General features: G+C 48.6%; 2 protein-coding genes, 1 long non-coding RNA gene and 3 pseudogenes across 5 annotated transcripts; 2 read left to right on the top strand and 4 right to left on the bottom strand.

Annotated features, from left to right (window-relative positions):
* The first annotated feature begins 52,257 nt into the window (after positions 1-52,257).
* LOC144155485 (uncharacterized) lies at positions 52,258-58,214 on the top strand (annotated as a pseudogene).
* A 39,892-nt stretch (positions 58,215-98,106) lies between these two features.
* Positions 98,107-506,907, bottom strand: LOC144174886 (dynein heavy chain, cytoplasmic-like). The gene is made up of 77 exons (XM_077703850.1): positions 506,521-506,907; positions 490,860-490,959; positions 477,018-477,191; positions 475,786-476,041; positions 466,140-466,768; positions 465,648-465,825; positions 465,030-465,121; positions 461,210-461,513; positions 456,759-457,040; positions 455,721-455,855; positions 446,558-446,629; positions 434,028-434,111; positions 433,294-433,473; positions 420,221-420,538; positions 408,202-408,437; positions 396,559-396,631; positions 385,620-385,730; positions 382,532-382,651; positions 382,123-382,362; positions 378,629-378,752; positions 378,414-378,559; positions 375,171-375,491; positions 361,951-362,097; positions 351,125-351,291; positions 347,263-347,436; positions 343,982-344,147; positions 336,453-336,638; positions 335,079-335,276; positions 333,853-334,135; positions 319,667-319,767; positions 314,236-314,392; positions 312,606-312,843; positions 307,043-307,232; positions 305,778-305,990; positions 305,222-305,374; positions 301,672-301,757; positions 295,776-296,355; positions 293,375-293,542; positions 293,057-293,293; positions 282,670-282,844; positions 282,317-282,470; positions 264,210-264,375; positions 259,679-259,842; positions 259,129-259,315; positions 251,481-251,576; positions 250,292-250,764; positions 239,251-239,344; positions 238,231-238,425; positions 235,849-236,028; positions 232,252-232,317; positions 231,822-231,909; positions 231,339-231,534; positions 213,451-213,568; positions 212,000-212,455; positions 199,318-199,502; positions 187,284-187,353; positions 186,935-187,081; positions 182,300-182,389; positions 177,736-177,796; positions 177,557-177,644; positions 176,361-176,526; positions 169,115-169,249; positions 168,896-168,990; positions 157,911-158,085; positions 157,288-157,527; positions 155,210-155,382; positions 153,841-154,078; positions 143,709-143,879; positions 142,487-142,588; positions 141,404-141,528; positions 140,464-140,567; positions 127,360-127,622; positions 126,832-126,928; positions 118,206-118,348; positions 110,277-110,387; positions 109,837-110,025; positions 98,107-98,515 (listed from the first exon to the last, which is right to left on the bottom strand). The coding sequence occupies exons 1-77, from the start codon at positions 506,762-506,764 to the stop codon at positions 98,378-98,380; spliced, it is 13,977 nt and encodes a 4,658-aa protein (XP_077559976.1). The 5' UTR covers positions 506,765-506,907; the 3' UTR covers positions 98,107-98,377.
* Positions 283,840-284,865, bottom strand: LOC144173882 (uncharacterized; annotated as a pseudogene).
* LOC144173876 (uncharacterized) lies at positions 284,865-286,093 on the bottom strand (annotated as a pseudogene).
* On the bottom strand, positions 442,442-445,425 carry LOC144174879 (uncharacterized). Its single transcript, XM_077703837.1, has one exon. The coding sequence runs from the start codon at positions 444,934-444,936 to the stop codon at positions 443,062-443,064; it is 1,875 nt and encodes a 624-aa protein (XP_077559963.1). The 5' UTR covers positions 444,937-445,425; the 3' UTR covers positions 442,442-443,061.
* A 34,306-nt stretch (positions 506,908-541,213) lies between the features above and the next one.
* LOC144174869 (uncharacterized) lies at positions 541,214-551,889 on the top strand. 3 transcript variants are annotated; one of them, XR_013323535.1, is made up of 5 exons: positions 541,214-541,426; positions 543,816-543,883; positions 544,486-544,981; positions 546,436-546,732; positions 551,685-551,889. It is a non-coding gene; the product is annotated as an uncharacterized LOC144174869 (long non-coding RNA). The 3 variants fall into 3 exon arrangements; XR_013323536.1 differs by lacking the exon at positions 541,214-541,426 and having other exon boundaries at positions 543,375-543,883; positions 546,439-546,732; positions 551,685-551,888; XR_013323534.1 differs by lacking the exon at positions 541,214-541,426 and having other exon boundaries at positions 543,375-543,883; positions 551,685-551,888.
* Positions 551,890-576,716: the final 24,827 nt, after the last annotated feature.

Here is a 576,716-nt window from a genome sequence, read left to right as displayed (position 1 = left end):
GGCTTTGTGGCGCAGTGGGTAGAGTACCATGCATGTACATTGCTTTTCCGCCCGCAGGGTCGAGGGATCGAAACCGGGCGCCGGTTAGTATTTTTTTATATATATATATATAGGAGGGAGGGGTGCGCTGCAGACTACGGACGCCAACGCGGGTGACATCGTGAGTTACTGAAATGCTCTGCATTTAAAACAATTCAGTAACTGCCGTAAATAGTCTACCAAAATCAAAATACAACAATACGTTCAAAACAAATAAGACATACAAGAACCAGACAGAAGTCGGTGGCTGGTACCAACAAATATATTTTACATGACCTGCTCGAGACAGCGCACCGCTGGCGTTGTCCTATTACCTCTGTTTCCAGAAAACTGCACGTGCACTGCTTGCGTACTCAAACGCTTCGTCGTCGTTTTCTACCGTCGTTGTCTTCTTCCATCGTGGCACGTTAGGAGCACACTACGAGTAACCATATATGTTCTTCAAAATGTTTTCGCATCGAAATGCCTGTGAACCGAGGCGTCCGTGCATCGGAGAGCCCGTGCGCCGAAACGTGCTTCACCGAAATGTTCCAGACCCGGTCATAGCAGTAACAGGGAGACACTGTGATCGGATGATTCGTTTCATATTAGCTCGATGGCATAGGCGCCAACCAAGTGGGCGCTGAAAGGCTCGACCTTCCCGCCCTCTTCCCTCCACCCTCCCCGAGGGCTTCGTGTCTTTGTGCCGCACACGAGGATGGGGAAAATATGGGTATGCAACTTTTCAACAACAAACAAAACTCAAGGTGTTAAACGAAGTACGTGTAATTCCAGGCTAAATATTGCCCTTCGGCTGATTATCAGGAACGAATACTTCCTAATCATCTTGCCCTTGCCTGTGTGAAGAATTCTGGCTTTGAGTTATCAGAATGTCTGCAAGGCACAAAATGGGAAAAAAGGAGTCATTTCAATTACATTTGAACCAGGATGTAACGAACTTCCATGTGACGAATTCCTCGATTTAACAACGTTTTTCAAATCCCCATAGAACGAAGGCATGACAACAGTTACACCGATGAGCCATTGTTTTTTGCACTTTTTCTGAACAATTGGCTGGAGATATGCACTAATTTGGCGAACATTGCCCGCACTGCAAACTACCATGCGTTTCCAATATGAGTGCGGTGTCGGTTAGGTGCTAGGCCCATCTGTCGGTGTGTATAGTCGCGCGTCTCCACTGCTTTCTGAGGTGTAGGTTCGTTGGTGATGAGTTCTTCTACTAGAAAATGAAAAGCTTTGTCTTTTCAAGACAAGCTCGCAATTTAAGGTGCCGTCTGCGCCGGCAAGTAGGATCAACGTTGTCGTCCGGTACAGTATCCCAGCTAGCACCTTCTCAAAAATTTTGAGTGCAGCAATTAAATAGCATCAAGTTCGCGAAAAGGAGCCCTTTCAGCATACGTTTGTTCCTTGAAACTGGTTAAGGCAGCGAAGAATGTCAAACGGCAAAATTGATACTTAGGTTACGCTTGCGAACACAGGGGTAAGCGAACACAGGGGTAAGCGCAAATAGCGCATTTTTTCACTATGAAATAAATTCCTGAAGGGAGAGTTCACGATCCCTGATGTCAAGTGATTTGATTTAGTTTCTGCTTCATTTACGCGTGCCTTAAATCGAAACTTGCGTGTAATGAAGACCTATATACATGTAACGAAAAATTTGAATTTTTATCAACTTCGTTACATCCAGGTTTAACTGTACGGGTAACTCTGTATTTCCACGTGGTGCGCGCTTTTACACGGCGCATAAACCTAGGCTTGCATCAAAATTGACGAATCGATTACGTCTGCCGCAAAGGGAAGTTTTCGAAGTTTCAATTTCGTCGCCTAAATATTTTTATGAAGTTTCATCAAAGGTAATACAGTTGTCAAACATAATAGCTTTTGCAGCGAATTAACAAGACCGCAGCAGCAGTCATCAAAATATTGAGGCAGCAATTGTGCCCGCCAGCACAGCGCTAAATTGGAGCGACAGCGGAGTGCAGTTTATATACGTAGACGTTAAAAGTTGAAATCCACTTTGAAATACAGTTATGCGGCTACAAAGGAAGGTTGTACAGCAATTGGTTAGATACTTCGCAAGGGAATAAAAATACCTCGCAAGGGTTCCGGTGCTTGACTTCACCTTGGGTCCAGCGCCCATCGACATCATGCAGAGCAATTTCCCGACTAAACTTATAACCAGGAGGCTAGCCGTTTGTAGCGCGAGCGTGAGCGTTGGGTATCATCATTTGTGAGCACTTAGCTCGTATAGACTCAAGGCAGGAGCAAGGATGTACGGTTAGCAACCGCCACCAACATGTTACGGAGAGGAAGACGTGAAACGAAGATGTATTTACAAGGCGTATTCCCACCCGCTGTGGTGGCTCAGTGGCTAAGGCGTTGTGCAGCTGGGCACGAGGATGCTGGTTCGATTCCCTGTCGCTGCGGCCGCTTTTCTGATGGAGGCGAAAAGCAAAAACGCCCGTCCGTACGAGATTTTGGCGCACGTTAAAGATCCCGAGGTGGTGAAATTTAATCCGGAGCCCTCCACTACGGCGTGCCTCATCGCCTGCGTTTCATCGGCGCGTTAAACCCTACAATCCATTAACCAACAAGGCGTATTTACAGAACAGAAGGCCCCGCGCAGACCAAGAACGCCTAAGCTTCGTCTACTTCCTTTTCAATACATGTACACCTCAGAGTCGATCTGAGCGCGCCCAGCGTCTTGTTTTGGCTACAATTAAGCACATGTCCGAGCAGGCTAGGCACTGGCGTTCGTGTCTCCTTCCTCTGTGGCTGACGCACCATAACAATACTGTTGTACTTTTATGGTTCATACGAAACAAAATAACGCGAAACTGCGGTGTCGTAGTTTCGCATTGCATGCGCAGGGCAACTCTGGCTTTCACTGTAGGTGTGAGTTCGTTGCAAATCTACCAGATCATCCACTGGGTGTTAATTCGATCGCCGCATTGATAAGAAGTAGGTCTTAAATTTTTTTTTCTGCTTCAATAGCGCGAATTTGCGGTGTAAACGTGACAGGGATGTAAAAATTACACATAAAACTATAAATTCCTAAATTTTCCGGTATTACTGTTTTTTAAATAAATTTAACTTTATGATGCTTACTGAAAAAAGTTAAAAGCGTGTTTTCGTGTATATTTGAACAGGCGCGTAGCCAGGAGTTTTGTTCGGGGGGGGGGGGGGCTACGGTTGTTCTCCGCCCCCCCCCCCCCCTAAAGAAAAAAAAAAGTGCGGTAGTTTGCAAGCGCCCTTAAAGGCTATGAAGATAAAATACATGTTTGGTTCATTAAAAAGTCTGCCTTGTCCCGACAACAATGCTGCAGTTTTATCGCAAACTTCAAAGGAATATTCGAGATATTAAATTAAACTTTTGAAGGAATGGCGAATCCCCGCCCACTTTCCGGCGGCGATTTCACTATGACAGTTCAGGATCTTGTTTGTACGATTGGCGCCCAACGACTTAAGTCACCGCCAATGAACATGATTGCGCGATTGTAGAGGGGCCTCCATTGACTTTATCATTTGAATTCTAACGTGCAGTTTACACACTCATAATTACGTTTTAGTGTCAGCCTATATATATACTACTCCTGCCGATATCACTTCACTGCAGCGCTAAATTTGAAGATTTTTGACATTTGTTGCATTGCTTCGGTTAAAAAAACGCCTGTGATTGGAATGGAGCGGTGCGAGTTACCAAAGGCTAGTTGCTATGCAATTGAACAAGGTTGTATTTTGTCTTTAAAAGGCCCTTTAAGGTTCTCTCATAATATTGGTGTTTATTATGGTTGTATTTGTGCCAGCTGAAGTTGTAAACTGGGCGGAAACCCGCAGACCGCGTGATATAAATCTCTGCCCGTGATACGGGACGTACATTGCACGCACGGCCGGGCAATTGCACAGGCATTGCATTAAACGGCCGTAGTTTCATGCAATTACTTGCTTTATTTCAACGTGTGGAGTATGATGAGTGTGACATCCGCAATAAAATGACGTAGGCCGTAAGAATTAGATTTTTTATTTAGTTGTTTTTGTTCACAATGCAAAATAAAATGTTTTGCATTCAACGCCCGTACAGTCCAGGGTGACCAGCATGGTATCATCTACATAAAAGTCAAGGGCTTCATTAAGAATGCGGTACCTGAAAAACATGGTTGGAATAGTCCGAGGCTTGTTGGTAAAGAGAGTTTCAAAACGAGGTTTCAGAAACAGCGGTCGACAAGGATGAGTGGTGCAGGAAAGAATTCTCATTATGTACATGTTTCCGAGGAGTACTCTCCGTTTGTTAAGTGACCATTCATTGGTTTCTGCATATAGGCTTTGTACCGGAGATGTCCGGAAAGCTCCGGTGCTTATTCTCAATCCAGAGTGGTGAATGGGGTCGAGAGCTTTGAGTACAGATTCGCGACCAGATCCATAAATAAAGCAGCCATAATCCAACTGGGAACGAATTAGACTGTTGTACAGCCGCAAAAGGCAGGTACGATCTGAGCCCCAGGTTCTATAGGATAAATGCTTTAAGACGTCCATTGAATTCAGAAATTTTTGTTTTAGATAATTAATGTGGCTTTTAAGTGTTAACTTTTGGTCAAATATTAGACCAAGGAATTTGTGCTCAGTTCGAACAGGAATTTGGGCTGATTTAATGTGCAGCTGAGGATCTAACACAATTCCTCGGTACAGACTGAAAGGCACACAGACTGTTTTTTTCTGCACAAAAGTTGTATCCATTTTCCTCGGCCCACTGCACTAGACGGTTGATGCCAATTTGCAGTTGCCTTTCGCAGGATGCTAAGTTGCACGAGGAAAAGCTGATCTGAATATCATCCGCATAAAGCGAATACATCAAAGATTTCGGTATTACACGTGCGATTGAGTTTAGCTTGGTTAGAAACAAGGTAACACTAAGAACACCTCCCTGAGGTACGCCATTTTCCTGAGTGTACACATTCGATAATACTGTTCCAAATTTCACTCGAAAGAGCGATTGGAAAGATGATGATGTTTGGAGTTTAATGGCGCAAGGCCGACTAAGGGCAAAGAGCGCCAAACAATAGTGATTACATGAAAGTGGCATGGAAGTAAAAGTAGAACATTTCAGTAAAAATAAACAAAGTAAAACACAACGTAATGAAGATGACTGGTGTAAAGGGCCAGGTTGTCAACATGCATGATAAGAAATGAGATGTAAAAATTTTACGTCGGTGAGAAACTCGAAAACGCGTTTGATTGAAAACATGGCTTCATCTCCTAAGAAGTATGACGGGTGTGGTGGAATATGTCGCGTGTGTAGTTGTGGGAAGTATTTGTGTCGTGTTGTGTCAAGTGTCTTACATTGTATAAGGATGTGGATCACGGATAGAGCCTCTCCGCACCTGCTGCACAGAGGTCTTGGAGACCCCGTGAGAAGGTGCGAGTGCGTTGCATGAGTGTGCCCTATCCGTAATCTAGCCAAGGCGACTTCAGTGTATCTATTACGTGTGTCGGTGGTGTATGGTCCCAAGTATGGTTTTATTGCGTGTAACTTGTTGTCTGTTTGTTCGCTCCAGTGTGTTTGCCATGTTTTGCGAAGTTGTTGTCTGATGTGTGGTTTCACGTCGGTGTAGGGTAATGTGGTTATGTCTACTGTATTCGTGAGTGTAGCAGCAGCAGCCATTCGGTCCGCCGCTTCATTCCCGGATATACCACAGTGGCCAGGGACCCAGCAAAGAATCAGTTCAAATTTGCGTACATACACAGACATAATACCCTTGACGATCAGATTGACAACGTGTTTTTTCGAAGGCATTGTTGACGACAGTGCCCGCACAACTTTGAGGGAATCTGTATAGATAATGGATTGTGGGATGTGGCTTTGAAGTATATGATTGACAACAAGAAGTACACCGTAAGCCTCTGCCGTAAAGATACTAGTATGACTATTCAGAGTTTTGGTGACACTAAGGCCGGGCCCATGCGCCGCGCAGGACACAGAGGTGGAAGTCTTAGAGGCATCCGTATAAAATTCAGAGCACTCATACTTCTGCTGCAAATACAAGAAATGCTGCAGAATTGCACATGTGGGAGCTCGGTTTTTATCTTCATGTGTGAATGATGTGTCGCATGAGACAGGGCGGAGATGCCATGGTGCTATGAAATCTGTTACAGAACTTTGGATGGTATCTAAAAAGGAGACAGCAAGCTCTGACGCTTCCTCTCTAACTCTGTAAGAGAAGGGCGCAGAGAACGATGGTCGATTTAGAAGGAGTTCAGTCATGGAGGTATCATGAAAAACTGATTTAAAAGGATGGTGAGGCATGGATGAAGTTTTAAAAGCATAAAGGAGGTCTGTGTATGCTCGCTGACGTTGTAGGTTCCATTTGTTGCACTCTACATACAGCCTTTCGACTGGACTAGTCCGAAAGGCGCCACACGACAAGCGGAGCCCTAGATGAAGCACAGGGTCCAGCATTCTGAGGGATGTTTTAGTGGCTGACCCATAGACAACGCTGCCATAGTCCAATCGTGAACCTATCAAGCTGGTAAAAACACACAACAGAAGCTGTTTGTCAGCACCAAAAGAGATGTGCGAGAGAACCTTCAGGATATTCATTGTTTTTAAGAATTTATGTTTTAGTTATTTTATGTGTGCGATGAATGTGAGCTTTTCGTCAAAGATTATACCTAAAAACTTGTGTTCCTTTTTTACAGGAATCGAGACACCGTGGAGTTGAATGTCTGGATCCGGTCGGATGCCACGCCTCTTGGAAAACAAGACACAAGTGCACTTCCCTGGATTAAATTTAAAACCTTTGCTATCTGCCCAACCAGCTAGCTTGTTAACACCAAGCTAAACCTGGCACTCACAGACAGACAAGTTACAGTATTTAAAGGAGAGCTGAACGTCGTCTACATAGATTGAACAGGAAATCGATGGTGGCAGCGCCTTCCTAAGGGAATTCATTTTCACAATAAAAAGGGTGCAACTTAAAACTTCACCTTGCGGCGCTCCATTTTCCTGCACATGAACCCTAGAGAGTGCTGCTCCAACTCGCACACGAAAGGTTCTTTGAGACAAGTAGCTGGCAAGTGTGTTCATCATGTTACCTGCCATGCCGAAGGACTTGAGGTCGCTTAGGATGCCATACCGCCACGCGGTATCGTACGCTTTTTCTAGATCAAAGAATACTGTCATACAGTACTGCTTATGGAGGAAAGCGTCTTTTATATACGCCTCTAATGCAACGAGTTGATCGTTGGTAGATCGCCCCGCCCTGAAGCCTGCCTGGCAGCTCTCGAGAAGACCATTGTACTCAAAGAAGTACACGAGTCTCCTGTTTATCATCTTCTCATAGAGCTTACACAGGCAGCTTGTCAGGGCAATGGGACAATAACTGGCGGGACAGGAAGGGTCCTTCCCTTCCTTTAGGATAGCCACTACTATGGCCTCTCTCCAAGAGCGAGGAATGTGCCCCGAAAGCGATATTTTGTTGTATAGGTGAAGGAGTGTTTCAAGGGTGTCTGAGTGTAAGAATTGTATCATTGTGTAAGTAATCTTATCTGCACCTGGAGCTGAAGGTTTACATGTGGTCAAAGCAGTCTTCAGCTCATAAATTGAAAAAGGGGAATTGTAAGAAGTGTGCGACTTGTTGCTATCACGCAGTGACTTCTTCTCCGCAGATGTTTTGTGTTTCATGAAAGTGTTTGTGTAGTGTGCTGAACTGGACACGTGTACGAAGTGTTGTGCAAGCGTGTTAGCCTGGTCTTCCAGTGTGTCCCCTGTTGTACTAACCAGGGGCAGGCTGTGTGTCCGTTGTCCTTTTAGTTTTCGTATTCGTGTCCAGACTTTGTGTGTGTCAGTGTATGAGTTGATGGAAGTGAGGAAGGTGTGCCAACTCTCCCTTTTCGCCTCACGACGCACTCGCTTCCCAAAAGCCTTTGCCCGTTTAAAAGAAATGAGGTTATCTGACGTGGGGTACCGGCGAAGGACACCCCACGCCTTGTTCTGGGCCTCTCTCGCCCGCCTGCAGTCCTCGTTCCACCAGGGCCTCCTTGGGTTGCGGGACGCAGTGGAGGCCTGGGGCATGGACTTTTCGGCAGCGTCGAGGATGTGCGCCATGACGAGTTGGGCTGCTTCCTCCACGTGTAGGTGTTTTATGGTTGTGTGGTGTAGCTTAGATGTTTCTGTGAATGTACTCCAGTTTGCTTTTGAATCATTAAACCTGTTATGGGAAGATGGACTGCATGGGCCTTTACCAATGTACGTTAGGGAAGTGGGGAAGTGGTCACCACCATATGGGTCTGTGCCCACGCCCCACAGAAGAAATGGAAAGAGAACTGCGGAACCAATAGCCAAGTCAAGATGCGAGTATGTATTGTGTCCTAAGTTATGGTATGTAGGCTGTTTTTTGTTGAAAAGGCATGCTCCTGAAGATGTAAGAAACTTCTCTATCAGGCGACCTCGGGCATCCGTGCGAGAAGAGCCCCAAAGAGAATTGTGTGCATTGAAGTCGCCTGTTAGGATGTATGGTTCGGGCAGCTGGTCGACCAGCGCCTCAAAGTCAGAGCTCAGAAGTGCAAGATCAGGAGAGATGTAGATGGAGCATACCGTTATCAACCTATTAAAAATTATTGTGCGGATCGCTACAGCCTCAAGGACAGTGTTCAGAGTGACAGGGTGGCAGGCTAAGGATTTCCGGGCGACAATTGCCACACCTCCTGAAGAGTGTGTGCAGCCAACGCTGTCCTTTCTGAATACCATGTAACTATTTAAGAAATTTGTTTGTTTAGAATTGAGGTGGGTTTCCTGGAGACACATGATACTTGGCTGATTGGCATGCAGAATCTCATACACATCGTCAAGATTTTGAAGGAGGCCTCTGCAGTTCCATTGGATGATGTTTTCTGTTCCCAATATTTAAATTTAAGAATAACTGGAGTGTGTGTGTTTGTTTGTTCATGTGTCGTCTTTCGGGGCTGTTATTCTAGGATTTTTAGGCTTTTCTGTCGGCTTGGACATCGGAGGCCGCTCCTTGCGCTGCGTTGCAGGCAGTAACGGCGCTACATCCATCTCCTCGTCGGATGCCAGAAGGGTGCCCGGCGGACCAGGCACCCCGGACTTGGCCCCCTTTCGGGAGCCCTTCGTTTGAGCCGCCACCGCCGAGGGCGTCTGGGGCACCAGAAGTGGCACGGGAGGTGCGGTGGCGGTGGGAGCCGATGCGGGGGGGGGCCCCGGTGTCCATCCGGTCGGCACCCTCCAACGCACTGGAGGACGGGGAGGCAGAGGCGGGAGCGGCACCGGTCCCTACAGAAGAGGTTGTCACCACAACCGCTGCTGCCTCAGCAAGCGGCGTGGCGACGGATTGGGCTGCCTGAGGCACCCCAGGGGGGGGCGGGGGAGGGACCAGGTCAGACTCGCTGAACTGGGTCCCTGTAGACACCAGACGCCGCTCCGCCCCCCGGCGAGCCGCGTCGGCGTACCTACCCAGGGGGAAAGAGGCGAACCTCTTCCGCGCCTCTGGGAAGGTGATGTTCTCAGTTAACTTGATGTTGATGATCTTTTTCTCTGTTTGAGATTTTTCACATTTGCGGGAGTACGCTGCATGCGGCCCCCCGCAGTTCACACACGTGAGGGTGTCGGATGGGCAGTTGTCGGTGGGGTGATCGTACGCGGCGCATTTTGCACAAGTCGTTCGGCCACGGCAAGAGTTTGTACCGTGCCCGAACCGCTGGCACTTGAAGCAGCGGCGCGGGTTCGGAATGTAAGGACGAATGGAGCATCGAATGAAGCCTGCATTTATATATTGTGGAAGTGCCGAGCGGCGACCGACTAACTTCTAGGCACCACAGACTAAATCTGGGCCGACTGATTCTGTCGGAGCGTCAGCGAGCCGTGCAGTGGCGCAGTCAAGCCAAGCCATCACGACTGAGCGTCATACGAAACGTCATATATAGGAAATCGGCAAGAAGGATGCAGACAGGAGGACAGCAGCCATGGACGAGACGAACGCGACCCGTGCCACACGTACACAAAAAATGACATTGTGCTTAAGGCCTTACGTTTTAATGCTGCTACACGCAAACATGGAATGCCATTCGCTTTTATGCTGTTTTTGCTTAAGGATCGAGTTCCGCACAACTCATTTACCTTCACGAACGCCTTAAATCTGCCTACTCTCGAACGCGATGAGCACCAAATGAAACCAACGAAACTCACAGACGCGGAAACGTAGGTGAACTTCGAAATAAAACGCTTTTTTTGTGCACTCTTGGTAGCGAAGTTCTGAAGAAGACTAAGTTAACTAAAACAGCGGCAAAAGGCAAAACATATCATGTTACTATATATAGTGCCTAGAATATACTGTATATTCTAGGCACTATAATGTTACCCGTCGCGTTAAGTTTTTTCGGATTTGGCAACCGCTGGCACAGGACGGCCGCTGCTGAATCCACTTTTAGAAACGGCGGCTCACATCATTTTGAAGAAAACACTATTTCCCGTAATGTTTTCTCACAAAAACATTTTTAACCCTTGTAAGACGTTTTTCTCTACGTTGAAGACTTCTAAAATAAGAGTGAATGTCTCTTTTTGGTCATGATCACCATCATGCCCAACACCTTTAATGCCTTTGCGTTTTCGCGTAAAGCACGGCTCGCCTAATTTATGTCATTCGGTAGGGGCACTGACACAAAAATTTTGCATCTTGTTTTTTTTTTGGGGGGGGCGATAAGTAGCTAGTGACCTACTTATAACCTGTAGAAACCTCATTTGCTTCAGCGTGCGACGGTTGTTTAATTAGAGGCATTTTCAATGCGGCCACTCGCAGTTTCGGTTTCAGCGAGTGCCGCGAAACGATGGATTTTGTGGATTTTGTGTGAACAAAGCTGACCACGTGACCGTCGGAGGGATATCACAGAGCAGAGCCGCCGTAGCACTGTCGCATCCGCATCGACGGCAGTTTCTGCTAATGCCCCCCCGTACTGATCTCGCGAGGCGCTTAATTAAAAAGCGACCGTGGATGTGACGCAGGCGCTGCGAGTGCGAATGCTACCGCGGCTAAAGAACGACGCGCGACGCTCGAGACGGTGGGTGGCAAGACGCGCGCTGGGAGCAGCCGGCCGGTCTGCCTACAAGTCCGCCTACAGATGTGTTCGGCTTAGCACTGCGGCGGATATTCGAGTGCCGCTCTCGCAAGCGGTGCAGATGACAATTCTTAATGCAACCCGCCATCGCATCATTAACTCCTTTCTCATGTAAGCCACCATGGTGGGGACTTGGGGACAATTTCGTGCAGCGGTAACAAGCTATCACTCGAGCTACCTGGCGGCCTGGGCCACTTCGCGGCCGTGGCCGCCGCCTGCACAGCGACCGTGCGGCTAGCTCAGTGGGCTTTTCGTGCCTCCGGCGCGTTTTCGCATCCAATGGTAATAAACAGTAATAGAAACAGAGTGCCTGGAATCGCTGTAGAACTTTGGTCGCGGCCAGCTGCCCGATGAGCTGACGAAATCACGGCGCCTCCGCCGCCAACGATCGGGTCGTTCGTTCTCGAGAGCAGAAGCTCCGCCCTCCGGCCCTCCGATTGGAGCGGCGAGCCGGGCGAGCCGGCGAAAAACGCCGGCAGTGCGGAAGCGGCAAACACAAACTCGTGACGTGTTCGGATGTTGTTTATTTACACGATATCCTCGGGATGTCGATTGCGCGTGGTCCTCTGCTGGCTGCTCGGTTGCGTTTCGCACACTTCAAAATTGATTTTAAATATGTTGTAGGCTGTATTCGCCGCTGATATTTTGCGGATGATGTATATGTGTTCCCACCAATCTATCTCCGAAGTTGTCTCACCTTCAAAATTTTGTGTCAGTGCCAAATTTAAAGTATTAAACAACCCAATGTCATTTTTTGTGTACGTGTCCTCCCTCTCTCCTCTTTCTTCCCTCTCTCTCTCTCTCTCTTCCTATCCTTTGAAAACCCCACTCCCCATTCCCTGGACAGGGTTGTATGAGGGTGAATTAGCCCGTTGAGTTCAATAAAATCACCGGTGCTTTTTTCTTTTCTCCTTTTAATAACCACAACATTAAGGCGCGTAAACGCAGCGACTCGACTGCAATTTGCCCTAGTAATTACTAGCGAAGAAATGTGTTCGTATTAACATCGCGGGATTAATCGCACAATGTTTACTAATCCATCCACTGTCCCTCCAAAGAATCGAGGTCCAGAAGCATACCTCTCGTGAACCTACTGCATCCCCAGTAGACAAGCTTGTGTGATGAATCTTACTTTGGATTCGGATACGAGGCCCCGGGGGGCCTCCCAAAAATTTGTCACTGCCGACGGTATCACACGTCGCCGAGGCGGGACATCATGTACAATTTCTCAAATATCATTTACACCTCTTGATACATCATATATTTTCAAGAAAATTTATTAATCGCCGATACAAAGACCCGCTGTGCTAAATACTACACGGGTCGCCTAAACCATACACACTGCGTGTATCACTTCACTTACTACACCACTCCCTACACACAAAGTTCACTCCACAGTTCTCCATAGTTCACTAGTACACACACTATTAGAAGCACAATTACTCTGAAAGATCACTGTAGATCACATCCTCGAAAGTTCACGACAATACGCCAAGATCAATACAACAGTCAATAGGGTAGAATAGACACTTCTATTTGTTTGTTTACCACACGGATAAACCGAGTGGACCACCGCTGAAGGAACTGCTCTTCCCCCAGCGCAGCGAGCTCAGCCTCCAGGTGATCGAATAGACGCGAGCGCATTTTCCGAAGCATTGGAAACATGTACTTTTGCGGCCGCGCTCTGAGAGCCGCAAAGCCGCGCCCTTTCCAGATGATCTGGGCACCAACGCACAGTAAAACCAGAACAAATGCGTCGCGCGACTTTCTGCGTGCGTCGAGTTTGTGTCCAAACATCCGAGCTAACAATTTCCAGTAGGTCTTTGCAACCTTGCAATCGAAAATCGCGTGCTGCAGGGTTTCACGCTGCCCGCACTGTGGGCACCTGCTGGAGGGTGCCACACCCCATTTTGCGATGCGGTCTGCCGTGGGCAGGACCCCCCAGCCGCGTTGCCAGCTGAAATCTCTGACGTCGGCCGGTAAAAATGAGGCCGTTAGCTGCTTCCACCTTACCGCCCTGCTCTTTCGGAGCTGGTCCTGAGTGAGCTACGTCACTGCGAGGGTTTCGCAAATTTTACTCGGCGGTGTGTTGAAGACGTCAATGTCAGGGAGTTGCGTTCTCAAATTTCTGACGACTTTATGACGTGCTTATAAAACGGGGGTGGCTGCTCGGCTGAGGGTCCTACCCGCACACCATCGAAAAACAATGCTCTGTCAGTGCCAAGGAAGAACTCACAGAGCTTTCGACCCGGGTATTCCTCATCACTAGCTAGGTTGAGCAAGTTCCTTATTGCGAGGAGACTACTCATTGTTTCTAAACAGGGGATACTGAAACCGCCCATACTGCTTGGAAGTCGCAAGCAAGTGCGGGCCACTTTTTCAGTTTTCCCACCCCAGAAAAAGGAGCCGAGCATAGTTCCCAGTTTCCTGAGTACATGCCGTGGTGGCCGCGCCACCCTCGCTACGTAGTAGTAGGCTGCCAACACACAGGCTTTTATCACATAGCTGCGCTCCTGCAAACAAAGGTCGAAGGATGCAGCTACTGCTAGCCGCGCCTCCGCCTTTCCTTTCAACTGCCTCCATGTCTCATTCGCCACTTCGCCCGACGCGCGAAAGACAACCCCCAACACTTCCACTCGGGCAACCCATTCAATGCCGCCAGGCAGGTCCGGTGCGAACGCGCCAAAGCGGAGCGCCTTGCTTTTCCCCCTGTTCAGCTGGGCACCAGACAGCTCGCTGTACTCTGTGAAAAGCCGTAAAAACGCTGCGTAACTGTCTTCGTCTCTTAAGAACAGGGAAACGTCGTCCGCGTACGCCGAGACCTTGACCTGGCCCTGGCCAGGCAATGGGAAGCCGCGTATCGCAGGGGAGTCAATTATTCGACGCAAAAGCGGATCAAGGCATAGGGCGAAGAGGAGGGGCGACAGCGGGCAACCCTGTCTTATACCACGAGTCACGGGGAAGGGTTCAGTGAGCTGCCCGTTCACAAAAAGCTGCGATGTCACGTCCGTGTACAGTGCCCCCAACCTTGCCACGCAGTCCCGAGGAAAGGCGAAGTTTTCCAGAACGGCGAGCAAGTACTGGTGCTCGACCCGATCGAAGGCTTTCGCCTGATCGACCGAGACAAAACAGCCGGATATGCCCGTCCGCGTGGCGAAGGTGAAAAGGTCTCAGTTAGTGTCAGCGCCGAGAATATAGTGCGGCCGGGGACGCTGCACGTCTGCACTAAGCTAACTATTTCCGGGAGCGCCATGCCGATGCGTTTAACCAGCACAGACGCTACCAACTTGTAGTCCGCATTCAGCAGAGTTATCGGCCGGTAGGCATGCGGTTCTGAAGGATCACCGCCGGGCTTAGCTACTAGAACTACCCTCCCCGCGCGAAACGAGTCGGGTTTCCTTCCTTCGGCCAAGAATGTGTTCACCATTCCTAGCATCTGCTCTTTGAGGACCGGGAAAAACACTTTGTAAAACCCCGCCGGGATTCCGTCAGGACCAGGAGCGGAGGAGTCACGCATATCTTTCAGTACTTTCCATAGCTCCTCCGCCGTGACAGGGACACAGAGACGCTCGTGCCAGTGGCTAGGGACGCTGGGCAGTGCCCCGCAAAAGTTCCGTACGTGATTTTTGAAGCTGTTCTCATCAAGGTAAGCCTTCTCTGAACTGAAAAATTCTTGGAAGTACTGGGCAAACGTCCTGCAGATATGCTCATTATTCGTACTCCGTTCACCATTCGGTGATTGTACGTATGGTACTTGAACACGCGATGTCTGATCTATTGAGCCTGCTTTAACGTGCCTTAAGACAGACGGATCTTAAACTTGGCGCCCCAAAACGAATGCTTTGCTTGCTGCGCGTGGCGATTGCCGCAAAAGGCGCTCGTATCGCGCTTTTAGCAGATCCATGTAGTCTCGCATAGCAAACGTTACAGTATCCGCGCTCTTAACTATTCGTAACCTCCTGAGGGTTTCGTTTAGATCACGCGTGATGCGAACCTTGCGCTCACGCCCTGCTTGGGTAAGAAGTGTACGCCATCCAGCTTTCAAGCAGTCCCAGTCGGCTTCCCCTTGATGCGTGTCCCTTTCCTCCACTAGAGAAGCCCTAATTCCTACCACGCTAACGGCATCAGTGAGCAAGCATTGATCCATTCACCACAAATTGGGGTTAGGATCACCTGTATGGGATTTTAGTTTCACCGAAACTGGCACGTGATCTGAAATTCTGGGCACCTCCTCTGGGAAGGACGACACTTCGCAACTCTCTACCAAGCCACTTCACTCGGGCGGAAAAAGAAATTTGTCTAAACGACTGGCCGACGACCCCCAGACCATGTTGCAACAAACACGTCTCCGTGTAGATGAACCCACGCATCACAGAGGCGAAACTGATACATCATATAAACTGATACATCATATATTACCCGCCGCGGTGGCTCAGTGGCTAAGGCGTTGCGCTGCTGAGCACAAGGTCGCGGGTTCGATTCCCGGCTGCGGCGGCCGCTTTCCTGATGGAGGCGAAAAGCAAAAACGCCCGTGTGTACGAGATTTCGGCGCACGATAAAGATCCCCAGGTGGTCAAAATTAATCCGGAGCCCTCCACTACGGCGCGCCTCATCGCCTGCGTGGCGTCGGCGCGTTAAACTCCACAATCAAACCAATCAATTGATACATCATATATTATTAGAAATGCATTTTCAAAAGCCGATGGTGTGATAAGAGTGGAAGGAAGACACTCAGGACGTCACCCGCAATGAGATACCAAACTGCTCATGTAGAAGTTCGAAATAAGTAAAAGTGACCAATGGAACGCAGTAAATAGTACAAATGTCTATTTGTATTGAAAGAAAAGCACCCTGCGCACACCTTTCTTTACTTAAAATTTGTTTTTCTTGTATATACTATAGAAAAATAGTTTTGTTTACTGACAATAAAAATTGGTTTTAAAGCAGCGACGTCGTTAATTAAGCTAAACAATTTGCGCCTGTTCTTAGCATGGACGCAAGCAAAATTCGCGTGATCACATTCTTGTTTGTACCATTTTGTACTATTATATGATAGTATGATACGAAGGATGGGGCTTCATAGGGCTACTGGGCTGCGCCCCTACCAGCAGTAAAGAAAAAAAACGCATTTATGCGGTGGCAAAGTGGTCTCGATCTAGCGTCGTGCCCACTCGCTGAACGTTGCGGGTTCAATTCCCGGTGAGGTCAGCCTTTTTTTTTTAGTGGTTTTTTTAAGGGGCATGGTTTGCGTATCTCATTCGCGAATCATTTTCTGCGTGATTTTGAGAAGCAACTACCTTTGTATGGAATTGTGTGAAAACAGCGAGTGGCTGGGTGGCTCCTAGGCACCACAAAAATCAATTTTACTTTTCTTGCACCCAATTTCTCGAAAATGCGGTACCATGTACGCATTAAAATATGTATATGCATATTCTACGTGCTACAGAGGTCTTTTCGCGGGGGGTTCATCCATAACATCCGCATTATTACTGCCGCGGCGGTAGCGAACTAACCTCCTTGTAGCGAACACAGCTCTCTTTGACCGTGATCCAACAAGTTGTGGAGTATACACAGCTGCAGCGCACACGCGAGCACGTACGAACGGCTTCAGTCGCGCTAGCGGCGACATGACTAGAGAAAGAAAGAGATCCCCGGCGGAAAGGAGAGGCGGCGGAGAGGAGAGAGAGAGAGGGAGAGAAAATGACTTTATTGAATGTTCCTGCGGAGGGAGGGGGCTACGGCCACGCGGGCCGGCCTCTCCTAGACGATGGTCAGGTCGTCCCCGAAGCAATGCCTCGCGGGCGTCGGCGCGTTCGGCGCGCGTAAGTTGCGAAAGTTTAAATAACTTTAAATGTTCCGTGACAATGTTTATGTAACGTTTAAAAAAAAGATTCAATGTTTATGTTATGTTAGCAACGTTATTTTTACGTTGAAAACAAACATGTATGTTAACGTTTTGTTCCCAACATTTATTTAACGTTTAGAAAACAACTTAAAACCAATGCTAGAAATGCCAATGTTATTACAATGCTTATGACTCAACATTAAAATAATGTAAATATACAAACATTATAACAACGTTCAGGGCATGTTCAGGAATGACCAATGTTAGAAATGGTAACGTTATTACAATGCTCAGGACTCAACAATAAAGTAATGTAAAAATTCAAACATTATAATAACGTTCAGAGCATGTTCACGGCAGAACATTAATGGGATGTAAAAATGTAAACATTATTATAATGTTAAGAAGCAACCGCACAGCAACGTTATAGGTAACACCTTTATTGAAACATTATTGTAATGTTCAAGGCATAACGTTGAAGTAACTTTAGAAATTTAACGTTATTAAAATGCTCGAGGTAATATTGTCAGGTAACATAATAAATCTGAACATGAGCATAACATTTAAGTTACAACGGCTGGGTGATGTTATGCTTGAAGCATTACAGAAATGTTCAAACTAATTGCACAATACGACAACTGGCTTTTACCAAAGTCCTCAGGGGTACAGGGGGTGAAAACACGTCCTCTCCCCGAAATTTCTCGTGAGGGAGGTGGGCCGGGATGCTTACGTGTGTTTTCGTAACTTCCATTGTTTACTGCACCATTCTTACTGCTGTAAAATGAATATGCATTACACTTAAGCGCAAATAGTTAGTTCGGAAAGCCTATAAGCCGTGCCTAATTTGCGTTTGCTTTTTCCGTCCTCGGCCAATCGCGCAGCTGGGCTGATATGACATCATAGCTTCTGTTGCGGAAAATGAGCTAGTGAGTCGCATGGCCATTCCGTTTTTTCCTAATTATGTACCTTATTTAAGCGAAGTGTGCGTTAACAGTGGTGGAGTTATGATTATAACGAGGCAATCTTTCGAATGAATCGAACTTGTGTTTTGTCCTCATGACTCCTTTAACTAGGATCATGATTGCTTGGCTGCCTTCTGGCCGTCATGTCTTAACACACTCCGACTGAGAAACATTTTTCGGCAAAAGTGGTTTCCTCCTCGGTAGCCACCTGGACATTAATGAGCGTTACAAGTGTGTAAGCAGTGTAGACAACCTGATAAAAGCAGACTTGAATTTCGAGTTGTCAACTTTCCATGTGATGTGAGTGGTGGTGGCACAATGCACTTCTGACAGGTGTAACAGCAATAGCTATGCTGATGTAACAGCAATAGCTATACCGTCGCTCATGAATATAAAGCTCTGGTTTGGTTTCTGAATCAAACACTGCTGATTGCACTTGGAAGTTGCATGGTCAATTGCGATAATGCAGCATTATGCCGTATTTATTGTTTAAACTCGGTGAGTGATATGTTGAGGATGGCCCTCACACTCACTGTTGTACCCAGCTGTTCGAGGTGAAACAATTATCGTTTTTAGCATAACTGTTAAGAGTGGAATGCTGTCTCGGCTAGTGCTTGGTGCGAAGCTGGATCATTCTTGCTTGCCCAAGACCACTTGTCAAAGCCTGCTTCAGCCACCACGATGTCATTACAGTGAAAAACTCATTTATTTACAAAGGGGTGGCGAGCCAAGATGGCGGACTGGGCTACCAGCCAGCTTCATCGTCTTCCTCCTCAGTATTGTAACGTGACATCTTTCTCGCTGGTGTCAAAATTTAAGGCGGCCAATATCGCAAGGCCCTGGAGGCCATAACATTTCCCCCATCAAAGATGCCGCCATCTCTGCAAGTCAGTGAGTGTCACGTGGTTCAAAGCGTTTCAAGCAAGGTACGCGAGCCACTTGAGTTCTGCGACTACGCCGTCCTCAAGCAGTAAGCTGAACATGACATAGTTCAGACAACTAAGTCAGTCAAGGAACACAAATGGGCTGACTTAATGTGACAGCAGTTTCTTGCACACTCCATGCTGTCGCTGAGGTGTCCAGAGCAAAACCAGGTCTCCCCGCGAGTACGAATTTCCTGATGTCAGCTGTTGTAGCGGAGTTTCGAGCGGTCTTGTGACGGAAGTATGTGGAGACTAGTGAGTTTCTGAGCTTCTTCAGCAACGCAGAGGGTGTTTGATAGGCTGGCCTCGTCGTGAAAGAAGGGGAAGATGGTGTTGAGGTAGTTGGGGGAACACGTGCGTCAACTGGGTAGAATTGTCTCGTTGTCTCATGCTTGGCAGTGTGGTAAGCATGGGTAATAAACGGCAAGATGTTGTCCCAGTTGTGGTCAGAAGCAACAGGCATGGCATTCATGTTAGTGAGTGTCCGATGGTCCGCTCAGTGAGACCGTTTGTTTGTTTATGATATGGCACTGAATGGCAGAATTGATAATCGGACAGATGAAGTAGCTCCTTAACGACGTCAGCAGTGAACTGGCGCCCACGGTCACTGATGAGGACACGAGGTGGGCCATGTTGAAGTATACGGCGACTGAGAATGAAGTTCGTCACTTTGGCAGCTGTTGCAGATGACAATGCAGCTGTATCACTATGGCGTGAAAGGTAGTCGATGCACACGATCATCCAATGGTTCCCATTCTTTGACCGAGGTTAAGGGACCATCAAATCTATGCCCACTTTTTAAACTGGTAAAGGGGGGAGGGGGATTCGCAGGGTGGAGTCTTCCCGGCTGAGCAGGCGTGGGGCATTTGTTGCGTTGACACTGGGGGCAACTCACCACGTACAGCTCGGTCGACTGTCACATTTTCGGGCAAAAATTAATGCTGTTGTGTGCGGTGAAGAGTGCATGCACAGTACCGATGCCCAGCTGTGGCGTAGTCGTGCATAGCATGAATTACAGAAAAACAATTTTTCTCGCATTACTAGGAGGTGCCAGGATCCCGTCGGCGAGTAGCTCTTCTTGTGTTGCAGACCACTGTGAACACAGGAGGATTGGGTCTGACCGTACAGCAGTAAACAGTGCTTTCACTGAACCCGAACTGGAACTAAACCAAAAAAAGAGAATAGCATTTACTGGCTCACGACAAAGGAGTTAGAACATTTGTTGTTGTTAATCCGCAGTCAATGTCATTTGGTGCCATCAATCTGGTAATCACCTATGCACTTTTCCCCCGCAGACCAATCACAACACTACAAGCCCGCTATCTATGGTCGCTAATTGTCACATTTGTGGTCTTAGTTCTTGTGTGTCACTTAAACATGAAGCCGAATGAAGTCTTGAATAGCCATACATACATTTGCTTCTCCTAAACAAGTGCAGTATATTTTTTCCCTATTGCTTAAATTTTTGTTGTTGATCTGTGGTAAAGAATGTAACAGGTTATCTGCTGTTCCTTTTATTCATTTTGTTCCTTTTGCTGTTATCTGCTGTTACTTTTTTAGCTTGCCTAGATCAGTCCTGAGAATTGGTTATATCTTGTGAGGAAAATAAGGCATGCAAAGAAGGTAGCACTAGCAGGAAAATATCCCCGGTTTGCCTGCAGTGTGTACTGCACGTCCCATTCCGGCTTTCCTGTAGGCAAAACATCATGTAGAAAGCTTCTACTGTTGACATCACTGTGCGACAGATATAAACATGAAGCTGCCTCCCCATACTGAATTCAGATGTCATTCAAATAACTTCAACTTCCACAACTAAACTAATTATCAAGTGTTTTCATCATAAGAGATTCTGTCAGAGAAGTACCTATTTGAAAAGAGCTTCAGTTATGTCCAGTAATAAGCTAAAACAGCTTCTGCATTGAAATTATTTGCCACAAAAGTGATGAAACATAGGCCATCAGTTTGAATGGTTTGATTGTCAGCTGTACACCACAACATATAGGCCTGTGATTTTCCCCAAAAATAGTGCCCTGGGGTAAACTTGTATGTGCACATAGCACTGTTACTAGTAGTGATGCCACAGGTTACCTACACTTTGCCCTGTAAGTGTATGTCAGTGAACAAAAATTTTGTTTCGCTTAAATGTGTTAAAGTGTGCACACCTATATGTTCTGTAAGTGACAGGAGAAGAAGTTCGAGGACACCGAAGCATTTCTTACGGGTTTGTACTGCAAAAGCACTATTGTCCCATTGCACGCATGATTTTCTCCACAAGCAGTTGTTGGAATTTCTTGCCGAGACTGGCCTATACACTATTCTGTAGGTCATGAAGCCGCTTGCATCCCCTCACTTTCCTTTTTTTACCCCTCTGTTACTTTGATGCCGTGTGTCAAACTTGTGCAATAAATAAATAAAAAGAATGCCACAGAGTATTCCTTCAAGTGGGTATGTTCACATCACAGCCTATAGGAACTGGTGAAGTCACCGTGAATTTTGAAAGCACCTTTCATTATCAGTCGCCAGTCCCACTCGGTCGGTAAGTGAGAATTCGGTTTGTTATGAGAGGGAATTGGCCATGAGCTTCTAACAGCGGTCATTGTCATTGTCACCTTTTGAGAGAGAAATGTTTATTGGAAGGGAGAAGAGGCCGGCCTAAGAAACTACTTGGTCCTGCTATTTCCCATTGGGGGAATGGAACTGGGGACAAAAAGAGAACGGAATGAATATGGAAGGTATGAGGAATGACAGTGAAATCGGCAAATGAACTATGTACAAGCAGTACAACCAATAAACGCCTCATGTACAATGGGTCGCTGAATCAGATTATTACAGGGCGAGTGTTCAAGTGTAGTATTAAGCTGCATCAAGGATCTTTCGCTCACTAGAGTACTTTGGACAAGCGTTAAGCAAATGTTCGATAGTTTCACGACAACCACACAGAAGGCAGTCCGGGCAGTCCTCGCGTCCGATTGTGTGGAGACTTTTAGGTCAATGCTACTCCAAGACGCAGCCGGTGTAGCAATGTCTCTTCACTTCTGCGAAGCCGAGGAGCGTGAGCGAGCTAGAACTTTTGCTCTGCATCGAGCCTGTGAAGCCGTTCATGTCGATTCTGCGGGCCAAACGAATGCAAGGCTGTAGCTTGTTTACGTGCTCGGTAGAGTATCGTGTTAGCATCTTGCCGTGTGATGGGTATAGCCAAGAGAGTTCCGTTGTGGTGTGTCTGCTGGGCTTCTGCATCTGCCAATGGGTTTGTGAGAATTATGGGTGGGTATGTGAAGTTGCAGCCAAATGCGAATTGGTGGAACAGCCAATTGGTTCTCATGGCAGCTGTAGTCGTTGCTCGCTAATCCACCTGAGTTCGTATGTCGTCATGCCAATATTCATTTTACCCTGTCGTTACTACCGTAATGTCGACCCTCTTTACGTGCCAAACAATGTCGAAATCACTGTACATTGAGCTGGATGTACCAGTTGTCCGCGTTTTCTAAGTGACACCGGTGACTAAGGGCACGGTGACACCGCAACGGACATGTCATTGACGAACCACTTCGTATTTTTTGTTCAGGTCCTCGGTTTTTTCCGGTTTGGCCAAGGTGGTTGCGACTGCGCATGGATCCTTCACGAGGTAGCATCGTCAAGCGTTGCTCACAACGAGCAATGTGACGCGTCGGAAGCCTATCTGCGCTACGGTCCCACCCTCTTCAAGCTGGACGAACCATGCTACATGTTCCTCGGGTTTACCTCGACAACCGGAGCGTCATCGGCATCTGATGGCTATATAGCAAGCATCCCTCCGGGCGTGGGCAATGGGCACGGTGACACGGCAACGGACATGTCCTTGACGAACCACTTCGTATTTTTCGTTCAGGTGAGAAAACGCTTCGGTAAATGTTAAAAAAGCAATGACGTGTTTCTGTTGGTGTTGCCGTGCCCACGGCAGATGTGTGCGCTTGTTGGTGATTGCATTGTTTCAATGAAATGGCTATTGTTGTTAGCTGGTGATATTGAAAGCAACCCCGGTCCCACTCTGGAGCAGCTTGCCGCGGAAATTCGAAAAATGGCCGCGGACGTAACTAGTATCAAGGAAAACAACAAAACAGCGCATGATTCACTCGCCGCGATGCACAAGAAGTTGGATGTGCTGACGCACCTAGAAAGTAGAATAACTGAAGTTGAAGAGAGAGTGGATGGAATCGAAGCTACCCTGTCAAGGATCGGAAAACAGATAGATGACATGGAAAATCGTAGTCGGCGCTCCAAGCTTATCATCTACGGCATTCGAAAAACAGAAAATGAAACAACTGAAGACCTTGAGTCCGAAGTGGTAAACAAGCTAATCCAGGACAAACTTACGATAACCATCTCTGGGATCGAATGAATACACCGCCTAGGAGCAAAAAGGGAGGACAAAGTGCGGCCTGTTATCTTTAAAGGAGCCATGAAGAGAAAACACAAGTTTGGTTCATTCAAAAGATTGTCTCGTTAGAATCATACTGACACCACTTTTAACGTAAACTTCGCTCAAATAAGCTACATAATTAGGAAAAAAAATCGCGCCAATCCACCCTGTGAATGTGGTTGGAAAGCAAAGCTGTAAACGGCACCCATAACGATTACCCATGCGACGTCACTTAAATTCACTCACATCGCTCTACAAATGGAAAAACCAGAAAGAAGTCAAATGAACCTAACCACACCATTTATTACTTCAAAGAAATATTCTTGTTAAGGTTAAATCAATGCATGAAGCATGAACGGTGTTTGGTTGAGTACTATTGGTGTAGCGCCAGAGTGAAAACTTTTTTTATAAAATTAAAGTAAGCTACAACCCGGTGTTAGACGATCTGTCTTCTCCGTCTCTGCGCCGCTGACGGAGGCGACAAGATTTGCGGCAGAGAAGCAGGAGGAAGAAGAAGAAATACTTCTGTTATTTCTGAGCGGCCCAGAGTGCAGCCCTGGGGAGTGATTCCTCCTTCCGTGGAGCCCATATGCAGTCCCCGCAGCCTGTGCTCTGTCCACCCGCTGAAGCTGGGTGGGTAGACAGGGCCTGGACAGCAACATCTCCCATTTCTCTTGTTGAGTAGTTGATCGAAAAAGAGGAGGGCGGTCAGGGCTAAAGTCGCACACCCCGATTACGGGGCGGAGTGTTCCTACTTCTGAGCAAAATTTACACTCAGCGTCGTAGCGATTCGGATACATTAAGTGAAGACGCGTGGGCTGTGGGAAGGAGCCCGGATTGTATGAGCCGTAGGGTAGTTTGTTGTTCTCTCGAAAGGTCAGGGTAAGGCGAAGGTACGGTTTGTCTCAGAAGGTGATAATGCTGGGTTATCTCCCTGAACGTGACACGGGGGTGACTGTCCTCGTGCAGCTCCGTAGAACGGGAGGTAAAAGCGCAGGCTTGTTGGGTGGGCGTATTTGTTGCCCTCCATTGAAGCGTGAGGGGGTGTCCAGATGAGCTGAATGGAACCATTTGGGGAGTGTTCTTTTAGCACGCGAAGTGCAGGTCAGGACACCCAACCCTACTGTTAATTCCAGTAGGCTTGCTGGGAATCGTTGACTACCCTCCGAACCCCTGGTTCAGCGAGAGCCAAGGTGATGGCTGCCGTCATTTCTTGGGTCCTATGCGAGGTACACGCAAGGAGGTTGGTTCTGGAGGAAGCCACGATGATGGTGTATTACTGCCCCCCCCCCCTGTTTGGAGGCATCTGTGTAGATAACTGCATGATCCCCACCGAGGGTTGTGTTTAGCGCTTGAGCCCGTGCTTTTCGGTGACCCTCGTCATGTGAGAGGTTCATATTTCTAAGCAAAGGGAGCATCTTTAGTTTTAGTCGCCAAGAGTCTGGGAGTACGTCAAGCTGAGTGACATTCTGGGCTGCCCAGCCAATCTGGTGAAGCATGCGGTTACCCATCGCAATTCTGAGTCGGACCTTCTGGTTAGAAAGATGGCCTTCTATCAGCTCTTCCACCGTGTTGTGGAACCCCGTGCTAAGCAGCCTCTGTGTGGACGCATTAATCATAAGACCAATGGCCTGCTCGACCGCCTTTCTAATCATTATATAAAGCCTCTCTATGTCGTCCATGTCGAGAAGAAGATAGGGGTTTGTCGTAAGGAACTCTCGAGAGGACAAAATCTTCAATTAATCGAAAGGTACCGGATTCTTTTAGGCCTCGCTTCTTGGTGGCAACTCGCCTGATCACGTGTATGATTAGAATAATGCTGTTTTTGAGGCGCTGCAAGGACACGTCACTCTTGGTGTTGGCCTGGAAACGTAGGCCCAGGATCTTGATGCTGGGGTTTGGAGTGAAGGCCTGGCCATCAAGGAGTATTTGAATGTATTCCTTGGTTTGGCGTGAGGGCGGACGACAAGGAGCTGTGATTGTTTACGTAAACATGGTAGGCCACACGCTTTATAGCACATTGGCGGACTAGAAGTGAGATGCCATGCATTGGTGTGAGCTTCCTTTAATTTTTGTAACTCTTAGCACATGAGCAAGGTGCGCACAGGGCCGCTAGACGGGCGTGAGTGGTCGCGTGACGCTTTCACGTGGCATTCAGCGAAAAGAATGGGGGTAAACCCGTAGAAGTTTAGTAAGTACACCACCTGTCTTCCCAGCCTTCGCGTGGGCTCGTAGCTAAATCGGCAAGACAACGGGCTTTCGCTTTGCTATTCTATTAGTTCCAGGTTCGATTCCCGGCGGTGCCAGTGAATTATTTTATTTGTTTGCTGGAGTTTTCTGGTGATACCAACGGTCGCGAAAGAACCCTTGGGGGGTAGAGGTAAAAAGCTTTGCTTTAAAACGGGAATGGTCATGCGACCCACCAGCTCATTTCCCGGAACAGAACCTATGATGTCACATGAGCTAAGCTCTGCGATTGGCGGAGGCTGGCAGAAGCAGACGCAAATTAGGTAGAGCTTACAAACTAGACGAACGAGCGATTTGCGCTTAAATTTAGGGCACATTCTTTACAAAGCAATAAGAATGATGGGACAAACAGTGGAAGTTACGAAAGCACATGTAAACATAGAAGTACTAGTACTGATGCGTTCTGCTGCTCGTACTGCGCACAGCAGGCTTGGTTTAGCAGCACAGCACTACGGGGCTTGGGTGGCTTGGGGTTGTCTCAGACGACACTGGCCGATTGACGCAAGCAACGGTGTCCTACGTGACCCCATTTGTCGAGCGAGCACTGTTTCAGGGAACGAATATTTTCTCCCAGAACAAAAACAAGCCAGGTTTAAATGCTGGCAAAAACAAACCAAACGCTTGCCACGGTATGGTGGCGCCATCTAGGTTACGGAACGTAAAGAAACGCGGGAACAAACCAACACCGCTGTACAGGGTGGAGACAACCTTTAACGGTCCCGTGCCGCCGCAATTGGGCCAACGGGCTCAACGCGTTATTCTTTTCGTTTCCCACGAGACCTAGCAACGCGAAATAGACAATATGATTCAAACTTCCTCAATAAACCGCGTTGCGGCGATAATTTTAGCGCGGTTTTGACACAATGACTTGCTTCGGCGCCGAGCGAGCAACTGAAAATGGCGGCGCCAGCGTATACGTGTCTCTACCCTGTACGGCGGATGCGTGAATGAAGGTAGTCTATGCTGCAGAGCGGTCGGTTCCTGTGATGTCATTTGGGACCACGAAAACGCACGATTGAGCGGGAAAATCAAAATTTCAACCTAAATTGTTTAATTTCTCAGTGAATAAAGCACCGTTTGTATCCGGACAAGCGCTGGGGGCACTATAAAACACGAAATCTTTCGAATAAAACCAACTTGCATTTTCTCTTCATGGCTCCTTTAAGCTACTCGATTTCAGGGACAAAATAAAAATACTTAAGAGCTGCCCGAAACTCAAAGGTACCAAGATATCTGTCGGCGAAGATTTTTCTGTCAGAGTACGTAACATCAGAAAGCAGCTTTGGGAGAGTTGCAAAATTAACCGGGATAACCGTGAGAAAGTATCGCTGGTATATGACAAGATCAAATTAAATGATACACTCTACATGTGGGACGAAGAAAGGGGCGTCAAAGTAGAAGTACCAAAAAACCGCTCAAGCCAAATAACAGAGTAAATCAACGTGAAGTACCAAAACGCATCTCTGTGATTAATGTAAACGCGAGAAGTGTGGTGAACAAGACAGTTGAATTGGAAGCGTTTTTACTGGAACATTCCCCCGACATTGTTACCATTAGTGAAACGTGGCTTTCATGTGATGTCTGCAACAGCCATACCTTCCCGCCGGGCTATGTTGTTCTCCGAAAGGACAGGTGCACCCGTGGGGGTGGCGTTGCAATCCTAGTCAGGGATAATGTACCCGTTACACCAATGCCTGATGTTGACGGTATAGAAGCCCTGTGGGGTAAAGTTACGATAGGCAAGTTTTCCATTTACGTGGGAACAATGTATCGTCCGCCGGGAGCAGGCTCTGATGCGATACATGTCCTGAATGAATATATGCAACGGCACCTTCATGACTCAAAAAAAATTATTCTGACCGGTGACTATAACCTTCTTGGCCTTGAGTAGGAATACCTTCAAAGTGGAACCGCCGAAAAGGCCAGCGCTGAGGCACTGCTTGATTTAACCTATAACTTCGGACTAAAGCAGATAATTTTGCAACCCACACGTGTCACTGCTTCTTCGCAGAATATTCTGGACCTAACATTTGTGAGTGATGCCATTTTAACAGATGGCCTTTCTTCGGAAGCTACCGAGGGCATATCTGATCACAAGGCAACAAAATGTTGGTTATCGTTTCCGAGTGTACGTAACGGGAGAGTGAAAAAACGTATATATGACTGGGATAACGCTGATGACGTCAGTGTGCTTGACTACATGGAAATTTCATACCCAGCTTTTGAACTTCTTTCAAACGACCCAATGGTATCAGTTGACTGCTTGTGGATACGTTTTAAGACAAATGTGGAAGACTGTTTATCTAAATACATTCCATCTAAAATAAAACCGGCGAAAAAAACTAACCCTTGGATAACAAGAGAGATCATACATCTCAAGCGCAAGCTATCAAGACTTCGAAAGCTCAAAAACAAATATTGCTAACAAAGGTATAACAACGACATTGGCGTAAAATCTCGAACTCTTAAAACTTTAGTTCGAAATGCTAAAGATAAGTACATGAATGTTACGTTAGGCAACTTTATAAAAGATTCCCCGGATAAGTTCTGGCGATACTTAAATTCGGGTAAACGCAAACATAGTAACTTGCCGCCTGCAGACGCATTGCTTAAAGCTGAGCCGTTTAACAATTATTTCCAGTCTGTATTTACTGTCGATAACGGTATTACGCCCCCCTCTAACCCCCCAAGTTTCGATAAGAGCACGCTTGAAGAACTACAGTTAAGTCAAGCCGGAATTCTGTCCTTAATTGTTACTCGCCCTAGATATTAAAAAATCATGTGGTCCTGACAACATACCAAATCCTTTCCTTAGAAGATACGAGGAGTGGGTGAGCAAATACCTGCTGCTGATCTATAAAAAATCTTTGGATACATGTGACGTACCCAGAGATTGGAAAATCGCTAAGGTAGTTCCGATCCATAAGTTAGGAAATGAGACCCATCTTTCAAATTTTCGACCTATTTCACTCACTTGCACTGCCTGTAAAATAATGGAACATATAGTACTGAAACACATATTAACCTTTGTTGAGGCAAATAACGTGATCAATAAAAATCAACACGGATTTCAAAAAGGGCACTCAACTACTACTCAATTGCTAGAAACTTTTCACGACCTTGCACGAACAGTAGACAAGCGTGGGCAGGCGGATATCGTATTTCTTGACCTATCGAAGGCTTTCGATCGCGTTTCACATCCAAAATTGCTATTTAAACTACTTAACATTATCGGATCTGGAAAAATTACAGATTGGTTATCCGCTTATTTGCCACATCGTTTGCAGTACGTAGAACTTGAAGGACAACGCTCAGGTACAGTGCAAGTTACGTCGGGTGTCCCGCAGGGAACAGTATTAGGCCCCATCTTGTTTCTTTTGTTTATAAATGATGTCTCAAATAAGATAGATGCAACAGTACGGTTGTTTGCAGATGATTGCATTATATACAGAGAAATAAACACTCAGAACGATCAAATTTTGCTAAATAACGCGCTAAAAAACATTTCTAAATGGTGCCACGACTGGCAAATGTTACTTAACTTCGACAAGTCTGTATGTAGGACTGTTACTAGAAAAAAAGTGCCATTCATGTACCAGTATATGATTGATGGACAGGTTCTTAAAAGAGTGGATGAATACAAATATTTGGGAGTTATTATCTCTGCTGACCTGAAGTTTAATAAACACCTATCGTATATTACTGCTAAGGCCCTTTCTGCGCTCTACTCTCTCAAACGCTCCCTGAAATCAGCTTCATCTGAGACCAAACTACTTGCCTACATTTCCTTAGTACGCTCTATACTAGAATACGGGATAACAAGCTGGTTCCCACACATTAAACGTGCGTAGAAAAATTAGAAAGTGTTCAGAGAAAAGCCGCTAGGTTTATTTTCAACAAGTACCGACGCCACGACTCTCCCACAGAGCTTCTCGCCCGTGCTGGCCTCCCAACTATAAGCAGTCGCGCTAGAATCCTGCGCCTAAAATTTCTATTTGTTCTTTTAAATGATGGACTGAGGATTAAAAAAACTCATTTCTTAACACCGTCTAATACCAGAAGCACTAGAGCGAAACACAGCCGACATTTAACCGAATATAGATTCCACACAGACACATTCAAGTACTCATTTTTTCCCCAAGCAATCAGAGATTGGAACGCGTTACCAGATAACGTGGTTGCATGCAGATCCCTTGATGCTTTTATGTCGGCAGTATCAAGCCTGGACCATGTCTGAGCAGTGCCCGTATAACTTATCTATTGTGGTCTTCAATCTCATTTTTGTGCGCATGTGCATGTTCTTTATACCGTTCACCCGTTCTCATCTTTATCCCCTAGGATGAATTTTGGTTCACAAAAATGGTATATTGTTAATCTTGAATAGTGTACTGCCGCAGCTTTCCTACATGGTTCTTATTTTTCAGGTTTTACGGTTCCGTTCTACAAATAGATTATTGTAAACGCGAAGTGTGCTTTGAATTTCTTTTTTGTATGTGCTTTGTCATTGCTCTGTTTTAAATGTGAAGTGTGCTACGAAAGTTTAATTTACGTGTGATATGTCATTGTTCTGAATGTATCACCCAATTCCTGCAAAAGCCTCCACTAAGGGGCTAGCAGTATGTTCTAAATAAAAAAAATAGAAAGCCACAACGCATTCACAAGGCCCACCTTCACCTGGAACCATAAAACACACTGGCGACGGGGATGCGTACTGGGATCGCATTTTAGACGTGTATTATTCCCATCCAATCCCGAATTTTACTTAAAAAAATCTGAGAGCTGACACCATAGCTGATTAGCGATCGCAGTGACATAGTTTGCCTCGGGTGATAGATAGAAGTCAATCTGGCATAAAGCATGTACAGACCTACAGATCTGCATTTAATGTTGAGTTTAGGTGCAAGGAAAATCAACCTTTACCAGCCTGCAACCTTCAGTTGTTAAAATTTTGGGAAATATGAAGGCATAAAATTGTTAAGTTGAATGAAAAGCAGTATAACTTACACTGATTGTTGTCTTGAAAAGTGTTTTTGCTCCTCCTGCTAGTTTCTACCTTTAATTTTATGTGTGGTGAACAAAACTTCATGTAAAGTTCATTTCAATAGCCAACACGGCCCTCCACCATGTGTGTAATCATTTCCTTAGCCGGTGCAGTATTGCATTCTGGGTCAATTTTCCTGATTGGAACTTCTGATTATGCTAGGTGGCAAGTTGAAGGTGAACTTGAGTGAGTTTGTGTTGTGGGTGCCAAAGAGTTTTTGTGAGGGTGTAAAGGTGGGCAGGTGAAGGGCCGTTTTGTAGGCTTTCAATGGAAACACTGGTTCCAGAAACGTTTTTTTTTTTTTGCTTTCCAACCAACTCTGATGAAACTTCATAGGCTTGTTCAGTTTTTTTAGCTGATTTCAAATATCTAATTAGTTTTGATGTGAGGCAACTAGTTTCTGTGTTAATTAAAAGAATTCCTTGCTTGTTTTTGAGAACAGTAGAAAAAAAACTATTCAACAAAAGATTCCCAGCAAGACATGAATAGATACAGAAGTGGTGGAGGATGAAACGTGAAGCAGTTTTTTTGTTTTGCAATCACATACAAGTTTACACCAACTCTAACTTCTAGGTTTGAACTACTACTGCTAACCAATTAAAAATAATGCTAATTAAACAAATACTGAAACACAAAATGCAAAATCTGCTTCCCATATCGCATGGCTTACACATTCAGCTTCACAGTACGAAAGAAATGATCATTTCTAGCTGCACTACATGCTGGGATGTACTATTGGCGTCAAATGAAACGCGAACATGAAAATATGAACCAGAACGTGCAAAATTGAAAAGTACTGTTCGTAGAGTTCATATAATGGCTTGCTATTGTTATGTTTGGAAATCCCCTGTTTCGAACTTTGTTTTTGTAACTAAGCGACGCGTCATTTTAACTTGCATGGAAAGAAATTGCGCTATTTGTGTGTTCAGGTTCATATTTTCGTGTTCGCGTTTCATTTGATGCCGATAGTACCTCTCTAGAGTTTTGTATCACTGCGATACCACTCGAGGCGAAAAAGTGTGGAATTATGGGAAAATAATTATTTCTTTATTAAAATCGGGCCTCTATGGCTTTTATAAGCCGGTGGCACTGTTCCACATATGGAATTCTTGGAGCAAAAACTGCAAATCAAGAGAAAAGTGATAGCTGAAAAAATGCTTTTTTGGGCAATTTTTTGTTCCCAAAGACCCATGTTCCCCCTTAACATATCAAATTTTCTTAATTCAGGGGGGTTCGACTGCAGTATAAGTCATCCTGTAGGTGATGCAACTAAGCAGCAGGGCCTGTTTGAGCTTGCTTGCAAGATTCATCCTCTCTGAGTACTGCGTGTTGGTGTCTTAGACGTTGAGTGAGGCATGTAAGTTGCGAACATGCTTTAGTGAGTTGGAGGCTAAGGGCAGCACTCGGGCCATCATGATGCAAAGGAACGCCAAGATTACACAGAGTAGAAACTTGGGGGATAGGAGTGTTTTTAATCGCTAGAGTAGAATTTGATGGGGTTTCGGCAGGTCTTTCTCGCGTGCGTAAGCGCAGCATCAGTAGTGCAGACTTCTCGGCTTGGCAGCGTAGCCCTTTTGGTATGAGATACGTGTTGATTGTATCTATAGCTTGCTGTAGGGTGTCGTGTCGGCTCCAACTGACCTTGAATTGTCCACAGTATGATGTTGTCGGCATAGAGAGTGTAATGAAGGTCTGAGATTTGGTGAAGTCTTATGGGTGAGTGGAGTAATTAGCAATGAAAAATAGAGGCGATGTAACGGAGCCTCCAGAATTTTTTCTTCGCCTTTTTTGGCTGTAACAGCGCGTGTTGAGCGAACAGTCCGGTACAAAAGCCAAACATGGCATAAGGATACTGTCCGCTTGTTCAAGGTGCGTGGTAATTTGTCTATGTACCAAGTGTTCAAATGTTTTGCCAACAGAAGAGGTACAGGCGTAGTCCTTGGAGTTTTGTGGATCTTCGGTATGAGGGTGATATCTGCTCGTCCACTGTGCAGGCAATTCAAACAGTGCTTGTGCGGGCTGTTGAGTTAACAAAGCTGTTTTTCTTTGTAATGAATTCCTTGCTCTGGCTTGTATTTTTTTTTTGTGGGCACTTTCATCCTTTCATGCTCTTTTATTACCTTTTTTTGGCCCCAATCCTTCCCCGAAATGAAATCCTGGATACGTAACTGGTGGGTGGATGATGTTGCACCAAGAGATGTTTTTTTTTGCACCCCCACGCTCACGTGTCTTTCCCTTTGTGCTCCCATGCCACTATAAACTTGTAGTCCCTGTTTCGCAAACAATGCTGGGTGCATTTGCAGAATTCCAACCTTCAAAGGTCGTCATCAGTGGTACAACTGACAGCTGGGCATTTGGGCACATGTGGACATTAAATTTGGGTTTTGTTGAATTTATTTTGAGTGTTCTATTATCCTTCTCTGTCACTGAAGTTTTCTGAAATATGCCCAATTATCAATTAGCTCGTGATATTTTGCCGCACTAAATTCACTTCAAGTAAATCCTATGGCTAGTTTAGAAAATGTTGAACTCCGATCGATCCGGAGGAGGAGAAAATAACTTTATGCGGTCGAAAGGGGAGGCCTATTCAGGCCTGTGGCATTCTAGACAGCCAAGATGCCTTGGCTCCTGGCGATGTCTTCCTTTGGATGGCCCACTGTTGGATTTCAGGCTTTTCGCTGTGCGGCACTGTTTCCCATTGCTCCTTACTAGTGATAATAAATGTTCCTTTTGAATTTTCGAACCCATGTCTCTGTATACTGGGGCGTTCCTATAGCATGCGAGCCAAGGTCGCAAGCTTTGGGCAGTGTTTACATCCAGCGTTGTCTATTTCCAAAAGGAAGGGCCAGTACAGCCTTGGGTTCGGATAAGTGATCATCTGGAGACGTCTACACGCCACTTCTTGTTTCTTGGTGAGCGAGGGGCCAGCAGCCGGGTGGCTTCGTCTTTCCCCTTTGTAGTGAACAAGCACGTCTCGGCAAGAACAGACGCGATCTTTGGAGCTGTCTGTGGAATGTGTGCTGGGGCTCTCGGTGGGTGAGATCTCGGGCAGCCTCGTTGGCCCGTTCGTTGCCTTGTAGTGCCACATGTGTGGGGGTCTTGTGTTTTGGTTCGTCTCGTGGCGGGTAAAGATCCTGCGCCTTCCGCTGGAAATTCTTCCTTTTGCAGATCGCTTGATGGAAATCGCTAATCATTTTCCGCACTTGGGTAGCTGCTATATGGGGCTAGGGCAAAGGCCAGTTCTTCGTCCTCCTTTGGGTGTTTGGGTGGAGCAGGGTTCAAGAACTTTGCTCGAGCAGTCGGTAGCGGCTGAAACCATAGCTCCACGTGGCTGTGTCAATACAAACAACGTGCGGATTTCCTCAAGTTCCTGGACTCATAGCTCTCTCCGCAGGGGTGGAGATGTTGTCGCCGACGGTATTCTCATATAAAATCCGCAGGCTGTCTAATAGGCGTCTGCTCGCGGCTATCTTGGTGAGGTGCTCTAGGTGCGCAGTGTGTTGCACGGCTTGCGCCTTGATTTGTTCTTCGAAAGTGTTGCGCACACCCAACGCGTCATATTTTTTGTTCGGAGCGTACAGGGGTATTCCTAGGGCTTAGTCATGCTCATTTCTTGATGAGGCTGCTTGGTTTGCAGTCATTTTAAAATATTTACGGAATCGTGGAGTTGTTAGGGGTTTGTGTGGGGGAAAGGCTGGAAGACGGGTACTTGTTGTTAAGGGGGGGATATGGCGATCCACCCGCCCCAGTTGACTGAATATTGCTTCACTACAGTTCGCAAACTGGGGTCACTTCAAATCTAAGCTGAATAAACTTGCGCAAGCGCTGTTGAGTAATGAAATTGTAGGTTTAAAACTATATTATGACCCTTGATCTAAATTCCTGCGGAGGCTAAATAAATGATGGGAAGCGGCAGCGTCCCGCGGTGTCCTACGGCTACGGGTCGACTATGACAAGCGGGAGGTCGGCGGGGGAGCGGGGGCGATGCTACGATATGAACTAGACACTTCTAGCTTGTGTACTATCAGATCCGTTCGCCCCTAACGAGATCCGCGGCTTGTTTGGTTTTAATAATCAGTATCCTGGAGTAGCTGCCTAGCGATGATAAATAAGGGTATCTAAACAAATGGCGTAAACATGCACAAGCAAACCGCGGTATATGTACGTGCGTTGCGTAAAATCAACTGCCGACAGTTTTTCCCTATGATTGCCTTTGTGCAGTCGCGCGGGCGCCGGCTGGCAGCTTGTTATGTAGCTTTGTGCTTTACACAAATATTGACGCCCAGGTGCAACATACGACGCGGGGCGCTGCGCGTTTCGCGCGCAAGCATAAACAGTTGCCGGATGCACTGTTGACGCGGCTAGCTACAGGCACCATGACGCTGTGACGCTCCCCGGAGGGGAGATGGCGTCACTCTACCAACTAGGTGGGTCCACGCAGAGTTGAGGGGAAAAGAGACAACGCAGGCTCAAAGGTACAATTTAATTAACAATAGTTAGCGCTGGTGCCGGTGCGCTCACCCGTTGAGAGGCTGGGACCCTGTAGGGCGGCCGGCGCTGGGTCGTGGAGCCGAGAAGTCGTTCAGGCGCGGCGCTGCAGTGTGCACGTGCTCGAGCAGGGCCGTTCGGGGGGGTGCCGGAATTCTCGTGCCGGTCGGCGTAGGCGGTCCGTGCTCCTGGCAGATCGTGGACGCGGACCCGAGATGTGACCGCTGGCTGGCTGGTCCCGGGTTGAAGGGGGGGAGCGCGCGATCGGATTTCTCCTACGGGCGGCTTCCTCGTTCGGCCCGGCCAGATGATGTCCAGTCGGGAAGAGAGCCCCCGGGCCTCGTTCGCTCGCCTTCTTATATCCTCCTTGGGTTACACACAGGGGGGGTAAGGACGAGCTCGTTGGAGAACCGGCCGGTCATCGCTCTGCGCGTGGGCGCGTCGCCCCGCAAGCCCTCGGGGATTAACATTCTTCTGCAGATTAACATTCTTCCGCGCGTGCTTCCGCACATTCCGCGCGGGCTTGGCCTTTCTTCGTGCCACGCGAAGTGTTTGCCGTCCGCTTCTACATGGGAACACGTTTCTGCGTGCGCATGGGTTGTACGCGGCAGTCAGTGGCGATGTCCGACCGTCACAACGCCTACGCGGTCGCAATCATCAACGCTCCCAACAGTCCCCCTCTTACCACCCTCACCCTTCGCACTTCTTCCCCCGCGACTGCGGAAGAGGCGGTTATTGCTCTTGCATTAACACTGCGGCCTTCCCCTGCGATCATAATCTCCGATTCGAAGACGGCCATTCGAAATTTCGCCCGGGGCCGCATTTCTGCCCTGGCACTCAAAATCCTTCTTCAAAATCCCCCTGACTCCCCTACTGAGCTGGTATGGACCCCAGCCCACACGGGCGTGGGAGGGAACGAGGCAGCACACAGAGCCACTCGAGAGCTCACCTTCCGAGCGGGTCCTAGCCTTGAACCCTTCCATGGAGCACTGTCAGCTCGAGATCGGCTCCTTTCATTTCATGAGATTACGTCTCATTACCGCCTCTCCCGCCGTCTGCTGCCCCCTGCACACCCGGCACTCTCTCACACCGAAGAACGCCTATGGCGCTTAGTGCAAACGTACACCCTTCCTTGCCTGTCCCGCCTGCACCGCTTGTACCCCGGTCTGTACCCTTCACCCCACTGCCCCGCTTGTGGGGTGGTCCAAACCATGGATCACCTCCTCTGGCAATGCCCCCACAACCTATTCTCCCCATATCGAGACGGTGAGCACTGGGCGAGGGCGTTGGGCAGCTCGGATTCGGCGGTGCAAGATGCCATCGTCGCCCGGGCTGCCAAAGTCACCGGGGGCCTTCCTCCCTCGGTCACCACCCCTCCCCAGAATTAGCCCTTGCGGCAATAAAAGTTTTGTCTCTCTCTCTCGCGCGCGCAAGCACGACCATTGCCCAGGTCAGGTTAGTATTTCCAGACTGCTCTCACACTACTGAAGTTCGCGTAAATCCATATCGCGGCCTCTCAACACCGAAAGTACAGAACAAACGTCTTCGAATCGAGCACGCATTAATAAAAAAAAGTAAAAGCATTGCAGGCACGTCATTCGACTCGCCGGCCAATAAGATGGCTGTGGCGGCGCCGGAGTGCGCGGTGTGCCGGAGAGACCGTTTAAAGTTAAACCCCTTCCGCCATCCGCCGGGCGTTCCGGCCATGGAGGAAAGAAAAGTTTAGGAGGGAGCATCACGTGACTATCGTGAAGCCTAGTCATAAAAAATAAAAAGGAAAGACTGATGGGAGATGCCCTGCCTCACGTGATAGGCAAGCGATAGTTATTTGCGCCTCACGCGGCCGTCCGCCTGCCCGCGCTATGCTGCGTCGTTCCGTTTGGTTGCCGGGCCGTCCGGGTATTCGGGTTTCGGCGACGGGTCCCCGTCCGGGCGTTGCGTGCAGCGCTGCCTGCAACCCTAAACGCGCCGCGGGCTGATCGTGCAGGCAAAGTGTTCGGACGGGAGAGACAGAAAACATTTTTATTTATTGAGCTCTGGGATCCGTCGAAGTGCGCCGCAGTCGAAGTGTCGTGTTCCGCCGCAGTGCAAAAGCGGAGATGTCAGAGCACGACATCCGTGCCTCACATTTTATTTCACAAACATACCTCACTTCCTTGATTCTGGTAATTTTATATTTTCACCTCCCAGGCGTAATTTAGCGTTCGTTACCCATATACCTATCGCACGGATTGAGCAGTACTCGGACAACCAGCCCGCGTTCTGCGTGCGACGCGAGGCGGAAAATGATTTGTTCTTCCCGCGCCGGCACCCAACGTCAGTGGTTCTGCACCTTTTCTTTTCTTATGCACTGAAGGAGACAGCAACGCAAAACAGACATCGTCACGACAATTGTGGCATGTACAACGTGCCACCATGCCGGAGCACCGATAAGGCGAATGTATGCATGATGCGCACGCGAGCGAAACCAAAGCTTCTCGCACAACCTCTCAGCTGATGGGACACTCATTACGGCGCTATGATGTAAAGGGAAGGTGGTGCGACAACTCCCAGCAAAATTGGAAACGCAATCGCCAAAGCACACCTGGCACACACCACGCACCCGTAGGCCGCTCCGTGCTTGCGAATGTTTACAGCGGCGTATTCGAGCAAAGCCGGTCGTGGTTCCAGCGGTAAGCGTCAAATTCGGCTCGCAGCTCGTGAAGGTGCTCCGTGAGCATGGGATCTACGTATCGTGTCGCTTAAATTTGAACAGCGACAGTACTTCCACGATACGAGGGATACAAGGGATACGAGGGTGGGAGCGCAACGCTGGTGAAAAATCGCGTACGGCGCCTTCAGCAACGCCACTCGCCTACTCATCCACCTGCAGCCAGCCGGAGCCACTAAATGCTACCGCGGGCCTGAGAGTGGTGCATCTTCCATAATGCATTGCGCGAGAGGAGCCCGAGGAGAGGAGAATGCGGCGTCAGAGGAGGTTGGCTTGCCAAAGCTGTGCCGCCTGATGTCATGCTCGCTCCTAACATGGTTCAGGCCGCCCGAATGATTTTGGCCGGAACGGAACGACCTCGCCGGAGGTACCGTTTATAGATGCTATTAGGAATTGTTGGCCCAAGCTGCCAGAGCTGCTCAAAAGAGCTGGATGTTGGCCGCGGAAGACACGCCAAAGATTGCAGAATCGGTGGCGACATGCCGACGGCACGGGATGCAAAGTTCTATATATGTGAAATAACCCGAAATATCCTCATACTATTTTAGTATGTCAAAATGGTGAAGAGGGAGCCAGAAGAACCGACCAGTACGCGCTGGAGCCTGGAAGCGTTATCTGGCGCGTGCGATTTACGTTTACACAAAACACCCGTCCTAGATGATGCCCCCCCCCCCCGGCCCACCTCCCTCACGAGAAATTTCGGGGAGAGGACGTGTTTTCACCCCCTGTACCCCTGAGGACTTTGGTAAAAGCCAGTTGTCGTATTGTGCAATTAGTTTGAACATTTCTGTAATGCTTCAAGCATAACATCACCCAGCCGTTGTAACTTAAACGTTATGCTCATGTTCAGATTTATTATGTTACCTGACAGTATTACCTCGAGCATTTTAATAACGTTAAATTTCTAAAGTTACTTCAACGTTATGCCATGAACATTACAATAATGTTTCAATAAAGGTGTTACCTATAACGTTGCTGTGCGGTTGCTTCTTAACATTATAATAATCTTTACATTTTTACATCCCATTAATGTTCTGCCGTGAACATGCTCTGAACGTTATTATAATGTTTGAATTTTTACATTACTTTATTGTTGAGTCCTGAGCATTGTAATAACGTTACCATTTCTAACATTGGTCATTCCTGAACATGCCCTGAACGTTGTTATAATGTTTGTATGTTTACATTATTTTAATGTTGAGTCATAAGCATTGTAATAACATTGGCATTTCTAGCATTGGTTTTAAGTTGTTTTCTAAACGTTAAATAAATGTTGGGAACAAAACGTTAACATACATGTTTGTTTTCAACGTAAAAATAACGTTGCTAACATAACATAAACATTGAATCTTTTTTTTAAACGTTACATAAACATTGTCACGGAACATTTAACGTTATTTAAACTTTCGCGACTTCCAGATAACGTTATTCTAATGTTCTGTGCTTGTCAGCCTCAGCTACCGTCTTAATTTTTATAGTACATGCCAAGTGTTTTTATATATTTCTTGCACAATATTTGATACCTTGATAGCGATCTTTATGAGTGACTCGTCAAATTACACTGCATGTCGTCATAGATATAGGTGCAGCACGTCACTGATTGCTTACGTCGTGCTTACGCAAAAAAAAAAAACCATGGGCGAATTGCCGGCAATTTGTGCATTCGAGAATAGGGCCCCGGGTATTTTCTCTGCTCGCGTGTCCTTGCGCAGCTTGTGGACACACATTTATCGTCATAGTTTCTGAATTGAAGCTTATCAAGCTACGAAAAAATAAATAACCATGGCACGATCCCAGAACACCGGTCGGGATGGACAAAAACCGAAAACCAGACAACGCAAAATGGAGAGACGAGCTAATTTTTTGCGCTTAAGTTTCACTCATGGAAACCAGATTACGACCGGTCGTGAACCAGACGACCCCGCCGGTAACGCCCGCGAGCTTGGTTCAAAAGTCGCTCGAGGTGACTTGATTGCTAAAGGCGCGGGCACACTAGCCCGACGGCCCGACCACCGGCCGATTTGCTCGGTCAACACCATGGAGGGAAGGAAAAGGCCAACACCGTGTCGCCGAGCTGTCGGCGGCCGTGTCACACCGCGCCGATGCCGACCGTAGGTGGGGTGGCCTTCTAGACACCCTACTGCAGGCCAACCGTCTGCGACGGCAAGAAATCGGCGGGGCGTCGATGTTTGCGCGCTATCGGCCGACGCGCTTTGCCATACCACGCCGATGACCGCGCGACAGTCCACACCCGCACACCCAACGCGCGCCGAACGCGCCGACGCCCGCGAGGCATTGCTTCGGGGACGACCTACTACTACTAAGTGGTTCAAGAGAAAAGGAAAGGAGATGCACTGGGGATATTATTGAGCCCAGCTGGGGGCTCACCTGCATACAACCCAGTGCGGGGGGGAGGAGGAGGAGGGGTATATAAAGATTAGAGAGGAGAAAGGCAGTGATAAAGGGATAGGTAGGCGAGCAACAAGAGCGAGGAGCCTCGACGTGAATCTCCGTAAAGCAGCAGCAATGGCGCGTCCAGCAGACTATTGTCTATAGGCGCTGGGCAAGTCCTGTAGCCTCCAAGTAGGCCAGCAGGAGGCGGAAGACGTCACGGCGGGTGCCGTCGGGGCCTGCTGGGTGTAGCAGGTTCTCCAGGCGCTGGTGGGGCAGCCCAAGACGTTGGAGCGAAGTCTGCAGCACTCCCCGGTGTGCCACAAACTCCGGGCAGGAGCAAAGCAGGTGCTCCAGCGTCTCAGGCTCGGGACAGTGGGCACAGGTGGGGGAGGAGCGGCGGCCTTGGCGGTGCAGTCGGGCTGCCACGTCAACACAATTCAGCCGCAGCCGGAGCAGCAGGCTGCGGACGTCCTTGTTCAGACTCCCCGGGAGGACCCGAGGGGTCTGGCCACTCACCACACGGCAGTCTGGGTGCATGGCGAGGGCCACTTTGGCGAGCTGCTGGCGTGCAGCGTCGAATGCTGTGACGTCCCGGGAGACAGGGGTGACTGGCTGGTGGGCACCCTTGGCCAGGGCGTCGGCCGCGTCGTTCCCCGGGATCCCCATGTGGGACGGCAGCCACTGCAGGCGGACGTCGCAGCCGCCAGAGGCAACCGCATGGAGCTTGGCAGCCAACGATGTCTCTACATGCCCGCAGGAGCTGGACGGCTGGTCTGCCTCCCGCAGTCGTAGCAGAGCTGGCCGGGAGTCCGTCAGGACCAAAGCCTGGCTGTCCTGGCCCGCCCGTTCAAGCAGCAGGTCCGCAGCCAGGTGCAGGCCAGCCAGCTCCGCAGTGGTCGACGACGCGGGGAAGGGCAGGCGGCACGTTCGGCTGGCGCCCAGCGCAGGAGCCGTGTAGGCAGCTGCCGCGGTGCCCGTGTGGGGCAGCACCGAGCCGTCTGTGTAGATATGTAGGCGTCCGCTGGCGCCCTCGTGCAGCAGGGCAGCCACCTCCTGGTAGATGGCCGCGTGTGGGGTGGTGCGCTTGCTGCGTACCCCGGGGAGCTTGGTGGCGATCTGCAGGGCCTCCCCCGTGCCAGGCAGAGGCGGCTCCAGACGGGGCCGCTGCGGCACCACGATGTTCTCCTCGTAGAGCCGCAGCAGCGTGCCCATCTGCGAGTTGGGCCGGCCACGGAACCGCTGCAGCAGGGCGGCCCCATCCAGGGACTTCTGCAGCCGGTCAATGTGGCGCAGGCCCGTCTGGAGGGCCCGCATCTCGACGGTCCAAGTGGCTGCCTCGGTGCAGGTGCCCGCCACGGGAGAATACCTGGGGAGGCCCAGACAGAGCCGGATGGCCCGGCGCTGGTCCAGCTCCAGCTCCCCCCACCGGCGGCGCTTTAGCGTCACCAGCGGCAGCGCGTACAGCACGGCCGACGTGGCCATGCTGTTGTAGATACGCAACGCCACACGGTGGGAGCACCCGTTGCCACGGGCCAGCAGCTGTCGTACTCCATGCAGCACCCCGGCAGCACGTCGCTGTTGGGCCCGCACGGTTGGGGTCCAGGTCAGCCGGCGGTCCACCAGGAGGCCCAGGTATGTAACTTGGAGGTGCCATGGGAGGGGCTTGCCATTCAGGACAAACTCCGGCGTTTGGCGGCGGGCGGTCTTCCCGGAGCGGTGCCGCATGAACGCTTCTGTCTTTGCCTCGGACAGCACCAGGCCGCGGCTTGCCAGGAAAGCCGCAACCGAGTCCAGTGCCGTCTGCAGGCACACCTTCACGCGCCTGTTCTCCCCGGTGGGCCCGTGCGTCCAGATGGCGATGTTATCAGCATATACCGCCATCCGCACTGGGTACTGGAGGCCAGCGGGGATGCAGTCTGGAAGCGGGGTCAGCACCAGGTTGAACAGGAAGGGGCTTAGCACGCCCCCCTGGGGCACCCCAGAGCAGCCGTCGCGTGGGCTGCTGGTTGCCCGGCCGACCTTGACCCGGAAGATTCGGCTAGCGAAGAACGCCTGAACGTAGCCCCTGAGGTGCCCCACAACGCCCATGCCGTCCAGCGCCTCCAGGATGGCGCCGTGTGGGACAGTGTCGAACGCCGCCTTCATGTCGAGCAGCAGGAGGTAGGCCACCTCCTTGTCGTGGCGGGCCTGCTCGAGCATGGAGGCGACGTCGCCCAGGGAGTCAGCAGTGCAGCGGTGCCGCCTGAAGCCGCTCTGCTGCTCCCGGAACACTGCCCGCTGGTCGGCGATCCACTGCAGGCGCGCCAAGGCCACGTGTTCCAGGACCTTGCCCGCCGTGGACGTGAGCGACACCGGCCGGTAGGACTCTGGCTCCGAAGGCGGCTTGCCCACCTTGAGGATCGGAGACACCAGGCCCACCAGCCAGGCTGCCGGGATGATGCCCGTTGTCCACGCGCGGTTGAAGAGCCGCAGGAGTGGCCCCAGGTGGGTGACGTCCAGGTTGCGCAGCATCTGGTACGTCACCCCATCGATTCCCGGGGCGCTTCTGCGTTTAGGGCAGCGGTCTAGGGCGGCCTGCAGATCCCGCAAGGTCAGCTCCGTGATGCAAAGGGCCACGACCCGGGGCTCCGGCAGGGCGGCCGCAGCAACGTTCCGCTGGACAGGAGGAGGCGGGCGGGCCTTGACAGACTGGGCAAACTGGTCCGCAAGAATCTCTGCCAGGCCCGCCTCGGTGATGTCCCGGACGATGGCAGCAGTTTGCAGCGGGCGCCGGCTGGTGGTGGCAGGCCGCAGCAACGCTTTGAAGACACGCCAGGCCCTGGCTGGGTCTCTGCCCGAGTCCAGGGAGGAGCAGAGAGACTGCCAGCCCTGCTTGCGTCGCTGCCGAGCCCGTCGTCTGCACTGTGCGTCTGCCCGCCGATGCTCAGTCCAGTCATCTGGCCGCCCGCTCCTGATGACACGTCGCTGTAGCTGGTTGCGGCGCGCCCGCAGCCGAAGAAGCTCCAGGTCTGGCAGTGCCGTGCAGAGGGGTACCTCCCCTCGTACCGTTGCCTTGTCGGCACTCCGCACGACAGCTGCCAGGAAGTCGGGCTCCGGGTCCTCCAGGCACTTGGCCACCTCCTTGCAGAAGTTGCCCCAACTGATGACAGCATAGACCCTGGTGTCAGCACGCCTGCGGCCATCCCTGGGGGTGACCAGTATGGGGTAGTGGTCTGACCCCCAGGTGCTGCTGGCAGTCTCCCAGCAGTAGGGCAACCGCTGCGACACCAGGGTCAGATCGATGTGCGTCTGCACGGTGGTGCCCCATGGGCCAGGGCGCACGAAGGTGGGGCTATCGGTGTTGATGACCAGCAGCCCGCAGGAGGTGGCGACGTCCAGGAGGTCTCGGCCGCGGCGCGTGGAGCGGGAGCTGCCCCAGGCCTGGTGGCGGGCGTTGAAGTCCCCACAGACCACAACATCAGGGCGCAGAAGTGTCCGCAGTCGACGCAGTGCCGTGCCGTCCCAGGGAAGTGCTGGCCGCACGTACACAATGGCCACGGTAGTGTCCGTGGAACCCATGCCCTCAGTGACCGAGGCCAGGTTGACTGGGGCGTGGCTCAGTGCGGCCCGCACGTAGACGGCTGCGTGCGACTTCCCTGGTGCGTGGGTGACGTCGAGGCAGGGGTGATCGGGGCAGGAGCGCCGGGAGCAGCCGGTGGGGCTGGGGTAGCACACGTACCCTGGCAGGCGCGGGGAGTCGCCACGAACGTACGCCTCCTGAAGTGCCATCACGTCGAATTGCTCCCGCAGCAGATGGTCCACCAGCTCTGCATGGCGTGGCCCCAGATGGTTGCAGTTCCACTGCAGGATGCGTGGCCTCTGGCCTGTCCTGCAGGGTCTGCTAGCCATGCTGGGGGGCTGGAGTGGGGGTCAGGGATGCCAGGGCAGCAGTGGCAGCCAGGCGGGCGGGGTCGGCAGCAGGCAGGCGGCCCACCAGGCTCTGCACCAGGGCCAGGAGAACTGGCACCAGCTGGTCCTGGCTGGGGGCGGTGGGGCCTGCTGGCAGCTGCTGGTCCATGGGCTGCGGGGCAGGGGGGCGGCGGGCTGACTTCCGCTGCCGCTGCGGCAGTCCGTGGTTGGTGGTGGGTTGCTGCTGCGGGCTGCTGTGGTGCTGCTGCTGCTGCTGAGTGCCGTGCTGCTGCTGCGGGCTGGAACGGCGCCTGGCCATGTCGGCGTAGTTCGGGAGCTGCTGGCCAGTGCGTACTGACGCAACAGCCACAGCACGGGGCACAGGCTGGGGTGCCCGTGCCATAGCTGTGGCCACCCGACGTTCCTGCTGCCAGCGGGGGCAACGGGGGTTGTCGACGGTGTGCGCGCCACCACAGTTGGAGCAGCGGGGGGCAGTGGCGGTACACTGCTCAGCAGTCTGGCCCCCACCACAGCGCGCACACCTCTCCTTGCCCCTGCAGCAGGCCGTCACATGGTCAAGGCGGCCACAGCGTGCACACTGTGTGGGCCGTGGCCTGCAGCCCCGCACAGGCAGCAGCAGCTTGTCGGGAACGACCTGACCCTCGTCTAGGAGAGGCCGGCCCTGCGTGGCCGTAGCCCCCTCCCTCCGCAGGAACATTCAATAAAGTCATTTTCTCTCTCTCTCTCTCTCCACTCCGCCGCCTCTCCTTTCCGGCGGGGATCTCTTTCTTTCTCTAGTCATGTCGCCGCTGCCGCGACTGAAGCCGTTCGTACGTGCTCGCGTGTGCGCTGCAGCTGTGTATACTCCACAACTTGTTGGATCACGGTCAAAGAAGAGAGCTGTGTTCGCTACAAGGAGGTTAGTTCGCTACCGCCGCGGCAGTAATAATGCGGATGTTATGGATGAACCCCCGGCGAAAAGACCTCTGTAGCACGTAGAATATTCATATACATATATTAATGCGTACATGGTACCGCATTTTCGAGAAACTGGGTGCAAGAAAAGTAAAATTGATTTTTGTGGCGCCTAGGAGCCACCCAGCCACTCGCTGTTTTCACACAATTCCATACAAAGGTAGTTGCTTCTCAAAATCACGCAGAAAATGATTCGCGAATGAGATACGCAAACCATGCCCCTTAAAAAAACCGCTCAAAAAAAAAAGGCTGACCTCACCGGGAATTGAACCCGCAACGTTCAGCGAGTGGGCACGATTCTAGATCGAGACCACTTTGCCACCGCCCAAATGCGTTTTTTTTTCTTTACTGCTGGTAGGGGCGCAGCCAAGTAGCCCTATGGAGCCCCATCCTTCGTATCATACTATCATATGATAGTATAAAATGGTACAAACAAGAGTATGATCACGCGAATTTTGCTTGCGTCCATGCTAAGAACAGGCGCAAATTGTTTAGCTTAATTAACGACGTCGCTCCTTTGAAACCAATTTTTATTTTCAGTAAACAAAACAATTTTTCTACAGTATATACAAGGAAAACAAATTTTAAGTAAAGAAAAGTGTGCGCAGGGGGCTTTTCTTTCAATACAAATAGACATTTGTACTATTTACTGCGTTCCATTGGTACACTTTTACTTATTTCGAACTTCTACATGAGCAGTTTGGTATCTCATTGCGGGTGACGTCCTGAGTGTCTTCCTCTTACTTTTATCACACCATCGGAACATTTGGACTTGGAACGTTCGGGGTTTTAGATCGCCCTCCAAACAGCAGCAAATGATAGACCTCGCGAAACAAATCAGATGTGACATACTGTGCATACAGGAATCAAATATCAAATCTATTCAGGATGTCCAAAAATTTGAGACTCAGCATGACAATAAGGGCATCTTTTCTTTCCCATTGCAGAACTCTTGTGGAGTTGGCATAATAGTCCTTAATACATCCTTGCTGGCACAATAGCCACTTCACCTTTGATACAGAAGGTAGAATAACAGTTTTGGACTTCAACTGGAGTGGTGACCGATACCGCCTAATTAATATTTATGCTCCCCCATACCCCTCCACTGGGAAAAACCTTTTCAGAAATATAGAATATCTGTTTCTCGAAAACCGGCATGTCATATGCCTTGGAGATTTTAATTGTGTATTAAACCAGGATGACAGAATAGGGCCCTCACATAGAGTAGATTACCAAGGACGGGATTTAAACAAGTTAATACTTCATTTTAATTTAATTGACGCACACGTACTCCTTCACGGAACAACGGTGCAGTACACATGGCAACAAGGAAGGACGAAAAGTAGACTAGACAGAGTCTACGTTAGCTCGGTTCTGGCAGACATTGTCACAGAGTGCGAAATAGTGGAAGCTGCAGCATCCCTTCCGCAAATCTCGGACCACAGCCCTGTGGGAATTAAAATAGCTAGCAAAGGAAACCCAAGCAATAATCAAGCCTGGCAGCTGGACACTCGCATACTATATGACAGGACATGCAAAGCCAGCCTAAGAAACAGAACAGCAGCGTCAATCGAAGGGAGGCAAGTTAACGACTGGGACTCGTTAAAAGTGGAATGGAAGACCCTCTGCATTGACGAGGGAAAAAAGCTCAGACACAGGCAGTCAGATGAGATAACAAACATCTTAAAACGAATAAGAATAATAGAACGAGGCAACCCTGCAACACTGCTAATGCAAACCTACCTTAAAGATTTAAAACTGAGACACTCCAGATTAAGCAGGCTCTACTCCACCACTGCCGATGTTCATAGAACCAGACAATCTCCCAGTGCCAACCCTGAAGTCTTGAGGTACGAACGAAACAGGCAGCTGAAAGCTGAAGCAAACAGGTCAAACCAAGCAAATCTCACACCAGGGGACATCGACAGGTTCATTTCCTACTTTCAGGAAATGACCTCTAGTGAGACAACCAGAGACATCGGTAGCATTACCTCTAGCCCCTATTTAGCAAGTCTTCCACAATTACCAGATGAGGACTTTGTACGCTTAGTCGCTCCGATTACATTAAAAGAATTAACAGAGTCAATGAAGCAACTCCACAAAGGCAAGGCGCCAGGAGTGGATGGATTGCCAGTCGAGTTTTACAGCACATTTTGGGACCTTCTTGGACCCTTCCTATGTGCAGTACTAAATGACGTTCTCACAACGCACACAGTACCCCGCAGCTTTAAGCGAGGTAGGATTATCCTAATACCAAAAAATGCCGGGTCTTGGAACGAACCTACAAGCTGGCGCCCCATCACGTTACTGGGGACGGATTACAAATTACTTGCATCAGTGCTAACAAGACGACTGCAACTTACCTTGCCGGAAGTGATAACATCGTGGCAAGCCTGCTCAGTTACAGACAGGAACTGTCAAACCTTAAACATGTTAAACAGAGACATAATAGAGTACACCAAAACAAGACAGGCTAGAGGCTGGCTCATCTCTTTAGATCAAGCACAGGCGTTTGACAGAGTAGAACACAACTACATCTTTGCAACTTTAACAGCCTTCGGATATCCACAACAGTTTATTAATATATTAGTAATCCTTTATGAAAACATGCAGAGTGATCTAGTAGTAAACAAGCAGGTAGCAACTAGTCTGAGCGTAGCAAGAGGGGTACGACAAGGGTGCCCACTTTCCCCATTACTTTTTGTTCTAGCAATAGAACCGTTCCTAAAAAATGTTGAAAATAACCCGCATATCCTAGGCTTACAGCTTCCAGGGAGTCAGACAGTTAAAGTAACGGCATATGCCGATGATGTTACTTTGTATCTAAGGGACGAAGATAGTTTAGTGCATGCACTTAATTGTTTTGAGGAGTATTCCGAGTTAGCTGGTGCAAGTCTAAATTGCACAAAAAGTAAAGCCTTAAGCCTAAGTCCATTAGAAAAACAACACATACAGTCAAACTCCGCTACAACGAACTCCGCTACAACGAAATTCCCGCTTCAACGAAGGTTTTTCGATTTCCCGCCCGCATCCCATAGGCCCCAATGTATTAAAACTCCCTCCACAACGAACCACTTTTTTTATTGTTCTCCCGGTTCAACGAAATTTTCCCGGGACACAAGTCACTCGATCTGCAACGGACTGAACCACTCTAACTAATTTTGATAAGTTCTAACAATGTAAATTATATAGTAGCAACATTTTCTCCGAACATCCGGACATCGAGAAGCTGCCGCTTCTCGATGTCCGGATTACCGGCGCCGACGGCGCTCAAAAGCGGCGGCGGCGGCGGCGGAGGAGGAGGTGGAAACCGCTTCTCGCCCTTTCTCGCGCTCGCCCGGCACCCGCCGGCGGGGCCCGCCGGCGAGAGCACTGACCTTGCTGCTCACGTGACCGGGGCCCCCTGAATGGATAGCCGTCAAAAATCAGCGATTTTTGATCAACAGTCAAAATCAACAGTCAAAAATCTGCGATTTTTTCAAGTTTTGGAAATAAAATGCTCCCAGAGTGTCGTGCATATCCTGTGCATATCCGTGACCGCAAATTAAAATATAAACTCCGCGCTGTGATTTCACGACGCCTGCTTTTGCGCGGATCTCCACGAGTACGACGCGCATATTACAACGCTGGTCTAAGCGCCGCGAGACGCGTTGTGACCGCAAATTACGATATATAAACTCCGTGCTATAAAAAGGGTGCTATTTTTGGCGGAGCGAGCTCCAAGCAAGTTGGCAACATTGGGGCGAAAAGGTAGGTGGGAGATTTCACGACGCCAGTTAGACGCCTGCCCTGTTTTCTTTATTTACTGATTTTTCCGCGACAACGAAATTCTCGCTACAACGAAATTTTTCGCGATCCCCGTGAATTTCGTTGTAGCGGAGTTTGACTGTATATGGCATCCCAGTAGTCACACATGTAGAAATCCTCGGAGTTACTTACACGTCAAGCGGGGTATCACTTAAGACATGGCACCAGACACTTAAACAACTCAGGGAGGATGTAAACGAAGCCTTAGCTTACGACTTTCCATACGCGGTTAAAAGGTATCTGGCATAAATGTTTTTACAGGGAAAGTATGGTATATAGCCGGGACAGCTGCCCTTCCTCGATACATAGCGGTTAAAATTACATCTGAAGTATTGCGCCTGTTCTGGTCGGATAAAACAGCCCTGGTCAAAACCGGGAAACTGGGCCTGCCCAGACAATTCGGGGGGTGGAACATCCCCTCTGTAACCAATTATGCCGCGACCTATGCTTTGAAAAGTGTTCTTAGGGTCCTTGATCTGCAGACGGGGCATCCAGCAAGGCAGCTCTGTGTATACTTCTTGGGAGCGCAAGCTAGGTTATTTCCCCAGCATACTCCGGATGGGCCCAAGGCAACTCAGCCACCCCCCTTTTACGCCAAAGTAATAGCAGCATATAAGAAGCTAACCACACATAACTCACAAAGAGAAGTAGAAGATATGAGGAACATAGAACTGGCTCAGAAATTAGATGAGACGAGTCCTGAAAACCTAGAAGAGAAACAAAAGAACTTTCCTTGGCGCACGCTAATCAATGCAAATGTACCGGGCGAAGCCCAAGACGTAACATGGAAGTATGGGTGGTCAGTCTTGCAGACGAGAACGGTCTTAAGGAGATGGGGTACAACAACAAAATACAAGTGTGTGCACTGTAATCAGAGGGAGACAAATGAACACGCAATGGTCCAATGTACAGTCGCCAAAACTTTTTGGCTTATAGTGAGTAGGGCATATAGACAACTCCGCATTCGGGACTTCCTGGAGGGCAGACGGTGCCCAAGAAACCCTCTCGCTGTGCTTATCATAACGATTGGTCTTTATGTACTGTGGATAAACAGGCATATTGCTGTTAAGCAATCACGCCCCCGACGTAACCAGTGGAACTTACTGATCCACATGCACACAAAACTAACCGAAAACCTGGAAGCAGGGCTCTTCTTCTTAGGGGAAGAAGAATTCTTGAGAAAATGGTCTTGTCCTTTCATTGAGGTTCAAAACGGGCGAGTGCACTTGAGCTGCACTCCAATACACGGGTTACGCTTCACGGGAACATAAAAGGAGGCTTATAAAAGCGGGTGTGCCTGAGCCGCACTCCAATACATGGGCTACATTTCAGGGAAATAACGGGAGGATCATAAAGGGGAGTGCACTTGAGTTGCACCCCAATAACGTACGGGTCAAGTTTACGGGAACATAAGGGGAGGCTTTTAAAAGGCGCAGGCGCCTCGGGCGGGGGAGACTCTCCTCCTGCACCTGTGCACTTGGTGCCTCACTCTACTACAAAGTGAGCGGGCTCGCAAATGTAAGCCGCTTACTTGCGTTTTTACGGGTGTAAGCCATGTGGTGCGGATGTAAACCGCGTGATTGTGTTGCTACTGCCAAATTCTTTACCCAGCTATATTAAAACAAATTCTTTCTATAAGTTCAAAACTGTACTTAGGAACTACCTGCTTGACATTTAAATTTCTTGTGGCATATTAATGTTCCATTTTTTATTGTATCTCGTTGTTTATATTTTGCTTGAAATCTACTACTTGTTATAACTGTATCTAAAGTTCTATTTAGTTTTATATTTTGTCTCTGAAAACATAGTCATGTATTGTTCAATAGTTCTGTATAGTTTTATAGTTTGGCTTTGTATATGTACTTCTTTATGGTTCAATAGTTCTGTATACCTTTTTATTTTTTTTAACGTCGCTCGTAATATTTTGTGTATCGTCATCGGAGGTCCCGCGTACGGCTTCGGTCTTGGGACCTCCGTCTGTATTACAACCCATATGTCAATATGTATACATCCATGAATAAAAATTGAAAAAAATTGAAAGGCAGTTCCAATTGCATTATGTAAACAAAGGTCATGTTCAGAGTATCCAATAAGTTTTGTGGCCCCAAATGGGAAGGTGGGCCAAATAAGTGTATGCGGTACAGTCAACAAACCAATGGTCGGTTTCTTTTGTATTTGTTTTTGCATTTGAATGTTTTGAAGTTGCGTATGTAGCAAGGAAGACCCGAGTAAATGAAACGTCTTGTGTAAAGGGAGCTGGTGCTTGGGGTGGGGGAGTAGTTCCCCCCCCTCCCGGGACACAGGCTGTCCTCTCAGTGCACAATTTATGTACCAAGAAGTGTATGTCATTTGCATTCGTGTTCATGCAATGTTAGTTTTTCACTCATTTCGTATCTGCTTTGTTAATAGCAAGGAGAGATGTCGTCCTACAATGTAACGGACGGACCGAGTATGTAAACGTGGAAAAGTGTAACCACGAGTGTTTTGTACTTCCTTTTGTTACAAGAGAAAATAAAAATTCCTTCCTTACATGTATCAAGAGGTGTAAATGATAATATAGAAATTGTACATGATGACCCGCCTGGGTGACGTGTGATACCGTCGGCTGTGGAAAATTTTTGGGAGGCCCCCCGGGGCCTCGTATCCGAATCCAAAGTAAGATTCATCACACAAGCTTGTCTACTGGGGATGCAGTAGGTTCACGAGAGGTATGCTTCTGGACCTCGATCCTTTGAAGGGACAGTGGATGGATTAGTAAACATTGTGGGATTAATCCCGCGATGTTAATACGAACACATTTCTTCGCTAGTAATTACGAGGGCAAATTGCAGTCGAGTCGCTGCGTTTACACGCCTTAATGTTGTGGTTATTCAGAAAGGAGAAAAGAAAAAAGCACTGGTGATTTTATTGAACTCAACGGGCTAATTCACCCTCATACAACCCTGTCCAGGGAATGGGGAGTGGGGTTTTCAAAGGATAGGAGAGAGAGAGAGAGAGAGAGAGAGAGAGAGAGAGAGAGAGAGAGAGAGAGAGAGAGAGAGAGAGAGAGAGAGAGAGAGAGAGGGAAGAAAGAGGACAGAGGGAGGACACGTACACAAAAAATGACATTGGGTTGTTTAAGGCCTTAACATACCGAATGACATAAATTAGGCGAGCCGTGCTATACGCGAAAACGCAAAGGCATTAAAGGTGTTGGGCATGATGGTGATCATGACCAAAAAGAGACATTCACTCTTATTTTAGAAGTCTTCAACGTACAGAAAAACGTCTTACACGGGTTAAAAATGTTTTTGTGAAGAAAACATTACGGGAAATAGTGTTTTCTTGAAAATGATGTGAGCCGCCGTTTCTATAAGTGGCTTCAGCAGCGGCCGTCCTGTGCCAGCGGTTGCCAAATCCGAAAAAAATTAACGCGATGGGTAACATTATAGTGCCTAGAATATACCGTATATTCTAGGCACTATATGTAGTAACATGATATGTTTTGCCTTTTGCCGCTGTTTTAGTTAACTTAGTCTTCTTCAGAACTTCGCTACCAAGAGTGCACAAAAAAAGCGTTTTATTTCGAAGTTCACCTACGTTTCCGCGTCTGTGAGTTTCGTTGGTTTCATTTGGTGCTCATCGCGTTCGAGAGTAGGCAGATTTAAGGCGTTCGTGAAGGTGAATGAGTTGTGCGGAACTCGATCCTTAAGCAAAAACAACATAAAAGCGAATGGCATTCCATGTTTGCGTGTAGCAGCATTAAAACGTAAGGCCTTAAGCACAATGTCATTTTTTGTGTACGTGTGGCACGGGTCGCGTTCGTCTCGTCCATGGCTGCTGTCCTCCTGTCTGCATCCTCCTTGCCGATTTCCTATATATGACGTTTCGTATGACGCTCAGTCGTGATGGCTTGGCTTGACTGCGCCACTGCACGGCTCGCTGACGCTCCGACAGAATCAGTCGGCCCAGTTTTAGTCTGTGGTGCCTAGAAGTTAGTCGGTAGGCCGCCGACGGGTCGTTGCCCGACAATACGAAATTTGTCCACGAAAGCACAGTGGATATCAAAATGGCCATAATGTCCAATATCATTCCAGGACATCCATGTGATATGTCCATACAATATGGTTCACCCAAGGTCATCTGCTTGTGGACATCTGCAGGGAAACTCTTTTTCCAGGTCCTGAGCCAATGGCGGTGTTTTGACGTCATGAAGGCCCGTGACACCAAAACAAAACAAAACCTGTCAAGTGTTTTCTGCTCTTCGTCGCATCTGTAAGTGCATGCAGCGGGGATCGCTTCAACAGAAATAAATAAAAACAAAACCGCACGGCGCTTTGCTTCAGTGGTTTGCCACGAAAAATGCATACGGCAGCCTAAATTTTCTTGTAAGCACATTTTTTAATTGTCTGATTGTAGGATGAACGCGCCGACGCAACGCAGGCGCGCCGTAGTGGAGGGTTCCGTATTAATTTCGACCACCTGGGAAATCAGTGGGGATCTTTAACGTGCGCCGAAATCTCGTACACACAGCAGTTTTTGCTTTTCGCCTGCATCAGAAAAGCGGCCGCCGCGGCCGGGAATCGAACCCGCGAAGCCGCACAACGCCTTCGCCGCTGAACCACCGCGGCGGGTCATTTCCTTTGTGGGCTCCCTGTTATATTCAGTTTCGACTTACTTTGTGTTCTTTCACCCCCAGGGGGCGCGCCTGTCCTTTATGTATATATTCGTTAAGTACAATAAACGTCTTTCGTACGGTGGTGCTGCCGGTGCTTCTTACGTCCTTCGCAAACACTACATTGGCGACGAGGATGGGATAACAACACGTCAAGCTACCTTCAGCATCGAGTGCCGTCCGGATCTGCACCGCCATGACTTTCTCCAGCCTTGCTCCGCCACCACCGTTCCTCCCAGCGTCCGGCCGTCCGTCACTTCCCTGGAGGAGTGGGAGCAGACTTTAACAGTCTACCTTCTAGCGTCCGGAGCAGCTGAGTTCCCACCAGAGCGACGCAAGGCCATTCTTCTGCATTGTTTGGGGGCGGAAGGGCAGCGTGTTTACCGGTCTTTACCTGCAGGGTCAAGCATTGGCGGATCCAGAGGGGGGGTCCGGATGTATAGACCCCTCCCTTAATTTTTGAATTTAAACCTCCAAGAAGATATGACCACTCAGGTCGCAGAAAAAGGTGAATTGATGACTTGTTGTATTCCTTGTGTTTTTGCTTTCCCGAAATTTCAGTGAATAAATAAGGCTCCATCTCCTCCTCCCCCCCTGCTCATCATCATCACTGATTGGAGCTGACCCCCTCTCAGAAAAAGTCTGTATCCGCCCCTGGGGTCAAGCGCCGCAGAACCAGCACCAGCAAGCGCCGCAGCACCGGCAGTACAAGAGAAACCTCCCGCGCCCGCTACTGACGAGTACGAGTCTGCTCTCGTCGCCTTACGGCAGCAGTTTTCGACGTCGTGCAACGTCGTCGTCGAGCGTCATCGTTTCCACCGCCGCAGCCAGCACACAGGCGAGTCCGTTCATGACTTTGTTGCTGCTTTACGGGAGCTCGTTTCGCATTGTTCGTTCGCTTCACAAGATGATGCTCTGCGGGACCGATTTGTTGCCGGCGTTGCTTCCAACCGCGTACGTGAGCGGTTGCTGCTCGAGGGTTCCTCCCTTTCGTTCGAGAGCGCATGCAGTGCGAATCGCTCTTCAGTTTGAGCAAGCAGCTGAAGAGCTGAAGGAATTTTCTGCTTCGGTCGAGCCTGTTTCTGTACGGCGTCGTCCCCAGTATTCGCATTCTTCGCGAAAATTCAATTCACAGCCACAAGAGCATTTCCAGTAGAACTTTCCAAGCGCAAGCGGTTTACGTGCGTCGCAGGGGCCCCGCCCCCCTCGGCGAGACAGAGATAGCCGGTCCGTTTCACCGCACTGTATCCGATGCGGCTCGCGGAATCACCGCGCATCAGCGTCGCAGTGCCCAGCGCAGGGAAAGAAGTGTTTCTTTTGCGGTATCAAGGGCCACTTTCAGAAAGTATGCAACCGCAAGCGACAAATGCAAGGAAGGGTTCGTGAAGTTGGGTTCGATGACGATGCCTTGTCAGGTGAAAGTTGTGAGAAAGTTTTGACTGTGCAGCATCCCGCTCGCAGCGCAATTTACATACAAGTGCGCGCAGCGGATATCAGGTTGGCATTCCTTGTTGACTCGGGGTCGTCTGTTTCAATTCTGTCAGAGCAAGAATTTCGCCGATATTTTCAAAGCGTTTTGCTCCAACCAGCTCCGCAGGTCACCTTACTTGACTATTCTAAGCGCCCAATTTCCGTGCTAGGCTGTTTCCAGGCAGACGTTCAATTTAAAGGGCGCTCTGCATCACTTCTTTTCTACATCGTCCGCCAAGGAACCTCTCTGATTGGCCTTGACGGCATTAAGGCCTTAAATCTTTTAAATTCAGGGCTCCACTCTCGAGTGCCTGCACACGTCCGTTGCCCCGCCGCCGCGTGTCAATGACCCGACACTTCGTCACATTCCAACGCAGTCAATAGAGCAACCCAGGCAAGCAAACCTTCCGCCAGCCTTGGCACACGACTTAGATTCACTTTTCAGTCCTGAGTTGGGCCTTGCTAAGCGGTTCACGCATCGTATCAAGATTCGGCAAGGCGTGCAACCGGTATCTTCGAAGCTTCGCCGTCTTCCATATTCACTTCGGGAACCAGTGTCAGATGAACTTCACAGGTTGTTGAGCCTTGACATCATCGAACGTGTCGATGCTTCTGAATGGGTTTCGCCCATTGTTGTCGTTGACAAGATGGCAGCATCAGGATTTGTGTTGACCTTCGGGAGCCTAACAAGGCTATTGTACCAGACAGCTTCCCGTTGCCTCATACAGAGGAACTTCTTCATGCCTTGATAAGGGCGACACACTTCTCAAAACTTGGCTTGGCTTCTGCCTACCATCAGGTTCTTTTGCACCCTGACAGCAGGAACCTGACGGCCTTCATTACACATGAAAACCTTTTTCGGTTCAAAAGAGTTTGTTTTGGGTTAGCTTCTGCGCCAGCGGCATTTCAGATGATGGCCACAATTCTCGATGGCTGCCCTGGTGTGTTGTTCTACATTGATGATGTGATAGTCTTTGGCAAAAGTGCAGAAGAACATCTTTCGAACATATAACGACGGTCTTGCAGAAAGTCAAGGACGCGGGCCTGAAATTGAACAACAAATGCCTCTTCGACGTTCCAGAACTTGCTTTGCTAGGTCATACGGTCACGGTGCAAGGTATCTCGCCGCTTTGAGAAAAAGTAGACTCGGTAGTTAACACTCCAGTGCCAAGAGATGTTGCCGCCCTCCGTTCATTCCTGGGTCTTGTAGAATACTAGTCCATGTTCGTTCTACGCTTGGTCCAGGTGGTCGAGCCTATGCGCGTCCTGCTTCGCAAGAATGAGCCATTCATATGGTCAGTCGAAGCAGACAGCAGTTTTCGGAGGGTCAAGGAAATACTCTCTTCAAGTACAGTTCTACACATGTTCGATCCCACACTTCCAGCCATCGTGTCGACCGACGCTTCCGACTGTGGGCTGGGAGCCGTCCAGCAGCAGCAAAATGGCCACGAGCTCCGCACAGTTGCTTTCGCGTCTCGTACCTTGTCATCATCGGAAAGAAAGTACTCGGTCGGCGAACGCGAAGCATTGGCATGCATTTGGGCGTGCGAACGATGGCACACTTACCTTGGGGGTCGCCATTTCAAGATTCGAACGGACCATCAGGCGTTGGTGTCGTTGCTGTCGTCGCAAGGACGTGGAAGAAGGCCACTCCGAATTGCACGCTGGAGTGCACGACTCTTATGTTACAGTAGTAGTAGTAGTAGTAGTAGTAGTAGTAGTAGTAGTAGTAGTAGTAGTAGTAGTAGTAGTAGTAGTAGTAGTAGTAGTAGTAACTTTATTTGAGCTCGAGGCATTTCACTGTCGAGTACCGCAAGGGGTCCACCAACACAGTGGCAGATGCTTTCTCGGCTGCCAGCTCCGACGGCGGAGGCAGAGCTGGCAAAGGAAGAATAAATTGTGTCGTTGATCGAGCCGGCTTGCGTGACGAAGGAAGAATTCAAGCAAGGCGTCCTCAACGATGTTTGTCTGCAAACGGTCAAGTCGTTCGTTCTCGGTTCTTGGCCACCACAAAAGTCCGTACCAGAGGAGGCAAAACCTTTCTACTCTGTGCGCGAAGAACTTTCTGGTGTTGATGACCTTCTACTGCGCGCAGAGCGACTCGTTGTTCCGTCCTCGCTCACGGCTCAGTTCATCGCCGTCGCCCACGAGACACATCCGGCCATCACGCGCACAAAGGCGCGACTTCGTGAGCTATTCTGGTGGCCACGAATGGACAAGCAAGCTGAATCTGCCGTGAAAAACTGCCACATCTGCCTGGAGGCAGATAAGTCCGCCAAAACATCGCCAGCGCCATTGCAGCCTGTTGGCTGGCCTGAAAGGCCATGGCAGAAACTAGGCCTAGGCATTGTTGGCCCGTTGGAACATGCACCTCACAATAGCCGATTTGCTATAACGCTGGTCGATTACCATTCCAAATGGCCAGAGATATATTTTTGCAGCGAAGTGGCCACAAGCACCGTGAAAGACTTCTTAACCAGTGTTTTTGCCCGTGAAGGATACCCGGAGGAGATTGTTTGCGACAGTGGGTCGCAGTCGCGTGAATTTATCACCTTTCTTCAAAACCGAGCCATCAAGCTGTCGCATTCGTCTGTATACTGCCCCCAGGCGAATGGGCAAGTCGAGAGGTTCAATCGAACTTTGAAGAACTTCATCCAAGTTTCACTCCTCAAAAGGCGACCTATCCACACAGCAGTCACGGACTACCTCGCTATTCACCGCTGTACTCCGCAGGTTACCACTGGGGTTGCGCCAGCAGTTCTGCTCCATGAGCGAATGCCCCGAACCAGATTGGATGTCGTGGGGTTTTCGGCACCAGCGTTTGCACAAGACCCAGTAAAGGAACTGGCGCGACTGCGCCAAAGGGTCCGGCTTCAACAGCAAAGCAGCAAGGAGTACACGGATCGGAGGAGAGCTGCTAAGGAGCCGAAGATAGCTGTGGGTGATTTCGTTCGATTCAAGAAGCCGTCCGTTCTCTTCAAGGGGGATCGCTCCTTTTCCTCGCCAACTGAAGTGTTGGAGAAGAGGGGACCTGCCTCTTTCCGACTTGCAGATGGCCGCACATGGAACGTCTCCAAGCTGTCCCGGGTTCCCGAGAGGGCCACGGGTTCACCATACCAACGTTCGGAGCTACCTGTGCCGCAGCTTCCGGTTCGAGTGCCGCAGCCTGCCCTGCCGCCGCCGCCCTCTCCCGGGTCGCAGCCGCCGCCTACTGGCGTACTGCAGTCTGCCGTATCGCCTACTCCTGATCCGCAGCTGCCTGTACCGAAGCCTGCCGTCCCGCGGCCGCCTTCTCCTGGGCCGCAACTGCGGTCTCCTGGCGTGCTACAGAGATCTACGAGATCACTAGCATCTCCGGCCGTGCAGCGTCCCCATCGGCCGTCCCGAGAGCGCCGGCCACCGGCCTTTGTGTTCTTTCACCCCCAGGGGGCGCGTCTGTGCTTTATGTATTAAGGTTCCTAAAAGTAATTTCAGGGACCTTATTATGTATATGTTTGATGTGTTAAGTACAATAAACGTCTTTCGTACGGTGGTGCTGCCGGTGCTTCGTACATCCTTCGCAAACACCACACTTCACTGGGCTCGCCTGCCAGGGAAAGATGCGGCTCACGGTGCTGCCCGCGGCATTCCGGGCGTTCCCGTCGAGAGTGTACGACTCGATCACACTCTCTTTCGTGCAACTCGTCCCCTAGCATCTTTACCATACGGACATTCGCAGCCAGTCGGGACACATGGGCGGAGAGGGACGCGTCTGTGCACGCGATTCCCCGTTCCGGTAGCCGGAACGGCCCCCGCCTGGCACCCAAAACCCACTCTCCGCATACGTCAAACCTGCTAGATATTTTCCGCCGCTGCCACGCGTCGAACGTGCGGGCAATTAGGCAGTTTTAGCATATCGTTACCGTGTTTGCGTTACCGTTTACCGTGTTACCGGAAACCTGAGTTTCCGTTTACCGCTGAAAACGGTAGGGCACGTTTTAGAGCACCGTTTGCGGTTCGCGTATTCCGGCCGCCGAGGCGCAGGTAGCGACATCTGATGAATTAGTCTCAAAGCGAATCACTCATAATTCTCTTGCTCATATATATTTGCATTCGTTTAAAGTAACTTGAATATTTCACTTTTGAGGTAAAACATTCACACTAACTGTAGTTGTTTTGAGAATAGTGTAGCCATCACCTGTAGAGCTTTAAAAAGAAAACGAGTTGGTGGCGCCATCTACTGAGGAGAGTTAGAATCAAAGTGAAATAGAATTTGCCCCCGCGCTAATTATTTAGGCAAGAAATGAGTAAAATATGTCGTAGCAATTACTCAATAACATACACTACCTTGCCTAGCACAAGTTTGGAGGCCTAAAAGCACTTTGCGAGCTCAGAAACCTATCTGAACTATTTGAGGCGGGCAAGGCTTAGAACCAATAGGGACGGCCATTTTGCTCACCCATCTGAGAAAAATGGTCGATTGTCGCTTTCGTGAGCATTATTTAGCAAGAAACACGTAATAAACAGCATCAAGTAAGATTACTTTATCCGGCCGTACCAAGCATAAAGCGCCGACCGCCCTGCATTAATCAACACGCGAAGGTAAACTTCGTCTGCTCAGGAAGCTCGCTGGCGACGTAAAGCCTGTGCCGGTAAATTACCGTTTACGGTAACTCTCGCGCATGCGCAGTCGACTCCCGCAAACCCGGTAAACGGTAACGCAAACGCGGTAACGATATGCTAAAACGAGTTTTAGCATAGCGGCTCCCGTACGCTACGCTAAGGTTAGCGGGTAGCGGGACCGGACTGCGCATGCGCGGGCGGGGAGTGCGATGAGGTTGCCCCTCAGCGGAGGGAAAGAGCGGGCATGGCGAAGGCAGGCCGCGGGGAACTAATCCACCCCACCACGGAGCACCCCACCGTGACGAATTTGCTCTCCTCAGTCGTGCCCCGCTACCCGCCGCCGTAGCGTTGGCGGACGGAGCACGAGGCGCGGAAGCGCCATTCATGACGTTTCGCGCGGGTTTCAAAAGGCCCGTTTACTGACCCGACGAGGGCGCGTTGAGTCGAAATAAACAAGTTTTTTTGGACTCGACACCCCCATGGATAAGCGGACGGGGTGGGTCAGAGAGCCGTCGCGGCGAGTCCAGTCAACTCGGAGGCAGGGGGTGGGTTAGCTCGCTCGTCGGGCTGAGTCGGAGGGCCGCGGGGAGCAGAATACCGTATTTGCGCGGTTCTAACGCGCCCCCAATCGTAGCGCGCGGATAACTTCGCGCAGGAAAATTCTAAAAAAAAATGTGACACTGACGGTACTGCGCAGATGGAAAGACATGACACCACGTACCTGAAAGAGGGAGATTTTATTTGGCATGCAGCTCTAGAAGCCAAAAATGAATTGCGCTTCACAAGGTTGCTTATCCAGCTGCTGCTGGAAATAAAGTTATAGCGGGGAACACTGAAGTTGCTTGCGATTTCAAGTTGCTTGCGATTTCAAGTGCCTTGATCTTCATAATTCTAAGCGTTAGGGGCTAAGCAGAAGCACAAAAAAATGTGCAACAGCTGACCAGGGTAAGCGGCATGCCATTGAGGAATCAGTGCGCCGAAATTCACTCACGTGGTGTTGACGGATTGTTTTTATTGGATTGAATTGGATTTTGCGGGTACTTCCCGTCCGTTGCGCATGGCAATGCTGCTGGTCGCTTTAAAGCCTATTTCGGTTTTGAGCCCGATTGTAACGCGCACACAAATATTAAGCTACCTTTTAGCAAGAGAGGGCGCGCGTTAGAATCGTGAAAATACGGTAGCCCCTTTTCCGTGAACCCCGCCGCTCCCCTCACCTCGACTCTTTGGACGGGGTTCATATAAACTCGGACGCGTCGAGGTAAGCTGAACCCGCCACTCAACTCACCCCGCCCCCGTCGCGTCCATGTACACGGGGCTAAAGTGTAGCCTGTATTCGGCGTGTCCTCCGCTCCTGGATTTCGCGAGGTGGCTTTCTCCTTCGCCGCAGCCATGAGCAGCTCAAGGGCGGTCCGCATCGCCGAAAACGATCTGCTGATATCTCTGGTACGAGCACAAGCAAATATATGGGATCGTTAAAACAACTGCGTATCACTTTCGCCTGCTTTGTAACTGCAAAAGACCACGCTGCATAAAGTAAAATTAAGAGCAACATCTCTAGCCCCGTTTACATTGACCCGACGAGGGCGCGTTGAGTCGAAATAAGCAGGTTTTTTGGACTCGACACCCCCATGTATAAGCGGACGGGGTGGGTCAGAGAGCCGTCGCGGCGAGTCCAGTCAACTCGGAGGCAGGGGGTGGGTTAGCTCGCTCGTCGGGCTGAGTCGGCGGGCCGCGGGGAGCAGAATACCGTATTTGCGCGGTTCTAACGCGCCCCCAATCGTAACGCGCGGGTAACCTCGCGCAGGAAAATTCGAAAAAAAAAATGTGACACTGACGGTACTGCGCAGATGGAAAAGACACGACACCACGTACCTGGAAGAGGGAGATTTTATTTGGCGTATGCAGCTCTGGAAGCCAAAAATGAATTGTGCTTCACAAGGTTGCTTATCCAGCTGCTGCTGGAAATAAAGTTATAGCGGGGAACACTGAAGCTGCTTGCGAGTTCAAGTGCCTTGATCTTCATAATTCTAAGCGTTAGGGGCTGAGCAGAAGCACAAAAAAATGTGCAACATCTGACCAGGGTATGCGGCATGCCATTGAGGAATCAGTGCGCCGAAATTCACTCACGTGGTGTTGACGGATTGTTTTTATTGGATTGAGTTGGATTTTGCGGGTACTTCGTGTCCGCTGCGCATGGCAATGCTGCTGGCCGCTTTAAAGCCTATTTCGGTTTTGAGCCCGATTGTAACGCGTACACAAATATTAAGCTACCTTTTAGCAAAAGAGGGTGCGCGTTAGAATCGTAAAAATACGGTAGCCCCTTTTCCGTGAACCCCGCCGCTCCCCTCACCTCGATTCTTTGGACGGGGTTCATATAAACTCGGACGCGTCGAGGTAAGCTGAACCCGCCACTCAACTCACCCCGCCCCCGTCGCGTCCATGTACACGGGGCTTCTGAGAAGTGTCGACATTTCTCCGTATAGTCAGTGAATGATGATGATGGTTGGAGTTTAATGGCGCAAGGCCGACGAGGGCAAAGAGCGCCAGAGAAGTTCTTTAATGAAAAGAAGTGATTACCACAAAAGGTAGGTATAAAACGTGTAAACTGGACATAGTAAGATCAATAAAGATAATGGTGATGGCTGGTGTATAGGGCCAGATTTGATTATACATGATAGGAAATTAGGTTTAAAAACTTAACATCTGACAAATACTTAAACACGCGTTTCACAGAAACCATCGCATCGTCACCCAGAAACAACGATGGGTGTAGGGGAATCTGTTGTCTGTAGAGTTCTCTGAAGTGTTTGTGTCGTGTTGTATCAAGTGCCTTGCATTGTATGAGTATGTGGACTACGGATAGGCCCTCCCCACACCTGCTACACAGGGGTCTTGGAGATCCCGTGAGCAGGTGCGAGTGCGTTCCATGCGTATGGCTTATCCGTAACTAAGCTAAGGTAACTTCAATGTGCCTGTTGTGTGAGTCAGTAGTGTATGGTCCCAAGTGTGGTTTTATTACGCGTAGTTTGTTGTCTGTTCGCTCCAGTCTGCTTGCCAAGTTTTACGGAGTTGTTGTCTAATGTGTGGCTTGAGCAGCCCTGTATTTATCCTGCAGATACATGAAATGCTGCAAAATCCCACTTCTTGTGTCTTGTTCTTATTGTATCGTATGAAAGACATGACACAGGACGGAGATGCCACGGTGCTACAAGATCAGTGTGAGATAATTTGAATGTGTCTAAGAAGGAGACCGCATGAATAGTCACCTCGTCCCTCACTCTCTGCGAGAAGGGAACAGAAATTGATGGGCGGTTTAAACTGAGTTAGTTGTGGACGTATCATTAAAAACCGGTTTAAAGGGATGGTTATTCATTGATGAGATTTTGGAGGCATATAGAAGATCAACATAAATTCGCTGATACGCTAAGCACCATTTCTCGAACTCAGCATAAAGACTGTGGACAGGACTGGTACGGAATGCCCCACAAGACAGGCGAAGCCCCAAGTGAAGCACTGAGTCGAGCATTTAAGTGCTGTTTTTGTGGCTGACCCATACACAACGCTTCCGTAGTCCAACAGTGACCCCACCAACGCGGCATAAAGTCGAAGCAAAAGTTGTTTGTCTGCACCGTATGATTGGAGAGATAAGACTTTCAGAATATTCAGTGTTTTGAGGCATTTTTGTTTGAGTCGTTTTATGTGAGGGATGAATGTGAGTTTCTCGTCAAACACTACACTCAAAAACTTGTGTTCTCTTTTTACTGGAATCGAGTCACCAAAGAGTTTTACGTCGGGATCGGGCAGGATGCCCCGCCTTTTTGAGTATACAACGCAGGTACTTTTAGAGGATTAAGTTTAAATCCATTTTCGTCAGGGCCTCGTCAGGCTGTAGCCTTTTGCCCTCCACCTTATGTGTATATGTTACGTTCATCTGCCCAGCGGAAAAGTTTGTTTACCCCAAGCTGGACCTGACGTTCACAAATAGATATGTTACATTATTTGAAAGATATTTGAACGTCATCCACGTACATCAAGCAGGATATGGTTGGCGGCAGTGCCTTTCGGAGAGAGTTCATCTTAATTATAAACAAGGTGCAGCTCAATACGCCACATTGAGGCACGCCATTCTCCTGCACGTGAACGTTTGAAAGTGCCGAACCGACTCTGACACGAAATGTTCGTTCAGACAAGTAACTGGAAAGAGTGTTCAGCATGTTACCTGTTACACCATAGGATTTTAGGTCCGAAAGAATGCCATAACGCCATGCCGTATCATAAGCTTTCTCGATATCAAAAAATATAGTCATGCAGTACTGTTTGTGTATAGAGGCATCCTTAATGTAAGATTCCAGTGCAACTAATTGATCGTTTGTGGATCGCCCTGCCCGGAAGCCTGCCTGGCAACTCTCGAGAAGACCATTGTACTCAATAAAGTACACGAGCCTATGGTTTATCATCTTCTCGAAGAGCTTGCACAGGCAGCGTCAAGGCTATAGGACGGTAGCTTGAGGGGGACGACGGGTCCTTTCCCTCCTTTAAGAAAGCCACTACTATGGCCTCCCTCCACGAGTGGGGGATGTGCCCCGAAAGCCATATTTTATTATACGGATTTAGAAGTGCTTCAAGTGTGTCTGCGTGTAGGTGTTGTATCACTGTATATGTAATGTTGTCTTGGCCTGGAGCTGAGGGTTTACACGTGCTCAGAGCAGCCCTCAGCTCATGTAGTGAAAACAGGGAGTTGTAAGAAGTCTGTGATTTGTTGTTGTCGTGTAGGGACTTCTTTTCACTAGAGTCTTTATACTTCAGGAAAGTGTTCGTGTAGTGTGCTGAACTGGACACGTGTTGGAAGTGTTGTGCGAGTGTGTCAGCCTGGTCTTCCAGTGTGTCCCCTGTTGTACTGACCAGGGGCAGGCTGTGTGTCTGTTGTCCTTTGAGTTTGCGTATACGTGTTGTGGGATAAATGAGGGGTTCCTCGGGGGCCTTAGCCAGCTCTCTGGGGTAGGCCCCCACGCTAGCTCCCGGCGTGTCGACCACGCGGGCTCCCGTGGCTACGGCAGCCCAGCGAGGTTCGCCGATACGAGAACACAGTAGACAGTAGTGCCGAAGCACAGCCGTTTATTTGGGGAATCCCAAAGCATGCGAGCACAGGGCTCGACGGCGTTCACGAATCACGCCGTCCGGGTCGTGACCGCGAACGGGAGGTAGGCACTCACAGCGCGCGACAAACAAAGCTCCCACCTGAGATACAAGTATCCGCCGCCACCGCGTTCCGCCGATCTCGCCCCGACCGGGTCTCCGACGAGACTTCCCTTCTCCCGTGCGCGCACGCTCGCGCCGCCCGCGCCCGCGCGCCTATCCCCGCATACATCGGTGGCGCCATCTCTCGGGGGACGCCGACGAACCAGCGGAGCGCCGGACCGGTTCCAGCGCACAAGCGTCTCTCCCGAAGCGCGCGCTGGCTCGGTATCGCAGGTCGCGGTTCTCCACGATTCCCACAGTGTCCATACCTTGCGTGTGTCTGTGTATGAGTTTATAGATGTTATGAATGAGCGCCAACTATATCTTTTTGCCTCACGGCGCTACGTTTTCCGTATGCCTTGGCCCGTTTGAACAAGAGGAGGTTTCCCGACTTGTTCTGGGCCCCTCGCGCCTGCCTAGTCCTCATTCCACCACGGCCTCCGCTGGTTGCGAGGGGCACCAGAGGCGTGGGGAATGGACTTTTCGGCGGCGTCGAGGATGTGCGCCGTGAGCAGTTGGCTAGCTTCTTCAACGTGTAGGTGTCATATATGGATGTGTGGTGTAGTTTGGATGTCTCTGTAAATGTATTCCAGTTAGCTCTTGCTTCATTAAACCTTTTATGGAAAGATGGACTGCTCGGGCCTGTACCTATATACATTAATGAAGTGGGGAAATGGTCACTACCATATGGGTCCGTGCCCACACTCCACTCAAGACATGGAAAGAGAATTGCAGAACCAATAGCCAGGTCAAGATGTGAGTATGTGTTGTGACCTATGTTATGGTATGTAGGCTGTTTATTGTTGAAAAGGCATGCTCCTGAAGATCTAAGAAATTTCTCTATCAGACGACCTCGGGCATCCGTTCTGGAGGAGCCCCAAAGAGAGTTGTGTGCATTAAGGTCGCCTGTTAGAATGTACGGTTCGGGCAGCTCGTCGACCAGCGCCTCGAAGTCAGAGCTCGAAGGTGCATAATCAGGACGAATGTAAGTGGAGCATACCGTTACCAACCTATTAAAAATTATTGTGCGGATGGCTACAGCCTCGAGGACGGTATTCAAGGTGACAGGGTGGCATGCTAAGGATTTTCGGGCGATTATGGCCACACCGCCAGAAGAGTGTGTGCAGCCATCCCTGTCCTTTCTGTATACCAGGTAACTATTCAAGAAATTTGTGTGTTTGGAATTCAAATGTGTTTCCTGGACACACATTACACATGGCTGATTGGCATGCAGAATCTCATACACGTAAAGATTACTCAGAAGGCCTCTGCAGTTCCATTGAACTATGTTTTCTCTTCCCATTATTTAGTGTGAGAGCTACTGGAGTGTGTATGTTTATGTGTCGTCTTTCGGGGCTGTGACTCTTGGATTGGGCTTTTTGGGCCTTTCTGTAGGCTTGGACGTCGGAGGCCGCTCCTTGCGCTGCGTTGCCGGCAAGAACGGCACGACGTCCATCTCGTCGTCCGATGTCCTGGGTGTGCCCGTCGAACCGGGCCCCCCGGACTTGGCCTCCCTTCGGGGGCCCTTCGTTTGACCCGCCACCACCGCAGGTGTTGGGGGCACCAGAAGTGGCACGGGCGGTGCGGTGGCGGTGGAAGCCGGTGCGGGGCCCGTGGTGTCCATGGCACCCTCCCGCACTGGAGAACGGGGAGGCAGGGACGGGAGCGGCACCGGTCCCGACGGAAGAGGTTGCCACCACAACCGCTGCTGGCTCAGCGAGCGGTGCGGAGGCGGGTTGGGCTGCCATAGGCAACCCAGGAGGGGGGGGGGGGCGGGGGCGGGACCAAGTCCGACTTGCGTTACTGGGTCCCCGCAGAAACCAGACGCCGCTCAGCCCCCCGGCGAGCTACGTCGGCGTACCTCCCCAGAGGGAACGAGGCGAACCTCTTCCCCGCCTCTGGGAAGGTGATGTTCTCGTTCACTTTCAAGGCAATAATCTGTTCCTCTTGTTTCTCACAACTTCTGGAATAGGCAGCATGCGTTCCCTGGCAGTTCGGACAGGTGAAGTGCTCAGATTCACAATTATCGGTTGAATGATGTTGTGCTGCACATTTGGCGCACGTCAGTTTCCCACGACAAGAGTTTGTGCCGTGGCCAGACCGCTGACACTTATAGCAGCGGCGTGGATTCGGCACGTAGGGTCGGAACGGACATCTCACGAAGCCTGCGTTGACCGACTCAGGAAGTGTTGAGCGGTCAAACATCAAGATGATGTGTTTGGTAGGTATGATTTGATCGTTTCGGCGTATGGTTATTCGCCTCACTGCCGCCACGCCCTGATCATGGAGGCCCTCGAGCAGGTTGGCTTCAGTTTCACTTATAAGATCTGGATCAGAGATCACGCCTTGGCAGCTATTAAAGGCCAACTGCAGTCAAATTTCACCTCGGCCAAATTTATTTTTAATGCGTAGTAAGTACCCCCAAATAAGCTGGGACACAAGTGGTAGCCCCGTGAAACGCCTCGTTAATCAGTCAGAAGCGTTTAAAAAAGCTCCGCCGCAGACCACTCTGCACCTGCCGGCGGATCGCGTAAACAGGCATGACGCGCCTGTGACGTTCCAGCCGACGGTGGCTTTTTCCTCTGGCCAGCCACGCAGCGGGAGAACCGGTCGAGCTCTGCTGCCCCGTGCGCGCGTAGAGCTTGCGCGCAGACATTTTCCCGAACTGGTGACCGTCCGGCCGCTCGCTGGACGGCTGCAACGTCACTGCAATGGCCGCGCTCTCCTCGGTTTCGGTTTCAAAATCGCCGATTTTTGCTGGCCGCTTGCGGCGTCCGCGTGCGTATTTCAGCTGTTGTATTTTACATGTTGCTTTCTTTTTAAGCAGACTGTACGGAAATAGGGTTTTCAAGAAGTCGAAATTTTGAGTGCAGTTGGCCTTTAAGCCTGCGATGAGGCGTGATCTTGATGTCAACATTGACCATGCGCGTTTGTGAAAGGAGGTTTGCGGACTGCTGTTTGTTGTCTACCTCAATCAAAAGTTCTCCCGTTTTCAGTTTCTTAGCCTTGTACGACTTTCCGACAAGGCTTTCAAGATACTTGGAGATTAGAAACACGGACTGGGAAGGAATTGGTTTTGTCTTATCAAGAGATTCCATGATCAAAAAGCGCGAGAAATTATCGGGCTTTGGGAGCGAGATTGATTGCAACGGAGGAAAAGAAACTTCGGTGCGGCCCCTTTTCGGGGGCCGATCATGTTTGGGGAGGGGGGGGGTGTTTAGAAAATGCCATATATCATAGTATAGAAGCAGGGGACGGGGGTACTTTCTTCGACTATATCCTGATGGTCAAAGAGGTCCCAGAGCTCCTGCATGCCTGGTGAACAAACAGGGAGCCCATCCGCCGGAGCTTGACCTGGGCTCCGACGGCCGCCGTTTGAAGTTTCTACCCTTCACCTTAAAACCCATTACCACGGTCGGTTACAGCGTGAGTGTGGGGGCTCGGGGTCCGCGTTGTCGCCAACACCGTCACCAAGATTACTCAAAGTGCCCGTGCGGGGCATGTAGTCAGTGAAGACTTCCTTTATCGTGGTTGATTCGGTGGTTTTATTAAAGTTAATGTGAAAAGAACAACCACCTAAACCATATTCTTGCCACGTTGAATGAGAAAAGCATTTGTAGAAATCCAGATAATTGTCAATAATGCCTAGCATTCTTACGCCGCTAGTATTCATTGAGTTTTTTAGAGCGAGATTTGGCCATGAGTAGCCTAATACGTTGGGTTATTTTATTTTGATTTTTTATTTTGTTTCTTTTCGACAATGATCTAAACTGCACCATTATATTGATTAAGATCATTCATTTGACCAATAGTGTGTTCTTCCGCAGATGACGGGCACAGGGCTAGTTTCGTCCGTTTGCGCGATTATTTATTCGTGTTGCCGTCGTTCTTTTCCGTGATTTTTTTAGTTGAGTCTTCGTTTTTCGGAATATATGTTACTATGCATTTTTTTAACGCGGTGTCTAAAGGTACGTCGGACGTACCCGCAGTATTTCTTAAAGATACGTCGGACGTACCCGCAAAGTTTCTTAAAAGATACGTCGGACGTACCTGCAAGATTTCTTTAAGATACGTCGGATGTACCCGCCAGATTTTTTAAAGATACTTCGGACGTATCCGCAAAACTTTTTTAAGTATGTCGGTGTATTCGGTTTCACTCGGACCTCTGAGCCACCTTAAGGCCCAGCCACATGCAGCGTACTTTCAGCGTTTTCTCGCGTTGACATCGTCCCGCGTCGACGCGCGCGTCGTCATAAATGCATGGCGACGCGAGCTGACGCCCGAGCGACGCCGATGTCTACGCTCGCCAGATATCGGCATCGACGCAGCGCGAGAGAGCATCGGAAAGCGGGCGGCAGCGCCCGTCTTCGCGTGGCTTGGGTTCGTTCCTTTCAGCAGAAAACAATCAATTTCTTTGTAACTAACGGTAATCGGTTGCCTTGAGACAAATTGCAAGCTATTTCTGTTCGCAAGCGCTCATCCATTTGTGGCTTGTTCGGCTTTCATCGGGGAGATCGGGGATCTGCGATAGTTTTGTGCGAGTAAATGAGGGAGCTCTGGTTACATTGCATCCAGTATTAGCACAATGTGGCTTGTCTGCGAGATCGGTGCGTGACGGGCAAGCGTTATCAACGTCGGAATTCTAGCGGCGCATTCCATTGTCAAAGTACAGATCATCATAATGAGCTAGCAGAGGAGGAAGATTAAACGGGTGTTCTCAGCACAGCCACGGCGCGGGTCTAGTTCCTCAACATGTTTGGTGCCGTGAAACCTGGGAGGAACGGCCTGGTGCGACTTCGAGGCACGCGAGGCCCGGGAAACCGTTTGATGTCCTGATCCCGTGGGCGTTGCCCTCAGAACGGTGCCCCCCATGGTTGGCTGCACGATGCACCACACAGACCACTGGGAACCCGGAAGTGTCCAGCAGCAGCACTGAATCCAGAACACCCTCCTTGTGGACGTTCAGCCTACTGAGGACAGGGAGGCCGTCAGTCAACTGAAGCGGCTGAGGGATACTCTTGGGGCAAAGATATCAGAACCCGTTAGAACAACAGACAACCTTGTGGAATCACCAACACTGAGAATAAGTATGCTTAAAATCCGCCTTGAATCTCTTACTGAAGTGCTGGACGACATAAATAATCTTGGCAGACAGATATGAGATCTCCCAGGTATCGAAGATTACGAAAATAATTATGAAGAGTCTGACAAATGCCTATACATGATTTTCAGCGTGAAGTGGCTGCTGAAGACAAGATATTCAAGATGAGCTTGATCCGGAAAGAGACAACCATGCAGAATGTCGCGAAGAACCATCTTTCACAGAGACCTTCGACAACCACTCAAGTCCCACCCGTCCTAACATCATGGAGCTCGTTGGTCACCTCTACAGCTGCCCGTAATACGCCGTGTCTGAGGGAGCAGACCTGTCACTCATAACAAATGCGACGACGGCGGAAACCATCCCACTGCCAGCAGGCGACTTGAGTGCGTCCACAAATGCTGTGCTGTGGCCACGGATAGACTGCGCTAAGAGTGAAGAAGTCTTAGCACAACCTACTGAGTACGTTCCTTGTCATCAGGAGCTTGTTTCAATTCCTCTGATCATGAACAGTAATGCCATAAGCACCGACATGAACCGGCACAAGGGCAAACTAAAGACGAATCGCACAGTTTGTGGACATTCACCTAAACTATGACCCAATTCCACCAGGTGGAGTGGAGCTCGTTCCTCCACATTTACAAGGCGTGTTCAGACACGAGAGGTTCGGTCGAGACAACTGTGATTCCTGTAGTGTTCGCGGAGCGCGAGAAACGTACAACCGACACGTCTGGCGTTCAGTCTGAGAGTGCCTTTATTTTTCGGTTCCCCTCCCTGGGTCGCGCCCTCGTAATTCCTTCGTCGGGCGGGCCGAGCCGCCGGCTGCGCGCCGTCGGCTCGGGTTTCCCTTGCGTCTCGGCGTAAACACACAGCACATCTTCCCCTCTCAGCCTTCCCTTTTACAAGCGTTGGACAGGCTTGACTACGCGTCCACTCCGTGTCTTGTAGCCCTGTGGGGCGGATGAGCTCTCCTGGGGTTCCTTTGTTTCTGGCGGCTTTTGGTCGTCGTAAACCGGCGCTTCTCCCACCTCACGTCTCCTTGCATCTTGCGAATCTGGCGGGTTTCTCCCAGGCGTTGATTCATTCGACGAGCGTGGAACCTCAACTTCAGGGACTGGGGCTAAGTGGATTCGGTTTCTTCTCAGTTGGTCTGTGTCTGTCTCCACAATGTAAGACCTCGGAGACCCCGCCGATGAAAGCACCGTTCCAGTCTTGTTCTGGTTCTTTATCCACACCGTTTCTCCCGGCTCTAAATCACGGAGGATCCGAGCCCCGTGCCTTCTGTCGTGGTTTCTCTTCTGCTGGGCTGCTCGGCGCAGTTCCCACGCCCGGAGCGCTGTATTGTCGACAACAGCGGGATCTAGCGAACTAGACACTGCCGGAACAGACGTTCTCAGACGCCGTCCCATTAACAACTCCGCAGGGCTAAAGCCATTTGCAAGTGGCGTGGCTCTGTACGCCTGAAGAGCAACATAACTGTCCCCTGTTTTCTGTAGGCTCTTCTTTAGGATCCGCACGGCTGCCTCAACGAAGTCATTGCTTTGCGGAAACCTGGGGCTTGATGTTACGTGTTCGAAGCCCCATTCTTCCGCGAACTGGCGGAAAGCAGAACCATCAAGTTTTTTTAACTGAGGTTCATTGTCGCTGAAAACTGTCTCAGGCGTGCCATGCCTTGCGAAAATAGACTTCACGTGCTTGATAACTTCTTGCGCTGTCATACTCTGAAGCAGGGTGATCTCGGGATACCTTGAATAATAATCGGTCACAAGCAAGTAGTTCTTCCCTCCACCGTGAAACATGTCCATGGCAACTTTCTGCCATGGTCGATCGGGAAAATCAGATGGCATCAACGGCTCATGTCTGTATCCCTGTTCTTTAACGCACTGTGTACATCGGCGAACAAGCTCTTCGATTTCTGTCGATACACCCGGCCACCATACCGACTCTCGGGCTCTTGCTCGACACTTAACAATTCCTTGATGTCCCTGGTGTATCTTCGCGAGTATTTCTTTGCGCATGGGCCCAGGAATTATAATCCTTGATCCTTTCATGAGAAGGCCATCTTGAACAGCTATTTCTGACCTGTGCTGCTAATAATCTTTACAATCGAAAGTGAGCTCTGTGCGGTCTGGCCATCCATCATTGCAGTAGCTGCTCAACGTGCTGCAAATTGGATCTGCTGCTTGCTCTCGTCGAATTTCCGCAAGTCTCTTGTCAGTTGAGGGAAGATTGGCAATTACGCTTCTAACGTAGCATGCAACTTCTTCTTCAAGCTCAGTGCTATCTCGGTGAGGTAGCGGCTGTCGAGACAGAGCGTCAGCAGCAACAAGGTCCTTGCCCGGCACATGTGTCATTTTATAGGAAAAACGCATCATGCGCATTTTTAGCCCTTGTAGCCTGGGAGTGATATCCGACAAATGTTTCGACATGAAAATCGGAACTAACGGCTTATGGTCAGTTTCAATGGTAAACTGTAAGCCAGTGACATACTCCTGAAACTTCTCACATGCCCAGGTCACAGCAAGGCCTTCTTTCTCAATCTGAGCGTACCTCCTTTCTGTCTCTGACAGGCTACGAGATGCGTACGCTACTGGTCGTTAAACTCCATCTTTCTGCTTCTGTCGCAGAACTGCACCTAACCCGAACGATGAGGCATCTGCTCAAACTACAGTCATGTTCTCTGGGTCGAATACTGATAGAACTGGACTTTCAGAGAGCTTTTTCTTCAGCAGTTCGAAGCTTTTCTGTTGGGATGAGGTCCATACCCACTCGCTTTTCGCGTTTAGAAGAGCGTTCATGGGGTGAGCTATTTCGGACATGTTCGGGACAAACTTCATCAGGTAGTTTGCCATCCCGAGAAACCTTCTCAGCTCCTGAGTGTTTGATGGTGGTCTCATGTCAATGATAGCCTGCACTTTTGATGGGTCGGCATGAATTCCTTGGTTATCAACGATGTGTCCCAAGAACTTTACCCTTCGAACATTGAACTCGCACTTTTCACGGTTCAACGTGACGCCATGTTTCTGTAACCTCTCCAGAACCGCTCTGAGGCGCGCGTTATGCTCTGCTTGTGTCCTGCCGTAGATCAGGATATCATCCATGTTACACACGACGCCTTCCAGGTTATCCAAAAACTGTGACATCTTCCTTTGGAATAATTCAGGCGCTGAACTGATTCCGAACGGTAGTCTCTTGAACCGGTACCTGCCAAATGGCGTTATGAACGTGGTCATGCTTCGAGACTCTTCCGCAAGCTCAAACTGCCAAAATCCTGAATTGGCGTCGACTTTGGAGAGGTACTGGGCTCCGGAAAGTTGCGCAAGGACATGTTCACTGACAGGCAGAGGGTGAACTTCTCGCTCTACAAACTTGTTTAGCTCAGTCAGGTCTACGCATATGCGTACATCTCCGTCAGGTTTCTGAACAATGACCATTCCAGAACACCATTCTGTTGGTTCCTCAACTGGCTCGATAACATCAAGCTGAACCATGTCTTGAAGTTTTGCTTTGGCCTTCGACATTAATGGTATGGCAACTTTTCGAGGAGTGGTCAACGCTAACGGTACAGCATCTTCTTTAAAGGGCCCCTGAGATGGGGTTTTTTGGGGGGTCGATGGTATCGGAGCGCAACGGCTATTTCTTGAACTAATCGTGACGTGTTTGTGCGCTCTTGATTTAATCAATTTTTTGCGAGCGTAAAAACATCAGAAAGCTACAAAAAACATCTTTTGTGTGTGGGTGCTTTACACAGTCACACATATTTGTTTTATACCGGAGTGTAAAGCACTTACACACCGGGCCAAACCGGGCTTGACGCTCCTCCGTTCTCGGCGGAAGGATACAGTGAGCGCAGGAGCAACGACGCTTGCAGCCAGCGTGATCGCTCAGCGCTCCGTGTCTTGTGTTAGTATCATCAGTTTTCTTTGCATTTGCTTTCTTGGACGCTGTACTCGAATAGATTATTTGCACCATCTGTGTTTCGAGTGTAGCCTCGACGTTGTTTCAGAGGTGGTAACGAACGGCGCGCCAAGGGAGCGCCGCGCCGACGACGAAGGAGGAGCTCCGCACGCAGCGCTTGGACGACGCCGGCCACTGCTCGTGATCACGAGGCGCACGCTCAAGTGCGCTCACGCGGGCTGAATAAATCAGTTCAAGCCCAAACGCTGTCGCAGCTGATTCTCTGCGGCGGTCGCGGCAAGGGCAAGAGCATGCTCATCCCGTAACGACAACTGCCAAAGGGTTTCATTTCATTGCTTCCCATCAAGTCATGATCGAAGGAAAGTGTGGTTTGCTGCACCGGCCTTCTGAATGAACCTGCTGCCTAGTGTCCTTAGCGCGCTTTACCGTTTACCGTGTTCAATGAAGCAAGAGTAGCCGCACAGAACAGGGAGGATTTTATAGCATCCTCGATTAACCGCACCGGTGCACACCGGGGCACACCGGTGCGCCTTTTCATCCTCGATAAACCGCACCGGTGTGCACCGTCCGTCCTCGATAAACCGGGGTGCACCGTCGCGGGGCAATTTTTGGTTGCACCGCCGCGCACCGAGAGAGTCGACGGTGCGCCAGCGTGCAGTCCCGAGATGCATCGCGGACGATGCCGGCGAAGGAGCTTCCTCCGCCGTCTGCTGCAGCGACGGCGCATCGCCGCACTCGTGTCAAGGCGGACGGAGCTGTGTATTGTTGCTGACAAGGATGGCGTGCTTGTGAATTCATCGGGCAACGATGCGACAGTCTCCTAACGGGCGGTAACAACGGCCAGTGATTGTAAATGAGGACGCGAACTTTGTGTACTTCAAAGACGGCTGCATGCATTGCCAGAAAGTTGGGGATTGGCATTCGTTTCGTTCGATCGAATTATCATGAACTGTTACCGGAGTGCCCAGACGATGAAGACCTACTTGTTTTGCTGTAACGGAAGGGCGGAACAAAACAGGCACTCGCATTATGGCTCAAACGAAGATTAGAAGCAGCTTGTATGTAGCTGTTTAGTGGAAGCGGTGGCGGTACGTTGTTCCGCATGTGTGACGGATTTAAGTTGTGCGTACATATAATCATTGGCCTTCTATAAATACCACTTTCAAATAGCGCTGTGTCTCATATACAGTGCTGTATTGTTACTTGTGAACGTTTTATGAGTTGATTTCTTAGATTAAGAGATGGCGCCTGTGTAGAACCGCCCCGTTTGTCCTCGATCAACGCTCCGTGCCGGTACGCACCGTCGTGGGGCACTGTGCACCGCGCCGGTTTTGGGGGCAACACCGGTGCGTGTTTATCGAGGACGCTATTAGAGAAGCAAAGGTCTAGCTTTGCCTGTAGTGCCAGAAAAAGCGTAGTGGCGGCGTCGTGAACTACCCAGTACGCCCGCTTGATGGCGCTGTAAACATGGCTTTGTAAACATGGCGGATGCTTTTTGCACAGGCCGCTTGAGCTCCTTAATAACATGGCTGCCCTCGCACGGCGGCCGCCGGCTCGCTGCTCCACGGCCGGACTCGACTCTCCTCCTCCCGCGCGCGAAAGGGGCGTCGAGTCCGGCCGTGGCTGCTCCTGCTGGTTCCTGGCTGGCACGCTGGTCGCGTGTTTACTTGCGCCGCGCTAGTGAAGTGATGTTACGCCAGGTGACCAGATGGCCTCGACTGGCACAGACCACAGTGAGCAGCAAGTGAGAACAAATCGTTTATTGACATCCGCAAGTTTACAGAGGCCAGGACATCATTTCATTTCGATCGCTGCAATTGTACGTCGCTTTCATGACAACATTTTTTTTGCCATAACAACTCGTTCACTTGCGCTAAGATTTCGAACGAAGGGCACGAATGAGGTATTGATGGCGACAACGGTTTCGTTTGCACCGTCTTTCTAGCGGAGTGCATAACACTCACCTTCTGTTGGAAGAATCAAATATTCTGGCCTCGACAGCTGTCTTCCGATGCGGAATTTCCCACATTTGTCACTCAACAAGCACTCAATTCCCGTGTTTTGCCAGTCCTCTCAACAACTGATGGACGCAAGAGCACATAACAGCAATAACTGTCACGAAACCAGTGCTCCGCGCACATAGAAACGGTGGGCCGTTGCAGCGGTTTCAATTTGAATTGGCGGCTTTGTGGTTGCGAATTCAGAAACGAGGTGGTGCACCAGTCGGCTATTCGTAAAAAGTTGCGTACATTTTTGCTCAACGGATGTTTGATGTGGAACTTGTTAATAATATTTTTAAATAACACATTGTAAGCGAACTGCGTGGGCTCTTTGAGTCACGGAATTAATGTTTTGTATTCTATACCAAAAGTAACCTTTCGCTTGCGCCGTCTGGTGGACTTGATGGTCGAAAAGTGCCCTGTAGGTTGGTCACGTGGGGCGTCGATTTTTACGCCGCCTATAGGGAAACCAGGGAACGTCCAAGCTTGCGAGCCCTGGTAGCCGTTTGCCGCTGAAAACGAAAGGATTGCACTCTGCGGTTTCTGCGTTCCGGCTTACCGGCTCTGCCGAGTAGCGACATCTGGCGAATTTGTCGCAAAGCAAATGACACAAACGTTTGTTGCCCAAAACTGCTCGCTTACGCTTGAAATGGCTTGAATCTTAGACGTCTTAGATTGAACTCTCACAATACAATATTTTTTTTTTAAAAGAGCCGTATACTTCTACTGTAGAGCTTAAAAAATCGAAAACATGACGTTGACGCCGCCATCTAGTGGGAATAATTAGGACCAAGTATTGCATTAACCAGAATTCACGCCACCGCTAAATATTTCGATATAAAATGAGTAAGATATATTGTAATGATTCCGCAGTTACCTATATTACCTTGCCCAAGACGATTTTGAAAGCATAAAAGAGCTATGCTAGTTCATAAAGGCATCTAAACAATTGGAAGCGTGGGAAGCTGGAGTAGGGGCGGAAATTTTGCTCGCTTATTCTAAAAAAAATTGTCATTTATCGTGCTCCTGATCATCATTTAGCAAGAATGCAGTAAACAACATCAACTAAGATTGCTTGCATGAAGCGCAGAGCACAGCGCATTTGCTGTGCCGTAAAGTTCCGGAAGAACGCCCACCCAAATTTAAGTACAGTGATATCAAGTGAAAAATACGAGATGGGCGAAATTTCGGGTCAAGCGCGGAAAGGACGAATAAGTGACCGCATCTACACATGAAGAGATGATTCGGGTTTGTTTTGTTCACTCATCGGCGCTAAAGCCATGGATTTTACGGGGTGGGCGCGCGTCTTTCAGTAAATTGAATATTTCACCCGTAAAAGAGGGTGGGCGATGTTTCGGGGGAGGGCGTTCACTCGGAACTTTCCGGTAATCTAATCAAAACGCGAGCGTACATTTCGCCGGCGCAGGGGGCTCGCTACTACAGTCGGTAGAAATTCTAGCCTCTGTATCGGTATGTAGCGACGGTAAAAATAAGTTACCGTTCACGGAAACTCTCGTGCATGCAAGGTCGCTTTCCGCAATCACCAGTATCTCCTGCTCAAAGTCCGCAAAGACTGAAAACGTAGCTTAAAAAAAAAAAAAAGGACGTCGTCGTCTCATGTGCGACCCACTCGCTGAAGTAACCATGGTAACGACGACGCTCTAAACCAAACCACCGCCGTCAAAAATCGCGGACATTCCGGCGGCCAACCATGACATGAGTGCTTCGCCTCGGACGAGGTCGGACTATGTCGTCATCGCAAGCCGCCCAGCCAACAAATAGTTCTGTCTCGTCGGGGTAATAACTTTTGTTAGCGTGAGCGAATATGCTTACTATTTTTGGACTTGTTTCTACAAGAACTATAGAGTAGATTTCTGACACAAACAAAAACACTTTGAAATCCATCTCAGGCCCCCTTTAAGCTTGATCTTGTATGCGAGCTTAATTTTACCAAGACCGGAGAACAGCTTGGGAAACTCACCCTGTGGGTTGACAGCTTCGCTTTTCTGAATGAGGACTTGATCAAGACGTTTTACAATGCCTAGTTCTTCGCTAGTTTTCCTTGACAGGAGAGGCATCTGAAGACCATCCACAACGTAGATGCTTCCTTTCATCGACGTGTCGCGGTATGACATGTCAGCCGTTATCATGCCGGAAACAGGAAGTTGTCGCTCATTGGGTCCCTTCAAAACCTTGTCTGGCTTCTGGAGATGAAGATCCCTGAAATATCTCCGGTACATTTTCACAGGAATCACAGTCACATCAGCTCCAGTGCCCACTTTGAAGGTGACGGGCGACCCATTGATGTCCACAGTAGCCATCCACTTGTCGTCACAGCTGGAAGAGACGGCTCCTAGAAATTCATCGTTGCTACCGACGATCTCGCGGACTGATGCTCCTCCTTTGCAGACACGGGAAAAATGTCCCTTTTTGCGGCACTTGTAGAACGTCGCGTTTTGTGCAGGGCACTTCCCTGTAGTGTGCTGCGAGTAGCCACAGAACATACACTGATTTGCTTCGGATTCAGGCGGCTTCTTGTCTCGTGTTGCAGACCCCTTTCGATTTCTTGGAGGTGCAGTCATTTTACCAGTCTGGCCGACTCTGTCCACGTTTCCTTCCTTGTCTCCGTGGAGCGTAGCAGCTTGTTCTTTTACGACTTCAGACTGTCGCGCCATGTTGGTGGCCTTTTCGAGGGTCAGCTCCGCGTCCAGCTGCATTCGTTCAGACAGCTTGCGGTCCCTGATTCCCACTACTATCCGGCCCCGATCATCTCGTCATGCAGTTCTCCGAAACTGCACAACTTGGCCAGTCGGTGTAGCTCAGTGACGAACTCTTCGACACCTTCTCCTTCCCGCTGTTCTCTTCTGAAGAATGTCGCTCTTTCGTACACGACATTTCTTCTAACTACGAAGTGGTTCTCGAACGCCTGCAAAACATCGTTGTAGCTGTTCTTCTGTTCCTCTGTCAACTTGAATGAGGCAAAGATGTCTTCTGCATTGTCGCCCATATAGTAGACCAATGCGTAGACTTGTTCCACCGCGCATTTCGAGGCGAGGCCACTCACGATGCGAAAACGTTCAAAACGCCGCTTCCATTGCGGCCACTCACTTGGGCTTGCGAAAGTAAATTCCTCTGGAGGCTTGCATTGAAAACTGGACATGGCCATTTTTCCTTCCTGGGCTTGCGACCCCTCCATCGGTGCCTTCGTAGCAGGTTCGAACGTACCCTGCCACCATGTACTGTTCGCGGAGCGCGAGAAACGTACAACCGACACGTCTGGCGTTCAGTCTGAGAGTGCCTTTATTTTTCGGTTCCCCTCCCCGGGTCGCGCCCTCGCAATTCCTTCGTCGGGCGGGCCGAGCCGCCGGCTGCGCGCCGTCGGCTCGGGTTTCCCTTGCGTCTCGGCGTAAACACACAGCACAATCCCGACCATGATAATGCGAGCCAGCCCGAACTTTCTTCCCTGCAACACAACAGAGAGCTTCGGTACCTTCATCGCCGATCCTAACGAAGACCGTTATTAGAAAGCAGCATCAGACGTCAAAGCACCAATGGAAAATTAAGCTGCTGACGAACAGTGACCGAACGGCTAGACAGATTCGAACCAGGCTACTGAACTGACTAGAATTTTATTTTTCTGGCGTGTTTTTTCTCCTCACGTCTTTTTTATTCGTACATGCATCACTGTCGCGGGCGGGAGGATGTTGCGCGAAAAGGAAGACGACCGCAGATCATCATCATGAGTTAGTAGAGAAGGAAGATTAAACGGGTGTTCTCAGCAGAGCCATGGCACGGGTCTAGATCTTCAACAGTGCGAACAAAACCTGTGGGGACCAGGGTTCTGACGGCGGCCTAGCTCGATCCTCGAGATCCGGCCGAAAGGCTAGCTCCACTGAACACCGCCACGGATCACCAACTTGGCGTATCGGCAGCGAACAGCAAGGAACACAGGACACAGAATTCGCCCACTCCGACGTTTATTGCAATGCAATAAAGGTGACGTCGGGCGCGTCGTTCTACACCGCCAAGACCACCTTAGCCAGGGCGGGAGAGACAGGCGCGAGGGCGGACAAAGGCAGGCCAAAAAGGAGCGAGTCGTACTTACGGCGGCTCCCGACGATGGTTCGTGTAGTTCGTGTCCAAAGAGGCCCTACCTCCGTCGTCCGCCTCAGACCAGGCCGCCGGAGCTTCCGGGCAAACCTGTCACGTGAGGGGTTCGGCAGCGCCCCCCGCTCTCACGGGCATCCTCCCGGAGGGGGAAGCGCGCGACCGCGGAAAGAGTGGTGCCACCCCTCTCGCCTCCGCGGCGGGCCGAGAGGGATAGGAAAGATGGCGGAGCTCCGCAATTCCCACATCCCTCCCCCCTTTGACCAAAGCCGCTCGACCTCGAGGGCTCCGGCAAACGATGACCTCACCGTTCGTTTCGCTGCCTGGCACACCTCCTTGAGCAAGTCCAAGAAAGTCCGATCCCGAACATGCGCAACTGCGCCAACGTCCGCGTTGCACCGCACTGCCACCACATAGTTCGCCACAGTCCGCCGGTTGGCCTGGTTTCGTCAGCCGGCCCAAGGTCCGCAGGCCCCGCCGGAGAAGTAGGCTGGGCCGGTTGAGCATAGGGCCCGGGCAGCCGGCTGCTCCCAGGCGGTCACTTCCCGCAGCGGTTCGCCCCGCGCCGACGGGGCGCTTGCCTGCCGCACCGCCGGTGGCTTCCGCTGCTTGCGGGTTCAGCAGTGAGCACCTCTGATGCCCGGACCCGGGCTGGAGGCCGCTACTGGCCTCCCAGGTGGCCAGTAGCCCAGCGCTCGGCGCACCTCGGACGGGCGCCTCTGCCAACGTGGAGGAGGGGGCGCGATCAGCCGACCGCGGCGACCGCGGGAGTGGCGGGAGCCGGCCCGCCGCGCAGCTCACTCGCTGTACGGGTGGCGGGGTGCTGTTTTCGCATACAGCTGGCTCTCGTTCTCCCTGGGTGGCGGCTGGCCCGGGTGGCTCGCAGCAGGCCTGGCGCACCCGGGCGTGGTGTGGTGGCGTCGTGGTTGGAGGGTCGCTCGAACCCTGGGCGTGCGGGCTTGAACCCTCCGGAGACGGTGACCCACCCGGTCAGCAACCTTCCCTCCGCACCTCCTCCCTTTAGCTCGCGACCTCGCGTGCCCGAAGTGGGAGCGTCAGCACCCAGGCAAAAATTTGAAGTGGGACCACTTTAAAGTGGGATATCGAACAGGGACCACTTGGCAAGTGGGACCACTTGGGCAAGTGGTCCCACTTGCCAAGTGGTCCCTGTTCGATATCCCACTTGGCAAGCGGTCCCACTTGCCAAGTGGTCCCTGTTCGATATCCCACTTTAAAGTGGTCCCACTTGGTAAGTGGGACCACTTGGTAAGTGGGACCACTTGGTAAGTGGGACCACTTGGGAAGTGGGACCACTTGGTAAGTGGGACCACTTGGGAAGTGGGACCACTTGATAGTGGCATGCTGGAGGCCTTCGGTGCGAAGAAAATCACAGTTTCGCTTACACGTTTGCACGATTTATTTTAGGCACCCAATCAGAAATTACAACTGGTACTTCTTGCCTTCTCGCAGGTCCTGAATTTTCTGTTACACAAGATCAAAGCAATCTAGAGGGTTAGTTGGTCTCGCATGATTAGGAGGAATGCACTAACAACAGGACAAACCGAAAGAAATGGCACACCAGACATTGCAGTTCGTCCCGCTGTTAATGCATTTCCTTCTAATCATCGTAAAAATTGTATCATAATGTCCCATGAATGCTCTGCTTCTCGCTGCTCAGTGGGTCGCTGTTCCTAAAAAGAAAGAAAAAGGAAAGCATAATCAGGCACATGTTTGCATGAAAAAAAAATGCTGCTGCTTACCAATGCTTGTAGCCACTCTTTCAGGGCTAAGCTGCTTTTTAGTTTTGTAAAAGGTAACAAGTTTAAAGCAAGTGCATTTAATGCCTCACAGGTGTAAATAGTACACCAATCTGTCTGTACACAGATGAAAATAATCCCATTTCTAGCTTGATTATAGAACCAGAAAGTTCATTTGTCTAGAAGTATCTCAACTAGAATTTTTCTAGCTGAAGTAGTAGCTGCATCCTAGATAGAACAATTTGCAACACAAGCTGGATTGCTGGAATTTTTAGCCGCACATCAAGCTACAAAATTGGTCTTTTCTTGCAGGACAAACATGATTACAAGCAGGAATTATTTAATTTCGTACTGACAAATTCTACTTTCCAGTGTTATTTTCACCTAGACATTGTCTAGCTAAAATCACCACAATATCTCGCTGGAATTCCATCCTTTCTGGGATGCAATGGATGTTGGCCTATCGCATCTATTGGGTCACGTTACAATAAATCAGAGAGTTTCCAAGACGACGTGGTCACATGGCCACTCAAAAACCGCAGAAATATGAATGCTCGTTGATCAGTTTTATAAAACAGAACAAAAGTATTCCACGGGGCTATCCAATTTCTCGCGCACTCCTTACCTTCAGAGTTTCAGAGTCCCAGAGGTTGCATAACCATCAAATTATTAATAATTAGTAGCAATACAAATGCAACAAACAACACAAAGCCCAGTAAGCGTTGTGAAATCTCTTTCAATTTCCACGTTTGTGAACTCTATGCCTCTGTGAACTCTAAGATATGCGTCGCGGTATGCGTGCCGTAATCGTGAAGCTCGCCAACAAAGTCAGGCGTCGTTAAATTGCCATACTCGCTCGCCGGCGCACGGCGCGAACTCTTTCTCCTGCCCTCGCATATTAATTTATCGCCCTTCCACTTTGTAAATTCCCATCTATTTAACTACACCTCCTGCGTCCTGATCTCTTGACTACTTTTCTTCCCGAACAACTCCGCCAGCACCCTGTCGACGCGCACGCTGCCGGGGCGCGTTGGCGAGCGAGTATGGCAGTTTCACGGCGCCTGACTTGGCCCTTGGGTGCCGAGTTTCACGAGGGCGGCACGCATATACGACGCCTGCCTTCGGGCCGCAAGGCGGAAGATCACGACAGCGGCAGCCAGTCTCGCGAGCACAATACCTGCGAGGCGCACTGCACGGAATTCAGTCTCGGGTAGGGGGGGAGATTTCACAAAGACTACGAGGCGCCAGCAAACACCGGCTACCGCACGCACGTGCTTCATTCACTTGAACCACGAAACGTGGCTTACACTAATAAAAGCGCAGCTCGTTGACCTCATTTTTAAAATCTACAATGTTAAAAAGCGTCGGACAGCATCCGGCACCAGACGTCACAGTTTCATTGGGAAAAGAAAGGTACCTACCTCTTAGTACGACCAGTCAAACCCGCACACTTGTCACTTCGCCTTGTGCGGAGATATGAAAGCTTGGAACATATGCCGGCGCAGAAGTTCTTGCGTTTCCCGCAGGTGACGCACTTGCTAATAAACACGATGCGCGGCATCGCAAAGAAACAAAACACGGCGCTTGCACGCTAATATAACTGAAAAGGCGACCGCGCTCACCAGTCTCATCCACAACATACGCCATTTTGTGACGTTTTTGCATGTGTACGAAACTGCCGCCGGGGTTCATGAATCGCGTTAAAAAGGCTAATAAGAGTTTTATATGGCATATGCCTTGCAATAAAATTATAAAACAAATTTTTGACGTCGTTTAATTATGTTTAGCCCTCATTTTAAGCTTTACAGCTGCAACTTTATCACATAATCTAAATACGACACCAACCGTAACAACTGCCGCAGAAAGCACTCCCGCTCATTTTGCAAATCAAAAGCACTGATTGTAGGCCATGTAATTTGGGAGCAGCCGCTCGCGATAGCACTAGCTATTCAATCATTTATACCTCAAGTAGGTGTGCAAAGACAGTCCTCAACTACTGCCGATTACATGGGCTGAGACGAGCAGCGCTATCGCGAGATGTGTCGATGGTTGCAACTCTCTTCTCGGTTCATTTTGATCAATGTACTACACCTGCGCACCTGCGCTACGGCAGCAACGTTACGACCGCCTGAAAAAAAAATTGTTTCTGCCATACTAGATAGCAAGTAAGATGTCTTCGAGTGGAGTGTGTGGTATGAGATTAAAAAAAAAAACGAACTAAATATAATACGGATTTTTTTCTGTGAATATTTTCGAAAGCTATTTCCACAGTATGGAAGAAAACCATCTGAAATTGTTATTCGATCGACATTCACATTGGCTACTTCGGGATAAGAGGGTAATGGGGGAAAATGCTACTTCGGGATAAGGGGGTAGTGGGGGAAAAGAGGGGTTATGACCCAAAACCAGTGTTGTAGAAGCAGTAGAAGTGCTGCACTTATACTATTTCACCTCAAGTGGGACCTGTTCGGGCACCACTTTGAAGCAAGTGGTATCTGTTCGCGGACCACTTGCAGCAAGTGGGACCAGTTCAGCTCCCACTTTGAACCAAGTGGTACCTGTTGGGGGACCACTTGCAAGTGGCACCACTTGCAAGTGGTCCCACTTGCGTCAAAGTGGCACCATTTCAGGTCCCACTTGGTGGCAAGTGGGACCACTTCAGATCCCACTTGGAGGCAAGTGGGACCACTTTGGATCCCACTTGCAGGCAAGTGGGACCACTTTGAATGAAGTGGGACCACTTCGAAAACCACTTCAAATTTTTGCCTGGGCAGTGGCTTCCTGCCGGCTGGCGCCCTCTGGAGTCACCCCGTGCAACCCATTGCCGGACCTCACGGCGTAGGCTGCGCGTTTCGTTGGCGTGCCTCGAGGAGCTTCCTCTGGCAACCCTTCCTGTGCGCAACTTTGCGCGCTGGAGGGCGGTGACCCGGTCAGCGATCTCGCCGGTTGCGGGTGTTGTAGCGGTGCGTCGGGAACCTTCCTTCCGCACCTCCCTCGAGCTCGCGACCTCGCGAGTCCGAAGTGGGAGCGTCGGCAGTTTCTCCTCTTGGAAAGTACTGCTTCAGCTCGCCCACGTGGGGCCGCTTATTCGACCAGACCTCGGGTCTTTCAGCTTGTAATTCAGCCGCGAGATCTTCTCGGCGACTACGCGAACGGTCCTACCCACTTGGGTGCGAGACCGGCCGCGAACCCTGCGCTGGCATCGCTCAGCGCGTGGTTACGTTTCAGGACAGTGTCGCCCACTTGGTACGCCACGTCTCGATGAGCTCGGTCGTAGGCCGCCTTTTGGTCGACCCTGGCCTTACCGCGGCTGCGGTTCGCCTCCTTGATGGCTTCTGCCAAACGCTCGCGCAAGCGCCGCGCGTAAGCCGCATCTGCTGCTTTCGCGGGGACTGCGGTCGACCTCCTGGCCAGAACCGTGTCCGTCGGTGTGTTCAGCTCCCTGCCGAACATCAGGAATGCGGGCGTGAAGCCCGTGCACCGATTCACGCTTATGCGCAGAGCGAAGGATATCGAGCTTAAGTGCTCATCCCAGTCTTGTTGCCGCCGGGCATATGCCCCAAGCAGTGGCTTTATGTCTCGATTTCGGCGCTCCGTCACGTTAGACTGGGGGTGATAGCACGATGTTGTTTGCTGCCTGACACCCATTGCCGCGCACGCTTCACGAAACAACCTTGATGTGAAATACGTGGCGTTGTCGGTAATCAGCCGCTCCGGAAATCCGTAGCGACAAAACACCTCAGACAGCTTTTGCAGGACCTCCTGTGCTGTCGCTTTGCGCAGCGGATAGAGTTCAGCGATCCCACTGAAGTGGCATGTCACCACGAGTACAAACTTGTACCCTCTCTTGCTGCGCGGCAGCGGGCCCATCAGATCGCACGCCAGGACCTCCCACGGCTTTGTGCTCACGATAGGCTGAAGCAAGCCCGGCGCCTTACCGCCTCGCGGTTTGCGCTCTTGGCAGACGTGGCATGTGCGTACGTACCTACATACTTGTGCCTTCATGCCGGGCCAGGTAGCATACCGAAAAAGCTTCCGCTTTGGCGCGCTACCGTGGCCGTCTGCGTCGTGGTAGTGCTGCAATGCAGCACACCTGAGCTTGCTCGGGATAACGGCTTTAAAACACTCACTTGAGTCATTTTTGCCTGGCACGTATTTCAGCAGAGCTCCGTCGGCGTCAAGAAGGTAACTTCCCAGCTCGCTCGCAGCAATACCAGCTGCATTAGAGCCCGCGCCAGCCGCAATACCAGCAGCTTCCCGGCGCCCGTCATTCTCCGGTGTTCGATTTGCCTGAGGGTCCGTCTCTTCATTAAGACTGGCGATCACCTCCCGACAAAACAAGTCCTCCTGCTGAGCCTCGACTAGCTCTCCCCGACTGACCGCAACCTCGAGCGGAAGTCCTCCCCCGACGAAATGCACGTTCGCTGAGCGTTCGAAACTTGGGTCCTCCCGCGTTCCGCGCTCTCCCCGCGCCGAGAAGGGTCGCTGACCTACAGCATCCTCCTCGGCCTCTCCGGCCGGTTGGGTGTCGTCCACCGGCGCCCGTGACAGCGCGTCCGCGACCACATTCGTGGCACCTTTGCGGTAGCGAACTTCGAATTCGAAGCGTTGCAATGCCAGGGCCTATCGCGCGAGCCTCCCGCTGGGCTCACGGAGGCGGGAAAGCCATGCGAGGGCAATGGGATCAGTCTCAATCGTGAATTTGACCCCCTCTACGCCTCAAGAAGACTGACTGAGATGCTAGAGGGTGAGTTGGATTGAGGGACTCCATGACAAGAAATCGAGAGTAATGATCTGGTTCAGGAAATGTCAAAGATGGCAATGGAGGAAATGATACTTCGGTGCGGCCCCTTTTAGGGGGCCGATCACGGTTGGGGGGCAGGCGCGTAGCCAGGATTTTTGTTCGGGGGGGGGGGCTAAGATTGTTCTCGTCCCGCCCCCCCCCCCCCCCCGAACAAAAAAAGTGCGGTAGTTTTCAAGCGCCCTTAAAGGCTATGAAGATAAAATACATGTTTGGTTCATTCAAAAGTCTGCCTTGTCCCGATATCAATGATACCAGTTTTATCGCAATCTTCAAAGGAATAATCAAAATATTAAATTAAACGTTTGAAGCAATGGCGAATCCCCGCCCACTTTCCGGCGGCGATTTCACTATGACAGTTCAGGATCTTGTTGGTACGGTTGGCGCCCAACGACTTAAGTCACCGCCAAGGAACATGATTGCGCGATTGTAGACGGGCCTCCATTGATCTTATCATTTGAATTCTAACGTGCAGTTAACACACTCATAACTACGCGTTAGTGCTAGCCTATATATATACCGCTCCTGCCAATACCACTTCACTGCAGCGCTAAATTTAAAAAAAATTGACATTTGTTGCATTGCTTCGGTTTAAAAAACGCCTGTGATTGGAATGGAGCTGTGCGAGTTACCAAAGGCTAGTTGCTATTCAATTGAACAAGGTTGTATTTTGTCCTTTAAGGCCCTTTAAGGCTCTCTCATGATATTGGTGTTGATTATGATTGCATTTGTGCCAGCTGAAGTTGTACACTGGGCGGAAATCCGCAGACCACGTGGTACAAATCTCTGCCCGTGATACGGGACGTACATTGCACGCACAGGAACCTTGTGCAGGCATTGCATTAAACGGCCATAGTTTCATGCAATTACTTGCTTTATCTCAACGTGTGGAGTATGATAGGTGTGACAACCGCAATAAAATGACGTAGGCCGTAAGAATTAGATTTTTTTATTTAGTTGTCCTTGTCCAAAATGCAAAATAAAATGTTTTGCGTACGCCTGCACAGTAGCGGCCAGTGTCAGGCCAATGGAGCTCATTCTGTGCAGTATACATCGATTCTATGCACTTGCGTTATCTGTAGCCCAGATCTTATCTTTAAAAAATGAGAGGCTATGAATTATACATAGAAGAAGCGTTATATCTCTAGCAATAATTTTAACGAATATCAACCCTAAACACACAGACATCATGCGCAATAACAGCGCTGTTAAGCACGAAAATTACATGAACATGGCAAGATTAGTCCACACCAAAGCGTAATAATTCAGCCATTGGTATTTGTTAAGTCATGCCAGTTTAAATTTGCGCTTCTGTTTTGAGTCTCAACACAGTCCATTTCGTAGCTTCTATCAGGTCTCCGGGCGGACATGAGAAGCTTGTGCTTTGTAACATGGAGGAAGAAAAAGTTAGAGACGGCGCCGCCGGAGAAACGTGAAGCCTATTCATAAAAAGTAAAATCGAAGTCGGCCCAGGCGTCACTGCACCACGTGACCCCACCGCACCGCCTCTGTATGGGCCGCCGCGCTCTTCAATTTCGTCTGCTCGAAACTGCTCTGCGGCCCGTTGTCGCGAAGCCTGCTATATGTTGTTTTTTTTTTCCCACGGCTTTTGTCTTCCGCACGTACGCGGCACTCCTGCCCGCACACGGGCATGAGATCGCCGAGCAGACAAATGCAGGAAGGACGGGGAACAGCTACCGCCAACGAAACACGAGAGATGCCCCGGACTCGGAGACCGCCGCCGCCGCCGGCCCACCCGACCTTGGAGGGCCGACTGCGGCGGCTTGAGAAAGGGAAACGGCGGAGGGAGCGGCTTCAACAGACCTGGGCTTGCGAAGGCTATAGCTGCGTGACGTCATGCCGTCTCCTAACTTTTTTTTCCTCCATGCTTTGTAACATAATGGATCTGGTTTACATTTCGGCACAGCCTAAATGTAGAGTCTGCTGTAATGAGCTTGGTGTTCTCAAATAGTTGCATTATTACCTGAAGACGTGTACTATCCAGTAACTTTTCTGGAGCAGCCACCCCCTTTAGTTACCACTCCTAGATGAGGTAGAGCAAGTCACTGCAAAGTTCACCATTCGATGCTGTATCGAACTTTATATTTAGCAAGAAAAAATAGTAACGCAAAGACGACGATGCCTGACCGTACTCTTGCGGTTAGGCATGTTCTGTGCTGTTTTGAATTTTGTCGTGAGATCTGAGGAAAGAGTTATAATGCGGTCCTACCATTTTGGTTTCAAACTTTAATGAAAGGGCATACTTTTTTAGCTGACCCGTGCACTGCCATTTTTCAGCCGAGTACACACTGCCGGTTTTAAAGCTAAACGATAAAAAAATATCAGTGCATAAGCATGGGTGGCTCTGGAATGTATAGGGCGCACATGAGTTTTGTAGTTTTTGTTAGAGACGCGGGAAATGGAAATTATGTTGGGAATCTCCTTGGCCCACCAGAAAACGGAGGATTGGGCAGCTGTGCAGAGCCAGCATGACCTTCAGGCGTGGTGCGATGCGCGAAACAAGTCAGCATTTTGTTTTCCGGAGTGCACCAAGAAACCATGCGCATTGGCATGGCCCCGTATACAGAAAGACCAAAGACTACCATGCTTCAGCATGAAGCGGGCAGTAATGACATAGTTAAACTATTTCCTTGGTTGACAGCGAGCGTGATGTTGAAACTGAAGCATGGTTTCAGGCTACGACAGGATAGATTGGCTAAAAGTTGCAAAGTTGTTTACCGTGATAATTCCTCGGTCATTTCGGTTACTTAGGAAATGCCGACGATTGCTCAAAATGTCCTTCATGCAACATTTTAGAATGTATAAGTAGCAGTTGTGGATTCAGGAAGGAAGACAACAGCGCGCACCCGTATGTGTGTGTGCGGGGGGGGGTGAGCGGAGGAGGAGGGCGGAGGTGTGCTGGTGCTCTTGAGGGGGCCTGCTGTCTGTAGCCCGTTTATTTAATTAGGAAATTATGTTGTCTTCCACGACCGATTGAGCCTTGAGAGAACGATACTCCTGCGTCCACAGAACTTCAAAGAAGGCCAGGAAGAGTTAAAGGAAAATTCTACCAGAAAGGCACGTTCGTTTCTTCGCCACCAGTACGAAGGTCCTTGCGCTGTGCACGTACGCTGCTATGGGTTTAAAATTGGGTGTAGCAGTCGATGCACGCGTAGATAATAAACGCGGTAACAAAAGTCCCGATAACGCGCACACAATGCGGCTACATCACATGGAGTTTCGTTCCAGTAAAAGCAAACTATTAAAACTGCAGCCAGAACAAATATATTTTTCACTCTTCATGTACTGATACTCACGCTGACCCGATACACTCTGAGTAACCCTCTCCAACTTCGTGCATAATAAAATATTTAGGCGTTACAGGAGTTGAATTTACGTTTTCCCTCATTAAAAATCACCTATCCGCTCCACCGTGGGCGCTTTTAACAACCAATTCAAACGCAAATACTGCATTCGGAATAAAACGAAATACACAATTTTAGCTCGCAGACGCAAGGTACTGGGGCATCGTATAAAGAAATTATTATTTAAGTATCAGAGAATGCATAACTGATCTGCACTGCACAACTTAACGTACAATGCAACCTCCATCGCCAAAAGACATCAGTGATCATGGAAGGATTAATCACTGGAAGGAAATGACTTACAATTCGAGGCCTCTTTTGGGTGTTGGCACTTGGAACATGAGCTTCTCAAAACCAGGGGCGCTTCTATCCTCGCGACATATTGCCGTTGTGTTTCAGGCCCTTAATATACACTGCTCTGGGCAGCCGCCGTCCAGAGAAAAAGCGGCCGTGGACGCAATGGAGGGGCTTTAGTTGTGATCGAGGTAGAATATGGCCACGTGATTGTTGTTACTCTCGCGACGTCGTCTGCCTGTGGCAGGGCTGGTGACCGCGGTGCCTTCACATTTAGGATAAAGTCTGGGACTGGCTCGGGGAGCTGCAGCGCGCCTTTTTAAGTGCGATGCACTTTATAAGCGACCCTGAATCCGCCGTCCGCATTGCTCCTCCTCCTCTCCCCTAGCAACGGCGCGAGGAGCGGAGAGGAGCGTCTGTAGCAACGGCGCAGCGACGTCACACCCCACGTGACCCGCGCGCGCTCCGCCTCCCGCGCCGTGGCTGCGCGCGCCCGCGCCGGCTCCCGCACCGCTCCTCGCGCCGTGACGTCACACTCCCACGTGACCGCGCGCTGGCGCCTTTGCGTCTGCTCCCCTTCTCGCGCCGTGACGTCACATGCTCTGCAGCTGGCGCGCCTCTCGCCCCGTTAGGTTTGCACTCACCCTCGGCGCGCGCCTCTCCCCTCGCCTGACAGCTCCCCCTCGCCGGTACTGCGCCTCTCAAGGCGATGGCAGAATTACTACGCCGTGTACTCTCGGCGCAAGAAATGCATTCGCACTTCCTCACGATTCCCTTCGGGGAGGTGGGGGCAATTTTTTGTCGAACCGCTGTTCTCCAGTTTCCTAGGTTAGGGGAGAATACCGCCGAACAAAGCTGCCTAATCGCAGGGGTGAAATTGATTGTCGCAACATCGGCGTCGGAAGGGGACACTCAGTGCGCGCAGTCTGAGCCCACTCCAACAAAACCCTCCCGGGCTCGACAGAAACGTGAAAAAGGAAGAATGAAGGGCTGACGCGAGGAAGAGGGGCGTACCTTGCTGTGTGTCTCATTCGCAAAGGCCCTTTGCCCGCGCACGACATTCATCCAGCTAAACTGCATGTTTCATCCATTACGTAGCCTCATCGCATTCTTCAGTTACCTTGCACGAGTCTTGAATGTGCACGTGCCCACGGCCGCTTGATCTCCCCTTTTCTGGAGATGGAGCGGCCGTGGTCAGCCACCGCCGCGTGCACGTTGTTCTGCTTAACATACAAAGATCGTCTGTTCCCTTACGGGCCTGAATCGTACCAGTCTTCAATCATCAATGACCGGCGGTCCCCCTTTTTTTTCCCCGCGAGTTAGTGCGGACCACTCCTTGCTTCCCCGGCCGAGTCAATCTCCTCTGCTGAGAAGTACTCAGCCGGCCTATTATTCTCTGTGTTGCCACATGTCTCTCACAAAGGGACACAACGCATGCCTGTGTCGTCCCGTGCGCTGAGCTTACCTGGAGGTGCCGTGGCTTTCAGGGCTGCCCCCCTCCGCAATCATGATGATGATGGTTGGTGTTTAATGGCGCAAGGCCGACGAGGGCAAAGAGCGCCAGAGAAGTTATTTAATGAAAACAAGTGATTACCACAAAAGCTATGTATAAAATGTGTAAACTGGACATAGTAAGATCAATAAAGGTAATGGTAATGGCTGGTGTATAGGGCCAGATATGATTACGCATGATAGGAAATGAGGTTTAAAAACTTAACATCTGACAAATATTTAAAAACGCGTTTCACAGAAACCATGGCATCGTCACCTAGAAACAGAGATGGGTGTAGGGGAATATGTTGTCTGTAGAGTTCTCTGAAGTGTTTGTGTCGTGTTGTGTCAAGTGCCTTGCATTGTATGAGTATGTGGACCACGGATAGGCCCTCCCCACACCTGCTACACAGGGGTCTTGGAGATCCCGTGAGCAGGTGCGAGTGCGTTACATGCGTATGGCCTATCCGTAACCTAGCTAAGGTAACTTCAATGTGCCTGTTGTGTGAGTCAGTAATGTATTGTCCCAAGTGTGGTTTTATTACGTGTAGTTTGTTGTCTGTCTGTTCGCTCCAGTCTGCTTGCCAAGTTTTACGGAGTTGTCGTCTAATGTGTGGCTTGAGGTCTGTGTAAGGTAGTGTTGCCATGTCGACTGTGTTTCGGAGTGCAGCATTGGCGGCCATTTCATCCGCCACTTCATTACCGCCAATGCCAGAGTGGCCTGGCACCCAACACACAGTCAACCCAAGGTTTGAAGAATAAGCTACCATAATCGTTTTGAAGATAAGACTAATGACATGGTTTTTTGATGACTTTCCGGATGATAATGCACGGACGACGCTCAACGAATCTGTATAAATGACGGATGTAGGAATATGATGTTCAACTATGTGACTTACAACTAGAAATATGCCATATGCCTCTGCTGTAAAAATACTTGTATTAACATTCATTGTTTTACATGCTTCAAAATTAGGCCCATGCGCAGCACAAGACACCGCAGTGGACGTTTTAGATGCATCGCTGAAAAACTCTGCAGCCCTGTATTTATTCTGCAGATGCATGAAATGCTGCAAAATCCCACTTCTTGGTGTCCTGTTCTTGTTGTATTGTACGAAAGACAAGTCACATGCCACAGGACGAAGATTCCATGGTGCTACAAGATCAGTGTGAGATGATTTGAATGTGTCTAAGAGGGAGACGTCATGAATAGTCATCTCGTCCCTCACTCTCTGCGAGAAAGGAACAGCAATAGATGGGCGGTTTAAAAAGAGTTTAGTTGTGGACGTATCATTAAAAACCGGTTTAAAGGGATGGTTATTCATTGATGAGATTTTGGAGGCATATAGGAGGTCAACATAAGTTCGCTGGTACGCTAAGCACCATTTGTCGCACTCTGCATAAAGACTGTGGACAGGACTGGTACGGAACGCCCCACAAGACAGGCGAAGCCCTAAGTGAAGCACTGGGTCGAGCATTTTAAGTGCTGTTTTTGTGGCCGACCCATACACAACGCTTCCGTAGTCCAACCGTGACCCTACCAACGCGGCATAAAGTCGAAGCAGGAGTTGTTTGTCTGCACCGTACGATTGGTGAGACAGGACTTTTAGAATATTCATTGTTTTTAGGCATTTTTGTTTAAGTCGTTTTATGTGGGGTATGAATGAGAGTTTCTCGTCAAACACCACACCCAAAAACTTGTGTTCTCTTTTTACTGGAATCGAGTCACCAAAGAGTTTTACGTCGGGATCGGGCAGGATGCCCCGCCTTTTTGAGAATACAACGCAGGTACTTTTAGAAGGATTAAGTTTAAATCCATTTTCATCTGCCCAGCGAGAAAGTTTATTTACCCCAAGCTGGACCTGACGTTCACAAATGGATATGTTACATGATTTGAAAGATATTTGAACGTCATCTACATACATCAAGCAGGATATGGTTGGCGGCAGTGCCTTTCGGAGAGAGTTCATCTTAGCTATAAACAAGGTGCAGCTCAATACGCCACCTTGAGGCACGCCATTCTCCTGCACGTGAACATTTGAAAGTGCCGAACCGACCCTGGCACGAAATGTTCGTGAAGACATGTAACTACAAAGAGTGTTCAGCATGTTACCCGAGATACCAAAAGCTTTTAGGTCTCTAAGAATGCCGTAGCGCCATGCTGTATCATATGCCTTTTCAATGTCAAAAAATACTGTCATACAGTATTGCTTATGAATGAATGCATCCTTTATGTAGGCCTCTAGAGAAACCAGTTGATCATTTGTGCATCGCCCCGCCCGGAAACCTGCCTGGCAGCCCTCGAGAAGACCATTGTACTCAAGAAAGTACACGAGCCTACGGTTTATCATCTTCTCGAGGAGCTTGCACAGGCAGCTTGTCAAAGCAATGGGCCGGTAACTGGATGGAGAGGAAGGGTCCTTCCCTTCCTTTAGGATAGCCACTACTATGGCCTCCCTCCAAGAGCGAGGAATGTGCCCCGAAAGCCAAATCTTGTTATATAGGTGGAGGAGTGTTAGAAGAGTGTCTGAGTGTAGGTGCTGTATCATTGTATATGTGATGTTGTCTGGGCCTGGAGCTGAGGGTTTACAAGTGCTCAGAGCGGTCCTCAGCTCATGGAGTGAAAACTCCGAGTTATAAGAGGAGGTTGACTTATCATTATCACGTAAAGACTTCTTTTCAGCCAATTGTTTGTGTTTCATGAAAGTGCTAGTGTAGTGTGCTGAACTGGACACGTGTTGGAAGTGTTGTGCGAGTGTGTTAGCCTGGTCTTCCAGTTTGTCCCCTGTTGTACTGACCAGGGGCAGGCTGTGTGTCTGTTGTCCTTTTAGTTTGCGTATTCGTGTCCAGACTTTGCGAGAGTCAGTGTAAGAGTTTATGGATGTTACGAATGAGCGCCAACTCTCTCGTTTTGCCTCACGGCGCACACGTTTTCCCATCGCCTTAGCCCTTTTGAACAATAAAAGGTTTCCCGACGTGGGGTACCTGCGCAGGATACCCCACGCCTTGTTCTGGGCCTCTCGCGCCCGCCTACAGTCCTCATTCCACCACGGCCTCCGCTGGTTGCGCGGGGCACCAGAGGCGTGTGGAATGGACCTTTCGGCGGCGTCGAGGATGTGCGCCGTGAGGAGTTGGGTAGCTTCTTCGACGTGTAGGTGTCCTATGGATGTGTGGTGTAGTTTGGATGTCTCTGTAAATGTATTCCAGTTAGCTCGTGCTTCATTGAACCTATTATGGGAAGATGGACTGCATGGGCCTTTACCTATGTATGTGAGCGAGGTGGGGAAGTGGTCACTACCGTATGGGTCAGTGCCCACACCCCACTCGAGAAGAGGAGAGAGAACTGCGGAGCCAATCGACAAGTCAAGACATGAGTATCTGTTGTGTCCTATGTTATGGTATGTAGGCTGTTTATTGTTGAAAAGGCATGCTCCTGAAGATGTAAGGAATTTCTCTATAAGGCGACCTCGGGCATCCGTGCGAGAAGAGCCCCAAAGAGTGTTGTGAGCATTAAGGTCGCCTGTCAGGATGTATGGTTCGGGCAGCTGGTCAACCAGCGCCTCGAAGTCGGAGCTCGTAAGTGCAACATCAGGGGGAATGTATATGGAGCATACCGTTATCAACCTATTAAATATTATTAAGCGTATTGCTACAGCCTCAAGGACGGTGTTCAAGGTGACAGGGTGGCATGCTAAGGATTTGCGGGTGATTATGGCAACACCGCCAGAAGAGTGTGTGCAGCCATCCCTGTCTTTCCTGTATACCATGTAACTATTCAAGAAATTTGTGTGTTTGGAATTCAGATGTGTTTCCTGGACACACATTATACTTGGCTGATTGGCATGCAGAATCTCATAAACGTCGTCAAGATTATTCAGAAGGCCTCTGCAGTTCCATTGAACAATATTTTCTCTTCCCATTATTATGTGTTCAGAGCTACTGGAGTGTGACTATTTATGTAGGGTCTTTCGGGGCTTGGACTCTTGGAAGGGGTTTTCTGGCCTTCTCTACTGACCTGGACGTCGCAGCCCGTTCCTTCCGCTGCGATGAAAGCCGGAAGGGCTCGACGTCCATGTCGTCATCTGAAGGCAAGGGGGTGCCCAGCGGACTGGGCCCCCTTGACGTGGTACCCTTTCGGGTGTTCTTTGCCTGTGCTGCCAGTGCCGAAGGCGTGGGGAGCACCACAGATGGCACAGGCAGTGAGGCGGGGGAGGGGGTCGCTGCGACTGCCTCCGTCTCCATCTCGTCCGGGCCCTCGCGTGTGCTTCGGGCCGGTAGAGAGGGGGAAACGGTGGGTGCAGCAGCATCCCCACTGGACGTGGATGCCACCACAGCCGCTGCTGGCTCAGCGAGCGGTGCGGAGGCGGGTTGGGCTGCCAGAGGCAACCCAGGGGGGGGCGGGGGCGGGACCAAGTCCGACTCGCGGTACTGGGTCCCCGCCGAAACCAGACGCCGCTCCGCCCCCCGGCGAGCTGCGTCGGCGTACCTCCCCAGAGGGAAAGAGGCGAACCTCTTCCGCGCCTCTGGGAAAGTGATGTTTTCAGTGACCTTGATGTTAATGATTTTCTTTTCTAATTGGAACTTTTCGCATTTTCTGGAGTAGGCCGCATGTGAACCCTGGCAGTTTACACAAAGAAGTTGTTGCACGTTGCAGTTTTCGGCCGGGTGATCGTGCTGGGCGCATTTTGCGCAGGTAAGTCGGCCGCGACAGGTGTTTGTGCCGTGCCCGAACCGTTGGCACTTGAAGCAGCGCCGTGGGTTCGGGATGTAAGGCCGGACTGAACAACGAATGTAACCTGCGTTGATGAATTCAGGAAGGGTCGCCTTGTCGAAGGTTAGGATGAGGTGCTTTGTCGGTATTTGTTTATCGTCTCTGCGGATGGTTATGCGCCTGACCGCTGTTACGCCCTGACTACGAAGGCCCTCCAGCAGGTCAGCTTCAGATTCATTGATTAGGTCATATTCGGAAATCACGCCCTGGGAGCTGTTTAGGCTGCGGTGGGGCGTGACTCGGATGGCCAGATCGGCGATGCGGGTTTGTGCAAGTAGTTTATCAGCCTGATTCTGGCTACTGACTTCAACAAGGATTTCACCGGTTCTTTGTTTTTTGGCTTTATATGATTCGCCGATGACACCTTCAAGAAATTTGGAGACGAGAAATACTGACTTTGAAGCAAGAGGGTTCAACTGGTCAACTGATTCTATTACTAAGAAGCGAGGGTAGTTGTTCGGTTTCGAAATACTCAAGTTGGGAAGTGGTGGGAACGAAACTTCGGTGCGGCCCCTTTTCGGGGGCCGATCACGTTTGGGGGGGGGTTTGGAAAATGCCATATGACACATTGGAAAGCAGGGAGACGGGGGTACTTTCTCCTTTGACCTTACCCTGGTAGCCAAAGAGGTCCCGGAGCTCCCTGCCTGGTGAACAGACAGGGAGCCCATCCGCCGGAGCTTGACCTGGGCTCCGACGGCCACCGTTCGTGGTTTCTAACCCTTCACCTATAAACACAGCCACGGTTGGATCCAGCGTATGTTTGGGGGCTCGGGGTCCGCGGTATCGCCAGTACCGTCACCAAGATTGCTCAAGGTGCCCCGTGCGGGGCCCTCCGCAATCATCCCTCAGCGGTTCGCACCCTTCAGGGGCTTCATTTTGTCACGGCCGGACTCGACTCCCTTTCCGCAGCGCGGAAAAAGAGTAGAGTCCGGCCGTGGTTTTGTGTAAACACCCTTGCGTAGGGCAGACATTGAGTCGTGAATGCTTCTACTAGTGGCACTTTCAAAGGATATGCAGCTTTGTTCGCAGGCGACGTACCAGGCATACAGGCAGACCGCCGACGCCCGGAAAAATTTCGGGGGGGGGGGCTGAAGCCCGGTCAGCCCCCCCCTGGCTACGCCATGTTGGGGGTGGGGGGGGGGGGGGGGTTTAGATAATACCATACGGCATAGTATAAAAGCAGGGAGACGGGGGTACCTTCTTCTTTGACCTTACCCTGGTAGTCAAAGAGGTCCCGGAGCTCCCTGCCTGGTAGACAGGCAGGGAGCCCATCGGCCGGAGCTTGACCAAGGCTCCGATGGCCACCGTTTACGGCTTCTACCCTTCACCTTTAAACACCTCGCCACAGTTGGACACGGCTTATGTTGGGAGCTCGGGGTCCGCGGTGTCGCTGCTCACCGTCACCATGAATACTCAAGGTGCCCCGTGCGGGGCCAATGCAAATTTCAGAAAATAACTGCGACTTATACACTGGAAAATATGGTAATTGTCATGCCTGTAAATTAAATACTTGCACTATAAGCTCAATTTTTCTTTTCTATGCTTCTGAGGTCTGAAACTGCATCAAAACAACGAAAAACAATTTTTGCTCGAAATAACTATTCCAGGGCTGAAAGGGTTACAAAAAATGACACCCTGACATGGAACTCACGTGCCTAGTAGTTCAGCACACGAAGGAATGAAAACGTCCAGGCGCACGACGTTAAAACACTTTTATTTCATCATAAATACCTCAGCTGTCCGGTCCACCTTTGCATATCACAAGCAGTAATCGTACAAGAAGCAAAATTTATGTTATTCTCCAAAGCAGAAGTTACAGTGCAACACCACTTGTCATTAGCCTTGACCCAATCCAGCGAAGACAAGCAGCATGGTGAAGGTGAAAAATACTCAAGGCAAAGTGCCCAGCATGTCTTCATGACAACAGACTTGCTGGCATGTAATCTGTAACCCTGCAGTTACACTGTTAACCGAGTGTGGTGGAACACAGCAGAGCAACACCCCTTTCGTAGAAGCTGTGCGACTCGCGTGGGTCCGCTGCCGGCAGGTCGACTGTGAACAGCAGCTCCGTGCGGCTGGAGTTCAGGTACACTGGCAGCGTCACCTGCACCAACGAGGCACACCACAGGCAGAATTAGATAGATTGATTGATTGTAGGGTTTAACGCGCCGACGCAACTCAGGCGATGAGGCGCGCCGTAGTGGAGGGCTCCGGATTAATTTGGACCACCTGGGGATATTTAACGTGCGCTGAAATCTCGTACACACGGGCTTTTTGCTTTTCGCCTCCATCAGAGAAGCGGTCGCCGCGGCCAAGAATCGAACCCGCGACCTCGTGCTCAGACAGGCAGAATTAGACTGCGTTGCCCAAGGCAGACCTTCCAAAAGCAACCGAATAGCTGATGTGAAGCCACATGCAAGGGACAAAGCCCCTCTCGTATTTAAAGGTGCACACCACGGGCTTGGAACTAAAGGGCATGGCTTAGGGTGCTTCGATGATGATGATGATATCTGGATTTTAATGGCGCAAGGCCAGCTAAGGGCAAAGAGCGCCAAACAAAGGTGATTTCATGACAGCGATGTGAAAATAAAAGTAGAGGGTTTCAGTAAACATACACAAACTAAAACAAGCTAATGATGATGACTGGTGTAAAGGGCCAGGTTGTCATGATGCATGATAAGAGATGAGATGTAAAAAATTGACATCGGTGAGAAACTTAAAAACAAGCTTGGTGGAAAACATGGGCTCGTCTCCTAGAAAGTACAATGGGTGAAGCGGAACGTGTTGTCTGTATAGTTGTGGGAAGTGTTTGCGTCGTGTTGTGTCAAGTGCCTTGCATTGGATGAGTACGTGGATTACGGATAGGCCCTCTCCACACCTGCTGCACATCGGTCTTGGAGATCCAGTGAGCAAGTGCGAGTGTGTTGCATGTGTGTGGCCTATCCGTAACCTTGCTAGGGTCACTTCGGTGCGTCTGTTGTGTGAGTCAGTTGTGTATCGTCCCAAGTGTGGCTTTATTACATGTAGCTTGTTGTCTGACTGTTCACTCCAGTGGGTTTGCCATGTTTTACGTAGGTGTTTTCTGATGACTGGCTTCATGTCAGTGTACGGTACTGTTGCTATGTCTAGAGTGTTTCTCAGTGCAGCAGCAGCGGCCATTTCATCAGCAAACTCATTGCCCGCGATGCCAGCGTGGCCTGGAACCCAGCAGATGGTAACATTCAGACCTGACGCATACGCCGACATCAAAGATTTAAAAACCAGATTGACAATGTAATTTTTGGAAGACCTTTGGGATGATAAGGTACGCACGACGCTTAGTGAATCCGTGAAAATGATGGAGTTTGCGATATTATGTTCATTGATGTGATTTAAAACAAGGAGTATACCATATGTCTCCGTTGTAAAAATGCTAGAATTCACATGCATGGTTTTACAAGCACTGAAATTGGGTCCGTGTGCAGCACAAGACACCGCAATGGATGTTTTTGAAGCATCAGTAAAAAATTCTGTTGCCCCATATTTCGCCTGAAGATACATGAAATGCTGCAAAACAGCAGTTGTAGGCACCGTGTTTTTCTTAAATTGCGTAAACGACAAATCACACAATACAGGACGAAGATGCCATGGGGCTATAGAATCAATGGGAGATGTTGTAAAAGTGTCTAAAAACGAGACAGAAAGTTCAGAGGCTTTCTCCCTCGCCCTGAGCGAGAAAGACACAGAAATAGATGGACGATTTAAAAACAGTTGGGATGTAGATGTGTCGTTCATTATAGACTTAATGGGATGATGAGACATTGATGAAACTTTAAAAGCATATAGCAAATCGACATACTCGCGCTGGTACCCCAGGCACCATCTGTCACACTCGACGTACAGACTTTGCACGGGGCTAGTCCGGAAAGCACCAGACGCAAGTCGAAGGCCCAAGTGCTGCACTGGGTCGAGCATTTTCAAAGCAGTTTCCCTTCCTGAACCATACAAAACACTCCCATAGTCTAACCTCGAGCCTACCAGGCTGGTAAACACTCGCAGCAGAAGTTGTTTGTCAGCACCGTACGAGTGATGCGACAAGACCTTTAGAATATTCAGTGTTTTAATACATTTTTGTTTTAGTTGTTTGATATGAGGGATAAAGGAAAGTTTTTCATCAAGGACTATACCTAGGAACTTGTGTTCTTTTTTGACCGGTTAAGCTTAAAACCATTCTGATCAGCCCAGCCAGCTAGCTTATTAACACCAAGCTGGACTTGGCACTCGCAAATTGACATATTACACGACTTAAGATATGTGGACATCATCTACATACATCCCACATGAAAATAGACACAGTATTTCCAGCTGGAAACGCTTCTTTCCAGTGTTATATCCCGCTGGAATAAGTGGTCCCAGCAGGAAATGGTAGTTCCCAGCTGGAAAGAACTTCCAGTCTAGCTGGGAATGTTGCATTCCAGCGGGGAACTCATTTCCAGCTAGAGATTTCCAGCCTAGGCTGGAAATTCCTAACATTTCCAGGCAACATTTCCAGCCTAGGCTGGAAATGTTGCCTTCCCGCTGGAATTTAGAGTTTCCAGCTGGAAAGAATTTCCAGCCAAGCAGCATACATTGGCTTCCAGCTGAAAATGGCATTTTCCAGCTGGCGAGAATTTCCAGCCTAGCAGCACATGTACTCCAGCTAAGAAAAATTTCAGCTCCAACTGTACTTATCTTGGGAGGAAGTTGCCAATGTGTCCGTTGGTAAAGGTAATTCCACTTTTGGTCTTTGAAACGGCCAATCATTTAATTATTTTTCTTTTGTGTAATTTCAGTGAAAGATAAACGATTCGGAACATGTCATGTGAAGCAGTTCCTGTTTCACACAAAGTCCTCAAAGCGTCGACTACATTATTTATTTATTAGCGGGGGGTTAAACAAGTTAGTGAGACTCGTTAGAACAAATTTCTTCTCTTTTATGCATACCTCAAAATCACGACCGGTAAGGACCCCCGATACGAAAAAAAAAAAAACATTTTTACAGAAAAGACGTTGGCAACATTGCTCAACCGAAGTCTTTTTTAAAGCCAAGTCAAGGCACGTCAAGCCAATCAAAGTTTGTGTAAAATGGCGGTCAAGTTAGCTAGCTGTAAGCATCACGCGCACTAAGAAACGAGTCAACAATATTAATTACATAATTAGACAGTGTGCTAGGCGGCTTTTTACTTGGCGGAGTGCGCACATTGTGTAGCCCAGTAATGTGGATGGAGGTCTGCAGGGCTCCTAATTACCGGGAAGGCGTGCAGACCTTACTTGTCACAGCCGTGGTGGACAATGAAGAGGTCGATTTGTGCTCCGCACCGTCTTTGTTCTAAGACGATTGAAGTGCAGTCATCGCAACGGTTTCATTGTGCGTTTATCTCGCATCGAGTTTCGACGTTTACTGCTCCCGTTACCGCGAAGATAGGACTTGTTTATTACCTGTATTTTTATTGCTTGTAAGAACAGATCAGGGCCTGTATACAAAATGAAGCACTAAAACTGCGCTCGCGCGCACACACGCACGCACGCACGCGCACACACACACACACGTAGACAAGCAACTGCTTTTGTGTGTCCACCTACAGCTCTATCTTCTGTAAGTTGCCATTCACCAACTAGCCCAACACCACATTTGCCTGTTTTAAGTTGCCTAATGCATAATAAAATCTTTTCCTGTACTTTCCACTCGTGTTGGCTTTCTTGCTGCCTGCGTGACCGTTGTTGTGTAGAAATTCTTTCGCAGTAATTTAGGTAAGACTTTGTTCTGCCTAATTTTTTAAATGCGGATGTACTTGCATGTTCATTATCTTCACTCGGAAGCACTTTGCCTTAGTACAATGTTCTTTTTTTTGCACTGTACTGTGTGTCCATCTGGGTACGTAACCCGAACCCTGAAAAATACTAACAGAAAATGCAGCAGGAAATCGTATATTTCCAGCTGGAAATGCAGCCTGGAAGTCCTAGATTTCCAGCTGGGAATGCAAAATTTCCAGCTGGATTATGGAACTGGAAATCTCTTCCAGCTGGGAAACATTCCAGCCGGGAATGCGAAATTTCCAGCCGGAGTTTCCAGCTGGATTATGGAACCGGAAATTTCTTCCAGCTGGGAAACATTCCAGCTGGAAAGCAAATTTCTAGCTGGGATATTTCCCAGCTGGAAGAGATTTCCAGTTCCATAATCCAGCTGGAAATGGAAACCTTTTTCACCTGGGATTGTACAGGAAATGGTTCGTGGCAACGCCTTTCGAAGTGAGTTCATCTTGACTATGAACAACGTACAACTCAAAACGCCACCTTGAGGCACACCATTTTCCTGCACAAAAACATTTGAAAGGGCAGTACCAACTCTTACACGAAAGGTTCGTTCTGCCAGGTAGCTATAAAGAGTGTTAAACATATTGCCCGAAACACCGAATGATTTCAGGTCGCTAAGTATCCCGTATCGCCAAGCGGTGTCGTAGGCTTTCTCAAGATCAAAAAAGACCGTAGCACAAAACTGTTTGTGGACAAAGGCATCCTTTATATACGACTCAAGGGCGACGAGTTCGTCGTTTGTGGATCGCCCCACCCTGAAGCCGGCCTGGCAGCTCTCGAGAAGACCATTGTATTCTAAGAAGTACACGAGTCTCCTGTTAATCATCTTCTCGAGAAGCTTGCACAGGCAGCTGGTGAGGGCGATGGGTCGGTAACTGGCGGGAAAAGACGGGTCCTTACCCTCCTTCAGGAACGCCACTACAATAGCCTCCCTCCAAGATTTCGGAATGTGCCCCGAAAGCCATATGTTGTTGTATAAGTGTAGGAGTGTTTCAAAAGTATCTGGGTGTAGGTGTTGTATCATTGTGTATGTAATCTGATCTGCGCCTGGAGCTGAAGGTCTACATGTGCTCAGGGCAGCCTTCAGCTCATAGAGAGTAAATTCAGAGTTGTAACCAGATTTTCACCTGTTATTATCATGTAAGGACTTGTAAGTGCAAAATCAGGAGAGATGCAAATGGAGCATACCATTATCAACCTATTAAATATTATCGTACGAATTGCTACAGCCTCAAGGACAGTGTTTAAAGAGAGAGGGTGGCATGCTAATGATTTCCAGGCGACAATGGCTACACCTCCTGAAGAGTGTGTGCAGCCAACCCTGTCCTTTCTGAATGCCATGTACCTATTTAAGAAATTTGTTTGTTTAGAGTTGAGGTGGGTTTCCTGGAGACATATGATACTTGGCTGATTGGCATGCAGCATCTCATACACATCGTCAAGATTTTTAAGGAGGCCTCTGCAGTTCCATTGGATGATGTTTTCTGTTCCCATTATTTAAATTTAAGAATAACTGGAGTGTGTGTGTGCATGTGTGTTCATGTGTCGTCTTTCGGGGCTGTTATTCTGGAATTTTTGGGCCTGTCTGTCAGCTTGGACATCGGAGGCTGCTCCTTGCGATGCATTGCAGGCAGGAACGGCACGACATCCATCTCCTTGTCGGATGTCAGAGGGGTGCCTGGCGGACCGGGCCCCCTGTACCTTTCGGCCCCCTTTCGGGAGCCCTTCGTTTGAGCCACCACCGCCGAGGGCATCCGGGGCACCAGGGGTGGCACGTGCGGTGCGGTGACGGTGGGAGCCGGTGCGGGGCCTGCGGTGTCCATCCACTCGGCACCCTCCAACGCACTGGAGGACGGGGAGGCAGGGGCGGGAGCGGCACCGGAACCGCTGCTGCCTCAGCAAGCGGCGTGGTGCCGGGTTGGGCTGCGCGAGGCAACCCAGCGGGGGGCGGGGGCGGGACCAGGTCAGACTCGCTGAACTGGGTCCCTGTGACACCAGACGCCGCTCCGCCCCCCGGTGAGCTGCATCGGCATACCTAGAGCCCCTAGCTTTCCGCGATTCCGCAATTCCGCGAAAAATCGCGGAAATAAAGTGTTTTCGCGGAATTCCAAAACAACCGTAAAGTGTGGCTCTACGTCCCCAAAACGATATATTCGGTGAAATATGGCGGAAAAGTAATAGCAAAATGGTTTCTATTGTCTGCAACATTTTTACTGTTGAAAATTTAAATTTTCAACTGCGTATTCCTACCTTATCAGATAGTAAAAGTGGCTAGGTGGCACAGCCTCCACCTGAATCAAGGGGCTTAGCCATAGCCACAGAAAGAGAACATTGCACACGACAAGGCCGGTCAGATTGCAAACAAATAAAGGGTGCAATGAGAAAAGTGGCTAGCAAGGCGCTAGTATACTTGGAGAACTCTGACACTTGGAAGTTCTTCAAGAGTGTGAGGTGCTTGGATCCCCAGCAAGTTGGGTGTCTCTCAGAGAAGAGATCAGAGTTTGGGGCCGTTCCTGGATTTATAGCCCTAGCTGCTGAATGGCAAGTGTACCTGAAGTCTGTCCAAGACCTCAAGTCTAGTGACAGGGATTTGGCACAATTTCTTTCTAAACAAGAAAACCAGGTGAAGATTTTGAAGTCCTGGCTTTCTGGGCTGAGATGGAACACTTGACTCCAACACTTTGTTCCATTGCCCTTAAATACCTGTCGGTCATTCAGTCGCTATGGTGACATTGTGCCTCACTAGCGCCATTGTCTTGGTGAAGAAAGCACAAAGCATCACCAGATGCTCAGCCACAACAGCTTCCTTCAGTTGTAAATAAAATCTAGCACGTTAGGAGTCTGAAGTGTCTAATAAATGAACTGTTACATATACCTTATGCTGTTTCAATGTTGTCGCGGAATTTTGCAGATTCCCCTATCTAGAATGCAGAATTTGAAATGTTCCACCGCAAAAAGTAAGGGGCTCTAGGCATACCTCCCCAGGGGGAAAGAGGCGAACCTCTTTCCCGCCTCTGGGAAGGTGATGTTTTCCGTGACCTTCACACTGATGATCTGCTTTTCTTGTTCGAATTTCTCGCATTTCCGTGAGTACGCAGCGTGGGGACCCTGGCAGTTTGCACAGGTGAAATTCTCAGTATTGCAGTTCTCGGATGAATGGTCGTGCTGGGCGCATTTTGCACAGGTAAGTCTGCCACGGCAGGAGTTTGTGCCGTGCCCGAACCGTTGGCACTTGAAACAGCGCCGCGGGTTCAGGATGTAAGGCCGGACTAGGCATCGGATGAAGCCTGCGTTGACATATTCGGGGAGGGTTGGCCTGTCGAAGGTAAGTATGAGGTGCTTCGTGGGTAGTTGTTTGTCATCTCTACGTATGGTTATACGCCTGACACCAGTTACACCCTGACCACAAAGGCCCTCCAGCAGGTCAGCTTCAGTTTCATTCAAGAGGTCATGTTCGGAGATCACGCCCTGGGAGCTATTTAGGCTGCGGTGGGGCGACTCGGATGGCCAGATCGGCGATGCTGGTTTGTGCAAGAAGTTTATCAGCCTGAACCTGGCTACTGAATTCAACAAGGATTTCACCGGTTCTTTGTTTTCTCGCTTTATATGATTCGCCGATGACACCTTCAAGAAATTTGGAGACAAGAAATACTGAGTTTGAAGCAAGAGGGTTCAACTGGTGAACTGATTCTATCACTAAGAAGCGAGAGTAGTTGTTCAGTTTCGGAATACTCAAGTTAGGAAGTGGTGGAAAAGAAACATCGGTGCGGGCCCTTTTTGGGGGCCGATCACGTTTGGGGAAGGGGGGGGGTTGGAAAATGCCATATGATACATTTGAAAGCAGGGAGACGGGGGTACTTTCTCCTTTGACCTTACCCTGGAAGTCAAAGAGGTCCCGGAGCTCCCTGCCTGTCTACCAGGCAGGGACCCATCGGCCGGAGCTTGACCAAGGCTCCGACGGCCACCGTTTACGGCTTTTACCCTTCCCCTTTTAACACCTCGCCACGGTTGGACACGGCTTATGTTGGGAGCTCGGGGTCCACGGTGTCGCTGCTCACCGTCACCATGAATACTCAAGGTGCCCCGTGCGGGGGGTTTATACGGTATTAATGGCAGTTGAAAGCTTCAGTGTTAACCCACAATGTTTCGGTGTTAGTACAACTGCTGCCAAGTTTCGTTCTTGTAACTTGGCATTGATAAATAAGCTACAGAGTTAGTGAGCCAGAAACATTTTATATTAATGACTATAACTAAATATCAAGGAGTTTATTCACTGAATATTAATTGAGTGGTTTTTTATCTTTTTGTCTAAAATTCCATTAAAAACTTGCTGTCTGAAGTTCAAAATTACCACCATTCCCCCCCCCGTTGTCTCGTAGCATCCTTTCACAGACGCTAAGAACTGCAGACGGGATCCCTCAAAGCACAAACACAAAGAAGTTAAAGCTGCGCTCGCGGTTTGTAAGACCCTGCAGTAGCTTGCAGGGCCCTTCAGCAGTGGCTGATAGGAGGAGGGGGGGGAGGGGAGGGGGGACGTGCTGCTATTTTTAAAGGGTCTTCGTTTGAGTGATGATAAACAAAGAATGATTGAAAGGTACATTGCGATGTGATTGGATTCACGCATGTTTTGTTTATAGTGCGCGGTACTGCTCACAGTGCGGATTTTCGCGGCTCCCACGAAATACATAAGCGGTCTGCCCTGTATAAAAATAATCTGTGCACATCAACATTCATGCACACCACACTGCAAATGTTCATATGCTGCTGGTTTTTATCCTTCAGCTTTGGGATATGTCATTTGAGCAGCTTTTGCCAGAATGCATCACTAACTCGGCCAGCTGTTGAATGCACTCTATTAGTGCCCCGGGCACCAAGAAAATGGGGAAAAAGGTGCTTGTTTACTTTCCCAGTGAGTGCTTTTGCCAGAATGCATCACTAACTCGGCCAGCTGTTGAATGCACTCTATTAGTGCCCCGGGCACCAAGAAAATGGAGAAAAAGGTGCTTGTTTACTTTCCCAGTGAGTGCAGCTGCCTTTTCTGTCACAGCGAAACTTGTTGCATCAAAAATTAGGCATAATACACAGTCACAATATGCTCTTAAAAACAGCCTCAGTGAACGTCACTTTGGTTAAACAGGAAAGAGCAAAAATATTCGGAGAAAACCTCAAGGCTGAAATCTTTTGGAATAGTGCAAAAATAATGCGGACAAAACGTAAATGGGACACATAAATGGGACAAGCCTGACCGCATCTTTCGCTCCTTTAGCTTCGCCATAACCTAAACTGAAAATTTCCAACTACCGTATTTACTCGCGTAATGAACCCACTTTTTTTTCCAGAAAATTTGGCATGAATTTGGGGGGAGGGTTCATTATGTGGGAAAAAATTTAGAACAGATTTTTAAAAGTTGAAAGTTCATACAATAAAGCTGCTAAGAGAAGCGATATCAGAGCCTTACCAGTTTTGCAAAAAGATGTAGGTAATTATGCAATCAATTTTTTTTTTATTACCGACACGCTACTCGCCATGGAGCTGTCCTCACTCAAGTCGCTTGCGGCATCACATTCGTTGTCGGCCCGCAGCGCACCATCTTCCACGCCGTCAAGGCACTCTAACTTTTTTTCCCACACCGGGAAACTTCACTTTTTTGGGGCCACGAAACACATGGGGATCCCTGTTTATCGGCCAAACGTCTCGCACGCACTGGGTCAACACTGAAGTGCCGCCAAGCCACGCGGCTTCCATGGGCATCAACGCAAGCTCCACCACCTTCAGTTTAAAACTGGCTGTGTAGCTCACGTACTCGCCCATCGTACAGCGCGCTCCAGGAGCACAAAAAAAGGTCGAACACAACTGAACAACAAAACCACGGAGCGCAATGGCGACGTCGCGGAACAGCAAGAGCGGAGGAGTGCGCAGTACGTTTAGTGCTTTGTTCGCACGCCGCCAGAACCAGCCAGTAAAGCAAAGAGCAGGGAAGGAGTGCGGAGAACGTTTTCATGGCACAAGAAGGCCCGTTTTGTGTTCAGAAGGAGGCGCTCCGCAAGCGTGCAATTTTTAAATTGTGAGCCACGGCATACGCGCTCACGTCTCCAGCTACCATTGAGATTTCGTTTTGTTGGAATGCGTTTTTAGCATTTCTGCGCGTACAGTAGCGTGATATCAAGTTGCTGCAATTGGGTCGTGAGGGGGCCGCTGGACATCACACAATCAAATGGTTCCCGGCCCATATGGGGACCAACGTCCATCCCGACGTTCCCAACGGCAACGAGTTGGCCCATGACCGTGCGTGAGGATTATCTGACCGCGGCGGTCCCGGCGGATTCACGGGGGGGGGATGCCGGGAGGTTCAGGGATCCCCTTCTAACATTTCACGAGGTCGTAAGTCACTATCTTTTCTCTCGGAGGATCTACCCACCTCCTCATCCAACGCTTACTTGGCCTGAGTTGTCTGTCTTGAGAATGCTCCAGACGGGGTCCTTCCCTTCGCGGGGCAGGTTTAGTCATTTTGCACTGTCCCGACTGCGGAGAGGCGTATTGTTCATTAGATCACATGCTCTGGCAATGCCCTGCAATACGCGACGCTGTGTTTAGGTAAAAAGAGGATTGGGAGGAAGCCCTCAAAAGTGGCGACCTCTCCTTCCAACTCCTGGCCGTCTAGAGGACGTGTGAAAGGGCGGAGGGCCACGGCCTTCCTGTCCCTACGTGGGTGCGGCCCGCAACTACAGCTCTAACGTAGTTCCTCAGGACCAAAAATAAAGTTCTTTGTCTGTCTGTCTGTCTACGGCATGGTTTCTCAAACTGGGTTCCGCGGAACCTAGGGGTTCCGCAGGCCCCTCCTCAGGGTTCCACGAGCCACTGATAAATTTTCCCTGGTTCCGCAGTCGCAAAGTCTTATATGGTGAACTTGAGGTGCGATCGATCTAAGGAATCTCCATTACTCACGCCCGAGTGTCAGTAATTAAGCACATCTCGGCGCATAACAGAAACGCGAGAGCTGTGCAATAAATCTCGCCAGCAGCTTGTAGCCAGCCAGACTCCGAAAACGGGCCACGTGGTTGAACTGTTGCACTTGAATCTCGGTCTTATATACCCCCATCCGCATTTTTCCTGTTTGGAGATAGGTGCCGCTAGCGTACGCATTCGCGTAAAGTCGACGGGAAAAAAAAACGATACCCTTGCTTGATTTTGAATTTATTGCACGTTAATGTAGCATGAACGGAATGAAAAATAGCGGAAGGGGGGGGGGGGTTCCTTGGCACTTAACGGAACTTAGCAGGGTTCCCTGGGACCAACATGCTTGAGAACCCCTGGTCTACGGCATCAGCAACCGTGCTGAGATGAAAGCATTTTCTTGCTGCATTTTCTATTCAAAGTGACAAAAAAAGTAAATTCCCAAGAAGAAAAGTGGGGGGAGGGTTCATTACGCGAGTAAATATGGTATGTTTTAATATGAAAATTGAAATCAGTGTTAGAAGCATAACAAAGAGAACAGCACACCAGCACCTACTTTCAAAAAACTGTTTGCAGCTGGGCAAACAAAGTTATAGGTCATTGCCCAGTGCCACAGGGCATCTCTCTTTGTACCCCTACCATGGCCTCGCTGAAATCCTCACGGTGCTTGACCCATCGAATGATGGTGAGGGGCAGCTCGGTGAAGATGGTCGAAGTGAGGCTCAGGTAGCTCCGGACACACTTGGCCCCCTGTAGCTTCAGGCCTGCCAGGGCAAAGCTGCACTCGTCCATGGGGTCTGCCTTCTCGTACGAGTCCCACACCCGCACCTGCGACTCGCAAGTATGAGCACACTCGGTCCCTTCTGCGCCCCATAAAAGCCCCGCTGAGAACCTCCCTTACACAGCATCCTAACTGATCAGAAAAATGACAAGGAGCTTCTTTTTAGCACTTCAGGTCTTTTTTCCAACTTCCAAAGACGGCAGCTCTGTCCCCTAATACACTGATGCTCCTACAACAGCCAAGAGTGATCCTGCACCCAAGTGATCCCCGAACTGAGTGCCGGGAGAAGGGCACTTGCCTCGAGCGAGAGCTCCTCCAGGGACCACCCATTGGCCTGGGCCACGTACTGGCGGGTGGCCGTGATGTAGGCCTCCGGGTTGAACAGGCCGCCCAGCCACACGTGCAGGGTCTGCAGGGAGAGAGGGAGACCGCCAGCCAGCATCAGCGAGAGGGCCTGCCACAAACAGCACTCCTAATGGGGGCTGACAAAAGAAAATGCAACGGTCTAATTAGTGTCGCATCATGGCGGCGATGGGAGCAGTCATAATTGATTTAACCCAACCAGACCAACCGCTTCCGTTCACTGACTAGCCAGAGTCACTGTTAATTACTGATAGCGACATTGGCTAGTCAGTGAGCAGAAGCGGTTTGGCCAGTTGGGTAAAATTAAGACAGACTGATCAGTTGCTGTTGCAAAACGACACCAGCGAGAATTGCAGTACTGGATGGGAGCATTCTGTCTTGATTTTTACCCAACTGGCCAAACCGCTTCCGCTCACTGACTAGCCAGAGTCATTGTTAATACAGTGTAGACCGCTTATAACGTATGTCGCGGGAGCCGTAAAAATCCGCACTATAACCAAAACATGCGCGAATCCAACCACATCGCCACCAACCTCTCAAATCATCCTTTAATTATCATCCCTCAAATGCATGGAACTTAAAAGCGAAGGCCTGGTCTTTATATCGTATTTTTTATTTTCATCAGCCGCTACTGCAGGGTCACTGCAAGCGCAGTGTTACAAACAGCGAGCACGGCTTTAACTTCCGTTGTGTTTGCGTTTCGGAGGATCGTGGCTGCGTTTTTAGCGTCTATGAACAGATGCCGTGGGACGTAATAAGAACGCCAGCGGGACTTTTTTTTTTTTTTTTTTTTTTTTTACCCTACCTTGTGTTCACGCTGCCGAAGGTGGCTGCTTATCAGCGCAGCGTACTGGTGGGGGGAATCTTCGGCTTCGTGCGGCTCGCTTGTTCGGAAAGGGAAAGAGCGGTGGCTTATCTGCACAACGTTCTAAAGCGTGAACCACTTGGAGCGAGTGCAGTGCACGCCGCAGGCGCGGCGACGTTGGCCCGGTTACAACTGGCGTGGTGTGCGGCGCGTTAAGAGGTGGCAACATGGCGTCGGCCCTGGCCGCGAAGTGGTGCAGGAAGCTCCAGTGACCGCTTCTAACTGCTCGCTGAAATGCCGCGCGAAGTGCAAGCGAGGGTGCTCACGCAAGAAAAGAGCTGCTAATATGGGCGAAAAGAGGAATATAAACTGCCATTCACGTTGCTTGTGAAAGCGCCCATCAAAAAACACCGCGGCGGTAGGCCTAAACACCTCTGACGCGGCCAGCCGGCTTGTCGGAGCGTTTCGGATCCCTCACCATTAGGTGCGCCTCTCACCATTGGTGCAAGTCGTCAGGCTCCTCCCACTGCCACGCGAAGAAGCGACCGCGAGCGCAAAATCGTCGTCACGAGCGTGAAAAAACGAAAGCACGCGCAACGCCGACGTGCACAAATCGTGTGCGAAAACGCGTGCGGACGGGGACGGGGGTCGCTATCTTCCGATGAGTGTCAAGCAAGGTCAGTTGTGGTTATCACGTAGGCGTGAACTAAAGGCTTTTCTTGTGTGGCGAAGTTAGAGAGCAAGGGGTGCGCGCTGCGTCAGATGGCCGATTTCATCCTTTCTTTTTTCTTTTGCTACCCTAAAACGATGCCCTAGTTGCGCCGGTCGACCAGCAGTCCCGCCAGAAAACCGCACTATAAACGGTATTGTGCTTCGGCCAACCGCATTCTAAGCGGTATGCTTATGCATTGAGTTCTATGGGAGGTGAACCGGTGGTCACAGAAACCCGCATTATATCCGGTCCCGCACTATAAGCGGTTACGTTATAAATGGTCTACACTGTAATTACCAGTGACTCTGGCCAGTCGGTGAGCGGAAGCGAATTGGCCGGTTGGGTAAAATCAACACAGAATGCTCCCATCGCCGCCGTGACGCGAAACTGTTTAGACCCTTGCCATGCATGTGTGCATGTGCATGTGCGCGCTCGCATGTGTGTGTGCGCGTACATGCGTGCCCATGCACATGTGCATGGCAGGGGGAGAATGTCACTAAGTGTGAATCAATGTACCAATCAAATTTACTGTGAACATAGGTCAACTGAGACTTGTGTAAAGGAAGTAGTACACCCTCCTTACACTATCTTTACGCCTGTCCCACTTCATTGTGCATACTCCACAGAACACTAGCTTTGGCATTGTGCTTGGGAACACCATTCTTGGCCATCGCCCACCCTTATATCCTAGTGACACAAGATTTCTTATATTTCTTTTGAATCCTTCTAGGCCCAGTCAGTTATACCAAGGTTTGACTGCACTACAATTGTGTTAGAGGCCACACCCGGTGTTTTGGACTAGTTATTTGCAAAAATATATCAGAAAGAACTCTTGTACAGGTCATGCTTTCTTTCTCAAAGGTCACTAGTCCATCTACTGCCACACTGCCAGCTCCAAAAACAAGGCCCTGCATGATGACTGAGGAAAAACCTTAACATTTCAGTAAGAAAATGCTTTCAAGCCAATAGGATACGGCTGCAACAATACAAGTGCAGACTTGGGACGAGTAGAAATAAAGATATATCCAATGCTCCCCTCTAGCACCGCAGCGGAGGCATTCCAATCAACAATTCAGAAGCAGAAGTGCAGTTACGGGGGCTGCGCATCACAGAACAGAAATTGTGTTCTGGCACACAATGATGGCAAGTAATGTGGTGACGTGCAAAAGCATTTCCAGCCCTTGATCAGTGCAAAAGAAAAATTGTGGCAGCTTGGGCTGGAAATGCTTTTGCATGTCAGCACTACTTGCCACCATTGTGTGCCAGAACACAATTTCTGTTCTGTGATGCACAGCCCCTGTAACTGCACTTCTGCTTCTAAATTGTTGATTGGAATGCTCTGCTGCGGTGCTAGAGGGGAGCATTGGATTAGAGGCGCAAAGCCTGGGAAAACAGTGAAGCTGGCAGCCCCACCTAGCTTATTCTTGGTTTGGGTAAGTTTATGCGACTCTGCTAAGTTTCCTGCATGGTTAATGTTTTGAGACTCTGTGCATGGTGTCGTCATTAGCCCCCAAAGAGAAATGAACACTCAGTCATTAAAATATGTACAGCGACCCCCGCTGATACGACCCCCCGGTATTACGATGACCTGCTTCTTACAACAGATCACCATGGTCCCCGCAAACTCCCCACACAAGCAATGCATTAAAAACTTTGATACGACGCTCGTGTGTATGCGGTCCGCTTCATACGACGGACCATGGCTTGGATAAATAAGCGTTTTTCCCATCTTTTTACACCACTTCGCCACCTCGTCCAGACCTTTCTTTACTCTTAACCTTCGTTTGACAAGCAAGCAGGCGGGTACTGGCAAGTGGGAGTCGACCTTCGAAGGCCCTACGGGGCAGAACGTCAACGCGCCGACCGCGAATTCGAAGCTATCATTGAGCAGATTAGCATGAAACACACACGATGCAACCAGACACCTGCTTCCTTGTCCATTCGATTCAAGTTTCTTCCTTTCACGATGCTCTCTCTCTCCTCCTCTCTTTCTGCTTTTTTTTTTTTTTTTTTTTTTCAGTGTCTTTGAAAGCTGTGTTGTCGATCCGTTCCTTTCTTTGCTGCCTTTTTTTTATCGCCGCCTTGTACTATCGTTTGTTTCGCTTGGCCTCGGAAGCTTCACACTCTAGCCTTTTCCCCTCTCAGTTTGCTCGCCCGCATCGGCCTATCTCGTGTGCGCGAGGTGCAAAGCTGGAAGACTATAATGCCAGACGGCACCGGGGTCGCGTGGCATGGTGCACTACTGGCGGGTTAGTGCAGACACCGTGGAGGGAAGGGGACACAAAATAGGAGTTTTGTGTTTAGAAACTTTAGATTTCAGTCAGGAGTTTGCAAATTACACAAGCACGCGCTAAATATAGTAGATTAAATAAGTTCTTAGCCCACCTGTTGCGCGAGACCGTCTACTACGCCGGCATTTACCCGTACCGTGATCATAAGACACCCCGGTCATACAACGCTTCTGCGCAGCCCCTTGAAAGTTGTATTATCAGGGTTCCACTCTACATGGTATGCGTCCCACCAGATTTTAAGCTGCAAGGGGTGAGACAGAACGTAACGATACACACAAGTTGCCTTTCATTTTGGAAGAGAAAAACTATATGCATGTGCGGCGTCTTGAGGTTCTAGCCCAGAAGGCGTGCTTAGTTCGGTTGTTAAGCCCTCTACAGGTTGCCACCAAGCCCGGGGAAACTCTCCCAGTCATTTGAACACAGAATAGGTCGCTTCAGTGCCACACCGACCGAATACAGTTCAAGTGTTGCGCATAGAAGGGAGCATCTTGACTGCATACTTGAGATTCTGGATACCGGTGCAGTGAGGCCCACCAAGTAGCCACTGAGCGTCCCCAGTGGTGCTAGTGCTGAAAAAAAGACTAGTCCGAAGGGCCGTGAGAGAACTGCTGCAAGCTGAATGCGCCGACTTAGGAAGGTGCGTACCCTTGGCCAAGAAATCATTCTGCGGCGGGGAAAACTCGCTCCTGCATGTCGCAGGGAGGTAGCAGAGCGAACCTGCAGACACAAATGTCAAAGTCGATGTTGAGAAAGCCGCATTCATGTCCCCCTGCACGGTCTTCATGAAAACTCGATTCCTTTGGCCTGTCCCGGTCAAACACCCCATGCAAATTCATGCACTGTCCTGGGCGATACGAGTTACTACTATGTGATGGCCTACTCTGGGTCATTGGAGAAGACATCGTTACTCAAAATTCCGTTCTTGAGCGAAGCAGGAATGCCAGTTTGGCGTTCGACGTGAAGTGCAGCTGGCGTGATTGAGAATTGATCTCTTTGGGAATGTTGACAAGGAATGCTGAGAACAAACGTCGAGAACCTGCAAGCCATCCTGATATGCCCTCAACCACAAGCCAGCAAAGGCTTTTGGGCACGCCTACTTTTCCACAACCAATTCATACCACAGCGCATTGAACTCATACCACCACTTGACCAGACTTTCTCACATTGGATCTCACAGTAATGGAGCCTCCATGAACCGGGCAAACCGTTGTTGTTGCAGACGGATTCTGGCAGCTATGGTGTTGGAGCTGCTGTGTTGCAGGGGTGGGAAGCATACTATTGCTCACAAAGGTGGCTCGGCTCACACTGGTGGAGTGGAATTAGTTCGTGACCAAGCGAGAGTGTTTTGTCTACCTAGACGGAGCCATCTTCGTGGTGCACACTGACAGCCACCTAGAATAAAGAGGCCAAAAAACTAAAAGAAAGGACTCCACATGGGTGCTGATGGTCCACACATTACGATGTTACAATGTGTGCACAATGGAGTACAGCCAGGGTAGCAGAAACAAACTGGCTGACACTGTCACGTGTACCACGGTGCAAGGTGCATCCACGACAGATCACGGAAGTGACAGCTGCACGCAAATGAGGCAAGTGGCAGACCCAGTACTGTGGGCTGACTGGACAAGGGGAAGGAGGGACTACTGCGTTCCAGAATAACTGTCCTAGAAGCAGTGGAATTCAGCTACTTGGCACACAGCACTGTTCTGAAATCGCCCAGAGCCCTGCTGAGGGCCATACTTTGCCAGTGTGAACAGAGCCTACTGGAACCCAGATCACTGCCCCACTGCTGCTTTTGGCTTTGGAGCACCCTTTGGGGCCCCTTGGAGCCCCCTGGCTGAAGCAAGGGTGGTCCCTGAAAGCGGACAAGGCCCCCTGCAAGGGCCAAAACCTGCCCTGGCAAGGTTTGCCTGTGCCAAGGAGGTGCCAGCACGAGTGCTTGAGCATAGAGCACCCAAGACCGTGCAGGCTCATCTTCGCTTGACGTGAAGATGCTATAGGAACAATGTAGCCACTCATAACACTTTTACTTCTGAGGTAACCGACCCCACAGGCTGCATGGGATGACAATCTGGGATGGCTGCCCTCAGCTCAAAATGCAGCCAAGCCCAAAAGTGGTCAAGCGCAGTTGGTGAACCCTGGCTGCAAGTTCGAAGGAGAAAAAGATGGGGGTGTGCATCGGGATGTCTTTCCCTTTGTTCCTTTTTCAGCTGTCCAACTAGGATGATGCTGCTCACCAGGCCAATAGGGACACTGTTCCCAAAGGAGCGGCACTGCTGAGTGGTAGGGGGACAAGTGGGAGAGAGGGAAATGTAAAGGCCGGAGTGGCCAAACGGACGGTTGGCATTTCAGGAACAAAGCAAAGATGGGAAGGAAGAGAAGACGCCACCAGCTATGCAGTCACAGTGCATCCACCACCACTCAAGCTGCTCAATGCTCAAGCCTTACACCACGGGGCACACACATATGCTGCACGAAGTGAAGCGCAGAAATAAGAAGGGCCAAGGTAGGCACACACTACCACAGACAAGCAAAAACAGCCACAAACCACCAAGGTGCACTAGGCTGGGTGCAAAGAGAAGCCTTTGCCAATGCAGGTAGACCATCACAGGGTAGCACACAGACTGAACAACGCTCAAGAAAGCTACTGCTGTGCCCTCACACTTAAAGGAGCCATGAAGAGAAAACACAAGTTTGGTTCATTCAAAAGATTGTCTCGTTAGAATCATACCGACACCACTTTTAACGTAAACTTCGCTCAAATAAGCTACATAATTAGGAAAAACGGGAATGGTCATGCGACCCACCAGCTCATTTCCCGCAACAGAACCTGTGATGTCACATGGGCTAAGCTCTGCGATTGGCGGAGGCTGGCAGAAGCAGACGCAAATTAGGTAGAGCTTACAAACTAGACGAACGAGCGATTTGCGCTTAAATTTAGGGCACATTCTTTACAAAGCAATAGGAATGATGGGACAAACAGTGGAAGTTACGAAAGCACATGTAAACATAGAAGTACTGATGCGTTCTGCTGTTCGTACTGCGCACAGCATGCTTTGGTTTAGCTGCACAGTACTACGGGGCTTGGGGTTGTCTCAGACGACACTGGCCGATTGACGCAAGCAACGGTGTCTTACGTGACCCCATTTGTCGAGCGAGCACTGTTTCAGGGAACGAATATTTTCTCCCAGAACAAAAACAAGCCAGGTTTAAATGCGGGCAAAAACAAACCAAACGCTTGCCACGGTATGGTGGAGCCATCTAGGTTACGGAACGTAAAGAAACGCGGGAACAAACCAACACCGCTACAGGGTGGAGACAACCTTTGAACGGTCCCGTGCCGCCGCAATTGGGCCAACGGGCTCAACGCGTTATTTTTTTCGTTTCCCACGAGACCTAGCAACGCGAAACAGACAATATGATTCAAACTTCTTCAGTAAACCGCGTTGCGGCGATAATTTTAGCGCGGTTTTGACACAATGACTTGCTTCGGAGGCGAGTGAGCAACCGAACATGGCGGCGCCAGCGTTACGTGTCTCTACCCTGTACGGCGGATGCGTGAATGAAGGTACTCTAGGCTGCAGAGCGGTCGGTTCCCGTGATGTCACTTGGGGCCACGAAAACGCCCGATTGAGCGGGAAAATCAAAATTTTAACCTAAATTGTTTAATTTCTTAGTGAATAAAGCACCGTTTGTATCCGGACAAGCGCTGGGGGCACTATAAAACACGAAATCTTTCGAATAAAACCAACTTGCATTTTCTCTTCATGGCTCCTTTAATGACAGGTTACTTTTTTACATGCAATGATCAAGCCACGCAAAACGTGCGAAGCAGTGAAACGCTTTAGCAGGCCAATACAAGAAAGGCAAGTAGCAAACCAGGCATGCATAGATCTGTCACACTCAGAACTCCCAGGCAGGATTAGGTGAAGACCGAAGCACAAAGCTTTGGCAAGCCAGTTAAAGAAAAGGGCAGGCTCCACACGGGGCATGCTAATAGGTGGCAGGCAACTGGTGGCACTAGGAAGGGGCTTTTAAAGATGCAGATGCACCAACCTTGAGGGCAGCTGCCCCTCCCGAAGTGCAGGCCAGGGAGACCCTCTGCAGCTGCTTGATGCGGTCCGAGAAATCCGTCACCCACTGGATGACAGTGCAGCCGGGTGACACCGTGTACTTCTTCCAGTGGGATGGCAGCATGCCTGCACCAGTGCCAAAAAGCCACCAGGTGTTTCAGGGATCAACCTGCTATGAAGTGCTGGCTTCCCATCAAAGGTCCTAAGCTGCATACAAGGTTTTTATTTAGATCACACGGTCATGAACATTTGAGCCAAATAGTCCACACCTACGCATAACAGGGAACTCACAAATTCACCCAATATTCCTTTCTCTTTCCTTCAGAACCACCAAATAAAATTGACACATTCACGGCAGCCACCGCCGCTGTCTAGCTGTAGCTGGTTTAACTCTTTCATTACGGCGGAAAAACGGCCGATTTTAAGTGCTTCCACAAAACGTTTTTTTTCTCTTGAGCTACTGGACACACGTAGTCTTGCTATGCATGAAATTGTAGCTTATAGATTGCTCTTCCAAACACAAAGCAGCAGTTTTGTTAAAGGTACAATTACTTACAGTTTATTCGTCAAGTAATCAGAAAAAAGCCCCCAAGAAAAGTATACGAAAAACACAAATCGGCACTTTTACTGAGACTAAAAATTATTTCAGGTATTTTAAGATATACAAATTGTTCCTACGTTCCTTGGCTATGATTCAATATATAACCCAACAGTGTACACCAAGTTTTGGATTTTTGAGGGCCCGTCAACCTAGCGCAACTGACGGCTGTGCCACGCCGCGAGGGCACTCAAGGGTGAGTGAGTCTCTGTAAAATGTGCATCCAAGTACCGTACTTACCCGATTCTAACGCGCACTTTTTTTTTTCCGGAAGAATAGGTCGAGAAATCGCATGCGCGTTAGAATCGGATACGAAACCAAAACCGAAAGAGCGGAAATTTCGTCCCACCCATCGCCATGTCAAGTTGGCGCTAAAGCTTTTAGCAACGATTTTTCGGACGCAGGAAGCACAGGCGCCTAGGCTTTTCTATCGGCGTTCACACAAATCGTCAAATCGTTCCACTTGCGCGCTTAATAACAGCAATGGCAGCAGCGGCTCTCACGCGTTCAAAACGAGCGGTCGGCTGAAGCGTGCGCCTCTGGAGAAGCTCGCGGGATGGGCATGTGAGGCGTGGGCCACGATTCCGTCGACCATGGTTGAACGTTAGTTCAGAAGTGTGGCATCGCGAACGTGCTTGACGGCACCGAGGACGAGATGTTGTGGTTAGCGGAGAGCGACGAGGAGTGAGATGAGTGAGATTACTTCGGGAAATAAATCACCCGTTTCTCTCGCATTCGTTTTTCTTGCTCACACAGTTGCGTGCGCGTTACAATCGGAGGTGCAAGTTTTTTAGTTTATTTTGTCAGGAAAATCGGGTGCGCGTTAGAATCGGGTAATTACGGTATACTTTTTTCTGTCCTCGCACAAAGTTCTTATCAGTTTGGTGGTAAAAAACAAGAAAAAAAAAAAAAAATCGAGCGCTTTCGACAAGTGTCGCACCTGAACCCTGCAGCGCTAATCTGACACGAGCGCTAGGTTATCTTGAAGGTGATAGCGCGATATGGCGCGGTGCATTTGGCAAAATAACCCGGCCGTACGTTCTCGAGACCCTAAACACAAAATCAAAACTGCAGTCGTCAGATAAGAAGCACATTTTGTTTATAAATACAGCGCGGAGTCACAACGAAATTACCTGCTTGTTGAAGTGCGAGGCACCTGAAATGGAGCTTCGTCATCCTAACTGAAATCTGAAGATCCCATTTCATTGCTTGACCCCTCACTGCTGCTGGAATCAGAAAAATCGACAGCAGGAGCTGCCGAAGTGCTTGCTACAGCAGTCAGAATGTGCGGAGCGCGGCGCGAACCCGACACCATTTTTCCTCCTCCTCCCCTCCCCCTTCAGTTCAAATTTCTCTTGCTACGCCGCCACCACACGAGACACATAAACAAACGAAACCGAAATTGAAAAAGAAGTTGCCAATGAACACACAAGGTGGCGATAGTTGTCTGTGGAGCACGGGTTTCAGATTTTGCGGGAGATTTAAAATCATCAGACGCCGGCTTCCGATTGCCTATGGCGCCGTCGTGAAAGAGTTAAGCAATAGTTACTAAGAACACGCAACCATCACGGTCTAAATTCTACGCCCACTGAGCCAATAATTGAAAGACAGTAGTTAACAGAAAACACGCAATAAAGAGCTTAACACTGACTGCTCGCACTCCTGGCAACCAGTGTTGCCAACTGTAGGGACATGTCCACAGTTGTAGAGATGCAGCGACTCCCTATCATTTTGGCTGGCAAGCAGGCAGATTTTCTATGATTTAAGCAGCTTAGTCTTCACTATGCGAGTCTTGGTGATATGACAGACGATTCAAATTTTGGGGCAATTGAAATTTGAAAAATTTCCCAGCCGAAGTGCATGGTGTGCACTGGGCTAAATTTAAGCTGTTACGAACATATTCTGGAGCTGCCATGGATGATACCAGGGGTGAAACAGCTGAATCAGATTTGGGAGCAATTTTTGGAGCAGCAAAATCTTGATTTTGGAGCAGAAGAACCTTGATTTGGAGCAGACATTTATTACGTGACCTTAGGAGCTCAAAAAATAAATTTTTGGCAACTCGAGGGGGAAAAGTGCACTTTTTAATCGGTTTTGAACGTGCATAAAACTGAAATAATAAAGTTTTTTTCTACCAGAGTATCACAAGGTACAAACTGCACTATCTTTTAACAAACCACTTTTAAATTCTTAGCCTCTATGCATGGATAGAGTGGAGGTCCGTTGAAAATATCAAATTGAAAAACTAAGCAATCGCAAGGCACTTTTATTATGTGAATGTCGAAATTATTGTTTTTGCAATCCCAGACTCAACTTATGCAAAGTGCACACTCGCCACGGCAAAAGTTGCGCAAACATTTTCAATACCCAAGGTGCACGTTCACTTCGATCATAATTTGAGTAACGTTGCTATGTTTAGCCACCTCCCTTTTGGCATTAAATTTCACTTCAGATAGATGAACCATTATTACTAGCGTGCAATAATAGCCCGTCCCGCAATCGGGCACTGCTGCAACATTTTCCGGTGATGTAGCCTGCGCCGCCACTTATGCAGTGTCGATCGTCCCATTCAAGCTGCTCGCAAGCTCGCTGTCAAAGGCAGCAACAACTCGGCGATTTATAACACCGCAATGAGTCCGAAATTTCACTTCAGGCACACACTGGCCTCACACTCAAAGCCGAAACACGGTGAATTCGTGGGCGCCACATTGTTTTTTTATGAACTCCCGTCTTTCGAGTCCCGCAACAGATCAAACGACTAAATGTAAGCCAAGCCACTTCCATAACCAAAACCACAGCAGAAGTAGATGAAGAGCACTGCCTAAACCACGAGCAATTGCTTTGCCCGGTGGCCATGTTTTCCAATCTTCACCATACCAAGATGGCGATCCCCAGTAGTGTCGTTCCAGAGATACGGCGCTCCTAAAACCGCTGTTTTTTCATCACCTAGCTTGCACAAGTAGTTTGCCGCCTCAGAACACACAAGTATTTTTTTTACAGGACTTTGCAATGGTTTTCGATGGAAAAACTTCAAAAACTCAAAGAATATAACATGTGCAACCCGACATTGAAACTTTCGAAAAAACTATCTCAGGGACAATTTTATGCCGTTTATTTATTGGATGATCAATCAATTAAACCTTTACAAACAGCATCACCCTGGAGATGCTGGAAAAGTACGCTGCACTAAGCCTTTTTCCCCGCTGAAACTGACGGGAGCGTTAAAATCCTTGGTTCTCAGATCGTTTTGGAGCAGTTTGGTGCAATTTTCGAAATTTTCAAGCTTTTCGAGCAGCCTGGCGCAAGAAAACAATTTTGCATCAAAACTACACAATATGCGCAGCTGTCTCACCCCTGATGATACGAATCAGTGGGGGCTTCAGCACTAATATGGCCTCAGAAAGTGGCTCTGCCACTTTGAGGCCATATTAGGAGGAGGATCATGCCAAGGAGGCGGAGGATCATGCTGAACTGCGCTTCATTCAATACAGAAGATAATCAGTTTTAAAGCAACTAATGTGCGGCCACCACTCCTATTGCTCGAGCAAACTTCCTAAAACATGGCCCAGTATTCGTGATCACTATGATAAAATGATAATTTTAGCAAGTTTTGTAGCACTAACTAAATAGTATGTTTTGTGGGGATCCTTTAGTCTCTTCACGGGAGCGAAACCTTTAGCTGCACGTGGTGCGCGCGCATCCGCCCGCGACATACGTTGCAGCGGGCCCCAACCGCCCTGCCGCCACCGCCGCTCCTCGCCAAGGAACCTGCCTCCTTTCCCCCACACTAAGTGTGTCGCACGCACTTCGCGGGGCTCTTGGAAGGGGGAGGTGTGGGGATAGAGGAGACCGGAGCCGGAGAGAACCAGGGCACCGTTAGTCCTAACGTTGGCTCGTCTCCTCTCCGCTGCGCCGTTCGGTTGGGGCCTTTGCTTTGGGGCCTTTGCTGGCCCTTTGGAGCCTGTCGTCACCTTTGTCGGTGAGTCGAACTCGTCACGGCGTCTCCCTTGTGGACCCTGCAAACCGCTTTGGGGCATTTTGGATGGGTCATTTTGCGGGCGTGGTGAAATCCCCTGTATCCCGCATCGGCCCTCTTAGTCCCACCATGCCCACAGCTTAAAGGGGCACTGACACAAAAATTTTGCATCTTGTTTTTTTTTGTTGCGATAAGTAGCTAGTGACCTACTTATAACCTGTAGAAACCTCATTTGCTTCAGCGTGCGACGGTTGTTTAATTAGAGGCATTTTCAATGCGGCCAGTCGCAGTTTCGGTTTCAGCGAGTGCCGCGAAACGATGGATTTTGTGGATTTTGTGTGAACAAAGCTGACCACGTGACCGTCGGAGGGATATCACAGAGCAGAGCCGCCGTAGCACTGTCGAATCTGCATCGACGACAGTTTCTGCGAATGCCCCCGCGTACTGATCTCGTGAGGCGCTTAATTAAAAAGCGACCGTGGATGTGACGCAGGCGCTGCGAGTGCAAATGCTATTGCGGCTAAAACGACGCGCGACCAGCGCGACGCTCGAGACGGTGGGTGGCAAGACGCGCGCTGGGAGCAGCCGGCCGGTCTGCCTACAGGTCCGCCTACAGATGTGTTCGGCTCAGCACTGCGGCGGATATTCGAGTGCCGCTCTCGTAAGCGGTGCAGATGACAATTTTTAATTCAACCCGCCATCGCATCATTAACTCCTTTCTCATGTAAGCCACCATGGTCGGGACTTGGGGACAATTTCGTGCAGCGGTAACAAGCTATCACTCGAGCTACTTGCGCTGGCCTGGGCCACTTCGCGGCCGTGGCCGCCGCCTGCACAGCGACCGTGCGGTTAGCTCAGTGAGCTGTTCGTGCCTTCGGCGCGTTTTCGCATCCAATGGCAATAAACAGTAATAGAAACAGAGTGCCTGGAATCGCTGTAGAACTTTGGTCGCGGCCAGCTGCCCGATTAGCTTACGAAATCACGGCGCCTCCGCTGCCTCCGCCGCCAACGATCGGGTCGTTCGTTCTCGAGAGCAGAAGCTCCGCACCCCGGCCCTCCGATTGGAGCGGCGAGCCGGGCGAGCCAGCTAAAAACGCCGGTAGTGCGGAAGCGGCAAACACAAACTCGTGACGTGTTTGGATGTTGTTTATTTACAATTGCGCGTGGTCCTCTGCTGGCTGCTCGGTTGCGTTTCGCACACTTCAAAATTGATTTTAAATATGTTCTAGGCTGTATTCGCCGCTGATATTTTGCAGATGATGTATATGTGTTCCCACCAATCTATCTCTGAAGTTATCTCGCCTTCAAAATTTTGTGTCAGTGCCCCTTTAAGGGGGGACGTGGCTTTCAAAATCAACTTTTTTATTTCTTTGTGGATTTTGATGAAAATTGGCACAGCAACTGGAAACGCTTCCGTGATAACACCATAAAAATTTCAAGCTAATATTCTGAAAACTTTTTTATGTATTAAATTTTCTTTCTGTTCCGCTTGTACCGAGCTTGAGCGGCTTATAAAACATGATAGAAAATTTGTTCGAAGTGCTTTGCATTCTCAAATGAATGGACGAGGTCGTGACAGTTTTAGAATTTTTTTTTTACAACACAATGTTTTTTAGTTTTCATTTTTTTAGAGGTTAATGTGCAATAGGCATGTTGACTGTGAACGATTATGTGAATAAAAAAATCACAAAAAACAAATCTGGAAAACCAAGAGTGTCACGACCTGAACTGTTCATCAAGGAATGTAATGCAAGAAACGGAATCAAAATTGACCCAGCGGTCACAAAGAAATCCCTGGTACAAGCGACACAGGTGGCAAAAAAAACTGTTTTGAGAAAACGGCTTCCAAAGTTGCAACATAGGTTTCACTTATCAAAAGTCGTCACGGTTGTAGCCTTTCATGTCCTTTTGAACATGGGGCTTCTGGAATGCCTTGCCTTGAAATTGGAGTGCCTTTCACAGCCTTTCTCTTTCCAGAAAATATCATTTTCAGCTCCTCTGTGAAGAGTACATACCCCACTTTGCAGATCAAATGAAGGGGGAGATAGGTTTCAATGGGCTTTCAATGCAAAGTAGGTTAGCTGGTTGGCTGTATCGCACTGAACAGCCTCCTTTTGCAGTGTTGTCACCATGGCAACAAGTTAAGCATTTTTTTTACTTAAATTTGAACATTTTTGGCTTTTTTTTATGTTTTATCATCTTGCCTGGCACAGCAACTTAGTACTCATACGTGCAGGTGTTCATTGCCAAAAGTTTGCATACCACAAGGATGAAAATGAGCTACTTTAAAGCTTGGTAGAGTATTCTGCATAACTCCCAACTTCAATGCAAGAGCATATTTTTTTACTACTTTTGACATTCAAGGCATCCAATATTTCTCGCAGCAAAGCCAGTATGCCCTGAGCGCAATGGAATCAATAATTTCACTAAAAAATCACTGTTAAATGCTGCAACAAACGTACATTTTTAATGCAGAGAACATATTTTTATTCCTATATTACTAACTCAAACCTGTTTGCATGAAAATTACAAGTGCACGGGAAACGTTGCGCAAGAAAGGCGATATGGCTCGCGCGCATCTTAGCGCACGCTTACCGCGACATATCGAACTTTGATTACAGCTGATATGGCTGGTCAGGTCGCTTTTAAGATTAAATCTAACGACGCAGGCATTAATTACAACTACTGGCGTTCAATCGTAACCGGTTGCCCAGTCATGTGCTGCCCCAATGCGCGTCGGCTATGCCGTGCGCGCCGCAGCGTTTGACGCGTCGACCGTTTCTTTCTCAAGGCTAGCGAGCCCACAGTCAAAACACAGCAATAACTAAGCGTGTAAACATCGCAAACCCGACCAAAAGTTCACTTCACGAACCGCTATTGCAAGCGCGCACACCGCGTCACCCTCCGGGGTCTGGCGACGGTAGAGTCACGCGCACCACGAAGCGTTCGATGACCTCCTCCTTTCGAGCCACACAACTTCCCGTAATCTGGCTCGTTATCTCCAGCATTCCCACCGCGATAACGTCCGTGTTGAATGCCATAGATTGAACAGAAACTCGGCCGAGCGAAGCTGCGAAAATGAACTCAACCCGCTCGCTACGCAGCTCAGGCGGCCGCCATCTTGCATTGCGCCCGTGACATCCAATCAAGAGGGTCGGTGTTCCGCGCCCCGACCGAGGACCAATAGCGCTTCAGCATCTATTTCTAGCTTCGTTTGTGCGTCGTTTCTTTTCTGCCGTTTGTGCGTTTGTGAATGAACGAAGATAAAAGAGACGAGCAGAACCGGAAAGACGATCGCTCGGCCGATCTAACCATATCAAAATGGCCGCGCCCGGTGGCACCGGTGCGGAGATAGAGCGCTCCGAAAATTGCCGTTTTTTCGCCCTTTTGCGCTGATAGTTTGTCACCGCGCCTGACAAAAGTATTTTTTATGCCACTTTGCGACGCTTTTCAGCCTAAAAACTTTGCAGACGCATAGAATAGGAAACATAGAAGCCGAATATGTGGGTTTCAAAAAAACGATGTTTTGGTCATTTTTCCGAAGTTGAAAGCCGCGTCCCCCCTTAATTGTGATTTGAAAATTATCCTACTTTAGCATAGCACCCATTCGGTCATGACTATGGTGCCCTGGCAGCTTCGTTCACATTTCGTTCAGATGGCACAATTCAATGAGGCAGCATAGTGGGCTCTCATTTTTGATCAAACATGCGTAGCCAAGACTTGTTTTCTGAACACCTCCACTCCATTCTCTTCCTCGCACATTCCTCCAACCAGTGCCACCTGCACATTACCTTTTAACTAATCACCTTTTATGCAGCTTCGACGTGTGGCCACCTCGTTGCTGGCACCACAGCAGCAACAGTGGTGGTGTAACAGACTGAAACCAAGTTCACAGCTACATTTTAAAAATGTGGCTACTGCTTGGTGCATCAAATGCAAAGCAACCCTCAGGACCCCGGCTGGGGTTTTGAGATTTGTTTTGATTGGTCCGCGAGGAGGACACAAGGCCAGTGAAGACAAGGAGAAGGTACACACCCTTGGCAAGATCAGCAATCATGGTTCGATGGTAGTTGGTCTGGCGGCGCTCGCCCCGACAGATGCGCACCATGTCTTCCAGGTCTGAGCGCACCACCTGAATGAAAGGATATAGCACCTTTTTCAGGAGCAGTCTTGATGTGCTAATGTGGAGTCGTTTTCACAATACACCTTTGCTTTGTAGGGCATTCTTTGTGTGTAGCAAGCTCAAAAAACCTACCGTCTCTGCCTCAACACACTAACTAAAACAAGAAAATGCACTCGTACGTCCCCAAGCTTTGACTTTACAATGGCACCAGATCTTTTCCCAGTAATTCCCACATAATATACTGTGCAAATTCAAGTGCAGATCTGTCGGAAAAAAACACAACTAAGCACAAACTGGCCAATTAAACATCTGACCCATGAAAGTTGCTATGGTGCCCTTAACAGGGGAATAACTGCATGTTCATAAAACAGCTGCGAGTGAACATAGGTCAGAACGAATTATCACAGGTCAGAGCTACTTGGAGAAACAGATGTGGGCACCTTGAGCAGCTTGGAGCCCATGTTGACCTCGCGCTCGAGGCAGCGGTACAGGGGGTCGCCAATGTTGTCCTTGGTGCGGCGTAGACTGTTGAGGCTGGGCGGCAGCAGGCGCAGCCAGGTGGTGCCCGAGTGCTGCAGTGTTGCCATCCATGCGGGGCGTCCGTCGCCCACCATGGAACGCTCCCCTTCCTCGGCCGCGTACGCCGGCTCATCATCATCCTCTAGCAGCTGCATCTTGAGCAGCTTCGCTATCAGGTCACTGCCTGCCAGGGGGAAGAGCAGGAGGAGACACGTTCAGGGCATTTGGTGAGAAGGGCATGCCTCGTAGAGGCCGACTGACCCAACGGACAAATCCCCAATTCAGACTGCATTCCGCGACGTCACCGGTTCATGCTTTGAGCGGGTGAACCACAAATAGCGCAGACTGACAGTGCAAAGCTTCTTTTTCATCCATGGTTCTGGCGGAGAAAGGAAGCAAAATACTGCTCTTTTGCCCCGCACAAAGACAGGTAGACTAGCAAACATGCCGCTCTGCTTGAAACAGCAGGCAAAGCGAGACATCCACTAGGCTTCGTCTGTTGAATTCAAAAATGCAAATTTTAGGGGTTTCGCGAGCCTGGGCTGAGAGGCACACTGTAGTGAAGAGCTACAAATTGATTTAGCACACCTAGAGTCCTTTATTGTGAGCCGAAATCTCAACACACGGGGCCTTTCATTTTTCACCATCAGAAAAGGGGCCGGCACAGCAGGGATCGAACCCATGTCCTTGGGCTCAGCAGCACAACACCTTAGCCACTGAACCACCGCGGCAGGTGGCCTTGTCTGTTCATATTTCACGCACCTTCTGAAATAAGCTCATCAGCAGCGCAGTGGTACAGCAGTTTAGACAGGTCGATAATAAAATGATCACTACGGCTTACAGTCTTTCATAGTAGCTTTATTGACTGCAAATATCAGCTTATATCCCGAATAGCCGGGGTCCTCTGTTATCCCGTACATTAGCCCACAAGCACTTCACTTTGCAAACCTCAGTTGCTCCCAATACCATTAAGGTGCTCTCATATGTTCGTCAGCCTCAACTGCACACACTTTCTGCCTTTCCTCAAAAAATTCTGGAACCTCTATGGTGTCTTGGATGCAGGCGCAAGCTTCATCTTCACGGCAGCTTTCCACAAGTTCTTCTATATAAGGCTCCTCTTGCATCACGCCTCTTCTAAATAGTAAAGAATTTACTCTACAGAGCTAAACAAGTTTCCCTTAGTAACAGAGTGTCTCTTGTAACCGTGTCTCTTGTATGCAATGATGGTAACATAATGAACATAGAAGAACCAACCAAAATATTTTCAAATGTCTCATAACCAAATTCTCATTGCCCTTATTACAACACTCACACTTGTGGTTAAGGCTGTCGCATAAAATGAAAAGTTGCCCCACAACGACTATATCATGAATGAAACAAAGCAGGAGGATAGCTTCTTTATGTTAGTTTTATAGGCACCGGACACTGCAGTTTGCGCGCGACTGCAGCGCCGCCTCTCGTCGCCGCTTAGCAACTCTTAGCAACTCCAGCGTAATTGCCATGTGTTACGAAACTCGTCTGATGTGTGTCTTTAGGTCGGTGTAAGGTACTGTTGTTATGTCAACTGTGGTCATGAGAGCAGCAGCACCAGCCATTTGATCAGCAGTCTCATTGCCAGGGATCCCACAGTGACCTGGTTACGGTAAAATTTGGTCCGTGCGCTGCACAAGATACACTAAAACCAGTTTTCGACGCGTCGCTATAGAATTCTGCGCACCTGTACTTGTCCTGCAGGAACAGGAAGTGCTGCAGAATTGCACTCCTGGGTACCCTATTTTTTTCTACTAATGTGAATGATAGGTCGCATGATATAGGATGTGGATGCCATGGTGGAAATAAATTATGGATGGGTGTCTTGTGCATGTCTGAAAGAGGAACCGTGAGTGCAAAAGCCTCCTCCCTAACTCTGAGAGAGAAAGGTAAGGAAATAGATGGCCTGTTTAAAAAGAGTTGCAAGTTTGATGTATTGTCCATGATGGGATTAAAAGGATGGTTGGTAAGGGACACAATCTTAGATGCATATAGCAGATCAACATACTCCCGCTGATGCCCTAGACACCACTTGTCGCACTCGACATAAAGGCTTTCGACAGGGCTAGTGCGGAAAGCGCCGCATGAGAGGCGAAGGCCAAGATGCAGCACTGGGTCGAGCCTTCTCAGTGCGGTCTTTGTCGCCGACCCATACACGACACTGCCGTAGTCGAGCTGAGACCCCACCAACGCTGTGTACAGGCGCAGCAGGAGTTGTTTGTCGGCCCCATAAGATTGATGTGAGAGAACCTTAAGAATATTCATTGTTTTTAGGCATTTACATTTGAGCTGTTTGATATGAGGAATGAATGTAAGTTTTTCATCGAATAAAATGCCTAAAAACTTGTGCTCCTTGTTCACAGGAATTGGCACATTTGCAAGAGTGATGTCTGGGTCCGGGTGGACCCCACGCTTCCTGGAGAATACAACACAAGAGCTCTTTCCGGGATTAATTTTAAAACCATTCTTGTATGCCCAGCCGGCAAGCTTCTTGACGCCGAGCTGGACTTGACGTTCGCAGATGGACATGTTGCATGATTTAAAGGATATCTGGACGTCGTCTACATACATGGAATAAGAGATTGTGGGTGGCAATGCCTTTCCAAGAGAGTTCATCTTAACTATGAAGAGCGTGCAGCTCAACACTCCACCATGCGGCACGCCATTTTCTTGCACATGTACCTTTGACAGTGCAGAACCAACTCTGACGCGAAAGGTTCTCTCCGACAAATAACTAGCAAGAGTGTTAAACATATTACCAGAAACACCGAATGACTTGAGGTCAGTAAGGATTCCATAACGCCAAGCGGTATCATAAGCCTTTTCGAGGTCGAAAAACACAGTTACGCAGTACTGTTTATGCACGAAGGCATCCTTAATATACGATTCAAGAGCTACGAGTTGATCATTCGTGGATCGCCCCGCCCTGAAGCCTGCCTGGCAGCTCTCGAGAAGGCCGTTATACTCCAAAAAGTACACGAGCCTCCAGTTTATCATCTTCTCGAGAAGCTTGCACAGGTAGCTGGTCAGGGCAATGGGTCGATAGCTAGCGGGAGAAGAAGGGTCCTTCCCTTCTTTCAAGAATGCTACAACTATGGCGTCCCTCGAAGACTTTGGAATGTGCCCCGAAAGCCATATCTTGTTGAAAAGGTGAAGAAGTGTTACAAGAGTGTCTGTGTGTAAGTTCTGTATCATTGTATATGTAATGTTGTCTGGGCCTGGAGCTGAGGGTTTACACGTGCTCAGAGCACTCCTCAGCTCATGAAGCGTGAACTCGGAGTTATAAGAGGTGGCTGACCTGTCATTGTCATGTAAAGGCTTCTTTTCGGCCACGAGTCGTGTTTCATGAAGGTGTTTGTGTAGTGTGCTGAACTGGAAACGTGTTGGAAGTGTTGTGCGAGTGTGTCAGCCTGGTCTTTCAGTGTGTCCCCTGTTGTACTAACCAGGGGCAGGCTGTGTGTCTGTTGTCCTTTTAGTTTTCGTATTCGTGTCCAGACTTTGTGTGTGTCAGTGTACGAGTTGATGGAAGTGAGGAAGGTGCGCCAACTCTACCTTTTCGCCTCACGACGCACTCGCTTCCCAAAAGCCTTTGCCCGTTTAAAAAAAATGAGGTTATCTGACGTGGGGTACTGGCGAAGGAAACCCCACGCCTTGTTCTGGGCCTCTCGCGCCCGCCTGCAGTCCTCTTTCCACCCCGGCCTCCGCTGGTTGCGCGGGGCAACAGAGGCGTGGGGAATGGACCTTTCGGCGGCGTCGAGGATGTGCGCCGTGAGCAGTTGGGTAGCTTCTTCAACGTGTAGGTGTGTTATGGACGTGTAGTGTAGTTTGGATGTCTCTGTAAATGTATACCAGTTAGCTCTAGCTTCATTAAACCTTTTATGGGAAGGTGGACTGCTCGGGCCTGTACCTATATGCGTTAATGAAGTGGGGAAATGGTCACTACCATATGGGTCTGTGCCCACGCCCCATTCAAGACATGGAAAGAGAATTGCAGAACCAATAGCCAAGTCAAGATGTGAGTATGTGTTGTGACCTGTGTTATGGTATGTAGGCTGTTTCTTGTTGAAAAGGCATGCTCCAGAGGATGTTAAAAACTTCTCTATCAGGCGACCTCGGGCATCCGTGCGAGAAGAGCCCCAAAGAGAGTTGTGAGCATTAAGGTCGCCTGTTAGGATGTATGGTTCGGGCAGCTGGTCAACCAGCGCCTCGAAGTCAGAGCTCGTAAGTGCTACATCAGGAGGAATGTAGATGGAGCATACCGTTATCAACCTATTAAATATTATTGTGCGGACGGCTACAGCCTCAAGGACGGTGTTCAAGGTGACAGGGTGGCATGCTAAGGATTTGCGGGCAATTATGGCCACACCGCCAGAAGAGTGTGTGCAGCCATCCCTGTCTTTCCTGTATACCAGGTAACTATTCAAGAAATTTGTGTGTTTGGAATTCAGATGTGTTTCATGGACACACATTAAACTTGGCTGATTGGCATGCAGAATCTCATGCACGTCGTCAAGATTATTCAGAAGGCCTCTGCAGTTCCATTGAACTATGTTTTCTCTTCCCATTATGATGTGTTAGAGCTACTGGAGTGTGATTATTTATGTAGGGTCTTTCGGGGCTTGCACTCTTGGAAGGGGTTTTCTGGCCTTCTCTACTGACCTGGACGTCGCAGCCCGTTCCTTCCGCTGCGATGAAAGCCGAAAGGGCTCGACGTCCATGTCGTCATCTGATGGCAAGGGGGTGCCCAGCGGACTGGGCCCCCTTGACGTGGTACCCTTTCGGGTGTTGTTTGCCTGTGCTGCCAGTGCCGAAGGCGTGGGGAGCACCACAGGTGGCACAGGCAGTGAGGCGGGGGAGGGGGTCGCTGCGACTGCCTCCGTCTCCATCTCCGTGCCCTTGCGTGTGCTTTGGGCCGGTGGAGAGGAAGCAGTGGATGCACCGGCATCCCCAACAGACGTTGTTGCCACCACATCCGCTGCTGGGTGAGCGAGCGGTGCGGAGGCAGGTTGGGCTGCCATAGGCAACCCAGGGGGGGGGCGGGGGCGGGACCAAGTCCGACTCGCGGTACTGGGTCCCCGCCGAAACCAAACGCCGCTCCGCCCCCCGGCGAGCTGCGTCGGCGTACCTGCCCAGAGGGAAGGAGGCGAACCTCTTTCGCGCCTCTGGGAAGGTGATGTTTTCGGTTATCTTAAGGTTAATGATTTTTTTTTTCAAGATGAAACTTTTCACATGCGCGAGAGTATGCTGCGCGTGGACCCTGGCAATTCGGGCAGGTGAAGTTGGTTGCAGTGCAGTTTTCGGAGAGATGATCGTGCTGGGCGCATTTGGCACATGTTGTTCTGCCTCGACAGGAGTTGGTACTATGCCCGAACCTCTGGCACTTGAAACAGCGCCGCGGGTTCGGGATGTACGGCCGGACAGAACAATGGATGAAACCTGCGTTGACAGTGTGCAGCGGTCGAAAGTCAGGATCAGATGTTTGGTGGCTATTTCTTTGTTGTCTCTCCTGATGACTATGCGCCTTACTGCTGTCACGCCTTGGTCTTTTAGGCCTTCGAGCAGATCAGTCTCTGTCTCGGTTAGGAGATCTGCCTAAGAGATCACACCTTGACAACTGTTGAGGCTGCGGTGGGGTGTGACCCTGATCTCCAGATCTGCCATGCGGGTTTGTTTCAGGAGGATTGTGGATTGCTGCTGAGTTTTAACTTCAACTAGCACTTCACCAGTTCTGAGCTTTTTGGCGTCATATGTTTTGCCGAAGATACCTTCAAGGTATTTAGAAACAAGAAATACAAATTGAGAGGAAACCGGCTTCGATTTGTCCACAGATTCAATGATCAAAAAACGAGGGTAGTAATCTGGCTTTGGGAGTGAGATAGAAGGCAAAGAAGGAAAAGATACTTCGGTGCGGCCCCTTTTCGGGGGCCGATCACGTCTGGGGGGGGGGGTTTGAAAATGCCATATAGCATAGTATAAAAGCAGGGAGACGGGGGTACTTTCTTCTTTGGCCTTACCCTGGTAGCCAAAGAGGTCCCGGAGCTCCCTGCCTGGTAAACAGACAGGGAGCCCATCCGCCGGAGCTTGACCTGGGCTCTGACGGCCACCGTTCGTGGTTTCTAACCCTCCACCTCTAAACACATCACCACGGTTGGATCCAGCTTATGTTTGGGGGCTCGGGGTCCGCGGTATCGCCAGTACCGTCACCAAGATTGCTTAAGGTGCCCCGTGCGGGGGGGGTTCGGGACAGTGAAGGGAAGAGGTTCAAAATGTGGTAAATTATCCAAGTAGGCTGTCCAGTCGGCTCCACGTGGTCCTGTGTTGTTCTGGTTGTTGCCACTGTCTCTACCGCCATAGTCTTCTTCCTCGCTCGCATCTGTAGAATCACTTTCTTCGCTATCCGATGGAGCCACATTGTTGTCTTCTTCACTAAAATCGCCTTCTCTTTCGCTCAGAGCTTCAGAATTGTCGCCGTAGAAGGCACTCGGCGAGAAGGCGGCCATTTCGCTGCAAGTGGTGCCGAATCTGAGCTGCGCGCACCTCGAACAATCGAAGGGTTAAACCGCGTAAGCCGTGCCATCTAGCGTAAAAAAACAAAGCTGAAATCAAGGCCGTTCTTGCCTTTCTTAAGAGATAGCGCCACATGCACAGTGAGAAAAATGCGCACGCAATTAACTCTTTCGCTACCGCGCCTATCAAAATCGATCAATTTGATCGATACTTTTGGGAGCGCCTTTTCATAGCGTTCCAGGCGTTTCTCGAACAAGTAAAGCTGTTCGGAGTTAGATCAGAAAATGGCCTTTCAAAATCAGTTTTGTTTTCATTTTTGCAACGGAAACGTGATTTTTGACACGCTTTTGAATCACCTGGTTGTGGAAAAGGGGCGTGGTCATCGCGCCTCAATGCTACCAACGAAGAATGCGTGCAACTCGTAATTACTCTGCACCAGCGCTTGTTTTTTGCTATCAGGGCGTGAATGGGGAACTAGCAAACGATTTTCAATCGTCAGGTTCACGCTCTGACAGTAATAATCCCAGAAATCGGCTGAAAATGTCAAGCAGTGCCTGGTTGCAAAGCTTCTTTATGATTTTAGGCAGTTTTATTGCCTTTGCGCAAGTTGTCCTAAGTACTCTGGTAGTTCTACTTACCCCAGGACCATTCCCAAACAGTTTACAACAGTTTCGGTTTCGTTTCTGCATCGCGAAATTCATATTTAGCCCAACTACGCAGTTACCCAACTTCAAGGCTAACTGCCATGGCGCCTGAAGCGTCCGCGACTGATCCTCGAACAAAGCACGCCGCTCCTCATTTCCCCCCACCCTAACCCGATTTCTGCGATAAGAACTTCAGATGCAAGTCAAAAGGTCACACCCAGTCGCCAGATATCTGTTCCGCCGAGGACAGCGCTTCAAACCGGCCTTACACTGCCAGCTGTTCGCCTTCCAGTTTCGTTTTCATGCGAGGGTATATCCGGGTGTCTAATGTTGCTGCTTAGTTGAACTGTCTATTCGGACGAAGTCTCTGATAAGTTTTTGTACTGTTTCATTTGAAAAATGTTAGGTGGCGCTGCAATAGAGGAGGCTCGTTGTGCTGATCTTTTTTAGCGCGCGACTGCTACTCGGCCAAAGATCGCAGGGGACGATTCTAGCTCATCGTACCTCATTTTTGCGAGCAAGGCTACAATTGCGAGTAAGAAGATGATAATAAAGCTCAGCTTTATGTTTTGAGAGATAACTGACCGTGAACGACAACAAACATCAGCCACGGCGTTCCGTTTTCAACTTCATGCATGTTTTTTTCTGCATCGCGTGCTTGTCCCAAATATTGTGCTCGCTGTAAATGCAAATTCAGCCATTGACAAGATGTTTTTACGTTATGTGGGGGCAAATTGGTGCCTCTGATAACGTCAAACCGCCAGATTTATTCCAAGGAACCACCCAAAATTGCACAGTTTGAATTAGAGGTTGGGCTTCACCGCATGACACGAGCACCGTGCGTGCTAACATTTTTTTTTTATATCTGAAAAACTGTTCCGCGCAAGTCGACATTTTTTTTAGGGTGTGTTTTTGAAATGTTTCCCTGCAAAATGTATATTCTAATTTTTTTCTACTACCCGTGGTTTGATATACACAACTCCTTTTTTATCATTTTTTTCGACAACTTGACAAAACTTTTGATTTTGATATTTTTTTTCACAACTATGATATATGAAAACCTTTAAAAAACTGGTGTTATTGGAAATGCCGTTAAATAATCTGCATTTTGTGCTCCTGCAATTAGTGCCTAAATAAATTTTTAGCAGAAAAAAAAATGTTTTCTTGGACCCCCCAAAATTGGTCAATTTTCTGCGGTAGCGAAAGAGTTAAACTGTGAGAAAGCTTGCCGGGCAGTGCCCGACAGCGGACCGGTGCGGCCATGTCGCATTGTTGGGAGGAGCCCGGCAATGGACCGCAAAGGGTTAATGGTCTGGCGAACCCGACACAGCACTTTAAATACTTCAGCGCGCGATAATTAATTACATTGAACAGCCTGAAAATCATTCGTCCAATTTCCCGCGCTTTCAGCCTGAAAGGTGCATATGGCAGAATCCCGGAACACTTTGTGCGGGCGTCAAAACACTGTGGAGGCCAGTGGGGGCGTTGTTTCGACCGCGCCGCCGCCAGAGCTGAACGGCTGAGCTACCTGAAGGTGCTAGGCCTACCATTGCAGCGGAAATTCCATGACCGCTCTCAATAAAAGCCCTGATGGCGACTTCTATTGCGATTCCGGGCTATACTGTCACTTCCTTTCCTGTGTGTGGAACTTTATTTTTGCCAACATGGCCTTTCTGGGCAGCGGTTATGCTTGTAGCTCTGGCTAAGTGCACCCATTTGTAAATGCGCCAGCACCCGCTCGCCGCTTGCGGGGCTGCGCGCGTGAAGTGACGTCACAAGTTTTTGACGAGCGGTGTCCGCATCATTTCTTTTGGCTACCCCGGGATGACGTCACGCTGATGTCCATTTGCTGAGTGCCACTCCGCGTGCTGTTCCGTCGGAGCAATAAAATGAGATCCAATTAAAAGGTGTTCTTAAATTTGTGTCGCAGGCAGCTCATATTTTAGCCAGGGTATTCTGTTGAGCAAAAGAAGCGAACTGTGCAATAATATTAACGCAGAAAATTGGTGTCAGTACTCCTTTAAAGGCCAACTGCACTCAAATTTTCGACAACGTAAAAATAATGTCACCTAACAGTTCATATAAAAAGGGTGCGAAATGCAAAATACTGCGCTTCAAACATCAACGCACGCGACGCAAACGGCTCGCGACATTCGCGTTTTCGGAACTGAAACTGAATAGAAAAGGCGGCCATAGCGGCGGCCGGACGTGACGTACGTGAGGGAACGGAAGCAACCACGCCAGAGCCGGCGGCCGCTCAGAGCCGCCTTCAAATGCGCGTGGTAGCGCCGCGTTTCGCTTTTTTATTTCCACAGAAGAACTTCCACTAACGTTTGCCCATGATAATGGAGTTGGGCGCAATTCCGGCATCCCGTTGCTATCAATCGAGATGAAGTAGACCGCCCGACAGTAATTTTTTCCATCATAATAACTGCCGGAATAGCAATTTTCGGCATTGCAAGTAAAAAACGGACCCTGATTTACAAAGCTATTTGGTCGTATGCGATATCGAAAAGCAGCTTTTATTATAGCCGACCCCTCGGCTATCACGTCGCCCTCTCTGAAGGGAACAAATCGCATGCGTGCGGAGATAAATCACTATTTCTACTATGCATTACAGGCAAACAGCTTCGTGAATATCGGCCCAGTATTTTTTCCCCTGTGTGCACATCGAGAATCGAATTATAAAAGGGATCTGAAACTATAAGCCCGCCTCCAGAGCTAAATGACGCACTAAAACACGAAAACACTTCCTATCTACCGCTGTTTTCTACTTTAACCAGAGACAGGTACTGTTGAAAACGTTTTACTTTAAACTAAACCAAATCTAACGCTCCTTCCCCTTCATCAAAGATTACCTACTTAATCGCGAACAATCAGTGTGCATAGGGGGCGTTAATTCCAACCTTAAAATATTTAATCAAGGGGTACCACAGGGTTCTATTCTTGGGCCCTTACTGTTTTGTATCTATATTAATGATTTGCCTGACTGCCTTGATGATTCCAAAGTTATTCTTTACGCTGATGATACAACTATTTCCATTTCGCATAAATCATTACCTACTCTGATCAATATGTTGAACAAGCAACTGGCTAATGTTGTTGAATGGTGTCGTTTAAACAACCTTATTTTAAATCCACTCAAAACTCAGTTCATGGTTTTTAAAACTTCTCAAAAAGTGCTACCTTTTATACCACAAGTGTCCATTGACCATCATTTCATCCCTGCATCTGACTGTGTGTGTTTTCTGGGCATAAAATTAGACCCTTATTTGAAGTTCACTAATCACATTCTTTACGTTAAACAAAAAACAGCATTTGGTATACGAACACTCATCAAATCTCGTCCATTTTTTTCACTTGAAGCCTTATTGTCTTTATACTTTGCCTTTATACATAGTCACATCACCTATGGCTATACGTCTTGGGGAAATACATATAACACTCATCTTTTGTCCGTACAGCACATTCAGAATCAGGCCATACGCATTATTACCAACAGTTCATTTTATTCTAATGCTACTGCACTCCTTCAGGCTAACTGCATTCTTACTGTGTCTGGCTTGTTTAACTTTCACTTAACCATAATGTTATTTAAACAGCTTAACAAACAGCTTGCGTTGGATTTAATCGATCCTAGATTACTCACTAACACCAATAGCACTAGGTTCGCCCACAATCACAACTTTCTTTTACCTAAATATAACACCAACTATGGCAAAACGACATCGTCCTTCACGGTGATTAAATTATGGAATAGCTTGCCCTATACTCTAAAATCATCATCTTCTTTGCATGCATTCAAACATGAACTTAAAAACTTAATCTTGTATAACTAGGTTGACAACAATAATTAGTTCTGATATTAAAGTGTGCCCGTAATTAGAAAATGTTTGTAAATTTAGGTTTTCTCTCTTATGACATACTTATGTCTGTTTGTGTAACTGATTACTATGCGCTTTGTCGCATTGAGGATGCTTATATGTTTGTTGTTGTTTTCTAGTACTTTCACTATTCACTTTCGTTATGTAATTTTGCTTGCTGTATAATTATTCTTTTCAATGTTATTATTAACCGAGGGTCCCGCTGCAGTCGCCCGACTTTGGGACCCTCGTCTGCATACTACTGACTGTGAACTTTGTTATTTTGAACGAATAATAAACTGAAACTGAAAGTAAATACTTCACTTGGGAATCGAACAAAAATATAATCTATTGTTTAGGAGAGGAGCAGTTTAGTTCTCGCACTTCCCAAATACGACGGCCAATATTTGTGCGGGTGTATTTGTTACTACGAGAAAGGCTGATTTTGGTTCACTTAACAAGGGAGACAAAAGTCGCACAAATGTTTATAGCCGCGTGTACGAAAACTGACAATGACTGAACGGTAACTGCAGTGCAAATAAATGTTTTCTGTGCTGTTTACCTCGCATTATATGCGGATGAAAACGTTTTTTCCGATTTTGCTGCCCCGAATTACACCTCGTATTATACGCGGGTCGGTATTATACGCGGGTTTTTACGGTATATAGGCGATTGTAACGAGCCTCAAAATTATTTTAGAAATTCTAAGATATACAAACTGTTCCTACATTTCTTGGATATGATTCAATATATATATCAACGCTGTACACCAAGTTTTGTATTTTTGTGGGCCCGTCAGCCTAGCGGAACTGACCGCTGTGCCACTCCTCGAAGCCACTAGAGTGTAAGTCGGTCACGCATCCAAGCACACTTTTTTGTGTTCTGACACAAAATCCTTTTCCCTTTAGTGGTAAAAAACTAGAAAAAAAAATCCAGTGTTCTTGAGAAGTGTCGCGCATCGCTCCGTAGCAGTAATCTGACACGAGTGCCAGGCTATCATGAAGGTGATAACGCGATATGACACGGCGCATTTGGCAAAATATCCCCACCGTACGTTTTCCAGACCCTACACATCAATGTGTAAAGCCGCAGTTGTCAGATAGGAAGTCCGTTTTGTTTATAAATACAGCCCAAATACAGCAGACGCAGCTTTCACACAACTCGCCACTATTGCGGGTTCAAATTTCACTCTTGGCGCGGTCTCTGCACGCGAAATAACAAACAATAATAAAATTGAAAAATGAGTTGTCAATAAATACGCCAGATGGCGTCAGTTGTCCACCAGGCGCCGTTTTTAGCTTTGGCGGGACGTTTGAAATCATTGGAACTCCGTGTCCGATGGACGCCGTTTTCACACAACTCGCCACTATCGCAATAGAAGTTGCCATCATGTCACCGAATTTCCACCTAGCCCCTTGAGGCAGCTCAGCCGCGCAGCTCCGGCAGCGGCGCGGTCAAAACAACGCCCCCACCAGCCTCCGCAGTGTTTTGACGTCCGCACAAAGGGGTGAGGTCACGCCAGGGTTCTGTCATATGTGCCTTTCGGGATGAAAGCGCGGGAATTTGAGACAAATGACTTTCAGGCCGCTAAAGTGCTGTTTCGGGTTCGCCAGACCATTGAGCATCAATAAAAGCAATAAAAGTGGAACATAATATTTTCGTGCCAGTGCTCCTTTAATGCACGAAAGTATGAAACCGGGTACAGTGTCCCCAGCTCGCTGCTGGCTAGTTCCCTGCAATTGTAAACCAAAGAAAGGTAACAAAATATTCACCTAGCATTGTGTAGCGAGTAAGGCTTCAGATGAAGTAACACAGTCCCTGTTACACCACCACACGGTGTTACACCACGGTGAGGAAGCACAAAAGCTTCCTCAGCAGAGGAGGCAAACAAAAGTGGCCCCTGCAGCAGCACACTCCCAGCGAACCCACTGCTCCAGTAAAGTTCTGCCGAAATTAAGGAATGGTGCACCCCACCACTCACCCCTGTTGGTGAGCAGCACCTTTTCCGCGTTGTTCGGCAGGCCAAGCCAGGATGGTGTCTGCTGGTCAGTCAGCGACTCAACCCAGTGCAGGAACTGATCGCGCCTGGACATCAAGAACAGGCAGCAGTATTTGAGAGCTAGTCCAAGAGTTAAGCAAGGTGCCTGCCAGCAACTCAAGCATTGGAGGGCCCGTAACAACAGCACAGCAATTAGATAAAAAGAAAAGACTGCAGCACACAATAACATAAATACTAACTGGGTCAACGCGCTTCATGTAAAAAAAAAATGACAATGGCACAGCACCACTTTGGCATGTCCAAGAAAAGCATTTCATCCTGGCGTAATCAGAAGTTGAAATTGTTAACGCGCCGCCGTAGAAAGTAATTATTCCATGAAATTGCGGGATGCTGCACTAAGTTCAAGAAAGCGGTAGCAGACTTCATTCTTGAGTTTTGTGCAAGATTTCTACTGGTCACATCAGAGGCCATTCATAGCAAATAGACTGAGCTCACGCACAAAGGACTGTAAAGGAGATTTAGAAGTCTTCGATGAGCCATTCTATGAAACGCAAGGGCTTTGCCTATCAAGTTCGAACAGCTCTGACGAGTGAGTGCCCATGGCAGACAAGGGCAGGAAATGATGCTTCTGGTGAAGTTTTCAGAACATTTTTAGACAGCTATTTTCATTTCATATTAATGGGGCAACCTATGGTCTAGTTTACATGATATCTGCAAACAATGACAGCAGTTTCCTCAGCCAAGTTCCAGAATAGCAAGCTGACTTGGCACAGGCCCACAACCAATGCCTTTCAGCACCCAACCAGCCTAACAATCTGCAAACATGGTTCATGACATTTTTTTAGTGCCTCACAGAGGGTGAAGAGATTAAATAGCTGAGTATCATCAGACAACTTGTGTTTGCAGAGCCTGAACAGCTCACCGTATTCCTTCGGGACTGGCAATGCCCTTGTCCTTGCTCTCTCCGGCACTGGGCTCGATAAGCATGAAGTCTGGCTCGAAGCTTTTGGCCGTGAACAGTTTGTTGAGGAAGGAGTTCAACAAACGCTGGAGAGAAGGAAACAAAACAAGGAGCACATCAAGAGTACAGTAAACCTCAATATAGTGAAGTCGTTCAAATGTAAAATCGGCCCTTCACTTTCTCAGCGTATTTTGGCGCATAACGCCTTTGCATAACATAACGTGCAGCCCAAAGAAACATCTCAATTATGCCACACTCCCTCAGACAACAAACTGGGCAGGACTCATAAAACCTCCAGCATTTGGTGGCTACAGACTGCACCACGACCTATGGCCAACACTGCTTCTTTCAAAGATAGCTCACACACCTAACTCGGACAGAACAAAAACACACAGAAGGAAGTTATCTCCCACGCTGAAAGAAGACCGCTGCTGCAAGGTATCAATGTAGCTCCTTCTCAATTCTGACTTGTTTCCTGTGAGTTATCTGCAAAAGCAATTTGGAGGGAAGGTCACAAGTGTGCCTAACATCATGTGCAATCTCTGCAAAGATAGGAGGAAATAAAACAAGTGCACGCGCTCTGCTCGCAATGCAGGAGAATGGCACTTCTGCTTGTACTGCACAGTGTGCCTCCTTGAGTGAAGCCCTTTCTTGCTGCCACAACTGGAACAGAGCTACTTCTAGCAGCCGTACAGTACAACACGGGATGTGCTGCACCTTTCCCAGCTGGGCTTACTTCGTGTTACACGTTACATGTGCCTTTTGGGCAATAAAACCTCAATTCGCTGCCGAAGCGTTCAAGTCTTTACTCGTGTACGAGTACTCGAACCCGTGAAAGCGTCAACGCGACTAGTACGGTTAAGTATTCTTGCTCTGGCTATACCAGTCGAAATAATGTCCACGAGATCCTGTATGCTAGCCTGGTAAGCTAAAGTTGGCAAGGCCCCGCCTCCTCAGCTGGCCCTCAATCCTCACAATTTTCCCTTGACCGTCAAATTCGTCGGAAGAGAGCACAACTGGTCTTTCGTCCCTCCTGATCCTTACCTGATCAAAGTCATTGTCGATCTTGCCACCATATATGCACTGGCCAAAAAGAATACGCAGTGCATTCCAGGGAACTTTTTCGGGTGGAAGGTTTGTGCGTCCCTGAATGAAAGCAGCCAAAACAGAAGAAAAAAAAAATGAAGCCACCCTTGATGCACCATCACAGATTTTTCCACTGCAGCTCAAAGCCATCACCTGTATGCTGCAACCATACAGGAGCTGTCTGGGCTACAAAAAAATTGTAACTGCCCAATGCTTACACATAAAAAGTAACTTTCACAATAAAAAAAAATTCCCAATTTAAAAGCAGCAGCAATCCACAACTGCCCCTCTTTGGTCTGACTACAACAGCACCACGGTCACAAATGCTGCCCCACATAGCCTGAATATCAACATCGTCATTGTCACACCACGAGATTCTAGGCGGGAAGGTAAGAATTTTTTATTTGAATGTACAATCCACCCCTATGAGTGAGGTTTACCCCTTCACTAAGACCTGCCTACTATTATTTCTTATTTTAACGCTGTGCAGATCACTCGCTACCACTAGATTTAACCAGCTTTACTGTCGGTCATTGTTATGATGGTACTAAGCCCATGACCTGTACCACACCGCCAATAAAATCGGATGCATTCATCACATGCATGGAATAGCCAATTGAATCACACACGTCTCATTTTACACTCCTGTTTCATGTGTAACCAATGGACACGACAAAGCAGTTGTGGTTGGAAAAGGTGAAAAGGCCATCAGATTTTGAACACTTTAGGCTCTTGTCAGTGTTCTCAATTGATATCATGGCCTGAACATGTACTCCTGTGACAAGAAGCCTGGTATGATGGGAGAAAAGCAGCTGGAGTTCTTGACTAATATATTGGTTTCTCAAAACCCGAACTGTTAGCAATTTTTCAGTCGCCCAAAATTTTTCAGCCCCTCTTTTATATACAGGCGGTTGATGCAACCCATGTAGCTCTATGTAAGTACGTTCATTTAGCAAGTTTAGCTTTTTTTTTTCTTTTCTAACAGCTTTGAATGTCATTTATCATGAGAAAACCCCATTGGGAACTTGTACCTACTGCACTGCACAAAGCCCATTTAAATATATACACTTTAGGCATGGTGTGTTTATTCTGCATCACGACTGCACCTAGTAAATCCCGGTTCTTGTCTCACCCACACCTGCCTACTGTGGCAGCATGCCCCTTTGAATGCGCCACCCACCATGGCAATGGTGTCAATCCAGGTGTCGAGGGTGTCGCAGGCCACCCTGAGGTCTGACTCGTTGAACTCGTAGTGTTTGGCCCAGCCAAGCGGCGCATAGCGCAAGCGCTCCTGCACTATGGCATGAAACCAGGCCAGCAGGAAGTAGAGCCGTGCCCGCTCACCGGGAGCCTGCAGTCACCATGAGACAGGTGTCGGACAGGTGTCGGAAATGTGGGCTCGAAATGGCCGCAGTTCCAAACCCCAAAGCCACTATGATCTGGTGCGCATGGCTCAAAGGTGGAACAAATTTTGCTGAGAAGAGCTTGGGGGCAAAATGCTATCATTCGTAGAGTACTGTCAATTTTTTGTGGCTGCACTTTTCTCTAGAGCCAAAGCTCTACTATGCCATGTTTCACAGTCATTCATCCCGTCGCAATGACCTTGAGCCACCGGAGCACAAGTTTGGCAGGTGTGGCATCACACCACGTGATCATGCTGCGGAGAGGCATCGTAGCTGTGCTTGCTTGGAGCCCCGCCACAAAGGTAATACGTAACTAGGTGAGGGTTTAACAGCTGTTTCGCCACCGCTTGGTCACTCAGTCTCGCCATGGATGGTGCACCACTGCCGGAGAGCAAGTGTGGCAGGTGTGACCTAACCTTCATGAAACACTGTGTGCATACTCTTTGCAAAACCAGGCCAAAAAGACCTTTCACTCGTGATAGCTAGGTTTACATGTGTTAATTACATGACCCGTTTTTCCGCTGTTGTTGGGACCTACTGGACCAACAATCATAGAATGATCCACTAAACGGGTGATTGCTGCAAATATAATTATTTACAACCTCTTTTATTTGTGTGAAGTTTTGGTTTTAATGAAACCAGCACTGGTGCCGACTCCATGATGAGAGCCCCTTCTTGTCGCTGTTCTTGTCGATGCATTAAGTGATGTGCTAAGTGAACCACACGAAGCACTTTCTGCATGCGGAAATGCAGCATGCATCAATGGGGCCACTGATGCAGCTGCAGTAAGCGAAAGTTCCTTGAAGCCACAGATACCAACCGTGCAGCCTACGGCATGGCCAGTGGCGACAACATGGTCATAGTGGCAACAGTGACGCAAGCAGGTAGCTCTAGTTACAGCTTGTTACTGCTAACTGTAACAGAAGTCCTGGTACTAGTGAAGTTAAAAGAGCTAATACTGCTATCATTTCGCCCATCAGGTATTACTACCCTCTTCGCTATCGCAGGGACAGTTTTGATATAAAATGAGCTGTATGAAATGCTTACAGCTGAAACATCCTTGGAGATCCTTGGAGATACATACACAGTAACTGCTGCTAAGAAATTTTCGATTAGCATGCTTTTAAGAACGATAAAGCTTTGCCTTGGAAGTCTTGGGCTTTAGGGACTTGTTAAATACACAGGGTGTCTATCAAATTGCCTAATTCAATTTCCCTGACTTTTCCATGTTTTCCATGACCATTTTAGTCGAAATTCCCTGACCTATACAACAGCCGCCATTCTGTGGAAATGGTCAGCTCCTTTACCGCACAAGCAACTTCGTGCATGCCTTGTGTGGCATTTTAGAGAGCGCCTACAAGAGGTCGCTCGAACTTCGCGGTCGAAGCCGCCGCCGGCAGCACCGCGTGCAGCGTGTGAGTGTGGTTCCGCGGCAGCGTCAGCGCGCCTGTGACGTGCGCGGCGCGTTTTCGCGTGCAGTAAACGCCGCATGCGGTTCATGCTAAACCATGTCATGTTCCTTTTTGATTATGTAATTCCAGCTCCTGATGCCATAAGAAAGAAGTTCTTTCAAGATTAGCTCCCAAAAAGCGCTGACGTTTGAAATTCGCTGGAAAAGCAAAAGAGCGTTGTGCGTGTGATTTGGGCACCACACACATCGTGCCTCTGCGCAAGTGCACCCAGCAACCTAAGCCAGCTGCGAGCTGCGTGAACCGCATGGCGAGTTTCTGCACGCAATTCGTGCGCGGTATTTTCACGGCCGCTTTGATGATTTCGTGCCTGCGGTGGCTCCTTTCCTGCACAAGCAAGTGCGTTTGTGCCTTCAGTAGCATTTTAAAGAGCGGCAAAAGCGGCAGTTGGAGCTACCTAGCGTCACTAAATAAGCTACCGCACTACGCGGCCGGTGCTGCCGCCGTGTTGCCGTCGCCTGCCGCTCGGCACGCACCATGCGGGTGGTTTCCGCGGTGGCGTCAGCGCGCCTCAGGCGTGCGCGGTGCGTTTTCGCTTGCAGTAGAACCACAAAACGTTTCATGCGGTTCACTCTTTCGTCGCGTGCAAACATGTTGCGTTCGGTAACTTCTTGGTGGCTTCCAACCAGTCTTGGGCAGTAACTAGTTACTAGTAACGCGTTACCGGTAACTAGTTACTTTTAAGTTAGAGGAACTTGTAACTGTAACACTGTTACTTTTTTGTGGAGTAACTGTAACGAGAAATATCGTTACAGTTACTTTATTTCTATAAAAAATTATCCTACAGTAGCACTCATTAACGACCAATGTACAGTTTGCGCATTTCACTTTTTCGGCCTTTCTTCCGCAGAATCTTCGTCTACTTCATCTATTCCAGCTCACTCCCTTCTCATGGGTGAAAAACATCTAGACCAGAAATGTGTAGGCGTGCACGTGTGTGTGATATCCCACGCGGTCTACTAAGGGCTCGAAGTTTCTAAGTCTAAGCTGCAGTATTTTTCTCAGCAGCGTGACATCACTCTCACCCAGGCCATAAATAACTCCGCGACACGCGCCTAAGCGCACGGGAATGCATGTTGATGTGCCACAACCTATAGTCCGATGCGCGCCTGCACCATTTTCGCCACATCTGGAGTGCAGTAAAAGTGTTTGACACAAAGGCAAACAGGAAAACAAACACCCACCAAGGCCGCACAACGCACTGAAACCTTTGCACTTTCGCGGAAAGCCTGGAAAACTCCTGACAGGGAGTCGCTTTCTCATTAGCGACGTGCAGCCCCGTTTGCAGGGGCATAGGGAGGCGAAGCTAAAGTTTGCCGGGCGAGGGAAGCGCTGCCCTCTCCCCTCCGGGGGAGTACGCCGGGGCGGCCGCCTATTCGGCACGTGCTTTTTTCGCTGCGCGCGTGCTGCATTTCTCGCGCTAGGAAGAGGGCTGGGTAAAATTTTCTTTCGACTTATGAAAGCATACACATTAGCACGTGTCGAGCAAGTTCGGTTTAAACGTAGAGTAGTTACTGAATTCATTTTTGTCGACATTTGTCTTGTCTGCTACAGACGCGCCGCCTGCTTCCCGCGCTCGACCGGCAGACTGCCCCGACGATTTTTAAGGGGGGAAACGCGTTGTTCGGCGGTCGTCGGTTGCTCTTTTTTTTTCTGCAAGGCGACAGCTGTTCAGCTGGTCACAGCGTACTTTTCTCTTGTTTGTTACTCCCTTCGCGTGCTCGCGCTTCTGACATCCGGACTTTCTGGACTGCAGAAACACTGACGCTTGCAAGAAATGTAAGATAAACGAGATTGATTATGGTTAATAGGTTATTTCTTACTCTTGAAACAATCAGCTGCACCTTATAAAAACGCATTAGAAAGGCACACGCTAATTAAGGGGTGCGCTGACAGCGCCGCATTTCCATTTTACTTGTCCTTGAAGAAATTTTTGTTCGCAATGTTTGTCACCCGCTTGGAGACAAGTATGGGTTAGCGTGACAGTTCGCGGAAACAACAGAACAGCTTGTGGCGTATAACTTTTAATTACTATAATATACAGAATTTGGTGTATACCTCTTTTAATTACCAGTATTTCTAAATGTGGGAAAAAAGCGAACAACGCAGCAATCCCGTCCAGAACACAAGTCACAATGACAAGACGGACCAGAGCTACTACAGCCAGGTAAATCGCTAGAAACTATTTTTTTTCACCCATGCAAAATGTCAACCAATTGTGTTATATATGGACGATATCGAACGGCACCAGCTAAACAACTCCGAAGTTCATTTATTATAGCGGAAAACAATCATTGGCAGCATGCATTAAAAAAAGTGTAGAGGGGAGGCGTTAGAACTAGGGGTGTGCGAATATTCGAAACTTCGAATATTCGATTCGAATTTTTTGGTATTCGATTCGATTCGAACGACACTTATATTGTTCGAAATATTCGAACCACCCAAAACTAAAAAAAAAAAAAAAATAAATTCAGAGCGTGTCTCAGCAGCAAAGTCGCGAAGCATATGCACAGCGAAAGGTATGTGCTTTCGGAGACTGTATCGGTGTTACAGTGGACTCTCGATGATACGAATTTCCGAAAAGTCCCGGCAAAATTGCATTGTTTGCAATGGGAAAAATTTCGGCTGTTACGAACGGACCTGCGCGGCCCGGCGGAAGATACGAACGAGCCGGCGAGGCACCCGACTGCCGAACGAGCAAGTGAATGCTCTCGCTCCCCTGTTTGTCACTCTTTCTACAGAAACGGCCAGGCTGTTGTTTTCTGCTCGCGAAAACGCTCTGCGCACGCCCAAGGCGCGCTGACACCGCCGCGAAACAAACCACCCCCACGCTGCGCGGCTGCGCGCGGCGCGGCCGGCGGCGTCAACATGGTGTCGGCTCCAGCCGCGAAGTGGCGCGGTCGCTCGAGCGACCGCATCTAACCGCTCTTTAAAATGCGGCTCAAGGGAGACACGAAGTTGCTTGTGCGGTAAAGGAGCTGATAATGCATGCGAAAACGGTACTATAAAACATCATCCGCGCCGCTAGTGAAAGCGCCCATAAAATATTTGCCAGGGTGCTAAGCCTAACCATCTCCGGCGGAGCCAAGCCGGCTGTCTCGATCTCATCGCAAGTAGTCAGGCTCCTCCATTCTGCCGCGCGCGTCGTGCGTCATTTTCTGACCGAGGTAGCGCTACCGCGGGCGCGAAATCGTTGATGCGGGCGTGAAAATACAGCGCTCGCAGAGCCGAGGCGAGCGAATCGCGTGCAAAAACGCACCATGCGGTTCACGCCTGGCTGTTGCGGCGTGTAGCGAGCTTGGGCACAGCGAGTGAGGAGACGAGCGCGAAGCTTTACGTGCTCCAGAAAGGACTGCTTTGCGACACAGGGGTTAAAAAAAGCAGAAAAAAATCACGAATTTCTTCACGCGAAAGTAAGAAAAAAAATTAACGAAAACTTTTTTCAGCGCTAAATTTTTTGGTCTGTGTTGGTTCATACGAATTTCGGATGATACGAATATTTTTCGCAGTCCCGCGAGATTAGTATCATCAAGATTTTACTGTATCAGCGCGCGGCAATGTGCACGGGCTCGGGCATGCCAGCTACTAGTGTCTCAAGTGAGCGGCTGTTTTCGGTATTTGGTAAAGCCGTGACGAGCAGGAGGTTGTCACTGCTCCCCGAACATGTCGAGCAGTTAACCTTTCTCTATGTTAACATTTAAGTGAGTGCAGACCTTAACCTGTTGAGTGCAGTAATTCCTAATTTTACTTTGTGTGATCTGTTGTGCAATAAAGTTGCAGTTTTTGTGTCTCTAGATGGTGAAAACTTTCATTTTACAAAAAACAATAAGTATTCGTATTCGAAAAATATTCGATTCGATTCAAACTTTGTTTTTATTATTCGAATTCGCTTCGAAATTAAAAAATTGATATTCGTACACCCCTAGTTAGAACACTAGTTCGCATTTTCAAAGCCGGGTAATGTAAACTGAAAGCACACAGATACAAACAAAAATGTGTCAACTTATTTCACCTTTCGAACTGCAGCGATCCATGCTTACCGTCTATCTATTTGGTGCGCTATCTTGGGGAATATGCAGAATTTAACGAATGGATCCTCTTCTTTCGCCTTGTTACTGTCGTGGCAGCTGACCATGCAACAATATGGGTTTTTTTTTTCGCTTTCACTTTCATCTTTTCGTTTCGGGCTAGTGAGGAGTGTTCCCGCCGCTCTTTGTACGTGCTGGCTTAAGTGGCTCGCGCAGCCGTTGGTCGCTTTTTGTTCGCATTCGTGAGTAGGAGGCTGGATGCCTCAGGTGGTGCGGGAGACAGCGCGAGCTGCGCGTGCACTTGCTAGACGCGGAGGAGCGGGCCGGGGGGCGTCTGCTTAGGGCGCTGAAAAGCCGTTCACCAGACGCAGTCGTTTCGCGATGACTGAGGTGGTTAAACCAGCCAAGAGTCGCCCACAAGAGGGTCGCCCTTCATCCCGTGAAACCGCCGGGGCGCTCGGCCGTTCGACTGGCGCGTAGTAGATGACGCGTCTCTAGCAGACGACAAGACAAGCACCGGCAAAAATGGACCCAGTAGCTACTCTACGTGTAAACCGAACTTGCTGGACACGTGCTAATGTGTATGCTTTCATAAGTCGAAAGAAAATTTTACCCAGCCCTCTTCCTAGCACGAGAAATGCAGCACGCGCGCAGCGGAAAAAGCACGTGCCGATTAGGCCGCCGCCCCGGCGTACTCCCCCTCCGGGGAGAGTGCAGCGCCACCCGGCGATCGTTCCGGAGCCTATAAAGCACCGCGGGGAGTCTCTCGGCGGCCTCGCACTCGTCCAGCCCTGTGCACGCTGTAGAGTGTTCGATTCACAAGTCGCAGTTGCTTGCGACCATTGTTCGCTTTAGAGACCCCTGGCCGTATTTGGGACCACGCGTTTGGCACCCCTGGTCTCGAGGCTACATCGAGCTGTACCAAGTGCTCGAACGAGGTCGAGGAAGTAATAAATTTCATGCCCCTCCACACATACGACGACCCCAACGATGGTGGCCCCCGAGTGCCCTCACACCAACCAGCATCTTGGCCGGCAGACGTCTGACCACACTACCACTGCACGAAGAAATGTTCTTGGAAAGCCCTGCGACTTCGTTTCGAGGGCTGTAGGCGAAACGAAAACAGTAGCTACATCTGCTTTTGAATGTTGTGTGCAAGGAATACTTGGGCGAGCTTCGTTCAGCCTACGCCTCAAAGCAAACGAAGGGAGGGGTAGGGGTTCCTGGGATCGGCGATGTGATTGCTGTGGAAGGCTGGGATTGTGAGAGCAGTTTTTTCCGGTCGAGGCGGCAAAATCCGCCTTTGTAAGGACGGGGGGGGGGGGGGGGGGGGGGGTGGGGGGGGAGAGGAAGGGGGGGGGGACAGTAAAGCGTTCATTTCAGTTTCTATTCCCTTTGGAAATATCTTGTCTCCTTCCGGGGATGGGGGTGGCTGGGGGTCGGGGCGGGAGAACGACTCCGAGGGCCCACGGACAAAGGTCGCTTCGGCAAAGGCTCAAATTGGTCTCCGTCTCCGACCATAAGTACGAAATAAAAAGTTAACGAAGTGCTTTTTTTAAGTATCTTTCAAAAACACCTCGACAACCGATGTACTCCCAAGTCCGTTTCCCCTTTCCTCCAGGGGCCTTCCGTCGATCCGCCGCCTCCACCCCCTTTTCCCCATTCTCTCTCACTACGCGGGGTGATCAAGCGACGGCATTGTAGGCGAAAATAAATTAAGGGGAGACGTGGGTCTTGAAATGAACTTTTTTATTAATTGGTCCGTGATAATGAAAATCACTGTACATATGTGTTTTGTCTTCCTCATTTCAAATATGTAATTAGTTTTCAAGTGGTAGAATTATTTTTTGAGTTATAAAGAAAACACTGGAGCCTAATTAAGTAATTTCTTACGGGCCTTAAAGGAACTTTTTATTCCATTTTTTTTTTAATAAATGGTATGGATGTGTAGCTTAAGACCTGCCATGCATGCTGAAGCTATTTATATTCCTGTAAAGATAGTTGATTGGATAGAATTAATCTAATTATGCCAAGTACAGTTTTCGGAAAACTTAACGCCCTCTAATTATTACTCATAACATTTATTTGAGGCAAAATGAGCCAATTAAAATAGCTTCAGCATGCAGTTCATTTTATCCCGAATTCAATGGTATAACGCTTGTAGAAATCCTTTGAAAAAAACTACCTCAAAACCCCTGTAAGGCTAGGCACATATGCAAAAAAAGGGAAGCTGAGAAAATCGCAGTTGAAGTTTTACTACAAGTGACAGTTTTATATATTGAGCATATGAAGAAAGGTTCTAGAATGTAGTTCGCGTTTCGCTCAACACGAGCATACCAAGTTTGCTGAAATCAGTTGGTGGGAAAATTATGAAATCCTCTGTCTACAGATGGCACCTGGCAGAAAAACTGAACAAAAGCAAAACCAGAACGTTGCTTCAATTTTTATGCTGTTGGCATCGCGCCGTCTCTCTTTGGCGACTAGGGCTGAGGTACAGTGTACTAGAATTAGCTGAGGTGCCGAGCGTGCACCACAGTTGTAAACGCTATATTGTTATAGTATTACTGCTTCATTTGTAGCAATCAAATCGGATTTGCATCGCGTGAAGTGAGTTGCAGCGAAGGGGCTGGTAACGGAATGCCCGCCACTGTTCTAACGTGCATGCGCTTGGCTAGGTGAGATAACCACGTTTTCGGTTTAATCTACTCGTATATCACGTCACCACGCACATTGTGCACAGTGCGAACATTTATAATTCTCAAATCGCTCATCTATATGGTAACCTGCCGACGAGTAAGCGCGCGCCGGAGTGCGGGCCGAACCGCCGCAGCATCGTTGATAACAGAATGAACACACTTCCCTTGCGACGTCGGCATGCGGCATCCTCCACTTTATCATTTCTTTTCTTTCTATTTGCTGCTGATCGAAAGATAGACGCACCTTAGTGCCCCCGCAGGCATAATCATATCGCTACGCTATCGTCTCGGCAGCCCGCGCGGGCGCTAAGCCTACCTCCGTCTCGGCGCCGTTCTCGCGATAAGTCGTCATCACAGGGGCAGAAAATCGTATTTCAGGCGCTTTTAATAATGCCTGTTCTTCCTTTCGGTTATCGATAGACATCTTTACTTTATTTTTACGCCATGCGGGGCTTTTGCCGGTCCTCGCATAGACGAATACATGAGCCGTTGTCCTGTGATGAGAGTGCCGAGCAGACGACCCACGGCGCCCAGCCAATAAAGTTGCGCCCTGCGGTCACGTGCAGTCAGTAACCAATTAGGCGGCGCGATCCGTCTCTTTTCTACCCCGGTTTTACTCGCAACCAACGGACGAAACGGAGTGGTTCCGGCGGGGAATTGAAAACGAAAAGACGCGCTTTCGAACGAGACCAAGATGGACGCCGTGGCGCATGTAGAACCCGAGGGGCGAGTCGTCGAAAAAATGCTATTTTCGCGTCGAATCTTGGCCGATTTTAGCGGGCGTCGGTGCTATAAATTGATATTATGGCTCAAATACGTACTCCTGGGTCTGGATATTTTGCTAACCGGTAGAAAAATAGCTCTACTTTCCGAAAATGGCGATTTCCAAAAATCGATTTTTTGGCCAAATTTCGGGATTCCAAGACCCGCGTCTCCCCTTAAGTTGACATTGAAAGATTGTTTCTGCTGTGTTGTCCTCCAACTCGGTATAGTATAAGTTCGGCCTTTCTGATTCCAACTTTGGAAAACAACTAATCCTATGCTACAGTGATGTTCGCAAATAAATTTCTTGCAGTGAGAGTGCAGCAACCAAAAAATAAAGTTCCTTATGATGGATAGCAATACTTCCATAATAAAAAAATGAGGCGTACACAACGATTGTTGGTTTGGGCATGAGTGTGAATCATTTTAGGATCCGCTCGTGGAAGCTTTGCGTAATTTTTATTATCTGCATGCCTTCGTACATTTCTATTAAATAAGACAAATCTTTTAGCTAATACTTAGTTTTATACAGTAACGGAAAAGTAACGACGTTACTTTTTTGCAGTAACTGTAACTAGTTACTTTTGGAAAATATGTAACTGTAACTGTAACAGAGTTACTTTTCTGGGTTAGATAACTGTAACTGTAACACTGTTACTTTTTTACGGTAACGTGCCCATGACTGCTTCCAACACTGGTTTCCCCTATTCTAAAACAGTGTGGGCAAGCCCCAAAGTGGTTTTCCCTGACTGGTAGTACCTGATTGAAAAATTCCCTGACAATTTCCTGACTTTTCCCGGTGGCTCAAAATTCCCTGACTATTCCCTGTTTTCCCGGTCGCTAGACACCCTAAATACACCGCCTGGCTCACCCAGAGACCTATTGGGTCGCACGTTGGGGACAGATTGCCTACGAATGCCTCCGCACTGAAACGAAATGTAGCAGCCAATGTACCTTGGTCATGCGCTGGGCAGGTATGGTGGAGAAAGTGCGCAGCAGGTTAGCGCGGATGCCCGGCGGGGGCTCGAACAGGAACACCCGGCCGGCACGCAGCAGGTTGACGGGCACCTTGGGGTGCACCTCAAGGGTGAGGAAGAGGCGGAAGGCCGGGTGCGGCTGCAGGGCGTGCAGCTTCTTCTCGAGCTGCACCAGCCACTGTGGGGCCAGGTGCACATTCTTCAGCATCACCCACCTGCCGGAGGAGAAGGGCAACACAGTGACCACCAGACAAACACACACCACCCGCTTCAGCTGCACAACAATATGTAGCGATTGTCAGGGTTCTCCCCAGGAATTTTTGAGAGGTGGACATTTTAAGAATGGGGACAAAAAATTTAAGAATTCCAAATTTAATCACAAAAATTGAACAACTCTAGTCAAATACCAGGTTTTACAGTGCCACGACATGGTGAAAAGTTGAAGCTCGTAAACAAAATAAGACAGCGGCAAGTGCAAGCACTGACTCCCAAAATTTGCACGCAGCTGGCAATCGGACTGTAGAGTCACTTGTTCAGACTCCTTTTTATGTAACCAGGTGGCGGGAGGTGCAGCCTGCTGCCACAGCCATTGCTCTCGCACAGCGGCCACTTTCAGTTGGGCATGCATTTCAAGCGGTTCAGCTGGAGCGGTGGGTGGCCTACCAACCACCGTATGGTGACTGTATCTGGAGATGTTGCATGTACTTATTTATTCTGTATTTGTGGCCACTACTTCCTCCCTCTGCGTATGCATATCTGCGTACTCTCGTAACAGCGCCATGGTGTCTATCGAAGTGTGCTGTTGAAGAAAATTAACTTCCCATGTGCAGCATCACAAGAATGGTTACTAATATCAGGCAGTTACAGGATGCCCTAGTCGCAGCAACAAAAATGCCTATTTCATTCAGGTGTCCCAATTGCGATTTCTAAGGCACAATGTTGGTAAACTGAAGCATTTCACAATGCAGTGAGAGAGAGAACGCACACAGCTTGTTGCTGCCACTGCCACCCCATTTGCAAGCACACAATGTCACTGGACGCATCCTTTGCATACCCCTCTGAACATGCAGAACCAAACAGCTGGCCTTGGTATTGCCACCAAGATCACTAACTCAAATATACTGCACACCCCAAATGAAGCCCTGCGAGAGTAGGCAGCTTAGCAGCAGCAGCAACAAAGTTGCATGCAGCCAATCACGGCATGCGTTCTGCTCTCAATGAGAAACCTTGGCGACAGGTGCTCGACTGGGCCTTGGAAAGCACCCTCAGGGTCAACCCTGCTGTGAAACGCGAGCTGGATTCACAAAATGACGACTGCGCCAGACAGGCCCTGCAGAGATGCGTACCGGCCATTCTTGGAGGCCGCGTTGATAGCCTTCTCGGCCTGGCTGAAGCCCTCGGCGGAGCCCATGGCCAGGGAGGTGATGCTGCGGCCCAACTCGGCCGCCAGGTCATCCACCCGGCCACTGGCATCGTAGCCAGGCACCGAGCACATGAGGATCGGGGTGCCAGCCTTGACCTGCACCCAGCCACAGACCAGCCACTTAATGGGATGAGCACTGCTTCAACACTGAATGTGCCGCATGGATGCACAATGCTTCCACACCTCAACCATCGTAATTAATTCCCCCATTTCGAAGAGAAAGATTTGCCCAAACGTGCAAGATTGTAATGCACGTGTTTATTGCTACACCCCAGTGAAAGAGCAAGTAGACCGAAAAGAAAAAAGCTGGCATTCGGATCAACTGATTGGCAGAAGAGAAAAGGTTTGGCTCAATGAAGTGGTCTCCAACCCAATGTATTGCTACTGTATAAACCGGTATATAGGTAGAGTTTTTTTCCGCCCAAAAGTTACCTCTCATCTTATATAGCAGTCATTGGCAGAATGCAAATTGTTTGGCAACAATGTGCAAGCTGCCATGCTTTCGTGCAAGCTTTTCGCTTTTCTCTAATTTTTTGTCTTTTTTTTGTCTTGTGTGTGTGTGCATGCGTGCATTTCTGTACGTATCTGCTCCTAGGGGCGGAAGTCGACGCCAGTTCACCGCTGCGTTTAAGCTGAAGGTGATTGAGTTGCTGAGCAGAATGAGAATACGGCGGCGCAACGCCAGTTAGGCGTTTCGGAGAAAAGTGTGCGGTACTGGCAAAGCCCGAAATAAGCTGTGCGCGTGCAACCCCCAGAACAGATCGTTTCGCGGACGTCAAGCGGTGCACCCCGAGTTGGAGAACAAAGTGGCGGACTTCGTTCGGGAACTTTGCTCACGATCGCTGCCGCTTACAGTGGAGGCCATCCGCGGACCGGCTCCGCGAAATGTACAATGAGTGGATAGCCGGCGACAACGAAAAGACACCTCTCTCTTGAAGACCATCCCTCGCGACTGTGTCAAGCTGGGCGTCCTCCTCTTGGCAGTCACTGCCCGATGACGTGGTTGGATGAGCGTTTAGGAAGTGCTCCATCACAACATGCTCCACGGCACTGGAGATGATGCTCTGTGGGACGCTGACAATGAGAAGTAGTCATCCTCGGATGACTGACAGCTTGGACGAGTGACTTCGGCCAGCAGGCAGTGACAGACGGGCGTCGAAAATAAATATAGACACTGTGTGTGCACTTCTCTGCCGAATTTTTTTTTTGTCAACTTTTCCCACCTCAAGGTAGGGGGTCAACCTATACACCGGGTCACGTATATTCCGGTTTATACGGCACTCATTATTTCAACATTTCCACTTCTTAACCTCCACACCTGCAGCAACAGCAAAAAGGTCCCAATGCCGTTTTTGGCCATCTTCCGAAGTTCTGTGCCATTCGAAGTGACCGACTTCACAACTTATACATATTACAGCTGAACATCATATTTTGGTACAAGAGGACAGTAAACCAGGCAAGGAAAGTGCTGCTCTAAAGGCAGTAGGTTACACAACACAGGAAACAAGATGCTTTACCAGGGCAGTAAACATGGAAGTGCTACCATCAAAGGCATAATTATGCAACACAGGAGACACAAGGGGTCCATTAGATTCACGTACACCATGTGAACGAGTTCAGGCGGTGCAGAACTTCCCTGCTTGTTTCATTGGTGCAGCTCACAGCACCTGAACTCCGGCGTTCATGGCTCTGCCTGCACTCTCTGCCAAGGAGCTGCAGAAGCAGACGAAAAAAGTGCAGGTCTGGTTCCGCCGATTATGCAGTATGGAGGAGCCGGTTTTGCACTGCTGTGAACTGGATCAAGAGGTGGAGGGTGAACTGAATGGACCCAAGATGTTTGACAGGTGCAAATGTACAGGTATTCAGGAGTGCTGCAGCCTGATCTGATTTCTCTTCAGCTGCCCGGCCAACAAGCCCCAAAATTTCTTCCCCCTGCTTGCCCCCATTGCATTTCCTGGCTGCGAGAGCAGCTATCCTGGGTCAGGCAGCACAGGTACACACCTCGTTATCTACAACGGCCGCCAGGTCCAGCTCAGTCTCGGCCGCCGTGGTGAAGTCATCGCCCAGCACAGTAGTGACCACGTGGTGGCCCTGGGCAATGACCCGGTCAGGCCTGAAGGCCTGCACCACGAGCAGACGGTGCATTGACTTGCCCACGGCGCTCAGGGGCCGCACGCTGTCCTCCCAGAGCACCGGCACGTCCCGCTCGGGGGCGCTGCTCTCCACCCAGCCCAGGATGTCCTAAAGGGGAGCAGGGAGACACACAACTCAGGCCAAAAGAGGAGACCTGTCTGGAAAGCCCTACATGAAAGCTAGTTCTGATTTTGGCATGGCACGCCTTGCTGTCAACCTTCACTCAGATAATTCTCAGGTGCATTTGCAGCTACAGGAGATGCTGCTAACAACTGCCTCGTCCTACCTGTCGGAACTACTACCAGCTCCCCACTGACACTTGCGCATCACTGAAGCTGAGAGCATACGACACATTTAGGATTCTCGCCAGCATGAAATTCTGTTAATTTGGCTACGTGTGCTACAATGTGTAAGCTCCATTTGAAGGCACGCCACAATTAACGTAGCAAGGCAAGAGCGGCCGCAGTGCAGAGAGCCTTTGTGGAGCTCACAGGATGCTCGTCCAGGCGCTGTTGCAGGTTGCGAAACGCTGGCAGGCGCGACAGAGCCGTGGCCCCCTCCAGCTGGTCGGGAGAGAGGCCCGCAACATGGATGGTCGGCTGGCCTGGCAAGATGCCCTCCTTGCCACGAAGCAAGTGGTTCAGCTCATGCTCAAAGTTGGGCTCCCTGCAGGCACATGGGTAACGTGGCATTCAATGGCTCACCCGAGCAAGGTACTACAAGGAGTAATGGTTGTCAGCAGTAGGATGTTTGGTGCTGGCAGAAAGCACTACCCAATGACGAATTACAGTTGAACCCCTTTATAAGAGACACGTATCGGGGAGCTGTTTCTGTCTCTTATACGAGATGTCTCTTATATGAGCAGGGAACCATGTTTTCACTTACTAATCAGACCCTAGGTCAATGTCGACACCGTACAACTAAAATAAGCTCAAAAGAACGCTACAGCATGTTGCAAAAGATTCATTCTAATTTATGTTTGGCCCCAGAAATTTATGAAACAGTTCTGAATCTTTGCTTCATGACTGTACTTACACTGTCTTTTACAACCGATTCTACAACCTCTTTTTTCCTTTCACTGTTTGTGGAAGATGAATCGTAGACGATGAGTTCACAAGCCTGATGAATAGCCAGAGCGCACAGCTTCTTCCGCTGTGTGCTCAGGCTATTCATTACGCTTGCAGGACTCAACATCTGCGATGCTTCTTGATTGGGAGCTACACGAGTGGGAGAGCCCGCATGTGCGATCACGCTCCAGTGGATGGCAGTAAGCTTCAACCACTTCTGTAAGTTGCATTTCCATTGGCAGGGCTTCTCATCGTCATTTCATAGCTGACTGAACCACTGTGTGTTTGCTGAAGTTACAATAAATAGCGACTGCAGGCGTCTGTCGTCCACCTGTGTTTCCACAATGCAAGCAACTGCAATTAGTGACTGGTGGCACATCATCTGAAGTTAAAATATCTGTTACAAGTGAGATTATCGATTAAAGTTCAAGGATGACTTGTCCCTTATAACCAACTGTCTTCTACATCCGATGATGGTGATGGTTGGTGTTTAATGGCGCAAGGCCAACGAGGGCAAAGAGTGCCAGAGAAGAAGTTATTTAATGAAGAGAAGTGATTACCACAAAAGGTAGGTATAAAACGTGTAAACCGGACATAGTAAGATCAATTAAAGATAATGGTGATGGCTGGTGTATAGGGCCAGATTTGATTACGCATGATAGGAAATGAGGTTTAAGAGTTAACATCGGACAAATATTTAAAAACACGTTGCACAGAAGCCATAGCATTGTCACCCAAAAACAAGGAAGGGTGTAGCGGAAAGTGTTGTCTGTATAGTTCCTTAAAGTGTCTGTGTCTTGTTGTGTCGAGTGCCTTGCATGTTAATAGGATGTGGACTACGGATAGGCCTCCCCACACCTGCTACACACAGGTCGTGGAGAGCTAGTGAGCAGGTGTGAGTGTGTTACATGTGTGTGGCCTATCCGCAACTTAGCCAAGGTAACTTCAATGTGTCTGTTGTGCTAGTCAGTTGTGTATCGTCCCAAGTGTGGCTTTATTACGTGTAGTTTGTTATCTGTCTGTTCATTCCACTCTGCTTGCCATTTCCTACGAAGGTATTGTCGAATTTGTGGCCTAAGGTCATTGTCTGGTAGTATTGTTATATCTACTGTGTTGCTGAGTGCGGCTACTGCGGCCTTCTGATCCCCAACTTCATTGCCAGCAATCCCAGCATGGCCTGGAACCCAGCACAACACCAGAACAAGTTTTTGGGCATATATAGACATGATAGTGTTGAAAACCATATGGACAATTCTGTTTTTGCATGGCTTGTAAGATGCCAATGTGCGCACAACGCTCAAGGAATCTGTATATATGATGGACTTTGAGATTTTGTGTTCAAGAATGTGTTGTGCAATGAGTAAGATGCCATATGCTTCAGCTGAGTAAATTGTGGTGTATGTGCTCATGGTTCTGCATGCATCAAAGTTTGGTCCATGAGCAGCGCAAGACACTATGGTTGCAGTTTTTGATGCGTCACTATAAAACTCTGCATATTGATACTTATACTGCACGGACAAGAAGTGCTGCAAAATTGCAGTTTGTGGTACCCTGGTTTTATCAATATTCATGAAAGACAAGTCACAACACACAGGTTGAAGCTGCCAGGGTGGTAAAACATCAGTAAAAGAAGATGTGTAAATGTCTAAAAAGGAGATGTTGAAATCCGAAGCTTCCTGTCTGACTAAGTGAGAATGGCAAAGGAACAGACGGGCGATTTGCAAACAGCGGTGATGTGGATGCATCATTAAAAACAGGTTTAAAAGGATGGTTATTCATTGATGAAATTTTGAAAGCGTAGAGCAAGTCCATGTACGTTCGTTGGTCCTCAAGGCACCATTTCTTAGATTCAACGTATAGACTCTTTGCCGGGCTAGTGCGGAACGCATCAGACGCACGGCGGAGGCCCAAGTGGAGTACTGGGTCAAGCATTTTTAGTGCAGTTTTTGATGCCGACCCACATACACGACACTGCCATAGTCTAACCAAGACCCGACTAAGGCGGTAAAGACGCGGAGAAGCAGTTCTTTGTCTGCACCATAGGATTGGTGGGAAAGGACCTTGAGAATGTTTAGTGTTTTGAGGCATTTATGTTTAAGTGCTTTGACGTGAGGTATGAACGTGAGCTTGTTATCAAATATGACACCTAAAAACTTGTGCTCCCTTATAACAAAAATAGATGCACGGTTAAGAGTAATCTCAGGGTCCGCATTAAGCCCGCGCTTGCGGGAAAACAGAACACAAGTACTTTTGCCCGGGTTTAGCTTAAAACCGTTAAGGTCCGCCCATACAGCAAGTTTCTTAACACCGAGCTATACTTGACATTCGCAAATTGACAGGTTACAGGATTTAAAAGATATTTGCACATCATCTACATAGCTGGAACAGAAAATGGTTGGTGGCAATGCCTTTCGGAAAGAGTTCATCTTAACTATAAACAATGTGCAGCTTAGAACTCCACCTTGTGGCACACCATTTTCCTGCACATGTATCCCGGACAGGGATGACCCAACCTTAAGACGAAATGTCCTCGTGGACATGTAACTAGAAATGGTATTTAACATGTTACTTGACACACCAAAGGACTTGAGGTCGCTAAGGATGCCGTATCGCCAGGCTGTGTCGTAAGCCTTTTCAAGATCAAAGAATACCGTAAGGCAGAACTGCTTATGAACAAATGCATCTTTTATGAAGGATTCCAAAGCAACAAGTTGATCGTTGGTAGATCGCCCCACCCTAAAGCCGGCCTGGCAGCTCTCGAGAAGACCGTTGTACTCAAATAAGTACATGAGCCTCCGATTTATCATCTCGAGCAGCTTGCACAGGCAGCTTGTCAGAGCGATGGGATGATAACTGGCGGGAGAGAAAGGATCTTTCCCTTCCTTCAGGAACGCCACTACTATGGCCTCCCTCCAATAGTGTGGAATCTGCCCCGAAAGCCATATTTTATTGTATAGGTGTAGGAGTGTTTCAAGAGTGTCTGGGTGTAGGTGTTGTATCATGGTGTATGTAATCTTATCTGCCCCTGTAGCAGAAGGTTTACATGTGCTCAGGGCAACCCTCAACTCATAGAGTGTAAATTCAGAATTGTGACCAGATTTTGACCTGTTATTGTCATGTAGGGACTTTTTTTCACAAGCGGTTTTATGTTTCAGGAAAGTGTTTGTGTAGTGTGCAGAGCTGGACACGTGTTGGAAATGTTGCGCGAGTGTGTCAGCCTGGTCTTCTAGTGTGTCCCCTGTTGTACTGACCAGGGACAGGCTATGTGTATGTTGTCCTTTAAGGTTACTTATTCTTGTCCATACCTTGTGAGTGTATGTATGAGTTAATGGATGCAAGGAAACCACGCCAACTCTCCCTTTTCACCTCACGACGCACTCGCTTTCCAAAGGCCTTTGCCCGTTTAAAGGAGATGAGGTTATCTGATGTGGGGTACCGGCGAAGGACACCCCACACTTTGTTCTGGGCCTCTCGCGCCCGCCTGCAGTCCTCGTTCCACCAGGGCCTCCTTGGGTTGCGGGACGCAGTGGAGGCCTGGAGCATGGACTTTTCGGCGTCGTCGAGGATGTGCGCCATGACGAGTTGGGCTGCTTCCTCCACGTGTAGGTGTTTTATGGATGTGTGGTGTAGTTTAGATGTTTCTGTGAATGTGCTCCAGTTTGCTTTTGATTCATTAAACCTGTTATGGGAAGATGGACTGCTCGGGCCTGTACCTATACACGTTAATGAAGTAAGGAAGTGGTCACTACCATATGGGTCCGTGCCCACGCCCCACTCAAGACATGGAAAGAGAACTGCAGAACCAATAGCCAAGTCAAGATGCGAGTATGTATTGTGTCCTAAGTTATGGAATGTAGGCTGTTTTTTGTTGAAAAGGCATGCTCTGGAGGATGTAAGAAACTTTTATATCAGGCGACCTCAGGCATCCGTTCTGGAGGAGCCCCAAAGAGAGTTGTGCGCATTAAGGGGGGACGAGGGTCTTAAAACTAACTTTTTTATTTATGGGTAGAAACTTATGAAAATTTGCACATGGATGTGCTTTTCTCTGTAGATTTCAAATATGTAATTATATTTGAGCTGGTGCTGTTAGTTCAAAAGTTATCATACAAAGTCTAAACCACAATTAGGTAATTTCTTACGCAGCTTTAATGAACTTTCGCATTGCATTTTGTCGCTTTTATTTACATGAATGGATAGCCAGAGAGTTCCCATACCCGATGACATTCTTCGTTTTTCTCTAAAGTCACGGCATCCTAAAAAAATATGTCAAGTACAAAAAATGGCAGTATTGGATATTTTGGCTCATCAAAATAACTGCAAGTCATTATTTATGCGTAGCCTAAACAGAAAAACTAAGAATGTCATCGGCTGCCTCAGGCTGTACTGAAAAAAATGGTACCAAGATTGACCTTATGAAGCAAAAACAAGTTTCCAAAAAGCTGCGTAAGGCTGAGGGAAGTGACCAAAAATATGAAACTGAGAAAACTGCATTTGAAGTTTGGCCATGTGTTATGAGTTGAACCGTCAGTAGTGTAGCTTCAAAATTTCAAAGTAACAAAGACATGTTCTTCCCATTTTCAAATCTGTCTTTGGATTCCAAAAATGCCAACTAGAACTGGAGATACAAAAGGCCAAGTAACGGACCCCATCAGGAATTTAGCAAAATTTATCGACTTCGAATCGGTTGGCATTTTGTTAGCACTGTGAAATCTGGTGGCGTCTTGCTGGCGTCGTGAAAACTGCAACAGTCCTTCGTGAAGTGCCATCATCTATTACAGTGCACTGTGGTACCCAGAATATTGTGCACGGCAAAAGTGTGAGGGTGAAACTTGCTTTAGGTGCCCCCCTTTTTTTTGTTCTTTGGTGAGGCTATTTCATTCGCGGTTTTTATGCTGAAAGTTTGAGAGGATACAGTGGTGGGACACTGCGCAGTGTGTTTTCCGCAAATGCATCAGGTTGTTGGCCTCAAAAGGGTCTTTTGGGGAAAATAAATGTAGCCGAAAGGCAAACTTTCTTGGCCTATGGGGATAAACCCATAGACTCCTTTTTCCTTCAAGCCGTGCATGGTGCGGCTATCTCCATCGGACATCACGGTTGTGTACCGCAGCCCATTCTTGGAGAGCGAGCGCTTGAACATTATCAGGGCTGCCTCTACCTCCATGCGTCCTGCACCACAGTCAATGTTTCGCTGACACTCATGGTCTGCCAGCCAATCTTCGTAGCCCTCATCTGAAGCTTTGGGTCCGATGGCGCAACCTAAGCAAAAGTTAGAGAGGACTACATGATCAATCACCAAGCCGGTGTACACTTCAATGATGCAGCCCACTCCAATGTGTGACAACCATCCCCTTGTCATCCACGTGCCATCAAACATCACATCTACGTTGTTTGGCGGCTGACCAAGGTCCGAGTACAAGTCCTTGATGGCACGCACACTATCAGCTTCAGAGGCTGCTGCAGTGTCCTCGCAAACCTGAACCACTTTCCTCAAGTGCGCTTGGAATGAATGTCTTGTGGTGCAGGCCTCTGTGGGACAAGTTCATACCAGCACAAAAATCTGACAGAGCAGTCACCCCCTTCCCGATGCTTTGAATACTTTTCAAAGCCCTCATATTCACTTCAAAAAGAGTGATATTGCCAGATCCTTCGGTCGTTGGCGAGGAAAAACATTCTACACGGTGTTCACAAACCGAGCACGTCACCTCGAGCTTCACGGCGAGGCCGTACTGCCGGTCAGGCTTCCTCAAATCCGGCGCCGCCAGCCCGCACTTGCCGCACCTGACGTGCGCAAAAAGGTCCTTCAGCATTGCAAAATCCACTAAGACAAAATCTGTGCCAGATTCTTCCTCTGAGTGTGCCAAATCCACTTCAAGGAGGTCGAATTTCCGCTGTGTTGCTGACTTGGTCTCCATTCCGCGCTTGACCTCGTCCGCTTGTTCCGTACGCGCGGCTATCTCCTCCGCCGTGTAATACCTCGTGTCAAGCCGGCAGGACGTGCTTGGACCAGGTATGGATTCCGGAGGTGGTTGGTCAGGCGATGGGGCAGGCGAGGCAATACGAGGCGGCGAACGATTCTCATCCGGCGGAGTCGAGCGGCCCGAAGTCGCACCACGCGACCTTGGGATAGGCGGACGACGCTTTCGCTTCCCGTGTGCATGACGGGTCGTCTTCTTCAAACGTACGTCTCCTGGCATCATTCACGAAAGTACGCGATGGAAGAATTAGAGGAAACTGTAAAAAAAAACTGCTCTAAGCGAGCGCTGTGCCAGAAGAGCGGACTCTGTCAGACGAGCGTAGCAGACGCCATGATGGCGACCGCCATGACAGCAGTCGCGCCGACCAATGGGAAGGGTCGTACGGCGAACTCAAACCGCGCGCGCCCGCTCTAGCCAATCGGCGGCCGAGAAGGTGCCTTCGGAAAACTGGCAAGGGCGGTCGTTCTACTCAAGCGACGCCGTTTTGAGATATCGCAAAATGCGCACTAAGAAACAAGCTTCAAAACAAGACCAAGATGGCGGCGATCGGTCGGCTGCTTCGCCCGCGGGGCGCGCGGGAATTTGAAGCAACTTTTGCCCAATTCGGGGCATTTCGTGGCCCTCGAGGCGTTTCAAAACATGATTTTAGAGTATTTCCCGATGGAATTTCGCGTTGATATTTTGAAGGCAGGTGCTTGAAGGTACAATAATTCCAAAAATTGGATTTTCTCAAAATCGATATTTTGGCCATTTTTGGCCATTCTAAGACCCGCGTCCCCCCTTAAGGTCGCTGTTAATGGCTCGGGCAGCTGGTCAACCAGCGCCTCGAAATCAGAGCTCAGAAGTGAAAAATCAGGAGAGATGCAAATGGAGCATACCGTTATCAACCTATTAAATATTATCGTACGGATCGCTACAGCCTCGAGGACAGTGTTTAAAGAGAGAGGGTGGTAAGCTAATGATTTCCGGGCGACAATGGCCACACCTTCCGAAGAGTGGGTGCAGCCAACCCTGTCCTTTCTGAATACCATGTACCTATTTAAGAAATTTGTTTGTTTAGAATTGAGGTGGGTTTCCTGGAGACACATGATACTTGGCTGACTGGCATGCAGAATCTCATACACATCGTCAAGATTTTTAAGGAGGCCTCTGCAGTTCTATTGGATGAGGTTTTCTGTTTCCATTATTTACATTTAAGAATAACTGGAGTATGTGTGCGTGTGTGTTCATGTGTCATCTTTCGGGGCTGTTATTCTGGGATTTTTTGGCCTTTCTGTCGGCTTGGACATCGGAGGCTGCTCCTTGCGCTGCGTTGCAGGCAGAAACGGCGCGACATCCATCTCCTCGTCGGATGTCAGAGGGCTGCCCGACGGGCCGGGCCCCCTGGACTTGGCCCCCCTTTGGGAGCCCTTCGTTTGAGCCGCCACCGCCAAGGACGTCCGGGGTGCCAAAGGTGGCACGGGCGGTGCGGTGGCGGTGGGAGCCGGTGCGGGGCCCACGGTGTCCATCCCCTCGGCACCCTCCAACGCACAGGAGGACGAGGAGGCAGGGGCGGGAGCGGCACCGGTCCTGACAGAAGTGGTTTGCACCACAACCGCTGCTGCCTCAGGAAGCAGCATGGTGCCGGGTTGGGCTGCGCGAGGCAACGCAGCGGGGGGCGAGGGCGGGACCAGGTCAGACTCGCTGAACTGGGTCCCTGTGGGCACCCGACGCCGCTCCGCCCCCCGGCGAGCTGCGTTGGCGTACGTCCCCAGGGGGAAAGAGGCAAACCTCTTTCGCGCCTCTGGGAAGGTAAGTTTCTCAGTGACTGTCACCTTGATGATCTCCTCCTCCTGTTTGAATTTCTCGCATGTTCTAGAGTAGGCCCCGTGGGGTCCCTGGTAGTTAGCACAGATGAGGGTTTGCGATGGGCAGTTGTCAGATGGATGATTGTGTTGTGCACACTTGGCGCATGTTAGTCGACCACGGCAGGCGGTAGTGCCATGCCCAAACCGCTGGCATTTAAAACACCGGCACGGGTTGGGGATGTATGGCCTGACGGGGCAATGAATGACACCTGCATTTACTGATTCAGGAACTGTGGAATGGTCGAAAGTCAATATTACATGTTTTGCTAGGATTTCCTTGTTATCTCGACGAATCATGATACAATTTCAATTACCTGTTTCAAACACCAAACTTTAATGAGCTGTAAAATTAGTTCCAAGCGGTGCATCAGAAAACTGCTTCCTATATTGCATTCACCAGGGTTCATAGTATTGGAAAATATGAAGATTACAGTTTTGTAGCTAACACTGTTTTGTCTATTGTTTGGGCAAAAATGGTTAATTATCTCTAATTATCTCAGGAACTAATTGACCTACTGCAAAAATAGTGGCATATTTGAAATCAGTGGACAAGAAATAGCAAGACTGGCAAGTTTCACAAAGTTTACTTGAAAATTAAAAGAAGTTGTTTTAAGACCAGTGTCCTCCTTAAGGGAGCCATGAAGAGAAAATACAACTTCGTTTAATTTGAAGGAAATAGGATTCAGTATCTCACTCAGCTCCATTTAAGCCACAAAAGATGTTTTTTAACGAAAAAGAAGCAAGAAGTATTTAAAAACTTTCAAATTTTGCGCCACTGTGACATGTTATGAGCAAGAATGATGTCATACGGGCCAACAATAAAACAATTTTCAGTGCGTTAACTGCACGTTAGCATTCAAGTGATGCGGTCAAATGGAACTAGAGGCCCCATTACAGACTTCCAGCCATGTGTCGTCGCGACAAGTCCGTTAGGCGGCCGCCGATCGCACAAATAAGGTTCTGTGACATCATAGAAAAGTTGCGGGAAATTGGCTAGGGGGTCGCGACTGCTTCACACGTTTTCTTTAATATCTCCGTTATTTGTTCTAAGATTGCAATAATATTGATATCATTGTTATCGGGACTACGCAGTCTTTCTAATAAACCCAACTTGTATTTTGTCTTCATGGCTCCTTTAAGGCTGCAGTGGGGTGTGACCCTGATGTCGAGATCTGCGATGCGAGTTTGAGTCAAGAGATTTGTAGCTTGTTGCTTGTCATTCACTTCTACAAGAACTTCTCCTGTTCTCAGTTTGTTTGGCTTTGTAGGATTGACCAACAATGTCCCCAAGAAATTTGGAGATCAGGAAGACAGACTTTGTGGCAAGGGGGTTCGACGCATCAACAGATTCAATTACCAAAAACCTAGCATAGTTGTCCGGCTTTGGGAAACTCGTCGTTGGCAACGGAGGAAAGGATACTTCGGTGTGGCTCCTTTTAGGGGGCCGATCTTTGGATTTAGAAAATTTGGAAACCATATATCATAGTACAAAAGCAGGGAGATGGGGGTACTTTCTTCGTCAGCCTTACCCTGATAGCTGAAGAGGTCCCGGAGCTCCCTGCCTGGTAAACAGACAGGGAGCCGATCCGCCGGAGCTTGACCTGGGCTCCGATGGCCACCGTTTGAGGTTTCTGCCCTTCACCTTAAAACACATCGCCACGGTTGGATCCAGCTTATGTTTGGGGGCTCGGGGTCCGCGGTGTCGCCAACACCGTCACCAAGATTGCTTAAAGTGCCCTCTGCGGGGTCTTCTACATCCGATGTCTGTTATAAGAGAGGTCAAGTTAATGGGAAAGATAGGGGCAGCCAACCATGTGGGTGAATAGTGTCTCTTATACCCATTTGTCTCTTATATCAATGTCTCTTATAACGAGGTTCAACTGTATTTTTAAAACCTTCTTCCTCCTCACTACACAGTGCATGAAGCAGCAACTGCTTTTCTAACTGAAAAACGCTACACAGAGCAATTAAATGATACCACTGCATGAATTAACACATGGTTGAAAACGAAAATTGGAAGACCTTGGCAGATCCCTTTGAGCAACATGGTTATGGAAAGAAATGCCGCCCTTTGTGTAGTGAACCAGCGGTGCTTCAACTCGCTTCCATGACCAGCGCAGCTGGATTTCATCTCAGGGAAGCAGGGCCATGGTTGGCTGCAGTAACATTTAACTCTATCACCAGCCCCAAAACCATCCTTCTCACTCCTTCCCTCCCTGGACACACACCACTGGCATAGACCGTTCCGTTCACCTATGAAGCTCGTGAGTGGACTTAGACTGCACCGTGCCCCACTGAGAATTAATATTGTGGAGACTGTTGCCCCGCCCTACAGTGTGACACTGCAAATTATCCTTAGCCAAACCGACCATTCCCAATCTTAAATTTGCAAGCCACTGGCATGCTGGCACACCAGCAAGTGGGTCCACTGGTCAGCAAGTACGCCATTAAGTGAACATACCCCTAGAAACCCTTCACATTTACGGCTGTTCCAATGAAAACTGCACCCTTACTGGGGAAAAGTAGCCCTGAAAAATAGACTTTTTTCACCTCTGTGCCATCGTGCGCGAGGAAACATATTGCTCACAGTGAGAATCCTCGGAGGTGTATGCGGCAGAGCAGGAGGGCAAAGACCAGCTTGTCTTCATGAAGCATGCCCCGTGTGACCCTGGTGTACACCACCTGCAAGACCGCCACCCAGAACGCTACACTTCAGGCCCGGAGGGCGACTTCCCGACCAAAATGCCCGAGAGCCGTTCTTTAGTTTCTTCAGAAGCTGCCATCAAAGGGTGCCCCTCCAGCCCACCTGGAAGAGGTCCTTGGTGATGATGCCCAGGCGTGCGGTGTGGTCCACCACCCCCGTGAGGTGCGCATTGTTGGTAAGCACATCGTTGTAGATCTCCAGGAAAAAGTGCAGCGAGTACTGGTACAGGAAGTGGGCCTGCAGAGACACAGCCACCAGTCACAAACGGACAGCACATCATTCCCCTTGGCGCAGAACAGACACAGCTTCACTTCCACGCCCACCATTTCAATTCTTGCACCAAAATAGACACATCACTGTAACTGCGAACTAAGGACAATGAAAGCTTGATTACACCTAACTCGTTTATTTGAAATTCTAGATCATTCAAACTGCCCCAGGGCTTCATGGATGTCCATCCATACAAAGCCAGTTAAGTCGCGCAATGCACTGCATCTCCTCCGACCATATTCAGTATACTACACCTTGATGCACAATCTGCGACAGAGCACCTTCTTGGGCAAGTTCACAATTTTTACAAAAAACGCTATGAAAAGAGGCATATTAATTAAGCACATGCAACTTTTCCTATGTTTGAGAATATGAAGTCCATTATGAAACCCGTGATAGAAGCAGGGTTGAGACAGCTGAATCAGATTTGGGAGCAGTTTTGGAGCAGCAGAACCTTGATTTCGAGCAGATGAATGACATTTAATATGTCACCTTACGAGCCTAAAAAATCAAATTTTTGGCAACTCGGGGGGGAAAAGTGCACTTTTTAATCGGTTCAGAACGTACATAACACTGAAACAGCCTTTCAATAAAGTTTATTCTATGAGAGTATCACAAGGTACGAACTGCACTAAATTTTTGCAAACAACATTTAAATTCTTAGCCTCTATGCATAGAGTGGAGATCCATTGAAAATATCAAATTGAAAAACTAAGCCATCGTTTGGCACTTTTATTATCATGTGAATGCGGCTTTACCCACAAAGGTAGACTTGCCACGGCAAAAGTTGCGCAAAGCGAGGTGACAGTCGTCACACTCCACCAGCCCTCCCATTTTAAGCCCCAAGGTGGGCGCTCACTACGATCGTAATTAGAGTACTGGTATGTTTCGTCACCTCCCTTTTGGCATTAAATTTCAATTCAGACAGATGAACCATTATTACTAGCGTGCGATAATAGCCCGTCCCGCTATCGGACACTGCTTGAACATTTGGCGGTGATGCAGCCTGCGCCGCCACTTCTGCAGTGTCCATCGTCCCACTCCCGTGGCTCGCAAGCTCACTGTCAATAGCAACAATAACTCGGTGTTTTATAACGCCGCAATGAGTCCCAAATTTCACTTCAAGCACGCACCGCGCCTCACACTCAAGGCCGAAACACGGCGATATTGCGGGTACCCCGTTGTTTTTGATGAACCCCCGTCTTTTGAGTCGCGTAACTTTCCGCAATAGGTCAAGCGACTAAATGTAAACCCGGCCACCCCCATAACCAAAACCGCGGTAGAAATTGGCGAAGAGCACTCTGCCTGAACCACAAGCAACTGCTTCGCCCGGCGGTCATGTTTTCCAACCTTCACCACACCAAGATGGCAGCACCCAGTAATGTCGTTCTGGAGATAAGGCGCTCTTAAAATTGCCGTTTTTTCATCACCTTGCACAAGTAGTTTGCCGCCTCAGTCCACAAATATTTTTTTCTACGGGACTTTGCAATGGTTTTCGATGGGAAAACATTAAGAACTCACAGAATATAACATGTGCAATCCGAAGTTGCAACTTCCGGAAAAACTATCTCGGGGACAATGTTATGCGGGTTACTTATTGAATGATCAGTCAATTACAAATAAACCTCGTTATAACGAAATTGAAGGGGCGCCGCGATTTGCTCGTTATACCCAATATTTCGTTATAGCCATAGCCGACATTTACTGCAAATATTATGTATTGTAGTTACCTAAAACAAAAAGCGGGCGAAATAGCATCTTGCTGCACGGCGATAGTAAAATAAACACATTCCGGAGGTAAAAAGGAAAAGTCACTAACATACTTTATTGCAGTTGAAAACTCGTAATTCAAACAGACTTGGCTACGAAGAAGTCCGTAAATGGACATTGATGCACCTTCCTGATGCGAGCGATGGCCCTCTCAGCTGCGGCCGCTACGTTCACGCCATCTTCGCCGCCCCTGTGCGCGCCAATGAAGCGACGCAGCACGCCCACCGCTTCTAGTGCCTCCGACGCCGTCTATGCGCTTCTTTTCAAGCCATGTGCAACAGCGCTGACGATGGACTCTTGGTTGCTCACGATGGCAGACAGCGTACTCGTCCACACGTCAGTTTCTTGCCACCTTACCAAGGAGTGCACCTCACCTTCCTTCGCGCCCGATGCGACGGCTTTTATCATAGCCGTCTTCTGTTCAAGCGTGATAGTCTTTCGCTTTCGCTTCCCGCCTGTCGCTAGTACTCGCATTGTTGGAATCACGCTGGCAGTACAATAAAAGATAAGGCTGAAGACTGCCAAAACCCACGCACGCACAACTATGGAGCGACGTCGGCGATACGAACAGGGGAGGAGGGAGGGGGGGAGGAAGGCGACGCAACCGCGCGCGCGGGCTCACCGCGGATAGTCTGCGGATTCCCCGAAGCCATAGGGATACGTGGTAAAATCGAACGTCGGACTGCTTCTCGGGGAGCCCGCGGTGAGTCCGACACTATGCTGTAAATCGAAGGGCCCCATTGTCTGCATGCCGTGCGCAGCGAGAGGAGGGTGGGGGCTTCGCGGGCACAGCGTCCGCATGGCGCGCCAGCCAGCTTCGCGCGCGTGGCGGGAGTTTTGAACAGCTAATACAGTTGCCGCGTCACGCACTGTCTCAAATCCACGTTGCGCACTGCTGTAAAATTAGCTCAAAATTTGATTTCTCAACGAAATTTGTTCGTTATATCCCGTAACAGGGAAATTTTACCTCGTTAAAACGAGGTTTTAAATACATTGGTTTCTATGGAGATATCAAGGGAATTACGATTTGCTCGTTATATCCATTATTTCGTTATAGCCCGTCTCGTTATAACGAGGTTTAACTGTAAACCTTTACAAACAGCATCACCTTAAAGATGCTCGAAAAGTATGCTGCCAGTAAGCATTTTCCCCACTGAAACTGACTGGAGCATTAAAATCCTAGGCTCTCAGACTGTCTGAGGAGTTTGGTGCAATTTTCGAAAATTTTAAGCTTTTGCAGCAGCCTGGCGGAGAAAAAAAATTTGTATCGAAACTGCGCAATATGCACAGCTGTCTCACCCCTGTAGAAGTACCGTATAAACCGGTATATAGGTAGAGTATTTTTCCAAAAAAATCCACTAAAAAGTCATCCCTCGTCTTATATAGCGGTCATTGGCAGAATGTAAATTGTTGTCTGGCAACAATGTGCAAGCGAAGACCATCGCCATTCGTGTCAGACTGCTCTCTCGCACTATCAGGCCTTTATTTGCTTTTCGCTTTTCTCTAGTTTTTCATCTTTTACTCGTCTAGTGTGTGTGCATGCCGTGGGGACCCTTGTTTCCCTACGCCTCGCCTGCACATGTTTTCGCGAGCTGGAGCCGCCATTTTGGGCAGCCGGCGCGTCACGTCAGTCGTGACCTCTTCGTGACCCCGTGCGCGCGCCGAACCGGCTCGCCGCGAACGAGTGCGAATGTTTAAAATTGCTTTAGGAAGTTGATTTCTGTCGTTTGGGCATCACACAAGGGGTGTCAGTTATATGCACAGGCAGGTTATGTGTGAAAATACTGTGTGCGTGGTGACCATGTGTGCATGGGCAAGTGTGTGCACACATGACAGCTAGTGGCAAAAGCAAGATTATTAGCACAATAACTGCCCATATAAGCTGCCCATTGACTTTACTGTTTCAGCCTCAAAACAACGAAAGATAATGGGTTGTTTTCACAAATTTCACCACAGTGGAACAGTGTAGAGAAAGTTGCATGCTGACAAGGAAATTTCAGCGCACCAACTCTTACGAGTGACTGACGAGGAACAGAAAATACTTTTTTGCAACACAAATTTCCCTTACGAGACAATCGACGTACGCGGGAATTTGACTACTGTAGACTCCCGTTAAGACGAACTGGAAGGGACCATGTAAATGTGCTCGTATTATGAAAAATTCGTTTAGGTAGAGGTTTTTTTCATTGTGGACATCACAAGAGAGCAAAAAAGTTGTTCGCCTTAACCATGGAGTTCGTCTTAACTGGAGCTTACTGAACATCTTTTCATTATTTTTGGGAGGTAGCATGCACAGGACTGCTAACGACCGCATGGTTGCAGTGCAGTCCGAGGAAATGGCCCCATCGCACCAGTGCCAAGCCACTGCCCATCAGTGTTGCGGAATGGGCATCCCCATTCCATTCCAATTCAATTCCAAGGATTAGAACTTGGCGCGATTCCATTCCTTTCAATTCCTCGGAATGACAGAAGTTAGCCCATTCCCACTCCTGGAATGGACGGCAAGTTCAATTCCATTCCTTAAATTCTTTAACGTAAAAACAGCCTCAGGTGCTATACCGAGTTGCCGAGGAACGCAACATGAATCTGACGTTACACGGGTTGAAAACTGCAAAAGTATGCCAAAATTGTCATTTGTCACCGAAGTGGAGAGGTGGTAGCAGGTTAGTTACATATCTCGTGCAGAACGATAACCCAATGCAAAAAAATTACCGTCTTTTCCCAACGAATGTAGAGAGAAGCGCGAAAGCTAAAACTGCGTCCAACTTTCGCTGAAAGTGCGTCTAAATGATCGTCAAACCTTTAAACACCCAAATTGCCAACGAAGAACGGCCCCATGCAACGATTTTTCCCGCATTAAGTAAGTGCAACTACGAACGTTCTAAGTGTACACCGTTACATGGTTTGCGAGACAAAGGCATACTATAGTACTCCTCCTTCATGATCGGCGTGTGTGTTATCTTTAGAACCGTTCATCTTTTGAGATTTTTAAATAAGCATTTTAATAAAAAGGAAGCCCATATTCAGAGACAGAGAGACAGACTTCATTTGCAGTCCTCGGTTTCATGCACGCCATGTATAGAGACCTTATCAGAGCTTTTCGGTCGAGCAACTGGTCTAAGGGGGAATGTATTAGTTTTTTGACAGAATGCAATCGGTCCCACTTAAACAGCTTTCAGTTTAAAAAGGGGCAGAGTCACAATGCTCCTTTTTGCATAATAAGTAGCGGGATCCCTTTAAACACCCTTGTTAACGGTTTGTTTGCGCGACATGAGATGAAGCAGCTATTACGTTGATGTCTGCTTTTTGTTTTGCTGCAAAGTCCGTGGCGTGCTATCTTGCTAGCTGCTTTGCGTACCGTCATACCAGCGTAATTACTATGCTGTGGATAGCTCATAGGCATGTCACGCGGAGCTTGCTCACATGTACACGCATTCGAAATGCTTACTTGAATGACTTCAAGTGAATTTACAGCCCTGAGCACTAATGCGACTGCACCAACATGAGACGGGAGGGCAGCGTCAGTTTTTGCATTCACTGTAGGAAAGTCGCCACTGCTTCCACGTTGACCTCCGTTGCGCTTGTTTATTGCTCTAGCATTACCTTAGCCCAATCCGCTCAATACAGTAAATTATTTGTGATCCCCTCATTTAAATCTGACAGAACCATATCGTGATGGGAGCTCTGTCAATAAAGAAGTATAATGAGGCAGTTTGCTTCCATGAACGCCAACCAATATGCATGAGGGCCTGATGAAAATTTTGGAATGAGACCTTCCTAACTGAATAGTGGCAGTGCTCCAAATTTCAAGCCGATGACTAAGGCTTCACTAATCAGGTACGTTTGTACTCAGGCGCGCAGGCCACATGCACAGAAACACAGCAAAGAAACCACGACCAAGTTTGGCACAACTCGAGGAGAGGGCTGCACATTCGGATTGAAGCAACGTTTGTACTCAGGCGCGCAGGCCACATGCACAGAAACACAGCAAAGAAACCACGACCAAGTTTGGCACAACTCGAGGAGAGGGCTGCACATTCGGATTGAAGCAAACTATGGTGTCACACTGCTGAGAGCTGTCAAAACACTCGCAAACAAGGGCGCCATTGGAGCCGGAACTGTTAGAAGCAAACGCCTATCGGCAGCTATGTGTTCTGCATTCTTATATAATATCTATAGTGTAATTGTATATCCCAGCTGCCCACTGCCGTAGCTGTCGTAGCAGAAAGCTCAGTAACATATCCAAAGCTCGCTTCTTACGCTTGTGGCGGGTTCCGGGCATGCAAGACCCTCACCAACAATTTTTTTTGCTGCCTTGGTTTTGACCTGCTGGAGCCCTGGGGCTCCGCTGCAACACACGGACAGACGGTCAACAGGTGTACGCCGTATTTCCCAGGATATGCCAACAAGGTCAGCTTACAAGCTACAAGGCTATTCATTGTGCTCTGGGTACGGAGGGTGGGAGGAGAATGCCACGCAGACTCGGTTGTTTCATGTTTCATGCGCGAACGCTTTATATTGTTAGCTCCAAGATTTCGCAGCATCAGGTTGCGCTGAGAAACACCGCGGCTTCGGATGCACGCCGTTTGCATCAGCCCTCCCTCCTGCTTCTTGATGCTATTCCCTGCCTGCTAGCCTGGCCACATTGTGCCTGCCACAGAGAGACGCTGGTCTGCAATCGGCACCACAGAAAGTTGTACAGAGAAAGCTATGCCTCAAGGAGCCTGCCGAAGCACCAAAAGCCGATCTGACGGCGCCACCGGCCAGACGCACTTGCGCCGCTCGAAGTTCACTTTCACCCACGCTGTGGCAAGCAGCACGGATTACTTACTCTAGATGGCAGGTATACATTCTCGTTTTTGTAGCCGGTGCTCCCTTCGAGATATACCGACACAGTCGTCGGCACAGACTAATTAAGTAGCCGGAAGGCGCCAGCAACGGTGATGCCATCGTCTAAAAATCCCCATTCCATTCCCATTCCATTCTGGGCAAAAGGTGCTTATTCCATTCCCATTCCATACATCCAAGCGTTAAGTAGTCTGAAGGCGCCAGCAATGAATGGTGATGCCATCATCTAAAAATCCCCATTCCATTCCGGGAAAAACGCACTTAATTCCATTCACCCAAGTGTTGTCCTCATTGCATTCCCATTCCATTCCGGGATCTCGAAAAGGTGGAATGAATCCGGAGTCATTCCAATTACGCAGTGGTAACTCCGCAACACTGCTGCTCATGTGGCTTGCATCCAGTGGTGTTCAGGACTGGCACGGCCCCTGCCCAGTGCGGAGAAGAGGGCAGCAGCACCCACCTGGTGCAGTCCCTCGAGGGTGAAAAAGATGGAGCTGCAGGCCTGGGCCAAGGGCTGGTACTGGAGGGAGACGGTCTCCACCTCGGCCATCACCTTGTCCGTCTCCTCCACCTTGCGCGAGATCTCGGCCGCCTCGTTCTTCAGCTTCTCCAGCGTGCTGATCACGCTGCAGTGGACAACACGGGGGCCAATGGGGTCAACCAGGCACGTAGCCAGAGTCCCAGCAATGAATGCGAATCCACACAAGGCTACCCCACTGGCTTAGCGAAATCTGCACGGGTGTGAAAATGCCAAATAGTAGCTCTCAAATCGAATACCAAAACAAATCAATAAAGGGTGCCAAATAAAAAATCAGATACCCAAATTTGCTTTCTAGAGTTGGTTTTTCCAGACTGGTTTGTGTCAAACTTGCCCGTATTGGATTGTTTTTGTTTTCTATGTTGCCACAGTGTTAACACATTCATGACCATTTTGAATCGCACCTGCACCTTCACTCAACTCGCACAAAACTTCCAAGGTCCAGACAGGACCAAGTGTGGGAAAGGGGACAGACCCCTTTGGATTGGCACCCACTACCGTCTCTGTGGGTTTACTGCAGTGACTTAGTGGTTAATGCACAAACAGAGTGATTAGTCATTTCCTGAAATGACAGCATTGCACCCGGCTTAACACTGAGACTTGGAATTATGATAGCCCATGCAAACCAAAAAAGTTTCTTTGTGTCATATAGAGTTCATTGGCAAAATAAATTTTTGTCTAGCAACCATGAGGGCCGCAAGCGGCCCACTACCGTGGACTAGTCTCATTATCGCTACTGCTAGTGCTCCCACCTGCACAGCTTAACTATTTTCTGCATGCTGATTTCAGTTGTTCCTTTCAATTAATTCTTATCTGTTTGTGCACATTCATTACTGTTTTCTGTTTTATACTGTCAACACTATGGGACAAGTGATGGAACTCTGCAGCAATTCACTGCTGCAGTCAAGGTGCAAGTGCAAAGAGTTTCCCAAACTGAACGGCAATATAGCAGCTTAGCACCAGTTCAGCATGTCTGAGAAAAGTCTTGAGAGATTTCAGCCCCGTTATGTGCAGAGCTGCTTTCAATCCACGAATGTGTGCAGCAGCCCCAACCATGAGGCAACAAGCAGTTCCTATGGCAGAAAAGAAGATACCAGTCGTGCAGAGGAGAGACAAACCTGTCGTCATCCAGAATCCTTCCCTTCGAGTCATTCAAGGCCTGGAGGAGAGATTTCTCCAGCTGTCGAAGCCGCACACGGAACTCTCCTGAGCACAGAGGACACGCGATATTTACCCTTGGAAGGCGACTTCATATTTCGAGCAAGAAAGGTTTCAAAACTACAGGCATTGTACCTACCCTGGAGTTTCAGCAGGTCTGACCGCTTTTCATCGATATCCTCTCGCTCCGCCTTCAAGACCTGCACATCGAGGTTTGTGAGCAAAAAAAACAAAGTATCTAATCTAAGGGCCGAATTTTAAATACCGTATTTATTTGAATATAAGGCGGGCACGATTATAAGGCGAGGGGGAGTTGAAGGACCCAAGAAAAAGAAAAAAGTTTGAACACTAATATAAGGAGAAATAACGAAAGAAAAAAGGCAACTAAATTTCTTACCTTTCAGCAAAGCAGACACCAAGTATTCATGAACTATCTGCACACAACAGGATTTATTCAAAGCGAGACGAAAGTGCAACTTAGAAACTGTCTTCAGAGGTGGTGGTATCCGAATCTTCCTTGTCACTTGTGCACTCAAAGAGTTCATCGTCCTTGGCACCATCAAGAGCATTTGAAATGCAGCACTTGCAGAACGATGCCGCAACCATGGCTTCGGGGATTGCTGCCCAAGCGTCGACCACCCACTGGGCGAGCATAGACGGGGACGCCCGCTTCAGACGTCCCGACGGTGTCAGGGCCACAGTGTCAGACGCCATCCATTCGTTGTACAGCCGTCTGACGTGTGCCTTAATAAAGGGCTTGTTAAGGCAAACGTCAAGCGGCTGTAGTTGACTCGTCATGCCCCCCCCGGAATGATGATCAGCTCCTTCTGATTGTCAATAAGCTGCTACTTCACACCTTCCGTGAGGTGCCCACGGAAGGCGTCGAGCACCAGCATTGACCTCCGGGTGAGAAGTGCCCCTGGTTTCCGGCACCACACCGACTTTATCCAGTCAAGAAAAAGCTCTTCCGTCATCCACCCTTTCTCTTGGCAACAAATGTGGACGTTCTGCCGGAACACCTCGTTTTTTGGCATAGTCGTTCTGTTCAGAATGATGAAGGGGGGCAACTTCCGCCCATCGGCGGTGCAGGCTAACATCACGGTTATCCGAGCCTTCTCGTAGCCTGTAGAGCGCAGGCTCACTTGGCGATCACCTTTTTGGTGAATGGTCTGGGCCGACCGCATGTAAAAAAAAAATCGGAGTTTCGTCGGCATTGCCAATCTGCGCAAATAGGAAGTCGTGGTCGCGTTGCAGGCTGATACATATCTTTGAAAGGAAATTAGTTTTTGTTCATAGTCTCCTGGCAACTTCTGCATCACGGAGGTCCGCCTTCGCAACGAAAGCCCGGCCCTCTTCATGTACTTCTGCACCCAGCCCCGGCTGGCTTTGAACTTGAGAGCGGGACTGCCATGCTCTCCCGCGATTTCGCGCGCCTTCATCTGCACGATGTCGGTAGTAACTGCCAAACCGCGGCCTCTTCTCTCTTTGACGAAGTCCATCAGCACTTTTTCCACTTCAGGAACACTCCTTTTTGTGGGCCACGAAAAGCCTTCCTCGTCGCGGCGCATGATAAGAGCGACGTCTTCTGTTTGCGCCAATGACGCACGTTGTTCTCGGGAACGTCAAACTTTCGACCCGCCGCGCAGTTTCCAGTGACTTCCGCCTCTGCTATGACTTTCCTCTTGAAGGCTGCATCGTAGTGGCAACGACGACTCGCCATAGCGCTGGTCGCATGAAACAAGCACAGAGAAAGAAAATCTTGCAGCAGGGACTCCGAGAGCTCTAACTAAAAATGCAAAATGGCGTCCCGACTTGTTTACAAGCTTTGAGGCTACTACTGGCTTGGAACGGCTACTGCTGGCTCAGCTCGTTGACATGGTCGAAGGCGTCTGCTGCCATGGCCTCTGCTGTATCGCGAACTGTTGAATACCCTTGCAGTTGCCGAAACTCTGTAATTGCTATCTGCAACCTGCGTTCGTGTAAAATTATAATGCGCTTATTCTGAAATCTCTTTGTTACATTTCCAACAGTGTCGTCGGGCTCTTTTGGATGCTTGGAAATGGTTGGAAGGTGGAAACCAAAACTGTCACACCAGAATCGGCATATTGGGATACTGAGCTTCGAATATAAGGCGGGGTATGACTGAGACCGTACATTTTGGAAAAAAACCTCGCCTTATATTCGAATAAATACGGTATTCGAAAGTTTTGAGTATCCAGCCAAACAACTGGATATTCGATTCAGCACTGAATCAAAACTGTTTTCATGAAAACTTTGAATTCACAGCAAGTTCATAATGAGCATTTCAAGCAGTGAGCCTTTCTAAAATGCAAATAGGCACTGGTTTAAACGACTTTGGATGCAGGGAATTGATTGATTGTTGGGCTTAATGCGCCGACACTACACAGGCAATGAGGCTATGTTCAGACTAGTGACCCAAAAGCCGTATCAATATCTATGGACGTAAAACAACGGCTTGTCACGCAGTTTGGTTGGCTGGCTGAGACGTGAAAGGGCGTCATTCTTTAAAGTTATTACGACAGTTGCGGCGACAGTCTGAACCCGGCCTGAGGCGCACTGTAGTGGAGGGCTCCGTATTAATTTTGACCACCTGGGAATCTTTATCGCGCACCGAAATCTCGTACACACGGGCATTTTCGCCTCCATCAGATTATGCTTAACATTAAAACACAAACGTCCTTACTGAAAATATATAATAAATGTCACCAAATGAGATAAAAGAAGTATTTTTCACATAGAACGTAGTCCCATAATCAGAAGATGTTATCGTGTTTACTCACATACTGATCGCACCCCTGAAGTTTGGTGTCAAAATTCGATTTCTTTTTATTTTTTCAATTTCCCGCGCAATGAACGCACCCTGAACTTGCCGCAGCAGTATGTCGTATGTGTGCCAAGTCTAGCTGATGATGATCGAGCTTACCTCTGTTTTCTTCCCTTTCAAAGAGGATGTGGCTACGTTATTGCCGCAGACTTGCCAATATTAGCGATATCGGCAAGCATGCGGTCATGCTGCGTCGGCCCCCCATGTCTGTTTTCATGTCCAGCACTGTGACAGTGGCTCGTAAAAATTTTGGCGCGCAACTTGCTTGCCTTTTCTGAACTCGAAAGCTTTTCGCGAAAAATTTACCCCGATTAATGAATGCACCCCTAAATTTGCATCATATTTTTTGGAAAAAAAGTGCGATCATTACGCGAGTAAATGCGGTAATTTCTTTGGGAGGGGACTCCACACAGAAAGCTGCTCATTTGCAAAACTACGGCCCGAAATGAGCCTTCCTTTCACTAGGGAAGCTGTTAACATGTCCTTGCCGAGCATGACAACACAACCAATAACTCTGCAGTTCTTCTTGTTGCTGAAAAAAGAAAGAATGTTGCTAGGATTGAATTTAAACCCCAACCAATATTGTTATGGTTGCATCTACAGACACGTGCATTCATTTAAACAAGGGTCTTCAAATGAACTTTTTTATTAATTGGTCTATGATAATGAAAATCACTGTGCATATGTGTTTTGTTTTCCTAATTTCAAATATGTAATTAGTTTTCATATGGCATAATTATTTTCTGAGATAGAAAGAAAATACAGGAGCCTAATTAAGTAATTTGTTACGGGTCGTTAAGGGGCTTCGTATCCAAATTTTTTGAAAATAAATGGTATGGATGTGTAGCTTAAGACCTGCCATGCATGCTGATGCGATTTGTATTCCTGTAAATATAGTTGATTGGATAGAATCAGTTGAATTATGCCAAGTACAGTTTTCAGAAAACTTAATGAGCTCATATTAAATCATAACATTTGAGGAACATTGAGCCAATTAAAATAGCATCAGCATGCAGTTCATTTAATCCTGAATTCAACAGTATAACGCTTATAGAAATCCTTTGATAAAAACAACCTGAAAACCTCTGTAAGGCTAGGCACATATGCAAAAAAAGAAAAGCTGAGAAAAATCGCAGTTGAAGTTTTACTACCAAGTTAGTAGGCACATTGAGCCAATTAAAATAGCATCAGCATGCAGTTCATTTCATCCTGAATTCAACAGTATAACGCTTATAGAAATCCTTTGATAAAAACAACCTGAAAACCTCTGTAAGGCTAGGCACATATGCAAAAAAAGAAAAGCTGAGAAAAGTCGCAGTTGAAGTTTAACTACCAAGCTAGTTTTATTTATTGAGCATGTGAAAAAGAAATGCTTTAGAATGTAGCCTTCTTTTCGCTCAACATGAGCATACCAAGTTTGCTGAAATCAGTTCATGGGAAAATTACGAAATCCTCGGTACACAGATGGCACTTTGCAGAAAAACTGAACAAAAGCAAAGCCAGAACGTTGCTTCAACCAGAACGTTGCTTCAATTGCTTCAATCACAGCAGACGCACTGGCACCGGCGCCAGTGCGTCTGCCGCGGCTATGACGCAACACAATCCACTTTAATCAAATCCAATTCAATCCAATCCAATCGAATTGAATCCAATCCAATGCCCCTCGCGAGAGAGTGTTCGCTACCGGAGAAGAGAGGGGGTGAGCGGAGGAGAGTGCGGCCGCCGCCGCCGCCGACGGACGCACGCAAGAAGGACAGGGCCGCCGACAAGAGATGCTCTCAGCGTCGCATCTAAAAACCCTTAGCTGCAAGTTTCCAGGCGAGAACGATGAGGCCCTGCAACAAAAACGAGGACCCACCTGATTCAGGCACTGGCTTTGCAAGCTGCTTCGGGTCACCGTGAAGTTGACAAAAGTCACCCTCGAACAGAGGTCAGGCGGGAACTCAACCTGAAGGGAAGACAAAAAAAGGTGCAAGAGTAGAATGTCAAACAGATGCAAAGCTTGTCGCTTGCGGTGCAGTAATGAGCAGTGAGAATTCTTTCATGTTTAAAACTATTGTGTCACGCATCCATGGCACGCATTATCTCTCACAGGACTCTTAATTATAGACTTGCCATATGCTCGCACTGTCAGGTCGACAATGAGGAAAACAACCAATGTAATAAGTGGCTTATTTTACCATATAACATATACATGCTGCGACTGTTTACTGTTCTATCCAACATATTGTTGCGACCGGTATTGTTTAAAGTGGGTTTGCTTCTATATCCATTGTTGATGATGGTTGGATGTTAATGGCGCAAGGCCAACTGGGGCAAAGAGCGCCAAAACAGTGGTTAAATATGAGAGGTGAGAACGTAGACACTGAAATCAGTAAGCAAGAAAAAAAGTAAAATCAATAAAAGACAGTGAGGATGGCTGGTGTAAAATGCCAGGTTGTGATGGTGCGTGGCATGAAATAAGACTTTAAAAACTACGCGTGATAGGAAATGAGATGTTAAAAACTTGATGTCACTGAGAAACTTAAAAGTGCGTTGCACAGGAATCACGGGATCATCCGCTAGAAAGAGTGCTGGGTGTAGTGGAGTGTGTTGTCTGTAGAGTTGAGGGAAGTGCTTGCGTCTTGTTGTCTGGAGTGCTTTGCATGTAATGAGGATGTGAAGTACGGTTAGGCCCTCCCCACACCTGCTACACAGGGGTCTTGGAGATCCAGTGAGCAGATGGGAGTGTGTCGCGTGTGTGTGGCCTATCCGTAATCTAGCTAGGGCAACTTCGATGAATCTGTTGTGTGAGTCACTGATTTGATTGATTGATTGTAGGGTTTAACACGCCGACGCAACGCAGGCGATGAGGCGCGCCGTAGTGGAGGGCTCCGGATTAATTTTGACCACCTGGGGATCTTTAACGTGCGCCGAAATCTCGTACACACGGGCGTTTTTGCTTTTCACCTCCATCAGAAAAGCGGCCGCCGCGGCCGGGAATCGAACCCGCGACCTCGTGCTCAGCAGCGCAACGCCTTAGCCACTGAGCCACCGCGGCGGGTTTGTGTGAGTCACTACTGTATTGTCCTAAGTGTGGTTTTATTATGTGTTACTTGTTGTCTGTCTGTGTATTCCAGTCGGCTTGCCATGTTTTGCGAAGGTGTTGTCGGATGTGTGGCTTGAGGTCAGTGTAGGGTATTCTTGTTATGTCCACTGTGTTTGCAAGTGCAGCAGTGGCGGCCATTTCATCTGCGGTCTCCTTCCCCGCGATTCCAGCATGGCGTGGAACCCAGCACAGGATTAGGTAGTTGAAAATTATTTGCATATATAGACATTATGAAATTAAAGACAAGATTGACAATGTGGTTTTTCCTGGGTCTGTGTGAAGACAATGCACGCACAACGCTCAAAGAGTCTGTGAAGATGACGGACTTAGGAATTTGTTTTTTAAGAATGTACTGAACGATGAGTAAAATGCCATATGCTTCTGCAGAGAAAATAGTGGTGTGTACACTCATGGTTCTGCAAGCAATAAAGTTGGGACCATGAGCGGCGCACGACACTGTAGTTGAAGTTTTCGAGGCATCGCTATAGAATTCGGCACATTTATATTTATCCTGAAGCGACAAGAAATGCTGCAGAATCGCAGCTCTCGGAACCCTGTTTTTATCTATTTTCATAAAAGAAACATCACAACAAACAGGCTGCAGTTGCCATGGTGGTATAACGTCAGAAAATGATGATGATGTACAGACATCTAAAAACCCAACGGAAATACCTGAAGCTTCCTCTCTCACCCTCAGAGAGTAGGGCAAAGGAACAGATGGACGATTTGAGAATAGCTGGGTTGTAGATGTACGTGTACTAAGTTGTACGTGTGACTAAGTTTGTATGGGTTAAGGAGGGACAACGCGGCTTTCAACTTCAGAAAAATGACTGAAACATCGTTTTTTTGAAAGCCACATTTTTGGCTTCTATGTTTCCTATTCTGTGCGTCTGCAAAGTTTTTCCGCTGAAAAGCGTCGCAAAGTGGCATAAAAAAATAGTTTTGTCAGGCGCGGTGACAAACTATCAGCGCAAAAGGGCCAAAAAAACAGCAATTTTCGGAGCGCTGTATTTCTGCCACGGAGCCACCGGGCGCGGCCATTTTGATATGGTTAGATCGGCCGAGCGATCGTCTTTCCGGTTCCGCTCGTCTCTTGTATCTTCGTTCATTCACAAACGCACAAACGGCAGAAAAGAAACGACGCACAAACGAAGCTAGAAATAGATGCTGAAGCGCTATTCGTCCTCCGGCCGGGGCGCAGTAAGACGACCCTCCTGATTGGGTGTCGCGGCGCAATGCAAGATGGCGGCCGCCTGAGCTACGTAGCGTGGGCGGTGCGAGTTCATTTTCGCTGCTTCGCTCGGCCAAGTTTTTGTTCAGTGTGTGGAATTCAACACGGACGTTATCGTGACGGGAAGGCCTCAGATCACGAGCCAGATTACGGGAAGTTGTGTGGCTCGAAAGGCGGAGGTCATCGAACGTTTCGTGGTGCACGTGACTCTACCGTCGCCAGACCCTGGAGGGTGACGCGATGTGCGCGCTTGCGATAGCGGTTCGTGAAGTGAACTTTTAGTCAGATTTGCGATGTTTACATGCTTAGTTATTGGTGTGTTTTGATTGTGGGTTCGCTAGCCTTGGGAAAGAAACGGTCGACGCATCAAACGCTACGACGCGCACGGCATAGCCGACGCGCATTGGAGCATCACATGTCTGCGCAACCGGTTACTATAAAACACCAGTAGTTGTAATTAATGCCCGCGATGTTAGATTTAATTTTGAAAGCGACCTGACAAGCCATATCAGGGATAGTCAAAGTACGATATGTCGCGGTAAGCGTGCGCTGCGATGCGCGCAAGCCATATCGCCTTTCTTGAGCAACGTTTCCCGTGCACTTCTAATAATCATGCAAACAGGTTTGAGTTAGGAATATAGGAATAAAAATATGTTCTCAGCGTTAAACATTTACCTTACTGTCGCAGCATTTAATAGTATTTTTTTTGAAAATTATTGATACCATTGCACATAATCTATGGCTTAGGGCATACTGACTGTGCTGCGAGAAATACTGGATGCCTTGAACGTCAAAAGTAGTGAAAAAAAAAAAATCCCTTCCATCAAAGTTTGAGTTATGCACAATATTATACCAAGCTTCAAAGTAGCTCATTTGCATCCTTGTGGAATGCAAACTTTTGGCAATGAACACCTGCATGTATGAGTAGTAAGTTGCTGCACCAGGCAAAGTAATAAAACATAAAAGAAGCCAGAAATCTTCAAATTTAGGTAAAAAAATGCTTCACTTGTTGCCATGGGGACAACACTGCAAAGGGAAGTTGTCCAGTGCGATACAGCCAACCAGCTAACCTACTTTGCATTGAAAGCCATCTCCCCCGCCGTTTGGTCTGCTAACTGGGCTATGTACTCTTCACAGAGGAGCTGAAAATGATGTTTCGTGGAAAGAGAAAGGCTGTAAAAGGCACTCCAATTTCTAGGCAAGGCCTTCCAGAAGCCCCATGTTCAAAAGGACATGAAAGGCTACAACCGTGACGACTTTTGATAAGTGAAACCTATGTTGCAACTTCGGAAGCAGTTTTCTCAAAACAGTTTGTTTTGCCACCTGTGTCGCTTGTTCCAGGGATTTCTTCGTGACTGCTGGGTCTATTTTGATACCGTTTCTTGCATACATTCCTTGATGAACAGTTCAGGTAGTGACACTCTTGGTTTTCCAGATTTGTTTTTTGTGATTTTTTTATTCAAATAATCGTTCACAGTCAACATGCCTATTGCACATTAACCTCTAAAAAAATGAACACTAAAAAACATTGTGTTGTAAAAAAAAAAATTCTAAAACTGTCACGACCTCGTCCATTCACTTGGGAATGCAAATCGCTCTGAACAAGTTTTCTATCATGTTTTATAGGTCGCTCAAGCTCGGTACAAGCGGAACAGAAATAAAATTTAATAAATAAAAAAGTTATCAAAATATTACCTTGAAATTTTTATGGTGTTATCACAGAAGCATTTCCAGTTGCTGTGCCAATTTTCATCAAAATTCACAAAGAAATAAAAAAGTTGATTTTGAAAGCCACGTCCCCCCTTAAGACACGCTGCATGCTATGCACCCTCCACCCTCCCTCAGCAGCACTCTGTCCGACTAGTTCCCCCCCATTGCCATTAACAGATTCAATATAACGAGTTCAAAAAATGCGAAAATCTTGCACCAATTTGACAGCAGTAAACTATGTGCATTAATTTGATATGCCGCGTTCGATACAACCAAGGTCACGCACGGCCGAGACTGGCTGAGAGATGAAGGTGGACTTGGTCATGGCTCTGCAAATAATGCCTGCTGTATGGAAAGCTCGATAACTGCAAACCTTCAGGCATGCCTGATTTTTCCCGATTTTCCCAAAGCACACACAACCTACAGATGACGCATTGCCGGCCGATTATCAATGAAAATGTTACCGTGGGGTCCCTGGTCGAGAGGAAGATGCAGAACGTGGGCGACAGGTCAATGTCCTGGTCCCCGAGTGTGATGAGGACGCGCCCACCCGTCTTGCGCACTTCCCGGTTCAGCACTGGATTCAGGATTGGGTCGTAGCTCTCCACATCCTGGGGGGAGGGGGAGGGGACACAAGGGAGGAGTTGCAAGGGTGCGGAGCTTTTAGGCATTCACAGGCCACACTGCTGGCTTAGTATACTTCACTGCGCACTTTCTCAGGAAACATGCAATTTTAAACTGTAGAGCACAAAAGCTGGCAACACCAACTGCAGACAACTAGAACTAAACAACAGGAAGGAGACGACAACACACCTGGACAAGCAGTGGGTTTCCAAAACGCAATGCACTCTCCAGGTTCTTGCGGAAGGAGTCATCAAGGAAGCTAGGAGAAGGAAAAAAATAGGGGGAAAATGCAGGGTTCAAAAACATGAATTCTATAAAAAGTTTTTGCTGAGCTATTTGGTTCATGCCTTTATAACAAAGACACAGTGCTAAACACAAACACAAACCAACATGCACAGGCACCAACATATTTGGGTACCCATATAAGGCTATTTTCCTTTCTAGAGGTGGGTGCCGCCATTTGCTTTCTCCGAACAGACGCTAGCGCCATCCATGAGGCGAACGCCGAAACCGCCGCGCTGGGCTGTTAAGTGCTCCTCTCTGTCTGTCTGTCTCTGTCTCTCTGTGTGTGCGTGTGCGTGCGTGTGTGGTTTGTTTTGTTTTCACCACATGCGAACAGATTTTAGGTCCCAATTCACTCCCGGAGTGGCAGATGCCCACCCCAGCTGTTGCGAGCAGCAGTAGCACTGGTGGCGGTGGTGCTGGTGGTGCTCCGCAGTTCCGCGATGCAAACGTATCGGTACGGCACCGACTGACATAAAAATCAATACAGTCTGCGCCCGTTACAACGGACCCTCTGAATTCGGAAAAAAACGTCCGCTGTAGCCGAAGTATGCAGTATCCGACGGGAAGGGGGGGGGGGGGGGGGGGTATGAGCCCTGAAGTGGCTACTTTGACGATATTGCATATGCATAGTACATACACATTGTTCTTTCTATACGCCTGCATCACCTCTGCACAGTGTTCGCGCAAGGGCAAAAAATCGCGTAAACACCGTTTCCAAAGCTTAGCACCGGCACTTGCAAAAGGCCTCGCACATGCAGTCAAGCATGTAAAGACGCATGATAAGCTGAGCAAATAAAGCAAGAATATAACTAGGCGCAATTATTAACCAGCTATAAAACATCAGTCGTGGCCATCTGAATTAGCTAGGCTCTTTTAAATCCCTCCACGACGAGGCAGGTTTTCCCGAAACCGTTCGTCAATCAAACCGGATCGCTGCCTGACGTTCCCCCGAGGCAGCTTCCACATTTTTAACGATTTTAGTCTGGTGATTGAAACAGCTGTAATGAAATAGTCTGATTGAAATAATCTGATGACGGACAGCTGTGAAATCGGAAGATAGACCAGTTGATGATGATGATGATGGTTGGTGTTTTATGGCGCAAGGCCAACGAGGGCAAAGAGCGCCAAAGAAGTTATTGAGTTCTCATCACACCGTAAGTACTGAAACATGTAACTAAAACTAAAGGTGATGCAAAACAAAAGACAATGGAGATGGCTGGTGTATAGGGCCAGGGTGATTACACATGATATGACAAGAGCTGCAGGAAGTTTACCTCAGCTAAAAACTTAAAAACACGTTGACTAGAAAACATTGGTTCATCGGCTAAAAAATATGATGGGTGCAAAGGAATGTGTCGTCTGTATAATTCAGGGAAATGTTTGTGTCGTGTTGTGTCAAGTGCTCTGCATGTGATTAGTATGTGGACTACGGATAGGCCCTTTCCACACCTGCTACACGTGGGTCCCGAAGTTCCAGTGAGCAGGTGGGAGTGCGTCGCATGTGTGTGGCCTATCCGCAGCCTAGCCAGGGCAACTTCAGTGTATCTGTTGTGTGAGTCAGTTATGTAGCGTCCCAGTTGTGGTTTTATTACGTGTAGTTTGTTGTCTGCCTGTTGACTCCAATGTAGTTGCCATGTGTTACGAAGCTGTCGTCTGATGTGTGTCTTTAGGTCGGTGTAAGGTACTGTTGTTATGTCAACTGTGGTCATGAGAGCAGCAGCACTAGCCATTTGATCAGCGGTCTCATTGCCAGGGATCCCACAGTGACCTGGTACCCAGCATATGGTTATTTCTAAATCTGAAGCATATGCAGTCATTATGACCTTTAAAAGAACATTGATTACATAGTTTTTTGACGACCTTCCTGATGACAATGCCTGCACAACGCTTAGAGAATCTGTGTAGACGATGGACTTTGGAATCTTATGTTCGAGGATGTGATTTGACACGAGTAAAATGCCATACGCTTCTGCCGTGTAAATACTGCTGTGAAAATTCATTGTTTTGATAACTCTAAAATTTGGTCCGTGCGCTGCACAAGAGACAGTAGAATTAGTTTTGGACGCGTCGCTATAGAATTCTGCGCACCTGTACTTGTCCTGCAGGAACAGGAAGTGCTGCAGAATTGCATTCCTGGGTACCCTATTTTTTTCTACACGAATGAATGACAGGTCGCATGTTACAGGACGAAGATGCCATGGTGCGATAAAATTATGAATGGGTGTCTTGTGCGTGTCTGAAAGGGGGACATTGAGTGCAGAAGCACAAGCCTCCTCCCTAACTCTGAGAGAGAACGGTAAGGGAATAGATGGCCTGTTTAAAAAGAGTTGTAAATTTGATGTATCTTTCATGATGGGATTAAAAGGATGGTTGGTCAGTGACACGATCTTGGATGCATACAACAGGTCAACATACTCCCGCTGATGCCCTAGGCACCATTTGTCGCACTCGACATAAAGACTTTCAACGGGGCTAGTGCGGAATGCGCCACATGAGAGGCGAAGGCCAAGATGCAGCACTGGGTCGAGCATTCTCAGTGCGGTCTTTGTCGCCGACCCATACACGACACTGCCGTAGTCGAGCCGGGACCCCACCAACGCTGTGTACAGGCGCAGCAGGAGTTGTTTGTCGGCCCCATAAGATTGATGTGAGAGGACCTTAAGAATATTCATTGCCTTTAGGCATTTACATTTGAGCAGTTTGACATGAGGAATGAATGTAAGTTTTTCGTCGAATAAAATGCCTAAAAACTTGTGCTCCTTGTTCACAGGAATTGGCACATTCGCAAGAGTGATGTCTGGGTCCGGGTGGACCCCACGCTTCCTGGAGAATACAACACAAGAGCTCTTTCCGGGATTAATTTTAAAACCATTTTTGTCTGCCCAGCCGGCAAGCTTCTTGACGCCGAGCTGGACTTGACGTTCGCAGATGGACATATTACATGATTTAAAAGATATCTGCACGTCATCTACATACATGGAGTAAGAAATTGTAGGCGGCAGTGCCTTCCCAAGGGAGTTCATTTTTACTATGAAGAGAGTGCAGCTTAGAACTCCGCCTTGCGGCACGCCATTTTCTTGCACGTGTACCTTTGACAGTGCAGAACCAACTCTGACGCGAAAGGTTCTCTCCGACAAATAGCTAGCAAGGGTGTTAAACATATTACCAGAAACACCGAATGACTTCAGGTCAGTAAGGATCCCATAACGCCAAGCGGTGTCATAGGCCTTTTCTAGGTCGAAAAACACAGTTAAACAGAACTGTTTATGCACGAAGGCATCCTTAATATACGACTCTAGTGCCACAAGTTGATCATTCGTGGATCGCCCCGCCCTGAAGCCTGCCTGGCAGCTCTCGAGAAGGCCGTTATACTCCAAAAAGTACACGAGCCTCCGGTTTATCATCTTCTCGAGAAGCTTGCACAGGCAGCTGGTCAGGGCAATGGGTCGATAGCTAGCGGGAGAAGAAGGGTCCTTCCCTTCTTTCAAGAATGCTACAACTATGGCATCCCTCCAAGACTTTGGAATGTGCCCCGAAAGCCATATCTTGTTGAAAAGGTGAAGAAGTGTTACAAGAGTGTCTGTGTGTAAGTTCTGTATCATTGTATATGTAATGTTGTCTGGGCCTGGAGCTGAGGGTTTACACGTGCTCAGAGCAGCCCTCAGCTCATGTAGTGAAAACAGGGAGTTGTACGAAGTCTGTGATTTGTTCTTGTCGTGTAGGGACTTCTTTTCACAAGAGGCTTTATGTTTCAGGAAAGTGTTCGTGTAGTGTGCTGAACTGGACACGTGTTGGAAGTGTTGTGCGAGTGTGTCAGCCTGGTCTTCCAGAGTGTCCCCCGTTGTACTGACCAGGGGCAGGCTGTGTGTCTGTTGTCCTTTGAGTTTGCGTATACGTGTCCATACTTTCCGTGTGTCTGTGTAGGAGTTTATTGATGTTATGAATGTACGCCAACTCTCTCGTTTTGCCTCACGGCGCACACGTTTTCCTAATGCCTTGGCCCGTTTGAACAAGAGGAGGTTTCCCGACGTGGGGTACCGACGAAGGATACCCCACGCCTTGTTCTGGGCCTCTCGCGCCCGCCTACAGTCCTCATTCCACCACGGCCTCCGCTGGTTGCGCGGGGCACCAGAGACGTGGGGAATGGACTTTTCGGCGGCGTCGAGGATGTGCGCCGTGAGGAGTTGGGTAGCTTCTTCAACGTGTAGGTGTCCTATGGATGTGTGGTGTAGTTTGGATGTCTCTGTAAATGTATTCCAGTTAGCTCGTGCTTCATTGAACCTATTATGGGAAGAGGAACTGCTTGGGCCTTTACCTATATATGTAAGTGAGGTGGGGAAGTGGTCACTGCCATATGGGTCAGTTCCCACACCCCACTCGAGAAGAGGAAAGAGAACTGCGGAGCCAATCGCCAAGTCAAGACATGAGTATGTGTTGTGTCCTATGTTATGGTATGTAGGCTGTTTACTGTTGAAAAGGCATGCTCCTGAAGATGTAAGGAATTTCTCTATGAGGCGACCTCGGGCATCCGTGCGAGAAGAGCCCCAAAGAGTGTTGTGAGCATTAAGGTCGCCTGTCAGGATGTATGGTTCGGGCAGCTGGTCAACCAGCGCCTCGAAGTCAGAGCTTAAAAGTGAAACATCAGGAGGAATGTATATGGAGCATACCGTTATCAACCTATTAAATATTATCGTTCGAATTGCCACAGCCTCCAGGATAGTGTTCAAGGTGACAGGGTGGCATGCTAAGGATTTGCGGGCGATTATGGCCACACCGCCAGAAGAGTGTGTGCAGCCAACCCTGTCCTTTCTGTATACCAGGTAACTATTCAAGAAATTTGTGTTCTTGGAATTCAGGTGTGTTTCCTGAACACACATTACACTTGGCTGATTAGCATGCAGAATCTCATAGACGTCGTCAAGATTATTTAGAAGGCCTCTGCAGTTCCATTGAACGATATTTTCTCTTCCCATTATTATGTATTAGAGCTACTGGAGTGTGACTATTTATGTAGGGTCTTTCGGGGCTTGGACTCTTGGACGGGGTTTCTTTACCTCCTCTGGAGGTTTAGATGGAGGGACCCGTTCCTTCCGCTGCGAAGCAGACAGGAAGGGTCCCACATCCAAGTCATCATCTGATTTGGAAGGGGTACCCGGCGTACCGGACCCCCCGGACCTGGCACCCTTTGCGGTGCCCTTCGTTTTGGCCGCGACCGCCGAGGGCGTCAGGAGCGCCCCGGGTGGCTCAGGCGGTGCGGCGGAGGTGGGAACTGCTGCGGTTTCCTCCAGCTCCATCTCCTCCGGACCCTCGCATGTGCTTCGGGCCGGTGGAGAGGAGGAAACAGAGGGTGCAGCAGCATCCCCAACGGACGTGGATGCCACCACAGCCGCTGCTGACTTAGCAGGCGGTGCGGTGGCGGGTTGGGCCGCCAGAGGCAACCCAGGGGGGGGCGAGGGCGGGACCAAGTCCGACTCGCGGTACTGGGTCCCCGCCGAAACCAGACGCCGCTCCGCCCCCCGGCGAGCTGCGTCGGCGTACCTGCCCAGAGGGAAGGAGGCGAACCTCTTCCGTGCCTCTGGGAAGGTGATGTTTTCGTTGACTTTCAAGGCAATGATTTGTTTCTCTTGTTTGAACTTTTCACAGCTCCTAGAATAGGCAGCGTGTGGTCCCTGGCAGTTGGCACAGGTGAAGTTCTCGGATTTACAATTGTCAGTTTGATGATCATGTGCTGCACATTTTGCGCACGTCAATTTACCACGACAAGACATTGTGCCGTGCCCAAACCGCTGACACTTGAAACAGCGGCGTGGGTTTGGCACGTAGGGTCGGATTGGACATCTCAAGAAACCTGCATTGACCGACTCAGGAAGGCTAGAGCGGTCAAGTGTCAAGATTATGTGCTTAGTTGGAATTATTTCATCATTTCGGCGTATGGTGATTCGCCTCACTGCTGTCACGCCCTGATCTCGGAGGCCCTCGAGCAGATCTGCTTCAGTCTCATTCATTAGATCCCGATCAGAGATCACGCCCTGGCAGCTATTGAGGCTGCGATGGGGCGTGATCTTGATGTCAACATCTACCATGCGCGTTTGCTTGAGAAGGTTAGAGGATTGCTGTTTGTTTTCAACTTCTATCAGAACTTCTCCCGTTGTGAGTTTCTTAGCCTTGTAGGACTTTCCGACAAGGCTTTCAAGAAACTTAGAGATTAGAAACACAGACTGGGAAGTGATTGGTTTTGCCTTGTCAACAGATTCCATGATCAGAAAGCGCGAAAAATTATCGGGCTTTGGGGAAGAGATCGATTGCAAAGGAGGAAAAGAAACTTCGGTGCGGCCCCTTTTCGGGGGCCGATCACGTCTGGGGGGGGGTTTTGAAGATGCCATATGATACATTGGAAAGCAGGGAGACGGGGGTACTTTCTCCTTTGACCTTACCCTGGTAGTCAAAGAGGTCCCGGAGCTCCCTGCCTGGTAGACAGGCAGGGAGCCCATCGGCCGGAGCTTGACCAAGGCTCCGACGGCCACCGTTTACGGCTTCTACCCTTCACCTTTAAACACCTCGCCACGGTTGGATACGGCTTATGTTGGGAGCTCGGGGTCCGCGGTGTCGCTGCTCACCGTCACCATGAATACTCAAGGTGCCCCGTGCGGGGAGATAGACCAGTTGGACTGCGCACGGTTACCGGCAGATTGCACACAATGGATGGAAAACAACCCCCCTTCTTGAGGCATTTCTTACCTTTTTCACCGAACGGAACGGGAACGATGTTGCATGGGAGTAATAAAAACCGAACTTCACTGAACCCGAGTTTTTTATTACATAAAAAACTGATGAGGGCAGACTCGCCTCCGGGTGCACAACTTTGAGTATTCGATAGCCCTGTTTTCAATCTCACCGGAGTCGCGTTTATCAGCAGCGGCCTTGTTCATGACGGTAGAGCGGACCATCTGCTTAGATAGGCCTGCACTTCTGGCGATGTCGGCCTGTTTGTCCCCATGTTTGACAGCATTAATTACGCTTAATTTATCCGACAGTGAAATCAGCTACCCTGCCGCTTATGCCACTGGTCGCACAAAAAAAAAAAAAAAGCCACTGGCACTGGCTTGGCTTGGCTGCGCCAGCGACCCGGCTGCCAGCAATGTTGCCAGACATAACAGTTTTCTTGCCAAAATAAACAAAACAAAAGTACAGTCTAATCCCACTACAACGAAGTCTGCTTCAACGAAATTTCCGCTTTAACGAAATATTTCAAATTCCCCGTCAGCTAGCCATAGAAGTCAATGCAACAAAGTCCTCGCCACAACGAACCATTAGTCTGGCTTGCTTTCGCTTCAACGAAATTTTCGATGAATTGGGCTGGGTTTGAACATCTGTTTTACAATAAAATAAGCATAACGCCAGCTATCTGTAACTTTTTATACATTCAGGACGCTTAGTTTTACCAAAAACATGCGCGGTGCGGCCACACCTGGCCACACCGCCACTACATACCGTCACCCAAAACAAAAACAAAACTACAAAAAAAAAAAAAAAAAAAAAATTGTAGGCGGACGCCATTGTTTGATGGTGATAACGATGTGGCTGGCCGTCTTTACATGAGGCACAGGCTCGGTTCGCCAAGCCGGAGCTACAGCCAATCCGTATCCAGCTGAAATCGCACGAATGTACTCGCTTTGCGTGCAGTGAACAGCTTTGCGTGCAGTTCTTTGCGTGCAGTGAACACAGATAACCATCGGTATGTTTGTTATCCGAATAAACATGACGTTATTGCGTGTCACTCCTTTTTCTAAACATTGTTTTTTTGCTGCCAATGATGCGGAAACATACGGGGCTATTTTTCGGGCCTTTCCGTGGTGTGTTAGGGCGGATTTCGCCTCAACGAATTTTCGCTTCAACGAAATTTTTCGCGCATCCCGTCAATTTTGTTGTAGCGGGATTCGACTGTATATCGGGTGTCGGCCCCGCAGAAGTCCGCTATAAACATTCAGTCGAAACAATTTTCCCCTAAAATTTAGTCTGTTGTAGCCGATAGTCTGCTCTAGCCGGGTCCGTTATGAGCGGAGTGGACTCCATTTAAAATGCATGGGGACCAGACAAACCAACAGAAATGGTCTGTTGTAACCGAAAGTCCGTTGTTGCCAGATCCGCTGCAACGAGAGTAGACTGTATCGGCGAGTAACTACGTGTTTTCAATGCCACCATGCTTGTTACGTTCACTGATTAGTCACGTCTACAAAAGCTCGGACGTCGAATGCTAAGCATGCACAGCATGTGGGTTACGCTGACCTGCACTCACGATGGACTTTCGATGAGGCGACTGCCAATTACAATACAATATAACCTTCCAGAACTAGACTTATGACAGTTACCGACGAAACGAAATTACCTGGGTGGGGGACAAAAAAACACAACCGCAAAACCAGTCAAATTACTATTCGAAGGTTGTGATCATGATTGGCCTAACTCTGCGAAGCACATGTGCCCTGTCGCTCGGAGCCCATCTTTGTGGACCCTCTACTTGCACCATGAATGCTTTACGCGATCAGCAGTGGCTGTTTTGTAATTGTAGTACTTTAGATTACGTGACAACGCAAAAGGATGAGAAACTTTCCTTTGACCACGTTGTGAACAGGTTGAGCTATTTTCCAAATGAAGTGCTCGCGTATCTCGAGCTGCATTTCCACATTGTGTTGCCTTGTTATTCTGCTATCGTACGATGGAGAAAGTTATCCTTTCATATCGTTTGGCAGTGTAACGCGTTCGCCTGAAAGAAGTAAAGAAAACGCCGTGACTTTAAAGGTTAGATTGGATGAAAAGGGAATTGTTTAATGACAATGAGCTATAATGACTGAACAATATACGTTACTTTTAATTTATTACAAGGAACCAGAAGTTTTTGTAATGTTGTATTATATCAGCTCACGTTGCCAGGCGGTCTCAATTGAGATCGCCAGGCGGTCTCAATTGATCCGGAGCCCTCCACTACAGTCAAACCCGGTCATAGCGCACTGCAATATGCGCCACGATTAGTTCGATATATCCAATAGTTCGAAATAGCTGAACCCGCCTATAACGATTTTTTTGTTATGAGTTTGCAATACGCAGGACCCCCCCACCCTCACCCCTTCTCCTCCTGCCATCCCCGCATGCAGAAACGAACATAATAAAGTATGCCATTACCATATACAAACCTATCTATTTATTGTAAGCAATAAAGCTACTTTCCGCTGTAACTACCTAATTTCCCAAAAAGTGATGATTTTTGTTTTCCTTTTCATTTTGGTGGCATCAACTAGCACAGCATTTTCTACACGAGACATTTTCATTACTTGCAGTCCGTGTCCTTCAATATCGAAGCAATATTGATGGAGCACATTGAATGCCGAAAGCGGTTCACTAGCATCGGATGGCTTTCACTCGCGACATCCTCTGCCTCTACGGTGCTTCCGGCAGCGCCAGCAGCCATGACATCGTCAATGGTGTTGGCATTCGAGGGGCTCACAGTGACGGCAACGTCGTCGTCAACACTCAGGCACTCCTTTCCGCACAACATCGGGAACGTTGGGGAGCTCTTCCCACAGTTCGCCAACGCTTCCATCTTTTTGCGGACTAGCTGACTGAGAGGGTTTAATCGTGAGTCAGACGTGCCGGAAACTGTTACGGAAAATTCTGGGAGTAACGTCGCTCCATGCGAGGCTCAACATCTCAATCGCCGCTCCAAGGCCATGCATTTTGGTGGCAATTCTAGGTGCACCGAGTTCGATATATCAGATGTGAACTTCGTTATAAGGAATATGTTTCGCGTGTATTTCGTAACTGATCTTTCTTGGTTTGATATATAGCATAATTCGCTCTATCACGGTTCGTTATAATCTGGTTTGACTGTACGGCGCGCCCCATCGCCAATGAAGCGCCGGCGCATTAAACCCCTTAAATAATCAATTAATCAATGTTGTATTGTGAGGGATAAAGTTACTTCTAACATTTCAGGGGGTTCCGTTTTTCGCCCCTGTCGCAGCTTTGCATGTGATAAATGGATTTTGCTCCGTCTGCTTGCCGTCCAAGAAGTGCGCCAAACCGACCCTAGAGTTGGTCATTGGTACAAAGTCTTTGCGGTTCATCAACGGTGTCCACCGATGTCTTAACTTGGTGTCCGTTGGGAAGCGATGCAGCAAAAACATGTCGCGACCGCACTGCATTTTCTCCAGACAGTGCCAAGCAGATATGTGCTGCCGGCGACTTTTTCTCGCTTTCTCTGGTTGTTCCCTAACCCACTACCGCCCCGTGCTGACCAAGCGACATTTGCGCCTTGAACGGCATCGCAGGATTGGCTAAAATAGTTGAAAACACCGCAAAAACTAAGCACACGGTGAGAAACACTTCGTGTACTGCACAGCTGAGCACACCATGCCGAGCAATGTTAACAGCCCAGCGCACACAGGCAACGCTGGTCCGCCGGAAGCAGAAGGCGCGCAGGCCGCCGAGAGAACTGGTTTGCGAGTATTTTCCTCCCTTCCCGGCTGCTTATGGAAAATTGTACATACAGTCTATGCTTGTTACAGCGGATCCGGCAACAATGGACTTCCAGTAGACAGACCATTTCTGTTTGTTTGTTTGGCCCCTTGCATTTTACGTGAAATCCACTGCTCTAATAATCGACCCGGCAATAGCAGACTATCGGCTACAACAGACTAAATTTTGGGTGGAAATTATTTTGACTAAATATTAATAGCAGACTTTCGCGGTGCCAGCACCTGGAATGCTTTTTCTTTTATTTTGGCGAGGAAACTACTATGTCTGGCACCACTGCCGGCGTAAAACGGGTCGTTGGTGCAGCCACGTCGGTGGCCTTTTTTTCTTTGTGCGACCAGCGGCAGGTAGCCGATTTCACTGTCAGATAAACTAAGCATAATTAACGCGGTCAACATAGTGAAAAACAGGCCGACATCACCAGAAGTAAGGGTCTGTCTAAGCACACGGTCTGCTCGACTGTCAAGAACAAGGAGGCTGCCGAAAAATGCGACTCCGATGAGACTGATGAACAGCACTCTTGAATATGTTAAGCGGCGCACTTGGCGGCTGAGTTTGCCCTCATCAGTTTTTTTATGCAATAAATGCCGAACTTCACTGCACCTGAGTTCTTTATTATTCCCCACGCACATATTGTTCCCATTCCATTTGATGAAAAAGGTAAGAAATGCCCCATGCAGGGGGATGGTTCCCATCCACTGCGAGTAATTTCCACTGGCCATACGGAGCCCAACTGGTCTAACTTCCGTTTTCACAGCTGTCCATCAGATTTATTATCAGCTGTATTACTGACCAGACCAATATCATTAAAAATGAGGAAGCTGCCTTGCGGAAACATCAAGCAGCGATCCAAATTGTTTCACGAGCGAATTCGGGCAAACCTGCCTCATAACGAAGGGTTTGAAAAGAGCCTGGCTAATTCTGCTGGAAATAACTGATTTATGGCTGGTTAGTAATTGCTCCTAGTTATATTCTCGCTTTATTTGCCCAGCCTAGCGTCACTCGGCCACATGTGCTAGGCCTTCACCAAGTGTCGGTGCCAAGCTTAGAAAACAGCGTTTGGAGATTCTCACTCCCCGCGTGAACACTTTTCAGAGATGCTGCAAGCATCCCACTTTACACTCATACACCCCCCTTCCCCTTTCAGATACTGCATACTTCGGATACAGCAGACATTATTTCCGGATTGAGAGGGTCCATTGTAACGGGCGTAGACTGTATATTGGTTAGTGTAACTCCTCATACATGTCCGCTTAGTGTCACTCAGGAACTTGTGCCCTGAATGAATGCGAGTCCAGCCCCCCCTCCAAATACACCCAAAACAAGATACAGCATTGTGACTGAGCTCACTAAAGACAAAATGGCAGCAAAAGTCTGGAGTCCCGACCATTGGAGGATGTGTGCTCACCTCGTCTTGGTGATCTTGCGCTCCCGGAACTCGTTGAGAATGTACTTGGTGGCCTGCCCAGACGGGTCAATGATGAGCGGGTACCTGTTGAACCGCTTGAGCATGATGGCATTCTCCGTGCAGAGGTCGTCAGTGGGCAGGGCATTGGCCTGCCAACGAAGGCGCTCGTCTGCTGTCGACAGGTACTGCGTATTGATAGGGGTGGGCGAACAGTCAGGTATCTTGAATGGAAAATCACGCACTTGTCGAGACAGCATTCGCCTCAACTCAAATATAAGCAGTCCACAAAAGAAATCAACCGTGTCATACCAAATTGAGAAAGAAGAGAGAGTTACTCAACACAGCCTACATTTAACAGATCAACATGTATCTAAAACAAGCCCGAAAGAAACAACTCAATCAGTGAGAAGCTTAGAATTGAAGTGACCTTACTCGGAATATGCTTGGATTATCAAATGAGAAACTAAGTGCAGTGCTCTTAGAATCAACTAATTGGTGTCAAATTGTCAGAACTTACAGAACTGACAAAACCCATTTTCAATATAGCCATGTTTTGCTGCATCGTCGAACCGTGACTTTATAAAACTTGATTTTACGCCCGAATTAACAAAATTTGGATCCCTCCCTCAGTTGCCCATAGACTTAATGCCCTCTTGATTTCACAAAGTTCCTGATTTAACAAAATTTGCAGGCCACGTCCTGGTGACTGTTAAATTGATGTTCCAACTCTACGACATAAACTGCCTTATAGCGCCCCCTGGAGGTTGCAGCAAGACTCCATCTGGCCAAGAAACATTTATCTTGCATTTTTTCTACTACTATGTGCGTTTTATTGGCGCAAGGGCGTCTGAGGCCAAAGAGCGCCAAGACAATGTTTGTTCACGTTTATTGCTAAAATACCATGGCGATGATGGTAATGTACTTGATAAAAAATAGTGTATAGATGGGTGTAAAGGGCCCTTACTCTAAAAGGGGAGGATGATTAAGATGGGAGGTAACAATGATGATGTTTAAGTGTGACAGTGCTGGGGGCATCATAACATGCCCCTAGCTCCAGTGATGGCAGCGACGTCCCTGAAACCTGTTATGAAAACGCTCCGAACCACCCTCACTGTCATCGGGTGGCCCTGATGTCACACATGGTATGAGATGAGTGCTAAAAATCCAATGTCAGCGAGGTAGGCTAAAAGGCATTCACTTCTGATCGGGGGTTGATCGGATAAAAACAAAGATGGGTGTAAGGGTATCGTGTAGGTGTATAGTTCGGGAAAGTGTCGTTTCCTTGCTTCATGGTATGCCAAACATTCAGTCAACATGTGGAGAACTGTAAGTCGTCGTCCGCACTTCTCACAAGCAGGTGGTGCTGTTCCGTTTAAAAGGTATGAGTGAGTAGCATGTGTGCGACCTATCCTTAATCTACATATTGATATTTCTGTGAACCTGTTCCGTTTGTCTGTGTTGTATTTCCCTATTTGTGGTTTTATAATGTGTAGTTTGTTTTCGATTTGTGTGTCCCACTGTAACTGCCAGCGCCTCCGAATCCTACTCTGAACTAATTGCTTCATGTCTAGGCAGGGAACATGTGGGATATCTACAACACTGCGGAGAGCCGCCACAGCGGCATTCTGGTCAGCAATTTCATTGCCCGAAATTCCGCTGTGCCCAGGTGATGATGATGATGATGGTTGGATGTTAATGGCGCAAGGCCAACTAGGGCAAAGAGCGCCAAAACAGTGGTTAAATATGAGAGGTGAGAACTTAGACACTGAAATCAATAAGCAAGAACAAAAGTAAAATCAATAAAAGACAGTGAGGATGGCTGGTGTAAAGGGCCAGATTTCATGATGCGTGATAGGAAATGAGGTTTAAAAACTTGACTTCTGACAGATACTCAAACACACGTTTGACGGAAACAATGGCATCGTCACCTAGGAAAAAAGATGGATGTAGGGGAATATGTTGTCTGTAGAGTTCTCTGAAGTGTTTGTGTCGTGTTGTGTGAAGTGCCTTGCATGTGATTAGTATGTGCACTACGGATAGGGCCTCTCCGCACCGGCCGCACTGGGGTCTAGGAGATCCCGTCAGCAGATACGAGTGCGTCGCATGGGTGTGCCCTATCCGCAGCCTACTCAAGGCGACTTCCGTGTGTCTGTTGTGTGAGTCAGATGTGTACCGTCCCAAGTGCGGCTTTATTACATGTAGTTTGTTGTCTGTCTGTTCGTCCCAGTGTGTTTGCCATGTTCTTTGCAGGTGTTGTCTTATGTGTGGCTTGAGGTCTGTGTAGGGTGCTGTTGCTATGTCCGGTGTATTTGTATGTGCAGCAGCAGCGGCCATCTGATCAGCGGTCTCATTTCCCGCAATCCCAGAGTGGCCTGGAACCCAACACATGATCACCTCGAGATTTAATGCATACGCGGACATAATGGTTTTATACACTACATTAAGAACATGGTTTTTAGAAGACTTGTTGGATGACAATGCATGTACAACACTCAGTGAATCTGTGAAAATGATAGACTTGGGTATTTCATGTTGCACTATGTGATTTAAAACAAGCAAAACGCCATGGGCTTCTGCCGTAAAAATGCTGGTCTTCGAGTTCAAGGTCTTAGAGACGCTAAAATCGGGTCCGTGCGCCGCACAGGACACAGTAAGGGCAGTTTTTGATGCGTCACTGTAAAACTCTGCACATTCATACTTGAACTGCAGGGACAAGAAGTGCTGCAAAATAGCAGTTTGTGGTACCCTGGTTTTATCAATTTTCACGAAGGACAAGTCACAACACACAGGTTGAAGCTCCCAGGGTGGTAAGACGTCAGTAAAAGAAGATGTGTGAATGTCTAAAAAGGAGATGTCGAAATTTGAAGCTTCCTGTCTCACTCTAAGTGAGAACGGCAAAGGAACAGACGGGCGATTTACAAACAGTGGCGATGTGGATGTATCATTAAAAACACGTTTAAAAGGATGGTCCTTCAAAGATGAAATTTTAAAAGCGTAGAGAAAGTCCACATACGTTCGTTGGTACTCAAGGCACCACTTATTACATTCAACATATAGACTCTGGGCCGGGCTAGTGCGGAACGCACCCGACGCAAGGCGCAGACCCAAGTGCAGTACTGGATCAAGACTTTTTAGCGTTGTTTTCGATGCCAACCCATACACGACACTGCCGTAGTCTAATCGAGACCCGACTAACGCGGTGAAGACCCGGAGAAGCAGTTCTTTGTCTGCACCATAGGATTGGTGGGAGAGGACCTTGAGAATGTTTAGTGTTTTGAGGCATTTATGTTTAAGTGTTTTGACGTGAGGTATGAACGTGAGCTTGTTATCAAATATGACACCTAAAAACTTGTGCTCCCGTTTAACAGGAATAGGTGCACGGTTAAGCGTAATCTCAGGGTCGGCGTTAATCCCGCGCTTGCGGGAAAATACAACACAAGTACTCTTGGCCGGGTTCAGTTTAAACCCGTTAAGGTCCGCCCAGCCAGCTAGTTTCTTGACACCGAGTTGTACTTGACGTTCGCATATTGACAGGTTACAGGATTTAAAAGATATTTGCACATCGTCTACATAGATGGAACAGGAAATGGTCGGCGGCAATGACTTTCGGAGGGAGTTCATCTTAACTATAAACAAGGTGCAGCTTAGAACTCCACCTTGCGGCACACCATTTTCCTGCAAATATACAGTGGAGAGTGCACCACCAACCCTCACTCGAAAGGTTCGTTCGGCCAAATAACTACAAAGAGTGTTCATCATGTTGCCAGAGACGCCAAATGACTTAAGGTCCCTGAGGATGCCGTAGCGCCAGGCTGTATCATAAGCTTTTTCAATATCGAAAAATACAGTAAGGCAGAACTGGTTATGGACAAATGCATCTTTTATGTAGGATTCCAGTGCAAGAAGTTGATCATTGGTAGATCGCCCCACCCTGAAGCCTGCCTGGCAGCCCTCGAGAAGACCGTTGTACTCCAGAAAGTACACTAGCCTACGGTTTATCATCTTCTCGAGGAGCTTACACAGGCAGCTTGTCAGGGCGATGGGACGATAACTTGCGGGAGAGGAAGGGTCCTTCCCCTCCTTCAGAAAGGCCACAACTATAGCCTCCTTCCAAGACCTTGGAAGCTGCCCCGAAAGCCATATTCTGTTGTAGAGGTGTAGGAGTGTCTCAAGAGTGTCTGTGTGTAGGTGTTGTATCATGGTGTATGTAATGCTGTCTGCCCCTGGAGCTGAGGGCTTACAGGTGGAAAGAGCAGCCTTCAGCTCATGAAGTGTGAATTCAGAGTTGTAAGCAGAGTTCGACTTGTTCTTGTCTCGTAAGGGCTTCTTTTCTGCATTAGTTTTGTGTTGCATGAAAGTATTAGTGTAGTGTGCTGAGCTGGACACGTGTTGGAAGTGTTGTGCGAGTGTGTTAGCCTGGTCTTCCAGTGTGTCCCCTGTTGTACTAACCAGGGGCAGGCTGTGTGTCTGTTGTCCTTTTAGTTTTCGTATTCGTGTCCAGACTTTGTGAGTGTCGGTGTATGAGTTTATGGAAGTGAGGAAGGCGCGCCAACTCTCCCTTTTCGCCTCACGACGCACTCGCTTCCCAAAAGCCTTTGCCCGTTTAAAAGAAATGAGGTTATCTGACGTGGGGTACCGGCGAAGGACCCCCCACGCCTTGTTCTGGGCCTCTCGCGCCCGCCTGCAGTCCTCGTTCCACCAGGGCCTCCTTGGGCTGCGGGACCCACTGGAGGCCTGGGGAATGGACTTTTCGGCGGCGTCGAGGATGTGCGCCGTGACGAGTTGGGCGGCTTCCTCAACCTGTAGGTGCTTTATGGATGTGTGGTGTAGTTGAGATGTTTGTGTGAATGTGCTCCAGTTTGCTTTTGATTCATTAAACTTTTTATGGGAAGATGGACTGCATGGGCCTTTACCTATGTATGTTAGTGAGGTGGGGAAGTGGTCACTGCCATATGGGTCAGTGCCCACACCCCACTCGAGAAGAGGAAAGAGAACTGCAGAGCCAATAGCCAAGTCAAGATGCGAGTATGTATTGTGTCCTAAGTTATGGTATGTAGGCTGTTTTTTGTTGAAAAGGCATGCTCCGGAGGATGTAAGAAACTTCTCTATCAGGCGACCTCGGGCATCCGTTCTGGAGGAGCCCCAAAGAGAGTTGTGCGCATTAAGGTCGCCTGTTAGTATGTATGGTTCGGGCAGCTGGTCAACCAGTGCCTCGAAATCAGAACTCAGAAGTGCAAAATCAGGAGGAATGTAAATGGAGCACACCGTTATCAACCTATTAAATATTATCGTACGGATTGCTACAGCCTCAAGGACAGTGTTCAAAGTGACAGGGTGGCAGGCTAAGGATTTTCGGGCGACAATTGCCACACCTCCTGAAGAGTGTGTGCAGCCAACCCTGTCCTTTCTGAATACCATGTACCTATTCAAGAAATTTGTTTGTTTAGAATTGAGGTGGGTTTCCTGGAGACACATGATACTTGGCTGACTGGCATGCAGAATCTCATACACATCGTCAAGATTTTTAAGAAGGCCTCTGCAGTTCCATTGGATGATGTTTTCAGTTCCCATTATTTAAATTTAAGAATAACTGGAGTGTGTGTGTGTGTGTGTTTGTTTATGTGTCGTCTTTCGGGGCAGTTATTCTAGGATTTCTAGGCCTTTCTGTCGGCTTGGACATCGGAGGCCGTTCCTTGCGCTGCGTTGCAGGCAGAAACGGGGCGACATCCATCTCCTCATCGGATGCCAGAAGGGTGCCCGGCGGACCAGGCCCCTCGGACTTGGCCCCCTTTCGGGAGCCCTTCGTTTGAGCCGCCACCGCCGAGGGCGTCCGGGGCACCAGAGGTGGCACGGAAGGGGCGGTGGCGGTGGGAGCCGATGCGGGGCCCCCGGTGTCCATCCGGTCGGCACCCTCCAACGCACTGGAGGACGGGGAGGCAGAGGCGGGAGCGGCACCGGTCCCTACAGAAGAGGTTGTCACCACAACCGCTGCTGCCTCAGCAAGCGGCGTGGCAACGGATTGGGCTGCCAGAGGCAACCCAAGGGGGGGCGGGGGAGGGACCAGGTCAGACTCGCTGAACTGGGTCCCTGTGGACACCAGACGCCGCTCCGCCCCCCGGCGAGCCGCGTCGGCGTACCTCCCCAGGGGGAAAGAGGCGAACCTCTTTCGCGCCTCTGGGAAGGTGATGTTCTCAGTTACCTTCACATTAATGATCGCCTTCTCCTGCTTAAACTTCTCGCACGTTCGAGAGTAGGCGGCATGGGGTCCCTGGCAGTTGGCGCAGGTGAGGGTTGACGATGGACAATTATCAGATGGATGATCATGCTGAGCGCACTTTGCGCAGGTCAGACGACCACGGCAGGAGTTGGTTCCGTGCCCGAACCGCTGGCACTTAAAGCAGCGGCGCGGGTTCGGAATGTAAGGACGAATGGAGCATCGGATGAACCCTGCGTTGATATGGTCAGGAAGTGAGGAGCAGTTGAAGGTCAAGATGATATGTTTCGTGGGGATTACCTTATCATCTCTACGCATCGTGATGCGGCGCACGGCTGTGACACCCTGATCCTTTAGACCTTCAAGAATGTCGGCATCTGTCTCGTTAAGAAGATCTGCCTCAGATCACACCCTGCGAGCTATTCAGGCTGCGGTGGGGTGTGACCCTGATGTCCAGATCGACCATTTTCGTCTGACCAAGAAGTGTGGTTGCCTGCTGTTGGTTTTTTACTTCAACAAGGACTTCACCTGTGCGTTGTTTTTTGGCATTGTAGGTTTTCCCAATTATTCCGTCAAGGTATTTTGTAATCAAAAATACTGATTGTGAAGCAAGAGGGCGGGCTGTGTCAAGGGATTCGATAACAAGGAAACGAGAATATTTGTCTGGCTTTGGGAAGCTCATGCTTGGAAGTGGAGGGAAAGATACTTCGGTGCGGCCCCTTTTCAGGGACCGATCACGTTTGGGGGGGGGTTTTGAATTTTCCATACAGCATAGAAAAAAGCAGGGGACGGGGGTACTTTCTTCTCAAACCTTACCCTGATAGCCTGAGAGGTCCCGGAGCTCCCTGCCTGGTAAACAGACAGGGAGCCCATCCGCCGGAGCTTGACCTGGGCTCCGACGGCCACCGTTTGAGGCTTCTACCCTTCACCTTTAAACACATCACCACGGTAGGTTACAGTTTATGTTGGGGGCTCGGGGTCCGCGGTGTCGCCAACACCGTCACCATGAATACTCAAGGTGCCCCGTGCGGGGCGCTGTGCCCAGGTACCCAGCAAACTATTACAGTGAGTTTTAGAGCGTAGGCAGCCATTATGGACTTTATAAGTCGAGTTAAAATGAAGTTCTTCGTTGGTTTTTCTGAATGAAGAGCTAGTACTACGCTTAGGGAGTCTGTAAAAATAATGGAACCGTGTATTCTGCTTTGTGTAATGAGTTGTTAAAATGCCATGTGCCTCTGCTGTGAAAATACTGGTACTTTTGTTCATTGTCTTTGTGATAGCAAAGTTTGGGCCATGTGCAGCGCATGACACAGAATTAGCAGACTTGGAGGCATCTGTGTAAAACGTTGTGTAGGGATATTTATGGCGTAGGTGTAGGAAATGCTGTAAGACGAGTTCTCTTGGTGCAGTTTTTTTGTTAATGGCTCGAAAAGATAAATCACAAGAAACCGGGGACATTTCCCAAGGAGTGACAAGGTCTGTGATCGAAGTTCTGTAAGTCTCGGTAAGAGAAATCCCAAGCTCCTCAGATTGCACTTTCACTCTCAACGAGAAGGGCAGAGATATAGAGGGCCGACTGAGAAACAAGTGCATGGCAGAGGTGTCGTGGATAATAAGTGAGGAAGGATGATTTTTTATAGATGTAGTCTTCACAGCATACAACAGGTCTGTGTATAAGCGCTGGTCTTCCAGGCACCACTGATCACATTCCACGTATAGGCTTTGCGCAGGACTTGTTCGGAAGGCTCCAGACGAAAGGCGAAGCCCCAGGTGCAGAACAGGGTCAAGCATTTTTAAAGCGGTTTTCGAAGCTGACCCGTATACTACGCTGCCATAGTCCAACCGTGACTTCACTAAACTGTTGTAGAGACGTAGCAGGCACAGCTTATCTGACTTTTAGGATATTCATCGCCTCTATACATTTTATTTTGAGTAGCTTTATATGAGGAATAAATGACAGCTTTTCATATAGCAGAATGCCTAAAAACTTGTGCTCCTTTTTCACAGGCACAGCTACTCCATTGACCAAGACGGTGGGCTGAGGGTGAATACCACGCCTCTTCGAAAACAGGATGCATGTGCTCTTTTGAGGATTTAGCTTGAAGCCATTTTCTTCTGTCCACTTTACAAGCCTGTTTGTGGCAAGTTGTACCTGCCGCTCACAAATAGATAGATTACAGGACCGGAAACTGATGTGAACATCATCCACATAAATAGAGTAAGAAATTGTACGGGGCAGAGCTTTTCCGAGGGTGTTCATTTTAACTATGAAAAGTGTGCAACTCAGTACTGCACCCTGAGGAACGCCATTTTCTTGCATATACAGCGCAGATACTGCAGCCCCGACCCTCACTCTGAATGTTCGTTCAGACAAATAGCTTTGAATGGCATTAAGCATATTTCCACAAATACCAAAACATTTTAGGTCCCGCAGGATGCCGTAGCGCCAAGTAGTGTCATATGCTTTTTCTAGATCAAAAAATATAGACATACAATACTGTTTGTTCACAAAGGCGTTTTTCACATAGGATTCAAAAGCGACAAGTTGGTCAATTGTTGACCTGCCCGACCGAAACCCTGCCTGGCAGCTGTCGAGAATACCATTGTATTCCAGGAAGTATAGTAACCTTCTGTTAATCATTTTTTCGAACAGCTTAAACAAGCAGCTGGTCAAGGCAATGGGGCGATAACTTGAAACGCAGGAAGGATCCTTTCCCTGTTTAAGCAATGGCACAATCACAGCCTGTTTCCATGTCTTAGGAAAGTGCCCGACGCGCCATATCTTGTTAAACAAAAAGAGGAGAGTATGAATTGTGTCTGTATGAAGGTGTTTGATCATGGTGTACGTAATGTTATCTGCACCTGGCGCAGAAGGCTTGCAACCGGCCAACGCAGTCATGAGCTCGTGAAGAGCTCGAGAATGGACAATTATAGGAGTCATTCGATTGTTTGTGGTCACGTATGGACTTCTGCTCAGCCGACTTTTTGTAGTGTATAAATGTGCTTGTGTAATGTGAGGAGCTTGAGACGTGTTTGAAGTATTGTGCCAACGCATTTGCCTGGTCCTCTAGGGTGCCACCAGTGGTGTCAACAAGGGGTAAGCCATGTGTGCTTTGTCCATTTAGTTTTCTTATCCTATTCCAAACCTTTCGCGTATCTGTGAAGGAATTTATGGAGCTTAAGAAGGACCTCCAGCTATTGCTTTTGGCCTGACGCCGAATGCGCCTTCCCATGGCTTTGGCACGCTTGAATGCTACAAGGTTGTCTGCAGTTGGGTATCTGCGAAGAATGCCCCACGCCTTGTTCTGTGCCTGGCGCGCTTGTCGACATTCTTCATTCCACCAGGGTCGCTTTAGGTTACTTTTGCTACCAGAAGTCTGGGGAATGAATTTCTCTGCAGCATCAAGAATATGGGCTGTGACAAGGCTACACGCTTCATCAATACCCAAGTGTTCTATGGAGGTGTGTGAGAGTTGAGATTTCTGCTTAAATTTCTCCCAGTCTGCAGCGGTTTCTTTAAACCTTTTATTTGAGGCACTTCAAGATTACTGGGAAGTGGTCACTCCCTAACGGGTTTTTGTCCACTTGCCACTCAATGAGTGGGAGAAGAACCGCAGAACCTATTGCCAAGTCTATGTGTGAGTACGTGTTGTGTGTGGTGTTATACTATGTTGGTTGTTTGTTGTTAAACAGACACGCACCAGATGATACCAAGAACTGTTCAATTAAACGGCCACGGGCATCGGTTCTCCCAGAGCCCCAGAGTTTGTTGTGTGCATTTAAATCTCCTACTAGGATGAAGGGTTCCGGAAGCTCATCCACCAGGGACTCGAATTCTGAGGTAGACAGACGATAATCCGGGGGAATGTATCAAGAGCATATGGTAATCAGCCAACCAAAAATGATAACGCGGACAGCAACCGCCTCAAGGCTGGTGAGCAGTCTAACGGACTGGGAGGGGATCGATTTTCGGGTTACAATGGCAACCCCGCCAGATGAATGAGCAAAGACATCTATATCTTTTCTAAAGACAGTGTATTGCCTCAGAAAGTTACTTTGCTTGTGATTGAGGTGTGTCTCTTGGAGACAAACAATACTAGATTGATGTTTATAAAGGAGTTCATATACATCATCTAAGTTTTTTATGAGACCCCTACAGTTCCATTGAACTATGTTCTCAACAGCAATTATGCGTCAAAAATAATAAATCAAAATTTTTTTTTTCCCCCCCCTTTAGATCAGTGAGTCTTGTTTAGGGCCTGTGATGCGAGGAGCTGGTTTTTTCCCACGGCCAAGAGTGCTGCGGCGCTCATTTCGTTCCTGAGGTGCAGGTTGAAATGCCAAAGTGTCCATATCCTCATCTGACACTTCAGGTGTCATAGAATTGGTACCGTTCCGTCGAAAACCTCGAGGAATGGTCCCTGAGGTGGCCTCAGCCTTCTCAGTCGGAGCCTGCGGTGCAGGAGGGGACGGGGTCTGTGTGGAGCCCCGACAGTTCGTGCTCTCAACGCCCTCGAGTGTTGTGGGGGCGAACGGAGCTGGACTGGAAGCAGAACCAGTCCAAACAGCGTCCGTCGCCACGTCCTCCACGGGCTCCGCAGGGGTAGCATTGGGGCGCTGGGCTGCGAGTGGCAGCCCGGCAGGATCAGGAACCACCAGGGACTCTGCTGTGGAGGAGGCAGGAGCAGCTGGTGGCCGCTCAGAGGGGGTTAACGACAGCGACACGTCAGCTAGGCTGCACTGTGTCGCTGTACTAACCAGACGTCGCCCCAACCCCCGGCGGGCGGCGCCTGCATAGGATGTGGCCAACTTGTGCTTCTGGCGTGCCTCGGGGAAAGTTATGTTTTCAGTCACTTTGATATGAATGATCTCCTTTTCTTTCTTGAAAGATGGGCAAGATCGTGAGTATGCAGCATGTGCGCCACTGCAGTTCGGACATTTCAGAATTGTGTTTCGGCATTCTTCAGAGGTGTGATCATTTTCGCCGCATTTAGGACAGGTGAGCTTGCCACGGCAGGCTAGTGTTCCATGGCCGTAATGCTGACACTTGAAGCACCGCCTCGGGTTAGGTATGTAAGCACGAACACGACAGCTAATAAAAGCTGCCTTCACTGTCTCGGGCAGGGTAGAGCTGGCAAAAGTAAGAATGATGTGTCGCGTCTTGATGTCTGCCCCGTCTCTTCTCATTACAATTATACGAACACCAACAACACCTTGGTCTCGCATTCCCTCAAGGAGATCAGCGTCTGTCTCATGCAGTAGTTCTTTGTCAGAAATGACACCTTGGACAGTGCTTAGAGTGCGATGCGGCGTGACGGTGACAGCCAGGTTGGCAATTTTTTCTTGCTTCAGAAGGTTGTCGCTTTGGTTTTTTCGCATTACCTCAACAAGTAGGTCTCCGGAGGGCATCTTTTTGGCATTGTAATCTTTCCCAACAATGTTCTCAATGCACTTGGCAATGAAGAACACTGACAGGTCAGTGATTGGTGATTTGTCGTCGGTTGAGTGTACCACAAGGTACTTACTGAATGTTGCCTGGAGTGGTTCGATTCTCAGTGCTTCGGTGCGACCCCGTTTAGGAGGCCGATCGGGTTTTCTGAGCGGAGTAGGAAATGTAGCCATAAAACTTCGAGTGAATTCGGTGGCAAGGCTGGTCGCCCACCACCGAGCCCAACAAGGGAACGTGACTGTGCAGCACACGTTAACCGTACCTTGCCACTATAACCTTATGCTTGGACTCAAGGCTGACATCTTTGCACAAGGTTAATCCTCGCCACCTGAAAAAATGTAGAACAAGGAAGGAAGGAGATGACAGGACAGAGTTAAGAAAGGGGATAGGAAAGAGAAAGAACAAAGAGGAGGACAGGAAAAGGCAACTGGCTGATTCCCCCCAGGGCGGGTCAGACCGGGGGCACCGTCTGTGAGAAGCAGGGGCCAAAGTGGTGTGTTGCCGCTGTCAGGGGGCCATGAAGGTCCAAAACAACCCTGGCGTTGGCTCAACCACCAGGATGCCCTTTTCCTCAGACACGGCAAAGCCATGCACAGCCGGGGCGTGGGTGGGTCCAACCCACATGTGCTCGGGTCCGTGGTGTTGCAAGACACCAAGTGCCTACGGCAGTAGGCACCCCTGCGGAGCTCAGGACCGTGGTGGCGCTACTCACCAAAACACCTTGAGTACACAAGGTGCCCCCTGCGGGGATCTTGCAGTTTTTGAACATGGACCCCCATTAGCACACCCAATTGGATACTTCCCTTTTTTTTTTATCAAAAAACCTCAGCCCAACGAACACTTATTGCACTAAATGCTGCCAAGACAAATAAGACTTGGGCCCTAACCTGCTGCAGCAGCCTGCATTTAGGCTACTACAATGGTGTTCTACAAAAAGATTCGAACCCCCCCCCCCCCCCCCGGAATCTCCCACGTGCCTATGCCAGAACAAAGGCCCGGGAAGAAGGAGAAAAGGCTACCTCGGTGCGCGCCAGGTCCAGGCGGAAGTGGATGCCCGCCTGCTGCAGGTGGATGCACCAGTTGTTGAAGAGATTCTGCCGGTACTGCTGGTCAAAGTAGCCCGCATAGGCCAGGAAGGCCGAGCCGAGCAGCACGTCGCCAGAGATGGTGGACATCTGGTTCTTGAAGGTCTCGCTCGTGTCCTCCCAGCGCTGCTTCTCCGAGCTCAGGCTGCTGAGCAGGGCGATGCTGCGGTCCACCTTGGCCTGCACGCTGGCCAGGTCCGCCTTGATGGCCTGCGCCTGGGACACCAGGTTGGCGTACTCCTCCTTGTACGAGGCAATGCTGCGCTCCAGCTGCGCAATCACCGCGTCGATCTCCTCCGCATTGTGCTTGTTGCTCTCCGCCTCGGCCTCCAGGCTGGCCAGCTCGTTGCGCAGGGGCTCCACCCGCTTCAGCATGTCCGCAAAGTTGATCTGCACCCAAGGAAGATCCGGTCACACACACTGTGCTATATGAGGGTTCTTCCCCAGGGGCCCACACACTGCGCACAACGGAAACCTGATCAATGGCAGCAGGGGCCAAAGAAAGCCAATGGACTTTTTTCCAGTAGCGTAGCCCTCTTGCAGCGGCCACCCAAACCACGCTTCGGGGATTATAGAAGAACACACCCCCTTATTTCCGCCTGCCTTGCGCAGTTGAAGCCGTCCCAGTGACACGAATGGTTTTGGTTTCGGAGAAATTTTTCGATGGCAGCCGTAGCATCCACCTGTCGGCCACTTTCAGGGCTCAGAAAACGGAGGAGCACTTAGCTGGCTCAGCGTTCGCAACTGGGTAATCGAATATGGCATCGTTTTGTTTACATTTTTCCCCCCAATAATGACGGATAGGTCGCTGGGAGCAAGAGTAGCGCATGCGCAGAGCGCTACTTGAAGAAGGTCCATTGTCTGGTAGTTATGTAGCAAAAGCTTTGTGCATGCACCGTGACACAAGTACCCATATATTAAAATGGCCCCAGCATTGAAAAATGAACAGCACATGGGACCACGTTAAATTGAAATTGTGATGTATGCATACAAGAGGTGTGCAAGGCCCCGTAACCTTTTAAGCAAGACTAGTAGCAACGCAAGACACAAAGACCACCCACGTAGGCGCGTGCGCCACTTTTCTCTTGAGCGACTGAGTGGCCACAGTTGGGAGCTACACCAGTAAGCCAATAATGTAAGTTTTCCTGCCAAGAGCCCACCATGCCTGCTGCATAAAATATCTTTGCACCCAAAGCTCAGATAAAATTCAGCGCCTCGAAAGTGTGTGCAGTCTGCTAAATGATCAGCTTTCTATCTTTTCTTGAACGCTGCCCTGATACATGGCCCCGTGTTCATTGCAGCAAGTAAACACGACAAAGCATGCAGGGCTAGCCGGGTCAAAACTAAAAGGTAGCAAAATACAAAATTCAAAAGGGTGCCCTCACCTGTGCAATGGCCCACTTGACCATGGGTCCGCAGGCAACACTGGCACGGTTCACTTTCTCAAAGTTAAACTCGGGGTTGTTCAGATACTTGGTCTTCATCTTGTTCCGAATCTCGTCCCTACATCGTTGACAAGCGAGACACAGAGACTCAATGAACAGGAGGCCCAGAATGAACCGCACGTGCAGAGCTGTAATTTCCCCTCGCACCTTGTGAGAGGAGAAATTATTCAGCGACAAATTAGCAACAAATGCACCTGGCAGGCAGTGCCCCAATTGAAAATGTGTCCCTTTGCAAAAACCTGGCTTCGTCCGTGTGAAGCCTCAGTGAAAACAGACAGCAGGACAGAGTGGCGAGCAAAGTGGAGGAAGACAATGGAGAGAGGCGAGTGGAGTGAAACGCAAAGAGTGAAGGAAAAAAATGAGTGGGATACAGGAAGTGGAGAAGGGGCATAGAGGGCATGGAGGGGGCAGGTGGGTGAAGAGAATCCAGTTAGTCAGCACATATCTGTCCCACAACCAGAAATGCAATGGCGAGTGTAGTGAAAAGGAAACAGCGAAAGAAAAAGGGGAGTAGATTGGAGGAAGTGGAGAGGGGGCACAGAGGGGATGGAGGCGGAAGGCGGGTGAAGTTAATCCAGTTCATCAGCACATATCTGTCGCACAACCACAATTCATAACTGCTACCTTATTGAAACCCTTAAAATACCCAGAAAGACATTTAGGCAAAAAATTTGATCCCCAAAAGAGACAACCCGTTCCTCACACACAAGCGCAAAGAAAGGCTGTGTGTATACAGCACAGCCCAAAAAACTGCATGCTTGCTTCTTGATATCAGAAGGACCATGCATACGCCAACTTCAATCACACTGTTCCAGAAATTACCAGCATCACCCAACACTGCGGGCTCCCAACGAGGGACGTGTGCCATTTCTTATACAAGGCACAGCCCCAAAACACTGCACGCTTGCCTCTTGGCGTACGAGGCAACATGCAGGGCCCAAAACCTCATCACACAGTAAACGAGAAAGTGGCAGCAGTGAGAAAAAAAAAAAGTACAGGGGAAAGGGACACAATTTCCCAGCTCAACAAAGCCCACAGTGCGACCATTTTCTGCCAATCCCAACGAACTTTGAGCTGATAAAATGGCAGGGGCAAAAAAATTCAAACAAGGCACCGAACGCAAGCCAAGTGCCCAAAATGTCGACAAAAGGTCGACATTCACACATGAGCAGAAAGAAGTGAAGCATTGCGTTCCAAGGCACCACTGTGCCACCCAGCAATGCCGCTGATGAACATATGCAGAAAGAAGTGAAGCATTGCGCTCCAAGGCACCAGTGTGCCCTCCCAGCAATGCCGCTGACGAAACCAGCCCACAGACACCCCTGAAGGATATTGGACCGCTATCCACAAAATGAAACTCTGAAGAGATTGCCACAGGCTGCACCTTCAATCGACAAACATTGGCCATACAAGCAGGCCCTGATTCGCACAAGGCATGGAGAGCAGAAAAACAATGTGGCAATCTAAGCTCTCTCTCCACCTTTGCCATGCAAATGGCTTCAAGAATTCACTAAAAAGCATGCAAACTGTTAGAAGCTATAGCTCACCTATTATTGCACAGAATTTTGAGCAATTTGATTAACCGTGTGTGCTTTGTGGGGTTGCGAGCAAATCTGCAGTGCCAGCTTCAATTTACGCTGCATCCGCACGTTCACCTCAGAATAGAAAAACCCCTCATTCCACTTCCATGTGAAAACCAGAGAAGTGTACAACGAATTAGGAGCAATATTACTTAATCTACAAAAGTTTTCCACATACTTGCAAACCCTCTCAAGCCCTACTGTGGAATACCTCGAAGACTCAGTCGCATACCTGCCAGATTTGCCGGGATGGCATTAGGGAGATCTTACCGGGGGGGGGGGGGGCAACAACAGAATGCAACAACAGAATGGGTAACTTTACACACATTTTTTTTATTTACTTACAAGATAGCAAGAAATGAACTGTTTCTTCGCCCAAACTACCAACAAGGTACACCAGTTAAATGTTCGACATTGCTAACGCCGCCCTTTTCAGAAAGTCCTGGAAATAGTACATACTGCAAGCGCAATACAAAACAGCAGTAACTGAACTGTTTTGTTGTTTCGTCTAAACTACCAACAAGCTACACCACTGGAGACTTGCTAAACCTTCAGAATGGCCGTGCTCGTGCGTAAATGAAAGTTGCGGCGGCGCTGCGTTTCTATAAACAGTAAACTAACCATGGGACGAACAGGTTCACCGTCTGCACATGGCCGACTACACTTTTTAAGCACTTCACTGATAACGATGCCAAATGGTGTCGGGTTGGATTGTCAGGTATACCTCCGGTGCATTGTGGCCATACTGGGAAAAGGATTAAGCCGATGACGGGTGCATTTTTGGGAGATTTTTGTTTCGGTCGTACAATCGTACTACAAAAACCATGAAAATTCGGGAGTCTCCCGGAAAATTCGGGAAACCTGGCAGGTATGCAGTCGGTGTAGTTTGCTGTTAAAGCGATGCATGCATCGGCATGCCACAAACCCCGTGCAAGCTCATAGCTTCCTCTTCATTCAGCGAGGGAAAAAAAAGCAATTTCACATTTGTTGCCGTCACACTGCAACAGAGTGCCCTTTCGTTTTAAAGTCTGAAGGCAAACCCACTGCTAACGTGATTGAGGGTTTCAACCAGGATGTTATTTTACTCGGTGGCCGCTGCGTGTGGCCTAGATCCTCCCTTTCCTACTTTCTCCCCCATTGGTGCTGAGCAGACTCCAGCATGCGGAAGGTCACACCCCTGCGGTCCGCAGCTTACGTGATGTCCACCGCGTTGAAGTAGACGATGGTGTTGATAAACGACTCGCTCAAGAGGATGGCGCGGATGGTGCGCCAGTCGTTTGCAGGCTCCCCAAGCAGAAGGCAGATGGCTTCCAGCACAGTCTTAACCGGCACCGGCGGATTCCCCATGCTCCGCAGTTCCACGAGGTGATGACGTTTAATGGCCTGCACCGCTACGCGTGACGCACGACCCGGAGGGCAACACACGAATTTACCGCCACATTCGACAAACTTCTGCACACGCACATGCAGGACTAAAGTGCATGTCAACTGGACGCAAGTTTTTGTTGTTGGTATTGTTAGCCACATACACCGTATTTTTCGGTCTACAAGTCGCAACACTTAATGTCCGTTCCTACACAAAAATGTGTCATTTAAGTGACCATTGTACGAAACGCTCGTATTTTTCTTAATGTTGCAGCAAATCGCTGAAACAAACCGAGCGAGAAATCTGTATGCAATCATCATGAGCCGGTATACTGGAAGCAACATGTGCTGAAGCTCCTGAATTTATCAGCATACTGGCCTTCCTGCTCCTACAACCCAGTGTTACGTGCTACGCATGAACATTGCTGATAACCTGGCGGTGCAGTAGTGAAGCTAACAAACATGTTGCATGCTCATATTGCATGCCGCGAACATATGTTGCAGCTCCACAAAACAAGGCTGTCTTGGTGCAATTTTTGAGAGTTTATGCTTCCTGCAGCTGTTGTGATCCCGATACAGTGTGCACAAGAAAAATGCGGCAGACTTGATGTGCTAGTGGTTGCTTCTTTCAGTAGCCACAATTACGACTAAGGCATACTACGAGGAAGGTGAAACCATAGACATTTGGACTACACACATGCAGCACGCAATTATGAACTACCGTATTTACCCGATTCTAACGCGCCCCTGATTCAAACGCGCACCCGATTTTCCTGGCAAAAAAAAACGAGAAAACTTGCACCTCCGATTGTAATGCGCACAGGACGTGACCCAGACAAATGAATGCGAGAGAAACAGGCGATTTATTTCCTAAAGTAATCTCACTCATCTCACTCCTCGCCGCTCTCCGCTGACCACAACATCTCGGCCTCGGTGCCTTCAAGCGCGTTCGCGATGCCACGTTTCTGAACGAGCGTTCAACCATGGTCGATGGGATCATGGCCCCACGCCTCGCACGCCCATCCCGAGAGCTTCTGAAGAGGTACACGCTTGAGCCAACCGCTCGTTTTGAACGCGTGGGAGCCGCTGCTGCCATTGCTGTTATCAAGCGCGCAAGCGAAACGATTTGACGATTTGTGTGAACGCCGATAGAAAAACCTAGGCATTTAGGCTTGCTGCTATAGAATACAGTTGAACCTCGATATAACGAACCTCAATTTAACGAAATTCGCGATGTAACGAATTTTTTCCAGTTTTCTATCAAAATTTTGCTAAATCCATGTATTTTTATCTCGATTTTACAAAGTAATATCGTGCGGCGCTTTCGATTTAACGAAGTCATGGCGAGAAAGGAAGAACGAAATTCCGGTCGAGGCACGTTTTATTTTGCCTCTCAGAGCCTACATTGAAAACATTCAGCACTCACACTAACTCTTAAAATGCTAAAATGGAAGAAAAGCGGTGAATTATGAGGTTGACAACAATTAAAAGCGATGAAAGCTGCTCAAAAACCGCTAGCGTTCATGGACGGTTTAATAGTGCGGCCACAATTTTGACGTCTCCATCGTTGCCTACGCCAGCGCCCTCTATGCTTAAATGGATTAAACTGGCGGCGAGAACACTGATAATTCTTCGTCGTAAATGACGTTGCACAACTGGGGTAAGTCTATGCACGAAGCAGCGGAGACGAATCGATGTTGTCAAACTCACGGCCAGTGTCCAATTTTCTGAGGAGCTGCGTGCGCGTCTTAATGAACTTAGGACGCCCGAAATCTCCCAGCTGTTTAAACAATGCAATAAATTACGCGTTAAGATCGCGTTGTGTGAGCTCACATGGTGAGCTCAAACAATGTTGTTTTACACGCATGCCGCTGGTGCCTGCGAACCACCTCGCTTCGGACAGTCGTTGTTCAAGTCACTTGAAGCTTCGGTCTCTTTGAAGCTTAGTTAAGAGTTCTGCCACCAGATGTCCTTTCAATCAAAGGTCCATGCGGCGCCACGGCGCCACCAACTCTATTTGACATATTTTTGGGATGCTGTGTCCACACCTAAAAGTATATCTTACACCGTGCTCACGGTGCTGCTGCTCTAAGGTTGTGCTCGCTGATAACCACATTAATATTTTGTTCGTCCATCATTAGATGAGTCTTATAAGCAGCATGAGCACTCCAAGGGAAAGAAAAGTGTTCCGAACTAGAGCCTGAGGAAGTGTCGGTGAAACCGAAGGCCACCAAGTGATGGATGCCATCGACGTTCTGCGGAGGCACACAGGCGCACGCGAATGTTTAATTAAGAGCAAGCCTTGTTAGCGCTGTCAGCATACGAGCGTCACGTAAAGCCCACCCTGGTCAAGAAACGCCAAGCACTGGTTACGGACTTCTTCACTACGGCTTGAACATCGAGTGCTGGTGGCAATAAATTGCTCTCCGAACGTGGTCAAAATGTGTTCATTAGACAGCTGCAATGCAGAGAAATCGGTTTCTTCAGGGCTTAGCGGGCATAAAAGTACTAATTGCTTAATCAAAGTTGGCCAGAAGATATTTAATGTAAGCTTTCCGCTTTAGCGGGAGCACGTAAGCGCTGCTCCACAAAGTGAAGCGGTCCGTGTTTACTCCGCTCAACTCTCAATCATGGCTTTATCTCGAGTGTCGTGGTTGCATCACGCGCCCATACTGCAGAGCCTTTGTGCATGAAAAAAGTCTTTCGAAAGCTTTATAGCACCCTTCCGCTATTTGCCCCCCACCGCACCCCTCAACGCCACGCCTAAGCCTACCACTGAACGGACGAAAAGAGGCGTAACTTCGAACGAGCACCTCGCCGGGGTGAAGTTCACGGGGCATGGACGCGGGTTCAGTTGACTAACAGCGGCGTTTAGTAGTGACCGAAATGAAAAAAAGAAAAAGTGGAAACCTAGTCTGCTATCATATTTAATGAGGCGTTGCGGAAAAAGCACCGGTTTTACGACAACACGAACTACTGTCGGCTATCACGCGACAGTAGTTTCACGCAATTCACGTAATTTTCGCGGCCAGTTTTAGTACAAATTCCGCTTTAAGTGGAGAGGTAACTACATATCAGTTGTTTCTGAGCGTTGGGCAAGGTTTTGAAACCTGAATAACTGGTTTAAATTAACTGTAAAATCGAAACCTCAATTTTACGAAATTCTCGATTTAACGAAATTTTCGCCCGCAAGTACGACTTCGTTATATCGAGGTTTAACTGTAGTTGCTGCGTCCGAAAAATTGCTAAAAGCTTTGGCGCCATTTTGAGATGGCGATGGCGATGGGTGGGACGAAATTTCCGCTGTTTCGGCAGTTTCGGTTTTGTATCCGATTCTAACGCGCATGCGATTTTTCGGCATATTTTTTCTGAAAAAAAAGTGCGCGTTAGAATCGGGTAAATACGGTATTCCCCCAGTAGATAAGAACGAGATAAAAAGAACCACAGTGCCCCACCTCTTTATTGGCATGACTGTATGTGCCATACCTGCTTTCGACATTGACTAGAACTGGACTAAAGCCCAACTGGACCCTCACTGTTCCAAAGGGTGACCTAATTCGAGTCCTTATTTTCACTGCACACCCCCAGAGCAAATAGAGTGACACTTTGGTGCCACTCTGTAACAAGAGCCACACCGACATGGCACCCCATACTTCTTTGAACAGCATCAGTCGATCCATACAGGCCAATGGGTGACGATGCCAAGTGACAACTTTCAGTGTGTCAGCAGTGCTTCCAGGGGTCTCATCCCTATTGATATCCTTCTGACTTAGCTAGCCTAATTAGGTGCAATTCACAACAACCTTTACATTTTTAGGTGTTAGATGCACAGCCAATTGGTTTGGACTGGTTTAGGTACTTCAAACACGAACTCCGCTGTAGTCTACTATCAACAGCCAGTACGTGTTTACTGCACGGCAAACGATGTCACAAATGACCCATATTAGAAAAGAGACAGCAGCCACAGCCATGTTGTGGGACACCCTCAGAAGCTTTTCAGTGATGAGCACTGTGTGTCAGTAACACACATGCTGGTTAAGTACCGTATTTACTCGCATAATGAACGCACTCGCATAATGAACGGACCCCCAATTTCAGTCGTCAAAATTAGGCTTCTTTTTCCCCCGCGTAATTAACGCTCCCCCAACTTTTCAACCCTGCAGTCCCACGAATGGCGGTACTGTAGCTTTTCCTCTTCACTCGCTCCCGCTGATGATGATCGCGCATGTAACAAAAGCCATCTCAGAGTATAAGGGAACTAACACTCCGGCACGGCGTCGTGGGACAGCCAGTCGCAACGACGGTCAGTCGGCTCAGTTCGCTGAGTGCCTAGCCCTACTTTTTTTCGTGATAGTTTTGTTACTTGCTTTTCTGCTCATCTTGCACCTTTCAGTCGGCGATGGGCCGAAATGGCAGTTACACGGCCAGTTTCAAGTTAAAGACTCCGGAGTACGCAGTTGAGTATGGGAACCACCCTGCCGGTATAGACAATTAGGAATTGACGACGTGAAGCCTTGACAAGGAGACTAGTTCAATAAAAACGCTGTTTACCAATTCTGTACGCGTATATTTACTGCGAAAGATAGGTGATCTAACTGATTACTTTTTTCCTTTGCGGCCTTCTTTTGTCACTTCGAAAAAGGTTCCTGAAAATTACCCCGCAAATAAACGCACCCCCAACTTTGCTTCTGTTTTACGCGAAAAAAAGTGCGTTCAGTACGTGAGTAAATACGGTATTAGGGAGTTTTAGAATAGGGGAAGCCGGCGTTCTGGGCCCCCAAGAAGTTTGGGGGAACCCAAACGCAAGGTGCTCGCGCGCGGCGAGTTTTAGAAGAGGGGCGCCCCCGACAGCCCGCAACCGGCTTGCGTTGCTCGGGTCGGCTCGGGTGATGGGAACTTTAGGCTTAGCGTCATGGCGGATATTTGATCGCCGCTATCTGTGCAACTGCAAATGACAATCCGTAACACAACTTTTCACTACACTATCATCCCCTTTCTCACATATGGAAGTTTATTTCAGCTACAACTGCCGTTTGAGCAATCGGTGACCAAGACATCTGCATTGCCTGTTTCGATGCTTCCGCGCAGGTAGCGCCATCTCTCGGCCGCTCCACGGCCGCAGCAATCGGTCGGATCGCGGAACATTCGCAGCCGGTCAGCGTAGGCTTAGCATGGCGGCAGATATCTGATCGCCGCTTTTGATTTGATTGATTGTAGGGTTTAACGCGCCAACGCAGCGCAGGCGATGAGGTGCGCCGTAGTGGAGGGCTCCGGATTAATTTTGACCACCTGGGGATCTTTAACGTGCGCCGAAATCTCGGAACACACGGGTGTTTTTGCTTTTCGCCTCCATCAGATAAGCGGCCGCCTGATCGCGGCTTTTAAAATAAACCCTGACAACAATCCCTAGCACAATTTTTCATGACACTAACATCTACTTTCTCGCATGTGGAACTTCTTTTTAGCGATGAGATTGATTCGGAAGAGCAGCGACAAGCGGTTGCTACCGTGGTCTGCGCCGGTTCGAGCCGCTGAGTGTGCAGATGTGGCATGCGCGGCCGGCGTGTGCGCGGACTGTTGCCGAAGGCAGAAAACGTTTCACGATTGCCTGCTTTATTCATTTCTTGCAAACGACACGCGGAATCTAGAAATTCAGCTCAGCGATCGTCGTAGTTGATCGGATGAGTCGAGGAACGAGCGGCAGGTTTCGCTTCAGCCATGGTCAGGTGCAGTCTCGCTGGCTGTGAGAGCGACGCAAGAACGCAAACTCCAGCTTTGGGGCACCCGTTATTTCGGCAAAATAGCGCGAGCGCTAGACGCAAACCTAAAACCCAAAAAACGGCTTGGGTTCTGCGCATGCGCAGTACTACGCCCCAAGACGCTTGAGGCCCCAGTATTCCAAAACTCCCGATTTCCTTACTATGCTGCAAATTATCTAGCAAATGGGATAGTTGGCAAATCAACATCTGCTCTTACAGCTGTTACTACAGTTACACGTCGTCATAACAAAATAGGGCCCTTTGATTTGTTCGTTATAACCATCATTTCATTGTAGCTGTAGCGTACATTTACCACAAATATTATACACTAGGAGTGCTGTACAGTCAGACAAATGAAATGTGAATGCAAAAATATGCACCGGACACACAAATAGCCCAGTAAAATTGTCGCATGGCTCCACAACTGCTATTACAGTTTGGAAATGTGACTTTCCAAATATACCCTAGCCTTGCCATTAATTAAGTGATCTCCCCCAACCAACTTCCCAATTTTGGTCGTTCTGCTTCATATTTTACTGTTCACATTTCATTTGTCCATGACTGCAGATACCCCCAGCAAACAGCGGGGAAAACAGCAACTCGCCGCTCAGTGGTGCCCCCAAAAAAATCGCCATATTTGTCAACCGCCTGCGGCTACCTTACTGCACTCTCAAACAGCTTATTTTTCAGGCAGACTTCGCAAGGAAGAAGAGTGTACAGTGTAGACCATTTATAAAGTAACCGCTTATAGTGCAGGACCGGATATAACGCGGGTTTTTGTGACCACCGGTTTCCCTCCCATAGAACTCAATGCATAAGCACACTGCTTATTAAGATGCGGTTGGCCGAGGCACAATACCGTTTATAGTGCGATTTTTCAGCGGGTCTGCTGATCAGCCGGCGCAGCTGGCCTGTCGTTTTAGGGTAGCAAAAGAAAAAAGAAAGGATGAAATTGAACATCTGAAGCAATGCGCACCCCTTGCTCTCTTCTAACTTCGACGCACAACAAAAAAAAAATTAGGCACCCTTTAGTTCACACGTACATGATAACCCCAACTGTCCTTGGTTGACGCACCTCGGACAAAAGCGACCCCCCTCCCCGTCTGCGCGTGGCAAGTTGTTTCTATTGTGAACCACATGGTTCGTTTTCACACACGATTTGTGTACGTCGCCGTTGCGCGTGCATTTTTTTCCCGCTCGTGTCGACGATTCCGTGCTCATGGTGGCTTCTTCCCGTAACAGTGGGAGAAGCCTAACGACTTGCCCCAACGGGGAGAAGCACACCTCATGGCGGGAGATTCGAAGCCTTCCGAGCAGCTGGCTGGCTGCGCCACAGATGTTTAAGCTTACCACTGCGGTATTTTTTGGTAGGCGCTTTCCCAAGCAATGTGAATGGCATTTTATATTCCACTTTTCGCCCAGATTATCAGCTCTTTCCTTGCATGAACATCAGAGGTCGGCAAACTCACTCATGAGTCCACTCACTCAGACTCATTTGGACTCAAACTCACGCGCGAGTTTGAGTTTGAGTGAGCGCGAGGCTAGTGTGGCATGGTGAGTTTGAGCTTGAGTGAGTTTGAGCCGAGTGATCACGACTGAGTTTGAGTCCGATTGAGTTTGAGTCCATTTTGAGTTCTGAGTACATTTTGAGTTTGAGTCCATTTTGAGTTCTGAGTACATTTTGAGTTTGAGTCCATTTTGAGTTCTGAGTACATTTTGAGTTTGAGTCCATTTTGAGTTCTGAGTACATTTTGAGTTTGAGTCCATTTTGAGTTCTGAGTACATTTTGAGTTTGAGTCCATTTTGAGTTCTGAGTACAATTTGAGTTTGAGTCCATTTTGAGTTCTGAGTACATTTTGAGTTTGAGTCCATTTTGAGTTCTGAGTACACTTTGAGTTTGAGTCCATTTTGAGTTCTGAGTACATTTTGAGTTTGAGTCCATTTTGAGTTCTGAGTACATTTTGAGTTTGAGTCCATTTTGAGTTCTGAGTACATTTTGAGTTTGAGTCCATTTTGAGTTCTGAGTACATTTTGAGTTTGAGTCCATTTTGAGTTCTGAGTACATTTTGAGTTTGAGTCCATTTTGAGTTTGAGTTCATTTTGAGTTGTGAGTACAATTTGAGTTTAAGGTCATTTTGAGTTCTGAGCACATTTTGAGTTTGATTAAATATTGAGTTTTGAGTACATTTTGAGCTCTGAGTAACTAGGAGTTTTAAGTTTGAGTACATATGAGTAGCCTAGCAGGCAGCTATGGTTGGCTGTTAAGTTTCATGCGTCACTGTGGGCTCGGAATTCAAGTTACCTGCGGGTATGGCACCAATCGCGATCTGCATGATCGGTTGGGAGGGAGGTGGTGTCTGATTTTTTTTAGTTTCTTGTTGAATTTTTATGGCCATAAGCACTTGCTGTATACCTAATTTTCGCAGCTGGGCGCGTGAGTGATAATTGACTGGTGAGGCCATAAAAAAGGGTTGTCTTAACTTTTCCTCCTGACGGATCCACTAAGAGCGTGGGAAAGGGTGGTGGGAAAGCACACGGCGGCGCTGGCGTGCTGGTTGTTCGCCTGCTACTGTTAACGGCTTGATATACTAGGGGTCACAAAGGAAGAGGTGAGAGCCGGGGGGAAATGGGGGCGGGGGCTGTCCTTTCTACTGTTTCAAATGAATTAGCTGAATTGACTGGGCAGCGCCCCTTGAGACAGAATAATGACCACATTAGATTGGGTGAAAAGTGAAACTGATGAGGCTAAGGCGTGTAAGGTATCAAATGAAAGGTCCGGATTAACGGAATCACGAGGGGTAAATAAAAAAAATGCTTCCTGATTGTAGTCATCAGGCAGTCATAATGAGTCATAGATTGGGTTAAAATTCAAAATGACGCTGCGAGGGCATGTGGGGAATCAAATTCAAGGTCTCGATGTGGGGAATCATTCGGGACGAACATGAGATATGGATATATCATGACGTAGTCACGGTAAATCAAAGATTCGGTTAAAATTCAGGTTCATGACGCTAGGGCGTATCAAATTAAAGGTCTCGATGAGGGTAATCACGTGCTTCCTGATTATTATCATGACATAGTCAAAATGGGTCATAAATTAGGTTAAAATTCACAATGATGCCACTGGGTGTCCGGGGTATCAAATTGAAGGTTCCGATAAGGAAAATCACGTGGGACAAAAATGTGGTAGGGCTATATCATGAGATAGTCATGGTTAGTCACTGATTGGTTTAACGTTCAAATTGATTCCACTAGGATGTGATGGGTATCAAATCAATGGTCTTGATGAGCCGAATCACGTGGGAGAAATACAAAAATGCTTCCTGGTTATAACCATTAGATTGTCATGGCGAGTCTTATATTGGGGTAAAATTCGAAGTGACCCCGCTACGGAGTGTAGGGTATCAAATTTACGGTCTTGAAGAGGGGAATCACGTGGTACAAATAAAAAAAAGGTTTCGTAGTTCGAATCATGAGATGGTCATTATGAGTCATAGATGGGGTTAAATTCAAGGTGAGGCCGCTGAAGCATGTGGGGCGTCAAATTGAAGGTTCCAGTTAGGGGAATCATGTCGGACACCTAAATAATGCGTCCTGGTTACAGTCATGAGTCATGGTTAGTTTGACTGGTATGAATTCCATATGACCCTGCTAGGGTGTGTGGGGTATCAAATTAAAGGTCTTGTCGAGGGGGTCACGTGGGACAAATATGAAAATGCTTTCTGGTTATAATTATGAGGATATCGCAAAAGGTATACAGCAAAAGGTACACACTCTCACTCACACTCTCACTCTCACTCCCTCACACTCTCACTCTCACACTCTCTCACTCACACTCACACTCTCACTCACACTCTCAGTCTCACTCACACTCACACTCTCACACTCACTCCCACTCCCACTCTCACTCACTCACAGTCACACTCACACTCTTACTCAGTCACACTCACACTCACACTCTCACTCTCACTCACACTCTCACTCTCACACTCTCAATCTCACACTCTCCCTCTCACTCTCTGACTGTCTCAATCTCTGTGAGGCCATGTGAGTTCTTAATTCATTTTGAGTTCTCAGCCCATTTTGAGTTCTCAGCCCATTTTGAGTTCTGAGTTCATTTTGAGTTTTGAGTCCATTTTGAGTTTTGAGTCCATTTTGAGTTTGAGTACATTTTGAGTTTTGAGTACATTTTGTGTTTTGAGTACATTTTGAGTTTGAGTACATTTTGAGGTTTGAGTACATTTTGAGTATTGAGTTCACTTTGAGTTTGAGTACATTTTGAGTTTTGAGTCCATTTTGAGTTTTGAGTACATTTTGAGTTTTGAGTCCATTTTGAGTTTTGAGTCCATTTTGAGTTTGAGTTCACTTTGAGTTTGAGTACATTTTGAGTTTTGAGTCCATTTTGAGTTTGAGTACACTTTGAGTTTGAGTACATTTTGAGTTTTGAGTACATTTTGAGTTTTGAGTCCAAATTGAGTTTGAGTACATTTTAGTTTGAGTACATTTTGAGTTTTGATTACATTTTGAGTTCTGAGTACATTTTGAGTTTTGAGTCCGAGTGAGTTCTGAGTTTTGAGCTCAATGTGAGTTTGAGTTTGAGTGAGCGCAGATGTGCTGCTCAGCATTGAGTCTGAGTTTGAGTGAGTGGTGATTCGAAAAAAAAATTGTGAGTGAGTTTGAGTGAGCCGCGCCAACTTTGCCCAGGTATGATGAACATCTTCGCTTGCGCCTCGTGCGGCATTTCAGCGAGCGGTTAGAAGTGGCCGCAGGAGCTGCCTGCACTACTTCACAGCGACTGCCGACGTCATGTTGGCATATTTTACTTTTTTTTATGTGGGGTGCTGAATAGATGAATACGTAGGACTAAATTATGATTTCTTTATTATATCGATTATTTTCTAATAGGCCACATTATTATAATGAGGTTTAACTACATGCAAAATACATGCACGCTGCCTAGCGAGAACACTTCAATGTAGACGCTTACTTCTTCCCGAAAAGCTCCTGAAATTCTTACCACAGCGCCTTCACTTTACTCCTTAGCTCCTTTTGTACAATTTTCTCTACACAACCCATCGAGTAAAGTAGGCACACACCTACAACATGAGCTCCCATGCTCACGCTGCTTCCCGTTTCCAGACCCAAGCTCAGTAGGCAGAGCCTTCCATACTACGAGGAGTTTGGCTACCAGTGCATCTCTAAGCACACTGTCCTCCCCCACACGAAACGCACAACACCCCCATCAACAGATATGCAGCAGCCGACTACAGCGTTGCTACATGCAGGAATTCGGCAATCAACACACAGCGTTAGCAAACAGAACATGCGAGTCTGCAGGGATGCAGGGGTGTTGGTAGATGTTGGGATGCAGGATGCTGCCATCTGGACAGGCATGCAGCTGCAAGTGAGGCACCGGTTAAAAGCGCTCAAAATTGCAGATTTCATTTAAGGTGGGGAAGACTGCCTAAGTTGGGACCTAGTACAGTTAGTAACAGCGAACGGTGACATTCTTTCCAGGGCCGTTCCTGTGAAAGATGGGCAGTATGTTGCCACATGGTAAAGCTGTGGCCCAGCTTCTGAGCGTATATATGTGGGCAAATAAAGAAGACATCAGTTAGCGAAAATATGACAGCGCAATGCCCCATGCTTTAGGCTCTTCCCAATGGCCACATTTTTTACAAAGTACAGAGGGCTCTGTTGGCAACGACCCATTGGCCATTAGTGCAGAACAGAACGTTTAAGCGTATGTTTAAGCGTGTTTCCCTGAGAAGCTGCTGAAAGAAAGGCTAATGTGTTTATAAAATTCTGTCTTGCATTCCAGCATCCAGATGAAATGATGCTAACTTGTAATTTTAGGGGTTTAACACGCTGACACTACATACCACCAGGCTATGAGGTGCATGCAGTGGAAGGCTACAGATTAATTTTGCCCACCTGGGGATGTTTAACGTGTGCCGAAATCTCGACATGGTGTTTTTGCTTTTCGCTTTCATCAGAAAAGCAGCCACTGTGGCCGGGATCAAATTAGTGTCCTCGAGTTCAGCAGCGCAAAAAAAAAAAAAAAAAAGAGAGAGAGAGAGAAATTCTGCGTTTTTGCAGCCACCCCTTTCCATAGGGGCGATTTCCCATGCAAGCCGGGTGAACTTCTCAAGCATTGTAGTCCCATACAAGGGCCAAACGCCAGGCCAGGGAGTCGCTTGTACCCATTTTACCGGCAGGTGCCCGGCGCCACTAAGGCACACGAATGCACATGGTGCCTTCCCCAGCCACGGTGTGTGCTCCAGCTTGGGGATTTCTCTTAAATCTGGTCAATTAACACCTTAGCCACCAAGCTACCGCAGCGGATAAACGATGTTTGAAGGCCCGTAATTGTTGGTGCGACTGTTGGCGCGAGCTGCTCCCCTCAGGGGCACAGAGGTGGCAGTAGGCAGCATGCATGCTAAGTAGTCCAAGGTCGCTCCAAGAGAAACTTCCTTTGTGTTTCAAGTCTTGTCATCACACTCTGCTTCGGCCAAGTCTGCTCTTCCGAAGGCCCGGAACACTTTTCACAATGAAGGAAAGCGTGGCTGGGTGCACAATGAAGGCATAAGGCATTGCTGACACGTGTAGTCTGAAAGCATCGCATAAAAGCGAGGCAGCAGCTGCAGAAAAGTTAGTCATTTGCAGACCGAAGAGCAGCCAAGTGTCGTAGAATGAAGAGGTCGATGCAACGATGCGGCACTAGTTTCACTAATACCAGGCCAAGATAGCAGCTCTCTTTCACAGATAGTAGCACACCTAAGAAATGAAATCAACTTAACTGCTTTGCTTAATGTGCTGCTTTGTTTTGTTACATATGGAAAAAAGCATGTTCAAAAGGTCCATTATGCCTCAAGCTGGAGAAGAACACATTTTGGTTATACTATTGCAGATTTTTGTCAAAATCTCTAATGACATCGGATAGACTGCAGTTCAATGCAGATGACAAAGCACAGCAATCCATTGTGAAGTCCTTGGTGGCAGTAATGTGAAGTTGATATTCTTCAATAACACCTCGCAGTTGCACACAGTCATCTTATACCGCTTGCCAGGCAAATAGGGTGTCTTGCCTCAGAGGCTGCTAGCAATGGTTCTTGACAGGCTAATTCCAGTGTGTGGAGATCCAGTTGACCAGGCGGTAATTGGTCAGGAGAATTGGTCAGGAGAAGGAGAAGCATAACCGGCCAAAGGTTAGAGAGACCATTATGGGTCTAGCAAAAAACTAAAGCAAGCATAAGACAAAGAAGCACGAAAAAGCACAAAGCACATGCCACAGGGAAGACACCCACCGGTGAAGTGTGTGCCGTCAATAGGGGAGCTGCTATGTACTTGCATCAAGCCCACCACAGCTCCTGCTACGAGCTAACATCCCAGTAAAGCTAACATTCCCGTGCCATACCACTGTTTGAACTTCACATGGACAGTCAGTCTCAAGCATACACCGGTATATCATGATCAAAAAAGGGAAACAAACTATTTCCGAAATAGGAAAGAGAGGAGGGGAAGAGTTTGCCTGCCAAGATTAGAGTTTATACATCCTAGGATGTATATTGGTGAACAATGCACATTGCATGCAAAATTCTGCCTTATGATAAACGTAGTCTAAACAAATCATTATGTACCGAAACTGCTAACCATACCAGGAATTAGAAAAGAGGGAATGAAGAAATTGTACAAACACCCACCCCTCCGGTCCCACATCCTATAAAGAGCACAATTGAATGCTCTTATCTACATACATGGAAATTCACCCCCTTTAGAGATTCAACAAGGTGAGAGGTGACCAGACTATGACGAATTTTGCATTTCATTCGGAAGAGCTGTAGCCTGCAGAACACCACCACCGAGCACATGTTTGGATCAGATAGCAGGCCAAACATCAAAGGTACTACTGAGTTCAGCCCAACCTTGACTCCCGAGACAACCACCCCCGTGGGAAAATAATGCAGTTACCAAAGCCAAACCACTGCATCGTAATAGAAAGACAAACCAGCAAAAGATCTCGCATTACAGGAGCTGAACACCTAGGGCAACAGACTTTGCAAATGAGAAGCAGCAGCAGATCCAGCCTGTACCCGTGACCGTATATGCGGTCAATATTGAACAGCCCCACAAAGCGCTGCCCATGACAGTGTAGACGAGCTGCAATGGCCTCCAAAGTAGTGAACAGCTCCCAGAACCTCAATGGTAGGAATCTTAGGCAATGGACACGGCATACTGGCCAAATGCCCACCTCGTTTTGCCCTGAAAATTCAGTGCTCAAAGAAATTTATGTTCATGACCGACAGGTGGACCCAGGTGTAATCACCACAACGAAGAAGAAAAAATGCTACAGATATTTCCTTGCTTCCTCAAACCGCGAAGCTTTTTCTTCCTCTTCCCCTAGCTGCCACCCAAAACCAACATGCATCATCATAGTGGCAGGTGCAGTCGGGGACCCTCCTCAGCTCTCGCCTCAAAATACGATTCTGCAGCCCAAGGAGACACCCCTTACCATAATCTGCACACCACGTGCCTGTCAAGCAGAACCACAGCCGCTACTGCGCAGCTGCTGCAAGTATTGTGGCTGCCTCAACAGGCCCTCTCACCGCTACCACTGGATCCAGCAGGTTGCACCTAGACAAAGCTACAGCAGAGGCCAAAAACAAGCTCTGGCAATCCCCGGAATGAGCTCTTGAAATGATCCCGAACCCCAGGTATATTTTGGTCTGCCGCTTGAGATCACCACTCCCCTGCAAGGGTCAGCAGCACTGAAGGTGTGTCCAAATTTAAGGCATAGACCAATGGAAGGAGCAGCAGTTTCAAGTGAACAGTAGGCATGCGTGCAAGTTGGGCTTCTCTGTTCTCTTCAACCGGACAGAAACCCTTCTCCCTCCAAACCCCATACATCTCCACCTCGACAATGTCACAGCAGTATTTCACCATGTGTAAGGTGAAAAAGTGCCCAAAAACCGACACCAACACAAGGTACACTTTCTTCTGCACATTTGCAACAGAGGTGAGCTTCCCCGAAACTTTTTTTTTTTTTCCACAGCTGCCACATTTCTCTCAAAAGGACTTCGAAGGCCAGGAGAGAGGGGCCAGGCATTTGACAGAGTCCACATACGTAATGTCATCGGTGCTGAAGTTGACGATGGTGTTGATGAAGTTCTCGCGGATGATGACCGAACGGATGGCCTTCCAGTCGGCAGTGGACTCTCCCAGCAGCAGGCAGATGGATTCGAGGGCCAGCTTGACCGCATAGGGTGGGTTCCCCATGGACCGAACCTCCACCAGGTGCTGCTTCTTGATTGCCTTCACCGCTAAGGGGCGGGCACAGTTGGATCAGAGGGTGCCACTGTCCCCCTGGGCTACTACTGCGCGCCCAAAGGGTGGCGGGACCCCCGCTTTGTACATCTAGCTTTTGCTTGACGAGAAAAAGGCATTAAATGGCGCAACCAGGTATCCCACACCCATGCCCACAAGGTGTTGGCGCTTCTGTCAGGCATTCCGAAACTGGGCTGAGCCCGCTCAGCTGTAAGCTACCCTGGCCCCCTGCACCACTCGTGTTGACGTTTCAGGGATGACAACGAGACGCACTCAAACTTACCCTGCTGTGCTTCGTGAACCGCAGGCTCGACTTCCTGCAGGTCTTCCACAACACTGGCTCGTTTCTCCGCAATCACCTCCTCTTGTTTCTTTGAATAGAATGGAAGACCGCCAATTAGCTTATCAATGTCAACCAAAGGCTCATTGTGGACAATCGTTCTAATGGTGTGATAGAGAGAAAGCCTAGGCAAGCTGGCAATTCACTCTGGCTATGATGGCACAGAACAAAGAGTGGGCATGGTGTCCTTTCTGTTGCCACCCTTTGCGCAGAGCAATTATGCCTACTGGTGCGCTTCACACACCTCAAGGTATCAAGTTGTCAGACAAGACTCCTATGGTACTACAAGAACATTGCTACCTCCAGAGGACTAGTTTATTAACCTGCCCCCCCCGAAACCAACGTGTTCTATTCCTCCATAGGTATCACTCACCCGCAGCTGTGCCTGGATCTCGTGAGATTGCCCCTTCTTTTTCTCCGCCTCCTGTTGGTCTTTCAACTACATTTCAGGAGAAAAGAGAAATGGCAGAAATAAACATTTCAACCAGCATCAAAAGCTTTTACCTGCTTCGAAGAAAATACCGACACAAAATTTGTAACGCATTTTTTTTTTTTCACTGCTACTGGTAGCTATTGGCCCAAAAATCACTACATATGACACAACAGATGGCCAATCGCAGTGTAAAAGTTGCATACAGCCTCTTTTATTCGCCCAAGTTCCGGACTCAACAATTCTAGCTGTCATCACGACAAAACCCTTAATGAAGTTGCATAGGGAGTGAAAAAGGTGATAATGTGGGAAAAAGTTGTGCTATGAACCTTCACCCACCTCACTAGTGAAAGGTAGCCATAAAATATGCGCCGTGATAATAAGATGCGGAGTGTTCTGTGTGCCGCTTGACGTCAACAGCCCAGCTGCCATGCCCTCATTCCGTTACATAGGGTATATGGAAAGGGCTCCCTTCAACACTCAGCCTTTTCACGGGTGCAAAATATGTGGCACGTAATGGTTACAGTTCATGCTTCCTGGGAAATACCTCCAAATACACAGAAAGCTCTTACATGGCTATCTCAGCTTGGAAATTGAGGGCCAGTACTTTAACGTAAAATCTAAGAATCTCTTGTGACAACGAAAACATCGAGATTATGAAGAAATTCTACAGTTAACAGACCAAACCAGCCTACAAAGGGAAAGAAAAGGTGAAGAAAAAAAATTAAAGCCAGTTCCACACCTGTGAAATCTACTGAAACAGCAGAGCTGATTTTGGCCAGCTGGCAGCAACCTCCCACAGAGACGGGGGTAGCTTACAACACCACTTGCCGCAGTACATACGTACTCGAGACTGACCTACAGAGGTCTGGTAGTTTATCGGTGCATATATAGGGAGGTGGACATGCGCCGCGGGCTCACCGCACGAGCCAAGATCGTGCCCTGGATGGCCGACGAGGCAATGGTGCCATCTGTCAGCCCAGCGGGGTACTGTCACCTGGCGTGATGCGCATCAGCGGACATTGCGAGTCTCTAACAGATCCCCGTTAAGGGCACAGGGTAAGGAAAAATTTTGAAATAATGACTTTTTATTTTTCTTCGCAATTAGGGAAGTTCAATTCCTTGTGCACATTTTCCATATTCACACTTGCCTTAAAAAGTCCTATTTCTCACTAAAAAGCAGTTTTCCCGTAAGCAAGTAGTAAGTGCCAATATCCTCTTAAGAATGCTCTCAGGGTTTATTGTCATTTTTTTCATCAAAAAACTTCCAGTTTCAGGTCAAAATGCTTTTCTGGAACCAGCTGTAATAAGAAATTGCTTAGCAACCATTGCATAGCTGATTTTTCAGCGAGGGCAATCCAAAGACCCTGTTGCACGTTTTTTCCACATTTGCCCTTCGAAGCTGCGCACAAAAAAACAGCTTCACACTCTAATGATTGCAACATCAGATATTGTTTTTTTATTAAATGATAAAGCAACGCATGAGCCAGCATTTTGAAATTTGAAATCATTCAGACCAAAACCTGGGCACAACACCACCATCAAGTGGCTCTAAGAGGTTGACCACAAGCAAAATACCTTGTGAACAGATCTGTACGATGGTGCACAAAATAGTCAAGGAAGGACAGACGACCGGGTGAAAAGCAAAAAAATGACTGACAGTGATTATGAATCTGGTGCTTTTTAAATAAATGGCTCCAGTGGTGTTTTTGGCAAAAAAGTACTGTTTTCCACCTCTTTTTTTACTTTAAACTCAATTATCCCAAAACAATGTTTTTTCCGACATAGGTACCATTATTTCGTATATGTTCCAAGACAACAAGCTGATTTTTTTTTTCCTGTCATCTACATAACTTGTCACAGCTGTTATACTAGAATTGAAAATATGCACGTAACAGTTTTTTTGGTACACAACTTTTAATACTAAAATAATGACAAAATTTAGGTACTAACGGACAAAAAATTATAAAAAACTGAATTTTTTAAGAATGTCCATAATTCTAGTACAGTTAAAAGAGCACAAAATTTGAAAGAAAATGATATATACGTTATGTAGATACCTTTCTTAGATGCTGAGAAAAATGTACTTCAAAATGGCCAAAAAATGCATGGGAAGTATAGGGCTTACCCTGTGCCTTTATTAAGTCTCATGTAAAGGCCCGCAATAGTAAATGAGCCCAGTAAGTTGACTGCCCCGGAAGCGGCCAGAATGCAAGTACGCTTACTTATGACCGACTAAAACATCCTGATATGGTCCCATTAGTGCACTATAAATACAGTGGAACCCCAATATTATGACTTTCACGGGAATGTGCAAAAGTGTCGTATGACCGGGGTATGGGTAAATGCCAGCCTAGTAGACGGTCTCATGCAATAGGTGGGCTAAGAACTAATTAAACTACCATACTTGGCACATTCTCACATAATTTTCAAACCTTTGCTAAAATACGAAGTTTATATATATAAAAAAAAAAACGGCTTTTTTGTGCCCCCTTCTCTCCAGGGCATCTGCACTAGCCCACCAGCCCTGTGCCTTGCACACGTTAGATAAGCTGGGAACCATGGCTGAGGAGGCCAACGTGACCCCGTGGACGAGCAAATTGAGAGGGGAAAAAGGCGAGAGTGCAAACCTTCCACGGCCAAACGAAACAAATGATAGCATGAAGCAGTAATGAAAAAAAGCGAAAAAGAAAGGAACAGAGCGACAATGCAGCTTTGAAAGACAGTGATAAGCAGAGAGCCGAGAGCAGAGAGAGGGGACGAGAGAGTGTCATGAAAAGAAGAAACCTGGATCGCGCGGGCAAGGAAGGCAGGTGTTCAGTCACTGCTGTGGGGTTGCATCGTATGATATTTCCCGTTCATTGGCTTGATGGGAGCTTCAAAATCGCGGTCCGAAGGCCACCTAAATTGAATTCTCGCGGTAGGCAAGTCTGCATTGTGCTGCCGCGGTCCGTCGTGGGGTAATTCCTGCCTGCCAGTAACCGCCTGCTAGCTTGCATCTCTCCAGCAAGTGCTCTGGCCCGCCTACGAACCATTGCACATCAAGAAGCGTCAAACGGGGGTTGACAATAAAAGGTTGGGACAAGGTGGCGAAGCAGTATAAAAGGTGGGAAGAATGCCGGTTTACCCCCGCCAGGGCCCGTCGTATGAAGCAGACTGTATGCACCTGAGCGTTGTATAATCAGGGTTTTTAATGCATTGTTTCTACGGGGAATTCACCGGGACCACGGTGATCCGTCGTAAGAAGCGGGTCGTTGTAAGACCTGGGGACATACCATCGGGGTTCCACTGTACATCTTACACAAATTGACGTGTTAGAGTGACCCTGTGAAAACAAGAGAGGAAGTTCACTACTTTGGCAATCAGTGCATTACATGCACCTGTAAGTAAACAGGAACAGAAGCGGCAGCTTTTACTCGTGCAAAGTTTTGTAATTCACGGCGTTTGGAATCTCAGTTGCATCGACGGGTGCCGCACCGGTAAGAGGAGCGTGTGGGCATGTCTCAGGAGGCAGGCACAGACTGGCCAAGCAGTACTCACCATCTCCTTGAGCTTGGCGTTGGCTGCCTGGTTCTTGGCCTCCAGCTCGCGAGACTTGAGCGCCAGCGACTTCTGGAGCTCCTCCACCTGCTCCACTGTCTCGCGGATCTTCTGCAGGCCCACGTTGAGGTGCAGCTGCTGCTCCTCCAGCTCGGAGCGCTTCTCGTTGAACAGCTTCACCTGGGTGGGGGAGGAGGGCATGCATTAAAGGGACCCTGCAACACTCTTTGAGCAGTGCAAGTAAACCAGTGCGACGTTTAGATTACACTGCCAGGAATACCCAAGCCAAATATTACACGTGCACGTGAAGCGGTGAGCGCGCAAATTGCTGTGAAAGATGCTGAAAAACCAACTGCGCTCTCTTCAGTTCTCCTCATTATGCACCCCTGGCATTTACCTAAACGGCGTCATTGAGGCCATGGCTGTCCGATCGGCTGTCACTGGTCAACTTCGCGGCTAATTTCTCCCATTTCTGCCATCGTCAGTGCTGTGTACGAACCTCTTCTATGCCTGAAACTGTAGGCACAGTTTTGCAGTTTTTGTGTTTTGAGTGTGCGCAGAGTTTGAGTGATAAGCTCAATACTTCCCTTTCAACAGGACCACTCGACAACAAACGTTTATCGCTTCAAAAACGCTTTACCAGCCCGAGCGCGCGCTTGCGAGCGGGCACCCATGCCTGCTTTTTTGTGTCATCAGACCGGAAATAGGCCCCTCCACGTTGCGGAGAAAACTCCCCGGCCTGTGATATATCGAAGGCTGCCGACGAGAACGCCGCGAGCCGCCCCCCTCAAAGGGAGAGAGCGCACAGCTTTCGTCGCGTTGTCCACGGTCGAGTTGAGAGGGAACGATTATGCGTGATTTCTCATCGCGCGTAGTTTCAGTGATAGTGAACGGATTTTCATAATTCTTGCAGGAAGAGATTGCTGGGACAATAGACTTTACCCCAAAAACATTCCTAGTAGTCAATGGTAAGTGTTGCAGGGTCCCTTTAAGGGGGCATCCTTGAAAAACGAGAGGCACCAAAACTAACCGCACCACCATAGCGCTGCTTTTTTATTTCCCCCCCCCCCCCCCTTCCCCGTGACCACAGGCAGTTTTGCCCGGCTGTTGTGGTTACCACAAGAAATGAAACTGACTTCATTCGAAATCTAGTATGATTAATAATGGTAAAAGCAGAAGGATGGCTTCTTTGTTTTGTGGTGCAGAAAAGTTTTACAAAGGGTTCTAATACAGCATTTTTTTTTTCTTTCTACGAACTAATTATGTAAGCATAAGTAAAATCATGAATTTCAGCTTTCACACTGGAAATCCCAAAGTATTCACTTGGACTATTTGAACAAAACTATGATCCACTTCTTTTTGGCTTTGCAAGCAAAGATCAATGTTTGAACACGCTTTGTCTTCATGAATCTCGCACAGCGATTTGCAAGCTTCCCTTTACACGTAGATGTGTAAAATTTGGCTTGGATATTCCCGGCCGTGTAATTGGGATAATTGTGGGGGTTTATTTGCACTGTTCAATGGGTGTTGCAGGAAACCTTTAAGTGAAAGGTTGTCTCACAAGCAAACAAGCACGATGGGCCAAGGACAATTTGGGTGGTCGTTGGACAGAGGCAAAAAGCAGTCAACAGACTCTGATGGAGAATAACCTCCACGTGTTTCATATGATAAGTAAGTGGGATTTGTGTTCAATACAATGTTTTATAGGATATCGGCCTGATCCCTTTTCACTGCCTCATGTGCATAATATAATTAGCATCAAGTCATTTTTCACATTTGTGGGCGTTAAATACAGGTGCAACTTACAATCGGGGATGTGCCAGAATACTGTAAAAGCAGTAAACATGCTGTAACATTGCCCCCTCTTCTTCTTCAAATTCTAAAGGCCGTTTTTCTCAAATAATCCCGATGCAGTGTTTTCTTGAGAGGAAAAGTACAACCCTGGTGAGAAATTTCAAAGTTCTGTTCCTTTCTCCGAGAATTTACCTTAACCTCAAATAAGAATTCCAGTATGTGACAATATCTCAGCTTGTTTCTAGTACTCTGCGCTGTCCAACTAGAGAATTCAATTCCAGCTGAAATTTCGCCCATTGCGCATGTCCACTGTGGAGTCCTCAAAGGTGTGAACATCAACGAAGCTAGTGCCAGCCAACGTGCACAGTGGCTACTCACGATAGCCACCAGCTCATCTTCGGCTGAGTTTCAGCCCTCACACGACTGATGGTTGGTGCTCAGATGCTCTAATGCATGCCCCTGATGACTGCTGTAAGCTGCCGCTCAGTGCATTGGCTGGCACGCACTTTGCACGGCTGTGCCTCAAGCTGCCCGCCACAGCTTGTCACGGCACTAACGCGCAGACAGCGAGGCCCCCCTTGCACTCACGTAGTGGTTGATGAAGTCGAGGTAATGACGGGGCGTGATTGTGATGGACCGGGCGCCACGCTTGGCGAGCCGGCTGCTCGCTCGGTGCAGCGTCTGGTGCACGTACACAAACGCATTCACAATGGCGCTCCGGTGGTCAGGGGGAAGCTGCAGGCCTGGCACAGCCACCGGGAAGTGCTCGCCAGACACCCGGTACTGCGGGGGGCAGAAGCAGGGCAGACACACCCACGGCAAAACTGAAGCCCCCCTAGAATGTGGATTCTCAAACACTTGCATCCACCGCCCGTGTGAGGTGAAAGCAAAAAAGCTTACAAGACTCGTGCAAAAGAAAAGGAAGCAAGGCGGTGAACTAGAAAATGATGTGGCACACTCATTGTTCATGTAATCCATTTTCTATATAAACAGCACCGTTAAAGGCATACTCACATAAGTTGGGCCTCTCTTACTAATCTCAACGGCCTTCTATGTTTCACACATACGCAGCTCCTGGTAGCACTTGGCAACAGAGCATCAGTCAAAGCATTGGAGACATAGGATGCCACATCTGGAGCAACCATGCTGCCTGTACGATGCTTCAGCAAGCATGCATACTCATAGAGCCAGTCATTTAGACAGCAGCCAGTCTGTCCCACGAGTGTCCACATAATAAAGGGATGCTTTAACTGCATCTACAAAAGGCCTAGGATGCTTAGTTTGCTGAAGTGCCATGTCAGTAACCAGTTCTTCGTGCTTTAAATCCTGCACTTAAAGTTGATTAATTTAACGCGCCGACGCAACACAGACGATGAGGCGCGCCGTAGTGGAGGGCTCGGGATTAATTTGGACCACCTGGGGATCTTTAACATGCGCCGAAATCACGTACACACGGGCGTTTTTGCTTTTCGCCCCTACCAGAAAAGCGGCCGCCGCGGCCAGGAATCGAACCCGCGACCTCGTGCTCAGCAGCGCAATGCCTTAGCCACTGAGCCACCGCGGCGGGTCCTGTGTTTAAAGTCAACAACTGGGCATGTCAGAACTCACGTTGGTACGATCAATGTCCAGCTTGGAGGTGAATTCCTTGCCCACTTGGAAGAGGGCATCATCTGACCAGTCGCCAAACCAGTTGAGGACACACCTGTAACCAGGGAAGACAATAGGATCAGCCCTGCCCACTCACAAGCTGCTGCACAAGCTGCTGCACAAGTACTGGCGGTCAGAATGGCAACAGCACCTAGACTCATCAAGGGCCTTGACCCCGGCAGATATTTCATGGGCGCTTCAGCTAGCGGCGCGGATGATGTTTTATAGTACCGTTTTCACCCACATTATCAGCTGCTTTACCGCACAAGCAACTTCATGTGTGCTTTGCATGGCATTTTAAAGAACGGCTAGAAGCGGTCGCTCGAGCGCCCCGCACCACTTTACGGCCAAAGCCATTGCCATGTTGCTGCCGCGCGGCTGCGGTGTGCGGGTGGTTCCACAACGATTTTAGCGCGCCTCGGGCGTACGGGGCACATTTTCGTGAGCAGAAAACAACAGCCCGGCCGTTCCTGGAAAAAGAGTGACAAAGTGGGTAGCGAGCAAGAGCCCATATGTCGCCGTCGCTTGCCTAAATTTATACAATGTCAGCTCTAATGTGCAGTTTAAGCACACTATGAAGTGTATTCTAGTGGCTGAGCACCCTAAGAGCTAAAGCACTCCACAAGTAGTATTTCAGTTTTAGTACATGCTAATTACTTTTACCTGTGCAACAGACTACATGTAATGACACTACCTGTCATCTGCCACACTCATGCGTAATTCCAAAAATTTTCCAAAAAAATTAATTATTTGCAGTCTACACGCCCTAAAGAATGTGCCTGCAAAATACTATAGCTGTATTATAAGTATTTACAACACTGTCGCCCTTTGAAGTCACCTAAATGACTAGTTTTGCCTACGTTTCTAAACATCATGCTGTGTTTTCTCAGCACCAATCTTTTCCCCACGAGGTCAACTGTTGGGTGCAATATCTTAAAGGGGCACTGACACAAAAATTTCGCATCGTTTTTTTTTTTTTTTGTTGCGATAAGTAGCTAGTGACCTACTTATCACCTGTAGAAACTTCATTTGCTTCAGCGTGCGACGGTTGTTTAATTAGAGGCATTTTCAATGCGGCCAGTCGCAGTTTTTGTTTCAGCGGGTGCCGCGAACCGATGGATTTTGTGTGAACAAAGCTGACCACGTGACCGTCGGAGGGATATCACAGAGCAGAGCTGCCGTAGCACTGTCGAATCCGCATCGCGGGAAGTTTCTGCGAATGCCGCCACGTACCGATCTCGTGAGCCGCTTAATTAAAAAGCGACCATGGATGTGACGCAGGCGCTGCGAGTGCAAATGCTACCGTGGCTAAAGAACGACGCACGACGGTCGAGACAGTGGGTGGCAAGACGCGCGCTGGGAGCAGCCGGCCGGTCTGCCTACAGGTCCGCCTACAGATGTGCTCGGCTTAGCACTGTGGCGGATATTCGATTGCCGCTCTCGTAAGCGGTCCAGATGACAATTTTTAATGCAACCGGCTATCGCATCATTAACCGCTTTCTCATATAAGCTACCATGGTTGGGACTTGGGTACAATTTCGTGCAGCGGTAACAAGCTATCACTCGAGCTACCTGCGCCGGCCTGGGCCACCTCGCGGCCGTGGCCGCCGCCTGCACAGCGACCGTGCGGCTCGCTCAGTGGGCTTTCCGTGTTTCCGTCGCGTTTTCGCGTCTGATGTAAATAAAAAGTAATAGAAACAGAGTGCCTGGAATCGCTGTAGAACTTTGGTCGCGGCCAGCTGCCCGATGAGCTGACGAAATCACAGCGCCTCCGCCGTCAACGATCGGGTCATTCGTTCTCGAGAGCGGAAGCTCCGCCCTCCGTCCGGCCCTCCAATTGGAGCGGCGAGCCTGGCGAAGTGGCGAAAAACGCCGGCAGTGCGGAAGCTACAAACACAAACTGGTGACGTGTTTGGATGTTGTTTATTTACAAAATATCCGCGTGATGTCGATTGCGCGAGGTCCTCTGCTGGCTGCTCGGTTGCGTTTCGCACACTTTAAAATTGATTTTAAATACTTTCTAGGCTGTATTCGCTGCTGATATTTTGCAGATGATGTATCTGTGTTCACACCAATCTCGCCTTCAAAATTTTGTGTCAGTACCTCTTTAAGATGTACTGGTTTGATTTGTATCGTTTTTGCTGCATTTGAAAGCTTATGAACTGAACAGTGCAATAAAACCACAAAAATGTGCATTTTTTTATAGCACAATCTCTTTTACAGTTCCTTTTACGAAAATAATGGTAGTTGATGAACTGACATTTAATAATTTTACAGTGCTTGTAGAAACAATGTTAAAATTGCTTCTGTGGTACAGTTGCACTCCCTAGTCTTTCTAATACACGAAGAGATAAACGTATTTGCGTATCTCACAGGTAGATAATAAAAAATTTGCCTGAAATGGAATGACAACATGTTGCACTACGCTTAACTTATGCCACATAGACGAAAACTGACAATATTTGTGCTCAGGATGTTAAAATCTCAGGCACATAGGTTGAATAATAAAAATGACCAAGACCAGTGTCACCCTTTAACAGATCAATACACATTTTAGTTGATGAAAGTAACCATAGAGATGTCACTCAAACTAAAAATTGGCGGTCGCTTAACTGAATTATGCTTGGGTGTGCGTAGCGGGAGGTACAGTTAACTCTTTCGTTACCCTAGGAAATTGACCAATTTTGAGGGGTCTAACAAAACATTTTTTCTGTGCTATACATATTGGTTAGGCCCACATTGCAGTGACACAAAATGCAGATGATAAATAATGATTGCGTAAAAAATGATTGAATTCGAAATTTTTGTCCAGGCGTCCAAGAATATAAAAAAAAGTACGTTGTGTATTGCAGCGAACCATGCATTGGGTTTGTTTATTTGTGTTTTGCTTTTACCGCCCGGCTGCGGCGGTCTGTGTTATCTCTGTGCCAAGGGAAGCACGTGTTCCATTCTTTCTGCGCCGCATGTGTTATCTGTTCTGATAGGGAGAGCATTCAGATCCAACGTGAACAGCCCGGAATAATCTTCTTGGATCTACAATGTTCTCGATGCGAATCGACGGTTCGAGAACCACGCGCGCCGAAAGATAAAAGGCCTGCAGAGCAGACGCCGGCTATTCGATTCTGCTACGCTCGCCAACGCACGTCACTTTGTTGACCGCTGCTTCGCCGCCCCTGTATTCTTTTGAGTTGTTAGGGGAGCACAAGTTCGCTCCAATAAACTTGCTTCTTTTCCAAAACAACTGCGTCGTCCTTGGCTTCGTGACAGTATAATATTCCACCAGTAGTAGAAAAAATTTAGAATATACATTTTGTCGGTACACATTTCAAAAATCCGTCCTAGGAAAAAATAAACTGAATTGCGCGGTACAATTTGCCAGATATAAAAGAAAATGTTAGCCGGCGTGCTGCCCGTGCCTCGTGGTGAAGCCCAACCACTATTTCAAATTTTGCTATTTTGGGTGGTTCTCTGAAGAAATCTGGTGGTTTGACGTCATTAAAGGCCCCAATTAGCCTCAACGTGATGCAAAAACACCTTGTCAATGATTATGACCAGCACAATATTGCGATGCGAAAAAATCCGCTAGGAGTTGAAAACCAAACTCTTTGGTGGATGCTTGTTAACATTCTGATGATCACTTATCAGTCATAACTTTCATTTGCAGTTTATTATGATGTTCTGACTCGCTATGGTAGTCCTGCTTGCAGGAATAAGGTACGATGCGCTAGAATCGCGTCCAGCAAGCTTTCACCAAGCCGCCGTTGTGCTAGGAAGAGAGTTCAGCACTACGAGCCTACTACATTGCAGCGCCACCTAACAATTTTGAAAAGAAACAAATACAAGGCTGTTGGAGACTGTCAGAATAGACAGTTCTACTAAGCAGCAACACCAAACCTCTGGAAATACCCTTGTATGAAACCGGAACTGGCCGGCGAACGGCTGGCAGTGTTCAAGGCCAATTTGAAGCGTTCTCCTCGTCTGAACTGATACCCGACGACTTGGTGTTATCTTTTGAATTTCAGCGGAAGCTGTTATTGCAGAAGTGAGGCGCAGATAAAGTGGAAGCATGAGCGGCATGCTTGTTTCGAGAAACAGTAGCGGGCAATGGAGGCGCTATGGCAAATGAGCTCTTAGTTGAGTAACTGCGTAGTAGCGCCAAATATGAATTTCGCAACGCAAAAACGAAACCGAAACTGCTGGAAACTGGCTGAAAATGCCAGGCACACTTGCTAGACATGCGGGGGACCATCAGAAATAAGCTTTGGCAGACAAAAGCTGGCCTTTCTCCGAACCAAAGATCACTACAGACGAACCCCGCTACAACGAATGCCGCTTCAACGAAATTTCCGCTTCAACGAAATATTTCCAATTCCCCGTCAGCCAGCCATAGAAGTCCATGCAACAAAGTCCTCGCCACAACGAACCATTTGTCAGGCTTGCTTTCACTTCAACGAAATTTTCGATGATTTGGGCTGGGTTTGAACAATTATTTTACAATAAAATAAGCATAGCGCCAGCTATCTGTAACTTTTTATACATTCAGGACGCTTAGTTTCACCGAAAACATGCGCGGTGCGGCCACACCGCCACAAAAAAAAAAAAAAAAAAAAAAAAAAAAAAAAAAAAAAAAAAAAAAACTCATAGGCGGACGCCATTGTTTGATGGTGATAACGATGTGGCTGGCCGTCTTTACATGAGGCGCAGGCCTGGTTCGCCAAGCCGGAGCTACAGCCAATCCGTATCCAGTTGAAATCGCACAAATGTGCTCCGCTGCTGGCGCGGCGCCGTCATGTATGCGTTGTGAGCAGCTGTCCTTGCCGTTTTCCTTCTACCATTCTTAATAGCCAAGAGCAAAAATCATGTTTGCGTGTTTGGTCTTGAAGCCAAGTCATCCTATCTTAGTCATGAGCGCGCAGTTGTGTTAAATGCAAGCGCGCGCAGTTGTGTTAAATGCAAGCGCGCGCGTCTAACCTGCCAAGGTTAGACAAGTGAGAGGGGGGCTTCCACAGCTGCTACAAGTGAGAGGGGGGCTTCCGCAGGCCTAGCAGCTATCTGCAAGTAATCAGCTCGGTGGACACGCCTTGTTGTACAGCAATACGTTTTGCGCCTGCATTTCTTCACCCCACTCCGCAACGCGTTCTTCGCGTGCAGTGAAAGAACAGATAACCATTGGTATGTTTGTTATCCGAATAAACATGACGTTATTGTGCGTCACTCCTTTTTCTAAACATATTATTATGCTGCCAATGATGCGGAAGCATACGGGGCTATTTTTCTGGCCTTTCCGTGGTGTGTTGCGGCAGATTTCGCCTCAACGAATTTTCGCTTCAACGAAATTTTTCGCACGTCCCGTCAATTTCGTTGTAGCGGGATTCGACTGTAGTGAATAGCTGGTGTCGCTGTGGGATTACAAAGCTGACAACATTATTTGGTACTTGACTTGCCAAGAGGCTTTTGACAAAAAAATATGGTAATGCAGTGTAACCATGATCTGCATCCTTTTTTGTCATGTGCAGCCAACGCCGCCTGTATAAACATTGCCCAACGCGTGAGCGAAAAATGGCCAAACAGCCACTCTCCTGTTGCTCTCTCCTACCCTTCCCCGCTCCGTAGCCTTCCAGCGTGCTTTCGTGACCGCCAGCCAGCGCCGCTTCTCGGAAACTATGAAAAATAGTGGAAAGTTTGTTTAGCGTTCCTGAGGTGACGCTCCTACGCCTTCTTGTTTTTCACCATGCCTTGATTGATTGTAGGGTTTAACGCGCCGACGCAACGCAGGCGATGAGGCGCGCCGTAGTGGAGGGCTCCGGATTAATTTTGACCACCTGGGGATCTTTAACGTGCGCCGAAATCTCGCACACACAGGCGTTTTTGCTTTTCGCCTCCATCAGAAAAGCGGCCGCCGCGGCCGGGAATCGAACCCGCGACCTCGTGCTCAGCAGCGCAACGTATTCACCATGCCTGTCTGTCTTGGTCCATCACTGATAAAACTTCCTTTGTCACGAAGCAAAATCCCCTGCGCTGCCGCAGGCTGATGCCGGCTTTGCACGCTTATCTACTCGGATCACAGGCCCTGAAATTTTCTGAGTGGGGCATCCCACCTCTATCCCCTCCGCATTTAGGTATTGTTTTGACCCCGCTGTTCGCACTCCGCATCGGTACGCACTTCTAAATTTGAGGACTGTACTGTAGAAGCGCCCGGACATCGTGGCAGGATCCCAGCTGCTTATCCTTTTGTTTCCTATAATTTTCTGAAGTTTACAAGCACGTGATATTATTGGAAAGTAATCGTAGAAGTGAGCGCCTGAACAAAAAACGTGTACGCAATTTTTCCTTCTCTAAATACTCCAGAAAAAAAAATATCAGTAAAATAATGGCTGCCCCATCTGAAAATATCGTTTTTCTGTTAGCTATATGTCTACCCGACAATCAGTATGTTCTTACACTATTTCAGTCCGCCTCCGTCTTTATCTTTGGAAAAATGCAGCAAGTATGAAGCGAGCGACACGTTGAACGAGATCTCCAGTGCGCCACAGAACTAGCGCTCCGTCGCGGCTAAGATGTAAGCGAAACGGCCCTTGAAGCCCAACAGGCAAGCTGACAGACACACGTCGTAGAAGTGGGTGCAGCGTTCGCGACTCGCGAGCAGTGACGTAAGGCGAGATGTCTGCCGGCACGCGCCACATAGCGGATCAGTGCCTGAACTAAGCGTCCCTACCCTTCCCATTGAAAAGCGTGCGACGCGTCAGGCAATGTTAATAAAGGCGGCGTTGGTGCAGCAGCCACGCCCCCTTCCTCAAACACACACACCTCAGCTCACAAAAGATGCTGTCAAAAATCTCAATGTCGCTGCAGTGGGAAAATTTAAACTGATTCTAAAAGTGCAGTACCTAGGCTATCCACAGGCTGCATTATGTGTACGAGAAATGACATGTCAAAATAGGCAATGTAAATCATCGATCACTTGTGATTGATTTGAATAGGCGTGGTAACAAAAGAGTTAATGTTATTGTTCAGTTTGGTTCTCTGTACAGTTACTACGCTTCTTGAGGCGTGCGGCTCATTCTTCCTCCGTCTCCTCGGCTCGCTGCCTCCTCTTGGAGCTGTTCCGATGACGAAGCCTGGCTTCTTTCAGTCTCTCCGACTTCCTTTCCATATCTGACAATGAATCCCACCAAGCCACCCCTTCTATATAAAAGATGCAGCAGCGGCTCATCCTCTGTTGTTGCGATGCGGTTTCACCGCTCCTCCTCTGACATGCCAGATGGCACGGCAAGTGGCGCTGCCAGCTCAAGCCCGCGCTGCGGTTACCGGCCACAGCGAAACGGCGAGAATACGGCCACTGTAGCTCTCACTACATAACTGACAAGCTAAACTGCCCTTCTCATGGCAATTGCCGAGTGCCATATACAGTGTAGACCATTTATAACGTAACCGCTTATAGTGTGGGACCGGATATAACGCGGGTTTTCGTGACCACCGGTTTGGCTCCCATAGAACTCAATGCATAAGCATACCGCTTAAGATGCGGTTGGCCGAAGCACCATACCGTTTATAGTGCGGTTTTTCGGCGGGTCTGCTCATCGATCGGTGCAGGGGGCATCGTTTTAGGGTAGCAAAAGAAAAAAAGAAATGATGAAATCGGCCATCTGACGCAGCGCACACCCCTTGCTCTCTAACTTCGACACAGAAGCAAAAAAAAAAAGCACCCTTTAGTTCGCGCGTACGTGATAACCACAGCTGTCCTTGCTTGATGCATCTCGGAAGATAGCGACCGGCTCCCCGTCCGCGTGTGGCAAGTTATTTCTATTAATCGTGAACCGCATGGCCCGTTTTCGCACATCCGCGTTGCGCGTGCGTTTTTTTCATGCTCGCGTCTACGATTCCGCGCTCGCGGTGGCTTCTTCGCGTGGCAGTGACGACTTGCGTGGCAGTGACGACTGACAACTTGCACCAATGGAAAGACGCGCACCTAATGGCGGGAGATTCGAAGCGCTCCGAGCCGGCTAGCCGCGCCAAAGGTGTTTAGGCTAAAGTCCCTCGATCAGATGAAGGGACTTTAGTTTAGGCTTACCGCCGCGGTATTTTTTGATGGGCGCTTTCACAAGCAGCGTGGATGGCAGTCTATATTCCACTTTGCGGTCACATTATCAGCTCTTTTCTTGCATGAGTATCTTCGCTTGCGCCTCGTGCGGCATTTCAGCGAGCGGTTAGAAGTGCTCGCTGGAGCTGCCTGCACCGCTTCACGGCCAGTGCCGACGCCATGTTGCCGCCTCTTACCGCGCCGCACACATTACGTCAGTTTACGCGCCGGCGTCGCCGCGCTTGCGGCGTGCGCTGCACGTTTTAGCGAGAAATCGCTCCATGCGGTTCACGCTTTAGAACGTTGTGCAGATAAGCCACCGCTCTTCCCGAACAAGCGAGCCGCGCGAAGATTTCCACCACCAGTACGTTGCGCTGATAAGCAGCCGCCTTCGGCATCGTGAACGCAAGGTGGGGTAAAAAAAAAAAATCCCGCTGGCCTTTCTTATCATGTCCTGCGGCATCTTCATAGACGCAAAAAACGTAGCCATGGTCTTTCAAAACACAAACACAACGGAAGTTAAAGCCGCACTCGCCGTTTGTAAGACCGCGCTTTTGCAATGTGTGAGACCCGGCAGCAGCGGCTGAAGTTAAAAAAAAATACGAAATAAAGACCCTTCCTTCGTTTTTAGGCGCTGTGCGTTTAAGTGATAAAAAATTTAGGATGACTTGAGAGGTAGGTGGCGATTCGGTTGAATTCGCGCACGTTTTGGTTATAGTGCGGTACCGCTTATAGTGCGGATTGTTGAGGCTCCCACGACATACGTTATAAGCGGTCTACACTGTACAGACATGGCCATCACTGGGCTAAACGAGTGGGCTCTGCAGCGTCCTAAAACAGGACCGGCCATCGCTGCTCGGATAACGCCGTCTTTGCACTTTTTTGTCCAACCACGTGGGCTTTTTAACCCTTTGAGGGTCGAATTTTTTTGAAAAAAAACTTTCCCTGGTGGACAAATTAGTTTATTGCGAATTTGGAATGTACAAAATGTCTAAAGTCAGGATTAAATGGTAAAAAATTATCAGGAACAGTATTTTGGGGTCAGCATCACTTAGAACTGAAAAATGTTCAATAGTAACCTTATATAGCAAATATGCCTGTTGTGCAGGGTGCCCAGAGGTACATCAGTGCAGTAGTATGCTCTCACCTCTAATGATCCCCTCTCCAGCACAACACAGTGTGACCTTTGAACCGCAATAGCATGCTGGCAGCGGAAGTATAACACTACAGCTCCAGGGGAGCACCAGCCAAAGGAAACAATACAGTTGAACCCCTTTATAAGAGACACGTACCGGGGACCAGTTTCTGTCTCTTATATGAGATGTCTCTTATAAGCAGGGAACCATGTTTTCACTTACTGATCAGACCCTAGTTTAATGTGGGCACCGTATGACTAAAATAAGCCCAAAAGGATGTTTCAGCATGTTGCAAAAGATTCATTCTAATTTATGTTTGGCCCCCAGAATTTATGAAACAGTTCTGAATCTTTGTTTGCTTCATGACTGTATTTGCACTGTTTTTTACAACTGATTCTACAAGCTTTTTTTCTTTTCACTGTTTGTGGAAGATGAATCGTAGATGTTGAGTTCACAAGCCTGACGAATAGCCAGAGTACACAGCTTCTTCCGCTGTGTGCTCAAGCTATTCATTACGCTTGCAGGACTCAACATCTGCGATGCTTCTTGATTGGGAGCTACGTGAGTGGGAGAGCCAGCATGTGCGGTCGCACTCCAATGGATGGCAGTAAGCTTCAACCACTTCTGTAAGTTGCATTTCCATTGGTAGGGCTTCTCATCGTCACTTCATAGCTGACTGAACCGCTGTGTGTTTGCTGAAGTTATAATACAGGCGTCTGTCGTCCACCTGTGCTTCCACAATGGAAGCAACTGCAATTAGTGACTGGTGGCACTGCATCTAAAGTTAAAATGTCTGTACAAGCGAGATTGTTGATTAAAGTTCAAGGGTGACTTGTCCCTTATAGCCAACTGTCTTCTACATCCGATGTCTGTTATAAAAGAGGTCAATTTAATGGGAAAGATAGGGCAGCCAACCATGTGGGTGAATAGTGCCTCTTATACCCATTTGTCTCTTACATCCGTGTCTCTTATAACGAGGTTCAACTGTATTCCTTGAAACACGCGTCTACGCACAGTGCCTTATCGCAGTCTGCACGCATAAAGCGCATGTCCAAAAATGAGCTGTCTTCTTCCGAAGAAAGACTGTCTTCCGATTCAGAGTCGGTGAAAGGAGCAAACTCAGTCAGAAGAGTCATCGCGGTCGGTGTCATCAGAGCGGGCAGTTCATTGGGCCATATCGCCGCTTTGCCGTGCATCTGCAGAACTCGAAGGCAACCCAGTAAACAAGGAGAGTGAGAATAACTCATGCGCGCCGGTGATAAACAAGCTAATAGCAGCGCCAATATAGATAGAAATCAACTTCCGCCACCCCCGCAACGGAGTCTGCGATTAGGTTACTTCAGTTCCAAGCAAGGAGGGCAAGAATACCCAGTGAGCGTGGGTAATAAACAAGATAAGAGCAGTGCCAATATAGATCGAAATCAACTTCCGCCGCCCCTGATAGCGAGTGCCGATCAAGTTTCGCGCGCCTCCGATGCGATCACGCGGCGAAACTGAAACCACGAAACGTGTTGACGCGTACAGACGCCATAACGCACCAAAGCCAGAGAGTTCTGTTTTTCACCGCAAGAAGGTAGCACAATCAAATTTCAAACACTTCTTGTAAGTCCCAAGAGGTGGCAGCACCTCCCAGGGAGCATGCATCGTTAATATGGCGCGAAATTTCAAACGGATGCTCGAAATCATACCTGTACGGCAAAGACCTTGCGGGACGGAAAACCGCCGCAGTACACATACGGCAAAAACCCTCAAAGGGTTAAAAGAAGGCGGGGGTGGCAGTGCCCACCTGTTGAAGAGTGCGGGTGAGGTGGCAGCCCGATCCTTGAGGCCCTCAGAGGACGGGTTCATGGTGAAGACGACGTGCAGGTTGCGCATGACCTGTGCGGTGAACCACCGGTAGAGCTCCTCGCCCGAGTCGAGCATGAGCCCCTCGCGCTGCGAGCCCTCCTTGCACTGGGTCATGAGGGCCGCGTACTCGTCGCCCTCAAACAGGCCGGGCACCTCACCGTTGGCCAGCAGTGTGTTCATGCGCTCCAGGAAGGATGAGTCCAGCACGTTGCCCTCGTCCAGCACGAAGCAGATCTTCTCACCCTTGCAGCCTGCCCGGCGCAGCACCGACCGCAGGTCTTCATCAAAGTCCGCCGCAGTGTACTTGTTGTGGACCTTGATCTGGAAGACGCGCAGGCCGTTCATCCAGGCCACGAAGCGCGACAGCGTTGTCTTGCCCGCACCACTCACGCCGATCAGCAGCAGGTGGCCCTGTATCGGACAATATTGGAAGGGGCAGGAGTGAGGGAAAGCACAGCAGTGTTTTTTTCCTTCCACTCAGTTCCCTGCCTGCAACCGCCCACTTGGAAGTCCCTTAGTAACCCATCCGTTAGTTGTAACATCCACTTGTCCTCTGTAATGCATGCCTTGCTCCACTGGAAGCTTCCCATCTTCTGTCTTTTAAGGAGCTGTGACATATTGATGGTTTCAAATTACGCATGTGTGAACATGGCCGTGTGCCCGAAACTAACACCATGTGCATTCATGTGAACAAGCACTAATGAAGTTATGTGCATCAATCATAATTTACAAGTTCGTATGAAAGTGCCGAGGCTACACACGCAAGTGTTCGATCCCGGCTGCAGCACTCATTTTCCTAATGATAGAGGCAAAAATGATAACACCCGTGCGTCAAATTCAAGTGCACATTGAAGATCTCTAGGTGGCCAAAATTAACCAACAGCCCTCCACTACAGCACACTTATAGCCCAAATGTAGTTCCAGTGCATGAAGCCTCCTGAAAAATTTTTTTGCACTTTCTATAATTATACAATATGTATTGCCACCAACCGACAAATCTACGACTTACAATATCTACAACCAAGTTTTAGTAATCAACAAGGGCCTTCGACTGATACATCCGAAAATTCAATTTGAACCGCAAGCTAGTGCTTGACAGAGATCACCACCGGCAACAAGTCACCAACCTGGGGCTGCCGGAAGATACGGTCGATGCGGAGGACGTGATCAAGGACCTCGTTGAACAAGACAAGCTGCACGTCCAACTCCTCTTCATAGAAAACCTGAAAGACAGGTAGTAATTGGTGCCTAAGTGAGCAAGAAACCCATGCAAAGGGAACAAGGAATGGAGGGGAGGGGGGGGGGGGGGGGGACAACCTGAAAGATTCAAACTTCACATACTTCATACTTATACTAGACCAACGAATGGGTTCACACTACCTGTAGCATGCACCAAGTGTGAATGTATTCCAGTTCAATCAGGAGAGTCGGCTGTTCCTCACAGCAAAACCTCGTTACAAGAGACACTGTTGCAAGAGACCAGAGGTCGGCAAACTCACTCATGAGTCCACTCACTCAGACTCATTTGGACTCAAACTCACGCGTGAGTTTGAGTTTGAGTGAGCGCGAGGCTAGTGTGGCATGGTGAGTTTGAGCTTGAGTGAGTTTGAGCCGAGTGATCACGACTGAGTTTGAGTCCGATTGAGTTTGAGTTCATTTTGAGTTTGAGTCCATTTTGAGTTCTGAGTACATTTTGAGTTCTGAGTCCATTTTGAGTTCTGAGTCCATTTTGAGTTCTGAGTCCATTTTGAGTTCTGAGTCCATTTTGAGTTCTGAGTTCATTTTGAGTTCTGAGTACATTTTGAGTTTTGAGTACATTTTGAGTTTTGAGTCCATTTTGAGTTTTGAGTCCATTTTGAGTTTTGAGTACATTTTGAGGTTTGAGTACATTTTGAGTGAGTCCATTTTGAGTGAGTCCATTTTGAGTTTGAGTCCATTTTGAGTTTTGAGTTCATTTTGAGTTTTGAGTTCATTTTGAGTTTTGAGTTCATTTTGAGTTTGAGTACATTTTGAGTTTTGAGTCCATTTTGAGTTTGAGTTCACTTTGAGTTTGAGTACATTTTGAGTTTTGAGTCCATTTTGAGTTTTGAGTACATTTTGAGTTTTGAGTCCATTTTGAGTTTGAGTCCATTTTGAGTTTGAGTACACTTTGAGTTTGAGTACATTTTGAGTTTTGAGTACATTTTGAGTTTTGAGTCCAAATTGAGTTTGAGTACATTTTGAGTTTGAGTGCATTTTGAGTTTGAGTACATTTTGAGTTCTGAGTACATTTTGAGTTTTGAGTCGGAGTGAGTTCTGAGTTTTGAGCTCAATGTGAGTTTGAGTTTGAGTGAGCGCAGATGTGCTGCTCAGCATTGAGTCTGAGTTTGAGTGAGTGGTGATTTGAAAAAAAAATTGTGAGTGAGTTTGAGTGAGCCGCGCCAACTTTGCCGAGGTATGCAAGAGACACTTGGTTATAATAAGACATTCGAATGAGGACGGTTTGGTTGGTTCTCCTATGTTTGCCATGTTAGCAACATTGCATACAAGTGACCTTGGTTACAAGAGACACTTTCAGGGTGTCTAGCAAGTTGCCTTATTCGATTTTCCTGAATTTTCCATGACCATTTTAAACGAAATTCCCTGACCTATACAACAGGCGCCATTCTGTGGAAATGGTCCGTGAAGCACATAAAAAGCGTAGAGAAAACACATTCTATCACAGGGAAAAACACATTTGTTGCAAGTGCCCTCAATCTTAAAATGCACTTTCATTAACTTCAGTTTGTTCAGTTTGAGGTTTGCTTGCCTTCAGTTATGGCTTCAGAGAGTTCATTTCATCTTGCGGGACAGAAGCTCGAAGTTGCGTTTCAGCGAGCACCTTTTGCTTGTTTTTCTTGATTGTCTTGGCTCAACATGGAACGTTAAGGGGGGTGGGGAATCGAAGCTAACTTTTTTATTTTTCAGCAGATTTTGATGAAATTTGGTACAGTTGTTAGTAATGTTACATAAACAAAACTACCAAAATATGGCTAAAAGATCTCAAGTACTTTTTTGTTTACAAAATTTTTCTTCTCTCACTTTTGCAAGATGGATGCTGACCTGTAAAATGATGGTAGAAGATCTAGCACACACTCATAGTACACCTATAGCCATTCTCCACACAAATGACATTCCTATAATTTTTTTGACGTAACCGATTTTTTTTTTTAATTCTCTTTAGTTGTCAGCTGCTCAAGCAGCATGAAAATCTTGACCGTGGAAACATAAAAAAAACAAATTAGCAAGACAACAATTTTGAAAACAAGACATCATTGTGTGCAGTGACGTGCAAGGAGTGTAACAAAACAAACGGGGTAAAAATATTCGTAGTGGTTGTTGAAATATTGGCTTTGCAAGTTGACCTTGGTGGTGAAAAAAAAGTTGCGAGAAAAAGGGGTTCAAAGTTTGGGGTCATGTTTATTACCCTAGAAACCACCGGCCTTGTAGTTGCTGGTGTCGGGTCGATCTCTGTGCTTCTTGGACTTCATCTCCTTGCCTTCATGTGATTTCTGTGCCCTCTTATTGTGCAAGGCATCCTTTTCAGCTGCTTGATGGAGTCCGTGTCCTGCAGGCTGCATGCCGAGTGAGGTGCAGAACTCTGTGTAAGCACGAAGAGTGCCACTGTTGAAGCGACACACGGCCTCGCTTACAGCGGTCTCTACTGCAATCAGGGAAGCATGCTTGTTTTTCGGCATAATGGACCAGATGACGGAGTGGAGGCTTTCTGCTGCATTCTGAGTTTTCTGCCCCTTGCAACGCTCCACCAACTGAGGCTCGGAGAGCTGCCGAAACTTTGGCAACAAGGCAGCAGCCGCGTGTGGCTTCAGCTTGCACTTGTGAGCAGGCTGAGGTTCGTCCTTTGCTTCAGCTGCTCGGTGCATACGCCAACTTTTGTCGGCCCCGAAGGACAGAGCTCATAGTGTGGTTCCCCGTCTGTGGAGGTGACATGGTGAAAGGTCGCCATGACTGCCCTCTGCATGTCCTGCACATTGTCACTCCCTCTCAGAGCCTGTCCGTAATAGCTGGTCAGTCTCTTTATGAGGCCTTGCGTCAGGTCCACTCGGCCGCCAAGTGGATGGTCTCTGTCGCTCTTGGCGACCAAAGAGCGCAAGTTCGTCCCCATCCTTTTTTCTACATGATTCACACAGTCCTCTTTGGTGAACCGGATGAATCCGTATGTTCTGTCTTCACAGAGCGCCAAGTAAGTCCGGCAGTCTCCATCGCACACAATGGTGGTGTAACGAAGGCCGTGCTTTTCCAGGGAACGCCGAAAGAGCCATCTTCCCAGACTTCGCGTCTGTGTTCTTCTGACACTGATGTGCTTGCCGCCAGTCATCGTAGCGTAGCCACTGTCACCTGGCTTCAGCCTCAACGTGCACCCATGGCAGTAGTTCAAAAGGACCACAAAGTCCAGCACTAGGCCACTGTAAAACTCGATCACAGCCCCTATGCCAATGTGGCTACTGTGACCCCGGGTCATCCAAGTGCCATCATAAACGACTGATGTTCTTCGTGAATGTTGGGTCCATGTCACTGTACACACCTTTCACAGCTGCAGCAGCATCAGCGCACACGTTAGTGGCAGATTCGCGTGCAGCAGGCCGGAATTTCGCTTTTAGATGCCCCTGAAACGTCTTCTGATGGAGGCCTCTGTACGACACATTCATCACAGACCAAAAGTCTGTAAGGGCAGTAGAACCTTTCCCAATGCTCTTTATGGCCTGAACGGACCTCAAGTTCACCTCAAAGGCCCGGCTTCCTTCCTTCCTCGGTGACGACCACTGAGCTGAGGCACAAAACAATTTGCAAGGTATTTAGTTCCTTTCTGGTGTGGATAAAAAACAACATGCAACACGATAATGAATATTGAAATGCTTCGACAAACCTGCCTAGCAAAAAAAAACAACGTGCCTCTTTTCTAGTTTATTAATTGTTGAGGCAAGCCCTCGTGTTTTACTTTTTCATTTTATTAGATGCAGGCACTTGCTATCAGTCCCCGTGCGCATTTCCAAGCTAGCTGGAAATGTGCACGAGAAATGCGCATGGAGCACTTTTGCATGCGATTCGTGCCCGTCGACGTTGTGCGTGCGATTCTTTCACGCCCGCACGCGGCAGTTTCTACCACGCTCAGAAAATGACGCGCATCGCGCGCGGCAGTGGGAGGAGCCTGGCGACTTGCGCCAATGGGGAGGAGGCGCGTGCCTCATGGCGACGGTTTTCAAGCGCTCGAGACAGCCCGGTCACAGCCGGCTGGCTCCGTCGGCGGTTTTTAGGCTTACTACCCCGGCAGGTATTGCATGGACATTTTCACTAGCGACGCGGATGATGTTTTATAGCACCGATTTCGCCCACATTATAAGCTCCTTTACCACACAAGCAACTTCGTGCGCGCCTTGAGCGGTGTTTTAGAGAGCGCTTAAGGGGACACGCGGGTCGAAAAAACGTGATTTTTTTCTAAATATACCGATTTTTTGTTTTTTCTTGCATTAGCATCTTTGACTATCCTTCTTTCATGGGTAAAAAAATGAAAACGAAATACGAACTAGAACTTAGTGAAAAATGTGCCTGAATGACTCGCGGTGACCCAAGAAATCGCGCAATCAAGCCGAATTTCGGCCAGGTTTGAGAATTTATTCCGCACGGCAGCGTGGCTCGCCGCCATTTCGGTCACTTGAGAGAGGTAGATCAAGCCTTCTTCTCTCGATTGAGCCGCTCGCCAGCTTCGTATCTCCGCGTAAAAAAAAAAATAAAATTGTTTCTTCCCGCTTGCTTTGCGAGCTCCCACTGGGCATTTAAATCACGTGACGCGAAATCAGGACCGCCATTGGCTCTTGCCGCTTGTGAGCCGCCATCGCCCGCATCGTTCTGTTCGCTACTTCGCGCTATCTTTTCTATTTCCTTATCGTGTGTTTTTAATCGTGAACGGTGAGGAGAAGCGCGACTTTTGTCGCCGGAAGCAGCGTACTTCATTCCGGTACAAAGGAAAGCGCAAGCGGCGCAGCACTGTGACGACCACGGCCAATGCCGGCACGACCGGCACCGTGAGGCCTAACGGCGCCGGGCCTTCAAGCGTTGCAAGCGCGGCTCAACCAGGCGGGGCTGATTTTATCAGCGAAGATATCGGCTTTATAAGCGCATTGGAGAAGAAGTCGGTAGCCTTCCAAGGTGAGGAGACAGCCAGCCACGGGAGCGGTGCAGTTATCTGTGAAGTCGGCGCTCTGACTGACCTTAATTGGCGCCGTGTGCGCAACTTGTGGGAAGTGAGAACTCATCGTAACTGAGGTTGCGAACAAGCGGAAGGGCCTAGCATCGGTACTGGAATTTAAGTGCAAAAACGAGAAGTGCCCTGCGGGAGTGATTTCTTCTGTTTACTCGTCGCAGCGCGCTGCCGCCGTTGGTCGCGGAGGCCGCAAACCGGAACTCTGCAGGGGAAGTCCCCGTCATAGTTTAGCCGTCAATATGAAAGCGGTACTCGCTGCACGCGCGGTTGGCATCGGACACGATCAGCTGTGCAGGCTTTGGCCATTCTTGGTCTACCAAAACCACAGCATCAAAAGACGTTCTACAACACTGCCAAGAAAATTCATGTTGCAGCCACAAAAGGAGTCTCTGACAACCTTGCTGAAGCAAGGCAAGTAACTGCGTTGCAAGCTGGTCAGACTGACCTCAGTGTGATGTTTGATGGTACTTGGCAGAAGCAAAGACACGAGCCACAACAGTGTTGGCACTGCCATTTCTCTTGACACTGGTCTCTGCCTGGATTTTGGGGTGCTGTCAAACTACTTGTAGCCACCACCAAAAGCTTGATGAGCAAGCTTGATGAGCAAAAAGAGGAAGTGTGGCAAGCCTTTCATGCCTCTTGTGTGTGAAAAAAAATGTCAACTGCTCATCCCATGCCATGCAGACAGAAGCAGCAATGCGCATCTGGCACAGGACGCTATCGTACAACCTGCAGTTCACTGTAGTGGAGACGGCCACTGCCCTCGCAGGGTTGTGGTTCAACAGGGGCCACACTAGCTTTGAGCAAGTTCTCCAAGAACTGGGAATCCTCCCTTCAGAAGAACTGGTCAGACTAAGCAATGCAAGTGACCAGCGGAGGATCAGGCAGATGTCTGCCAAGCTGACTGCTAAGGCTAGCCCCATTGCCGCAGCCTGGTGAAACGGTCCCGTACCAAGGACTACCCCCGCAAAAACGGTGAAGGTGCAACTTATGCAGCAGGAGCATTCTAGTTTTAGTACCTCAATGTGGACATTTCAGACTGTATCCCCACCAAATTTCATGTTGTTCGAGCAAGAATTTCTGAATCTGGCAAAGAAATAACCTTTCAATTGCGTTTTTCTCAGCTTGTTGTTTTTGTCCGTTTTCTGAGTTTGTGCACACTTATTTTCCCACTTAAAGTTGTCGTATCACGATGAAATTTTGCACAGATGTTCATTATGACATGTAGAGTGCACAAATCTTGTTCATTATGCAATTTGTGTCCTTAGATATTTCCGACTTTCATAAAACAAAAATATACAGAACAAGGAAAGGCACACTACCAGTCATTTTTTTTTCGTGGTGAGGAAAATGAATATGAGGCTTTTTCAGGTAGATTTGTGCACTTTGCAGTTCATAAGGAACCACCTAGGCTATTTTAAAAGTTTCAGGAAAAATGTTTACTGTAAAAAGAAGTGTGCACAAAAAAGTCATTTTTCTGCAAGTCATGCTGCGTAACATTTTATCCGGAGCCGCTATTTGAAATCTGATTGCATATATGACCAGAGGAGCTCAATCATTACAAGCTGCGAAAATTTCAGCCTTCTAACTTCATTATTAAAAAAAAAGTTGTTTCGAGGCCTCGAAACAACTTTTTATATGTTTCTTATATGTTTTTTTCTAGCTGGATTATTGAACCAGAAATTTCTTCTAGCTAGAAATATTCTAGCTAGAAAAGGCAAATTTCTAGCTAGAAATAGAAGAATTTCTAGCCACAAATTCAGTTTCTAGTTCATTTCTAGCTGGATTGAAATTTACTTCTAGCTAGCATTTGTCAGTCTAGCTAGAAGGAAAAAAACTGCAAGCTGGAAATAATCGTTTCTAGCTAGACAAAGAATTTTTCTAGTTAGAAAGTTGTCGATTCCAGCAAGAATCTAATAATCTAGTCAGAAATGAAGCTGGAAATTATGATTTCTCGCGCGAACGGCTTTTCATACACGACACCGGCCAACTGGCATAAGTGATACTGCTACTGAAATTGAACTATTATTAACCGTAATAAAAATACCGCACATACGTACCAGTCTGTATTCGTCCGTCGCGACGGGGCTGACGGGGCATGCACCCTGCGGGTGGTTTCCGCGATGGCGTCAGCGCGTCCCAGGCGTGCGGCGCATTTTCGCTTGCAGAAAAACCAGAAAACTGTTCATGCGGTTCACGCTTTTGTCGCGCGCGAGCGTGTTGCGTTCGGTAACTTCTTGGGGACCTCCAACACTGGTTTCCCCTATTCTAAAACTGTGTGGGCAGGCCCCGAAGTAATTTTCCCTGACTGGTACTACTTTATTGAAAAATTCCCTGACAATTTCCTGACTTTTTCCGGTGGCTCAAAATTCCCTGACTTTTCCCGGTTTTCCCGGTCGCTAGACACCCTGACTTTTTTTGGCTCCCTTGAGTGTCTCTTGTAACGAGGTTTTACTGTACAAATACAAGGCCACAAAGACAATACGTCTCCAACAGGAGCAGACACCAAACAAGACCTTCCCTGTGGACGATACCTTGAGCCGGGCCTTGACGTAGTTGCGGAGATCGTCCCGCTTGACCGGCACGTAGTCCTTGGAGAGCCAGTTGCTGTAGAGGATAGGCCGACCGAGGGCCTCTTCCTGGTTGATGTTGGGGAAGTGCTTCAGGGCCACCACATCCACGTTCTCGTCTGTCCACGTCCGCTCCTCATCCTCCACCAGCCTGCCCCCGCACCAAGAAAGGGGTGTGCGCATGTTGCACTGTATTCCGAGCTGGTGCCCCACTGTTTGCAGACCACCTTCCTCGCCTCCACTCTTCAAACTCTCGCCCTTAATCTAAGTCTGCACCCAGGCCATCACCATCTTTGCAACTGCGTCTCGTAATTAACTTTCCCGTTTGAACGAAAGACAGCTCCACAGTCAGGCAGTGCTGCCTTAGAGGAGAAAATCATTTCAATGCATGTCCCGACCTCCCATAACAACAGCAAGGTTTATCTCACTGGGTGCTAAGACATTGGGAGCCGTCTCTAGTAAGAGGGATGGGAATTCCAACAGGAGCTCCTCACTGAGGAGACAGCGTCCTCACCTGTCCTGGAAGAGGCGCAGGCCCTCGTGGGCCCAGATGCGCACCAGGCCCTCGACGGGGAGCGTCTCGAGTGGCCGCAACGCCTCACAGATGCCCCGCACCCAGCGAGTCAGCTCACGCGGGCTGTACACGTAGTGGGGCTGCATGTCCTGGGTGAAGCGCTCCTGCACCCAAACCAAGGGTATCAACATCAGGCACAGGGGGCAGGGGTAACTCGCATAATGGTAGGCTGTTCGCCGTCCAGTTTCGTTTCCATGCGAGGGTATATCCGGGTGTATAATGTTGCTGCTTAGTTGAACTGTCTATTCGGACGGAGTCTCCGATACGTTTTTGTACTGTTTCATTTAAAAAGTGTTAGGTGGCCCTGCAATAGAGGAGGCTCGTTGTGCTGATCTTTTTTAGCGCGCAAGTGCTACTTGGCCAAAGATCGCAGGGCACGATTCTAGCGCATCGTACCTCAGTTTTGCAAGCAAGGCTACAATTGCAAGTAACAGGGTGTCTAGCAAATTGCCTAATTCAATTTCCCTGACTTTTTCATGTTTTCCATGACCATTTTAGTCGAAATTCCCTGACCTATACAACAGGCGCCATTCTATGGAAATGGTCTGTGAAGCATATAAAAAGCATACAGAAAACACAGTATATCGTAGGGAAAAATACATTTGTTGCAAGTGCCCTGATTCTCAAATTGCACTTTGATTAACTTCAGTTCGTTCAGCTTGAGGTTTGCTTGCCTTCAATTACGGCTTCAGAGAGTCTAGCGGGATAGAAGCTTCAAGTCGCGCTTCAGCGAGTACCTTTTGCTTTTCTTCTTGATTGTCCTGGCTCGATATGCAACGTGAACTGCATGGTGCGCTTTTGCACGCGATTCGGGCGCGTCGGCGTTCCGCGTGCGATTTTTTAACGCCTGCGTCAACGATTCGCGCGCGCGGCAGCTTCTGGCTCACTCAGAAAATGACGCACGTGGCAAGCGGCAGTGGGAGGAGCCTGACGACTTGCGCCAATGGGGAGCCACACGCCTCATGGCGGCAGTTTCGAAGCTCTCGAGACAGCCGGCTGGCTTGCATGGGCGCTTTCACTAGCAGCGCGGATGATGTTTTATAGGAACGTTTTCGCCCACATTAAAAGCTCCTTTGCCGCACAAGCAACTTCGTACGTGCCTTGTGCGGCATTTTAGAGAGCGCTTAGAAGCGGTCGCTCAAGCTTCGTGGTCGAAGCCGCCGCCATGTTGCCGCCGACGCCGGCAGCCCTGTGCGCAGCGTGCGGGTGGTTCCGCGGCAGCGTCGACGCGCCTGTGACGCGCGTGGCACGTTTTCGCGAGCAGAAAACGCCGCATGCGGTTCATGCTAAACCATGTCATGTTCCTTTTTGATTATGTAATTCTGGCTCCTGATGTCATAAGAAAGAAGTTCTTTCAAGATTAGCTCCCGAAAAGCGCTGCCTCTTAAAATTAGCTGGAAAAAAAGCGCTTTGTGCGTGTGATTTGGGCACCACACACATCGTCCCTCTGCGGAAGTGCACCCAGCAACCTAAGCCAGCTGCGAGCTGCGTGAACCGCACGCCGAGTGAACCGCACGATTCGTGCGCGGTATTTTCACGGCCGCGTCGACGATTTCGTGCCTGCGGTGGCTCCTTCCCTGCACAAGCGAGTGCATTTGTGCCTTGAGTAGCATTTTAAGATTTTAATAAGCAGCAAAAGCGGCCGTTGGAGCTACTGCAATACTTTGCGACCGGTGCTGCCGCCATGTTGCCGGCGCCTGCCACTCGGCACACACCGTGCCGAGAAAACGTTTCATGCGGATCACGCTTTCGTTGCCCGCGAACGTGTTGCCTTCGTGTAACTTCTTGGGGGACTCCAACACTGGTTTCCCCTATTCTAAAACAGTGTGGGCAGGCCCCGAAGTGGTTTTCCCTGACTGGTACTACTTGATAGAAAAATTCCCTGACAATCTCCTGACTTTTTCCGGTGGCTCAAAATTCCCCGACTTTTCCCTGTTCTCCCGGTTTTCCCGGTCGCTAGACACCCTGGAGTAAGAAGATGATAATAAAACTCAGCTTTATATTTTGAGAGATAACTGACTGTGAACGTCAACAAGCATCAACCATGGCGTTCCGCTTTCAACTTCATGCATGTTTTTTTCCGCTCGTTAAACTTCGGTGGCACCAGTGGCAAGGAACCATTTTGAGTGCCCATTTCAAACACCGAAGTTTAATGAGCTGTAAAATTAGTTCCAAGCGATGCATCAAAAAACTGCTTGCATTATTGCATTCAGCAGGGTTCATAGTAATGGAAAATATAAAGATTACAGTTTTGTGACCAACACTGTTTTGTTCATTGTGGGGGCAAAAATGGCTAATTATCTCTAATTATCTTGGGAACTAATTAACCAACTGAAAAAATACTGGCATATTTGAAATCAGTGGGAAAAAAGCAGCAAGACTGACAAGTTTCACAGAGTTCACTTGAAAATTAAAAGAAGTTATTTTAAGACCAGTGTCCCCCCGCAAAGCTCGTAAACAAGTCAGAATGCAATTTTGCTTTTTTTTTTTCTTTGAGTGCTTGGAGTCTCTACTGCAAGATTTTCTTCCTCAGTGCTTCCAAATCGGGCGTCCGCGTGTATGGTTGCCCAGTGGGTGGTGGATGATTCGGTTAACATCCCTGAAGCCACGGTGGCGGCATCGTCCCGCAAGTGCTGCATTACTAATGCTCTTGACGGCACCCAGGACGCTGACTTCTTCATGTGTGCAAGTAGGAAGACTCTGATACCACCACCCCTCAGGACAACAGTTTCTGAGTGTCTGTCGTCTCGCTCTGAATAAATATCTTTGGGCACAGATCGTTCATAAATACTTGGTGTCTGCATTGGTGAAAGGTAAGAAATTTAATTGCCTTCCTTCTTTCGTTTGTATAGCCTTATATTGGTAGAAATATACTTTTTTTTTCCCGACTCCAAACTGCACCCTCGCCTTATAACCGTGACTGCCTTATACAGTGGAATCTCGGTGATACGAATTCGGTTGATACGAATTTCGTTGTGATACGAATTTTCAAAATTCCCCGGCCAAAATGCATTGTACGCAATGTAAAAAAATTCGGATGATCCGTTCGCATTTATCACCCCGTGCGGGTGATACGAACACGCGAGCCGCGAGCAGATGACTGCGGCGTGGACGGGAGGCGGGAGTGTTTGTGCGGCCGTGTGGCCTTGGTCGCACGCAGGCACAAAATCATTAAGCGTGAACTGCATGGAGCGTTTTCTGCTCACGAAAACGCGCCGCGCAAGCCACAGGCGCGCTGACGCCACCGCGAATACCACCCGCATGCGGCGCGCGGCGCGGTAAGCCGCGGCAACATGGCGGCGTCAACGGCCGCGAAGTAGGGCGGGTGGCTCGACCGACCGCTTCTGACCGCTCTTTAAAGAACAAAAGAAGTTGCTTATGAAGTAAGGGAGCTGATGAGTCCGAAAACGACACTGTAAAGCATCGTCCGCGCGGCTAGGGAAAGCGCCTATCAAATATCCGCCACCGTGGTAAGCCTAAACATCACCGGCGGAGCCAGCGGGCTGTCCGGAGCGCTTTCAAACTGCCGCCATGAAGAGCGTGCCTCCCCGTTGGCGCAAGTCGGCAGGCTCCTCCCACTGCCGCGCGCGTCGCGCGTCATTTTACGAGCGAGGTAAAATCTGACATGGGGGCGAAATCGTCAGCGCGGGCGTCAAAAGAACGCGCGCGCAAACGCCGACGCGCCCGAATGGCATGCGGTTCAGGCTTGAGTTCGTGTGCGCGCGTCGCGTCGGCGATGAGCGTGCGTTCTTTTGACGCCCGCGCTGACGATTCAGCCCGGCACCCAGGCGCCAGCCTCTGCCTCGGTTACCGCTAACTGCATTGGGAGGAGCCTCACGACTTTCGCCAATAGGGAGACGCGCGCCTCATTGTGATTGCGGCAATTTCGGAGCGCCAGCAGCAGCTGGCTGGGCCACCTGCGCGGTGGATATTTGGCGTAGATGACATTTTATAGTGTTTCTCCCATACTGTCAGCTCCTTTCCCGCATGAGCAATTTAATTTACACATTGAGCTCCGTTTTAACAAAAGGTTAGAAGCGGTTGCTGAAGCTACCTGCACCTCTTCGCGGCAAGAGCCGACGCCATATTGCCGCCGCCTGTCGCATGCGCAGCACATTTCCATTTTTTCTCGTTTTCTGATGATACGAACTTTCGGGTGATACGAATATTTTTGCCGCCCCTTGAGATTCGTATGACCGAGATTCCACTGTAGTCGAATAAACACGGTAATTTAGTCCTAAATGGTTGCTTCGGTCTTCGTTCATCTGAAGCATTTGTGCTTGTGTGGGCCCCGTCATATGTGGCCAGCAGTAACGAGAATCAAAGCCGGCCCATGCAAGGATAACTTGCACTACAGCAGACCATTTTTCCAATACAGCAAAAACAGCTTTCCAGTCTCCAGCATCCCAGAAGGAGCTATGGAAGAGGCCCTGCAGCAGCCCCCGCTTTTTTTCCAGGCACCACCACCCACCTGGGACATGAGGTAGAACTCTACCATGGCGGCAGTCAGTGGTTCGGCATAGGCCCTGAGCGAAGGCACCATGCGCAGCATGGCCCGGTTGAACGTGCCATAGATCTGCTTGAGGGACGTCTCGCCTGGATAGTCCACGTACACCACCGGCACGTGCCGCAAGAACCTGGTGGGGCAGAACAGCAAGCACGCCGCAGTGTGACACACCTTGGCAATGGGTCCAGGCAGGGCTGCCTTTTTAATGGGTCTTTCATATTCATTTAAATCTAAACCTAAGCACTTTTTCTGTCTCGCGTGCAATACAGAGGACGGGTCAGGTTAAATTCGAGGATTTGACCCTTGTGGCTGTGTCCATACCATGCAATGGGTGGACATCTTTAATGCCTTCCTCTTCCCAACTGTGATGACTAATTCCATGCAGCCTACAGTAAAACCCACTAATAACGTTCCCACATATAACAACATATCGGCTATAACGATAGCATTTTCTCAAATTACAAACCCAAGGTCCTTCCCATTGAAACTGTGTCCAGATACAACGACTGCATTTCATGGCTGCTTACTGTTACAACGAGCATTCACCACCTTTGTGGGAAAAACACAAAAAGCGCGCATGGGAGATACAAAACTGCATCAACAGTGTACTTTCGGGTCTCCGGAGTGCCGCACACGTGCTCATTTAGTCCATGCTGGCTTTTGAAACTTGCTCCCGTGGCGTCTGCGCAATTGATCGGCTTCACGGCAGGACTCACTGGCCTGCCCGTGTCGTGCGCGCATACAGAACACATGGAGCTCATAGCTTTGCTACATACCACACTTTTTTACTGGCAGCCTCATAGGAGGGCTCGCTAGCCGCGCTCGTACGAGGCTACACGAGGGGGCATTGTGCTGGTGGCCTCTTCTTTCATACTTCATGTCAGGGGTTTATGCAGAATTTCGATTTTAGGGGGGGGTGTCGGTGGGTGTTTGGGGGGGTGTTGTATAAATCCCTAGGCAGGGTGCTTGTGGTCGTGGAATCTTGTTGGGGGGGGTGTCGAAGTCCTTCTGGGGGGGTGTATAAATCCCTGCTTCATGTACTCTTCTTTCATACTTCAACGTTGAATTAGTCAGCTCGGCAACTCCCAGCGGAGTGTAGTGGCCGCAAACGAGGGCCACGTGCCAAAGAAATAAAACAGCATCAATGTCAGCCCCAGGTTGAAAACATCAACGAGAGATACGCTCTCGGGTGAGAAATGCCAAGGTTTCAAAGAAATATGGGCTGTTGACATCTACTGTTTCAACTATTGTGAAAGACGAAAAAAGATCATGGAATCGGCAAACCTCAACAGCAATCAGAAGAAACGGAAGAGTTTGGGCAACGCAACATACAAAGACGCCCTGTACGTGTGGTTTCTGGACGTCAGTAATCCGCCAAGTGAGATGCATCTGGTCGCGAGTCAGCCTCATCGTTGGACGACGACTGAGCCATTCCTGCGCCGCAGCCTATAAATACTGCCAAGGTGCTCGACTACATTGTGGCTCTCAAGGACCGTGTTTTTGCGAGGGAACTATCTGAGGAGCACGATGACCACTTGGACAGCCTGCAAAACACTTGCGCGCACTATAGTGCACACAAAAGCAAGCAACCATCACTTCGTCCCTGCACCACCCCGTTTTCACGTTTCTCGCGTTTTCCACCTAATTAAAGGAGCCATGAGGACAAAACACAAGTTCGGTTCATTCGAGAGATTGTCTTGATAGAATCATACTGACACCACTGTTAAAGGGAAGGTGAAGCGGTTTTAGAATTAAAAGAAAAGTTGACTAGCAGCAAGTACACATTAAATAGTTCATGTGTACGAAATATTTTCGCAATACATGCAATAGAAGCGGCGCAATGAGCAAACAAAAGTGGCCCGATGCCCCGCCCCCATCTCGCCGCGCGATGCCGGAAGACCGAAGAGCGCGGGCGAAAACCGGCTGAAAAACGTCATACCTGGACTTCCGGCTGGATCGGCCGCCTCGGCCACGCTCTTTTCACCGTGTTTCCTTGTGAATGATACTTGTTTTTGTGGTTGATAGCACTCATATGTACAATTTTCGTGTTCAAAAAGTATGCACGAACGCCAAACGAGGCATACGTTATCATGCCGTATTCCTAAGCAGAATAATGCCACGCCGGGATGCTTGATAATATACGGAAGCGACAGCCGAGGTGGCTGTGCTTGATGGCAGAGAATATGCTACACTACGTTAAATACTTTGTAAACCACTCCAATGCGGTTTTTTTTTATGCGACGGACGTGAATGTTCACATTAGATTCTAGATTTAGGAAGGATGGGGAATACTGCTGTACTTTGGCCGGGGATGTTTCGTTCCATTCCAGAAACCAAGTCACATTTCGCGTCGGTTTTCTTTCCCTATGGGCTCAGGACAGTGTTCAAAAAAACAATTTTTTGGCGAAACTAAAACAAGGGGCCAATCCTGATAGAAGTTCTCTCCCGGCTAAGAGGTAAACAGTATTCCTACAAAGTAAAAGAACCAAGACAACCAGATTACTTATTTTGCAAGTATACATGTCACGATAAGGTGATGTTTGTCTGGAATTAAAAAAAAAAACACCACTCCGAACCACCACCGTGCCGTAATTTGTGTTGACTGCGGCCGGGGGGCCTAATTTTTTGCCCAAGATTCCGTGTGGCTGCATATTATAACCTGGCAAGCACTTGTTGTCACTGAACCTCAAGTGTGCTTCAGTCAGTCAGTATATTATCTCTATGGCTTCAGTGATAGTCGGTGATATATATAATGATGATGCTAAAAAAATTAGGAGCGAAAAGTAAATATACGGCCTCTGTCCGACTAGGGCGGTAAATGCTTAAATCTAGAAATGCTGAAACAGGCCAACGATTCATTATCACAAACGTTTGGTGATTGTTACCTCAAGTAACGTAACTACAACGTAACTTCCTTGTCCGACTGGTCTGTTAATTATAACGAGGTGGCCGTAATATTGTAGCAGAATGCGCAACGCACAAGCGAAAATCAAGCCCTACTACAGCCAATAATGCTGAGCAAGCACTAGTATGCTGCAGTGTTTTCAGAATAAATGCATGTGAAGCAGTAAGACGCCACTCATCGAAGTGCAGCTAGCAATCGCGGAGGCGCCGTAGCGCCACTGCCGAAATGGCACGCGCGTGTGGGTCTGTGTACGGGGATGAGTAACGGGGCTGGGGTGGGCGACAACCAACAAAGGAAATGCGGAAGCAGAGTCTGCTTGTTGGTTTATGCGTGTACCGGCAAGATGTGTCTCGCATATACGTTTACAGCGCATGAACGCTATTTTTTCGCGCAGTGCACGTACGTGCTTTTCGCTGGTAGATTGTTTATAAAACGCCCATTAATCTTCGGCATAAATGGTTTTGTGTATAATAAGAAACAGTTAAAGGGGCCATGAAGAGAAAATGCAAGTTGGTTTTATTCGAAAGATTTCGTGTTTTATAGTGCCCCCAGCGCTTGTCCGGATACAAACGGTGCTTTATTCACTGAGAAATTAAACAATTTAGGTTAAAATTTTGATTTTCCCGCTCAATCGTGCGTTTTCGTGGTCCCAAGTGACATCACTGAAACCGACCGCTCTGCAGCCTAGAGTACCTTCATTCACGCATCCGCCGCACAGGGTAGAGACACGTATACGCTGGCGCCGCCATTTTTGGTTGCTCGCTCGCCGCCGAAGCAAGTCATTGTGTCAAAACCGCCTAAAATTATCGCCGCAACGCGGTTTACTGAAGAAGTTTGAATCATATTGTCTGTTTCGCGTTGCTAGGTCTCGTGGGAAACGAAAAGAATAACGCGCTGAGCCCGTTGGCCCAATTGCGGCGGCACGGGACCATTCGAAGGTTGTCTCCACCCTGTACAGCGGTGTTGGTTTGTAAATTGTTCCCGCGTTTCTTTACGTTCCGTAACCTAGATGGCTCCACCATACCGTGGCAAGCGTTTGGTTCGTTTTTGCCCGCATTTAAACCTGGCTTGTTTTTGTTCTGGGAGAAAATAGTTCCCTGAAACAGTGCTCGCTCGACAAATGGGGTCACGTAAGACACCGTTGCTTGCGTCAATCGGCCAGTGTCGTCTGAGACAACCCCAAGCCCCGTAGTGCTGTGCAGCTGGCTAAACCAAGCATGCTGTGCGCAGTACGAACAGCAGAACGCATCAGTACTTCTATGTTTACATGTGCTTTCGTAACTTCCACTGTTTGTCCCATCATTCTTATTGCTTTGTAAAGAATGTGCCCTAAATTTAAGCGCAAATCGCTCGTTCGTCTAGTTTGGAAGTTCTACCTAATTTGCGTCTGCTTCTGCCAGCCTCCGCCAATCGCAGAGCTTAGCTCATGTGACGACATAGGTTCTGTTGCGGGAAATGAGCTGGTGGGTCGCATGACCATTCCCGTTTTTCCTAATTATGTAGCTTATTTGAGCGAAGTTTACGTTAAAAGTGGTGTCAGTATGATTCTAACGAGACAATCTTTTGAATGAACCAAACTTGTGTTTTCTCTTCATGGCTCCTTTAAGGCAGTACCTAATATTAACATAAGGTATAAAATCCCCCTATGCTGGTTGCCTAATTCAAAAATATTTTGATGGAACCCACTAGTCGACGTCCCAGTCACTGCTTTGGGGTTCTCTGTCGTGCAAAGCAAATTTAAGCTCCAAGATAATTGAACCAACAGCACGGAAAATTAGAAAACAAACTTCTAGTCATGTGCGAAAATTAAACTGCAAGCTAAATTGCCGCAAAGGCAACCGTGCGATCGTTCGCAATGCTTCCGACTACCCGCGCGTCCGAAGGGTGTCCTCCTTTGACGTCATGACGGGCGCAACCAATCAGGGGCGTCAAAAGACGAAAAGCGCGCGTCTTTCAAACGGGGCCGCGCTTTTTGCAAGATAAATGCCACTTGGACTCATGTACGATAAATTTAAATGTGATATTCGGAATCAGCGCGCAAGAAACTATATAACTGTTAATCTAACTCAAATTTTTTGGAAAGCGCTTCAGCTTCCCTTTAACTCTTTCGGGACCGCTCCTATAGGCCATCGGTCACATATGATCGATGGTTTCGCGAGCGTGCAGAATAAAAATTTTCGCTCGATGGAACACCTAACGACATCTAGGAGATAGTTTGAAAACTAGAGTTTTCTCTTTTGTGAAGTTTCTTTTTTTATCGCCAGGCGGCAACGCATCAGATATTTTATTCTGACGGGAGGTGGTTCGGAATGTAAACATACTCACGCGCGAGCGCGATAAGAGATCCGCGTCGTCTCGTCTCGCATATCTTCGCCTTCTACTGTGGATTTTTACGATGAGAGTGGCAGTGAAGAGTCGAAATGCGACTTTAGAGATCGCATTTCAGCTCAAGTGAGGATTCGGGTGTCGATCAGCCTGGAACATGAATCGCGCTCAAAGGTGGGTGTTGGTTTCGGTTTCAATTGGCTCTGGAATAGGTATGTGCGCTCGAAATATGTTCTGGCTAGTTTATATCTGGTCGCTAGGGTGTTAACTACCTATTGTGGTGATCTCCTGCCACCAGCGCAGAAACGGATCAAGTTTTCGCCGAGCCGAGAGCCCGGCGTGTACCTGGGCGACGACGTAGCCATGGCCCTAGTGCCAAAGAAATCACACACAAAACAAAAAACCAGTTACACCTAGCCGCATCAAACTTTCGTGATGAATAAACAAAGCATTGTGTTAGATTTTGTATATCCTGAAATAATTTTATTCTTTTTAATTATTCTTAGATTTACGCTTTTTTCTATCTTTTTCAGTAGTTTTTTTGCGAAGTTCTTACTTTCTGATTTTTTCATGGTGCTATCGTCAGTGTTGAAGTAAAACACGGTATTGTATGTCAAAGAACATATAATTCGCTGCATTTTGGTATATGCTAAAGCAGGATGGTATCTTTGCTTCATGTAATAAAAAATTTTCACCGAGACCTCCCTTTTTCATCACTTTTTCCGGCGGTCCCGAAAGAGTTAAGGCACACTTCACTCAAATAAGCTACATAACTAGGAAAAAACGGAATGGCCATGCGACCCACTAGCTCATTTCCCGCAACAGAACCTATGATGTCATATGAGCCCAGCTGTGCGATTGGCTGAGGACGGGAAAAGCAAACGCAAATTAGGCACGGCTTACAGGCTTTCTGAACAAACTTTTGTGCTTAAGTGTAATTAATGCATATTCATTTTTCAAAAACACACGTAAGCATAGAAGTGCCAATGCGCACTGCTGTTGGTACTGGGCGCACTATGCTTGTTTTAGCTGCACAGCACTCCGTTGCTATGAAGTTATTTTACAGGACACTGGCCGATTGGCATAAGCGGCGTTGCCTTACATGACGCTATTTGTTGAGGATACCCCAGGCTTCACGAGACGATCACTTTTTACAGTAACGAAAACAAGCGAGGTGCAAATACGCTCAAAAACAAAGCAATGGTGGACAATGGTTTGGGGATGACTATGGCAGCGCCATCTGGGAGGGCTGACGGACAGCAAGGCCGCAAACCCGAATGACGCAGTGGAAGTTCGCTTGAATACACGCGCTTCTGACGTCATTCCTGACATTACAAAAACCCATGATTTGGCGCGAGAATCAAAATTTTAACCTAAATTGATCAATTTCTCAGTGAACACAGCAGCATTTGCTGCTGGACAAGCGCTGTGGCCACTATAAAACGTGAAATCTTTCAAATAAAAAAAAATTGTATTCTGTCTTCATGGCTCCTTTAACACTTTTGTGACCGTGCCTGTTCCCATCAATAGTATGCTATCAATGAATATAAATTCAAATTTTGGCTTTCTCCGAGAGCTTCTGGACCGCTAACGCCATTCAAATGGTAAAGGAGTAAGTATTTTATCAGTTTCACCACGGCCTCCGCGATCGGCTGCCGGCGGCGCGCCGTTGCTCCGGCCGTCCCAATCGCCCGGAGAGAGCGTAATTCCGAAGAGGCCGTTTCGCCGTTTTCCGCCGCACCGCGGCGCGCGGAGCCGATGGTTGAAACGAAAGCCGGGTATGCTGCAACGCTTCTCGAAATGGCGTTTCGTCAACTTTCGCGCTTCGTATCGCAATAAAAAGAAAGCATAGCTGATGTTATGGATGCAAAGCGACTCATAGAACCTGATAATAATGAATTTATTTTACCTACGATCGCAGTTGTGCGACTTCTTTAACATGTGCCGCATGACGCCTTCGACACACGGACAATATTGCCTACTACCAATGGAAAATTTCTGGTGCTTAAATTACGTTCGGTTCGCTAAAAGGTGATTATTTTTCAGGTATTTCTTATCCAGGCTTACGTACTTTATATAATCTGCATGGTCAATGCAGTTCAGTAGAGCGCGGGGCGCGATCGCGTCATACGCACGACGGATGGCTGCGCTGTTATCTGGCCTTCGAATTAATGCTGTTGGGTGGAAGCACCCGCCATATTTTTAGGATTAACACGTTTAAACAGTATTACGTTGAGCGGTAGCCTCAAAGATATGGCAATCTGTTCTACACATGTGCGTTAAGCAATTTACAGTTTCAATTTCAGTCGCAACAAATAAAACAACTTGAAGTCAGATACACCCCGATTTCATTGTATTCTTGAACGTATTTCGGTGACCAGAGGCAAGCCCAATTTTCCCTATTTTGGACCCAAGACTAAAGACATTTAAATTTTCAATTACTGATAACGAAGCCCATCCATGTGCAAAGCAATGATGACAGGTTTCATGTTTGCTTTGGACATGTACACCTGCAGCTGTTTTCAGAGGCCCGTTCTTCCACACGAAAATATGCGACACTTGTCCGTATGAAAAAAAAAAAAAAGTGGCGACAACAGTGTTTGCAAAATCATTTTAGTGTGACAGCGCACAACCTGCATAAAACTCCTCGTAAGATTTTCTGCGTATTGGGGGGCAGCCGAATGCTTGTAATGCTGCTTTCTTTAGTGACAGTGTATCTTTCGTTTAGAGAAAACTGCATAAAGGAATAACAGCATCGTAAACGGCGGCTAATTGTTAGCTGAGTTGCACGCCGCAAAAAACGAATATAAATTGAAATCTTGTAAATTAAAAAAAATGCATGTGTGTAAGAATATAATCAATAGGCTGCATAACAGGTGTTCCTTGGACGAGGTATCAAGCAAAAATATACAAATGCTCAACTTCTAAAAATAACTGGCAAAATCAAACACGGCGCCAATATAAAAATGCAACCACTGCGCTCGATTGTTGTCCATAGCTCACCCTATACGGAAATAAAAATATAACCGCTGTTCCAGCAAGCAAGCACCCGATAATTCTGTAGCCGAGAAGTTTGCACACCCAAATATCCGCGCACCTGAATGCCGCACGGAAATGTCCTGCACCGATCAAGCGAAGCAATCACAGCGCGATCAACTTTTCAGTGCTGTTCCTCGAAGCTTCTGACACAAGCGGACTTAATTCATGACCCAGTAGTTCGGTTTGTCAGCTCAACAAAAATAAAGCTGCAACACAGTTACGCGAATTCCGGCCGTGAAAACACGCACAACTCAGGCCCCACAAAGCCGGCCAGGGGAGTCGGTGCAAGCTGCCGAACCATCGGCTAACACCGCCACCTCGCGGCGCGTTGCGGAGTTAGCCAAATTACATATTTTTGCTGGGGGACGCGCCGAATGGGACGGCCGGAGCAACGGCGCGCCGCCGGCAGCCGATCGCGGAGGCCGTGGTTTCACTTTCGAGTTTCATTTTTCCGCCACCTGGGGGATTTATGTCCTTCGCCGGCGGGGAGACGAGCTCAGGTGGTTTCCGCTATGGCGTCGCCACCGCCGCTCCCTGATGCTTCACGCGAACGGCGAATTTAGGCGGATTCCGATGTAACTGAGCTTGAATCTGTGCATGATGGTAGCAGCACAGACACAGAAGAAGACTAATTCATCAGACTTTCCTGCAGTCAGCGAAAGTCCGTCAAGTCGCCCCGGACCATCACCAGGTGTGTGCCCTTAACTTTCGCTTCCTTCTACGGTCGCTCTATCGCCGGCGCGCGCTGTTGTAAACAGATCCGGCCCTGTTCTGAAGGCCACAGCTCTTATCTGCAGCATGGTGTCAATGACGTTGGGGCGAGACAGACCGTTTGGCGCCGGCTGCACAGAGAGCAGTTTTCTCCACGACGATGGCCTGTTGTTGACCTTGGCGTAGCGCTCGGGAGCAGCGCGCGGCTGTTTGTTGATATTTCTGTATGTAAATAACCTTTGTACTTACAACACTCATATCTGCAGTATTATTCTATAAGCATTTTATGGTCAAAGTGTATATTTCAAATTGTTTTTATATCTACCGCGTGCGAAGCAGTATTGAGGTCATCAATTTTTTTTTCTGTTTGTTACTTTTTTTCACTTTTTTTTTCATAAAATTTTTTGTGTGTCTGTTTGAAATTTCTACTGTTGGAAAGCCCTATTCTTCTTCTATCATATCATAACCTACGCTTTAGAATCCATCATTTTCAGTGCAACAAAAAAAATATTTCCTGGACTACCCAAAAAAAACCGGTAGGCACTAGTGTTTATATACAGTGTAGACCATTTATAACATAACCACTTATAGTGTGGGACCGGATACAGGGGTGAGACAGCTGAATCAAGTTTGGGAGCAGTTTTTGGAGCAGCGAAATCTCGATTTCGGAGCAGAAGAACCTTAGTTTGGAGCAGTTGAAGACATTTATTATGTCACCTTAGGTGCCCAAAAAATCAAATTTTTGGCAACTCGAGGGAGGGGGGAGATCACTTTTTAATCGGTTTTGAACGTATATTATAACACTGAAACAGCCTTTTAATAAAGTTTTTCTACCGAGTTTCATGAGGTACCAAATGCACTACCTTTTTACAAACCATTTTTAAATTCTTAGGCTCTACGTATAGATAGCATGGAGCTCCGTTGAAAATACATAATTGAAAAACTAAGCAATCGTAAGGCATTTTTATTATCATGGGAATGCCGAAATTATTATTTTTGTAATCCCAGACTCGGCTTTAAGCACAAGTGTAGAGCTGCGGCAAAAGTTGCGCAAAGCGAGGTGACAGTCGTCGCACCCCACCAGCTTTCCCATTTCAAACACTAAGGTGCACGTTCACTACGATCGATCGCAATTTGAGTAACGTTGATATGTTTAGCCATCTCCCTTTAAGGGGGGACGCGGCTTTCAACTTCAGAAAAATGACCAAAACATAGTTTTTTTAAAATCCACATATTCGGCTTCTATGTTTCCTAATCTGTATGTCTGCGAAGTTTTTCCGCTGAAAAGCGTCGCAAAGTGGCATAAAAAAATAGTTTTGCCAGGCGCGGTGACAAACTATCAGCGCAAAAGGGCGAAAAAACGGCGATTTTCGGAGCGCTGTATCTCCGCAACTGTGCCATCGGGCGCGGCCATTTTGATATCGTTAGATCGGCCGAGCGTTCATCTTTCCGGTTCCCCTCGTCTCTTATCTTCGTTCATTCACAAACGCACAAACGGCAGAAAAGAAATGACGCACAAACGAAGCTAGAAATAGATGTTGAAGCGCTATTCGTCCTCCGGTCGGGCCGCGCCAAGACGGCCCTCCTGAATGGGTGTCTCGGCGCATTGCAAGATGGCGGCCGCCAGAACTGCGTACCGTGCGGTCGTGCGGTTGCGGTTTGAGTTCATTTTCGGTGCTTCGCTCGGCCAATTTTCTATTCAATCGGTGGTATTTAGCACGGACGTTATCACGATAGGAATGCCTGAGATCACGAGCCAGATTACGGGAAGTTGTGTGGCTCGAAAGGCGGAGGTCATCGAACGCTTCGTGGGGCGCGTGACCCTACCGTCGCCAGACCCCGGAGGGTGACGCGGTGTGCGCGCTTGCGATAGCGGTTCGTGAAGTGAACTTTTAGTCGGATTTTCGATGTTTACACGCTTAGTTATTGCTGTGATTTGATTGTGGGCTCGCTAGCCTTGGGAAAGAAACGGTAGACGCGTCAAACGCTGCGGCGCGCACGGCATAGCCGACGCGCATTGCAGCATCACATGTCTGCGCAACCGGTTACAATTGAACGGCAGTAGTAATTAATGCCTGCGACGTTAGATTTAATCTTAAAAGCGACCTGACAAGCCATATCAGGGATAATCAAAGTACGATATGTCGCGGTAAGCGTGCGCTGCGATGCGCGCGAGCCATATCGCCTTTCTTGCGCAACGTTTCCCGTGCGCTTCTAATAATCATGCAAACAGGTTTGATTTAGGAATATAGGAATAAAAATATGTTCTCTGCGTTAAAAATTTACCTTACTGTCGCAGTATTTAACAGTGATTTTTGTAGGGAAATGATTGACACCAATGCATATAATCATGGCTTAGGGCATACTGACTGTGCTGCGAGAAATGTTGGATGCCGTCAAAAGTAGTGAAAAAAAAAACCCTTCCATCAAAGTTGGAGTTATGCACAGTATTATACCAAGCTTCAAAGTAGCTCATTTGCACCCTTATGGTATGCAAACTTTTGGCAATGAACACCTGCACGTATGAGTACTGAATTGCTGCACCAGGCAAAGTAATAAAACATAAAAGAAGCCAGAAATTTTCAAAATTAAGTAAAAAAAAACGCTTCACTTGTTGCCATGGGGACAACACTGCAAAGGGAAGTTGTCCAGTGCGATACTGCCAACCAGCTAACCTACTTTGCATTGAAAGCCCATTGAAAGCCATCTCCCCCTCCGTTTGGTCTGCTAACTGGGCTATGTACTGTTCACAGAGGAGCTGAAAATGATGTTTTGTGGAAACAGAAAGGCTGTAAAAAGCACTCCAATTTCAAGCAAGGCCTTCCAGAAGCCCCATGTTCAAAAGGACATGAAAGGCTACAACCGTGACAACTTTTGATAAGTGAAACCTATGTTGCAACTTCGGAAGCCGTTTTCTCAAAACAGTTTTTTTTGCCACCTGTGACGCTTGTTCCAGGGATTTCTTTGTGACCGCTGGGTCTATTTTGATTCCGTTTCTTGCATTACATTCCTCGATGAACAGTTCAGGTCGTGACACTCTTGGTTTTCCAGATTTATTTTTTGTGATTTTTTAACTCAAATAGTCGTTCGCAGTCGACATGAATGTTGCTCATTGACCTCTAAAAAAATGAAAACTAAAAAACATTGTGTTGTAAAAAAAAAATTCTAAAACTGTCACGACCTCGTCCGTTCATTTGGGAATGCAAAGCACTCCGAACAAGTTTTCTACCATGTTTTATAAGCCGCTCAAGCTCGGTACAAGCGGAACAGAAAGAAAATTTAATACATGAAAAAGTTATCAAAATATTACCTTGAAATTTTTATGGTGTTATAACAGAAGCATTTCCAGTTGCTGTGCCAATTTTCATCAAAATCCACAAAGAAATAAAAAAGTTGATTTTGAAAGCCACATCCCCCCTTAATGCTTTTAATGCCAAAAATTTCACTTCAGATAGATGAACCATTATTACTAGCGTGCAACAATAGCCTGTCCCGCTATCGGACACTGCTTGCACATTTTGCGGCGATGTAGCCTGCGCCGCCCCTTTTGAAGTGTTGACCGTCTCATTCCCGCAGCTCGCAAGCTCGCTGTCAAAGGCCGCAATAACTTTGCATTTTATAACAACGCAATGAGTCCGAAATTTCACTTCAAGCGCGCACCGCGCCTCACACGAAACGCGGCAAATTCGCGGTCACCGCGTTGTTTTTTATTAACTCCACCTTTCGAGTGGCGCAACTTCCCGTAACAGATCAAACAACTAAATGTAAACCTAGCCACCCCCATAACCAAAAGCACGGTAAAAATCTGCGAAGAGCGGTCTGCCTTAACTACAATGAACTAGCCTGAACTACGAGCAACTGCTTCGCCCGCTGGCCATGTTTTCCAATCTTCACCATACCAAGATGGCAACGCCCCGCATACGTACGTAACGCCGCTCCGGAGATACGGCGCTAAAAAAAATTGCCATTTCGTTATTAACTTGCACAAGTTTTGTCGCCTCAGTAAACATTAGTATTTTTATTCAGGACTTTGCACTGATTTTCGATGGGAAAGCCTTAAAAACGTACAGAATATAACATGTGCAACCCGACATTGTGACTTCCGAAAAAACTATTTCGGGGACCATTTTATGCGGGTTTTTTTTATTGAATGACAAATCAATTAATTTTTACAAACAGCATCACCTTGGGGGTGCTGGAAAATTATGCGGTCAGGAAGCATTTTTCCTCACTGAAACTGATGGGAGCGTTAAAATTGTTGGCTCTCAGACTGTTTTGGAGCACTTTGGCGCAATTTTACCAATTTTCAAGCTTTTGGAGCAGCCTGGCGCAGGAAAACAAATTTGTATCAAATCTGCGCAATATGCGCAACTGTCTCACCCCTGCGGATATAACGTGGGTTTTTGTGACCACTAGTTTGGCTCCCATAGAACTTAATGCATAACCATACCGCTTAAAATGTGGTTGGCCAAACCACAATACCGTTTATAGTGCGGTTTTTTGGCGGGTCTGCTGATCCCCTGGCGCAGTTGGGGCATCGTTTTAGGGTAGCAGAAGAAAAAAAGAAAGGATGAAATCGGCCATCTGATGCAGTGCGCACCCCTTGCTCTCCTATAACTTTGAAAATAGGCACCCTTTAGTTCGTGCGTACGTGATAACCACAACTGTCCTTGGTTGACGCACCTAGGAAGATAGCGACACCCCCCCCCCTCTCTGCGTCCGTGCGTGGCAAGTTGTTTCTATTAAGCATGGACTGCATGGCCCGTTTTCACACACCCTTCGTGCACGTTGGCGTTTCGCGTAGGTTTTTTTCATGCTCATGTCGATGATTCCGTGCTCGCGATGGCTTCTTCGCGTGGCAATGGGAGGAGCCTGACAACTTGCACCAATGGGGAGATGTGCACATGGTGGGAGATTCGAAGCGCTCAGAGCAGCCGGCTGGTGCGCCAGACAGCGCCAGAGATGTTTAGGCTTATGACCACGGTATTTTTTGATGGGCGTTTTCACAAGCTATGCGGATGGCAGTTTATATTCCACTTTTCACACAGATTATCAGCTCTTTTCTTGCATGAGCATCTTCGCTTGCGCCTCATGCGGCATTTCAGCGAGTTGTTAGAAGCGGTCGCTGGAGCTGCCGGCACTTCGCCGCCAGTACAGACGGCATGTTGCCGCCTCTTACTGCGCCGCAAACACCACACCAGTTGTATCCGAGCCGCCATTGCCGCGCATGCGGCGTGCACTGCACGTTTTCATGGGAGGAAATCGCTCCATGCGGTTCACGCTTTAGATCATTGATTGCTCAGATAAGTAACCGCTCTTTCCCTTCCGAACAAGCGAGCGGCGCGAAGCCGAAGATTTACACCACCAGTACATTGCGCTGATAAGCAGCCGCCTTCGGCATCGTGAACACTAGGTGAGGTAAAAGAAAATCCCGGCGTTCTTATCACGTCCTGCGGCATCTGTTCATCGACCCTAAAAATGCAGCCATGGTCTTTCAAAACACAAACACAACGGAAGTTAAAGCTGTGCTTGCCGTTTGTAGGACCGCGCTTGCAATGTGTAAGATCCTGCAGCAGTGGCTGACGTGAAAAAACAAGAAAAAAAAAACGCAATAAAGCTTTTTTTTAAGTGCTGTGAATTTGAGTGTGATAAATATAGGATGACTTGAGAGGTAGGTGGCTATGTGGTTGAATTCACACATGTTTTGGTTATAGTGCAGTACAGCTTATAGTGCAGATTTTTGCGGCTCCTGCGACATTCGTTATAAGCGGTCTACACTAATTGTATGTATGTAAATATCTTTTGTACTTACAGAGCTCATTTTTGCAGTATTACTTCACAATTCTTTTATGTTCAAATTGTATACAGTGTAGACCGCTTATAACGTATGCCGTGGGAGCCGCAAAAATCCGAACTATAAGCGGTACCGCACTATAACCAAAACACTCGCGAATTCAACCACATCGCCACCTAGCTCTCAAGTCAACGTATATTTATCATCACTGAAACGCACAGCACTTAAAAACGAAGGCACGGTCTATATTCCGTATTATTTTTAACATCAGCCGCTGCTGCAGGGCAAAAGCGCAGTCTCACAAACGGCAAACGCGGCATTAACTTCCCTTGTGTTTGTGTTTTGAAAGACCATGGCTGCGTTTTTAGCGTCTATGAACAGATGCCGCAAGACGTGATAAGAACACCCGCGGGATTTTTTTTTACCCCACCTTGTGTTCACGATGCTGAAGGCGGCTGCTTATCAGCGCAACGTACTGGTGGTGGAAATCTTCGGCTTCGCGCGGCTCGAATGTTCGGAAAGGGAAAGAGCGGTGGCTTATCTGCAACAACGTTCTGAAGCGTGAACCGCGTGGTAGATTTGGTATCGGAAAACGTGCAGTGCACGCCAGCGTGGATACAACTGGCGTGGTGTGGGCGGCGTGGTGTGGGCGGCGCGGTAAGAGGCGGCAACATGGCGTCGGCACTGGCCGTGAAGTGGTGCAGGCAGTTCCAGCGACCGCTTCTAACCGCTCGCTGAAATGCCGCACGGTGCGCAAGCGACGATGCTCATGCAAGAAAAAAGCTAATAATGTGGGCGAAAAGTGGAATATAAACTGCCATCCACGCTGCTTGTGAAAGCGCACATCAAAAAATACCGCGGTGGTAAGCCTAAACATCTCTGGCGCGGCTAGCCGGCTCGGAGCGTTTCGAATCTCCCGCCATTAGGTACGCATCTCCCCATTGGTGCAAGTCGCCAGGCTCCTCCCACTACCACGCGAAGAAGCCACCGCGAGCGCAAAATCGTCGACACGAGCCCGAAAAAAAAAAAAAAAAAAAAAATCACGCGCAACGCCGGGGCTCTTTGATTTACAGTCTCGAACTCACCGCGGACTGCTCGAGAAGCAGTCCGGCATTCGATTTTCCCATGTATCCCTATGGCTTCGGGGAATCCTTGGGACTACCCGCGGACTATCCGCGGTGAGTCCGAGACTGTAAATCGAAGAGCCCCGCCGATGTGCACGATTCGTTGGCGAAAACGGGCCATGCGGTTCACGATTAATAACATAAACTTTCCGCGCGCAGATGGGGAGTCTGTCGCTATCTTCCGAGGTGCATCAAGCAAGGATAGTTGTGGTTATCAGGTACGCACGAACTAAAGGGTGCCTATTTTTTTTTTTTCTTTGGGTGTCTACGTTAGAGGAGGGCAAGGGGGTGCACGCTGAGTCAGATGGCCGATTTTATCCTTTCTTTTTTCTTTTGCTACCCTAAAACGATGTCTCAGCTGCGCCGGTCGATCAGCAGACCCGCCGAAAAACCGCACTATAAACGGTATTGTGCTTCGGCCAACCGCATCTTAAGCGGTATGCTTATGCATTGAGTTCTATGGGAGGCAAACCGGTGGTCGCAAAAACACGCGTTATATCCGGTCCCGCACTATAAGCGGATACGTTATAAATGGTCTACACTGTACTTCAAAAAAATTTTGTGTACTCTGTGCAAAGTGGCATTGATGTTTTCATAATTTTGTTTTTCTTTGTTACTTTTTTTTGTTTTGTTAATTTTCTTATAATATTTGCTACAAATCTGTTTAAAATTATTACTGTTAGAAAGCCCTATTCTTTCTCTATCATTTCGCATCTTACACTTCAGCATCACTCATTGTGTGTGGCAAGACAAAAATATTTCCAGGAAGGCCCAAAAACAAATTTTTCCCTGCTCACAAAAGTGTTAAATAACTGCTAGTTGCGAGAATGGTGTATTTAGATCCTCGGCACTGTGATCCATAGATACAGGCCAGCTTGTTTCCACCCTTTAGTTACCCTTTAACCCTTGAGGGTCTTGGCCGTACATGTACGGCATCAGCAAACAGTTTCAAAATGGTCAATGACGTACATGTACGGCATTGCTTGTATCTTTAAAAAGCGCGCCTTTTTTGCACATTTCTCTTGCTTGGCATGTGCTGCCACACTGCAGAACTACGTCAAATTTTTTTCTTGCGCCGATGGCTCTTTATTTTTTTATGATTTGCTTCAGCAGCGCGCCAGCTATCGCTTGTGCACCCACTAACGAAGGGGCGCGCTGGGTATCGCCCACCGGGAGCCTGGGCGCCTCTCGCTTCTTGCGCCTGCCACAGACAAAGGTCGCCTGCGAAACTGATGAGGCTCTTTTCTCCTTTTTTGTATTTTATGGGCGGTGCGCCGCCTATCGCTCTCGCATCCGGCCCCGTGCGCGCAGCGGCTGGTTTTGGCATCGTCCTTCGGGCGCTTCCCACTTTTTGCGCCCGCGAAACTGATATCTGATTTCGATTCACTCAAAAGGTGCCGGCTTGTTACTCTCTCGTTTTTATTTCGAATTTTTCTTCTGTTACTCACGAATAAACCACATGTATGTAACAACACAAACGATTTTTTTGTCACTTTATGGTCACCCTAAAAAAACTGCGATAATTTTTTCTCGAAATAGATTCATCCGAAAAATTTAAATCAGAAATAAAAAAATCGACCCTGGGGGGTCGCATTTGGCGAAAAAACTCGACCCTCAAAGGGTTAAATATGCTGCTCCCGGAATAACATCTACAAAACCACAGAGATGTTGTCATCACAATGAAGAAACAGAAGTTGTCAACTTCATGAAAACACAGTCAGGCAGCGAGCTGCATGGATCATAACACATGTGCCTGACTGAACCTTAGACAACACACAGTGAGAGAAGGGCAGCAACAAAGAAGTGAGCAAAAATAGAGTGAACGGCGATGAGTGATGGCATCGGTGTCCATGCAGTGCACAGGAAAGTATTGTGGCTTTCACCGCATGCTGGCAAATAAATGCCGTTTGCGACTTCCAAAGGTTCATGCATCATTTCTTCGTTGGCTTACAATCCAGGCTTAGAATAAAACTTGGCTTCGAGTACATATAGTATTTTCCAACTTGATTCCCACACGGCCTCTCAAATATTTCTATACAGAACTAGTTCCCCTCTCTCCCCATTATCGTCGAGACTGGCAATATTCAGATGCATCAACAATGAACCCCCACTCCCTTCATGGTGCATTAGAATGCAGCCTCTCCCTCCCACCAGCGCACAGTGAGCCACCTGCCTGTGTGACAGCGGCTTGCGGCCAGGGTCGGTGGGTGGGTTGCAGGCGCCCACGAATTGGATGCGCTCCAGCCGGACCCAGGTGTGGTCCGTGGTCCGATAGAAGCCTCCATGCTCAACGAGCTGTCGCAGGAAGGAGATCACTCGCTGCGTTCCTGCGACAGAGACGAGGCACGTCCTGTGCTACTGCTGCCAGAAGATTTGGTCGTCAACTTGTACACAAACTAATTTCAGCTCGAACATTTCGCACAAAGCCCCAGCGCACACTACAATTCCTAGTTTAGCTCCGCACAATGCGGTAGACCAGCACACAGCTTTGTCCTCATCCCCTTGAGTACAACAGCAGGCACGCACCGTATTTGTCCATGTCGGGCAGGTTGATCTCGTCGCAGAAAAGCACAAGCCACTTGCCCAACTGGATCGGGGAGAGCACCACCCCATTGGGGGTGCGCCGGTACTCGCAGTAGTGGTCAAAGGTCTTCAACAGGAGCTCGGGGGTCGTGGCACTGGAGAAGTTCAGGCCCACCACCTGTCCCCACGTCCAGGGGAAAGGAGGGCAGTTAGCAGAGGCTCGGGGCACAAGTATTCAGTGCACACTCACTATGGGAAATACCACAGCAAGGCAGCCATTAAAGGGGCCACGAAGACAAAATACAATGAAACTAGCCCTTGGTGACTCACTCAGCTCCATCCACTGTGTAAGATACACCTTTAGGTGTGGACACAGCAGCCCGACAATCTGTCAAATCAAGTTGGTGGCGCCGCGCGTAGACCTTTGATTGAAAGTACATCTGGTGGCAGAACTAACTAAGCTTCGCAGCGTCCTAGGCTTCAATGTGGCTTGACCAACGACTGTCCGGACCAAGGTGCCTCGCAGGCACCAGCAGCATGCGTGTAAAACATTCGTGTGAGCTCACACAGCGCGATCTTAACGCATAATTTATTGGATTGTTAAAACAGCTACGAGAGTTCGGGCGTCCTAAGTTCATTTAGACGCGCGCACAGCTCCTCTGACAATGGACACGGGCAGTGACTGACAACACCGCTTCGTCTCCGCTGCTTCATGCATGAACTTACCCGAGTTGTGCAGCGTCAAATGACGACGAAGAAACATCGTCGTACTCACCACTACTTTAATCCACTCCAGCAACTCAGCTACCTTCCTTGTATTTCGTGGTGCTGTACTGCTAACAGATGCTTCCTTTTTGCCGCTGCTGATACAGAGTTGCTGGGGTGCCATAGCCAACGATAAAATCGACGCCACTGCATCATTTGCGAGCGCGCAACTCTGACATTCAGTAGTACTTCCCCTTCAAGCTCCAAAAAGTACCCTTTCGCGCAACCGCACTCTCAGAGAAATACTGACTGCAAAGTAGCATCATTTTCCGCTAGGGATGGCTGCAGGGCATGCATTGATTCGTTTAGGATTGCAGGGAACGTCAAAATAATGCCATTCAGGGTTCGTACAGAATATTTGAAAATTCAAGGACTTTTCAAGGATTTCAAGGATGAAAATGGGCAAAATTCAAGGAGTGTTAGCAAAATTTTATTTGCTTACAAGACTTATGAAAGCAGCGCAGTTTTCGCATGGATTTCTTTTTCCACAGAAGCTATCTCCAGCTCCTTTTCTTTAGCAGTTCAATGGAAGCTGTTTGCCTTGACTAAGTAGGTGAGGTCGTTTTTCGCTTCAGCTTCTTCCGAAAAACGGTCCGCGGATTCCAGCAGGCACTTGAGAGTTTTTTTTAAAGCTTTGACTTCCTTTCTTGCATCTTATCGAGCTCTTGCTCGAGCTCTTTTCTCTTTGAAGTTGCCTGCCGTGACAGTGCTTGTTTCTTCTGCTCGTCTAGGTATGCAGCATACCTATGCCGGGCTTGGCGCGCTGACGCCTTCAACTCTTTTGAAATTGGAACGTTCAGCAGGCCGCCATGGATTTTCACAGTTTCGCAGATAACTCGTTGAGAAATATATGACAGCTCTGCCAAATTCTCGACCACAACCTGCTTGTTGACGCTGAAGCCTCTTTCCACTGAGGCCTGCCCATGGCTCAGGAGGAGAAGTTTCAGCACAGCCCATAACTGCGAGAAAGAAGCATCGTGCTTCAGCAGCCGCACAAAAAGACTGTCAAGACGTTCATGATCTTTTTCATAGTTTTGTAGTTCATGCCGTTTTTCTAGGCAAAACTTAATGTACTGTGTGCGCACAATGTCTCGTTTGTGCTCAGAGAGAAGCTTGTTGTCGATTAGGTAGTTAAGCACAATTTTTAGCTTCCCAGGGCACGTGTCTGTCTTGGACATCTGTGGGGTCGAAACATGACAACCCCCGAATGACAGGGTACCTCAGAGGACTTCTCTCCATGACTTTCAGGATCATGTTCACGAGGAACTTCCGGCACTCGTACCTGAACTCAAGAATACACTTGGCGCTCGCTTTACTGCTTTTCAAAATATTCTCAGCTGCACGTCCAACATCCACCTTTTCAAGTTCTGTGTAAACGGCAGCATCTTCAACATCAATTTGCAGCAGCTTCTTGATGCTAGTGGCTTCTGTCATTACAGAGCACTTTACGAACCAGCCAGCCCGTTGCATGCATTCCAGTTTTGTAGGCATTATGCACTGTGTGAAGTCCACACGATTCAATATCCAAACACTGAACTTGAAAGTCATTTTTCATGTGCTGCTGGAACTTGTGGAAAAGACTCCAGTTGACATTGGGGCCATCCATGGAAAGCTGCACAATTTTGCTCATCGGAAAGGACGCCAGCGCTTCCGTCAAATTCTTCATGAGGTCGTCCGCTGTGCTGTGGCCCATGAATGCTGATGTCACATACCTTGTTGTCACTTCAGAATTGTTCCACAGTCTCACGTGAACATCAAGTTGTTTCTTTTGCAGGTATTCGTTCAACGTTTCATCAAAAAGGACAACAAAATGGTCAGATTTCTCGATCATGTCCAAGACTTAAGCGAGAAATGGGCGCAGACCATGGCACGCGACGTACGCGCATTTTTTTTTCCGAACGAGTGAAGCTTCTCGCGATATCGCTATCCGGAAACATCTTTCGGAACAGCTCGGAAACTGATCCACTGGAGCTGTATGAGTAGTGTGAAGACAACTTTCATCGTCCACAAAATTTCGGCTTCAATCACGGAGTCATGCCTTCTGCAGTCTTCGTCAAGGGTCACAGCTCGAGAGGATGTTTCCGTGTTTTCCCGCTGAGAAGTCGTTTCTGTGACGTTTGCCGCTTGCAAAAAACTCGTGACGGAAGAGCAGCCCTCACCTGCCGCAACTTTGGATCGGTGCTTTTCTGATGGATCTTCAACGCCGACTCCCCCATTGTTGCAATGTCGACCGACCTCTGACATACTGCGCACTTCGCTCGATAAGGGTCGCTTGTCTCTGGCCTCACCCAGTGATGATATTCGCTGTGCTCCAGCCACGCAGACTGAAACTTGCACTTTCCGCCTGGCATCTTGTCAAAGTAAAGTTGGAGGCATTGCACACAGCACAAATGCGAACTTTCGCTGAGAAATGACGCGCGAGACCGACGCACGGACTGAGTACCGACCGACCGTTGATATAACTTACGTTGGATTGGATTGGATTTCTGGCTCGCATTTGTTGCCAGACGACGCAGGCGCTGCCGGTTTCGAAACCGAAACTTGCTGCTATTGCTCTTCTGCCAAAGCTACTTGTTTTCGCGGTCATTCCTCAGTAAACGCGTTTTTGAAGTCAGTGCGACTTACGGAAATACATCGTTCATTTGCTTTATTGAAACAAAGTCCACTAAATTTTCAAGGATTACAAGGAGCTCATTTATATTTAAGGAGTTTCAAGGGCCCTTGAATTAATGTTATCAAATTCAAGGATATTCAAGGATTTCAAGGGCCTGTGCGAACCCTGTGTTTTTTTGCCAGTCGTGACAGTACGTACTCAAGAAGGCATTTGCACCCCATTTTTTTGTTGCGCAAGCACTTGTGTGAGTGCTTAACGGCAACCGCGGCACAATATTCCCTTTGGTTTGGTGTTTTATAACTTCTTTTGATTGTTACCGACTCAAAACACTGCCCATAACACTGGGGCGAGCGCAAAGGCTTTTGCACACTTTTCATCAAATTACCATCTTCCCCACCAGTCGACGAAACCAGCCAAGCCGCAGCAACCAGAGCTCTTCGATGTAAGGGATAGGGAAACTTTAAAATTCGCAGAATTCGCCACGTGCTTCTTGGTGGTGTTCATGGAGGCACCGAAAAACAGCCGTGTGATGAAGCGTATCTTGGCAAATTTTTTTTTTATTTGTCACATGCAATAAATACGGACCGTGCTTTGCTCTTTGCACTTTTACCTGTCAAATTTTGGCGCAACACTACTGTTTTTTTAGAAACTATTTCGCTTTTTATTTGTCACATGCAATAAATACGGACCGTGCTTTGCTCTTTGCACTTTTACCTGTCAAATTTTGGCGCAACACTACTGTTTTTTAGAAACTATTTCGCCTCCCGGTAGCATTTTTCCCGGCCGAAGGAAAGAAAAAAAAATTAAAGAACATTTGCCATTTTCATTCGGGTTTTATTTATTTAATTATTTATTAATTTATTTTTACAGCAGGCCACTATTTAGCTTCAGGCAGGAGGGGCAACAATACACAAACACACACACACACACAAAAAAAAAAAAGCAACACGAGACTAGCATCGTTTCCGACAAAGCAGGAAGCACATATCAGAATACGTCACAGTACATCCTTTCCATAAACAATATATCGCGCTTGCCTAGTGGAGTCGGTTTCTGAGGCGAGCGACACAAGGGCGTCAATCGTACCAATGGGGTCATGGTATCAAGCGACCATCATGATGAGTGCCCACGCTAACGCGGATTAGCCTGCGCATATCGAAATTCAACACGAATGGTCAGGTCAGCTGCTGGTCACTAAGCTGAGCAAAATGAGCCAAGTGCCTGGCGCTGCACGTTCGAAGTTATTTAATTGCGGTCAGATATGCGGCAGCGACACTTCTCGCAGCCGACAGCGCATTTTACGAGTGGCGTGCCGCGCCCTCCCGTTTGACTTTGGCGCCGTGGTATGCGGCAGCAGCGGTGACCAGGAAGCAGACAACGCGCCTCCGTTGCTATAGCCAGAGTTACTTGATATAGGAGTTGCAAAGCTCCCCATAGGCCCCATGCATCATAAAGTGGCCCTACGATTGGTCCACTGCTCTGGATCTCGTTTTACAGTGGCGCCATCTTTTGGTGACAAAAAAAAAACTATATACAACTTGCTTTGCCGCTCGACGACCTGGGCGAAAAAGGGTATTTGAGTGCTTACGTAAATTTGTTATGCCAAAGGAGCCCAATGTGCTCAACTATGCAAGTGTTTTATATACAGTTGAACCCCTTTATAAGAAACACGTACCGGGGAGCAGTTTCTGTCTCTTATAAGCAGGGAACTCTGTTTTCACAAACTGATCAGACCCTAGTTCAATGTGGGCACCGTATGACTAAAACAAGCTCAAAAGAACGCTACAGCATGTTGCAACAAAAGATTCATTCTAATTTATGTTTGGTCCCCGAATTAATGAAACAGTTCTGATTCTTTGCTTCATGACTGTACTTAACTGTTTTTTACAACAGATTCTACAAGCTTTTTTTCCTTTCCTTGTTTGTGGAAGATGAATCGTAGATGTTGAGTTCACAAGCCTGATGAATAGCCAGAGCGCACAGCTTCTTCCACTGCGTGCTCAGGCTATTCATTAAGCTTGCAGGATTCAACATCTGCGATGCTTCTCGATTGGGAGCTACGCGAGTGGGAGAGCCTGCATGTGCGATTGCGCTCCATCCAATGGATGGCAGTAAGCTTCAACCACTTCTGTAAGTTGCATTTCCATTGGCAGGGCTTCTCATCGTCATTTCATAGCTGACTGAACACCTGTGCATTTGCTGAAGTTATAATAAATAGCGACTGCAGGCGTCTGTCGTCCACCTGTGTTTTCACAATGCAAGCAACTGCAATTAGTGACTGGTGGCACTGCATCCGAAGTTAAAATGTCTGTTAGAAGCGAGATTATTGATTAAAGTTCTTCAAGGATGACTTGTCCCTTATACAGGGTTCGTACGAGCTTCAAAAGCAAAAATTCAAGGGTTTTCAAGGACCAGAAAACACATTTTCAAGGCCGCCGTCTAATGTTTTATCTGCGATTATTTACAACTTTTTCAACACAGTGCGAAATTTCGTTATTGCCCAATACCCAAGCACATTAGTGCACATTTAGATAGGCGCTAACGGGTTCGTGAATGCTCCCCCAGTTTTATTTTTTATTTGACAGCTGGCATTTAGAGGTCTTTCTTTTTTCTTGGTGTTTTGCTGAGGCTGTTTGATTTCAAAACTTCATAATGTTGCCTGCATCTTCTGCTTTGTCAGCAAGAATATGAGCTGAAATTAAATCAGCAAGTGTTGCTGCAAGGCAGGAATAACTATGTACACGTCCACCATTTGCACGTAAAAGCAAACGCAGATGGAGCGTATGAGGCACAGCAAACATGCAATGAGCTGCCGTCCACAGACTAAATAGAACATGCAAGATAGAGAAGAGAAGCCGGCCTTCACTGGATTGTATCATGACATGGATTCTATTGAGGAATGCTGTTCCCAATGTTGCCTCGTAATAATGACAATCCACCAAACTCGTAATTTCATGCAATACACTGAAACTTGATTGTTACAATGTTTCTTTACATTTTTAACACCTAAAATCCACGACAAACACTTTAAATTCTTGTGAAAAGATAGGGCCATTGGTTCTCTCCAGAAAAATCAAGGGTTTTCAAGGACCCTTTAAAAATTCCAGGACTTTCCAGGCCTTGAAATTGACACTTCTAAATTCAAGGGTTTTCAAGGTTTTCAAGGACCTGTGCGAACCCTGCTTATAACCAATCTTCTACATCCGATGTCTCTTATAAAAGAGGTCAATTTAACGGGAAAGATAGGGCAGCCAACCATGTGGGTGAATAGTGTCTCTTATAACGAGGTTCAACTGTACATACGAAGCAAAAGTAGTAAAAAGAAATGCGACCATGGGGCCAACCATCGCTTGCGCATTGTCGTCTGCTGCACGTCCTCTTCGGTCTTCTGGCGGCAAATAAATAAACAAGTGGCTTCAATGGCTTTATAAAGCCATTTGATCGCTTGATCGGTAGCCGCTTGATCGGCTACTAGATTGGTTTTGGCATACAATGAGCTGTAGGCCAAACGATAACTGCAAATTTAGTACTTCAGTTCGGACCTATGTTGTGCCGGAGTGGCTGCACAAGCTCGAGGCAGATGCGCGGACACAGAAACAATCGCAACCTAAAAATTGGAGTTAAGATATCAATTAATAACTTACGAAAGCACAAAAATGAAGAATTATGCACTTTAAAACAAAATTTAACGTTAAATTGTCAGTTTGAATAATTGGTTTGTTTTTTGGATAGTGCATGTGGCGGCCCCAGTGGCGCCACGGTACGCACGGTCTAAAGCAGGGGGGGTCCAGGTGCGGGCCGTCTTTTGAGACAGAGTTTCGAAACTGCCTACATCTAAGAGCTCTGGCTATAGCAACGGGCACATGCGCAGAGAGCACTGGGGGTGAAATGAAGTGCGAAAAACCGCTCCCGGTGATAACGCATCTCGCTGACCACACGGCCGCATTCTTTCACGCATTTTTTTTTTACTACTCTTGGTTTGAATGCGTATAAAACATTGCCATGGTTGAGCGCTCCCGGTGATAACGCATCTCGCTGACCACACGGCCGCATTCTTTCGCACATTTTTTTTTTACTACTCTCGGTTTGAATGCGTATAAAACATTGCCATGGTTGAGCCCATTGGGCTTCTTCAGCACAACAAATTTACATAAGCACCCAAATACCATTTTTCGTCCAAGTTGTCGAGCGGCGAACGACGTATAGTTTATTTTGTAAACAACAGACGGCGCCAATGGACCAATCGTAGGGCCACTTTTTGATGCATGGCGCCTACGGGGAGTTTCGCAACTCCTATATCAAGTAACTCTGGCGGCAAGCAGACATCGAGCAGACGACCGCTAACGGAAGCTGCCGAGAAGGCCCGACAAGAAGCCGCAAAGATCCAAACACCTCCGAGTGGCTGGCACTCGGGAAGCTTCTTTTCTTTGCCGCTGGAGGACGCTGCAGTCAACGGTCTCAGAGGCGTCAGTTTGGCGACTTTATTAAAACGATGAGTACACGTTTGTTTTGCAAGCTGTGTCCTCACCTAATAGAATATCTTAAAACCGTGGCTCGATCCCAGCCACGAAAGACTAACCAAAAAATGCAAGAAATATTATAAAACGTTAAATTTCTCGCTGTGGTGGAGTAATACGGGCAGAAGTGACGTAATCTAGGCGAGTACTAAAGACAGAGCGATATCAGTGTGTCAAGGGGGAACGTGGCTTACAAAATCAACTTTATTTCTTTGTGGATTTTTATGAAAATTGGCCCAGCAACTGAAAATCCTTCCGTGATAACACCATAAAAATTTCAAAGTAATATTGTGATAACTTTTTTATTTATTAAATTTTCTTTGTTACACTTGTACCGAGCTTGAGCGACTTATAGAACATGACAGAAAACTTGTTCGGAGTGCTTCGCATTCCCAAATGAATGGACAAGGTCGTGACAGTTTTTATTTTTTTTTACAGCACAATGTTTTTAGTTTTCATTTATTTAGAGGTTAATGTGCAACAGGCATGTCGACTGTGAACAACTACAGTGGAATCTCGGTCATACGAATCTCAAGGGGCGGCAAAAATATTCGTATCACCCGAAAATTCGTATCATCAGAAAACGAGAAAAAATGGAAATGTGCTGCGCATGCGCGACAGGCGGCGGCAATATGGCGTCGGCTCTTGCCGCGAAGAGGTGCGGGTAGCTTCAGCAACCGCTTCTAACCTTTTGTTAAAACGGAGCTCAATGTGTAAATTAAATTGCTCATGCGGGAAAGGAGCTGACAGTATGGGAGAAGCACTATAAAATGTCATCTACGCCAAATATCCACCGCGGAGGTGGCCCAGCCAGCTGCTGCTAGCGCTCCGAAATTGCCGCAATCACAATGAGGCGCGCGTCTCCCTATTGGCGCAAGTCGTGAGGCTCCTCCCAATGCAGTTAGCGGTAACCGAAGCAGAGGCTGGCGCCTGGGTGCCGGGCTGAATCGTCAGCGCGGGCGTCAAAAGAACGCACGCTCATCGCCGACGCGACGCGCGCACTCAAGCCTGAACCGCATGCCATTCGGGCGCGTCGGCGTTTGCGCGCGCGTTCTTTTGATGCCCGCGTCGACGATATCGCCCCCACGTCAGATTTTACCTCGCTCGTAAAATGACGCGCGACGCGCGCGGCAGTGGGAGGAGCCTGTCGACTTGCGCCAACGGGGAGGCACGCTCTTCATAGCGGCAGTTTGAAAGCGCTCCGGACAGCCCGCTGGCTTCGCCGGAGATGTTTAGGCTTACCACGGTGGCGGATATTTGATAGGCGCTTTCCCTAGCCGCGCGGACGATGCTTTACAGTGTCGTTTTCGGATTCATCAGCTCCCTTACTTCATAAGCAACTTCTTTTGTTCTTTAAAGAGCGGTCAGAAGCGGTCGGTCGAGCCACCCGCCCTACTTCGCGGCCGTTGACGCCGCCATGTTGCCGCGGCTTACCGCGCCGCGCGCCGCATGCGGGTGGTATTCGCGGTGGCGTCAGAGCGCCTGTGGCGTGCGCGGCGCGTTTTCGTGAGCAGAAAATGCTCCATGCAGTTCACGCTTAATGATTTTGTGCCTGCGTGCGACCAAGGCCACACGGCCGCACAAACACTCCCGCCTCCCGTCCACGCCGCAGTCATCTGCTCGCGGCTCGCGTGTTCGTATCACCCGCACCGGGTGATAAATGCGAACGGATCATCCGAATTTTTTTACGTTGCGTACAATGCATTTTGGCCGGGGAATTTTGAAAATTCGTACCACAACGAAATTCGTATCAACCGAATTCGTATCACCGAGATTCCACTGTATTTGAATAAAAAAATCACAAAAAACAAATCTGGAAAACCAAGGCGTCACAACCTGAACTGTTCATCAAGGAATGTAATCCAAGAAACGGAATCAAAATAGACCCGCTGAGCAAAGCAGTGAAAATAAACTCAAACCGCACACTACGCAGTTGAGGCGGCCACCATCTTGCGATCGCTCGGCCGATCTAACGATATCAAAATGGTTATGCCCGGTGGCACTGTTCCAGAGATACAGAGCTCCGAAAATTGCCGTTTTTTAACCCTTTTGCGCTGATAGTTTGTCACCGCGCCTGACAAAACTATTTTTTTATGCCACTTTGCGACGCTTTTCAGCAAAACTTTGCAGACGCACAGAATAGGAAACAGAAGCCGAATATGTGGCTTTCAAAAAAACTATGTTTTGGTCATTTTTCCCAAGTTGAAAGCCGCGTCCCCCCTTAACTGAATGTTATCATTCAAGTGTTACGGCCAAACAAAACTAGAGGCCCCACTACAATCGCCCAGTCATATTTCGTGGTGTTGGCTTAAGCCGGCGGCCGCTAACTGCACAAACAAGGTTCTGTGACATCACTGGAAAATCCCCAGAAAGTAAGCTGGTGTGTTGCCACTGGTTCCTCCGTTTTTCTAAATATCTGCATTATTTGTTCAAAGTTTGCAATAAAATTGGCATCATTGTTATCGAGACGGGGGGAAGCCGTCCCAGCACGCACCTCCATGTCCGGCAGGGAGCGGAGGGCCGAAAAGAGGGTCATGGTCTTGCCCGAGCCCGGGGGTCCGCAAAGCACGAGGGGCCGGTGCTCGGCCAGCCAAGTGTAGAGCAGGGCCTCATGGCGCACCGTGTCCACAGTGGGCACCACCACATCGGGGGCGGCCACCTTGTGGGTCTCCACCTCCACCTGGGGCACCTTGCTCTGCCATGGCACCCACTCGCCCGTTGACAGGGACACCTGCATTGGGCACTCTCTCGCTCAAGAGCCAGCCGCAACTTGAGCCAATTCCTGTTTGGAAGCTCGAAAGGAAGTTCTCACCTCATAGTCTATGATGGGCAGACCCATGTTGGCTGGCAGGGGAAGTGTGGCGACACTGCGGATGAAGTCGCCCAGCTCCGAGCGCACCTTTAGCCGACCGTCACCGGCAAATGACCACAGCAGGGCGTACACCAAGCACTTGGAAATGTACCTCTCGAGCTGGTCTTGCTGCAAGGGCCACAAGGGGGCACATCCCGTCATCCTCATGCCTTGCCCCCACCCTTTGCTTCCCACCCGTAACGCTAATATTACAGCACACTACAAAAAGAATGACAAGAGCCTCGCACTAGTCCGCAAACACCCCTCAGTTTGATGCTGTTTCATGTAGCGACTGGACTTTCACAAAATGGACAATGAATAAGCAAGACTGCCTGCATATTTCATATTCGGCAGCAAAATTCTTTTTGAATTTAGGCAGGATAAGCAGTTAAAGGAGCCATGAAGAGAAAACAAAAGTTTGTTTTATTCGAAAGATTAGGTGTTTCATAGTACCCCAAGCGCTTTCCCGGAAGCAAATGATGCTTTATTCACTGAGAAATAAGGCAATTTAAGCCCAAATTTTAAATCTCCCGCTAAAATTGAACATTCCGCGACGTGTACAATGGCGTCATAGAGCCGGTCCATGAAACAGATACTTAGTATGTCGACTCCATATAGCACCCACACGCGGGAGTCGATCGAGACGGCGGCCATTTTAAAAATACTAGTAAAACCTACTGCACCCGCAGCCCTAGTCATGGAATCGCCTGATCCGGAGAACAAAACTCTCGCCGAGGAGCTCGGGCTTGCATTTAACAACCTCACACCACTTGAACGCTCAATGCTTCTAAGTGCACGAGCGGCAAGAGTTGTGGGATACGCGGTGGACGGGAAAGCGACCATTCCGCGATAGCCACAACAGACGAACGCCCAGCCGTCGGCACCGCTGCCTCGTCAGCCCCGTCGCGACGGACGAATATAGACTGGTACGTATGTGCCGTATTTTGATTACGGTTAATAATAGTTCAATTTCAGTAGCAGTATCACTTATGCCAGTTGGCCGGTGTCGTGTATGGGAAGCCGTTCGCGCGAGCTCTCTGCTTCGACCAGAAAGATACAAGCGTCAATGCGCGGTGTTTACGGCATTTTTTTCCCCAAGGTCAGAGCGATTTGACGAAGTCGGCGACGAGCGCCAGCATGTCCCAGGAGTGAGCTAACGTAAGGGTCCCGCCGTAATCACTTCCTCGGAAATGAAGCAAGCACACTCGTACTTCCTTTAGCTCTCTTTCTCCTCCGTTTGCAAAGTTCACAAAACGTAGCCACTTGCTTCGCCGAGGTTCGTCGTTGGGCAGCACATGAAAGGAGATCTCCTCACCGGCGGGGATGTCGCACTCCCTCGACGATTTGCCCGTACTACATGGGCATTTCAAAACGCAGCAACGAAATTTCATTGTAAAGTACTCGAACAAACTGAAGTTTTCAGTGGTTGTAAACTGGAAACGAGCTCGTAACGACAGCAGCAAGCCAACACCATTCGAAACTTACGCGACGACTGGCACTATCTCGTCGCTTCTTGCTGTTCCTTACTCCCCTCGTTTCTATTTTTACCTTTGCTGGTTGGCGATATGACGGCCAACCTCCTTTCAAGGGGTTAAGATACCAAGCAAGGTCGCGGCTGTACGTGCTGGAACGGTTCGTTGGCCCCTAAGAGCCTCGAACCCGAAAATTCGTCTGCGCGACGGTGGCGATGGCGAGATGTAGAGTTCGGCCGGCGGTAGTTTCGTACGCATTGGCGCACACGCTTGCGTGTTCGTTCGGAACTTCAACCGTTTACTCCACGGTTCTTTGTCATAAAAAGAATGTGCAGTATGTTTCACGGGCATTTAGCTCGCTATGCAAACTGTAAGCCCTGCCTAACATGCGCTTGCTTTTGCCGGCCTCCGCCAATCGCAGAGCATTCTCAAGTGACATCACAGGTTCTGTTGCGGAAAATGAGCTGGTGGGTCACATGGTCATTTTCTTTTTTCCTAATTATGTAGCTTATTTGAGCGAAGTTTGCGTTATAAGTGGTGTCGTTATGGTTCTAACGAGGCAATCTTTCGAATGAACCAAACTTGTGTTTTCTCTTCATGGCTCCTTTAAGATTTATTTCCCAAAGCTCACTTTTGTCCAAATAAAATGGAAGCGAGACTGCCCTCCCGAGCCACTGTCAACGTAAATCTGTCACGTGGGTTGAATCGAGCTAGAATCTAACTCAGACTCTCAAAATCGGGACAAAGCCGACCCAAACTACTCCTATGGGTGCCAAAGCGCCCAAACCGATACACAGCAGCCCCTCTACCCCGTGCTGCACCACTCTTCCCACATGCATGCGAATGTGATCCACCCACCACTGAGGAGCCCGAAAATGTGTGCCACCTACGTTCATGGAAAAGTCCGGGTGCGTGTGGTTGTAGCCGAGCACGTTGTGCACGGCCTGGTTGAGCATGGAGAAGAGGGAGCCGAGGGCCCGGAAGCGAGTGAAGTCCATGACGTGCTCCTGGCGCGCGGCCCACTCGAGCGCGCGCACCACGAGGCCCTCACTGCCGAAGTAGGGCTGCAGGATGAGGGCCACATCACACTGGGTCTGCAGGGTGGGCGACAGGATGTCGTCCTTGCTGGCCGCCTCCTTCTTGCTGCCGCCCTCCTCGGCCTCCTCGAGCGGGATGTTGCGCAGCCGCAGCAGGAAGTGCTCAAACACCATCTCCATGCTGAGCACATCCTCACTGAACCAGATCATGCCGCACCGCGACACCGTGGCCAGCGTGGCAAAGCGCAGGTCCTGCACCTCAAACATCACCCGCACGTTAGGTGGCAGGCTCAGCCGCTCGCCGTTGGGCAGCGTCAGCAGCTTGTTGTCGTCCAGCACACTGTTCAGGTTCTCCACCCACTCGGGGTCCACGTCGCCGTCAAAGATGATCCACTGGCGCTTGTTGATCTCGCCACGCACGTTGTCGATGATCCTGGGCGGACAAAGACACTGTCGGGCACGGTTTCGACAGTCTTGCCAAGCCGGTGCTGGAGAAGTTTTAATACACGTTCTAGTAGCACGCTTTGCTGGCAAAGCCCATACATACAAGCGGCAATCACTCAGTTGGCGAACGGTCTGCAGTATGGCAAATACAGTGGAATCTCGATGACACGATTCTGGGTAATACGAATTTCGTGATGATACGAATTTCTGAAAACTCCCGGCGAAATTGGATTGTTTACTATGGGAAAAATTTCGGCCGTCACAAACAGACATGCGCGGACCCGCCAGCCCAGCGGATGATACGAACGAGCCGGCGATGTGCCTGACTGCCAAGCGAGCAAGTCACGGCAACATACGGGCTCTCTCTCTCACCTCTGTCACCCTATCTCTACGAACGGCCGGGCTATTGTTTTCTGCTTGCGAAAAGCGTGCTGCACACACCACAGGCATGCCCACGCAACCGCGGTACCACCCGCACGCTGCGCACGGCGCGGCTGGCGGCGGCAACATGGCGGAGGCTTCAGCCGCGAAGTGGTGCAGGGCGCTCGGGCGACCGCTTCTAGCTGCACTTTAAGGGGGGACACGGGTCTTTGGGACCAAAAATTGGCGAAAAAATCGATTTTTTAAAAGTGGCATTTTTGGAATCCTCAAGTCTTTCTGCCAAGTCTGCTAAGTTTCAAACCTCGGGAACTAGTATTTCACTTGCAAAAACAATTCAAAACATTTGCGCGAGCCCAATGCGCGCAAAAGCGAACGCTAAAACGGTACTTTTGTCACGGCGCGCAGCCGTTTTCCCCCTGGAGCGACAGGCGCCATCGCGGTGTCATTTGAAAGAGTGCTCTTCCCGCTTCAATCTCCCGCCACTGCTGTACCGCTTCGCCCACCCGGTGAAGAGAAAATCAGCATTGAAAAAAAGTAAAACTCGAGGCCTGACTGGACGTTGGGCGCACGTGATGCCACGGCGCGATTGGATTGGCCGAGTGCGGCGCGGGCCGTCTGCTTCGCGCGCGGGCGCATCGGTTGCCCGGAAGTGTCGCCGCCATCTCTCTTGTGTGCAAACAGCAGCGAAAACGCAAAGCGATGCCTGGTTCGGCGAAAAAACATCATACGCGGAAGAAGTATGGCAAGAAAAGGAAGAAGTCCCAAGTGAACAACTTCAAGAAGCGTTCCGCATCAGTGGAAACTGAAGAGATAGCACGCGACCCTGAGCGTAATGCTGGAGCCAACGGAGCCGCCGATGTGCCTGACAGCCAGATAGGCCTAGCAGCCCCGACGGGTCCGCCGGGACCGAGCCAGCGCGTTCGACTAGATACAGCGATGCTGCAGCAGTCTGAAGTGCGCGAGAAAAAAGTGAAAGCTGAAAAGCGCCTACATGACCTTGCGTCAAGACCAGCAATGAAGAGAAAGATGGATTGCTTTGCTTCTGAAAGCCTCGACGTTGCGACCGGCCCCGTTGACGATACAAACTTCGTCATTGCGAGCTTGAACTCGTTGAACGGCTTGATGAACGGTGTAAAGTGTAAAACGTGCGGCGGGAACGTTAGCGTCTCCACTGGTGAACGCTAATACGGCCTTGCAGTGAAATTGTGCCTTGAATGCGCGAACTGCGAAGTCGTGTCATCGACGTGGAGTTCTCCACGTGTTGAAGGGGAACAGAAGGTGAACCCCTTCGTAGTGAACGTACTGGCTGCACGCGCGATGCAGTCGAGCGGAAATTGTCAAACGGCACTAAACGACGTCTTTGCCGAGATGAACATTTCCCATCGTGGGCTGCATACGAAGACGTGGCAGCACTACGTAAAAACAAAGCTGACCCCTGCTGCTACTCGTGCAGCCGACAGTGTCACGACTGAGTCCGCGCAGTCCGTTCGTGAACTTTACCGCGAGCTAAACATCGACAATTTGAGAAACATCGCTGTTTCGTATGACGGTTCATGGATGACTCGCGGACACACATCCCACATCGGCGTCGGGACCGTGATCGAACTTTTTACGAGGCTCGTGCTGTACTACGTGGTCCTGAGCAGCTGAATCGGCTCGAAAGCGAGCAGCGGCTGAAAATGTCCAGCGAGCGGTGAAAAAGCGGCACACCAATGCTGGAAAGCAAACAGACTACATCCCTGGAGGCTACTAACTCTCAATCATTATAAATATGAGCATACTAATTGCTGTTGTCAATTAAATCTCATGTAGTTTTTCTTTTGCTATTTCCTCAAAACACAAATTTTGGACTCCACTCAGTTTTAAGGCCTCAATATCTCTGCATGTATGGCAGGTAGAGCTATAATTTTTTTTGCACCAGGAAGCTAAATATGCGTACTGTGCACTAATGGGAGCAGATTTATGAAAAAGAGCTTTAATAATTACTTATTTTGCATTTTATCCTCCACCACTAATGGCCACCATCTCAACACCGATTTTCATTTTCAATGAGCTGTAAAACTGCTACTAAAGCCAAGTTGAGAAAAGTGCTCCCATTAGTTCATTGCTTATGCATTTGACTAACCAATCATGTGTTCAACAGGGGTGGAAGCAGGGTCTATCTTTTTTAGCAGGCACGGGAGCAGCAAAAGTCTTATTTTGGAGCAGCTTTGGAGCAGCAAAAATCACATTTTGGAGCAGGTTTGGAGCAGTTTAGGGGCTACTTCGGAGCACTTTTGGAGCACACTGACGGCTTTAAATAATGCGGCTGAGCGCACTTTTAAGCAACTAATCCAAAAACTGCATGAAAAATAGAACTGGCCAGAATTATTTAGCAGGGGCGCAATAAATCAGATAGGAGCTGTCACCTTGATATTACCCTTTACTCGGGACTGAAACCTGCTTTTTGCCAATTCCTTTAAATGTAGCGACTTTTTGGTTTTTATTTGTATAATAATCAACACTATTTATAAAAACTTTTTTTTTTCAATTTTACATGCACAGGAGGTCCTATGGGACCTCTTTCTGTATATTTTGCCCGTGTTATGTATTTTTTGCAATAATAAACTGACTGATTGATTCACTATGTTACTAACAGTGGCTGCTCTTTTTAATTTTTTGGTAAAGTAGTTTCGAGCTAAAACAATCGTGTGCAGTGCGCCGCCCCGCTGCCGCCGTCGCCGCAACCGCGAAATCAGGCGTCGCGAACGTGCCCTACCCACGAGGCACTCGCCGAGCGCGCAACGTCTCCCATCGATAGGCCCGAACACGAAGACGGGCGCCGTACAATATGATGCCGTATTCCCAGCAAGCTGCCGCCGCCGCGTCGACCGAGAAGGCAGGCATCATAGGCAGGCCACTTCCCCGAGGGGAAGAGTGTGTATTTTTTATTTTTTTTTTTATTTGTAAGTGCGAATGCATGGTTGTTGATTGCGCGATTACGGTGGATATCGTGATCTTAATGAGTAGTCGAGAAATTACACACACGCACACAACTACAAAGAAAGATATTTCACTCGTTATTGCTGGAGGCGCCCAACACCCACAGTCACTGAGCGGAGAGAGGAGGAGAAGAGTAGCGCCCGCCGTTACGGCGAGGGCTACACGAGCGCCCTCACGCGTCGGAATGCGGAGCGCCCGCTACGCGAGCAAGAGCTCTCCCGCCCGAAGTGGAGAGGAGGCGCCCAACACCCGCAGTCACTGAGCGGAGAGAGGAGGAGGAGAGTAGCGCGCGCCCATCTCCCCCCGTTGCTAGGGAAGACGAGGAGCGCGCGCACCCGCAGCTGTTGCTATGCGGACGACGGCGGCGGACGATTCAGGCTCGCTTAAGAAGTGCTTTCGCACTTAAAACTACTGATGCGAAGGATGTGCGAAGGGGTCGTTCGTCTTAATTTGAGCAGCTGCAAATTCCAGAGGCCATGCCTCAAGTTATAACACTAGATAACTGTTCAAAGTGCTTTTACTCATGCTGGTGACAGCCTTCCGGGAAAGCCGCGGCGATAACAACGTTGCGATAAACTCCACGAGGGAACCACGAGTGCACTGAACTGCCATGGCTATGGATGTGGCGTGGATGCGGCTGCGTCTATTATGATAGATAGATAGATAGATATGATAGATATACTGTTGCCGTTCCCTTTTAAACGGGGGATCGACGGGAAATCTGGCGCTCCGGAAAGCCAGCGCTCAGTGTTGCCCGGACGACGACAAGACTCGGCTAAATTCGGCGTTGTATGCTCTCAATGGACAATAATCACGCAAATTGCCGTTTCTGCGCAGCTTGGCGCAGCAGGGCAAACTGGCGCACAATGGCGCAAATGGCTTAGCAGTTCCACCCCTGGTTCAAAACATTTTTTTATGGACCACTTTTTTTTTAATTTAGGCCTTAAAAAATGGCGGCTAATTAGTAATTATCTCTACAACTAATTGACTTTTGCAAAAACTGATTGGATATTTGGAATCAGCACAAAAAACTGTACAAGAGTGCATAGTTTCACCAAAATTGGATAAGAAATAAAAAAAAATAGGTTAAAGACCCACTTCCCCCCTTAAAATGCCACTCAAGGCACATGCGAAGTTGCTGGTGCAATAAAGGAGCTGATAATGAGGGCGAAAACGGTGCTATAAAACATCATCCGCACCGCTAGTGAAAGCGCCCTTAAATATCTGATGGAGTGCTAACATCTCCGGCAGAGCCAGCCGGCTGCCCCGAGCGCTAACTGCCACCATGAGGCACGCACCTCCCCATTGGTGCAAATCGTCAGGCTCCTCCCACTGCTGCGCGCGAGGCAGAAGCTGCGGCGGGCATGGAATCATCGGCGTGGGCGTGAAAATATCGCACGTGCAAGGCGACGGATGCGAATCGCATGCAAAAACGCGCCACGCGGTTCCCGCCTTGACTGTTGAGGCATGTAGCGAGTTTGGGCACCATGAGTGAGAAGACGAGTGCGAAGTTTTACGTGCTCTAGAAAGCACTGCTCGGCGAAATGGAGGTTAAAAAAGCAGAAAAAAGTAATGGATTTCTTCCCGCGAAAGTAAGAAAAGAAATAAACAAAAACTTTTTTTAGGGCTCAATTTTTTTGGTCTGTGTTGGCTTGTACGAATTTTGGATGATACGAATATTTTTCGCGGTCCCGTGAGATTCCTATCATCAAGATTCTACTGAAGCCACATCCTCAACACGCGTTCACCAGCAACAAACGAGCGGTGTCCCACTTTAGTAGCTTCCTAATCATGCTGGTTCCACACACGCCAAGCACTTCCCAGGATAGCAAAGGTCACGGTGCATGCGTGCTTTGTTCACACACAATTTACCTCAAACACCCACTGCACAAATGTTTTCCAGTCATTTGTGCCCAACATGTTTCCTAGAGCTCCCACTCACTTTCTGAGGATGTGTGTGAAGAGGCCATCGGTCCATTCTCGAGTATTAGGGTCCAGCACACCGTAAAGTGCCTCCTTGGATATGGCCTGCAAGACGAAGGAATAAGTAACTGTTAGGAACCATTTTGCAACAACTCAAAAAAGCCGACTGAAGCGGAAGAACATTCTTTTTTCGAGACTACCCACATTTTATGCCATGAGTACACGTTGAAGTCATAACGTCAATGCAGATGCCAAAAGCAGCTACTCAGTACTTTTTTGACAGGTTACACTACCAGCATCTTGATCTCTTTAAAAACAGCATCTTTTCACTTTCAACTTCCCACTGCAGCAAAGCTGGTTGATGCTTCTCAAAAAAAAAAAAAAATAAGAAGAAGATCGTCATTCAAAACCAAGACAAGTCCGTAATCCCCATTCATGTGCAGTGTGCTGTGCTGTGCTTGCCTCAAAATTAACTCTCGTCCATAGAATTTTGCTGGTTGAAAGACCGAATTCTTTAAGCGGCGGGCGTCGTTCTGGAGCAATGCGGTGTTGACATACAAATCCATGGTATTCCTGGGTTGGGGCATCACTTGGAGGGGCAGGAATCGCAGGACATCGCATGGAGAGTGAGTCATGCCAGCTGCACCATGGCGCAAAGTTATGTGCAGAAGAGCAGGGGTGGTGTCGTTCAGCGCGTCGCTTTGTGCCATAGTGCAGCTAACAATTTCCTGCAGTTCCCGCCCCTCCAAGTGATGCCCCAACCCAAGAATACCATGCATTTGTATACCAACACCGTGTCGCTTACAGAATTCAGCCGCGGAAGATAATTACACCGTGGGAGAGTTCTAGCGACCATGCACGATTTTTGGACTTCTGCTTACTGGCTGGACACAGGCCTTATATACCGTATAAACCGGTATATATAGGGTGGTACGACGATAATCTGAACACTAAATTTTTTCCCTGAGCGAACCGCCGCTCTGTTTGCACCTAAACTTCACACGAAGGTCACATTTTGTGGTCTATTTTGTTTGACCCCGGGAACAGCGACGGTACTCACCTGTTTATTCTGAAAATAAATAAAAACGATTTTCGCCTATGGGAAAATGGCGGCTGATTTGGACGTGCGAGGCAGCGCAAGTTGATGTTGGAATGACGGCGCCACCTGGGGTATGCAGAGCGAAACGCACGTTTGGGATTCACGGTAGGAAGAAGCCAAATGGTGCCGCAGACGATCAGAAAATGCACCTAGGAATGAGCTAGCAGACGATCAGAAAACTCGCTTTCACATTTTCTGATCGTCTGCTACACCATTTGGCTCCTTCCTACCGTTAACCCAAATGTGCGTTTCGCTCTGCATACCCCAAGTGGCGCCGTCATTCCAACATCAACTTGCACTGCCTCGCACGTCCGAATTAGCCGCCATTTTCCCATACGCGAAAATCATTTTTATTCATTTTCAGAATACACAAGTGAAGTGAGTACAGTCGTTGTTCCCGGTGGCAAACAAAATAGACCACAAAATGTGACCTCCGTGAGAAGTTTGAGCGCGAACAGAGCGGAAGTTCACTCAGGAAAAAAATATGAAGTGTTCCAATTATCGTCGCACCACCCTGTAGGTAAAGTTTTTTTCCAAAAAAATCCGCTTAAATGTCACCCCTCGTTTTATATAGCGGTCATTGGGAGAACGTAAATTGTTGTCTGGCAACAATGTGCAAGCGTAGTCCGTCCCCACCACTTTTTTTGTCAAGCCTTCTTTATTTGCTTTTCTCTTTTCTCTTGTTTTTCGCCTTTTACTCGTATTGTGTGTGCGTGCGTGCATTTCTGTACGTGTCTGCCCCGAGATGAGCGGCAGAAGTCGACATCAGTTCACCGCTGAAGGCGATTGAGTCGCCGAGCAGAATGGGAATATGGCAGTACAACACCAAACTCGAGAGTTGGAGAAAAATGTGCAGTACTGGCGGAGCCATAAAGCAAACCTGTGCGCGTGCAACCCCCGGAACAGATCGTTCCAGGGACGTCAAGCGGTGCACCCCGTTTTAGAGAACAAAGTGGTGGACTGCGTACGGGAACTTCGCTCACGATCGCTGCCGGTTACAGCGGAGGTCATCCGCGGACCAGCTCCGCGAACTGTACAATGAGTGGATAGCCGGCGACAATGAAAAGACATCTACAGGCCGGCTGCGAAGACCATCCCTCACGACCATGTCAAGCTGGGTGTCTTCCTCTTGGCAGTCGCTGCCCAACGACACGGTTGCACGAGTAGGGTTGCCACCTTCCGGTTTTGGACCGGCCCGACAGGTTTTTTAAACAGCGGGCGGGTGCCGGTCCATACTTCAAACCGGCCGTCATTGGCCGTTTTTTTTTTTGGCCCTCGTGCCGTGATTATGTCTGTTTTGGCGTTTTGTAAACATCAATTCAACAACTAAGACAATAAATATATGTCGACAAGCTAAGACGATAAATATGTGTCGGCAAACACAGAAAATATGCAGGCGAGCAAGCTGCCCGAGATGGAGAGGGACGTAAAAGTTATTTCTCTCTAAGAAAACGCTTCAATAAATGGCACTGTATGTCAAAAACATGGAGTCTTTTTTTTCAACACAAATTAAGTATTCTATATAAAACGGAGCTGCTAGGCATTTCTATTCACTTTTCCCAGTAACCATTTCTTTTGTTAACTTTAGGTTCTTATTCTCACAATGTAATTTGTAAACAAGCATAGTAAGCTTTTGCATGATGCTGTACATAAAACTTTACATAGTTAAAAACCCTTTGTTTTGGCATTTAATATTTTATAAGCAACTACCGAAGGCACCTAAAAACTAGTAGTTTTGAAGCATGCAAAAAAGAATGCCTGAGTGGCAAAAATATAAAAGCCTCGACTTGAAAACTGAACAAGAAGTGTTTTTAAATACCGTCTCCCATATAGCCTAACCGGCCAAGAGCAAGAACTTTGTGCATGCAAAAGCAAGGTTAAACTAAAACGACCACAACAAAGTGTGTCGTCTAGCACAAGGTGGCCATATGTCAGAATCGGCCTAAAAAAAAGTGTACATAAATTTCAAATCGCGCGCCATCAGCCGCAAAGGGTTCGCACAACATCCGACAGACGGCGACGAGTGTACTGGCCAGTAGGAAGCCGCAGTGAAACATGCCATGCCCCTCGCGAGGGGCACGATCAAATGCAGAGCATTTACGGGGGCGCACGACGTTAAGTAGTTTGCGTTACGTTAATGTTGTTGCACTTGTGGCAACTGGTGACGAGAGAGCGCTCGTCAGCAGTAATTTGAATGAGTCAACGATATAAGGCGCGTATATAGCGTCCGATTCTGTGTCGGCTTTGTGGCGCAGTGGTTACAACACAATGTACATAGCGTTCCGCCCGCAGGGTCGAGGGATCGAAACCTGGCGTCGGATAGTATTTTCTTTTTATATAGTAGGGACAACGACGGTGCGGACTACGGACGCCAACGCGGGTGACATCGTGAGTTACTGAAATGCTCTGCATTTAAAAAAAAGATTCCCATAGGAAGGGAAGCAACTGGCTCAGAGAAAGCCCAGCGCACCTTGGGGTCGATGACGTGGGCGACCCCTTCGACGCCTTCCAGGCGCTCGAGAGCCTTGAGCAGCACCTTCCAGGCGGTCGACTTGCCGCTGCCGCTGGGGCCCACCATCATGAGGCCGTGGTTCAGCTGTGAGATCTGGTACAGCTGCAGCACCTGCGCATGGGGGGGACACACTTGCCAAGTCAGGGACACAGGCATGCCAGCTCCAAGGGGAGAATGGCCTCTGGTTTATACTGCACTCGTACCTTGCAATACACTGGGCTCCGTGTTTCGGGATAAATCCGCAATAATCCGAACTACCCTCGCCAGTAAAATCTTTCCCAATCCGGATTTATCCAATAAATGCCAAGTTTTGAGGCTACAGTGGACAAAAACATGGTGGCAGAAGGTCTAAGTTTAGAATGTCCGATAACTTATAGAGCACACTTGCCCTTTGCACTAATGAACAAGTGTGAACAGCCTCTTTCAAGAACACCGTACCCGACAAAAGGAGGTTTCTCATCTCCCCTGTTCTGATAATGTTGAAACTGTGCATTAAAATTTGACACCCACACACCTTCTCCATCCAGGCACCGCCCTGCTCGTCCCCTTCACCGGCCACCAGGAACATCTCCTGGCAGACCTTGAGGATGTGCTCCTTGAGGTTGCGCATCTCGGCACGCGTATACGGCACGCCCGGAAACACATCCGACAGCAGTGAGAACAGCAGCGGGATGTCCTCTGCCACCAGCTTGGGCACCATAGTCTCACACACGCTCTGGATCAGGATCTGCACATCGCCGCACCACCGCGGAGGGAGGGTCAAAAATTGGGTGCACTATCCGCTCAGTTCGCTGCAAATGACACCGATAGATGACGCACCCCTCCTCTTCCCCCCTCCCTGTACGCTCCTTGCCCTCCTGCACCTCTTGCCCCCGACACCCTCTTCCTCCCCCCCGTCCACCTCCCATCCTCACCACCCTTCTCGTGCCCTTCCCCTCTCCTATTTATTCCTCCCTCTGCCTCCACTCTCCCCCCCCCCTCTCTAAAACACCTTGTCCTCCACACCTGTTCCCCTCACCCTTCCCATCCCCTCCTCTTTACACTGGTCTTGCCATCTTCCATTCCCCTTCTCATCTATCCCATTACAAACCTTCACCTCCTCTCCATCCCCCCTCCCCTTTCCATCCATCCAACTCCCCCTTCCCTCTCAATTTCCCTCCCACTGCATTTTTAGCTGCCACCAAGAGTTATGCGATTTACCCAAGGGGCACCAGTGGGCCACCGATGGGTCCCTAACGGTCAGTAATGGTCACACAAAGGACACACAATACCGACAAGATGGCAATGCCAACCAGTCCCTGAATCGCTGGCCGACTCTTCCAATTGCCAGACCACCTTGTCATACTATCCAACCAGAGTTCAATATGTACTAATGCAAAACATACAAAAAGAAAATTACATTCTGGTGAGCTCTTCCATCCAACGTCTTTTGTCAGCCTTTTTTCCATGTTAAGGGGTCGCCCCACGTAGAAGGTGGACCCTTATTTTGGTTTATACAGCAGGTGCATTACAATTTCATCTGACCAAAAATCATGAATGAGAACACTGAAAGAAAACACCAACCTCCAAGTGGAAGAATGAAAAATGAATGAAGATGTCTTAGGTGGAGTCAAAAACATAGGAGCACTGTGGTTTATGCCCCTCTTTGTGAGCGCAATTCTATTTGTAAAAGGCTTGCCTTCTATTCTCAACATATTGCGCTGTTTCAGCTGGCAAACGAATTGCTAACTGTGGGGCATGCCAGCAACCTCCACAAAGCTCCCTGGGCCCAATACGCACCTCTTGCTCGGGCAAATGCTCGGCGATGGAGTTTTCCTCGATCGCTCCCTCCTCGCCCTTCTCGCGCAGTTTATCTCGAATGCGTTGGATGCGGTCCCGCTTGATGTTGCCCGCACTCACAAGCACGCTCTTCAGTGCGCGGAGGCCAAAGTCATAGTGGGACTGGTTTGACAGTTGCTCGTTGCACAACCTGCAAGGCAGGAGCAGACGGTGATGCATGAGAACAGCTAAACACCATTGAGAGAGGAGAAATTTCGCAAAATTTCTCAATGAAGTCTCACCGCCAGCCAAGTTATGCCACATCTACTCAAATCCATACGACCACGATCAAACACAAGTGACATCAAGGGAAAAAAATGTAACGCGGGTGAAGGGGGGACGCGGGTCTTAGAATGGTCAAAAATGGCCAAAATATCGATTTTGAGAAAATCCAATTTTTGGAATTATTGTACCTTCAAGCACCTGCCTTCAAAATATCAACGCGAAATTCCATCGGGAAATACTCTAAAATCATGTTTTGAAACGCCTCGAGGGCCACGAAATGCCCAGAATTGGGCAAAAGTTGCTTCAAATTCCCGCGCGCCCCGCGGGCGAAGCAGCCGACCGATCGCCGCCATCTTGGTCTTGTTTTGAAGCTTGTTTCTTTGTGCGCATTTTGCGATATCTCAAAATGGCGTCGCTTGAGTAGAACGACCGGCCTTGCCAGTTTTCCGAAGGCACCTTCTCGGCCGCTGATTGGCTAGAGCGGGCGCGCGCGGTTTGAGTTCGCCATACGACCCCTCCCATTGGTCGGCGCGACTGCTGTCATGGCGGTCGCCATCATGGCGTCTGCTACGCGCGTCTGACGGAGTCCGCTCTTCTGGCGCAGCGCTCGCTTAGAGCAGTTTTTTTTTACAGTTTCTTCTAATTCTTCCATCGCGTACTTTCGTGAATGATGCCAGGAGACGTACGTTTGAAGAAGACGACCCTTCATGCGCACGGGAAGCGAAAGCGTCGTCCGCCTATCCCAAGGTCGCGTGGTGCGACTTCGGGCCGCTCGACTCCGCCGGATGAGAATCGTTCGCCGCCTCGTATTGCCTCGCCTGCCCCATCGCCTGACCAACCACCTCCGGAATCCATACCTGGTCCAAGCACGTCCTGCCGGCTTGACACGAGGTATTACACGGCGGAGGAGATCGCCGCGCGTACGGAACACGCGGACGAGGTCAAGCGCGGAACGGAGACTAAGTCAGCAACGCAGCGGAAATTCGACCTCCTTGAAGTGGATTTGGCGCACTCAGAGGAAGAATCCGGCACAGATTTTGTCTTAGTGGATTTTGCAATGCTGAAGGACCTTTTCGCGCACGTCAGGTGCGGCAAGTGCGGGCTGGCGGCGCCGGATTTGAGGAAGCCTGACCGGCAGTACGGCCTCGCCGTGAAGCTCGAGGTGACGTGCTCGATTTGTGAACACCGTGTGGAACGTTTTTCCTCGCCAAGGACCGAAGGATCTGGCAATATCACTCTTTTTGAAGTGAATATGAGGGCTTTGAAAAGTATTCAAAGCATGGGGAAGGGGGTGACTGCTCTTTGATTTTTGTGCTGGTATGAACTTGTCCCACAGAGGCCTGCACCACAAGACATTCCAAGCGCACTTGAGGAAAGTGGTTCAGGTTTGCGAGGACACTGCAGCAGCCTCTGAAGCTGATAGTGTGCGTGCCATCAAGGACTTGTACACCTTGGTCAGCCGCCAAACAACATAGATGATATGTTTGAAGGCACGTGGATGACAAAGGGACGGTTGTCACACATTGGAGTGGGCTGCATCATTGGAGTGTACACCGGCTTGGTGATTGATCATGTAGTCCTCTCTAACTTTTGCTTAGGTTGCACCATCAGACCCAAAGCTTCAGATGAGGGCTACGAAGATTGGCTGGCAGACCATGAGTGTCAGCGAAACATTGACTGTGGTGCAGGACGCATGGAGGTAGAGGCAGCCCTGATAATGTTCAAGCGCTCGCTCTCCAAGAATGGGCTGCAGTACACAACCGTGATGTCCGATGGAGATAGCCGCACTATGCGTCTATGGCGTCTATGGCGTCTATGGGTTTATCCCCTGAGGCCAAGAAAGTTTGCCTTCCAGCTACATTTATTTTCCCCAAAAGACTCTTTTGAGGGCCAACAACATGATGCATTTGCGGAAAACGCACTGCGCAGTGTCCCACCCCTGTATCCTCTCAAACTTCCAGCATAAAAACCGCGAATGAAATAGCCTCACCAAAGAACAAAAAAGGGGGGCACCTAAAGCAAGTTTCACCCTCACACTTTTGCCGTACACAATATTCTGGGTACCACAGTGCACTGTAATAGATGATGGCACTTCACGAAGGACTGTTGCAGTTTTCACGACGCCAGCAAGACACCACCAGATTTCACAACGCTAACAAAATGCCAACAGATTCGAAGTCGATAAATTTTGCTAAATTCATGTTGGGGTCCGTTACTTGGCCTTTTGTATCTCCAGTTCTAGTTGACATTTTTGGAATCCAAAGACAGATTTGAAAATGGGAAGAACATGTCTTTGTTACTGGGAAATTTTGAAGCTACACTACTGATGGTTCATCTCATAACACTGGCCAAACTTCAAATGCAGTTTTCTCAGTTTCATATTTTTGGTCACTTCCCTCAGCCTTACGCAGCTTTTTGGAAACTTATTTTTGCTTCATAAGGTCAATCTTGGTACCATTTTTTTCAGTACAGCCTGAGGCAGCCGATGACATTCTTAGTTTTTCTGTTTAGGCTACGCATGAATGATGACTTGCAGTTATTTTGATGAGCCAAAATATCCAATACTGCCATTTTTTGTACTTGACATATTTTTTTAGGATGCCGTGACTTTAGAGAAAAACGAAGAATGTCATCGGGTATGGGAACTCTCTGGCTATCCATTCATGTAATTAAAAGCGACAAAATGCAATGCGAAAGTTCATTAAAGCTGCGTAAGAAATTACCTAATTGCGGTTTAGACTTTGTATGATAACTTTTGAACTAACAGCACCAGCTCAAATATAATTGCATATTTGAAATCTACAGAGAAAAGCACATCAGTGTGCAAAATATTAAATGAGTAAAAAATGTACGAGAAAAAAAATGAGAAAAAAAATGCACAGAGGCCAATACTTGCCAATTAAAAAAAAAATGGGTGGAGGGGGTTCTTGATGATGTTAGGTTTTCTTGGCGCAAGGGCATCAAGGCCAAAGAGCGCCAGTACTATGGTGAGGATTATTCAAGTGAGAATATAAAGTACAGAATATATAATAAAAGGTATCTCAAATTTCTGTTAAAAAAAAAAAAAGAATTGGTGTAGAGGGCCAAGTAAAAACATTTGTCACTATGACAGGAATTTTCTATGTGCACCCCTTGCCACCGTCTTCGCGGTAGCAATGAGTGGCCCTACCGGGTTCTAGCGTGCGATGGTGGCTTGGCTCACGGGCGATATGACACATACCTAAAAAAAATCTACGTCTGAGAGGTACTTAAAAACACGGTTAACAGAGAAAAGTGGCTCGTCTGATAAAAACAGCAATGGGTGTTGAGGGATCATGCGTGTGTACAATTCTGGAAAATGCAGCTTTCTTTGCGGTTCAAGTAGTTTGCATTCTACCAGCACGTGAATGACTGATAGCGACCCTCCACACCTCAAGCAGCGCGGCTGTTCTGTTCCTTTCAATAGGTACGCATGTGTAGCATGGGTATGGCCTATGCGCAGTCTACAGAGAGTAACCTCTGTGATCCTGTCCCGTTTCTCACGGATCGATCTACCTAACTTGGGTTTTACCATGTGCAATTTATTTGCTGTTTGCCCATTCCAATCTTCCTGCCATTGGTCGCGCAGCCTCTTACGTACGTACGCTTTAAGATCCTCGTACGGGACGCTTTGAATATCTAGGTCACTCCGAAGAGCTGCAGTTACAGCATTCCTGTCTGCTTGCTCATTTCCGGCTATGCTTTGTTCTCAATAATATATTCTACAGGTGGAGGGGGTTCTTCCCTTGTGGATTTTCTTCCCTAATGACAATTGTTGCCCGTGGTCAAGCCCTTCTTGTCACTTCCTAGTGCCCAAATCAAGCCATACTCTGTGCCATCCGGGACATTAGACACAGAACAGACTATCACAAACAACCGTTTCATGATGGCGGCGTAGGCTTTGCAACACAGACACTTGGCCGCGCACACGCATGGTTGCCGGATGCGAGCCACGCCAAAGAATACAACCTATAGGGAAGTGGCCTTCTGCCGCGTGCAGAGACCACTGAAGGACGACCATCGAGGCAGTGGCACCATCTGTCAGCCCAGCAGGGTACCTTCACCTGGCATGACGGGCGTATCCTTCCCCTGGCATGGCGGATGCCTCCTTCACCTGGCATGACGGGTGTGCCCTTCCGAACTAGTGCACAGAATGGCTGAAGGCTATGGGTAGAGTTGTAGAGCGAGTCGAAAATTGTAACCATGCCGTGCCATCCCAAATATCTCGATCATCTCTCCTTTATTGGCAATGCCCTGCTTTGGTTTGTTAGGAGCAAGTAGTGCGTCGGAGCGCGGAGAGATGGCGCTAGGTGCACGGGGAAGGAGAGAGCGGGACGCAAGGGTGGGAGTGTGGGGGAACACGCGGGGCGACGGAGCGGTGTGGAATAAAGGTGGACGGTCGATCAGGATTTGGTGTGCGTGTGTGTGTGTGTGCATTTGCTCCGAACCCTGACAGGTTTCTTAAAAATTCAACGCCCGCACATTGGATTTAAAAAAACTGAAGAAATAAAATCAACGTACAATTGCTGAAGTTCCATGCCTTTGACAGAAAATGTCTTAGAAATTTGTAAGTGCCTGCGCCGTAATACCACCAAGGCTAATTTTTAAGCAATTCCATTATAACATGATCCCCCAAATTAAGAAAAATTTTGAAAACAAAAGCTCTCATTACACTTGTGTACATACAGTATGTCCATACAATGGTAGTGACTACTGCCACTCTGAAACTATGCCTAGGCTATGAGGCAAGCCACAGTGGAAAGCTAAACTTTCAAACAACCCTGAAAAAGCTAACATTTCCATACTTCACTTTAATCTTAAATACGGCTTCGGCAATCGTGAATCAAACACACGACCTCACATGAAGCAAATGCAAGGCTCCTGCCACTGCGCCACCACATGGATGCCAACAGTTTCCATGATTAACAACTGCTTCGGTTGTCAGTTTTAGTATACAAAACCCCCTACAAACTGAAATGCCAAGGCAATTTGGCCCATCTTTGGGAAGGTGAACAGAGAACCCCCAATGCCATAAAGAACTAACACAGAGACAAGGGCAAAAATCTCATGGGAGCATACAAGCAAAAGGCACAAAATGTTTATGAAGAGTATCGGCACAACACCAGGTCATTTCATTTTTGTCCCTCTATAAACCAGAAAGCCGCAAACCTTCCTCCGACCCATCAAAGCTGCCAACTGGGAACCACATCAGTACGGCCGAGCCGAGTGGAGCACAAAAGCAGAATGCCACTAGGGCCAGAGCGTAACATTGTACACTCACTTGAAGAAGGGCACGATCTTGGAGGCGAGCTTCTCGGCAGTGCGGAAGCCCTGCGAGAAAAGCATGACCTGAGCGATGAGCTGCCGGTCGGGGCTGGTCATGGCCAGCGAGCGGAAGAGCTTCTTCAGGTTGTCCGGCAGGTTGGAGCGGCCAGCATAGCCCGGGTTCATCGTGATGAAGATGGCCATGTCCGGGTTCACCCGCACCTGCTTGCCAATCAGCTCCACGGACAGCAGCTCTGCATTTGGGAATGGACAAGTGGCAACCGTGAGACTGGGGCCGCATTTACAAGTTTATTCAACCCCTGGCCTGCCTAATTCTTGTTTGGTAACCACGGCTAGCACGTGCTTATGCTTTTGCAAGAATTAATTCGAGAGTAAAGTAACGCACAAAGCAAAAAAAAAAAAAGCAGAGATTATCCATTTTATTTGCATGCCAGCAAGGTCACACTAATTTGCATAAAAGATGCCATAGTCGGTGGGCTTGGTGTGCTTCACCAGAAGCTGGCACAATCTTTTTCAAGAGCATCTATAGATGCTTCACCTAGCTGAGCGAAAGGTCCTTTGCGGAAACGAAGTCCCTGAGGGACTGTACTGTGCGTTGGGCCTCCTGCGAAAACCCCACCTGAGTAGGCTGCTCAATGGCGTCAGAGTAAATCTGTCACCCCTGTCCGCAGCCCTTACCCACGCAACAATTGCATCTTCACAGAGGCACTCGGACGTTTCCAAAGCATCGGCGCTGACGTACCTTCAGTGAAAAAACGGAGGCAGTTGAAGAGGCATCTAGACAAATTGAAAGCGGTGCGCACTTGACACAACCAGAGAACATAGGCGAACGCACTAACGAGCGGTGTCGGCGGCATAAATCTGAGTGGGTGCAAGGATGGTGCTAAAGTGGCAGCGCCGGGAAGGAGGTTCAGAAGGAAAACAGCTGTTTTCCTCCTCTCGCTTCCTCGCAAGCGGCGCGGTGAACTCATTTTCTGAGGGGTACATCATGGCCCCGCGGCGCATGGCGTCGGCGCAAAGAGCCAGCGGAAGCCCGCACTTTAAGTGCGCACTATAACCAAATTCAATCGTTATATCGGATATCGCCGCACTGGCACATGTTGATAAGCCACAGAACGCATATGAAAGAGGACGATGCCATAGTTGTTCATCGTTATATCCCATATATTGTTACACACGGTATTGTCATAAGTGGACTCGACTGTATTTCTATTTACATGTTACAGCTGGTCATTGGTGTTATTCCAGCCAGAAAACATGCCAGTTGGTAAAGGTTTTCATTCCATAAGCCAGCTGCGAAGAATTCCACTCTGGGATTTCACTCTGCAATAAAACCCTCTGCAACAGCAGCAACCACAAGAATGCAGTAGGCCCAATTTAGCCTGGGCACACTGTCCACATTCTGCATTTTTTTTACCTGGTCCAGCAAATACCACCCTCAAGCAGCGCCACACACAGGGTTCACTGCAGGGGGATGAGTGGCAAAATAAAGTGCACTCCCTAGTTCTGTTTAATTTCCTGTCTGACCCAAAACGGGGCCAGCCAGCTGTTGCCCTCCTCGCAAGGAGGGAACACCTGGGGGGAGAAAAACTAAAAGAGAAGCCAAGCGCACAAGCAGCCCTCACCTTTGGCCCCCGCCCCCTCGCGACTGCGCAGGGTCTCCTGGATCATCTGGATCTGCTGCGAGACTGCGGAGAGCATGCGCTCCTCCAGGCGGTTGAACTCGTCAAAGCAGCCCCAGGCACCCACTTGGCACAGGCCCACGAAGATGCGGCCCATGGCCTGCCGAGGGGGGAAGAGGGCACCGTGTTAGCAGGGGCTGTGCAACCAAGCCGCGCCACAACTACTGCGGCACAATGGACCTTTTACCAGTACCGGTCCCTCTAGCGGCCACCACGGCGAACTAAAAATGGCAGTAAGGCACGCCCCCAACAATGTTAAGCTTTCAGAGAACTCGTGCACAAAATATCCTGGCCCTGCAGTCCCTCCCGCACTCACCTGTCACCCCTACCTTTCACATGAATGTCATAAAAGCAGGCGCACGTTCTCGTGACTAATATGCAGTGTTCAAAATGCCCCCCCCCCCCCCCCCCCCCCCACCCCACCCTTTTTTTTTTTTCATTTTCCTTACCCCCTCACTGGCAGCCATGTGCTGGCAGTGTGGTCAGCCTCAAACGTCTTTGCCCCTTTTCTTAGAAAGCCATTATTGTGTGCACGTACGAACCCACCACGAGGTGTCGAAAGAGAGAAAAAAAGAAAACCTGCAGCCGCTCCCTAGGCAGAGAACCGAGGGGCGCCCTTTTGTTTATTTTGCCCGAGGCGCCTGCCAAGAATGGCGGACCGACAGCCTGCGCATGCGCAGATCGCTACTGGAAAAAGGTCCATTGAGAATGTCCACCAAAATCTCTTTACCATAGGCCTGAAATACGGCCACCGTGGCCGGAAATCAAAACCACAAATTGTGCTCAGCAGCAGAAATGTCGGCCACCGAGCCCCCATGGTGGGTCCATTAGGCTGCCAATGCAAGCCTCTAAGGTAGGGGCAAGGTCTGAAAGTTCGTTGAGCCATGCGGCGCATCAGATGCTCGATTGCAAGCCAAGCACACGGGGGGGTTCAGCCCTTGCCACAAGCACCTACCTATCACACCTTCCCCCCAAACAAACCCTGAAAAAAAAAGAGCCCTGTAGCAAGAGGCAGGACCTTCACCGCGCAATGGTGGGCAGCAGTAACAGCAGTAAACTTGGCAACCGGAAAAACCGGTTTTGCCTTCCAGGCCCAAACTTCAAATGATTGTAACTTCTGCTACGGACCAGATAGAACGATAATGTTAGCCTTATTGCACTGCTTGAGTTGCGCACAGTTCACTGATACCCTGTTTAGCTGCATCCCTCAGGCAGTTTTTTCACAGAGCCTGTCAAAAGATTGAATATAAAAATGCAAATAAATTTAAATATAAACATTACACAAAAACAAATTTTATATCTACAATCAAAGTGAGAAACTACATATGCCCCCCCCCCCCCCCCCTTCCCCCCCCAATTTTTATCATAACTGTAAAAATAAAGTTTTTGATCAAAGACCCATGTACCCCCTTAAGGGGGGACACTGGTCTTAAAACAGCCTCTTTTAATTTTCTAGTGAACTTTGTGAAACTTGTCAGTCTTGCTGCTTTTCTCCCACTGATTTCAGATATGCCACTATTTTCTCAGTAGGTCAATTAGTTCCCAAGATAATTAGCACTAATTAGCCATTTTTAGTCAAGCAATAGACAAAACAGTGTTGGTCATAAAACTGTAATCTTTATATTTTCCAATACTATGAACCCTGGTGAGTGCAATAATCGAAGCAGTTTTTTGATGCATCGCTTGGAACTAATTTTACAGCTCGTTAAACTTTGGTAGCACCAGTGGCAAGGAGCCATTTTGAGTGCCCATTTCAAACACCAAAGTTTAACAAGCTGTAAAATTAGTTCCAAGCGATGCATCAAAAAACTGCTTCGATTATTGCACTCACCAGGGTTCATAGTATTGGAAAATATAAAGATTACAGTTTTATGACCAACACTGTTTTGTCTATTGCTTGACTAAAAATGGCTAATTAGTGCTAATTATCTTGGGAACTAATTGACCTATTGAGAAAATAATGGCATATCTGAAATCAGTGGGAGAAAAGCAGCAAGACTGACAAGTTTCACCAAGGTTGCTTGAAAATTAAAAGAAATTGTTTTAAGACCAGTGTCCCCCCTTAAGGGCAGACGCAGGTCTTACAATCCCGAAATTTGGCCAAAAAATTGATTTTGCAAATCGCCATTTTCGGAAAGTAGGGCTATTTTTCTCCAGGTTAGCCAACTATCCAGACCAAGGAGTACGTAGTTGGGCCATAATATCAATTTATAGAACCGACGACCGCTAAAATCGGCCAGATTCAACGCGAAATATTTTTTCGACGACTCTCCGCTATGCCTATGGCGTCCATCTTGGTCTCATTCGGAATGTCGTCTTTTAGTTTTCAATTCCCCACCAGAACCGTTTCGATTCGTCCATTGGTTGCGAGTAAAACCAGGGTAGAAAAGAGATGGAATGCGCTACCCCATTGGCTACTGACTGCATGTGACTGTAGGGCACAATCTCTTTGGCTGGGTGCCGTGGGTCGTCTGCTCGACACACTCATCACTAGAGACTGGAAGTTTAGGCACTAAAAAAAAAAAACGGGTTTTAGGCGCCTATTGTAGGCGCTCAAAATCGTAATTTAGGCATATATAGGCGCTAAGTACTACCTTATAGGCATATATAGGCTCGAATAATATTTACTCAGGCGGCGTATTTCAGTGCAATTTTCCGGCTTTGAGTAAGCACAGGATACAAACATCGGGATTTCTAAAATGCAATTTTATTTTCTTCATGAAACACTCTGGAGACTGGGACTGGAAAGGACTTCATTGAAACAATTCCTGCAGTAGGCAGGAGCCGGGTTATGGCTCCGCCTCGACGTTGCCTGGTGTTGCGCCTTCTGCGACCCTACTCGTCACAAGCCCGTTTTACGGAGCCCGTGCCTTTCGAGCGCGGCGAAGACCTGCTAGATGGCCCATGACTGGTCGGTTTTGCTTGTAGATTCGATGGCTCTCTGTAGTTCCTCCGGATACTCTTCGAAGTGCGTGCCGTCTGGGTTGGCGGCACAGTCCCACATGATGTGCCACTGGTTGGCCGGTCCTTTCTTACACACACTGCACTGGTCACTCGGGTACTCGTCCGGGTACATTCAGTGTAAGGAGGCCGGTGACGCTGACGCCGTTTGGAGTCTTCTTAGATGTATCGCCTCCTCTCGGCCCAGTTCCCGGTGGGGCGGCGGGTATGCTCATCTGGCCAGACGTAGGGTCTTCAGTGTTTCGCCGTAGCCCCTGGCTCTGTCTTTGGTTTCCGTCCACCACTCCCATCCGGGACGAGTGCCGACGTTGGGAGCGCGCCGTGTCATAGCGCGCGCTTCCCTGTGGGCCGTCTCGTTGTGTTTCGGCGCGTCAAGGGTCACGCTTTCAAGATATCTAGGGTGACGCAACACTGTGCGAAAGGCTGTGGAAGCAGTGGCAGACAAGCACCATCTCCAGGTTTTCGGGCTTGAAGTTGTGCCTTTTGTCAGTCAATATCTGCTTGAATGCAGAAAAAGAACGCTCCACATCCACTGAAGTTAGCGGAGCGTACTGTAGTACTGTACTTCGGCACGTTGGATGTTTTGATCACATCTGGAATCGTGGTATGTACGCCGCTCAAAACCTCAGGCAGTTCCTTCAGCGTAGAAAATTCGGGAGTTCTGTCAAAGACAAACTTAAGCTGCTCTATAGCTCTGTCAGCAACAAGTCCCCTGGGAGCACTAGTGAACCTTTCCTGGGCGTCCGAAATCAGCTGAATATTTTGAGTCAGCGTGGTGCCCGAACTTTCAAGTTTCTGTATTGTTGTTGCCAAGAACGTGAAATGGGCACACAAATAGGCCAAGTCACATGGAAGTGTACCATCATGTAGAACCGTCTGGGCCCTTCTCACTGCGACACTCTAGTGCAAAGCTGCTAACACCTTGATGATGATTTCAGGTTTAATGGCGCAAGGCCGACAAAGGCAAAGAGCGCCATGACGATCGTGAATGAGATGAGAAAGATTTGTAATAAAGGCACTAGATTAAAAATTTTCTAAGAGAAATGGTGTATAGGGCCATGTTAAAACATAATGAGTACACTAAAAGAAAGGGTGCCTATATAGGGTCACAATAAAACACAGTGAGTGCAGGCACCTAAGGTGTAAAGCCTCAGGTCCCGCCATTGTTTTGCAACACGTCATGAGGACAGGTGAGGTTATGGGCAGTAAGATTTGTGTTTGAAGAAATCTACGTCTGCAAGGTAGCTAAAAACTTTTTTGTAAGAGAACGTGGGATGGTCTGCAAGAAATAATGAAGGGTGCAAGGGAATATTATGTGCGTAAACTTTATTAAAGTGACGTTTCCTTTCAATGTTGCACATCTTGCATTCAATAAGCACATGGACAGATAGCTGCCCTTCACATCGATGACACCGTGGCTTGTTTGTGTCAGTCAACAGGTATGAATGTGTGATGACCACGCCCCTTTTCCACACCCAGGTGATTCAAAAGCGTGTCAAAAATCACGTTTCAGTTGCAAAAATGAAAACAAAACTTATTTTGAAAGGCCATGTTCTGATCTAACTCCGAACAGCTTTACTTGTTTGAGAAACGCCTGGAACACTATGAAAAGGCGCTCCCAAAAGTATTGATCAAATTGATCGATTTTGATAGGCACGGTAGCGAAAGAGTTAAGCCAACCAAAATTGGAACGAGGCTACCACGAACCAATGAAATAGACCCAAGACAAGTAATGCACAGCGAAGCAAAACAAAATAAAAAGGAGTAACAAATACCCCAATTTTTAACATATAGATGCCCAGAAAAACTAGCTTGTTTTATTACCGTATTTAGTCGCATAATGGTTGCACTTGCGTAATGATTGCACCCCTGAAGTTTGTCGGCGAAATTCGATTTTTTTTATTTCCCACGCAATGATCGCACCCCGAGCTTGCTGGAGCGATAGGTCGTACATGTGCCAAGTCTAGCCAAGTCCCGTCACGTCTGTTTTCTTCTCTGCGCTCGTTCTGTCACTTTTTTTCTGTCCCATCTGAGTGCACAGTTTGAGGTTTCAAAATGAGATGTCGTGATTGAATGAGAAATAATTTATAAAAATGTCTGTGTGCTGTCCATGAGATATGTGCATTTATTACAAAGGTAAGCCATTTTTACCCTTCATTTTTAGTTATGTTCATGACACCTATCGTAAAATTATTGACCTGCAACTTGTTGCGTTTCCTGTGGTCAAATATTTTTCGTGAAAAATTTACCCCACGTAATGATCGCACCCCTAAACTTGCATCAATTTTTTTGAAAAAAAAAACGTGCGATCATTACACGAATAAATACGGTAATGACCCTTCCGTTCCTTTTAACTGTAGTTTCACATTTCACAATATTATAGCCAGAACAAAGGGTGAGAAGCGCTCCTCACCTGGAAGTCAAAGGTCTCGTCACAGTTGAAGACAAGGACAAAGCGGCCCAGCTGATGTCCAAGGGCCTTCACAGATTCCGTCTTGCCAGTGCCGGCAGGCCCTGCAAGGAGGCGACAATGTTAGTGCCTCAAGAAGAAAAATGAGGCAGGAGTGAATGCTCGCTAATGTTTAAATATTCAATCTGATGTTTGCTTGGATACAAGTTTTAATAGTTGAAAATTTTGGCCCTAATGAACACTGTCCAATATTTTTACTTTGCATGAATGGCATTACAAATTATTTCAAAGAAAAGAATTTATTTGCTTGCATAAGAGAGACACTTTCTTTTCTTACAATTTGCACAGCTTCAGACAGGTTGTGGTCCACACACAAGCGAATGGTGTGCAGGCAATAGGGGCTCATCAGCCTTCGAAGAAACCTCATTTTGTTGCAATCTTACTGCCAACACAAAGCATTAATATAAAGGAGGCAACGTTACAAGACTATATTTACCCTCAGGCCCTTGTTGCTTTTGCTCCAAACTCCACACCATTCAAAGATTGCCCACAAGCCAACTCCTAGACAAACGGCTAAAAAATATAATATACCTAAAGGCAGTTCTATCTGAGCAGGCTTGTTATCTGAAAGAGCTTCAATGACTTCTGTTTGGTGCAAATGTCGCATGCCAGGTAACACACATTCAATCAGAGGATACTAGGGGTGTGAGAATGATCAAAATTTCAAATACAAATTTTTTTTAATATCTTTCTTATTCGAAGTGTTTTTGATTCGAGAAATCCATACTTGAAAGCTCCCAAATGTTCGGCAGTGACCAAATATCCTAGAAAAGCGGAAAATATTAGCGCAAGTAACAATTATATGCGTGCCACGCGTTTTCATAAGGGCCATAATTTTCCCGTAATTACCTATGTGCTCGCAAGTCATGAAGCGTGCACAGAAGTTTGCACTGTCGCCCACACTACGCTAGCACGGGCGCGCGACCCCACGGCAGGGGCATGACCTCGCAGGCTGCTGCACTGCCCAGCCCTCACGTCACTAGACCCACTTCAATCGAAGCTTGCGTTATTGTAATTTAAAAGGGCAGTAAATACTATTGTTACTTCATGTATGTATCTTAATTATTACACACATATCCAATATTTGAAGGCAGTTTTCCTTATTCGCATTCAATTCGTATTAGAAAATTTCAATATTCGTACATCCCTAGAGGTACACAGCAAGCATGGGTCTTGCCACCTAATTTTTATTTTTTTAGTTGTACACACTGCCAATCTAAAGAGGATTGTCGCAGCGGGCAAAACAGTCGTTTTACACAAAAACAAATTTTATATCTACAATCGGAATAAAAAAAAACGAATGGCCCCCAATTTTCATCATGTTACGGTTTCTTCACACACAACCGCTCACTTCCTCAACCCTTCCACGACTCCCTTGAGTGCAGAGTTCCCCCGTGCGCACACACCGCACCGCGCCCAGAGGGCGCCACCTACTCCCTCATGGATGGATGTCCTCACAGCCTTGTGATCATTGCAGTACGCTCAGAGACACTGATTTATTGTGCCGTTGTGCCGCTCTACCATTTGCCCAGCTGGCCTGTACGGGACAGTGTGGCGTTCTGAAATGCCCCACTGCCTAAGCAAGCTCTTCCACAGTCTGCTGACGAAAGGCTTCCCATTGTCACTGGAAATAGCTGTGGGTACTCCATGCCTGCAAAAGACCTCATGCATTCTGCTGGCTATCTGCTGAGTCGCTGCTCTCAGTGGGAACAGCTCAACGAACTTCGTAAACTTGTCAATGATGACGAGCAGGTACTTGTTCCTGCGTGGACTAGTAGGCAGTGAACAAATCAGATCCACACTTAGCTCTTCCATTGGTGCTGCTGGCCACTGGCTGGCCATAAATCCCTGTGGCTTCTGGCGGATTGCCTTTGTCCTCTGGCAGACCTGACAAGAGCGGACGTACTTGGACACATTGTTGTGAAATGGTTTATTGTTCAGTTTGCGATTTAGAGCTTGCATTTCACAGTCCAAAAACCCAGTTTGCGCATCACAGTTCCCGCAGCACCGCACTTCCAACAACCCAGTCCCGTCGACTCCGCACTCACAGCACCCGTCCGCACCACTATCTCCCTTCCGCCATTTCCCCTTGATGTCGATGCCGCTCCGATCTCTGGTGGGCTCCCTCCGCTTGATCGCGATGCCGCTGCCAATCTGCCGATGGGCTCCCTGCCCCCTCACAACATCACCACGCATGCCCAGCCGCACATACTTGTCAGAGATACGTCGCAGTGTTTCGAAGCACCCAGCGTGGGCACTTGTTGGATGGTCATGGCCCATTTGCAAGACAAAGGGGCAAAGGTGAGCAGGCAACCAGGCAACTGTACGGTCGCCACGGCTCTGCACTAAAAGTCCTGATGACTCAATGCAGGATGTGGATGCCAAATCCCCCACACGGCGGCTTTCAGCATTATCTTCCTGCAGGCATTCACCTTGGGCAGTCCTTGCTATGTCCCACAAAAGGGGGTCCTTTGGCTGTTCCTGTGCCAGTTTCTCCCCACTATTCACGACAGTCAAGTCTTCAATGGCGGTCACCAGGCAGTCGTCAGCAAACTTGACTAAGCCTTCATCCGAGTGCAACTGAAGTGGGAACAAGGTCTCAGGCAAGCCCTCAGCAACATCATTAGGGCTCGCTTCAACTGGTGCCCAGCTTAAAGCATCGGCTGGTATGTTAGCCTTCCCACGGCGGTGTTTGATTTTGCACTGGAACCCTTGAAGGCGCAGCACCCAGTGTCGCACCCAGGGAGATGCCCGCTCAGTGGAAAAGATCCAGGCCAGTGATGAGTGGTCACAGTGGATTTCGAATGCTGTGAATTCTAAGTAGGGCTGAAATTTGTCCACAGCCCGTACAACTGCCAAACATTCCCACTCTTGCACTGTGTAATTAAACTCGGCATCTGACAACCCTCTGCTGATAAATGAAACTGGCCAGAAAATGTCATCTTGCTGCTGCAGTAGCACTGCTGCTATGCCAGCACTGCTGGCATCTGTCCCAACAACAACTGGGGCATTCAGGTCGGGCAAACAGAGGACTGCACCTGTTGCCAACGCTGCTCGGAGGGCTGTGAATGAATGCTGTTCACTGCTGGCCCCCTGCCACTTCTGTTCCCTTTTTAGCAAGTTGGTCAATGGTTTGGCGAAGACCGAGAATTGTGGAATAAATTTCCTGTAGTAGCCAGTGAGGCCCAGGAATGCCTGCAGCTGCTTGACGTTAGAAGGTTGTGGGTAGTCAGCGACTGCGCGTACCTTTTCCGGGTCCGGTCAGCACTCGCCAGGGGAGATGACGTGCCCGAAGAACGTGAGGGACTGTCTGCTGAGTTGTACCTTGTCGGGGTTGATTGTGAGCCCTGCCTGCTTGATACGCTCCAGCACCTCACAGACATGCACCAAATGGTCCTCCAGCTTTGGAGAGTACACCAGCACATCGTCGAGGAAGGCCATGGCGCACTGGTGGTTGATGCCGTCGAGCACTCTGTCCATCAGGGCCTCGAATGTGGCAGGCCCTCCTGCCACACCAAACGGCATCTTTGTGAACTCGACGGTACCCCTATGGCATATGAACGCAGTCTTCTCGAGGTCTTGTTCCCTTAGTGGGATCTGGAAGAACCCTTGGGAGAGGACGAAGCTTGAGAGCCATCTGGCGTTACCCAGCTGAGACAACAACCAATCGCTGCGTGGCATCGGGTGCACTGGGACCTTGGTTCGGGAGTTCAGGGATCAGTAATCTATGGCCACGCGATAACCCCCCCCCCCCCCCCCCCCCCCCCCCCGACTTCTGGCCCACCAGGACCGGTGCACTTGCCCAGCGGCTGTTGCTGCGTTTGATCAGGCCTGCACCCAGCATTTCATCCAAGGAGGAGTCCATGATGCCTTTTTTCTTAGGGTTGATTGGGCGCAGCTTTCCGCGCACAGGGGCCCTGTCACCTGTGTCAATGGAGTGCTCGACCAGGCTGGTGCAACCTGGAGACTTGGTAAGTAGTGCCCCATACTCCTCTAGCAAAGCCTCAAATCTGCCTTGGCCATCCGACTGCTGTTCCGAGTGCACCGCCATGCTGAAGTCATCACAGTGTCCGAAGGGTGCTCGAACAGCCATTCGAGGCAGTAGGCGCCCTCCAATGGTTCAGGAGCGACCCTTTTGTCAGCCTTCGCAAATGGTACTACCAGCTGTGGCTCCATGCCCACGGTCCACCCTCCGAGGCCAATGTGCAAGGATATACCCGTGGCCGTCAAGAAGTCCAGCGCAACATCCTAGCACAAATCAGGCAGGCACAAATCAGGCAGGCACAAAAATCTCTGTACACGACAGCCGCCGTCCCACTTCATTTGGCATCTGATGGAAGTGGTGCTTTAGGACCAACCTGATGCCAGGCGGAGTGTCCGCATTTCCCGCTTCCTTTCGACTCCAGCTAAGCACGCTGCGCTGATAGCCGGAAGTCCAAGAAGGCTCACATTGGATCCTGTGTTGAGCAGCGCGCGGAACGTCCCGTTCCCGATTCGCACCTCCAGGATTGGCTCCCTCCTTCCGGACTGTGGGAATCGTAGAGAACCGCGACCCGCGATCCCGAGCCGGCGCGCGCTTCAGGAGAGACGCTTGTGCGCTGAAACCGGTCCGGCGCTGCGCTGGTTCGACGGCGTCCCACGAGAGATGGCACCACCGATCTGTGCGGGCATAGGCGGGATAGGCGCACGGGGGCGGCTGGCGGAGCGTGCGCGCACGGGAGTCGGGAGAGTCTCGGCGGAGACCCGGTCGGGGCGAGATCGGCGAAACGCGGCGGTGATGGATACATGCATCTCAGGTGGGAGCTTTGTTTGTCGCGCGCCGTGAGTGCCTGCCTCCCGTCCGCGGTGACGACCTGGACGGCGTGATTCATGAACGCCGTCGAGCCTTGTGCTCGCATGCTTTGGGATTCCCCAAATAAACGGCTGTGCTTCGGCACTACTGTCTACTGTGTTCTCGTATCGGCGAACCTCGCTGGGCTGCCGTAGGCATGGGAGCCCGCGTGGTTGACACGCCGGGAGCTAGCGTGGTGGCTTACGCCAGGACTGGCTAAGTCGTCCCGAAGAACCCCTCATATATCCCACAAGCCGTAGATGCAACTTGCATTGCAGCGCCGTGGGCACTCACTGGGCCAGTGCCTACTGGCGCCAGTTTCCCGGGCACTGTGCCTAGTAAAGCCCTGGCTGGCGGCACAGGAAGCAAACGCCACGGTCCTGTCGGCGTCCCGTCGCACAGTTGCGTGCGATGTGGCTGACGCCACCGCATCGCCGGCAAACAATTTGCTGTCATCCCGCTGATGGTTGTTGTGGCAGTGTGCCGCTGGGCGGAACGGCTGGCCACCTATCGCGGTGGTACGAAGGCTGCACAGCAGCGGGATGGAGCGGCCACGCACACGCGGGCGCCCCTGCTCCCCGAAGGAGACGGCGTGCTGGCCCATTGTAGCAACGTTGGAGACGCCAGGGGCTGTATAGGCCAGGTCAAACGCGACCTGGTTGGTTTTGGGCGGTGGGGGCCGATACTGCTGCCGGCGCCGCGCACGTTCCATCAGGCCGTCGGCCGTGGCCGCCAGCGCCTTCAAGTCCAGGAAGGTCGATCCAGCTGCCAAATCTTGTAGGTTGGGGTGCATTTGGCGCAGCACTCAGTCGACCTTCTCCGACTCGGGCACGTTTTCGCCGATCCTATCATAACAGGCGGCAACGACGTAGATAAACTCCCGCAGGTTTTCTTGCAGGTGCTGCGTCTGTTCGTCCAGCTCCTGCTTCAGCCGAAGCTTCTCGTCGACGGACACGAACTCTTTCTTGAAAGCTTCGGCGAAGCCGTCCCAGCTTTCAAAGGGTCCCGCGAAGCGGTACCAAAGCTTCGCGCTTCCCTCCAAGGCCGTCGCTATCACCCGCCAGATGCGGTCTCCCGTCGGTATGTCCACAGCCATGCAGAAGTTTTCGAACTTGTCCAGGAACTCCTGCGGTGACTGCAGATCATGGAATCCTTCGAACTTGGGCATCGCTGCAGGTGCTGTCACTGTCGCTGGCTGCACTTCGGCGATACCAGCGCAAACAAAGGGTGCCGCCATGTCGAAGCGGGCGGCACAGCGGCGGCCATTATCACGTTGCACACTTGCGCGGCGACACACTCCCTTTCCAAAGGGGACCCGTTAGTCTGTTGCAGAAGGAACTGCACAAAGTGGTCCGGAATAGCTTCAGGCTCCATCCCAGACGAGCTCCCACTTGTTAGGGTTTCTTCACACTCTACACAACCGCTCACTTCCTCGACCACTCCACGACTCCCTCGAGTCCCGAGTTCCCCCGCGCGTACACACCGCACCACGCCCAGAGGGCGCCACCTACTCCCCCATCCCTCATGGATGGATGTCCTCACAATCATCATAACTGCAAAAATAAACTTTTTTGGTTTAAGACCAGCGTGCCCCCTTAAAGGGGGACACGGGTCTTACAATGGTCAGAAATGGCCAAAATGTCGATTTTGAGAAAATCCAATTTTTGGAATAATTACCTTCAAGCACCTGCCTTCAAAATATCAACGCTAAATTCCTTTGGGAAATACTCTAAAATAATGTTTTGAAACGCCTCGGGGGCCACAAAATGCTCCGAATTGGGCAAAAGTTGTTTCAAATTCCCGCGCACGCTGCGAGTGAAGCAGCAGACCGATCGCCGCCACCTTGGCCTTGTTTTGAAGCTTGTTTCTTTGTGCGCATTTTGCTTTAGTAAAACGACCGCCCTTGCCAGTTTTCCGAAGGCGCCTTCTAAACTGCCGATTGGCTGGAGAGCACGTGCGCACGCGGTTTGAGTTCATTGTCTGATGCCTCCCACTGATCGGCGCGACTGCTACGTCAGATTTTTCTTTTTCCCCCGCCATCATGGAGTCTGCTATGCGCGTCTGACAGAGTCCGCTCTTCTGGTTCAGCGCTCGCTTAGAGCAGTTTTGCTAGACATTTTCACGGTTTCTTTCACCGCACACTTTCGTGACTGATGCCAGGAGATGCACGTTTAGAGAGGACGACCCTCATGCGTACAGGAAGCGAAAGCGTTGTTCGCCCGCGTGGTGCGACTTCGGGCCGCTTGACTCAGCCAGGTGAAAATTGTTCGCTGCCTCGTATTGCGTCGCCTGTCCCATCGCCTGACCAACTACCTCGGGAATCCAGACCTGGTTCAAGCACGTCTTGTCGACTCGACAAGGTATTACACGGCGGAGGAGATCGCCGCGGAAATTCGACCTTCTTGAAGTGGATCTGGAGCACTCGGAGGTAGAATCCGGCACAGATTTTGTCTAAGTAGATATGGCAATTCTGAAAGACCTTTTTGCGCTCCTCGAGTGCGGCAAATGCGGGCTGGCGGCACCGGATTTGAGACGGCTGACGGGCAGTATGGACTCGCTGTGAGGCTCAAGGTGACGCTCGGTTTACGAACATTGTGTGGAGCGTTTTTCGTCACCAAGGACCGAAGGATCTGGCAACATCACTCCTTTCGAGGTGAACATCAGTGAACAGCAATGAACAACAACATCACTCCTTTCGGCTTTGAAAAGTATTCAAAGCATCGGAAAGGGAGTGTCTGCTCTGTTGGATTTTTGTGCTGGGATGAACTTATCCCACAGAGGCCTACACCAAAAGACGTTCCAAGCGGACTTGAGAAAAGTGGTCCAGGTTTGCGAGGACACTGCAGCAGCCTCTGAAGCAGATAGTGTGTGTGTCGTCAAGGGCTTGTACAGGGACCTTGCTCAGCCGTCAAACATTGATGTTTGATGGCATGTGGATGACCAGGGGACGGTCGTCACACATTGCAGTGGTACAGCAAGCCTTTTGCAACTTGTGAAAGCCCCCCCTCCCACTTAAAACTTCAGTGTTGCGAAATCAAAGCTCAGTGTTTTGTCGCAGGATCACCTGAACGTTTTCTGTTATAGGCCAACAAAGCTTGCCTTCTGGCTACTTTTTTTTCCCCCCAAAAGGCTCTTTTCAGGGCCAACGACGTGATGCATTTGTAGAGAACGCACTGCGCAGTGCCCACCCCTGTATCCTCTCAAACTTCCTGCGCAAAAAACATGACTAAAATAGCCTCACCAAAGAACAAAAAAAAAGGGGGGGGCATCTGAAGCAAGTTTCACCCCTCCCTCCTCCGCCGTACCCAATATTCTGGGTACCAAAGTGCACTGTAATGAATGATGCCAGTTTACGAAGGACTATTGCAGTTTTCACACCAGTGAGACGACACCAGATTTCACAACACCAGCAAGATTCCAACTGAATTGAAGTCGATAAATTTTGCTTAATTCATGATGGTGTACGTGACTTGGCCTCTGATTTCTCCAGTTGTAGTTGACATTTTTGGAATGCAAAGACAGATTTGAGAATGGGAACAACATGTCTTTGTTACAGAAAAATATTGCAGTTACATTATTGACCGTTCATTTCATACCATGCGGCCAAACATCAAATGCAGTTTTCTCAGTTTCATATTTTTGGTCGTTTACCTCAGCCTTACACAGAACTTCTTTTTGCTTCATAAGGTCAATCTTGGTACCGTTATTTTCATAACAACCTGAGGCACCCGATTACATTCTTAGTTTTTCAATTTAGGCCATGCATAAATAATGACTTGCAATTATTTTGATGAGTCAAAATACCGAATACTGCCATCTTTTGAACTTGACATTTTTTTGGGATGCCTAGACTTTAGAGAAAAACGAAGAATGTCATCGGGTATGCAAACTCTCTGGCTATCAATTCATGTAATAAAAAGCTACAAAATGCAATGCGAAAGTTCATTAAAGCTGCGTAAAAAACTACCTGATTACTTTAGCCTTTGTATGATAACTTTCAAACTAACAGCAGCAGCTCAAATACAATTGCATATTTGCAGAGAAAAATACATTTGTGTGCACATTTTCAAAAGTTTCAACCCATAAATAAAAACGTTAGTTTTAAGACCCTGCTGTTAGTTTAAGACCCTCGTCCCCCTTAAGGGGGGACGAGGGTCTTAAAACTAACTTTTTTATTTATGGGTAGAAACTTATGAAAATTTGCACACAGATGTGCTTTTCTCTGTACATTTCAAATATGCAATTATACTTGAGCTGGTGCTGTTAGTTCAAAAGTTATCATACAAAGTCTAAACCACAATTAGGTAATTTCTTACGCAGCTTTAATGAACTTTCGCATTGCATTTTGTCACTTTTAATTACATGAATGGATAGCCAGAGAGTTCCCATACCCGATGACATTCTTCGTTTTTCTCTAAAGTGACGGCATCCTAAAAAAATATGTCAAGTACAAAAGATGGCAGTATTCGATATTTTGGCTCATCAAAATAACTGCAAGTCATTATTTATGCGTAGCCTAAACAGAAAAACTAAGAATGTCATCGGCTGCCTCAGGTTGTACTGAAAAAAAAAAAAGGTACCAAGATTGAACTTATGAAGCAAAAAGAAGTTTCCAAAAAGCTGGGTAAGGCCGAGGGGAGTGACCAAAAATATGAAACTGAGAAAACTGCATTTGAAGTTTGGCCATGTGTTACGAGATGAACAGTCAGTAGTGTAGCTTCAAAATTTCCCAGTAACAAAGACATGTTCTTCCCATTTTCAAATCTGTCTGGATTCCGAAAATGTCAACTAGAACTGGAGATACAAAAGGCCAAGTAACAGACCCCATCAGGAATTTAGCAAAATTTATCGACTTCAAATCGGTTGGCATTTTGCTAGCGTTGTGAAATCTGGTGGTGTCTTGCTGGCGTCGTGATAACTGCAACAGTCCCTCGTAAAGTGCCATCATCCCTTACAGTGCACTGTGGTACCCAGAATATTGGGTACGGCAGAAGTGTAAGGGTGAAACTTGCTTTAGGTGCCCCCCTTTTTTTTGTTTTTTGGTGAGGCTATTTTAATCGCGGTTTTTATGCTGGAAGTTTGAGAGGATACAGGGGTGGGACACTGCGCAGTGCATTTTCCGCAAATGCATCATGTTGTTGGCCCTCAAAAGAGCCTTTTGGGGAAAATAAATGTAGCCGAAAGGCAAACTTTCTTGGCCTATGGCTGGAAAAAGGTCGGGCGATCCTGTGACAAAGCACTGAGCTTTGAGTTCGCAACACTGAAGTGCTGAATAGGGGGGGGAGGGGGGAGCTTTCACAAGTTGCAGAAAGCTTGCTGTACCAGTTCATGCCGATTTACAGCTGTCCAGGGCTGTAGTACGTAGACCTGTCTGCCTTGTGCCGCTTGGCAAGCCTCCTCTTGCTGGCGTCGTTGCTCAAAAAGGCTGCGGTCGACTTCTTGAGCCTTTTCTTGTCCTTCTCAAGGCTTTGACGAAGGAGGCAGCTTCCTGCAGTGTAGCCGAGGCTCACCGCAACGCTCTCGTTGGTCTCTCTCCTGCCCCGATTGAAGACCGCAACAGCTTCGGCAACTGCCCGGGTGATGCTTAGCAGTGATGCGTGCTGGTTTTTGGACGCCCGAGTCCAAATGACAGAGTGCAGGCACTCACTTGCATTCTGCGTCCTGCCATCTGCACACCTCTCCAACAAGGCCTCATCACTCAGGCGATCAAAGATGGGCTCCAGTGCGGCTCGAACAGAGTCCGGCAAAGGGTCTTTGTGTGGAGGGGGCTCCTCCCCGTTGGCGACAGCACGGTTGTACTGGCACCCTGAGCTGGGACCATCAGGGCACAAGCTGTGGTCGGGAGCACCATCTGTGGAGGCCATGTGGCGAAGTGTGGCTTGCACCGCCTTCTGCATTGCCGGCACGTCATGAGCAAGGCTGCAGAGGGCATACCCATAGTAGCTAGAGATTTTTCTGATTTTTTGGTCCATTAGCTTTCCTCAGCCCCCAAGCGTTACACCCTGGGCCTTCTTCTGTTCACGCACACTTCGCAGGGCAGTGTGCATACGCTTGCACACATGGTTGATGCAGTCCTTTTTTTATATGGGAATAAACCCATAGACGCCTTCTTCCTTCAAGCCGTGCATGGTGCGGCTATCTCCATCGGACATCACGGTAGTGTATCGCAGCCCATTCTTGGAGAGCGAGCGCTTGAACATTATCAGGGCTGCCTCTACCTCCATGCGTCCTGCACCACAGTCAATGTTTCGCTGGCACTCGTGCTCTGCCAGCCAATCTTCGTAGCCCTCATCTGAAGCTTTGGGTCCGATGGCGCAAGCTAAGCAAAAGTTAGAGAGGACTACATGATGAATCACCAAGCCGGTGTACACTTCAATGATGCAGCCCACTCCAATGTGTGACGACCGTCCCCTTGTCATCCACGTGCCATCAAACATCACATCTATGTTGTTTGGCGGCTGACCAAGGTCCGAGTACAAGTCCTTGACGGCACGCACACTATCAGCTTCAGAGGCTGCTGCAGTGTCCTCGCAAACCTGAACCACTTTCCTCAAGTGCGCTTGGAATGTCTTGTGGTGCAGGCCTCTGTGGGACAAATTCATACCAGCACAAAAATCCGACAGAGCAGTCACCCCGTTCCCGATGCTTTGAATACTTTTCAAAGCCCTCATATTCACTTCAAAAGGAGTGATATTGCCAGATCCTTCGGTCCTTGGAGAGGAAAAACGTTCCACACGGTGTTCACAAACCGAGCACGTCACCTCGAGCCTCACGGCGAGGCCGTACTGCCGGTCAGCCTTCCTCAAATCCGGCGCTGCCAGCCCACACTTGCCGCACCTGACGTGCGCAAAAAGGTCCTTCAGCATTGCAAAATTCACTAAGTCAAAATCTGTGCCGTATTCTTCCTCTGACTGCACCAAATCCACTTCAAGCAGGTCGAATTTCCGCTGCGTTGCTGACTTGGTCTCCATTCCGCGCTTGACCTCGTCCGCGTGTTCCGTACGTGCGGCGATCTCCTCCGCCGTGTAATACCTGGTGTCAAGCCGGCAAGACGTGCTTGGACCAGGTATGGATTCCGGAGGTGGTTGGTCAGGCCATGGGGCAAGCGAGGCAATACGAGGCGGCGAACGATTCTCATCTGGCGAAGTCGAGCGGCCCGAAGTCGCACCACGCGACTTTGGGATAGGCGGACGACGCTTTCACTTCCCGTACGCATGACGGGTCGTCTTCTTCAAACGTACGTCTCCTGGCATCAGTCACGAAAGTACGCGATGGAAGACTTAGAAGAAACTGTAAAAAGATCTAGCAAAACTGCTCTAAGCGAGCGCTGCGCCAGAAGAGCGGACTCCGTCAGACGCACGTAGCAGACGCCATGATGGCGACCGCCATGACAGCAGTCGCGCCGACCAATGGGACGGGTCGTACGGCGAACTCAAATTGCGTGCGACCGCTCTAGCCAATCGGCGGCCGAAAAGGTGCCTTCGGAAAACTGGCAAGGGCGGTCGTTCTACTCAAGCGATGCCATTTTGAGATATCGCAAATTGCGCACAGAGAAACAAGCTTCATAACAAGACCAAGATGGCAGCGATCGGTCGGCTGCTTCGCCCATGGGGGGCGCGGGAATTTCAAGCAACTTTTGCCCAATTCGGGGCATTTCGTGGCCCCCGAGGCGTTTCAAAACATGATCTTAGAGTATTTCCCGATAGAATTTCATGTTGATATTTTGAAGGCAGGTGCTTGAAGGCACAATAATTCCAAAAATTGGATTTTCTCAAAATCGATATTTTGGCCATTTTTGACCATTCTAAGACCCGCGTCCCCCCTTATTAAGGAGCTACTTGGCCTCTACCCTTAACCCCTCTTGCCTGCACTAGCTTTTACAAGTTTTTCACGGCAACCAGTCCCCAACATTTGCGATGTTTTAACCAGTGCATGCAGGGTGAGAACAGCAGGCGAACATGAACACATTTGTCCTGGGGGATCAAGTTCAACACTGAAGATTTTGTAAACGTGTAAAAATGTCTCAAATATGTCAAAAGCGTAAAAATGTCGCTACGGCAAGCTCAGGAAGCAGTTCAAACACATGCATCCAACTTGTTTGTTTGGTTCCGGTTGTTTTCTAATTCCGAAAATTTATACAATGATGAACTGGTAGTGATGGAAGTGCTAGTAATTTGGACCGAACACTTGTTCGGTCCAAATTAGAGTATTCCTCATCTGTGTGGGACCCGCAAACTGCCTCATTAATACAGAAACTCGAAGCTGTACAGAACAGCCAGCACATCCTGATGAAAAAAAACTTTAAATCTTCCGTTTTTAACCACTCGACGTCTCATTTCACGATTGTGCCTCTTCCACAAAATTTTTTACTACAACGAAACTCTAAAACAGTCTCTTTTCAGCCCCCCTGCATACATTTCTACCCGCCTTGAACACCATTTAAAAGTAGGTGGGCCAAGCAGCAACAACAACCTTTATTTTGGCTCATTCCTCCCAAAAACCAGTGTGGACTGGAACAGCCTTCCTGCCGGCATCGTATCTACGAAAGAACTAGAAAAATTTAAGTCTGCACTAGCCAATCATTTTTATTGACCCCTCCATTGTTTGTTATGTACTCTGCCTTTTTTTTACCCCACTCCTCTCTGTAACGCCTGAACAGCCCTGAGAGTAAAATAAATGAAATGAAATGAAATAAATCAAGGCTGTTCCTAATGATTGTTTGTGACATGTTTCTCTGGTTTTTGAAAGGGAGAGGACCAACTGGTAAATAAGTTTGAGTCGAGCGCCTAGCGCTAGACTTTGAAGACTGGGTATTCCTGCATTCCTTTGTAGTTTCAATGGAGAGTATTTTCGCTTGCATTTATTAAAGATGAAAAAATGAATGTAATTGCTTTTCTTTGAATACATTCTATTTTACTTTGAAGTAAAATTCAAGTTTACTGATTGGTTTACTATGCGACACCTTGTTGAACGACACAGAACTGGGAGTACAGCTGAAGTACTACTGCACAGCTGTTGCCTCATTTCTTTGTGGCATTAGGCATGGTAGAGCCTTTCTTTGTATGCAAATTCCTACTGCAGAGCAATGTTGGCCGGCCCTCTGGGTTCAAGAAATGGCTTAGGCATGGCAGCTTGTACAGAAGTGGTTAGCGCAAGTCTATTTTAGGTCTGTACAGACAAGCACCAATATTCCAAGTTTTTTCAAGCTACTGTTCACAGTTTAAGGTCTCGGGAATCTGAATACGATCCCAAGTTGCATCAGTCCCCTATTGAACGTGAGCTTCGAACTAAAACTGACCGAAGGGTGATCCGCCCAGGCGTGCCTCCAGGGCTTGGGTCATGGTGAGGTAGCAGCGGTCGGTGAGGGGCGTCTGCACCAGCTTGTCCTGCACGCCCAGGTACTCAAAGCCGTAGCCAAAGCGCGCGTTGGCCATGTGGATGGACAGCTGGCGCAGCACCTCGGGCTGCCGCGGGTCGAAGTGGAAGCGCATCTGGCTCAGCCACTGGAAGTCCCGGGGGCCCCGCACGCCACCGCGCAGCAGGGAGCGCGTCACGTCACGCTTGTGCACAAACTCCGTGATCTGCACAGCGAGGGGGGAAATGGAAGGAAGGGACAGCTTTCGTCCGCTGCCCTCACCAGCCCTCCCACTTGCAGTCATGTTCTGCAAGCAGCTGAAACAATAGCTGCCCACAATAACTGGCACACGACACAACGTTCCTTGCTAACCACTAAGCCTTGCTTTCCTTCCTTTAGTCTCTTTCTTGACAGCCATAGGTATTTCCAGTTTTACCATAGGAACCAGACTGCATGCACTCTTGCACGTATAATCGGGGCAGTGGATGCGACATTTCTATGGACGGATCTGTCGTAAGGAGCACAGGTTGTTGCATAGTCAGGCGATGCATAACCAGGATTCCACTGTAGTGCTTGCTCACAGGCCTACAGATGCTACACTTCGTTTGGAGTCAATAACAACTACCGCGGGAAGGAAGAAGGAAGAGGTGGTACGGACAAACAGACATTTTGAAAGTGACCCAGCACTTGCACTTTCCTTTCATTACAGTACAGTATGATTGTTACACTGTTGCTGCACCTAGGCCGAATTTAGACAAGAATGGTTTAGGCAGATGGTGAGATTTTACGTAATGAGCCCAAACTGCTTCCTCTGAAGAAATGGAGTTTTTTGAACGCAGCTGTCAGTAGAGACTACTAATGCGAGTAGGTTTTGCTAGCCCTGCAAACATACGAGATGAGCTAGCGTTTCAGATTTGAGACATTTCCCCTGGGAGGAGCAAGTTCTGGAGATGTTCTGCTGGAGCTACAAAATCAACTTTGGCCATTACCATGCTGAGAGCCACGCCTTGGCAATGGAATGCGAGGTAGTCGGTGCTTATGTTAAGCTTTGTAATCTGCCTCCACCAAATACACTGCAACTAGGCACCCAAATGCGGAGCACCTCAAGAAGCCTAACGCCTCAACATCGAGCTGGGCACAGGCCAGAGGAAGCACCCAATACTACCGACCAGGTGTTCAAGCTTCTTGCGGCGCAGTGGAGGCTGCTCCTGCAGCACCGAGTCGGCAAGCACATTGAGGGTCTGCTCCACCGACTGCAGCACCGCTTCCAGGGGCTCGGGACTTGGGCCAGCCTTCTCCATCGTCTGCAGGGCCGCCTCCACGTCTTCTGACCACGAGATTTGCGCAGCCAGCACCACGATCTGGCTCTGCGCATGTTGGGGTGGAGGAGGGGGCAGGGCCCACCAAGGGACGGTCATAACAAGCACAGACAACCCAGGTGGAGCATGCTTCACGATTGTGATTGTAGGGTTTAACACGCCGATGCAATGCAGGCGATAAGGCACGCCGTAATGGAGGGCTCCGGATTAATTTTGACCACCTTGGGATTTTTACCGTGCACCAAAATCTTGTACACACAGGCGTTATTGCTTTTCGCCTCGCATGCTTCACAAGCAATTCTTTTCAGTCCAATTAAGCTGTATAACACGTGAACCTTAGCATCCCTTGTGGCAAGCTGATGCTGGCAGCGCACAGTGGCACAGAAACTATGTGTCAATACAGTGTATGCTTAGCAATCCTGTGTGGTTGGTCTTGCTAAATGAGCAGACTATTGAAGTCAAAAAAGCCAAAACATTTCTCCACAGTGACAATTCCACGTAGTTCTGCCCCAGAGCTCTAAGCCACAAAAGATGCTAAAAGCAGAGTTCGCAAATAGGTGATAGCCACTTTTCACACCTGCATGTTGTGCACTTTAATGTTAGCCCCTCGAGGGTTGCCACTGTATGCTTTGCTACTATGTTCTCCATGGCTGCTGCTGTAACACTACAACACCAAGTGAAGGTTTACATTTCGTCCACTTTGTGCTCCACAAATTGTTCAAGAGGGGCTGGCATCTCTTCAACAGTGGCAAACTTGTTTCACCGGGGCTTTACCTTCCGGGCGTTGAAGGAATTGATTTTTGATGCACCACAGCTCTCAGCCGAGTTTATTTTGCTCTGGCTCCTTTGTGTGCCAGGTGCACACGTGCCGACCCGCTTATGTCACATAGTCTCCTTGCTTGGAGTTTGCGTTTTGGTTAGCATGCCATGCAGTTTAATTAGGCAAGGCACTGCACTTGGAAAGGTCTCTGAAACTGGTTTGTTTTAGCCTCTTTTGGACTCCACTTGTTTGCTGTCATGCGTTTGCAAGCTACACATTTGATTTGCAATCACTTTATTGCATTCCTTTAGCGATTCTTTCAATGGCCACAGGCGCACATTTTTGAAGGTAAAAAACTTGATTTTTAAAGAGCTAAGAACATATCTGTGCAAGTGAGCGGCGTGGTAATGCAAATTAATGGTACTAGCAAGCCCTCCTCCTTTTCGGAAGCAGAGTGGCCATACCTGGTAACGGTCGGTCCAGTCCATGTAGTCCTGCACGTTGATGGTGCCCTGCTTGAAGGGGGCGCTCTCAGCCACGGCTGAGGCCAGCCGCTTGGCCAGTGTCACCCGCATCTCCTTTTCCACCAGGGTCAGCCACTCATTGATCTTGGGGTTCTCCGCTATGGACACCGGTGTGCTGAACACCATCTGCACGCCACACCCCATTCGGCCATTCAACCGACATGGGGAAGAAGGGAGAGGCGCTCGCCCCACCGAGGAGGCATGTGAGGCAGTGACATTCGCTCGAGGAGCTCCGTGAGTGTTCCTTGCTATGCTTCTGTCGTCAAGTTCCCTAGGGCATCACACTTCCCCACTACTACATACACCGCTTCAATAAAATTCACTCTACAACAGAGCATTTTTATTTGCTTGCCAGTTACCTACACGAGTTATTGTACAGAAATTCTTTTCAACAAGCACGTTCCCCTAGATTATTCTGCTTCAACTAAATTATTGCATAGGTAAAAACTAGGATTTGCTGTTTATTTGAGAAGTAATACTGCCAAAGTAGAACATAAAATTGAGAGTGCATGTGGAGAGTCGCAATCTTTTGCCAATGTAACAGTGGAGCTGTTTAACCCTTTGAGGGTTTTTGCCGTACATATACTGCGGCGGTTTTCCGTCCCGCAAGGTCTTTGCCGTACGGGTACGATTTCGAGCATCCGTTTGAAATTTCGCGCCATATTAACGATGCATGCTCCCTGGGAGGTGCTGCCACCTCCTGGGACTTACAAGAAGTGTTTGAAATTTGATTGTGCTACCTTCTTGCGGTGAAAAACAGAACTCTCTGGCTTCGGCGCGTTACGGCGTCCGTACGTGTCAACGCGTTTCACGGTTTCAGTTTCGCCACGTGATCACATCGGAGGCGCGCGAAACTTGATCGGCGCTCGCTATCAGGGGCGGCGGAAGTTGATTTCGATCTATATTGGTGCTGCTCTTATCTTGTTTATTACCCACGCTCACTAGGTATTCTTGCCCTCCTTGCTTGGAACTGAAGTAACCTAATCGGAGACTCCATTGCGGGGGCGGCGGAAGTTGATTTCTATCTATATTGGCGCTGCTATTAGCTTGTTTATCACCGGCGCGCATGAGTTATTCTCGCTCTCCTCATTCACTGGGTTGCCTTCGAGTTCTTCAGATGCACGGCAAAGCGGCGATATGGCCCAACGAACTGCCCGCTCTGATGACACCGACCGCGATGACTCTTCTGACTCTCCATTCAGTGGGATGCTGAATAGGAAAATACTGCCGAGTTTGCTCCTTTCACTGAGTCTGCATCGGAAGACAGTCTTTCTTCGGAAGAAGACAGCTCATTTTCGGACATGCGCTTTATGCGTGCAGACTGCGATAGGCACTGTGCGTAGACCATTGTTTCAAATAATACCACACTCTGAAATACTATTGAACATTTTTCAGTTCTAAGTGATGCTGACCCCAAAATAATGTTCCTGATAATTTTTTACCATTTAATCCTCACTTTAGAGATTTTGTACATTCAAAATCCGCAATAAACTAATTTGACCACCAGGGAAAGTTTTTTTTTTAAAAAATCGACCCTCAAAGGGTTAAAGGGGTACTGACACAAAATTTTGAAGGCGAGATAACTTCGGAGATAGATTGGTGTGAACACACATACATCATCTGCAAAATATCAGCGGCGAATACAGCCTAGAACATAGAGTGGAATCTCGGTCATAAGAGTCTCAAGGGGCGGCAAAAATATTCGTATCACCCGAACATTCGTATCATCAGAAAACGAGAAAAAATGGAATAGTGCCGCGCATGTGACAGGCGGCGGCAACATGGCGTCGGCTGTTGCCATGAAGAGGTGCAAGTAGCTTCAGGGACCGCTTGTAACCTTTTGTTAAAATGCAGCTCAAGGTGTAAACTAAATTGCTCATGCGGGGAAGAGCTCATAAAGTGGGAGAAAACTGCGCTATAAAATATCCGCGCCAAATATGCGCCGCAGAGGTGGCCCAGCCAGCTGCTGCCAGCGCTTCGAAATTGCCGCCATGAGGCACACATCTCCCCATTGGCGCAAGTCATGAGGCTCCTCCTACTGCCGTTCGCGGCAACCAAGGCTGAGCACGGCCGGGCTAGGGCGGCGACGCGCGCTGTGTCGATACCAACGTGCGCACGCGGCCGCTCTAGCTCGGCCGTGGGCAGAGGTACCACCCCAGCAGAGGCTGGCGCCGGGGTGCCGGCCCGAATCGTCAACGCGGGAGTCAAAAGAACGCGTGCTCACCTTCGACACGACGTGCGCACGCGAACCGCATGCGATTCGTGCGCGTCGACGTTGCGTGCACGGTATTTTCATGCCCGCGTTGACGATTTCGCCCCCGCGACAGATGCTAAGTCGCTCGGAAAATGACGCCCGGCGCGCGCGGCAGTGGGAGGAGCCTGCCGACTTGCGCCAATGGCGAGGTGCGCTCTTCATGGCGGCAGCAGCGGCAGTTTGAAAACGCTCCGGACAGCCCGGTGGCCCCGCCGGAGATGTTTAGGCCTAACACCCCAGCAGATATTGAATGGGCGCTTTCACTACCGGCGGGATGATGTTTTATAGTACCATTTTTACCTACATTATAAGCTCCTTTACCACTCAAGCAACTTCGTGCGTGCCTTGAGCGATATTTTAGACAGCGCTTAGAAGCGGTCGCTCGAGCTCCCGACACCACTTCGCGGCCGATGCCGCCGCCGTCCGCGGCGCGTGCAGGTGGTTACGCGGCAGGGTCAGCGCGCTTGTGGCGTGCGCGGCGCGTTTTCGCGAGCAGAAAACGCTGTATGCGGTTCACGCTCCATGCTTTTGTGCCCGCGTGCAACCAAGGCCGCACGGCCACACCAACACTCCCGCCTCCCGTCCACGCCGCAGTCGTCTGCTCGGACTCCCGTGTTCGTATCACCCGCACCAGGTGATAAATGCGTACGGATCATCCGAATTTTTTTACATTGCATACAATGCATTTTCGCCAGGGAATTTTAAAAATTCGTATCACAACGAAATTCGTATCAACCGAATTCGTATCACCGAGATTCCACTGTATTTAAAATCAATTTCAAAGTGTGCGAAATGCAACTGAGCAGCCAGCAGAAAACCACGCGCAATCGACATCGCGTGGATACTTTGTAAATAAACAACATCCAAACACGTCATGAGTTTGTGTTTGCCGCTTTCGCACTGCCGGTGTTTTTCGATGGCTCGCCGCTCCAATCGGAGGGTGGAGCTTCTGCTCTCGAGAACAAACGACCCGATCGTTGGCGGCGGAGACGCCGTGATTTCGTCGGCTCATCGGGCAGCTGGCCGCGATTAAAGTTCTACAGCTATTCCAGGCACTGTGTTTTTATTACTTTTTATTTACATTGGACGCGAAAACGTGCCGGAGACACGAAAAGCCCACTGAGCGAGCCGCACGGTTGCTGTGCAGACGGCAGCCACAGCCGCGAAGTGGCGAAGGCCGGCGCAGGTAGCTCGAGTGATCGCTTGTTACCGCTGCACGAAATTGTCCCCAACTCCGAACCATGGCAGCTTATATGAGAAAGGAGTTAATGATGCGATGGCGGGTTGCATTAAAAATTGTCATCTGCACCGCTTACGAGAGCGGCAATCGAATATCCGCCGCAGTGCTAAGCCGAACACATCTGTACAGGCACCTGTAGGCAGATCCGCCAACTGCTCCCAGCACGCGTCTTGCCACCCACTGTCTCCAGCGTCGCGCGTCGTTCTTAAGCCGCCGTAGCATTTGCACTCGCAGCGCCTGCGTCACGTCCCCGGTCACTTTTTAATTACCGTATTTATTCGAATGTAGGCCGGCCCCGATTCTAAGCCGAGCCCCGAAAGTCCGAAGGCGCGAAAAAAAAAAAAACTTACCTCGAATGTAGGCCGAACAAAAAGGCGAGGTCAGCGTTCACAAAAAGAAAACACGTTTATTGAACATGAAGATGCGGTGCTGGAACTCAATCAGTTTCTCTTCAAAATCACCGGGCAACTTCTGGACGATTGAGGTTCGACAACGGAGGCTAAAGCCGAAGTGCTTCATGAATTTCTGTAGGCAGCCCCGACTGGCTTTGAAGTGTGCCCGCGATAAGCCTCGTTCCCTTAAAAGCTCCCTTGCTTTTGCCTGGAGCACTTCCGTCGTTACTGGAAGGGCAGCTGCTCGCTGCGTCTGAACGAAGTCAGCCAATGCCATCTCCATTTCATGGGGACGGCATTCTCGTGGTCCGGTGATTGCCAACCTCGTTGCGGCGCACGCAAATATCCTCTCCCGTTGCGTCCTCCAACGACGGACATTTTTTTCATCCCCGCCGAAGTCCCGCCCGGCTTGAACGTTCGACGACAACTCCGTGGCTAAAACAACTTTTCTTTTAAAAGCGGCACTATAATGGCACCGCTTCTTTTTGCGCTGTCAAAACCAAACGCCACACCGCACGCAGGCCACTGTCCGCACAATTCAAAATGGCGGCCTATGGCCCTTAAGTGGCTACTGGCTCGTCTAGTAATGGCTACAATACTTTCTTTTCTGGGTGGCGCTAGCTGCGCGCTACTTCACTTGGAAATTGGCGCGTATTTCAAAATCCTCGAATCCAAGCCGACCCTGGAGTTTGATATATCAGTATTTCAAAAAAACTATCGGCTTAGATTCGAATAAATACGGTATGCGGCTCACGAGGTCAGTACGTGGGGGCATCCACAGAAACTGCCGGCGATGCAGATTCGACAGGGCTACGGCAGCTCTGCTCTGTGATATCCTTCCGACGGTCACGTGGTCAGCTTTGTTCACACAAAATCCATCGTTTCGTGGCAGCCGCTGAAACCGAAACTGCGACTGGCCGCATTGAAAATGCCTCTAATTAAACAACCGTTGCACGCTGAAGCAAATGAGGTTTCTACAGGTGATAAGTAGGTCACTAGCTGCCTATCGCAACAAAAAAACAAGATGCAAATTTTTGTGTCAGTGCCCCTTTAAGCTTTCTTCTGTCCGTGCGGCTCATTTAACACGAAATTCCACTCGACAAAGTGGGGAAGGGGAAAATGCTAGGCCAAGTGTGAGGGACAGTGTTGAGGAGGCCAAGAGCCTCCTCGCACTGTAACCGGATTTAATCGTTCTACCAGATATCACAGCACTGGAACATCATAATAGGCGGTTTATTTTACCATAGCACGCATGCAAAGGTGGGAGGTACCATAGTTGCTCATCGTTATATCCAATATATTGTTATAAATGGTATCATAAGTGCGCTCGACTGTACCAAAAAAATGAGTCATGTGTCTTCAAAATAAAGAACGAACCACAGTTCATCAGACTTCCTTTTACAAGCACAAGAGCACACTACCAGGGAAATGTGCAGCCATAAAACCATATTGCTGTATGGCAAGGCAGACCAACTGAGCTGATTACTTGCAGATAGCTGCTAGTTTTTCAGAAGCACTGTTCTCGCTTGTGCCAGAAGCAGTGCTGTAATCTCCTTTGATGCTGCTTGACGCAATCTGACCTGGGTCAACTCCCGAAATTTGCTAATTATTGGTGTGGGTTACATCCGCCAAAATGCGGTAATCACCAAGCTCCAGGCGCAAAATCACTTAGCAATGTTGTGCAGCTGATCAGTGAGTTCCAATCACTCAATGGTGCTCCTGTCAAAAGAAGAGGGAAGAGACTAGTGGAGCGATTACTTGGAAGCCAAGATTCTGCATTTTCTCCAGTTTAATCCATCATTTGCCGAATTCCCAACAATGGCATTTCCACAACAAATTTTTGCACACTGCATTTGAATTTTTATTACCGTATTTAAACCACTGTAGGTCGACCCCTTTTTTCAAGTTTGACAATCCAATGTTGCGGGGTCGACTTAGACTCGAAATCGAACTTCATGCCACTTGTAACGGCAAGAGAAATGAGAAATCAGGGGTGCTACGAGCTGAGGAAAGCATAACACCCTCGTTTCTATGGTTACGGTTGAAGCGTAGCGTTTACCGTTGCATACATTCTGGCGTCAATAAAGGTGATGCCGACTCTGAAAGTTGGCACTCCCGATCTGTGCCCTTTGACCACCATACCTAGAGCGGCTAACCTTCCACCAGCGCGTTCGGAAATGTACTGAACGTGATATGATTGTGCCTACGTCAGCACCGTGCATTGATTCAAGGGATTTGGCAATACTCATTTTGTTTATTAGAGACAAACAAAACGCTTCTTGAATGCGAGTAACGTACTCACGAATCAAAGGAAATCCCGATCGGCCGCTAGTGTCAGCCGCCATGTTTGTTTTGATATCGCGCGGCAGTGCCACTGCCGGTAGCTTGATTGATTGTAGGGTTTAACGCGCCGACGCAACGCAGGCGATGAGGCGCGCCGTAGTGGAGGGCTCCGGATTAATTTTGACCACCTGGGGATCTTTAACGTGCGCCGAAATCTCGTACACACGGGCGTTTTTGCTTTTCGCCTCCATCAGAAATGCGGCCGCTGCAGCCGGGAATCGAACCCGCGACTGTGCTCAGCAGCGCAACGCCTTAGCCACTGAGCCACCGCGGCGGGTACTGCCGGTAGCTTCAATGGGTGTCATCTCGCAGCGAATATGTTCTCGTGATTAGGAATAAAGTTTCCCGTTCAACCCACAGCACATGGTTATTCTGTGTGCTTATACAAAAGCTGTTTTTTTTTTTTTTTTTTTTTTTAACATCTACTGTGCGCACGAGTGTACGGCTTTTGAGGGAGCATCGATCATTGATGGAAGAGCCGCCGTATGGGGGGTATTGGTAGTTGACAGAAGAGCTTCTCCTTGTGATATGATCTTCTACGCGGCCTTGTTGCCGCATGTTCTTGTGTCACTTCTGTGTTGTGCTGAATCGGCCCATCTGTCACAAGTGCCCCGGATCATACCCCCCCCGGAAAATCTTTTGAAAGGATTTTCCGGGGGTGACGCCTGGGCCCAAAGAACTCTCTCGGCGCTCGTTCACAGCAGCGTTCAAACGAGCTGGTTCCTGCACTTGCTTTCTTTTATTTATTTATTTATTATTATTATTTTGAGAGAGAGAGAGAGAGAGAGAGAGAGAGAGAGAGAGAGAGAGAGAGAGAGAGAGAGAGAGAGAGAGAGAGAGAGAGAGAGAGAGAGAGAGAGAGAGAGAGAGAGAGAGAGAGAGAGATGCAATTTTGGGGGGTCGACTTAGATTCGAGTCGACTTACAATCGTGCAAATACGGTATTCAGAAGTTTCACAACAAAACTGGCCCCGCCAAACCCTCACACATGAAATTGGGAACAAGAAGTTTAATCCATCAACTCGAAACGAATTCAATGCGCATAGACTGCCCAAGTTTACCCAGACATACGAGCTCTTCAGGTTCCCAACCAAGGATAACTGAAGTGCTCTTGAACTCGGTGCCCCACCACGAGTGCAAGGTCTCGCGATTCACAGCTTCGCTTTGCCGATCAGCGAGAGAGCACTAGGCCCACCCGCAAGCCAGGCGGCTTTGGCAGAGGAAGAAGAGAGCATGCCCACCTGTTCGCCCTCCTTGGAGGACAGGCCTGTGACGAGGGTGTTCTCCTCGTTCAGCATGATGGAGGCCACACCGGCAAACATCTTCTTGAAGTGCTTCTGCAGCCGGGGAATGTTCTTGCTGTTGCCAATGATCTCCAACAGGTCCTCGTCACCCACAAAGTAGAACCTGCACAGCCAGGGCAAATGGTTCAAGGATTTTTCAAGGATTTTATTAAACATTTTTCGGTACATACACATCGCACGTATTTAATACAGAAGGAGGTCCCAAAGTAAAACTGTCAGGGGGACCTCCTGGTAATAAATGCGAAAATATTGTTAAAAATATTTAGGCAGTCGAGGTATGGGTCAGTTTAACACAATAATAGAATATGCAAACACTATAACAAGAAATTATGCACTATGAGCTTGGGAAAAACAGGTTTGAGTGTTATAAACAGGGAAAAGCCCAAAAATTATTACAGTAGAATCTCGATGATACGAATCTCGCGGGACCGCGAAAAATATTCGTATCATCCGAAATTCGTATGAACCAACACAGACCAAAAAATTGAGCGCTGAAAAAAGTTTTCGTTTATTTTTTTTCTTACTTTGGCGTGAACAAATCCGTGATTTTTTCTGCTTTTTTTTAACCCCCACGTCACAAAGCAGTCCTTTCTGGAGCGCATAACTGGCGTAACGCTTCGCCTAGCTTCGCGCTTGTCTCTTCACTCCCGGTATCCAAGCTCGCTACACGCCGCAACAGTCAAGCGTGAACCGCATGGTGCGTTTTTGCACGCGATTACGTACGCCTCGGCTTTGCGCGCGCTGTATTTTCACGGCCGCATTGACGATTTGGCGCCCGCGGTATCTCCTACCTCGGTCAGAAAAAGACGCTGACGACTTGCGAAACGCTCGAGACAGCCCGCTAGCTCCGTCCGAGATGTTTAGGCTTAGCACTCCGGCAGATATTTTATGAGCGCTTTCACTAGCGGCGCGGATGGTGTTTTATAGTACCGTTTTCGCCAACGTTATCAGCTCCTTTACTGCACAAGAAACTTCGTGCCTGCCTTGAGCGGCATTTTAAAGAGCGGCTAGAAGCAGTCGCTCAAGCGGCCGTGCCACTTCGCGGCCGAAGCCGCCGCCATGTTGCCGCCGCCGGCCGCGGCGCGCGCAGCGTGCGAGAGGTTTCGCGGCGCGCATGGGGCGTGCGGGGCGCGTTTTCGTGAGCAGAAAACAACAGCCCAGCCATTTCTGGAGAAAGAAGAGTGACAAATGGGGAGAGAGAGCCGTCACTTGCTTGTTCGGCAGTCGGGCGCCTCGCCGGCTCGTTCGTATCATCCGCCGGGCCGCGCAGGTCCGTTCGTAACAGCCGAAATTTTTCCCATTGCAAACAATGCAATTTTGCCGGGACTTTTCAGAAATTCGTATCATCCCGAAATTCGTATCACCCAGAATCGTATCATCGAGATTCTACTGTATTCAGAAAAATTTCACCATCTTCCCGTAGGGGAACCCTGAGTAGTATGCGAAGCAGCTATGGTGTCGACTCAAGTTCCCATTAGTTTTCAGTTCGATCGCGGCGTTGCGGGAGGAGATTGAGGGGAGCGGAGCACGCGCACGCGCCATGTATACCGCGGCGCTACAGTGGCGCCCCCAGCGCAGTATGCAGCGGCTACCGTCGCATCCCTAACACTAAGCTGCTTTGCATTATCACGCGCGGAGCCGCAGTTGTTGCCATTTGTTGCGCAATCCCGGAGAGGAGAGGAGCTTCGGAGAGGAGAGGAGGAATGCCTCGCATACTACTCAGGGTTCCCCTACGGGAGGATGACGACAGTGGTTGAACGCGAAGCTATCTCGTGATGGATTCTTTGGTTGGCCCATTCCTAGGGGCATAGTGCCACAATCATCATCAGCAGTGCTTGGCCAGGCATGCGCAGTGGGAGTATGGACGCCGCACAACGGCGCCCACACAACGGTGGAGGAAACAGGCTCGACCATAAGCTGCTTCGCATCTAAAAATTGTTAGCAAGCATGGTCTTAAACTACAGTACAATGAGGAAGCAATACACTGTAGAAGTACTAAAATACCACAGTTAGGTACCGGTCAGTCTAACACGCCAATAAAATATGCAAGCACTAGAACAAGAAATTACACAATATTAGCTCTGGAAAAACAGGTTTAACTACTATACACAGGGAAAACGAGACTACTACTCAGAACGATTGTTAAGCAAAAACGATCTCAAACTACTGTAGAATGAACGCATAGAATAAGACAATTTAATTGTTATTGGTAATGAATTCTATAGTTGAATGCCTGCGAAAATGGCTGTTTGTTTGCCGTAATTAGTGTAGACCTTAGGCAGCAGTAAGTTAAGGCCTTGTGCAAATCTTGTGGGGTTGGTGTTTGTTAGGTGGGAATCCAAAAAGATACTAATGATATGTCGTGTGTGCGAGCCCGAAAGATGATAGCCCCCAGTTTTAGTTGAAAAGCAAGTTTTAGCGGTAGAATCTTCAGACTGGTAGATAACACACTTGAGCGGCACCTCTTTCCTGAAATGACCCAATGCAGGCCCAGTGTGTGCCAAAAATTTAAGGCTACCCATTCGCTGAAAAAGGTACTTTGTCCTTAACTTCCACCAGGCCAGTGCAACCAGGTCCCTTAAAAGGGGAATTATACGGCTGGGCACAGGCCAGAGAATTGCTTTTGATCCTCTGGCTCGTGGATTTTTGCATTATTTTCTTTCGACAAAGGTCATAAAAAAGGTGCTGCCAAGGACCTATACCGGAATAAATATCCTCCCACTGGTAGAAAAGAGACAGTGCCCAGGGTTACTTAAACTGCCTTACTCCGCCATCAGAAGCAAAGCAGGGGTGATCTGCACGGGTTTCACAGCCCCCAACCGACAAACATCTCCCACACAGCCCCATGCAGGCCTTACAACCTCAGCACACAATAAGCCCACCCATTCTGCTTGGAAGCAGGAGGAAAATGGAATAATGGCCAAGGTAACACTATAGAATAGCTGCCTTCGTGCAAAACTAACACTCTCCCTGAGTGTGTGCAAGTGATCTTAGCAAGCTATAGGCAAAACAAAAGATGAAAATAGAATAAATGCTTGGTGCCAGGGGTTGTGGGCAGCTGCAACCAAGTGGGGCTGCCTCGAGTATTGATAACACCGGGGGCCACTATCCCCAGCACCCCTTTTTTTCAAAAAAGTGCGGCAGTGACTTCCGAACCGCCTTTCTGTCGACACAATGCTGGGGGAGCCGAGAGCAGGCTGTGCGAGCGTCATCCTTGCCTGGGGAAGGAAGAGCGCTCCCGCTCGAGGTACTCTCCCAGGGCCTTCTGGATCTTGCCGAGCAGGTCTGCCAGCCGCTCGAGCGAGCGCTGCACCCCCTGGATGTTCAGCACGTCCAGCACAAGCGGGCTCTTGCTCACTTTCTTCATCAGGGTCAGGAACTCGGAGCTGATGCTGCATTGCGCGCCAAGAGGAGAAATGCTCAACAGACATCAGGCGCTATGCACAGGCACGCCACTGGCTGCTTTCACACATGCATCCAACCACCCCCCTGGCACATGGTGGCATTGGAAACAGGTTAAGTGCTTCCTAACAAAACTTGTTGCTGAGCTAGTTGGTACATAGTTCAAACAAAGTTAAAAACGTGGCGCAAACTAGACGGGACAAGAGAGACAAGAAACGTGGCGCCTGTATCTGTGTTTCTTGTCTCTCTTGTCCCGTCTAGTTTGCGCCACGTTTTTAACTTTGTTTGAACTAAGTGCTTCCACTGAACACACAATTTTAAAGCAGAATGCTAAACCCAGCGATGCATCATTATAGGAACCACAAAAGCAACATACATTCTTGCCGTTTTTTGAAAGAATTACCCATTGATAACTTGCTCAACTCCATTCCGAAATGGAAGATTGTTGTTTTAGCATTAACGAATACTAGTCTTGAAAACTTCAAATTTCCTGCTGCCTGAAATAGGCAGTGACGTCAGGGGCAAGGTAGCAAAAACAGGGAACTAGCCTATTAGCTCCACGTTAGCACTAAAGTGGTGCAATCAGAATCACAGACAACCCTTCCATCACACAATCTTGTTTACTGGCAGTAGTACCCTTTATCGAGTCTTCAAATCTACAAGTTAGTCCAAGGAGCAGTACAAGGAAGTGGTTGAGGAGACACACTTTTTCACTGGTTTCCCTAATGTTTGACATTTGCGGAAAAATTTCCATTGCGGTCATTTCAACAGGGCAATCTTTCGAATGAACCGAACTTGAATTTGAATGATCCCTCTAATGTGGCCAGTCAAGAACCTATACCAAGAAGGTTTTCATATTTTCAACTGAGCTCTTTTAATAGTAATGGCATTTGGTAGGTACTATGCAAAAGGGGTTTTGGGGCAGTCATGTCCACAAATCATTCTGCAGGTGAGTAATTCCAGACTTACAATTTAAAATTCTTCACCTTTCTTCAAATCAGAATGATAAAATCAACAAAGCATTTGCACCTTCCTCTGTAGCAGCAAGCACTTTAACGTCGCTTGATTGATTGTTTGATTGCAGGGTTTAATGCGCCGACACAACGCAGGCGATGAGGCGCGCCGTAGTGGAGAGCTCCGGACTAATTTGGACCACCTGGGGATCTTAAACATGCGCCGAAATCTCGTACACACGGGCGTTTTTGCTTTTCGCCTCCATCAGAAAAGAGACCGCCGCGGCCGGAAATCGAACCTGCAACCTCGTGCTCAGCAGCGCAACGCCTTAGCCACTGAGCCACCGCGCCGGGTACTTCAACTTCGCTTGCCTGAAAGCTAATAGAGTGTAGACCGCTTATAACGTATGTCGCGGGAGCCGCAAAAATCCGCACTATAAGCGGTACCGCACTATAACCAAAACACGCGCGAATTCAACCACATCGCCACCTATCTCTCAAGTCAACTTATCTTTATCATCACTCAAACGCACAGCACTTAAAGGGACCCTGCAACACTTGCCATCGACTACGAGTAATGTATTTTGGGATAAAGTCTATTGTCCCAGAAATCTCCTCCCGCAAGAATTATGAAAATCCGTTCACAATTAACGAAACTACGCGCGATGAGAAATCGCGCATAATCGTTCCCTCTCAACTCGACCGCGGGCAACGCGACGAAAGCTGCGCGCTCTCTCCCGGAGAGGGGGGCGGCTCGCGGCGTTCTCTTCGGCGGCCTCGATATATCAAATGCCGGGTAGTTTTCTCCTTTTCTCCGCAACGCGGAGGGGCCTATTTCCGGTCTGGTGCCACAAAAAAGCAGGCATGGGTGCCCGCTCGCAAGTGCGCGCTCAGGCTCGTAGGGCGTTTTTGAAGCAATAAACGTTTGTAGTCGAGTGGTCCCGTTGAAAGGGAAGTATTGAGCTCATCACTCAAACTCCGCGCGCACTCAAAACACAAAAGAAACGGCAAAACTGTGCCTACAGGTTCAGGCATAGAAGAGGTTCGTACACAGCGATGACGACGACGGAAATGGGAGAATCTAGCCGCGAAGTTGACCAGTGACAGCCGATCGGGCAGCCATGGCCTATGTGACGTCCCTCAGGCCATGCATAATGAGGACAACTGAAGAGAGAGCGGTTTGTTTTTCCGCGTCTTTCACATCGATTTGCGCGCTCACCGCTTCACGTGCACGTGTAATATTTGGCTCAGGTATTCCTGGCAGTGTAATCTAAACGTTGCGCAGGTTTACTTGCACTGCTCAGAGAGTGTTGCAGGGTCCCTTTAAGAACGAAGGCACAGTCTATATTTCGTAATATTTTTAACAGCAGCCGCTGCTGCAGGGCAAAAGCGCAGTCTCACAAACGGCGAGCGCGGCTTTAAGTTCCGTTGTGTTTGTTTTGAAAGACCATGGCTGCGTTTTTAGCGTCTATGAACAGATGCCGCAAGACGTGATAAGAACGCCAGTGGGATTTTTTTTTTTACCCCACCTTGTGTTCACGATGCCGAAGGCGGCTGCTTATCAGCGCAACGTAATGGTGGTGGAAATCTTCGGCTTCGCGCGGCTCGAATGCTCGGAAAGGGAAAGAGCGGTGGCTTATCTGCAACAACGTTCTAAAGCATGAACCGCGTGGAAGATTTGGCATCGCGAAAACGTGCAGTGCACGCCAGCGCGGATACAACTGGCGTGATGTGGGCGGCGCGGTAAAAGGCGGCAACATGGCGTCGGCATTGGCCGTGAAGCGGTGCAGGCAGTTCCAGCGACCGCTTCTAACCGCTCGCTGAAATGCCGCACGGTGCACAAGCGAAGATGCTCATGCAAAAAAAAGCTAATAATGTGGGCGAAAAGTGGAATATAAACTGCCATCCACGCTGCTTGAGCGCCCATCAAAAAATACCGCGGTGGTAAGCCTACACATCTCTGGCGCGGCTAGCCGGCTCGGAGCGCTTCGAACCTCCCGCCATTAGGTACGCGTCTCCCCATTGGTGCAAGTCGTCAGGCTCCTCCCACTGCCACGCGAAGAAGCCACCGCGAGCGCGGAATCGTCGACACAAGCATTAAAAAAAAAAAAACTCGCGCGCTACGTTGATGTGCACGATTCGAGTGCGAAAACAGGCCATGCGGTTCACGATTAATAAAATCAACTTGCCGCGCGCGGATGGGGGAGTCTGTCGCTATCTTCCGAGATGCATCAAGCAAGGTCAGTTGTGGTTATCAGGTACGCACGAACTAAAGGGTGCCTATTTTTTTTTTCTTTGGGTGTCTACGTTAGAGGAGGGCAAGGGGGTGCACGCTGAGTCAGATGGCCGATTTTATCCTTTCTTTTTTCTTTTGCTACCCTAAAACGATGCCTCAGCTGCGCCGGTCGATCAGCAGACCCGCCGAAAAACCGCACTATAAACGGTATTGTGCTTCGGCCAACCGCATCTTAAGCGGTATGCTTATGCATTGAGTTCTATGGGAGGCAAACCGGTGGTCGCAAAAACCCGCGTTATATCCGGTCCCGCACTATAAGCGGTTACGTTATAAAATGGTCTACACTGTAATTGTCTGCATACTGAAAACATGACGCATAGGCCCGCAACGTTAAATTTTTGCTCCTATGGCACGTTCGGGTGGCTAGAGCTCTACTATTTATATGAAAATAAAAAGAAGTACAGAAACAGCAGAGTAAGCCAGACACACCTGGTAAAGCGCGAGGTCTCCATGGGCAGCAAGGTCTGAATGTCTGCACTGCCAGAGAAGATGCCCTCCAGGTAGACCCACCGCCGCTGCACGTCGATCCACACGTCGAACAGTGCATTGATGCGGTTCAGCTTCTCCTCCCAGGAAAGAGCATCCTCCTCAAACTCCTGCAGCATGTGAAGTGGCACAGATGACCCTTAAAGCGGCACTGACACAAAATTTTGAAGGCGAGATAACGTCGGAGATAGATTGGTGGGAACACATATACATCATCTGCAAAATATCAGCGGCGAATACAGCCTAGAACGTATTTAAAATCAATTTTAAAGTGTGCGAAACGCAACCGAGCAGCCAGCAGAGGGCCACGCGCAATCGACATCCCGAGTATATTGTGTAAATAAACAACATCCAAACACGTCACGAGTTTGTGTTTGCCGCTTCCGCACTGCCGGCGTTATCGCCGGCTCACCCGGCTCGCCGCTCCGATCGGAGGACCGGACGGCGGAGCTTCTGCCCTCGAGAACGAACGACCCGATCGTTGGCGGCGGAGGCGCCGTGATTTCGTCAGCTCATCGGGCAGCTGGCCGCGACCAAAGTTCTACAGCGATTCCAGGCACTCTGTTTCTATTACTGTTTATTACCATTGGATGCGAAAACGCACCGGAGGCACGAAACGCCCACTGAGCTAGCCGCACGGTCGCTGTGCAGGCGGCGGCCACGGCCGCGAAGTGGCCCAGGCCGGCGCAGGTAGCTCGAGTGATAGCTTGTTACCGCTGCACGAAATTGTCCCCAAGTCCCGACCATGGTGCCTTCCATGAGAAAGGAGTTAATGATGCGACGGTGGGTTGCATTAAAAATTGTCATCTGCACCGCTTACGAGAGCGGCACTCGAATATCCGCCGCAGTGCTAAGCCAAACACATCTGTAGGCGGACCTGTAGGCAGACCGGCCGGCTGCTCCCAGCGCGCGTCTTGCCACCCACCGTCTCAAGCGTCGCGCGTCGTTCTTTAGCCGCGGTAGCATTTGCACTCGCAGCGCCTGCGTCACATCCACGGTCACTTTTTAATTAAGCGCCTCACGAGATCAGTACGTGGGGGCATTCACAGAAACTGCTGTCGATGCGGATTCGACAGTGCTACGGCGGCTCTGCTCTGTGATATTCCTCCGGCGGTCACGTGGTCAGCTTTGTTCACACAAAATCCACAAAATCCATCGTTTCGCGGCACTCGCTGAAACCGAAACTGCGACTGGCCGCATTGAAAATGCCTCTCATTAAACAACCGTCGCACGCTGAAGCAAATGAGGTTTCTACAGGTTATAAGTAGGTCACTAGCTACTTATCGCAACAAAAAAAAACAAGTTGCAAAATTTTTGTGTCAGTGCCCCTTTAACGCTGCCTCAATTGCAAGTCCATTATCACTCAAGCGGCTGGCAAGATTTGTCAGGCAGGACCTAGTTTTGCCACGTCATCTTTCATGTCAATGGAAATGACGTGGCATGCCAACTGCTTACCGAATCACAACCTCTAGCAACCAATTCAATGCAGCGAGCTAAATGAAAAAACTAATACCCCTGTCAAACGTGCCTATTTAAGTGCCAGGGTGTCTAGCAAATTGCGTAATTCAATTTCCCTGACTTTTCCATGTTTTCCTTGACCATTTTAAACAAAATTGCCTGACCTATACAACAGGCGCCATTCTGTGGAAATTGTCCGTGAAGCATATAAAAAGCATATACAAAACACGTCCTATCATATGGAAAAACACATTTTTTGCAAGTGCCCTAATTCTCAAAATGCACTTTGATTAACTTCAGTTTGTTTGTTCAGTTTGAGGTTTGCTTGCCTTCTGTTACGGCTTCAGAGACTTTATTTCTCATTGCGGGATAGAAGCTTCAATTTGCGCTTCAGCGAGCACCTTTTGCCATGAAGGAAAAAATACTCAGGAGAGGCCCCTAGCACCCCAATGCATTGCGAAAAGTGTGGAGGAAGTCACGTGAATTTTCTTGAGCCCATAGACAATGTTGCTTACTTGTCTACAACTGCGGCGGCCAAATTTGAGCATTTATAATAAAACGGACAAATTTTTAAGGCGCTTGATATGTGGCTGCCTCGCTACGCTTGCAAACCAACGCAGTCGCTACGACAAACGTTTTTAAATTAGGCCAGTTTGAAAACTCTGCCGTCGGAGGCGTCTGCGTTCGCCATCCCGCCAGCCTGTTGCTATGACGACGACAAACACTACTTTGCCAGGCTTAAAGGGACACTGAAGTGACATGTAAACATTGCGGGATTACTTGCGCAAATTGTAGTCCGGAGTCCCCAGGCCATGTTTCGACCACCCTGGGCGCGTTTACGCGATTTTATTTAGTAGAAAAATTAATTCGAAAATGCTGTCCTCCTTTCTTTACGCTCGCCCATTTTCTGCGGCGTTTTCATGTGACGTCGCGAGGAGCCGGGCTCGCAATTGGCTGCGCTACTGCAGGGCTCCCCGGCCTTCAGACAGAGTCAGTCGGCCCAGCGTTTCGTCCGCCGGCCGCCGACGGGTCGTCGCAATTCGTTTGCTCAGTTGAAACGAAGCCAGGACACGTTTGTGAATGGAAGAATGGGCCTTTCTTTACTTGGTTAGTTTGTACACTGTATCTAGCTCCAAGTCAAGGTCGCTTCACACAAGCGCTGCACAAGCGCACATGCGACGCTTCGCTGACTGGTACGCCAGTAGGAAAATACAGTGTAGACCATTTATAACGTAACCGCTTATAGTGCGGGACCGGATATAACGCGTGTTTTTGCGACCACCGGTTTGCCTCCCATAGAACTCAATGCATAAGCATACCGCTTAAGATGCGGTTGGCCGAAGCACAATACCGTTTATAGTGCGGTTTTTTGGCGGGTCTGCTGATCGACCGGCGCAGCTGAGTCATCGTTTTAGGGTAGCAAAAGAAAAAAAAAAGGGTGAAATCGGCCATCTGACGCAGCGTGCACCCCTTGCCCTCCACTAACGTAGACACCCAAAGAAAAAAAATATGATAACCACAACTGACCTTGCTTGATGCATCTCGGAAGATAGCGACAGTCTCCCCATCCGCGCGCGGCAAGTTGATTTTATTAATCATGAACCGCATGGCCCGTTTTCGCGCACGAATCGTGCACATCAGCGTTGCGCGGTTTTTTTTTTTTTTTTTCGTGCTCGTGTCGACGATTCCGCGCTCGCGGTGGCTTCTTCGCGTGGCAGTGGGAGGAGCCTGACGACTTGCAGCAATGGGGAGACGCGTACGTAATGGCGGGAGATTCGAAGCGCTCCGAGCCGGCTAGCCGTGCCAGAGATGTTTAGGCTTACCACCGCGGTATTTTTTGATGGGCGCTTTCACAAGCAGCCTGGATGGCAGTTTATATTCCACTTTTCGCCCACATTATTAGCTCCTTTCTTGCATGAGCATCTTCGCTTGCGCCCCGTGCGGCATTTCAGCGAGCGGTTAGAAGCGGTCGCTGGAACTTACTGGAACTGCCTGCACCGCTTCACGGCCAGTGCCGACGCCATGTTGCCGCCTTTTACCGCGCCGCTCACACCACGCCAGTTGTATCCGCGCTGGCGTGCACTGCACGTTTTCGCGATACCAAATCTACCACGTGGTTCACGCTTTAGAACGTTGTTGCTGATAAGCCACCGCTCTTTCCCTTTCCGAACATTCGAGCCGCGCGAAGCCGAAGATTTCCACCACCAGTACGTTGCGCTGATAAGCAGCCGCCTTCGGCATCGTGAACACAAGGTGGGGTAAAAAAAAAAAAAATCCCGCTGGCGTTCTTATCACGTCTTGCGGCATCTGTTCATAGATGCTAAAAACGCAGCCATGGTCTCAAAACAAACACAACGGAAGTTAAAGCCGCGCTCGCCGTTTGTGAGACTGCGCTTTTGCCCTGCAGCAGCGGCTGATGTTAGAAATAACACTAAATATAGACCGTGCCTTCGTTTTTAAGTGCTGTGCATTTGAGTGATGATAAATATAGGTTGACTTGAGAGATAGGTGGCGATGTGGTTGAATTCGCGCGTGTTTTGGTTACAGTGCGGTACCGCTTATAGTGCGGATTTTTGCGGCTCCCGCGACATACGTTATAAGCTGTCTACACTGTATAAGGCCTCTTGAAAACGGGAGAAGAGTCAGCGAAGTCAATATAGGTACTAAGGAAATAAAATCAACTGATATTTTTACCGTACAGCGTAAAACTAGGGTGCGGGAAGCACTTTTTTGCGCTGGGCGAACAAGCACAGCGGTCAGCAGCACGACTACGCATCTGCGAACGCTTTTCCGTCTACGAAATGCAATTGCTAGACGTGAGCTATTGTGGAAACTCGGGCGACGCTTACTGCACGAGCGCAATACAACAAATAGTCACCTAAGCTGCTTGAAATGCCAAAACTAAATAAAAGTGTAAACTGGTTGTACAATATATACCCTATATTACGAAGGGCTGCGGAGCCCGCCGTGGCCCAGTAGTCTGGGGCACTAGGTATGCCACCGCAAGTATTTTGCAAGTCACGAGTTCGAATCCCCGCGAGTGCGTGCTTTTTTTTTTTTGTGAGTTAACTTTTTTGTTTTCCGCCGATGTTTTCTATATTGAGTTCACCTTTTTTTGGGTCGCAACGTTCATGGCTCCACGAACTAGTTCCCAAAACGCGCGCAGGCTGGCGCGAATTCTCGTTGGCGGGCTGTTGCCAGAAGCACCGACTCTTGCAGGCAGTGGGCACAGGCCAGAATGAACAGACCCTTGGCCTCGTGCGAACACGCTTTTTACGATACAGGCATGAGGGAGGCAAGCTCCAAATATGGGGGAAAAGCACATGACATTTGGGCGTCTACGGGTACGCGGAGGGCGTTCATGCACTGCGTAGGTCTTGGCTAGTGAATGCTACGATTCCAAGCCGTCCTGGGAGGCTTATCTTTATGCATTTTTACAGCTGACAACATGACAGAAGCGCGGTACGATGATTACCAAGTTATTGAGAATGCCCATCCAACAACGCCACCGGTTGTGTTTTACAGAACCGAAACCGAAACTTGTTTGGTTGCTCACCTTGGGCATCGTCCAATCACGGTGCCTGCTCCTCCCAACGTCACAGCTTTAGTTGGTGCGGCCGCCGCAAACCGCGCATGGTAGTTTTTCTTCTTTTGCGCTTTGTAAAATAATTACCGATTTGTCAACCGGATAAACGATGAAAAGTGTGCTAATTTGAGCCAGTCTATGCAGTGCAAGCAAAAACGGGAGCTTGACAAATTCACTTCAGTGTCCCTTTAAGAGCTGAAAAATCGCCCTTCTATCTCAAAAACGAAGGCCGTTTTGCGATTGAAACTTTGGGTGAGGGTTAGAATGGGCAAATTGAAGGCGACATCAATAGCTTAGAAGATGACATCACACCGATGAATTAGCGACGAAGCTGTTTTCGCTTTGATACGGGAGGGCAGGGCGACGCCATGTTAGTCAAATCAAACCGGAGACAGCAAAGGATGTTGGGATAGAGTGCTGGGCTCCGTGGGCTCAAGTCATGGCGGGATTCGGCTTCACAAATATGACATCAGGGCCTCTCCTAACCTTTTCTTTCCTCCATGCCTTTTGCTTTTATTATTGTCCTGGCTCGACATGCAACGTGAACCGCATGGTGCGTCTTTGCACGCGATTCGGGCGCGTCGGCGTTGTGCGTGCGATTTTTTGACACCCGCGTCGACGATTCGCGCGCGCAGCAGCTTCTGCCTCACTCGGAAAATGACGCGCGTCGCGCGAGGCAGTGGGAGGAGCCTGCCGACTTGCGCCAATGGCGAGCCGCACGCCTCATGGCAGCAGTATCGAAGCTCTCGAGACAGCCGGATGGCCCCGCCACAGATGTTTAGGCTTACCCACCCCGGCAGGTATTGCATGGGCGCTTTCACTAGCGGTGCAGATGTTTTATAGTACCGTTTTCGCCACATTATAAGCTCCCTTACCTCACAAGCAACTTCGTGCGTGCCTTGTGTGGCATGTTAGAGAGCGCTTAGAAGCGGCCGCTCGAGCTCCCGTCACCACTTCGCGGTCGAAGCCGCCACCATGTTTCCGCTGCCGGCAGCACCGCACACAGCGTGCAGGCGGTTTCGCGGCAGCGTCAGAGCGTCTGTGACATGCGTGGCGCATTTTCGTGAGCACAAAACGCCCCACGCGGTTCACGCTAAACCATGTCATGTTCCTTTGTGATTAGGTAATTCTCGCTCCTGATGTCATAAGAAAGAAGTTCTTTCAAGATTAGCTCCCAAAAAGCGCTGACTTTTAAAATTCGCTGGAAAAAAAAGCGCGTTATGCGTGCAATTTGGGCACCTACATAGCCCCTCTGTGCAAGTGCAACCAGCAACCTAAGCCAGCTGCGAGCTGCGTGAACCGCACGGCGAGTTTCTGCACGCGATTCGTGCACAGTATTTTCACGGCCGCGTCGGCGATTTCATGCCTGCGGTGGCTCCTTTCCTGCACAAGCAAGTGCGTTTGTGCCTTGAGTAGCATTTTAAAGAGCGGTTACAAGCGGTCGTTGGAGCTACCACACTACTCCGCGGCCGGTGCAGCCGCCACGTTGCTGGCGCCTGCCGCTCGGCACGCACCGTGCGGGTGGTTTTCGCGGCGGCGTCAGCGCGCCCCAGGCATGCGCGGCGCTTTTTCGCTTGCAGAAAAACCAGAAAACATTTCATTCGGTTCAGGCTTTCGTCGCACGCGAACGTGTTGCGTTCGGTAACTTCTTGGGGGCCCGCAACATTGGTTTCCCCTATTCTGAAACTGTGGGCAGGCCCCGAAATGATTTTCCCTGACTGGTACTACTTGATTGAAAAATTCCCTGACAATTTCCTGACTTTTCCCTGTTTTCCCGGTCGCTAGACACCCTGAGTGCACTTACACCGGGTGCATTCGTGCTCACCGAATGACACCTTGGCTGCGCGCTGCTAAACGACGAAACCAAGTGCCCTTGGCCGTGATTTCAGTGACGATAGATGGCATAAATATTCCGCAAAATTACTCAAACTTCCTTCTCTTGAACACGTGAGAAACAATGTAAACATTTCGTTGTGTTTGCATTGTTAAAAATAGCAATCGCCTCGCACAAGTCCGCAAAAACGGAGTCGAGACGGCGACTGAACACCGGCGCTGATATCTTCACTTTTATTCACTGCGCAGCGAATAGCAGTATCGTTTGGGGGAAATTATCCGAAAACGTGGAATTTAACATAGAAGGCTGGAGCAAGGACACAATCACAGGGCCACAAGAAACCACCTACGAGAACACCACAGAGAACGGCCGCCATGGAGCAAAACCCCACCACGTAGCGCTGGCATGTCATTGAGAGAGAGAGCTTATTTTGTTGTTTTTCGTCGCCGCTTCTCTTTTTGTAAAAGTAAATCAACAATATATCTATGATTACCGTTTAACATTACTTATTATCATCTAAATGATCGCGGATTTATGTTGTTTTTCCAGATTTTCGGACTTCTGCTCACGAGATTACTCACTCGGCGAGCTGGCCCCGGTAAAGTGTGTTTGGGAACACACTCAGCTTAAAGTGCGTTCTTTGTAAAATGTCATTCGCGTTCGCCGTTTAGCTGCTCCCGAATGACATTTTAGCCGAGTGCAATTTGTGGAAGTGCACTTAAATAGGCACGTTTGACAGGGGTACAAGGCGCGTAACTCCACTTGAGCCAGTGCACTGTTGAAATTTCTGAAGGCTGATACATCCCCATAATAAAGTAACAGCATAGCAAGCACAAAATTAAGAAAAGGCTATTAAAGGGGCCATGAAGACGGAATGCAAGTTTGGTTCGTTTGAAAGATCGTCTCGTTAGAATAACACCGACACCACTTTTAATGCTAACTTCACCTAAATAGGGTATAAAATTAGAGAAAAAAGAGAATGACCATGCGACCCACTAGCTCATTTCCCGCATTAGAACCTATGACATATGGGTAGCTGTGCGATTGGCTGAGGCTGGCAAAAGACGCAAATTACACACATCTTATAACCTTGCCAAACAAGCCTTTTAAGAGTAAATTTAATGCATATTCTTTTTATAGCAGTAAGATTGGTGGGGTAAACAATGACAGCTACAAAAGAACACAAACACTGAACAGTGTAGCCCGGCACTTCCCCAGCTGACACTGCCCAACACAGCCATCGAGACGCATTGGGCTTGCCGACAACACTGGCAAGCTGACATAAGCGGCACGGCCACTTACGTGAACATGCTTGTCGAGTCATAACTTATGTTTTAGCAAATGATTCCTATCAACTGTGATAAAAATATGGCAGGTATAGAAGTGCAATCAGAAGCAAAGTGCAAACACTGGTACTTCAGTGGTATTGCAGCGCCATCTATGAAAGCAAAAGATAAGCAAGATGACCAAACAAACGGCCGTCTGTGAGATGGCAACAGGCCTGGTGAGCATAGTATCTTTAGTTTTAAAGGAGCCATGAAGAGAAAACACAAGTTTGGTTCATTCAAAAGATTGTCTCGTTAGAATCATACTGACACCACTTTTAACGTAAACTTCGCTCAAATAAGCTACATAATTAGGAAAAACGGGAATGGTCATGCGACCCACCAGCTCATTTCCCGCAACAGAACCTATGATGTCACATGAGCTAAGCTCTGCGATTGGCGGAGGCTGGCAGAAGCAGACGCAAATTAGGTAGAGCTTACAAACTAGACGAACGAGCGATTTGCACTTAAATTTAGGACACATTCTTTACAAAGCAATAAGAATGATGGGACAAACAGTGGAAGTTACGAAAGCACATGTAAACATAGAAGTACTGATGCGTTCTGCTGTTCGTACTGCGCACAGCATGCTTGGTTTAGCCAGCTGCACAGCACTACGGGGCTTGGGGTTGTCTCAGACGACACTGGCCGATCGACGCAAGCAACGGTGTCTTACGTGACCCCATTTGTCGAGCGAGCACTGTTTCAGGGAACGAATATTTTCTCCCAGAACAAAAACAAGCCAGGTTTAAATGCGGGCAAAAACAAACCAAACGCTTGCCACGGTATGGTGGCGCCATCTAGGTTCGGGTAACGTAAAGAAACGCGGGAACAAACCAACACCGCTGTACAGGGTGGAGACAACCTTTGAACGGTCCCGTGCCGCCGCAATTGGGCCAACAGGCTCAACGCGTTATTCTTTTCGTTTCCCACGAGACCTAGCAACGCGAAACAGACAATATGAATCAAACTTCTTCAGTAAACCGCGTTGGGCGATAATTTTAGCGCAGTTTTGACACAATGACTTGCTTCGGCGGCGAGCGAGCAATCAAAAATGGCGGCGCCAGCGTATACGTGTCTCTACCCTGTACGGCAGATGTGTGAATGAAGGTACTCTAGGCTGCAGAGCGGTCGGTTCCTGTGATGTCATTTGGGACCACGAAAACGCACGATTGAGCGGGAAAATCAAAATTTTAACCTGAATTGTTTAATTTCTCAGTGAATAAAGCACCGTTTGTATCCGGACAAGCGCTGGGGGGGCACTATAAAACACGAAATCTTTCGAATAAAACCAACTTGCATTTTCTCTTCATGGCTCCTTTAAGGCTCTGCCCTGGTTACGTCATTTCAGACTACACGAAACATGCAGTATAGAGGGAGAATTTGAATTTTGGCTTAAAATGCTTAATTTCTCAGTGAATAAAGCATCATTCGCTACCGGACAAGTGCTGAGAGGACTACAAAACATCAAACTTTCTGAATAAAACAAACTTGCATCCCCTGATAAAGTATGCACCTCCCCTCCACCTTCCTGATATTCGGCTGTTAACTAGGACAACTACCGTACTTACCTGATTCTAACGTTCACTTTTTTTCCGGAAAAATAGGCCGAAAAATCGCATGCGCGTTAGAATCGGACACGAAACCGAAACTGCCGAAACAGCTGAAATTTCGTCCCACCCATTGCCATCGCCATCTCAAGATGGTGCCAAAGCTTTTAGCAATGATTTTGCAGACGCCTGAAGCCTAGGCACCTAGGCTTTTCTATCGGCGTTCACACAAATCGTCAAATTGTTCCACTTGCGCGCTTGATAACAGCAATGGCAGCAGCAGCAACGAAGGGGCGCCGCTTCCACAGCTTACGAGTGGCTCCCATGCGTTCAAAACGAGCGGTCGGCTGAAGCGCGCACCTGTAGAGAAGCTCGCGGGATGGGCGTGCGAGGCGTGGGCCATGATCCCATCAACCATGGTTGAACGTTCATTCAGAAGTGTAGCATCGCGAACATGCTTGACGGCACTGAGGACGAGATATTGTGGTTAGCAGAAAACGACAAGGAGCTCTCGAAGAGCGACGAGGAGTGAGATGAGCGATATTACTTCGGGAAATAAATCGCCCCTTTCTCTCGCATTCGTTTATCTTGCTCACAAAGTTCCGTGCACGTTACAATCGAAGGTGCAAGTTTTTTCAGTTTTTTGCCTCGAAAATCGGGTGCGCGTTAGAATCTGGGGTGCGTTAGAATCGGGTAAGTTCAGTACTTAGATTTTTCTCGCGTTAATTCTTACAACCATATTGACTACTGGACAGGCAGATGAATGCAAGGTACTTCGTTTAAAGTTAAAAATTCGACAACAAAGCACCTAACAAGCACTCAGAATGATGTGGAGTCTTTTCTGCAACCACTCACTGTACAGTTCAGTTTACACAGCCTACATATTTGGCTTAATAAACAGCAGCGTTTCGGCAGAAGACCCTTTACAGCCAGACAGCGAAACTGCATTAAAAACTGAGAGTCTTGTTGGGGGACATGCAAAGGCCAGGGGCCAGAACGTGCGAGCGCCTGCTTGCCTTGTAGTAGGGCGAAAGCTTCATGGCAGCCACCGAGTTGATGTGCTCCTTGACCTTGTTGAAGAGTTCATCCCAGCCCCGGATGAGCCGACACTTGTTCTGGTAGTTGACCAGGTCCAGTACGTAGTTCTGCCAGGCTTCACGCACCTGCAGCAAGGAGAGAAGCATGAAGCAAGGGCAAGTGTACAGCCTTGTCCTGCTGCTCCACCTTAACCGGACAAAGTTTAACCCCCCCCCAACTTGTTTTTCTTGAACAAATTAGCACTCCAGTGACTAGGGTACTATGGCCAGCCAACCTGCCTCATCACACGGCATGCTGCACCGTGCCAGTACATTGCAACCTGTGAATGAGGTATTGGGCTTCACCAGGCTTCTCAAGCTTGGACGTTCCCTGTTTTCCCTATAGGCGGCGTAAAAATTGACGCCCCACGTGAACAACCAACAGCGCAGTTTTCGACCATCAAGTCCACCAGACGGCGCAACCAAAAGGTTACTTTTGGTAGAGAATACAAAACATTCCTTCCGTGACTCAGAGAGCCAATAAAGTTCGCTTACAATGTGTTGGTTAAAAATATTAGCAAGTTCCCCATCAAACATCTGTTGAGCAAAAATGTAAGCAACTTTTTACAAACAGCCAACTGGTGCACCACCTCGCTTCCGACTTCGCAACCACAAAGCCGCTAATTCAAATTGAAACCGCTGCAACGGCCCACCGTTTCTACCATATAATGCGGAATATAGGTCGAGATTTTTTACAGAAAAATTTGCCGAAAAGTCACCCCTCGACCTATATTGCAGTCACTGGCAGTTGTTGATTGCTTGATTGCAGGGTTTAACGCGCCGACGCAACGCAGGCGATGAGGCGCGCCGTAGTGGAGGGCTCCGGATTAATTTTGACCACCTGGGGATCTTTTAACGTGTGCCGAAATCTCGTACACACGGGCGTTTCTGCTTTTCGCCTCCATCAGAAAAGCGGCCGCCGCGGCCGGGAATCGAACCCGCGACCTCGTGCTCGGCAGCGCAACGCCTTAGCCACTGAGCCACCGCGGCGGGTTCACTGGCAGTTGTCATCTGGCGATCGGGCAGCCCATCGAGCCCATACAAACCCCAAAGGCACTATCGCCACCGCCATCAATCGGACGCGACACCATCTTTGTTTTGTCTCTTCTCTCGCTGTCGGCGAATGTGTGCGTGCTATTTTCTTCTTGCTCAAAATGAGTTTAGGCACTTGGTGCGAGTTTACAGCAGCATTTAAAAGAAAAGCTGGGGGTTTTCCCAAGGCCAATGACGTGTCCGCCTTGCGCCAGTTCGGTATCACCAAAAGAAGTGTTGCTAGCGGCATTAGCTGAAGGGGCAGCTCTCGGTATGCAACGCTCGGAAGGCCTCGTTTCATGGGCGCTGCTTTGTGCACCTGTGCTGCTGTACAAAGGGGCAAATTTTGTCCGCTAGCGTCGTGCGATGTCTATACGAATGGATACCCGAAGATGTTTGCTGACCGCCTGCACAGACTGGCTGTCGCTCCGCGGTCTGCACACGAGTGTCCCATGCTTTGCGCTCGCTTCACGATGACATGGTCTTGCGAGTGTTTAAGAAGTGCTGCATAAGCAATTCCCTGGACTGCACCGAGGACGACCTGCTGCGTGGGCGAAAGCGAGCCAGAAGCAGCCGTCCGACGATACTTCAGAAAGTTTTAAATGAGTAATCTGAGATAAAACAAGTTATAGCCTCAATAAAACAATGGTTGGTACCTAATTTTTTTCTTTGCATTTTTCGGCTACAAGGTAAGGGGGTCACCTATATTCCGCCTCGACCTATATTCCGCATTATACGGTATATGCGCGGAGCACTCGGTTCGCGACTGTTATTGCTGTTAGGTGCTTTTGTTTCCATCAGTTGTTGAGAGGACTGGCAAAACACTGGAATGCACTGCTTGTGGAGTGACAAATGTGGGAAATTCCGCATCGGAAGACAGCTGTCGAGGCCGGAATATTTGATTCTTCCAACAGAAGGCGAGTGTTCAGCACACCGCTAGAAAGACTGCACAAACGAAACCGTTGTCGCCGTCAATACCTCATTTGTGCATGACTTCCGCTGGAATATTGCCTTATTACATGATTCAAATATAAAATCTCCATTCCTCGGAGTTTTTGATCAGAGTGCATGCGGAGTTAGCAAAAAAAACTTGAAAAAAAGAGAAAAACCCTTAAGGTGGGACCCGGCCTTTGAAAACCGAAAAATTGCGAAATAAGCGATTTTTGGAAAACCATGTATTTGGGTCGTATATGTCATAAACTAGCTTTTCTGAAATTATCTGCTCCTAATTCATCATAAAAATGTCAAAAAGCGAATACCGTATTTACTCGCATAATCCTCGCACTTTTTTTTCGGAAAAGTCAATGCGAAGTTAGGGGTGCGAGAATTATGCGGGGAAAAAAATGTGAAGCACAGTGTTGCCAATTTGCCTTCTGCCAATCCCGCTAAATGTAGCGGTCGTTTTTTGTATATGTAAGCTCAGTGTTGCCAGCAGCAGCTATTTCTTTTTATTTTATAATTTACAACGTAAACAGTATCCCGTCGATCAGCGATCATGAAATTGCCGCCTTTGCTTTCTGGCGCGCGCCCTATCTCGTCGTCATGTGCGTGCCCTACTTGTGAAGCTCGACAGTAACGCACGTTGAAGTCGGTGACGCCGAAGTGCCTGCCTGCGGCGCGGTTGCCGTGTTCGATCGCGTACTCTATCGCTTTCAATTTGAAAGCGGCAGTGTAGCTGGCGCTCTTCCCCATGGCGACTAGTATAGTTGCGCCCGCGAAACCGGCTCAAGTACAGTGCGAGTAGCGTGTTAGGGCGCCTAGATGGCCTTGGGTACACAGCGCTCCGCTGAACGGAGAGGCGGCGGGGGAGGGCGCGCGTTGGAGAGCGCATGCACCATGCGGGTTTCGCGAGCGGGCAACTTTCGCCGCTGCAAAGTTGGGGGTGCGAGGATTATGCGAGGAACCAAAAAATCCAAGTTTTGGTGGCTCACATTAGGGGTGCGAGGATTATGCGAGTGCGAGGATTACGCGAGTAAATACGGTATATAACCAGCCGCGGCATCTCCCGAGGAGCGAGCGAACGCGAAACGAACCCGAATTTTGCGCGAACGCAGCCGCCATGCCGCTTTCCGTAGAGCCGCCATTTTTATCTTGTTTTGTTTGTGGATTCTTACACTTTTTTTTTCCGCCATTGGGGGACTTGCCGCGCTTTCGAGTTTCCTGCGTCCCGTGTGTGAAGCTACGATTGGACCGTGCGCGCGCTGTTCGGGCAAGCGAGCTGACGCACGAATGCTATTGGCTGCTGCGCGTGATGACGCGCGCTTCTCCCCGGCCGGCGGCCTGCGCCGCTCGCACACACGAGATTCCTCGCGCCATCGTCTGCTTTTCGCCGCTCCTTTGTTGTTCTGCTTCACTGTTTACCACCTTTTCTTTCGCTTGTCCGCTCATTCTACTTAGTTTTTTGCCGTGCTTACGATCGCTGACGTACTTTAATAGTTCGGAGTAGCCTGCCAGATCGTGTACGTTATCGGACACGATGCGCGGAGTGAAGTTCAGGACGCTACACGCGTTCGGTGCGCGGAAGCGTTCCATGAAGCTCGTTCGCATGGCCAAGAAGAAGGCGCAGAGCATCACTAACGAGGGTGTCCGCGCTTCCAACGACCGTATCTCCTGCCCTGGCTGTGCAAGCCTTCGATGCTGCGAGTGTGTCCGGCGTCTCGAGCGCATCAACCTCAGCGACCGCGGCCTCCGTCTCCGGTCTCGCATCAACATTGACAAGCGGGAACGTGTCGCGTACAGTTCACTTAGAGACACATTTCCTGACACTGAAGGAGGTCGAGGCAGCGAACAGAGAACATGCTGCTGTTCAAAACGAACTTGGTGCTATGCCAGCGACCCAGAGGAAGTTCCAAGCCACAGAGCCCTACCCTGTGCCTGCCATCGTTACAGGTGAAGGTGGGAAGTTTCGCTTAGTGCAAATGCAAATAGTCCTGTGGTCCTTGATGCCCATGGAGCAGCATGTTTCATTGATTGCTGTGGAGACAGCACTGCATGAAGCCATGCTGAGGTACAATGCGGGCTGCTACAGGGCTACTCGAGAAATATCCGCATCTGTGAAGCTCATCACACCAGGCCATCTAGCCCTTCAGCGAACTGCTGAAAAAGACACCCTGCGCATGAACAAGGCCAGCAAACGAAAGCAGGAGATGGAAAAGCAACAGAGGAGGAAGACACTGCGCCAAGACCCCTCTAGCTATGCTGCCTAGTCCTTTTAGAAGTGAAAATGAGTACACAAACTTTGAAGGCCGTTTTCTCAAAATGAACTTTTTCCCTTTTGTGACTATTTATCCCAGTGATATATCAAGTGCTTGTCAGATTTGCATTCCGTTTTCTTTAATCTGTTCCTTAATAAATTGCTGAGGGCAAGACGAGCCTGTTTTTTGAACATTTTTGTCTCTTGATTTTGTAAAAAAATGATGTTTGATGTTTGATCAGCAACAGTAATTTTAGTGCTGTGCTAAAATTTTTCTGGTGAAAAATTTAGTGAAAGGGCTCTGTCTTGCCCTGAGGTACATATTCAGGAATAACCATAATGAATTTCATAGTCGCCGCACGCTTGGCTGATTCTCCAGGACTGGGATAAGAAGCCCATACAAACCACCGTGGTATACCCTCATAACCTGAGAACTAACCTCCGTAGCTCGATGAAACTTTGCACTTTTTCTAATGTTGATGCTATAACAATACTTCGGATATCTCAAGAAACAAAAAACAGCCTTCAAGCGTAGCCTCCCCCCTTAAGAAACAGCCTCTCAACTCTCCTGGCCGCTCTCGAGCATTTACCGCTACTCGACCGCTCTCGACCCAAAATATCGTTGGCTAGAAGAACATATATTTTTTGTAATAAATTTCCAAATCTTGCTCAGAGCGCATTTTGTTGTGTACTTTGCGGGCCAGTATTATCGTAAGTAATGGAGCTAGAGCGTTAAAATTTGAGTGAGGGCTGCTCCTGGCAAGCACAAATAAGGGCCGTAAATATCGTGTCTGTGCACACTTCGGTTAAAAAGTAAATGGCGCACAATTGTGAAGAAAAAACTAAAACACTCCGAGTTCAGAGGCTTATTAAAAAAAAAACACTTCGATTTTGCTGAAATTCTCCCCAGATGTTAACCTGTGAATGTACTTCAATGATCATTAAAAACATGTTGCATCATTTTGTTCCTGACGCGCCTACAGCGCGAGAAAAAAGCGTGGTCGGCCAGGTCTTCACAAGATCCTGAGACACGAAACAGTGAGAGCAACTTCCAGTGAATGTGCAGACGTTTGATAATTTTTTTGTACCAAAGGCAATCTGTTACTTATTGATAGTATTACACAGAATTCAGAAGCAAAACTGAAATTTTTATGTGAATTTTGGAACGAAAATAAACAATCTGCGCACCGCTAAACGTGTACTCTTCGAAGAAAAAACGAAGGAACTCCAGATTCACGCGCATTTAAAAAAAACCCTTCTTCCGAGTTTTATGAAGCTTTCCAAAAAAACTCGCATCATTTTGATCACTGAAAAGCAAAAGAGCCTTGTCAAGCATGCTCGTCACAAGGAGCTGAGACATAAAACGACGATTGCGACTTTCTGCAGATTTCCCTTATTTATTTTGTAGGAAGGGCAGAATATCTTCTGAGATAAGGAGAATAGAATAGCCAAGAAACATTAACGAAGTCAACGTTTGAAATGACGGCGTTCCAATGGCACCCCATTAATACCGTGCAGCTACTAGCTGTTTATTTACACGTTGCTTGCTGCATCAATGTTTACAGTTTCCTCAAAGGGGCACAAACAGTCCGCGCTGCACATAGTTTGCATATACAGTGGAATCTCGGTGATACGAATTCGGTTGATACGAATTTCGTTGTGATACGAATTTTCAAAATTCCCCGGCCAAAATGCATTGTACGCAATGTAAAAAAATTCGGATGATCCGTTCGCATTTATCACCCGGTGCGGGTGATACGAACACGCGAGCCGCGAGCAGATGACTGCGGCGTGGACGGGAGGCGGGAGTGTTTGTGCGGCCGTGTGGCCTTCGTCGCACGCAGGCACAAAATCATTAAGCGTGAACTGCATGAAGCGTTTTCTGCTCACGAAAACGCGCCGCGCAAGCCACAGGCGCGCTGACGCCACCGCGAATACCACCCGCATGCGGCGCGCGGCGCGGTAAGCCGCGGCAACATGGCGGCGTCAACGGCCGCGAAGTAGGGCGGGTGGCTCGACCGACCGCTTCTGACCGCTCTTTAAAGAACAAAAGAAGTTGCTTATGAAGTAAGGGAGCTGATGAGTCCGAAAACGACACTGTAAAGCATCGTCCGCGCGGCTAGGGAAAGCGCCTATCAAATATCCGCCACCGTGGTAAGCCTAAACATCTCCGGCGGAGCCAGCGGGATGTCCGGAGCGCTTTCAAACTGCCGCCATGAAGAGCGTGCCTCCCCGTTGGCGCAAGTCGGCAGGCTCCTCCCACTGCCGCGCGCGTCGCGCGTCATTTTACGAGCGAGGTAAAATCTGACGTGGGGGCGAAATCGTCAACGCGGGCGTCAAAAGAACGCGCGCGCAAACGCCGACGCGCCCGAATGGCATGCGGTTCAGGCTTGAGTTCGTGTGCGCGCGTCGCGTCGGCGATGAGCGCGCGTTCTTTTGACGCCCGCGCTGACGATTCAGCCACATTCAGCCCGGCACCCAGGCGTCAGTCAGCCTCTGCCTCGGTTACCGCTAACTGCATTGGGAGGAGCCTCACGACTTGCGCCAATGGGGAGACGCGCGCCTCATTGTGATTGCGGCAATTTCGGAGCGCCAGCAGCAGCTGGCTGGGCCACCTCCGCGGTGGATATTTGGCGTAGATGACATTTTATAGTGCTTCTCCCATACTGTCAGCTCCTTTCCCGCATGAGCAATTTAATTTACACATTGAGCACCGTTTTAACAAAAGGTTAGAAGCGGTTGCTGAAGCTACCTGCACCTCTTCGCGGCAATAGCCGACGCCATATTGCCACCGCCTGTCGCATGCGCAGCACATTTCCATTTTTTCTCGTTTTCTGATGATACGAATTTTCAGGTGATACGAATATTTTTGCCGCCCCTTGAGATTCGTATGACCGAGATTCCACTGTATCTACTTCTGATGACTTCCTTAAACGCCACACGTGCCAGGACTGTATGCCGGGAAAGGCACGCACTGTTCGCCATTCTTCCTTTTTTGTTTCGCGATAGCTGGAAACTTCGTTCCCCTCGAGGTATATGAAGTGAACGCCCTTGATCTCAGACAACACAGTTACCATGTCTTTTGCCGTCTGAATCGCATTTCTTAGTGGTTCTCTTAGGTTGTAAAGTGTCGCCTGGTGTTTGACGATTCCCCCAACTCCGTCGCAGGCATTCTTTCCGTGCCCTGTTGCGGAGAATATCCATTGCGTTTCATGAAGCTGGTGAAACGCAATGAAACTCATGAAGCTGGTGCCTGTTTTTAAAGTGACTGGCAGCTCCGTCACTCACATAAGTCACCTTGGAGTACAGTGGCAGATTGTCGTCTACCCACAGCCTGTTTTTTGCTAAAGCCAAGCAGGCATGCGCAGAGTCATGGCAGACGTCATCGCTTGCAACCACAAAACTATGACAAAAGAGACTGAGTAACGAGCTAAATATATACAAAAAGAATAATAAAATCAGAATACTTAAAAGGAATAATAAAAAGTGATGAAATGAAGATTAAAATGCGACCGTAGTCAAATAGTGGGGAGCGAGGTAGCGCAAGGCACTCTCCCAATGTGACAGAACTGAAAACTTGTAACCGTTCGAACGCATGCAGCCCCTTTTCTTCCAGTCCCCTCTTTTGCTCTTTCTATCAGCCAAGTACCCGCAGCCGCATATGGTTGAAAAAGCCCAAAAAACACTCGACTCAAACAAAAAAATGAAAATCCCACATGTGTCGTCCCAGACCCCACCGGGCTCAAGGGCGTTTGCCTTCCTGTTTGGTCGCTAATTCGGTAATTGAACCAGTGTGTCCGGAGAAGGACCGAAGAGGGCGTGCTACCTGGAGACGTTACCCGCACCGGGGTCGTCCGTTTTTAATACTTGCCATGTGTGCTGCCGACCGGACGGGCTTCCGTTGAACCTTTGATTTCAGGCGAACGAAAGTTACGTCCAGGCGAGTTAAAAAACAAGACTGCGTGCACCTTGTCAAATAGGTGATCTTATGAACCAAATACAGCGCATCACGGCAGCAGTGCGCACAAAAAAAGAGCGTTGATAATGTAAGACAAAGACTGACCGCGGTTGGGGAAATCTAGAGGAAGCTATAAAAATAGACCCGAAAACCTTCAAATTGCGCGTTTTACCACCATACATTGCAGCGGTGTCGCCACCGCACGACTGTATCCGCGTTGTGCTTAGAATGACGCACGATATTTCTAGGGCTCACACAAGTACGTTTAGAGGAAAATATCTGTGGAATGCTTCATAAAACTCGAAGAAGCGTTTTTTTTTTTTTTAAATTAAGTGCGCGTGAATCTGGAGTTCCTCCGTTTTTTCTTCGAAGAGGACACGTTTAGCGGTGCGCAGATTGTTTATTTTCATTCCAAAATTCACATAAAAGTAACAGTTTGCCTTTGGTACAAAAAAATTATGAAACGTCTGCACATTCACTGGAAGTTGCTCTCACTGTTTCGTGTCTCAGGATCTTGTGAAGACCTGGCCGACCACGCTTTTTTCTCGCGCTGTAGGCGCGTCAGGAACAAAATGATGCAACATGTTTTTAATGATCATTGAAGTACATTCACAGGTTAACATCTGGGGAGAATTTCAGCAAAATCGAAGAAGTGTTTTTTTTTTTTTTTAATAATCCTCTGAACTCGGAGTGTTTTAGTTTTTTCTTCACAATTGTGCGCCATTTACTTTTTAACCGAAGTGTGCACAGACACGATATTTACGGCCCTTATTTGTGCTTGCCAGGAGCAGCCCTCACTCAAAATGCTCTAGCTCCATTACTTACGATAATACTGGCCCACAAAGTACACAACAAAATGCGCTCTGAGCAAGATTTGGAAATTTATTACAAAAAATATATGTTCTTCTAGCCAACGATATTTTGGGCGCGAAATGTACACCAGGCGTAGATTAAGCATAAAAATTACCATTCCCGCTTGATTAGTATATCTTTTGCTAGACGTCGCTAAATTTGGCCGCGGCGCATGGGCAGGTAGCAGCCGGGGTCCACGCGGGTGGGTTCCAATTTTTTTTTCAGTCGAATTTTTTCCGCCGAAAACATTTGTGAATCCGCACATTACATACATACGGGAATGAGGTAAAAAAATGTCAAGCGAATTGAAGAGGTCGACCAGCCATGCTTTGTTCGATCTTATCTGAAATGACCCTTTTGCTACAGCATAGCTACAACAATTGTGGGGATTGCGGAGCTCCGCCACCTTTCCTATCTCTCTCGGCCCGCCGCGGAGGCGAGGAGGGTGGTACCTCTCTCTTCGCGGCGGCGCGCTTCCCCCTCCGGGAGGATGCCCGTGAGAGCGAGGGGGCGCGGCCGACCCCTCACGTGACAGGTTTGCCCGGAAGTTCCGGCGGCCTGGTCCGAGGCGGATGACGGAGGTAGGGTCTCTTTGGATGCGAACCATCGTCGGGAGCGGCCGTAAGTACGGCCTTTCTTTGTCCGCCCTCGCGCCTGCCTCTCCCGTCCTGGCTAAGGTGGTCTTGGCGGTGTAGAGCGACGCGCCCGACGTCCCCTTTATTGCATTGCAATAAACGTCGGAGTGGGCAAATTCTGTGTCGTGTGTTCCTTGCTGTTCGCTGCCGCTACGCCAAGTTGGCGATCCGTGGCGGTGTTCAGCGGAGCTAGCCTTGCGGCCGTATCTCGAGGATCGAGCTAGGCCGCCGTCAGAACCTTGGTCCCCACACAATATAAATAGCATCACTTTGTAGCTCTATTCTTCACGAAGAAAAGCATACCAAGTATGCGACTGTAATGCAAAAATAACTCTGGAAAGAGTGACGTAAATTCACACGGATACCGTACAAATTGCGAAGGAAAATTAAATTTTCTACTGTTACACTTCAGGAACTGTATATCCTCATTGACCTTTCCTCTCAGTGTCTTTACAGAATACAGAAAGGCACAAATACCATGTGCTGCTGTTATTTTTGTGTTACCAATGAGACTAAAGCACAGCAGCAACGCAGAACAAGAGATTGTCCTGCAATGCATCTCAAACCTACAGCAAAGCTGTGGGTGAAATGCCCTTTGGTGATCAATGCTTCAGTGATACAAATAGCACCAGCTGCTAGACCAATTCAATACAAATGAAATTATACCATTCTTGTTATCCAGGCTCAAGAGTAAGATAAGGAAACACCCCGCAAGGAAGAGTGTGACCTCACAAAATAAACTGTAGAGCTGCAGGTGCACTTCAATTTGGCGATGGACACCAGAGTGATACAAATAGCATCACCTGCCAGATCTATTTATTGCAAATTAAATGATACCTGTCTTATCATCCCGGGTCAAAAGCCTGATAGTGAAACACTCAGTAAGGCAGAGCATGACGTCGCAAAATAAGAGAAAAATGCATCTTTAGTTTCTAACTCTTGCTACAGCATTGCCCAATATAAAAAGCGCCGTGTCACTCTGTTCCTGAAGAAAAAAAAAAAGTATGCGACCGTACCACAAAAATAATCAGGAAGGCTCTATGCAAGTAATGAAAAACTTTTGTAAACAGCGCTGGAAAACTGCACTTTTTGCCGAACTTCACGTACGGTAGTTCCTACTTTGCACTTCTTTCAACATCGATGCAAACTAAAGAAAAGCACAAACATATTGTGCTGCAGACTTTTTTCACAAATAAAACTAAAGCACAACAGCTAACTAAATCTGGACGTTTCCACGCGGCGCTTCTCGGACCAGGTTCGTACGTGACAGGCGATCTCGGCACCGCCGTCTACAGGGTCTTCCATCATGTTTTCACACGCTTGCAGCGCGTAGTTCCTTGAGGTAAAGGTGTCCAGGCATTGCAGCACGAGACATTAAGACGTTGTGACAGAAGTGCAGTCACTAACAGCAGAGAAAACGCACCCGAATTGAAAATACTGCGCCGGCGAATGCGCGCCTGCAAAAACAAAACGAAAAAAAATGGCGGCTCAACGGCGCCGGCCAATCAGAGACGCGGAACGTGGGGCTCGACTCGAGCGCACGTGCTCCTGCCAATCAGCGGCTTCGAAACGACCTTCGGTAAATCGGCGGTAACACTCGTTCTCCTCATGCGACGCCATTTTGAGATGGCACAAAATACGCACAAAGAAATCAGCTACAAAGCGAGCCCAAAATGGCCACCGCCGGCAGTTTGCTTCGACTGTGGCGCGCGCGTGAAGTTCAAGCTTTTTTAGCCCGGTTTTCGGTGTTTTGCGGCTCCCGCTGCGTTTTCAAAGTCGTTTTTGAGATTATTCCCGATCAAATTCAGCGGTGAAACTTTTAGAGTAGGTGCTTGAAGGTATAAAGACTTCAAAAATGTGTTTTTCCCAAAATGCGTATTTTCGCGATTTTGGGCCATTCTAAGACCCGCGTCCCCCCTTGAGGCGTGTACAGAACTGTGCAGTGCAGTCCATGCATTGCAGTGTCAAATCATATTTGTAAGTCTTGCTTACTGATCTGCATGGTTTTTTTACATTTATCAATCACTGAAGCATACAAAGTGCTTTTAAAATTTTACTGTCAATACAGTATAAGGCTATCCACATTATTACTGGCAAAATTCAACATTTCATTTCATTTATTTACACCTGAAAGAGCATTACATAAGGAGGGGGGCGGGGGCTCTTGGCCGAAGTATATTCAGCCTTGCAACACGTACAAAAAATGAGACGATGAGAACAAAAAGAATACAAGATTAACGAGGCGAAATTCAACTCATTGCAGCAAACAGTGCTAATCAGGGTAATTGAACTAACAGTGTGGCTCTTCGACGTGCAAGTGCGAGCCAACACAGGGTGCGTAATACGTTATTGTGCAACTGGGATCTGAAATTATATTTATCCCTCTTGCTTATGGAAATTAAATTTCTTGTCGCATTTTTATTGTGTAAATATGAAGGTAAAATGATTTAGACCTAGCGTGTTTAATTACATTTTATTTGTCATCAGCAAGTGAAATATCTCGTTCATGAGTATTAATTACAGCACATGATTCGCAACCACTTTAGAGCGTAATAAACAGCTGATACCAACGTTATGTACATCCTATTGTTGAACGGTAAAGCTACTGTTTATGCCAGCATCAAGTATAATAATGGGGCATGCAAGAAGCATTACTGTAAATAAACTAGTTAGCAATTTTCATGAAACAGACCATATTGGCGTATTTTTAAAATTTTCAGCGTTGGTAAAGAAAGTCAGATAAATATTTTTTATGCCGTAGGTGTTTTCTTTTTCTTTTAACTTGTGATGCTGCTTAGCTCGTGCTTGGGGCCTGTCGCACCCCCAAAAAGAGATAAAGAAAAAAACGCCGAGCCTCAAACACTCGCTCACGGAGTTTAGTTCCATTGCTACATTCAAATGTCGATATGTTCGCAGTAAGCGATAGCGTTCGCAATAACTATCGCTTTAGTCCGAGAGAATTGCCAAGCGTCTTTTTCCTTCGTAACTTGTTGCGACGTCCAAAAAGAAAAAAAGATACAAGCAGCAGAATATTGGAAGCAATGTGCCCTTCGTTCGAAATCTTAGTGCAAGTGAACGCGTTGTTATGGCAAAAAAAAAAATGTTGTCACGGAAGTGACGTACAATTGCAGCGATCGAAATGAAATGATGTCCTCGCCTCTGTAAACTTGCGGATGTCAATAAACAATTTGTTCTCACTTGCTGCTCACTGTAGTCTGTGCCAGTCGAGGCCACCTGGTCACCTGGCATAATGTCACTTAACTAGCGTGGCGGCGCAAGTACCGTATAATGCGGAATATAGGTCGAGGCGGAATATAGGTCGACTCCCTTACCTTGTAGCCGAAAAATGCAAAAAAAAATTTGGTACCAACCATTGTTTTATTGAGACTATAACTTGTTTCGTCTCAGATTACTCATTTAAAACTGTCTGAAGTATCGTCGGACGACTGCTTCAGGCCTCCTAGCCATCTACTGCCACTGACCTACGTACCTGCTTGAGGAACTCCTCTAGGGCCATCTCGCCCTGGGCGACGAGGATGACGTCGCGGACAAGGGCCTCGTTGTGCTGCAGGTCGATGTCCCAGACCAGGCCCAGCGTAAGTTCGGAGAGCACCCAGCGGACGTGTAGCGCCCGCATCAGCTGCTTCCAGTGGCGCTCCTTCAAGGCGTCCGACTTGAGCTCCACGATCAGCACGTTCGCCTTAGTGTAGCCCATGAGCACCCGCTTGACGTACTCATACGATGCATACTGCCGCAGCCGCGCTGGCAGCTCCTTCAGCTGATTCAGCAGGCCATCCAGCTGCTTGCGGAGCTGCACGCAAGCACGACAGAAGGGCATCACAGACCCATTGACTTGCAGAAGCAACTACCCCTATTCACACTAGCCTCGGCATCTAACCTACGTGGCTGGAAATACCGAAAGCAAAGCAAATGTTGAAAGCAGAGAGTGGTATTGGACATGTTACACCAAATTTTTTCCAGCCACACTTTTGAATTATGCATGCACTTGATGCGACAAACGCGCACTTGTGCAAGGACTACACCATTAAGTTGACAGACCGATATACGACAGAAAGGCGACAAACTGTTGCAATTTGCCATCAGCGCCACGAACCCCTCGATCAGCCCCCGTGATGCCTCTGTTATGACCTCCACAGTTTGGCATGCTGCCCCTCTTGCTATCCCACAGCACAATTTAATTAAGGAAGCCATAAGGTCTGTTGGTTTGCAGAGCAAACAAATTGACACAGTACACAGAGTCACAGCCCGCAAGGATGAAGCATTATACAAACATGATTTACAGTACGCACTCACACAATGAATGCACTTTTTACACCAAAATTATATCCATATTCAGGGTAGCATTGATTACGTGGGAAAAACATTTCCACATTTTTTTTTTCCTGATGCAATTTTTTCTTGATGTACCACTCTCTTAACTTATTTTGCGAGTTCACAATGCTGCAAAGTTACAGTCGTACAAATCAACAGCCAGTGCTCGGCAGAGAATTGAGTCACAGAACGGAAACACGTCACAAAACTTTTTATCAGGTTAACAGTTTTGCGCGCATTAGAAGCCACCTGAACACCGAGAACAGAATTTTTAAAGCATACCGTATTTACATAATGATCGCACTTGCGTAATGATCGGACCCCTGAAGGTCATCGTTAAAATACGACTTTTTTTATTTCCCCGCGCAATGATCGCACTCTGAACTTGCCGCAGTCATATGTCGTGTGTGTGCCAAGTCTAGCTGAAGATGGTTGTGCTTACCCATGTTTCATCCTCTTTCAAAGCGGACATGGCAACGCTATTGCCGCAGACTTGCCGATATTAGCGATATCGACAAGCATGAGTTCATTATTGGGGCGGAAGAAGCTCTTGCTAAATGCACGTAATGTACTCACAAGAGAAAGAAAAAAACGCGCTCAGCTTGCTGCGTCGGCAGCCGTGTCATGTTTTGATGTGCCGCACTGTGACAGCAGCCGCCACTTATTAGTTGACCTGTTCTCACCTCGTAGCAAACAAACTCGTTCCGGCGCATTCCGCAATGCACAAAAAAACTGCATATTGCGTCACCTTGCAACGTGGCTGATGCTGGTCTGTGGAGTTTTTGTTATGTTTTTATTTATTACATTTGTTATGTTCATGAGACCTATCGTAAAAATTCTGACCTGCAACTTGCTTGCGTTTTCTGCACTCAAACTTTTTTCGCGAAAAATTTACCTCTCGTAATGAACGTACCCCTAAATTCGCATCATATTTTTGGGAAAAAAAGTGCGATCATTACGCGAGTAAATACGGTATATCTGAAGGCTTCCCATGTGCGGAGTTAACAAGTTTGCCCGTCATATCAGTGCACCATGGCATCACTGTCCAAAGTCAAACACACGGCAATAAAGGGAATCACGTAACAAGACAGTGCAGCAAACAATGAGGTGGCCATGATGCAGTGGCTAATGAGGTGTCCACTTCTCGTAAATGCATTTCAATGGCCAAAACTATAAGTTTGTTCATTACACAAGGGTTAAAAAATGATAGAACTTTAAGAACACACAAGACAGTGAGTTCATTGCAAGTGAGTTCATTATGCGAGCAAATATGGGAGATAGAAGTAAATTACATACAAGCTAATTGCAAGAACCTTACAGGGTTGCAAAGCACACCACCAGCTGCAAAAGAAAGAAAAGTACCAACAGCAGCACAACCTGCTGACAGTAATTTTACCACCATCTACAGCAAATTCAGGCAGATGCTAAAGGCAACGCCTGCACAAAACAATGGCACAAGAATTGAATGCATGTAAAAATGTACTTTTTATTTGTCAGTCAGCTAAAGCCTCAGGCACGTCTGCCCTCACACCCCGCAAACATGCTGCGACAAACTTCACTAGCAGGAACTGTCAAGGTACCTACCACAAAAAATAGACCAATAAGTTGACACGCCAGAGGTGTTTACCTGCTCATGCCTACTCTTCCTTTTAAGGGTGGCCACTGGTCTTGAGGACATGTGTGTTATTTTTTAGCGTATGTGCTTGAGAGTTGCACATTATGCGTATTTTAATATCTTGAGCACAAATATGCAGTCTGTTTTCATGTAGGTAATGTCAATTCAGAGTTGTGCAACATTTCATGTGACTCCATTTCGGGCAATTTTTTTATTATGTACCTATGAGATACTCGAATACTTTTTATTCCTTTGTCTTCTAGATATACCACAGCAATATTTTAACATTGTTTCTGCAATTGCAGTAAGCTGAAAAGTCAGGTCATCAATTTCCGATGTTTTCGTAAAACAACAGCATAAAAAACTGCACTAGCAAAAAAAAATATTTGTGCTTTTATTGCACTGTCCAGTCCCTAAGCTTTCAAAACTTGCAAAAAGGATACAAATCTGACCAGTACATCCCAAGATACTGCACCAGACAGTTGACGTCATGGGAAAAAAAGTGATCCTGAGAAAACAAGGCATGAAATCTGGGAACAGGTGAAAAGGGCAATTTAGCCAAATTCAAAGGGCAACAGCTTTGTAAATACTTATGGTACAGCAACAATATTTTGCAGGTACATTCTTTGGGGCGTGCACACTGCAAATAAAATGAATACAGAAAATTGATTTTTTGGCAAATTTTTGGTCCTTAAGACCAGTGCCCCCCTCCCCCCGCAGTGCCCGTTTTCCCTTGTAATCTACTCTCGTCCATACACGAATTGCAAGGCCAGAGGCCCCCCCTACCTTGCGGGCCTGGACAGAGAGCCAGGGCTGCTCCTTCATCTGGTCGATCTGGTCCCAGATCTTGGCGAGCTCCGACCAGACGCCCTTCAGGTCTTGAAGCTCCTCCAGCGCCACGAGCAGCCGCTCGTCGCCTGCACTCACCACACCTGAGGGGGCAAGAGGAGGGTCAGAAGCCCCTCTCGCACGTCCCCTCCTCCTCCCAGCAGAGTCCCCACCTGGCTCCTGCAGCTCGAGAGCCTCCTTGGCCTTGACCAGGTTCTCGCGGTCCTCCTTGAGCCGGCTGAACTTGGACTCAAAGATGGCCAGCTGGCTGGTTGCCTCACTCGGCTTCAGGGAGCCCTGCAAGCCCACACCCCGGTTTCTTCACCCTTCCGAAGCCATCCCCTTTAGGCAAACCTCGTCTTACCCAGCTAAACTTGAAACAACTTTCAAGCTCGTGCAGCAGACTTGCACCGCTAAACCACCGCAAAACTGGCTATAACGGCTACACTGCTGGCGTGTGCAAATGATCTTTGCCTTCTACGAGAACAGCTACAAGAGAAAAAGTAACAAGCAGCTGCCACAAACACCGCAATAAGAACTCAACTAGCCATTTATTTTCCTGCAACACATGCAACAGCTGGTGAAGTTCAGCAAATGCAAAACAATTCTCAAGACACCCCTCGAAGCCCAGAGAATGGCTAGGCATTTGATACATTGAGCATTTATAAACCTGCTCCAATTTTTGTGTGCAGTAACCCCAGATTGGGATGCACTGCACAACCCCAACATTTATCAAAAGCCCCCACATAAATGCTCCTTCTATCAGCCATATTATTCTTCCATCAACCATGTCCTTTTTGCCCCTTTTTCACTCCATGCCTATGGAAGATGTAAACCAAGAAACCTCAGTAGCTGTTAAGCACCCCTCATCCCCACTGTGGTTTTAATCTGCACAGAAAATGCATAACCCTTTTCGTCATAAAAATTCAGCTAACACAGGGGTGAGACAGCTGAATCAGATTTCGGAGCAGTTTTTGGAGCAGCAAAATCTCGATTTTAGAGCAGAAGAACCTTGATTTGGAGCAGACATTTATTACATCACCTTACGAGACTAAAAATCAAATTTTTGGCAACTCAGGGGAGGGGGGGGGGGGAGTGCACTTTTTAATGGGTTTTGAACGTAAATAACACTGAAACAGCCTTTCAATGAAGTTTTTTCTACTAGAGTATCACAAGGCACCAACTGCACTACCTTTTTGCAAGCCATTTATAAATTCTTGGGCTCTATGCATAGATAGCATAGAGTGCAGTTGAAAACACCGAATCGAAAAACTAAGCAATCGTAAGGCATTTTCATTATCATGTGAACGCTGCAATTATTATTTTTGTAATCCCAGACTCGGCTTTACACACAATTGTAGAGGCATGGCAAAAGTTGCGCAAAGCAAGGTGACAACCTTCGCACCCCACCAGCCCTCCCATTTCAATCCCCAAGGTGCGCATTCACTACGATCGCAATTTCAATAACGTTGGTATGTTTAGCCACCTCCCTCTTGGCATTAAATTTCACTTCAGATAGATAAACCATTATTACTATACTCGGATACAACTCAAGAAAAATGCGGCTTTTCCTCATCAAAGGACCCCCCCTCCATCCAATGGTGTCACCGTATCAACGTGACGTCATGGTAGACCGCCTCTACGCCTCGTTCACGGAAGAAATCACAGAGCATGTTCTTCCGCGCTTACGGACTTCTACCAAAATGGCCACCTCCGCTGTTCGCATGTCTGTTCGCGTCAATCCATCGGCGGCGTCCGGCTCTGAGAATGATTTGTAGAGCCGTTCAATCGTATTCCTTGTTTGCGTGTTGTGTGCAGTGTTCTTAACATGCTCGGTAACGACAAGTGCTATGGTGTTTTCTCTTCTGCTTTGTGAGCGGGTGGCGTTGCCGGGAAACAGCCGCCGCTGCCGGTACTGGATTCTGTGTACGCTGCGTGATACAAAGCGGTCGTCGTCATCCTGTGCGGGCGTTTCGTCTTGAGCGTGAAGTGCTTCTCGTTCTACCGTTTAGTCCCTCCTGTGTCTGTGCTACCCACGTTATCACCCCAGTGACTGCGACAGGGGGCGATAACTCCTTGTTTATTTCTCTTTGATTACGCCAGTCGTAAATATTACTGTTGTGCATAGCGCACGACGTTAACGCCATGGAGAGTTATGCTCGGGGCCACTACATTATCTCTATGCAAGGGGCGAAACGCAAACAGGGCGATGTCGCGCGCTGCATTTCGTTAGAGCATATGTCGAGCCGTGTGTCCTACGTCCATGCAGGGCGCAAGCGTATTCGCCAAAATTGTGATCAAGTCGCAGACGCAAGAAGCTGAATTATCGCGTTTTTTGAACGTGAACGCGTACGAGCTGTAGCTTAGCTGCGTGGTGTGATTTAATATGCCACATTTTCTATTTTGATTCTCGGTTACGCTGAGATTCCATTGTTAAAGGTGTTATTTGCAGCTGGCATGTTTTCGTCGCCTGTTTTAAGTTGGAGCGCTTTAAGTTGTTGTTTTGGACAAAAACCTTTGTGAATCAAAGACGAATAGGGATCTGCGTTGAGTTTGCATTGTCTATGATAATGAAGATTATACATGAGTATTACCACTGTAAGTTCAATTTCATTGTCTTGCTTCGGCTTCGTGAATGAGCTGTGCTTCGCGATAGTGAAATTTCATGAGCTTGGTTTCACCGGTATGACCAGCTGCAACAATGCATGTGAAGACATGAAACGCAGCACTGAAATCAAATAAACCACCTTTCAGCTTTTCCTACACATGCGCATGCATATCCTTCACCAATCAAATTCTTGAATCAGAGATGTGCATTATTGAAGCTGTATAGGCACTGCTAGCCTTGTTTTCATATCACCTAAGTAAGAAGCTGCTGCTGTAATGGTAATTTGCATGCATGCGCTGTAAATTCGAGAAAGAGGATTCAGGGTGAAAAACGTGAGCATTTCACCCATTTTCCCTGTCGCACCACAAGTGGCTGCTGGAGCAAGAAGCGCAACATCGTGGATGCCAAGTCGAATAGGAAGCTACTGCTTGCTGCAGCGCTGTTCACAACACAACACGTGCAATGTCTACGCATATATTAGGAGTTTAAATCACAATAACAGCACATGAATTGATGCCAAGTTCATAACACGAGCAATGAAGTATGTTTGAAGGGTTACTTAGTGATCGGTACCATAAAACGTTATCTGCACTGGTTGATGTATGACATGTCGGTTGAGTGGACGCATGGAAACACACATATGGTACATATCGCTCCGCTGAAACTGGTCAATGCATATCGTACTTTTCTTGTTACGCAAGAGTCAGAATTGGATCATATGCTCAGGAATAAATTTACTATCTTGCCAAAAATGCAATATATGAAATTATTCCCATACAAGGGAGCATCGATTAGTGTGCTGTTTTTTTTAGTGGCAACTGTATAAAACCCTTTAGAAATGACTATTTCCCCTGGTAGCGTAACTATAATACCCAAGTTCTCCCTCCCTCCCACCTTTCCGTAGCACATCTTTGAAGCCAGGTTTGCTGTGTACACAAAGACAAGGTGACTGCATGCAACACTCGAATAGATCTGGCTTCGGGAACCGCATCACAATCACGTGATGTGCCCAATGTTTACACCAACCGCTAGTCGGAGTATCAAGTCGAAGGGCCCCACCTGGACGGGCTTACTCTTCTCCCAGTCGGCGAGGAAGTCGGTGGTGCGGGCCTCGACAGCACGGTCCTCGGCGACCACCTTCATCTGCAGGCTGGCCACCTGGGTGGAGATGGCGGTGTCCTTGCGGCGCATCATCTCCGTGAAGGCCGACCACTCGCCCTCCACGTTGTCCACGTGCAGCCACCAGTGGGGGAACTGGAAGCGCTGACGCTCCAGGATGCGCTGGCCCTCCTTGTACAGCTGCGTTCGCCAATCACGCAATCCTCGTTTAAAGACAAAAGAACCTGTGAGCTCTGACCAAGTCTGACAACAAAAGAAGGGGAGGGGAATGGAGGAGGGAGAAAACAGCTACAAATTGGAGCAGAGATCGTTTCAAACATGTTGTACAGATGGAGAAGAAAATCCCTACCTCAACCTGCTGCTCCCAGGACTTCATCTTGCGCTTGAGTGACTGGACGTAGGTGATGAACGACACAGCATCTGAGGTGCTGGCGGTGTCTATAGACTGCTGCTCCAGTTCACCACGTGACTGCAGGTGGTAGAGAAGGGCACACGAGGATACAGCCCTTCATACGCATTACTGCACTTGGAAGCAGGCCAATTCCTACATCCTACAAATTATTTGAGCCAAGTTGTGCTCTTTTTAACACCTGTGTGGAGATTTCAAGCACGCCAACGAAGCAATTAAACTGAAACATCCTAGATAATTGCCAAACTGCAAATGACTGAGCACAAAAAAAGCATTTATTTAGCGCCCCTACAGTGAATGCTACAGTGTATAGCAGAAAAAATTGCCATGGCATGTGGCATTTATCATACCTGCCAACCTGGTGACTTGGAAATTCGTAAAACCTGCGGACCGAGGGGGGGGGGGGGGGGGGGGGGGGCAGCGCACTAATTTTTTTACAAGTTTAAAAGAATTAATGTTCTGTGCCAAGCGTTCTCACTTTTTCGCAACCATAAGTTAAATTCGCAAGTCTTGCAGAGTAAAGAGCAACAAGGCAGGAGGAGCAAATTCTGTAGCGTAAGATTTTACAAACACTCGGTACAGTATTGTCGCGGCTTCGCGTCATTGCACTGCGAAGCACCTACCGCGGTCGTGCCACAGGTCGTAGTGCATTGGTCGCAGCAGTCATACGAAGAGCAACGCGAACACGGAGGTCCTAACCGGCCCCCGAACGACACGCTCTAAACAGGCTGGTCGAGCTGGAAGTGAATTTCGGACATGCATGCGTAGCCCACCCCGAGAAGGCGACAAAGTCGCAGCTTCTGCTGATGATGATAACAAGAGTACGTATTGCCCTTTCGTGGCGGCGCAAGGTGGCACAATGTAGTTTGAATAGATATTCCCTTTTTCCGAAAATCAAAATATTTTCCGTAAAATTTCGGGCAAGATTCGGAAAATCGTAAGACTGGTCGAAATTTGCACATTTTACGGAAAATTCGGAAGAGTTGGCAGGTATGCATTTAAAGGGACACTGAAGTGATATGTAAACATTGCGGGATTACTTGCGCAAATTGTAGTCCGGAGTCCCCAGGCCATGTTACGACCACTCTGGGCGCGTTTACGCGATTTTATATAGTAGAAAAATTAATTTGAAAATGCTGTCCTCCTCTCTTTACGCTCGCCCATTTTCTGAAGCGTTTTCGTGTGACGTCGATCGAGAGGAGCCGAGCTCGTAATTGGCTGCGCTACTGCACGGCTCCCCGGCCTTCAGACAGAGTCAGTCGGCCCAGCGTTTCGTCCGCCGGCCGCCGACGGGTCATCGCAATTCGTTCGCTCAGTTGAAACGAAGCCAGGACACGTTTGTGAATGGAAGAATCTGCCTTTCTTTACTTGGTTAATTTGTACAAGGTATCTAGCTCCAAGTCAAGGTCGCTTCACACAAGCGCTGCACAAGCGCACATGCGACGCTTCGCTGACTGGTACGCCAGAAGGAAAATATAAGGTCTCTTGAAGGCGGGAGAAGAGTCAGCGAAGTCAATATAGGTACTAAGGAAATAAAATCAACTGATATTTTTACCGTACAGCGTAAAACTAGGGTGCGGGAAGCACTTTTTTGCGCTGGGTGAACAAGCACAGCGGTCAGCAGCACGACTACGCATCTGCAAACGCTTTTCCGTCTACGAAATGCAATTGCTAGACGTGAGCTATTGTGGAAACTCGGGGGACGCTTACTGCACGAGCGCAATACAACAAATAGTCACCTAAGCTGCTTGAAACGCCAAAACTAAATAAAAGTGTAAACTTGTTGTACAATATATACCTTATATTACCAAGGTCGGCGGAGCCCGTCCCATGGCCGAGTGGTCTGGGGCACTAGGTATGTCGCCGCAAGTGTTTTGCAAGTCACGAGTTCGAGTCCCCGCGGGTACGTGCTTTTTTTTTTTTTTTGTAAGTTAACTTTTTCGTTTTCTGCCGATGTTTTCTACATTGAGTTCACCTTTTTTTGGGCCGCAACGTTCATGGCTCCACGAACTAGTTCACAGAACGCGCGCAGGCTGGCACTGGCGCGCTAGCAAGTTCTCGTTGGCGTGCTGTTGCCATAAGCACCGACTGCTTGCGAGCAGTGGGCACAGGCCAGAATGAACAGACCCTTGCCTGGTGCGAACACGCTTTTTACGGTACAGGCATGAGTGAGGCAAGCTCCAAATATGGGGGAAAAGCGCATGACATTTGGGCGTCTGCGGGTACGCGGAGGGCGTCCATGCACTGCGAGGCCTCAGCTAGTGAATGCTACGATTCCAAGCCGTCCTGGGAGGCTTATCTTTATGCATTTTCACAGCTGACAACATGGCAGAAGCGCGGTACGATGATTACTGAGTTATTGAGAATGCCCATCCAACAACGCCACCGGTTGTGTTTTACAGAACCGAAACCGAAACTTGTTTGGTTGCTCACCTTGGGCATCATCCAATCACAGTGCCCGCTCCTCCCAACGTCACAGCTTTAGTTGGTGCGGCTGCCGCAAACCGCGCATGATGGTTTTTCTTCTTTCGCGCTTTGTAAAATAATTACCGATTTGTCAACCGGATAAACGATGAAAAGTGTGCTAATTTGAGCCAGTCTACACAGTGCAAGCAAAAACGGGAGCTTGACAAATTCACTTCAGTGTTCCTTTAATAAGGTACAGGTAAAGTTCGGCAGTCAGCCTGGGCTACAGAAACCAACACATTAAAACGATCCCTGCACACTTTATTGCACTCTTCTACACGCATTAAATAAGAAATCTTGTCCCCAAACATTGGTACCACGTGGAATGAGTGAAAACGAGGACAGCGTGCACACGCACAGACAAAGAACCCACACCGACTCGAGCGCGCCTTTGAGCCAAAATACCTAAAGCACATAGTTATCTTCGCAGCCCATCAGCAGCACATAGCCTCCACTGAAGGTAGACAGGCATATGCACCTGCACAAGCATGGCTTATCAACCGAGGGTGATAACCAGGGCAGCACTAGCAATCCCTCAGCCCCACCCCCTCTGCCCGCTCACCTTGGAGACGGTGGTGTGGAACTGGGCCATGTCGTTGCCCAACAGCTGTCCAAACCGGCCCAGCACCTCCTTGTGCCACGAGTCGTACTTCAGGGTCACCTTGGACTGCACCTGCACACACACACATACACCGGTCACCTGTAGCCAAGCTCACAAGCATAGTGTCACACAAGGCCTGGTGGTACCGCCAAGGGGGGACGCCGGTCTTAGAATTCCGAAATTTGGCCAAAAAAATTGTTTTGAAATAGCCATTTTTGGAAAGTAGAGCTATTTTTCTTTCGGCCAGCCAAATATCCAGACCAAGAAGAACGTATTTGGGCCATAATATCAATTTATAGCACCGCCGACCACCAAAATCGACCAAGATATGGTGCGAAAATAGCGCTTTTTCTGCGACTTGCCACTCAGATTTTACGTTTCCTATGGCGTCCACTTTAGTGTCATTCAAAAAGTCTTTTCGTTTTCAATTCCCTGCTGCAAACGCTTCACTTTGTCTAATGGTCACAAGCAAAACTGAGGTAGGAAAGACGGAACACACTAACCAATTTGCTACTGACTGCACATGGCCACAGGGGTGCAATCTGATTGGCTGGGCATCGTGGGTCACCCGCTCGGCACTCTCACAGTGCAAGGACGCATGTACTTTCATACGAGGACCAGCAAAAGCCCCGCACAGTGTAAAAACAAAGTCAATACATCTATCGATAACCGAAAGAAAGAACAAGCAGTATTAGAAAGTGCCTAGAATAAGTTTTCCTGCATGTCTAGCAGTAACATATCGCGAAAGCCACGTCGGGACGAAGGTAGGCTTAGCGCACCCGCGGGCTGCCAAGATGATAGCATTAGAAATATGATTACGACTGTGTATGCAGGAGGCATCCATCTTTTCATCAGCAGCAATAAAAAGAAAAGAAATTACAAAGTGGAGGAGGTCGCTTGCCAAAAGCACAAGGAAAGTGTATTCAATAGAATAACGATGCAGCAGCGAGATGGCCCACATCACAACGTGTGCTTCCTCATCGACAGGTTACGATCTGTAGATGAGCACTTTAAGAATGATAAATGTCCTTACTGTGCACTCTGCGTAGTGGTGACATGAATATAAAATCAAAAACATGGTTATCCCACATAGCCAAACACGTGAACATTTCCAGAACAATGTGGTGCATTCCATTACCAGCCTTTTCGCGGCAACTCATGCGATGCACATCTCCTGGAGCAGATTTGCTTGCAAAAATGTAGCACCAAGATAACAAAATAAGTGTTTACAGCTGTGATGCACGATCAGCACCTCAGCCCTGACCGTCAAAGAGTGACGGTGCACTGCCAACAGCATAAAACTTAAAGCGACTTTCTGGCTTTGCTTTTGTTCAGTTTTTCTGCCAAGTGCCATCTGTATACAGAGGATTTCATAATAGTCCCTTCAACTGATTTCGGCAGACTTGGTATGCTCGTGTCGAGTGAAAAGCGAGCTACAATCTAAAGCATTTGTTTTTTCCACAGTCTCAGTAGATAAACCTTTCACTTGTAAACTTTAACTGCAATTTTCTCAACTTCGTTTTTTTTTTTTTTTGCATTTGTCCTACCATAGGTCGACCTTTTTTTCCCGAAAATGTGCTTAAAAATTGAGGGTCGACCTATAATCGTGACCGAAGAACCTCGACCTATAGTCGTGATCAAAAATGGCGAGCGCACCGAGCGATCCGTTTCTCCGTCGCGCCCGGCGCTCCTCAATTTGAGGCGGCAGCGCGGAGCATATAGAACAAAGACAGGCAAGAAAATAAAGGAAAAAATAACAAAACAATCAGCGTAAAAAAACCACCCACAGTCACTGCCGGGTATCGCGCATTACCTGCGGCCGAACCGGACACGAGCGAGCTGACGTACTGGCTAGAGAGCCAGATTGGCTTGGCTTGGTGTCTTCGGAGCCACGGTAGCGGCTAGCGCGAGGTGGGGGTTAAGGTGACTTTCGCCACCTAGCGTAGCCACCTCGTGAACGGAACGGCGTTGCCTGCTTCGCTCGCTGTCTCTACTATCTCCCGTTCTCCGTTTCATGCGCTTTCTCTGTGTTTGCTTCGTTGTGATTTCCGCACACAACGTTTTTCTCGTGCGCATTTCGCGATGTCACGTCGGACTTTAAGCGGCGGGTGAACCTGTTTGCTGAGAACTTGAACAACTGCGCCGCTCAGCGAGAGTTAGACGTTAATGAAATGCTGATCAGGGGATGGCGGAAACAGCGGGACGAACTTTTTGCTTGTAGGGGACTGCGTCGTGCGTTTCGTGGCCCTACAATTGGGAGGCACGATGCTCTCGAGAAAAAACTCCGGCTGCACGTGGAAGAGGAGCGTGCGATATTCAGACCAAAGCTCAACAGTTAGCGCTGCGAGGCGGGATTGGCCGTTCAGCCTTCAAAGCCAGTCGGGGGCGGGGGTGGGTAATGAACTGCGGCGCATGCGGCGCAAGTTCCGACGACGCCGCAGTGTGTGGCTCCGACGAGTGAGGTGACTGCGTTGTAAATAAATGAGAGTTTTAAAAAGTTTCCTCAAGTTTTTTCTTAAAAGTATGGGTCGACCTATAATCGAATATATTATTTTTTTTTTTCGGCGACTTCAATTTTTCGGGGGTCGACCTATATTCGTGCTCGACCTATTTTCGAATAAATACGGTAATTTTACAAATGTTCTCTTTTTTTACACAGGATTTTTACAAACGTTATACCATTGGATTCGGAACGAAATGAACTGCATGCTGATATTATTATTGGCTCAATATTCCTAAAATAAATGTTATGAGTAATTAAATGACCTCAATAAGTTTTTCTGAACACTGTACTCGGCATGATTTGGCTAATTTTATCCAATCAACTACAGTCGAACCCCGCAATAACGAAACCGCCGGCTAAAGCGAGAAAATTCGCTTTTGCGGGAATTTCGTTGCCGTAAGAATGAAACAAACGACCGGAAAATCGGCCACAAACCAAAAATTTATTTCCTAAAGTCGGTTATATTACTTCGTGAGCCTTACCTTGCAGCCAACATCACAGTTCAGCTCTCACTGTACAAGTGGTTCATTGCTAGTCGTCGTGCGTGCGTAAGAATGACGAGATCGTGTCAAACGCATCCAAAACATTCCATGTGTTCACCTTCTCTGCCTGTTTTTCGCCCTGGCCCTTGGTACCGAGTATGTCCGATCATGCAAGCAAAGCCCAGCTGCTGTTTACGAACTTTGCCAGACAGAGTGGTACCTCGTTGCACCAATACTGTTTAGTAAACTAAATGAGCACTGCTTTGTTGACGTCCAGAAGGCCACAGCCGTCAGTTTTGTTTTGCGCCTTGCTTTTCAGAATGGTTGAGCGAGCTGCAGGCATTTCTAAACTCGTCGGCGCTATCCTCCCTTTATACTCCCTTCCTCCACTTGGGCCACTGACTTGGGCAATGATGGCTGCTGCCTTATCTCGTAGCGATAAAAACCTCCACTTTTAGGCTGGCGAAGGCATCTTACCGAGAACAAACATGCCAATCGCCACACACAAACAACAAACGCACGCGTGGTTCAGCGGTAGCGGACTAGCGTAGCCCAAACCAAAGCCGTGACTTGAGTCCCCATGTGTCGCCCCCTGGTGGTGCCGCTGCGGCGAGGCTGCCACCTCAGCCGCCGGCTGCGCATTCTGTTGTAAACAAATATGGCGGCGGCCATGCAAGCGTGCTGTGGCAGAAGTTTACGCACTTTGAGTCCAAAAAAATGCATTTGAGCACTTTTTGGACACAGTTAACCTCGAATGGGTAGGTAAAATGCTGCCCAAACTTGCAGCGAATTTCGTTAGCGCGAGATCAGTTTCCAAAAACGTTTCGTTGCCACGGGAATTTCGTACCCGCGGGATTTCGTTATCGCGGGGTTTGACTATCTTTACAGAAATATAAAAAACACCCGCATGAATGACAGGTCTTAAGCTAGAAATCCACAAAGCCCCTTAACAACCCGTAAGATGTTACCTAATTAGGCTTCAGTATTTTCTTTATAACAAAACATAATTATGCCACCTGAGAACTGATTACCTATTTGAAATGAGGGAGACAAAACACGTACACACAGCGATTTTAATTATCACAGATGATTAAATAAATTTCATTTTAAGACCAGTGCCTCCCCTCAAAGGCACTCAGCTTAACTCCTCACTACTGCAGCAGGGGCAATTTGGGCAAGGTGCCCACAGGCCAATATCAAGAACAGCCACCGGCCATCGCAACAACCTCATGCCCAGAATCAAAGCTTGACCAGGACGACCTGCAGCTCCATCGTGGCTAGGCCTATGGCAGGGACGAAAGGTGCTGACGGAGAGAGACCATTAAAGGCGAACTGCACCCAAATTTTTCTTTGTCCAAATAAGTATTCTATGCTCTTAAAATCACCATGGCGAAATCCTTAGCTTCATAATCACAGAGAGCGCTAGGTACCGCCGTTCAAAGTACCTCCGAGCAGACGACGTTTGCACCTGGTGGAGAGTCACCGAAACAAGTTCCGAGCGGCCTGTGACGGAGGTTGGGGAACCTGTCCCGTGAAGCTCGCGCTTCTACGGCGACTTGCAGGACGTTCCGCCGGGCGCAGGGATGCGTTCGCCCAGGGTTTCGCTGCTACACCAGCGCGCTGTACCGCCGTCGCCATCACATGTTTAAACTAACCGCATAGGCAGTAATATCCGCCATTTTTTTTTAATGCAAGAAAAAGAGACTCGAAGCCTACAAACTATTCAGGCACTTGCGAACAGCTTGGACTTAGCAAAACTCTTTTTACTTGAATAATAATTTTACTCACAAAAAAAAAAAAAAAAGCGCGAAACGAGCACTTGCCTTACATTTGTCACTACTATTGCATTTACCACAGAAAAAAAAGATATTTTATAAATTCTTCACCACTTGCACTTCAGTGTCCAATATAGGCCATTTTTGGGCTGGCCCAATGACACCTCCATCCTTTAAACCTTTCCAAAAGTGTGACGACCTAAATAGAGTTCTTGTACACGCGGCTATAAACATTTGTGCGACTTTTTCACCCCTCGCTAAGTGAACCAAAATCAGCCTTGCTCATGATAACAAATACATCCACACAAATATCGGCCGTCATCTTCGCGAAGTGCGAAAACTAAACTGCTCCTCTCCTAAACAATAGACTAGATACTTGTTTAATTCCCAAGTGAAGTATTTACTTTAAGCGTTAGATTTAGTTTATTTGAAAGTAAAATATTTTCAACAGCACATGTCTCTGCTTAAAGGAGCCATGAGAGAAAACAAAAGTTTGTTTTATTCGAAAGATTACGTGTTTCATAGCACCCCAAGCGCTTTCCCGGAAGCAAATGATGCTTTATTCACTGAGAAATAAGGCAATTTAAGCCCAAATTTTAAATCTCCCGCTAAAATTGAACATTCCGTGACGTGTACAATGGCGTCATAGAGCCGGTCCATGAAACAGATACTTAGTATGTCGACTCGATATAGCACCCACACGCGGGAGTCGATCGAGACGGCGGCCATTTTAAAAATACTAGTAAAACCTAGTGCACCCGCAGCCCTAGTCATGGAATCGCCTGATCCGGAGAACAAAACTCTCGCCGAGGAGCTTGAGCTTGCATTTAACAACCTCACACCACAAAAACGCTCAATGCTTCAAAGTGCACGAGCGGCAAGAGTTGTGGGATACGCGGTGGGCGGGAAAGCGACCATTCCGCGATAGCCACAACAGACGAACGCCCAGCCGTCGGCACCGCTGCCTCGTCAGCCCCGTCGCGACGGACGAATATAGACTGGTACGTATGTGCCGTATTTTGATTACGGTTAATAATAGTTCAATTTCAGTAGCAGTATCACTTATGCCAGTTGGCCGGTGTCGTGTATGGAAAGCCGTTCGCGCGAGCTCTCTGCTTCGACCAGAAAGATACGAGCGTCAATGCGCGGTGTTTACGGCATTTTTTCCCCCAAGGTCAGAGCGATTTGACGAAGTCGGCGACGAGCGCCAGCATGTCCCAGGAGTGAGCTAACGTAAAGGTCCCTGCCGTAATCACTTCCTCGGAAATGAAGCGAGCACACTCGTACTTCCTTTAGCTCTCTTTCTCCTCCGTTTGCAAAGTTCACAAAACGTAGCCACTTGCTTCGCCTAGGTTCGTCGTTGGGCAGCACATGAAAGGAGATCTCCTCACCGGCGGGGATGTCGCACTCCCTCGACGATTTGCCCGTACTACATGGGCATTTCAAAACGCAGCAACGAAATTTCATTGTAAAGCACTCGAACAAACTGAAGTTTTCAGTGGTTGTAAACTGGAAACGAGCTCGTAACGACAGCAGCAAGCCAACACCATTCGAAACTTACGCGACGACTGGCACTATCTCGTCGCTTCTTGCTGTTCCTTACTCCCCTCGTTTCTATTTTTACCTTTGCTGGTTGGCGATATGACGGCCAACCTCCTGTGAAGGGATTACGATACGAAGCAAGGTCGCGGCTGTGCGTGCTGGAACGGTTCGTTGGCCCCGAAGAGCCTCGAACCCGAAAATTCGTCTGCGCGACGGCGAGATGTCGAGCTCGGCCGGCGCTAGTTTCATACGCATTGGCGCACACGCTTGCGAGTTCGTTCGGACCTTCAACCGTTTACTCCACCGTTCTTTGTCATAAAAAGAAATGTGCAGTATGTTTCACGGGCATTTAGCTCGCTATGCAAACTGTAAGCCCTGCCAAACATGCGTTTGCTTTTGCCGGCCTCCGCCAATCGCAGAGCATTCCCAAGTGACATCACAGGTTCTGTTGCGGAGAATGAGCTGGTGGGTCGCATGGTCATTTCCTTTTTCCTAATTATGTAGCTTATTTGAGCGAAGTTTGCGTTATAAGTGGTGTCGTTATGGTTCTAACGAGGCAATCTTTCGAATGAACCAAACTTGTGTTTTCTCTTCATGGCTCCTTTAAAGGGACACTGAAGGGATATGTAAACATTGCGGGATTACTAGCGCAAATTGTAGTCCGGTCTCCCCAGGCCATGTTTCGACCACTCTGGGCACGTTTACGCGATTTTATTTAGTAGAAAAATTAATTCAAAAATGCTGTCCTCCTCTCTTTACGCTCGCCCATTTTCTGTGGCGTTTTTGTGCGACGTCGGGAGGAGCCGAGCTCGCAATTGGCTGTGCTTTTGCACGGCTCCCCGGCCTTCAGACAGAGTCAGTCAGCCCAGCGTTTCGTCCGCCGGCCGCCGACGCGTCGTCGCAATTCGTTCGCTCAGTCGAAACGAAGCCAGGACAACTTTGCGAATGGAAGAATGTGCCTTTCTTTACTTGGTTAGTTTGTACACTGTATCTAGCTCCAACTCAAGGTCGCTTCACACAAGCGCTGCACAAGCGCACATGCAACGCTTCGCTGACTGGTACACCAGTAGGAAAATATAAGGCCTCTTGAAGGCGGGAGAAGAGTCAGCGAAGTCAATATAGGTACTAAGGAAATAAAATCAACTGATATTTTTACCGTACAGCGTAAAACTAGGGTGCGGGAAGCACTTTTTTGCGCTGGGCGAACAAGCACAGCGGCCAGCAGCACGAGTACGCATCTGCGAACGCTTTTCCGTCTAAGAAATGCAATTGCTAGACGTAAGATATTGTGGAAACTTGGGGGGTGCTTACTGCACAAGCGCAAAACAACAAACAGTCGCCCAAGCTGCTTGAAATGCTAAAACTAAATAAAAGGGTAAACTGGTTATACATTATATACCTTATATATCCAAGCTTGGCAGCCCTTAGTTCACCTTTTTTTGGGCCGCAACGTTCATTGCTCCACGAACTAGTTCACAGAACACGCGCAGGCTGGCACTGGCGCGCTAGCGAGTTCTCGTTGGCGTGCTGTTGCCATACGCACCGACTGCTTGCGGGCAGTGGGCACAGGCCAGAATCAAAAAGACCCTTGGCCTGGTGCGAACACGCTTTTTACGATACAGGCATGAGTGAGGGAAGCTCCAAATATGGGGGAAAACCGCATGGCATTTGAGCGTCTGCGGGGACGGAGAGGGCATTCATGCACTGTGTAGGCCTCGGCTAGTGAATGCTACGATTCCAAGCCGTCCTGGGAGGCTTACCTTATGCATTTTACAGCCGACAACATGGCAGAAGCGCGGTACGATGATTACTGAGATATTGAGAATGCCCATCCAACAACGCCATCGGTTGTGTTTTACAGAACCGAAACCGAAACTTGTTTGATTGCTAACCTTGGGTATCGTCCAATCATGGTGCCCCCTCCTCTCAACATCACAGCCTTAGTTGGTGCGGCCGCCGCAAACCGCGCATGGTAGTTTTTCTTCTTTCGCGCTTTGTAAAATAATTACCGATTTGTCAACCGGATAAACGATGAAAAGTGTGCTAATTTGAGCCGGTCTACGCAGTGCAAGCAGAAACGGGAGCTTGACAAATTCACTTCAGTGTCCCTTTAAGGGGGGACGTGGCTTTCAAAATCAACTTTTTTTCTTTGTGGATTTTGATGAAAATTGGCACAGCAACTGGAAATGCTTCTGTGATAACACCGTAAAAATTTCAAGGTAATATTTTGATAACTTTTTTATTTACTAAATTTTCTTTCTGTTCCACTTGTACCGAGCTTAAGCGACTTATAAAACATGATAGAAAACTTGTTCGGAGTGCTTTGCATTCTCAAATGAATGGACGAGGTCGTGACAGTTTTAGAATTTTTTTTTACAACACAATGTCTTTTAGTTTTCATTTTTTTTTAGAATTTAATGTGCAACAGGCATGTCGACTGTGAACAAATATTTGAATAAAAAAATCACAAAAGTAAATCTGGAAAACCAAGAGTGTCACGACGTGAACTGTTCAAGGAATGTAATGCAAGAAACGGAATCAAAATAGACCCAGCGGTCACGAAGAAATCCCTGGAACAAGCGACACAGGTGGCAAAAGAACTGTTTTGAGAAAACCGCTTTCGAAGTTGCAACATAGGTTTCACTTATCAAAAGTCCTCACGGTTTTAGCCATTTCATGTCCTTTTGAACATGGGGCTTCTGGAAGGCCTTGCCTTGAAATTGGAGTGCCTTTTACAGCCTTTCTCTTTCCCGAAAACAATTTTCAGCTCCTCTGTGAAGAGTACATGGCCCAGTTAGCAGACCAAACGGAGGGGGAGATGGCTTTCAATGCAAAGTAGGTTAGCTGGTTGGCTGTATCGCACTGGACAACTTCCCTTTGCAGTGTTGTCCCAATGGCAACAAGTGCAGAATTTTTCTACTTAAATTTGAAAATTTCTGGCTTCTTCAATGTTTTATTACTTTGCCTGGGGCAGCAACTTAGTACTCATCCGTGCAGGTGTTCATTGCCAAAAGTTTGCATTCCACAAGGATGCAAATGAGCTACATTGAAGCTTGGTATAATATTGTGCATAACTCCAACTTTGATGGAAGGGGTTTTCACTACTTTCAACGTTCAAGGCATGCAATATTTTTCGCAGCACAGTCAGTATGCCCTAAGCCATAAATTATATGCATTGGTATCAATAATTTTCCTAAAAAATCACTGTTAAATGCTGCGGCAGTACGGTAAATTTTGAACGCAGAGAACATATTTTTATTCTTATATTCCAACTCAAACCTGTTTGCATGATTTTTACAAGTGCACGGGAAACGTTGCGCAAGAAAAGCAATTTGGCTTGCGCGCATCACAGCACACGCTTACCGCGACGCATCGTACTTTTATTATCCCTTATATGGCTTGTCAGGTCGCTTTCAAGATTAAATCTAACGTCGCAGGCATTAATTACAACTACTGGCGTTCAATAGTAACCGGTTGCACAGACATGTGATGCTTCTATGCGCGTCGGCTATGCCGTGCACGCCGCAGCATTTGACGCGTCGACCGTTTCTTTCCCAAGGCTAGCGATAGCAAGCCCACAATCAAAACACAGCAATAACTAAGCGTGTAAACATCGCAAATCCGACTAAAAGTTCACTTCACGAACCGGTATCGCAAGCGCGCACACCGCGTCACCCTCCGGGGTCTGGCGACGGTAGAGTCACGCGCACCACGAAGCGTTCGATGACCTCCACCGTTCGAGCCACACAACTTCCCGTAATCTGGCTCGTGATCTGAGGCCTTCCCGTCACGATAACGTCCTTGTTGAATTCCACACACTGAACAGAAACTTGGCCGAGCGAAGCAGCGAAAATGAACTCGCACCGCCCACGCTAGCAGTTCAGGCGGCCACCATCTTGCATTTCGCCGCGACACCCAATCAAGAGGGCCGTCTTAGCACGCCCCGACCGGAGGACGAATAGCGGTCCAGTATCTATTTCTAGCTTCGTTTGTGCATCGTTTCTTTTCTGCCGTTCGTGTGTTTGTGAATGAACGAAGATAAAAGAGACGAGCGGAACCGGAAAGACGAACGCTCTGCCAATATAACGATATGAAAACGGCCGCGACCGGTGGCACCGTTGCAAAGATACAGCGCTCTGAAAATTGCCATTTTTTCGCCCTTTTGCGCTGATAGTTTGTCACCGCGCCTGGGAAAACTATTTTTTATGCCACTTTGCAACGCTTTCCAGCGTAAAAACTTTGCAGACGCACAGAATAGGAAACATAGAAGCTGAATATGTGGCGTTCTAAAAAACGATCTTTTGGTCATTTTTCTGAAGTTGAAAGCCGCGTCCCCCCTTTCTGGGTCGTGACAAGCTTTTTTTGTCACTAGGTGCAGTCAGCGTAAAAAAAAAAAGAAAAGAAAAACGACAGCCCCACTCTTTTGCTTTATACCCAAATCTTGGAAGAGCGGGTGAATTCGTACTTGCACTAATGCAAGTGGCACCAGCAGAAGCTGTTAATATGAAAGGCCGCCCTTCTGGTACATAATATTAAGTAAGCAAGGCTGGAACCCGCCAGTTCCTCTACTCTGGCTGCAGCTTTATCAGGCTACTAACCTTGCCATAGTCAATGACGACGGGCCCAATCTTCTTGCGAACGTCAGTGGTGTCAAAGGTGGTGCGGGACTTCCTGCAAGGCGAAAAAAGTGAACATGCGCTCAATGGACAAAGAACACAATGGAGGACGCTGGCCAAAAAAACCCAAGCTGGACTATTTGGGACAGCAAGCACTCAACTCTACCGAGTAATGATATTCAAATTGTGGGAAACCCAGAGTCCTGGCACTTTCCCCCATTCCTCGCCACCCACCACCTAGGCGAGGGGGGAAGGCTCCCTCTCTCCCCTCAGTGGCTGCGTCTCTTCCGTCGCAGCACAGACATGACGCGGCGGTGGCGCGGCGGTCATTCTTCTCGTGACCGGCTGTCGGGAGCCCCCGAGGGCCGGTCTGGGGGCGCGGGACGAAGCAAGGGTCTCTTGGGGTTCGAGCGAGCGACCACGACAGACATGAGTACCGGAGCTCTGGCTTTCCCCTTCCTTTGTCTGCCACCACTGCGCCCTCCTCCTGATCTTCGCCGGTCGGCTGGGTCAGGACGAGCAATGAGTTGACCACGTTACTGGTGTAGCTCCAATAAATGCGAGTTTGGCCGTTTCGTTGTGTCTTGTGTGTTCCTTGCTGTTCTCTGCCGCTACACTGGCCGGCGGTCAGACGAGCTAGCCTTGCGGCCGAGTCTCAAGGGTCGACCTTGGTCGCCGTAAGTACCCTGGTCCCCACAAAGCCAAAACAAACCACCATTTCAACTTTCGCACCCACCGCTCAGAGGAGTTACAGGACAGGTCTACACAGCTGGATGAAAGAGCCGTCAGGCAGCTGTGCGATCAGTTTGACATCAGTGATAAATAAAAGTTAGAGTTAAGTGACAGCAAAGTGAGTTTACATCGGAATCATTTGCATTTAATCTTCGGCTGGCACTTTATTGCCACAAGCCATAGAATTAATACAAAAACTTGGATAATGCTAGAGATGAAATCATGCTGGAAAATTTAGAACATTGCTGCCAAACGTCAACCAAGGACCCTGATAAAATCTAAGCTTCTATGCATGGTAACTAAATGACCCTTGGTTATGTGCATACTTCAGCTATTACCATGTTCTCTTCATTAACTGCAAGAAAAGTGTTACGGCCTAAAATCATATACACAGTGCATTTTTTGCAGCGCTCGAACTGGCACACCATATACTTCTTTAAAGGCCAACGCAACGAAAATTTACCAGCCCTAAATCCTGCTTCAACGTGTGGTATGCACCACTAAAGTCTGTGGTGTCCTAATTTTAAACTCCACCAAGACGCAGTTTTTTTATTAAAGTCGTTCAAAAACACGCCACTTCAGCGGACGCAGCCCCTAGCGTAGTGTCTCCACAACTTGTCGCCACTGCGGCAAACTTCCGGATGTGACGTGCCAGTCAGGAATCCCTTGCGGCTGTCGCCTATGGTGAGCGAGTACGGCAGTAGCACCACGGCCGATTCCGTGGTCGCGACGGCGGCAGCAGGCTCTCGATCGACTCGACGAGCATGCGAAACGCGTGTACGGCCTATGTGAGGTGATACGCTATTGGCAAGGCTGGTCGGTGCATCGGCGTGCGAACGACTACGGCAACTATGCGCCACACTGCAAGCTCGCGGCCGGGCGTCTCTACGAGTACGCAATACGCAGAACGGCCGACGCGAGACGATATGCTGTTGTCGCGGCCAGTCGGGGCGTGAACGAGTACGGCAGATTGCTGTGCGGCCCACTGCACGATCGGCTGGTTGACTCTTCGAGCGCGAGTACACCCATGCGAGGTGATACGCTGTTGTCACTGTTACCGCGCCGATCGGGGCACGAACAAGTACAGCACACGGCGCACTGCACGGAATCGATTTAGTTCAAACAACTTTGTCAAAAAACAAATAAATACGAGCGGCTGTTGGCAACATTTCTCTTGCCAGTTGGAAAAAAAGAACATAAAAAAGGGAGCCACATTTCGCAGCATTGAGCCTCAGAAAAGGTCTTCACGACAAGTGAAGACACTGCAGTGCTTTCGTCACTGCATGCAGGGGTGAGACAGCTAAATCAGTTTTGGGAGCAGTTTTTGGAGCAGCAAAATTTCGATTTTGGAGCAGATGAACCTTGATTTGGAGCAGAAGAACGACGTTAATTATGTCACCTTAGGAGCCTAAAAAATCAAATTTTAAAGTTTTTTCTACCGGTGCATCACAAGGTACGAACTGCACTACCTTTTTACAAACCATTTTTTTTTACTTCTTGGGCTCTGTGCATAGATAGCATGGAGTGCCATCGAAGATATCGAATTCAAAAACTAAGCAATCGTAAGGCATTTTAATTATCATGTGGATGCCGAAATTATTATTTTTGTAATCCCATACTCGGCCTTAAGCACAAGAGTAGAGAGAGAGAGAGAAAAGGACTTTATTTACAGTAGCCCTGCTCCAGGGGGATCACCGCACAGGGTTCCGCCCTGGTCGTGAAGGCAAGAGCTGGAGCACTATCTAGCCCCCGGAGCGTGACCGGGCGGGGCACGAGGGACGACCCGGCCATCACTAGGACGTTCGGCGCCCGTCTCGGCCCGCCGCTGTCTGCTCAGGGCTGTCACCAGCAGCTGGACCACCGTTCGTTGTTCGAGAAGGTTCGTGGACACCAACCCAGAGTTTATCCTCTCGGGTAGAGTCTGTGGGTACCCTCGACGTTCGTGTTCATTACACCCCCACAACACATGTGGCAGATCTGCCAGCACTGCACAACACACACTGCACGTTGCCGACGCGTAATGTCCGGGCCGCACATGTCTCGCCAGCACGGGAGTAAGCACTGTGCCTGTCTGAAGCCTACGAAGATGGACTTCTTCTTCTCTGGAGAGACGGTGATGCGGCCGAGCCATGCTTCGACGCTGCTCTCTGTACCATACGAGCAAGTCACTATAATTAGTGATTGGGCAGGGATCTGTCGCCGGAAGTTGTCGAGACGGCGGAGTGCCGGCTGCACGGTGCGTGAGCTCGCGTGCAGTCGAGTCTGCCTCTTCGTTCCGGTTAGGCCTGCCGCCTACTGTGGCGCCCATGTGTGCTGGAAACCATCTGATGTAGATTTTCGGGCCAGCGACAGCGGTGGCTGATGACCTACTTCCTCCAGGTAGTAGGGCTCGCGCCGTCTGACCGACAGAGCCCAGGCAAAACTTGCACAAAGCGAGGGTCACTGACAGTCGTCGCACCCCACCAGCCCTCCCATTTCGATCCTCAAGGTACTTGTTCCCTACGATTGTAATTCGAGTAACGTTGGTATGTTCAGCCAACTTTCTCTTGGCAATAAATTTCACTTCAGATAGATAAACCATTATTACTAGCGTGCAATAATAGCTCGTCCTGCTATCAGACACTGCTTGAACATTTTGCGGCGATGTAGCCTGCACCGCCACTTCGGCAGTGTCGATCGCCCCATTCCTGCGGCTCGCTATCTCGCTGTCACAGGCAGCAATAACTCGGCGTTTTATAACACTGCAATGAGCCCGAAATATCATTTCAAGCACGCAGCGCTCCTCACACTCAAGGCTGAAACATGGCGAATTCGGGGGCACCACATTGTTTTTGATGAATTCCCGTCTTTCGAGTCGCGCAACTTCCCGCAACAACTCAGACTAAATGCAAACCCAGCCACCCCCATAACCAAAACCACGCCAGAAATCAGCGAAGAGCACTCTTCCTGAACCCCGAGCCACTGCTTCGCCAGGCGGCCACGTTTTCCAATATTCACCACACCAAGATGGCGGCGCCCAGTAATGTCGTTCCGGAGATACGGCGCTCCGAAAATTGCTGTTTTTTCATCAACTTGCAAAAGCAATTTGTCGCCTCCGTACACATAAGTATTTTTTCTGCAGCAGGGGTGGAAGCAGGGTCTAGCTTTTTGGAGCAGGCACGGGAGCAGCAAGTCTTATTTTGAAGCAGCTTTGGAGCAGCAAAAATCCCATTTTGGAGCAGGTTTGGAGCAGTTTAGGGGGTATTTCGGAGCACTTTTGGAGCACACTGACTGCTTTAAATAATGCGGCTGAGCACACTTTTAAGAGCAACTAATCCAACAACTGCATGAAAAATAGAATTGGGCAGAATTATTTAGCAGGAGCGCAATAAATCAAATAGGAGCTAGCAACTTGATATTACCCTTTACTCGGGACTGAAACCTGCTTTTTGCCAATTCCTTTAAATGTAGCGACTTTTTGGCTTTTATTTGTATAATAATCAACACTATGTTACTAACGGTGACTGCTTTTTTTTTTTTGGTAAAGTAGTTTCGAGATAAAACGATCGCGTGCAGTGCGCCGCCCCGCTGCCGCCATCGCCGCAACCGCGAAATCAGGCGTCGCGAACGTGCCCTACCCGCGCAGCACTCGCCGAGCGCGCATCGTCTCCATCGATAGGCCCCAACACGAAGACGGGCGTCGTACAATATGATGCCGTATTCGTAGCAAGCTGCCGCCGCCGCGTCGACCGAGAAGGCAGGCATTATAGGGACCGGGCGGCCGTTGTATGGCACCACCGTCGTTTCAGCGAACAGCGCCGCCCGTGGCGAACCGCTCATCAGTGGAATGCCGGTGGCGGTCAGCGCAGCGTTGTTGTGCATGGCTTTCTGTCGTTTTTCTGCGATGCGGCTGGCAAAGCGAACGTAACACCACGTGCATTTTCGGATCGGTAAATCTTGAGTGTGGATGTGACGTTTACGAGGGATGTGTGTTATTTACGCCCATACTCAGTATTTACAAATAGCAGACGACGCTCATTGCGCCAAGCTGGAAGTCAAGCTGGAAGTGAAAGTTCGTTGCTTCATGCAATTTTTTCATGACTGCACGCAGTTTCACGAATCCAGGAGTATATTGCCACTAAGTGCTCCCACAAAGCCGGTGTGTGCAACCGAACTAGGAATGCTGCGGCGCTGGCCTTTGGCAGTTGATGACGAAACGGCGCCAACGTCGTGCACAAGCGAAAGACAAAGTTGGAGAGTGTCTTCGAAGATTTACCTCAAAACAGAAATTGTGATGGACGACGCTTCCGTATCTTCATTACCTACGGTTGAAACGTGTTTAATTTCACAGAAATGCTCTTACTACAGTAATCGGGAATCATTGATAGAATAAATACCGCATGATAGTAGAATGTTATTGCTTGTCGTGGAGAAGCATTGCTTTACAAGAATTGCAATGGTTGCTGGCTAGTTGGTAAATGGTTTTTCAAAAACCAATTCCTGCGTGGCTGAAGGACCCAAGACAGGAGGGTGCCCGAAACCTGTACTCAGCTTCACAACTGAATGCTGCGGTCGGTTTACAAGCTGCCACCTACGCTTGAAAAATCATGCACACCTCCGTCTAACGACGATGATGGTTTATCGCAAAGCTCTGTCGTATGGGTTTCCCTGGTTGCCTTCTGGATTTAAACTTTGACTAGTTAAGCGTCGAATTTGACCAGCAGGCAGTTTGGTCTTTTGATCGCAGCGTCTTTGACTTTGACCATTTCCCATTCGATTTCGCACGAAGAAAGCTTTGTGTTCAACCATAATAATCATTAGACGGAGGGCTAGATGATTTTGCTGTTTAATTTTGAACTTCCATACCCCCTCTCCAAATCAACTTTTTCCAGCGTGTCGGAAATGTGTCTATGGTGGAGGACTCGGGCTCATGCACCCATTTGAGGCAACTAATCGCGCGTTTTTGGTGTCTTCACCAGGCATTACACGATTTTTTTAGGTACTCTGTAAAGAATACTTAAGCAATAAAAAACACCGGCTGATGTTAACACTGCCACATTTTTTAACTATCGGTGCCAGCCTTTATTCTACGCAGGTTGTAAAACGGGAAGGGGAGGAGGGATGGTTTGTAGCTTGGGCTGTTGAGTTGGTGAATAACTTTGGCTCTTGATAAAATGACCACCACAAACATGGGATTTCCCATCGGCTTTCAGGCTCCCATGCTGTCACAGTGTCGTTCACCAAAACCGAAGGTACAAAGCTCACGGTTACAGAAAGTGTAAACTACTGCAACATTTCTACGGCTACACGGTAGTCCATCTCGTATGCAGATGCCTTTCTATTTAAAGCACACGTATCGAGGTATCCCAGAGCTAAGGCTGGGGTGGAAACCGTAGTCATTGAAACCAGTGAAAATAATTTAAAGTGGTAGAAATGAATTCTAATATTGCAATAGTTTTATTCCTATTCAGATCGCGCAGAGCCAGGCGCAGAGCGCTGCAAAAAGCGCTCATGTCAATGTAGTCCTTCCCCAACCTTACAAGCATCCAATAAGTTTGAGTAGCCGTGAGTGCATTTAAGAAGAAAATAATACTAATAATAGTAGTTTTATTCGTACTCAGAATGGGTGGAGCCAAGCGCAGATCGCTGCAAAAAAGCGCTCATGCCATTGCAGCCGATACCCAACTTTAGACGCGTCCGACAAGTTTACGTAGTCATTACTGCATCTAAGAACCCAACACATCTGTTTAGACTTCGTTTCATCTCACATGTCTGCTCACAACGCCACCAAAACATACAAAGCACCGAAGCAAACACGACAAAAACAACGGGAGGCTGTGTAGTTCAATGCACCGGCTCATTCCACTGAGGAGGGGAGTGCCGAGTGGTGGCGCCACCCGTCCAGCTGCCCGGTCCCTATAGGCAGGCAGCGAACAAAGACGGCGATTTCACGACGCCTCATTTCGTGGTAGACGCGAAGGTGAAAGCGAGCACGGCATCCCATCAAGACGCCCGCTTTCGCGGTCGAGTCGGGCCTCGTCGGCGCGCGAACGAGTACGGCGGCTGTGTGGCACGCTGCACGCAACTGTTTTAGCTCCACACCACTTCTTTTATTAAAGCAGCGCGAAAAATTCGGCTTCAAAGGAACTTCTGATGCAAAAGGGCCGTTATTAACAGCGGAGCTGTGGTTACTGGTCGTAAGTTCGGGGTTCGTGGGCGCCGAAAATTCCCACCGAGGAACCCTAACGCGCTCGTATCCCGCAGCTCTCGACCTGACTCGACAGCGGAGAGGAAAGTGATAGCGGCCACCGCAACACTAGAGGAGCGTGCGCATGCACTCAGTATCGTAGAAGAGCTCTTCGCGCGGAAGCTCGCGTCGTCGTGCGCATGCGCTCAGTATCGTACAATACATAGAGATAATATACGCGCGCAGCAGCTTCGTTCTCGGTTCGTGCAGGTCCCGAAAATTAGAATTAAATCACCAAAAACTACTGTGCGAAGGATGTGCGAAGGGGTCGTTCGTCTTACTTCGAGCAGCTGCAAATTCTAGAGGCCATGCCTCAAGTTATAACACTAGATAACTGTTCAAAGTACTTTTACTCATGCTGGTGACAGCCTTCCGGGAAAGCCGCGGCGATAACAATGTTGCGATAAACTCCACGAGGGAACCACGAGTGCACTAAACTGCCGTGGCTATGGATGCAGCGTAGATGCGGCTGCGTCTATTATGATAGATAGATATGATAGATATACTGCTACCGTTCCCTTTTAAACGGGTGATCGACAAGAAATCCGGCGCTCCGGAAAGCCCAACGTTTATAGAACCGGAAAGCCAGCGCTCAGTGTTGCCCGGACGACGACAAGACTCGGCTAAACTTGGCGTTTGTTTGCTCTCAATGGACAATAATCGCACAAATTGCCGTTTCTGCGCAGCTTGGCGCAGCAGGGCAAATTGGCGCACAATGGCGCAATTGGTGCAGCAGTTCCACCCCTGCTGCAGGAATTTGCAATGGTTTTCGATGGGAAACTTTAAAAATGCACAAAATATTTGAACATGTGCAACCCGACATTGTCATTTTTGAAAAACTGTCTCGGGGACAATTTTATGCCGTTTTTTTATTGAATGATCAATCAATTAAACCTTTACAAACAGCATGACCTTGGGGGTGCTGGAAAATTATGCCACCAGTAAGCATTTTCCCCACTAAAACTCACGGGAGCGTTAAAATCTTTGGCTCTCGGGCTGTTTTGGAGCAGTTTGGCGCAATTTTTGCAATTTTCAAGCTTTTGGAGCAGCATGGCGCAAGAAAACGAATTTGTATCAAAACTGTGCAATATGCGCAGCTGTCTCACCCCTGTGCATGGCATAATTATCTAAAGATTTGGCACGGGCACCCTGCTAACAGGAACAAAACTGCCCGTGTAAACAAAAATAATAAAACTGTATTTGAACTTTGATAACATGCGCTGAAACCGAATTCTTACACGCTAGCTGGCATGTTTCGTCGCTTCCCTCCCACGGTAGCTTTTTTTTTTTTTTTCTCTCACAAACGAGAAAAGTGCTGCTATCGCCACCTGTGTGAATAGTACTCAAGTCTGCTTCGATTCGAAGTGGCCTCTGCTGCGGACATTGTGTTTCCTGCTTGTTGAAAGTGGTACCAACGTACTCGTGAAGTGCAGCGCTACACGTACGTGCCAATTGTGACTTTAAACGACCCCTCTGGGGACAGTTATTGCCCTCTTTTTTGAGTGGTGACGAGTGACGCCGCCATGAAAACCTTCAATTGGCCAGGAAGGCCTCTCAGATGCACTAAATCAAAGGGCAAAGGTCTTTGAGGTTGTCCCCAAGCAAGGACAGCAAGGACTATGCTGCTGGTGCAGTTTGAAAAATATAGAAGTCTTCGTAAACTTTAAGCGCCGTTTTCTCAAAAGTGCGTTTTACAAGTTCTTCGTTGCTCATGGAAAGGATAACTTGGGCACCACTGGGTGGATTTTGACACTGTCTGTTTTATTTCAATCCTTGAAGAGTTCTGCAGGGTATGACATTCTCGGATTTTCATTTTAGGGCCTAGTTATTTTTTATGTGACATTTACAGCTGAGTCAGCTTATACTACTGGGTACAGGTGAAAATAATGTTCTCAAAAAAATGAAGGGTGTAAAAAAAATTCGAAGAATGTCATACCCTGTAGTGTTCTTTTGACTACAATTAAAAAGAATTCTGAACTTCCTACCATATGTCAATACCTTGCTAGGCTTTCCACGAGCGGGCAACATGTACACCTCTGTAACACAAAAACTACTGAAGGTATCATCCTGAAATTTCAAATTTCACCATTTGGAGTGTTTTTCAATGCACCTACCAAATTTCATTACTTTATGTCAAAAATAAAAAAGTCTGCTCCGATCCCCACCTCCCCCCGTAACCGGCATTCCTCCCCTGCCACGAGCCGGTGAGGTATTTCTCAAGCTCCTAGCAAACGCCGCCTACACACCCCGCACATAATCCGAAAATGGCTCTCACGCAATCTGCCTCTCAAATGTACATTCTGCAATACCCTCACATATGCAGACCTCAACCATCTCCTTCAGGATTGCTCCTTCTCGCAACATTGCTCAGACATCATATCTTTCCACGCGCCCACAAGAAGCACCCCAGAAGACTATCATACTATGGAGAAACCTCTACTGCAAAAAATAGGGCTGTTTGCTATCAAAAGTTGCCTAGCACGGGCAGTGTAGCTAAGGTCGACTCTGGTCCTTGCAAGCTGCCACGTCCCTGTAAAAGACGCTGCATTCCCCTCCCCTACTCCCCTTCCTCTTCCCTAAACTGGCCTTTGGCCATCCTTACCAATAAAGGTGCTACCACTACTACTCTCACAAACACAGGATGGTTCAATCAACACAGGAAATATTAGCTGTGCCGGTGCCCATCTAGCGCTCAACGCTGCCTTTTTTGTACCTATTTCCTAGCTCCCAGCTTCGCCACGACGGCTCGCGATGCCTGTGTTTTCGTTTTACCGGACGACTATAGGCGCACCTCACAGCGAAGCAATAATGGTTGCACGAACTTCCCAACCCCTTTTCACACATGTTCTATATGTTTGAAGAAACAGACGACCCAAAATACATCGAATGCACGCTGACTTCTCACAGGCAGCCGTGGGAGAATCCGCCGGCTGCGCCCACTCGATTCCTGAGTGTAACGTCACTTCCGGCCGTGCATAGTGGCCGCCCTTTTTTTCTCCAGTTTCAGTTCACTAAGAGCGATTTTGATCTTCGCTTACGATGCAGCGACGCATATTTGGGCTTCCAAATTTTGCAGGTAGCAACTTCTAAGGTAATACTATCGGAAAATAGTGCATTTAAGGAGCCGAAAATTTTGTTGCAGTTGGCCTTTAACTGTAAAATATCATGTCGCCAGATTGCCCTGAACTGCATTTAGACTTCGATGAGTCTAATTTGGCCAGTGATGGACTGAATGCTTTCCAAGAAAGTATGGTTCTTACAGGGTTCGTACAGGCTTCAGAAGTAAAAATTCAAGGGTTTTCAAGGACTTTCAAGGACCAGAAAACACATTTTCAAGGTTCCCATCTAATGTTTTCTCTTGGATTATTTAAAATGTTTTCAAAGGTTTTTTATTGCACAATACCTAAGCACATTAGTGTACATTTAGATAGGCACTAACGGGTTCGTGAATGCTCCCCAGCTTTTTTTTATTTCATGGTTGGTATTTAGAGGTTTTTCTTTTTCATGGTGTTTTGCTCAGGCTGTTTGATTTCAAAACTTGGTTAATGTTGCCTGCATCGCCTTTGTCAGCAAGAGTTCCAGCTGAAACTAAATCAGCAAGTGTTGCTGCAAGGCCGGAAGAACTATGTACACGTCCACCATTTGCACGTCAGAGCAAACACAGATGGAGCATATGAGGCACAGCACACATGCAATGAGCGACCGTCCACAGTCTAGATGGAAGATGCAAGATAGAGAACAGAAGCCAGCTTTCACTGGATTGTATTGTGACATGGATTGGATTCGAAGTGCCTGCTCTCAATGTTGCCTCGTAATAATGAAAATCCACAATACACTAAAACTTGATTGTTACAATGTTTCTTTACATTTGTTTACACCTAAAATCCAAGACAAACGCTTTAAATTCTTGTAAAAAGACAGGGCCATTGGTTCTCTCCAGAAAAATCAAGGGTTTTCAAGGACCATTTAAAAATTCCAGGACTTTCCAGGCCTTGAAATTTACACTTCTAAATTTAAGGGTTTTCAAGGTTTTCAAGGACCTGTGCGAACCCTGTTCTTAGCTGAGCGCTGTTTCGGGCATCCTCATATGAAAAGGAATCCCCCGAAAATTCAAGGCGCAACACTCTTTCTTCAAAGCATTCTCTAAAGTATTGCAGCCTCCGTCTTGTCCAGTTTTTGTTACACGTCTTTGCTGGCATGGCCTATGCTTGAAATCGAATGCACTTTCTTACTGAGCCTCTCCTTTAACCTCACCCAATGCTTTTCCTCCACCTTTCAGCCTCCCGCAATAACTCATTTCCTCAGTGGGGTGCAGCTTCCAAAAACACCACTACATTACGTCCCCCTTTCAAAGGTGGAGGAGACAAGAGAAATGTTTTGCCGGCCCACGTTCACCAGGGTTATAAGGACGCGCCACAACCAGACCTGTAGCACAGATAGGTTGCCGGGCAAGACCCTGAACATAGCACAAATGGCACCGGTGGCTGCAAGAAGGCACCTACTTTTCGTGCTCGATCTTTAAGACTGCCTGGCAGCAGTAGCGTCAAAAGAACAACATTCCTAATGCCCTGCAAAAATGGGCTTGCTCCCTATGCAGCAGCAACGGGTAAAGTTCTGCGTGGACGAACGTCCACTGGATAGATGGATGGCAAGGAAGGGCTGCTCACTTGATCTCGACGAGGGTGTTCATCCAGAGGCTGATGTTGTCACCCAGGCGGTTGTATAGCATGTCCTGCTGCAGGTCCCACAGGGCCTGGTAGCGCAGCCATTCGTCCACGTACGCCCGCACCTGCCGCATGATGTCTTCCACGCAGCCGTAGCATTTCTCCATCACATTGGTGCCGTCCTCCATCACTGGCAGCAGGCTGCGGTACGTCGGGGTCTCCGCCCGCTCAAGGCCCACCTGTTATTCACAGGGAGGGGGGCACGCACGTCATTCACACTACCCACACATGGCACGCGCAACCGACTTACACATGGACTACTTACTGCGACGATTCTTGCCGGAATTGCAGCCTGTTTAAAAGGAACACAACACAAAGCTGAACAAACGTGAAAGACACAAATCGGCCACCAGAGTGCTGGCTCCTGTAGGAGCTCATGAGATTCTAAGCTGATACTTTCTTTCAGAATGCAAGCTGCAAGAGTCAGCCTAGAGCTGAAAATTGATAATAAAATGTGCCCAGTACTCATTCACACCCAGACAATGGCACGCAGTTAGCGCCACCTGGAGGCTCCGCTAAAGATGAAGTATTGTAGGCAATACTACACACAGCCATATCAACCATAACAAAACCAACAAGCAGCCATTTTGATCATGCTTGCTCAGGGTTCCGTATTGACCTGGCAGTACAAGTTCGCCTTTGAACAAAAAGTTATGCTGGCGGCCAAGAGCACAACAAACTTCCAGGCAAGGTGACAACTCAGCACTGAATGGTCCACATTGGAGGGGATCTTGAGACAAGCCTACAATGACATCCCCGAACGCTTGACCGTAGCTTGTTCAAGAAGTGCACCATTGCAAATGCACTTGACAGCATAGAATATGGTGGTGTGTACTCTGCGAGTGACAGCTACAAGGAGGATAGTAACAACAAAGCCAGCAACAACAATGTTGAGGGAATCAAAGCAAGTTTGTGGCTCATAAATGCATTTTAGTTTGCCGTCTGCTGTCGTCCTTGGGTATTCTGGTCAGCTTACATTACAAAAAATTATTTTCTGGACTTCCAAAATTTAAGGGACCAGCACGGAATAGGGAATGCCTAGATTTGGGTAAACACGGTAAACAGCCATTCACATGTTGTGGAGCTTACAAACAGCAGTGTGCAAACAAGCAGAACTTTTTCTTACAACACCGCAGCTGTGTTTCTTGAAGCTCAACAGGCTGAATGCTTGCATAAAACACGTTGCAAAGGGGCCTTAACAGCCAAAATGCCTTTCTCATCAGCAGATCTCACAATCAGATTCGAGGTGCAGACTAAGCTTACAGGTGACGCACGACTAGTTTTTCAGGATTCAAAAATTACAAATAATGTGCCCAAAAGTTGGCTTTGCCATAAGGCACATGCACCCCCTTTCCCCCCCCCCCCCCTTCACACACACGCATGAACACAAAGGCATGCACAAACACTCTGGCCCAGCTTCACTGCATGGCAGTGCCCTTGCACTGGCTTTTTCTTACAACGCTGCAGCTGTGTGAAGAAGCCGAACAGGCTAAACCCCTGCGTAAAACACGTTGCAAAGGGGCTCTCGGCCTAAAGCCAAAATGCTTTTTAAAGGGACAGACAACCGATTTTTGTCGAGTATATATTCTCTATCCCAAATGAAAGGGCATCACTTAAAGCCCCTAGACGAGAAACGGTTTTGCTGATAACGCCCTAGAATTTTTTAAATCGAATTTTTTAGATCTACGAGGCGTATGTGTCCTTCCCAAAAATAATGCTGGCAACCATGACATAGAGTAGCTCGGCAACATACTTTTGTCTGTATGCGAAATGAAAAACGATATTTAAAAACTTTTCTCCAGCTAAAAAAGTTTGAATCGCAGGCTTTCCTGTTCCTTTGTGTGCGTTTTTAATGCAACGGTCTATTTTGCACGAATGCGCCATCTTTTGGGATAGACGATAGGTAGAATCTGGCTTCACGTTGTAGAGGCGGGAAGTTCGATTCTCCCCGGGCACGACGTTTTTTTTTTTTTCTTCTTCTTTTTTTTTTTTTTTTTTTTTTTTAAGCTGCCGTTGGCGTATTTCGAAACTGAAATCAATTATTTTGGCAGAGCAAACGCCCCTGACTCAGGCAGAATCGTCAAAGCTCCTTCACGGGGTCTGTTTACTGAACGCTGCCGTTGATTCTGGGCATGGAGGCTCAGTTAGCCACACTGAGAACAACCTTGCAGCGGCGGGCGGTGTGTGTTTAAAATTTTCAAAATAATGTTTAGAAATACATATACAATTTAACCTTGTACAAATACTTGTGTTAAAAGGTTTTCAATATGTAAATAAACGTTTCAGCAGTTACAGTAGCTGCTGGGTTTGCAGGTCACGTGACAGGGACACATATTGTAGTGTCAAGTTTCGACACTACGAACCGCCACCCTTCCGATTTCAGGAAGTTTGCTGCCGAATTAAAATTATTTCCGCCAATTTCTTTAGAAATTGCTTGTGGTTACCGGGCTAAATAAAACGCCGGCTTTCATTTGGGATAGAGAACATATACGCGACAAAAATCGGTTGTCTGTCCCTTTAAGTGCAGAGCACTTCAGGCACTCGCCTTGTCGTCCTAGCTCACTCGCTGGAACCAAGCATATCGCCACGGCATTACGATGTAGCCTGTCACGGTCCCTTCGCCGCGGCAAAACCCAGAGGCTTCAAACGTCAAGAGGGGCTGTGCCAGGACATACGTAGCGCGAGCTAAGGTTCAGCTGGTTATTAGATTTCCTGGCTGTCTAGGATTAGCTGATTATCATGCTTACTGCTGCTTATCATCCAATCCAATCCTAAAACCAATCCAAGCCAAGCCAAGCCAATCCAATCCAATCCTCACGCATTCACAGCACTATGGTCCCTAGAAATAATTGCTAGTCTGCCGTCCCCACACCTCTACCGGGTGGCGTGTCCACGCCGCTGATGCACACACGGCACTGCGCAGAGGGCACTGCGAGCAATCGGAGCGCCGGAGCGGTCGGAGCGAGAGCAGCTGCCGGCCGGCCTGTGCCGCACGCTATTGCTACGGTGAGTGCTACTGCCAGTTAGAGTGGTGAAATTTAACGGCTCGCGGTACATCAGTTCACAATTGAAGCTGCGATTGTACTACTACACGACCCTTTAATTTCGAATCGGGCTACGGAGCCTATTTGCGGCCACTGACCTTCACGAGTGAGACTGAAGGGTGAAACCACAGCAAAGAGTAGCCATTTCGCTACCGCCGCTGGAACCATTATTTCACACAATGTTGAGACAGTGAGATCACGTTCAAAGAGAGCCCGGTGGCACCAGGTGCAGTGGTTGTTCTAATTAATCGTGAAAACTTTTGGGTTATCCCCGAACGTCATGCATTGAACGTGGTCGGCATGTAGCTGGCCAGGCTAGCTCGCGGAAAAAAAAAAGCCGAAGTGAAATGTTTTCCCCCAAAAAAGAACACGTTCTTAAGTACTTCGAGCCCAGCCAACCCCCCCGCCCTTTTGGGGAGGGAGGGGAGGGAGGGGTTTCAGCAGGAGGGAGGGGTAAAGCAAGGCATTAGGTCATTGAATTAAGTAAGCCTCAAGAACTTTTCTTCTTAATTTCAAACAGCCGCAAATAAAATGATTGGCCATAACACAAATATTCTCCCTCGTTGCTTTCCCCGCGTGCGCCTCACAATTCACCAAGAGTATGCGGGCGATCAAAAAAAAAAAAAAGGCTCTGTGTAATGAATATTGCAAGCGCAGTTACTGTTTGGCAGCCTGATTCTATTAAAAATAAGTTTCGCATGCCCGTCAATTACGTTATCGAATTTTCCACATCGTGGAATTCACAAAAATTACAGCCACGCAAAATAAAAGGGTTTAATACTATGTCAGTTTCTGTCTGTTCACTATAAATGCCAAAAAACATCGTATGCATGCGTACACACGTAATATTTTTATTCAGCTATAACATTTAACTTATATTCCTAACTGAGGAGGCAGCGAAAACGTGCGATTGGGCTTAATTAATTAACGATGCGAATTCATCAGATCTTGTTCAAGCTTAAAATTGAATCGCAAACAGAAAAGCTAGGATGGTTCCAAAGGGCCACAAAAGAATTTGCGGAACGCCCACACACCCCACAAATATTTTCACGCGTTTACGTATCCATGGCAGTGTACGTACGGCGGGGGTAAACACAAAAATGCTTCTTTGCTAGGTAACAAGTCGAAATTCCGCATAATGTGTCCAGCTAGCAAAAGACTCCGTGCCGACAGAGTTTCCGATGTCCCCGAGTATGTGCAGAAATCTTTTCCCCGGAAGAGGATGTAGAGGACAGAGCGCAGCGACACAATTTCGTGTTTCCTCTTTCGTTCATATTACGCGAAAACGCACTCCCATCAATTCATGCTTCGGTAAAAAAAAGTATTCGTATCATAGGTCCCAATTTATTTGGCTAATGTGTTGTGTACACAGAAACGAAGAGATTTACCTTCCCTAGGCGCAAAAAAGACACGGAGGAAGGACTGAAGTAAGGCAAGCACAAACAGGTGAAGATGAATCTAAACCAACTCGCCCAGTTATCTGTCCTGATGATGAAACCAAGAGAGGACGAAAACGCAGTTAAAATCGGCTGAAACCGCCCACACCTACGAAAGCAGCATGCGGAGCGCCGTCCACTGCACTGCTCCCCGCGCCGGCACTGGCCGGCCGCACTCCGATTGCCTGCAGCACCGCCGCTGCATGCATCACGGAGGAGCCCCCTTCGCGACCGCCGGACGGCAGACTAGCAAATCTTTCTAGGGACCATAGCAGCACAGCTCTCCAGGAGCTATGCGAAACTGGTCAACCTCAGCCAGTGAGCTAATCTAATCAAATCCAATCCAAGTAATGCTGTTGTTCGCGGCATACCCCAGAGGCTTCGAAAACCAAGCGGTTTATATAGTCATAAGCGTTCGAAACTCTTGAAACACTGGCGCTTGTCATACATCTTCCCGTTGTTTAGCGCAAAGAAAACAATAGGTGCATTTGAGGAAAAATATACGTAGTTAACCGGCAGCGCCCGCGTTCCTTTAGTTAAGGACGCCCGTGGGGTTGGGTTTTAAGATATTAAACGCAAAATGTGGCAGTGCAACTCCGGCGCATGCTGGAAGAAAAGCACAAAGAGAACAGAACTTCCGCTGGCGCAGTTTCAGGCAGGGGGCGCGCGAGCACTGCGAAGGCGGTAAACTTGAATTGCATGGGGTGGTAGCAGTAAGCGGATAACGGCGGTACAGCCCATTATGGCAAATCACTGCTCTGCACTTCCGACAGCTTTTACACTGAGTGGAACGGCTTTAATTTTTCATCAGCAGAGGTCACAAAAAATTTCTGGGCTACCAATTACCCTCAAAACCTGCTAAACACTGCTCCCATGAAATATTTCCGATTCCCCGTCAGCTAGCCATAGAAGTCAATGCTACAAAATCTTCACCACAACATACCCTTTGTATAGTTTGTTTTCACTTCAACGAAATTTTCGCTCAGTTGGGCTGGGTTTGAACATTCATTTTAAAATAAAATATGTGCAACACCAGCCATCTTCACTTTTTATGCATTCACGGCGCACCAAAAACATGCGCCCCCCCCATCTGCCCAGCGAAAACATAGATGGACGCCATTGTTTGCTGGTGATGATGTGGCTGACCATCTTTACAAGAGGAGCTAATCTGTATCAATTATAAATCACGCAAATGAGCACTGCTGGCACTGTGTTGTGATGCATGCATTGTGAGCAGCTGTCAGTTTTCCTTCAATCATTCTTCTAATTCAAAAGCGAAAATAATGATTGTTTAGTCTTGAACCCACATCATCCTATCCCTATAGGGACCGGGCAGCTGAACAGGTGGCGTGTTGGGTTCGTGTTGGTGGCGTGTTGGGCAGCTGAACAGCAGACTAGATGCAGTAACGGCGGCGTAAACTTGGACGCTTCTAAAGTTAGGTCTGGGCTACAATGACATGAGTGCTTTTTGCAGCGATCTACGCTTGGCTCCACCTGATCCGAGCACGAATAAAGCCCTAACCACATGGACGCGAAATCACACGTCGCGTGAGCATCGGCGTCTTTTGGCGGCAACACGTGGACACGCAGGAGAGGGCAAGTAACCGCATGAGACCAACGAAGTTGCGCGCCAGTCGCTGCGTCAGCGGGCGTTACTGGACACGTATGCCATCCAGTTGAAGTCGTTTATAAGTAGTTATTGTCGATTCTTGAACTGCAATTATAAAGACCCTAGCTTAGACAAAAAAAAAATCCCTTGGAGTTTTTATTCATTGGAAAGCATGTTGGCAGGCAAATATTGAAATTTTGCAAAATGCATCTCGAACCAGCACGGTCAAATCTGAACAAATAAGATAGGATGATAAACGAAAACACACTTCGCACAACTGCTTTACTTGCTACTTGATTTAACCTTCATGTTATGTAACCACAGCACGTTCATGAATTCAAAGTGTAAGCAAGACAAATTTCAGCACTGCCTTGATACTGAGGTTACCGTTGAATGTCATTCGTAGGTTAAAAGGCAAGGTACTCTGGCACCCACCCTACCTGTACCCTGTAAAAAAAAAACTGAAAAAAAAAAAACTGATGAGGACTGGCTTTGCCAGGATTCGAACCACGAACTTTCAAAACAGTAGTCCGGCCCTCAACCGCTCAACCACGCCAGGAGACAAGGCAGGCTCGAAAAATTCGGTATACAGCTGAACCTCGTTATAAGAGACACTGATGTAAGAGACAAATGGGTATAAGAGACACTATTCACCCACATGGTTGGCTACCCTATCTTTCCCATTAAATCGACCTCTTTTATAACAGACATTGGATGTAGAATATTGGTTATAAGGGACAAGTCATCCTTGAAGTTTAATCAATAATCGCGCTTCTAATAGACCTTTTAAGTTCAGATGCAGTGCCACCAGTCACTAATTGCAGTTGCTTCCATTGTGGAAACACAGGTAGACAATAGGCACCTGCAGTCGCTATTATAATTTCAGTAAACACAAAGTGGTTCAGTCAGCTACGAAATGACAATGAGAAGCCCTGCCAATGGAAATGCAACTGACAGAAGTGGTTGAAGCTTACTGCCATCCATTGCCATTGGATGGAGCGCGATCACACATGCGGGCTCTCCCACTCGCGTAGCTCCTAATCAAGAAGCACTGCAGACGTTGAGTCCTGCAAGCGTAATGAATAGCCTGAGCACACAGCGGAAGAAGCTGTGCGCTCTGGCTATTCATCAGGCTTGTGAACTCAACATCTACGATTCATCTTCCACAAACAAGAAAAGGAAAAAAAGCTTGTAGACTCGGTTGTAAAAAACAGTGTAAATACAGTCATGAAGCAAACAAAGTTTCATAAATTCTGGGGCAAAACATTAATTAGAATGAATCTTTTGAAACATGCTGTAGTGTTCTTTTGAGCTTATTTTAGTCATACGGTGCCCACATTGAACTAGGGTCTGACCAGTAAGTGAAAACATGGTTCCCTGCTTATAAGAGACATCTCGTATAAGAGACAGAAACTGCTCTTTGGTACGTGTCTCTTATAAAGGGGTTCAACTGTAGTACTAACTGAGGATGCCCACGAATAGTGTCGGGTGTGCTTTGTTTTTGTCGTATTTGAGAGATTCGAGCAGTGTTAACGCTTGTTTCTTGCGCACCGATATTGGAGCTGAAAACAATAATGCTAGTGCTACAAACGATGTAACCACAGCTCCCTCATTTGAGTCAAGAAAAGCTATCGCACATCCCCGGTCTCCACTGCGCAAGTCACGGTAGCTATGAATGGAATGGAATGCGCCGCTAGAATTCTGGCGTTGATAACGCTTGCTCATCACGCACCGATCTTGCAGACAAGCCACATTACGCTAATACTGGAAGCAATGTAGCCAGAGCTCCCTTATTTGAGTCAAGAAAAGCTATCGCACATCCCCGGTCTCCCCGATGAAAGCCGAATAAGCCACAAATGGATGAGCGCTTGCGAACAGAAATAGCTTGCAATTTGTCTCAAGGCAACCGATTGCCGCAAGTTAAAAAGAAATTGATTGTCTTCTGCTGAAAGGAATGACCCCAAACCTCGAGAAGGACAGGAAACCCGGACGCTGCCACCCGCTTTCCGATGCTCTCTCGCGCTGCATCGACGCCGATATCTGGCGAGCGTAGACATCGGCGTCGCTCGGGCGTCAGCTGGCGTCGCCATGTATTTTTGGCGACACGCGCTGACGCGTCGACGCGGGACGACGTCGACACGTGAAAACGCCAAAAGTACGCTGCATGTGGTTGGGCCTTTATACTACCATTATAAGCATTTATTTCTTCTTAAATGCACAGCTACGTAAACTATTGGACGCTTTTAAGGTTGGTAACAGGCTACATTGACATTAGGGCTTTTTGCGGCGCTCTGCGCCTGGCTCTGCGCTATCTGAGCAGGAATAGAACTACAGTTGAACCTCGTTATAAGAGACATGGATGTAAGAGACAAATGGGTATAAGAGACACAATTCACCCACATGGTTGGCTGCCCTATCTTTCCCATTAAATTGACCTCTTTTATAACAGACATCGGATGTAGAAGACAGTTGGTTATAAGGGACACGTCATCCTTGAACTTTAATCAATAATATCACTTGTAACAGACATTTGAACTTCAGATGCAGTGCCACCAGTCACTAATTGCAGTTGCTTCCATTGTGGAAACACAGCTGGACGACAGATGCCTGCAGCAGCTATTTATTATAACTTAAGCAAACACAGTGGCTCAGTCAGCTATGAAATGACGATGAGAAGCCCTGCCAAAAGAAATGCAACTTACAGAAGTGGTTGAAGCTTACTGCCATCCATTATAGTGCGACCACACATGCAGGCTCTCCCACTCGCGTAACTCCCAATCAAGAAGCATCGCAGATGTTGAGTCCTGCAAGCGTAATGAATAGCCTGAGCACACAGCAGAAGAAGCTGTGCGCACTGGCTATTCATCAGGCTTGTGAACTCAATATCTATGATTCATCTTCCACAAACAGGGAAAAGAAAAAAAGCTTGTAGAATCGGTTGTAAAAAACAGTGTAAAGTCATGAAGCAAACAAAGATTCAGAACTTTTTCATAAATTCTGGGGGCCAAACATAAATTAGAATGAATCTTTTGCAACATGCTGTGGCGTTTTTTGAGCTTGTTTTAGTCATACGGTGCCCACATTGAACTAGGGTCTGGTTAGTAAGTGAAAACATGGTTCCCTGCTTATAAGAGACATCTCGTATAAGAGACAGAAACTGCTCCCCGGTACGTGTCTCTTATAAAGGGGTTCAACTGTATTACTGTGAGTATTCATTTCTACCCCTTTAAATTATCGTCACTGGTTTCAATGACTATGGTTGCTACACCAGCCTTAACGGTGGGATACCTCAATCCGTGTGCTTTGAAGAGAAAGGCACTACCGTACGAGATCGATTACTGTGTGGCCTTGGAAACGTCGTGGCACTTTATACTTTCTGTAACCATTGAGTGACAGCATGGGTGCCTGAGAGCTGAAGCGGAACTCCCACGTTTGTAGTGGTCATTTTATCAAGAGCCAAAGTTATTCAACCACCCAACAGCCCAAGCTACGAACCATTCCACCACCCCTTCCAATTTTACCTCCTGAGTGGAGTAAAGGTTGGTACCGATATCTAAAAAAATGTGGCAGTGTTAACTTCAGCCCATATTTGTTATTGCTTAAGTAGTCTTGACCGAGTACCTAAAAAATTGTGTAATGCCTTGTGAAGAAACCAAAAACGCGCGACTAGTTGCCGCAAATAGGTGTGCGTCAACCTGAGTCCTCCAGCACAGACACAGACTTGGAGAGGGGTAATGGAAGTGCAAAATTAACCGTTTCAGGGTCACGGACGTACATGTACGTCCTCCGCATACACCTTCAAAATGGTCAATAACGTACATGTACGTCATCGCTTGTACGTTTAAAAAGCACGCCTTTTGCGCCAACTTCTTTTGCTTGGCATGTGCTGCCACACTGCGGAAATACGTCAAATTATTTTCTTGCGCCGATGGCTCTTTTTATTTTTATGATTTACTTCAACGGCGCGCCGCCTATCGCTTGCGCGCGCATCCGGTAACGAGGGGGTGCGCTGGGTATCGCCCACCTAAGGCCCCTTACGCCCACCGGGCGCCTCTCGCTTCTTGCACTTGCCACAGACTAAGGGCGCCTGCGAAACTGATAAGGCTCTTTTCTCCTTTTTTTGTGTTTTTTAGGAGCGATGTGCCGTCTATGGCTCGCACATCCGGCTGCGCGCGCGTGCGGGCGCAGCGGCTGGTTTTGGTATCATCCTCCGGGCGGGTTCCCGCTTTTTGCGCCCGCGAAACTGATGTTATCTGATTTCGATTCACTCAAAAGGTGCCGGCATGTTACTCTCTCGTTTTTATTTAGAATTTTTCTTGTGTTGAGTAAACCACATGTATGTAACACCACAAACGATTTTTTGTCACTTTATGGTCACCTTAAAAAATTACGATAATTTTTTCTCGAAATAGATTCATCTGAAGAATTTAAATCAGCAATAAAAAATAGACACTGGGGGGTCGCATTTGACGAAAAAATAATTCGACCCTCGAATTAAACAGAAAAGTCATGCACTTTTCTATCTAACGACGACAATGGTTGAATGCGAAGCTTTCTTAGTGCGAAATAGAATGGGAAAGGGTCAAAGTCAAAGACACTGCAATCAAAAGACCAAACTGCGTGCTGGTCAAATTCAAAGCTCTACTAGTCAAAGTTTAAACCGAGAAGGCAACCAAGGAAACCCACACTAGAAAGCTTTGCAATAAACCATCGTCGTTGTTAGATGGAGGAGTGCATTATTTTTCAAGCGCAGGTGGCAGCTTGTAAAATTCAACCACAACATTCAGTTGTGAAGCTGAGGGCAGGTTTTTGGCACCCTCCTGTCTCTAGTCTTTCAGCCACGTAGGTATTGTTTTTTGAAAAACCATTAACCAACTAGCCAGCAACCATTGCAAGTCATAAAGCAATGCTTTTCCACGACAAGCAAAAACGTTCTATCATGCGGTATTCTGTACACGATTCCTGATGGCTTTAGTAAATGTATTTCTGCGAAGTTAAACACGGCATTCCACTGACGAGCGGTTCGCCACAGACGGCGCTGTTGGCTGAAGCAACAGTGGTGCCATACAATGATCGCCCAGTCCCTATAGCAAGTGGACACTCGTGATAAAGGCAAGCGCACACTTGCCTGCCAACGTCAGATGTTGCAGTGCCCAGCCAGAGAACAAGATAACGGGAGCGGCTAAGAGAAGAACGGGATCCACAAACTTCCAACGCCATAGCAGCTACCTAAAACTAACCAGCCAGTAGATGTGCCTTGCTCCACAATATTGCACAACTGCATTGCTTTCCCAGTAAAGCGCTCTTTACGTGCGGGTAGAAAACAGTGATAACCACCGGTACCTTTGCTATCGGAATAAACATGGCGCAGTTGTGCATCATGCCTTTTTCTAAAGATTCCATTATGCAGTCAATGATGCGGATATTGTACAAATGCCTTTTTCGTGCCCTTTTGTAGTGTGTTGGGGCAGATTTTACCACAACGAATTTCCGCTTCCACAAAATTTATCGCACGTCTCGTCAGTTTCGTTGCAGCAAGATTTGCCGACTACCAGAACAAGTAGGCTTAGACTGCCGTGCAGTGTCAAACATGAGAAAAAAAACCTTTAAAAAATGCAAAGACCGCCAGATTTTTTTTTTTGCCCCCATGGACATGACAGGAGAGAGAAGTGTCAGGCGGGTACCTTACCGCATTTCTCCAGGAACTACTAATCCCAAAGGAGAAGCACTGCTAGTGAGGAGCAAAGAAAACTACATAAAAGAAGGCAGCAAAGTCATAGCAGCTTGCCAAAGCACAACACACACAACACGAGGCACACATTCAGTGAGGAGCAGAGGAAGAGAGCGCACCCCCGCGGGCAGCAGGCACACACCTGGTAGCGGGTGCTCTGGATGCGCCGCTGGGAGAGCACAATGTTCTGCCAGGCAAAGAGCTGCTCCAGGAGGCTGGTGAGAGAGTCCTCGACGCTGGGGCTCAGGTACATCACCTGGTTGGTGATGCGCACCTCGTGCACCAGCGTGCGCACCTGTGGCTCGCCCCCGGCTGGGTGCTTCTGCACGGAGCCCTCCCCGTCACCCGGCGACAGGGTCAACACGTCTGCATCCGACTCGGTCACACCCTTCTTGCCCTCCAGGGCCTGTGTCCAGGCACGCATGCCGGCCTGCAGCCGGGCCGCCAGCTTCGTCTGCACCTGCACCAGTTACACATCCCGTCCCTGAGAGGCCCACCCTCACCACAACCACCTCTCTCACCACTAATCGCACAGTGCCGGCCACCCGACCAGGCCCGCAAACGAGAGGAGTTGTCTTGGGTTGAGTTGAGTTGAGTTTCATGGCACATAAGCAACTAAGGCTATTATGCGTCAAACAGGTGATAGTGTGTTTACTTTTGTGTGTGTTTGCTTATTTTTAGAACATTTAGAGCTTGTTTAAGAGTTTCTGATCTTTTAGAAAACTAAGAACAGAATTAAACACGCCTGTATCTGTGTTTCTTGTCTCTCTTGTCCCGTCTAGTTTGCGCCACGTTTTTAACTTTGTTTGAACTATGTACCAACTAGCTCAGCAACAAGTTTTGTTAAGAACAAAAGAAATTTCAACAAAGGCACTGTCTTCTATTAGTAAGCTGGGATGAAAAGGGATGTGTTGTTTGTAAAACTGCGGAAAATGTTTTTTCCTGATGACCTCAAACTCTCACATGAGAGTAGGATGTGATTTACTGTTAGATCTTGGTCACATTCTTCACATCTCGGTTTGTCTTGTTTCATCAGGAGAAAGTTATGTGTCAGATGAGTGTGTCCTATGCGAAGGCGGCATAGAATGACTTCTGTGAGGCGATCTTCATGTCTGCTCGTTTGCCAATCTGATATAGTGGGTTTAACCGTGTGCAGTTTGTTGTTAGTTTCAGTATCCCATAAGGACTGCCATTTGGGTGCAAGTTTACTTCGTATAAAGTTCATGCAGTCGCGGTGAGGAATGTTTACTTTAGTTATTGTTCCATTACTGGCCTGTGCAGCACATGTGTCAGCTCTCTCGTTTCCATTAATTCCCATGCGGCTAGGAACCCAGAAAAATATAATTTTGTGTCCGAGAGTGTCGGCTGTAACTACATCGTGTATTATGTCTCCTACTACAGGCTGGGCCTCATTTCTGTAACTCAGTGCTGTGATGGCGCTTAGCGAGTCTGTGTAGATAATATACTGTTTTTAATTTTCTTTTATTATCCTTTTTACAGCCACAACAATGGCGTAACATTACGCTGTGAAAATCGAGGCACACTAAGGTAGCCTGACCACTTTTTCCCATTTCCCTTGCATTACTGCAGTCCCAACGTAGCATGATGTTTTTGAACCGTCTGTGTAAAAAGCTGTGTGATCTTTATATTTTCCATTGAGTGCTAAAAACTCCTGCATGATGTGTTCACGTGGTGTGTTGGTTTTCTGAAACTGTGTTAGAGTAAAGTCACATACAGTAGGAAAAGTATACCAAGATGGTAGTTGATCATGTCTCTGGGCCATTTCAGGTAATGCATCCAACATACTCTGCTCTTGGCATTTTTCTTCGAACCGAAGAAGTAATGGTTTAATTGCTTGGGGTTTGTTAATAAACAGTGTCCTTGACAAAGATTTTGTGACTATGGGGTAACACAGAAGTTTTGGTAGAGAACGGATCTTTAGGATGTATGAGCACGTCAGCATTGTTTTCCTGTCTGCGAGTGGTGGTTCATTTGTTTCGACGTAAAGACTGTTGATGGGTGATGTCCTATATGCCCCAGACAAGAGACGCAGACCTAAATTGTGGACTGGGTCTAATCGTTTCAAATGGGATTTTCTGGCTGAGCCATATACAATGCAGCCATAATCCAAGCAGGAGCGTACAACAGAGCGGTAAATTTCTAAAAGGCAGGCCCTGTCTGAACCCCAGTGTTTGCGGGACAGGACTAAGTACCGTATTTATTCGAATATAAGGCGGTCACGATTATAAGGCGAGGGGGGAGTTGAAGGACCCAAGAAAAAGAAAAAAGTTTGCACACAAATATAAGGCGAAATAACGAAAGAAAAAAAGGCAACTAAATCCCTTACCTTTCAGCAAAGCAGACACCAAGTATTCATGAACTATCTGCACACAATGGGATTTATTCGAGCCGAGACGAAAGTGCAACTTATAAACTGTCTTCAGAGGTGGTGGTATCCAAATCTTCCTTGTCACTTGCGCACTCAAAGAGGTCATTGTTCTCGGCACCATCAAGAGCATTTGAAATGCAGCACTTGCGGAACGATGCCGCAACCATGGCTTTGGGGATCACTGCCCAAGCGTCGACCACCCACTGGGCGAGCATAGACGGGGACGCCCACTTCAGACATCCCGACGGCGTCAGGGCCACAGTGTCAGACGCCATCCATTTGTTGTACAGCCGTCTGCCGTGTGCCTTAAAGGGCTTGTTGAGGCAAACGTCAAGCGGCTGTAGTTGACTCGTCATGCCCCCCGGAATGACGACCAGCTCCGTCTGATTGTCCATGAGCTTCTTCACACCTTCTGTGAGGTGCCTGCGGAAGGCGTCGAGCACCAGCATTGACCTCCGGGCGAGAAGTGCCCCTGGTCTCCGGCACCACACCGACTTTATCCAGTCAAGAAAAAGCTCTTCCGTCATCCACCCTTTCTCTTGGCAACAAATGTGGACGTTCTGCGGGAACACCTCGTTCTTTGGCATAGTCTTTCTGTTCAGGATGATGAAGGGGGGCAACTTCCGCCATCTGCGGTGCAGGCTAACATCACGGTTATCCGAGCCTTCTTGTTGCCTGTAGTGCGCAGGCTCACTTGGCGATTACCTTTTTGGTGAATGGTCTCGGCTGACGACATGTCAAAAAAAATCGGAGTTTCGTCGGCATTGCCAATCTGCCCAAGTAGGAAGTCGTGGTCGCGTCGCAGGCCGATAACATATCTTTGAAAGGAAATTAGTTTTTCTTCATAGTCTCCTGGCAACTTCTGCATCGCGGAGGTCCGCCTTCCCAACGGAAGCCCGGCCCTCTTCATGTACTTCTGCACCCAGCCCCGGCTGGCTTTAAACTTCAGAGCAGGAATGCCATGCTCTCTCGCGATTTCGCACGCCTTCATCTGCACGATGTCGGTAGTAACTGCCAAACCGCGGCCTCTTCTCTCTTTGACGAAGTCCGTCAGCACTTTTTTTACTTCACGAAATGCTCCCTTCGTGGGCCACGGAAAGCTTTCCTCGTCGCGGCGCATGATAAGAGCGACGTCTTCTGTTTGCACCAACGACGCACGTTCTCGGGAACGTCAAACTTTTGACCCGCCGTGCAGTTTCCAGTGACTTCCGCCTTTGCTATGACTTTCCTCTTGAAGGCTGCATCGTAGTGGCAACGACGACTCGCCATTGCACTGGTCGCGTGAAACAAGCACAGAGAAAGAAAATCTTGCAGCAGGGACTCCGAGAGCTCTAACTAAAAATGCAAAATGGCGTCCGACTTGTTTACAAGCTTTGCGGCTACTACTGGCTTGGAACGGCTACTGCTGGCTCAGCTCGTTGACATGGTCGAAGGCGTCTGCTGCCATGGCCTCTGCTGTATCGCGAACTATTCAATACCCTTGCAGTTGCCGAAACTCAATAATTACTATCTGCAACCTGCGTTCGTGTAATTTTATGCGTTTTATTCTGATATCTCTTTGTTACATTTCCAACAGTGTCGTCGGGCTCTTTTGGATGCTTGGAAATGGTTGGAAGGTGGAAACCAAAACTGTCACACCAGAATCGGCATATTGGGATACTGAGCTTCGAATATAAGGCGGGGTATGACTGAGACCGCACATTTAGGAAAAAAACCTCGCCTTATATTCGAATAAATACGGTATGTTTAGAGCTCTGGATGCTTTCTTTTTCAACACATTAGTGCGAGGCAGGAAAGTGAGTTTTCTGTCAAACATTACGCCAAGAAATTTGTGTTCGCTTTGTATGGGTAAGTCGATTTCCTTGAGGTGTAGATTGGGATTGGTCTGTAAGCCTCTCTTGAGTGAAAAAAGAATAGCTACTGTTTTGTGTGGTGAGAACTGAAAACAGTTTCTGTCCGCCCATGTTGTTAGTCTATAGTTAACTGTACTTGTCTCTCCCATGTTACTAATTGGAGGATGTGCAAGCTATTTGGAGATCAACATAGAGAGAGCACATAATCGACATCGGAATTATTTTAGATATAGAGTTCATTTTTACAACAAACAGTGTTGTGCTTAGAATACATCCCTGAGGGACCCCGTTTTCCTGTACATACAGTGGAATCTCGGTCATACGAATCTCAAGGGGCGGCAAAAATATTCGTATCACCCGAAAATTCGTATCATCAGAAAATGAGAAAAAATAGAAATGTGCCGCGCATGCGGCAGGCGGCGGCAACATGGCAGTGGCTCTTGCCGTAAAGAGGTGCAGGTAGCTTCAGCGACCACTTCTAACCTTTTGTTAAAACGCAGCTCAAAATGTAAACTAAATTGCTCATGCGGTAAAGGAGCTGACAGTGCGGGAGAAAACTGCGCTATAAAACGCACCAAATATCCGCCACAGAGGTGGCCCAGCCAGCTGCTGCGAGCGCTTTCAAACTGCCGCGCATCATTTTCCGAGCGAGGTAGAATGTAGAATCCGACACAGGGGCGAAATTGTCGACACGGGTGTCAAAAGAACGCGCGCTCATCGCCGACGCGATGCACGCACACGAACTCAAGCGTGAACTGCATGCAATTCGTGTGCGTCGGCGTTGCGCGTGCGTTATTTTCACGCCTGCGTCGACGATTTCGCCCCTGCGTCAGATTCTACCTCGCTCGGAAAATGATGCGCGACGCGCGCGGCAGTGGGGGGAGCCTGTCGACTTGCTCCAATTGGGGAGGCGCGCTCTTCATGGCGGCAGTTTGAAAGCGCTCCGGACATTCCGCTGGCCCCACCGGAGATGTTTAGGCTTACCACGGTGGCGGATATTTTATCGGCGCTTTCCCTAGCCGCGCGGACGATGCTTTGCAGTGTCGTTTTCGCCCACATTATCAGCTCCTGTACTGTACAAGCAACTTCATTTGTTTCTTAAGTGGCATCTTAAAGAGCGATCAGAAGCGGTCGGTCAAGCTACCCGCACCACTTCGCGGCCGGTGACGCCGCCATGTTGCCGCCGCACGCAGCATGCGGGTGGTATTCGCGGCGGCGTCAGCGCGCCTGTGGCGTGTATTCGTGAGCAGAAAACGCTCCATACGGTTTACGCTTCAACATAATCGACGCGCAAGTGGTGCAGGCAACACGGCAAGGCGACAACAGGATAGGTAGAGTGCGGGGCATAGCCGGAAGCGAGGAATGCGGAGAAGGCCAAATGGCGAGGGTATTCACCGTCAGAAATGAGGGAACGCCTGATTGCCGCGGTTTATTCAAAGAGTAGAATAAAAAAAAAGGAAGCTAGAGGCACCCGAGCTGCAGCCAGAGGAAACGAAAGGTACAGAGAAAAGAGATTGCAGCGGGAGATAAAAGAAGGGAGATAGAATGCTTTTGTGCCACGCAAAACCAAGGCCTCACGGCCGCACCGACACTCCCACCTCCCGTCCGCGCCGCAGTCGTCTGCTCGCGTGTTCGTATCACCCGCACCAAAGTGATAAATGCGTACGGATCATCCGAATTTTTTTACATTGCATACAACGCATTTTGGCCGGGGAATTTCGAAAATTCGTATCACAACGAAATTCGTATCAACCGAATTCGTATCACCGAGATTCCACTGTAGTTCTTTGAGAGGGAGGAGTCTTGGTCCCAACAACCTGTCAACCCTGCTTCCCAAGTGAGCCTGACACACAGCCCCTTTGATGAGCTCTTAACGGCCTCATTTTTCCAGGAGCATGGGTATTTGGCACACTCCTGCTCTGTCTGCATGCATCACATTGCCATGTCAAGACAGATGCCACATGACACCAGACACAAGGGCATACGTTGCTGTAACAAGCAGGTGTCCAGCACAAGCCTACAGCTACGTAAACTGCAGCAAGCAAAATATCTACCCTTACACAATAAGCCAAAGAATAACACTCACTTTGCAAAAACTGCAAGATTTCCAAAAGCAAAAACTTCAATCGAGAAATTATTGTTTATGGTTTTTCCGTGACCCAGGCAGACTTGAAACGAGCATAAAAAATTGTGACTGAAATTCCCCAGGAGTCATTCAAGTAATGTGAAGTACTAGGGACTAGATTTTGGTTTTTGCTTTTGAGTCCTTCAAGGGACACTAACCTCCGTATTCTGAATCCCTCCTCCACTTCATGTGTTTCCTCCACTCGGTCGAGTGGAGGATACGGCAGCACCTCCACTCGAGGTCTCAACGTATTTCATAAACGTGGTGAGGCCGATCCTTCGAGGAAATCCTCCATTTCGAGCAACCCTCGAGATCGCAGTTTCTGAGGAGGAGCGAAAGGCATCTGGGGGGCGAGGTTATTGCGAATTTCTATTCAAGACATAAAAGTACGCCTCAAAAATATAAGCTTTATAACGTTTTTATTTTCTGTTAAATAACTATATAGGTATTTTAAGCAATATTACCTCCTATGATTGAGCGGAGCACAAAAATGGCATGAGCTAGGTGGACACAACTAGAGATAGCTGTTTTTTGGTCTGGCCACACTGCACACATACTTCGGTAGCAGACGATAAAACTTATTTTTGTGTACGCTGCTCCCCGCATAGGTCGGCAAACTCACTCACGAGTGCACTCACACACCCCCCACTCACCACTCATGAGTGAGTGGTGAGTGAGCCTCACCATCGTTGTGGGCTGGTGAGTGCGAGTGCGTGCGAGTGCCACTCGCGGCGAGCCGCACTCGCCACTCGTGAGTGCGAGTGCCACTCGTGGCAAGCCCCGCTCGCCACTCACGAGTGCTCTCACCACTCACGAGTGCGAGTGCACTCACCACTCACGAGTGCGAGTGCACTCACCACTCACGAGTGCACTCACTACTCGCAAGTAGTGAGCCCCGCTCGCAACTCGCGAACGGCGGGTGCACTCGCGCGATGTGCGGTGCTTACCGCTCTGAGCGCCGACCCTCGAGCTATTATTCGCAGGAGCCACTCGCTGTGGTGGTCCCATTGGCAGTGAGATGTTTGAGTGGCACCCCCTGGATCTGACGTCAGCTTAAGCGGGATTCACACGACGGAGAAACCCTCTCATGGAGGCGGACGGATATGGGACGTCAACAGCACGTGACCGGATTATCCGGCCTGGCGGCGCATCCACACATGCGGAGCTACGCGGAGTGACTAGCAGACGACAGCGCCGAGGAACAGGTTCCATTCCCCGCCGAGGGCCACCACGGTCGAGCGAAAACAGGCGGAGGCATTTTCTTTCGCAGAGCCACCGCGGGCTATCCTCACCGAGGGGCGGAGCCTAAAACCGGTCACGTGAGCGGGTCCCGCGGGCCAAAAAGAGAGGGTTTCTCCGTCGTGTGAATCCCGCTTTAGGGACCCGCTCCGCTGTCGTCTGCTACATTCGCCCCGCTGCTACACCCGTGCCGCGGTCATCCGGTTCCGACTGGCAGCAGTTCCTTTGCTAGAAATCGCCCGCTTTGATGCTTTGGTGCTTTAAAAAGCGTGTTTTCAATAAGATTCTGACGGCTCTGAATAATTTCAAGCTTTGTCCTGCACAATTTTACAACACACGAGGAGAGAGAGAACGACTTTCAGAGAGCATCGCTCAGACAATCGTGTGTAACTCGCCCTCGTCCTATCTAGCGTACAGTTAAACCTCATTATAACGAGACGGGCTATAACGAAATAATGGATATAACGAGCAAATCGTAATTCCCCTTGAAAGTCCCCATAGGAACCAATGTAATTAAAACCTCGTTTTAACGAGGTAAAATTTCCCTGTTACGGTATATAACGAACAAATTTCGTTGAGAAATCAAATTTTGAGATAATTTTACAACAGTGCGCAACGCGGATTTGAGACAGTGCGTGACGCAGCAACTGTATTAGCAGTTCAAAACTCCCGCCACGCGCGCGAAGCTGGCTGGCGCGCCATGCGGGCGCTGCGCCCACGAAGCCCCCACCCTCCTCTCGCTGCACACGGGATGCAGACAATGGGGGCCTTCTATTTACAGTGTCGGACTCGCAGCGGGCTCCCCGAGAAGCAGTCCATAGCCCTATGGCTTCGGGGAATCCGCGGACTATCCGCGGTGAGCCCGAGAAGAACCTCAATGTACACGGCGCGCGCAATTGCGTCAGGTTGCGTCGCCTTCCTCTCCCCCCCCCCCCCCCCCCCCCTCCTCCCCTGTTCGTATCGCCAACGTCGCTGCGTAGTTGTGTGTGCGTGGGTTTTGGCAGTCTTCAGCCTTATCTTTTATCGTACTGCCGGCGTGATTCCAACAACGCGAGTGCGACAGGCGAGAAGCGAAAGCGAAAGACTATCACGCTTGAACAGAAGACGGCTATGATAAAAGCCGTCGCATCGGGTGCGAAGGAAGGTGGTAAGGTGGCAAGAGACTGACGTGTGGACGAGTACGCTGTCCACCATCGAGAGCAACCGAGAGTCCATGGTCAGCGCTGTTGCACATGGCTTGAAAAGAAGCGCTAAGGACGGCGTCGAAGGGACTAGATGCGGTGGACGTGCTGCGTCGCTACTTCGGCGCGCACGAGGGCGGCGAAGATGGCGTGAACGTAGCGGCCGCAGCTGACGGAGCCATCGCTCGCATCAGGATCATCAATGTCCAATTACGGACTTCTTCGTAGCCAAGTCTGTTTTAAATACGAGTTTTGAACTGCAATAAAGTAGGTTCGTGACTTTTCCTTTTTACCTCCGGAATGTGTTTATTTTACTGACTACCGCCGTGCAGCAAGATGCTATTTCACCCGCTTTTTGTTTTGGGTAACTACAATGCATAATATTTGCAGTAAATGTCGGCTACGGCTATAACGAAATATTGGCTATAACGAGCAAATCTCGGCGCCCCTTCAATTTTGTTATAACGAGGTTTAACTGTATTTGTGAGTTTCAGCACTCAGAGCTCCTCGATAAGTATTCAAATTGCGTAGGCTTCCCTTAACTATTTGAGATGCTCTTATGAAGACTCAACAGTCTAATGCTACGCATCAAGCAGCGGGTCGCACAGCAGGAAATAAAATGGGTGTTTTCTCTTTCTTTCGTTGTTGTTAGATGAACTTTTTTTTTTTCTGTGCCCAACGCATTCATTTTTCTGCACCGTCCTAAACGTCCTAGGAGGTTTGGGGATGTTTGCGAGGCTCACAAAGTTCGTGTGAATATTCAATGCAATAAGATCTGTGTTGCGGCGCAGATAACGTTGTCCACAGTGCTCGAAGGCGGCTTTTGTGCACCTAATTTCTATCGAACCATCGATATCGTAACGAACTCAATCTCAACCCGAAAAGTTATGACATGATTACGGTGTTGAAAACTTGATATACTTGCTAACTAACGCAATAAATAGCATACATGCCAATTTTCAGTATAACACAATTCGAAACCAATGAATATGTCCAGACAGCTCTTTATTGTTTTCCGACCCCTTCAGTCGCAAAGAACAAATCCTGGCCTACTCGGGATGACGTTCGGTGAACTGAAGAATGAATCTTACTCTCTCGTCTTGGACTGAGGAGCCTGCCCACTAACCAGCTCGATTTTACTGTTAGTTTTCTCCTCCTCCTGGTCCTTCCCCTCTTGAGTACAGTTTTACTATAACGCCTACCTGAATATTGGGATGATATGGCTGTGGCAAATGTACCGAAATATCCCTCCAAATCTGAACATAGTCTTATTGTATGTTTGCCTTACAGGTTACTCGTTTTGCTCAATAGGCCTGCATACTGGTTAGAAGCCTGGCATAAAACCAGCACGCGCCTATACACACAGCAGGTTATTTGGAAATCAACCTACATTATTTGTGCCCCATAGTGCATGTCGGCACACTTTCATGCCGCGACAACGTAAGGTGACTTGATACAATAGTTTCGAGTGTTGGGCAAGGTTGCCAAATCTGTTTTACCTTACATACGATTAGCTGGAATCGCAACGCCTTCTGCCAAATCCGACAGCCCCGAAGGCCTGGAATTTATTTTGGTCTTTCATTTTCGCTGTTGTCGGTTGTCAGCCTGCGGCTGTTACCTTTGTTCGAAAGACTGCTGAACACACAGGCTGACGCCTAGCTCCAACTCTTCACGCTCCGCACAGGACCAGCTTCGCAGCAATGCATGGGCGACGCCGGCAATGTTTTTTTCCGGAGCAGTATCAAAAACTATACTTAAAATCACGCCTTGAGCTAGTTTACGCTATTTCAAGTCTTTTGTTACGAAAAAGAAGTTGCGCATTCGCGAAATCTGCTGCGGACAAGCACAAAATCTTAACCGCGCGCAAAGAAACAGCATAGAGAGCGAGCCCGAGTGAAGCAGATGACAAGAATCCCAAGCCGACGTCACGGAGGCGCGCTCCGCAGCGCCGCCCGTGCTCGCGCTCACCGCGAATAGCCAACAGGAGTGGAAGCTCAAGGGTCGGCGCTCAGAGCGGTAAGCACCGCACATCGCGCGAGTGCACCCGCCGCTCACGAGTGGCGAGCCGGGCTCACTACTTGCGAGGGGTGAGAGCACTCGCACTCGTGAGTGGTGAGAGCCCTCCCACTCGTGAGTGGTGAGAGCCCTCCCACTCGTGAGTGGTGAGAGCCCTCCCACTCGTGAGTGGTGAGAGCCCTCCCACTCGTGAGTGGTGAGAGCCCTCCCACTCTGAGTGGTGAGAGCCCTCCCACTCGTGAGTGGTGAGAGCCCAGAGTGGTGAGAGCCCTCCCACTCTGAGTGGTGAGAGCCCTCCCACTCGCGAGTGGTGAGAGCCCTCCCACTCTGAGTGGTGAGAGCCCTCCCACTCTGAGTGGTGAGAGCCCTCCCACTCTGAGTGGTGAGAGCCCTCCCACTCGTGAGTGGTGAGAGCCCTCCCACTCTGAGTGGTGAGAGCCCTCCCACTCGTGAGTGGTGAGAGCCCTCCCACTCGTGAGTGGTGAGAGCCCTCCCACTCTGAGTGGTGAGAGCCCTCCCACTCGTGAGTGGTGAGAGCCCTCCCACTCGTGAGTGGTGAGAGCCCTCCCACTCTGAGTGGTGAGAGCCCTCCCACTCGTGAGTGGTGAGAGCCCTCCCACTCGTGAGTGGTGAGAGCCCTCCCACTCTGAGTGGTGAGAGCCCTCCCACTCGTGAGTGGTGAGAGCCCTCCCACTCGTGAGTGGTGAGAGCCCTCCCACTCGTGAGTGGTGAGAGCCCTCCCACTCGTGAGTGGTGAGTGGGGCTCACTGCGAGTGGAACTCGCAATCGCGAGTGGTGAGCGTGAGCGCGAGTGAGTGCGAGTGGTGATGACGAGTGGTGAGCGTGAGCGCGAGTGAGTGCGAGTGGTGAGGACGGAGTGGTGAGCGTGAGTGCGAGTGAGTACGAGTGGTGACGACGAGTTGTGAGCGTGAGCACGAGTGAGTGCGAGTGGTGAGGGCAAAGGGGTGAGCATGAGTGCGAGTGAGTGCGAGTGGTGAGGGCAAAGGGGCGAGCATGAGTGCGAGGGAGTGCGAGTGCTGGGCACGAGTGGAGAGCGTGAGCGCGAGTGCGTGCGAGTAGTGAGAGCGGAGTGGCGAGCGTGAGTGTGAGTGAAAGCAAGTAGTGAGGGCGGAGTGGCGAGTGTGAGTGCGTGTGATTGCTTTAGTATAAATATATTTTTTGAAGTGAGTGTCAGTGAGTGGCATCCAGTTTTGCCGAGCTATGGCTCCCCGTATCTTATCGATCAATATGAGTTTCAGCACCCCTTCCTGGATGACAGCCAAGATAACGATGTCAGCGGAAGGGCTGGAGGTGTACGGCGGTTTTATTTTCATGCGTGACAAGCCCATATTTTCGGGCAGAATTGACGACACAGTAAGCACTTAATTCTTTGTTCATTGCTGTTCATGCCACTACCCTCAGCTAAAAGCCCACATAAGGTTCAGATTACAAAGGATTGCGTTTGTAATTTGGATGGAACTCCGATAAACCTGGTAAAAACGTTTGCATTCGACGGCACGCAAGCGCGAGGTAGTAGACGAGCACAAAGCGATGGGCACTTGGAGGGGGCGGAGCCTCGCAGCACGGGCGACGCGAAGAAAAAAGAAAAAAAGAAAACTGCGCATTGGATTAGACAAGACGCTCGCTCTCTTCACTACCACGGTCGTCTGCTCTATACGCACTGTAAGCAGATTACAGCAGCCGTGTCATAGCAGTGGGTGGCCACAGTTGCTGGCGTTTGGCTTGAAGGGTAGCCACCTCGGCAGCTCCAGCAGTGATCGATTTGGTAAAGCGGCACCGCGACATGAATTCGCCCTCGCTGAAGTGCTCGAGCGTATTCAGCCAGTACCTTATACGCTGACATGGCAAATTCACGGTGCGGAAATCCCCTAAACCTTCATTAAATACCTGGTCAATGCGAGATACATGCTCCGCGAACTCCGCGAAAGAGGCGAGCGAGCGGAGCCAGCTCGAACCAAGAGGAGCGCAGGCAGCCATCTTAAAAATAGTACTGGAGGGCTGTTTCAAGGTAGCACAGACGACACCTTGGAGTGGCTCCTCCAAATCGCCTAGCAGCTCCTCCGTTGGAGGAGACACTCGAGTGGGGGTAGTTTATAAAACTGAAACTCGCTTTCAAGGGTCTTCTCGAGCAGAGGCTCGAGCGGAGGCTCGAGTGGAGGAAGGACTCAGAATACGGGGGTATGTGTGTGAACAAGTTGGCTTACATTGGCAGATTACACTGGTAGATTGGTAGCAGCAGTTTTGACTATCACCCAATCAATAATTTTCCGAGTATGGCATGATGCACTCTGGCTAGCCCAGATCTGGTTTCAAAGTGCCCCCCACCCCACAACTCCCCAGCCGGGAAGCTGGGAAGGAGAAGAGATGCTAGGGAAAGGAGGCGCAACTCACCTGCTCGTCGAGCTTGCTGACCCAGAGGTGGACATTGGAGTACTGGTGCAGGCTGAGGTCGTCCACCGCCCGTTGGATCTTGTTGAGGATCTCGGCAATGGTGGTGGCACTGTAGGGGCACGTCTCAAGCGAACGCACATCCCTATCAATCTGCTCCTCTATGGCCAACAGGTCGTCCACCTGCACGGAGGCAATGCAGGGAGGCAAATCTACAGTCCACTTGCACGGAGGCATATTTACAGGCAAATACAGGATGCTCCAAGGTATTTGTGATGCCTTATCAGTGAGGCACTACTGTGGTCAGCCGCAGGTTAAGAATGCACATATCACTATCACGCCTCCTCCAAGCGTCCAAATGACGACTGATCTCGTCATCACAACAGTATGGAACAGATGCAACAGTGTACTTCTCCCTCCCTCCCTCACTGGTCAATTCAGATGGATTTGAGGCTGCCGCTGTTGCAAACACTAAGCGTAAATTACAAGGTCTAATCTCCCCGCCTTTTTTTTTTTTCCTTCTCGTCATTTCATTGAACTATCCAGGGGAGCTTTTAATATTGAATTTCTTTTTCAGAAGTGAGCATTTTTTACATGTCTCAATTTCTGGAAGCTGGCTGAACAGGTATGGGTACTAACAGCTTTTTTCGTAGCCCAGCAGATGAAAACAGCATGGAGAACATTCTCCAATAAACGTTGACCATTGCACAAACACTCGCACATATCCACTTCCTCACCTTTTCTTGGAAGCTGAACACAGTCTCCGCCAGCTTCTGCACGTACGGGTCCAGCTTGTACGACTCCCACACCAGCCCGATGCCCTGTAGAGCAGAGAAGAAGTAGACGCCATTGAACAAGGTGTTGCAGCAGTAGCAGCAGCAGCAGTGAACACACTGTCAGCTACGAGTGCATGATACACAGCATGTGAAGGGGCCTCCCACCAATAGGGAGCGTTTTTGCTGCCATGTCTAGAAAAGCCAGTTTAGGGCTTTCTGCGCCATTATGAACGTGGATTTAGATTACAAATGATGACAGCCCTGACAGCTGTCAGGTGTACAGCCTTTCTAAAGCGCAGAGATGTGCACGCAAGCAAATGATGTCAACTGTCAACCCATTTGTTTTTTGATTCCTTGTTCTTTGACCCTACGTAATATCTCACAGAGTAAGCTGCACCCTACGAAACGCAATTTATTTGAACACACGTGCTACTGCGCTGAGGACAGCATCAAACTAGCAAACCTTGCCTGTACAGCTTTCAGCAGCATCGGCTGTTAAAGGAGCCATGAAGACAAAATACAAGTTTGTTTTATTCGAAAGATTTCGTGTTTTATAGTGTCCCCAGCGCTTGCGCGGCGGCAAATGATGCCGTATTCACCGAGAAATTAATCAATTTAGGTTAAAATGTTAATTCTCCCACCAAATCGTGTGTTTTGATGATGTCTACAATGAAATCATAACGGCGCGTACAGGTAGTATTCAAAGAAAAGTTTAGCGGGCGGTTTCTCCGCCTGGCAACACTGAAAACCGCCATGTCGGTGGCCACCGTGCCAGCGCATGCGCTTTGTGCCCGTATCTCCAAGAAAAAAAAAAAACCAGCGTACACCATCTGCTGTGTTTCAGCCCAATTATCGGTAGTGACGTCAACCGATATAATATTAATCGCACTCACATTAAGTGGTGGCGCTCTACCTACCCCGAGCACTTCGAATCCACGGAGGATGAAACCGCAGCTGCGAACGGCGCGTATAAGCAGCATACGTCCAACGCTGCAGTTGGCTGCCGCCGCGATGTCGACGCAAGTGCACCCGCACCGCATCCACGACTCTCTGGTAAGTGCCCTCTAGTACGTGGCTGAGTACAAAAAACCGAATAATTTCTTTGGAGAAATGGTTCACGCATACACCGATTTACCGCTGGCTTTCTTGTGCGCTAAATGTTTCACACTCAGCAAAACAACTCACGCCTGACGGCAGAGCGCGGCAGCTGGCAATCTGCTCATCTGCGGTGGCTACTTCATACGCGTCTGGCGATACGTAGATCGTACTGTGCTGCACTCAACAGCACTTGGCGTCGAGGTATTACTTTGCGTTCAGTGGGCAACAGTATGGAAATGATGCAGTTCCTGCTGTCAAACGGACCACTGCGCTCAAGTTCAAACCTTCGCGCCACGACCGACTTACTCACTCGTAGGTGTACGCGGAGGCTGGGATTGAATTGCAGGTAAGGTTGTCACACCTATGAGCAGAATCATGACTTTTCGCGCAAGCAACACTATCGTGGTACAACTGACTATCGAATCACTCGCACGCGCCTTGCACGGAAACACAAGCTCATGTCGCGGCCCGCGGCATGCCTGGCCGCCATGAAGGTATGGAGGGGAAGAGGGGTGCCCGATCTGGGGGCCGTGCGCACAACGCCGCCTCAGCAACAGACGCTTGGCCACAGATATGGTGGCGCGCTCGCATGGTTTCCTGCATGCATTCCACGCCATTGAATACCGGCTATACAAAAGAACTTCCACTGCGCCATTCGGCTCTGCAGCCTTGCTTGCCGTCAAACCTCCAAGATGGCACTAGCATACTTAGCACTGCGCCGTTGCTTTGTTTTTGACCGTATTTATACCAGGCTTGTTTTTGTTGCGGTAGAAAGTAATCGCTTCGGGAAACAGGGGGTATGCTTGACAAACAGGGTCACGTAAGGCAACGTCGCTTACGCCAATCGGCCAGCGTCGTACAGTTAAACCTCGATCTAACGAACTTCAATGTAACGAAGCCCTCAATGTAACGAACCACGGAATTGTTTGTAACTTCAAGTGTATGCACACGATGTATTTTCACCCTCTGTGTAATGACGTCTTGTTTGCTGGAATTTCAATGCAACGAAGTTTCATGGAAAACTAGGCACGAAATTTATGTTGTAGAGGTAGATTTTGGGAGACGCAAGCACCGAAATGGGGTCTCAATAAAACGCGAACGGCGGCACAGGCCGCCCAATGCTGCGGATGCAGCGAGCCACGGAGTCTGAGTGAGCCCCTTGCCTACAAACTGTGTGGTGTGCATACACGGCTGGCGCACTGTTTCTGTTTCTATCGGAGCTTAATTAATCGTCGACGCGGGCATGAGCGTGAATCGCACTGGGCGTTTTCTCCCCGCAAAAACGCAAAACGCGCCCCACCGCAAGCCGTAGCCACGGAGGCCACCCGCACGATGCGGGTAGCTCCAGCGACCGCTTCTAACCGCTCGCTGAAACGAAACTCGAGGGGCAAGCGAGAGGGGCACGCGAGAAAAAAAGCGGATAACTTGAGCAAAATTTTCACTGTAAAACGACATATGCGCCGCTTACGGAAGCGCCGATCAAATATCCTCCGCGGTGGTAAGCCTAATCGCCTCTGGTGTTGCCACCGCCGCCGCATGCCGCCGCTTTGCCCTTCATTCAAGTTCGCTCATGTTTGTTTTGTTTCATTGTTCTAACAAGCATTTGTGAATCTTTACGAGCCTTGCAGGCGTGTTTTTTTTTTCACACCCACGCCCGTGATTGCGCGCCAGCGGTGGCTCTGCCTCAGTCATGAAGTGACTCGCACTGCACGCGGCAGTGGGAGGAGCCTGACCAGTTTTGCCAATGGGGAGGCGCGCACCCTATGGCGGGAGCTTCGAAGCGCTCGGGGATGCCGGCTGGCCAGACAATTAGGCTTACCGCCGCGGAGGATATTTGATGGGCGCTTTCGAAAGTGGCGCGTATGACGTCTTAGAGCGAAAATTACGCCCACGTTAACGGCTTTTTCTTCTTGGATGCCCCTTTCGTTTGCCCCTGGAGTTGTGTTTCAGCAAGCAGTTAGAAGCGGTCGCTGGAGCTACCCGCATCGCACGGGTGGTTTCCACAGCTGCGTCAGCGCGCCTGTGGCTTGCGGGGCGCGTTTTTGCGGGGAGAAAACGCACCACGCGGTTCACATTGATGCCCGCACAGACGATTAAGCCCCGATAGAAACAGAAACAGTGCGCCAGTCGTATATGCGCGCCACGTTTTCTTTTGCAGGAAATGCTTTACGGGATGGACACTTCATTATAACCACGAATTTCACTGTAGCGAAATTTCAATGTAACGAAGTAAATTACGAATTTTACCGGCTTCGTTACATCGAGGTTCAACTGTATAATACCCGTGCTACACGAGCGTTTCGAAGGCCTTCGAGTCGAATGTCATTTGACTCAAATGACACCTTTCAGCTGCTACACGAAGTTTATCAAAGGCCTTTGGTTCAAATGCCATTTGAGTCAAAGCAGCACGACAACTGACCTTTGAGAGACTCAAAGGCCTTTGAAACGCGAACGGTCGTACCCTCGGGCTCAGTTTCTGCAAGCCGTAATAACAAAACCAATTATTTACGAGAAAAACTGTGTTTGAAGTGCAAGATCTTAATCATTGTTCGCTTGTTTTCGTTCTTTGCCACTCGCTCTACGATTACGAGGTGACTTGGTACTCTCAACACCGGCGGTGCGAAAAAAGACAAAAAGAAGCTGGCTGCCTTGTGCATGTTTTGTTCGCGCTTGTAGATAGTTATCAATTTGGTCTCTAATAATTGCTTTTTTGCCCATTATAACTCTAAAATTACATTTTCGCCAAGAACGAAACATGGCAGCAGTGGCGACACCAAAACATGGCGGGCGAATGCGGAAACTTTCAACTGCCTTTGAGAATCGCCGTGTAGATCGGCGAAACTCCTTCCAGTTCGAATGGCATTTGAAATTTCGAAGGTCCTTCGACTGAAATGTCCTTCCAAACGCTCGTGTAGCACGGGTATAAGACAACTTCAAAGTGTCTGACTGCTGTGCAGCTAAAACAAGCATAGTGCGCCCAGTACCAACGGCAGCACGCATCGGTACTTCCATGTTTACGTGTATTTTCGTAACTTTTGCTGTTTGCCGCACCATTCTTACTGCTGTAAAATGGATATGCATTACATTTAGGCGCAAATAGCTCATTCGGGAAGCTTATAAACTCTGCCTAATTCGCATTTGCTTTTGCCGGCCTCCTCCTATCGAAGGTTAGTCTGGTATGACATCATACATTCTGCTGCGGGAAATGAGCTAGTGGGTAGCATGGCCATTTCCTTTTTTCTAATTATGCAGCTTATTTGAGCGGTTAAAAGTGGTGTCAGTATGACTCTAACGAGGCAATCTTTTGAATGAACCAAACTTGTGTTTTGTCTTCATGGCTCCTTTAAGCCCATGGTGAACGTAGTTACTTTCATGAGACCAAATGTGAAGTTAACCGCAACTGCAGTGGCCCACCGAGCCGAATCTATCTGCAGGCTGCTTCTGCAAATGTCTGCTTGTTAACAAAGGCTTCGCTTTTGTTCCCTGGCTTACCTCAGACATTTTCTATTTTTACACAGCCCCGGTTATCCCGTAGCAATAGCACAGACACCAGTTCTGTTCCTTTCTGTCCTTTACTTTCATCCCGATGGTCTTGTCATGTAACAGTTCGTGTGTGCCTAACGACACACCTTGCAGAAGACAAAAATTGTTTTATATTAAATAATACGTACACTGAGATCTTTCAGTATATACAGGTTTGATATAAACTACACGTTTTTAAAACCAAAAATTTGCAAAAAACGTGTATTATGCTTTTACTTGGATTATCATCATTTTCATCAACAGCCTATTACAGGTCCACTGCAGGGCAAAGGCTTCTTTCTCCCACCGACTTCCACCACCCACTCCCGTCCTGCACTGCCAGAGTCCATTCTTTGCCTTCGAAGATTTCGTCTACCCATTGAGTTCATGGCCTCCCCCTTCTAGTTCCTTCTCTCGGTGTTCATTCTGTTACCCTCGTGGTCTACCCGCTGTCCGGTCATCTCACTACAAAATCTAAAAAAAGGTATTTCCGAGAAATGGCAGTTCTGTGTTAAGTATTTGCTGAGTTGGCAGGGCCTAAAGTCCCCCAAATTATCATTTCTGCCTAGGTTACTAAACTTCTCGCCACGTTTTCACGAAACTGATATTCTTGCCACGACTTCAACTGCAGTACGTCCCAGGGAAGACTGGTGCAACTCATGCTGCACACGAGCTTGTGAATTGGCCAGTGCAATAACCAACAAAAACGTCCCATTTGCCATCAGTAGCACAGCCTAGTATACTGAAGTTTAGATGCTAGAAGTGTCTCTTGGCCTGACACTTGATACGGTTTTACTTTTCGCAGTGATAATGCTAACATAATGGTTGCTGGATAGTTAGTTGCATTCTTTTGTATTTTGCCCTTCTAGAGCAGGGCTTTCCAAAGACTGGCCCACGGCCCAGATACCAGACATTGTCCAACTAGCCCGCACCAGGCCATGGTGTCAACACTGGCACCTGGTACCCCACCCCCAGTGGTTGGCACTACACGAGGGCTGCCGCTAGTTTGTGTGCAAGTTAAAAAATCAGAAGCAAATGTGAAGGAACCTGAGTCGTACTTTGAATCACTGCACTCCATTTCTTAGCTTTACCACAAACTTTGGAGAACTCCAAGATGATATACGATGGTGTAGCTTCATCAGGAACAAAACAAGCCGACCACAGCTTGGAAGAAAGACAGCATACGAGGGAACACTGGATGCCCACTGCACAAAGGAGACCCCTCAAAGAGACTTCTATCCGCTTATTACCTTGCTTCGAGCTTCCTCACCTAAGCTTCCACGCCGGTTTTCTGCCTGCCCCCGCTCCTTTGTAGCCACACTGCTGCTGGTGACATCCACCTGTTGTCAGTCTTTGCAAGTGACTGTCCTACCAAACTCCATAAACCGTATTTACTTGCGTAATGAACCCACTTTTTTTCCAGAAAATTCGGCATGAATTTGGGGGGAGGATTCATTATACTGTAAAAAAATTGCAACAAATTTTTTTTAAGTTGAAATTTCACACAATAAAGTTGCTAAGAGAAGCGCGTCAGAGCCTTCCCATTTTCGTAAAAACACCTGGGTGATTATGTAATGGATTTTATTTTTTATTCTGAACATGCCAGTGCCCCCCTACTCGCCATGAAGCTGTCCTCACTGAAATCGCTAGCGGCTTCACATTCGCAGTCAGCCCGCGGCGCACCATCCTCCGTGCCGTCAAGGCACTCCAAAACTTCTTTTCTCACACCCGGAAACTTCCCTTTCTTGGGCCCTTGAAACCCACAGTGAACCTTGTTCATCACCCAAAAACCTCGTTTTCACCAGTAGCGTACACACACTGGGTCAACACTGAAGTGCCACCCAGCTGCGCGGTTTTCATGTGCATCAAAGCATGCTGCACCACCTTAAGTTTAAAACCGGCTATGTAGCTCATGTACGGGCCCATCGTACGGAGCGCACCAGGAGCTCAAAAAAAGGTCGCAACACGGCTGAGAAACAAAACCACGGAGCATAATGGCGACGTCGCGGAACCGCTAGAGTAGAGGAGTGCGGAGTACAGTTAGTGCTTTATTCGCACGACGCTAAAACCAGCCAGAACGACAAAGAGCAGGGAAGGCGTGCGGAGTGCGTTTTGAGCTTTGTTTGCACGCCACACCGTTTTTATGGCGCAAGGTTTGTTTTGCATTCAGCAGGTGGTGCACCACAAGCGCGCAATTTTTAAATTGTCAGCCACAGCATTCCCACTTACGTCTCCGACTACTGTTGAGATTTCTTTTTGTTGGAATGCGTTTTTGGCATTTCTGCGTCTACTGTGGCGCGATATCAAGTTACTGTGATCGTCTACAGCATCAGCAACCATCCTAAGATAAAAACATATCCCCGCTGCATTTTTTATTCAAAGTCACAAAGTAAATTCTCAAGAAGAAAAGTAGGGGGAGGGTTCATTACGCGAGTGGGTTCATTATGCGAGTAAATACAGTATATTTATGTAGAACTAGCATACCCCAACCCCTGATTTGCAGCGTCTAAACGCAAAAACTAATGCACTTCTTTCTGCATACCTGCCAACCTGGTGACTTGGAAATTCGTAAAACCAGCGGTCGGGGGGGGAGGGGGGGCAGCACACTAATTTTTTACAAGTTTGAAAGGATTAACGTTCTGTGCCAAGCGTTCTCACGTTTTCGCAACCATACGTGAAATTCGCAAGTCTTGAAGAGTAATGAGCAACAAGGCAGGAGGAGCAAATTCTGTCGCGTAAGATTTTACAAACACTCGGTACAGTATTGTCGCGGCTTCGCGTCATTGCACTGCGAAGCACCCACTGCGGTCATGCCACAGGTCGTAGTGCTTTGGTCGCGGCAGTCATACGAAGAGCAACGGGAACACGGAGGTCCTAACCGGCCCCCGAACGACGCGCTCTAAACAGGCTGTTCGAGGTGGAAGCGAATTCCGGACATGGATGCGTAGCCCACTCCGAGAAGGTGACAAAGTTGCAGCTTCTGCTGATGATGATAACAAGAGTACGTACTGCCCTTTCGTGGCGGCGCAAGGTGGCACAGTGTCATTTTAATGGATATTCCTTTTTTTTCGAAAATCAAAATATTTTCCGCAAAATTTCGGGCAAGATTCGTAAAATCGTAAGACTGGTCGAAATTCGTACATTTTACGGAAAATTCGGAAGAGTTGGCAGGTATGCTTTCTGCGACCCCTTCAGCCAAGCTTCCAAATATTTGCATCATTGACCATCTGAAATTATTTTCCCTGACGCATAAAACTCCACAAAAAGGATGGTCAGAATGGCCACCCAGTTGCTTACCCACATCCTCATGATGGACCATCAAAACCATCTTCTTAACAATCCTCAGCCATTCAAAAAATAAGAATAAAATTGGAATTAATGAGCCCCTGGCCTACAAAGTGAAAATGTAAAGGTAGATGCAAATTACGGAGCAAGGCTACCCTTGAAAGTTGACATTCTGTATATATTATAACACCTATATGCTAAAACAATACGAGAAACAAAACCTTCCTTGTGGTTCATGACAAGGTAGATCAATATTTCTTTATTTTGCATGATACGTAACATGTGCAAACCCCTTTTTTTACAGATTAAGTCAAATTCAGCAGGAAATTCGTGCTATATTAAATCAGCATGTTATTTGCTGCTGGGATGAGGTACATTAAAATGCTGAACTCTACTAGTTACTGGATGTGCAGACAATGCAGTCAAAGAAACTGCAGGACTGCCAAGCCCAGAGGCATCGTCATTTAAGGGGAGACGCTACTCGAAAACCCTTTTTCTTTAGTTTTCAAGTTAGGGTTTTCCAAATTTAGCCACAGAGACATTTTTTCTTGTAGATTCCAAAACTGTTATCAGATTTTGTGTGGCCTCATTACTTTTAAAGTTATCATACGTGCAATAGCGAAACAAGGGTATTATTACTCTCGCTTTTTCGACATCAAAACTTTTGTGTAGATATTTGTGTAATAGCTTATTATGCCTGTCATGAACCACTGTGTGCACTTAAGAGGTTAAAATTATGAGAAAAAAAGCTGTTACTACAAAAAATGAACAGATCTGCCGAACTTCTTTTTTTCAGGGTTCCTTGTATGATTTCTTGGCATGTTTTGATTGATAATGGACATGTATCGTAAATCAAAATAGATAACGGCACTCTACACACTTTGAAGAATGTGTGTGCCAAGTTTCATCGCTATAGGACAATTTTAAGGGGATGAAACTACGTGAGTGAACTGTGACCGTGGCCAAGAATTCCAAAATGAGAAAAACGCGTTTGAAAGTTTGAAACATGTTTACTAATTAGGGTGCACTTGCAAACACTCAAAAGTGTGTCCAATGCACAGGCAGTATGTCCAGGAGCTGGCCACAGTGATTAGAATTCGCCCGCACTGTACGTAACTCCTTCGCGGTCCTTCCGAGCGGAGTCCTGTAGGCGAGCTCTCTTGGCCGATGTGCGGCGGTGAGCCCTCGCCTCAGCAGTCTGTTGGGCATTCATCTTCTGAACGCGCCTCTTGTCGCTGTAGTCCCCCAGGGTGGTCAAGCTTGCTGGTGGGAGGACACCAAGCTCCTCCAGGACCAGCTCGAAGCTTGCATGGCCCCGGTTATACCAGAGCACAGCAATGGCTGTGGCAGTCTCCACAGCACTCCGGGAAGCAAACTTTGTTTTGGGGCACAGCAGCCACACCTTACTGTTGAGAGACTCGGCAGCGTTCTGAGTTTTCCCTTGAAGGCATCGGGCCAGCAGCTTCTCGTCAGAAAGGCGCTTGTATATGGGCAGCAGTGCCCGACCCTGTGCCTTCGTCAGAAGTGGTGTATGCTGTGGTGCAGGCTCGCCCATTGCTTCAGCACGCTTGTGCTTGCACCATGATTCTTGGCCTGGTGGGCAGAAGTTGTGGCTGCCAGCACCATCAGTGGAGCAAGAGTGAAAGTATGACGCCCATATGGCAGTGTACATGTCCCGAAGGTTGCCCCTATTGCTAGTGATGGCGATCTGATAATATGTCTGCAGCTTTTCAATGGTGGCAGGCTTGAGCTTCTCGCCTCTGGGCAGTTGTGTCGGCAATTTGCGTATGGCAGTGCCTAGGCGCTTTGCAACATGATTAGTGCAGTCCTCCTTGCAGATGGCATCTGCACCGTACACCTTGGCGTCACAAACTCCGTTGTACGCTTTGCTGTCGCCATCACTAAGAAATGTTGTGAAGCGAAGTGGAGACTCGTACAGCAATGTGCGCTCCCATATTTTTAGTGCTGCTTCGGCTTCCATGCCATGAGAGGAGCTGTCGGTGTTCTTCTCACAGACAGGTCTGTGGTAGGCCTGCCAGATTTCCTCTTCAGAGCCCATGTCATTGTGTAGACTGCAAGCGTGGCAGTAATTCGACAGGACTTCGAAATCTAAGCACAGGCCGGTGTCCAGGGAGATAGCCGCGCCGACTCCGTTATGGCTTTTATGGCCTCGTTTCTGCCAAGTTCCGTCGTACATTACGGCCACGTCACTACCATCAACCACCTGCTTTGTCACAGCTCTTGCCTGGTTCAAATTTTCGGTTGCGGCCCTCATAGCAGCATCGTGAACCTTCTTGCTGATTGCCTGGAAGGTTTTGTGGTGCATGGGCTTTGCCAGTCCAACAATCGCACAAAACCGCGAAAGCTGGTCATGTCCGATGCCTATGGCACGCGAGGCTACGACAGCTTTCACATTCGCCGCGAAGCTATCGCGCGAGCTCCCGTTGCCGTAGTGCACCACCTCCGCGCAGCCATCAGATGCTGCAGCGGCTTCGCCAGAGGCAACACGCCTCGACGTACGTGTAGAAGAGAGAACACAAGACGCGCACTCACTGTTCTCACACCGCAACTCGAGATAGGACGAAAGTCCTTTGCGCCGTTCTGCCACCTCGCGAACAACAAGTTTGTGTTCACGGCAAGACGGGCACGCCGCTCCGCCCACAAGTGCCGTCATCGCATCGATGTCGCACAGCACTGTTGACGATGCGCCATCACGCGCATGCCTTTCGTTCTTCTCAAAAAACTCCAGTTTTTTTTGTGAGGCGCTGACGAAGTTTGCAGCAGCATCGAGGCCGCCGGCGAAGTCGTCGTCGCGATCGTTGCCGACGCTGGGGTTAGGCCTAGACCTCTCCGGGCCGTTCGCCTTTGCGGCAGTCTGACGACGCACTTTACGACGTTTTCCCACATACTTGTTTATCGTCCGGTACTTTTTCACCTTGTACACCTGCTTTCTGGCAGGATTCATCGCGTAACTAATCGAATAAATCCTCGCGAAGTTCAGTTGGCGATGCAGCGCGGGGCCAAAGCGACAAGCGGGCGCTGCGCTAGCCAATGGCGCGCTCGCTCCGGCACCACGTGACGTGCCGCGCGATTCAAACGGCACGCAGGGGCGCTTCAAAAAACGCTATTTTATAGTATTTTTTCTTTCCGGACGAGACTCTGCGAGACTGCGATTGAGAGAGCATGGACAACTCTACCCGCCTCAGTGATTACAAATGGCGCATGGTGCCGCTGCCTCGATGTAAAGGGGGCCGAAAAACGTCGATTTCGGCAGATTTCAGCGATTTTTTAGGTCGCCGGGACTTACTTGAATGCATTTTTCAGTAACTTCTGATATGAATTACCGATTGAAATTAATTTCTGGTAAACGTGAATGTTCAAAGAATCTAATACGAGTGAAAACAAAAAAGTGAAAATTTCCGAAAAAAACGCGATTTTTCGACCCGCGTCTCCCCTTAAGGAGTACGACTTCAAATTCAATTATGCAGCAGTCTTGAGCAACAAATATATACCCAAGGTGCCGTGTTCTGAAAAAAAAACTCTGGTAACGGGAAGACCACTTCTTTATGGGTCTATCGGGATGACTGGAAGCATTCATGATCTGCATACGGAAAGCTTAGTGGTAAGCTTGAAGATAAATGTGATAAAAACCACAGGTACTGAAAGATTGGATGCTGCCGATGGCCACATACAATTATCTTGGACCACGGACGCACAAGCCATGACATGAGTAAGAATCCAGAGAAAATCGACTTAGCAAACAGCCATTAACCCACTTCCACTGAAGTGAAAGGCACACAACGCATGCTTCCAGCAATAACTTACGGTGCAGTGACTTGAAGCTGTACGAAGCATCTTGAAAGAGAGATAAAGTGAGAGAGTTATAGAAAAGAGCAGGTTACAAAGCATGCCGCGTTATCAGAAAGCAGTGCAAGACGGAGAAAATTCCAGATCCAAAGACCTTGTGCCCCTGTTGCAAATGATCCGCGGTCCCTCATCCTGCTCCAGCAGTATGAAATGAGAAGCAAGACACTGAGCCCAACTCTGTATACAGCCCGATCTGGCTTGTCACCCTGCTTCTCACAAAGACATCGAATTGAGTTGTACACATTGTCTATTTACCTAACCAAACTGAGGTCTAGGGTGCCAAGGCAATTTTCGCAGTTTTGTTGGCAGCCATTTTTTTTAAGGAGAATTCCATTCAGAAGTGCCATTCCCCTCGCATCATCTGCCCTGCCTATTTGCAACATAGCTATGACACCACACTGGAAAGTCTGCAGGGCTAGCTCGAGCACATTGCTAGCACGTTTAACATATTAAACATATGCGGGAACAAACAAAAAGTCGATATTGAGCATTAAATGGCTTTGGAATTTGAGGTTAGGATATGGAAGGAAGACATAGCAAGAAAAACCATTGCAAACAAGTGTGACATCATGGCAGTAGTAGGAGCAGCTGGGTCTTCAGTAAGCCTGTGCTAATTACGATTTTTGCTTTCAAAACAAACACATAAGCTCAAAGCCAACAAAAACAATTTCAGGACTAGGGTTTCTCCAAAAACCAGTTTTGCTGCCGGACTCGCTCACCTCGGCAATGAGGGTCTGTACATCCCGCTTCTGGCCAGCAATCAGCAGCGTGATGGAAGGGCGTTCCTCCACCTGCAACACATTCACAGCAGAGGGGGAGGAAAAAGCGCACAATATTAACTACTAAAGGCACAGGCACCAAAACAATAAGCACCGCAAGATGACCACAAGCCGACTGCTCAGTCAGGGAGGGGGCAAACACGTTTACTAAGGCACATACCATATTTGCATCATTACAGAACACTTTTTTTTTCATACAAGTAGCTTTCAAATTTCCATGCATGTTATAATCGGGCTCAAAAGCAGAATCTGCTGCAAAGTGGCTAGCAACCGAGTTCAAAAACGTAATCAGCTGCAAAGCAGCTAGCAGCATCGCTACGGCCACCAACACTAAAAGAACTCAAATTCAATCCAATCCAAAACATTCCATCTACATCCCATACAAAAAACAGTGATGTGATTGTATCGAGTCATTTTGTAGCAGGTTTTGGAGCAACCAAAAGTAGGTTTTAGAGCAGCAAAATCTGCTTTTGGAGCAGCCAGAATGAGCATTAAGATTTGAAAAATATTACTAGAAGGGGAGCAAAACAACCGAGAGGAGCCCCAAAAGCAGCATCCTAAACACAGAAATGTTTAAACAAGAAAAATTCCTTTGGCGCAGACGAGTTTCTGCCACACAGATGTCTTTTAGCAGTAACTATGAAATGTCTCAAAACAAGCACTGAACGAGTTCGTGGGAGCGTGTACATGCATTCACTGCATGAGCCAACAGATCATGAAAGAACTTGAAGTTTTATTTTAAAAATGACTATAGGCCTCCTGCGCTGCCCAGGGGGCGCTGCGCAAGCGGCTTCCGGGGAGTACTTCCGGGTAGTACAAAGCTGTGCGGGTCCCATAGGATCCCGTGTTGACAGAAGCAAAATGAGCTCGGCACTCCCGATTATTTTGCGACGTGGTCACCAGCTCATCCCCGACTCATCAGATCTATTTCAGCGATCAACTTGGCATTAGGGGGAAAAGCTTTGCAGCGCTAAACACGTTTACAGCGCCGACGAAAGTGCCGGGACCGTGACGGCGTCTGCTACTCGCAGGTTCACCGATCGATGGTCGTACGAAGTGAAATTTTAAGTAAAATTTCTAGTTTAAACTAATACTCATAGGTGACAAAGACTTCTCAAAAACAGCCGATCAAAAAAGAAGAGTGACGCAATCGGCGATGATCGCGCTTTAAAAGCCAGCGAGTCCGACGGACCACAGGCTCGCCGGCTGCGGTGCGCCGCTCTTTTGCGTACCTGCACACTATGCGTGCGCTTTCATTAAGTGCTCGTTTGCGTCGCCGTTACGAATACATGGTGCAGCGTTAGCTTGTCGTTTTGTTGCGTGTCTCAGTGACAAAATGCCGGCACCGTCAGAAGCGTGAAATCTGTTTTCGATTCCGAAATTAGTGGCCGTAAAACAAAGTGGTCGGGCGAACTAAGAGGCCGCTCGCTTTCCTTGTTTGCTCTCACTTTACTTAATTACGCTCTTGCAGCATACATTCCCAGTTCGCACCTAATAGCCTAGAATCAGTGTCAGCAACGGCTGAGTTCCATGCAGCCTACACAGCCGAGGGCTGGACGGCAAATAGGGGGGGCGGGGGAGGAGGGGGAGGGGGGGGCTTTGAATGCAAAGAGAAAAAATCCAGCGAATTTCTAATAATATTTGACAATAATCTGGCGAAGTGTGAAGATGGGAGAGGGGGGGGGGGGGCAATTCAACTGGAGGACGCCACTTCTCTGTTCTTGTCTCGCTGTCTAACTCCATTTGAAGTCATAACTGGCGTGTTGGCGTACGACCCCTGCACTAGAAAACCAACACAGTCATGATGATCGTATAGAAATATTCGGGGCCACGCGCCGTGTATGCGACTATGTTATGTGATGTTATAGAAGTACACATCTCTGCAGGGCGTGTGATTTGGTGCGTGTTTTGCGTCCTTTAATAGCGGTTAATTTGTTTATTTAATTGGCGCTATTGCCCCACCTACTCGCTATGTACCCTGCCGTTCGTAAATCGTGCGGCGTAAAACGTTACGCAAGAATCATTTAGTTTGCGAAAATACGAAACAAAATTTCCACTCGTTTCAAAAGCGGTGCCAGGCCAGCTGAGTCGGCTGCGCAATTCTTGCGTTCGCTTGCATGCTCCCGATGAAGCAACATTTGCAGTTACCTCAGGATGTAAGATGAGCAGCGTTCCGTGTTTATGCTACTCGTGAACTTTCCTTTGTCGACCGCACGCAAGAAGAAAAAACTCTAACTGTCGTCAAACAGTTAAACCACCCGACCTGGCCATATAGTACTGTCCCACGCCGCGACCACCGCGACAGCGATCGCTCAAAAGAAATTCGACAAATCGGCTTCTTTTTGCGGATATTATTTTGTTTAGCCTCTGCAGCTACTTTAGGGGCTATTTCATACAGTATGCAGTGATTTAAACACGCCACAAAGCGCCACAACCAACTTTCACTCTGGCTTGTAATTGAAAACACATGGAGGGCGGCGAGGGTCGTCTGCTTTTGTACTACCCAGAGGCGTTGGCCGCTAGGGGCGCTGCATGTCGCCAAAACTCCAGCGCAGGAGGCCTGTCGGGGTTGCATTCAATCGGTAGGCTACAGAACGTTTCGTAAAACCATAATGGCTACAGAACGTTTCGTAAAACCATAATGAACAGAACACAGTGACATGCAACAGAGTGTACTGAGTGCATTGTATGTAAAAGCTTCTAGCTCATAGCCTAAATGTCTTTCTCTCCGGGTTCCCAAGACGAAATCGCTTGCTACATACCTCTCCGACTTCTACACTCGCTTTCCAATTTGCAGGGGACTAGGTTTGCAACAACGGCAACCCTCTGGCTTTTTTTGAGCGGTAAGACTGTCTTCATGAAGCGCCCACCCAGCTTGTGAAGACGGTCACCTATGATGATCATTGAGTAGGTAGACCAACGGCTAACTTATTTGAAATGAAGACAAAAAAATCAATGAAAACGTCAACCACAATCTTCACAAAGAGTAGCATTGCAAAAAAAAGTTTCATCACAAAATGCTTTCCTGAAGCACTCCTGTAGCGTTCCTCCTGAACGACATGTTGAGTCAGGCAAGATCGCTTTCTTGGAAGCTCAAAACTGCTGAATGAGCCGGATTACAGCCGGTACCAAATTAAGCCATCTTGAACTTTCGTCCCTTTCCCCTTTTCTGCTAGCTACCCTTGCAATGCCCTCTCCATCTCGACCCCTCGGAGTTAGTCATGCAGCCAAGCTTTCATCATAATTAAAATCATCATCATCATCACCACCACCACCACCACCACCACCACCACCACCACCACCACCCTATCTAACGCCCACTGCAGGGCAAAAGCCTCTCCCATTTTCTGTGCTAACTTGCCAAGCTTTATTGAAATGCAGATAGTAACGCGTGAACCACATGGCACGCTTTTACACGAGATTCGTGCGCCTCGGCGTTCCGAACGACATTTTCACGCCCGCATCGACGATATCGCGACAGTGGGAAGACCTTGCCAACTTGCCCCAATGGGGAGGCGCGCGCCTCATGGCGGAAGTTTCAAAGTGCTCCAGACAGCTAGCTGACTCAGATGTTTAGGCTTACCACCCCAGCAGATACTGCATGGTCGCTTTCACAAGCGGCGCGGATGATGGTATATACAGTTAAACCTCGATGTAACGAAGTCGGTAAAATTCGTAATTTACTTCGTCACATTGAAATTTCGCGGTTATAATCAAGTGTTCATCCCGTGAAGCGGTTTATGCAAAAGAAAACGTGGCGCGCATACACGGCTGGCGCACTGTGTTTCTATCGGAGCTTAATCGTCTACGCAGGCATCAGCAGGAACCGCATGGAGCGTTTTCTCCCCGCAAAAACGCGCCCTGCAAGCCGCAGGCGCACTACGCAGCCACGGAGACCACCCGCGCGATGTGGGTAGCTCCAGCGACCACTTCTAACCGCTCGCTAAAACGCAACTTGAGGGGCATTCAAGAAAAAAAGCAGACAACGTGGGCGAAATTTTCACCACACCGCTTACGAAAGCGCCCATCAAATATCCTCTGCGGCAGTAAGCCTGAGCAGATCCTTAACTGACCAGACCAGAACTGACCAGAAAACTGACCAGATCCTTAAATTTTCCCCAGTCTGCTCTCTCGAGCCTCCATCGGGGTGGACAGTTTTTGACGGCTGGAAGTGGCTGCACGTCTCGCAACAAGGCGGGAAAGTGGTCACTTCCGTGTGGATCGTTCACTACACTCCACTCAAAGTCCATCTCGAGCTCTGGCAACCCAACACAAAGGTCTATCGCAGAAAAGTTTCCCGTACCCGCAGAAAAATATGTCTTGTCTCCATTATTGAACACAAAAAGACTGTTATTCATTAACCACTGTTCGATTTGTTTTCCCCGACTGTCGATTTTGTCACCTCCCCATAGGCAGTGATGGGCATTAAAGTCCCCCATAATAACAAATGGTGCAGGCAGTTGCTCAATAAGATCATTAAGTTCCTGTAATGACACATTATCAGATGGTGGCAGATAAAGTGAGACAACAGTGACCAGTTTGTTGACATAAACTTGTGCTGCAACGGCCTCCAGTGTAGTGTCAAGTTGTATTGACTTTAGAATTGTGCCCTGTGCCACAACCAAAGCCACACCCCCTGAAGCGCGGGTGCTCTCTTCTCTGTCCTTTCTGAGGAGGTGATAACTGCGGAGAATTTTATCGTGTCTTTTTGTTAAATTTGTCTCCTGCAATGCCACCACTTGGGGCTCATATTCATCTAACAACTTGTGTATGTCGTCAATGTTGTGAATTAAACCTCTACAGTTCCAGTGGATGAAGGGAACCGGCATTTTAGTTTTTTGGATAAGGTACAATTACTTTTTTTTTTTTTTTTTTTACTTTTTGTCAGGTGGTTTCCTTGCAGGAGGTTCACTCCTTGCAGGGATCTTGGATGCGTTCTTCCCAGTACCTTTAGAAGGCACGGGTAGGAGAGATGTTGAGTGTCTTCCAGTGCCCCTTTGGGGTCCTGAAAGGGATGAGGTGGAGGGAACAACGTCCATGGCCTCCTCAGCTGGAGCAGAGAGGGCCGGTGGTTGCACAGCCTCGGGGGCCGGAGCACATGCAGTCGGCTGTGGCTGTGCTGGCTGCTGCACGGGGGGAGACTGGGCAAGGGCCAGGTCAGCAGAGCTAAACTGCGTCCCTACCGATGCCCGAGGCGGCCCGGCCCCCCGGCGCGCCACCTCGGCGAAAGTGCCTTTTTGCACAAACGAGAAGCGTCTTCGCGCTTCTTGGATTGACAGACCTTCTTTTACCTTGATAGACATTATTTCTTTTTCATTTTGGAATTTCTGGCATTTCATGAGTACGCAGGGTGTGGCCCTGCACAATTGACACACTTTACTTCCTGCGCTGCGCAGGAGTTCGCGTGATGATCAGTACTCGCGCACTTGGCGCACGTCTCTTTGCCCCGACAGCTCTGCAGTGTGTGACCAAACCTCTGGCACTTAAAGCACCGGCGTGGGTTTGGGATGTATGGACGGACTCGATGGACTACATAGCCAAGTTTCAGGGATTCAGGAAGCTTGGTGGAGTTGAAAGTCAAGACAAGGTGATTAGTGGGGATGTCAATGTCATTACGTCGGATCATGATACGCCTGACAGCAGTAACATTTTCCTCTTGCAGGCCCTCTAAGATTTCATCCTCCGTGAGGTCTGCGAGGTCAGGATCTGAAATCACTCCTTGGCATGAGTTTAGGCTTCGGTGAGCCGATACTTTTATAGTTAGGTTTGCTAACCTTTGCATTGCAAACACTGCATCAGCCTGGGCTTTGTTTTCGCATTCAATGAGGATACCTCCAGAGGACATCTTTGTAGCTTTGCATTTACCGCCGAGGACAGCTTCCAGTTCTTTAGCGACTACGAATGGCGAGGTCTTTCGCAGGGGGCACTGGCTGTCGGTGGATTCGATAACAAGAAATCTTGGAAAGCTTTGTTCTTTTAGTTGGAATGGGACCCTTGATACAGGGTAGCTTACTGCGGTGCGAACTCGTTTCCGAGCCCGATCATGAGGAGGTTTTGTCGTAGCCATAAACTAGCACATAAACATTCAGCAGCCATGCTGGCCACCCACCTCGGAGCCCAACACGGGAACGCAAACTTGCGTTAGCCATACGTGGCCACTATAACCCTGCATAAAGAAACCTAGGGTGGCCATTCACACAGGGTTAACCCTTGCCGCCTGGAAGAGGAGATCGGAAAGTAGAAAAAATAGAGGACAGGAAAGATGGAGAAAGAAGACAGGAAAGCGAAAGAGTGGAGAGGGAGACAGGAAAGGGCGACTGGCTGATTCCCCCTCGGCCGGGTCAGTCCGGGGGTGCCGTCTACAAGAAGCGAGGGCCACAGTGGCGTGTTGCCTCCACCAAGGGGCCCTAAGGTCCACAACAACCTCGGTGTCGGCTCAGCCACCAGGATCCCCTTTTCCCTGGACACGGCTAAGCCACGCACAGCCTAAAGCGTGGGTGGGTCCAACCCACATGGGCTTGGGGTCCGCGGTTTCGCCACTACCGTCACCTTGAACGTACAAGGTGCCCCTGCGGGGCCCATTATAAGCTCCTTTACCGCACATGCAACTTCGTGTGTGCCTTGAGCCACATTTTAGAGAGTTGTTAGATGCAGTCGCTCGAGATCCCCACACCACTTCGCAGCCGAAGCCACCGCCATGTTGCCGTGGCCAGCCGCGCTGTGCACAGCGTGTGGTTGTTCCACGGCAGCGGCAGCGCACCTGTGGCATGCGCGGTGAATTTTCGCAAGCAGAAAACACTCCATGATTCCCTCCTCTTCAACGCTCGTGGCGTAAAGAGCACACCACACGGAGGAAGCCCAGCGAAACGAAGCTTCGGCGCAAGATTGCCGCAGATTGCTTGAAATAAGAGTCCTTGTAGCAGGATTTACCTGTTGGCGTAGTTAGGCGCAATTGGCACACCTATCACATCACTGAAAAATTGTGGCATACCTTAGCCAGATGTTAGACACACTGATGCTGCTGCTTCGTTTCAGTCGTTATAGGTCCGAAGAGGTGCCACTGTAAAGTGTCCTCGAAGTGCTAAGTTACTTTACTTGCCAAAAGCGAGGGGAGCCGGGTGGCATCCCACATACTGGGCTTTCTAGACTCATGCATGCACAATTGGCATAAACAGGGCAGTGCCATATATTTTCATACAAGACCCCGAGGGAAGGATTCACCAGCGCCAAGCAGACATTTTTGAGAACTTCGAGACTCCCTGGCCGAATTTGTAAAGCAATGAATGAACCAACAGCCCATTACTTTTTAAATTATGAAGGTTTTAGGCCAAGAAGGAGCTCGGTAACCAAGTTCATGAAGCACAAGGTATTTTGTTGCTGCAGTTGTGTTTAATTAGGGAGATGCTCTCGAAATAACCTTATTTATTATTTGCACTACAGCTTTCAAAATTCAGACAGTGACTTTTTCGTGCAAATTTCAAATATACCATTAGTGTTTGTGTGGCTGCAGCAGTTCAGTTGTGTGATACATGACAGCAAATTTAGTGGTTTTTGCAGAAACCTATGTGTAGTAAATGTCCACGAAAAGCATCTTCTTGTAGCTTATTTATTCCTTTGGACATCACAGAGTGCAATTATCAAGGTAAAAACTTCTCACAACTACTGGAACTATGCAAAAGAAATTACAAAAGTCAGCTTTTTTCTTTTTGTTTTTTTGCAATATGCTGGATTAATACCCTGGTGATTTCATAAATCCTTTTGTAAGATATCACAATTCCAAGTAGATAATTGCATTCTACATATATTGAAGTATGCGTGTGTCAAATTTCATTTCTATAGGTCAATTCCAAGTTCCCTAAAGACTTTCCGCAAAAAGTAAAAGTTACGAGAAATTCCAAAATTGAAAGTCTTATACAACCATTTCAAAGACCTTCCGAAGGCCGTTGAACCAACTGTCTATTGAGTGCCCCATTGTAAATACATAGGGTTGAGTTGTGGGCGAGAGTCCAATTGTCAATCCAAAGTTGCCGCGTAGCACAGGCATTACACATCTGCATTAGCGGAAATGCTATTGTCATTGCACTAAACTTTGCCACTGTGAAGACAACCTTACGTACTACGTATTGCAAGTTGTTAAAACCCTGCAGCATTAATTTTCCGTAATGGAGGTGATATCACAACCACCGTAGCGGTAATTGGTGGCAGCTGTGGGCCTAGAGGCCGTAAGAGCATCAAGGATGCCGGCCTTCTCTGTCACTTTCTGAACCATCTTTTGCCTCCTTCCTCAATACTTGCGTCCTATACTTCCGGGCGTTGAAATTGCGCTTTTTCGGGCTGGCCATCACACGAGAATGCAGAGAAAGCTTCACAAAATTATCAATAAGTACTACTCTTGAACAAGCGCAGCCATTGAATCGAATCGCCATCAGGTGCCTTTCACTGGCGGCAGCCCCCACTGTGCCACACGATTCAAAACGCTCAACATTCACTTTTTTCTTGTTTTTCTTTTTTCTGTGAAAATACGAGACTACGGCCAGTGAAAGTTGGAGAACATGGCTTACACTACACGCATGGCCGATCGCACACGGCAGACGGCGCCGCACTCCCGCATAGGACGATGCAAGGGGAGCAGGCTTTTAGAGACTTTTGGCAATTTCTCGTCACCACTTTCCACTTACAACCATTTTTGACTAATTTCTCGTGCTAATTTTGACCTGATATTTTCAGAAATGAAACTTAATTAAAACGCAATGCAAGAATTAAAACGCAACATAAAACAAAGTGACCTTTTTCAAAAAATCTGGACTTTTCAACTTGCGTTTTCCTTCAAAACGTCTTCTGTCAGGTATTGTCATATATTTTACATCTGCGCGGTAGAATTGCTGTTCAATTATTCTTTCGAATTTTCCTACGTAAACTCCCCCGTATGTTACAATCGGGGGAAAGTTAGTGTCATGCAAATACAGTATCTTTGTCAGAAAAAAAACAGAAGGCTATTGTAAGCAACAGCCCAATGCAGCAACTGTGAGCCCAGTCAGCGGCTTAGTTTGCCGAAGATGTGCCCCACCGCCAGTAGACTAGCCCCTGCAAGGTCTCCACAAACCTTCTCGCAGGTGCGCTCGTAGGTACGCACGCTCTCGATGAGCGAGATGGCAAACGGGTACAGCTGGTTGGCCTGGTGTGCCTTGTTCACTATGGCCAGGGGCACCCGGAAGCCCATCCACTTGAGGTTGCGCACCTGCAGAACACAGGAGGAGGGGCGGCCATGACACATGGCTCTAACCACTGTGTGAGAGACGCCCTCAAACCGCAATTCCCCATGGCTAGATGCAGTAAAGCCTAGGTTGTAAGGCTGCTTTTCCCCAACCAAAGCCATGCCTGTGCCTTACACCGTGGCATTAATTTGCACGGGCTGTTCCGCTAACCACTTCCGAGCATGCAGCCGCACATGCTTCCTGAATGCGAGGAAAAGGCTATAGGGCAACTAAATATGTTTTTATAAAAGATGAAATAAATCAATTCCCCATAAGCGTAAACCCCTTTTGAATATATTTCTCAACAAATACACGTGACCTTTTAAAACCTTGCCTGCGGCTTTCACCCCCAGCCCTCCAATGAACTGTATGAACAAATGATGCCATTTGCCAAGTGGTGACCAAAAGCAGTCGGAAGACACAAGCACAGAAAATTTTGGCTGTTCCGTTTGTCCTTACTGGACAATGTCACCCATGCTTTAATCCCACCTGCACTAGCACCCAGTTCTCAACACAAAAGACTACTGTTAATGGCTATTGACTTGTTCTGGCTTTGTTTCCAAACTGAACTATCCCGTCTTTCTCCAGCTCACTGTCCGAGACCAGACCTCTCTGTGCATGCAACAGCCACAACGCAAGGGGTCCCAGACAGAGAACAGTGGCCACCGCTCCATGCAGATGCAATGTGCTTTTGGGCAATCAGCATTGCAGTGAATACTCTTAAAATCACTCTACACTCTACAAACTCTACAAACCGTCACGTCAAAAAAATGGTGCAAAAGCCACCCCCCGTCCAGGTTCACACATCCTCTGCCCCGGCTACAGCAGTCTTTATAGTTGCAGCCCAGAAAGGGCGGGTGCCAGGGCAGAGGAAGCGGCCCACCCACCTCCTTGGCCAGAGTGATGATCTCGGGCAGGAAGTTGACCTTGAGACGCAGCTGGTTGCCTGTGCGTGATCGCTGGCTGTCAATGGCGAAGATCCGGCCCGTGACGCCCAGCTGCCGCTGCTGCACCTGGCGGGACCACTCGTCAAAGATGGGCTGCGTGTTGAGCTTGGCACGGAAGCTGTCCGCGTCACTCTTCAGCTTTTGGCCCTCCACGTGGTTCTCCCAGCCCTTGCCCAGCACGTCCTCCACCCGCTTCATGTACACCGACAGCTGCCGGTCAATCTGGTGGGACAGCACCAGGGCAGCAGGTGCCAGTCAATGGTACACGCCTATCAATGGTGGCAAGCCACGACACACGCAAGGCGCAGGCAGCGAAAACAATGTTCTCTTGTGCACAGTGCTCCGTACAGTGCTAAGCAGGCACAACTTTCTGCATTTTTGTGGCAGGCATGTACCTAGCACTGACAGGAAACCATCTACCCAACCATCTACCCCCCACAGCCTGTCTTAGACAACAGTTAATCGTCTTAGAGAAGGTTCAGCCAAAGGCTTAAATCTTTCGTTAACGTGCCTATTTAAAATTGTTCAATTTGAACAATACTTTGAGAGGCCCTTTTCATAGCGTTCCAAGAGTTTCTGGAATAAGTAAGGATATTCGGGGTTAGCTCAGAAAATGCCCTTTCAAAATCAGTTTCGCTTTCATTTTTGCAACAAAAACTGGATTTTTGAACCACTTTTACATCACCTGGGTGTGGAAAAGGAGAGTAGTCATCGCGCGTCACTGCTACCAAAGAAGGCGTGGCGCTTGTTCGTGCAGTGAGCAAGTTCAGTGTTTCGTGGCGATTTCCGAGTTACTTTGTTGACCAAGGCCACATTAGGCCTAGTTCCATTGAACGACCACACTAAAGGGCCAGCGCTTCGGCACGGGCCGTGCACCAGGGGCGGATCCATGTTATTTCTGAGGGGGGAGTCAGCTTCTACCAGTGATGATTATGATGATGATGATAATGATGATAAAAAGGAGGATGAGGATAGTCTTTTTTATTCACTGAAATATTTCAAACCACAAATAGAAAAATAGAAAAAAATATTCATTATGTTGTATCCGCCGCCCACCGAGTCACCACACGTGGCAGAGATTATTTCTGCAGCCTTGTAAGATTGTAGTCATCATTCTCTGGAAAGCAGCTGGTGCCGAAGCGAGTCCAAAACAGACATGCTTGTACCTGTACAGCCCATGCTCTGCGATGAAAGCAGTCAGGTCCCTGCTGTCTGGGCTAAGAGTCAATTGGTGATAGGCCGAGGCCAAATCCAGTCTCGAAAAGAACCTTGCACCATGCAGCTTGTGTAGCAACTCTTCAGTGTGGGGCAGGGGAAAGGAGTCCACAATGATTGCTTTGTTAGGTTCCCGCAGGTATACACATATCCTAATTTTCCCGTTCTTTTTCTTCGTTACAACTATTGGGGAGACCCAAGGGGAACTCAATTTTCTCAATCACATCTGCCTGTTCTAGCCGATTCAGTTCAGCTTCCACAGATTCCTTCACCGCAAACGGCAAGTGTCGTAGTTTAGAGCTTACAGGAGCAACATCCTTGCGTATCTTGACTTTATGCACGAAGCCCTTTGCAAGACCCAAATTCCCGTCAAACACGTCAGAGAACTGGGATAGCAGATCATGGAGAGAGCCCTTCCGGTTTACAAGAAGTGTGGAAGCAGCTCAGTGACGTACCAGACTTTTTCTACGACCTGAGGGGTCATCTTCTAGGGGGTACAAATTCCCAAGTTGAGGGGGGGGGTCAGGACATCCGGACCCCCCCTCTGGATCCGCCAATGCCGTGCACTGCAGCGATTCCAGCCCAATGGACGGCGTTTCACAACATGGACTCCACAGCGCCAGTGCAGCATACTGAACCCGCTGAAATGGACGCAATGTGAACGAGTCTGAAACTTCCGGCAACCCCACCGAGCTGAAGAAAAAGAGACCGTTGGAACCGCATGACGGCGAAGACGATGCTAACCCTAACGATCTTTGGAGTGTATGGCACAGCCGTCGCAAGCGCAGAGATTTTCTCACCCGTACTGCAACTAAGCCAAGCAATATCGGCATGGCTACCCTTGAAAAGAACAAAGCCAACTCAGTCCTGTTCATGCCTTATTTAGAACAACTTGACTTTGCAGCGCAAAGAAGTTGACCGTGCCAAGCGAAAATGGTTTTGTGCATGTGGAAGTGGAAATGGTACCGTATAATGCGGAATATAGGTCGAGATTTTTTACAGAAAAATTTGCCGAAAAGTCACCCCTCGACCTATATTGCAGTCACTGGCAGTTGTCATCTGGCGGCCGGGAAGCCCATCGAGCCCATCCAAACCCCAAAGGCACCATCGCCACCACCATCAATCGCACGCGACGCCATCTTTGTTTTGTTGCTTCTCTCGCTGTCGGCGAATGTGTGCGTGCAATTTTCTTCTTGCTCAAAATGAGTTTAGGCACTTGGCGCCAGTTTACAGCAGCATTTAAAAGAAAAGTTGGTGGTTTTCCAAGGCCAATGACGTGTCCGCCTTGCGCCAGTTCGGTATCACCAAAAGAAGCGTTGCTAGCGGCATTAGCTGAAGGGGCACCTCTCAGTATGCAACGCTCGGAAGGCCTCGTTTCATGGGCGCTGCTCTGTGCACCTGTGCTGCTGTACAAAGGGGCAAATTTTGTCCACTAGCGTCGTGCGATGTCTCTACGAATGGATACCCCAAGACGTTTGCTGACCGCCTGCACAGACTGGCTGTCGTTCCGGTCTGCACACGAGTGTCCCATGCTTTGCGCTCGCTTCACGATGACATCATCTTGCGAGTGTTTAATAAGCGCTGCATAAGCAATTCCCTGGACTGCAACGAGGACGACAGCGAGCCAGAAGCAGTGGTCCGACGACACTTCAGACAGTTTTAAATGAGTAATCTGAGACGAAACAAGTTATAGTCTCAATAAAACAATTGTTGGTACCTAATTATTTTTTTTTTGCATTTTTCGGCTACAAGGTAAGGGGGTCGACCTATATTCCGCCTCGACCTATATTCCGCATTATACGGTACTTTTGCGGAGCACCGAACAGACCAGCAAAGGCGTGATCACAGTCGAAGATGGCGATTCAGACAAGCACATTATGAATCAACTCTACGAAAGAACCACCCTACTGGATGTCAAAAGAATGGGCAAAAAGCAACAGAGCAGTCATCACATTTGCCACACGCAAGCTTCCCAGAGTCGTCAGGTATCATTACGAGTTGATCAAGGTCTACCCGTACAAACCTCGATCCCTTGTGTGTTACAAGTGCCACCAGACAGGACACATGCTTCACCATTGCCCCAACCTCAGAGTGTGCATATCTTGCGGCAAAAAGCACGACGTGATTGACAACACGGACTGTGAAGAACGTAGTTTCTGTGCTGTCTGCAAGGAGCCTGGTCATTTAGCGATCAGCCCCCTTGTGCCAATCAAGGTTCAAAACAAGAAGACCCTCAACCACCCAGACAAAAGGCAATAAACGTGACTAATGTGACGCGTGGCTGCTCATACAGCCGCACACGCAGAAGCACTAGGGATGAATGCCATCTGGAAGCTAACAACCCTGAGAATGCGACTGCTAGATGGTCAGTCGTTGTTGCGGGCACCTCTACTTACCCTTCATACAGTGAAAGACAGCCCAACAAATCGCAGGGTATAAAAGACCAAGCACAAAAGGCAATTGACCAAGTGAGGGCCGAGATAAAACAGCTCACACAAAGTCAACCTGAACACCCAAAAAACAGCCCTCGCACCAGCAACACTGCGACAACTACAAATCATGTGCAAATCGTCGCCCCAGAGACGAACCAACGAAAATCCAAGCCTAAGGTACACTCAGCTGCGCCACCTCAAGCACAACCGGTGGTGCAAACGACCTCATGCAACCAAAGGCACAGGTGGTAGACAGCACTACCAAAGAAGCTCAAAAAGTGCGAGCCTTGTTCGCACGTTTTGAAAATCGGTACCAAATGCATAATTCCGAATCTGCCATCACAGCTCAACGTCTGGATCTTTCGAATAAAACAAACTTGTACTTTGTCTTCATGACCCCTTTCAAAAAAAAAAAGCTATACAGCTGCAATTGAGCTGCATGTCAATTTTTCCTCTTCAGAAACTTCACCATGGGAAGGTAGAATCCTACCTGCCGTTCACTTCTAGTTGATTCATTCACCTTCACACTACAAACAGCTAGCCTCATGGTTAGTTAAGTTGGTATAACAACTGCCTCAGATTGGCGGTGGATCTGTGTTCAAACCCTGGACCAGGACTAACAATGTGGCTCCCATTTGCAGCCATTGGGCATCAGCTTACTCCCCCGTGGAGAGGCCTACCCTAAACCACTTGAGCCGCAATCGATTCCTACAGATCCCCGGACGAAGACCCTGCTCGACCCACCTGCTTGGCCCAGATGATGGATCCAGAGACGGGCGGCAGGTCGCGATCCTTGCTCATGCGGCAGGCCTTGCTCTGGGTGTACTGCACCTTGAACTTCTCATGCAGCGCCTCGATGTCGTCCTTGACGCGCTGCATCAGCTGCGTTTGGTACTCGCGGATGGCCCCCCGGATGTGCGGCCGCACAAACAGGGCATTGAAGCGCGAGAAGATGCGGAACATCTCGTTGGCATTCTTGGCCGTGCCCAGCTGGTCACGCAGGCGGCCCGTGATGCGCGCCTCCACCCGGTCGATGCGGTCCTCATACCTGCATGCACCGTGAAGTAGAGGAATGATGCACGGGATGGCAACTGAGGGACATTGCACGGTGCACTGCTGCCCAGATCTTGCAGGAAAGATGCTGGCGGGGAAAAAGAAATTAAACACAATTTCAACAAACAGCTCGCCTGCACAGTGCAGTTTGTTTTCCCTTGTTGGAGCTAGCGCCAGTAAGTGCAGCAGGGTACAAGCACGCAGCACTGATGTTAGCCGCCACAGCAGCAGCGCAATTTCACACGTCATGGTGGTGTTGGGCACATTTTAGTGCTGGCCTCGCAAAAAAACATTGGCACAGAGCACCAGGCAATGGATGGGTGACAACTGGTCAACAAAATGTCACTTGCTTATCAAGCCCCAGCATGAACTGCAGGCAGAATTAAGGGGGGACGTGGCTTTCAAAATCAACTTTTTTATTTCTTTGTGGATTTTGATGAAAATTGGCACAGCAACTGGAAATGCTTCTGTGATAACACCATAAAAATTTGAAGTTAATATTTTGATAACTTTTTTATGTATGAAATTTTCTTTCTGTTCCGCTTGTACCGAGCTTGAGCGGCTTATAAAACATGATAGAAAACTTGTTCGAAGTGCTTTGCATTCTCAAATGAATGGACGAGGTCGTGACAGTTTTAGAATTTTTTTTTTACAACACAATGTTTTTTAGTTTTCATTTTTTTAGAGGTTAATGTGCAACAGGCATGTCAACTGTGAACGATTATTTGAATAAAAAAATCACAAAAAACAAATCTGGAAAACTAAAAGTGTCACGACCTGAACAGTTCATCAAGGAATGTAATGCAAGAAACGGAATCAAAATAGACCCAGCAGTCACGAAGAAATCCCTGGGACAAGCGACACAGGTGGCAAAAAAAACTGTTTTGAGAAAACGGCTTCCGAAGTTGCAACATAGGTTTCACATATCAAAAGTCGTCACGGTTGTAGACTTTCATGTCCTTTTGAACATGGGGCTTCTGGAAGGCCTTGCCTTGAAATTGGAATGCCTTTTCAGCCTTTCTCTTTCCAGAAAACATTATTTTCAGCTCCTCCGTGAAGAGTACATACCCCCCTTTGCAAACCAAACGGAGGGGAGATGGGTTTCAATGGGCTTTCAATGCAAAGTAGGTTAGTTGGTTGGCTGTATCGCACTGGACAACCTCCTTTTGCAGTGTTGTCACCATGGCAACAAGTTAAGCATTTTTTTAACTTAAATTTGAACATTTTTGGCTTTTTTTTCATGTTTTATCTTGCCTGGCACAGCAACTTAGTACTCATAGTGCAGGTGTTCATTGCCAAAAGTTTGCATACCACAAGGTTGAAAATGAGCTACTTTGAAGCTTGGTAGAGTATTCTGCATAACTCCCAACTTCAATGCAAGAGCATATTTTTTTTTACTACTTTTGACATTCAAGGCATCCAATATTTCTCGCAGCACAGCCAGTATGCCCTGAGCAATGGTATCAATAATTTCCCTAAAAAAATCACTGTTAAATGCTGCCACAGTAACGTACATTTTTAACGCAGAGAGCATATTTTATTCCTATATTACTAACTCAAACCTGTTTGCATAAAAATTACAAGTGCACGGGAAACATTGCGCAAGAAAGGCGATATGGCTCGCGCGCATCGCAGCGCACGCTTACCGCGACATATCGAGCTTTGATTATACCTGATATGGCTGGTCAGGTCGCTTTTAAGATTAAAACTAACGTCGCAGGCATTAATTACAACTACTGGCGTTCAATCGTAACCGGTTGCCCAGTCATGTGATGCTCCAATGCGCGTCGGCTATGCCGTGCGCGCCGCAGCGTTTGACGCGTCGACCGTTTCTTTCTCAAGGCTAGCGAGCCCACAGTCAAAACACAGCACTAACTAAGCGTGTAAACATCGCAAATCCGACTAAAAGTTCACTTCACGAACCACTATCGCAAGCGCGCACACCGCGTCACCCTCCGGGGTCTGGCGACGGTAGAGTCACGCGCACCACGAAGCGTTCGATGACCTCCGCCTTTCGAGCCACACAACTTCCCGTAATCTGGCTCGTTATCTCTGGCATTCCCATCGCGATAACGTCCGTGTTGAATACCACAGATTGAACAGAAACTCGGCCGAGCGAAGCGGCGAAAATGAACTCAATCCGCTTGCTACGCAGCTCAGGCGGCCGCCATCTTGCGTTGCGCCCGCGACATCCAATCAGGAGGATCTTCGTTCTGCGCCCCGACCGGAGGACCAATAGCGCTTCAGCATTTATTTCTAGCTTCGTTTGTGCGTCGTTTCTTTTCTGCCGTTTGTGCGTTTGTGAATGAACGAAGATAAAAGAGACGAGCGGAACCGGAAAAACGATCGCTCGGCCGATCTAACCATATCAAAATGGCCGCGCCCGGTGGCACCGTTGCGGAGATAGAGCGCTCCGAAAATTGCCGTTTTTTCGCCCTTTTGCGCTGATAGTTTGTCACCGCGCCTGACAAAAGTATTTTTTTATGCCACTTTGCGACGCTTTTCAGCGTAAAAACTTTGCAGACGCACAGAATAGGAAACATAGAAGCCGAATATGCGGGTTTCAAAAAAACGATGTTTTGGTCATTTTTCCGAAGTTGAAAGCCGCGTCCCCCCTTAAGTGGAAAAGTGGTGCATTCCCAATGGTCTCTGTACAGTGCACAGTGCCTACTGCTGCTAGTGTCAACTACTGCTGCTAGTGTCAATCTCTCAGCACTACCGAGAGCATGAATGATCGCAGCAGCACCATTGCAAAATGCCTGGATGGCAAAGTAACACCATGGCATCTCATCCTAGAACCTGAAAGTAGATGTCCTCTGCAACTCTTTTTTTAGCACTTGTGAATAATTTGTTCATGTTCGTGCCTCAAGTGCACATTTATTTTTCTGCAAGCACATTAGTAGTAATTTATGCTGCTTTTTCAGTCTCAAAGGAGTATTTGGATCCGAGCATTTTAGTGATTATTTACGCTGCTGCCGGAGGACTTCACAATGCAATTTCATATATTGAATTTAGGCTATATCTGCTGGTCTCGTGGTGTAGAGGTTTTGGTTATATTTCAGCTACAAACTAATATTTGCACTCCTAGTACGGCATTGATTGATTGATTGTGGGGTTTAACGCGCCGACGCAACGCAGGCGATGAGGCGCGCCGTAGTGGAGGGCTCCGGATTAATTTCGACCACCTGGGGATCTAACGTGCGCCGAAATCTCGTACACACGGGCGTTTTTGCTTTTCGCCTCCATCAGAAAAGCGGCCACCGCGGCCGGGAATCGAACCCCTAGTACAGCAAGGTGTAACTGTACAAACTTGAACCCATGAAATGTAATATTTTGGTTCATACAGCATAAAAATAGGCTTGGTTCTAGTGTGCATTCATAGTGCAACGATCCCTCCTAGTTATCAAAAAATTCCACTTCACTTACTCTATGGAACCTCAAAGTTTATGGTTCAAGCCCAGTTTGCAACTAATTTATCACCGACTACAAAAAGAAAAGGTTAAGGCTTCACCTCTTCACGGCCGCATCCCAGGCTTCTGTGCCTTCCTTAGAGATGTCCAAGCCATCAACCTCCTTGACATTCTCGTACGCCAGGTTTACCTCCTGGGGCAAGGAGAAGTGGTTCACATAATACAGCAGTCATTGGCACCAAACGGATAAAAGAACAATAATATTATTAGCTGTATGTCACTTCACATAAGCACAAAGAGACTCCATATTAAGATCCCGTGCTAAATCATGCTGAAATGTTAATCCACCCGTCTTGTCTTCCAATCCTGGGTGCGCTGCACACCAGCCCTAGAATAATGCTCTTGTTACTCTGCTTTTCTGGAATTCGGCTACCACCGAAACTGCTGCAGATACATTGAAACTCTTGAAAACAGACCTCACTTCTTGGTGACTTTCAAGCCCTACACTTTCAAATCCCTACGAGCCGACTGCTGTTTGTCACTCTGTTCTCGGCTCCCGTGCAGAAATGCCGCCAAGTGCGAAGACATTGCACAGCGCTTGCCTGCCCCAACAAACTCAGCCAGCCCACCCATAGACAGCCTCAATTTTGACAATGCAAAAGGCAAAAACTAGGCATGAGCATGGACAAGAGCAGTGAAGAGGCGACCCTGGGCCTTACTTCGATGGCGCTGCTGTCGGCAGAGTCGAGGACGGCAGCCTCAGAGAGCTCAGGCTGCAGATCCGCATCAGGCGTGGTGGTAGCACTGGCCCCACTGCCCTGAGCCGACCGCGGAGCAGGTACCGGTCGCAGCACACGCACTATGACCGTGCGCAGCTGCTCGTGTTGCCGTCTGAACCTGGAATGAGGGAGAACAAGGGCACACACGAGGCTCACTTTCCTGGGACCTCCAGCGGCAGTAGAAGTTCGCTGATCCATACTCCAGCAGTTCTTCAGCTCAGAAGCAAACCCATCACCTACTACCCATCAGCAGCAGCCGAGCACCTTAAATGCCACCTATCAATCTGGCACACAGCAAGAACAGTGCCACCTGCAGCCATTCTGGTGATGCTCTCTCCCAACAGTTTGCAACGAATGAACAAACAATGCGATCCTCCTCTGGCACTGAGCCGCAACTGCAGCCAAGTAAAAACAAAAGACCACAAAACTCACTTGCGCATCTGCTCCATGCGGGACTGGAGGCGCTTGTGGGCGGGCGTCACCCGCCAGACGGTCTTGATGTGCTCGTCGCGCTTTTTCTTGACAATGTCGCGCAGCAGCGACTGGAGCTTGTCGTACTCCTCGTCCCAGGCATTGTAGACATCGAGGCAGGCGCTCATCACCGCCTCAAAGTGGTCGTAGGGGGCGTGCATGAGCCGCCGGGTGCCCAGCACCTTGAGCATCTGGGCCATGAGGTCGCGCGAGATGGCCTCGACCAGGCGCAGCGCCCGCTGGATGGGGTACTTGGTGGAGCGGATCTTGCGCAGGTGCGAGAAGATGCCGTGCAGGGCGAGCCGGATGCGGTCCAGCTCGGTGGCCGACAGCAGGTCGTTGAGGGGGAAGTCCTTCATGAGTGGGTTGTAGTCGTTGACCGTGGCCAGCGCCTGCTTGAGGCCCGTGTCAGTGTCGAAGCTGACCGTGGCGTGGAAGCGCTTGCCCTTCTTGAGCAGGTCCAGGGTGAGGGCCACCTCCAGGCTCTCCCGTTTCTCCTGGATGCGCAGCAGCGCCCGCTCGAGGTTCAGCCAGAAGCTGATCTCCTGCAGGGCCGTGCCAGACGACGGGTCCCGGTCCAGCTTGGTCACCTGTCAAGGAGGAGGAACAAAGGGCACACATATCGTCACAACGGCCATTGCCCACACTGCACTGAACTGCCTTCACCTGGACCCTTGTAGTCCGCCTCTTTTAATACTCATGTAGTACAAAATACTCCGCGTTTCCTCCTATCTCACTTCATCGTTGTCCAACTTTATTAGGCAAGCGTGTGGTGACATCTAACAAGCGAGTTCCGTACAAAAGAGGAAAAGTGTTGCTCATAGCTATTTAGTGTCGCTTATAATCAGTGTGTCGAACCAAAAAAGAATACCGGTTCAGTTACGGTTCAGGTACAGGCAAAATCATTTCATTCCGGTTCAGTTCCGGTTCAACAAAATCACGTACCGAACCAGTTCGCGAACCGGTTCGGGAGCTTGAACTGGTTTGCAAACCAGTTCGTTGAGTTGAATTATCGCTGCAATTAGAAAAAAACATTTAGTAGTTTAAAATGACAGTCAAATCAATACAAACAAAAATCCAAAATGCTGCTGTTCCCCAAGGGCAGTGGCGCAATTGCAAAGCAAACTTTAAACAATTCCAGTGATGCTACCGGCTTAGGCCACTTTGGAGCAGCTTTTGGAGCAGACAAAAATGCGTTTCGGAGCAGCAAAACCAGCTTTCGGATTGATTGATTGATTGTACGGTTTAACGCGCCGACGCAACGCAGGCGATAAGGCGCGCCATAGTGGAGGGCTCCGTATTAATTTTGACCACCTGGGGATCTTTAACGTGCGCCGAAATCTCGTACACACGGGCGTTTTTGCTTTTTGCCTCCATCAGAAAAGTAGCCGCCGCGGCCGGGAATCGAACCCGCGACCAAAACCAGCTTTCGGAGCAGGTGTTGATAGAAGCAATTTTAAGACACGTATTGCATTCTTGATAGATAATCACTAAAAGCACGCCTACAACGATAATTAAAATTAAAAGAACACATGGATATTTTGTCCCTATTTTTCTGCATTGAACTTTGTGCAGCGGCCTGCACAACAAAAATTTAAAAAAAAACAAGCTCTCATTTTTACACAATAGCAGATTTACTATGAACAAACTAAAAATTGCTCGTCCCAACAAACATGCTATGTAAAATCGAGCACTATAGGAAGGCTATCAGGGGAAAACTTACCAATAACATCAGTAGCGCCACGGCTTTGACTGCATAATTGAACATCACGCTCCTCCCCGTGTTGCACATGCATCACTATTTAGCAGCGTCAGCGCTGCCACCGTAAGGGTCTAAAACGACAAGCCACCGATAGCAGCGCTATTTGTTTACAAAGGCAGTGGACAGCCATTTCTGGCAACCAACATGCAGCACCAGGCTGGACCTTGCCCCTTTACGACATGTTTGCCGCAAGCAACCAAAACGCCTCCGTTAATGACAAGGTAGCCCATTAGTCCCCCCCCCTCCTACCCCGAGACTATATTAGTTCCCTGCGAGGCCGCATGCACGCATTTCACCTTCAATTTCCCCGTATGTTAAATCTATGCCTCTATTAACTCTACGTGAAATCTCTAAGACGGGCGTCGTCATATGCCTGCCGTACTCATTAAGCTCTGAAACAAAGTCAGGCGTCGTAAAATTGCCGTACTCACTCGCCGGCGTGCGGCCCGAACTATGTCACCGTTTCCTGCCCTTACATACTATTTTCTCCCCCTGCACTTTGCAAATTCTCATCTGTTTACAGTAAAATCTCGATGATACGAATCTCGCAGCACCGCGAAAAATATTCCCATCATCCAAAATTCGTGTGAACACAGACCAAAAAACTAAGCACTAAAACAAATTTTCGATTATTTCTTTTCTTACTTTCGCGTGACGAAATCCGTGACGTTTTTCTGCTTTTTTTTTTAACCTCCATGTCGCCGAGCGGTCCTTTCTGTACTTTCATCTCCTCACTCACAGTGCCCAAGCTCACTCACTGCAGGGGCGTTTTTGCACGCGATTCGTGCGCGTCGGCGTTGTGCGCGCTCACGCCCGCGTCGGCGATCAGGCGCCCGCGGACTAGCGCGGCAGTGGGAGGAGCCTGACGACTAGCGCCAATGGGAAGGCATGCACCTCATGGCGGCAGTTACGAAGTGCTTGAGACAGCCGGCTGGCTCTGCCGGAGATGTTTAGGCGTAGCACCCCGACATATTTCATGGGCGCTTTCACTAGCGGCGCGAATGATGTTTTATAGCACCGTTTTCGTTCACACTGTTAGCTCATTTACCGCACAAGGAACTTTGTGTGTGCTTTGAGTGGCATTTTAAAGAGCGGTTAGAAGCGGTCTCTTGAGCGTCCCGCACCACTTCGTGACCAAAGCCACCACCATGTTGCCGCGGCCGGCCGCGCCCCGCGCAGCGTGTGGGTGGTTTCGCAGCAGCGTCAGCGTGCCTGTGGAGTGCACGGCGCATTTTTGCGAGCAGAAAACATTGGCCGTTCCTGGAGAAAGAGCGACAAAGAGGGCAGAGGTCCTGTGCGTCGCCGTAGCTTGCTCGCTCGGCAGTCGGGCACCTCGCCGACTCGTTCGTATTATCCGCCGGGCACCGCACTGACCGCAGCTCCGTTCGTAAGAGCCGAAACTTTTCCCATTTCAAACAGTGCAATTTCGCCGAGACTAATCAGAAATTCGTCTCATCCTGAAATTCGTATCACCCTGATCCACTGTAACTACAACTCGTGCGCCCACATCTCTTGCCTACTTTTCTTCCAGCACAACTCCACAGGCACCCGGTCGACGCGTACGCTGCTGTCTGGGCCCTTTGGCGAGCGAGTACGGCAATTTCACAACGCCTGGCGTTGTTGCCGAGGTTCACGAGTACGGCACGGATATCACGACGCATATCGCAGCCCGAAGACCCCGAGGCGAACGGTCGCGTTGGCGGCAACCAGTCTCGCGAACCCAATAGGTCTCGGGTAAGGGGGGAGATTTGGCATTGTGCGCCTACATGCGCAAAACGCATTATCGCCGTTACTAGAGGGCCTAGAATATTTCAGAAATATTCTAGGCACTCTACCGTTACCGCTACAAGGGCCAGTTTGCCTTGGCTTGGCTCGGATTGCGACCTGAAAACAGGTGTACCGCAATGCCGCTTTCAGTGGGAAACTTCAAGTAGTTAGTTTCGTTAGGGCAGGAAACGGTGACATAGTTCGGGCCGCACGCCGGCGAGTGAGTACGGCAATTTTACGACGCCTGACTTTGTTAGTCTGCGTACACCCTTGGGCGCAGGTCGGGCGCAGAATCCCCAAATTTAGAGGAAATGTAGCAGGATGTAGCAGCCAGAGCACTTGGGCGCAGTTTGGCGCAATTGGCGCAGCAGTAGCATCACTGCAATTCTGAGATATTATAAAAACAGATGAAGTGGCAAGGATTTACCACCTAATTTCTCACCCAGACTTCATGTTGTCCTAGCGACTATTCATAAAGCCACCGCCAAGAAATATGATGGTGGGATATATTTTCTGCCCTTTCCTTTTTTGTTGAAATCGCAATCGTCGCTATGGAATCGCCCATCACGCTAACCTTGAAGCTTTAAACGTCTGCATACTGGCGCGTTAATACCAATGACACATTTTATTTGTAACAAAGCAGAAAAATCCTACAATAGGCACACAAATACTAACAGTGAATTAGATTATTTGGTCACCCTGAATAATTTGTTAGCTGTCACCTTATCGAATGTGTTAGCCACACTTTCGTCAAAAGTAAGCTTTAGTTAACACTTCGTCACTGCATTATTGCTCTGACCACTGCAATTCTTTTTGCGATAGCTATGCCAGATGTGTGCATTACAATCAGTATGTCATCGTACCGCCTGACCCCCGGCCATCGTTCTGTGGGCTACATCCGGAATCTTATGACAGATTAGGCTGTTACAAAATGAAAGGGAAATTTGACGCGCGGAGCATGAGATGGGACTGTTTTGGGTTGACGCTCTTTAATTCGTCCACAGCAGTACTCCCCTCCGGAACGAGTAGCAGTAGAAGTAATGTAGCGAGTTTGGCAGTCAGTACAAGTGCACCTTCAAAAAAACGCAGATTTGAAAGAGACAAAACTGCAGAACACGCAGAAAAGATGATTGCTGGGCGAATGGAGCAGTGTGAGGTACCAGCCTGCCTTTCTGCACGTGTCATCTGCTTTATTACTGTTTCTGCTTCCAAGACAAGGTTGAGGGCTGCAGTTTCTTGCCAAGGGATTAAGTGCGCACCTTAACAGTTTTCCCTGACATATCTGTTGTTATTTGTATCTGTAAAAAACGGAACTTGTCCGCTGGACTGTCCTCCAAAACTGACCACGGAACTCGCGTCCTTCGCATTGATGACACGTTTGGTTGTGAAAGGCAGGGAAAAGTATAGAGCAATATCCACGTTTTGGTGCTTTTTTTTACTTACTTGGTTTTACTTTTTTGCGCAATATTTTAAAACAACGTGATTCGCCTTTTCTTTTTTCTTTTTTTCCGTGCAAACACATTTTTAAAAGAAAACTGGCGCATTTGATGCCCCGTGCTATATCTCTGCTCCGAGGCGCAGCTAATGTTGCAGGCCGGCAGACTTATTTTAACCAGCTGGTGATATTAAACGTGGATCAAATTCTCAAAACACATTCAGTCTCGATTTCCATCTATTTCAGAAAAACGGTCGGGGGAAGGGAGATCGAGGCAACTTGTGGTCAGCAGCAAACGGCTTAGCCACTGAGCAGCTCCTGCGGTCACACTTGTCAAGTATTAACAATTTGCAGGTGTCGGACCTTTTAAACAAATTATAAAATGAAAAAAGTTTGCACACATCGGGTGTGGGCTTTCGCTGATGCACAGTGGAGCACTCCTGCAGCCTGATTGCTCCAATAAAGTCGCAGGTAGGGAAGGGAAAAGTCGTTTTATATCCCCTACAAGCTGCCGAGAATGACATTTCGTTTGGTCAGCTTGCACTAAGCTGGCGCTTCCAGCAGCAACAGACCATTGCTACATTGGTGCTCGTTCATTTCCCTCGTTACATAGAGCGTGATAAAGTTCAATTGTCTGGAGGGGAAAGTGCGCGAGTGGGTAAGAAGTTGATGGTACATGAAAGAAAAAAAGACCTGAATTGCATTGACTGTGCAATATCAACAATGGAGGGTCGAACCGTTTCGGCATGAACCGGTAACTGGTATTTCTTTTTTCGGTTCAGTTCCGGTTCGGGTTCAGCGTGCTCAAAAAATAACAGTTCGGGTTCGGGTTCAGTTCCGGCAAAAATACCGGTTCAGTTCCGGTTTTCAGTTCGCTTCTGTTCTGGTTCGCCGCCCTGCTTAGAATACAGTAAACCTTCTCATTTCTAGATTAAAAATTTGAAGCATAATTTCAAACTTCCTCACAATAAAGAATGCATTCATTCACACAGCAGACAAAAGTCTGATTTTCAAAGTCTCAATTTAGCGCATACAAACGGCCCCCTGCAGTGCCAAATCAAATTCTCAATTCCAAATATGTCAAAACAAAATAGGTGAAGTGTTTCTTGTGAGTACAAAACAAAGTCGCCATGTTCAGTACAGGTGAGGAGGCACTAAAATAAGCCTTCGCAGCTCAAAAGCACGAAGTAAGTAAGGGGCCACCATTCATCTTTGCATGGATGAAAAAACATTGCTTGTCGCGCCACGTAACATGTACCGTATTTACACGATTGTAGGTCGACCCTTTTTTTCAAATTTGACAATCCAATGTCGGGGGGTCGACTTATAATCAAAGTTGAACCGTCTACCGCTAGTAACGGCAAGAGAAACGAGAAATCGGGGGTGTTGCGAGGTGGGGCCAGCTTTGCACCCTCGTTCCCATGGTTATGGTCTAAAGTGTGAACCGCATGAGGCGTTTTCTGCTCGCAAAAATGTGCCGCACTGACGCTGCCGCAAATACCACGCGCATGCTGCGAGCTGCGGCGGCGGCGGCAACATGGCGCCGTCACCAGCCGCGAAGAGGTGCGCATAGCTCCAGCGACCACTTCTAACCGCTCCCTAAGATATCACTGAAGGCACAGACGAAGACGTTTGTGCAGGAAGGGATCTGATAATGTGGTCGAAAACGACACTATAAAGTATTATCCGCGCCGCGACGGAAACCGCCAATCAAATATCCGCCACCATGATAAGCCTAAACATCTCCGGCGGCGCCAGCCGGCAACTGCCACCATGAAGAGCACGCCTCCCGATTGGGGCAAGTCGTCAGGCTCCTCCCCAGGGTTCGTACAGGCTTCAAAAGCAAAAATTCAAGGGTTTTTAAGGACTTTCAAGGACCAGAAAACACATTTCCAAGTACCCCATCTAATGTTTTATCCGGGATTATTTACAACTTTTTCAACACAATGCAAAATTCCGTTATTGCCCAATTCCTAAGCACATTAGTGCACATTTAGATAGGCGCTAACGGGTTCGTGAATGCTCCCCCAGCTTTATTTTTTTTATTTCATGGCTGGTATTTACAGGTTCTTTTTTCTTTGTTTTTCTGACGCTGTTTGATTTCAAAACTTAGTTCATGTTGCCTGAATGTCCTGTTTTGTCAGCAAGAGCATCAGCTGGAGCAAGTGTTGCTTCAAGGCAGGATGAACTATGTGCACGTCCACCATTTGCACGTACAAGCAAACGTAGATGGAGCGTATGAGGCAGACTAGATGGAAGATGCAAGATAGAGAACAGAAGCTGGCTTTCACTGGATTGTATCACGATATGAATTGGATTGACAAGTGCCTGCTCCCAATGTTGCCTTGTAATAATGAAAATCCACCAAACGTAATTTCACACCATACACTGAAACTTGATTGTTACAATGTTTCTTTACATTTGTTAACACCTAAAATCCATGAAAAACACTTTAAATTCTTGTGAAAAGGCAGGGCCATTGATTCTCTCCGGAAAAATCAAGGGTATTCAAGGACCATTTAAAAATTCCAGGACTTTCCAGGCCTTGAAATTGACACTTCTAAATTCAAGGGTTTTCAAGGTTTTCAAGGACCTGTGCGAACCCTGCTCCCGCTGCCGCGTGGTAGAACTTAAAAGCAGTAGAAGCTGCCGCGCGCGGAATCGTCGACGCGGCAAGAAAAAGTCGCCCGCGCAACGCCGACACGCACGAATCACGTGCAAAAACGCGTCAAGAAGCGTTTTATTCGTCTCCAACAAACAAAATGAGTATTAGCGAATCCCTTGATTCAATGTGCCGCGCTAACGTGGCCCAAATCGTATCACGTTGTTCAGTACACTTCCGAACGCAGTGGTGGGAGGTTAGTCGCTCAGAAGTAAATCGCGCGCACCGCCGCTTCCAACAGCCGCCATGTTTGTTCTGGTGTCGTGCGGCAGTGGCCGCTGCCGGTTGCTTCGATGGTTGTCACCTCGCGGCGAATGTGTTCTTCCCGCTGGTTATTCCGGGTGCTTATACAAAAGTTTTTCTTTTTTAACATCTACCGCGCATACCGCGAGCGCACGGCTCTTGTGGGAGCATCGATGATGGTAGAGCCGTCGTGTGGGTTGACGGAAGAGCTTCTCTTTGTGATACGATTTTCTAGGCGGCCCTCGCTTTTTTTTTTTTTTTTTTTTGAAAGATGCAATTTTTGGGGGTCGACCTACATTCGAGTCGACTTACAATCGTGTAAATACGGTAATGTTAAGTGCGAACTCAAGAAACACCTCAGTTTGGTAATGGTTTTGATTGATTATGACAAATTGAACATGCTGAAGCTACACAGGCGATGAGGTGCGCCATATGGAGGGCTCGATTAATTTTTACCACCTGGGGATCTTAACATTCGCCGCCGGCTTGGTAATGCGAAATGTAGCATAGAAACCGGAACATAGGTTGAGTCCCCCCACCAAAAACACATACAAAATCCATCACTAATTATATAGCTGCCATAAGCAGACAGCTATTTTCTGCATGCCAGTTTCTCTTGTTCAGTTCCATTAGTTCGTAATTCTTGTTTGTGTATTCAATTCTCATCTTGCGTTCTCCACTGTGTCAACACTTCAGTATGTGTGCTTTGGAACTCTACAGCACTTCACTGCTGCATTCCAAGATGTAAGTGGTACGATAGGCAAAGGGACGGGCAATATAGCAGACCAGCGGCAGTTTGGTATGTCCAAGAAAAGCATCTGATACTTGAAGACGAGATGGAGAGGATATGTTAGGCCACCCCCAAAAGAAATCACTCTGCACATGTCATAAGGTGCATCGAAAGCTAGAGAATAAAGTAGGCAACTTCATTCTTTAAAGTTTTGGGAAAGATCAATACTTGTCACATGGGATGCCATCTGCTGCAAAGCGATTGAGCTTGCACGCCAGGGACTGAACATAATTTAAAGGTTCCAAGTCATGGGGTGCACTGCTCTACAAGGCGCAGGGCAAGGCTTTTAGACAAAGGTTCAGACAGATTTGATGAGTAACTCAAGCAGACAGAAGTGCCCATAAAGGATGACAATTGGGAATAAAAGCATCTATCTGGGGCGGTATTCTCGTAACTGTCCCTTTTGAAAACGTCCCTTTTGAGTCCCTTTCATCGTGACCTACTTCCGGTTAGGCAATGGGCGTTGGCAAGAGGTTTTGTTGCGCTTGCGTTACGTCACTTCCGGTTGTTTGGTTTTAGCCAATCAGGGCTCGCTAAAAGGGACACTTTTGAAAGGGACGCAAAAGGGGCAAAACTCGAGAATACCGCCCCTGGTGTGCTTTCCTGCAGACTTGTTTACAAGTTTGTTTGTTTTTTTCATCTCAAGGGGTGACCTACATAAATAATTGACCAATAATTTAGTTTTTATGAAACAAACACTACACTTGATCTTTTCATTACTGAAGCCTTAAAACTAAAAAAACTGCGTATTAAATTCTTTAAGTTTGTGGAATGAAAAAGGTACTCGCACTTTTGCAACCTGACAGCTCCCTACATACATAGCAATTTTTGCTTGTCCCTTGCATTTCTTGAACAGCCTCCCTTATGCAACCGCCCATAAATGTCACGTTCTTCTGTCATAGCTGATACTCTAAAAAAAAAGAGGAGTGAGAAAGGAGAGCCGCATGCCTTCTGGATCTCTCGTATCCACCGGTTGACGCCATTCTGCAGCTGGTTGAGGAAGCTCGAGTCCTCAGTGCGGTCCCCAAAATCGATGGCTGCGGCGCGGCGTCCCTCCTCGGCACAGCGCTTGATGGTGGCCGCCACCACGGGGTGCACAGTCAGCGTGATCTCGGGAATGTCGATGTTCTGCTGGAGGTGCAGCAGACCCATCTCCAGTTCGGCTATTTTCTTCTCCACCGTGGGTGCCATCTTGTCTCCATCCCTGTTCCCCATGGGGGAGAGAGTGAAAGCGCGAGGGTCCCGTAAGCAAAAAACAGTTGTCTCCGAGCGATTTAATAAAGTGTAATGGTACATTAGTGGCATGGGTGTCCTTCTTACTAGTCAGTGACAAACGCCTTGCAGCACAGAAGCTAAGCAAGCTATTCAGCAATGCACTGAACATCACTTTTGTTGAAAGCCGGCAGCTTCAGAAAGCTGCACGGAGGCTGTCAAGACAACACTTTTCAGGCACGTTCTTCCTTTTCTATATTCAGACACTGAAAAGGCTGGCCTCACAATACTCGCTTCTACTCCTGGAGTGCACAAATAATGCAAAAACAGTGACACTCCAGTGTCAGGAATCCAAGACAAAGACGCACAACTCATGCTCCAATCAATGCTTACCACAAGTAGGAATATCGGTTTTCATCCAAGGTATCAACGCAAAGGCAAAACGAAAAAGATGTGCAAGACATGCTTAAATGCTTACCGCAAGTACAAAATACTGCTTCCGGCCAAGACTTTTCTACACAAAGGCAAAAAATGGTACAGAAAATGTACAATCGTGCAACTGAATCTTCACACCACGCTTTTGCTTTACTTACAGGGAACATCACATTTTAAAAACAAAACAGGGCAGAATACTGTGGAGTCTAGATGACATGATTATGCAGACAAATTTCGGGATAATATGAAATGGGAAAATTCTCTAGATCAAGTGCATTGCCTCACACAGGCGAGCCTGCAGGGTGGTTCAGAATGACAATAAAACACCCACTACCATGCCCTGTTTATAGTCGTAGTCAGGCCTTCTTCCTGATGGTTACAAGTTACACTAGGGAATGGAATGCATTAAAATCGCTCCCATTTACATTCTTCAAATAACATTGTTCCTGCTTATGCACTGCACCTCCCCCCCCTCCCCCTACTAGAAGGGAAATGTCAGGGCGAACCAGAGCCCAAAGCAGCCAAAGGCTTACCTCTCAGCCCGCCCAGTCTCCTTGACATAGGACTTGAAGTAGGGGGCCACGGCACTGCTCACATAGGCATGGAGCGTCTCGTAGGGCGAGGCATCACTCAGGTTCATCACTCGCAGCTGGGAGGGAACCTTCTTGTCGGCCTCGATGACCGAGTACTTCTTGATGAACACCAGGCTGCAAAGCGCACGCACTTCGATGAGACCAAGAGGTGGCCAGGGAATTTCAGCTGTTCTGACTGTGCAAGTCGAAACCACATTCAACACATTATGCAATGTGATGTGTTGATCACTGTTGATCTGTTCTTCCTTGTTATGGCTTTGGGCGAACGAGTGTCCATTCCCCAAATAATTTGCACATTCAATGGCTAATCCTGTTAATGGAGGCCCTGTATTTTGTCTGTCGTCTCATTGCCAAGACCTGTTACTTCTAAAAAAAGCTTTCTACATACAAGCTATTCAGAGCACCTACAACACATCGGCCCAATCGTTTTATTTTTTCCTGATTTGTGCTAGATGAAGTGATTTTTGTGCCTGCCGCTCTTTTCTTGCCTTCTTTAGTGCCCAGCCACAATAGAAAATCTGTTGTTCATCTGTTCTCTTTTTTAATCTTGGATTTGTATGCACGTGCTCTGTACCTCACTTCCAAGTTTGTTTTCTTCCGCATAAGATAATGTGCTTTGTGCATAAATGTTGCCGATACTCTTGCCCTGGCAACTATAAGGCCACGGAAAGTACTGAACAAATAAAAAATGGGAATTCACAAGATTCTAAGGCAAAGCATGATGAAATAAACTGACAGTATTGCACTAGTGCACACACTACCCAGTTCTCAAGCAACAGACACGGGGCAGTTATACAATTTGACATTACGCAGTACCGCAAAAGCCCCATTCTGCGGTAAGGGCTGAAAAGGTACCAATGTTACCCTATCCTGCACCAACTTCTACCCCTCTTTTCATACCCCATCAATGGTGCTCACAATTGATAGCTTCAGAAGCAGGTTTCAAAACTCCCTCTGTGCTTCAGGCATTTCGCACCATCTGGCATGCAGTTCAGAGACTGCAATGTCATTTTCTGTATATAGTATATTTTTGTTTCGTGTGGCGATGATCTTTAAACCACCCAAGAAAAAGAACAGATGAGTGTCAGTTGTGGAAAGAGATGGCTGCCTCTGTTAATGCTCACAAACAGCACCACAAACCACGTGACTCCGCTATACTTGGGTACGAACCCAAGTTAATTAAAGGAGCCATGAAAAGAAAACACATGTTTGGTTCATTCAAAAGATTGTCTCGTTAGAATCATACTGACACCACTTTTAACGTAAACTTCGCTCAATTAAGCTACATAATTAGGAAAAACGGGAATGGTCATGCGACCCACCAGCTCATTTCCCGCAACAGAACCTATGTCGTCACATGGGCTAAGCTCTGCGATTGGCGGAGGCTGGCAGAAGCAGACGCAAATTAGGTAGAGCTTACAAACTAGACGAACGAGCGATTTGCGCTTAAATTTAGGGCACATTCTTTACAAAGCAATAAGAATGATGGGACAAACAGTGGAAGTTACGAAAGCACATGTAAACATAGAAGTACTGATGCGTTCTGCTGTTCGTACTGCGCACAGCATGCTTGGTTTAGCTGCACAGCACTACAGGGCTTGGGGTTGTCTCAGACGACACTGGCCGATTGACGCATGCAACCGTGTCTTGCGTGACCCCATTTGTCCAGCGAGCACTGTTTCAGGGAACGAATATTTTCTCCCAGAACAAAAACAAGCCAGGTTTAAATGCGGGCAAAAACAAACCAAACACTTGCCACGGTATGGTGGCGCTATCTAGGTTCGGGTAACGTAAAGAAACGCGGGAACAAACCAACACCGCTGTACAGGGTGGAGACAACCTTTGAACGGTCCCGTGCCGCCGCAATTGGGCCAACGGGCTCAACGCGTTATTCTTTTCGTTTCCCACGAGACCTAGCAACGCGAAACCGACAATATGATTCAAACTTCTTCAGTAAACCGCGTTGCGGCGATAATTTTAGCGCAGTTTTGACACAATGACTTGCTTCGGCGGCGAGCGAGCAACCGAAAATGGCGGCGCCAGCGTATACGCGTCTCTACCCTGTACAGCAGATGTGTGACTGAAGGTATTCTAGGCTGCAGAGCGGTCGGTTCCTGTGATGTCATTTGGGACCACGAAAACGCACGATTGAGCGGGAAAATCAAAATTTTAACCTAAATTGTTTAATTTCTCAGTGAATAAAGCACCGTTTGTATCCGGACAAGCACTGGGGGCACTATAAAACACGAAATCTTTCGAATAAAACCAACTTGCATTTTCTCTTCATGGCTCCTTTAAATTGGCGATAGGCTTTTAACAATGAAATCTGTATGAAATTAGAACTACTTGCTATATCCAAAATCTAAATTGATATTTGAAATCAGAATGCTGAAATACATCTGTTTGAAAGTTTTCATCTCAATAGCTTGAAAAATAAAAAAGTTTTGTCTAAGACCAGCCTCCCCCCTTAAGAACAGCAATAGCACATGCGGAAAAGGATGGCTGCCTCTGTTAATGCTCACAAACAGCACCACAAACCATGTGACTCCGCTATACTTGAGTACGAACCCAAGTTAATTAAGAACAGCAATAGCACATGCAGTGTATCCCCCGGATGTCAGAAAAGGCGCGGTTTTGAAAGTATATTGCGCTTTGGGTGCCCGTCACTCGTGGTTGCACAACTTTAATGTCAAATTTTTGTTATCAAAACGTTCCCGGCAAGTCAAATGTAAATTATAATGTCAGCTTTGCAATCTGAGAGCCCTTAGTGGTGATAATTACGTAAAAGTGATGCCAGCCATTCACTAGTAAGCTCTGGTTTGGAGTCCGGATAGTTTTATTCTGCCAAAATGATTTCCGACAGTACCCTGCATGTGCAACGTGTAGACCTGGCTTTTTCGGTCAGTTTCCAGCAGTTTCAGTTTTTCTTTTGTTAAAATCTGGTAGAGAGCCACTTGTGCTGTTTCTATACAGTGTTCTTCCGGTTGCTCCCACGGCGACGTTTGTGTCATTGTCCTGTGCAGATGCGCTGTGGGAAAGCCATTCCACTCAAGATTAGGCTGCACCCGCAGCTTCATTTAGTAATGAAGACGAGCTACGAGTCCAAAGATGACAATGACAGCTCAGCCTCAAGTTCTGATTTTGAGTCAGCCAGGGACACCCGCAGTTGTTTGCCAATAAGTTTCGGTTTCGGCCTTGAGCGAGCCCCTCTGTCCTGTGTGCTTATCTTCCGAACATTTTTAGCGACGCTTGAACTGTTCTCATTATCTCCAGGGTTCATATGTTGCTTCGTCAGAATATGCTGCCACCAGCTGCAAAGAATTACTTCATGCCAAGGAAGCCGCCCGGAGCACGTCTCGATCCAGGCCCACAGAGCGCTGCACGGCACTTAATGGCCCATTCTTTCTGCTCTTCTTCACTGCAGGGGTGATCAATACTATGTGCAGCAGCACAACGAAAAATGCTTGGACGCATATTTTCAAGTTGCCAAGCTATGCTGAGGGGGACGGGTCTTGGAGCCGACTCTAGACAAGCTGGTGAAGTTCACTAGACTTATTTACATGGGAACCGTGCACGTCCCCCGCATCCATCTGCACTACAACACTAGTGGCCTTTTTTCAAAGCTTCTTCCACGCAACATCATGCCTAGAAGACTATTTTCCACACTTCTGCACTTTATGAGTGTGACGGATCTGGAAGCTGTGGCAAGCTGCCCCAGATATCCTGGCTTTTGATATACAGTAAAATCTCGATGATACGAATCTCGCGAGACCGCGAAAAATATTCGTATCATCCGAAATTCGTATGAACCAATACAGACCAAAAAATGTAGCACTGAAAAAAGTTTTCGTGTATTTCTTTTCTTACTTTCGCCTGAAAAAATTCGTGATTTTCTTCTGCATTTTTTTACCCCCTTGTCGCAAAGCAGTCCTTCCTGGAGAGCGTAACGCTTCGCGCTCATCACCTCACTCGCGGTGCCCAAGCTCGCTACATGCCGCAAGTCAAGCGTGAACCGCATGGTGTGTTTTTGCACGCGATTCGCGAACCTCGGCTTTGCACGCACTGTATTTTCATGCCTGTATCGACGATTTCGCGCCCGCGGTAGCTCCCACGGAGTCCCACCTCAACCAGAAAATGACGCACGACGCGCGCGGCAGGATGGAGGAGCCTGACGACTTGCGAAGCGCTCGAGACAGCCGGCTTAGCTCCGCTGGAGATGGTTAGGCTTAGCACCCCGGCAGATATTTCATGGGCGCTTTCAGTAGCACCGTGGATGATGTTTTATAGTACCGTTTTCGCATGCATAATCAGCTCCTTTACCGCACAAGCAACTTAGCGTCTGCCTTGAGCGGCATTTTAAAGAGCGGTTAGGAGCGGTCGCTCGAGCGGCCTCGCCACTTTGCAGCCGCAGCCGGCCACGCCGCAAGAAGCGTGCGGGGTTTCGCGGCAGTGTCAGCTAGCAGAAAACAGCCTGGCCGTTTCTAGAGAAAGAGCGACAAAGAAGGGAGAGAGAGCTGTCACTTGCAAGTTCGGCAGTCGGGCCCCTCGCCGGCTCAATCGTATCATCCGCCGGGCTGCGCAGGTCCGTTCGGAACAGCCGAAATTTTTCCCATTACTAACAATGCAATTTCGCCGGGACTTTTCAGAAATTCGTATCATCCCGAAATTCGTATCATCCCGAAATTCGTATCACCCAGAATCGTATCATCGAGGTTCCACTGTATAACAGCACCTCAGCTAAGCAGCACCTGCACCAAGCCTGCACCAAACCTGTATGTCGACAAAAGAATGGTGAAGTCAGAAGAATGATCATGTATTTGGCAACACATGAAGGGCAAAATTGCAAAGTGGGGCTATAAACTGTGGGTACTTGCAGGTTTGCAGGCTGGCTATTTGGTGCAGTTTTATGTGTATGCAGGCCCTCTGGTTGTGGCCCGACAAGCAAAGATTGTCAGTGTTTCCCTTCGGAATTGAAAGATGTGTGGTGAAAAAAGGCAAAGAGAGTTCAGTGGCTACAGAGAAGCAACATCCTCTATTCGCAGTGGAAGGACAAAAAGCCGTCCCCATGATGACAACTGCTCACACTGCCAACCAGAATGTTATAGCCATAACAAAAGAGGACAGGTGGTATGCGCAGAAAGCCGCTACTGATCGACGAGTACACTTACAGGATGCAAGGTGTCGATAAATCAGATCAGCTGACCACATCCTCCAACATTTGATGAAGTGTGCAAGGTGGTGGAAAACACTTCACTGCATTGCCATTGCAACTGTAAATAGTTTCATTCTTTTTCAAGAGCACCGCCAACAACTCTCAACACTGGGGTTGCTTAGGAGCACAAACTTCGACCAGCTATCTCTCCAGTTGGAACCCAAGAGCTGCTCGAGATTGATGCTGAATACGTCCCCCGAGAAGGTCCTGTGGCACAAGATGTGGAGCACAAACCCCGGAAGACGCCAAGGAGGCGAAAGTTCAAATTTTGCTACAAAAATTAATGCAAGGTGAAACAAAAAACAGACGTTTTGTGTGAAAAGCGCATTGTGCACCCGTGCTTCACAAAATCCAGGAACTGCTTCACCGCATGGCACGAGCAATGAAGCAGGTTTTTCTTTGTAGCTTTTTGCAACAAGGGCTCATTCCCGGCTCATTTATCTTCAAAATCTATACTCTGAATTTTCCTTACTGTATCCAGTTTTTGGTATTATCCTTTTTTTATTGTTGTATATAAAGCAACTTGCCCCCAAAACTGCGCCATTTTATATTTTTATGTGCACCACAATTTTTTTTCTTTGCAACTTACCGTAAAGTTTTGAGAGAACGCCCTCCCCCGAAATATCACCCACCACTTTTTAGGTGTGGAATATTCAATTTACTGAAAGACCCCAAAGATTTCCCACTCCCTAAAACCGATGGCTTTAGCGCTGATGAGTGAACAAAAATGCAAATCATCTATTCATGTATTGATGCAGTCACTTATTTGCCCTTACCGCACTTGACTTGAAAGTTCACTCATCTTGTATTTTTTTTTTTATATCTCCGCAGTTTTGGTTGGCGGTGCACCCACTTTTTCGTTGTTTTTCGCACCTGAACTGAAAGTTCACCCATCCCGTATTTTTCATTTGGCATCTGTATTTCAGGTAGGCGTTCTTTCGGGACTTTACGGTATCTTTTTGTGAAACAGTATTTATGTCCAATTTGGTATGCTGCAATGTTTCCTGGAGTTTTATTTGTGCTGGAAAAAAAATTATTTCAGATACTATATGAAAAATCCCCATTTTCTCGCGGTGACTGTGCACGATGCTGTCCGACATCAGTTTCCAAAGTGAAAATGACAGGAGACAACATCAGCAGCAGTTAAAGGGACACTGAAGTGATATGTAAACATTGCGGGATTATAGCGCAAATTGTAGTCCGGAGTTCCCAGGCCATGTTTCGACCACTCTGGGCGCGTTTACGCGATTTTATTTAGTAGAAAAATTAATTCGAAAATCCTGTCCTCCTCTCTTTACGCTCGCCCATTTTCTGTGGCGTTTTCATGTGACGTCGGGAGGAGCCGAGCTCGCAATTGGCTGCGCTTTTGCACGGCTCCCCGGCCTTCAGACAGAGTCAGTCGGCCCAGCGTTTCGTCCGCCGGCCGCCGGCGGGTCGTCGCAATTCGTTCGCACAGTTGAAACGAAGCCAGGACAACTTTGTGAATGGAAGAATGTGCCTTTCTTTACTTAGTTAGTTTGTACACTGTATCTAGCTCCAAGTCAAGGTCACGTCACACAAGCGCTTCACAAGCGCACATGCGACTTGCTAACTGGTACGCCAGTAGGAAAATATAAGGCCTCTTGAAGGCGGGAGAAGAGTCAGCGAAGTCAATATAGGTACAGTGGAATCTCGGTGATACGAATTCGGTTGATACGAATTTCGTTGTGATAGGAATTTTTAAAATTCCCCGGCGAAAATGCATTGTATGCAATGTAAAAAAATTCGGATGATCCGTACGCATTTACCACTCCGGTGCGGGTGATACGAACACGCGAGCCGCGAGCAGACGACTGCGGCGTGGACGGGACTCGGGAGGCGGGAGTGTTGGTGCGGCCGTGCGGCCTTGGTTGCGCGCGGGCACAAAAGCATTGAGCGTGAACCGCATGGAGCGTTTTCTGTTCGCGAAAACGCGCCGCGCACTGCCGCGCCCGGCGTAGGCAACATGGCGGTGATGGCGGCGGCTTCGGCCGCGAAGTGGTGTCGGGAGCTCGAGCGACCGGCCCGGCGGCGGCAACATGGCGGTGATGGCGGCGGCTTCGGCCGCGAAGTGGTGTCGGGAGCTCGAGCGACCGCTTCCAAGCGCTCTCTAAAATATCGCTCAAGGCACGCACGAAGTAGCTTGAACGGTAAAGGAGCTTATAATGTAGGTGAAAACGGTACTATAAAACATTCTCCGCGCCGATAGTGAAAGCGCCTATTCAATATCTGCTGGGGTGTTAGGCCTAAACGTCTCCGGCGGGGCCACCGGGCTGTCCGGAGCGTTGAGCGCACCTTACCATAGGCGCAAGTCGGCAGGCTCCTCCCACTGCCGCGCGCGTCGGGCGTCATTACGACATTACGATCGTTACGACTGTCACCACGACTAGTCGTACGCGTGAATTTGAGACACATGACCCGATGCGTGCATGCGACGCGCCGTCGGCGTCGCTCCGCCCACCGTTTTTGCTCCATGGTCAACTACGACTATCGCTGAGCTGAATTTGTAGATTCCGCGCGTTTAATCGCAAAAAATGGATAAAGCAGGCAATCGTGAAGCGTTTCCTGCCTTCGGAAACAGTTCGCGCACACGCCGGCCGCGCCTGCCAGCTCGGACACTCAGCGGCTCGAACCGGCGCAGACCACGGTAGCAACCGCTTGTCGCTGCTCTTCTGAATCAATCTGATCGTAAAAATGAAGTTCCACATGCGAGAAAGTAGGTGTTAGTGTGGTGAAAAATTGTGCTTGGGATTGTTATCAGGGCTTATTTTAAAAGCGGCGATCAGATATCTGCCGCGATGCAAGCGTATACGCTGACCGGCCCCCGCGGCGCGCGGCGGGCGGTGCGCCGACCGGTCGAGAGATGGCAATACCTGCGCGGAAGCATCGAAACAGGCTACGCAGATATTCAACTACGACGATCGCTGAGCTGAATTTGTAGATTCCGCGCGTTTGTTCGCAAGAAATTGATAAAGCAGGCAATCGCGAAGTGTTTTCTGCCTTCGGAAACAGTCCGCGCACACGCCGGTCGCGCCTGCCAGCTAGGCACACTCAGCGGCTCGAACCGGCGCAGACCACGGTAGCAACCGCGCTTGTCGCTGCCCTTCCGAATCAATCTGATCGCTAAAAAGAAGTAGCTTATGCGAGAAAAGGGATGATAGTGTGGTGAAAAGTTGTGTTACGGATTGTCATTCGCAGTTACACAGATAGCGGCAATCAAATATCCGCCAGGATGCTAAGCCTAAAGTTTCCAACACCCGAGCCGACCAGAGCAACGCACGCCGGTTGCGGGAGGTTGGGGCTCAGCGGGCGATCTCATTGGCTGTGGCCTCACGACGATGGCACGACTGCATCTGGCTTTCCAGACGCACGTCGTGAGCCTCCTCCGACCAGCGATCGACGCCAAAACGGGTCCTAACGATCAATCGTAACTATCAGTCGCATGCGAATCGCGTGCACTAGTCGTACATGTGTCCAGCGCTTTTCACGTCCGCGTTGACGATTCGGAATCGGCCGGCATCCCGGCGCCAGCCTCTGCCCACGGTCGGGCTAGAGCTGGCGGCGTGCGCGCTTTGGTATCGACACAGCGTGCGCCGCCGCCCTAGCCCGGCCGTGCTCAGCCTCGGTTGCCGCCAACGTTGCCGCGAACGGCAGTGCGAGGAGCATCATGACTTGCGCCAATGGGGAGACGTGTGCCTCATGGCGGCAATTTCGAAGCGTTCCCAACAGCTGGCTGTGCCACCTCCGCGGCGCATATTTGGCGCGGATGATATTTTATAGAGCAGTTTTCTCCCACTTTGTGAGCTCTTTCCCGCATGAACAATTTTGTTTACACCTTGAGCTGCGTTTTAACGAAAGGTTATAAGCGGTCGCTGAAGCTACTTGCACCTCTTCACGGCAACAGCCGACGCCATGTTGCCGCCGCCTGTCACATGCGCGGCACTATTCCATTTTTTCTCGTTTTCTGATGATACAAATTTTCGGGTGATACGAATATTTTTGCCGCCCCTTGAGATTCGTATGACCTAGATTCCACTCTACTAAGGAAATAAAATCAACCGATATTTTTACCGTACAGCGTAGAACTACGGTGCGGGAAGCACTTTTTTGCGCTGGGCGAACAGCACAGCGGCCAGCAGCACGACTACGCATCTGCGAACGCTTTTCCGTCTAAGAAATGCAATTGCTAGACGCGAGATATTGTGGAAACTTGGGGGATGCTTACTGCACGAGCGCAAAACAACAAATAGTCACCTAAGCATCTTGGAATGCTAAAACTAAATAAAAGTGTAAACTGGTTATACATTATATACTTTATATTTCCAAGGTCGGCATCGCGGTGCCGTGGCCGAATCCGCCTCTTTCATTGCGGTGTGCTGCCACCTAGCGTGCCTAGCGGAAGTTGAAGCTGTAGGGTTTGCCGGCGTTTCCTCCGGCTGCGTTCTTGTTGTATGAACGGCAATCCCACATTACGGCGAGGAGCAGCCGAAGTTTTTCTTCTGTGTTGATGTTATAACGCCTTAAGATGACAGTCCCTGGTCATCACATAATACCAGGCGGCTTCTTATCACTGAATGAGGGCTGGCAGAGAAATCTCGGTCAGATCCGTGTGCCGTCCGAGTAGCAGAGCGAGCAGTACTTGGAGGATCGTCTGGCATGAAGTGCGATCGCCAGCTCAACAAAGGCCGGCAGTTCGCAAAATGCCTTTAAGCGCTGGACACATGTACGATTGGTACACGCGATTCGCATGCGACTGATCGTTACGACTGTCGCATTTGAGACGGCCCGATGCGCGCATGAGATGCGTCGTCGGCGTCGCTCCGCCCACTGTTTTTGCTCCATGGTCAACTACGATGATCGCTGAGCTGAATTTGTAGATTCTGCGCGTTTTTTCGCAAGAAATGGATAAAGCAAGCAATCGTGAAGCGTTTTCTGCCTTCGGAAACAGTCCGCGCACACGCCGGCCGCGCCTTCCAGCTCGGCACACTCAGCGGCTCGAACCGCCGCAGACCACGGTAGCAACTGCGCTTGTTGCTGCTCTTCTGAATCAATCTGATTGCTAAAAGGTTCCACATGCGAGAAAGTAGGTGTTAGTGTGGTGAAAAATTGTGCTAGGGATTGTTGTCAGGGCTTATTTTAAAAGCGGCGATCAGATATATCTGCCGCGATGCAAGCCTACGCTGACTGGTCGCCGCGGCGCGCGGTGCGCCGAGCGGCCGAGAGATGGCGATACCTGCGCGGAAGCATTAGGGTGCCTCGATGCGCGCCCGCTCCGCCTAGGAAGCATCGAAACAGGCTACGCACATGTCTTGGTCACCGATTGCTCAAACGGCAGTTATAACTTAGAGTTCCACATGCGAGAAAGGGGATGATAGTGTAGTGAAAAGTTGTGTTGCGGGTTGTCATTCGCAGTTGCACAGATAGTAGCGATCAAATATCCGCCCGGATGCTAAGGCTAAAGTTCCCATCACCCGAGCCGACACGAGCGACGCAAGCCACCGTAGCCGATCGCGTGCGGCCGACGGGAAGCGATAGAAGCCGACACCGTTCCCTTTTCGGCACTCCGAGTTACAGCGGAACGCAGCACAAGTTGTGGGCATTGTTACGCGCACAACGAGCACACACAAAAAATCAAACGATGTAAATACAACCACGACCCCTTCCCGCTTGTGCGGGAGCTGTGGGGAATGTCGTCTGCTGCCCCTACTGGACTGCTTAGGGACTTGGCCGCTAGGGGATTGCGCATGCGCAGTGGGGTTGTGAAAGAGGCGGATTGTTTGGAGCGCTAGCTATATCAACCCCAAGTGTTTTGCAAGTCACAAGTTCGAATCCCCGCGGGTACGTACTTTTTTTTTTATCAGATAAACTTTTTTGTTTTCCGCCGATGTTTTCTATACTGAGTTCACCTTTTTTTTGGGTCGCAACGTTCATTGTTCCGCGAACTAGTTCACAGAACGCGCGCAGGCTGGCACTGGCACGCTAGCGAGTTCTCATTGGCGTGCTGTTTCCATAAGCACCGACAGCTTGCGGGCAGTAGGCACAGGCCAGAATCAACAGACCCTTGGCCTGGTGCGAACACGCTTTTTACGATACAGACATGAGTGAGGCAAGCTCCAAATATAGGGGAAAAGCGCATGGCATTTGAGCGTCTGCGGGGACACGGAGGGCGTTCATGCACTGCGTAGGCCTCGGCTAGTGAATGCTACGATTTCAAGCCGTCCTGGGAAGCTTATCTTATGCATTTTACAGCCGACAACATGGCAGAAGCGCGGTACGATGATTACTGAAATATTGAGAATGCCCATCCAACAACGCCATTGGTTGTGTTTTACAGAACCGAAACCGAAACTTGTTTGATTGCTAACCTTGGGCATCGTCCAATCACGGTGCCCCCTCCTCCCAACGTCAGAGCCTTAGTTGGTGCGGCTGCCGCAAACCGCGCATGGTAGCTTTTCTTCTTTCGCGGTTTGTGAAATAATTACCGATTTGTCAACCCGATAAACGATGAAAAGTGTGCTAATTTGAGCCAGTCTACGCAGTGCAAGCAAAAACGGGAGCTTGACAAATTCACTTCAGTGTCCCTTTAAGCGGTTAGTTTAGTCTTTTGCCTCGTCTTGGCGGCCTTTTTGGCGATGTCAGAAATGTTATCCTTTGGGACCAATTTTATACCGCTCTGGCAGCAACCCATTTCGCTGGATGGGCACCGACTTTGGGATGGAGCTCCACAGCAGCCCACATTGTTTGCACAACAGCCTGCCTGCACGAGGAGCTGCTTTGCCCAGTACCACACACAACTACAAGTGATTTTTTTTTTGTAGCTGTAAAATGGTTATAACTAGAACATGAACTGTCGCTGAACCATTTGCTAGTGTGAAAATTTTTTCAAAGTTTAGATGACATTTTGTATTTTTGAATTCAAATTTTGCATTGAATTCATTACTTCACATTATGAATTACATCACAGCAAAGCACATTTATGCAGGCTCGTTTTGATATGTCCCATTACATTTTCAGCCTAACCGTTTTTGCGTAATTTTTGTTCTTGCTGAATCCCACAGAAGTTTCCCCTCACAGAACAGAAAGACAACCTTTTGGCAGTGAAATTTTTTTCTGAAGGAGCCGTGCTCGAGTGTGCAAGTTTTTCTCTAAAAGGGCGGCAGCAAAATAAAATATACAATAACAATTGTGATGTACCTGACACTTTCTCTGTGCACAACTATCTAGCTAGGAGAAAAGACTTCAAGCCAGAGCAGCGATCCATTACTTCAGCATTATATGCATGTCATATTCAGGCTTCAAATCCTGATGAAATCAGAACATCGCCATAGATCAATCGGAATACTGGTAAAAAGAATCGCTGCAATCACCAGAAACAAAAACATAAGCAGCCAACACGTGCCACTGCGTTAGACAGTTCACACTCACGGCAACTAACTAGTTTCCGAATTTAAATAAGAAAAAAGCCGGCAAAAGAAAACCTCAGAAAGAAGGGTAAATAAGAAAAACTTAAATGGCACCTCACCCAATAGGATGCTGTGCTTTTGGGGTATGGTGAAAGGACCCATCCCATTAAGAATCTTGAAACGCGACACAGACCAGTCAAACATTGAAGTGGCCTTAGAGCAAATGTGCCGCTAAGTGGTTGACACAGTTACGACCAAGAAACTTGTAAGGTCTGTTCACAATGGGCAGCCAAGGTGTTGACACTAGAAATAAGGTGGGATGTCAAAAAATGTTGACCATGATAAATGCTGCCAGCTGATTTTACAGGCAGTTAGATTGTAGGGCTTAACGCGCTGACGCAACCCAGGCGATGAGGCGCTCGCCGTAGTTGAGGGCTCCGGATTAATTTGGACCACCTGGGGATCTTTAACGTGCGCCAAAATCTCGTACACATGGGCGTTTTTGCCTTTCGCCTCCATCAAAAAAGCAGCCGGCGCGGCCGGGAATCGAACCCGCGACCTCATGCTCAGCAGTGCAACGTACAGGCAGTTGGCGACTGGGGATGAAATTCAATGCAGCCTCGGCAGGGGGCGTCTTGGGCGCATTTCTTGAGGATGGTGTTCTCCGAGTTGGCTACCTACTGCCAAAAATCATTTTTACTGGAGCCCCTTACAAAGAAACGCTGATTTAAGTTGTGTCATGCCGTCAAAAGCAAAGCATGGGAGACTAATTTTCCTTGCAGCCAGACACGCATCCTATTCCTTTCTAGTGCCACGTGTGTTCCCCAGAGATGAGCTATGGTCAACCTGAACCCTCCTGAGCACCTTTGCTTTTTGGCAACACACATCTCAAAGTACATGTTTGACAGCCAAGCTTCTAAGGTGATCATCAATGCCTCTGTGACAAATGTTTTCATCAATGAGGACCTCAGAAGCTTGACTGTCAAACTACTTTAACAAAAAGATTCATCCCCTCCCTGCCAGCACCCAAAGGAAACAGGTTTCCGGCCAGAAACCTTCAAGCCCGGAGTTTCACGTTCACGCAGTCCAGAACAGAACGCCCCATAATTATCCCTTCAAGAGAAGACGTTGGCCATTTCATGCCCTCACCTGTTAATCTTGGGGTTTGTGAAGTGTACCTCGCTTGAGAGGGTGTAGGAGACATTGTCCTCTTCCACGTCTCCCCCACCTTCGCCGACAAGTTCCTCATCTGCGAAGAAAGCCACGCACTTCCAGTCAGAGATGCAAGCCACAAAGCCTATCATGTTTCCACTACCTCAGGCTAATGGCTGCACTTTTCCCTTCGGTGGAGCGAAACGATACACCAGGGCTTATCAGCCACGACCGTACACAGGAAGCAAGGTGCACAGACGTCAAGCACCATTCAATGTTCAGTAGATTGCCTGCTGAAATGGCCCTCGCAAACTCTCACTTGTGCATGCTGTGCTAACTCCACCACACTTTACCTCAGTAGTGCTGCTTAGCTGCACAGTCTAGCAGACATGGGGTCAGAAGACAGGGTTCATTTCAGAGTTTTAAACTGGGAAACAGCGCTTTAAACGAGGACAGCAAAGAAGAAGACACAGACACTAGCGCTGGTGTCTGTGTCTTCTTCGCTGTCCTCGTTTAAAGCGCTGTTTCCCAGTTTAAATATGAACCAACTAGCCCAAACCCAAACTTTAGTTAGTTCATTTCAGAGGCAGTTTCTGCCGGCTGATCCCTCACTACAATGGCTCAGAAGCAACGCAACATGTAAGCTTCCCTCGAAAAGAAATCACCCACAACCGCAATGACAGAAATAAACAACAAAACTCAATTTTCTGACCCGCAAGAGCTGGATGCCATGTAAGGTCCAGCTGGTGCAAACGTACCAACTGCACCCAAGCTGCAGTGGCCACCACATTTCCAATCACAGCAGAACCACATTATTTCAACCCACCCTGTGCCGCATTTTCTCCCAAAAAACCATTAAAATTTAATAACTTATGCATGCATTAAAACTGAAGTGTCCTTAGCCATTTACAGCAAACATTCAGAGATCGAGGTAAGGCTGTCACTTGTTTTGTGCAAAGTTGGCATCATTTTTATATTTCTGGCTATTTTTGGCTTCAAAGGTCACTTAATTTTTAAAACGCTAACATTAATCCTTAAGCGACATATTTAGGAAATACCCATAGTTACTCTAATATTACAATTTTTTTTCACTTGCATCTCGCGAGCCTCAAGCAAAAAACTACCTATCTCCACTGCTTAAAATCCCACAGTTCAGATTGCAACCAAACTTGTGCACATTTCTTAGTAAATGTATTTGAATAAAGAGAGAAAAGAATAAGAGGGATCCCTGCCAATCCACAGCTCCTGACAGGTCATACTCAAATCATGACCAAGGGCCCCTTCACTCCTGAATTGCTGCACAGGTGATGGCCACCACCTCTCACCATAGAATGCACCAGAAAGTGGAGGGCTGTCTCCGCAGCGGAATTGGTAAAGCCTTGTTCACGTATTCCAAAAGTTGTGGGTTCATTCAAAAAGTGTCCACTTAGTTCCTCCATGCACTCCTTAATGCTTCACAGTGCTCGCCTGCCTGTCTGCATGTGTGCACACACACACACAAGCATGCCCACGCATGATATGGGCTAGTTGGCTGCAGCCAGACATGCATCCTATTCCTTTCTAGTGCCACATACATTCCCCAGAGATGAGCTATAGTCAAGCTGAAACCTCCTGAGCACCTTTGCTTTTTGGCAACACAAATCCTAGCACTAGTCCTGTGTGGTCTTTCCTTATTGTGCCGTCTTTACTGCGCTAATTAACCATGACACAAGCATGCATGCGCGCGCCCGCATGCACGCACACGCACAAGCGCGCGCAAGCCAAATGAAGATTTAAGGTCCTTTCCTACGCGAGAAATAAGAAGGGTCATAGAAAGGGAATGTCAAGGGATTTCGAAGTTAAATAAATTGGCCCAGCTTGCACTTGAGGTACAAGGCTGGAGAAACAGCAGAGCTGGCAGCCCCTCTCCCTTCGTCAGAGAACCAGCTGTTGCCCCTCACATGAATTTCCAAACTTGCCGCTGAAAAGTTATCCATGACTGGCAGGCCCAGATCATTTCGTCTGCAGCCTTTCGCACCTCTCCCAAAGTGGACCGCATTGGCATGCGTTAGAACCCACGGCAACCAGCTTCAAACTTGGCATCTGTACTGCAAACTGGGAGTCTGTGCTCCCCACTCCAGGTGCAAACGCACGTGAACTAGCGAGGAGAACGGCACATGAAAGATCAGCGTCCTCGAAGGTCGAGCTCGCCAAAGCCGAGCGGAGTGGGTCAGGGTACAACATGTTAAGGGCATATTAGTAGAAATTAAGAAGAAGAAATGGATGTGCGCAGGGCATGTAACATGAAGGCAAGATAACCATTGGTCATTAAGGGTAACAGAGTGGATCCCTAGAGAAGGCAAGCGTGGCAGGGAGCAGTCGAAAGTTAGGTGGGCAGATGAGACCCACAAGTTTGCAGGGATAAATTGGTCGCAGTTAGCACAGGACCAGGATAATTGGAGACCTATGGGAGAGGCCTTTGCCCTGCATTGGGCGCAAATCCTACTGTTTCATACTAATATATACTAGAGGGAAATCTGTCGCTGGCGTCGCAGGCCACCGCGGGCGGCACTACAGTGGCTAGAATAGGGAAGTGTGACGAAGGCGCCACGGCTCACGTGCGCATCTTGGATGCAACCACACAGTGGCACTGACACCCGCTTTCATGTCGCCCAACGGTGCAGTCAACGCCGCGTCATGCAGTTGCAGTCCGATAAGCTCCCTGTTTGTGATGCATTTTTTTTTACCTCAACTTATTTCACAATTCCAGCAACTATATAATAATATAGGCGTCCTATTAAATCTACAAAGAACATGTTATTTGTCTCGAAGGCCGTCTTGAGATGCTCTCGCAAGCGGCCAGCCGGGAAACTTCAAATTTTGCTTCATTACAGTCGCTTTTAGCGCATAAATTTGAAGGCACAGACACAGCTACCAAACTAAAATCAGTCCTTGAATGAATTTCGGTCTGAGCTGTTTGTTAAGGGAAGTTGCAATTAGATTATTGAATTCTCTGGCATGGATAAGTCGCCTTGGGTAACTGAATATTTACATTTCTGCACGATTTATTCGACAGTTTTCTATGCCGGTTATAATTTAATAGATTAATGGAGCCGGGTGTAGTTATCGAAATGTTACAGCAACGGCTGAATGTGTTATCAATCACTATTTTCTATACTGTCGATGGTGGCTCCATTCAGCTAAGAACACATAATTTCGTGCTCACTTCGTTTTTGTTTTTTTTTTTAAACATTAACTAAAACACTATAATTTGGCAAGCCTAAAAGGTTTGATATTACGATACACAATTGAAGAAATAATCAAACCAACAGCGACACTTCATTGACACGTACCTGATAATTGTTATGTAAGTAATAATGAGAATAAAGGTTTCGTTTCGCATACTTCCCCATTTATAATCGCCAATGACAAGCAAAAAAGCAGTTTGATAAATCCTCACCACTCACAATTTTTCAGAGAAAGCGTTAACATTTTATATTCACCTAATTTAGAGCCGTGCACGGGCCGCAATTTCTAGGCCCGGCCCGACCCGGCCCGATAGAGACACGGCCCAGGCCCGGCCCGGGTTCGAGAAATTCATAAAAATTGAGCCCGAGCCCAGCCCGAGCCCGACAAACTTCTAAAACATGAGCCCGAGCCCGGCAGAGTATTGTTAAAGGGACACTGAAGTGATATGTAAACATTGCGGGATTACAAGCGTAAATTGTAGTCCAGAGTCCCTAGGCCCTGTTTTGACCACTCTTAACGCGTTTACGCGAATTTATTTAGTAGAAAAATCAATGCGAAAATGCTGTCCTTGTCCTCCTCTCTGCACCCTTGCCCATTTTCTGTGGTGTTTTCGTGTGACGTCAGGTGGAGATGAGCTGGCAATTGACTGCGCTACTGCACGGCTCGCCGGCCTTCCGACAGAGTCAGTCGGCCCAGCGTTTCGTCGCCGGCCGCCGACGGGTCGTCGCAATTCATTCACTCAGTTGAAACGAAGCCAGGACACGTTTGCGAATGGAAGAATGTGCCCTTCTTTACTTTGTTAGTTTGTACACTGTATCTAGCTCCAAGTCAAGATCACTTCACACAAGCGCTGCACAAGCGCACATGCGACGCTTCGCTGACTGGTACGCCAGTAGGAAAATATAAGGCCTCTTGAAGGCGGGAGAAGAGTCAGCAAAGTCAATATAGGCACTAAGGAAATAAAATCAACTGAAAATTTTACCCTGCAGCGTAAAACTAGGGTGCAGGAAGCACTTTTTTTGCATTCGGCGAACAAGCACAGCGGTCAGCAGCACGACTACGCATCTGCGAACGCTTTTCCGTCTAAGAAATGCGATTGCTAGACATGAGATATTGTGGAAACTTGGGGGACGCTTACTGCACGAGCGCAATAGTCACCTAAGCTGCTTGATATGCTAAAACTAAACAAAAGTGTAAAATGGTTATACATTATATACCTTCAGCAGCGCTCGCCCGTGGCCGAGTGGTCTGGAGCGCTACGTATGCTATTGCAAGTGTTTTGCAAGTCACGAGTTCGAATCCCCGAAGGTACATTCTTTTTTCTTTTTATAAGTTGACTTTTTCATTTTCGGCCGATGTTTTCTATACTGAGTTCACCATTTTTGGGCCTTAACGTAAACTGCTCCACGAACTAGTTCACAGAACGTGCGCAGGCTGACACTGGCACGCTAGCGAGTTCTCGTTGGCATGCTGTTGCCATAAGCACCGACTGCTTGCAGGCAGTGGGCACAAGCCAGAATCCACAGACCCTTGGCCTGGTGCGAACACTCTTTTTATGATACAGGCATGAGTGAGGCAAGCTCCAAATATGGGGGAAAGGCGCATGACATTACAGCGTCTGTGGGGACGCATCCACTGCGTAGGCCTCGGCTAGTGATTGCTACGATTCCAAGCCGTCCTGGGAGGCTTACCCAGGGTGTCTAGCAAATTGCCTAATTCAATTTCCCTGACTTTTCCATGACCATTTTAGTCGAAATTCCCTGACCTATACAGGCGCCATTCTATGGAAATGGTCCGTGAAGCATATAAAAAGCGTACAGAAAGCACATTTTATCGTAGGGAAAAACACATTTGTTGCAAGTGCCCTGATTCTCAAATTGCACTTTGATTAACTTCAGTTCGTTCAGCTTGAGGTTTGCTTGCCTTCAGTTGCGGCTTCAGAAAGTTTATTTCATCTCGTGGGATAGAAGCTTCAAGTTGCGCTTCAGCGAGCACCTTTTGCTTTTTTTTCTCGATTGTCCTGGCTCGACATGCAACGTGAACCGCATGCAGGGGTGAGACAGCTGAATCAGATTTGGGAGCAGTTTTTGGAGCAGTGAAATCTCGATTTTGGAGCAGAAGAACCTTGATTTGGAGCAGAAGTACGACATTTCATAAATAGCCACCTTAGGAGTCTAAAAAAATAATATTTTTGGCAATGCAGGAGGAAAAGTGCACTTTTTTAATCGGTTTTGAACGTACATAACACTGAAACAGCCTTTCAATAAAGTTTTTTTCTATCAGAGTATCACAAGATACGAACTGCACTACTTTTACAAACCATTTTTAAAATTTTAGGCTGTATGCGTAGAATGGAGGGCCGTTGAAAATATCTAATTGAAAAACGAAGCAATCCTAAGGCATTTTTATTATCATGTGAATGCCGAAATTGTTATTTTTGTAATCCCATCCTCGGCTTTACGCACAAGTGTAGAGCCACGGCAAAAGTTGCGCAAAGCAAGGTGACAGTGCACGTTCACTACGATCGTAATTTGAGTAACACTATGTTTAGCCGTCCCCCTCTCGGCATTAAATTTCACTTCAGATAAATGAACCATTATTACTAGCGTTAAATAATAGCACGTCCCGCTATCGGACACTGCTTGAACATTTTGCGGCGATGTAGCCTGCGGCGCTGCGCCGCTACTTCTGCAGTGTCGATCGTCCCATTCCCCCCGCTCACAAGCTCACTGTCAAAGGCAGCAATAACTCAGCGTTTTATAACACCGCAATGGATCCCAAATTTCACTTCAAGCACGCATCGGCCTCACATTCAAAGCCGAAACACGGCGAATTCGCGGGCGCCGTGTTGTTTTTGATGAACTCCCGTCCTTGGAGTCCCGCAACAGATCAAAGGTCTAAATGTAAACCCAGCCACCCCCATGACAAAAATCACGGTAGAAATCGGCAAAAAGCACTCCGCCTCATCCACAAGCAACTGCTTCGCCCGGTGGCCACGTTTTCATATCTTCACCACACCAAGATGGCGCCGCCCAGTAATGTCGTTCCAGAGATACGGCGCTCCGAAAATTGCCGTTTTTTTCATCAACTTGCACATGTAGTTTGACGCCTCAATACACGAGTATTTTTTCTACAGGACTTTGCAATGGTTTTCGATGGGAAAACTTTAACAACGCACAGAATATAACATGTGCGACACGACATTGTGACTTTCGAAAAAACTATCTCGGGGACACTTTTATGCAGGTTTTTTTATTGAATGATCAATCACTTAAACCTTTAAAAACAGCATCACCTTGGGTATGCTGAAAAATTATGCCGTCAGTGAGCATTTTCCCCCATTGAAACTGACGGGAGCGTTAAAATCATTCGCACTAAGAGTGTTTTGGAGCAGTTTGGCGCAATTTTTACAATTTTCAAGCTTTTGGAGCATCCTGGCGCAGGAAAACAAATTTGTATCAAATCTGCGCAATATGCGCAGCTGTCTCACCCCTGGCATGGTGCGTTTTTGCACGCGATTCGGGCGCGTCGGCGTTGTGCGTGCGATTTTTCGACGCCCACGTCGACGATTCTCGCGCGCGGAAGCTTCTGCCTCGCTCAGAAAATGGCGCGTGCGGCGAGCGGCAGTGGGAGGAGCCTGACGACTTGCGCCAATGGGGAGCCACGTGCCTCATGGCGGCAGTTTCGAAGCGCTCGAGACAGCCGGCTAACTCCGCCAGAGATGCTTAGGCTTACCACCCCGGGCAGGTATTGCATGGGAGCTTTCACTAGCGGCGCAGATGATGTTTTATAGCAACGTTTTCGGGCACATTAAAAGCTCCTTTACCGCACAAGCAACTTCGTGCGTGCCTTGTGCGGCATTTTAGAGAGCGCTTAGAAGCGGTCGCTCGAGCTTCGCGGTTTAAGCTGCCGCGATGTTGCCGCCGCCGGCAGCACCGCGCGCAGCGTGCGGGTGGTTCCGCGGCAGCGTCAGCGCGCCTGTGACGTGCGCGGTGCGTTTTCGCGAGCAGAAAACGCCGCATGCGGTTCATGCTAAACCATGTCATGTTCCTTTTTGACTATGTAATTCTGGCTCCTGATGTCATAAGAAAGAAGTTCTTTCGAGATTACCTCCCGAAAAGCGCTGCCTTTTAAAATTCGCTGGAAAAAAAATTGGGCCCATCTCCCCGCGAGGGGGACTCGAGTAAATGCGTCGCATAGGGGGTGGGTGTATTGCATTAACGTTTAGTGTTTGGGGAGTTGGTGGTAGTGAATGCGTTGTATCAGCAGCTTCTTGACGTAGTTTGAATGAGTCAAGGATATAAGGCGCGTTCGTAGCCTGCAATTCTGTGTCTGCTTTGTGGCACAGTGGGTAGAGCACCATGTACATTGCGTTCCGCCCGCAGGGTCGAGGGATCGAAACCAGGCGCCAGATAGTATTTTTTATATATACCGTATTTTCCGGTCTATAAGTCGCACCTTTGTATAAGTCGCACCCCCCTCAAAATGACAGTTTTTCCGAAAAAAAACGTATATAAGTCGCACTGGTGTATAAGACGCACTTGTTAATTAGGTAAACTCACAGTGAATCAGATCGTTAGAAAGAGCGGCGAAAGTACATGGTTGCGGCGGCCGCCACCTATCAACGCATCGCCCGGTGAGGAGGGCTAGACACGTGCATCTCCCGTCCAAAGTCTTGACAGAACAAAGTTCTCAAAAATGGTTTATTGATACACACAGATGGCATGTACTTAAAAACAGCGTTAGGCAAAACCATCTAAGTCGTCTTTCTTCGACTCGCTAACAAACAATTCAGCAACTTCAAGTTGGAGTTCCGCCAGCACATCGCTATCGCCCTCCGACTCACTGATATCTTCTCCGCCAACATCGTCACCACTCGCGGAACGGATCATTCCGGCCTTTATGAACCCGGCTACAACTGCTTTTGTAGAAATGGAGTCCCAAGAGTCGGAGACCCATTTGGCCACCTCTCCAAACGTCGCGTGTCTTTCACGTGCTCTCGTAAATCAGCGCAATAAAGGTGTCATGGCGGACGGAAGTGACGCGACCGGAAGCGGCCTGAAAATCGAAACTTATCAGCAAGCTGTCATTTTAAAAATTAGCAGCACGTTTACCTCCTTCAGAGTAACTCTCTGTGATAATTTATAAGCTGCATTTTATTTTTGCTACCCAGTATGATATTACTTTGAATTTATTCTGAACTGTAGTTACTGCGCATGGAAGAAAGTGGCGCGCGGTTGTCGCAGGCCATTGCCATTGTTTTCGACTGGAATAAACTCCTAATTCTTTGATTTAATGTCCTGAAGCGACATATGGGCTATGAGGAACAGTAGCGGTGGGCTTCGGATTCATTTTGACCATAGAGCTGTGTCTCCTAACGTGCGCTGCCCACGCGCGGCCGCCGCGAACCGGAATTCTTCCATACATAAGTCGCACCGGTGGATAAACGCACACACGAAAATTTCAGAAAAAAACCGTGACCTATACACCGGAAAATACGGTAGTGTAGGAGGAGGCGTGCGGACTACGACTACGGATGTCAACGCGGGTGACATTGTGAGTTACTGAAATGCTCTGCATTTAAAAGCGCGTCGTGCGGGTGATTTGGGCACCACACACATCGTCCCTCTCCGCAAGTGCACCCAGCAACCTAAGCCAGCTGCAAGCTGTGTGAACCGCACGCCGAGTTTCTGCACGTGATTCGCGCGCTGTATTTTTACGGCCCCGTCGACGATTTCATGCCTGCGGTGGCTCCTTTCCTGCACAAGTGCGTTTGTGCCTTGAGTAGCATTTTAAGATTTTAATAAGTGGTAAAAGCGGCCGTTGGAGCTACCGCACTACTTTGCGACCGGTGCTGCCGCCATGTTGCCGGCGCCTGCCGCTTGGCACACACCGTGCCGAGAAAACGTTTCATGCGGATCACGCTTTCGTCACCCGCGAACGTGTTGCGTTTGTGTAACTTGGGGGACCCAAGACTGGTTTCCCCTATTCTAAAACAGTGTGGGAAGGCCCCGAAGTGGTTTTCCCTGACTGGTACTACTTGATAGAAAAATTCCCTGACAATTTCCTGACTTTTCCCGGTGGCTCAAAATTCCCCGACTTTTCCCTGTTCTCCCGGTTTTCCCGGTCGCTAGACACCCTACTTATGCATTTTACAGCCGACAACATGGCAGAAGCGCGGTACGACGATTACCAAGATATCAAGAATGCCCATCCAACGATGCCGTCGGATGTCAAGCATGTTTTACAGAACCGAAACCGAAACTTGTATGAATGCTAACAAATCACGGTGCGTCTCCTCCTGTCATCACATCCTTTAGTTGGTGCGGCCGCCACAAACCGCTCATGGTAGTTTTTCTTCTTTCGCGCTTTGTAAAATAATTGCCGACTTGTCAACCGGATAAACGATGAAAAGTGTGCAAATTTGAGCCAGTCTACGCAGTGCAAGCAAAAATGGGAGCTTGGCAAATTCACTTCAGTGTCTCTTTAAATATCATCCCTAGTCCGACAAGATTTTGACATGAACTTGATGAAGTTTGCTGTTAACCTAAAAAGCGTAAGCACAAAGCGAATACGACTACTTTAGATTTAAATTTCCTTTAAACTTGGACCAAAATTTGTACAACTTATCCTCACTTAGAAGCTGTATTTTCGGCAGTCGTGTAACTTCATTTGCCAGTCTTCGAAATCAAGGCAGATACCTTAAATGATTCCGAAAAAGTGGATTTTTTTATTATGCAATTCTTCAACAGATATTGCACCTTTCGTTCTTCCATTCCTTGCTGAAACTTGATCAGATGATGCGCCCGGTTTCAACATTTGATTTTTGTCTTTCCCTGTAGTTACGTTGGCAGCATGATTTTATCAGCACTTCTGTTCTTTCTTGCCTTTAGTCATGGCTCTAAAAAAATTCTTGCGCGAAAAAATCATGGGCTCTGCTTCGAAAATTAGTTCTTCAAACTCTGCACACACTGCGAAATCCAGGTCACGTTTTTTTCTGTTTGTTGTAGTTTGAAAAGGAGAGAGAAAATACAATCATGTGGCTGGAGTGTGCTCATTTTCTGTCCCGCTCTCTCCCACTAAGCTGATGGTACCCAGACGTTTCTTTATTGATGTGAAGGCTTTCCAAGTGCAATCGTCTTTTCATCATATCTTTTAATGGCACGGAAGTGAATTATTTTGTTTTCACTTTACCTGAAATAACAAGAAAACTTTCTCTTGCCAACAATTTAGAATTTGCGGCCCAGGATAGCCGGGCCTCAGGAACTTCCCAGCCCGGATCGGACCGGCATGGCCCGACAAAACTTTGATTCAAGCCCGAGCTCGGCCCGGGCCTGATTCAATGCGTGCTACCCGGCCCAAGCCCGGCCCACTGGCCGGGCTCGGGGTTTCAGTCCAGCCCAGGCCCGTGCACTGCACTAACCTAATTACTCTTCCTCATCCTAACTTAACCGCACCCCTTTATTTATGCCCTGCGGTGAAATCAATGTTTTATAAACGTGCTTGCCTGACTGGTTTAATGGAATAGTAACATTTCGGTAATCTAGAGAGTTAGCGGCAAGCGCGGGGGCATCGTTCAATTCGTCCAGTGACAACCAGCCCATCCATATTCGCGGCATTTTTGTGGAGGTGCAACTTTCGTTTGTTTTTACTACCTTCCGTTTCGTTTTCTGCTTTTGGGCCCTGGCTTTGAGAGGTAATGTGGCACGTTTGGGAATTAAGATCGTTGAGATCGCATCCGGCTGGAGAAACGGCATGCACATCATGGCGAGATGGTGCACTAGCACATCAGCACACCATGTGCACCAGCGCACCATTTCACCTCGGGTGTTGTGTTCAAATTTAGGCGCGACGTTAACTGCGGATTGAAATGTTCGAGCGGCTTGTTGCCTCGTGGTGTGTTGCTCTGCCACTTGAGCCCCGTTTACTTGTCTTCCGGCACCCCGAAAAGCAACAACTTCTGGAACCATTTATTACCCGTCGTGCAATCAAGCACGAAACAGTGACTGTAATGCTGGCGGCTTATCCCAGACCAAATTTCAGCACCATATCCAGCATAACTGACGAAGCGCGACAAAAATTTAGAACGAAAAGATCGGAAAACGCGCTTACGGCCATGTATCGTGCACTCAGCTCGACGTGTAAACGACACTAGTGCCATCTCGCGGATGCATGAAAGGCGGCGACGATGGTGGCCATAGGAGCCGACCGGCGGTAATCACACTTCCCTATTCTAGACACTGTAGCGGCGCCATTGCCGCTAGCGACGTTCCTCGCCTGCTTGGCTTAGCTAGCCATATGGCTTATTTTTTGTCTCGAAGCCAAAATCAACAAAAAGGGGTAACATTTTTTTCTTGTTCATCGTGCATGAAGCTTGTACATAATCACTGACAAATTAATCTTATTGGAGGCTAAATTTTATGACAAAGCAAATTTGATGAACCTTCTAGAGTAATATTGTTGCATTTTTGCAGCCAGAGCCAACTTTTCAGCCTGTTTATGAGCCATGCCAAGGACAAGTGGAACGTGCCTGCCCAGTACATGATGGAACACTCGCAGAAGCATGGCTCCCATAGACAGTGGCGCCAAATTTGCCTTTAGTGTATATTAGTATGAAACTCTATGGCGCAGATAGGCTGATTATGATGATCAGCACCACCCCCACACCCCATGTTCCCCTGCACCCAGCAGCAACAAAAATGCATCACCCCCCAATTCCACCCATTGTGCTGTCGTATCTTCTGACCTATTCATTCACTCATCAGATGCTTTCGACCACTCACTCCTGCACTTTCTCAGCAGCAACTCTCTCAGCGGCGTAGACTGTCAGATTCACTGACTAGCGTGATTGGCACTGCTCCAAGCCTCAAATTTAAGTTTCTAATTCTAAAGCTTCAGCAGTGTCACAGGCCTAAGTAAAGAACCTGTGCTAAGTAAATAAACAAAGCACAATCTTGCGCTCCCTTGCACCAGATAAAAAACTGCTGCAACAACACGGATATCCATTATTGCTGCGTCGGCAGGACTGGCTCCATCAGAACCTTGATATCGTGCAAAAATAAGCAAAAGAAACTTTTTCACATGTGGATAGAGCAACCACACTGTATGTCAGGCTAAATATGAGTGATAGCAGAATTTCAGCGGGTTGAAACGATTGCCCCAAACTGGGGCAGCAGCTTCGGTCAAGCGCTTTGCACGCTGATGATGCAGGCATGGAATTCCCCCAAGCTGACAGCGGCGACCCTAGCGGCAGCTTCTGTCCCTGTTAGGAAACTGCGGCCAGAGTTTTGTGACCAGAAAAGCATTGAAGGACTCCGGCATTCACTTTGCGTCTCTTCCCCCTGAACTTGTGCACAGGCCCAGGCCTCAGCCACAGGATGCAGGGTGGTTGAGCAACCCAAGGCCTTTCCAGGGAAGTTGAGCCATTTTCCCTTACCCACGCACTCGCCACCATAAAAAGGGTCCTATCCAAGCCTCACATCAAAGTGCTTGGATAATATCTAGGTGCACAAAACGCATTTTCTCGAATTAGAGCCCCTAAATTACCTCGTCCACTATTGATTGATTGATTGTAGGGTTTTAACGCGCCGACGCAGGCGATGAGGCGCACCGCAGTGGAGGGCTCCGGGTTAATTTTGACCACCTGGGTATCTTTAAGGTGCGCCAAAATCTCCTACACACGGGCGTTTTTGCTTTTCGCCTCTATCAGAAAAGCGGCCGCCACAGCCGGGAATCGAACCCCCGACCTCGTGCTCAGCAGTGCAACGCCTTAGCCACTGAGCCACCCCGGCGGGTGACCTAATCCACTATTGCTGCAACATTTGTAAACATGTGCAAAATATTTACAACACCCTCCTGTGTTCCCTACAGCCTCCGACAGATGGTAACCATGTAACAATGCCGTTTACACAGTCCTGCAAAGCAATGCTTTGGCCAACTTGTCGAATGCCATGCAATGCAGACTAGCATCGCACACACGAGGAAAGAATGCCTTGCTGCTGTGCAATTGGATGCTTGAAAAAAAAAAATGACATCTTTCTGAAACAAATTGCAAAAAACATTGTTACAAACACCTGAAGCCTGTCTCTTGATTGACATTCCATGGGCCTAACACAATCCTAATTCGATAACACAACAAAGAAAAAATGAAGAAACCTCTTAGTTTCGTCATTTTTTCTTGTCTGGGCAATTCAGTGTACACGTAGGTTTCTTCCGGCAGATTTAGTGCCTAAGGTGAACGGTCGACAGCACTCATAACAGACACCGTGCAAAGCAAACAACTGAATGAGCTCGTGTAATTGCACTTCACACATCAGCAGGACACGGTGACACCAACGTATCAATGCAGGATAGAAACGCAGTGTTTCGTTGTTGACTTAATGCCCTGAGCTAGAGGGGAGAAAAAGCGACTTGTACAGCAGACGAAGGGAAGTCGGAAGATGTGACGACAATGTTATTGGCACAAAGGCGGGACATGCGCGCTATACGTGTACAGAGCTGTAGGGCTGAACTGGTAGCGCTGTCACAGGTTCCCTCCTCCCTCCGATCGCGGCTGCAAAAGTTGGCAGCAGCATACTTGCACGATGTGCCACACCAGTGACCCGGCCTCGAGGCATGAAAAACTATTGCCTTACTGCTAGAGGCCCGTATTTTATACATGTGCTACACAAGCGTTTCGAAGGCCATTGAGTCGAATGTCATTTGACTCAAATGACCCCTTCGAGCTGCTAAACGATGTTTTTCAAAAACATTTGACTTTTATACCCGTGCTACACGAGCGTTTGGAAGGACATTTCAGTCGAAGGACCTTCGAAATTTCAAATGCCATTCGAACTGGAAGGAGTTTCGCCGATCTACACGGCGATTCTCAAAGGCAGTTGAAAGTTTCCGCATTCGCCCGCCATGTTTTGGTGTCGCCACTGCTGCCATGTTTCGTTCTTGGCGAAAATGTAATTTTAGAGTTATAATGGGCAAAAAAGCAATTATTAGAGACCAAATTGATAACTATCTACAAGCGCGAACAAAACATGCACAAGGCAGCCAGCTTCTTTTTGTCTTTTTTCGCACCGCCGGTGTTGAGAGTACCAAGTCACCTCGTAATCGTAGAGCGAGTGACAGAACGAAACAAGTGAACAAGTGAAAAATTATTAAGATCTTGCACTTCAAACACAAAGTTTTTCTCGTAAATAATTGGTTTTGTTATTACAGCTTGCAGAAACTGAGCCCGAGGGTACGACCGTTCGTGTTTCAAAGGCCTTTGAGTCTCTCAAAGGTCAGTTGTCGTGCTCCTTTGACTCAAATGGCATTTGAACCAAAGGCCTTTGAAAAAAGTCGTGTAGCAGCTCAAAGGTGTCATTTGAGTCAAAGGACATTCGACTCAAAGGCCTTCGAAACGCTCGTGTAGCACGGGTATTAAATGCCATTTGAGTCGAAGGAGGACGACATCTGACCTTTGAAATCTCAAAGGCCTTCGAAACGCGAACGGTCCTACTTTCGGGAGCAGTTCCTGCATGTCGTAATTACAGAAACAATTTACGAGTAAAAATTGTGGTTTAAAGTGGACAATCTTCATAATATCTCACTTATCTCTGTTTTCTATCACTCGCTCTACGTTCACAAGGTAACTTGGTACTCAACACTGTGGCTGCGAAAAAAAGAAAAAAGCTGGCTGTCAGCACATGCTTTGTGCACCCTTGTAGAATGTTATAAATTTGATCGCTAATAACTTTTTTGCTCATTTTAACTTTAAAATTAAATTATTGCCAATAACGAACAGGGAAGCAGAGGCGACACCGAAAACATGGCGGGCGAACGCAGAATCTTTCAACCGCCTTTGAGAATTGTGTAGATCGGCGGAACTCCCAGTTCGAATGGCATTTGAAATTTCGAAGGTCATTCGACTGAAATGTCCTTTCAAACGCTCGTGTAGCACAGGTATTACTAAATATGCAAACATGTCAAATCGGCATGCTACCTATCAGGGATAGGAACATCGTGTGTCCAGACATAGCTAGACGGAAGCGCGATGCTCCCAGCCAGCATCCAGCTCCCATCAGTAGACTACGACCGCGTCGCTTACGTCCAGACAGCGTCTTGCAAGCTAACGTAACCTTACAGACGCAGTTACAATACAGGAAAGGAGTAGAAAGGTTTGTCTCATTCATTCGCGCCCCGACAACCGGTTCTGGGAGGAGACGCCCAGCTTCCCGCGGACGCGCCTACTGTGACCATGTTCTCAAATTAACGAGCGAAAAATAAGAATGAGGGACAGTCACAGGCGCCACATGCGAAACGTGGTGCCCACAAACACTTGCCAAGAGATATCACCTACGCAAACACCGCTGCCGGAACACCCAAGTGGACTATGTCTACGTCAGCGGGCAGCGATTCCCGTTAGGCTTAAACCGGCCCCAGGAGATGGTGGATTCACCTTTGCTAGAAGATCGCTGCACGAACAGCGTCTTGACTTGTGGGTCCCCGATAAACTTGCGGAGAACGTCCAAGTTGACCTTGTCACTGAGGGCGGCCTCGAGGGAGGCCTGCGCAACGTCGTCTTCTTCGAGGAGAACTGGAACCACGCGACGAAGATACTTCACGAGCAAGCCGACATCGGCGAGCTCGACATCTTCAGCAGCGACAGGCGGCGCCAACCCTTCAGCGGTCTCAGCTGCCATGGTGCTCGATCACTTCAAGACATTACGCTGCAAGAGAACAGAAATGTCCATCAGTGTTCCACGCTCGCGTACACCGCAGCAGCAAGCCGAAAGAACAGCTGGTCTGAGGCGGCAACGGCTGACGATGCGTTATACACCGCATAGATCAATGCAATGCCACAGTGGCGCTGCCTAACTACCCATAATTATGATGATGATGATGGAAGTTGGGGCACAGTTTGGCAAGTGTCTGCACTGCTCCCTGCGGGCATCCTGCGGGAACAAGATCGGTTATATATATAGATCGGTCTCGGCGCGTCGTCTGCTACGTCGAGTCAGTATATTATCTCTATGGCTACGTCTTGCTTGAAAAGGCGCCGGTGAATGACCCTTTGAAATGCACGATCCAACTTCGCTCTAATCTTCCGCTTTTGTGACAAGAGCTCTACATTTTTATGGCCATTCTGAGGAGACACTACTTCGGATGGGAAAAAGGCAAGGCAAACGCGGCACAGTGTGCTGCTTGCCTTCAGGAGCTGCAACAGTAGTTGGCTTTATTAATAACGAAGAAAATAAACCAATTATTAAACCAATGTTTTTCGATGTTTTTATTTCTTTGGGCGGTATAAATGTGCTTTCTTGAAAGAAATAAAGTTTTTCTTGGATGAAAATATTTGTCATGCTATTTTTTTGTTCGTTTGCAAATCTGATTAACTGTCTATTAGCGTCATGGAGGAAAAAAAAGTTAGGAGACGGCATGACGTCACGCAGCTAGCCTTCGCAAGCCCAGGTCCGTTGAAGCCGCTCCCTCCGCCGTTTCCCTTTCTCAAGCCGCCGCAGTCGGGAGCGGTTTTTCGCACTTGATCTCACTCCCACTGCTCTCTGCGCATGCGCCGCGTTGTCATGGCAACGGAGACGCGTCGCCTGCGTCGTCTGCTTCCCCTCCGCCGTGGCTGCGCTCCGCGGCGCCGAAGTCAAACGGGAGCGCGCGGCCTCCATGGCGCGCGGCACGCCGTCGGCAACGAGAAGCGTGTAGCCGCGTATGCGATCGCGATGAAAACAAAAACCAAAAAAAAAAAAAAAAAGAAAAGAAGATTCGAACGCGGAGATCTAGGCATTGGGCACATTTTGCTCAGCCCAGCGATGAACAGCTGATCTCACGATTCGTGTCGTATGCGCTGGTTATGACTAAGCTAAATCGGCGCTAGCATGGGGTTTCATTGCGATGGTCACTTGATACAATCGGCGCCCTTGTCTGTGCATCCCATCCTTGTAGCGCCTGTTTCAGAACTTCTTACGCAGATTATCAACTTTTGTAAGCTGTGTATTTGATGTGCTTCCTTTGTCCGGGACGATGCTAGTCTCGTACGTGTTGATCAGTCTTTTTGTTGTTGTCGAAGTTGTTCTGTTCACCCTCCTGTGCTGGGCCTAAATAGAGGCTTGCTGTTCAAATAAATAAATAAATAAATAAATAAATAAATAAATATTTTCATTACTAACTATTTATGGAAAACCCGAATGAAAAGGGAAAAGGTTACGCGCAACTGCAGGGTTGAAAGCCTTCCGCAAGCGCAGTGTTTTTTTTTTTTTTTTTTCATTAGGCCGGGAAAGATGAACCACGTAATGAAAGAAGTTTCATCCCGTGTTTGTTTTTCGGTTCTTTCATAGACCCCACAAAGCAGAATTCGGCAGCAAGTAACGCGAACGCTCTCAAGCAGACGCGTTCATGCACCGCACAAGGCCATCGTGAATTTAAAGTTGCCAAAAATTACGCAATAATAAAAATATAATACACGTGCCATCATTGCGTAGAAAACGGCAAGGCCTCTTAAGCATTTCTTTTGTTCGGGCCCTGATCGTTTGAGGTGGATTATGCCATGCTTCAATGACAAAGGGAGGCTGGTTATAGCACATGATCCATGAATCATTCATTTATTTAAGAAAGCACAGGACATATTTATTACATGCGACAATTAACACCAGTTTTGTTGAATATACACGTATGGGGTACACAGTGTAGGAAAACATATCAAAATAGGAAACTGCTCCTGACTCGAAATTGCTAAACCAGAACAGAGTGTACTAAACCAGAATGAGAGCGTAGATTATGTCCTCTAGTAAATCTATGAGAGTGATTACACGTGTCCCAGAAACAATATATTCATCAAATAAAAACAGGACAGGTAAAACAAAGCATACATTCTTTGCTAAAGACAAAAATGCGTCCCATGACCAGATGCGCATACATGGATTATGTTACTAGAAGCTGTGAAAAAATATACCTAACTGCAGATGTGGCGAAAAGGGCGCAGCCACACGTCGGATTCTGGGTTCGGACTCCAAAATGCGCCCACGTGCGTTTATGGGCGGGTCGCAGCGTTATTTATGGCCTGGGAGAGAGCGACATCGCGCTGCCGAGGAAAAGACTGCACATTGCACGTCGAAACTGTGTACTTCCAGACATCAAACGCCCCATATCGAGACTGAAAACTAAGCGCTTATCCTCCGACTCGCAACCTGTTGACAGCACTGGGAAAGGTAGCGGCGTCCCAAGTCAATCATTCAATTCAATTCAATTCAGTTTATTTCAACATCAAGGATGTTTGGAGGCACAGACAAAAAGCCATACAAAGGCTTGACAGAGGTCCGTGCCCCCAACATGGCACACGGGAGGCCGTGTTCATATTGGCAACAAAGCAATTACATGTTTTTCGCGTACAGAAGCAGAGCGCCACTTTTGTAAAACAAAAAAAACTACAACAAAGAACAGAGACCGTACTATAGTGACTAGATAAGGGAAATGATTTTTGTGTGCACCAGGAGGTCAGTAAGGCATTCCATAATGTGTGACGCTAAGAACAATAGTTAATCCGGGATTGCAGCAACATATAAGTGTCATTGATAACAAAGGAGAAACAGAATACAATGGAAAAAAAACAAAATATACAGGAGGTCTATGAGACAACTAAAAAAACGCGTTACGCAGATCTTTAAAAGAGACTGTAAAAATATCAGTTCCATGTTCGCAATAAAGTCGATTTCGCATTGAAGGGAGGCAAAATTTCAGCATTTGCTTTCCATAATTTGTGCGGCACGTGTCAACTTGCCATTGCTCTAGGACTGCGGGTTGCATAAGAAATGACGTTTTTTCGTAGTTTCGCAAGTTCGGCCATTGTGCCAACGTTTCTGGCTGTTTCTGAATTAAAGTTCTGAGATAACTTAAATGGATTTTACATTGATAATTTTAAGGTCATGAAACAGACTACTTGTATGGGATAGCGGAGGTACTTTATTTACAACTCGGATAACTCGTTTCTGCATAAGGAGTAGTTTTCCTATGTTTTGAAGAGTGGTAGTGCCCCACACTAATACGCCATAATTCAATAGAGATGAAAAGAGACCATTGTACAAAATGATATTAACAGATATGGGAAAATAAAAGTAGCTGTTTCAGCATACAGCCAGTCACAACCGATAATTTTCCGTTTAGGTAACTGATGTGTTTATCCCAGGACATATGCTCTGAAAAGTATACACCTAAAGTTTGGAAATGCGCTTTGATTTCGGTATTATCTATATGAATGGGAAGCAATGTGAAATATTTATGTCGGGGGTGAAATAGAATTGCCTTTGTTTTGTCGGAGTTGATCCTGAGATCATTACTAAAGATCATTCATGATAGAGCGCACTACATAATTGTGCCCCTACGCGCCTGTCGCCTCCGTAAATGTGACAGGTGTCTTTCTGACCTGTTGTTTTTTGAAAGATCTGCAAACGACGAAGGTTTCTGCTATGGAAGTCTAACGGGTCACAATGTCGTTGTCCAAGCAGTCTTCAAAACGCAAAGAGGAAGACGAGAAGAGGTGCTTTCAGGAGCGATGGGAACTTTCTTATTTCTTCACGGAATCAAGAGACAATGTGTTGTGCTTAGTCTGCCACGAGACTGTGGCTGTGCCGAAGGAGTACAATGTTCGACGCCACTTCATGTCTTGCCATCACGAGAAGTATGGTGCTCTTACTGGCAACGTTCGCGAGCACACCGTGACTCAACTGAAGGCGGCGTTGGGAAAGCAGCAAAACCTGTTCAAAAAGGCTGCCAAAGCAAGAGACGAAACGGTAAGGGCAAGCTTCGTCATTTATGAGCTTATCGCCAAATCATATCCAAGCCCTTCACTGAAGGTCTGTTCGTGAAGCAGTGCCTGCTCGGAGTCGCTGATGCTACCTGTCCCAGCATGAAAAAGACATTCGAGAAAATAAGCCTCTCTCCAAACACAGTCGCCCAGAGAATTAACGAGATCAGTGGAGACATTGAAAAAGGATTAATCAACCGATGCCACGAGTTTGAAGCATTCTCTATTGCAGTTGACGAAAGCACTGAGATCGTGAGATCAGCTGTTCATTGCTAGGCTGAGAAAAATGTGCCCAATGCCACGATCTCCGCGTTCGAATCTTCTTCTTTTCTTTCTTTGTTTTGCTTTTGTTTTTGTTTCCATTGTGATCGCATACGCGGCTACACGCTTCTCGTTGCCGACGGCGCGCATCGACGAGCGGCATGCCGCGCGCTCCCGTTTGACTTCGGCGCCGCGGAGCGCAGCCGCGGCGGAGAGGAAGCAGACGACGCAGGCGACGCGCCTCAATTGCCATAGCAACGCGGCGCATGCGCAGAGAGCAGTGGGGGTGAGATCAAGTGCGAAAAACCTCTCCCGCCGCAGTCGGCCCTCCAAGGTCGGGTGGGCCGGCGGCGGCGGCGGTCTCCGACTCCGGGGCATCTCTCGTGTTTCGTTGGCGGTAGCTGTTCCCCGTCCTTCCTGCATTTGTCTGCTCGGCGATCTCATGCCCGTGTGCGGGCAGGAGTGCCGCGTACGTGCGGAAGACAAAAGCCGTGGGAAAAAAAACCAACATATGGCAGGCTTCGCGACAACGGGCCGCAAAGCAGTTTCGAGCAGACGAAATTGAAGAGCGCGGTGGCCACGCGGTGGCCCATACAGTGGCGGTGCAGTGGGGTCACGTGGTGCAGTGACGCCTGGGCCGACTTCGATTTTACTTTTTATGTATAGGCTTCACGTTCCTCCGGCGGCGCCGTCTCCTAACTTTTTCTTCCTCCATGATTAGCGTCACAGAAACTTTCATTTGTCTTCTCGTATCCCGGATATGCCCAATATTTTACGCGGTTCGCCTGATCGTACGTTTTTTCCGTTGTGCCATCGTTTGTGCTGTTTTCACAACTTTTTCCACGTAGATTTTTCTGCTCGTTTCTTTTTGCAGTCAGTACATAGGCAACACAACTCAGTTTTGACTATTATAGTCAGACAGCTTAGGAGGTTTAACGTGCCGGCGCAATGAGGCGCGCCCCATAGTGGAGGGCTATGGCACCTGGGGTAAGGTGGCTAGAATATATCTCGAACACACGGGCGTTTTCGCTTTCTGCCTCTATCAGAAAAGTGGGCGCCGCGGCTGGAAATCGAACCCGCGTCCTTGCGCCCAGCAGCACGACGCCGGGTAGGGTAAAAGTTTTGATCTGACAGTACCGTGCATCTGTTGTACCTATAGCCCTTTCACGGCTGCAGCTGTTGCTGATGAAATGCCTGGCGACAGGTATACCATTTGCTCCAACGGCTAAATATTCTTACTGGTTGGTCAGCTGAGGGTGTCTATTGCCATTTTTATCGCTGTAGCTGCACGGCGGGAGAAGCACAACTCTTGAACTAACTTCAACCGACAAGTTTTGCCTGACTACTTCAGCCTTTTGTCAATGCCCCCAGACTCTTCGAGCTGGCTGGGCGAAGTATTCACATTCCACGATTCAAACGCTGAACATCTGCTGCATTCCTGCACTACAGCGATGCACAGAACGTGCTGAGTTCACCAGTTTTTACACCGCCCTTACCGTCGCTTGCGCCAGTTAAATGCCCATCACTTTGGCAGGACCACGATGGGCAGGACGAACCATGTGGGAACCACTGTACTCCCTTTGGGTGGTTTTCTGCATGCCTAACCGCGCTCTCCCTCAGGGTGCACCTGCCTCGCGGTACCGATGCATTCGTAGCAGATGACGAAGTCTGAATCTGAATTCTCACAATGAATGCCACAAACGTATGTTTATGACGTAACTTTGAACTTCTTCCGCGGGATCGCGCTTTTCCACGCCTTCAATCTGTCAGGCTCCTTCGGCGGCTTGGAGAAATGCCGCGGCACGGACTTTGCCGCTGCCGAAGCATACCCCGAACGGCAGCCCGGCGCGGAGCACGTCAACAAACCGCACCGATACTTAAGAGATCCACTCAGGGGCGGATCCAGCCACTCATTTTAGGGGGGGCGGTCACTTGAAGTACAAATGAAGAGGGGGAGGGTGACTTTTGTTTTTAGTAGTTACTATTACCAAAGGAACCCCGTCAGAGAATAAATACTGTTAATTTTTGCTCACAGTGGTTCTACTTGCTTGCTCATCTTCAATCGTGCGTTGCATCGTTTTAACAAGTAAAACAGAGCGAGAGCAACTTCAACTTGCAGAAGCATCACAGACGACGAAAATTAGCAAATGGCGCAGTGCTTAGGCATATTTACGTAAGCCTTACAGGGGACTTTCAGCGTAATACTTTAAAAAGAACTGTTCATCGTGTAATCGAAAGAATGAATCACAAAGCGCGAAGCGACATGATGTCGTGCTAAGCTTGAGCAAGAGATGCTATATCGGCTTGCGATAATCAAATCGCTTGTACTTTAGCAAAATTATTTCAGTCTATGTGACATTGCTTCACTACCTTTGAAACTCCCCAGCATAAAATCGTGGGCAGTGTTCATTTCATCAATATGAAACAACACATGCTCGTATTCTTTGTAAACGCATGCTTGACTGAATACTGGCGTGACTGGCATCTCGAATACTGCAGCTAGCAATGATAGGCACGTTTCAAGTCTTCTTGTACTCAAAAACAAAACAATTAAGAGGTGCGGGTATCAAATCTAAAGTTCTAAATGCAAGCTACATATTTGCGCGTGGCCAACGCTTACCTCGAGTCGTCAGGATGGATCAAGTGGCTAGTACAGTACCAGTCGTCAGATTCATGCGACTCGGCCGACGAAATCACGTGCTGGTCATGTAGTGAGCACGTGAGTGTTTCGTCACCTTCGACTACATATGTCACATCTCCTTCAACTTGTGCCGCAGTACTGAACCAACTGAATTACCGAACCTTCTTGCCTCGTCGGCTGACGAATGACGATAAAAGCGTACACACCGATCGGTTGCTGGAACTCAAGTGTCTTTATTAAGCGAAGAAAAATGGTGACCCCCCCCCCCCCCCCCCCCGCATCCACTTTCCCGGTCCCCGATGGCGCGGCAGCGCAGGCGTGGAACACGATATCCCACGTGTCATACATCCGGCGGGTCAGGTAACGCGAACCGCCCGAGCAAGCGTGAGAAAGGCACCTTCAGTGAGCCGTGAAGTGCGCGTCCACTACAATTGTTTATTTTGATTGAAAAAAAAACAAAAAAACAGAGCGGTCAGAGCGGCTGTAGCAATCCCGGCTACGCAGCGGCGGCCGCGGCTTATTGCACCGTCAGAATAAATACAAAAACACACAAAAATGTGCCAGGTCACTGCTCTTTTTGTTTAAATCTCCTGAACGACAGCATGCGCGAAGAAAGCGGGGGCACAGAGAAAGCCCAAGCACGGCTGCTCCCACCGCCGCTCCGCGAAGCTGTCGATTAACTTGGGCCGGTTCACGGCTGGTGCACCTGCAGCTCCTCGGCTTGTAAGGGTAAACCGTGCTTGCCTAGCTCGGTTTGCGATAACCACGCTTAGGAGACTAACTTCGGTTACGCCTGCCGTGTAGCTACCTCTGAAGCAGTGAAGGCCGATCATAACAGCCGTTCTAGCCATTCGGCTTCCTCTGCGGTTAGGGAAGTCGTGTCGGGGCAACCTGACCAAGGAGGTGGCCACGGGCACTGAAGGGAGGGGGGAGAGGGGGGATGTTGACACAGGCTTTGGGGGGGGCGATCGCCCCTACCGCCCCCCCCTCTGGATCCGCCACTGGATCCACTAAAATATGTATGCACGATGACAGCACAGAGTTAATGCGCTAATAAAGGCGTGATGGGCAGCCGTGCACCAACAGCACAGCGAAAACACATGGCCGGAGCGAGTCGTCCCGCTCCTCAAACTAGATGATGATGACGATGATCTTGCGGTTATACCCTTTACAGCGGGCGGGGAGAGATCTCAACCCTAACCATTAAAAAAAAGAAAAAGAAAGAAAAGGTAAACACTACGCACGCACTCTATGTACAAAAGCTCAGGACCCGTGAAGGCCCAGTAACCGAAGAACCCGAACCCACCGTCCCAGAGAGAGAGAGAGAGAGAGAGAATAACTTTATTTCGAGTCCTATGCCGCACCACGCCCCATACTACGCCACGAGTCCTACGCCACACCACGCCCCATACTACTGTTTGCCAATGGTCGCCCTCTTCCACATTTCAAGGCGGCACTTTGTCCGCGCCACAACGCTGCATGTCCACTGAGCCACGTACCCTCCTCGAACCCGAGAGCATGCACATGCAGAGGAGTGTTGCCGTCACTCCCCACGCCCTTGCAGTCCGGTCCAAGCCGATCACACTGGAGGACCACATGTTCCACCGCTTCCTCCTCATGCACACATGCACGACACAGCACATCCTCCACCGAATCGTCCAGCCTCTTCTGCCACACTCGCGTACGAAGTGCCCCGCCCGAGCCTCAAAAAGGAGCGTGCTGCCGAGGCTGTTGTCATACAGCCGCACCGAGCTGATCGCGCGTTTGTGGGCTCTGTAGAGGGCCAAAGAAGATTTTTCGGAGCAACCACGGCGCCACTCCTCCTCTTCTGCCTCACACACTCTCTGCGGCACTTCTCGCGTCCACGAGGTTGCCGACTTCGCCTCCACAGGCTTTCGGGAGAGTCCATACTTTTGTTCCAGCCTGTACATTCGACGCGTCCACCTGGTGCGCAGGCACGTCGCCGCCAGGTACTTGAAGACACGGCGCGCCCAGCGTTCATGGTTCATAAGCTTGCTGGAAGCTTCCCTCGCTTCAAACGAGGACCACCCCACATCGCCCTGCACAGCTTCGTTGGCTACGGTGCCATGACAGCCGACTGCCGTGCGACCCACCTCGCGCTGACGTCGCTCGAGCCATTCCCTAGTCTCCGATGACAGGCAGATAACGGCGTTGGCAAACGTCAGGGCTGGTACATGGAAGAGCTTCCACAACTCGTGTACCAGTGAAGCGGTTGCAGCCCCAGCACCCGGCATCTGAGGATCCCCTGAGCTCGCAGTGCAGACTGCCGGAGCTTCTCCTCCTGCTCACTGAACAGGTTCTCGTCCATCCCCAGCCACACACCCACCCAAGCAGCAAATAGACCCTATGCGAAATTGCTTGGTGATCTAGCAACACTGATGTAAACGAGACCGTCGGCCATATTGGTACGGGCGCCGATCGGGAAGTATCGTATTGTTTACTGTGGAAGAGTAGGTGACAGTAACGCGGTATGGCTCAAACTGGACGGTGTTTTCCGGCTCTCGACCGCGGATTGTGGACGAAGGACTTGCCTGCGCTGCCGACTGTGTCTGAAGACTCATACCACTCGGGGTGCCGCGCCAAAGACCCATCCGAGCGGCAGCGGAGCAGGGCATGCCGCCTAGCCACCGAGGCGCATTGCTCGCCTTCATCGGTGCGGACAAGCACGTGCGACTCACAGTAAGTAAATCCTTCTTTGTTTTTACTTGACGCGAGTTAACCGGTATGAGCATTTGTAGAGCACTTTGTTCATCGTTGTTTACCACGCCAATGCATAGCGGCGACCCTGTTGCAGTAACCCTGAAAGAGGAGAGCGACAATCGCCAGACCGTACCGCTAGTGGGTGGATTAGGTATTTTCAAATGCTGTACATGGAATTTACGGGATGATTTTTGGCGAAGATGTTTACGGGAAGTTTGCGGCCGTTTTCCGTGACGGTCGTCCGCCCGCGTGTTTGCCGCAAAGCAATCGTGCTTTGCGGCGAAGTCAACTACAAAAGCGCACATACGCCTTGAATTTTCTTTTTTTGTGTGTGTTCATTATTTATTGCGCATGCTCTGCGCAAAAATGTGTTTGTGTGTCTTTCTTCTCCTTTTTTGGCGGTGGGGTGGTTGTGTTTGTTTCTAAAGCGCATGTTTTTGGTGTGCACGAATAGATAATACAATAAAACCTCGTTAGCTCGAACTCACTGAACTAGAAGATTTTTTTTTAATTCGATGGGTCATCGGTATAGCCAGAATGTTTACCTGTTTATCTCGAAAGATTCTGGAAGTGAGTTCCAGATAATCATATTATTGCTTGCTTAAGTTATGACGAACACGATTATGCGGGTACTGGTATACATTATTACCCACGCTGAGGTTTTTAAATGTTAAACTTCCTTCTCTTGAAAAATGCATTAACAAAGCATGCAGAGATACTTGCACGCTCGAACTTGACAAACAATTTTGACGTCATTGCTGTTTGAGGTGTAGATTATTGCCCTTGCAACAGTGTTAAGCAAGACACAAAATCTGGTCATTTTGAGACTGTTCCTTGCGGCCACTTCTTTCTGCTCTGTCCCTTTACCATAAACTGCAGCGGACTAGTCCTGTTCTTCCCTGAGTGTTATTTACTGATACTCTCTCTGTTCTTGCAGGTTGGGCCTCATCCATGTGCTCAGCAGCTGCTTTTGCTCCCAGAAGAAAAGTGGCTGGCCCTATGTTGTGTGCCTCACCTTTGAGACGGACAGTGGTGCGATTGGGGAGGCATCGTGCGAGTGCCCGGCGGGTTGCAGTGGAGCATGGAGTCACATCCTGGCTGCTGTGCACCTACTACTGAGCCGCCACAACAGTGGGGACGTCCGAGACAGCAGGGCATCAACAGCGAGTGTCCAAAACATTGACTGGAGAAGCCCGCGATAAAATGGCCCCTCCCTTCCCTTGCCAATGCGTCTGTTCGATGCACGTCGAGTACAGGAGCAATGCGAGCAGCAACAAAGTGCCGTGCAGGCGCTTGGGAGAAAACTTAGTAGCCTCGAGAATGAGTTTTTTGCACTAGTTGTGCTGGCCTCCCGCTCCTCCTCTCCCCTCCCCCCCCCCCCCCCCCCCCCCCCCCAGTGACAGAAACAAGGACTGGCATGGCACCTGAAGGGTCACCTATGAGCTACCAGCAAGCATTCATGCCACATTTCGCCGTGGTCATCTCGCAAGCACGCAGAGGCTGGGCAACGTCGTGTTTACTAGACCGCGGCATGCAGGGGTGCGCGAATGCTTCTTTTTGTTCCATTTATATCCACAAAAGCACTCAAGCTGATGCGCGGCGGCCTGATGCAACTGTGGCCGTTTTCTTTTTTTCTTTTTGAATAAAACTGGAAAATTGTCTCAGCTACCTACATCAATGGCCACTATCATTACGTCGGAGGCATGCATGCAGCATGTGACAAACTAGAGGAGTGAGTGTATTTTAGTCGCAAAATTTTCGACAGTAAATACATCGTTGCTGGAATGACATTGGGCACCAAGTTAACTTGACGTAACAACAAACCTTTCAGCCCGGCAAATCGGGAACCAAGTGCGAAAGCTCGAATTTTCCACCGTTAGAGCATCATAAAACAGTGTTCGCCACTTCTGCAACGACACGCGGCTAAATGCAACGTAAAGAAATCAACACACTTCCATACCGTGCGCGCCCGCCACAGAGGAAATTTTCAACCGCGCCGTGACGGCGTAGTGCGGCAAGAAAAGTTTGTTTACAGCCCTAGGTAAGATAAAAGCTCGTGTAGGGGCTAAGCGGTACCATTTACCAATGAAATGAAGCGGGCGCAGAGCCACAGGGACGATTAAAGAAACAGCCTAATTTTGGCAACGTGTGGTACTGTTTTCCCGGTCGAGCGCCGCTGTCGGTCGCGTGAATAGGCGGCGCACGCTCACGCTTCATTTAGAATACAAAGACTGGACAACAGAACTCCAACACAGCTGTATTTTTCATACGGACAGCGACTACGGAACCCCGCGCTTAGCGAACCAACGACAATTATTCGCTCCAAGCGCACCGCGCCCAGCGTGTCACAAAGGTTGCTGGCGCCGGCACAGTTCGCGTCACAAAGTTCGTTGAAAAGCGTAGAACTTCACGTACCTTTTCTCTCCATTTGAACCGTATTTCCGCATTGCGTGCTCTGCGGCACGAAGCAATGCTCCGGCATCGTAGTCCATCACCAAGAGCGGTCAATGCCCGCCTTCTATGTTTTGCTAATTGGTTTCGGTTTCAAACGACCGTACCAAAATGGCGGACCTAGTTACCGGAGTCGACGTGAGATGGCGGGGCGCATTTTGCATAGGGTCTATTGCCAAGCCCAAGCATGGCAATTCATCAGTGGCCAATGTGTCCGAGCTTGGCAATACCTCGGCCGCCAATATTGGCTGGTGTTTGGGAAAGGTGACAAGCCAACAATTGGCCACGCCCTGGAAGGCACAACGCTTGGCAAAGTATCTTGCCATGATAATGCCAATGGGTGGACCCCACGCTATTTTCATGCACATTTTTGGCTTTGTGGCCAGTCCTTATGACCAATGCTTATTTTATGAGTTGCCTCGCGGCCCGATTTCTGCTTTATACATGCCAGTATACAGGAAATTATTAAACGAGTGCGCATTATTTATTTAATGCGCACTCGTTAAATAATTTCCTGTACAATGGCATGTATAAAACAGAAATGGGACCGCGAGGCACAATAAGCAAACTGCGAAGCAATTATAGATAAGTGACTTGCCAAAAACAATTGAGCAACACAAGACACCGGGTCTCTCTCTGTAGCTTTTTATTATGCACATCAAATGTACGAGAAACCTGGCTTAACAGTGGCAAGAATACGAACACAAACATGAAAGCAAACACAACAGTCGAAAAAAAAATTTAAAAAGCGCTGCTCATGAAGCGCGAACCAATTATCATTCGTTTAAATGCTTGAGATGCCTACAAAACAGAAGCATTCAGGTAAATGAAAACAGGACCCTCATTCCCGTTAATTCGCCGACGTGCCAAGATCACAATATGTTGTTGAGCAGCACTATAGCCCAGCTTGGAAAGCTTGTCACTGCTGCACCCGCCACTTGTCCACGGGAAACACCTGTGCGTCGTAGCGCCTGTAATAAGTAAAATAAAAATAGTTCACTATAATGCTAAATTCACGCTGCTTACTAAATACAGCACCTATAGCCTTACCACATGTCCGTGTGAAAATATTCAGCCTAAAGTTCTAGCTTGTTAACACTCGCTATGAAACATAAAACGTACTGCACTATTCATTTTTCAATACTGCGTTTTACGGTAGCAGTTACTTGGCTCGTTCTTGAGAAAACAGTCCGGAATTTCACCGAAAATGGGCTTCACTCGTATTGCAGTCGCGCAAGGTAATATAAAAAGTACAATAGACAAAGCAACACGCCAGCGGTTCCGTGAAATTTTGTTGTGCCTTCGCTCACTTCTGCCCCGTCAGACGCGCAAGACGCGAACGGAACCGACGGAGAAGCCCAGCGGTAGTGTAATTACTTTGTCGCTCGACAATACCTTTACGTTGCTCAAGAAAATAAACGAAAGCTTCATTAATAGGTAGAGTTAACTCTTGTACTGCACACGAGTCTTGCTTCAACGCATGCTGAACGTCGTGAACCTGCAGTGGGAGCACGGCTGCTTGTTCGGAAAACACAAAGCCGGAAAAAGGATAGCTAGAACTGGCGTCACACAATTGGAAGCACATGTATGTGACCACTTTTTTCTTCGCAAGAACCAACAACACTAAGCAGCACTCGCGAGCGCCAGTTATAAACGACAGCTGAAGTTTTGGCGGGAACGAGCGCGAGCACTCCGGCACCGCGAAAAAATGAAATGGTGACTTACGTTTTCAGCGGCGGCCGTAGCAGGCAAACGATGTTATTACACCAGTCAGGTATACTCCACACAGCCACCGACACCAAAACGCACCTCACAGACACGTACAGGAGTACTACCGCAGTTTCAATGCCACAAAAGAGACGGAGCCGTCGGTTCAACGCGCCCGTCCACCGGCCCCGCCGCGGGTTCAAAGAACGCGCAAAGGCACAACGCTGAAGTAGTTCGACGTTCACCGTTGCGTTAGGACACACAAATGACCAATTCCTACTGAACGTTTAACACTCTCTCTCACGCTGTTTTGAATAAGCTGCACTTTAGTTTAAGTACGCTTTGTTTCGTGGCACGGTGCTGTGGCTCTTTAGGTAACTACTTTTTGCTGCGTTTTGGCCTGTTCACCGCGCTCTAACCCATAGAGTTTCATACTAATATACACTAGAGGGAAATCTGGCGCCACCGTCTAGGGGAGCCGCGTTTCGGCGAGCGTGCCGTCATGTACCAGGCAGGCACGTTCCACTTGTCCTTGGCATGGCTCACGAAGAGGCTGAAAAGTCGCATCTGGCTGCAAAAATGCAACAATGTTACGGCAGAAGATTAATCGAATTTGTTTTATTATTATAAAACTAAACCTCTAGAAAGATATATCTGCCAGGGATTATTTAGAAGGTTCATGCAAGCTGAATAAAAAAAACAATGTTACCAGTTTTTGTTGATTTGGCTTCAAGACGAAAAAGAAGCCATGTGGCTAACCAAGCCAAGAAGGCGAGGAACGTCGCTAGCTGCAATGGCGCCACCCACGGCGGCACACGAATGCAGCGCCAGATTTCCCTCTAGTATATATTAGTACAGTGGCTAGAATAGGGAAGTGTGACGAAGGCGCCGCGGCTCGCGTGCGCTTCTTGGATGCAACCGCGCGGTGGCGCTGACGCTCGTTTTCACGTCGCCCGACGTGCCGGTCAACGCCGCGTCAGTTGCAGTCCGATAAGCTCCGTGGTTTGCGACGCATTTTTTTTTACCTCAGATTATTTCACAATTGCAGCAACTATATGATAATATGCGCTTCCTATTACAGAACACGTTATTTGTCTCGAAATATATGCTGTCGTGACAGGCTCTCGCGCAAGCGGCCAGCCGGGAAACTTCTGAGTTTCGCTTCATTACAGTCGCTTTTCGCGCACACATGCGAAGGCGCAGGCACAGCCCCGAAACAAAAAGCGGTCCGTGAAAGGGAAGTTGCAATTAGAATATTGAATTCTTTGGCATGGATAGTTCACTGAATATTTACATTTCTGCACAATTTATTGGACAGTTTTCTATGCCGATTAAATTTAATGAAACCGGGTGTAGTTATCGAAATGTTACAGCAACGGCTGAATGTTTTATCAATCACTGTACTTTCCATACTGTCGGTTGTGGCTGCATTCAGCTAAGAAAACACATATTAGTTTCGTGCTCGTTTCGCTTTTTTGAGACACTAATTAAGTCAAACACGATTATTTGACAAGCATAAAAGGTTTGATTGAATAAATTCATATTAGGAAAGTATAATTGACAAGACCAAGAGAAACCCCTTTAAATTCAATTTGTTTTATAAATAGGTTTGCCTGAAGAATGAAGAAATTCATATTACGATACGTAATTGAAGAAATGATAAAACCAACGGCGACGCTTAATTGACGCCTGCTAATTGTTATGTAAGTAATAATGAGAACAATAAATGTTTCGTTTATTCGCATACTTCTCCGTTTATAATTACCACAAACAATAAGCAAAAAGTCAGTTTGACAAATCCTCACCGCTCAGTTTTTCAGAGAAAGCATTAAGATTTTATATTCACCTAATTACTCTTCAATTCCCCATCCTAATTTAACCGAACCCTTTCAGTTATGCCCTGCGGTGAAATAAATGTTCTAAAAATGTGCTTGAATAATGACATTATGGCATTATGCGCGGCAATAATGGCAATATGCGCGGGGGCGTCGTTTAATTCGTCCAGTGACAATTTCATATTTGCGGCTTATTTTTGTGGAGGCGCAACTTTATTTGTTTTTCCAACGTTCCCTTCGGTTTTCTCTTCTTGGGCACTGGCTTTGAGAGGCAATGTGGCACGTTTGTCGTTGGGCTCGCATCCGGCTGGAGAAACGGCATGCATGCACAACATTCAAGGTGAGATGGTGCACCAGCGCAGCATTTTACCTTGGGTGTTGCGTTCAAATTGACGCGCGACGCTAACTGCGGATCGAAATGCTCGAGCGGCTTGTTGGCTCGAGGTGTGTTGCCCTGCCATTGAGCCACGTTTACTCGCCTTCCGACACCCCGAAAAGCAACTTCTGGAACCATGCAAATTATTACCCGTCGTGCAACCAAGCACAAAACAGTGACTCTAAAGGCAGCGGCTTATCCCAGACAAAATTTCAGCACCACATCTAGCATAACTCTGACGAAGCGCGATAAAAATTTAGAACGAAAAGATCGCAAAACGCGCTTGCGGCCATGTATCGCGCGCTCAGATCGACGTGTAAACGACCGCTAGCGCCATCTCGCGGATGCATGAAAAGCGGCGACGGCGGTGGCCATAGGAGCCCACCGGCGGTAATCACACTTCCCTCTTCTAGCCACTGTAATATTAGTATGAAACTCTATGCTCTAACCGTCGTAATATGTCATGTTGGGGAACCGCCGCGGGCAACGACCGCAGTGCTGCCCTCGAGTGGTGCTGCTTGCGCGCCGGGTGCGCATGTATACACGCAAAATAACGCACACGAGTGCTCTACAGTGAGACTTCATGCAACAATATGCAACAACAGGCAAGGCTGTCGGCATTTACACCTGCCAATACTTTTTATTTAAATGTGCTACTTGACACAAGCGTGAAAATGATTTGGGACTACTTTTTTTGTTGTGCGCTGCGCGTGAAAACAAATTCGAAAACACGCAAACTTCAGTAATATTTTGAGTGAATTTGAGTGGTCATTCAACTAACAAGCAAATGCCAAGACGTGCGTGAAGGCACTCATAAATACCTGCGTCACATATAGGCTACTACTCTTCCTAAAATTTTATGATCAAAAATTACGTCTGAATGAGCGCGCTGTCCAGTGTGATTTTTTGCGCACCGGCCAATGCGTGTCCTCAAGGCCGGTCGTATTGGGGAGGAGATTTTAGAGTGGCGCACCTCGCGGCGCCAACGAGAAACTGAATAGAGGGGAAACAAAGCAGACGACACAGGCTTTTCCACATTGCCGAATACGTACCGTATATTTCTGGCGAACGATATTTAGCCATTCATCCAATTCTAGGCAGCACTTTTGAGTATATGTTGATCTGAAAGAATTACTCCAACTGCACACATTTCCCGAGAATATCTTGCTCGCTGTTTTACAGCGTTTTGTCGGAACTAAAACCCCACTTACCTAACATTCAGCCGTCCGTCTACGAGAGCTGCCGCAGGCAGTCATTCTTACCATGGCTATGCGAATCGGTACAACTATTGCACGAGAACAGTTACTAAAAGGAGACACAGAGGAGTGAAGTCTCCAACGTTGTATATTTCTCGGCGTTCGAATGAAATTCCAGTTTGGTAAGAAACTGCATTCCCGTCGGTGTACTGGTCCCCCGATAGGTGCAAAAATTTGTCTTCCCCACTGAACATAGTCCCACACAGTAGGCGTTGAAGGCGGCAGATTTATAATACCTTCACAGGGTTTCGCACACAATACACGTGCAGATACGCGCGACACTGACCTGGTTATATACACATGAAAAGCTCCGCAGTTCGCTAATCGCGCACGGATGTAAGAGCTCCCGAACTGCCCTAACGGCTGCCCGCGCTTTCTTCGCATGGTGTCGTTCAGGAGAGGCGAACAAAAAGAGCAGTGACCTCCCGCATTTTCGTGTGTTTGTATTGATTCCGACCACCCAATAAGCGCAGAGTGCTGGGGAAAGAATAGAAGGGGGTGGTAGAGGCGGCGGCCAGATTCCCCCTCCGTATCGTTCCCTGCCTCAACGTGAACTTGTCTTTCTTCGTAGGCATTTATTTGCAGACAGCCACGGGTCGCGTGATTGTTTAGACCAATGAATGTTGGTGTGGCGACGAGCGGTTCTGTTTCAAACGTACTGGTTTTCTCGACGTGCTAAGGCGGCGTGGGAAATGTGCGCTTATCGCTCGTTGAGTTAGCACGTCTGTGTCGGCGTGCAGTGTGTCCCTTAGAGTTATGAAACTCTATGGTGTGTAGATCTCGTGGTTTGCCTTCAATTACCTGTGCTTCTTCCATCACTGTCTGCGTGTCAGCTCGCCCGTCCTATATGCGCGGCTCTCGCCCGCTCTTCCATCACTGTCTGCGTGTCAGCTCGCCCGCCGGCTCTCCGTGCGACGATGTCTAATGACCATTGGATACTGACTCACACAACAGAATGTGTGGTACATGTAGCGCTGCCTGTTTTGTGCGGAGTACGGGTCGTCCGCTCAAGGAGCGTGTTTTGTGTTGCTACCTGTAAGTACCACGGTCCTGACTGTTGCGCAACAGGGGCAAAATTGAAAAGAAATCTTCCTGTGTTATTGTGCTATATGGTCGTTTTTTTTTTGTTCGTTCGCGGAGCCATATCCTGGCATTTCTTCATCAGCGCTTTCATCTTGGAAACATCAGCTTGTTTACCGGTGGCCTGCGGCGTGAGCGTTGCAGGTGACCGGCGCTGACGTTACTTGTACGCGTTTTTAACAAAATGAACGCGTTTTTAGACCACTCTAGCGGGTGTTGTTTTGATGCAAAGGTTACCAACAAAAAATATTTTTAGAGCAGCTTTTAGCATGTTCAAGTTTCATTTCGGCGTAGCATCGAGTGTGGGGTATCAATCGTCTTCGCAAACGGGGCCTTATAAATTGCCGCACTGACTCGCGACTCAATTCGTAGGTATGGAACTTACTACGCACACACAGCGTTCATCAAGAGTGACCTAGAGCCAAACTTCTTTTGTGCCCGGTAAGGCGGAACGTTCAATGGGAATGCTCGAAAAACTTGCAACTTTCGGTGGTTTGTCGTGTTCACCACGGGTAAATTGTCCGACGGAACAGCTGTTCTTTTAAAAATCCACTGTCTTCTCACCACCGCGAATGATTGCAAAGCCTTTTGGGTCGGCGTTTCGTGACTGTGGCGGTTTCTGCGCTGTTATTATCATTTCCGCCTGAGATGTGCCTGAAAGACTCTGCGCTGAAGTGTACTACAGACCGAATCCAACGTACCTTCAAAATTTCAGATTTGATATTCAAAGCTTCGATTAGGTTTCCACCTGCTGAACGCATTGCAGGCTAATGCCTCATGTGTATTTCGTAGATTTCCACTGCCCCACTGCGCATGATTTCCTTGTACATTAAAGGACTCTTGTTTGACCGACCAGTGCCCTATAGAAACCCATGTATTTTTGTCGTTTGTTTCCCCTCTATAGAAATTTAACTGTGGCGCCCCCTAATTTAGGCGGCGCCACCTATAGGACGATATCCTGGCCATACTCGTTGTCCACGAATGGCTTTTGCGTACAGGCCGGCGTCTGGCCAAGCTATCGGAAACCAAAGGGAAGCCAAGGGGCGTCCAATGATTGGCTATCGGCCAATGCTGCTTGGGCAGGTACTTGTATGATGTTCGAGTGGTGAGGAGTTCTCCGGCCAGTGAGGGCGTACTGTCTGTGTTTTGCCCACCGGCAAGGCAAACAACTGCCGTCTTATTGGTGTTGAACCGTAGGCCCAGCTTCGTGACCTCGGCATGGCATATGTTCAGCAGCACTTGGAGCTCTGATGATCTTTCTGCCATACGACCAATTGCCGAAGGCAAGACCCGCAAGTCTTCAGCTGTCATGCCTGGTGCTCAATCTTAAGCCAAAGCCGAGGCCTGATTTTAGCAGCTCCCGCTCAATGTCTGCTGCATACAGTATGTACAGTAGTGGTGAAAGTGGACACCCCTGCCGGAGGCCCTTGGCCACAATTGGGTTCGTGCAGACTGCATACCACCAAACTTCACCACCACCGAATTTCCCTCGTACAGACGTCGTATGGTGTCCAGTAGGGCCCCAGGGATACCCACACGTGCCAGACGCTTGAAGAGAAGGGCATGGGGTACAGAGTCATATGCTTTCTCTACGTCCAAGAAGCAACACAACAGGGGGCGCCCTTCCTTCCTGGCTATCTCTGTACACTGAGTAAGCACAAACAAGTTGTCGTTCAGTCTGCGACCCTGACAAAACCCGTTCTGCAGCTCTGTTAAGAGGTTGTGTGCCTCGGCCCACCCGCTCAGCCAGTCCTTAAGGATGCTCGCAAACAGGCGGTACGCAACACTGGTGACGGTGAGTGGCCGGTGGTCGCCCAGGTGTGCAGTGTTACCACCCTGTTTCGGGACGAGGGTGATCCTGCCCAATCGCCAGTCCTCCGGGATTGGAGCTCCATGATGTCTGTGAACAGGTCTGCCAACTGTTCTCTTGCACCGGGCCCGAGATTCTTTAGCAGCCGCGCTGACAGACTTTCTAAGCCGCTGTGCAGGCTCTCAAGCGTGCTAAGGCTCGGTCCCCTCCCAGCCTCGAGAACGCATACCGTGGGCTCTCCTCTCCATCCTTGGCAGGGGTAGTGGAAGGGGAAATGTCCTCTTTCTGCTCACCACAAAGGTCTGCAGGGTGACTCGGGTCCCCGAACACCTGTGTAAAGTGGTGGGTGAGGTGCGCCTGCAGGTCCAGAATAGGGTGTCCAGAGATCGCATCCATGAGCTGGCCCAGAGGGGGTGCTGGACGATCCAGCGATTAGACATATCGCCAGAACCTCTGAGCCGTGGACTTGCTGTCCGAGTGCAGGGACTGAAAAAGGCGCATGTTGTGTTTGGCCAACTTAGCCTGGACCAGTGCCTGCACCTTGTGCTTCAGCTCAACGTATTGAGCCCACCGAAGTGAGATCACCTCAGCAGTCCCTGTCTTGAGTGCCCGCCTGTGCTCACGGTTTGCCCTGCGGCGCTCTTTCCACGCTATTTCGACCCCCTCATCCCACCAGGCATTCTTCCTGGCCTCGTCCGACCGCCTATCCTGCACCTTGTGACGCTCAGTGGCCTCCCGTAGGGCTCTTACAAAGTTCTCATATGATGCTGCGGCGTGCCTACTTGGGCTAACCTCGAAGTCCTCGCAGACCTTCCCAACGGCACTGCTAGGCAGGTACTTGCCGGTGGCCCTTTTCCGCTGCGACTTCCTTTTAAACCCTGCCATCCCAAACTGCAGGCACAGACGGTTGTGGTCACTCCCCACACTCCGCAGGCCCTCGTCATCCACCATGCACGACCTACAGGCATCGGCAAGACCATGGGAGATTAGCGCATAGTCTATGGTGGTGGTGCTCCCCCGAGCACACCACGTGAACTGGCCCACACACCGCTGGTCGAGGTTCAGAATTCTTAGCTGCAGGTCCTCAGCCAACCGCAGCACCAGCCTACCACTGAAATCTGTGTGGCCATCCAACTCACTCAGGTGCCCATTGAGGTCGCCCAGGATGATCAGTTCCCTGTGGGGTACCCACTGGCGTGCGTCCTTGCGAACACAGTCCAGTAGCTGCACATTCTCTTCCCTGTACTTATTGTTCACCGCCAGGTACACCACACATACTGCCACTGGTCTGCCCATCAGATCACCACACACCCACAGATGGTCAGTGCACTCCCCATCTTGGCGTTGCCACTGCAGGTTCCGCCTCCACATGAAGCCCACTCCTCCACCCTTGCGCCCCTGCCTGTCTCGGTTGCGGCCTGCCCATAACCAGTCGAAGTGAGCAGGTGGCTCCTCCAGCTGGCGAAGGTGCGTCTCAGCCACCACAAACAGGGAGACCTTGTCTTCCTGCAGTGTCCGGTACAACTCGGTCCATTTCAGCTCGCGGCGACCACCGTTGAGGTTGAGGAATCCCACCTCGACCTCTTCCTGCGCCCGGCGCTGGCTGGGGACCGGCCAACCCCTATGCCCGCTGACTCCATTCTCCACTGAGATGCTGCCGGACAAAATGTCCTTCCATGTGGAAGATGCGTAGGTCCACAGGCGTCTGCTGCAGTGGGTGGACCCCCTGGGCAAAGGGTGGTGGGTGAATTGCCATCGGTGGTACCCCAGCCGGAAAGGGTGGTTCCGATGGGTGTTGGCCCGGGGCCAGTATTACCGGTTCCGGGGGATGAGGCTTCCTAGGATTGCCATCTGTGGCCATGGCAGCGCTCCCTGTTGCTGGTGCCCTAGGATGCTGTGGGCTCCAGCACCTGTCGCTTGTTGTCTTTCCTTCAACTTGTGGGGACCCTTGTTTCCCTACGCCTCGCCTGCACATGTTTTCGCGAGCTGGGAGCCGCCATTTTGGGCAGCCGGCGCGTCACGTCAATCGTGACCTCTTCATGACCCCGCGTGACGTGCCGAACCGGCTCGCCGCAAACGTGTGTGCGAGGGCGCGAGGGAGGGAGAACCAGTTTGTCACCTTCCTTTGCGCCACCCTCTCCCCGACCTGGGGGAGATCCCCTCTCCCCTCCGAGCTGACCTGCGCGACGAACGAGCGCTCCGCCGGGAGTCGACTGGGCGATTTGGTCGGAGTCGGTTGGCTCCGGGTTGGCTCGGCAGTGCCTACGCCGAATGCCCCGATGACAGTGAACCCAGTTGGCTCCACGGACTCTGCCGAGAGATTCTGCCCTGATCAATCGCCACGGGATGCCTCCCCTGCTCCCGCGGCCGTGACGACGGATATCGAGGTCTGAGTCCAGCGGCTTGAGCGAGCGACAGGAACCACTGTCTCCCCGCGAGCGATAGTCGTGTTGTCTGGTATATGCCCTGTATCTGCCAGGCAATAAAACCTCACTTTGGATTGCCGGAGCCTGTCTACCGCATGTGAGTACCCGAACCCGTGCGTGAGTCTTCGGATTCCGCAGGGCTAGTGTATGGCGCGTAGCGTTCTCTAGCGAAGCTAGCCGGGGTCCTCTGCTATCCCGTACGTTAGCCCACAAACTCCACAGTGCTGAACGGCTCCTCGCTTCTTACTGGCACGTTTGGCCTTCTGCGGCCTGCTGCCACTCCATGCCCTCCATGGGAAAATCCCTCTGGGACCGCCGGAACATTCGTGGCGATGTCCTGCGCCGTGCGGGTGACTTTTTCCACCTGTCCGTGCCTGTTTGTTGGCTTCGGTACCCTTGTTGGCTTCGGTAACGCAACGCCAGCGCCACCTCTCGGTGTGGCGAGAAAATGGTGCCGCCTCTCAAGGCGCAGTTTGAATCTAAAAACGTTGGCATAGAGTTTCTCACACTCTGTTGCTAATCGGACACAGGTGGCCAAAAGAAGCGTGACAAATTAAAAATTTAATATCGAGTTTCTGGACTGGAAAAAGGCAGAACACAATGTTTCCGAAAATACGGCAACAGGACCGGATGGAATCCCAATAGAGATTATCAACCATTTGGGACCAGCAGGAAAGGCGCACTTGTATACAGCCATCGAGCGCGCTATAAAATCTGAGGGCAAAGGCTGCTGCACCCCGGGGATCCTTTCCCCCGGGGTGCTCCAGCCTCGCCCAATCGGGGCTGGCTGGAGCGCCACACGGAAGTGACGTCACCTGTTTTTTTGTTATCATTTCTTGGATTTGGTCGTCGTTGTTGATCGCCGAAACTAGTACGAAGTACCATGCCGGCCGCGCAAAGCGGCCGTGCCGGCACTCATGTTTAGGTCGGCTGTGCTTTTCATTGTTTACGATGAAAAGCACGCGCTTTTTGTACGCGCCGTAAGCGCAGGCTGATAACTCTCCTCCTTGGTACATCGGCTGCCGTTCGGTACGTGTTGTATTATCTACGGCGCACCTGCGGGCAAGGCAAAACCACTCCGAGTGGAGGATTCGGAGGATTGTGTTGCACGTTTAGATTGGCCGGCTTTTGTAACCACACTTCTTTCTTTCTTTTTATTTTGGAAGGTGTGTGCGCGCCCCATATCACGCCATCAAGAAGAATGGGTCTGTGTCCTCAAACGTAGGCACTGGCTGAAGACTCTGCCGGCAAAGGTCTAAATAGTGTTGCACGAAGGCTGCTTGCGCTCCCATTTAGATCATAGAATCTGTGGCTTTTGTGGGGAGAAGAATAGGCCGAAGGAATACCTTTGAAGGCCCTCATTTGACAAGAGTTCTCTTGGGTCTAGATTACTGGTGCCCAGTGCACTTGATCTTCCACTCTGGTGCACTGTAGTACGCACCGCTGAACACCAGCGTTTTTGTCCGTGTAGTTTTGGCGCAGCAGCCTGAAATGTTTTGAAACCTCACCATACTTTGTGTGCATAAAAAGACCAGCAGGTGCCTTATTTTGGGGAGTGAAATCAGCACAGCTGGGACAAAAGAGGCCTGAATTATATTAGATGTGACAAAAAGATGTTTGCGTGTGTTAATATGCCTCTTTTCGGCGTGCCTACAACTCTGTATATTTGGTCATGTTGTACCAACTTTTCCGAGCTTCCAAAGTTACAAGGTACACTGCAGTGCTACAAGTACTGATCACAATTAAAGTGGCAAAAAATTTGGCTTCTGGCACAAGCACAACTCACCCTTGTTAGTGATGGCCTGGAAAGAATCACGCCGAAGCAGGAAGCACCGACCGATCCAGGAGGAAATACACTGTACTTCATTTCACCAACTTCACACACCGTTGTAAAAATTGTGCTGGTAACTAATAAACAGCGAGAGCACAGCGCTGTACCACACGCTGGTAAGGGCAGCAAATGTATCGCCAATATAGTCTCCCACATAAACTGTGCCCACAGCTCCTGTCAACACCAAATTGATAAAAGCGTTGTTGCACATAATTTGTATACAAACGTCATGTAAGTAGTGCGCATGTTGCTTCTGGTCATAGCAGCAGCTGTCCAACAGCCTACCACTGCAAGTGATGAAGAACCAGCCATCCATGTGACGTTTGTTGTCCAAAAAGAAAGAAGCATACAGGCCTTCGTTTTCTGACAAGCAGACTGGATGCTCATCACGCTGAAGTTCCCCAGCAGTCAGAGCTGTGTGTGCGCATCCGTTTACGCGTATACGTGCTGCCACGTGCACCTGCAGCTGGCAGCACGTGGCAGCAAGGTTCCATTCTGCCAAGGTGCCGGTTTAGCGCCGTAGTGAGAGGATTTGGCAGCTGCTCTGGCGAAATGAGTTCAAGTACACCAGTCCATACAGCGGTGGCCCCGCCGACGCCACGTATATGTACGGTCAGTTTTCGCGTTTGATGTTACACCTTCGTCTTTAAAACTGGCGAAACTTGCAATAAGTGACGCAAGGCGAGCTGGATGATTTCTTTTCAGATCCTCCTGAAGCACTGAATGACACACCACCATGTATTGCGAAATTTGTTTATTTACGTGTTCCGTCGTCGCTTCTCACTGTGGCAGTAGTGGTCATCGTCATATCCATCTTCCGCATGCATGACTGGCTGACCCGGATTGCTTTGTCCGCAGGCTTTCCCATTCCTCCTAAAGTGAAATGCGTCGGCACGCGGTAGAACCGGCTTCGCGAGCTGGGCGTCTGCGAGGTGTCTTGTGCTCATCCTTGTGGCGCAGACGTACGTGACTGTTTTCCTGGTATTTTTCCGAGCACCACGGGCAAGCCAGGTTGATGCCGCACGCTCATCGCAAAACGCGTGCACACGTGCAAGGTAAACGGCGGGAGTAACTATGACCTGATGTTTTCTGATGACGCCGCACACATTACGGCCAGCAACGTATGGCGGCTGGTCGTAATTACTATTAATTTTATAATGGGCACAATAACAGTATTGTCGTAAAAAAGAACTGCAGCTAAATTATAAATCCAAATTGTTGTATGCTAGTGACATGTTGCAAGAAAATCGGAAATGTAATAGTTATATCCCTTCGCTCACCAGCTGTACAAGTTGTACCTGCCCCATGAACTTTCAAACGCTGATTAGTCTCATGGCCAACACATGAACCATACATTCCCTTCTGTTCCCAAAAAGACTAAGCAAACACACAACCTCCAAGAAAACACATCAGGCATTGGGAAGAAACATTTAAAATTGACTCACTTTATTTGATCGACAACTGGTACATTTTGCTTTTATAGCCCACAAAAGACCATTGCCAGCACTGCAGTAGGGCTTAAGAACTTTTCTGCAGTTGGCTTTGGCAACAAGCAGAATGCACCATTATGTACTGGAAACACATATGACAAGCCACAGCTTTGACCAGCCCATTGGTTGCACTGGGTGTCAAAAGATAAAAAGGAAGAACCACGCCAAATGCTTTAATGTATGCACGTTGATCAAACATTAATTCAGAGTGTAGAAAAACATCCCTTCCAGCATGTTCAGCTGATCAACCAATTTGTGACAGCCTTATCGAAGTGAAGGCAAGAACGAGTGCGTGGCAAGATTTCAATGTGGGCTTTAAGAACTGTAGGTTGTCTGTAGGCTGTCTGCAGTCATAATTACTATTGTGTACCAAACACCCTAGTACACTGAGTGCAGTGAACTTCAGCAATGAAAGTAGTCATAAGTAATTTTTATTGTATGTTGACCGCTGCGAATCCTAGTAAACCGTTACAAGCACCTGGTATGCTGGCAAGAGAGAGGTAGAGAGAGTAAAAGATTTTTGAAAGGAGAAGAGGCCATGCCTGAGAAACTGAACTTGGGCCTGCTACTTAAATCCCGCTGGGGCAAGGAAGGTACTGAATACTGAGGGTATGAGAAATGACAGTGAAATCAACCAATGAACTTTGTACACTTAAAGCATGTATAACATGCAATGGGGCGCAGAAACAGACTAATCACTGTATAATTTGCATAACATATTTACCGACCATAAAAACAAAGTTTCGCAGTTTGGGAAATTTCACCAACTAGACCCAAAAGTACAGACAGGACAAGCAGCGATTTACCGCTCGATCTTGCTTCTTCGTGTCAGCCCACGTGCCCAAAATCTTTCGTTCAGACAGAGGGTAAGCATTGAAGTTGTGGGGATTGTGGCTGCCCGCGATCCCGACTCGGTACGCGGCAGCGCTCGAGGGGCCGCGCGGCTTGCGCGCGCGGGGTGGCTTCGGCGGTGAGGCGGCTGCGGAGAGCGGGGGACTTGGTCCGCGGCGCTCGGCGAGCACGGCGGCGGCGGGCGGCCGCTCCGAGCGAGGACGACGAGACGGCGGCGGCGGAGCGACCTGGCGCCTTCCCCTTCGAGCCTGGACCGACCATCGTCCAACGGTAGCGGCGGAGTCGAACGACTCCGGCCGCACGAGCAACGCGGGATCCGAGAAGACGGAGCAGCTAAGGGAGGCTTTGGGAATAAACCCCCCCTTGGAGGTTGGCGTCGGTTGCCTTTGTCTCTTGCCTGCCTCCCACGCCGGCCCGTATACACGGAAGCCGCGTGCGGAGGACCGTCCGAGCCAAACCCACACCACAAATTGGCGCACCAACGTGGGGCCTCGACTGCAAACGCAGTTGAGGCGCATGCAGGCAAGATGGCAAGCAACGCAACGAGCGGAGCGACGGGAAGAGGCTGGAGGCACGTAGGCCTACTGGCAACATGGCGGCGGGTTGGCTCCCCCGCCGCGCCGTTCCCGCGCACACGCGCCGGCGGCAGCGATGAATTGACCCCCCAAGCACCGAATGGTGCGGCGGACTAAGCCTACAAGGATGTAGCGGTTGGGAGTACGCAAATGCGCACCATAAACCCGTGACTACAGCTTCTTCGACTTGGCCGATGCGACGTTGACAAAGAGCGAGGAGGACGTTGAAGGTCAGTCTTTTCCTTTTGCTACGGGTGGTGCGAAGGGAGACGAAACCGTCTCCATGCTAGTGGGTGCTTGCGTCTCGTCGGAAAGGTGGAGAAGGTACCGCCCGAGATTGCATTCAGGCAGTAAGAGCTTCGCGTGGCTCGGCAGGGGGCTCGTTTTTTTTTTCGGGAGGCGATCGTCAGTGTTTGTAAGAGACGGACCTCAGGCGACTATCACCGGAGAGCCGCGCCCGTAAGCCGCTTGTAACGCGGTGGGCGCTGGCGTTACGGCAGCCTGTATGCTGCGATCGGGGATAGTTTGTGTGTGTGGGCGCGCGTTACTGTGAGAGCGAACGTGTGCGTGTGTGTGCGACCGCCCGTAAGCCGCTCAGATTGCGGCGGGCGCTGGGTCTAGTGCAGCTGGTAATGTTGCGACCTAGGGTGTTTGAGAATGCGTGCGGGAGTGCGCGCCTGTAAGCCGCTAATATGGCGGTTGGCGCCGGCAGCTGATATTTCTGCAAGTGAGTTGTAGGAGCCCTGCCTGCTTGACGCTAACGCAGCTTTGCCGAGTAACGCACCCCGGGCAAAGAAAACCTGAACGGGTATTTCGAAGCCACCACCCCTGTTATGTCAGACGAGCTGCATCCGAGTAGGCTGTCTCGCCAGTGACAGGAGTTGGCGGAAATCCACTGCTCCCTTCCTCGGTAATCGGAATCGCTCGCATTGAGGGGTGAGAGCGGAGCCCTCGACACACGGACGGCAGCGGGAGTCACGCCAGTTGCCAGTCGCCACCGCCATGGACAGCGAGGGCGGACCAGCTGAACCACCCGGCGGGGCCGGCCAGTGAAGGTGGCACCGAGCGCAGCGTGTTGAGCTGTCGCCAGTTGCTGCTCCGGCCCCCCCGGGCGAGCGCCCTGCGGGGCAACCATTCAGCCGTTCGGGAGGACCAGCCGCCGAAGCAGCCACGGAGCCCAGGAGGCCGAGGGACCCGCCATTGGGGAGAACGCCTTGCACTGGGAGCAGAGGTCGCGTCAGCAAGCGACCTCCGCATTCTTCGGCTGCGGCTGCCGGCTTCTTCTGGACCTGCCAACCTGCTGTGCTTCCCAACCGTGAGAGACTCGGACCAGTGCAACGCGTGGCACGCTCATCAGGCCGAACTTCGCGGTTACGGCATCATATGGCGAACATTGGGGGTGAACTGGCATGGGGGTGACGTTTGTTGGCGTATTTCGTAACTTGAGGTTTTGGGATTGACTCTTGTGCTTCGCGGCGCCGTTTCAATGCGAGTGGCGTCGAGTATTTAGGGAGGAGGAGTGTGGGGATTGTGGCTGCCCGCGATCCCGACTCGGTACGCGGCAGCGCGGCTTGCGCGGGATTGCGCAACAAGACGGCAAGAACGTGGCCTCGGCACCTCTATGCTCGGCACGGCCACGGCAAGAATAGAGGGGTTCGCTTGCGCGTCGCGAGATGGCGCCACCGGCGCGCGCGGAGTGGCTTCGGCGGTGAGGCGGCTGCGGAGAGCGGGGGACTTGTGCGGCGCTCGGCGAGCACGGCGGCAGCGGGCGGCCGCTCCGAGCGAGGACGAGCGGACGAGACGGCGGCGGCGGAGCGACCTGGCGCCTTCCCCTTCGAGCCGGGACCGACCATCGTCCAACGGTAGCGGCGGAGTCGAACGACTCCGGCCGCACGAGCAACGCGGGATCCGAGAAGACGGAGCCAGCTAAGGGAGGCTTTGGGAATAAACCCCCCCTTGGAGGTTGGCGTCGGTTGCCTTTGTGTCTTGCCTGCCTCTCACGCCGGCGCCGTCTACACGGCAGCCGCGTGCGGAGGATCGTCGGAGTATGACCCACACCACAAAGTGTAGTAAGGCTGCTTCAAGGTCTTTTCACCCACTAGTATACCTTGGTCAAACACTATGCAAATGATCAATTGTCTCTGTACAGCCTTACGAAGAAGGCAGTCTGGGCTGTCCTCGCGGCCAATTGTGTGCAGATACTTTCAGGTCAATGCTACTTCAAGCCACAGCCTGTGTAGCAAGGTTTCATTGACTTCTGTGAAGTTGAGGGGCATGAGCAAGCCAGAACCTTTGCTCGGGATTAGTCCTGGGGAGCTGTTCCTGTCAATTTTGTGGGTCAGACCAATGCAAGGCAGCAGCTTGTGCACGGGCTCTGTAGAGTATTGCGTTGCTATCTTGTCTTATGATGGGTGTAGCCGAAAGAGGGTATATCCTTTAGCAGGCACAAGGCAGCATTTCCTTCCCAGAAAATTAGTTCTATAATTTAGCTAGTTTCGAATAATTCTTGCAAACAAAGAGCATGACTACCAAGTGTAACAAAGGGAAGAGACAGCAACGACTTCCAACTAGTGCCTTGTTTGAAACCTATGACCTATATAAATACCACATGCGCTTTATAACATCAATATAGCAAAAACAGCACAACACCATTCTGAAACTTTTCTACGACGACCCCATGAGCACTGCCAGCTTTCAGGTCCGCAACCTCGTTAAACTCAGTTTCCTTTTGAGAACATGATTTTAGTGCTAAAGACGACAGACACACTTTACTGGTGCTTGCATCTGTCAAACATCAGTTAATTTGAAATGATACGGGGTAAACTTGGAAGCTGGCACAATTCAGTGGGATGGGAGTGGCAACAAACGATCTGTGCACACCCTGTTGCGGCATTTTTCAGCACGGCGACAGTTGTCACACCGCCCTTGTTAACCTATATTCGAATCTCCTGATATTATGGAGAGACTTGTTGCATCGGTGGCACACTGGAATTACCACTGTGTCGAACCATGGAGCCTGCCAGTTGCCATTCGAAGTATGCGAGTCCGCCGATAGAAATTTTTTCTGGCGACTGTTTCCTGCTGGCACAGCCATTCCATTCCACGCAGACAAACAAAATGTGCGCAGGCCGCATGCAACAGGCATGTGTTTGCGTTGTTTTGTGGGAAGCAGGTTTGCCAACGAGTACCAGTCGGCTGCGCAGTAGCACCCAGTGTATGCTTAGATGCAGATACCTAGCGGGTCCGCCTTGGTTCATTCCACAGAGGCAAAAGCAACGCTTTCTCATGTTTCTCTGATGGTTGTTTTCAATGGCGTCAACTATGCATTGCACTAAACAAATAGACAGAGAAATATTTTATGGATTTGCGAGCAGAAGGATACTAGGGCTTCTACCCCGTGAGAGCCGTTCTTAGTCCAAGCGCACTGAAACCCACAAGCGCCGTCAAATTCGCCCACCCCGGACTTCCCATGAAACACAAGTTGTCTTGAAGACGTCTTGAAACAGCCTGAAACAGCTACAATCGTCTACCTCTACGTGAAGACATCTTGCAAACGTTTACCTCTAGCAGTTTCGAGAAGTTTATTTGTAAACGTGTAAAAGATGTCTTGCTGAGAACAACACAAGCATATGCTACACCAAGAGGTTTTAAAAACGTCGCTTGAGAGAGGTTTATCCGGAGACATGGTAAAGAAGTGTTACCCGAGCCTATTTGTTTGTTACGCGTCTTGACACTTTGAAAACCACTCATGATAAATTTACTAGAAATGCTTTCCTTGACATTTGCGCTTAAATACGTCTGAACACGCCCCATCTCAAAACAAATTTAAGCACACACATGCTCTACACTTCTATAGTAAAAAAATCCCGACATCCATTCAGCAAGAAATCACCTCCATTTTTTATCTCTACTATGCTTTTTTAAAAACATCCAAGCCAGATTCTTTGTGATCCATTTTACCCACCGTGGATCTTCAAATCTGCCGATTCAATGAAATCACTGCGGCTATTTTTTAGGTTTAGGCTTCGATTGTTGTAAATATTGTGCTGCTAAAACCACATTACTTTTATTTGCATCTCTGGTCCTCCTCGCAATTCATGAATGGCACCGTATGCGGTACTGCGAGGGCTGGGCGTGGAGGCTGGGGCATTCAGGTGGCATGGCGAGGCGAATGGGAGTTATTTAAAGGAACGCATTTATTTGAACATTATACAACACGATTGACCACACCGGAGGCAGGCACAAATGAAGCACAAACAAGCAAGCATGTCCCAGACCTCGAATGGGCCTGGAGCTGCGTGGCGTGATGGCACTGAAGGTGACGCTAGTGATCCCCCAATGACTACAGCACATGTGGCTGGCTGCTCGCACCCCGCCCCACCAGTTTGGTTGACCACGTCTCGTGGACAGTAATATCCGCACATTGTCCACAACAGGCACAACACTCATACACGCGGGGGAAACACTGCCGCACGCTTCACTCGTGCACCAAGTCATCTAGGTGGCTAGACAGCCAATAAGCGCATTGTACCGTTTAAGCTGTGGCTGCGCTGACTGCTGAGGTGAGTCTACACTGTCCTGCTTCCTTGCACTGGCAGTTTCATGCACACTGAAGCATGGTAAGGGCCTTAGCCTTGGCTTCGAGGTTCGTGAAAGGCGTGCCAGTTGTCCTTGGACAGGAGGTTGCCGACACCCTCTCAAACAGTCTCATGGAGCTGCATGTGGCACACAGTATGCCACAATTGCTACGCAGGAAGTCCTTGCTTGTCTTGTAGCCAAATGCTGAATGGTCGGTGCTGCTGCAAAAACTTTCAGGCATGGGCTTTTGTCCAGCTGAAGTACATCGATGCCACTCACGAAGTGGTCAGCCAGGTGCGGCACAAGTTGTCCTTAATCTCTTATGGTACCACAGATGGCTCGAGTTGGGCGTTGGCTGCTGCACAGCTCGCGCCTGGTTGGCGCTGTTGACGGGCTTGGAACCTGTAGGTGGCTGGCTCACGAGCGTTCTTCCCTTTTTCTGTCCATGGACAAAGTTTTCGGCATGCTGGGCTTGCTGTTGGCTGGGCTGAAAGTAGTTGGCAGGTGGTTCACCGACGGTATGACCTCTTTCTGGCTGTTGAAGGAATTCTGTATGTGCTTGACTTCCTTTGTGAGAACTGGCCTGACAGAACTTGGTTTCGCCACCCACCCGTGTCGAGCATACGGCATCCGGGAGGCTCAGAAGGAAGCGGAGGGGCCACAGACGCCGTACTGTTTGAATGGAAGCTCCTGGCCTTTACTTGTTTTGAATTCGCACAGAAGCTGTAGAGTTAGCGGCTGCTTGGCTGCGATGAGCAAGGCACGGATGATGGCTTTGATTGTAGCTCATTACATTCCCCTTTAAAGCCATGGTTCATTAGGGTCCCTGAGTTTTCAGGAACTGCTTGCCTTCACCATCGTACCGGTATGAGCGCCGACTGTAGGGCAACACGCTAGCAGGTAAACACGGAGCTTCATATCAATGATCAAAGGTCAAGATCATCGCTGTGGCAAGCAAAAACAGCTCTGTGTTCGGCCAATGTACCTTTTATAACTGCGTGCTGGCTGGGAGTGGGCTGGCTGCGAAGCGGGACGATGGAATACTGGGATGATGGCGCGCGAACACCGCGTCGGATGCGACGGTGTCATGCGACAGGGGCACTTCGTGAGGGCAATGTTTGGGCTACTAACACTTGCCATGGCGGCTGCTCTGGCAAAACCAACGGATCATGTTGCAGGCAGTCTTTGGCACTGTGTCTGGCAAGGTTAAGTACCGTGGCTGGAGCGTCAAAGGCACCGCGGCGGACGAGGGAGAAGCCTTCGGTTCAACCGTGGGGGGGGGGGGGGGGGGGGGGGGGCAAGCTTCATGCTGCTGCCGAATGTCGGCTTCCAGTCGCCGAATTATCTCTTCTTTGAAACCGGCAGTGTCCAGCTGTCGCCGTGCCAATTCTTTCCGTATGAGGTCGATGAATAGGCGCGACATTGTCACTGAGACGAGCCGCTCCCACACAATGCCCGGCATGATATGCCGCCGAGCCGGATACACGCAGGCGGTCACACACAAAACACAATCTTGCTGGAGCGTCCGCCAGCAAGCAAGCGCAGACGCGCACAAGGAGGCAAGCGAGTGAACGGTGCAAAACGCTTGGGCGATGAAGACAAACTGGCGCACTGGTCCAACGGCGAAGGCCGGCTTAGTTACAGCGTTGGCGTACTTGCGTGGCTGCGTGGTTGCACAGAGGCTCGGGCATCGACTGCGCAAGATGTGAGGGCTGGCGTGAAGGCTGGAGCATTGAAGAGGCATGGCGAGGCGAATCGGACTGCAATGTTTGTGCAACTGTGGAGTTAAACTAAGTTAAACGTGGTTGAACCATTGAACCACGCGCACTAACGAGCGCGTCCCAGACCTCGCTTGGGCTGGAGCTGCGCTGCGTCGGCGTAATAGCACTAAAGGTGGCGCTAGTGATTAGCTAGTAATTATAGCCTAGGCTGGCGTTCACATTGCACACATCAAGCAGCATCTTCCGGAGCTGAAAAAATGAACAGCTATGCACCCAACTGGGAACATTTGGGATAGCGAAAGTTATTTTCTACCAAAAAGGCTCGCTAGCGTTCAGCGAAGCAGACGACCCTATTCCACCTTTCTGGAAAATAACTCGTTGCTTCCTTGCTCCACACGGTGCCGAAGATAGGCAGAGTGCCCGATAACGCATGGGAAAAGTACCGAAGACTTAAAGAAGCATTTTTACAGGCGCCACTCCAATTGATTCAATCCAAAATTGTAGAACCGAACCGCTGCAAACTTCAAAAAGTGCGCGCTGAGTGCTCACTCAAAAAAAAAGATAAAAAGCCGTTAAACATTGCAATAAAGGAGTAATTTGTTGCATTAAAAAAAAAACTTGGTTTATAAAACGTTGTTTGCTTTTTATTAAGCGAAAATATTTTACTTTTTAGTTTATGCATTTGTGGTAGTAGTTTTCAGCACCACCAGGGGTTCCTCTGTCGCTTCAATTCAAACACAACAACCGTTGGTCGCGTTTGTCGTTCCTAAGAGTTGCTCTTGCGTTTGTAAGGTTGTTTGCGCAAAAAAAAAATGCTTTTGAGAGAGTAAATAGGTAAATGGTGTTTTAAATGCATCTCCAAAATACCTTGCTCAAGCCTTTGTATGCGTGAAGACTGCCACGGTTCCCCAAGCGTCCGGAAACGACTCTGCACGAACAAAGGTGAGTAGCTACTAGCGTGATAAGTAGTAGCAGAGTTTCTTGCGGTCGTCGTTAATGAGCTATCACTGCACAGTACCGTAGTTTGGCGAATTCTGTGCGCAGCACACGCCGGTGCCCAGCACCACAATTTGTGAAGAAGTACACGCTTGGGCTTGCAAACTTTTGGCATTACCTTTCTCGTTAAAGAAAGGGTGTGGATATTGTGCCGGCAGCCGGCATTTTATCGGTCGCGGATATGTTGCCGGCAGCCGGCATTTTACCTTTTCCGGATATTGTGCGGGCAGCCGGCAATTTATCTGTCCCAGGTATTGTGCCAGATGTTTTGTATTAGGTGATTATTGAGTTCGAAAGACAAAGAACACGATATTTTGCGCTACCAATGGCAGGTGGTGAACATGTGACCATCCTGCCGGCATTTTGCCGACAGTCGGCATTTTACTATCTCCAGTGCAGATGCATGTTTCTCTTGCGTGATTTATTCGCATGTGTATTTTAAGGAAACATCTAACCTAACCAATTCTACCTAACCTAACCCAACCAGTAAAGGCAGGTCCCATCCCAACCTAACCTAACCCAACACATAAACGCAGGTCTTGAATAAATAATAAGGATGCCGCAAAAGAACCGAGTTGCTGAATAAATAAACGCAGCGAATCAGTCCTAGAAAATCACAAGAAATAAAAACTGAATTTAGCAGAAGTGGGTTTGAACGCGCGACTTCGCGATTAGAAACCAGAGGCGCAACCACTGCGCCCCGGTAACTGCGGCTGATTGTGCGCCTGGAGGAGGTGGACATAAATGTAACTAAATCTTACTAGTTTAATTAAGGTGGACATACCCGTCACAATGAAGTAAGGCTGAACAGCCAATCAGAATACAGTGCCGGCAAAATATCCCTACTGGCTAAAGTGCCGGCTGCCGGCAATATATCCACTTCCTTAAATAAAGAAAACTGTTGAAATGGTACAAGCAGTACAACGAATGCACAGGCTATCAGCCGAGCTCGCGCTGAGCCTTTATGGACTAGTGATGCCCAAAACTTTCATAAATTTTGGTGATGTCACAGCACAACGATGGAGTGCAATGTAAATACCCTATTAAGGCAAAATGGGGGGGAGCAACTGTACTTTTTTTTTTATAGTTGGCGCCTTTCATGCTGTAACCCCGTTTTTCTTGTTTCTCGCTCACATTCTCAGGTTATATATGACGCACTGGCCGAGAAGAAATAATAGTAAAAGAAAGCGTCTGAGAGCACGTTGACCAGACAGAGTTGTAGTTTCTTCCAGGCTCCACTCATTGTCTGTTGTCACTGCTACCAAGATGACACTAACAAAAAAAAAACAAGAAGTTTGTAGTAAGTCCGCATGTACGCAATGTTTCTCACAGATTCCGGAAAATAGCCAGTAGATAACGCATGTGACTACAGAGACTGAATCAGAAATCGTTTGTAAGGTCCCTTTGATGTGATAAAATCCTACATAGGTCAGTGCGTTTAAGAGCACAGTTTAGCGTATGGACATTACAAATACTAGACAGTTGTTGCGCATTATGGTGCGTCCGCAAACTAAAACTCAACAATACAATAATCCTACTCATAACTCCAAAGAAAACAATGGAAATGACGGAGGAATTGTCGTTGTTCTGAACACAAATTGTTGGAGTTAATACACCATCTGTTTCCAAAAACCCGTATGAAATGCATGTCGTGCGATTTTGTAATCTGGACCAAAAATAAAGCTGGAGTGGGGCCAATTTAAGACAATTTGCATTGCCACTGACCGTTATCATATCTCCATGCTGCATTTATTGTTGATGTGATCAGTTGTCTTGAGATATTCATGATGGGCATATTTAGTAAATTTCTGTATGAGCTAAAAATGAAGCTAATAGACTGCACGTTTGCCTTACTGCTTGTTCCATTTTAGTTGTCTCCTGTCACATAAAACAGTATGACAAAAGGAGAATGGCATATTATCTAGCTGCAAACGTGGGTTTATGGAGAAAGTTTGCAATGGTATTGCTAGTGTCTGACATATTTTAGTTTTCTTCTGCTAACTCACATTTGAGTTATGAATAGTACCAGACCTTCCCGAAATATTGTGTGCATGTTCAAGGCATTGCCCTAGAGTTTTATTCATTCCAAGCCTTTCACTGTAGCAGGTTTGAGATTTTTGAATAAGATAAGCTCATTCACAGGCAAAGGCCGGTGAATGAGCTTTTGACTTCTTTTTTGTCCTTGTGCAGTAGATATTTTCATGTTAGAGTAGTAAAACCCCTCTGCATCCTTGTTTACCTCGAGATAAGTTTCAAACTGCTTTAATTCTCAGTGCTTTAGTTGTGTACACTTTATTATCTCGCATTTTTGCCGGCATCTGGTCGGTGCGTTCAGGGCGCCTTTTCAAGCCCTGGATGTCAACAAAGCTGCCAAGGAGGTGTCGCTGATCAACCTGTCCATGTGTGAGTAGGCCAAGCCGCGCTTGCACAGGGTCAATTAGGACGTTTCTCATTTACAGAAGGTAACCACTTTTTGTGTATAGCTGATGTTGCAATTGGAATTTTCCTTGCAGACCCATGATGTGTTTACAGTGCAATTAACCGGTTATGCTGGGTGCATCAGGTTTTGGCAGGATGTGGTATGCAATTTGTGTGCACTAAATGAGAGAGAAGCTGTGCAATTTGTGCTCACTGCCCTTCATGTTACCGCTTTGCATAGAGCTGCCCTTGTGTCTAGTTTTCTTGTCTTCAGGTTTCACCTAGGAATATTTATAACTACGTTCATTGGGTTGTCCTAGGTTTAGTGGCTTAAAGTGGCGTCAAAATGATGTTAGGGCAGGAGATGACAAAGGCTTCAATTTCAGCGTCGTACCTGGGAGATCAAGTGGTTGCTGTTTAGCCAGCTGCAGGGCAATTCGACGGGCTTGCAAACCTCAGAGCTTTGTCACTTGTGGCTTAGCAATGTTTATCACACCGTTATATCCTATTTCCTAAGGTAAATGCGTGTTTTCCCCTTCCGAACTGCTATTTGCACCTATTGGTCCAGTAATCATAAAATGTCCCAGGTGGTGGCCTCTGGATGGGAGGGCCCTGGTTGGTCTCCTGCTCTGGTGGCCGAGGTGCAACTGGAAATCCTGGGCAAGCGCAGCAAACAACGGACGGCCCCACTGTGGGCAGCTCAGCTGGCCTGGGCCATCGTCCGAGATGACCTGAAGGGCCACACCCTGGCCTATTCGGGCGGCTCTGTGCGGCAGCGACAGGGCTCGGCCTCAGCAGGCGCCATGCTAGGGGAGGTCACCCGGCAGGCGCTGCTGTAGTGGGCTGTATCCCCAGCCACAGCCGAGCTGGTGGGTGTCAGCCTGGACCTGACCCCAGCGCTGTGCCCTGCAATGCTACTCCCGGGTGGCCCTGCTGCGCATCCGGAGGGCGACTTGTGCTCACTCGTGGTGCATGGAGTGCTGTATCGGGGCGCCTGGCTGCGGCCGCAGTGGGAGCCCAAACACAGGGAGCTCAAGGGCAACGAACCAGTGATGTGATATCTGCGCCGAACCGTGCCGAAAGGTAAATCCTGCTACATCCTTCTTCATTTCAAGCAATCTGCGCCAATCTTGTACCGAAGCTTCGTTTCGCCGGGTTTCCGCAATGTGTTGGCTCTGGTGGGAGGAGTCCTTTACGCCACGGGCGTTGAAGGCATCTTTTACGTAAAATGAAGTGGAAGGAAGTTTTTACATAAAATGTGCTGAGTGCCTTCTGCACGACTGCCTTTCAACGACTGCCTTTCATTTTGCACAGCCTGCGCTTCTTAAGCCCACAGCTGAGGAAAGAAAAGTCCTCTAGAGCTCATTTTAGGGTGCTGCAAGTGATCTAACCGATGAATTGACTTTGATGGATGAATACATGCTCGTCCAGCTTGAACATGTTGATCAGATCCGTCTACACGAATTAACGAGTATTGGCAGCAGAGTTTTGAGAAGGAGGCTAACAACAAAACCAAATTCCCTCTCTTGGCTTGGCTAGTGAAGGCATTGCTGTGCATTCCACATAGAAAAGCGGTTGGGGAAATGGGCTTCAATAAGAACTGCCGGCACCTTAATGAAAGGGCTCAGTGTGCGATACAAACTGTTCATGGCATCAGGCACATTGTTTCGTTCTTCAAGCGCTTTGACGGAGATGCAAGTCGCTTCAATGTGACACCAGAGGTTTTGAGAGCAGTACAAACATCGAGCAAAGACTGCCAAGAGCGCATTGCGGCTGAAAAGCTCAGGCAGCTAAGCAGTGGTGTCTTGACCCAGCCAAGGCTGGTCCTAGTCATGATGACCGAGACAGGGTCCAGCAAGAAGTGGAGACCACAAAAATAACATGGTGGCGAATACGGAGCTTCTAATTAGCCTCGACATGAGGTCCAAGAGCTTCGGGTATGTCGAAAGTGGGCAGTCTCTTTTACCTGAGGGTAAAGCTAGAATGGTGGCAGCACTGGACAAAATGGCACAAAAAACAACTTTGGACCTGTCACGATAGTTCTACTTTCATGCATATTTAACCAGAGAAACGTGGGTTTAGCACAAGTGTCTGTTTTGTTTCGTTACATTTTCTGCTTACTTAAACAAGCTCAAAGGTGTTTTCAGGGAATCTAGTCATATTGTGTTTTATTGCCATGTAGTCGTTTTAGCTTCAGGATGTTGTTTTCGTGTACATCAAACTGTCCACTAAGTGACTGTGTTTCGTTCATTCTGGTTTCATGAAAAGTTCTGTAGCCTACCGAATTGAATGCTACCTTGATAGTCGTTTTTTAAATGAAAGCCAAGTTCCTTCATGATCTGTTGGCTCATGTGGTGTATGTACACATCGCATGAACTCTTTTGGTGCTTGTCCTGAGGCATTTCATAGTCACTGCTGAAAGACGTCTGTGCGGCAGAAACTCGTCTGTACCGAAGGCATTTTACTTGTTTAAACATTTCTGTGTGCCCAGGATGCTGCTTTTGGGGCTCCTCTTAGTTGTTTTCCTCCCCTTCCAGCAGCTCTCAGCCGTCCTGTGCCCCATGTGGGTTCCAAGCAGAGAAGCACCACCTGGAGGTGGCTGACAGCCCTGCCTGCTGGCCATGGAGAGTGGCCAGATTTAACAACAGGGAGGCCAGCTGCTGGCCGCACGGCGGAATCTTCGGCTGCTGGACCAGCTGCTGTTGCTGCCGGGCTGTGCCAGGGAGCGGGACAAAGTCCACAAGGTCCTGGGCTCCTACCTGGATGCCTCAGGAGTCATCCCCACGCCTCGCCTCCCAGCCCGGTTGATTTGGAACAACATTGAGGAACTGAGGGTTTGTTTGTTTGTTATCTTCTCTTGTGCATGTGTGTGTGCGTCTTTTTTAATACCCCTTTTTAAGCGTCACTGAAGTGATTTGTAAATATTGCAGGAATACTAGTGCGAATTGTAGTCTGGAGTCTCTAGGCCATATTTTCACCACACGCGGCATTTACGTGAATTTATTCGGTAGAAATAATCAATTCAAAAATGCGGCCTTCCTCTGCATACTTCTTGCTGATTTCCTGACATTTTGTGTGACATCAAAACAAGATGGTTTGGCTGCACTACTGTGCAGCTCGCCGACCCTCCGACAGAGTCAGTCGGTCCAGCGTATAGTCTTCTGGCCGCCAGCGGGTCGTCTTAATTTGTTTGCTCAGTTGAAACTAAGCTATGACCCGTTTGTGCCTGGAAATATCTGCCTTTAGTTTGTTAGTTTGTAGACTGTATTCTGTTTTAACTCACTCCACACATGCGACGCTCCGCTGACTGGTACGCTAGTGAAAAAAATCAAAGGCCAATTGAAGGTGGGAGAAGCTTTATCAAAGTTAATAAATGTACAAAAAAGAAAACTGCACATAAAACAAGGACACAAGGGAAGACAAATAGACGCATAGGGTGCAGACTAGCAAGTGATTTTTTATTTTAGTGAAAAACACATCATGAAGGAAACTGCGGTAACCTAGGGCACAGAACAAAGGTAAACAACCAAAACCACAGCCAAAAGACTGAGCGCAACACGGGGGGCAAAGAACCCTACACTAGGCATGTGCAATCGCTTCGCACATAAACAAACAAGGTGAGGGCCGGGGTATTCCAAGGACACTAAAAATCACCCCCAAGAGTCCCGTTACGATACGCGATCTCGGTGCTTAGTAGGGACACTGACGGTGAACTGACGCAATCTTCGCCTTGATTTTCAGAATCGCGTACGCTTCAAAAATCTCCTTGCTGCACGCACTCCTGTAACGCTTTGTCACTTTGCATGCTTTGAGGCGTGGCGCACAGCCTTTGCAGTCTTTACAGTTGGTGGCCAGGTTGCTGCCGGTAAAAGTGCGGAGGCTGTCGGCGTGTACCCTCAGTAAATCATTAATGCATCGGCCCATTTGGCCAATGTACGATCACCCACAAGACAAGGGTGTTTCGTAGACGACGCAGCTTGACAGTTGAAAAAGCAAGGCTAAAATGGGGGCTAGTTGGTTATACATCTTCTTGAACCGCGCTGTTCTAAAACTTAGACAAGGGGAGCACACAAGGACGGGGCAAAGCGCGAGTCCCATCCTTGTGTGCTCTTCCCTTGTCTAAGTTTTAAAACCGCGCGGTTCAAGAAGAGTTAACAAAGCGCTTCTCGTGTCTTTTCTGGCACCCCGCATGTCTATTTTCTTCAGAGTTTACACGCTTACACAACTTGTGTAGCTTGTTAGGTGCCGAAAGAACAACACGAGCCCCCACCTTTTCCTTAGCTTTCTTGATCCTGTACCCAACATTGTGGACGTAAGATAAAACGGCCATCTTGTCGCCCTTGTCCCGTTCGCACCTCGTCTTCTTGGGGCGTGACTCGACAAGAAGCTTCTTGCCAACTGCCAAGATAAGGTCGCAAGGAAACCCTGCTTCCTTCAGTCGCTCCACCTGTGAACAGAAACTCGCCTCAGCTTGGTGTGTGCACGAGCGCTGCAGCGCATTCCCGAGAGCTGACGGGAAGTGAAGCAGTCCTTTTTGGATCGAGGGGAATAGATCCAACACACATGGTCACAGTTCACCTTGGGCTCCATATCCAAAAACTGCATCAATCCCCCGACCGGTGCTTCTATTGTTTACGAAAAGACATTGAGGGTGGAGCGAAAGAGTTCAAAACACTTCTTCAACTTGATGTGTAGTGCCCTCTGGATTGAGCTGCTACAGCACTAGGAAGTCGTCAACGAAGCGGAAAATCTTAATGACGTTAGTGCGGAGCAAGGGAAGCAACTGATGAAGTTGTCGAAACGTGCGAGTAGGAGGTCACTGAATATTGGGGCAAGACACGACCCTATACGTACACTGTCCTTAGGAACGACTGCACACCCCTTGAATTGGCTCAGCTGGTTGGGCCACTGGCACCGTCGCGAGTCACAACTGCCGGTTGTGCCGAATCTTTCATACGGAGGCCCGAAGGATTTGGCACAACCGGCGGTGTTGACTCTGCGACGGTGGCGATGGTGGCGTCTGCAACGGTGGCAGCGGCCCAACCAGCTGAGCCAATTCAAGGGGTGTGCAGTCGTTCCTAAGGACAGTGTACGTATAGGGTCGTGTCTTGCCCCAATATTCAGTGACCTCCTACTCGCACGTTTCGACAACTTCATCAGTTGCTTCCCTTGCTCCGCACTAACGTCATTAAGATTTTCCGCTTCGTTGACGACTTCCTAGTGCTGTAGCAGCTCAATCCAGAGGGCACTACACATCAAGTTGAAGAAGTGTTTTGAACTCTTTCGCTCCACCCTCAATGTCTTTTCGTAAACAATAGAAGCACCGGTCGGGGGATTGATGCAGTTTTTGGATATGGAGCCCAAGGTGAACTGTGACCATGTGTGTTGGATCTATTCCCCTCGATCCAAAAAGGACTGCTTCACTTCACGTCAGCTCTCGGGAATGCGCTGCAGCGCTCGTGCACACACCAAGCTGAGGCGAGTTTCTGTTCACAGGTGGAGCGACTGAAGGAAGCAGGGTTTCCTTGCGACCTTATCTTGGCAGTTGGCAAGAAGCTTCTTGTCGAGTCACGCCCCAAGAAGACGAGGTGCGAACGGGACAAGGGCGACAAGATGGCCGTTTTATCTTACGTCCACAATGTTGGGTACAGGATCAAGAAAGCTAAGGAAAAGGTGGGGGCTCGTGTTGTTTTTTCGGCACCTAACAAGCTACACAAGTTGTGTAAGCGTGTAAACACCGAAGAAAATAGACATGCGGGGTGCTGGAAAAGACATGTGAAGTGCTTTTTTAACTGTCAAGCATGGGTCGTCTACAAAACCCCCTTGTCCAGTGGATGATCGCAGATTGGCTAAACGGGCCGATGCATTAATGATCGACTGAGGGTACACGCCGACAGCCTCCGCACTTTTACTGGCAGCAACCTGGCCACCCACTGTAAAGAACTGCAAAGGCTGTGCGCCACGCCTCGAAGCACGCGAATTTACAAAGCATTACAGGGGTGCGTGCAGGAGGGAGATTTTTGCAGTACGCGATTCTGAAAAAAAGGCGAAGATTGCGTCAGTTCACCGTCGGTGTCTCTACTAAGCACCGAGATTGCGTTTCATGACTGGACTTTTGGGTGTGATTTGGTTGTTCATCTTAGTCCTGTGCCCTAGGTTATCGCACATGTGTAGATCACAGTTTCCTTCATGATGTGTTTTTCACTCAAATAAAAAATCACTTGCTAGTCTGCGCCCTGTGTGTCTAGTCGTCTTCTCTTGTGTCCTCGTTTTAATCGCAGTTTTCTTTTTCGGAATGTACCAACTAGCCCAAGCTTGCATTCTATTCTACTTAGTATAGGTACTAAGAAAATAATGTTAACTGAAACTTACCATACAGGGAAAAATCAGGGTGCATGAAGCGCTTTTTTGTGCTGGGTGAACTAGCACAGCAGTCACCAGCACGATCACACATCTATGAACGCTTTTCTGCTAAAGGAATGCAGTCACTAAAGGGGAGGTATTTGTGAAAATTTGAGGGATGCTTACTGCAGAAGCGCTATTCAAGAAATAGTCGTCTGGGCTGCTTGGAATGCCGAACCTAGATAAAAATGTGAACTGGGTATACATTGTATACATTATACTTATGCCCTTGCCAACACTGGCTTATGGCGGAGTGATCTGGAGCACTAGGTATATTGTTATGCAATTCGCAAGCTCAAATCCCATAGCACTAAGTGGTTTATTTGTTTTTGGGCGGTATTTTCTATACTAAATTCACAATTTTGGCGCTGTTTCTGTAAATCTGGCAAAACTTTGTCGTTTCTGTAAACCTAGCAAAACTTAAGGGTGTGCAAATTATGCGAGTAAATACGGTATTTTACAGAGCCGATACAAACTGGTTTGAATTCTAATCTTGGACATTGTCCAATTACGTAGTAACTTGTATGAACGTCACTGCTTTAGTTGCTGTGGCTGCCTAAGACCGTGCATGGCAGTTTTTCCGTTTTCAGGCCTCATAAAATAAATACCGCCTTATCGACAGGATAAACGATGAAAAGTGTGTTTATTTGAGCCATTATACGCAGTTCAAACAAAAAAGACAGCAGCTTGACAAATTCACTTCGGTGTCCTACAACCCGCCGTCAATGGCTAAGGCGTTGTTCAGCTGAGCCTGAGGTTTGCAGGTTCACTTCTCAGTTGTGGTGGCCGCTTTTCTGATAGAGGTCGAAAGCAAAAACGCCCTTGTGCTCGAGATCCCGTGCAGGTGGTCAAAATGTTAATCTGGGGCCCTCCACTATGGCGCACCTCATCGCCTGTGTAGCGTCGGCGCGTAAAACATAATACCCCCTCGTGCCTTTGTCTCCTCTCTATCTGCCTGTCATGCCCTCCCCCACTCCCCACACGAGTGGACATACTGGTGTCCATCCCTAGGTGTGACAATTTACAGCTGCTGGTGCACATTCCTTTCTGCCTTCCTGGAAATTCATTCATTTTGGTAAAGGATAAAAATTACTGCGACCTTAATTCTTATACTTGCTTTCTGGCACCTATACCCATCAATAATACAGTCGAACCCCACTACAACGAACTCCGCTTCAACGAAATTTCCGTTTCGACGAAAAATTTCCAATTCCCCATCAGTTAGCCAGAGAAGTCAGTGCAACACAGTCCTCGCCCCAACGAACCATTTGTCTAGCTTGCTTTCGCATCAACGAAATTTAATAAGTAGCTGTCTGTCTGATACCTTTCACGGCTCACTACTGGTACACATTGTAAGTGACACAGTGCCTTGTGTTCTACCCAGGCATCCTGCTGGCACGGGCAACACGGCTGGAGGCAAGAAGCAAGGACACTCAGCTTCATGGGAACAAGCCAGACTGCTGATGACTGCCACATGAAGCTATCATCCCTGTTTACAAGTATATAGCGGGTTGACGGTTACCTTTTTTTTGTGAGAGCTTTCTCCTGTAATTCCTTCTGCTTTAATATATATACCTAATGTTGCACTACAAATAAAGCTTGGTTTTCAAAAGATTACAGGTTGATTTTATCATTTTGTACACAGGACACAAAACATCTGAAATGAGACCTAGCTGGCATCAAGCAACTCTATTCTTAAGAGTTTATGCGAATACCCCCTATTTATGTTGTGCTAACATCACCTTCAGTTGTGCTGCCCGCTTGATGCTTTCTCTGTTCACACAGGCCGGTTGTGGATGTTGCTGCCAGCTGTCAACAATTAACACACCCAGTGGTTGCTTCCAGAACACTCGGCAATGACCAGCCCTTCTCCGATTAAGTATCTTTGAAACTGCGTGCCAGTTTAAGCAAAGATATTTATTCGGAGAACAGCGGGCAGTCAAGTCGGTGTTCCAAAAGCAGCTGCTGGGTGCGTCAGTTGTGGGGACAGCTCGTAGCGATATTTCGGGCTAGCCTGTGGTGTACAGAGAAAGAATTTAGTGGGTGCCACGAAGGAACCCCTGAGTAAACGTGGATAACGTAATTCCTGAAACTTCTTGAAAAGGTCTTAAAACTCCTTGAAAAGAAGTTGTATAGACGTCAACAAGAAGGTGCTGAGACATCCTACAAGAAGTCCTGTAGATGTCTTGCAAGCACCCAGATAGACGGCTATAAGCGTCGCGTTAGCACAGCTACAAGACTTCTTCAGGACGGCTTTTATAAATAACTTCTTCGCCAAGATGTCTCTAAGCAGTTCGAATCGTCTTGTGTAGATGTCTTTTAGATTTACAATAGCCCTTTTTGCGTTTCATGGGTTCCACTACAGCCTTCACCATCCCTAGCGTTACATCTGTATTTTTGAAATTTGAAGTAACGATTAATTATTAACAGTGACTCTTCACGGCTAGTCAGTGAGTGGAAGCATTTTGGTTTGTTTGGTAAAATTCAGAACAGACTGCTTTCACCATATGTTGTGAAGTGGGCGTGACAGTGACCCGGCTCGTCAGTGAGCAGAAGTGGTTTTGCCGGTTGGGTAAAAATCAAGCATGACTGCGTTGAGGGGCAGACGAAGAGTGTGGAGCACGTCAGACATACTTTTAGCCTGTGCGATCAGTGTACGTGCTTTGTGCCATTGAGAAATTTAGCAGGTATATCCCGTGTATTACGTTTTTTGCAAGTGTGTCCAACGTATCTTTGGACGCAGCGATAAATCATCAATTCCTTTTAAAAGCAACACGAAGCCAGCAGGTGAGAAAGAAAGAGGTATGTTAGTAATAGTAGGGTCCCTAGAAATCTTGCTAGTCTGCCGTCCGCGCGCCTTCTCTATGGGGAGGCGTGTCCGCGCCGCTGATGCACGCACAGCGCTGCGCAGAGGGCGCTGCCAGCAATCGGAGCGCCCGAGCGGCGGGAGCGAGAGCGGCCGCCGGCCGTCCAGTGCCGCGCGCTACTGCCGCGGAGAGCGGGCGCGCATGGGGGTTTGACGGCCAGTTAGAGCGGTGAAATTCAGCGGCTCGGGGTACATCAGCTCACAATTGAAGCTGCGATAGAACTACTATAGGACCTTTTAATTTCGGCGACCCGAATTTTTCGCGAATCGGGCTACGGAGCCTAGGCTATTTGCGGACGCTTACCTTCGCGAGTGAGACAGAAGGATGAAACCGCAGCAACGAGATTAGCCGTTTCGCTACAACCGCTGGAACCATTATTTCGCGCATTGTTGAGACAGTGAGATCCGTTCCAGGAGAGCCCGGCGGCGCCACACGCAGTGTTTGTGCTAATTGTGAAAACTACGTGGTTATCCCCGAACGTCATGTATTGAAGGAGGTCTGCATGTACCCGTCCTGGCTGACTCGAGAAAAAAGAAGAAAAAAAAAAGCTGCAGGGAAATGCTTTACCAAAAAACCCATTCCTAAATACTTCTGGCCGAGCCCTCTTACTTCCCCAAGGCATATGGTCATTGAAATAAATAAGCCTTAAGAGCTTATGTTTTTAATTTCAAACAGCCGCAAGTAAAATGATTGGCCATAACACAGATGTTCTCCCTTGTTGCTTTCCCTGCGTGCGTCTCGTGATTCACTCCTAGTATGCGGGCGATAAAAAAAGAAAAAGAAAGCCCTGTGTAATGAAGAATGCAAGCGCAGTTACTGTTTGGCAGCCTGATTCTCTGAAAAAGTTTCCCGCACTCTTCAAGGTAGCGAATTTTCCAAATCGTGGAATTCACAAAAATTACAGGCGCGCAAAATAGAAGATAGTACCACAGTTTCTGTCTGTTGATTGAAAGTGCCAAAAACATCATATGCGTTCGTACATTCCTATTACTTTTATTCGGCATTTACATTTAACAGATATTCCCAACTGAGGAGGCAGCATTCGACGTGCGATGGGGCCTAGTTAATGAACGATGCAAATTGGTCAGATTCCGTTCAAGCTTCAAAGCATATAAGTAATCCCTCGTTATAACGAAGTCAGCAGGACGGCGGAAAAATTTGTTACAAGCGGTATTTCGATATAAGCAACCGCTCGAGAAGAGCTTAAGCAATTGAGCTTTAATTGCGCTACAACTGCAAGGAACCAAAACACAATGTATTCAGAGAAGAACAACTTTATTCGGTTGCAAAAAGGGAAGTGAGTTTTGGCTGTTTCAAGTTTTTGTCGGGCACGAGCAACCCCATCTCCGATTTGACCAGCAATACATGAGGCCGTGGTCGTCGCCCATAAAAGTGTCAGTGGCTGTGGCCAATTTATAGGGAGGCGTGCGGGCGTCACGGAATGATACGCGAATTTCGCGCTGGAAACCGCCGCAAATGCCGTGGCTATAGAGTCTAGGGTTGTGCTTGTTGCGCTCAAAAAACGATTACCCGCTCACTCTGGGCACACAGCGTAATCATGAAAACTGACGGTTTTCGCTCTAGAGGCTTAGCATGATCACTGGGCAAATTTTCCTCGCGGTGTGCAGCCGTGAAGTTTGCAAAACAAGCGCTTTTCGGCGTTCCCTCGTCAACGACACTGCTAATTCTACGGTTCGAGTGTCGGTGTTCGCACACCGTCGCGCCCACACCAATGTCTAGGAACAAAATTTAAGGACCGTACCACGCAGTTGGACCGTTTGTCCAAAGTCGGTTGACGCAAATCGAGCATGAACTGACTCCAGAAAATCGCCCGGGGAAAGACCAGCTTGCGTTGACCGGCCATGTTGACCTCCTGACTTGCCGATGGGTCGCCGCTGGCGCGCAATGGGCGACGCCTCCGCTCGATAAGCGGGTCAGGCTCTTCGAGCGCTTCGAGTAATGCGGCCTATAAAGCATGCGTTTGGGTTGGGACCATAAGAAATTTCGAATAAAGCGATATTTCGAATAAAGCGATCTCCTTATAACGAGGGAATACTGTATTTGACTCCCAAGCAAAGAGAAGTGAGGATGGTTCTAAAGCACCTCAAAAAAAAATTATGAAGCGCCCACACACAACACAAATATTTTCACGCGCTATATATCCACGAGGTCGCGGGTTCGATTCCGGGCCGTGGCGGCCGCGTTTCTGATGGAGGCGAAAAGCAAAAACGCCCGTGTGTACGTGATTTCGGCGCATATTAAAGATGCCCAGGTGGTAAAAATAATCCGGAGCCCTCCACTACGGCGCGCCTCCTCGCCTGCGTTGCGTCGGCGCGTTAAACCCTACAATCAATCAATTATATATCCACGGCAGTGTACGGCGGGGGTATACACAAAAACGCTTCTTTGTTAGGTAACTTAGTCAAAATACCGCGTGATGTGCCCCAGCTAGCAAAAGATTCCATGCCGACAGTGTTTCCGATGCCCCGCAGAATGTGTCGAAACCTTTTCCCTTGAAGAGGATATCGAGGATAGAGCGCATGTGACACGATTCCATGGTTTGGCGGCTCGATCGTTCTTAATTCGCAAAAAACGTACTGGCATTAATTCATGCTTCGGTAACAAACTCTTCGTATTCGTAGGAACCAATTTATTTGGCTAATCTGTTTTGTATAGGACGAAAATGCGCCCTTAAAATCGGCTGAAAGCGCCCATACCTACGAATGCAGCACAGCGATGCGCCGTCCGCTGCACTGCTCCCCACGCCGACACTGGCCGGCCGCGCTCCGACTGCGTGCAGCGCCGCCGCTGCATGCATCACGGAGGAGCCCCCTTCGCGGCCGCCGGACGGCAGACTAGCAAGTATTTCTAGGGACCATAGTAATAGTCCTTCAATGCTTTACTGGTCACGAAACTTCGGCTCTCGGTTCATATAGGGACCGCGCGCGCCGCTACAGGCGCCACCTCCGCACGAAGGTCATCCAGCCGCCGCGCGTGCGGCGTATACGCCTCGAGCTTTGCGATCGCTGCGCCGCCTGCCGCCGCTTCTCCGCGGCGTTGACGGGATTTGCGCTGCGTGACTGATAGGGGCTCGTGCAGTGTTTTGGTTCTATTTCGCTTCTTTTCGCCTTTCCGCGCCCTAAAAAAACTTGTTATGGTGACGACTATAGGCAAAGAGTACGTTTAGGTCACTTAAAAAGCAGCTGCGTCTTCGTAGAGTACGCGATCGCCTGCAAGAGCTACCCGGGGACGCGGTTCTGCGCGCTTCGTCGCCGCTCTTCCGGGCGTCGGCGACGGCAGCAACATATCCCCCATGTCACCTCCAAAACATCAGGCACAAATGAATTCTACTGACGCCTCGTTTAGACCTGATACTGGCACAATGAGAGGTTGGCTTCATTTTGCAGCGTGGACAACGAATGCGGCTTTGTTTCGCTTATACATATACGCCGCAGAAAAATATGTTTCGGGGATGTGATTACCCAATCCCGGACAATAACTTATGCCTTTTATAAGAATATAAACCATGCGAAAATGTAAAGTATATTCCAAGCCTGTGCGTCGTTAAATATGTGCCCATATAGCAAGAACCAAGGAAATGAAACCACAGAAAAATAAATGCTGTGCCAATGCGGAATTGAGAAACATAATAGCTGTAACGGAAATGAAAAAAAAAAAAAAAAAAAAACAGTGCAGCTTCTGGCATGATAAAGACGTTCGTCTAACTTACGTCAGGTAGGTTTCACGAGACCAACTATACGCGAAATGCACTGCTATTTCGCGAGAAATCGGTGGGGGGGGGGCGAGGAGGGGGACGCCGTGTACAAATGCGGAGCGGAATCAAGCAATGAACGTTTTAGTAATCCCACACATAAACCTCGCGTTCACTTTCCTTTTGTTTTTCTACTTCAACGAAGAGCTGATCGTACGGCGGACGCATTTTTGGAAGTATACAGGGTCGGCTGTTCAACAAGCGATGAAATGTGTCGTTGGAACAGTGTGGTATATGATAAGGCCCTCTGATTTCAGTTTCTGGTTTATTCTGCAGGCTCCCTGTGCCATATGACGATATTTCGAAGAAGCATTTAGTCGCGGACGCGGATTATATTGTAAGCCCGTCTCCGCGCTGCTCGCAGAGGATATATGTAGCAGATGAAGGTCTGCGGGCGCGCACCTCACGACAAGACGACTCTGTCCTGTGCTAATCCCCGAGTATAATTATGCATTGTCCATCGTACTTTTGTTGAATATTCCCGAAATTAACACAGACTGGCTTGTAAATAGTGGTGATCAATATCTGAGGTATAATACTGGCAAACGTAACTGGTGTGCTGTCAGGTACGAGTGCTCCGCTGATTATGTAAGCGCACAAAACCGATTTAAATCGTAATGTATAGCCGTATCATGAACATCTGAGGAACCGGTGGTTACGGAGACACGGCTAGTAAATTCAGCTGGTCTGTGTAACTACAATCGGCTCCATCATACGCCGGTTCCGCGACGCTGGCCTGTGACACACACCTGGCGCTTATACAGACCGAAAATACCACGCTAAGATCGCGTCGGAAACATTTACACTCTCGTAAACACACCCAATTTGCGAACAGAGTGACTGCTCCACACAAACATGAATTTCAAACGCTCGCAAACGGTAAATCTCAGTCGTGAACGTGCCGCAAAAGCAGCGGCGGCACTGGGGAGCGGGGCGCGGACTCCCGCGCCTGCTTTCGAAACGCGCCGCTAGGGGGATTTCAGTGGCGCCCCTACAGGCCGCGCTCGAGGCGTATTGGCCAGCTCTTCGTGCAAACGCTCGCTGCTTTTGGTGTCTGCGCGCTGATTAACTGCGTTTTTTTTTTCGTAGTAGTTAGCGATTAATAGTCCGGTTATTGTATTAATCACCTGCCTTCAATGGGGTTTTATTTTTCGAAGTAAGTTACCGTAAACTTCGGCCGCGAACGGCAACGGCTTCTGTGTGCTCTGGCACAAGCGCTGCGCCGTCGTGTTTACGGATTTTAAATCTATATTGCTTCTTTTCTTAAAACAAAGTTGTAAATACCACACATACGGTAGCTGCGTAGTCACGGGCTGCTGCGGGCCTATCGATAATACAATAAAAAAACTGAAAGAAACCAAGTACGCGTCGTTCAGACTACGCTTAATGAATCCGTTGATTGCTCTGGAATGCACAGAACGCTAAAAGAGATAGCCCAATAGTATTGTCGTTTCGATGAGTGTGTACATACTTCAAAACATCTAAAACCGCTGCAGAAATGCGAAGGATCAAAGCACGAAGAGATACAGGGTGTTCCAGCGAACACTTTCAAAAATTCTTAAAAATAGGCTCTTCGAGAAAAAAAGAAACCCTCTTCAGAAGGAGATTGCTAGCTGTGGAGGACGCCAGATAGTATCAAGGGTGTGCACATTAGTTAGGTAGGTAATTAAACTCTACTAATGAACTTATTAATTAGTGGAGTTTGGTGGTTCTTGTCAATGGTGATTTTGTGGCCCCAGAGAAGGCGATTTCATATCAGTTTTTAAAACAACGAAAAAGTCGGTGTTTAAAGCCCTGTAGCGTGAGGAAACCTGCGTTGTTTTCCGCTCAAAAACGAAACTCGGCGCTGAAGGAGCGCTAAAAGTCTTGAGCGAACGCAACGTCGGCTGGTGACGTGTTTCAATGAATGTGGCGGCCAATTCGAAATGTAAGTGCAATTTTCCCTAGCTAGGAAGCCTCAGCAAGCAGCCACAGCCGCGAAAGCCCTCCTCGCCCAGAAAACAAACCTTTCCTTTGTCTGATGCGCTTTCTAACACGCAGCGATTATAAACGAACAGCAAATAAACCTAACGAAAAAAAAAGGAACGGATGGTGACGTTTCACATCTTGCACGTCTGGTAGGCGCGTCAGATGTGGTTGAGACAATAAAAAAAAGAAAAGCAAAACTGTCGCCAACGCCCACTAGGACTCCCGAAACGGGCGACCGTGTTGTGGGCAATGGCTAGCCTCTTTCTTGCGCCTACCAACGAAACAAAAGATAACGCTAGCGGTGGTATAAGGTGATCGTTGATCATTGAAAAAATACAAGAGGCGATGGAGTTGATATCAGCTGATTCCCTAGCGTGGGGAATCACCAGAGCCTTTTTGAATTGGGCGACACAGTCACTGCAACACGTCATCAGCGGATGTTGCGTTTGCACTAGACTTCTGGCGCAACATGTGCGCTGCGTTTCGGTTTCATGGGGGGAAAAAACTTGATTTTTGCGGGCTGCAGGGCTCTACAGAGTGCATTTTTCTTTGCTTTAAAAACTGGTCCGTTATCGTCGTCTCCGTGGCTACAAACTCGCCACTGGCAATAACCGCCAAACTTTGCTAATTAAAAAGTTCATTACAGAGTTTTAGTTAATTAACTATGTAATTCGCATGTTTCTCATAACTGCTGACGTCTGCCGAACCTGATAGCGGGTTCCTTAAGAGAATTCCTATTTTTCTTGAAAAGCCTAGCTTCAGGAATTTTTGAAAGTGTTCACTGAAACACCCTGTATATGTTGCACCATGTGTCCTTCCGCTTGCACGCTTTGCAATCCTTGCAAAAACAGAAAGCGAAAAAAGAACAATGAAAATGATTTTATCACACGCAACAAAAAATTTCAATGTTACGAAGGGAAACAAAAGAGCGTGGTCCAGCGTACAAAAATTTATTTTTTCGCGCTGCGATGTGCAGCACACGGAGGAAACAGAATATTGCCACGTAGCCAAGAACGACGCAAAGCTTTTCTGAACGCAGCGAACTAGCGATCTCCTGCACTACAAAAGACTAGAATGAAACACAAACGTCGAAGAAGCAGTCCGCAGTGTGACGTGAACAGATGAACGTCGATAAAGTGAGTTGCACGGCGTTTGCTATGCATGCATTACTCTTGGAACGTTATTAATTCCAGATCCATGGAAATGGGATCGAGTACATTGTCGGAGAAACAAAAAATCAAGTTAGCGACAAGGTGGCACCCTTTCCATATCAAACAATATTGCCCGACGGGACGTACGACAAAAAGAGCAAACGGGCGCTCTGGTTGAAACTGCAGATAAGAAACCGGAATCGGCCACGCGCGGTTACAAAACAAACAAAACGAACCCTAAGGGATAATTCGCGGAAATATGAAAAGTAAAACCACAAGGACGTCCCAAAGCTTTTTTCCACGCCAGCCTGAGCGCAATGTAATACAAGTTTGCAAACAGGCAATGAAGCACCGCTACAACCTGACCGATATGACACAAATCCGGTTTGATCTATAAAGGCAAGGAAAAGAAGGACAAGAAGAGCCCATACAGGCTGATTACAGTCACGTCAGTGTTCTATAGATTACCCAGTCAAAAAAGACCATTGGGTCCAATAAGACACAACAATGGGACCCAATTGGACTCAATAAACTTCCATAAATCCTGTTGGACACCTTTGGGGTTATAGGTGTTCCAATGGTGTCCAACTGGCCACACCATACAGACACAATAAGAGTCAACGGGTGCTTGCATGGGTCCAATTGGACCTCATTGGCTATACAGTCATTCTTATCATGTCCAATAAGCCAGAGTTGTGGGACCCCATTGGAGTCCAGTGAAGCTCACCTTGGACCAATTGGACCTCATTGAGTGTCTTAGTATAGCGGTACAAGCCATCAAATCCGAGTTGTTGAAGTGGGTGGGAGGAACTGCAAAATGGATTTCGGCCAGGTCGGCGCTTAGAAGACAATATTTTCGAATTAACCCAGACCATTGAAATTTCGGCAGCACAGGGCAGCCCAACATGGCTATTGGCTACTGCTTCTGGACATAAATGGATTGTGGCATATACTTCTGGGTTGTGGCATATACTGGAAGAAGAGGGGATTGGGTCAGAATTTGTAGGGCAGCTAAGTGCAATATATGAGGATAACAAGGCGCATATTACATGGGAATGGCGTACAGGCACAGAGCCCGTGCCCCATTTCGCCATTGCTGATTCACACTTTACATTAGAGGAATGGAAAGACGATTGGAGGAGAGTGGATCCCTTTGACTTGTCGTACCGAAGCAATGGAGAGTTGGTGGAGCAACGGATTCCGGGATTGATGTATGCGGACGATATAGTGTTGCTGGCAGATAATACAAAAGACCTTCAAAAACTGGCCGACATTTGTGGTGATGAGGCTATAGCGTACCTAGGCCTACATTTTAACCCACAGAAATCTGGAGTCATGGTGTTTAACGAGGAAGCTCATACAGTGTTCGGAGCCCACGAGAGAGACGACTGACCCGTTCAGCAACAAGAATGGAACTCTTTATTCCCGACAGCCTCGGAGCACGCGCTCCACGTCAGGCGCTTTCGCGCTCTCGCTCACACGTGTCAGAGTGGCCAGCGGCCCCTACATCTCCCCTCTTAGACTATAACAAAGGGGTACACACGAACGCTATAAGTTCAGTTGCGGGGGCCGGACCACTCGGCCAGATCTCGTGCGATAGCTGCCTGGAGACCGCGCCGAATCAGGAACAGAAACTGACCTAGAAGTTGGCGAAGTTGGCGATCTTCCCGTACTCTCTTCCTCTTTGTGTCCCGTCCACTCTTCTCCCTTGTGTGACACGGAGTCTTGCATCGCGTTGGGCTGGAACCGTACCAAGTGGCAGCGGTTTCTTAGCACGACGCCCCTTGGTGTTTCGACCACGAATGAGCGAGGCCTTTGAGCTGGGCTGAGGAGTGTCGTCGAGCAGTATAAAGCCCAGGCAGCCGGGCAGCATCCCTATCCTTGAACTCCCGATGACTTGGGGTATGTGGACACAGGCGTTCTGGAAGATTCGGAAGTCGTGTCCAAAGATTGCGTCCCATCAGAAGCACGTGCTGGGGAAAATCCGGATGGTCCCGGTGTGTCACGGTAGGACAGGAGTGCCAAGTACGGGTCATTGCTTTTTTTCTGGAAGGTTCTTTACCGTCCGTACTATGCGTTCCGCCTCGCCATTGCTTTGCGGGTACTACGGGCTGCTGGTTTCATGGCGAAAACCGTATGTTTGAGCAAACTTGGCAAACTCGTTTGATGAAAATTGGGGTCCATTGTCCGTCCCCGTGCCGCACGAAGCAACTATTGACCGCGTTAATTACTGCTACGCTATAGTCGTGGAAGTGAGAGACACTACTTCGGGAAACCGCGAGTAGTAATCTACAACGACAAGGTTTTCATGGCTTTTGCAGTGGAATAGTTCGATTGCAAGATGTTGCCACAGACGATCCCGTGTCGCTGTAGACATGATAGTTCGGGATTCAGCACTCTGTTGGTTGCGCACTGTTCGCAGCTTGTAACCATATGTTCATTGTCATGCTGCACCCAGGCCACCAGACACTTTCTCTTGCTCGTTCCTTGCACCGGCGAAGTCCTTGATGTCCGTCATGAAGGAGGGCCTGCAAATTGGCTCGCAACGCCCGAGGCATAACTAGGCGGTGGTCCAAGAGTATAATTCCATTGAAAGTGCTCAATCTTACCCTTTCCTTCCAAAATGGCATGAGGTGAACTGGAACCCTGCTCTTGTCTGGCCAGCCATTTTCTATGAAACCACTGGCTGCGAGGCATTCCTCGTCGTGGAGCTGGGCTTGTCGAATCTCTTCAAGGCGGCCTGCTACTGGTGCTGAGAAGCCTTTGTAGACATCCCCAATAAAGAGTTGAACAGCATTTACTAATTTGGGAGAAATCGCAGGGAGCTCTGGATAGCGTGTTGCCAGCAGCTTCCCCGGCACATACTTTCCTTGAAATTGGTATCGCATCAACTTTATGCGCATGCACTGAATCCTTGGTGGCAGCTGATCGAGGTTTTTATGTCCGAGAAAAGAGGTTGATGGTCAGACTCCACCGTGAAGAAGAGACCACGCAGGTACTGGTCGAACCGCGTTATAGCCCATGTTATCGCCAGTGTCTTCTTCTCTGTCTGGCTGTAGCGGGCTTCTGTTGGAGTCAAAGATCTCGAGGCGAAGGCGACAGCGCGTCGAGCACCGCAGGGTTGTGTGACAAGTGTGTGGCGCCCCCCATCCCTGATATTCGTTGGCCGCTAAGTTCAGTGGCCCCACCAGGCTCGGTGGGCAACCTTGTGTGTGGCCGGGCAATAAACACCTCGAGCAAGGCTGCTCGGGGGTCAGTCCATAGAGGTCAGTCACCGTCACCACCAGCACGCTGCATGTCGTCTCTCGGCTGGAGGGTACCCCTACCCTCACAGGTTCGCGAACGCGGGTCTAAATCGTGACACTGGCGACGAGGGAAGAAGCCCGCGGAGCGGCCGAAGCCACCGTGAACGCCGCCACCGAGAACGCCGAGACACCGCCCCCTTAAGCCAGCCGCCATTACGCCATGCCGCTGTACGGGAGGCTCGAGCCGTTCGAGGGTGAAGGGTCCGCCTGGCCGGTCTACGAGGAGCAAGTCGGCGTGTTTTTCCGGGCGAACGACACACCCGAGGCAAAACAGCGCGACATCTTCCTGGCCAGCTGCGGGACCCGCGTCTTCGCTCTCCTGCTCGACCTGCTCAAGCCGGCCACGCCGCACGAGAAGTCGCTGGGTGAGCTGCTCGCGACGCTACGCTCGCACTACAGCCCGGCTCCGTCGACGTTAATGGAGCGTTTTCGCTTCAATAACCGGAGCCGCCGAGACGGAGAGACGCTCGGGCAGTTCGTCGCAGCGCTGCGAGGGTTGGCGAGCGGCTGCGCCTTTGGGGAGCAGCTCGACTCGCTGCTCCGGGACCGTTTCGTCTGCGGCATCAACAACCCCGCCATGCAGACGCGACTCCTGGAGCTTCCCGACCCTCGCTGGACGACGCCGTGAAGGCAGCGCTGGCGATGGAGGCTGCGGCCAAAGACGCGGGCGAGCTAGCACGTGCGGCCGGCTCACCGTCGGCGGAGGCGGCGGTGAACAAGATGGCGGCACGGCATGGCAGGTGCAGTCGCTGCGGTGGTGACCACCCCCCTTCACAGTGCAAGTTCGCGGAAGCGGAGTGCTTTGCGTGCGGACGAACTGGGCACATTGCTCGGGCGTGCCGAGGGGGGACGACGGCGGACGGACGGAAGCAGCAGCGGGCGTCGAGCACATGTTCCGCGCCAGCCCACGGCCGAGGGAGTCGGCGCAAGGGTAGGCGGCGGGGGCGTGCGGCAGCAGCTAGGCTTCACGTCGTGGCCGAAGACCCGCAGATGTTCGAAATGTGGCACGCGGCCACAGTGCAGCCGCCGGTGCCACCATACTGGCTGACCATCGAAGTCTGCGGGCGCCCCATCTCCATGGAGCTGGACACAGGGGCCAGTGTGTCTGTCATGGCCGGGAAAGTATTCAGACGCACCTTCCCTGGCGTGGCCGTCGAGGCGTCGGGCGTCATGCTGCGCAGCTACTCCGGACAGCTCGCCCAAGTCGAGGGTAAAGCCCAGGTCAGCGTCCGCCTTGGCGACAGGGAGGCCACCCTTCCCCTGTACCTGACCAAGGGGCCGTCACCGACGCTGCTGGGCCGGAACTGGATCCTGGCGTTGGGCGTGAGGCTGCCGGAGTACCAGGAAGCAGTGCATGCAGTGGCAGACGTCCCCCGCCTCCTGACCAAGTTCGAGGCCCTGTTCCAGCCCGAGGTGGGGACATTCACCGGCACGGCGGCAAGCGTTGAGGTGCCAGAGGGAGCACTGCCCCGTCCAGCCCGACTGCATGGACGGCGTCATCGAGCAGCTGCTGCACCGGCGTGAGGCCGGCACCAACGGCGGCGGGGTGCTGGGCACCAACGGCCGCCTGCTGCACCTGGTGGTGCTGGGTGCCAGGGCCAGCGCCCAGCAGGTGGCGCAGGCTATGCGGCAGGTGCTCCCGCAGGGTTTCCGGCTCGACGACAAGGCCCAGTACGCGCTGGACTTCAGTATCATCGGCGGCGACGTGGGCCTGCCGCACAACTCGTTCCACACGGAGCCCCTGCCCCCAGGGCTGCCTGTGCGTGTACGCCAGCCAGCCGGGGCTGGAGTACATCCGCGAGAGCCTCGAAAAGACCCTGCTGGCCAACCTGGAGCAGGAGGACCGGCTGCCCTTCCACGGCCTGCCCCTGGTCATGGTGTTTGCGGGCCAGGGGGACTTCCTGCGCGAGGAGGGCATCAACCGGGCCAAGAGCCTGCAGTGCCCCTTCGTGGACGACAGCGGCGGCCTGGACCCCGTGCGGCTGGAGCAGGCGCTGTGCGCGCTGGTGGAGAGCATCGAGCGGCGGGCGGGCCGGCTGCACATCTACCAGGCGCTGCCCGCGGTCACGGGGCCCCGGCCGGACCTGCGGCTGATGCTGTGCATGCTGTGCGGGGACCCGTACGCGCCCGAGCAGGTGCTGGCGCCCCTGCTGGTGCAGCCGGACTGCCTGGCCACGGGCCCGCTGCACTGCCTCAGCCTGGACTCCTTCAAGGGTAGCCAGCTTCACCGACCGCTGCCAGCACAGCACCAGGGGCTGGTGCTACTCGCGCCACTGTGGCGCCACGCGCAAGTCTTTCGACACCGGGAAGGCTGACAGCTGGTGCGAGTGTGACATAGGTGGCACCCAATGCTGCCACACCTGCATCGACACCTGTGCCCAGGCGGAGTGCGAGACTGCGGAGACCTCCGGACCGGTACTCGCCGGGGGGACAGGTGTTTTGTGTTTGTGTAGGACAAACAAACTTGGGGGTGAGGGGTGTGACAAGTGTGTGGCGCCCCCCATCCGATATTCGTTGGCCGCTAAGTTCAGTGGCCCCACCAGGCTCGGTGGGCAACCTTGTGTGTGGCCGGGCAATAAACACCTCGAGCACGGCTGCTCGGGGGTCAGTCACCGTCACCACCAGCACGCTGCATGTCGTCTCTCGGCTGGAGGGTACCCCTACCCTCACAGATTCACGAACGCGGGTCTAAATCGTGACAGGTTGACTTTGGAGAAGCTTGGTGCCGATACCATACGAACTTGCATCCGCCGAGACCAGGTTGGAAATGACGGGTCATATAGAGCTATGCAGTCTGAGCTGAGCATTTCCTTGACAGTTGGTCTCTTTTTTTTTGCCTGCTCAAAGCAGCTCTGAGCAGCTCCAAGCAGCTCCGTATTTTATTTGCCCATAGAACATCTATGGCGGGAGCAGCTTGGGGCTGCTTCGAACTGCTCAGAGCTGCTCTGAGCAGGCAAAAAAAAGAGACCTCTTCTTAAACGCTGTATTTTGATCCACACCCCAGATCCAGTGAACGTTTTTGTTAAGCAAAGCTTGGATGGGCGCAGTCACGCTTGCGAAGTGCGGAAGGAAGCGACCAACGTGATTGACCATACCGAGTAGCCTGCGTACTCCGCTGGTATCCGTTGGTGGCGGAAGACTTTGGATTGCCTTGGTTCTGTCTGGGTCTGGTGACACTCCGTTCTCGTTGACGACAACCCCGAGAAAACGGAAAGACTTGACTCCAAATTCACATTTCTTCCTGTTCAGCGTGACCCCGGCCTCGTCTAGGCGTTTCATCGTGGCTTCAAGCCTTTTGTCATGTTCCTGACGATCTTTCCCGAATACCAAAATGTCGTCAATCATGTTGACAACTCCCGGAAGACCCTCCACGATTTGAGACATCAGGCGCATGGAAGAATTCCGGAGCGGAAGCAATACCGAAAGGAAGGCGACGATAGCAATACCGACCGAAGGGTGTGATGAAGGTAGTCAGCTCTTCACTTTCAGGGGAAAGTTTCACCTGGTGGAATCCCGATGTGGCATCTAACTTGAAGAAGACGTGTGCGTCCTTCAGCTGACCTAACACAGAGTCCACAGTTGGAAGAACGTAGCGTTCCCGTTGGACATACTGGTTTAGCTTGGTGAGGTCTACACAAATCTTGTAGCCACCTGTTGACTTTGGTACAACAACGAGACCGGCGCACCACGGCGTTGGTTTGCGTACCTTGCCGCGGTGACTCCTTGACTCTCCATCTCGTCGAGTTGAGTTTTGACCACTGGAAGTAGTGGAATTGGAATCCTCCGTGGGGTGCACAAAGCGAAGGGCTGTGCATCCAGTACAAGGCAGATCAGTACGGTTCTGGAAGTACACCGAACCCTTGAAAGATTCGAGGCTTCGGAGGAGGCATAGTAGAAGATGTCCCGTCGACGAACTTCACTACACCCAGGGCGGGAAGCCCAAGTAGCGGGGTGTTCTGACCTCGCATGACGTAAAGTCGTTGAGTGGTCGACTTGTCTTTCCAGTTGAGGGTCGCGGAAAACGTCCCGAGCACTGGCAGGTGCTGGTTGCTTGGACCAGTGAGCTCCGCTTCTGCTCGATCAAGTACTTTGGGAACGGCAGGAAAAGTTGAAGGGACAACTGTCACTTCGGCACCACAGTCTATTTTGAATTTGGCGAGTATGCCATTCACGCACACGTCAGCGTACCTAGCACAGCGCGTGCTGACCGCGTGGAGTTCCATTGAGCCTAGCTTGGCTTTTCCTTTCTTTGCGCGACAGACATCAGCGAAGTGACCCTGCCTCTTGCAGTAGTTGCACGTGGCCCGCTTCAAACCATCAAATCGATCAAACGACAAACAAACCTTCAAATCGATCACACCAACAAGCAATAATTTTTAATACTAATAAATGGACACAACTGATTTGATAAGTCAATGTGTAATAAATGGTCATTGAAGGAAGTAGGCGTAAGCCTCATTTTCTACTTTTCCGAATGCAGTTTCGTGCTTAACAGGCCACGTTGAACTTCGTCAATGAATGCATCTAACCATCGCCTCGATGGTCTAACACGTATCCGGATTCAGTCGAGCGAAATCGGCATAAAGATAGCAAAAATAATTTATAAGTTATTGAAATAGACTTTTATGTCATCTTTTATGATCATCCCGCCTGAGAACTTTGGGCAAGGGCATATTTGAAGGGCAGTAGTAATTACTCCCAGAAAAGTTTCTCTGCGACCTTTTTCTTTTGTTTTTTCACACTAATTCTGCATCGCCTGCTTTTGGCTCTTCCCTAACTGTTTTGGTGCCATTGGACATTTTATCATGAACAACTGCACCACACACATGCCAACTGCTCTAGCTCCTGGCAGGAGTAGGGTAGATGGTATTTTGTGCAGGTTACATGAAAAAAAAAATAAATGCTTGGAAGAGGTCCTGTTCATGGCCATTGCAGGCCAATAGCAAGCATCACAGCATTGAAGGCTGACCCACTGAGGCCCTACGTCATGGCGCAGCCCAGCCGATATCCAAAGGTTGATAGGGACAGACAGATGGCAGGATAAACAAGTCATGTTGGAGGAGGTGGCGAGTGTAAGCAAAATACAAGAGAAGGAGGCCTTCAAATATGGTGTTTCTGGCTTTACAGTACAAGTGGTCATGGCCTGTACTGCATTGGATCAGGCTCAATGTGGCCTTCACTAAGCATTTTCTTTTTGAACTGCGACAGGCTTTCTCATTCGTGCCCAACCTGTGCAGTTCGCGAGGGCCCAAGGCACGTTTTCTGAGCATGTCCTCGCTACGAACTTGAGCACACCAACGCTGAGCTTTCTCTGGGCCTGCCCATGTCCGCCTAGATGTCTTCGAGGCACCTCCTTGGGCCGTGGCTTACAACAGGAATGGCATGTCGCGCAACACAGGCGCCCTTAACGTTCCTCCGGAACACTGGACTCTCGGACAAATGACCCTGTCGCCTGGTTGTGCGTGTACTTTTCATGAGTGCCTGTACCCCCATCTGGTGTAGCAAGTCGAGCTGGCTGCCTGCCCATTTAAGATTGTGGGGGCCCGTGTTCCCCTACGCCTCGCTTGCACATGTTTTCGCGAGCTGGGAGCCGCCATTTTGGGTAGCCGGCGCGTGACGTAGGTCGTGTCCTCTTCATGACCCCGCAGACGCGCCGGACCGGCTTGCCGCGAATGTGCGCGGAGAGCGAGCTGGAAAAAGAACCGGTCGTCGCCTTCTCCCTCACCGCCCTCTCCCCGAGTGCCGGGGGAGACCTCCTCTCCCCCCCGAGCCTACCTGAGGGATGCGCGAATGTTCCGCGGGGACTCTGCCGAGAGATTCTGCCCTGATCGGTCGCCTCGGGATGCCTCCCCTGCTCCCGCGGCCGTGGTGACGGATATCGAGGTCTGAGCCCAGCGGCTTGAGCGAGCGACAGGAGCCACTGTCTCCCCACGAGCGATAGTCGTGTTGCCTGGTATATGCCCTGTATCTGCCAGGCAATAAAGCCTCATTTTGGATTGCCGGAGCCTGTCTACCGCATGCGAGTACCCAAACCCGTGCGTGAGTCTTCGGATTCCGCAGGGTTAGTGTACGGCGCGTAGCGTTCTCTAGCGAAGCTAGCCGGGGTCCTCTGCTATCCCGTACGTTAGCCCACAAGATTCCTCCCAAGTTGGGTTGTTATAGATAGCGTACGTCTTCTAAAGAGCTCAGGGTGCATCGTGCTGCCCAACAGTCAAACTGAACTAAACCGCTTGTCACTTTTGTTAAGCTGGTCTTCTCAATTTCTCTTACCAAGAACTGCCTGAGAGCAGCTCTATCTTTTTGGCCTTTTACTTACTGCTATGGCAGTCCTCGAACTGCAGCCCACAAACTATCCAGAACTATTCCGGATTGGTAAAGCAAAGGGACCATTAATTACAGTAATCATATGTCAGAAATTTAGTTTCCCATTTACACTTGGCCAAGCTAGAGCACTCGGCGGCCCCACGCGAGCTGTAATTTATTGTCATTTTGAGGCAAGGTGGCAAGGGAGGGGGGGGGGGGGGGCAGTAATTTTCAACAAGTGTTCCCTAGAATTCCTGTACGCAGCTTTGAAAGAGCAGACGGGTAACTTTCAGGTACCCCCTTCTCCTGTTAGCACAAGAGCACAAAAGGAAGTATGAAAAATTACTCCCACCTCCCTTCGCGGGAACCCCTGTGTAGATGCGACGCATAGGGGGTTCCGTTGTTGTTTCCGTTAGGTTGATTCTCCCATCGCGTGAAACGTGCCGTGAACCCCCTGCCGCGGCTATGACGCAACGTGGCGCGGCTATGACGCAACACAATACTTAATCCAATCCAAATCCGAGCCAATCCCAACCCAATCCAATTAAATTCAATGCCCCTCGCGAGAGTACAGTGTGCGAGCTCGACATGTAGGTGGCGACAGCGTCGCGCTGCTAGTGTGGATGCTCCACTGACCGGCCCGTAAGAATGCACACTGTGGGCGCGCTTCGTGCCTTTTTCCCGCCGTATGTGCGCACGAAAGGTGCAAACAAGAGTGGTATGCTGTAGTTCTGTTCCTCAACGTTTAATGTATAGCATGGAAGCGGCAGTCAATTTTCATTACTACGCCTAAAAAAGCGACGACTTATCGGGAATATCAAAATGGCCGTAATTGTGACAATGAACTTGTACGCTGTGGCTCGTAGCAAGCTCGATCTTTCCAGACTATAGCTTTGGGCCTTCAATAGAAACATATCAGGAAGAAACAAATAATAATAAATAAATAGAAACAAATCAGGAAGCCTCGATCTCTGAAATTCAGTTTACAACGGCAATCTTAATCACTTTCACTGGTAGCATGACGCATTCTTGCATTTGTGGGATGCCCTGAAATGGTAACACTACTTAACTGCCCCGAAATTCTTTCTAAGAGCCTACGATATTTTTTGTGTGTTCAAAAGGCAACATGAAAGTACTCAATTTTGATCAGCGCAGAGATATAAATGTAACCGCTATAACGGGTCTTTTAAATGAAATTTTAGTGACTCTGAAGGAAGGTTTGATGAATAAGGGTTTCGGATCACTTATTTACGGCTTTCGTCGCAAGTGAACTTGCGAATTGAATTATCAACGCACGCAGTACAAGCAACATCTCATGTTTAGCTAGGTCTTCGCAAAGTGACAAGCAGGTTTACAGTGTGCAAACCAAGCTTTTGGGACCTCACAGTGAGCACACATTTTCTGTCACGACTGCCCTGTTGACCATTTGCGTTCCTTTTAAAATCTAACAGGTGCCTGCAACAGCGAGATATGTTTGCATTCTTGCGTAAGGTCGTTTACGAACCCTAAAATGGAAATAAATGAAGTTGCGCTGTTGCAGATGTAGTAAAACTTTTCCTTTTTATTTCTTGTTGCGAATCAGCGCAACGGGTTCCCGGTAACTACCTTGTTTTGTAAACTGAGTATCACCTTTGTCTTGGCATTTAATTCTTGAGGATTGGTTAAAAAATGAAATTCTGTGCATTTCATTTTTTTTTTTCGGAAAGGGGGGGGGGGGTCCCGCCACTGTTGCAAGAGCAGCGAGAAGAGAACGCATGTAACGCGAAAAGCCAAACTATGGTTATCAGTATTACTTACAATGGAAACTACACTAGGCGTCGTGTTTTGTAGCGGTGAAAAAGCAGTATGTCTGTTCAAAACTTTTTAACCCCTCTTTGGTCCGGGATTGTCCAGGAATTGTGGCTCGCCTTTTTCAAAATTGTATTGAAAGCAAGCATTGTGAGGGCAAAAAAAAAACAGCGAGTCACGGCACACACCCCTCACACATGTGGGCAACAACGTGCATTATATAACGCGTTTTCTGTTTTTGTTTCTTTCTATGTTTTTGTTCTTTCTATAAGGACACAGCGCAATTTTACAAGGATGTGGGATTTGCACGCGTATGCACAGGTCTTGTCGCTTCTTACCCGTTTCGCGTACTAAACTTTTATCCTTTAAATAATTTCCACGCCACCTTCAAAACACCCTTCGACGTTCCCGAAACGGCAGACGACTGCACTCAACAATAAGAAAAGTGCAATGTGTGGAAGCAATGTTTATAACACGTTTCACACTCAAGCGGTGACCAGGGCGAAGATGTTTCATGGAATTAAACCAGCACATTAACCCGCAACGGCCGCTGATTATTGCGTTTCTAGAGGAAATGTGCAAGCAGAGGTAACTATGTCATTGCTTACTGCCAAACGAGCACACATATTGGTTGTTTTGACGGGTGCAGCAGGCGTCTTGCGCCGCACGCAACGTGAAAAAGCAGACGACGCGAGAGCGCCATCCACACTAGGAGTGGTTCGTCCCGCCGCCGCCAGGGGCCGACTGTGTTCGCGCTCGGGGCGAGAGAGTGTTCGCTATCGGAGAGTAGAGGTATGGTCCCTAGAAATTGCACATATTTCTAGGGACCATAGTAGAGGGGGTGAGCGGCAGAGAGCGCAGCTCGCGCGGCGAGGAGAATGGGGGAGGGGTGTGGACGGACAACAACAACAACGCCGTATGGAGGGACAAGGCAAGTGAATGAGATGCCGTCGCATCTAAAACCACCTACCTCCACCATGACGCGTATACTTTCCTCTCCATGCTAAGCAGCCACCACAACAGAATGTGCATGCATAAATGAACGTGTCCAACAGCTTTCATGAAAACAAAAGACAAACAAAAAAGTCATGCCCACAATAACAAAGCTAAAAAAAGGGGAGTGGAATCTCTCGAACAGGAGCAGCAAAAGAAAAATGTCCTCTGCAGTTCAGGCAAGCACGCATGATGGTAAAAACAGAACAAAAGGTGCGCTAACCTCACCAGCGTGTGCATTAGCCTGCTGCAGCATGCGGGCAGCACACGTTTACGGCCCACCTCACAGTGCTGCTCACAGCTCCATGCAAAGCCACTTCACAATCTATTCTATGCGAGCTTTCACTCCTCCCCCTTTTCCTTCCCTTCTCAGTTGCAAAAACGTTTGGGGCTTCCTGCCCTTCATTGGCCCTTTCCTTTCCAAGCTGCAGAAACATTTTATGCGTAAATCGTGCAAAAAGGTAATTTAAGGGGGCAGTTGGGTCTTTGGGGCCGAAAAACAGTCAAAAAAAGTGTTTTCTGAAAAATGGCATTTTCGGCCTTCACGACCATTTTTCTATCAGTCTGTAAATTTCCTCATCAAAAGGAACCATATTTTGTTGTTATTATATTATAATAGCATTTTAAAGTGCACTCTACAGCTCAGTTAGCGCAGAATTCAATAAACAGCACTTTTCTTGCAAAGCAAAGCTAGCATTTCGTCCTCAGATATCTTGGCACCCAGAGCAGGTACAACTGTAATTATTTGTGTCTGATACCGAAATGTGTGGAGAATACAATGTTGGAAACAAATTCTTCAAATGGTGGCTTTTGAAAATTATTATTGTGTTCAATTGGCACCACCCGCGAGCCACTCCTGGCAGAGCGGGGGAGAAGCGAAGTTCACTGTGTTGTAAAACTACCAAAAATAGCTAAATCAAAAAAGTTCTTCCTACGTTGTATTTTTTAGTCATTCGTCTGCCTAGCCACATGGTAATTTCCATTCTGTATGGAGTACATTTACCTTGGTGGTTATTTTGTAACTGTGCCCCAAAATAATGCAATTATACATTAATTAACTCAAAATGTAATCAACTCACAAAAAATCTAATGCAGATTTGAAATCAGCACAGAAAACTCTATAATACAGCGCAGTTTCATTAAAATTGGTTGGTAAATAAAAAAAAAAACAGCTCTAAGACCAGTCTGCCCCCTTAATATACCTTTGTGTGGCTCAAGGCAACATGTTCTGTCACCATCAACTTGACTATGCAGAAGTGTGGAAACTAGCAATGCAAAACTAACAGTGCTATCAAAAATTATTGATAGTCGGCTTACAAAACCAACAAACATTGAAAAACTATTTGTCGTGCTATCTATAGATCACTATCAACAGTACACCTACAATGAAAATCTTTGTATATTGCTATTAATAGTTGGAATAGGTATATGTAAGGAGGGAGGGAGAGAGAGTGAGGGAGAGAGAGAGAGTGGTGTGCGCACACACGTGCACACATGCGTGCATATACATGCGTGTGTGCGTGTCTCTGTCTTTCTGCGTGTGTATGTAAGGAATAGTAATAGGTGACCAGTAAAAAGCGCAAAGGCTTAGGGGTACATCGTCTGCTCCTGCCACTTCCGGTTCGAGATCTCTCCTGGCCTCCCATACATTGGTGGCTTTCACGTGCGTGCATGTTATTTGTCACAGAGCGCTTGGCTTTCAAAGAAGCCCCTAGTAGGATTAATCGTTATTAGGCTTGTGCGAATATTCGAGCGCTTCGAATATTCGAACAAATATTACAGTATTCAAATTCGCTTCGATCCAAATTTAAAATTTTTGATATTTCGAAGTATTAGGGATGAACAAATATCAAAACCATGTTCAAGTACTATCAAGAGTATCAGTTTCATTAGGCAAGCCGCTGTCCATCAGGCTTACATCTTGACTACATGTGGAGCCATGTCAAGCAGAGCCACATTCAGAGCGTTGCTGGCATTGTCGTAGCCATATTACACGTGCACGTCCATCAAGGTAGTCAAAGCTCCCGTTCCATTGTTTCAAGCAATGAAAGCATAACCGAACAATTTGTTTGGCTACCGTGCGGCACGCGTGCAGTGGGCAGGCGTTGATCGCACTCCGCGCTTGAACTTCAGTGTGCATCAGTTGCTTCAATCAGTCAAGTGACGTGGCCAGTGCGTGCATGGGTGCCAACCCGATATGCAACTTTTTGTGAACGTTCCGCCAGGCCAGTAAGCTCAGTGTCTCGAATGGCATGCTATTCTGAAAAGTTTGACGGCGCATTTGACGACGAATACTTTGACGACGCATTTCAAGAGGCACCTGCATGTCTTCGTGGTGTACGAAAGAAATGTTGCGAGCGAAAACGCGTCAAGTCTACTGCTGTCGCTAAGCCCGACATGCAACAGGCTTCAGCAGCTGACCGTTTCAAGCCGAAGCTAAAACATAAACGTCAAAAGCACAGCAAATGACAAAGGCTATTGCCGGATTCACAGTGCGCGGGATGCATTCTTACAGTGTTGTTGAGGAGCCGGACTTTCTGGTCGTTATGAACGGTGCCATGCTTGAATACGTTGTGCCGTCGCGACCAAAGTTTTACAGAGCAGTATATCCAGAGCTCCGCGCTTCGAAGAAGCAAAAGTTGATAAGCAGCCTTCAGGTGCTTATTGACAGTGGAGTAGAGGCAATTTCAATAACGACGGACAGTTAGTCTATATACAGAAAACATTTTTACTACAAGAAAATTAAAAAGAGCGCAAAGGACGAGGACAAAGAAACACAGTAGACGGGACGCGCGCTCCGTGTTTCTTTGTCCTCGTCCTTTGCACTCTTTTTAATTTTCTTGAAGCCATGAACCAAGTCGCCCAACAATCCTATTTATTAACATTTTTACTAGTTAAGATATGTTATCGCATGATTCTCTGTGTGTTGTGCTTTTGTGTGTTGCAGTGGCGTAAATCATGGGGGGGTCAGGGGGGTCCTGACCCCCCTTGTGTTCGGGCTGGGGGGGACACCCCTTGCAAGTGTCCCCCCCTGTGCAAGTGTCGACGACGTGGCAGCAGTACTCCGGAACATGCACACGTCCACCCGCCAGTATTTCAAGGAAGTGGAGAGTGTTCTCAGGATTATCTTAGTGATGCCGGTCTCTTCCTGTGAAGCAGAGAGATCGTTCAGTGCCTTGAGAAGACTGAAAACATGGCTGCGTAGTACGATGGGGGAGGAACGCCTCTACTGCATGGCTTTGGCACACGTTGATCAAGACATTATAGACCTCATAACGTTGCCAGGGTTGTTGAAAAACTTTGTCAGTGCGTGCAAAAACCGCGCTCTCGTTTTTGGACCCTCTAGAAGTGTCGAAAGCTAGGAAACATGTCATAGGTGATCAGTAATCATATTGTACAGAGTATTTCTTATTGATCTTTTTTTAACGTCTGCAATAGCAAAGGGCAATTACGTGAGGTATGAAAGCATGCTCGTTTTTCTTATTTTAATTCAAATCACGATAGTAATTTGTCTATAAATGAAAATACAGCACAAAACAAAATGGCCGCCTTGGCAAGATGTGTGTCCCCCCTTGTGATTTTTCTGGATTTACGCCACTGGTGTGTTGTAACCTCAGAAATAAAGAATTTTTGCATATAACAACTTTAAACTGTTCAGTTTTGTTCTTCGGACATCTGAAAACTGCTCGAATTTGTTTCGAAAACATTTGACCCCAAGGACTATTCACTTCGAACTAAAATTTCACTATTTGCACAAGCCTAATCGTTATTCATTGAATACGCGATGCACGTTTTTTTTTCTTCTTCTTCGGCGGAAACAAAACACTCACACTCGCACGTGAAAACCGCCGCCGTACATGAGGCCAGGAGAGCTCTCGAACCGCAAGTGGCGGGAACAGACAATGTACCCATGAGCCTTTGCGCTTTTTACCCGTCACCTATATACTTGTGAAATGTTGATACGCTGCTCGAAGAAAAACTTGACTGCTGGTGCTATTGCCAAGTTTTAAGTGCGAAGCACCTTAGGACCTCGCAATGTCTGCCCGTTCGCGTTATGGACGAACAGCTCAAAGGGAGTCGCAGAAAAAAAGGAAATCAGCAACGGCAAAATTTGAACCACCGACTCCAGCAACAACATGCAAGGAATCCAATACGCTACCACTAGACTACGCCACCAGACGGAAATTTCAATACTAAATAGGTATTGAAGTGTGCAGCAACCTCACAATGTCTATTGGGGTCCATGCACATAGCATTATAATAACAAAA

The sequence above is a fragment of the Haemaphysalis longicornis genome, unplaced genomic scaffold, assembly GCF_048455015.1.
Source record: "Haemaphysalis longicornis isolate Haplotype H1 unplaced genomic scaffold, Haemaphysalis longicornis Haplotype H1 scaffold_1, whole genome shotgun sequence".
NCBI lineage: Eukaryota > Metazoa > Arthropoda > Arachnida > Ixodida > Ixodidae > Haemaphysalis > Haemaphysalis longicornis.
The sequence above is the reverse complement of the archived record's forward strand: the minus strand, read 5'-3'. Positions and strand labels throughout refer to the sequence as shown.

Bases quoted from the DNA above. Each gene is read 5' to 3' on its own strand.
- LOC144174879 (XM_077703837.1), bottom strand. From the start codon at position 444,936: ATGAATCCTGCCAGAAAGCAGGTGTACAAGGTGAAAAAGTACCGGACG.
- LOC144174886 (XM_077703850.1), bottom strand. From the start codon at position 506,764: ATGGCAGCTGAGACCGCTGAAGGGTTGGCGCCGCCTGTCGCTGCTGAA. The intron at 312,844-314,235 runs GTGAGGGCTGCT...TCCCAAATGCAG, and splicing joins CGAGGGGGCGGGGGCCAAAG to AGCTGCTGTCCGTGGAGCTG. The intron at 282,471-282,669 runs GTGCGTGCCTGC...TCTCTGTCGCAG, and splicing joins GCCCGACATGGACAAATACG to GAACGCAGCGAGTGATCTCC.